The sequence below is a fragment of the Scomber scombrus genome, chromosome 17 (assembly GCF_963691925.1).
Source record: "Scomber scombrus chromosome 17, fScoSco1.1, whole genome shotgun sequence".
Taxonomy (NCBI): domain Eukaryota; kingdom Metazoa; phylum Chordata; class Actinopteri; order Scombriformes; family Scombridae; genus Scomber; species Scomber scombrus.
In genome coordinates this window covers 26,729,943-27,306,658 of record NC_084986.1, presented here as the reverse complement: position 1 = coordinate 27,306,658, position 576,716 = coordinate 26,729,943, and the positions used below count along the sequence as shown (strand labels likewise).

The 576,716-nt window shown below is 40.5% G+C and overlaps 20 protein-coding genes and 4 non-coding genes across 35 annotated transcripts in view; 13 read left to right on the top strand and 11 right to left on the bottom strand.

Annotated features, from left to right (window-relative positions):
- The window catches only part of enah (ENAH actin regulator), a 62,488-nt gene extending 6,553 nt beyond the window's left edge, over positions 1 to 55,935 (bottom strand). Inside the window, exons 1-10 of one of the 3 annotated variants that reach the window (XM_062437223.1) lie at positions 55,774 to 55,935; positions 51,254 to 51,431; positions 24,786 to 24,858; positions 11,735 to 12,042; positions 5,583 to 6,374; positions 2,845 to 3,161; positions 1,933 to 2,066; positions 1,657 to 1,705; positions 345 to 396; positions 29 to 95 (exon numbers count right to left, since the gene is read on the bottom strand). In XM_062437223.1, coding sequence (XP_062293207.1) covers positions 29 to 95; positions 345 to 396; positions 1,657 to 1,705; positions 1,933 to 2,066; positions 2,845 to 3,161; positions 5,583 to 6,374; positions 11,735 to 12,042; positions 24,786 to 24,858; positions 51,254 to 51,431; positions 55,774 to 55,905 — 2,102 coding nt within the window. In that variant the 5' untranslated portion in view covers positions 55,906 to 55,935. Of the gene's footprint in view, positions 1 to 28; positions 96 to 344; positions 397 to 1,656; positions 1,706 to 1,932; positions 2,067 to 2,844; positions 3,177 to 5,582; positions 6,375 to 11,734; positions 12,043 to 24,785; positions 24,859 to 51,253; positions 51,432 to 55,773 lie in introns of all 3 variants that reach the window. The other 2 variants (XM_062437224.1, XM_062437225.1) reach the window with 2 other exon arrangements.
- An 80,283-nt stretch (positions 55,936 to 136,218) lies between these two features.
- srp9 (signal recognition particle 9) lies at positions 136,219 to 139,810 on the top strand. The gene is made up of 3 exons (XM_062436989.1): positions 136,219 to 136,374; positions 136,507 to 136,575; positions 138,933 to 139,810. The coding sequence occupies exons 1-3, from the start codon at positions 136,303 to 136,305 to the stop codon at positions 139,050 to 139,052; spliced, it is 261 nt and encodes an 86-aa protein (XP_062292973.1). The 5' UTR covers positions 136,219 to 136,302; the 3' UTR covers positions 139,053 to 139,810.
- A 250-nt stretch (positions 139,811 to 140,060) lies between these two features.
- Positions 140,061 to 146,177, top strand: ephx1 (epoxide hydrolase 1, microsomal (xenobiotic)). The gene is made up of 9 exons (XM_062436988.1): positions 140,061 to 140,339; positions 141,974 to 142,215; positions 142,428 to 142,608; positions 142,706 to 142,924; positions 143,411 to 143,540; positions 143,691 to 143,905; positions 144,310 to 144,418; positions 144,721 to 144,843; positions 144,938 to 146,177. The coding sequence occupies exons 2-9, from the start codon at positions 142,033 to 142,035 to the stop codon at positions 145,140 to 145,142; spliced, it is 1,365 nt and encodes a 454-aa protein (XP_062292972.1). The 5' UTR covers positions 140,061 to 140,339; positions 141,974 to 142,032; the 3' UTR covers positions 145,143 to 146,177.
- A 2,455-nt stretch (positions 146,178 to 148,632) lies between these two features.
- LOC133997896 (transcription factor 24-like) lies at positions 148,633 to 152,750 on the top strand. Its single transcript, XM_062437628.1, has 4 exons — positions 148,633 to 148,803; positions 149,680 to 149,832; positions 150,067 to 150,231; positions 152,265 to 152,750. The coding sequence occupies exons 1-4, from the start codon at positions 148,636 to 148,638 to the stop codon at positions 152,400 to 152,402; spliced, it is 624 nt and encodes a 207-aa protein (XP_062293612.1). The 5' UTR covers positions 148,633 to 148,635; the 3' UTR covers positions 152,403 to 152,750.
- Positions 152,751 to 160,619: 7,869 nt separating this feature from the next.
- Positions 160,620 to 171,830, bottom strand: slc5a6a (solute carrier family 5 member 6a). The gene is made up of 16 exons (XM_062437076.1): positions 171,565 to 171,830; positions 171,261 to 171,482; positions 170,622 to 170,687; positions 169,699 to 169,750; positions 169,265 to 169,332; positions 168,972 to 169,126; positions 168,743 to 168,883; positions 168,483 to 168,612; positions 168,284 to 168,372; positions 166,756 to 166,868; positions 166,473 to 166,540; positions 166,151 to 166,237; positions 165,805 to 165,989; positions 165,191 to 165,294; positions 164,175 to 164,296; positions 160,620 to 163,980 (listed from the first exon to the last, which is right to left on the bottom strand). Exons 1-16 carry the CDS (start codon positions 171,688 to 171,690, stop codon positions 163,777 to 163,779), a joined length of 1,932 nt encoding a protein of 643 aa, XP_062293060.1. The 5' UTR covers positions 171,691 to 171,830; the 3' UTR covers positions 160,620 to 163,776.
- Positions 171,831 to 183,190: 11,360 nt separating this feature from the next.
- Positions 183,191 to 187,135, bottom strand: rpl7l1 (ribosomal protein L7-like 1). The gene is made up of 6 exons (XM_062437019.1): positions 187,097 to 187,135; positions 186,480 to 186,588; positions 185,796 to 185,959; positions 184,481 to 184,618; positions 184,274 to 184,383; positions 183,191 to 183,998 (listed from the first exon to the last, which is right to left on the bottom strand). The coding sequence occupies exons 1-6, from the start codon at positions 187,108 to 187,110 to the stop codon at positions 183,790 to 183,792; spliced, it is 744 nt and encodes a 247-aa protein (XP_062293003.1). The 5' UTR covers positions 187,111 to 187,135; the 3' UTR covers positions 183,191 to 183,789.
- Positions 187,136 to 189,823: 2,688 nt separating this feature from the next.
- trnad-guc (transfer RNA aspartic acid (anticodon GUC)) lies at positions 189,824 to 189,895 on the top strand. Its single transcript has one exon. It is a non-coding gene; the product is annotated as a tRNA-Asp (tRNA).
- A 1,642-nt stretch (positions 189,896 to 191,537) lies between these two features.
- On the top strand, positions 191,538 to 191,610 carry trnav-aac (transfer RNA valine (anticodon AAC)). The gene has a single exon. It is a non-coding gene; the product is annotated as a tRNA-Val (tRNA).
- A 190-nt stretch (positions 191,611 to 191,800) lies between these two features.
- On the top strand, positions 191,801 to 191,873 carry trnav-cac (transfer RNA valine (anticodon CAC)). Its single transcript has one exon. It is a non-coding gene; the product is annotated as a tRNA-Val (tRNA).
- Positions 191,874 to 194,281: 2,408 nt separating this feature from the next.
- trnav-aac (transfer RNA valine (anticodon AAC)) lies at positions 194,282 to 194,354 on the bottom strand. Its single transcript has one exon. It is a non-coding gene; the product is annotated as a tRNA-Val (tRNA).
- Positions 194,355 to 200,654: 6,300 nt separating this feature from the next.
- katna1 (katanin p60 (ATPase containing) subunit A 1) lies at positions 200,655 to 209,394 on the top strand. Of its 2 annotated transcripts, XM_062437296.1 has the most exons (11): positions 200,655 to 200,717; positions 202,415 to 202,580; positions 202,677 to 202,816; positions 203,743 to 203,929; positions 204,152 to 204,267; positions 204,991 to 205,096; positions 205,188 to 205,346; positions 206,324 to 206,450; positions 206,586 to 206,720; positions 207,429 to 207,555; positions 208,585 to 209,394. In XM_062437296.1, exons 2-11 carry the CDS (start codon positions 202,419 to 202,421, stop codon positions 208,781 to 208,783), a joined length of 1,458 nt encoding a protein of 485 aa, XP_062293280.1. In that variant the 5' UTR covers positions 200,655 to 200,717; positions 202,415 to 202,418; the 3' UTR covers positions 208,784 to 209,394. The 2 variants fall into 2 exon arrangements, with proteins under 2 accessions (XP_062293280.1, XP_062293279.1); XM_062437295.1 differs by lacking the exon at positions 200,655 to 200,717 and having other exon boundaries at positions 202,367 to 202,580.
- An 850-nt stretch (positions 209,395 to 210,244) lies between these two features.
- On the bottom strand, positions 210,245 to 216,017 carry ginm1 (glycoprotein integral membrane 1). The gene is made up of 8 exons (XM_062437671.1): positions 215,882 to 216,017; positions 215,636 to 215,701; positions 215,434 to 215,533; positions 214,947 to 215,101; positions 214,684 to 214,846; positions 214,351 to 214,580; positions 212,510 to 212,673; positions 210,245 to 212,424 (listed from the first exon to the last, which is right to left on the bottom strand). Exons 1-8 carry the CDS (start codon positions 215,963 to 215,965, stop codon positions 212,319 to 212,321), a joined length of 1,068 nt encoding a protein of 355 aa, XP_062293655.1. The 5' UTR covers positions 215,966 to 216,017; the 3' UTR covers positions 210,245 to 212,318.
- Positions 216,018 to 216,098: 81 nt separating this feature from the next.
- Positions 216,099 to 228,887, top strand: ppil4 (peptidylprolyl isomerase (cyclophilin)-like 4). Its single transcript, XM_062437049.1, has 13 exons — positions 216,099 to 216,183; positions 216,530 to 216,597; positions 218,118 to 218,182; positions 218,277 to 218,394; positions 220,325 to 220,467; positions 220,627 to 220,723; positions 220,893 to 221,009; positions 221,088 to 221,212; positions 221,297 to 221,363; positions 223,187 to 223,298; positions 223,423 to 223,519; positions 223,704 to 223,842; positions 228,431 to 228,887. Exons 1-13 carry the CDS (start codon positions 216,114 to 216,116, stop codon positions 228,641 to 228,643), a joined length of 1,431 nt encoding a protein of 476 aa, XP_062293033.1. The 5' UTR covers positions 216,099 to 216,113; the 3' UTR covers positions 228,644 to 228,887.
- Positions 228,888 to 236,360: 7,473 nt separating this feature from the next.
- Positions 236,361 to 246,715, top strand: LOC133997701 (endoribonuclease ZC3H12A-like). The gene is made up of 6 exons (XM_062437391.1): positions 236,361 to 236,479; positions 237,732 to 238,135; positions 241,594 to 241,733; positions 243,582 to 243,816; positions 244,006 to 244,112; positions 245,430 to 246,715. Exons 2-6 carry the CDS (start codon positions 237,753 to 237,755, stop codon positions 246,332 to 246,334), a joined length of 1,770 nt encoding a protein of 589 aa, XP_062293375.1. The 5' UTR covers positions 236,361 to 236,479; positions 237,732 to 237,752; the 3' UTR covers positions 246,335 to 246,715.
- A 1,381-nt stretch (positions 246,716 to 248,096) lies between these two features.
- Positions 248,097 to 291,292, bottom strand: tab2 (TGF-beta activated kinase 1 (MAP3K7) binding protein 2). Of its 3 annotated transcripts, none has more exons than XM_062437073.1 (7): positions 291,003 to 291,292; positions 261,154 to 261,344; positions 258,585 to 260,280; positions 254,912 to 255,072; positions 253,863 to 253,956; positions 253,034 to 253,129; positions 248,097 to 250,554 (listed from the first exon to the last, which is right to left on the bottom strand). In XM_062437073.1, exons 2-7 carry the CDS (start codon positions 261,253 to 261,255, stop codon positions 250,415 to 250,417), a joined length of 2,289 nt encoding a protein of 762 aa, XP_062293057.1. In that variant the 5' UTR covers positions 261,256 to 261,344; positions 291,003 to 291,292; the 3' UTR covers positions 248,097 to 250,414. The 3 variants fall into 3 exon arrangements, with proteins under 3 accessions (XP_062293057.1, XP_062293059.1, XP_062293058.1); XM_062437075.1 differs by having other exon boundaries at positions 253,049 to 253,129; XM_062437074.1 differs by having other exon boundaries at positions 261,154 to 261,341.
- Positions 291,293 to 297,395: 6,103 nt separating this feature from the next.
- On the bottom strand, positions 297,396 to 367,240 carry cdk19 (cyclin dependent kinase 19). 4 transcript variants are annotated; one of them, XM_062437080.1, is made up of 13 exons: positions 367,005 to 367,240; positions 361,406 to 361,481; positions 342,042 to 342,152; positions 340,938 to 341,078; positions 328,777 to 328,834; positions 325,004 to 325,135; positions 324,102 to 324,245; positions 319,037 to 319,106; positions 318,866 to 318,938; positions 316,448 to 316,545; positions 316,135 to 316,213; positions 312,887 to 313,132; positions 297,396 to 297,511 (listed from the first exon to the last, which is right to left on the bottom strand). In XM_062437080.1, exons 1-13 carry the CDS (start codon positions 367,130 to 367,132, stop codon positions 297,503 to 297,505), a joined length of 1,365 nt encoding a protein of 454 aa, XP_062293064.1. In that variant the 5' UTR covers positions 367,133 to 367,240; the 3' UTR covers positions 297,396 to 297,502. The 4 variants fall into 4 exon arrangements, with proteins under 4 accessions (XP_062293064.1, XP_062293063.1, XP_062293066.1 ...); XM_062437079.1 differs by lacking the exon at positions 297,396 to 297,511 and adding an exon at positions 307,292 to 309,234; XM_062437082.1 differs by lacking the exons at positions 297,396 to 297,511; positions 367,005 to 367,240 and adding exons at positions 307,292 to 309,234; positions 363,097 to 363,230.
- Positions 367,241 to 368,583: 1,343 nt separating this feature from the next.
- Positions 368,584 to 375,374, top strand: amd1 (adenosylmethionine decarboxylase 1). Its single transcript, XM_062437070.1, has 9 exons — positions 368,584 to 368,892; positions 373,248 to 373,334; positions 373,713 to 373,839; positions 373,989 to 374,091; positions 374,302 to 374,344; positions 374,459 to 374,603; positions 374,763 to 374,855; positions 374,947 to 375,102; positions 375,217 to 375,374. Exons 1-9 carry the CDS (start codon positions 368,852 to 368,854, stop codon positions 375,358 to 375,360), a joined length of 939 nt encoding a protein of 312 aa, XP_062293054.1. The 5' UTR covers positions 368,584 to 368,851; the 3' UTR covers positions 375,361 to 375,374.
- Positions 375,375 to 381,771: 6,397 nt separating this feature from the next.
- rpf2 (ribosome production factor 2 homolog) lies at positions 381,772 to 389,386 on the top strand. Its single transcript, XM_062437071.1, has 10 exons — positions 381,772 to 381,880; positions 382,622 to 382,754; positions 383,368 to 383,405; positions 383,759 to 383,798; positions 383,899 to 383,980; positions 384,326 to 384,402; positions 386,992 to 387,091; positions 387,189 to 387,291; positions 387,752 to 387,896; positions 388,785 to 389,386. The coding sequence occupies exons 1-10, from the start codon at positions 381,858 to 381,860 to the stop codon at positions 388,968 to 388,970; spliced, it is 927 nt and encodes a 308-aa protein (XP_062293055.1). The 5' UTR covers positions 381,772 to 381,857; the 3' UTR covers positions 388,971 to 389,386.
- A 1,572-nt stretch (positions 389,387 to 390,958) lies between these two features.
- slc16a10 (solute carrier family 16 member 10) lies at positions 390,959 to 429,762 on the top strand. Its single transcript, XM_062437681.1, has 6 exons — positions 390,959 to 391,520; positions 410,151 to 410,295; positions 415,415 to 415,841; positions 421,643 to 421,786; positions 422,101 to 422,329; positions 425,805 to 429,762. The coding sequence occupies exons 1-6, from the start codon at positions 391,184 to 391,186 to the stop codon at positions 426,032 to 426,034; spliced, it is 1,512 nt and encodes a 503-aa protein (XP_062293665.1). The 5' UTR covers positions 390,959 to 391,183; the 3' UTR covers positions 426,035 to 429,762.
- Positions 429,763 to 431,875: 2,113 nt separating this feature from the next.
- Positions 431,876 to 438,077, top strand: mfsd4b (major facilitator superfamily domain containing 4B). Its single transcript, XM_062437835.1, has 4 exons — positions 431,876 to 432,396; positions 433,745 to 433,913; positions 433,995 to 434,111; positions 435,773 to 438,077. Exons 1-4 carry the CDS (start codon positions 432,127 to 432,129, stop codon positions 437,083 to 437,085), a joined length of 1,869 nt encoding a protein of 622 aa, XP_062293819.1. The 5' UTR covers positions 431,876 to 432,126; the 3' UTR covers positions 437,086 to 438,077.
- A 143-nt stretch (positions 438,078 to 438,220) lies between these two features.
- rev3l (REV3 like, DNA directed polymerase zeta catalytic subunit) lies at positions 438,221 to 521,977 on the bottom strand. 2 transcript variants are annotated; one of them, XM_062437831.1, is made up of 32 exons: positions 521,356 to 521,977; positions 486,190 to 486,379; positions 485,992 to 486,066; positions 483,911 to 484,071; positions 479,066 to 479,207; positions 477,372 to 477,466; positions 476,181 to 476,285; positions 473,645 to 473,729; positions 469,855 to 469,997; positions 467,537 to 467,665; positions 464,365 to 464,602; positions 464,074 to 464,216; positions 457,795 to 461,632; positions 456,197 to 457,116; positions 455,970 to 456,055; positions 454,937 to 455,062; positions 453,956 to 454,148; positions 453,671 to 453,785; positions 453,433 to 453,548; positions 451,997 to 452,115; positions 450,739 to 450,857; positions 450,191 to 450,332; positions 449,241 to 449,485; positions 447,301 to 447,409; positions 445,163 to 445,369; positions 444,752 to 444,861; positions 442,874 to 442,988; positions 442,546 to 442,683; positions 441,952 to 442,142; positions 441,046 to 441,292; positions 439,622 to 439,837; positions 438,221 to 439,138 (listed from the first exon to the last, which is right to left on the bottom strand). In XM_062437831.1, exons 1-32 carry the CDS (start codon positions 521,492 to 521,494, stop codon positions 438,998 to 439,000), a joined length of 9,138 nt encoding a protein of 3,045 aa, XP_062293815.1. In that variant the 5' UTR covers positions 521,495 to 521,977; the 3' UTR covers positions 438,221 to 438,997. The 2 variants fall into 2 exon arrangements, with proteins under 2 accessions (XP_062293815.1, XP_062293816.1); XM_062437832.1 differs by having other exon boundaries at positions 453,671 to 453,782.
- Positions 521,978 to 529,250: 7,273 nt separating this feature from the next.
- On the bottom strand, positions 529,251 to 534,007 carry traf3ip2a (TRAF3 interacting protein 2a). The gene is made up of 9 exons (XM_062436976.1): positions 533,992 to 534,007; positions 533,394 to 533,876; positions 531,029 to 531,161; positions 530,748 to 530,914; positions 530,571 to 530,659; positions 530,422 to 530,490; positions 530,239 to 530,343; positions 529,743 to 529,817; positions 529,251 to 529,397 (listed from the first exon to the last, which is right to left on the bottom strand). The coding sequence occupies exons 1-9, from the start codon at positions 534,005 to 534,007 to the stop codon at positions 529,251 to 529,253; spliced, it is 1,284 nt and encodes a 427-aa protein (XP_062292960.1).
- Positions 534,008 to 535,359: 1,352 nt separating this feature from the next.
- LOC133997121 (probable G-protein coupled receptor 139) lies at positions 535,360 to 537,498 on the bottom strand. The gene is made up of 2 exons (XM_062436652.1): positions 537,420 to 537,498; positions 535,360 to 536,369 (listed from the first exon to the last, which is right to left on the bottom strand). The coding sequence occupies exons 1-2, from the start codon at positions 537,496 to 537,498 to the stop codon at positions 535,360 to 535,362; spliced, it is 1,089 nt and encodes a 362-aa protein (XP_062292636.1).
- A 5,959-nt stretch (positions 537,499 to 543,457) lies between these two features.
- The window catches only part of fynb (FYN proto-oncogene, Src family tyrosine kinase b), a 78,044-nt gene continuing 44,785 nt past the window's right edge, over positions 543,458 to 576,716 (bottom strand). The window contains exons 3-14 of one of the 3 annotated variants that reach the window (XM_062436681.1): positions 574,021 to 574,280; positions 569,018 to 569,114; positions 563,158 to 563,256; positions 561,178 to 561,281; positions 560,496 to 560,645; positions 555,615 to 555,779; positions 555,114 to 555,269; positions 553,058 to 553,237; positions 551,452 to 551,528; positions 548,786 to 548,939; positions 545,891 to 546,022; positions 543,458 to 545,189 (exon numbers count right to left, since the gene is read on the bottom strand). In XM_062436681.1, the coding sequence (XP_062292665.1) occupies positions 544,981 to 545,189; positions 545,891 to 546,022; positions 548,786 to 548,939; positions 551,452 to 551,528; positions 553,058 to 553,237; positions 555,114 to 555,269; positions 555,615 to 555,779; positions 560,496 to 560,645; positions 561,178 to 561,281; positions 563,158 to 563,256; positions 569,018 to 569,114; positions 574,021 to 574,270 (1,773 nt within the window). In that variant the 5' untranslated portion in view covers positions 574,271 to 574,280 and the 3' untranslated portion in view covers positions 543,458 to 544,980. The remainder of the gene's footprint in view (positions 545,190 to 545,890; positions 546,023 to 548,785; positions 548,940 to 551,451; positions 551,529 to 553,057; positions 553,238 to 555,113; positions 555,270 to 555,614; positions 555,780 to 560,495; positions 560,646 to 561,177; positions 561,282 to 563,157; positions 563,257 to 569,017; positions 569,115 to 574,020; positions 574,281 to 576,716) is intronic. The other 2 variants (XM_062436679.1, XM_062436680.1) reach the window with 2 other exon arrangements.

The window sequence follows — 576,716 nt, the reverse complement described above, 5'->3', positions numbered from 1 at the left end:
TACTTTCTCATCAGAGAAGATACTGTACCTTCCGATAACTGGAGATTTGCTACCGTTCATTGTGTTTGTTCTTTCCCATGGCTTCCTGGGCATGTCTGGGGAAAAAATATAGAAGAAATATAAAAACCAAGGTACTCCTCCCATGTGGTATGTAGTTCAGCAGTTGAATAAAGTAAATTATCCAGTAATCCTTTAACCATCATAGGAAAAAATTCTGCCATCCAATAACTGTAAGAAAAAGCAGATTTGTAACTGGATGAATGCTAACTTGGATCCTCGTCTTCTGTGTTGGGAAGATTGATGTTTCAGCTCAGTCTACAGAATGTGACTGCACTCACACTCACCTGGTGTGCTACAGGCTGACACTTTAGGGGTCGTGTTTATATCACCCTCCTCCTGTTGACAGACAAACAGGGTTCAAAGGTCAAACGTGAGTCACACTCAAAGGGTCACAAATATGACTCATGGTGATAATTGGAGAGAGTTGCTACACAGAATTAGTGGATATCTTCTAGACAAAAAGAAACAGACAGAGGAGATTTTATCATTGTGTGTGTTTCTCCAGTAAAACACAGACACAGCTCTAAATTCTGTTTTAATATCAATCAAAAAAAGTGGATGTGCATCCAAGCTGAAGAGAAAAGGTGCTAGACTGAAAGTGAGCAAATGCAGAAAACTACTTTAGTGACTCAAGTGACTTGAGTCTGATGAAGAGCAGTAGTGCTTGAGATGTCACCTTGGTACAGTAAAGTCTAAGTGGACATTGAAGCCTTGCAGTGTGCCAGTGTTTCTCTGTTTTTCAATAGAAATAAAAAACTCCTTAGATCAACACATAAAGGGGAAAATAATGCACTGATATCATGGCTAAACTATTCATGCTTACATTTCTTTTCAATGACATTTAAATTAGAAATGTGCACATGCTACTAATATTACATGTAGGTCATCGTGATTGATTTGTGATGTCCTATAACTCAGCAATTGTTTCCTTTTGACTGAGATCAGAAAACATGCACAATATGCAACCTGAAAACTGAAAAACCCCAAAAATGTTTATGTTTCATAACTGTTAGGTAAACATCAATGAAACCCAATACTTTCTGCATATGTCTCACATTAAAAGCATACCAGGAATGGAAGGTGTGCAGGAAGTGTTGAGTTTCATTGACATTGGATTAACAGCTATGGAAAACAAAACAAAACATAGGTGACTGGAATTCATTAGTGAAGGAAAACAGAATTTCTGTTACAAAAAAGACACTTAGCACAGTGAGAATGGTGTTGTAGAAACTTACATTATACTGAATTTGACTAAAATATGATAAATATGCTTATAAAACACTGGAAAGTACAATTCAGCAGTTCACTATCTAAGAAGTTCTGGTGAATGAAAAAAGTGACTACAGACAGGAATGTAGTTCACAACATCCAAACCAGGCATGCAGAGTATCAGACAGATAAAGCACTGAGTGATGGACGAGTCATTTCAGAGAGGAATGTACTGAATGTGGTGTACCACGTATGTGTGTTATCACACAGAGGAGCTATTGTGTGATTGAGCAGTGAAGGAAAGTACTGATATTTTGGGCCTGAATCAAACAAGATAGAGATATGGGAGATGTGAAGGAAGTCAGAGCGGCTTCTAATGACACTTACTGATCTCTGGTCAGGTTCAGGTGATGAGCCCTTCTCTGCAATTCTTCTCCTGTGAAGCACAGTGTGCAGGTACAGTGAGGACATTGCGTATGTTTCTCAGTGTAAGCATCACCATAGTTCCTTGTGAAAAGCTTTAATCCAGAGTTTCCTCATTTTCACAGTTAAGATGATTTGACAGCAAAAAAAATACATTTCTTGAATCCATCAAAAACTGTATGGGAATCTGTCTAGCTTTAGCTATGCTGAAGCTACCAATAACATGTGATGTGTCTCTACCTCCTGGCCAATAGAGCACTCATCTCCTCCATAAGCCCTCCTCCTCCAGGCAGAGGGCCGTTGCCTCTGGCCTCCGTTTTGGCCCCTGCAGCCCCCGACAAGGCTGCTGCCAGAGCTGCCCCTGCATCATCACTCTGGAGGAACAAAAGCAACATCTGTAGTTAAACACAAATGAATGTGACAAGTTCTTTGCTGTGTGAGTGAGGCGATGACACTCTTTTAGGAAAACAGCTGAATGGTTGAAAGTGTATTAGTGGTGCTTTGTTATATCAGGCATATACCAAAATCACTGAAACTCAAGCACAACGTGGATCTGTTTGGAATAATAAACAGCAACATAAAAAACAACCAGTTAATTCCACTTTTCTTCACAACTGTTTATGAAAGATGATGTCTGTTGATTCCCTCTTGTTTCTTACATCTTGCTGTAATTATGATATTATCTATTTAAGTAATGCAATATGTTTTCTGGCAAATTTGTAGTTGATTTATGTGTTTTGTCATGTCATAAACGACAGAAGACATGCAGTGTTTTACAGGGAGGCTCTCGGCATTACACGTAAACCTCCTCTGTGTCTGAGATGAGATGTGACAGATGGCGACTGTGTCTGTGTGTGTGTGTGTGTTTGTGTGAGATCATGCGTGAACATGGCGTGTGTGTGCGTGAATGTTTCAGTGACAGTGATTCTGAGTGATTCTGTATTAAGATACTGTGTAAGTGGTGTATGTACATGAACAGTGTTTGGACACAAAGGTTGACAGAATAACTATGTGTGTGTGTCACTGGAAATAACTTACTAATGCTGTTATATACTACAATCTTGTATAATTCAGATTTGGATATGAAGAGATGTTTCAGTGTTTCAGAAATGTGAACCTTTCCATTGCTCGAGTAGCCAATCAAGCGCTCACCCTTGGCACTTTGCGCAGCTTGGCTCCGGCGAGGGCGGCGGCCAGGCCTGAGATCGGGCCCTCTGTAGGAGAGAAGAGGCCGACGGGAAGGGGAGGCGCTGGGGGAGGGAGTGGGGCTCCGGGAGGAGGAGGAGGGCCGGGTGGAGGAGGGGGGGTCCCGCCTGGGGTCAGTGTGGGAGGCAGGGGTGGTGGTGGGGGTGGGGGAGGGTGGACGGCTGGGCCGGTGGGGGTGACAGCCGGGGTGGCGGCCGCCGAGGTCACAGTGGAGCCGGGTGGCAGGGGTGGAGGTGGGGGAGGGGTCGGGGTGGTCAACCCCGCTGTCTGCGCCATGTCTGTTGGAGGAGTTGAGGGGGTGAGAGTGAGAGTGGGGGATGGGCAAAGACACAGGGAAGGAGAATGAAGATCAAACTGTCATTTTTCAAAAGTCCATCACTGATGAAAACCTGCTGACTTCAGGCTCCGTTTGGATGATTTCATTATCTGTCTTAGAGCTGACACACCTCTACATGTTGGGGGACATTTCTTTATACTGTATGAGGTTTATTCCATGACTTCCCATGTATATACACAATTCACATCAGCAGAGACTTATAACTTTTGGAAAATATTGTTTTGGGTTTTTTTCCCCTCCCTATTCCAGTTTTAACAAACCTTAAAACTTAAACGACATTCAACACTGTTTTAGCATGCGTATATTTTTCTGGGGTATATCAGCAGGGTCAACATAATCACTAAATTTGTAGAGCAGTAACAGAGGATATAACTTTTATAATGGAGCAAAACATGGAATACATACATTGAATATGACAGCATGCCACAGAAAGTCATAGAAAATTGTATTTCATCCTCATGCAGTGTTAGTAAGTGGTAGTGACTGGTTAATGGTTAGAAATAGGGCTGGGCAAAATGTGCTGAGTCAGACATCTACATTTCTGTTCATTGTGTATTATATTCAAGAAACAGAATTAAAACAATAAATATCAGTTTATGAATTGCCCAACCCTATCTGGAAGGTGTAGATTAAAATAAACAGAGACGTACAGTATTTTATCAACAAGACACATATTTTGGTGCAATGACACACACAGACATTCATAGAAACACATAATGAGCATCTGGTTAACACAGGAACTTGGGCAGCAGTTGTATTTAAGTCAATACCATCTGCCTAAATATGATCTAATTCATAGATTGCCAAAAAGATGATCACATTTCTAATCTAGTCACATTACTCCACATTAAGCTATGATGATCAGATGAGTAATAATAGTGCTGCTCCATGTTCTCATCAGAGACCTAAAGCCATGATCAATAATCTATGATGGCATGTGAGCATGCTGAGCGGTGATCAATATGACAACAAGCAGTCCAGCAGTCCCTTCCAGCCAATCAATTTGATGATGTCTGAGGGTCAAAGGTCATTGGGACAGCTCCTGTGGCTACTAAGAATATCACAAAGGGATAAAGGGGATTTATTGTTTCATTTAAACATTTTTTTTTTTATTTGTTCACTTTCACCCTTATGCTGTTGCTCTTTTCCAACTATACTGCTTGGTCAATCTGAATTTCTCCCGAAAGTCAGCAATACAGATAAACCTTATCTTAAACCCAAAGCTACTCTAGTGTTTTAATTTAAGGCAAAATGACAATTTTGAAAGACAGAGATAACTGAACTTACTTTTTTGTCACAGAAACAGAAATCCTCATAAATTTTGAGATTTATATACAGATTTGATACAGTGGATATTTCAAGTGAAATGTTTGTTGAGAAAGCATGGATACATATCATATTATAATTTTATGGGTTGACTATGACTTATTTGTTTTCAAATAATTATCAGGGGAGGGAATGAAATTGTGTTTGGATGGGGAGCTGTCCTTAGCCTTAAAAATATACAACTGCAAAACTCAGGTCTATTTACATATTTACAAATAAAACCTTATTTTATTTTAATTAAATCATTCGATCAAGATGGGAATGACACTTTGATTTAATATTGGATAGACAAGTATGATGTCTCAAAAAGAGAGTTTCTTGCTGTAACCAGATATGCAAGGGAATGACAATAAGAATGGAGGACACACAGTGTTGAAATCAAATGGTGAATTTGTGGGGGGAAAAATTGCTGAAGTTTGGGTGAGAAATGTGTTGAAAAAATAGAAACAACCAAGAAATGAAAGAGGCAGTGGTTCAACACAGTCAGGGATCTGTGTCCATGTACAGTAAGAACATATTTCTATTTAGGCCAAGAGACAGACATGCCATGCTCAAAGACCAGACATATTTCATATCCAATGAACAGCCAGCCAGACCTTTAAGCAACAAGCGCATGGACGTACGGTACATGGAGTATATGAGAAGACTGACAAAGAAGTTAGACAGGCTTGAGTGACAGTGACTGCTACACCAGGAGATCCCACAATAGTCACTGTAGTAGCTGTTTTAATGCCATAAACTGCAGCCAGGATTAATGATTGAAAAGTCAGTTGAGAGACTAAATCTGGAGTGTGGTGACAGCAGCCAGGACAGACGCTTTCCTCTACAGAAAGGTAAAACTTCTCTGAGATCAGCCTGTATTATGGGACTCATTTGGTGGTGCGGCCAGTTCAGTAGCAAGGTAACATATCCAACACTGTTGAACAGCCCCCAACCCCTATTAGTGTGTGAGTCGAAAAAGCAGTGAAAGACAGAGGGGAGAGAGGCAAAAAGAGAGAAGAGTCCGGACTGGAGGCCTTACCCTGGGGCTGGGGCTGAGAGGAGAAGCCCCCTTGAAGCGGGTAGGGCTCTGGGCCTGCGGCTGTGTCCATCTCCCCCGGCCCTGACAGGCCCAGGCCCACAGGGAGGGAGAGGTGCTCAGCAGAGGCGGCGGCGGCTGCAGCAGCAGGGAGCGCTGTGGAGGGAGAGGGCACACCAGGAGCATGGGATGAGGAGGGGGGAGACGAGACGGAGGAAGACGGAGGGGGAGCCATGGGGGAAGGGAGAGGGGGCGGGGTGGGCGGGGGAGGCGGGGTGGGGCAAGAGATGCCGATCGGGGTGTGGCTGTGCGGGATGGTGACCGGGGAAGGTGCGGGGAACATGGGCGGGCCGTTTGGGGATGGCGATGGGGGCTTCTGGGTGAGAGGGGAAGGTGCTGGGATGGGGATGAGCGGCCGCGGGCCTGTAGCCTTCCCTGGGGGGCTGCTTATCATGACGGGGGGCGAGGGCGGCAAGGGAGTGAAGTTGGACGCGGACCACACCGCAGACTTGGGTGGAGGGCAGGGGGCAGGAGCGGGAGCAGGAGGCGGGGCTTGGGGAAGGGCCTGCTGTCGCCTCGGTACCGTGGCGTAGTGAGGAAGGACTGGGTGGAAGGCAGAACCGAGTGAGGTGGCGAATCGGGACGCCGAGTGCCTCAGAGGTGGGGTTGGGGGTGTGGTGGAGGAGGGCGACGGTGTCCCGGGAGCTGGGTAGGTGGGTGTGGATGGAGATGCGGGGGTAGATGACGTCCTGCCGTACTCCTGCGGCGTGGGAGAGTACAGGGTGCTTTCGAAGGCTAATCGCACATCAACAGACAAACCAAGGTGAAGGACAAGACAGGACAGAAGGGAAGGAAGGAAAGAAGGCAGGAAGGAAGCAGCCATCGTGCACACGGGAGAGAAAGACAGCAGGTCAGGAGAGAGAGAAGGAAGGAGGGAGGGAGGAAAAAAGAGAAGGGGGCAGATGAAGCAGGAAAAACCAGCACAGAGCTAAACCACAGTTTTATTCCAGGGTGTGTGTGTTTTTTCGTGGGCTGAGGTGATGCTACTATGTTAGTGAAAAGGTGTTAGCACTGTGGACGAAGCCAGAGAACACAAAGCTTTCACAGTCTTGCTCGCTGAAAGAAGAGGAGGATGGACTGAGGAGGAAAGAGTTTACCACACAGCACACACACATATTAACATCCAATGAGACGCATCTTTTCACCCGTGTCATCAAGCCTGTTCGATAAGTAGAGGGCCAGAACACCACAGATATTTCACTTATCAAACTAAAGTGAGCCAGTCAAACTTTCAAACAGTTGAAACTGTCTATGTAACTCAAAGTTTTTGTCTCCCCACCTGATTTCTGCTGAGGTGTCTTTGAGCAAGGCTTCAAGTCCCTCAATACCCCTGGAGGTATAATGTCTGCTTGTGTGCAAAATGCAACAAACTGTACATTTAAAAAGATAGACTAAACAAAAATTCAAGGACCCACAAGTTAGATTGAGCTATTTAATTTTAGTCAACAATAAATCCATTTTGATTTGATTATCAGCTTTTTTTTTAAATCTCCTGTTTAATTCATAGTCCTGGGACAAGCTGTGAGATACTACAGAATTTGAAGGCCACACAGGTTCTGATTAGACCTCTGCTCAGGTTGAATTCAATGAGGGTAAACTGGGAATTAATCTGACATGATGTCAATAAAGTCTGTGCACTAATAAGCATACTGTTAATAGATGATATTGTATGAAAACATTATTTGTGTCAGACTCAGTTGTTGTACTGATGGAATTCATGCTGTCCATGATACCAACATCTGGATTTCAATCTGTTTATGTTTGTTTCAGACTCTTCTACTATGTGAATGCTGTATTTGTGGTGTTAGTGGTTTGAGTTATTTCGCCCTGGTTTAGGTGCCAGAAAACTAACAGGAGAAAGAGAAATATGTCAATTAACTGCAGGTTGTACACACCCATACAGTTCTAAGAAGATGTATGGGTGTAAAGGAGCTTTAAATATAAAGATCTAATCTCCTTGCTGTCCAGACCTATGACTCCTTGTAAAATAACGTATGGATTCCATCTGTTGTCCTGCTTGTTTTTAATATGAACCCAGTGTCCTGTTTTTGATTCACCTTAGACTGTAAACTGCCAGTACAATGGCTCCAGTGTTGGAAGTGGTTACCAGGGTCAGGGTCTCATGTTGCCTGAACCAGCTCGCTAAGGGATGAAGAATTAGAGCTCTGTTTGGTTCTGTTGATAGAAGAAATGTTAGTTTGAATCTATGATCAAATATTTTTGTTATGAGGCGTTTTGTGACATTAAGCTACACCCTCCGCTCTATATTCACTCTTTTTTATTCTTTATGATGGGGGTCACCAACCTCGCGGGAATTTTTGTCTTAAATACTTGATCTGCTTTTTAATGTGTCTCTTATGGCTTAGTCTAGACCTACAACTAATTACCTTGATTGTGTTTGCTAATGTGCTACTGATGTGCTTAGCGTAGCCTGACTGGTGTTGTATTGGCCTGCCATATGTTTTCTGTGTGTTAAGTTGTTAATCCTCTCTTCACCTTCTGCTCCACTTCCCCTCACTAGTGATGTAATTGTACACTTTTTTTTTTTTTTAAATTCAGCCTTTATTCTAATGACTGGATTTAATTTGTTTTTGGCTCAGGGTTCAGTCTGATGCTGTATATTTTTTGGAGACAAAGCCAGAACACGAACATAACATTCCTCACAGCTGTTGTGAGTAAATCAGGTTCAATTATCCTTTTGAGACTTTTAAGAAATGAATGGATATATTTTCAAAAGCTAGAAACGACTAGAAAATTGCTGTTTCACTGATTTTCTGCTCATGCAAAGGAAACCTGACATACATAAATCACACATTTACTCACAGACATGGGTCAAATCTACACACACTGACACACACACACACACACACACACACAGCAGAAACACTACTGGAATGGACAACTAACCACTAGCGAAGAGACGAAAGAGAAACTGATGGATTCGTAACTGTCTGGCTCTTTTCCAACTTCTCCTTCTCTGTGCGACTCCCTTCTTTCTGCCTCTCCCCGCTGAACACTCTCACAGCTCATGCTGCATTTACAGACTTCCACTCCACTACACACACAATTTCTCTCTGACTGTCTCTTGTTCATTAAGCTTCAGTCTTCCTTCACGCTTTGTTCCTTCCTCTGTTGTTCCTATGCTTCTGCCAACTATTTCACTTTCATTTTGCATCAGCCTCACTCCTCTCTTTCCTCTCATCCTCCACTGAACTTTGACCTTTTCCATCATTCATCATTCCGCCCCCCCCCCCTTCATTCATCCTCTCTTTCTCTTCATCTCTCTGTAGCTCTGGGCGAGTACATGTGACCGAGAGGCCCCAGCTTTTCCTCTGCCATTCCACAACAATCAACACACGACCAGAACACACCGATTACACGGAGGGCTGGACACGTGCACACACACGAATATTAAGCGCACGTGCACACACATGAGGAGACAATAAAGCAATACTGCAGCCAAGCTCCAATGTGCTAAACCAATTGGACTTTTTTGGAATACTTTAACACTTAAAAAGAAAAAAAGTAAAAAAGCCAAAAATAAAGAGTCAGGTGATCGAGTAGATCCACCCAACAAACGTTCCTATATAAAAAAAAACACACACCTGTCTGAAAACACAGAATGTGCTCGGTGATGCTTTACCGTGCAGCCAAGATGAAAAGCAAAAAAAGTAACACGCACACGCACACACACACACACACACACACACAGACACACACACACACACACACACAGGTGTTCATCAGGTTTCTTCTTTCCTCTCAGTAACAGTGACACATTTGAAGAATGTTTAACTACAGCTATAGTTTCTAAAGGAAGATGTTAATAATGCTAATTGCAGACAACAAAATGAAAAAGAAAAGAAAAAGTGCCTCGTTAAGACAAGACAGAAAGAAGTTCATATAGAATGTTTAATATACAATGGAAGGCAGTGATCACATGTTGATAACACATTTGTTGACTTGTTGCTTTGATGAAGAAACAGTGAATGAGCAGCGTTCACAGTTACTTAGACACTTAAGATCACCACACGTTAGTCGCAAGCACTTATTCAGAGTAATGAGTTGATTTATTGATTTCCTCGTGCAGGACTTGTGCGTCTGCTGATGTTTGAAAGACACACACACTGTAAACACACACAGTTATCCTGTAAGAGAGAAACAGAGGGCTAAAAAGCGTTACATGTTAAACATGACCTCATGTCAAACCCGACAGCCTCGTATGTTCAAACAGAACATGCACGTGAGTGTGTGAGTGGGCCCTCCTGCATTCCTGTGTCATGTCTTTCTCTGTGTGTTATTGTGTATGACAGCCCCTCCCTTTTGTTCTAAGGCTTTTTGCATGCGCACGCACACGCACGCACACGCACACACACACACACACACACACACACACACACCCCTGGGGGTCTCACCGGCATTTTCCCTGATGATGTATTTTTAGCCTGTGAGTAACACCACCGAACTGTATCTGCCTGCCTGCCTGTGTGTGTGTGTGTGTGTGTGTGTGTTTATGCATGCATATGATAATAAGCTGAACATGGCACTGAAGCGTGCCACACAACATGCCTTCCCCACTGACCCAGTCCTGAAACCAACTTCCTATCTCACAATCAAACCCTGATCCATGACAGCTCCAGTTTAAAATCACAGTATGTTCCCACCTGCGGCTCCACCTCGTCCGTGCTGCTGAGTGCTGCTTGTGTTAATTACATCGCTCTTTCTAAAATCTAGCACTCACCCTTAAACTCAGGTACACAGACTAATAACACATTCATTTCCCAGCAATCTGTTCAGAGCTCTTGTCCAGCCTATGGGCAGAGGAGCAGAGTGCAGGCCATACTGTGGCTTAAAAAGAGTAGATAACCATGCTAGTGCACCACAGCCCTCTGTGTTAGAAGTAGAAGTTGCTGCTAATTGATAGTGTAACTTAACAGAGAGTGAGTTGCTTATTTTACCCAAGAAGCACCTTCTTGAAATCATTACAGCTTGAAAATAAGAAGCTATGCTCAGTAAGTTTACTAGACTTCAACTGAATCGTGTTGTAGTAAAAACTATTAAATCACTGAAAACACTACATTTAAGTCCAACTTGCTGCCCTACACAGATGCTATATCCCAATTCCATAATACACACTAGAGCAGAAATGATTAGTGGATTAAACAATAAATCAGTTGACAACTATTTTGATAATCCAATAAGTGTTTCATTTACTTTTCAAGCAGAAATGAACTGGTTGCTACCAGCTCCTTCAATGTGAAGATGATCTGCTTTACTTTGCTTTATATCATTGTAAACTGAATATCTTTAAGTTTTGGACTTTTAATTGAACAAAACAAGACATATGAAGGTGTCACACTGAACTCTGAGAGACTGAGATAGAAATGTGTCACAATTTTATTTGATAGATAATTAATAATTGTGCAGAGAATGAAAATAATTGTTGCAACTCTACTGTACACTAAATCTAACTACAAATGCTCAGTGCACTCAAACAGTATTTGTGCTTGTGATGCACACTGTTGTCCCACAATACAAAAGCATTAGAGGAACTGATCACACTGTGAATATCACATAAAAACAGAGTATTAAACTGTCTGTTAGTACAGAAATGTAAAGTGTGTTCACTTCTTTGTGTACTATCTGCAATAGGTCTACTAATACAATGAGTGTATAGTATGTACTGTAATGTATCACCAGTATATAGTATGGAGTTGGGATATACTGAAATTCAACAATACCAGAAACTATGACAAAAAATCATCTAAGAGGGAAATATGCTTCAAATTAAAACATTCAATAGTGACCAGTGAGAATATGAACTGATGCATCCATACAGCTGCAGACTGCCTGTTTTCATGTAACACACTTGTGAAGCTACTGTTCTTAAAGGATACTGTGTCAAACAAGCATTAAAGCCATTTTATGATTCTTTTGGTTTATATTATGGATTAGGAAAAGATGCAAATCCTGAATTTTGTCCAACAGTATCAGCACTGACCTTTAAAACCCAAAAACCTGATGCATATGGAGGTGCAAGTGTATGTGTGTGTGTGTGTGTGTGTATCATCAGGAAGCCAAAGTGCATCACTCACCAGCGTTGGAGATGCGTCTCCCTCTCTCCCAGTCCTGCTGCTCTCTGTCCAACTGCTCCTGCTGCTCCCTCTCCATCCGCTCTCTCTCTGCCTTCTCCCTCTCCATCAGCTCACGCTCAGTGCGCTCCTGCTGCTCCTGGCGCTCTCGCTCCAGTCGCTCCCTCTCTGCCTGCGCCTCCCTCTCCTGGCGCTCCTGTTCCTGACGTTCGCGCTCCTGTCGCTCGCGTTCCTGCAGCTCTCGCTCCAGGCGCTCTCGTTCCAGACGCTCCCGTTCCATCTCCTTTTGCCTCTGCAGTTCCTGGAGCTGCCTGGAGGAGGAGAGAAGAGGAGAAAAATGTCATATAATTTACAGCAAATCAACTATATTGTCTATTTTGAAGATTCACATCAGTAAAAACATGCATTTGTGAAGCTTACACAAGGCCAGAGTCTAGAATCAAAGCATTAACATGTTCTTAAGAAGAAAACTCATGGTTGGAGATGTGAATGATTTGTTTTCAAATGAAGTGGAGATACAATTAAAACAAAACAGGCAGAATAAACAAAAATGAGTTAATTAATTTGGAGCTTTTCTGGACCTCCCTGACCTACAGGCAATTACTGTTGTCATTACATAAGACACATAATTATATAATAATTGCTTCTGGGCACAATAGCCATGTTGTTATGCAACCACAGCCAGCTTCTGTTAATTGTGTGCCCATTAAAAACACAGACATTGAGTTTGGGGACTCATTTCTGTGGCTGCAGTGAAATAACAAATCAACAAAGAGTGAATGCAAGCACATAGAAACAAACATTAAAAGCTTTCATTTATTCTTTTTTAATTGTATGCTAAATTTGTACATGTGATGCTAATGATAATGTTTTAATGGAGGTTTTCCTGCAGGTGTTCAGCACATATTGTGTTTGCAGCTCCACGTTTGTTCACTAGGTGTCAGTAGAGGGCAGCAGATGATAGAAGTGGACTGAGAAGCGTGTGACTGTAGTAACAGTAGAGAGAGAGAAAAAGAGGCTAATGACAGTGTGTGTGTGTGTGTTTGTGTGTGTGTGTGTGTGTGTGCACGAGCGAGTGAACATGTGTGACAATGACTTAAAGCATAATAGAGAGAGACAGCCGTTTCCAAGCACTGTAACGATCCCTGTGGGGAAACTGGGCTGTTGTTGCAGCAGTTTGTACAGAAATGCAAGGAAAAAAAAGCAGGACATCAACAAGAATGACTGCAGAAAGAGTTTATATACGCAGCAGACTATTCCATGGTGAGATGAAGGGATGAGTGAATAAAAAAGTGAGGACAGCTTTCTGCCTTGGTAGGAACAATGGCAGCAAAGCAGAGCTTACAAATCTGAAATAAATAGCAGGATAGTACATAAAAGTTCAGCACACATATGTATAAAGGGTGTGTTCTGTTCCATACTCATATTAATAGATAGAGAAGTGTCTTGTAGATGTATAAAAGAAAGCTATATGAACTGACTTTTATGAGTTTTATGAACAAATATGCAGTACTGTGTGTGTGTGTGTGTGTGTGTGTGTTGGTGAGAGAGAAAAATCTAATGTGAGGGGGTGGAGAGCAGATAGCAGGTTGTAATCTGTCAGGTTCACACTCACAAGGTTTCCCAGGAAATCTTTCATTTTATTGGAAAGCGTCAACCGTCTTGTCACATTCTGTGATTTACTTGCTCATAAATTGCGCTGGCTGTAAATGAGGGAGCATTACATTCATATATTACACAAACCAGGAGAGAGGTGGTGGGAACTGGAGCCGAAATGCCAACGCACACACACACGCACACACACAGACACACACATGCAGAGTGATATTGTGGTTGTCACTGTGCGCTTCCATGTGACTTAAAAACGAAGAAAACGTCACAAGCATGATGATCATTTTTAACATTATATATTTGGTACAAATTGGGTCATCAGTGAAAGGTGGCACTTACTGGGCTAGCTCCCCATGCAGGGTGTACAATAAACCAACAGTAGGACTTAATATGGAGTTAATTCTGATGTTAAGAGTGGCGTCTTTATTGTATTATACATGTTACAAATATCAAGTGTTAAAGCATCAAAGATTTGCATCAAATGAGGCTAGTTTACTTCTCATTTGATCAGATAGCTCCAGATCTAAATTAGGACTGTATTCATTTAGCTTGTTTCTGACATCGTCCAAATATCCCCCGTGTCTCCACTGATAGCATTAGTCTGTAGTTAAATATGCTTCAAATTCTTTAAAAGCTTATTTTTTTTAACAATTCGGTATTCTATCATAAATCATTCAAATCTAATGAACGTACTTCCTTTAAAGTAAAACATTAAACAACACAGATCATTCCGATCTTCCTTCAGGAAATCTATTTAGTTGATAAAAGTCTGTGTTTAATCTCTGAATATTCCAGTTTCACTTTTTCTTTAAAAACATTACATGAGGAATACATAAAATGTGCACACTTTATATCATATACAAAAAGTCTTGTTGGACATCACCTCAACTTTGCCTGAATTTGGTTTTTCTGGCTGCAGAAACTTCCAAAATGACAGTGAAGGAGTCACTTTCAAAGTCCTTGTTTGTCTCTGGCACGAGTGTCAGATAAATCTCAGCTGTCACAAATATGTGAAAAATATTTCATTTCTAGTACCAGAATGCCATCACATCTTAAAAAAAAAGATTTATCAGGTGTTTAAAGATGGAAATCTGAACAAAAATGATGACCAAACTGCAAAAGTCAGTCATCAAATAAGTCTTTTCACAATCAGGTGGCATTTTAAAAGTGCCCTCCCTCCCGCATAAGGTGACCTTATGCAGTGTTTGGCTGCATTATGACTGATTAAAGTGGATGCAAGCAGCACTCAAGCTAATTCCCACAAAACCGAGGAGCTTAGCTCAGATGCTCATATCCACCGGATTACCCCGACCAATAAAACACAAAGGAGAGGTGTGAAGAACAACACTATGTTTATGTCTGATGTGCCTAGAATCTGTTGTCCTGTCTTCACTGGAGTGTATTCTCCACATCTAGAGAGAGAGAGAGAGAGAGAGAGAGAGAGAGAGAGAGAGAGAGAGAGAGAGAGAGAGAGAGAGAGAGAGAGAGAGAGAGAGAGAGAGAGAGAGAGAGAGCGAGAGAGAGAGAGGAGAAACATACTAAAGGATGGGAAGAAAGAAATAAGAATGAAACTTCAACACTATCCTGGTATTCCCATTGATGTAATTACATAAACTCAGGAATAACCTGGATCCAGGGCGGATGGAGGCGCAGCAGGGCCATGCCTCTGATGATTACAGTAGCTCCTGTGGGGGTTTTCCCTCATCTACAATTATACATTCTCTCTGATAGCAAATGAATCCCTGTAGGATCCTCTGCACTGTAACAGCAGCAGAACATCCTCGTGATTAAATACAGCACAAGATGTGATGGGGTGATGGAGGTAAAAATCAGTGCAATCAGGCTGATCAAAAGACATTCTTTATTCACTCTGTGTGAAGACAGATTCGCCACCAGGCTGAAGCTGGTGGAGCTGGTATGATTTGTCCACCAGCGACGTTGGCAGGTAACTCTTCTCTGTTCACAATCCATACGTGGTTTGTAAAACAGTGAGCGAGGCTGGTGGAGTTGATAATGACTTCATATTGGTGGCTGGTGGATGAAAGACGAGTCAATTTTACCGGTTAGCAAGTCAGCTGTTGTCTAAATGGAGTTAAATGGCTGCGGCGGCTCACACACACACACACACACACACACACACAACCGACATGCCAACTGGTTTAAATATGGCCAAGTAACTAAGAGAGAAGAAGGTAAAGTTACACACATACACATACAGTTCACAGGGGACAATGGTGATGCAACCTACAGCAACATACCCTCATCTTTTACATGCAGCCCAGTAAATCTGTTGAGAGCAAACTATAGAGGAACTTCAGCTGTCAGAGCTAAATATCCCAATTTGCACTACACTGTTAAATCACTGCAGTTAATTCATAGTAAGATGTGGAAGGGTCAGTAGTCAGTAGTTGTCTCAAGGCTTCAATGTGTTAATTATTGAGAAATAATCAATGATTAAAAGTCAGCATAATCTTTCAAGATGTAAATGTAAACAGTTCATATAACCTTCATTTATATATATATACATATATATATCTTTTACAATTGATTCCATTTTGTTCTATATCTGCAGCAGTGATTTAACTTTATTTCTGTAGCTGTAAATATATATGTAATATATATCTTAATAGTATTTTGTTGGTGTAATAAATCCAACTTCAGGAGTAATTCATGTGTATTGTGTCTTTTGGTGGAACAGAATATTGGAGAATTGTGCAGCATTGGTGGAGGTTTACCATCTTGAAATCAATCACAGGTTTAACCTTCACAACTATTTATCATCATGCACTGAAAACAACTGCAACTCAAATTCTTCCCATATAGAAAATCTTACAGTGTGGTGTACTACAGCTGATGCTTTGCTTTAGAGCATCTTGTAGACATTTCCACTGTTACCTTTTAATGTCCCAAACATTTAAACTACCCTGCTGTTGATTTCCAGTGAGACTTTTGCTGTGTGAGCAAATTGTGATATAGAAATGTGAAATAAATTCTAAACTAATTTTCCCTCATTACACCTGCTGATGAAGTGGGGCTACTTGCTGAATCCGTCCTAATTAGAGTAGAGAGACAACCTCAGCTGTTAATGTATACTCACGCTGTTGTTGTCTTTTGTTGTAACTAAGTGTCTCTGCTGGGGATGATGAAAGTCTTTTAGTTTGGAGGCTTGTTGAACCCCTTGACTATTATCCACATTTTCATTGAAAGGACAATAGAGTTGTGAGTTAATAGTTTTGGGATTGCTGCTTAAATGAATGATGTTCAGTTCTGGTTGGAACATGTAATTCATGCATGTGACACACATTCTGCATTCCCCTGAGCAGGAGATCATGACACAAACCTAAAATAAGCCGTCTGGAGACATGTTGGTGTGTGTGTACATGCAGATGAATGACAGTGGGACAGTCAGCCTGGCGTTGGTCAGGGGGACACCTCGGAGTTTCCACCACAGCGCAGCTCTTTGGGAGATGTCATGCAATAGCAATGCTCACCTTCACAGTGCTTGTATTACACTCACATTCCTGCACAGTGAGCACAGCTTCTCTCACTGCCAACACTTTACAACACACTTTCATTAAGAAATGTAAATACATGAGAAACCTGCATCCTACTCATTATTTAAGATAGTAATAGTATCTATTATCTATCCTATCAGCCATGCTGTCATATGTAATGCCAATAGCACACAATCATACAAGAATGTCTACTTAAGGCTTTTTGTTGTGTTATGAATTGAATTTACTGTATGTTATATAGTTGTGATCTTTTTTGTTTTCCTCATGTTCAAATGTAAGTTTTTAAAGGATAAGTACACTCAATTTAATAACTCGGACGTGTCAAATATTGTGGCACACTTGACCGGGCAGAAAAAATGGAATGGATTAGAACTTCCTCATAGCGGGAACATTTTGGCTTGACAAATGTTTTTGGTGACACTTTGAAAAAATGTCACCACTAGAATTCACTTTAACTGACATAGTTGAGCAAATTACAAACTTATAGTTAGGATACATACTTAAGTGGATTATAACCTCCTATACTAAACAAAATCTCTTGTCTAATGTCAATTCCAGAACTGTGATTATGAACTAATGACAAGAAGCATTTGAATATTGTTTTTTGAGGGTCCAAATGCAGTGACTCTCACATTGACTGCACACACTTCCTGCCTCTCATGGGTAAATCCTAAAACAGCTTTCTCTTCCCTCCATGTCCCTCTTTGTCTTGCAGGGACACGTCACTGGATTCAAAGCTGTGAAAAGCCTCCTGCACCGTTTAACTGGCGTCTCACTTGCCTCCTGACAAGAGTTGCCGGGGAAACCGTTGCTATGGGAGCGTGGGTGGCGGCACAGCCTGAATCCCTGCACGCACATACACATGCATGTATTCGCATACATATTCCTTCCTCTTTTTCAACAACTTACTATGACTGAGTTCAAGACACTCTGAGGGAGAGTCAGAGAGGATTTGGGGTAATATTGACAGAACCAAATAGATGGATGTCAAAATGAAGAGCCCCAAAACAGCATAGGCAGGATGCAAATAACATTAAAATAAGATTTGCTCTCAGGATATGACGATCAAATGGTTTGCAAAGGCACTTAATGCTTAATTCAATCCGTGTCATAATTAAGAGTTTATTTTTAAGCTACAAAAATGAAACATGAGATTATAAACAGGAAGTGAAGAAAAACGCTAATTCTGCAGTGAATATAAACTTGGGGGATTTATCCAGCCAATCATTTAACCTATAACGCTTATCATTAACTAAAAGAAGACTAAATTAGATCTTAGAAACCAAATGATGACGAAACTAAAACCACGTAGAAAACAGTATCCCCCAAAAATAGACCAATGGCATATGGAAAGCAAAATGGGAAATGAAACACCTGATACAAGAAACTGAAACTACACAGAAAGTGAGAATGCAGTGTGGTCAGTGTGAAATACACCAGCAGGTTCAGCTGCAGCCTTGTTGGAGAGTCGTCTATACTGCAGTCACAGCCTAGAGACACTTTCCACACTGTGTTGTGAGCTGCCATCATCCCATTTCCACCATCAAGCCACCACCTATCAACACCATGAGAGTGTTGAATGTTTAACCAGCCAAGATTCTGACTGGCCTTTACTATTTCTATCATCCATTACAGTTCTGTCATCTATGAATGTCTGTTTCCAGTTTCATTCCTTTTATTTTCAAAGTAACGGATATGACCCAGAGAGTCCTGCACACTGTTTGTCATTTGCACTAAATGGTGCAGGGTTAGTCCTAAAGTTCATAAAAAGAGTTTCGACAGATGAAAGTTAGAGGGCCAAAAAAAAAAAAAAGGTGACAAAAAGGAACACAGGAAATATCATATCAATACCAACATCCCCTTTGGCTATTTCAGAGGAACACATTTAACACAAGTTTTAATAATATTTTGACATGTCACAGTATGTGTTTGTTGTGATTTGGTGCTATAAAAATAAAGATTGACTGATTGATATGAAGCACACAGGTGTATATAAACAAAATAAACGTTTCAGGGTCCTGGTCTTACACATCTGTCCCACTATCATGGTTTATGGGGACACTTGAATAAAACAGAACCATGGTTAAATGTTATTAGTAACAGCTGTGTTTCTCCTACTCAATAAAAATGACTTAATACAATACACTTTGTCATTCAGTTGCACAGCTCATTTAATTCAGTGCAATAATATTTTTTTAGAAATGAAATATCACAGTGATTGTAATATAGTCTTCAGTTGTAGATGCATTTGTTTTTCCTTGGGGCAAAAATGATGTCACACTCTGGCTTTGCTACTTTGCCACAAGTGACAACTGTGCTAAATCTCCAGGGACATTGAAGCCTGGCAAACTCTGTTGGCCAGCTGGACTCAGCGGCTCGCCTGATTGGCTCAGAGAACCAGGAAATGTCGTCTGAATGGATAGGAGCCTAGATGGACCATATGGACCTACTCTAGTGAGGATCCAGTCCAAGTGTGCGATATACACACACACACACACACACACACACACACACACTCCATGTGTCGTGTGTCCCACTAACATAAGACCTCAACCTTGTTATCAAAGCCAAGTAAGCATATTGGTTTTAGAGGCGTGTGTGTGTTCAACTGTGACTCTCATTTAAGAATATCTGCAGATGTCAGCACGTTTCTAACAACAGAGCGCATGTTGCCATTAGCAGCTGCTGGCTTTGTCATCTTTGTACCAGCAGCTAAATGCTAACAGCTGACAGAGATGTAACATACACACACATATACTCACATCCTTTCCTTTTCTTTACCATTTCTACATCCTTGCTTTCATTCAAGGCGATGTAACACATTCCCTCTCTCCCTCTTAAACGCGCTCGCACACCCCGACACACACTTCCTCGCTCCCACGCGCCGCGCAGCTATTTATACCGCAGCCTATTATTTCCAGCTCATGTCTTTTTAATCTGAGGGTAGCGCCCTGCATTTCTGAACAGGTGGTTTACCCCCCCCCCCCCCCCCCCCCCAGCCGCCCCCCCCCCAGCCGTCGATGAATCCGCTCATAAATGCAATGAATATTTCCATCAATCACTCAATCGTCCTCGAATCGCCATGGCTCAGCCTCTTCTTCATCCACCCATGTCCCCCATGAAAAGGAGGATTATAGAAGGAGATGGAGGAGGAAGAGGATGAATAAAGAGGTGGAGGACACACTGAGAGAAAGAAAAGGAGGATCATATTTTCCTACTGTCATGTGATCCTGTGGAAAAACCGATTCCAGAGGCATTTAAGATTTTCCAGCCTTTCCACAGATGAATAATCTCAATGTTTACTCCTCGTGGGGAGAGGAGGCCCACAAGTGAGCAAGAAGAGGCTTCACACACACACACACACACACACACACACACACACACACACACACACACACACACACACACACACACACACACACACACACACACACACACACACACACACACACACACACGCTGAGTGTGTGTTAAAGGAAAGAATGTGTGTGTTTGATTGAACATGTGTGGTGACTGAGGAATGAGGTGGTCCACTCACTGGTTAGTTGATCTTCTTTAATGAGCCATGGAGGACGGAGGAGAAGAGGAAAGTTACTCTCTCTCCCATTAGTAAACACTCATGCATATCACAGATTCTTTACTCTCTCCCTTTGTCTCCATTTCAGGCTGCACGGCTCAGTATGACACACATTCCTGGAAGCATTGCAACAAAATGAAGTAAGACAGCTAAAACATTAGCTGCCATGTTGACAGAGTCTGAAATCGGAGTCAAAGGCCAGTTTAGAGGTTACTTAGTAAAACAGAAAGACGTATTTTAGGCTGTTTGGATTGTGGCATCTTACACTGTAGACCAAATCAAAAATACGCTTTTTACACATGAATGTATTGAAAATGTGTAAGTGACAGATGGATAGATGTGTATCCAAACATCATATCCTGGTTGCAGAAAATTGGGTAAGTCCTTATTCTGGTTTTGGGAAACCTGACCATGCTTTCTGAAGTGAATGGCTTGACTGGAGTGTTCAAACGTTTGATTCCGGTCCTTTGTTGCCTGTCATAGCCCTCCCTCTCTCCCCATGCTTCCTGTCTGTATCCCTGCTGTCACTGCCAAATCACACTGGAGGGGTACGTGAAGGCAGAGTCCAGAGAGCCAGAAACTCAAGCTGCTTTATCCTCACACTGTTGATGTAAATTAATCCATACAGAAATGTCAGAGACCAGCTGAGATACGGATGTAAAAGACATGCAATGTACTACAAACTCTGGACATGAAAAACCACAAGCTTCATTCATGATTTACAAATGATGGAAAGGTGAGGTGCTTTGGGCTATTCTCAACAACCATACTGAGTAGGGGGTTTACAGTCTATCATGCAGCCTGAGGCATGCAGAGGAGACCTTTGCAGACTCTTTGCCAGAGACATCTTACCAGTGTCAGTTAATAGCTGGCATGTTAAAGAAAAGAGAGACATTGGCTGTGTTTGAAACCGCATACTACATACTACATACTACATACTACATACTTATCAGCAGGCTGAAGCTGATTTCATATTTTTCATTCTGTAAATATACCACTTTATCCAAAATTCTAACCTTTTTAGGTGAGAAAGTAGCCCTTTATATCCACAATGTGACGCTAATTTGTCCAAATAACACCTGTTTAAAGCTTTGTTCCTGCAAATTCGGAGCCACTCAAGTTAGCCGTAGCAAGTTCCGGTCGTTTCCATAAAATAAAACACCCGTTGCCTTTTATTATTAAGAAAACCTCAAAACTTCAAATGATGTCAGAGTTAGTACGAGTAGTAGGAAAGTATGCGGTTTCAAACTGCTTAGTCAATCAAGCTAGCTAAGCATTTGCAGCAAGATTTTCAGGTACTGTTCACTTGCTAGTTATAACAAAGTCACAGCTAAGCTAGCTTACCTACAGTAATGGCTGTCAGACAGTCAGAAATCCCTGCTAACTAAAAACTGATGCCTAAAGGTACATTTGTTTGTGTGGTGAGTAGAGATGTTTAAATGATGAATGACACAACATTGGTCGATGTCTTTATATAGGTCTGAAAATCACAAGTGCTAGCCACTCAGGACTGGCGTAATGGAATATGTGCTTCTGTGGATACGTGAGGAGGCATATTATGAAAAAATGAATGCTGCAAAAGAGAACATGGACTGATATGAAATGGCATCATGATGATTAGATGTGATTAGATGTGAAACAGCTGCTCAAAAATAAGCTGAAAATGTTTGTTGGCCCAACAGATCATCCAACATCTTCCAAAGCTTAAAGCATGTTAGCTTTCCTTTTAAAGAAGCAGAAAGCTTGATATGAGAGTGTGCTGCCAAATCATTTCTACACCACTCATCTCCCTCTTCGCTTCTTTCATCCTGCTCCCGCTATGCTCTACCCCTCCCTTCACACACTCCGGCTGGGCTGATATTGGCCTGTGTATCAGCAGATGACCTCAGTCACTGATCCACTCGCTGCCTGTCTGTCATCCGCTGCTAAGTATGGATCCTGACCGGAACCGAGGGGGGGGGGGAAGACAAATGAAGCCAGACAAAGGCAAAGAGGGCGAAAGTGAGAAAGCACACAAAATTGGAAAAAAAGAAAGAAATGGAGAAGAAAGGAGGGGTGGGAGGAGGAAAGGCTGGCAGCTAGATCCATCAGGAACTCTCAGACCTCACAGAGTCTGTAAAATTCCTGGCAGATCCAAGTTCACCTCAAACAGAATTAGAACTATTGACTCAAACATGAAGAATGCTTTACTACTCACGTGAGAATGTCAGAGAGAGACAAAGAAACAGAGCACCGAGGTTGTATATTACAATCATTTATATTTGAGTTTTCTGATCCAGAAGGAAATCCAGCGTTTAACCCTGGTAGTGTTTGTGCTTTGATCCAAGTATTGAACAGACACAAGATGCACACACAGAAACACACACAAGATGAACACAGGCCTGCTGACAGAGTCACATAAAGAAGAAATAAAGAAGAAACTAAAACAGATTCCTCATGTTCATACTAGCCATTAAAACATCTCAATCACGTATTCTTGCACAGAACGAGAACTGTAGATTTTATCCCACAAATCTCTTAGTGTGGATTCATACAGAAAAAATATCTCTGTATTAAAACAATGTAAGGGGTGTGTTGCTTCATGGTGACACATGAAATACAAACCCAGAAGTCCAGATGAAGTTACACATCAGTGACTTTTAAGGCTGATTAGTCGCAGAAATGCTGCACTGCCGTATGTAACAGTCAGATATTACAACTCTGGAAAATGAGCATATCTTATCTTTCAGTGCAGTGATGGTGCTGTAAACAGTAGAAATACAAGGCCATCCATCATGAAAGTGCACTTGCATGCATGAGACTGGCCAACGCAGCATCTTGCTTGATGATGTCACATTGCCTTGCAGAAGAAGTCGAGCCAGATTCAACTTTTTTTTTTTTTTTTGCCAAGCCCTGTGTTTGCTGCAGTCACGCTGAGTCAATACACAACTCCCATTGAAATGAATGAGAGGGAACACAGACCTGATGTCTGTCTGTACATGGACTTATCCTGGAAACACATTATGAAGGCATCTCTTAATGGTCAGTATGAACAGCAGGAATGATTACAGCTAGAAAAAACTGTTTCAATGCGTGATGGTCACCTGACTGTTGTTTTAAGATAGACTAGAAAAACTGTTTTCTGCGGAGAACACTCGAATTTGTTGGGCGTTTTTAATGTTCTCCATTATTTCAATAAAAGTAATTAAGTCAAATATGAAGATGACTCTTTATACAGTAACTATTTGGGATTTTCATCTTCATCATTATAAATCTTTTTGATTCCCTTTATAGACTTATTTCTATCCATTTATGTATGCATCCAACTGTATTTTAACCTAATAGTGCAATTTCAGGCTACTGTTTACCACATTGTTTATACTATACTGGGTGAAAATCTGATAAAATGTGATATTTGGGATCTTTTCGCTCCCCCACATGTGTCCACAGCAGTTTCAGTGCTTCTTGTCATAGATTTTCCAAGTTTGTGGAAGTTTTCTTGGAGGAAGAACATCAGTCCTCCAAAAGATATTCTCTTATTTGGTGTTTGGACGATGGTGTTTTTTGTCTAATATGTCACTGCCATATCTAGGTGTTAAGAGTAGTTTGAAATCTTGATATGATGATATTATGTTCATCAAATCATTCAGTGAGCTCTCATGTCCTGTGTGGAAGATTGATGATTTTAGCTTGTTCCTTTAAGTGGTCTCCTGACACTGATGTGTTGGGGTGACGGTGTGCAGCAGCTGCCCTTCATCTGAACTGGTGAGCCAAGCACTTGTCATTGTTTAGCTCATGTAACTGATACTAAAGTTAGCTATTTACGTCTGTGTGTGGTCACGTATCGGGATCGAGTGTGGGTGAATATAAAGCGAATGCTCATTGACCCCCTCTGCCCCACCAATGACGTAGCCTCTGCTGTAAATGTGTCACTGTGTGTAAGCATGTCCTAACAGTCCAGTGTGTGTCTGTATTTCTGTATTTGCATGTAGCCAATCCATTCTAATTAGATCCTCCAACAATCATTCTGGTGAACAGGTTATAAACCATCAGCTGGCCTCTATTAATCCAGCTCTGTGTGTGTGTGTATGTGTTTATGATTGCAAGTATGTGTGCCGAAATGTTTTCTAGCTGTTCCAGAGCTTCATTATTACCTGAGGGAGAGAGTGGCCTTGTAAGGGGAAGAAAAACAACTGTGAGTGTTCAGGGTTGTGTCTGCATGAGTCTGTGTGAGATGCTGGTAGATACAGTGGGTGGTGGAAAAAAAAGAGTATTTATAATGTATTCATTAAGAAAAACTATGGAAGTATAAGAAGAGGGAGAGATGGAAGAAACAATGGTTGCCTGACAAGATGAGCAGACATTTAAATACCTTCTCTGCAGGTCCATCTCCTCTTGTGTGGGGCCATTCTGAACCTGGGGGCCCTGTCTGGGCAATGTGGGGCCTGTAGAGGGCGACACACACACAGAGAGCTCCAGTTAGATACTGAGTTTACATCCTCATCCTGACTGACATACACATCCTCCAGCTTCGTTTTAACAGTCAACGTTCATCACAGAATAAATGTACAAATGTTCATGTAGCTTTTTTAAAAATCTTTACAGTCATTCTTGGTTAAAACTACTGCACCATGCATGCTAGGCAGGATTTATTTCACTGTTGTCAGGAAATACCACCTTCATATCAGATATTCAAACATTACATAAAAATAAATATTGCTGTTTTAAATAGTTACATTTAGCTCTTAGTCTCTTCTCATCTGTTCTTGTGTGATATTTGTGATTGTTGTGAATTCATTGTGTGTTTTTATGCCACCACATGACAACCATGTTATGCTGCCATTTTAGCATTATATAAAAAATAAACTCCTTTATGATAAAGGCTTTTATCACACTTATTCAAAGTGGTATGCATTCATCAGTAGCAGAGAGTTGATTCAGCTAAGAGAAGAAACATGATCGTCATGGCAATGCAGTATTTGGATATCAATGTATTGTTTTTGCAGTCACTTTCCTTTAGTAACAGTGGAGGCACCCCATTCAAAACATTTGTAAGCATTAGCAGTAGCTCAGGCAGGCACTGAAGTTGTTATGCAGTCACATGTTTAATGTAAGGTCCAAATATATTTGACTGTAACACTAAGTGGGCAATATAATCTGATTTGGCACTCAGTGCAGCTGCACACACCACTGCCTGGCCTGCTACACTGCAGCTCCACAGCCCGCTCCTGCATTTGCATTTAGATTTATGTGAATGTTTTTTGCTTTATGCGTTCATGTTCATTCAGATAGTGTGTATCTCAGACTGTGCCTTGGGGCAGTGAGAGCTCTGGGACGCTCTGTGTCAAGCTCGCTAAAGATTTGTTCCTGGAGCAATACAGGAGCAGAGCTACAACATCAAGCTCCAAATCAAGAAGTGTCCATGTTGCAATGAAGGATTGAAAGAGTGATTTTAATGTCCTGATAGAACTTATTCATAAAAGTACTCCGACCAAATCATTGATGCATTAACATATAGGCAGCATTTCTGTTTGTTTTGCTTTCTTTTATGCTTATTTTGTAACCAAAGTGTCACATCTGACAACTACTGAAAGTTGGTGTTGTTTATTTATTCTATAATTCAATATTTCCTGATTTAAATAATTTTGTTCATTTCCCACAGTAATGTATTAAGTAAAGTTGTTTATGTTAAACACAGATGTATTTGAGAAGTTGCTTTTATTTTGTTAAATGGATAGAACAATGTTGGTGGTGCAGGTTTTGGTGTTTAGTAAGAGTAGACTGAAGACACCTATAGAGACATAATGGACTCATAATGAGGGTCAACACAAATACTCAGACTGATTCTCATACCAAGCAGTTAGAACACCCAACATCACAGCTTATATTAACCTGTGAGTGTGTCATACCTGAGCAGTTGCTTTTGAAGTGAATCAATTACAAATATTAATATAGTTTATCCCCCAAAAAAGAATTCAACTAGGAGCTTTTTGTTTGTTTTTGTTGAAAAAGTACAAATTAAAAAGCGCAGTCCCACACACTTACACTACCTCAGTAGAACAAGAGGCATCCTGACATCACTGTCTTTTCTGTAAACTTTAACAGGGCCAGATGGACCAACATGTGTCCCAAACAAGCACACACATATATACAACACATCAACCAGAGGCTTCTGGATGTGGATGCAGCTGAAAGGGAAGCAGCTTTCACTGCAATAAGCATTCAGCCTGGTGTAGAGCGTCTGTAGAGACGGACAGACGCACTGACACAGTCACAGAGAGATAAAACGGGAGGAATCTGGGCTGCAGCCAGGCCGACCACTGGTTCTGAATACCAACGTGCTCAGACACATTACCCCCACTTAACACTGTTATTGGTAATGGCATTAGCTACTGTTTCACATGCACTCTGTTGTTTCTTTATTGAGTTAAAAAAAATTCAACCTCAGTGGGAACAAATTTATGCCACCAGTAATCCAGTAATGAGCACCAAAAAAGCCAGACTGTGCAGCCTTTTCCGAAACTATAAAAGACTGGTGCCTACATGACACAATGCAACTCAACTCAATCCACTGTACAATTTTGCTTATGTTATGATAGAAGTTGTCTAATGAAGCATGGACCTAGACAACTAACTCCACACATCCACATTTGTTTTTATTTAGATTTCACCCAGCACCCAGTATAAAATAAATGAGTTACACATGAAAACAGTGATGTGTCCAAAGAAATATTGTGCTGCAGTAAGTATGTAAGCAGGAAAAATGAATTCCTGAAAGCAGTGTGACTGTCCAGACTGATGTAAGAAGATGAAAAGATGAACAAAAATTCATCTTGAATGGAAACAGAGTGACGAACAATGAAGGTGGCTGATGCATGATTCAGCTTAGTGGTATCAAGACAATAAATGTGTTGTTTCTTACATGATGAGACAAGAGTGTGAACTACATTTTGAAGGTAGGTTGTTGTTTTTTTTTTGGCTACAATGACTTGAAACTTTCCCTTGTGTTACTGTAGTCTTTATTCCTAACAGATATTTTCTCCCAGTGTTATTGTGTGATGTGGACCATTGGCAGGGAGAAACCAGCAAGAGCCAAAAATGTGTGCCAGTGACAGAAAAAAGGCTGAGTCAGCAAAGAATGGTCTGTCAGTGTTGATGGTAAACTAAATCAGTCTGTGGTTCCAATATTTATGCAAGCTTTTTTTTTTTTTTTTTCACCATTGAGTAGTCATCACCATCAAGGAATGTGTGGATCAATGGAGCATTCAGAAGGTACAACATGTGTGTGTGTGTGTGTGTGTGTGTGTGTGTGTGTGTGTGTGTGTGTGTGTGTGTGTGTGTGTGTGTGTGTGTGTGTGTGTGTGTGTGTGTGTTTGTGCGCTCGCTGACTGTAAACCATACAGTGGGGAGGTGACTCATTGACACCACTTAACACAGGTGTCTGTTATAATACATAGACATACACATGCGCACGCACACACACATTTGTTCTTATTCACTTGAGAGGATCCTAACCCCTGACCCTAGTCTGACCCTAGTCTACCTTAGTCTGACCCTAGTCTGACCCTAGTCTACCTTAGTCTGAGCCTAGCCTGACCCTAGTCTACCCTAGTCTGACCCTAGTCTACCCTAGTCTGACCCTAGTCTACCTTAGTCTGACCCTAGTCTGACCCTAGTCTACCCTAGTCTGACCGTAGTCTACCTTAGTCTGACCCTAGTCTGACCCTAGTCTGACACTAGTCTACCTTAGTCTGACCCTAGTCTGACCCTAGTCTACCTTAGTCTGAGCCTAGCCTGACCCTAGTCTGACCCTAGTCTACCCTAGTCTGACCCTAGTCTACCTTAGTCTGACCCTAGTCTGACCCTAGTCTACCCTAGTCTGACCCTAGTCTACCTTAGTCTGACCCTAGTCTGACCCTAGTCTAAGCTATACCTAATTTTCAACTTAAACATTAAAAACAAGTTTTGAACCTCAAACAGCCCTTTAAAGTCCTCAGTCATAAGGTCTTAAAGTCACACCCCACAAAGATAGACATACAAGTACACACACACACACACACACACACACACACACACACACACACACACACACACACACACACACACACACACACACACACACACACACACACACACACACACACGGCACAGGGAAACGACAAGTGTTTCTGGTTCTCAAATGGTTATCAAATCAAAATGCAGATGTATAGGTTATATCCCCTTACTGTGACGATTTGCATTTTTTCGTATTATTAGAATTTGAATCTCTTTTTAACTGTTCATATAAAATAACCAAATAGAAGACAACACCTTAGACCAGGCATGTCCAAACTATTCCACATAGGGCCATGTGGCTGCAATCAACTGTCAAATGAGTCAAGTCTGGTGTGCTCCTGCTTGGTGGGATTGAAAACCTGCAGCCACATGAACCTTTGTGGTATAGTTTGGACATCCCTGCCTTAGACTATGTGACCTTCTATGGACCATTTGTCCTCTTTGTCTTCTTCCTATTTGTCCTTTTTATAGCCTAAAAAAATCAATCTAGAAAAGTAATACATAGATTAACTGAAGACAACATTGAGTGTTTCTCAGCCTGTTTGGCTTGTGACCCCTTAGAACAAATCAATGTGTACTGTTTGCTGTCTAATGAATGCAAGTGAGTTATTTTCAAAGGCCTGAAGAGGTAAAGTGTCCAGTTTTACAAGAAAATAGCAACAAAAACAATCAGCTATAAAAGAAATATGTTTTTAATTACTTTGTGACCCAGAAGATGTATCTCAGGACTAAATGGTGAAACGGCTGCCATAGTTAGAGTGATATGAGTGAAAGACAGAAAATAAAGACACTGATGTGCAGAACAAGGCACATGCCCGTGAAGCACAGAATTACCATTTCTACATCCAGCTCTCTATCTGCCGTGATTATTCAAATCATCTCATCTTATTACCATCTTGATGGTTTCTTTCTTGTATCAGCCTAACTGAAACACTGTTGAATCAAACTGAAGTCCACAGGCAGTCTATATCTCCAGAATAAGAGTGTAATTGCTGACACGCTCTCTCGTCTCCATCTTCCGCTGCCTGTGGGTGTAATTGTGTTACTGTCTGCTCTAATAGAGCTCATGTGCTAATGACAGAACACAGACAGCGGCGTAGCAGGGCCGCAGCCTTGAGAGCTGCTCAGGAGAAAAGTCTTAAGATGGGATCAGATCATGAGGCCCGGCATCAATTTAAGCTTCATTTTCCTTTCAAACCAAACTTTTTATTACTCCATTTTTATGATTAAACAACATAAGGGACTGTGGGTTCACGGTGCCTCTAAATTTAAAGGTCTAAACTCCTTACAGTAGGTGCCTTCTCCAAACAGACGTTCGGTCATTTTCCCCTCTTCATCTTGAGAGATTTGAATTGATTCCAAGACTCAAGACAACTGCACTTAGACTTGGCCTGCTGCCAAAAACACTATCAGTCACAATACCGGGAAAGAAAGAAAAAGCCGAGACAGAGACGGGGGCAAGAGAGACAGCACAAAGTGAAGCTAAAGAGAGGTAGCCAGCTGTTCACAGACAGACACACACAGAAAGGGGGAAAAAAGATCACTACCTGGTACTAAAATACACCTGAGGGAAGGAGGGCGTTTGCAGCATCTCTTAAAAACAGTATCTATGACCAACTCCTTCTTCTACGACTGCTAATAAAGACACACATACAGTTAAACAACTCGGGACCTCCATTATGTACCTACATGAAGTCAGCGTAGGCCTCCTCTGGCAACAAACGTAGCGCCACAGTCCGTGGGGGGCCACGTCTGACCCGTTGCCAGGTCTCAGTGCAACCACCACCCTGCTGCCAGCTGCCCCCACCGGCCCAGCGCTCATGGTACAATCCTCAGAGCTCACATACAAAACCATAGCTGAGCTTTCAATTTCCTGTGACTCAGCTCTGCATCATCCACACCGCTGCCGGTTTTTAAAGCTCACGAAGTTGCACACAAGGAAAGATAAAGACAATATTTCTGAGTTAAATATGAAGTTTTCTTCTTGCAGTTGCTGGTCTTTATCCTGTGTGATGTGATGCCTCCATCTCCTGATGGTACACCTTTAAAGATGACGCTGAAATGCCGGGCGTGGTTGTTCTTTGTGCTGCTTTCTTCTTCGATAGATTATAATTCATGGAAACAAAGGGAAGAGGAGGGAGAGGGATGGAGAGGGAGAGGGTGGGATGAAAATAAGAGTGGGAGGGAGAGAGACAGAGACAGAGAGAGGGAGAGAGAGAGAGAGAGAGAGAGAGAGAGAGAGAGAGAGAGAGAGAGAGAGAGAGAGAGAGAGAGAGAGAGAGAGAGAGAGGGAAAAAGCTGGAGATTAAGTCATAGCTCAAGAAAAGAGGATGACAGCCTGACAGAGGTGAAGAATTAGGAGGAGACCTGATGAGACGAAACAGAAAAAGAGATAGAGAGAGCTTTGTAGAGGATGTGGTAGGACTCTCTACCTGATAGGCTGGTCGGCCACTTTGTCCTTCCTGGATCCAATCTATTATTCATACGCTGGATACAGAGAAGGACACACACCGCTACTGGCCTCAATATCATTACTAGCATGTGTGTAGGTAGACGGATGGAGCAGAGGGTAAAGCAGCTAAAACTCCAAAGATTCATATAGATGTCTTTTGCCTAAATGATTCATTTAGATGACGGGAAGAAGCATCAAAGTGTCACTTCACCTGAATTACAAGACAGATTTTCCAACCATGCAGACAGCTTTCACCTCCAAACCAACGCAACAAGAAGAATAACTACAAAAACTTTTCCTGTATGACTACCTCCTCTCAGATACAATGCATTTTAAACTGTTCCCTCTTTATTAGAAAGCAGTTCCTGTGAAGACTGTTCACAGAAAGGTGTGTGGTTAATCTACAGAGTCTCAGAGGTAACCGGGACATTGTTTCTTCATGTTTCAATGCTGTGAGAACCACACATTGTATAAAAAGAAAGAGGTAGTTGTGTGTACACATCCAATCCCTTGTTTAGGCCAGAGGCAGGACAATAAGTTCAATGAAGTTCAATAGAGGAGCATTTGCATACTGGCTTTTGGGGGAAATGGCAATGTTTGACCCTGTCCTCAACATGGTGGAGGTGAGAAACCAAACAATTCATGATAGGACGCAATACAGAAACAAGATACAATCTACGGTCAACCCCTGTAAACCTGAAAAGTCATTTTAAAATGATTTGTTGTAATAAATATATTGTTAAAAAAGCAGCTGTCATGTTGGTCATTTGCCTATTAAAGATCCAGTAGGGTGGACATGTTGCTTTTTTCAGTCAAGACACTCAACACCACAAATGAAATTCCATAATTTTCCACTATATTTAGGTGGAGGCACAAATTAGTGACAGATATCTCAAAACCTGGACAAATCAAACTAAAACTATCTTGAACAGACAGCAAGTGTAGTCTGTGCTTGTGTGAGCATAGTCCTACAGGTAGCAAGAAGGTTCAATATGGGTTGAGAGGTTCAGTCTACTGATTAGTATATTGACAGAAAAGTAAGACAATGATAATCAAATAATAATAAAAAATTCCAAAAGTTCACCGGCTGCAGCTGCTTCAATATGAGCATTTGCTGCTTTTCTATGTTTTATATAATCAGAAACTGGATTTTGGACTTATGTAAATGATAAAAGTAACTTTCCCCCAGCTTTCCTCACAATCAAGAAAATAAATTGGCAGATGAATTAATAATTAAAGAAGTAGTCTTTCATATATTCACCAGTATACCAACACCAGTCTGTATGATCAATATGTGACAGCAGGTGGATGAAGACTGGACTTGGTAGATGGTGAAAAAGATGAAGTATGCACCAGTGGGATGAATGAGTGAGGGTTAAAGGACGGGGGTCGTTCTCCACCCATCCATTGTACTAGCAGAGAAACAACCTGTCATCACACCTGCCATCCATCTATGTTTGTAGAAGTGAGGAGCTGATGCTGTCACCCACAGAGAGGTCAAGGTGTTTCTCTGAGTGTGTGTCTGCACTGGATGAACATGTGTTGAGAGCGTTCCTATACACACCATGTTCATCCATCATCCAGCTGGAGATAACAGACTAAAAAGCACACAGGGGTTAGAAATAATTTATGAACTTCATCTTCTTGTTTTGCTGGACATTTTGAGCTGAAGCGGCTGACAGTATCATGAGTGCAGACATTTTTAGCATGTGTGGCTCTGGTGGAAATTGCACCCAGGAACATACGCTCTGCAGTCACACACAGAGAATGACTCCTGTGTGAAAAATGCAAAGGAGATTCCAACTGTCTTCACTCTGTCAAAGCTGACCTGGCTGGAAAATAAATAGTCCAGGTTTATTTAGACTGGTGAGCATAAGCTCTGATAGCTGGATTACAGCATTAGCTTCCACAAATCATATGTAACTTATGATGTCATGGCCTCAGAAGCTTGTTGTCGGGTAAAAATGACACAGTCTACAGCTCTTACGTGTGATTGGCTACAAACAGGAGAGGAAAAAAACATTTGATTTGAAATTCTATATTTTCCAAAGCATGTTAAAGTACATCTTATGTAGCCATAAGGTTAGGGTTAGGGTTATACAAGTGCTTTTGTAGCAGAGTTTGGGAATGTTCTGTCCTGATGGGTCTTTTGCTGCTTGGTCTTCCTCTCCTGATTCCCGCTGACCAAAGTGCTTCCAGTAGAAGGAGGAGTTGAAAAAACGCCTACGAGATCCATCAATAACCATTATTTTTAAAAGGTCATGGGAAATGAGCTTCCTGGCACACACGGACCTACCTAAAAATCTATCTGGCTTCCAGCTCTCTCTGTCAATTGTTATCTCCCTAACTCTGTTCTCTCTTTCTGCACCCTCACCTCTGTTCAGCTTCTTGTCCATGACCACGTTACTTTAAAACAACCTTACTGGGCGTCCATGTCCAGCGTCTCCTCCATGTTTCCTGTATCGTCAGAGAGTCCGGTTAACTCTCTAAAAAAGGCTAAATGCCAACCCCCCCCCCCCCAAAAAAAAATTACCTTGCCATTAATCTTAATTGTTGGCTGGTATTATGTCAGGGCTTAAAAACTCTACCAACACATTTAAAGACTTCTTAATACTTTCAAGGTTGTGTTTAATGGGATTCATGGAAGTCATGTCCTTGATTACACCTAGACTTCATCCTTTAAAAGTAGAGAAACAGAAGTGAAGTCATTTCATTAAAGCTACTGCTCTCTGTCATCCCGAGGCACAAGGATGAATTCAGATGCTGATTAGCAAGAATTAAGTCAAGTACTTTTAAGCAAATCCACTCATTTTTAGAAAACATATCTTATCATATTTTCTCAAATCCACAAATACTAAAGAGCCAAGGCCTCTGGGAACACTGTTAAATCATTTAGTTATGAAATGATGAGGGAATGTCTACATTTCTTGTATCGCAGGGTGATGAAATTAGTTGAGTTTATTTCTTTCCCTGAATGCAGTTTTTTGAGGTCGAGTTTAAAAAAAGTTGAAAAGTACCACTTAGAGAGAGAAATGAAAGCCTCAAATACAAAGAGTCAGATTCACACAGGATTTATATTGTCACAGGAGCTCTGTCTTGATCAAAGTACATTCATTAATATGTTAATTAGCACTGGTATTTGATGGTATTACAGAGAGATTTCTGTCTGTTCTGGTGTCCATCTCTGACTTTTCCAGTGTGCACATGTTGGGGGATTATTTTTGGGCTCGGGGGAGTCAGGATGTCTACAATAGCAGTAGGAGACTGACACCTCTGCCATCCTTGCCCAGCTACACATCTCCATCACGCCCCCTATGGATGATGACATTTGATTCCAACCTACTGCCCTGTGAATATCTGAGTGACATGGGAGGATGATCTGCAACCACTGTTAGAAGAGTTGGAGATTATATGTCAGTGACATAACCTGCAAACATGTACTTATTATAGTTAAAGATCTGCCCGGCAACAAGTGGGCTGACCTATCAGACGGCCTTGAAGGGTTAACGTAAACACTGGGGTATTTGCAGGGGTACGAGGGGAGGGAGAGGTTTGAGGTGACATGGGACAAACAACAACTGGGTCAAAAGCATCCTGACCTAACCAAATAAATATTAATAGAAGCCTCTCAAAGATTCCTAGAAGTGCAAGGCTGTTTGGGTTTTGATAGGACAGCTAAATCTTCCAATATGACAAGACTCAGTGCCAGTTATGAAACATGGTAACAAGAGGTCCTGCACTCATTTCAGTGCCGATCGTTTAAACGAGGAAAACAGCTTTATATTAGGAACTCCAGCTGAAATAATGATTTGATAAATTGATTCGTCGATAAACAGAAAATTCAACTACAACTACTTAAGAGTTACTTTTCATTTTAAAGTCAAGTACATTCAAGGAAATGTAACACAATCCTCAATGTGTAGACTGTAGGCTTTTAATCTCAATTATGTGAATCATTTTGGGGGGTTTGAACAGATATCACTTTGGACTCTGTGAACTTGGGATGGGAAAAAACTCACATAGATCAAATCATTGATTGTGTTCGGTAGATTAATCCAAAATAAGAGTAACTGTTGGTAATTCCTGTGTAAACTGCAAACTGTGATGGATTACTTGTGGATTAAAAATGTCCTGGTAATTGACTCTGTGACATCCAGTTTTCCCTTTGAAGTGGAAACATGTAGTTATTCTACTCTATCTGTCACTGTCACAGATATTTTGAATCTAGCTGTTCCAGCTGTTTTGACGTGTTCACTGTGTAAAATATACAAAGTCAAGATCTCATGTTTGATGGAAATGTTGGAGCTGGGTAATTCAGAAATACCAGGAGCTAAAGGATTGAATGACAATTGATAAAGGACACATTTGGGATGCACCAAGTTTACACTGTGAAATGTTACTTAAAGTCTGAAGATGTGACCAATGCCTGGATTCCAGATCAGGATTTGTTTACCAGACAGCATAACATAATCAGAGACCTTGCTACAAGATTGATTACCTCAGCACCGGTTCTCATGAGAACAACCATGAGGGGAAGTTGAACTGACCAAAGAATGGACAGCTGGCTCTCTCTTTAGCTGCTTTATTTCTAATATGACATATGAATAGGAGAATATGATATGTACGGAAATTCCTTTAGACAATGTTTTTTTATGGCTGCACTATTAAATAAAACAGAAACATTGTAGATGTACTGTGGATCATTTAATGCACATTTCCTGTGTTTTAGCCTGACCATATTTGGAATCTCGTCAGGATCTACAATTTAAAGTTCACTTCTGTAAGCTACAACAGAGTTTGGCTGTACAGCATGAGTTTGTGCTGACTGGTGTAGTTTATGTTAAGTAGATGGGTTAGGTTTAGATTGATTAGGTCAGAGTCATAGTTCAAATGTACCACGGTCAGATGCACAGGCTTCATTAATAAGAGGCTGCAGTAAATCAAAAACCTAAATAACAAGGATTGTTTTTAAGGAACTTATTACTCTTACAATCCTTCAAGGTGGCTTTGCTTGTGTTATGTGTGTGTGTGTGTGTGTGTGTGTGTGTGTGTGTGTGATAGAAGCATTGTATTTCCTTCAGTACACTGAAGATACATAATGTATTAGAGTTGGCACACTGAGAGAAGGCAGCAAAAAGACTGTCCGGAATGTTCCTGTTTAGCCTCTACCTCCACTTCCCCCATACGCATCATTTAGACACACACAACCAATACTGCCATGAATTATATATTACTGCATGACTCATCATCAGCTGGCCAAGCTAATGGTAAGAAACAAGACGAAGAGAGCATGAGACACACAGCCAGACAACAACAACAACAACAAAGAAGAGGAGCGTTGCAGACGGATGCAGCTTTCTCCACATTATCCTGAATACAAACAACGAAAGAAGAGAAAAGATGAAGATGAACTGTGGAGGAAATGAGGAGAGGAGCGCGGGAGAAAGGCAGCTGTGCACACATCTGCCTCATCAGCTTCTCTGGTGAAATTAATCTCAGATCATTTACAACTGCTAGTGAATGCTCAATAAATTGTGCCAGGCTCATTTTGCCAGCATGAAATGACAAGAGACAGCAGAGGATCATTTTAGATGGAGTGTGCTGGTAGTATATACTTCATCATCAGGGCTTAAAGAACAATTCATTGAGGTACTTCATCCGCCGGAGCATTCTTTAACTTGCCTCCAGCTTCTACAGATTTCCACAAATCACATGTAATCATGGCCAATGGCATGACATGCATGTAGATGGGTCAATGACGTATAAGGATTTAGAACAACTCAATTGTAGAATAATAAAAACAAGCATATCTAATGCAGTAGTTCAAACATTCAGAATGTTGTGTACCTGAAGATCTATATTATACATTTGAAATTAAGTGATTTTAGTGGGTTTTTCAAGATTAATTGGCACTGGCCTTTAAAAAGAGTCATGTGGTGCGACCATGATTCATCTTGAAATAAATTAATTTACTTAACATGCTTCACATCTTTTTTTTACAAGTTTTCAGTAATATAAAGTGTTTGGAAACAAAGTATTTGAATTTTTTTTTTTTTAAATCTTTGTAAATGATGATCTTTTATTTATATAAGATATTTCAAGATGAATCATGGTCGCACCACATGACTTTTTTTTCAGGCTAGTGCCAATTAATCTTGAAAAACCCATTAAAATCACTTTCAAATTGTAATATGAATTGTCAGGTACACAACATTCTGAATGTTTGAACTACTGCATTAGATATGCTTGTTTTTATTATTTAAAATTGAGTTGTTGAAAATCCTTATACGTCATTGACCCAGATATGTTTCATGGGTAGAGAATTACAAAACTTGCAATAGTGCCTTTTTTTTGATGGCATTACTTGCTTTGAAGTTTAGTAAACTACTGTGTTAACATGTTACTTTTGGATGTTTTTGTTCACATCTTTACAAAAGATGACATAGCAGATGAGATGGCTCAGTTATTGTTCTTCGCAAATTGTGGAAATGTTGGGAGAAATTATTTCCCAACTACTCAATAAAGTCTATTTTTCAAAGAGATCCATTAAAGGAGAAATATTTTTGTTTTGTATATAATACAACATCATAATCAAAAGGTATTTTACGGGAACGTGATCAGGCTGGATCATTTTGTGGTGGGATATTTAGGAGGATCAGTTTTATTACACCATTTTGGTTAGAACAAAAAGTCAGAACATTCCACACTGAGTGATAAAATCACAACTAATTTGTGGGAAAGCAATGGTAAGTTTGAGATTTTAGCATATGTGATGAATGATTTGCTGGAGACTGAACGATGGGAACCAAGAGAATCGTGTCTTTGGATGTATTTTCTGTCTCCAGCCAGAAAATGATGATAGCTTAAATCATGGCTCTGTCTTGGCTTTTAAACTGAAGTGTTTTATTTCCTCTTGAGTTTTGAAAAAGGTACGGAGGTCTGGGGTTTGGTAAGTGTGTCTGCAGTGATAACGAGCTTGTCACCACTTATACTGTAAGACAGAAAACACAGCACTGAGGCATGTTTCTCATTAGTATCCTTCCATAGTCTAGACTGAATAAGGAACCATCCATCTCAAGCATGCCAACATTTCAGTGGTATTTGTGGTATTTTTCTGCCACACATTCTTTCATTTTTTTGAAATGTATTTTTGGCATTACTGGTCTGTCTCGCAAAAATACAAGTACTGCCATTTAATCAAATACAACAATCCACCCTGACTCTGAGACATCGCCAGCCCCACACATAATCTCCATAGGCAGATTCTATGTTGTGAAATGATTAACAGTATCTGTAGTGATTGATCAAGGCCCTCAATGTTGCTATGAGCTCTCAGTTTGGACAGCTGGAGCATAACGACTGGTGTGGATTAAATAGACCGGATGCTTGAGCAGCCCTTACGGGTCGGACTCATCTCACTTTCGATGTCAATTTCTAGTTAATCCTGAATATTAAGTTCTCACTGATATGATTGATTTCCAACAGGGAACCAGTCCTCAAAAAGCACATAAGATGTACTGGAATTATTGAAAAAGTATTATGTGGGCAACAATTTAGAAGCCTAGAACCAAGCTGGTATTTACTTACTACTAGCCATGACATGCCTCCTAACATGCAGCTTAGAATGAACCGATTTCTTCTCAAGTTTGTTTTCTGTTAGCAGCTTCCCTTTTGTTGTTGTTTGCTTTTGATTCATTCTATTAAATTCCAGAGTTGAATTACCCGTCGCTCCATTGGTGACATATTTTTTGTTTTCTTTTGTACACTTGACTTGTTAACACACACACACACACAGCTGGAAAACACAAAGATCAGGAGACCATGGCAACTGTGGTCAGTCCTACCTCCAGCCGTCCTACAATGTTACTACATGTCAACTAGAGCTCAGTTTAACCAATGAAATTACAGGCTGGCTTGGTAGCCAATTAGAGGTCCCCATAGAGGCCTCGCTTCCGGCAGAGATGTGGCTTATGGGACAGAATGGTTAAACGTTTAAACACACAATGGTGCACACACTCATGGATTTTTAACTTGAATAATTACTTGTACAAGGAAGCAGTGGTGGAATATACACTATTCATGTGTGATATTCAGTTTAATTACATGACACTAGCTAGGGAGGAACTGATTCCACTGGCTCTCTCCTGAGACCAGCTCTGAAACCTAGACTCAACAGTACAGGCTGATACTCAGTGCTAATACATACTTTTTTCCTTTCACAATGTCTAATCCATATACCCCACAGTGTGGACTGAGATCATTCTTCCATGTTGAAGGTACAGGTAGCATGTGCTTGTTGCTACACAAATCATCTAAACTTTAAGAGATGCTCATACACTAACAACCTTTTTAAGCTCCTGCATTCAGATGGTCAAGAGGGTTTATTGTTCTGTATTCCCATTTTCATTTTTCAGTTTATTATGGTGAATTCAAAATGCTTCATCGAAACAAGGTGCCATAGTTGTTGAAGATTTTGAAAGTCAACCCAGAATTTCAACGTGAATTGATTTTATCTGCAGATCCTGCCCAGCAACGCACAGTGATTGGATGGTCATTAACATCTCACTTTAGGTTTTTAACTTATTTGTAGCCGTGTGGTTATTTTCGAGAACAGTTAAAGGTAGGGTATGTTATGTTGTTCAGAAGCACTTTATGTTATACTGTGTGAAATGGTCCTTCTATTATCATAGGTATCAATACATTATGACTTTAGAAAAAGGAACGGAAAAAATCAGACCTCTGTGACAGCAACAGGACTGATAAAACTCTGACCAATCCATGCTCTTCACACCGAAAAGCAAAAGCCAATCAGGTGCCTTCATGTCTAGTTCTGCATCCGCCCCCCTCTCTCCCTGCCTACTTCGCGCGTGCAGTCTTCACCTGTCGCTGTTGCCGGAAAAAAACAGCACACTTCTCTGCAGAACTACAGAGTTGGTGGGCGTGGCTTAGACGGACTCACTGATGGGAGGGGGAGCAGCGGGGTGGAACTTAGAGGAGGCAGGAGGAGGTGATATTTTCAAATCTTGCTAGCTCTCTTGCTAGCTTTACAACACTACATACCCTAGCTTTAATGTGACAATATTTTGAAAAAAAATATGTATTACTTGTATTGTATTCCTTGTCTCTAAAGAATTGTTTAAAAAAAAAAAAAAAAGAAAAGCCACATACCTTATCGTGCCCCAAATCTAAATTCATCATATAAAACACGGAAAAGAACAAATGTTTACATTGGATTTAGTGATGTTTGGTATGCCTGCATTGAAAATGATTTATCAAAATAAATTGTGAATTTAGCTTCTGTCAATGGAATGATCTATTTAACCGTTTCAGTACTGCATTACCTAAATGAAAAAAACTACATCTTCATGAATACTGTGCATTTCTGCGTAAAGTCGAACATGCTTGCTGTTAAGGAAATAGATACAGTACGATGTTGGAATACTGAGAAGCAAAAATGAACTAGCACGCAACCTTTCCCTTTTAAAAAGTCCTGTCAAGTCATTCCTACTCACTCCTCAGGATGATTTGAGCACGGCTGATCTTCTGTTGATCTCGGGGGAATGGGTGAACTCTTGCAGCAGAAGGCATGTCTGTGGATACTTCAGTGATTGCGGTTCAGCGGTTCCTCTGTCTACTGAAGCTACTACTAGACTTCTCTCTCTCTGAGTTATTCCTTCCTTTCTTCTTTTCTGATCCTCACTTTCCTCTCTCACTTTATTCTCTTACTCAGTCCTGTTGCACACACTTTCCTTTTCTCTCTTACCTGCTTGTTCTTTTAACACTCGTTTTCACTCACTTCTTGCCTCTCCTATTTCTTTCCGAGCCTTTCTTTCTAAATCGCACTTTGTCTTCTTCTCATTCCAGTGTCTGGAGTCTCTGCAGTTGTCCAGCTGTGCTGCAGTGTGTTATAGTCTGCTACTCTGCCAACCGGGGATGTGATGCCAGAGACCGTGAGCTCATCAAGAAAAAGAAAAGTGGGGCAGACGGACAAATGTGTGTGGGGAGGGGGCTCTGATGCAATGCTGGTCACGAGCTGTCATGATCCTGATAAACACAAACACATGCCAGACTGATGTCGTGCACTGTCAGCAGGGGTGTTGTACCCCTAAATGTTTACACTCTGATTTCACCCGTGTGACCTGCAAAAACAAACCCATTCTGTCCAGCCCACGTAGACTGTTTCTATGGGATGAGGAGAGTCTCTCTGCTCCTCTGGACCTCCAGCACTCTCTCAGGTTTCCACCCCTCCTCCTCCTCCTCCTTTTCTTCCTCACCACAAAGGTTTCATGAGATCGAGCACCACATGGCATACCGTTGGCAACGACCGCACAGACACTCAAAATAAATGATGATCCCCAGTTAGCGACTTTTCACAGATCTCCGTGGAGACAAACTTCTGCCAAGTCTGGCTCCGGCAGACAAATAGAGCAGAGAATTAGACTCTGCTTGTCTGATAAAGACCATTTGATGACTTTCATTCCATGATTTTCAGATCTATTCGACTCTATTAGGTGGAACGTAACTGTTATATTGACTCAAGTATAGTCCTTTAGCATTTCTATGTGCTTGGGCTTTACTTAAGTATTACAATGTTATACTAGTTTATAATTCTGTTTCATTTAAAGGGAAATGTAGTCCCTTTTTTTTCTTCTTTTAAAAAAAACCCAACATTTTTCATACTCTGTATAGTTGGTTACTGGCCAACGGTACATAAGGAATTCATCAATAATTATAATCTCATCCCATGATGCACCTCTCTCCTACTCCTCTTTATTGTTTCACATTTATGTTCCATTAATGCCAATTACTGACTTAACTTCTTCCCTGGAGTAAGTAAGTAAGTAAGTAAGTAAGTAAGTATGTATGTATGTATGTATGTATGTATGTATGTATGTATATAAAAAATGCTTGCAACTGCTGCCTTTTTTGAAGATGAACTACAAAATAACGAGTGTGAGTGCGCTAATAAAATCATAAAAATCACCCTAATTTAAAGCTTCCTTTATTTCTTCAGACAAAAACAAAGTTTTACTTTACAAATATTACAATACTTACAACTCTCTCTCTCTCTCTCTCTCTCTCTCTCTCTCTCTCTCTCTCTCTCTCTCTCTCTCTCTCTCTCTCTCTCTCTCTCTCTCTCTCTCTCTCTCTCTCTCTCTCTCTCTCTCTCTCTCTCTCTCTCTCTCTCTCTCTCTCTCTCTCTCTCTCTCTCTCTCTCTCTCTCTCTCAAAACCTCTTCAAAAATCATTTGATTCAGCAAAGAACTTGATCTAATTGATCACTTACAGCCTTGAGAAGAGATCAGTAATCAGAAAGGTGAGTGCAAACTGCATCAAACAGTTGCTCATCACACAACCACTGGACTGATCCAGGACAAGTTCATCAGCAACAAGTGAAGTAACAGATCAATGATTTCAGTCACCCATCTAGTAAAACTGCCAGAACATTCCCTGGTTTCAGCTTCACCAATGTGACGATTTAGACTGTTTGACTGTTGGATTAGACGGTCTGACAAAATAAGCAATTTGAAGACATCACATTAGGGATGTGAAACTGTGAGAGATTATTTTCAGTATAGTTTAGTGCGTAAAATGTACGAATTAATCAGAAAACACATGATTAATCAATCATTTCTAGTTGCAGCCCTTATTATGTGTGAAGTTCACCCACTCTGCTATACAGTATGTGTTTGTGGCCAAAGCATTATAAAGGCACACAGACAGAAAAGCACATACTGTATATAAGCTGCAGGGGTGCTGCACTTCATCCATTCCCACCGATAGATGAGGCAATCATGCTGCTGGTCACATTCCTCCTGCAGCCTTTTCAACACAAACTGCTTTTATAAGCAGCGAGTTGCTGGCAGTCCAACACCAGCACACAGGTCAGGCCAGGACACCGTTGTTTTTCTGAGCCTTTTTTTGACACGGCTTTGGTTTTTTTAAAAAAGCTGCTGAGGACGGGGATGGACATAGTGTACACTTCCTTAAACACTTCCTGTCCATCTCCTCCTCATTCTACCTTTATACATGTGATGCTGTTTCTGTTCTTCACCTCTTTTTCTTTTCTCCTCTGTTCCTCCTCCTCCCCCTCTCTCCGCTGTGACCCCGATGGGAGCGGATTACTGGCCAGACCACAACACAGACAGACGCCCGGCGGCCTGTGACCCATCCCTCCCCTCTCCTGATCCCCGTCCGTCCATCCTGCTCTACTTTAGCCTTTTTAGGGAGAAAATAGCAACACAGATAAAAAACAGTGACTGTGTCTTCATTTGTCCACGTGTGAGATCACAGTTTAGAGACGATGTCACGTTAAGAGAGTCAGAAGAGGAGAGCGCTCTCCCTCTGACTCGCACATGGTGATGAAGTGAGGACGTGGCTGCTCTCAAGTCATGTCAGAGCTGGTGATGAAAGAAATAAACACACACATAATGTATACACACACAAACTCCTGAAAGTCATCAAAACCATGAATGTGTGTCATGCAAAAAGGAGGCATACAGTACACACTCACACACACACACACACACACACACACACACACACACACTCACTCACACACACACACATACTTTTCAAGTGTCAGCCAAATCCACTTGGCTTCCCTCAGATGGAAACTATTCTGTGCTTTGTTCAATAGCTTCAGACATTCCTTCATATCTCTGATGAGTGCAAAGTCAAATAAAACTCCTCTAAAAGGTGCTGCGACACTAAGCTGCTTCTCTGCGTCAACCAAACAGACAACATACAATAGAAGCTGCCAACTTGTGCATTTTCCCCTCTTTTTTCTCTCTTTCAATAGCTGAAATTATGTAGAAGCGCTTCTTTGAATGCCCCAGTCACAACTGAACTTCAAAGAGGAATATCAAAGCGGCTGCGATTCCAGATTAAATGAGGCATTTACCAGAGAAAGAAATGAGTTTTATCTGCAAGATGACCTATCACAAGTGTACCCTTTTTATTCCTGCTTTTGTAGCATTTCTTTGCTGGATTGAACCATTGTGGAGGCAGATCAGAGAGAAGGAGATGACAGCAAAGGTTGTGGGTTGGTTTCCAAAAGCTACTGTATGAGCAGGTCTCTGGCAAAATGTAGCCAAACTAGCTCAGACGTAGCTGTAACTAGGGCTAGGCGATATGGGCAGAATCAAATATCAAAATATGTTTGACCAAATACCTCAATATTGATCTTTTGACAATATTGTAGGGATGACTATGGGTGTTTTTTGATAAATAATCATCAATAATGTGGATATAAAGACAAAGTGGATAAAGGCAGATAATAGAACAGCCTGTTAAGCTCAGAAAATGAAATTTCATTTTCAACACAATCATATTAAGATATTCAAAATCTAAGACGATATCTATAAAATATCACGATATTGATATAATATTGATTTAATGCCCAGCCCTAGCTGTAACGTGTCTGTCAGTAGACTGTGCTGCTTCTGTTCACCATCTTCAAACCCAGAACAAAAAGACAACTGAGCCCTCTAACCTCACACACACATTTACTGTAGGCTTGTTTGTCACAGTTGGAGACAGATTCACTGCAGCACAGAGCTGTACGGCTACATGAATCACGAAGCGTACACTGAGGGCTAAAACTAAATCTGCTGCTGTAGAGATATTTGCTCTTCACAGGAGCGGAGGAGGAGAGTAAGTAGCTCTTAATTAAACACCATTCTGTGATTTAAAAAAAAGTGTTGTTCCTCCTAATAACAGGCGCGCATACTTACAGTTTGTTCTGGTGGGGAATGTTCTTTTTTTTTCTTTTGCAAAGGTAATTTTCTATGTCTTTTTCTCTCATCTTTATCTGATTAATTCTTCTTGTGTTTACATTCTTACTCGCACCCCATACACATCTGACCAATGAGAGAAGAGAAAATCCTCACATGGCTTTCAGTCGGACAGTCGTTTTTTTAAAATCTTTTTGTTGAATGTTTGAAAAGAAATCGAAACAAGAAGACAATGCAACTCATCCACTGATGCGGATCACAGCAAATATACCCCAAGAGATCCATAGTGGATCCTCACCAAGAGTAAAGTGCAGGCCTCCAACACAATCTAAATCACATGTAAACGGCTTATTGAAGATGAGACATGATGCTCAGTGAGTGGCTACCATTACTGTACTCATCCAGCAGTTTATCCTGAGGACTGACTGCGGTATGGTATCTTATGATTTATATCTCCACTGATAATTGAGCTAGTGCAGCAGAGTGTGAACACTGTCTGGATTACTGTAAACAGTGGAAGATAAAAGCTTAGATAGCCAGTTTAGAGAAGTACACTGTGTAAATCAGCTGTTTATGTCCATGTGATCGCTCGAACCACAAAACGCATCAGCTTTTATGTTTTGCTTCCACGTGATCCTTCTGTCAAACACGTACATTCGATACGGTGAAGATGTTGGCGTTGAGCCCGAAAGGCCACAACACAGCTAAGACATGAAAAAAATCATTATATATACACACCGCATACGTCTAGAATGAGTTATCTGATTCCGACGCTATGTCATGCGGTGGGATTTTAACACCCACTGAGTGAGTGATGGAGGGTGAAGCCCGTGTGTCGGGAGGATTGTCAGGTCCAGATGCCTGCGACTGGAGCAGGCGCCACTGAGAGCAGCTGTCAGGACAGAAATACAGAAGCAAAACAGTGGGGTGAAAGGGGAAACGCTGTCACCTTCCCGTAGTTTCTGTATGCAGCTCACTGCACCGCTGAGAACGAGGGCCATGAGGAAGGAGGGAGGGGAAGAAAGGCAGTGTGTGAGATGAATTAGAAAGTGACAGAGAGAGGAAGCTGGGGGAGATCAAGTGAAGTAAAAAAAAAAAAAAAAGGGGGAAATGTTGGAGAAAAGACAAGGGAAGAAGAAGAGATGAGGTAGCATGGAAGGAGAAAATGAAGGGAGAAAATAATGGGAGAGAAGAATGGGAGTGTTTGGCAGTAACACTCTTCTTCCAACGTTAGTCCCTGACTAACTCATACTACAGAGTAGGGCTGTACATCTATACCTAGCATGTTTATTCTATTATCTAATACTATTCATTACACTGCCATTCAAAGTCCATTTAATGCAATTTAATTCAGCAGTGATTTTACATCGATTCATATCATACCTATTCATCAAGTAATGTGAGTAATTAGTTTTAAAAAGTATTAATGAATTTGATATTTTCAGTAAGTCTAGTATATGGGAGGAGGTCCTTGCAAAAAAGTAAAAAAAAAACTGTTCTTGGTTTAATTTACTACCTTCAACTGTGAAAAGTTAGAAGCCAGGCTGCTTGAAGTGGCTTCTAACGTAGCTTACTTTTCCATCTACAACCTAACCATCAGCCAACACGTAGGTGTGTGGTGCCACTGGAATATTAAACCATATCAAGATTTTAAGATTTCAACTTGAAACAATTCATTTTTTGGCCACTTGGGGGCAGCAAAAAGAAGCTGTGAACACAACTCTGTTATAAACACCTTTTAAGTTAATATGTTGAACAAAACACATCCAGCTGTTATGTTCTCTGTCCACCTGAAGAGTGTAAGTCCAATATTCACTCTGCTTTAAGCCCTGTTTGTGTTCTCCACCAACTCCTGACAGATATAAGTGGTTATTTAGCTGCTAAATGTTTCCACTATGTTTACCAGCTGGTCATTAAATGTGTTTGTTTGCTGTTTGGTGCTGGGCAGGTGGCTGAAAGTGAATTTTTATTGGATCTTTTTTGATGTAACCAACACTATGAGAACTGTGAGAGTGAACCAAAACAGTTCAGTTTCAGGGCTGAAAACAAAAACAATAAGTTGAAAGACACTAAAGAGCTACGTAGATGTTGGAAGAATGGTAAATGGACTGTACTCTTTTCTAGTCTTTTGACCACTAAAAGCACTTTTACACTACATGTCACATTCATCCATTAACACACATTCATACACTGATGACAAGAACTACCACACAGAGTCAACCTGCTCATCAGGAGGAGTTAACATTCACACACACATTCATACATCGTTGGCGCAGCCATCAGGAGTCATTTGGGACACAACATGTAGACCGGAGGAGCCGGAAATCAAACCTCCAATCTTCTGATTGGTGAACGATTCCTCTACCTCATGAGCCACAGTCGCCCGCACGAAGAAGCAGTCATGTGATCCATTGTTTATATAAAAATATTGATAATGGTTTAAGATGAGTATGTGATTGAGGAACATGATGCAGCTAGCAAGCAGGAGAGAGGAGCATCAGCACACACAGAAAGAGTTACCTGAAATGTTCAATTTATGACACATGGTTTAAACCCCGGTTACTGATTCATTTAAGATATATTTATAATGTATAAGGAATATATGATATAATAGACTGCACTTTTAGATTAAAATGTAGTTGCATGCAGTTGCAGTTTTGCCCGTTCTTATCATCAGAAATGAGATTTGTTTTTAGGCGTAAATAGAACGGGGGCAGAAAAAGAGGAGAACCCATTATCTTCTGATTCTAACTGGTTTTGATGACAGTGCACATTGTAAGCAAAACAAAGCATGCCTCTCACAGCTCTAAACAATTCTCCAATGAGTTACATTTTACTTTTATGTGGTCGAATGTGGGAGCACAAGTTCCCTTGAACTCTCTTTGAATGTCTTCTCTCCTCCTGTCTCTCTGATCCCCCCCCCCACCACACACACACACACACACACACACACACACACACACACACACACACACACACACACACACACACACACACACACACACACACACCAGAGCTGTTCACAAGTCATTTTTTACAAGTCCAAGTCAAGTCTCAAGTCTTTGAGCTAGAGTCCAAGTCAAGTCTCAAGTCTTTGAGGGTCAAGTCCAAGTCAAGTCTCAAGTCTCTGGTCAAGAGTCCGAGTCAAGTCTCAAGTCTCTCGCCAACACTAATTCAAATTCAAATTCTGACCTTAGAGCTGTACAATCCTTCATCCTGATCAGTTAGCCTTGCGAGCACCTGCCCATGTCTGTTTTTGTGGTGTGCTGTCACTGAAGTTTGTATGTATGTATCTGTTTGTATGTTGAGATGCCCTCTCCTGAAACTGTTACCAAATTTACCTTCAGCTATTACCTTGACCTAGACCTTGATATAGGACAGTATGAAAATGTATCAATTGTAGGTTCACTATAGAGAATCTACTGCAATGTGATGTGAAGAAACATACACTAAGAATTATTTCAATTCCATAACTGTATTTTCTTCAACAAAAAAATAATTATTTTAACAATGTTGTAAAATATAACAAAATGAACAAAACATGAACATCACAGAAACATTGCACTGCAGTTTAACACTGTGGTACAAACACATGTTCATTATTTTTTTCTCCAAGCTGCCTTTTATCTGCTGCTTAATACAACACACAGCAGGGAATGTGTGGGGATATTATAAAATATATATATATAAAATGACCATACTGTAGTTAACGCAACGTTGTGTTAATAATTAGTAGTGGCACTAAGCATGATAAGAGTTGCGGTGGTTTCCTGTCTGAGCTTTCAAAATAAAACCTTTGCTATTGTGCGCTTCTTATTATTATTAACAAACAAATTTGGGGCTTGTCAATTACAGGAGAAATGACGGGAGGGCGGCGGGAGATGGTTTCGAAATATGGGAGAACCAGGGAAAAACGGGAGTGTGAAGGCATTGTATCCAAACGTAATGGTCTGAGGCACTCCTGCTGAACTTATCGCACTCGCCATTGTCAATGTCTGATACTGAAGATGCGCGCTTCACACATGGCGCATGCGCGTGGCATGACGTTGGTGTTTACATCTAGCTCAGAGCCAGAGATCATACAAAAAGATGAATGACAGATAAATAATGAGAATAATAATAATAACATGAAATAAAGGTTGTTCGCGAGTCTCGAGCCTCGAGTCGAAGTCAAGTCTGAAGTCTTTTGAGGTCGAGTCCAAGTCGAGTCTGAAGTCACAGTTTAGTGAGACTTAAGTGCAACTCGAGTCCGAGTCGCGAGTCCGAGTCCCCAGCTCTGACACACACACACACACACACACACACACACACACACACACACACACACACAGACACTCATCTTTACACCATAAGCATGATGAGGCGCATTGGTATCAGGTTAATTAGTGGATGGGATTAGAGTGTGATGAGAGGCATGGCTTAGGGTGAGTGGAAGGGATGGGCACAACAGAGAGGAGAAGAGAGGAGAGGAGAGGAGAGGAGAGGAGAGGAGAGGAGAGGAGAGAGGATGGTGTGGGGCATGGCAGGTCATGTTGAGCAGCATCTGGATGCTGGGCTCACACAAACAAAAGGCGGTTGCAATTAAAACCTCTGCTTTGGCTTTGTTGGATTAAAAACTGAAAAGACAGAAAGTACCCTTGAGGACCCTTAAACTTGGTCACTGAAGATTAGTCTTCACTCCAAGTCGGAGCACAAATGCACTAAAAGATCTGCGCCGATCTGGGTAACAATGCCCCCCACCCCACCCTCCTCCCACTACATCCTAATGTAGATACACAGCTGGAGGACAGAGCTACGTAATGAGTGCATGTTTCAGAAAAAACCAAGGTCGTGGTGTACCGCTGAAGTTACAGCCAGGGAATATTTGTGGCATATTAAATAAGGACCTATGAATGTGCCTGTGTGTGTGATTAGAATACTGCAGCCTTCCTGATGCTCTGCATGTTAACCAGCAGCCTCTTGCCATGAGGTCCCTTTTATATTTGGATCTAGGGTTTTTTTTTTATAAATGATCTATAGCTGGCGGACGTGAGCATCAATTATTCCCAATGATGCTATAAATACAATAGTAGCATTAACTGCTTCTGAGCTCTCACTGTCAAATCTAAATGGCAATGGTGGAAGATTAAGAAAAGTAGAAACTGCAGCATTCCTTTCTCTCTGGTGAGCTGGCTGTGATAGATTACAACATTTCCCTCTAATCATTGTTTCTGGTAAACCTATTAGTAATGTACTGTAGCTCACTTAAAAACATTTTTTATTGTTGACATGTGTCTTTAATTATCTTCCATTTTTCAAGTAGTCTTCCGATCTCTGCGGGAAATATTGTATTCCCATGAATGAATCTCAGCTCCCCCTGTGTTTCCTCCCCCTGCTGTTCAGTTTACCGACAATGATGCTACTGCAAACTGCAGGAACGCTTTCAGTTCAATGCTCAATTATTAGATACATTTAAATACCTCAAACCTTTGGTGCAAAAGTCCCGACCTTGTGTTCTGTTGCTACAATCTCTGTTATAATCTCACAAGATAACTGCAGAGAAACACAGCTCATCTGCTGCTCTGTAGGGACAGTTGGATATTCTAGATAATATCCCAACAGGATCATCAAAATGTTGTTCATGGTGTTCACAATGTGCCTGGATCAATGTGTCATACCCACATGCTTCAAGAAGTCCACCAAAACCAGATCAGAATGCCTGAAGGACCACTGCCCAGTGGCCTCTGTAGTCATGACATGTTCTAGGATTACATCTGCTCCTCATTACCCGGCACACAAAAGACACCATAGCACACATCCTCTACACTACACCCTATCTCACCTGGAAATGAAGTGGCATTATATGAGATTGCTGTGTAGTTCATTGTTTTAACCCCATAGTTCCCTCCAGGCTTGTCACAACACTCGAGGACCTGGGATTAGACAACTCACTGTCCCTGTGGATCCTTGACTTCCTAGCAGGTGCTGATGGTAGGTGGATACACTTCTTTTACCCTCATGTTTAACACCAGAGCACCCCAAGGCTGTGTTCTGAGCCCTCTGCTGTACTTCCTCTACACTTGCTTGTGTGCCTGATCACAGATAACAATGAGAAGGTCCACCCGAAGGACGGAGAGTTGGTGACCCACTGGTGTCAGGACAACAACTTACTCTTCAAAGTCAGCAAGACTTACTTGATAATGGACTTTGGACATTTGTTGCATGTCATCCCCTCTCTCCCTATGTTTGTATGTCATGTCTTAAGGTATTAAGAGAAGAAAAGAAAAACATATTGAGAACAACTGGCAGGATTTTCTCCAGACTCCAAGTTTGAACTTCTTCAAACAGATACTGGTACAAGAGTCTTAATGAGTATTCCTGCCTTATCAATGGTATCCAATTCTAATGCTGCATGCAGAAATTAATGATATAATAAGTAATGATTTCCACTGGAGGACTGGTTTGACTAGCTGTCCCAACCTGTGACTAGAGCCCATAAGTCAACATAGCTTTGTGTTTGTTTTCACAGGTTGAGAACTGGTTTCTACCACAGAGAGACCGACAGGAAACAATGTATTACACGGTTGTGGAACAGCACATGCAGCACGCAGCAGTGTACCTGTGTCCTGGGAGTTGAGAACCTCCAGGGCGTGCATCATGGCACTGGCAAACACGTTAGCGTCCTCCTTACTGCCAAAGTTTAGACCGTAGACCTGCCGGGCATCACGCCACTGGTGGAAGGTCTGCGTGGCCTGGTTGTACTTCAGCCCCTTGGGAATGGCACAGTTGATCACCACCTGGAGACGTCCAAGATAAAAGACAAAAAGGACAGAAAAAAAGGAAATGTGATTGTGATTGATGAGATAAAGTGTTCATGATTTGCCTTCATCTCAGGAAGTATAGCTATGCTTCTGTACTGCTGGCAGTTTAGGTTGACAGAATATAGCGTTCTGAATCAGGTTTGGAAAAGTGTATGTGACAGCATGTTGCTGGCCAACCTGAGATTTATGGTCTTATAACACAAATACAGAAGTGTCGTGGTCTCATGTGGTCTCATGTGGTCTATCGGTCACACACACTCTCAATCATGGCACTGAAAACTGAGATGATTCAAAAAAACGCCTATAAAATCCCCTCAGTCCAATTAAACACAATTTGACAACAATGAGACACTGGAGTCTGTTAGGTGGTAAAAAGGTGATTTTGACCTGCTTGTAAAATGACTTTACAGTCCTCTTACTCTGTGTTTAAGGTGCTTTCAATACTAACATCAGGGTTTTTACTGTTCTGGGCAAACAGCCAAGTAGAAAAACGCCTCAAGCTACTCCTCAGTGAGTTACTGAGACAGAAGTGGGTCTCTAAGCACGAACCCCAGAACCTGATGGACTGTGACAAGAGCAGACTTTCCATCCTCCGTACACAGAATTTTAAAAAGCAGTTTTAATTGAAGGATCTTAATTTACGTCATAATCAGTGATTTTTTTTTTGTTGGCACCGTGAAATGTGGGAATGATGTACAACACGCACACACGCACATCATTTTGTCAGTGTTCATCTGATATAGCTGAAATACCCTGAAAAGATGTGTAATGCTGTTTAATCTCATAATCACTGTGTCATCTCACGTCCAAACTAATAACAGGCTGAATTTAAAACATTCCCCAACAGGGACAAAGCTTATCTTTATCAGGGTTGGTCAACATTTCAGAATCCTGATGGTAAGACTGAGGGATTAAACTGCACTTCACAGAGGTCATATTTCTCCTGAAGGCACAATATTGCTTTTGCTAATAAACAGCTCAACTAGCACTCAAACCTGTAACTAATCTGCTACTTTATGGAAAAACAAAGTCAAGATTTATTTTAACCAGTCAGTGAATAAACTAGTGTCAATTTCTGTAATTATCCATTATTATTCTGCCTCTCTGGCAGGCGGGGATGATTATCGTTGATGGACCAGGTAATAAAACAAACATCCGTTAAACGTGAGAAGAAATGGAGCTGGTGTCATTTAGAGTAGATTATTGGAGATGTCAGCAAATTAAACAAATACAGGAAATGTGCATCTTATGAAAAAGCGGAGACCTAACAATCAGTCTGGAGCTTGTTATTAGTTATAAAGATCACACTTCTTCTATTGTTTGTGATTTGGGGAACAAAGAAGGATACAAATTCTCAAAAAGTGTTCAGGTTGTTTTATTACTGCAGCAGCAGAGAGAACCAGGACTTAACATACAGTAAGACAGACTTTTATTAGAGTGAGGGATTTATTCTTATTTTATCTTTTTTTAAAGGATGTTTTCTTCATGTTATCATTTCCTTTGTATTTATCAGGCCCAAGGACCTTTGTCCAATAAGCTCAGTAAGCAGTTTTGCTTTAGTTATAATCTATAAATGAATTTCAAAATAGAAATAGTGAAGGAGTCATGCCCATGACCCATGAGGGGCAGTAGGTGCTAATTAGGGTTCCAAGGCGCAGAACGACTTTTATCATCTTTTTCAGTAAAATGTTTGTAATCATTGAACCTTTTTACCATCACAAGTAAAAGCACAATCACAACTTCAAGATTTCACTACACAAGTGAAACAATGACTTACACAACCACAAAGATGTGAACACTAAGTCACTTTAGATTGGATTCATTTGTTAGATCTATGCTGTAAACCAGGTTCAACCATGGGGCACTTTTTGCAGGATTATAATAATATAAACTAAAATTAAAAAAAAAAAAAAAAAGTATGGTTATTTGAAAGTACTGTTACTGTTATCTTGTAAGAAAATGGCATGGTCACACCTTTTCTGTGAGCTATTTGTGTTTGTGGAGAACAATCTGTTCTGGTCTGACGGGTTCAAGTTCAAATGTAATATCTGGTAGTTTTACTAACTTCATTTCAGAGCCATGTGTTGTTCAAACAGCACATCGTTTGAATGCTTCTCCTGGTGTGGAGGCAGTGTTAGATGTAACAAGATTATATTTGTTGGGACTTACACAAGCTTTTATTTTATCAGTAAAGGTGTGAAAAATGATGTAAAACTTTTGAATTCAACGTTCATAAGGGGGTGCTGTATTTTTGTTGGAGGGCCAAATTGGGTCAATGAGACACCCTGTATACATCACATCTGTTACATTGCTTTCATATGTATCTAACAATGTACTATTAGGCCCCTATTAAAAAAAAGAAGCCTTTATTTGAGAATTTATGGTAAGACAGAAGACAGAGGACAGAGGAGTTAAGAATGAGGAGAAAGAAGCATCATGACTTATCCTGCTCCCTCCCTGCAGCCTCACAGGAAAACTAAGACAATAAAACAGAGAGGATTGTGGGATTGCTGAGGCAGTGCGTACTGCCCTATGGGAGGGAATCGCTCACATGCTGTCATCACACACACACACACACACACACACACACACACACACACACACACACACACACATACACATACACATACACATACACACACACACACACACACACACACACACACACACACACACACACAGTATCTTCAGGACGTCCCCATCCACTCATTATCCTTTTCCTTCCAACATCTACTTGCTTGAGTCCTGCTTGAGATGCTCCCACTGTGTAGAAACGGAGGATTTGTGCTTGCCATCACACACACTCTGAGCTTCTTCCTGCATCTCCCAGCATTTTGCTGTGCATGTGTGAGCATGTTCATACAGTATATGAGCCTCTGCTTCGGTGTATGTAGAATAAGAGCTCAGCAGTCGGTGGGATGTACTGAGAAGTTGGGGAGTTGAGAAGAAAACAGTTGAAGACTCAGGAAGAAGGTTGAGTGGAAGGTCAGGTTACACGTGTACGTTTGTTTCTACATGATTTCGAAGAATGTTGGTGTGTAACTCGACTTCTACCATTTTTCTTCTTCGTGTCAGTTCCCTTTCCAAAATGTTCCAGCACTGAATGAAGAAGACACATTGTCTGTGTACTTTAACAAGCAGATGGCAACAAAACACACAGTCATTTCTCTCATGACTCTTACAAGTGACTGAATAAGAGTCATGAGCAGGAGATAAAAAGGCAATTACACAAAGATTCTTCTTCTCTTTGGCTCTGGCTCTTTAACTTTGTCCTTAGCTGCTGCTGACAAATGAATAGTCTTTAAACTGTGTGAGTTGTGAATTAGATTGAACAAGTTTTCACGTCAATATGAATTATTTGCAGGGTTTTGACAACCTGTAATATGTGATGAATACTCGTAGATAGAACATCGCTGGATAAATGTTATCATGTGTTATAGTCACTACTTGTACTCACCACAGGATTCTCTGACCATGTAGTCATATGTTGACATCACTGGAGACATACAACTGAATATTTTGATATACCATATTTGGTAACAGTATGCTCCAACACTTTTTATAAAGTTAGAAGTCCTCTCTTTGTTTGGAGTGGAGCGCTGTTTCTTCCTAACTCATCACATTGCACACAGTCCATGTTCAACATGTTCAGTCTGCTGTATGGGTGGCCACTTTATAATGACTATATATCACACATATACAGAGGGTTGGATGGATGTTAGGACTGCAAAGTGATTACAAGCTAATTCCAATATTGAGAAAGCTTTTCTAGTCTGTCAGCTGTTGTATGTGTCAGTTTTAGAATAAGTTACAAATATAAAAACATCGTTTTTCTATTATAAGTGGTTGAGAATTATTATTGAAGAACAGGATAAGTCAACAGCAATGCTAGTAGCTTTGTGAAGCTGTATCAAGGCTCAGCAGTGCTTTGGATACAATACTAATGTTTGCATGCTAACAATGATGATGGAAGATCACTGAATTGAAACAATTTTAAAAAAAACTTTGTGGTAATCCATTCAACAGTTATGTTGAGTTACAGATGTTTCCATTATGTGTTGTGTTTCTATTTTTGGTGGTGGGTAAACCTTTGTGTTTATGAGTGATTACTGATTGTTTCTAACCAAAACTTAACCAGCAGTACTTTCTAATCAGTTAAAACAAAAGTCAGCTGATTGACAAAATGTCTATTTAAAGGCATAATCTCCATTTATGACTGTTATTCCAAAACTCGCCCTGTTTTGTAGAAAAGGAAAGTATTGAAGTCAAACCCTATTCTTTAGAGACCAGCCAGCCCCTCCTCATCTCATCCACTGACCTGATGATCTTGGATCTTGCGCCCCACCACACGGAAAGCGTTGTTGCCTGTGTGGTGGTAGATGTGGACTCTGCTGAAGCCCGTGGAGCCGCCGGCTGGGACCCACTTCTTATTGGCATCGTCATACACCATGACAGCGGCTCGCGCCTGGCAGATACTCTGTTCACTGTGGAGACACGAGACACAAATACAGAAAATGTCATTTTACATCTAGTTCCTTCAGCCAAACAATCTGATTGGACAGACACATGCATTGTTTGCTTTACTGATCCCAAATCGTGTTGTTCAACTTGCTTTTTTTTAATCATTTTGTGGGCTTTTCTTTTGGAAGACTTTTCAAAGTTAAGACATTAAATTCCTAATATCCTTATGGATGTTCTGAACAATTAGAAGTTAATGATAAGTGCAATGATGATGCAACAGGTAAGCAGTCAAGCCTCCAGAGCTACTGCTGGAATTAAAAAGACATCCAGTACAACCCACTACACTAAATGAATCACTGATGTCAAATAACCATTCATCTGGTGGCTTTCTTCCTTCACCGGAGAACACAGAGGAAATACAATTGTGATATTTAATATCTATTTAGCTCAGCCTCATGTAATAATATGGTTAAATAACATAAAGTTGGTAATGTAACACAACTAACAAACATACTGACTTTACTAGATTGGAAGCACATGTGATCAGAGCTGTGATTGGTCTGTTTGAACAGCTTTCTGTCTACAAAGCAGTGCAGCTCACTCTGATCAATCTACAGCCCTTCACATGCTTCCATGTTCTAAACCAACATCACATCACAGTCTTCACACTCATGTTGATATATAGTAGCACAAAGAGTGATTTCATGTGAGGTATTGAAAAAGAATGACATTTGCTTCATGACTGACTGCAGTTGGTTTTTGTCACTACATAGAGAGTTTGGTATTATAGCTAAAATGTACACAGTGTCTGAGCTACAATCATTAGTCCATTAATCAGTCTGTTGTCAACTGTTGAACTGTTCTGATAATCGATTGGTTGTTTTCAGTTAATATTTTCTGATTCCAACTTATTTTGTGGACAAAAAAACCACGTGTGTACGTCATCTTTTAAACAGGCTTATAGAAGTCAGGTTAGGATTTATTTATGGAACAGATGATGATGTTACTGTAGCTGTCCTAATCCTAACCCTACTTTAATGTAGGAGTTATTATTTATTTCTTGAACTGTGATGATGTGTTCTTGGATTTCTTGATTGTGTTGCTACTGTGCAATATCACTATTTCATGTATAACACTAATTTCAGTTGAATTGTGCAATACATATATATATACACACAAGTATATATATATAAACTTGTGTGTGTATATATATATATATGTGTATGTGTGTGTGTGTAAATATATATATATATATAGATGTGTATGTGTGTATATATATACACACACACACACACATATATATATATATATAGATGTGTATGTGTGTATATATATATACACACACACACACATATATATATATAGATGTGTATGTGTGTATATATATACACACACACACACATATATATATATATATAGATGTGTATGTGTGTATATATATATATACACACACACACACATATATATATATAGATGTGTATGTGTGTATATATATATATACACACACACACACACACACACACACACATATATATGTATATACACACACACACACACACACACACACATATATATGTATATACACACACACACACACACACATATATATGTATATACACACACACACACACACACACACACACACACACACACACACACACACACACACACACATATATATATATATATATATATATATATATATATATATATATATATAATTTCCCCCCACTTTTTTTCTCTTTATATCTGTACAATAATAATATCAACTTAGGTTTATTATCACTCAACACTAATTATTACTCTTGTACATAATGTCACAATTCATTTATTATATGTTTTACTACTATTGTTTTTTACTTATTATTTATTTTTCTTTATTCTTTTGTATTGATGCTCTTCTATTTTTACTGTTCACTTTGCTGCTGTAATAACAGACATGTCCCCAGCGTGGGACTAATGAAGGAATATCTTACATCTTATTATATATTCATGTATCTACATGGCTGGAAAGACAATAAAAACCCTTGATCCTTGATAATCCATAAAATCAATCAATCAATCAATCTTGGCCTTTGGGAAGAGGTGATTACAACGTTTCACCATTTTATAGAACACACAACTAATGGATTGATTGTGAGTTGAGCGTACCTGTGTGAGCACTATGTGACAGAGAAGTGACAGACTGCAGGGAGGGAAGCACTCAATTATTCATCACATGACTACAGCTACTAATACCAGAGAACCAGAGAGGGGGGAAACAGATGAGAAGAGAGCACGTCAGCGGTAGACGTCTCTGTGTTTGAATGCTACACCAACAACCTGAATACAAGAAGAGAACGAGACGAGAGGGGTGACTGAGGGGAGATACGCAACAGAGGTGTAAAAGTGGAGAAAACCAAAGGCTAAGACTGCTTGCGGATGAGAAAAAGTAGCGAAAAATATACCGAAAAGAGCCAGAGGAAGTGATGAGGGGAGGACTGATCCAATTCTACTGAGACATACACCATGTTTTTAAACACACACACACACACACACACACACACACACACACACACACACACACACACAGACAGCAGCAGTGCAAACAGTGTGCTGCATGTGGCAAAGCTACTTAACAGTGTTTTTGAAATAACAGAATCTTCTTGAAACAGCTCTGAAGATTTATCTCCTGTGTGTACTTACAAGTGTGTGCCCTCCAGTACAGACTCAAGAACACACACACACACACACACACACACACACACACACACACACACACACTGAACACACACACACATCTCTGTTAATGTGCTTCATTATGACAACAGAGGCCTAACTGTGTTAACACTGTGCAGCAGCTGGTGATATGACATCATGATCCAATCTCCAGGTTTGTATTCAGATGGTAAATGTGCTAAAAGCTGCATCAGGAGTTCACACCTCAGTTTACAGCGTCTAACCTACCGGTTGCATCTGTGAGTCCTAACAAACTGGAGAGCATGGTGCTGAATTGTGGATGGACTGTTTTAATATGGCGCTTATCGACTACTCAAAGCGCCTTCCACACACACATTCATACACTGACGGTAGCCACTAGGAGCAGTTTGGGGGTTCCAAAGACACTTGAAGTGATGGGGATCGAACCACCGACCTTCTGATTAGTGGACGAGCTGCTCTACCTTTGAGGAGAACTGAAGGCAGCCTAATGAATTCATGGAACTATGGAGCACTAAATAAGTACATAGTGTACACAGTGTACTACACCCAGTTATGTATGAATGGGCTCTGAGGAGCAGGTACCTGCAGTCATGTTCACTTTTCAGCCCTGTTTGTCCACTGTATGTACACTTTACATCAAAATAAGGAAAGTTGAATAGATGTATGTCATGTGGGTGATGATATTTATTTATTATATATATATAAAGAACACAGCACTTTTGAAAACACTGAAATGATTTGTGTGTTGGTGGTTGTTGAGGCGAGAGCTTCATCTCCCAGATTTTTCCGGCTGGTCTGCAGAATCAGGACCCGGTGTAATTTTGGTAAACAAGTAAATCCATGAAGCACACAGCAAGACCACTGTGAAGAAACCACACGGTCTGAAAAAAAAGCTGCAGTACTGCGCTGAGGCTTTGATGTGTCAGCTGTAGTCAGTGTCAGGAGAGTAGTGCAGTAGTTTGGTTCTTGTGCTTGTTCTGTCTAACTCCTCTGGTGGACTCCTGTGAACATCTGATGGGTTATTTGATGCTGTTGCTATGGTTTCTGCTGTGTGACAGTTGCACATATTTCACTGTGTCCCCTGTCAAAATCTACAGTCTAGAAGTACAAAGCCTCCACCGTGCTGAGAGCTACAACTCATTCATTTCACTGTCATCTGTCACTTATGTTTTTGATCGATTTAACTCATTAAAAGGCTATAAAATGTCAGTAAGTAGTCAATAATGCCCCTCAAAGACTCCAACTAACACTTACATTACCCCCAAATATTCTGTAAGCAGCAAATCCTCACATCTGAAATTCTGGAACCAGCAACAAATGTGGATTTGGCTTAAAGGAATAGTTTGACATTTAAGGAAATGTATTTACTCACCTTCTTGGTGAGAGTTAGATGAGAAGACTGACAGCAGTTTTATGCCTATGTGGTAAATATGATGCTTAAGCCAGCAGCCAGTTAGTTTAGCTTAGCTTAGCATAAACACTGGAGAGACAGAGAGAGCTGGACGTGTCCTTGGCACGTTTTTAGTTTTTGTTATAATGACGTTATTTTTAATGTTTTGCATCACATTCAAAAGTGAGCGATGCCGCTGCGCTGACAAGCAAGAACAGAACAGAACAGAACAGAACAGAACAGAACAGAACAGAACAGAAGAGAGAAAGTAGATTGTAGATCTTCTCTAACAGTCATGTATTTCCTCCAGAGACATCTCTTAACACACAGTAGAGCGCCTTTAAACAAAAAAAAAAATCGCCTTGATAAACAGCAAATCGCCTGGCAACCCTCCAATCGCCAATATACGATTTGATCGCAGATCGTCCCAGCCCTAGTAGTGACCTGCAGGAGTTTCAGAAGATTCTTTTTTTAATCTTTGGCTAAGCCAATAGACTGCTGCCTGCATATTCATACTGAACAGAAAGGGGCTGATCTTCTCATCTCTTGGCAAGAAAGCAGAAAACTTAAAAAAAATGTCGAATTACTCCTTTAATAAATAATTCATCTATTTTAGCAAAACTGTATCCTGAATTCCTCCAAAGATACTGTTATATATGTGACACTGCAGTTTGGAGAGGAAAGTTCTTCATTACAGATTCAATCTGTTCCATTTTAACATCCCAGAACCTCCTCTGTAGTCTGATGGGGGACTGGGCGTCTCTGATTGTGTGCAGACAATCAAAGAGGACACTTTAACCAATCAGATCATGAGTGGTAAAAAATAATGAATGCATTGCTACATGCTTTGCTGATTGTGGTCGCTGTGGTTTTATTCTCATACTGTGGAAGAAATGAATGTTGAGGACCACAGGAGAGACAAACTCTCACCACAGTGTCAGGAAGTGTATGGACCTTCTATGTGTGCATGTTTCTATACTCTGTGACATTCTTTGAGTGGGACATACACTGTGGTTTGCATGTGTGTGCATGATTCAACTTAAGGCCCCTCCACACTTCTTTGGAGCTGCTGTGAGTTATGAAACCAAAAGAATCCTAAACTCTGAAGAGGGGAAAGAAAACGCAGCGAGGAAAAAGAACAAAAACCAACCTGAGACACATCTGTGGAGCACAGAGAGGAGCACAAACCACACACTTGCTTTTTCATTATTGGTCCAATTCTCTGCTGGAGAATTGCTTTGACATTCATTTCCCTTAGACACACAATGAATACATTATAGAGGAAATACAGTGTACACTAATCTGCCATTTACATTAATGGCAGTATCATTAACATTCCTCCACAGCCGCGTGCATTATGTGTTGGTGCGTTGTCTCAGTGAATGATGTCAGAGACAAACAGTGAAATGTGGATTTCCTCTTGTTAAGTACTTGACTGGTGTAAACCCGTCCTGTTGACCCTCCTCATCTCCTTGTTAACCCTTCTACTGAACACATCAGCTGTTCTCTCCCTCCCTCCCTTTCTCACCACTTCCTGCCAATATCTACTGAATGTCTACACAAAGCAGCGGTTCTTTACGTAAAGAGCCTCTACAGCTGGGTATCACAACTAAATTCATCAAATATGGTCAATTTCCAAAAGGGGGAAGTGACACATCATCATCATCATTGCTGCATTACATCAGAGGTTTTCAAAGTGGGAAAAACTTAACCTCCTTCTGTGAGTCATTCCTCTGTCAAATATGAGCACACAGACATGATAACACTTATTTTTAGATTCAGTCTGTCATGGACGTTTCTTCAGTATCCACTGATAGTTGTGTGAGTAGTCTTGGTGTGATCTTTTGACACTGACTTGATCATATTTCCTTCCTCATAGAAGAAATATAGCCAAACTAGGACAGTTGTATCTACAGTAGAAATGAATGAGGTAAATGAGGTTAATACACTCCTGAACAAACCACAAACTATGGTGGTGCTGCTGCTGCAGGTCTCTTACCTCAATTCAACAGATGGCCACACATCACGTCCATTTTATCTTCACTGCACTGGCTTCCTGTTCAATTTACTCACTCATAGAGCCCTACGTAGCTCCGCAGTGTACTTCAGACCTTTTTCACCCTTACACCACAAGCCGAGCCCTCAGGTCCTCTACTCAGGGGTTCAAAGTGTACCTGGGACACATTTTAAGACTCTGGGAGACTGTGCCAGTCACCAGCCCTAAAGCTTTGGAATAGTCTTCCAAAAAGCTTGAGGGTCTTGGATACTGAGGAACAATTAAAAAGCATCTGAAACCATGTGTTCAGACAGGCATGTTTTAACTTGACACCTATATCTGTTCTCTATGTGTCTTTCTTTTTATTTCTCTCCATTTTATATGATTGTAGTTGATTTTACTTATTTTGAATGTGAAGCACTTTATTTATATGCGTTTTAAATAAATGTTATTTAGTAGTTCCAAAGCTGAGAGTATGATTATTCCCTAAATAAACCAATAGATCCATTAATATATGTCATCAGTAATGCTCAGAATCTCATATTCCTGAAACACTGACACTCTTCTCTATCCATATATCTGAGTTTGAGTGGATGGTAGTTGGATGGTGTTGAAGGACCCCAGTTGTCTTGGTTTTGTATAAGGAGGGGTCTACATTACATTATGTCTGATTAACATGAGATGCTGTCTTTTTCCAGGACAGGTAGACACACACTGTGGACATTACTTGCCTGTTAAAAGGTCTCTATTGCACCAGAAGCACACACACACACACACACACGCGCACACACACACACACACACACACACACAGACACGTGCACACACACACACAGACACAAAACAAACGTGCAGATCTGACGAGAATAGGAATGGAGAATGGGATATGAGATGAGAATATTTTCATCTCCATTAATGTTAATGAGGCTCCGAGTTAAGAACGGTTCCGACTTCAAAGAGGAACAGTGCAGCTCCAGGGGCTTCACCGCCATGATGTCACATCCTGTCAGGGGTGGGGGCAGGTTGTGGGTGTTCTACAGAGAGCAACAGCAATGAAATGTAGGTCCAAAACCAGACTAATAGAGAAAGGGGAGATTGGACGTCTCTGATTTATCCTCTGATTGTACTAACTGGCTACATCACTACTAAGGGTGGAAATTATGACTAATTTCACTGCTGATAGACCAAAGTTATGTAACCAGCCAACCGGCTTGTCTAAAAATAGAAACAAACCAAAAAGGGGTGTCTGAAAACTCATTCCTTCTTTCTGCCAAAACCAACCTGACAAACCCAGTCAATGAATGACGATTTCATATTTGTCATGCCAGCTGCACGGCTCAGTCTTTACCCTACAGAGACGACTGTGGCTGTGTCTGTTTATTCATGAAAAAGTGATCACTCAACACTAAGATCATGTGTCATGGTCATGTCATGTAATGCTAATCAATGAATTAGGTTAATTAATGACCTCTCACATAGCTGATCATCTATAATAATGATGATGATGATGATGATGATGATGATGGCAGAACAATCAAGCAAGATCGCTAAAGCTATGTAACAAAGAGCTGAATGTACAGTACAGTACAGTACAGTACAGTACAGTACAGTACAGTGACAAACCTTGACCTGGTAGAGCTAGGGGTTCATGTTTCCACCTGTGTTAGATGATACAGTGACAGTGCACAGCCATGGTAACAACTCTGTATGGTGCTATGAGCTAGTTAGCAGAAAGCTAACCGGAAGTTAGCCAGAAACAAATGAACAGTGCAAAATGGAAGTAGATCAGAGAACAGGAGGGCTACTGAAATATGAGCAAATATGCTTATCAAACAGGTCATTAGAAATAATAGCCTCTGTAGTTAGCCACTGTTATTTAATGTGTAAACTGGTCTGAAGCAAGATGTATTTATTATATTTTGTTTGCTCAGCTTTTCACTGTCATCTTTAATGCCTCTATCCCCAAAAAAGAGTAAAGAATAGAGATATTACACTAAAACTCTTTTCTTTGTGAAAGCTTTTGGAAATAGTTGCATTGCTCTATGCATTGTTTTTACAACTTTTAAACGATCTTATTCTTTTACTGTTTAACTTTTTTATTTTATTATTTTACTATTTTATTCATCATGAACTACAGTATGCATCTGTGTCTCCGTCTTTACCTCTGTGCTCCTTGTTGCCTTATGTTTATCTGCCCTGTTTGGTTTTCTTTTGTAATGCACTTTGTAACACTGTTAAAAAAGTGCTATATAAATAAAGTTTGTTATTATTATTATTAATATTATTAGCACATAAGGAACAGTACAGCTGAGGCTGATGGGAATGTTATCATGTTTAAATTGTGACCTGATGACAGATGACAGGGCCACAGATCTACATTTACACTTTGTATACTCTGACCAAGTACTTAGGAATGTCTGTGTAATCTAATGTAATACAAATCTGACATGAATTCTATTTGAATAAACTTTATACATTGTCAGCTTGTGTTGACATTGTTAAAAAGGTGATAATTCTACTTTATGAAGTGGGTGAAAAGTGTTCCTAATATTTTGCCTGTTTTATGCATGTTAATAGAGTGCACAAAATGTTAATATAATGCATTCCAGTACTATGACCTCAATAATAAACATTAAGGAGAGTGAGCACCTTTCTGTCAGTGTCAACAAAAACTGTAAATGAATAGGCTTCTAGAGACTGGAATTTATGTCAAATCTGTTGTATTGGATTGCATTCAATTGCACAGCTGTTCCCAATAAAGTGCTCAGTGGGTGTAGATGTGTCTCTCTTGGCCATATCACAGATATGCTCGTAACCCCTCCTGGTTTTCCTGGGCTACATGCAATCACAGGTTGGCTTTACTCCACTACATGAGGGGGGGGGGGTGACCATAATGTAACTTCAGCAGTTCACGTTCAACAACTGCAGTTTATCTGCGAGCTAACAGCGATGTGGAAACTAACACAAACACCAAGATACATTTCTGTTGCGAACTACAAGCAAGACAAACATTTATTATCTTCACAGGCTTTCACTCATGCTGCTTCACAAGCCATACACATCAATGCTGTCACACACACACACACACACACACACACACACACACACACACACACACACACACACACACACACACACACACACACACACACACACACACACACACACACACACACAGACCTGTCAGTGATTGCATAGATCGGGGATCACAGAAACGTGGTGTCTGTATGATTGGGTGTGTTACCATGTCAGTGTAGCCTCAGCTGCTGTCATCACAGTAGACTCTCTAGAAGCTATTTTCATAGGTTGCTTCCTTCTGCTTGGAGATGGATGCATTTACATCCCCTCAACAACCTAAACAACCTACTATACATCCTATACATTTCTGTTTGTTGTTGTTATATAAAACATTCTTTACATTGCAGACTGAAGACCACATGCAGAGATTTTCTGTACTGTACAGTGTTTGAGTTCTGAAGACACGACCAGCAAACTAAACCCAACCACATCAAACAAACTCCACTGTTGACTTCCTGCAGTTGCTCATGTTGCATCTACAGTGCGTTCACTTTTCAAACTACAGTTTGTGAAAGGTCCTTCTGTCTTGACATGCATCTGTTTACAACATTCATTAATCGCCCAGTTATGAGGGGTAATTTGACTCTCGGGGAGGGGGGGGTTGTTTGGCTTCCTCTCATAGTTTCCTTTGTAATCACAGAGACAGTCAACTGTTCAGCTGCTCAGACTCACTCAATCAGCTGTGTTCTATTATGGCAGGAATCTCTCTTTTCCTTAATGTGAGACTTAATCCCAGGAAGGCAGCGGGTCCGGACAAAGTAAGTCCCAGAATGCTCAGGTCCTGCGCTGCCGAACTAGGAGAGCCATTAAAGTACATATTTGACCTGAGTCTACGTCTTGGTAGGGCCCCAACACTGTGGAAGACATCATGTCTTATCCCTGTCCCAAAGAAGCCACACCCAAGCAAACTCAATGACTTCCGGCCGGTAGCCCTCACATCACACATAATGAAAACTATGGAGAGACTGCTTCTGCACATACTCAGACCCCAGGTGAGACACTCACTAGACCCACTACAGTTTGCATACCAGGAGAAGGTTGGAGTGGACGATGCCATCACATATCTACTGCACAGGACGCATTCACACCTGGACAAAGGGAAAAGCACCACAGGGAACTGTGCTCTCTCCTGTCCTGTTCACTCTGTACACGTCTGACTTCGGCTACAACAAAGAGTCATGCCACATGCAGAAGTTTTTGGACGATACTGCAATAGTGGGGTGTATCAGAGATGGGCAGGAGGGGGAGTACAGGAGCCTGGTGGAGGACTTTGTGCAATGGTGCAAACTCAACCACCTACAACTTAACACTGCTAAGACCAAGGAGATGGTGGTGGATTTCCGTAGATCTAAGCCCGCGCTGCTACCAGTCTCCATTGAGGGAGTCAATGTGGAGGTGTTAAGCACATATAAGTACCTGGGGGTACATCTGGACAATAAACCTGACTGGTCAGCCAATACTGACGCCATCTACAAAAAAGGACAGAGCCGGCTTTACTTCCTGAGGAGGCTACAGTCCTTCAACGTATGCAGCAAACTCCTCGGGATGTTTTACCATTCTGTGGTCGCCAGCGTCCTCTTCTACGCGGTGGTGTGCTGGGGAGGAAGCACTAAGAAGAGGGATGCCGGGCGACTGGATAGACTGGTAAAGAAAGCTGGCTCTGTTGTGGGAGCTGAACTGGAGAGCTTCACTTCAGTAACAGACAAAAGGACCCTGAACAAACTGCTCACCATCATGGACAATGAAGGTCATCCACTTCACAACACCATCATCCAGCAGAAGAGCATGATCAGCTGGAGACTACGGTCACTGTCATGCTGACAGACTGAGTAACTCATTTGTCCCCAGGGCCGTACAACTGTACAATCTGGCAATAAAAGGACCCTCACAGCCACAGCCTGGACTAAATTCACTAAATTCACTTTAAATTGTATATTGCACTATATTTTTATTTTTATTTTATTTTTATTTTATTTTATTTCTGCACTTTATCACACAGCCTCATCCTCAGACCTTGTTGTTCTTATTTAGTATTTAGTTTTTCTTCTTATTTAGTATTTAGTATTTGTATTTAGTAGACAGTATTTGAGGATGATAAATCCTATGAACCTGAAACAAAACATGCAAGAAGCAAACCATATAAATGTTAGATAAGTCTATTGGGTGTGGAATCCAAGAGAAGAGTCTAAGGAAGTGGACGAGAGGGGGAAGAAAGAAAGACGGGGAGGTGTAGTGGGACCTGAAGGGTTGTTAGGGAGGAGCACAGCTGGGTTTGGATGGAAAGAAGGAGCTTAAGGATGGAGGAGCTCTGGGGAGCATCCCAACCACATCTGCATCCTTCCTTCTCCTTTTTTTACTCTTTCTCGCTCAATGTCCCACTTTCTGTAACCTCTCACTTCTTTCCTCAAATCGTTTTTTTCCCTCTCTGTCCCTTCCCCTCTCTCCCATTAATCAGCCATCACTTATGGTGCGGTGCGGAGTATGCAGCGTGCTTCCAGCCCATATGGAAGTGATCAGGAGCAGGCAGGGAGGAACTGCAGAGGCCCCACAGACAAGAGAAAGTCCCTGTTAAACCACCGCCTGCAGGTATGCTAACCAGTGTTTGTGTGCTCCAGGGACCATCACATGTTTTAATGGTTTCTGAATGTCCTTCGAAAAAAATCTAAATCACTTCATTTCAGTTCCTAGACACGATGTACAAGACCTAGTGTCTCCCTATGGACAGACATACAAGTTCAACATAAAGCTGTACCAAATGCTGCGACTACTCATTATTTTCATTTTAAATTGCCTGTTTGGTACTATGAACAATCCAATACCAAAAGAAATGAAATTGACCATTTGCTCAACCCAAATCATTGCTTAGCAACTGTATGCAGGCATAACAGGACCGTCAGTGTCTGGATTTCTCCACAAACAGTGACAATGATTATTTATCATGGCTATTGTAAGTGATTTTAAGATATATTTATTATTTGAAGACAATCAGGATGCTGCTATATGGAATGCTTCTGAACTAGGTTTCATTGTATTGTTTTATCAGGGCAATGACAATAAAGTATCTATTCTATTCTATTGTGGAGCTGAACTAGTGATGCTCTGTATATTACCAGTTTGGAGCATGGTGTCTTTTCTTTAACCTGTCCAAAACCAAAAAATACAAAGCAAAGATGTAAGGAATGAGTTCAATAGTGCACTTATATGCTGTAAGCAGGAATCACTGCCTACAGTAGTAAACCTGTTAGTTCACAACTGTGAAAGCTATCAGTGTAGCACTGTGTCACAAATCCTATTCTTCTGTTATTTCAACAGGTTAGTGATGTCTCAAATCAAACACTTACTGGAAATGAGGATTAGCTAGTTAGAGTTAGTAAGCTAGCATTAGCATTTGTGTCATTGTTTGTGGTATTAAATCATTATAGACTGATAAATGAACCCAATAAACAATGTCCTCAGCTGCCAACATGGCCACCTTTTGAGGGTGAGAAGTGTTCATAGTTCCATTCATTATCACAGCAACAAACACGTTATTACTCATCCTTCACCTCTCTCATGTTAGAAAGTGAAACACACAGTTTGAAAATATGAGCAGAAATCTAACCTTTGACCTATTTCTCTATGTGCAGTATGTTAGCCAAGCAACCAAACAGTGTAATTAGAATAAAATGAGTCTTATGTTACATATTTCCTCATCATACTTAAAACATTAGGAGTAAAGCCTGACCGATATATCTGTCAACCGATATTATCGGCCGATATGTAACCTATCACATATCTATCAGTATCGGTGAATATGTTGTCCAATATGTCCCAATATTTTTTTTTTTTTAAATCATCTGGATGGATAATCAGCTGGTGAGGATGCTGACTTTGGAACAAGCACCTTAAGCTTCAGTCTGTTAATACAATACTTTATATTTAGCCATGGAGTGCACATAGACACTACCTGATTAAATAAAAGATTAGATTAAAAGATGAATATTTAACACACCTTCACAGGGGTTCACATTTTAAAATGAATGAACATGAACGCCTAGAGATGATAACCTGCTTTTGTCTGAAAATCAAGGAGCTACTGTTCCTGTGGTATATCTGCTACTGTTATCATTACAAACCATATGTGTACATGAGAAAGTGCATCTGCTACAAGTGTCTGGCATGAACACTAACCGTCACACACACGTTTGTGCAGATTCCACTGTCAGACACAAGTGACATGTTGCATCAAACATACAAACACAGGCTTTCAGGAGAAAAGAGCATTCATTCTCACCGCCTGACATACTCTTCTTTGTTTAGCAAACACACACAAATCCCCTTTCTCAACCCAACACACACATCACACACACACACAGTACACTTAAAACTCCTAAACTTTCACCGTTTCCCCTTAAATCCACCACACAGAACATTCTGGATTCTAAATCACTGCCACTGAACAAACACAGAGGAGGGAAGAGGTGGGGGGAAGCAAGCAAACACACACACACACACACACACACACACACACACACACACACACACACACACACACACACACACACACACACACACACAATTAATTCACACATAAAAATAATCTAAAAGTATGCAGACTGCAGTGTGAACTTTTCTGTGGGACAGTTCAAGATCACACAATGTGAACGTGTTTACATGTTAATGCTCTGACATGTAATGACTGTGAAGGCCATAATATAATATAAGATTCACATCATTTTCATATCAAACTTTCTTTTAGTTTGTCAAATGATCATTTTGTAAAACTTGAAATATTACCAGTGTGGAGCTGCTATTACAGATATTCATATTTACATTTGAACCCTTTAAATGATAGTTTCAAATGTTCAAAATCTCAGTTTGAAACTTTCAAATCATGATTTCTGACATCCATCACATACAGCCTTCAACACTGCATTGTTCTAACTAGGTCCTGTTTTAGCTGAACTGAAATAAAGGACTCATTATAATAGCATTTATCTAGAATGATTAACAATGTGTAGGTTTTCAATCTACAGTGTGAGACAACAAGCGGAAACTGATCAACAGTCCCACACTCCTACTATCCTACTATCTCATTCCCTTTCCAACCATGCTGGCTTTATATAGGAACTGTACACATAGTTGTCACCCTGGCAACACAGCTGCACATGGACAGAGTACATTGGCTAAAAACAGAGAAAGAGAGAGAGAAAGAGTGTATTTATGTGGAAAAGAGATGTACAGATGTGTACAGGTGTGCACCCACGTACCCGTTCATCATTCATTCATCAACAGCTGTGTCTGCGTGGAGGTTACCTACTTTCAACTTTGCTGACACACATACACACATACAGGAGATGGTGGATCCATGAGAAAATACCCCTGTGCTCACAAATATGAGTCATCCACTCTACCAGATGGTAGGAGAGAAAGAGACGGAGCAGAAGAGGACCGAAGTGTGGCATGAAAGCGATAAAAACACCTGAGGTGTGAAAAAAGAAGCCATCACTGCTAGTTGTTATATATATATGTTATATATATATATATATATATATATATATATATATATATATAAATAACAACTAGCAGTGATGGCTTATATATATATATATATATATATCCACAGCCATGGCGTGTGCCTGTATGTTTGTGTGTGTGTGTGTGTGTGTGTGTGTGTGTGTGTGTGTGTGTGTGTGTGTGTGTGTGTGTGTGTGTGTGTGTGTGTGTGTGTGTGTGTGTGTGTGTGTGCATGACAGGAAGACACACGGCCTTACACCCAGATGAACAGTCACAGTGATTTAAAGTGATGGAGTGATGATTCTCGGCTCGTTTTTTTGTGTGGCCAATAAGGTTAGCAGGATTCAATAAGGAGTTACACTTGTCATTTATATTTGGTTCAGTCACAGTCTCAAAGGGCTTCACAGCACTCACACTGCAAAGTGCTGAGTAAAAATATCAAGCTACTATTTAAATTATCAATGAGAAGCAGGAAAAAACAGCTCTTTAGGAACAATGAAAGACAGAGCATCACAGAGGCTCTCAGTCTGACCTGCCATTAAAATGCTATGTGGCTTCATGCCAACAAATATGGAATACATCAGCACTTCACTTATGTAAGAGTGCATTACAGCAGGTACATAACATCTGTACACTCATCAACACTCATTCCTGTTCTGTGGTTAGAAACACTGTGGACAATATGGATCAAATCTTCTATCATGTATTTAACATTTATATCAGTATTAATCAAGGTTATTTTATCACATTTATATAATGATGCTGAAATTCACAACATTGCCATAAAGCAGTCCTACTTACAGAAAAAGGTCTAAATACAACTAAAACATTAAAGAACATTAAAAGAATATATACAGTGGTAGAGATCTCTACTGTTTGATAAATATTCATTCACCTTTATTTAATATCTGTCTCTATTAGTAACTCTGGTTTAAGAGTATCACATATCAAAGCTTAGAGCTGATAGCGACTGCAGCACGACACATCTGAGGATGGTCATATTGTCCTTTCCCACTGTACTGTGTGTGACTTCATTCTGTTTGAGGGGAACTGAGGGTCAGTGCTCAGTGAAGACACATGCATTTATAATGTTAAGTGTTTCATACTATTATACATTATTATTATACATGAACGCAATGATAAATAAACATCGTCCGCTGAGTGACCAACAGTAAATGATGCTTCATCTGAAGTGTTGAGGAGCAGCCCACTACAAAATGCTGACAGCAAGATTACTGTACTGAATATATCTAAACTGTACATCACAGCTTCAAATGGCTTTTATACCATTTAAAGCTTATCAGCTGTACGTAGATTACTGCATCAGCAAAGACACATTCACATGTGTGTTCAGTAAACTCTGAGATAAGAGAAAGTGGAAGGAGAAGACAGGAAGGGACTACTGGGAGAGAAACTGCTCAACCATCAGCAGTTTAAAGGACATATTAGAATATAAATACAGCACCTGACATTTTTTCAGTGGTCTTTGCTTCTTGCCACCATGAGTAAGTAATAAAACAAATAATGTTGTTGTTACCTTTAACAACTGTAATTAAGAAATGTTATTATGCCTCTAAAGGTTTTAAATGTAGATAAATGATCAATTAAATGTTACAAAAGTTCACAAGAGTTCTACATTAAACTAGTGTCGCTCTGTCGTTGTCTAATTATTTCCTAGCCACCTGATACATGTCATTATGGTGTAAAACATTACTACTGGGTAATTACCTGGACTATGGACCGGGCCTGTTTAAGAGTCGGCCCCATACACACAATCCTCTTGGATTCAATTATGCTTTGAGTAAGTCACTCACAGAAACCATTAGCTGACTGAAGAGGCAGTTCCCCAGAGGAAGGATCCACAGGTGGCTCCCCCTCTTTCATTGCCTTTAATGAGTCTGCCCTTTTTAGCGCCATGGTAACCAGCATCATTGTGATCACCCCCTGGAGTGTAGGGTGTGAATCCCTTCAACAAGCCCGTCTGACCTTTCACTAAGTAACTTGGCGCACTTTGTCAAATGGATTACTAATGGATCACAAACAATTGAAAGAGTAGGTATGAGACGCTTTTGGCTGACTTTTACTGCTGAGTTATTGGTTAAGAAAGCAAGAGGTGAAAGTGGAGGTGATTTCAAGTGGATCAGAAGGAAAGAAAATGAGAAAAGTGAAGAATGAGACGGGAATACAGACTAAATGTTTCACCTGATTTAATTTTACACATTTTACTGAATCTAAAAAAAAAAATAAAATACAGTAAAAGTCTCCTAAAAATCTACCAGAGTCTCATGAAATACTGTAAAATCCTAGGTGACACTGAACACACTCATGCTTCTGTTTTCTCTATGGACAGAGTGTGTGTGGCAGTGTGCATGCAAACATATCAAGTCACTGTGTATGTTAATGATGCATTAGCACACACACGCACACACACACACATACATACACACACACACACACACACACACACACACACACACACACACACACACAGTCATGTTTGCAGGGTGTTCATAGTGTAGCTTGTGTGTTAACTGGGAGCCTGGCACATTTTACAAGAGTTCAATAGTATTGCCATTCAACATAGGGACAGGGGACACATTGACAGGAGAGCAGGTCTGGACTGGACCGAGCAGCAGTCGGCTTTCACTCCTCGTATATAACCATGGTAACCAACAATCGGAGCCTTCAAATGAGTAACTGTACAGGCTTGTTTAAACACAACAGTGGATTGAGGTAAAATTCCCCTTCAAGGTTAATAAAATACTTGTGAAATTCTGTTCCCCTTGTTGTTGTTTATCATTAAAGATGCTTTTGCATGCTAACCTCACACAAGATATTTTAACATGTCACTGTAGGAAAAGCACAGGTGTAAATAATAACTCCTATAGTACCTGCTGGTACACTGTCTTCATTATCATGGTATACTGGGACGTCCAATAGGAAAGCACACATAGTCATACACAATACATTTAGTGTGATTGCCTTTGATGAATGAAATATTGATTGATTCATTGAAGTAATGACACATTTAACATTGTGCAAAAGAGAAACAATATACTAATTAAATATGTGACTGATTTACATGTGAAATGAAGTGTGTCCAGTTAGTCAAAGTGAAGTTGGTTGGATTAGTTTGATAGTATGAATAAAATCAGTCAACTATTAGTCAATTCATTGGTTAGTTGCCAAATATTAAATGATTAACTAACCAACTATTTTGACAATCAATCATTTAGAGTCATTTTTTAAGATAAATTCTGATTCCAGCTTATTAAATGTGAATATTTTCTTTTATAACAGTGAACTAAACATCTTCAGGTTGTGGAGGACAAAACTAAATATTTGAAGACATCACCTTGGGGGTTCCAGTGATTGATTCATTGATAATGACCATAACTGTTAGTTGTTGCCATAATCTAGTTTAAAGAAATGACAACAAGTCTTAAATATTTTATATCGACACAAAATCACTTTGTGAAAATGATTTTCAAGGATTACTGTGAGTGTTTACATTGCTACACAAAGAGAACTTCTGCTTTTCATTTCAACTCTGTTTCATCATCATGTATCTGAATGTTTAAAAAGAATGGAATGAAATGAACATCTTTAGCACTAATGAGTTGTTCTTATATGTAATCCTCACACACACACACACACACACACACACACACACACACACACACACACACACACACACACACACACACACACACACACACACACACACACACACAGAGACAGAATATGCTGTTCATGCAGAAAGACAGACAAACCAGGAAGAAGTGACTAAGCTAACCGTATCCATCACAGAATCACTAAGACTTAATGAAAGGGCATACAGAGTGACTGGTGAAACATGACATTTTGTTCTGATTATCTCAGCAGTCTGAGCTGTTTTGTTTTTCCAATATTAAATCTGTATGATAATGTATCATCTCTATAATTTATCCTTAAAATAACCAAATGTACAAACATCCTACTTCCCTAATGTTTAAATCCCATTTTTCATTTTCTAGTTGTAGTTTTAGTTAATGTTGTTGAGTCTCCTACTTTAGCTTCCTTCCTCTCTTCTCAGTAAAATGAGATCAAATTTGCTGAATTGATCTCATTAGCATTAGCCCGACTCGGCCAGCCTGGTTTTGGCTTGAAACAAAGAGGAGGAAATTCAGGTGAAATGTCCACTCCTTAAATCAACAGAGAAATAAAAGCAGCCAGATTGCCAAATGCTGAAGAAGCTTTTACAGTAAATCTGATCATTCTACATCCTACATTAACATTGCCGATGCCTGTATTTACCCAGAATTCTAAATACAGGTGGCTGCTGGGAAATATATCTACTTGATGAAATACCATGCTTGACTAATCCTGTGGGGTTAGGGTTGTCCACAGGGAGGTCAGCAGTCAGCAGACAATCATCCCTGGAGCTGGTACATTCACTAACATGCTGAAGGACAGTGACACAGTGGATCCTCACTCAGTCCAAACACAGGTCATGTGGCTGAAGGACAGCCTCATGCTCCAACAGGCCACTCACACACAAACACAGAGTAGTTTACAAGCCCTTTTCTTTACTAAAGGCCATCCTTCACATCCTTCAAGTGAAGGTTACATTTTCCCCACTGGGCACAATACAGATGTTTCCTGACATTTAAACAAACCGCATCAATGATTAAGCAGCATCTCCTTGCTTAACATTAGGTTAGAGCAGCTAAATGTAGCTAGCTGTATCTTAACCAAGCCCTCAGGGAGACAGGCGCACACGCATGAGAAGGGAAATCCTTGAGAGTGGAGTCAAAGAGAAACAACCTCTTTGCATAGCTAGAACCATTTAAAACAAGAAACTAAACTAGAGATTCTTAATAAATCCATTATAGCACCTGAATCTTCCATTTGCAAGTAGGTTAGAGGTAAAGAGCTCTGAGCATGAATCATATGGAATGAACAGCTTTTATCCATATTGTACCTTTTTAGAAACGTTGTAACTTTAAGTGCTGAACATTAAATGTATTAAATGTAGCATATCCAGAATGACTCACACTTAATGCTCCTCACTACAGCCATGGTTGTTAGTTTACTAAAAGATTATCATTGCGTGTTATATATCTTGTAATACAAGTTTGTTTCCATACAGCATATGACATTCATCTTATCACTGCATTCATTACTCTCATTAATTAATCGCCAACTATTTTAATAATCAATTCATTGTTTTGAGTCATATATAGAAAAAAAATGTCCATGTCCAATGAGTGATGTTAGCTTTCTTTACTTCTCTATGACTGTAAACTGGACTGTGGAAAACAAGACATTTGAAGACATCACCTTGGTCTGATCAGTATTTTCATTTTTTTGGACATTTTATGGACAAAAAAACTATGTGATTCAATAAGAACATAATGAATGAAAACAATCATTAGTTGCAGCCCTAGTCTGGTTCATTTCCCCCCTTCATACAATTGGTTTGGGCAGATCTAAACTCAGCAATCGTACTCAAGTACTGATTAAAACAACCACCCTTTAGAGGAAGTGGTTTGTTTGTGGTAAAACATGATCCAGTCTCAATCTGACATGACTACAAGGCACACACTGCAAGTAGGAGCTAAACAGCCTTCAGGTCTGGAGTCCAGGAGGCTTACAGCTGAGCCAGGGCCAATCAGAGGAAGGGGATCTCACAGGCTAAACACAGTCACAAACAGCAGATTGAAGAGCACCTTCACTCCTCTGACCCTCAGGGTATGTGGCAAGGCATACAGTCAATCACAGACATCAAACTACAGTGCTGCCTCCCTCCCTGATAAGATCAAGCTTGTTTTGACCGGTGAAATAAGGAGGCCATCCTAAAAGCAGACCTACCACCTGATAAACAGCCTCTCACACTCTCCACCTCAGATGCTTGCTCTACCCTGAGGAAGGAGAATGCACAGAAGGCAGCTGACCCTGATCAAATACCTGGCCTCGTGCTTAGAGCCTGTGCATAGAAGCTGACCAGAGTCTTTAAGGACATTTTGGATCTGTCCCTTGTCCAGTCAGCTGTCCCCACTAGTTTCAAGAATGCATCCATCGTGGTCCACTGCTACAGCCCTGAATGACTTCTGTCCTGTCACACTCACCTCCATTATTGCCAAGTGTTCTTTCACAATTGAAATGCTTTCTGCCTGCTACACTGGATCTACACAATATTGTCTCCTGTCACCAGGGGAGAGTGGAGTGCTGCTCCACGGCTCTCCACTCTATCACAGTCAAATGTAATGTGTAATGGAGTGTGTGTGGAGCTTCAAGTTCCTTGGCAACCACATCTCTGATGATCTCATCTGGTCACTTAACTCCTAAAGCTTGACCTGTGTCCCAGGATACTGGTACTTCTAGCACTGTACCAGTGAGAGCATACTTATGAACTACATGTCAGTGTGGCATTACTGACCTGCTTTATGTAAAGTACCTCAGCAGGTAGGGAAAACTGGCCGGTGCCCACCACATCACTGGTGCCCAGTTATGTTCTATGGAGAACATTTATCTAAAGTGCAGTCTGGGCACGGCATGAAGCATCATCACAGATGTCTCTCATCCTTACCATGAACTTTTCACCCTCCTCCCATCTGGCATCCATTGCAATAGCCTCTGCTCCCCCACCAGTAGACTTAGAAAGAGCTTCTTCCCTGAAGCTGTGACCCAGCCGAACTCCACAGCATCACTCATTACTGCACCTTTTCCATTACTTTAATGAACATGTGATTTGAACCCCTACTGTTCAAATGATGTTTTGCACATACCAACTATACATATTGAGTTTATACTCTGCATACTTAACCAAATGTACATATGCTGCTCATACTGTACATATAACCCATTCTTTAACTCTGACTACTTATTTGAATATATACATTTAAAATATTGACATCATATTTGTATATTGTATATTGTCCATCACTGTACATATTGGAAGATATAGCATCACTTGCTGTAGTACTTACTTTGCTGCACTCATCTGTAAATAATACTGAATTTTAGCACTTCTGATTGGATGTTCACTGCTTTTCACTGTCTTTGTACTGGTACTCTGCACAATGACAATAAAGTTGAGTCTAATCAAATTTAATCCAATCTAGTGTATCTAAACATCTCCCATGTCCAGGTGTGCTTTGCATGCTGGGATGCAGATGATCATAATAAAAAGTTGGAACTAGCTAGAGAATAACTGAGGTCCAACCTGGACTGACAGCACAGTATGTTGATAATGTAACCTCTTCCTGTTTGTGTTGGCGCTCCAGTCCCAGACACATGTGACCAGAGGGAACGTTCTACGTTGGGTTTTAGTGATACATTTTGGTTTAGTTTTGTTTCGTTGATGTGAAAAGAAACTGAACCAAGTTCACCAACTCATCCACTGATTCAGACCAAAGCAAATAGACTACAGGTTTGATATTTGCAATATCTTCCTGTTAATACAGCAGAGGCAGAGCTGCTCCACATCAGGTGTGGTCAGCTCAGAATAAAGAAAAGGCTCTACAGTACTGTTTACAATACATCTGAAAGGCTTGAGATTTCCCCCATTTGTGGTCTGATAATAAAACACTACTATCAGCAGCAAGAGAAACACTTCTTCATGAGACTTGAGGCCTTGAAAGCTCACTGAGAAACAAGCGGTGATATAAACAAAAGGTGGCATTAAAGAAACAAGGATCCCAAACAGTGAGCACAACAGAAGAACAACCCACTTGAACGTCTCTTGACAGCCGTTACGTACCGGTGGATTTCCATTTTGGAGGCCAGCACACATCTCTGACTGAGGTTTGAAGCTGGAGGCTTTGGACTGTGGACCAGAGGATTGGATCTGCATGGCTCCACACAGCCTGCTAGCTGCTACCTTCCCCCCTTCTTGCTTGACTCCCCCAGCCAGCCAGCCCCCTCTCCTCTCCCCTCTCAGCCTGCGTTACTTCTCCCCCACAAACCTTCCCTTCCTGGCTTTGCTTGTTGGGTCTCCCCCTCGCTTCCTCTCTCTCTGGCTCTGTAGCCAATTGTAATCTCTCTTCTTTCTCTCCCTCTCTACCCAAACTGTTTTCTTCATCATCAAAGCAGCCGCCCCCTCCGCCCCCCCCCCCTGCCTTCCACCTCCTCTCGTCAAAGCCCCCGTATCAGGGTGATTCCTTCCTCATTTATACGTGCGATGTCAGCGAAGTCTGTCAGTGAGCGGAGAGAGCCAGGGAAGCATCCTGACAGTCATCCAGCTGTGTTTCTCCCATGACAGCAGCCAGCAGAACACACTCGCACACGGTTCAATGTTGGCTTTTCGCCGTGGTGGCGACAGCAGAGGTATCCAGGCAACAGGCTCCGGCTCCTGCACAGCCCGCTCTCGTGCTCTCCCGGGCTCCGTGGTGGAGGCAGCTGGGGGGAAATCACCACGGTGGTATCACGCAGCACGGCTCAGCTCAGGAAGGTAAAAGGAGGGGTAGTGGGAGGGGAGGGGAGGGGAGGGGGGGTATTCTCTTCTATTGCTCTACGTGTCACCTTTCTTCTCGCCTAGCTCCCTCCACTACATCTATTTTACACCTTTTGTCTCCCACTTGATCTCTCCCCTCTTTCATCTGTCCGTAGCTCCCTCCCTCTCAGCTCCTCGCTCTGCTTTTATCTGTGTGACTCTCCACGCGCTCACACTCTCTCTATTTCTAACTCACCACACACCCACACAACTCATCTCTCTCTCTCTCTCTCTCTCTCTCTCTCTCTCTCTCTCTCTCTCTCTCTCCTCTCTCTCTCTCTCTCTCTCTCTCTCTCTCTCTCCCTCACTCTCACTCACTCACTCTGTGATAAATATGCTAGAGAGAGTTGGGAAGAATGAGCAGAATTAGTGACGTTTGGTGGCAGGGGAAGGGGAACAGGGATTAGTTGAGTGTTTCCCCCAGCATCTGTCAAACACAGTCCTGACATGTGTGTGTGTGTGTGTGTGTGTGTGTGTGTGTGTGTGTGTGTGTGGGGGGGGGGGGGGGGGGGGGGGGGGGGGGGGGGGGGGGGGTAAACTAGCTAACTGTATATAAAGTAGTGTAAACTAGCTAACGGTATATAAAGTAGTGTAAACTAGCTAATTGTATATAAAGTAGTGTAAACTAGCTAACTCTATATAAAGTAGTGTAAACTAGCTAACGGTATATAAAGTAGCGTAAACTAGCTAACGGTATATAAAGTAGTGTAAACTAGCTAACGGTATATAAAGTAGTGTAAACTAGCTAACTCTATATAAAGTAGTGTAAACTAGCTAACTGTATATAAAGTAGTGTAAACTAGCTAACTGTATATAAAGTAGTGTAAACTAGCTAACTGTATATAAAGTAGTGTAAACTAGCTAACTGTATATAAAGTAGTGTAAACTAGCTAACGGTATATAAAGTAGCGTAAACTAGCTAACGGTATATAAAGTAGTGTAAACTAGCTAACGGTATATAAAGTAGTGTAAACTAGCTAACTCTATATAAAGTAGTGTAAACTAGCTAACTGTATATAAAGTAGTGTAAACTAGCTAACTGTATATAAAGTAGTGTAAACTAGCCCCACCTCCAGCAGCTACAACAGTAACATGCTGCTCTAACACTGATGCTTCACTATTAATAATATAATGATGTCATAATAATAATATATCAGTCAGAGGACCAAACCACTCTGCATACTACATCACTCATAATACTGTAATACTGCATACTACATCACTCATAATACTGCAGTACTTTTACTGTAATACTGCATACTACATCACTCATAATACTGCAGTACTTTTACTCTAATACTGCATACTACATCGCTCATAATACTGCAGTACTTTTACTCTAATACTGCATACTACATCGCTCATAATACTGCAGTACTTTTACTCTAATACTGCATACTACATCGCTCATAATACTGCAGTACTTTTACTGTAATACTGCATACTACATCACTCATAATACTGCAGTACTTTTACTGTAATACTGCATACTACATCACTCATAATACTGCAGTACTTTTACTGTAATACTGCATACTACATCACTCATAATACTGCAGTACTTTTACTGTAATACTGCATACTACATCACTCATAATACTGCAGTACTTTTACTGTAATACTGCATACTACATCACTCATAATACTGCAGTACTTTTACTGTAATACTGCATACTACATCACTATAATACTGCAGTACTTTTACTGTAATACTGCATACTACATCACTATAATACTGCAGTACTTTTACTGTAATACTGCATACTACATCACTCATAATACTGTAATACTGCATACTACATCACTCATAATACTGTAATACTGCATACTACATCACTATAATACTTATCTCAGAACTGGTTCTTACAACATGCTGTTTGACCTCTAGAAGTATTGTTCCACATGTTGGACTGAGTGGATGATCAAACTATTTAGACAGTACTTGTTTGGGTTATTAAGTGTAGTATTCTTTGTACGACAGCATGCACCAAACTGTAATGTCTGTACCATGATGGTTCAGGACAAACACATCTACTGTTACACTCCTATATTAGAGTGGTGCAGCAGAGCATTACAAATATACAGCTGAATAGTCTTGATTTGGTTCTCAATAAAGAACCAAAAGGCCTGTTATAATATCTGAGATCTTTAGAGACATTTGGGCTTTCCCACTGAGCTGATATTTACTGTGCTGCAAGCCTTTCTGGATTTTAGTGGTTGCTATGCCAACTCTTACGGTAACTTGGGAGCCTGTTGGCCATTTTTTTTGTCTCTGTAGTGTTTTGTTTTGTGTGTGTCAGGGACTTGGAGTGAGCATTTTAAAAACTTCACACATTAGCTTTCAAGCATAATGTAACTACAGCGACGATGACAGAGCAGGTGATGAATCGGTCTCACCTCCTCGCTGTTTGTGTGCAGCGAAAATGTCAGTGAGCGAGCGGCTGATGTGAAGGTGAAACGTATTCATTACTGAGAGATGAGGACAGACTGCTGGCAGGTCAGATCAAACAGACCTGATGGATATTTCAACTTATTGGACCCCTCCTGGAGAGTAAATGTGCTGTTCAACACATTCTATAAAAGAGGTGTATCCTGTGTTAATATATCAAAAATCAATAAAACATTATTACATTTTGGATGATTCAGCATTTACATACATTTGTCCAATCAAATGTGATACGCAGCAGCTCGCTAACCTCACGATCATATAAAACAACAGTTGATTGCTTGTGGGTCTCAGTAAGTGGCAGACTGATATCAAAGGTTGAGGTGAATTAACCTTGCGGTTTGAGGTGTTGTGTCAGCAGTTTTACAGATATCTCTTTAATGATGATGGTCTATCACTACCGCAAGTAACCACTGGGATGAAACAGGTTGAAGTCCCTCCAGTCACTGAAGGCCACCAGCTCAAATGCGTCCCAACACTGACACTTCTGTTACACTTCAGTATTAAGAATTTGACCTTTTTTTATGAGTAATGTACTATCTGTTTTTGATATTAATATTTTTTTAAATATGTACTTTTATTTTGAAGTTTAAATACATGAGTACAGATTTACCAAAAAGTTTCAAAACTATTTTTAATTATAATTCTCAGGTATGCCAATATTCAGCTAGACAAATCAATAACCTATATCTGGAGGACAGTATTCAATAAGATACCATGGAGCCCAATTATAGAACAGAAACTTGCTCTTACTAACTGATTGTCTCTTTGTCCAGATACAAAATGAAACTCAAAAATGCTCTGATGACAAAAGATTCTAACACATAATCCAGATTTCTGTAATGTTTTGTGAATTTATTTATTTTGTTTTGTATTTAACTTATCATTTTTTATTATATTTCAGTGTTTGTACAGTAGGTGATATTATTTAGGTTAATGATATTTATTTTATGTATTTATTTTTGAAATTCTACTTTGCATTATCCTTGTGTTTTATCTGTTATAGGTGAGGTTTAAGAAGTTTAAGACCTCTGTTACATGTCAAAGAAACATGAATGGTAATTTTACATGAGGAGCACTCAAATCAAGCACCTTGAGAATAAGATGGTTGATAAAGTGCACATGTTGTGGTTCATGCTGGTTTGTGGTGTTACACATGACTGGGTTTGCATGTGACTTCTCCTGCAGCTGCCACTGACAACTAATCAACTCTTCCAGGTTTTCAATGAAACTTGTGATTCACTACGAAGGCTGCAATCTAATTCATGGGTAACTACTAATGTTGAATATAAAGGCTCCCCCCCCTTTCTTTTGCCGGTGAACAGCTGACTCCACAGGCATGAAATCAGCCAAGGTAAGTCAGTGTGTATCTATCAACATGTGCCAGCACTGGCGTTTGCTGTGTTTCCAGGGTAAGCGCAGGACAGAGCCAACACACACACACACACACACACACACACACACACACACACACACACACACACACACACACACAAAGACAGGGCTGCGAGGGGAGGCTGTACCAAACTCTCTGAGGTCGGAACAACAAGGGCTCGGGGAGATAAATATATTCGTGCCTTTGCTGTGCACATTAACGTGCACGCTGAGCCTTCAGCACAGCATATTACTGACTGACACATGCACACCTACACCCACATAACACATTTGAATCACTCTCAGTGCTTAAATCATCATCAAAAGGTGGTAGAGATAATACACTGCAGCAATGGAAGATCCGCTTGTTTGGATGTTTTATGACATAAATGACTAAAAAATGTGAATTAATGTGAAATTCACCTCATTACTTTGCTTAATGATGTGATCATAACTATTGAAAACGACTCTGAGACATTTTTTTAAAAGAGAACTTATTTATAGGACGATCTGCTACTGTTCACATCTCCTACCCTCAGTTAGAACTAAATGACGGTATATGATTACATTAAGTACCTGAGCTGCTGAACTAATGCACAGAACTATTCAAATGACTTCTTAAAAGCAGGGAGAGGCAGCAGGTGACTGATTTAAGGTCTAGGACGAGAGCGGTTCGTCACACTTGGGTTAAGCACACAGTCAAACGCTGTCCAAACACGGAGCGCGCATCAAGAGCTATTACAATCAATTAGAGGCGAGATGAGAGGGAGCAGTGCGAGGCACCTGTAATAAGCTCCTGCCTCTTTTAGCAGCACAGATGATGCGAGGGAGGAGAGGAGGAAGAGGTGGTGGAAGGGAGGGAAGAAGAGGATGGAGAGACAGAAGGACAGAGAGAGAGAGAGAACTCTTTCATCATAATGTCTATTCTAAATGCATAAGGGCTTGATTTGAGGACTGGATCACTGGAGCCGCTCCACTTCTTCACAGTCACAGTCTGAGTTTGAAACGTTGGCTTTGTAATTTGGAACACACAGAAACCTGACTGCTCAACACCTCTGATAATTGGTGTCATTTAACTGAGGACTGTATGAAAACCTGTTGTCTCATGTTTACAACTACCACGGCTCAAGGTTGAAGCCAAAGCAGAACATTACAGTTCCACCTATGCCTGTTGGATGGTCCAATGGACTCCCATTCATCAGAACTCAACTTAAACAAAATACTAAGTCAGTCATTTCTCTCAACAAGTCATTACTCATTGTTCATGTTATATATAAATAATATTTGCTGTGCTGATGGGATTTAAAGTCTTACAGTAGCTTTGATGTGTGCTGTGTGGGCGTTGATTGACAGCTGGCTCACCTGCTATTAAGTACAGGTAATTAGATATGTTTGTTAGTTTTACATTTAAATTTTCTCGTTTCACTTTCAGAACTTGAGCTCAGTCTGGAAACAGAAATAATGAGTTGACTAAATGTCCAGTGGGTCATTAACTCATTAGATCAAGTTATTTATAAACTTGCTGAACTTATTATAAGGTATTCCTAGCATGCATTGCACCTTCAGGGTAATTCATTGTGAAATATTGTAAACAGCAGTCTAAAGGACAAGCAATGGAAAGATGACACTGCTCCCACTCCCACTTATATATTGCATATGTATTGTCTATTGTATATAGTATTTGGAGATTGTTTTTATTGTATATTTTATTATAATCTATATATAATCTATATTGGTCAAAACATACCCATTATATGCAGCCAACATAACTTCTATTATACATCCAATATATTAGTCATGTTCTATACTACAGGTAGCATCTCTCCTAACAAGACTAGGTCTAAACCTGGTGTAAGGCTAGACAGTGTATTTCTAGAGGAGGTGCATCAGATTCTGACTGAAGCCTATCTGACATCGAGCCTTTCTCAATAGCAAGCACGCTAAGTTCAGACTTGGTAAGTTGGACAGAAAGGCACAGTACAGTCATTCTGCAGTTGGAACAGCAGAGCAGCTCAGCTTCAACACACCTACCTGACTGTACTTTGATATCATCTCAACTCAATGATGCACTCAATCATTCAGTCTGTAATGAAGCTGTAATCAAATAAAACAATAGCTTTATATTTATTAGAATGTGGTGGTATCTGTATTCTTTAATTTCATTTAAATTAAACTGATGTGGCAGCTATGATTGTTAGATTTCATCTGTGAGGTCGACGTTTATCTTCCAAAAGGAATTATATCGTATATCAAAATGCTGTCATTACAGCCAGCAGTGAATAATCAGATCATGTTCTCTCAGGATGACCACATATTGACCAGCTGATCATCTCAGGAGTTGGGCTGCTAACAGCTGAGATGACGCTGGTCAAATTAAAACTTAATAAAGTGACATATTAACAACCCTACAGTGAAAATGACAACAGCTGTTAACCTGGCTGCATGTTGGTGTGAAATGTATTCTAGGATCCTTGGCTGTACCAAGCTTCGGCCAACCAATGATGTAACAGAGAGATATCTATCATCCTTTTAATAGAAACAAAGGCAGCAGGAGGAGAAAGAGGTGGAGGTGAGAAGCTAGATGTCTCCTCTCCTCTGAGGCCTGATGCAATTTCAGGTTGTGTCTCTGCAGAAGTCTGCAGGAGTCTGCAGGGCAGAGGTGGCTCAAATGCCACAGACACACGCACACTATTCATACAGCGCAGACTAATATTCCCACACGTCACACTGAAAAGAGTCTAGATACAGTGCATAAAAATACTGAGCGCCCACTGAGAGTGATGGAGCAGTGAAGTGCACTTTTGTTGGTGCATACACATCTCATATAAAAGCTGCTCAGTACTCATGCTGAAAATCACATATTCACAGTGATTTATAGAGCAAATGTCACACAGGTAAATGTAGCTGGATAACCTGGAATAATGTTATTAATACATTTGTGACAATACTTATTATAGACTAACAAAATGCTTTTATTCTAATAGCGGATTTAATTTAATCATTTCAATTTTGAGTTTTTTTGGGTTTTTTTTTAAATTGAGCATTATTGGTAAGTAATTACAGAACTACTATTAATACCAGAACATTATGTGATTAGAGTCACAACACTGTTAATATTAACTGCACTCTGTGAAGCACAGCTGGCAGGTATCTGGGGCTTATTAATGTTCAGTGTGTAAGCACTAACATATGAAACAGCTGTTTGTTGTTCCTTGAGGTGAAAAAGTTAGTGTTGAGGAATCTTCACAAACCTTCAAAACACTTAAAACCAGAACTTCCTCTTAATAGGTGAAGAAGAACCAAAAGCTGAAAACTGAAGGAGAAAAAGGTTCAACCAACATCATCATAAAATCAACTCTGGACTCAACCTGGCAGTCAGAAAGTCACATAAATAAATCTCTCTCTGCGTTCTGATGCCCACCAACGCAAACGTGACATCGTCTGTTATGGAGTCTGTCTTTAAGCCGCCCCTGACCAACAACCCTCTGAGGGGGGACAATAATTCACCGTCAGCCCTCCTCTTTAATTAAACTCCACAAACAGCCTCCTTAATGTGTGGATGTGGGTGGTGCTGAGGGATGCAGATGATATCATCGGACAAGTCAGTAGACCTTTTTTTGCCACAGCAGGCAAAAGAAACAAAACAAAACAACTCCAGCTGAGTAATCAGAGAGAGAGAGAGAGAGAGAGAGAGAGAGAGAGAGAGAGAGAGAGAGGTTGAGAGAGAGAGAGAGAGGTTGAGAGAGAGAGAGGTTGAGAGAGAGAGAGAGAGAGAGGTTGAGAGAGAGAGAGAGAGAGAGGTTGAGAGAGAGGTTGAGAGAGAGAGGTTGAAAGAGAGAGAGAGAGAGAGAGAGAGGTTGAGAGAGAGAGGTTGAGAGAGAGAGAGAGAGGTTGAGAGAGAGGTTGAGAGAGAGAGGTTGAGAGAGAGGTTGAGAGAGAGAGGTTGAGAGAGAGAGAGAGAGAGAGAGGTAGAGAGAGATAGGTTGAGAGAGAGAGAGAGAGAGAGAGAGAGAGAGAGAGAGAGATAGAGAGAGATTATCACTGATCTGCAGTTTAACAGTCAGAGTTGATTGTGCTGTTAAAATGTAAGCATGATGTTTGAGTCATGGCTGTGCTGGAGCCAACTAGAGCTGACACTGATTCTAAGATAAAGCTCCAGAGAGAAGTACATGTGTGGACTACAGAGACATGTTCTCTAACTATTACTCTATTAGAGCTTTTACATCTTCTAACACAGACCTCTCAAGTCTCACGCATTGACCGTGAGACTTATAGCTCTGTGTTGCTGCTTATTAGACTGCAACACTGACAGTCAAATGAATCTTTTCATTGCATCTTAGACACACATTTAACTGCTGGACTCTTTATATAACCCAAACAGCTAGTGCTACGTGCTAACTGTATGTTTAGCGTAAGCTAGCTAGCAACAGACGAAGCCCCACGCTATTGTGGGAGCATCTCCGTCAGTTTGTGTGTAACAGAGTCAATAATACAGCAGCTAAATATATGTGTAACACAGTTAAATATTCATTAGTAGTATGTATTATTATAATGACAGAAACTCTCTCTGTAGATAGGCCATCACCTGACATGTTAAATCACATTTACAAGTTTGTTAGCTTCAACTTGTTGCGCAGCAAGCTAACATGATTCTGCTGTTGTTAATACAGAAGTTTGATGCTGAGCTGTGGTAAACCCAAAATAAAACACCTTCAATTTAACTTGCCCTCTTTTATGTAGTTGATTTTTATCATTTTATTGTATGGCAACTAATTAAATTGAATTATTTTATTCCCAAAGAGAGAAAGAGAGAAAGAGGACAGAGGAAGAGGAAGAAGAAAGCTGGAGCCTGATTTTCAGATAAAATGCAGCTTATTTACTGCCAGTAGAATATTGTTTCATATAGGTGTCTCTAGATGAGTGTATGAACTCTAAACACGGACACAAACACAAAGGAGATCATCAGGTGACGGTGAGGTCAGAGGTCCATCAGCTGCTGTCAAAGTGTCCTTGAGCAGGATAGCAGGGTGACTACATAAGAACGTTTAAAGCTGAAACCCGGACGCGGACTAGTCTCAGGGGACATGCATGACAAATAAGTTCCATATGAAGTATCAGACAGGTGCACTAAAACTGCCAGAGAGGTGTGTCCATAAGACGGTGGTGATACCAAATAAAAGGATCCAGACAATGATATGCACACACTGTTCTCACACAACAGGTAGTGTGAGAACATCACAGACAGAGAGCTTCTTATTACTGCCGACGTAGCAAAACTGAGCAGTCACTGTGTAAAATAAGCATCCTTTGTCCTTTCATAACTCACACAGGATGTTTTCAGGTACAGCCAAATGCAGGCGGATCATTTTACATGAGAGCGCACAGAGGAGAAAGACCTGAAACGGATACTGCTTTCTTCTTCTCCTTATCATTTGAAACAAAGGTGTGGCTCCCACCTTGACTTTTGCACAAGTGCTGGAAGTAAATACTACAGAGATGCAGCGTCTGAGATAAAGAAGCGCTGTAGCCTTGAATGTGGATCCTGTCAGGAGCAAAGTGATTCATCTTCTCCTCGGCTGTGAAACCACAAGGCGCAACGAAAAGTCTTCACCTGCCAACGGCTGGTCAGCTGGCAGGTGTGTCGGCGTCAGCTGAGCAGGTGAATCACTCGGCACAGAGAGACGCATGAGAAAGGATGTGTGTTATCGCAATAACATTTTACGAGCTGTGATGATAGGCTTTGTAAAGGACTTGTGCTCTCTGTAATAAAAGCAACAATTACAACTTTCATTATATACATCTGGACAGTAACATTGTTACGGCACATGTGGCCATCAGTTATACTGTCATATTGACATATTTAACTTTTCCACATGAATTAGCATGCAATACATATAGTTGATATAAATCAGCTGCAGCTAGTTATCCTTTACCCTATGATTTTTTGATGAACTGATCAATGAAAATGCTCATTGCAACTAATACAGCATATTGTTACAATTGGTAACTTGAAGCCATTAATTGTTCAAAATATCTTGAAAAATGACTTAAATCATTATCAAAGTTTTTAATTTTCTTTCCACTAACTAACCACTTCATTGTTAGCATGAGTCAATCCCATAAGTTACATAAGAAAAAGTCTAAATTCAAAGTGTCTGGCTGGTGTGTGGTAACAAACATCATATGTCATGTAACATTACTCTATGATTATGAGTTGATCACGTGTTCTTGAAAATCAACACAGCCAACAGTGGTGAGTTTTCTCTAATGAAACAATGTATCTACATCTGGTCATCGTGAGTCAAGGATCAGTTGATCAAAGTTCTGAATAAGGATCAGTGTTTAGAGCAAGTAGTTGTTTTTTTTAATATGCAGCTCGTCTCATTTTCAGGTTCCAGTGGTTACAAACATTTACCACACTGCCACTCAAAACTGTGCTAGAACAGCGTAGATCCAAAAATGTTGAAACATGAACCCAAATGGATTCAATTCAGCTTCCAGTGACCATCAGGATGTTTTTTTGGCTATGGCTGCTGTGGGTGTCCACTAGTAAGCAGGAATATGGCCAGAAACAATATGACAAATAAATAAAACCCACAGGTGAACACTGGAATAACTATGAGTGATGCTGGTTTGTAGTCACTTTGAGGTCCAGGATGCTGTTTCATGGTAGACAGCTAGTGACAGGATGAGTGAAGGTGGACTGATTTCAAACTTGCCGCTTCAGCACAGGTATCATTTGCAGCAGAGCTTTTTCACAGCGGACACTTTGACTTGTCATCGTAGGAAAAGCAGAGATGTTACAAATCACATAAAGCAACGCTCTGTTTATTCAAATATATTCAAGTATTCCTCCAGAAAGCCATGACAGTGTCACAGTGTTGGTTCTATCCACTCATTATGTTCCACATATTGATACTATGAATAGAAAACAACATTGTTTCTGAACAATGTGGTAAACAGCAGACTTAAATCATCCTTCAAGGCCGCGGAGCAAACAGACAGCAGGACGCTTCAGCAGCATAACTCTGTGATTCTGTCATTCGACCTGCGCTGCTCCTGTTCTCTAGTCTGGACAATGATGTCATTGTTGCCGGGTGAACTCGCCCCACATGGCAGCGAGACCGACACAACAGGTGACATGCAGACAGACGATAAAGTCAACACTACAGTTTTATGAAGGAGGAGAAAGGGGGGGGGGGGAGACTTCTCGCTGGACAAAGAAAACATAATCCAGCTAGAGCAGAGATGTGCTGAGGGATGCAGATATTTACAGGTCAGCTCTGTTTATTTCCATATGAAACACATTGGAGAAAAACTATCTAGCAAAGTCCTTCAATGCTACAATTAAACATCGACGACTCCACGGAGCTCGGACTGTTTCTAAGAGATGCTGGATGTGCTTACAGTAGGGAAATAACTTTCATAGACATAAACCGCCCACATCATGAACCTAAACTCTTACAATAACCCGAGCAAGTATGCAAAGATCCTCTAGGAGATCCCAATCCTATGCTGTCACCGAGCTAGAAACTCCCTCTGATTGGACTCTGAGAAGTTTAACAGCCGCTGCTGTTCTATAAATATAAAAGTTAGCGAGAGAGGCTGTTTTAGGCAGGGGGATCCGAATAATGAATGAATAGGTGGGAAGTGATAAAAGCTAAAGCTAGTTTCTCAATCTGAGTGGTATAGAGAGGAGAAAGAGATGAACAGCAGAGCAGATAGAATGACAGAAAGACAGGGCTAATCCTCAATCATAAGCCAGCTGCTAAGATCCCTCAGAGCCTGTATTATTAATGCAAAACATGCTTTACAGGTGATCATACTGACAGGAAGTGAAGTCCTGTGAAATCTTTTGACCCCTAAATCCCCACAGCAGCTCCCCCAGATCACACCCAAAAACTTACGAGTCACGAGTCATCTTGGCGTCAGTCACGGGGGAATCCGGCACCTCCACCTAAGAGAAAATCTGTAGTTGGAAGCTTTTGGTCTTATTCTAGAGAGTCTCCACTTTCTCTGCACAGTGACTGACTGAGCAGCTGTTTGGCTGGCTGGACCACTGACTGACTGACTGACTGACTAACTGACTGACTTCAGAGACAGGGGGAAAGTGAAGCGGTCTTTAGACAGACAGTGGCAGTGGGAAGGCACACACCCACCCACATGGCCTGCTGGAAGCAACCCTCCCTATTTCCCCCTTATGCACCCACCCCCACTCGCTCACCTCACTGGAGCCAGGGCTAAAAGTGGAGCAGCTGGGTGGGGGTGCAACGGGTCTACAGTTGGGGGTCGTTGGGGCATACCCCCTCCTGAAGAATGTCTCTCAGCACTATCCTAAAATAGATATTGTGACCTGTACGAGTCATCAGCCTGTATTTGGGGGATGGTTCGGGCTCTACCTTTTCCTCATTTCAACACAGATGTTACCACCTGATACCAAAGAAGGAAACATGTCATACTAAACAATTGATGTCATAGATGGTGATGGACAGGTCTAAATACTACAATACCAATTGTGAGTCACCTCACTCTGTCTATGGGAAAAATTAATAAGACTTTTATTTTCAGATACAGGGACTCACAAAATAACTCCTCCCACTTCACAACTCTATTAGGGGGAAAAAATCATCATCATCATCATCATCATCATCATCATCATCTTCATAATCCCTCCAAGTGTCTCTAGAGGGAGCTGTGTGAAATCTGATAAAACTGCCTCAAGGGATGTCACGAGTCAGCACACAATTTGAAGAAAAAAAAAAGTGCGAGTGCAGAGTTAGAAAGAAGTGGTGTCAGTGGTCAGTTTGCTTTGTGGGTAATATAGCACCAGGTTTTGACAAGTGAGAGCAATTACAAAAACACTGTCCACACATGCTGTTATGACACATGCCAACCTGCTGGTCTCAACCTGACATATTTTAAAACCAGAGTGGTTTGTCTGGTCAGACTGTGGTCTGGTCTAAATACTGGACCAGACTAGTTAACTGCATTTTATTACTAGATGTCGCATGTGACTCAGCCGCTCCTGAGTAGAACATAATGATAGTCCATGAATGAGAGTATGGTGGCACCACAGTCACAACAACTAAGTGACACATCGTGTTTCTATTTCTGACAACAACCATTCAAATTAACTTTTCATTCTGTGGTTGGAGGTTCGATTCCCGGCTCCTCCAGTCCACGTGCCGATGTGTCCTCGGGCAAGACACTTAACCCCAAATTGCTCCCAATGGCTGTGCCAATGGTGTGTGATTGTGAGTGAATGTTAGTCTCCCTCTGATGAGCAGGTTGGCACTTTGTGTGGTAGCTCCTGTCATCAGTGTATGAATGTGTGTGAATGGGTGAATGAGACATGTAGTGTAAAAGTGCTTTGAGTGGTCAAAAAGACTAGAAAGTGCTATATAAGTACAGTCCACTTACTATTTACTTGTACTAGGGTGCTGTGCGTAGCCGTGGTAATTCAGGTACACACAGCACGGCATGGCTATACTATGCAGACAATGCTAGTCATACTAACTAGCTGCTAGCCACCATGCAGGCTGGTCCATCACCTCCCTTTGTATCCGCAGCTTGTTTTCGAAACACAAGCTCAGACTTCTGGAAGCTTTAAACATCCCGACCAGGTTTATCCAGATTTTCAGTGAGATCTGCATCTTTAGCCTGGTTCAGCCAACTCCCTCCAGCTTGTATTTGGCATCTAGTGACCAAGTGACTTTTGTCATTATTTCAGTTTGTAGGTTTGCATAAAATCAAACTTGATTTAAGGTTTTGTACTGGACCAGACCGGCAAAACCAGAAACCAACCCAACCTTATTGTTTGGAGGTGTTAAAGTGTGCAGGTGTTAACTTCTCTCCCTGAATGATGACATCAAGAATGACAGAGAGTGTGTGCTGTTATCCCCACAGACTGACTGACATGAAACTCTTAGTATAATCTAATTTATTGGAAGCAAACTAAGACCTTTTCTCCATTGAATTATAACTGATAGAGATGGAACCTGCAGTGAGGTTGTTACATTTCTGAGTTATGTTCAACAAACGCTTGTCACGTTTGACACTTTATAACGCTAAACCAAAAAAGCAAAGACCTTCAGAATGCAATTTGCTGTGAAGGTATACCAGTGTCCCCAGCCTTGAATTACTGTACAGCCTGTATATAGCCAGAGCAGCAAGCACTCAAGTACAGGATTGATTCAAACTGGATCAATGGAACAGCAGGAATAGAAATATTGGGCTTTCAGGCTTCCCACAGGGACATAGAAACACAGTTTGAGGACCAGGAAGTGAAGCACTCAGTGGACCAATGCAACACTTTAAGGTGTTTCAGGTCAATGTGAAATCTAGTCATGGCCATTGAGTGAGTGCCAGTGGTGCTTGGGTGCAGCGGTCCAGGGAATCTTACATTACTGCTTTATCACTTCAGTGTATGCATTTACACTGTGATGGCATGTGCTGCATTCACAGAGTGATTTACCTCACACTATCATAAGTAGTCAAAGTCTACCAGTTAGTCACGTATGGCTTTGACCCTAATTGGATATGTAGGTCAGAGGCTTTCATGTAAAGGTCACCAAGGAGGTCAAAGGTCAAAGTGATCTGGTGTCTATCTTTTCCGGAAGTCTTTTCCCGGAGTTACTTATGCCCACTGCTACAGTATGTCAGCTCTTAAATAGCCTGTGCCGTCTGCAGATTCCTCATAGAGGTTTCAAACTTCTAGCTCAAATAGATACAGTATGCCTTTCATCATTTTCATCTGTGACAATTACCTACAGAAGTTTAATGAGCTCAAAAGGAGAATAATCCTCTTCGTAGTTTCTGAAATCCCTAAAATGAAATGTATTAACCATGTAGTACTATAGTTCAAGCCCACAAGGTGATACAGAGAAATGGTTCGACTGACACTCAGTAGTTTCTTCAGTTGATGGTTGCTTGTTTTCTTCTAAGTCTCTCATAAAGTCTAGGTCTAGTTCAGCTGGCATGTAATGAAGTTGTGACCTTGTCCTTCTACTGTCAGGAATAATATTTCATCTGTTGTAAAGCACAAAAACAGCCACAAGGTTTCTCAGGGTTTCTGAAAAATGCAGCAAAATGACACTAAAGGTATGCTGTATATATGCATGTACGTTGTCTTTCAAGTCATTTCCTGTACAAACAAGAACAATTATTGATCATACTGAGAGTGTTAAAGTCAGAAATTGAAAGACCTTCGTTTGGTGTATCTATGGAAAGCACTAAAGGCCTTCTGGTCCTCATGGGTTTATAGATTCAAGTCTTTGAAATAGAAGCTATTCTAGAAAATCCTCCATTGATCCATCAGTACACTGTACAGGGAGAGAAAAGCTGATACTTAAAGGTCAACATGTACACTAACTGCACTGTACTACAACATTCACCTTTATCTTCCTGTGACTGTGGTGTATAAATATTGGTCTGAGAATACAAAACTACAAAAAGTCTAATAGAAAAAGAATTAACCAAAGAAACCTCATCAATTGTATGATTAAGACTCCATGAGGAGACTCTTATCTCATAGGATAAAAGGAATGGGTGTGTTTGAATTTTCAGGAAGACAAGTTAGTGGATTTTACTTCTTATTTAACCATTGAGGTTTGACAGTGTAGTGACTAAATGGATTCTCATTAACTTCCTGTTTGCTCACCTAACATATTCATTCATTGTATTTAAAGGAATAATATTGTCAGGTGACATCACTTGAGAGGACTTTTTATGACTTTTCCCCCCCCACTTATGCAGTAGTTCTCCACAACACCTGAAAGCACACATTAAAGTGTAACATCTGTGCGGTTCCACTTTAAAATAAGAAAGACAGATTGTCTAATAATGACATGGGTTAAACTAAGTTGTTTTTTCTACTCTTGACACACACCATTAGGAGGGAATGCTTTCTATAGACTCATCTAACATGAATCTATGTTAAATGGTTTCACTCACAGCGTTTAAAGGTTTGGTCATTTCATTTCATTTCACTGAGCAGATGAGATGACACGTGAGAAATTGATTAGTGATGTTTCACCCCCCCCCGGTGAAATTGTCATTACATTTATGTAAGAAGGGAATCATGTTGCAACAGGGGGTTAAAAAGCTTCCTCTCTGTCACTGTAGTTCAGGAGCTCTACAAACAACCATGAGAGAAAGACAGACAGCAAGGAAGAGAAAAGGGGGAAGAGCTAGAGAGAGAGTGAGAGAGTGAGAGAATGAGAGAGAGAGAGAGAGAGAGAGAGAGAGCGCAATGGCAAAGAAACCTGAATTATCCATGGCAATAAACCTCCTCCTTGCCTAAACAGAGAGAGAGCCAATGTATCACTTCTTTTAAAGTTTCCCACTCCCCCTCTGCCCACTCTCAAACACACTCTCCATTCATTCACTCCTTTCCCTTCAGCCAATTCTCTCGCTCCGTTCCTCCTTTCCCCACTCTCTCCATCCTCTTCCTGATTCTCTCTCTCTCTCTCTCTCTCTCTCTCTCTCTCTCTCTCTCTCTCTCTTCGCTCATTCTCCCCCTCTCCGCTCATTCACTGTCTCTCCCCTGGTCTCCTCAGCTCACCTCTCATGCTAATGGGCCATTCAAGTGGTCTCTATGGTGACGTACTTTTCATTCCGTTGGATAGGAACGGCCCAATGGACTGACAGGATTAGGGAGACACGGAGCAACCGGTGAATGTGTGTGTGTGTGTGTGTGTGTGTGTGTGTGTCTGTGTCTGTGTGTGTGTGTGTGTGTGTGTGTGCACATGGATGAGTTAGAGTTAGAAAAACAAAAAGAAAGCAGATTATTCCATTTAAAGGTACAGTTTGTAGGATTAAGTGGCATTAAGCAACAAGGTTGTATATTGAACAAACTGAACAACTAGTGTAATGGACAGTATTAAGTAAACATCAATATTATTTAATATACATTCAGAAATATGTTTTTCTTCTTGTTCCTACAGTTAAATTGAAGCTTCAGTGTGCAAAATGAGTTTGTTCACCTGCCTGACAAGTAACTTTTTATTCACAATGATTTATCATCAAAAATGATTTATGAGAAGTGTAACAACAGCCTCTAGTCATCACACACACACACACACACACACACACACACACACACACACACACACACACACACACACACACACACACACACACACACACACACACACACACAGAGCTTTATTAGACCAAACCTGAGCCTTACACATCACTGTCACAGCCTGACTGGTTAAACCTGCTGAAAGATGACACTTACTGCCATGTGTGTGTATGTGTGTGTACATGAATAACATAAAAACATAGATCAGCCAGCATCACAGTGCTGACTTGGCAATCTTCAGAACAGCAGACATTAGCTGTGTTTAGTAGCAACGCTCTGTTGCTACAATAAGCTCAGAGTCCCATCTATCAAACTCCAGTGTGGTTAACATGTGGACACACAAAAGCACGGGTGAGTGAGCGAGAGATGGAAAGAGACGAAATTCCACGAAATAATTTCCGGTCCACAATAAGAGCGCTTATCAATTTTTCCATGATGTGAAAGCAACAGGAAGAAAACGAGATGAGATGCTAAACTGTTTTCATCACAAACGTTGTGGTGAAAACCTGAGCCTGGCCCTGGTGAAGAGTCTCTTGACTCTAGGGTGAAAGTGGGGTGGTGGAGGGTGCTAGAGAAATGAGCCACACAGATGAAAAGGTTGAATGGGATAGTTTATGAATGGAAACTGCACAATAAACAGAGACTGAAGAGCTGAAGTGGGAGACAGGAGAAAAAGAGGATGCAGCATGGACTCTGTCTCATTACAGACATTTCTGAATGTATCATTCCTTTGAAAAAACTAAAACAAAAAATAAAAACTTGAAGTTTAGATAAAACTGTACATTTCCCAATAAAAACATGCCAGTCATAAAATGACAGGCTTAGAAAGATCAGTTGGAAATGTCTCTCCCTCAACTATTAAACATAATAAACTGTAGAAACCCCTCAAACCATTGCTGCACTATAATCCACTCCTCTGCTGTCCACATGCTCAGACAGTATGTTCCATGCACTATTTTGTCCAAATATGGCTAAATCCACAGTGTGTAGTGTGAGTGCAACATGAGAGCTGTGTTTCAGCAGAACTGTGATAGTGTGGAACATACTGAGCATTCACTGAGTCAAAAGTAAGTAACTCAAAGTAAGAGGAAGACACCCAGCCTCTGTTTCTGCAGCATTTTTGCTGAATACATTGATCGCAGTCTTCGAATGATTTTAACTGTCTTGCTGTCATTTTTTCCTTTGCTGTCAACATCTTGATCTTCCTTTTATGTTAACAATGAGTCTAATGACTGAATGTATCATGTAAAGTGTGGTTTCTCATAGTGATGAAGACCCCACTCTCAAGCTCCCCTCACTTCCATGGAGTGTTTCAGCTCTTTGTTTTGTTTTTTTACGAACCACAGCTTTACTGTTTTGTTTGCGTGTTTGGTTCATTCCACGGCTCTCATCAACCTTGTTTCCCGCCAGCTGAAACCCACTGTACACCATCTACTCAGCACCAAACGGCAAAAACACACACAGTTAATAACTAGCTACTAGCAAACACAGTGGAGCATTAGCAGGTACAGAGCCGGATATTTCCTTCAAGAGTTGGTGGAGAACAAAACAGTGCTTAAAGGAGAGTCAGTGTATTCCATAACAACTTAAAAAGGCTTCTTACACTGCCCTCATGTGGCCAAAAAGAATATCAACAAATACGGATTTAATCATGGTGGACTTAAGGGCTGGGTATTGATACTCAATACCTTTGCAGGGCTTGGCCGAAATAAATAGATACCAAGTAGTATCGAAACGTCTCCCGTCAAACGATACCTACAATGTCCTCTCTCACAGCCAATCAACGCAAGCATTCTACGATTTAATGCGACATGATTGGCCCACTGCCTCAGCAGCTACAACCCGTCTGTGGTGGTGAAGTCGTGGTGAATTTGAGTTAGCGTGCTTAGCAGTTCATATGAACTATACACATAGTTTACAGGTATTAAGCACTGGACTAACAGGTTGTAGGCACTCCCATCTGCTGCAGACTAAACTGCAGTGTGATTGGTCAGATGCCAAAGCCACACAAAACTTATTTAAACACACTTATCAGATTGTGCTGATAGATGAGATTTGGAGGCGTTATCTCACTCAGCAAACCTCATTATTTCTTGTGTAAATTAAAATTAGTGGCATTTTATCTATAAAAGGAGTTGAATATAGAACAACTTAAATGTCCCAGCCACACACACACACACACACACACACACTATCTTGCTTTCTCTCTTCTTCTATCAGACACGAAATGTGTCTCTGGCAGCGCCTGGAAATGAATTTGAAGATAACATCAGCTTCATTATTTTCTACCTGACGTCATCTACAGCCTTGAAGCTTCATTGTGACAGATGCTGACAAAGAAGTTGTGTTGAGAGACTCGGCGCTGAACATCAGCCTGTTTTCTAATCAGTCAGAGGGAAATGCTGAGTTGTGGTGGCGTGAGGACAATTTCAATGGCGTACTCATGTCAGATAGCATGGTGACCTGGTGATAAAGCTGACAGGTTATCGTGGGCTGCGTTAATATTCTGTCATCGTTCATTTCATTCTCATCCCGCCTGCGTACAGGAACGACCTCTTTACCCTTGCTGCTGGAAACAGTGAAAACCTGTGCAGCCATGTCTCATTCCTCACAGCAGAACACAGGCCTGCCTGTCTCTGAGCTTCATCACACCAGCACTCTGATGCTAATGTTTACTTACAAGTACGGCTTTAAAAATCTCCCCCCGAAGCATCTTTTAACAAACTAACTGTCTAGTTTTCCACTGACTTTAAAGAAAAGAGGAGAGCTGTTGTTGGTTTTTTAAAAAGAAAAAAAAAAAGGTTTTGTTGAGGCCATTCCTGATCGGCCTCTGCCTCCTCTGCATCCAGTTTGTGCTGAGCCTGCGGTATTCCACTCACAGAGGGGTCTGTTTATGAGTGAGTTGGTGTTTTATTTAGGACTTTGACGGAGTGTTTGGGAATGTTATACAGACTGCTGCCACTCTTCAGGAGATGTAAGACGTTGAGCTAAAGAAAGTCTAAACTAGGTCTGGCAGTCATTAGTCCAAACCACTAATAGACTAGTCATTGCACATTTATTCAATTCATTCAATGATCTAAATGTATATATTTTTGGGGCATCAGAGAATGGTTCTCTGAGCAGACTGCTTGCATTGCACTATAGAAGTAAATGTATTGCACATGTATAAAATATATCATTTCACAGTATTGTACAGGATTGAATGCAGTGTCCTTTAGTACAGTGTTCAGTGTGGTGATGTTTGCAAGGCTGAGAAACAATGTTAGAAGAAAGTTAGAAGAATGATAAATGTTGTTTACTTGATTTTATACATTGTAGTTATTCTATGTGTTAGCTACTTTTACTATTTACTACTTTTATTTCCATCTTATATTACATTGTTTCTTTTTAAACATTGCTCTATGCTCTATGCTTTTTAGGCCCTTTTAATGTGAAGCACTCGTATGTCCTTTATTATTATTTATAATGTAAAGCACATTCAGCTGCATTTCTTGTATAAAAGCTGTTATACAAATAAAGTTATTCATTCATTCATTTTCCAAACCACTTATCCTCTCTAGAGGGGTTGCGGGAGGGCTGGAGCCAATTCCAGCTGTCATTGGTTGAGAGGCAGGGTACACCCTGGATAGGTCACCAGTCCATCACAGGGATAACATAAGAGCAGACAAACAACCTTTCACACCTTGACCAGTGAACCTGGCCCGCATGTTTTTGGTCCGTGGGAGGAACCTGGAGAGAACCCACACAGGTACGAGGAAACATGCAAACCCAGAACCCTACAGTGAGGCAACAGTGCTAATTCAGTTGTTGTTATCATTATGATTATTATGATTATTATTAAATAACACTGTTAACGCTGTGCTACAAGTGGTAATGAATGTCAGAACAACCAGCAGGGAAACTGAGACCTTTTTTAGTCCTGTGGCTTAGTTAGTTCTGTTAAATCCTCCTATCTCTAATTCTAGGCAGCTTCTCGGCAGGAAAGTCAAATAAAAACTTTGACTAAGACCATTCAGGGACAAACATACAAGTGTAAGCTCCATGACAGAAGCAGATGTACTCATTCAAAAGTGGACACATCCAATAGTCTGATGATCACATGACATCATCACCACATCTCAAGATTGCATTTAGCAATCACACATGAAGAGGCTCCTGCAGTGATCTGGTCAGACTACTTTGACATACATTCCAACTAATCATCTCCAGAAATATTGGCAGAAGCTCAACAGGTTGCCATGCCGACACATCATTGTAACCAGGGGCTCTAGTTTGCCACATGTCTTATTTGGCAGCTAACTAATCCAACTGCAATCCTCTTGTTCTTTACCTGTTATCATTACCAGGGGCAACTCACAGGTACACAATAAACCACACTGTCATTACTTTGAAATAGCAGTTAGATGGATGGAAGAACAACACAGAAGTCCTTGATCACAGTTCTCTGTAGACACTGTTTCACATTAAGACTGAGACTCCCAATCAGAGGCCATGCCGCTTGGGAGTCTAAATTCAATAGCTGAAGCACCGCCCCTTTTCCCCTTTAAGTGGTCTCCAGTGGGCTTTATCTATTTGGGTATATTCATTACCCCTACATTTAAGCAAATGTATGAAGCTAACTTTGTTCCCTTGTTTGGGAAAGTGAGGCAGGATTTAGAGTGTTGGAGTCTCCTGGCTAGGACGTATAGCCCAGATTACCATATCACAATGATCCCTGTTTGATTTTCCAATGGGGTCGTGAAAAAACTAAACTTAGTTCTTTTATATGGAGCAAAGGCAAACCAAAGCTAAAGATGGCTACATTACAACTGCCAAGTTCTGAAGGAGGACTAGACTTACCACATTTTCGAAAGTACCGGCTGTGTGCTCATATGCGATTCATTTATGATTGGATCTTAAATGAGACAACTTGTGTCTGGCTGGATGTTGACACGTCCCTTTCAAAATATCCATTAAAAGACCTGAAGTTTATTAAGAATGTTAAAACTATCAGGCTGTGCTGTGACAATCCTGTTACGCTCAACACATTAAAGTATGGCGATTAATGCGTAGACTTGAGGGAAGGTCAAAAGTAACATCAGTTTTCACTCCTATTCTTAACAATCCAGATTTCCAACCAAGGGCTACTTGACGCTGACTTTAGATTGAGGGGTAATTCTGGCATTAACATATGTGCTGTTCCACCTGTGACTTTACAAAAGCTTCGAGAAAAACGGGAGAAGGAACTTTCTGTTACAAATGATATTGAGATATCAACTTCAGTATGTAACCGTAACAGAGATGGACCCAATGTCTCTTATTCTAGGCCTTCCTGCTAGATATATGTAATGTTAACAAATCAGAAACTGTATTGTATTCTCACATATGCAGCTAGGAAGAATATTTTATTGCAGTGGATCAGTGATAAAGAGCCAACTGTTAAGGGTTAGCATAAGATGCTGTTTGTTATAGTGGAATACCTGACATGTACAGTACAGTACACTCAAAGTCTAAACTATTTTATAAAGTTTGGGAATCTTATCTGATTTAATTGGAACCCAATGTCTCTGCCATTATGTTACTAGGATTTCCTGAAAGGTCATGAGGGAGGGCATACTGCTATGCACTTATTTATATATTTTATTTTTCTTCTTGACTCCTCCGGGCTTCCGTTCCTGCTGTGGCTCACGGTGGTGTGTTGGGTCCAGATGTGACAGAAGCTGACACATAAATCACCTGGAGACCCACTCAACTTCAGAAACTTCTTCAGGTATGAATGTGTGTGTGTTCTACGTTCCTGTGTGTAGATGCAGGACCTCAAAGACACAAGAATTAACTTCACGTCCGCCACAGTGGAAAAATCCTACAATCTATGCGTGAGACGACAGATGAATTCTTTTTTTCTTTTTTTTTCAAAAAACGTTTCTCCACTCCTTTTTCAGCAGATTCCAGTGAGTCAGTGAGGCCCAGGATGGAAAAGCCGCAGCAGCGACCCACTGCAACATAATCTAGCAGCTAGCCACAACATCAAAGTGGATTCAGCTTTTATTTATTTATTTGTTTTAAAGCCGGTCCCATTAATCACAGCCAACATCCTCATTTTTTAAAGAGACTCTTACAAGTAGAAACTGTAATAAGGAGCAGCAGATTTAAAAATGACTCGCTGCTGAAAATACAATGAAGACAAATGAAGAAGTGTCTTTGGGCAGACATCGCACTGAAATCTAATCAGCTGGCTGACAAGTTGTTCTTTTTTTAAAATCCTGCCGACAGATTCTACATCAACTGAGAGTAAAGTGTTTTTAGATATGCTGAAACTTAACAGAACATGGATATGACTGAAGAAACATGAGCTCCCAATGGTGACATCATAGCATAGACTTTCAATAAAGAAGAGGAAAACATGTGCCAGTATTCAATGCATGAACAGCGTTTTTATAGTATGAGATTCCAGTAAAACTAAACTAAATAATAACTCTACTGGCTAAAGAGTACTTACGTCTCTTCTTCAATATACATCAATTAGGTCTGGCACAATAATTACATTATCAACTTATACAATAACATAATTATCAGCATCATCATGTCTATGTATGGACCTATCATATGATACATGGACATGACATTGATCATGTTTTGACCTCAGTATTGTCACACTTCACATTAGCAGCTAAAAGGCTATTCATGTCCTGAGTGGAGACTGTAGAAGAATTAAAGGGAAATAACTCTGTCCCCAACCATAATGGTAGTCTGTGTTTTTACAGTCCAACCCCCCCACACACATTATTATACTATTATATTATCATTCTATCAGTGGTATAGAATGATCTTCAATAATATCATTTATCATGATTATTTCTGAGACAATATATCGTCCAACAGATGTAGTTATCATAACAGGCTACTCATTCACACACATTCATACACTGATGACAGGAGCTACCACACAGGGTACCAACCTGTTCATCAGGAGGAAACTAACCATTCATACACCGTTGGCACAGCAACGGGAGCAATTTAGGGTTAAGTGTCTTGCCCAAGGACACATGGACATGTGGACTGGAGGAGCCGGGAATCGAACCGCCAATCTTCCAATTGGTGGACGACCCGCTCTACCTCCTGAGCCACAGCCGCCCAGGAGCCGCCCCACTTATACTGACAGTCAGTACAGATGTATTAACTGTGAACATTGGGGAGAAAAGCAAACAGGAGATCTTTGACATTAGCGCAGCAACAATTACTATTTTGACACTTTTTAACCAAAAACACCCTAAAAAAATGGTGTAATGTGAATATTTGCTCTGTTTTCTTTGGTTTCAGACAGCTGAATCAGACAAAACAAGACATTTGATGACATCACCTAAGACGTGGAACAAATATGAAGCATATTCTTCTATATTTTCTGACATTTTATAAATAAAAACAACGACGCGACAAATCAATAATGAAAACAATCATTTGTTGCAGTGTTATTGACATTTATGGCGATGGCAGCAGTAGCCAAGCCTGTCTCTGCACCTTAGACTGTGAGACACAAGCACACCAAGAGTGAAAGCTTTTTCATCATATTTACACTGAAAACACACTCCAGGCGTTGCTAAGTACTATGAGGCATAATTAAAATGATTAAAGCTGTATTCTTATCTTCAGTTTGTATGTGTGTATACGTCTCTCTGCTTATATTTCTAAGTCTTTGCAAACATCTGACAAGCAGATAAGAGTGACAGTCTCTCTATGTACTGTTGGTGTTTGTACAGAGGTCTTTACTCAGCAAGGAATTTCACAAAGACAACAGGAGCTGAGCCAAAGCATCAGCAAAAGAAACAAAAAGCCCTGATGAAGCTGCCAGCTCCCCCTCCTCTCACCTGGCTTTCCCTTTGCTTTGCATTTTCTCAATTACTGAAAATATTTACGGAACTCTAGATGATAGCCTCCTTCCTCTCGCTGTTTATTACCACTGCTAACACCACACTGTGTGCCCATGACTTGCAGCTACAGTGAAAGTGTGTTTACTTTGTCTCTTGTTCCCCTACAATGTAACAATGTCAGTTTCTATCCATCAAACACAGACACAGACACAACAGTCAGCTGACGTTAGATCCTTTAATGACAAACACATCACTCTGTTGGGTTTTTTTTTGCCACAGAACTGCCTTAAGACACAGTTCTTGCTCACTTTTAAATACTAAGATGGTACAGGAAGGTCTGCCTGGTATCAGCCAACAGTTTTCAACAACTTGTGAAATAGATGTTAGTACTATTGTAAGGCTTAACCAATAAAAGAGTCTGAAATTCAGCTACATCAATAAACAACCAAATGTCATTATCACCATATTCACTGCTGCTGTTGATTTATTAATAAACCACAACACACACACACACATATATTCACATTTAGAAGTATTGATGTTAGCATGTAGAACTTATTTTCCTGTGATGTTTAAGTATTTGACTGTTTCTACTTTGTTACTGTTTCATCTATATTTGTCTCTAATTGAGTTGTGTTGAAGAGGAATTTCTATATGAAGTTTCTGGAATCAGCGGTCTTCCAAACGCGCAGCAGTATCATAAAGTACTCCAGACCATGTGTGAGCTTCAATGCAAGCACTGAGTCTCAATTCAAATAGTTCCATTAGTACACATCTGTCACTATGTACTTACTTGTGTAGTGCTTGAAATAAGAAAAGAAGAAATAATTCACTGATTATTTTAGTCACATCTATTATGTCACCTATTCCTAATCACATCTCTATCAAATTCCTTCGAGTCGCAATTGATCATTTTGTTATCACTTCTATATTGTTTGTGTATCAGATGGTGGACTGTGTCATATTAGTCTAGTAGTAGTAATTGTGGATTTAATGGGGGACAACTGGTCTCACTGAGGTTGTAATTCTGGCTCAATATAAGAGAAGCTAGTGGGACATCAGTGTTAATATTCACACAGCGCTACTAAGCATCCAGACATTCTCAAGCCTGTGTGTGTGTGTGTGTGTGTGTGTGTGTGTGTGTGTGTGTGTGTGTGTGTGTGTGTGTGTGTGTGTGTGTGTGTGTGCGTGCTCAGCTCTGCAGTACGTTCTGTCAATGCCAGTGCTGCTGGATCCTCCAGCAGCGGTTATGTATTTGATGAGAGCTGTAGCTTTAAACCCGGGTCAGCGTTGGACTTGCATACTGATGACTCCCAACACTGAGTCGATGAAGTCAGAAACTCTCTCTCTCTCTCTCTCTCTCTCTCTCTTTCACACACACACACACACACACACTCACAGATATGAACACACTTGTCATAACTGCTGTCGGGCCCTAATAAATTGACTGTGTTCTCGGCGTGAAACAATAGCTCCAACCCATCTGTTGGCGTGGGTGTGAGAAAGACAGAGAGAAGCGAGAGAGAGAGAGAAAGAGAGAGAGAGAGAGAGAGAGAGAGAGAAAGAGAGAGAGAGAGAGAAAGAGGAGGTAGAGAGGCAGAGCGTGAGAAAGATGGAATGACGTGGAAATGAATGAAGAGAAGGAGAGAATGACAGCAAAATAGGAGAGAAAGCGCGCAGAGTGAGACAGAAACAGAACAGCTGATGTATTTTTACAAGTATGACATATTTGCTAAAGAGCCGATAATGCCTCCCGCTGCTCCATACACACATACAGTTTGATGAGGAGGAAGAATAAGCTGAATTTCAGCTTCTATCAATTTGATAAGATGGATTTTTCTACTGTATAAAAGCTGCTTCAGCACAGAAACAGGTGCACTTTTTAACTGAGAACTGAACACACGGCCACCTCGACGGGGTGAGAGAGGCAGGTTAATACCCAGCATCTGTATACACACACACACACACACACACACAGAGAGAGAGTGTGTGACTTATAACATTAGAAATGAATAGTTATGTCCTTCACAGTTTGACGGGAATGCAAACGGAAAATAGAGGGAAGCTAGAAAATGAGAAGATAGAGAATGACAGAGAGGATGAAACAAAAAGAAGGAAAGAGAGCGAGAAAAAGCAAGAAGCCAGGGGGAAGAAAGTAAGAGAGAGAGTGAGAGAGGTTTAAACTGAATGGCTGAAGTGAAGCGTTTCTCTTTATCTTGAGCTGATAAGACCAGACTTGGCTCACACGCTAGAAGATGTAGGACAGACACTGCTCCAGGTCTCTATCTCACACACACACACGCACACACACACACACACACACACACACACACACACACACACACACACACACACACACACACACACACACACACACACACACACACACACACACACACACACACACACACACACACACACACACACACGCTAACTTTGAGGAAGTCTGAAGACATTCACAATCATTTGTTTTTATTAAAAGGACATTACTTCTAAATTATGTGGATACACTCTTAATTATTTTTTCCCCTTTTTTTCATAATTTTTAAAAATCAATAAACAAAGCATTGAAAAAAAGGATAAATCTGCACATATTTGATTCTTTCTTACGATCAACGAATGCATTGAAAAGACCAATAGTGTGTTAATATGTCTCTCAATACTTTCCTACTTCCCTATATATCTGTAGCTCTCAAACTCATTTAGAAATATATAATTACAGTATTTTAAACGCTAAATAATTCCCTTAAAGCAGCTGAACAATGTCGGTTTTAGCAAATGTTACTCAAACTGGAGAATAGAGTGTATTTGTTGGGGACTAGTTTCTGCAGCGCATTAATACACACTTGTAGAGCTGAAACGATTAGTTAACTGAGAGAAAATCAATTAAACATTTAAGACTGTTATTTTCCTCAACAAAGTACAACAATAACAGACTCCATCTTATCAAATGTGAAAATATACTAGTTCTCCTCCAGCTGACACGTGCACGCAACCGGACGACAACTAAGTGTGTTTTACGGGAAAGTGTAGACTGACTGATTGACTCGTGACCCTTGACCTGAGAAAGAACAACACACACAGTGGAGGAGAGAGAAAGGCAGACAGCTGCTGTGGGAGTGAGAGGACAGATGGACAAACAGAGCAGCCACCCACCTAACACACATTTACGTCCACACAATTAACCGTCTTCAAATGAAAATCAGAGCAGCTCATCACACTGGCCTCACAATGGCTCAGGCCAGGTTCACACACAAACACACACACACACACACACACACACTGAAATCCACACAAAAAGGCAGAATGTTTCAACAGTTGGCAGTGTTTCCGCACACAGAGAGCGAGAGGAAGCAGAGCATCGAGTCTGGACTGGATCATGAGAGGGCCCCAAACACACACGCCAAACACTAACAAACAAACACACACACACACACACACACACACACACACACACACACACACACACACACACACACACACACACACACACACACACACACACACACACACACACACACACACACACACACACACACACACACACACACACAGCCTGGCTGGCAGGGTAGGGTATTGGGCATTAGGTTGGCAGAGGCATTACAGCCTGCCACATAAGCCTCTTCCAATTTTTACTACCAGTGACATCTGCTGCCTGAGGTTACATGTGTAGATGCAGCACTTCCAGCATCACTGTGAATATGATCTGCATCACATAACAGCCGCTGAAAAGAACAAAACTGTGTGTGAATCATAGAGGTCATTTTGATGCTTTCTGTGCACATTACAAAAGAAAAGCATTGGACTGCAAGGGTATTCATCTTCAACCTTTAATATGAAACAAGCTGAAAGGATGTCTACAAATAACTCATCTAAAATTCAACAACATACAATAAAGCTGGTGTAATATTATCTAAAGGCAGGGACCGCACAGTCCTGCACATTCTGTAGCCTCATTTTGCAAATGGTTAAAACACCGTCCAGAACAATGAGTTCAAACTACTATAAAGCACAGTGAGTATATTATCCAACTGTAATGTTAATCCCATCCAAATGGAGCTTTAAATCAACATGAAACTCCACCAGTTAAATCATCACTTCAAAAGATGAACATCTGCATTCAAAAATAATCCCATTCTTTGATAAAAATGTTTTTAAAAAAGTCAAAAGTAAAGCCAATATAGAAAGTTACACAAGTTACTACAACTCCCATGGTGCATTTTTGCATGAAACAAGTTTAAAACTCATCTGATTTTACAATATGTTCTAAGTCTGGATTATAATTCTGGATTCATTGAGAAACTATATGACCATGTTTTGTTTCCCACCTGATTTATGTAACTACAGCTTTGATTCAGGCCTCTGACCGACTTCACAGCTCATTTGTAGTCTCCAAACCAAACACTGTGTCACCAAGCTGGACTTGAGTCATTTCCTCCAGAGCCACAGAAGTCATTACAACTGTTTAATGGGCAACTAGAACTCCACATTACTGCTTACACTGACTTTGACGTGTTAGATTAGTGTAGTACCCCTTTAAAGGGAGAGCTGCAACTTCTCCAATCTAAATTAGACTGGCTGCACTAGTTTCAGTGGATGCTATCGCACATCCCTGCTAAAGCGTCCACGACACTGAATCCCCACCAGCTGCAGAGCTGCGGCTCGCTCACCGACCCCGAGCTCATATATCCAGTATCAGTGACGGACAGTGGGAGCGAAAAAACACATGGCGCTACGTGTATGTGTGTGTGTGTGTGTGTGTGTGTGTGTGTGTGTGTGTGTGTGTGTGTGTGTGTGTGTGTGTGTGTGTGTGTGTGTGTGGATTGAACGCTTAAAATACAGCAGGCTGTGGGAGCATCTGTCCCGGTTGTGGTAAAACAGATTAAGGTCTAGGTGCAGGTATCACCCTTCTAATCCCACCTGACTGTCATTTTAACCCTTGCCTCCTGCTGATTTGTTACATAATAGGCCAACCAGCTCAGACACAAACACACAAACAGCAAGCAGACTCACACATACACACACACACACTTCAAATGCACACGTACAGAAGACAATTCAGTACAAAATAAGAGCATTCCTGTTAGCCAAAAACAAAGTAATCCTGTGTGATCTGGCAGTCCACTTGCCTTCAAATTTAAGTTCCGTCACGTGGGCTCAAATAATTCATGTCGGGCCCAAAAAGACAAAAGGTTATGAAAACTAATCAAGCCCTGTGGCCTCCTGTAGATCTGGCCTCTGAAGACCAGCGGAGAAAGCAGTAATCTAGTGTAATCTGACCAATGGTCGGTGGAGATTACCGTCTGACCGCCTCCTTCTCCTCCTCCGGCCCACGCCCAAGAGACACTGACACACACACACACACACACACTCAGGTAGAAGAAGAAGAAGTACACACAGACTTACAGTAATTGTATATAACTGTAACTGTAATTACAACAGCACAAGTCTTTCACCCGCAACTGTGTGTGTGTGTGTGTGTACGTGTGTGTGTGTGTGTGTGTGTGTGTGTGTGTGTGTGTGTGTGTGTGTGTGTGTGTGTGTGTGTTCTCGGGTGTCGACAGGTGATAAGCAGGCCTCTTTGGAGCAGCAGCTGTGTGACTGTGGGCTGTCAGGGGGCCGTACAGAAAGCCACTAAATGTTTAATAAGTGTCCCGTTTTATAGAAGAGGGCGAGCCACGAGGAGAGGCGGGCTTTGAGGAGCTGAGTGCGTTTCCTTGGAGATCAAAGGCAGCAGCACTTTTCTCATTACCAACTTCTATAGACACACGTGGAGAGAATGTGAAACAGGGATATGATGATATGTCTGATAAAAGCAGCATTGTGTCATTTTTTCTCCATGTGAAACATGTATTTTGGGAAGATGAAGATCATAAGTGTCAAACAATACCAGTCTGTCCTGAAACTATGCTTACATGAGGGATTATCAGCAAGTACATCACTAATCCCGACTCATCAGAAATCAAATCTTAGATAAAACTGGTGAACTGATAACTGGACCATTCTGTTCAACTCTATTATAGTTATTCCAGCAGGTAAACATATACTGTGGGTGGAAGAGTTATGGCACAAACTATCAGCTGTGAGCCACCTAGAACTACTATTTTTCTTACCTTTCCTAACTTTTTTTAAAGCCTCGTTTTGAGGGATAAACTTTTTTTCCCCCACACAACATTTTGTATTTAAATGTTGTCAAAACACAAGCAGCCATACAAGAATAAAACACCAGTCTAAATTTGGTAGAATTATGATTTCAATCAGGATGTAACTGTCTGATTAGGGCTGGGTGATATGGACTAAAAGTAATATCTCCATATTTTTTAGCAGAATGACAATATACAATATATATCAATATTTTTTCTGTAAAGTAATTAGGGATTCCCCCAAAGCGTTATAGCGTAGTGGCCACACATTTTAACTGAATAAATATCTGTCCATCCTTTAGATGCTGAGTCATCCGTGTGCAGCAGACACAGACAGACAGTAATTTAACAATGTAATCCACACAAAAGACATCTCCAAATAACACAAATATTGCTGTAAAGAGTGTGAATAAACTATATTGATATAAACAATAATGTCTCATCCTATATTGCAATTGAAAATATATCAATATATATCTTAAAAACTTATACGATATATTGCCCAGCCCTATCTCTGATCACAGAACAATGTATAGCTGCTTTCTGTGTTTGACAGTTCAACAGATGAACACACACGTACCAAACTAATATCCACAGCGCTGCTTTCAGAGTGTTCCTCATGGTCGCCTGGACCCAAAGTGAATCAGACAGATCATGAGATCACACACACACACACACACACACACACACACACACACACACACACACACACACACACACACACACACACACACACACACACACACACACACACACGTGAAGAGAACCACTTAAGAGCTTAAGAGCCACTGCAAACATAACCTGCTGATAACTTCACTGTGTCTCTCAATCACAAACAGCTTCAGTGGATGACATGCACAGCTTCCTTTGTCTGCTGGAACATTTCAAAATAAAGTATGACGACAAAAGTGTGTGTGTGTGTGTGTGTGTGTGTGTGTGTGTGTGTGTGTGTGTGTGTGTGAGAGAACTCATCCTGCTTTTGGGAAACAGTTAATTAGGTATGGCTTGTCCAATTGTCCCCAGTTGGTAAAAAGCTGATTCTGGGTCAGTGGTTAAGATTTAGGGGTTAGGCAAGTAATGGTTATAGTTAAGGACTAAGTCTCCAGGAAATGAATACAAGTCTATGTAATGTCCCCAAAAGTGACCTGTGTGTGTGTGTGTGTGTGTGTGTGTGTGTGTGTGTGTGTGTGTGTGTGTGTGTGTGTGTGTGTGTGTGAATGTACATTACTCATTTCACCAAAAACCAGCATTTAAAAAAAATGAGCAATAATTTTAAAATGCTGCATCACAAAGTTAAATCTACACTGGAGATGGAAGTAAACACAGAGCTGTTTTGCAACCTGCTGCTTCGCTCAGCCACCATGAATTATTCAGCACATACACACCAACACACAGACACACACACACACAGACACACACACACACACACTCAACAGAGACCTGCAGCGTGCCTTATTTTGACAATGAGTAATTAGAAAAACGTTTCCGAGAATCACCCCCAACCCTGAATTAAAGAGGGTGTGTGTGTGTGTGTGTGTGTGTGTGTGTGTGTGTGTGTGTGTGTGTGTGTGTGTGTGTGTGTGTGTGTGTGTGTGTGTGAGTGTGAGTGTGAGTGTGTCTGTGTGCATGCTTGATGTATTCTTCTTCTGAAACACCTCGTTTGTCCTTCACCTTTCTCTCCTGCTCTCTACTCTACCCATCTTTTGTCCTCTTTCTAAGTGAAGCACTCCTGCCTTTTCCAGGAATTTGTCCTTTAAAAAAGAGAAAATACTCATACTTTTAGTAGACAGCATCTTCAACTTGCCAATTAAGTGAAAGTTAAATTAAATGTGATAGGATACGGCAACAATTATCTAAAAAGTGAGAAAAGTGGTCGGTCTCTTTGACTAGTAAGTATTTAATGAGCAGAGTCTAACTGTTTTGTAATTACATTTATACCAGGTTTGATACAAAAATGATCCGTTTCAATAAAAGGTGATGATTTGAAAAGTGTTGTCTGTGCCAGGTCCGGGTGCATCCCACCTCCCCTCTCAGTCCGGCCTGTAGAGCTCAGCTGACCGCAGGGAGTTCATGTGATGATTCTCTCTCCCGCTGCACAGCCATTGTCCGGGGGAACAAAGATGGAGAGGTTTGTCTGGGTCGCTTCATTATGGAGGCCAAGTGAGGCCTGACTGTGATGTGTATGACCTGTTTCACAACTCACTCCTTCCTCCCTCCCTCCATCCCTCCCTCCATCCATCCCTCCATCCATCCCTCCATCCATCCCTCCATCCATCCCTCCCTCATCTTTTTCCTGGAACTGCTACTCTTATTTCTCCTCTCCGCTCATTCAACTTCTAACGAGGCTACAATTGGCCAAACAAAGAGCGTCATTTTGGCAACGATGTTGTGTCGCCAGGACGACCCCTTCTGATGACAGAACTATTTTTTTTGGGGGGGGGGGCTGTTGATGAGTTGTTGGAGCTTCACTACAGGCCTGTATGTTGCATGTGTGTGAGAATATTTCTACATACTGTGTCAGTAAAGAGAATGAAGACTAAACATTCACTTATTCCAAAGTTACAACTAATGATTATGATCAATGTGTCTGCTATGTATTGATTATTTATTGGTCTATAAACATCAGATAACTGTGAACAATTAAAAAGTCTAAAAAGTCTTTTTATGTCCTTTACTTGGTTTATATTCATCCTGTGGTCAGTCAGTTTCTTCACTCTGAACTAAGGCTACAATGAATGGTAATTCTAATCATCTCTATTAATTGATTTGTTATTTGGTCTGTAAAATGTCAGAAATAGGTGAAACATATTAATCACCAGGGATTTTATTTTGTCCCGAATCAGAAAATATTTACATTAGAAAAGCAGAAATAAGAGAATTTGGAGATTCTTTTAATTAAAAAATGCTTCCAGACAATTAATCCATTATCAAAACAGTTGCCGATTAATTTAATAATTGAAAACTAATTGGTTAATCATTGCAACTCTACTCTGAACCAAAAAAAAAAGAATATCCCTGCAGGAATTAATCAGGCGTTGATTTATTATTAGTTAATAGACCAAGACAAAGAATATGGAAAGGTGCTTAAAAAGGTGCTGGCAGCTGTCTGACAATGAGATGTTAATGTGTTGGTCATGTTATTTATGTCTTCTTGTAGGTGACATGGGATTAAAACACACACTTGTCAGCGGCAGCGACTAGCAAAGCTCTGTCCACACTCACCAACACACTCACACAAAGTTCAGCCATCATGACCTCATTAGACAAAGTCATAAATACGCCAACATGACAATGGAAGTCTATATTTATCCTAAAAAGTGATACGAGACACTGCTGAGCTTGTGTGTGTGTTTGTGTATGTGTGTGTGTGTGTGTGTGTGTGTGTGTGTGTGTGTGTGTGTGTGTGTGTGTGTGTGTGTGTGTTGCATCTTTAGTCAGCAGTGACTTGATAGACGGTTCAAGAAGTTGACAGCGGCCGGGGAGCAACAATAGTCCCTTTGACCAGCCAAACGCTATTCAGTGTGTGTGCGTGTGTGTGTGTGCGTGTGTGTGTGACTCTGGAAGAATGAATCAAATGTTGAAGTGTAATAATTCATTTGAGTCTGTTTCCTGCCTGACACTGTCTGCTGTGTTTTCCAGTGTCTCTGGAAACAGAAGTGTTACAGACGGAGGGAAAACCACAAAAGAGGAAAACATTCACTGCTTATTGATTTGTAGCCTCCCAGCTGCTCGGTGCCTCGCTCACGTCCAGCTTCTTCACAGCAATCGTTTCTGCTGGAAGTATTTGTAGTAATGATGGGAGAGAGGAGTCACGTCAGTCCTCTAAAGATCCATCCAATCAATAATCAGGACCTGCGTAAGTTCAAAGTTCATTTTCATCTACAGGTCCTGCACACACTATTCACCCACATGGAGCACATCTCAACACTGTGGCTGTGTATCTTTCTCATAGCTGACCCATGCTGGCTCACTGTAACACTGTCATGACGTACTGGGACACTTGAATAGAACAGATCCATCATTAATGTTAGAAGTGTCAAAACTAAACATGGAGACGCAGCTTTTCTTTCTTCCTGATAGTTTATATTTTCTTCTATTTTAAATGTATGTATGTTTTGCTGACACATATGGTCCACATTTTTATTATATAACATTGATGAAATAATGTCTTCTGTAGATATGATATTGCATCAGGCGTTTTTAAGATTGTGTCTTCTAAATGAACTATGGAAACATTTCAAGGTCCACTTACTAGCTTTTTGGCAAAGATGAGCCATCTCTATGACGACTGAGAAAGCTCCTTTCATTGATGACAGCTGTGTGATGTGGTTGAAAGCTCCAGAAAAGGCTGATTTTGAGGTAAGACAGGTCAAAAATGAGCTTTCTCTTTCAGATAATGCAAAAAAAACCCAAACCAAAACAAAACCATTTGGAGCATCGTGTTGTGTACCAACGTGTCACTTCTGACTCCTCACTGAATGAAACTAAGAGGAAAAGGGGAGAGAGGGAAAAAAAGTGCCTCTGCATCACATTTGCTTTCCCCCTTACTGCACAGACCAACAGAGCTGAAACAGAATAAACATAATCTCAGAAGAAGACAAGTGAGGGAGGGAGGGAGGGAGGGAGGGAGGGAGGGAGGGAGGGAGGGAGGGAGGGAGGGAGGGAGGGAAGGAGAGGTTGGCAGGGCAGGGCAGAGAAATGCACATTCATGAGCTGTCGTGGCTCATCATGCTAGCCCCGGCCTCCCGCTGGCAAATCACACAGATGAGCGCACTGTGGGCATGCAGCTGGTCAGAGCTGAGCTTCATGACAACCCACACGTACCGTTGACTGGCACTGTCCAAAACACTCAGGCACAGGGGCACACACACACGCACACACACACACACACACACACACACACACACACACACACTGGCAGGGTCAGGCACACACTAGAGAAAACAGGGTGTGTACAGGTATTATAACAACTGTCCATACGAGTGTCAAACAAGATCAGAGACGACAGAGTTGAATGTGAGGATGTCCAGATGTTTCTTTCTAGACATGATTGCAGATTCAGAATTATAATAAGATACACAAGTCAAGTTAGAGGTATAATCAAAGACAGTTACCACCAAAGGCCTTTTATTTTCTCTTTAAAGCAACTACAATGTATTTTCCATCTGTCTCTATATATTCTATGTACTTGCTGAAGTTGAATAAACGACGTCTGCTTTCCTCTCTAACAATGTGCAAAGTATTTGCAGTAACGTCTCTAATGGCCCATAAGAGTCATAAACAAGATGAAATGTCTGCAGCCCTACCATCAAGATCCTGGACGCTGCCGTTAAGCGTACGTCACAGCGCAAAAATGTTGGACGGAGCAGAGGGACATATTGAAGATGTTACTTGCCTGTAAATTTTGTTGCAATCTGTCCATTTGATTTCAGTATTTCTCGTGTTCTAGTGACGACTTTTTCCTGATGAAGGCACCAAAATGATTGGGATTATTCCTCTGGAGGCTGTGAGTATTCTCATTAAGATTCATGCTCATCTGGAAAGTAGTTGTCTCTAAAGATGGACTCTTTAAACACGAGCAGGACGAGACCAAATGAAGACTTTAAAGTATTTAACTTGAGCTAAAAATGTTTTTTGGTGAGACACAATATTACTAAAATGGTTTTCTTTTTACCTCACTGGCTCAGATTTAACAACAGATGCTATACATTTTAATAAAACACCCACAATTCAATGACAGTAATGTTGATTCATTTAACTGTAGTGTGAAACCATCTATGTGATTTTTTTTTAAACAGGTTAAACTGACCCGAGGACAACAGGAGGGTTGACGTATAAGATGGGACACAAACTCCTGTCTCTTGTGTCAAAGTGTTCAACAAATCTTTCGCAGCACTCAGGACAGTTGCACCACTTCCTGCTGTGGATCTTAAGCTCTCCTGAGAGTGCAAATCGATACGGTTCCATGTGTGTGACCTGAATTCTTAGCAGGCGGGGTTGGTGTTTAGTTCAGTGTGTGAACAAGTTGAAAGATGCATGGGCTGTCCACACACACACACACACACACACACACACACACACACACACACACACACACACACACACACACACACACACACACACCATGGAGCGTCCTCGTCAGTGACAAATGTTTCTGAGTTCAGGTGCAGACACCAAACTGTGCATTCACGGCATTCCAGCTCTCCGTACACAGCGAGTGATGTCAGTGGCGGGAGCTCAGTAAACCCACAGGATGGCAAAGATGACGCCTTCCCAGGTTAAACACACAACCCTGCTGTCAATCACACACACAGATGAAAATATCTAGAGTTTAGCAGACACCTATTTCTATCAGTGACCTCTCCAAGTGGACACAGAGATTATTGTCTTTCATCCCTGACCTCCACCTGTTTGTTCTACAGTCCACACCTCTGACATGCTACATTTATATTACTTCATATCACTGAAGCACAGTCGTGATATGAAAATACAAACAAGTCCTAACAGGTGTGTGTGCGTGTGTGTGTGTGTGTGTGTGTGTGTGTGTGTGTGTGTGTGTGTGTGTGTGTGTGTGTGTGTGTGTGTAAAGTGGTACAGAAGTGTCAGTGCTGCTAATCCAACATTACATGTGAGATGAGAAGTGACAGCAGGCCATCCTGAGGTAAATACGACTCTCCCAGCATCCTTCTGTCTGGAAGGGTTCACTTAAAGGTGATGTATCAGACATATTTACACCTTTAGATTTTTAAGATGGGGCTCTACTCTAATATCTTTGCATGATTTAAAGTTCAAAAAATGAGTATCTTAGATTTGACTGGTCATTTATGCAGCCCCTCAGTTCAGCCTCTGCCTTACAGGCTGTTTTAGCTCCTGTCTCTTTAAGGCCCACCTCCCCATGAGCCCACTCTGTTCTGATTGGTTATCTTCTGGAAGTTGTGGTTTGGCTCGGATCTCACAACTTACTTTGTTCTTTACTCCAAATGTCAATTTCTTAAACACACCCATAAGCGTTCCAGCCGGAATCTGATCCGGAATACAAATGGACAAAATGAGCAACGCACGGAAAAACCTTAGCAACAGCTTAGCAACCAAGCTGACAAAACAGACGTCTGTTTATCTGCGTGCGTGACGAGCTGACCTTGGTAGAAAAAGCCTGACTTTTGACTTGCAGGTAGAATCTCGGCATATGTTCGCCTCAAGTTTTGGAAGTTTGACTGTGTTTATTATCCAACATTATAACAGGATATACGTTTGTAATGAATATTTGGAATGTGATATAAGCTTCAAGGCTCATGTTACTTTCGGCTGAACTGATGTCACCACCTTTACCCAAAAGATTCCACATGAGCCCTCGTACAAGAGTAGTGAGCAGAGATGTGATCAATGAGCTGGGCTAGAGTTTCAACTAATCCACCTGATCTCATGTGACATACTGACCCTTCCTCCTATTATTCATATTCTGTTAACAAAGCAAGCTCAAACAGACCCATGCGTGATTACAGTATGAGGGAGTGTGTGTGTGTGTGTGTGGGGGGGGGGGGGGGGTCAGAGCAAAAAAGAACACTTGAAATGACATAAATCAAGTGTAAAAAATAAGTGCGGGGGCAAAATGTTCCAATAATAAAACCCATCTGCATTTCACCATGTTCGCGCCTTTAAGTGTTCAGCTCTCATATTCATCAATGAGGTTTGTTACAGTCGGCTAAGGAGTTCTGGGGGAGAGAAAAGAAATGCAAATTGGTACAAATGTTTATATCTTTTACTATGGACCCTAACAACCGGGGCAGAACGCTCTGAATGTTACACATCGAGAAGGGCGGCAAAACAGCATGTGAGGGAACAAGCGCGCAGTTTCTCAACCTGGCCTGTAATATGCTGAGTGTCCATAGAGTGACTCATCAGAAAAAGAGGGACACAGACGCACGCACACACACACACACAGACACACACACACACAGAAAATGAGTTGGATGGTGGTAGCCTGAAGATTAGAGAAGTGCATTTGTGACAGGAAGGGTTGCTGGTTTGAATCAGCGGGTCAGCAGGGACACTGTGTGATTAAAGTGGATGACTAATGCTTACTTTGGAGCTATTGCTGGGATGCTCTTGAGCAAGGCACTTAACCTTCAGTCACATCATTGGCCGGCAGTGAAAGGACTAATGCATGACGACCCACGCGTACCGTGCCAAGTGATGTAAGGTGATGTGCTGAAGCAAGAGAGTGTGCCAAAGATAGAAGAATATGACTTTATTTAATCTCTTCTTTCTTTATTTACCACTGAATAAAAGTGTAAGACACAAGCTACACGTAAAGGTTAAAATCATGTCTTTGACTGTAGTGAGTGTGGAACAATCCTGAGTGAGATGTGAGGGATGACACTATAGAAATCCAGTCTAACATCACTTTATTTTGGCGGGATGGGAAAGGAGAGAATATGATTAAGGCTGGATTGGCAGGGAGAGGCTGCGGAGGGGAAGTGAGAGGAGAGGAGGAGTGCGAGGAGCAGATGGTGGCAAGGAGCCAGCATGATGAAAATCTCCCCTGAAAAAAAAAGAAAAAAAAAACTTCAAAAAGGAAAATCAGCGGAGCAGGACAACCCTCATTCTTCCGTCCTATTTAATGTGCGCTTAACGTTTCACGGCCTGATATCCACCTTCATGTATAGAGGACAGATGTAGTGCTGAGGAGAGATTGTGATTGGTTTAGTAAACTGACTCTTCTAGCTGATTAGTCAGTTTTAATGATTTCTTTCTGATATTTTACATGAATTATTCAAGATTACAGTCTGTGCCATCAGAATAATGCAGAGTCATATCAGTGTCTGCATGGATTCACCACTCATCTGCACGGAAACTTGGATCAGTCACTGCTTTTTAACTGGGATGATAATACAGAAAACGACATTTAGCAGTTTTAGATATTTAATGGTCTTTGGCATTATAATGGTGAATAGACTGTACTTACATAGCACTTTCTAGTCTTTTTGACCACACTTTTACACTACATGTCACATTCATTAACACACATTCATACACTGATGACAGGTGCTACCACACAGGGTGCCTACCTGCTCAGAGGATACTAACCATTCACACACATCGGGAGCAATTTGGGGTTCAGTATCTTACCTAAGTACACCCTCTCTACCTCCTGAGCCACAGCCACCCCCACATATATAGTTTTTACCAGTGTGGACTCAGCCAGGAGCGCTTTTTTTAATTCTTCTGGACAAAGCTGATGAAGAGGAGACGAAGACAAATTCTTGACTGAAGAGTTTTCACTGCTTTCAAGACGGAGACAAAGCAAGTAATGTTACTGAGGAAATATAATCAACTCATACTGCTTCTAATGATATTACAGCTATATTATCTGGCCTGTGATTTGTGATGTATATCATCATATCTCACAGCTATATATGTCATCCATTCATCTGTCCTATAATGAAGAGCAGTTCTACTCTGGCTGAGTGTCTGTCCATGCTCAGTATCAGCCAAGAAGAGTCTGTGACTGCATTTTAAAGCCTTTTAAATCAATGCAGGGAGTGGTGGTGGTGTTGGTGGTGGGGGGGGACAAATTTATTCTCATTTCCAATTAGCCTCCATCTGACCTCATTAGCAGCTCATTTGGATCGGGGAGCATGATTGGCCACGATCCGGCTACAACTCCTGAGTGACTGAGGTTGTTTGTTTTTTTCTCTCTCCATGTAAACACAAAGTGCAGCATTACATAAGATTTAATAATAAATAATTAAATATAGTTCCAGGCTTCATGTGTCCTGTGCTGTCATTTATTTGTGGTGTGAACCTGCAGCCTCCTGTGATGGGAGGCCTTTTCTACAGTTGTCAGGGATCGTTACCGTGACACATCGCAGTAGCCCTGACGATGCCGTTTATCTAACGACCACAGATAAGCTGACATCGGCATTACTTGTGGCCCGACAGGATGCAGGAGAAACAAAGTGGCAGGCCTTATTTATACACAGCTCCTCATGGTTTAGGAATGTGCTCAGGCCAGGTACCTTTGACATTAAGAGTCGGGATAAAACCAGACGTGCGCTGCTAAATATCTGCCGCTCCTCGGGAAGTCAGCTGACAATACGAGCCTCTGTTGTTGGGAACATATTGGTTCTCTTAAGCTGTTGCATTAGCATCAGTTTATAGCTTTAGTAAGATAACATCATATCAATTCACACACATTAGTTGATGCTCACAGCCCCCCCCCCCCCCCCCCCCCCCCCCCGCACACAGAAGCAGTATTCAGCAGACAATAAATAAAATGTGTCAAACTAATGTGCTAAAATGAATACTTTCCACTTTCCAGAAAGCTGATGCTTAGTGCTATATCCTCACATATTCAAGATGACCCCTGTGTGTGGTCATATAGAGGAGACAACGCATTAAGTTAACACATACACACACTTACTAATTAAAGGAAGAGCCACAATAAATGAGTGGAGAAACAGATTCTTCCACACGGGTGCACTGCATGGTGCAATGAAGCAGTTAACATCCAAGTATAAAAATGCTGAGCGGGCACAGTTGATTCTATTTTATGATAGATTGATAGATGATGATAGATTTTATGAACTTGTCCCCACAACAGTTTATAAGAGCCTTGAAATCACTTCTTTTAACTAACCAGTACAGTCCTACTGAATCTGAGTCCAATACATATTTGTTCATGTTCATATAATAGATAAATGACTGACATTCTTTGGTTATTTTACTGTTTGTGTTTAACATTATTTTATTAAAAAAGAAAGATGGAACTGTGTGTTTGTAATTGTGCCACTCTGTAAGCCATATCCCTCTGTACTTATTATTACTGTGTTGTTTTAATTGTTCTATATGTGTAAATAAACAAACAAACAAACAAATAGTGATTTTGTATGAAGATGGTAGGAGGAAAAAAGATCTAAGCAGCTTTGAATGAGGGGTGATTGTTGGGGCACGGATGATCAACTCTTTGCTGTTTCAATAGGAACAGAGACTGAAGTGACATCTGGATTTACATATATGGGAAACACCTCAGTTAATAGGGTTGACAGTGTGATGATGGTGAAGCTCGTGCATGAGTGAGATCTTCCTCAGGTGACAGGACATGATCAAGCTGTGTCAGCAACAACAGTCTATCAACATGTTATCATATATATTAGAACAGGGTTGCGTAAACCTCTCATTACAGAGATGAATGCACATTTGAGAGCTCAGTGGTGCAAAAAGCAGAGATGTAGAAAAAAACTGCTGTGATCAGATGAGTCATTCTTCACCTGTTTCACACCAAGGAGGTACAGGTGTGAATGTTTGACCCCTACAGTGAGTGGGTCAGGTGGTTTGGGTCCACTTGTCCTGTTACAGAGCTGTTCTGAGTGATATTAGTCTTATTATGAGCTTGTCAATCACCTGTGAAGCACATTAACCTGTATGAAAGCGGATAGAAAGTTTGATTGATTGATCAGCTTTATCCTATGATGAAACACTTCCATCCTGATGGGTGTCCAAAAGTCACTGAATAGTTAGATGTAGTGCTGGGTGGTATGACCAAACTATGTGTTTTGTAGTATGATTTTAACAGCATATCATTTTCTTTTTGTTTTGCATGACTGAACCTTTATATATGTTTCTATATGTTTACAGTGCTTATTCTGCTGTCAGGAGTACATAGAGTTTACATGAATCACCTGTAGCAGCATTATGGCTAACTGCATAGAGAACTACACATGTCTGTTTCCATGTGAGACAGTGAGGGAAGGTTCTATTAACCCTTACTGTTCATATTCTGACTCATAATTAGTCTCTACACCAATTCACATTCATAAACTCCCCAGTCTTGATTCAATTTACAGGGAAAGACATTCACAATCACTATTGTATGGTCCAGGAGAACATTTTATAGAATATGATGAATACAACAACATGCTGGAATGCTGACATGTCAAACTTTAATTTGCATATATAAAAATGTGTATCAGCTGCATACAAATTTATGCATTTATATCCATTTGTGTATACTGTGGGTCACATTAGGAAAAGTCTGTTTTACAGTGTTTTTACAGCTTTCAAATCTAAAAAAATATGCATTAGATTTGACCCTGAACAGTATGTAAGGGTTAAAGGAGGTTTCAGTCACTTTTTATCATGAAGATTTCTTGTTTACCGAGTACAAAAGGGGGAATAAATAACAACAACTAAATAAACAAATACAAATACATGGGTATCAGCATCAGTATCAGTCCAGAAGTTCACAATGGTACATTACTAAATATATATACACTGACATAGACTAGTCCTTTCAGAAAGTGTCCCACACCATGTATTTATGTTTGAACATTTCACATAAAACTTGAGTGATTTGTGTCTCAGTGATGATGGAGCATGGCACTCGCAGCACAGCACATGATGCCTTATCCATCCCCATCCTTATGTGGTTATTATTATTGTAACCATGACGACAAAGCGCCGCTAAACTTAACAAAGCCATCATTTTAACCCAAATCATGATCTTTCCCTAAACATAACCAGACCTAAACCACAAAATGAACATAGACACACACAGATGAAGTCAGAAAGAGACACCAGATCAGAAAACGATGACATGTCAGTCTGGAGCACACAGACCCTCGACGTCTTAACGTTTCATTTAACTTGGACGACTAAAATAATGTCTACAGTCAACATGAAGAATGATTGCAGTGGTTCAACACGTCCGAGCTGTTTGCTATATTTGATCTCTGAGGAGCGTAGAAGCTCTGAGCGGCTGGAATCAACTTGGCAGCTATCTCACACTTCTACCACACGACTACTGTGCTGAAATCTGATTGGACGCAGACCGCCGACGACCACAAGCGAACACATGACGCTGTGTAGGCTGTTAGCTGTGTAAACTCCAGCAGTATACATTGTAGCCACAACCTTATGGCTCACACGCACACACACACACACACACACACACACACACACACACACACACACACACACACACACACACACACAGAGCCACAAGTGTCACTCATGAGTCAGCTTTGGAGCAGCTGAGGCCGTCAAACACTCTCTCACACACACACCTGTTACACCCCACGGACGCACCATTAACTCCCTATCTGGACACTGACCCCCCCCCCCCCCCCTTCGAATGACAGCAGGGAGAGACGACTAGTGTTTAAAAGCTGAGTCCTCTCTGCTGCCGTCAGTGGTTGCGTGATGTTCAATGTCAGCTGCCCCGGGCTGACAAGAGATTTGCTCCGAACAAACACACAAAAGGTTAAAAACTACTAATGAGAGAGTTGTTAGGAAGAAAGTATGAGGAAGAAAGGGGGGTGGGGGGGGGAGGACATGAAAGTGGACAGAGAAGTTAGCGGTTTCCATTCTGGGACGTGGACACAACACGCTGCTCTTTTTGAAACAACCAAAGCTATTGTTAACCACAGTTTGGCCCACAGAGGGATTCCAACAGCTGGATTCAATTAGGGGGCTTTCTTTAAGGGGGCTGGCCCCCATCCACACTGCATGTCTCACTTAAAAAAAAAAAAAAACATATACACACGCACAGTTATATCATAGATTTTTTTTAAAATAAAATAAAAATTAAAGATCAGAAGCTGTTTTAACACCTGAACATGAACATCACTCACATCACCATGCACAAAAAAAAGGGGAAAAACTGCTGTGCTGTGTTCACCGTGTCGAATGAAATCAAGTAAAAAGCCATGCCTTTCTGCCTCATCAGCAACCTCTGGCATTTTTAAGGACACGTTCCTGCAGCTTGGGGTTATTCTTGCCCTTCTACAAAAAAACAAACACTGAGAAACAAAGATCCATCCATGTTACACAACAGCCACAAACACATCGCCACACTGAACATCTGATCCAGTGTTTGAAGAGGAGCAGAGTCATCATCACTGGTGTCAGCTGCAGGTACACTCAATCAACATTAGGGTTTTTTCTTTAAAAAGGTGTGTCCTCAATACACCTCTGACATGTGTCATGGAGTGTGTGTGTGTGTGTGTGTGGGTGTGTGTTTGTGTGTGTGTGTGTGTGTGTGTGTGTGTGTGTGTGTGTGCATCCTCTCTTTTGCATCATAAGCATAGTACAGGGTGTCTGCTGTATGTTTAGAGGCAGATACATTCATGGGTATATGCCAGCCCTTCTCCATGACATTTCCCAGCTGAGTGAAGTGCAAGATTTGCTTTGAGGAGCGAGAAGCACACACACACACACACACACACACACACACAGAGCGCTTTGACCACCACAGGCTGTGTGTGTGTGTGTGTGTGTGTGTGTGTGTGTGTGTGTGTGTGTGTGTGTGGGCGTGTGTATGTGTAACAATCACAATGTGGCATCAAATAAATGCCACCCCATCACCAGTGCTGGAAGATAATCCCTCTTATGCAGTGTGGGAGTAGAAGCAGGAATGAGCAAACGCCATTCCAAACCCATGCACGTCCTCGAATGCAGCACAGAAGTGAGGTTAACGTTAAAGGAGAGTGTCGCTGCTCCACAGACAGCTGACTGGGTTTCATATACTGAAGCTAACATGGCAGCGCGAGGCAGACACTGCGTACAGCTTCGGGAATATATATATAAGGTGTTGTTGAAGCATATTTTGGGCTAGTGTTGCTGCCCCCCCCCCCCTCCTCCCCCTCCTCCTCCTCCTCTTCCACCCCCCAACTCCCCACTTTCATCATGTTATCGCCCACCGCGCCGCCTTCTGTTGTTTGATATTAAAGAGCATGAGGAGCTTCTTACCTCATGGTGAAAGTGTTGTCAGGACAGATATATCACACACTCGTTGGGTATCGTCGGTTGACTTGTGCAGTTTTCAGCAAAGTTCCCCTCTCTGTGTGGAGGCTAACAAGAAGAACAGATGAATGGGACTCCCGGCGGCGTGACGAGAGCTTTCACAGTTTGCAGGCTATCCGGTGAAAGTACAAAAAAAAAAAAGAAAGAAAAAGAAAAAAAAAAAGAAAATGAAGATTTAAAAAAAAAAAAAAAGAAACAGTCGAATCCTACATGTTCTAGAGCAACGCGGCTCCGCTGGTGGCGATGAGGCGTTTCTCGGCTCTTTTCTGACGCACTTGGGTCGGAGTGATGCCGGTCTGCTGCCGCTCTGATGCCGGGCTGCTGCTGATGCGTTCACTGACAAGCCATAAAGTCGTCATTTGAAGATGCGCGGTAACAAAAACGATTCCAAAAACACTTCTGAATTACTGAATTACATCTATTTTATTAAAGGGGGCATATTGGAGAAGAAAACATACGTATTAGAAGCAATTTAGACTACAAAAAGACAGTCTCAAGAGATCCTGACAAAAAGTTAATAAAATGATCATGATTAATATCAGGCTTTTTGTTATGTTTAAATGGTTGTAGTTTCAAAACTACACTACGGAGTTTGACCAGAATTGCCTATGAAGTACAACATTTCAATGAGTTATTAATGGTAGGCTATAGCTAATACAACTACTCATGCTTTGGAGCAGGTTGTGAGGGTAGCTTATTATAAGACGGGGATTGTAACCTACTTACATCCGTCTAATTTACATTTGTCAATTGGGGAACAAGCTGAGTCAAATTTACAGTTACATCTATGCTACTACTGTCCAATTTATTGCATCTTTCCTCTGCGCTGTAGATGTCAGTTTTTCATTTCCAACAGCTCCTGAAGGCACCAATTGACGCAACTTGTGGGACGTAGCACGTACAGGTTGCCCCTGACAACTGAGCATGGTTCTGTGTGAATTAACTGGGACCAAAGCAGACTGAACATATTAGAAAAGAGCCTGTTCAATTTGACTGAGTGTGCTGTGTATGTGTTTACTATCCTACAGTAATCCTAGAGTCCATCTAAAATCATGCTACAGAAATAAAACAGCAGGATTATAAAGCTACCTCTGCAATATACAATAACACTGTGTTATCCATGAAGTCAAGAAGATGACCTACTGCCCAATGTTCAATTTGTTCTCTAGCTTTTCCTCCTGCTCTATCTGCAGACAGCTTTAACAATATAATATATATATACAGAGAATATATAGGCCATGTTAACATCAACTCTCCATTATTGTGCCTGACCTAAAGTGTGAGAAATGTCTTTTTCACATTTGCATTCCTTGCTAAAAAGGATCAAGTCCATTTTCATTAACTTTATCCACAATATTACTTCTTTTTTTAACTTTTGACATCATTAATAAAAGATGAAATATAAATGCCAGGAGGTGAGAAAATCTGCTGAATGAAATCAACAGAGCTATTCATCACTGTCCTGATTACAATTACACACAGTTCAGACTGAGGCTGACCTGGTGGAGACTGACCTTTAATGTAACTTAATTTAATGTGGTGACAGTGTCAGTGACAGCAGTATATATGATTAACAGTGCTCAGAGTGAAGGAACTCATCTTTATATCTTTTTAGTGATAAGGAAAAAGTGTCTTACCAGGAGGTGGAATTGACACATAGGAGTTTTGAAATTCCACACAAGCGTAAGATGTCATGAAAACTTAATTACAACTTAAAAACTGACATTTTAAAATGAGAATCTTTTTAAAGAAGCAACAAAAATGTTTGCTTCTTTAAAAAGATTCTCATTTTAAAATAACCCCTTCTCCACAGACAAGAGCCGCTGCCACAGACAGGCAGACAGGAGCTGATGTTTTGCCACAGGTGGCCCCTGACACCTGCTGTGTCATTTACTGTGTGTGTGTGTGTGTGTGTGTGTGTGTGTGTGTGTGTGTGTGTGTGTGTGTGTGTGTGTGTGTGTGTGTGTGTGTTTTGTGTGTGTTTGTGTGTGTGTGTTTTTGTGTGTGTGGAACCCTGCCTGTTGACATCATCCTTCAGGATTTACGTTGCATGTCAGCAAGAAACAAACTAGGTGATGTGATGTCACCGAGTGTAGGTCTGTTTCAAGTGCGTACAAGGATACATTAGTTCCCCCGGGGGCCCCTGAGCAGTGAAGCTCATGTCCCCCAAACAACTTGTATTTTATTCTGATGGTTCACGCTGCTGTCAGGTGGAAACCTTGTAACTCCATATTTTGTTATACTAGGTTTCTGACAGTGACCATAATTATCAACATCATTTTTTGTCTCCCATCATTGAGGTCCCTTTTCTACTGAAGGGCCCCTGAGCACTTGTTCAGATTGCCCATATGGTAGATCTGGCCATGATTGTGTGTCTGTGTGTGCGCATATGATCGAGTGTGTGTGTGTGTGTGTGTGTGTGTGTGTGTGTGTGTGTGTGTGTGTGTGTGTGTGTGTGTGTGTGTGTGTGTGTGTGTGTGTGTGTGTGTGTGTGTGTGTGTGTGTGTGTGTGTGTGTGTGTGTGTGTGTGTGTGTGTGTGTGTGCATGTCATGTGTCCATCATTACACAATGATGTTACACATCAGTATAATGGCACCACAGCGAGTGAAGCCAGTGCTATAAGCCACTTACTCACAGAGGGGCTAAAAGAAGCTTACCAGAGCCGAGTCCAACTCCAACTGTTTACAGCCAAAACATTAAATAAATAAAAAAAATCATTTCTTTATTTAGCTCAGAGGAATAAGCTACTATTCTCCATGCATTGATTGTATTATGTAAATCTGAGCGAGATGCGAAAAGCACCATGAGAATGGTGATTAGGGGAGTAATGTGAATAGCACAGATGTGTCCTTTCCAGCTTTGCAATGGGAGTAGCTGAAGGAAAGGCTTCAGCTATCTGATGGATGCTGATGAGATGAGAGTGCTGATCTTGTTGTATCTGTGAGAAAGACATTAAAGAACACAGTGGATGTGCACTTACAGTGATGTTTAAAGGGAGCTCGGCTACCCCTGCTGGTAGAATGATGTTCTGAAACAGGTTTTCTAAAAAAGAAAATAAAGAAGTGTTATGAGCTTGTTGTGGGCTCGTCTCCTTTTATGTAAGCATCATGCACTGTGATGGAAAGGACAAACTGATTTTACCCAAATAAAACTATTACACTGTTTTAGTTGTCGGTTGATAGCTCTGAGAAGCTTACAGCCCATATTCATTAAACTGCTAAAAGTACAATTTTGAGAGGTATTTTGTAAAGGTGTGGGCACCTTCACAGAAGACTGTGTAGAGGGTGCTGCAATGTTGACTAGCACCCCTCTTGCACCTCTGTATTTCCCTAATGCCTAATTGATTTTGTTTTATTACATTAGCTGCATATTCCCTGATCCATGTGTAATTTGTAAACTGTGAACATTTTAAGAATTATCCATTTAAGGTCCAATATAGTGTTGTTACTTTTGTTTTTGTCTTTTATCATTTCTTTCTATTTCTTCTCTTATGTCATTCTGTATGGTACATGTATGTTCATTGTTCTGTGTCTGCTACTGTATAAAACTTCATAGAATATTGGTTAAAAAAATTAATTAAAATAATAAAAATACTTCTAAATGTAAGAGCACTTCAGAGATCTCTAACATTCAGAGTAGACTGCTGTACAGACACAGATGTCTGTATGATTGTATTTAATACATGGCTGGACCTGGACATGTGCCCAGGAGCCTTCGAGCAGAAAGGGGACCTCAATGATGGGAGACAAAAAAATGATGTGTGCGCTTTTCTTTTTTTTTCTTCTTCTTTTTTTGTCGGGCTCTACAGAAATAAAACACAAGGCTTGACCTGTTCTCTTGATGTTGATAATTATGGTCACTGTCAGAAACCTAGTATGTCCAAAACTAAATATGGAGTTACAAGGTTTCCACCTGATAGCAGCGTTAACCAATCACAATTAAATACAAGTTGTTTTGGGGGACATGAACTTCACTTCCCAGGGGGCCAGGACTAAATATCAGTTCAATTCATGTCAGATCAACTTTATTTACTAGAACAATGAGCCCAGCATGCAGCATGTTTACTTGCCAAAAGACACATGCTCATAGATTAAAGCAGTGAGAAGAATGTATATTTGTATATGAAGGTCCCACACACACTGGCCATGGAAATGCAGACTAAATCCATGTGAGGTGTATCAAATGGAACTGCATGTGTGACTTGGTGTGGAGCTGTCCATGCTCTTCTGAAGTTTTGATTCCTCTTTCTGGTTTTGTCTGTTGTTTTCCACCGCTGAGCTGCCATTCATCGTTGACCTTAAAAGTCAGAATGTTGTCTGAAATGAGATATACATAACCAGGGGCCACATGTTGGTTATGGGCAAATGTCTGAAAGGGTTAATTGGAAAGTATGAGTACCTGTAGCTGCAGGTGTCTCCAATGATCTCTTCAGTCTCATTTGCTGCTGACTGTCCTCACAGCACTCAGCTGAAAAGTTAATATTTCAAACGTGGCTTTTACGCAGTTGACTAAATGATGATTTATGAGTGTAGTAGAGTCAGTTAGTAGTTTGAAATGAGATCCACACAACCAAGGTTAGTTAGGCCATGCATGAATAAGATTGTGTATGTAAAGCAGAAAGTATGAGTACCTGTAACCTGAGGTGGCTCCAATGACTTCTTCAGTCTCTTTCACTGGTGATGGTTCTCACTGCGCTCAGCTGTAAAGTTAATATTAAAGTGCGTTTTTATGCTGTTGAGTAAATTATAATCCATGAGTGTAGTTGAGTCAGATAGTTGTTTGAAATGAGATCCACATAACCAAGGTTAGTTAGGCCATGTGTGAATGAGATGGTGTATGTAAATGAGAATTGTTATTGAGTTGCTGTGGGATGAATTAGTCAGATAAGTAGGTATTTTATTAGCATGGTAATGCTAGCAGGTAGGTAAGAAAGTGAAGCAGCAATATGTTTATGTTTATTTGTACATTAATGAGAAGGTATGAGTACCTGCTGTCTCATTCTGTGGCAATGGTCCTCACAGCTCACTGCTGAAAAGTCTAGACAGTTTGTTTAAATGAGATAATGCATGATGACACACCACTGGTTAATAAAGTATTATATATATATTGATAATGGGATTTCTGAAAAATGTTTATATAGGCTATGACACACAGACTAAATTGTAATATAGTGGACCCAATGCATGAAAAGGTTAGGCTTTACATGCATAATCACATTGTGAAGTATGATGTAGTTGCTAATGAAAACAGTCACATGTTAAAAACTAAAATCTAACTAATAATTTCTATATCTTGGTAAGGATGGGCGATGATAGAGGAACATTACCTCAGAAAAATGTAATATCTTATGCAAGTATTGTCTGAAAAAATATATTTTCCCTTGTTTTAACCGGTGTTACACCAAAATCTGTGACCGTCAGAAATAGTGACCTGTTGCTGGCTCTCTGCTGAAGAAGTTTATAAACTTAAACTTCACCTTAACCTCAGTGGAGACCTCACGTCCCACCCTTATCTAATAGACAGTTGAAAAGGAAATGTGTTGATTGTGGATAAATATACTTTATAGATATAGTGATTGTTTACTTTGCAGCTTGGCTGTTTAGTGGTAACCAACATGAATGTCGTCAAAAATGAAGATCAATAATAATTGTACTTCCAGCATTATCCAACTACCAAAAAAATACTACCGCCAGAAATGTGTGTGTGTGTGTGTGTGTGTGTGTGTGTGTGTGTGTGTGTGTGTGTGTGTGTGTGTGTGTGTGTGTGTGTGTGTGTGTGTGTGTGTGTGTGTGTGTGTGTGTGTGTGTGTGTGTGTGTGTGTGTCTGCAGCGTGTGTATTCATGGTGACAACGTGATCTCGGATCCTCATTCATAAATCAAAGTTTTTCAATAAATCTGGAACAAAAATGATCTCAACCCTGAGACAAAGAGGAACATAATGTGTGAATTCATGTCGCGGAAGGATAATTACATGTAAGGCTGTATAGGTGAGTAACTAACAAACGGTAGCATTAGCATTAGCATTAGCTACTGTGTGGATTGTGTTTTGTGGTTTCTTACATGACTTCTCTGGAGTTTCACCACCTTGCCTTAATGTCATGCGGTGTTTGGCGAGTATTGCAAGTATTTTCCAACAGTGATTTGCTCTTGTTAGGCATGTTGAAAAGACGTGGATAAATATCGTGGATAAATGTCCGTGACCGTAACAAAAAGTCTCCTCTCTCCTTTTTGTTCTCTTTTCATCCCGGGCGTTCGCGCCCCTACGTATGGCCTCTCTACGGATATACCACAGGATGAAACAATAGTCCCAGGTGGCTGTAACTCCGGAGTCCCAAATTAAAAGTATAACTGCGGAGTATTATTAAATTGAAGTTGACATGAAATGAAATGCACAAAAACTGCCATATGCAATGGCTGGCTCCCTAAACCTTGGAGGAGATGGAGAGGTTGGAGAAAGGTGGACGGACAGACGGAAAAACATCCTGCTCTCCAATTATAGTAGTAGGATAGGATATAGTGCCATATCACAACAAAAGTCATCTGAAGGTACTTTAACATAGAGCAGGTCTAGACTGTACTGTTTAGTTTAATCTAAAGAGACCCAGCCATGAGCAGGTCATTGATTACTAGTCATGATCAATAATACATTAGCTGAAGAAATGTTTGAATTGTTGTCATTTGTGAGTTTTAAACATGCTATCAACTGAGCACAGCTATACAACACACTTGGAAAGACAGTTATCAATGTGTCCAAAACAAATATGCTGCCCTTACATAAAGGATATAACATGGATGAGCAAAAAAATATAAAATAAAAACATCAATATGTATCTCAATAAAATATCAGTTGTATTAGTAGCTATTCAGTCAACCAATATTATGACTTTGGCCTCTGCCTGACCCAGTTAGACAATCATCCCATGTACTACCTTTTAAGTCTACATTAGATTTTACATTTCAATGAATTGACAGATATTTACCGATCCTAAAATGTGAAATTCATTCATCTCATGAGGAGAAAGAAGAGTGTGATTTACACTTGTTCTGGTTGTATAAAGGGAGGCGTGGCCACATTTTAGATCAAGATTAAGAAATGGATATCTGTTTGTAATTCAGATCTATAGCTGTCCTTTAATGTTTGGGGATGTGAGGGTTACAAATGAAGAAGGAAAAAACCTGAATAACACCATTATTATAATAAAGCATGTATAAAAAAAAAAAAGATAACCACTTAACACAGAATGTTTCAAACCTGGTGAAGAGGATATTAGTAAGAATAAAGAGCAGAAGTGCATTTTTGAGCGTGGATGGGATATTTTGAGTCAGGGTCAAGGCTGGAGCTGAAATATCACAGAACATGGTGAACTATAAACAGGATAAGAAGATTATATAGTGTATATATATTGTTTTTGCGTTCTTTTTTTTTTAAAGATGAGATTGTAGATTTAAGCTGTTGATTGAGGTTCTAAATGGGAAATGGAGGGATTTACTTTAATGTGTTTTGTGTGTATTGTTTTAGGTATGATGTATGCAGCTGCTGCTTTTTTTACACAGATGTACTCTCAGTTATCTTACTATTATATTTTTTATTTATTGGACATGTATTATTATTTATGTATAACTTTATGTTGTGTACTTATGGCCATATGTTTAACTTACAAAGCTTATTATCAGGATTTGAACATTTGATTTGCATTTATTTATCAGAAGTGCAAATAAACAATAAAAATAAATCCTGCATTGATTTTGTTTGCAATCACTTTCCGAGCATCTTCACTGTCTGCATTTATCAATTTATTAAATGTGACTTATTATTATATCCTTTTTACCTTATTTTGTTTCCATTTCAGCCAATTTCCTATATTATATTATAAATATATTAGAATGTTGTTCATTTTACATGTTTATTATTCCTGGAAGTTTAAAGATGTCCCACAAATATGTCAGATGTAGATGAATCCAAATCTGTTGAAAGCTGCTCTTAAAAGTGTTTTAAGGGATTCACTCCCATTTAAAGCAGTTAGTCTCACACTCAGTGAAGTGTTAGATATGATACTATTAAGTTCTTTAGAGATTTCTTCTTAAGTGTCATTCTTAGAAGTTTGATAAATATAGATCATGAATTACAGCTCTATAGAGGGTGAACTGTTATTTCCAATCTGCCTATTCATCCTGAATCTAGTAGTTGAAACAGTCTAATTCCTGGGACGACGTAGGAAACACACTATCAGTTTTTGTCAGGTTTGAAGAAACAGTCTTTAACACTTGCTTTCTTGGAGTTCTAATTGTAGCACAGATTGTGTGTGTGTGTGTGTGTGTGTTTGTGTGCGTGTGTGTGTGTGTGTGTGTGTGTGTGTGTGTGCGTGTGTGTGTGCGTGCATGCGTGCAGGCTGTAATACTGACTCCTTCATTTTGCTGTATTTGATTCTAAATGATGAAATAGACTTGAGTCATCAGCTGGAGTGACTGAGCTGTGACTGACTCAGCTGATGATGATGATGATGATGATGAACATGCAGTCACCACACCACCCACTCCTCACCGGCTCTGTTGTTGTGACATCTAACACACTGAAGCAGTAAATGTCATTAGATCAGAGAGAAATGAAGCTTTCCCTACAACTGCACAGAAACTGACAAATGTTGATGTACATCTTTTAACTGGAGCTCAGTCTGAAGTCAGTTCCATTCATGGCTCATTCTGGCTTCTGGGGTCATCCAATAGCCACAAACATCCTCCTATGAACATTGCTGAGCTTTGTCTGCCATCTAGTGTACAAATCATGAAATAGCACGTATATCCTCACACCAGCTGGAGAGCTTCTCCTTTAAACACCACCAATGGTGAGAGATAACTTCATACATACTTCAGTAGTTAACTTATGTTACATTTTGAGGTAATTGTATTTCTTTGAGTATTTGCATTTTATTATGTTTTACACATAAACTTTTGACTCCACTTAATGTTATTTGACAGCTGCAGTCACCAGCTACATTGCAGATTAAGAATCTGACATGCAAACCATGTGATCAGTTTACAAAAACTACTTTTTAAAACGTGTTTTTCATTGTAGAATTGCTACTTTTTTTGTGACCAATTTTCGGTTTAATTTTCCAAGTGGAGGCTGCAACACAAGGCAACCAGGCAGTACGCTTACAACAAGCATAAATAATGTAGTCAATACAATGTACGAATGATTGAATACATGTGTTGATATTGTCTGCAACCACAAAATACCACAAACAATAAACAATCCCCACAACCGTCCCATAGGTCCTCACCAATATACATTAAACTGTGAACCCTGCACATCCTAATCCATGTAAACACATACAAAACCCTGCACATCCTAATCCATGTAAACACATACAAACATGCAGACAAATAAACACTAACTTTGGAGAAAAGGAAAAAAGTTTAAAAGAATGTGAATACATCATATCAATTACTATAATATATAATCACTAATCATTTTTAATTTATACTCAAGTGATATTCATGATATTTATACTACTAATAATACTACTACTACTACTACTACTAATAATAATACTACTAATACTACTAATACTACTAATAATACTACTACTAATACTACTAATACTACTACTACTACTACTGCTACTACTACTAATAATAATAATACTACTAATACTACTACTACTACTACTACTAATAATAATAATACTAATACTACTCATACTACTACTACTACTACTACTAATAATAATAATAATAATACTACTACTACTAATAATAATAATGATAATGGTAATAATAATAATAATAATAATAATAATAATAATAATGATAATAATAATAATAATAATAATAATAATAATAATAATAATAATAATAATAATAATAATGATAACGACTGCAATAAATCCGTCACAGTTTATGTTTTATGGACTTTTTTGTTGAATGCCAGTCAGCCACTAGAGGGAGACATTAGAAGTCCCTCATTATATGTCACAGTATTATGTCCGGTTCAGCCACTGGGTGTAGTTTCAAAACAAAAGTCCGTCGAGGGTTTGGGGCACCGTCCCAACAATGAAGTGATGATGAAGTGGTATTTACAGTTTTTTCCAATTACTAACACACTAAAATGACATGCATAGCACAATTATTTAAACTGACACACAGAGAGCAAAACCTCTTCTTAAGTCTCCAAAAGTCTAAACACATGTTCTGCTTTACACACATTTTGCATTTCAAAATGACACTTTTTAAATGCACTGAACACTGTTCTCTGCATAAGACACAACAATCTGACATAAAGTCACATGTTTACCAATTCAAAACACTGCCATTCAAAATAACACTACATGAGCTAATTGGCCAATATATGTGCCACCTAGCCAAACACCTCAATGGTTAATTGTTACCACTTCAATCAGGAAGTAAGTTCTATGAACAGATCACAGGTGAGCACCTTTTTTTTTTTTTTACAACAATGGAAAACGTTGCAGAGAGAGGAAGAGGAAGAGGGAGGGTGAGAATGAGAGGGGGAGGAAGAGTGATGGACAAGGCGTTGTGACCAGACCCAGCTGTGCGGCCAGATGTTGCCTAATTATTTTTCTTGCCTCTTTTTTTTCTCTATATTTTTTTCTGCAATTTTCTTTTTCAGTTTACTGTTTTTTTGTGAGCATATTTTTGTTCACTCCAATGTAAATCTATCTGCTGTGCATATGTTGCACTCACTTGTTTGGTGAAAAATAAAAAAAATAAATGTTTCAACAGCATGTGTGTGTATCTGCAAATATTTCTGTGCATGTGAACAATCTGAAGAATTTTCTACAATTTGAACTATTTTAGTATTATGACAAAGCATACTAAAGATGAGAGTGCTTTTCATTATGCCCAACAGTGTGTAGTTGGTTAGACAAACATCTGGTAATATGAATGAAGTGTGAGCCAGTTGGTGCAAAAGTTGGATTTTGATAATGCTATATGTAGTTTTGGTTGCAGTGATTCATTTTGTAGGATATATGAGGTATTTTGCAGTTTGGGTGTGTGGTTCTGTGAATTGTGTTAAGTGTTTTGATAAAACCAGACTAGTTTGCAAAATTGTGTTTTAGCAATTGGAAAAAACTGTAACAGGAATCACTCTCTGTGTTTTATATGGTAACGTGTCATTAAAGTCATGGATATTTGAGAATGGGAAAGCAATAAGCAATTGTAGTTGATCCTTGAAGATTTTAGTGCTTTTTCGTTGTTTATTATGTTACATTTTACGCTTTATATGCTGATAATAAGAACATTAGTCATCATTTAGTTCTACAGAGATACTGCTCAAGCATGTAAAGGAAAGCACTTTTATATCAAATGGATGGGGTTTTCAAATACAGTCAAATATTAATGAAGTTGTTGTTTGTTTTGAAGATTAGTTCGCTGCACTTTATATTTGATCATTGGTGTGCTTTTGTATTGAAAGGGTGACCAGGAAGTGCAAATGCCATTGCTGCTGATGTGGTATTCCGAAGTTAGCAAAGCTGGTCGACAGATTGAGACAGACTGTTTGGTGTAAAAAGTGTTGAGCTTTGTTAGAATAATGCCTTACTATCAGACTTGGGAGGAGTTTGCCCGCGCAGCAGAGAAACTGTATCTGACAGATCCAATGAAGGTAACAAAAAACAAAAAACACCACCTTTTAACATTTACGTTAGCATGCTAGCCGCATAGCTGGTTAGCGATGTGAGCATGCAAACTGTAGCTCTCCTCTTTTAACTTGAATTGTGTTGTTGTTCTGTTTCAGGTCAGAGTGGTTCTCAAATACAGACACTGCGACGGCAACCTGTGCATTAAAGTGACCGACAATGCCGTGGTAAGTGACATGAGGAGGAAGTTTTAGAAGCTATTAAATCTATCAGAGTTATGAAGGGTTTTACATGGAAGACTTCAAACACTCTGCTTTCTCTGTCTGTGTGTCGAGTTTCAGTTGCTTTTCATTTTCTCTGGAAGAATAGTGCTTGTTAGATATGATGCTGGACAACACGTTTCAGTGTTGTGTCATATGGAAATATATAGCTGTAATTGTGAAGCTGTAATCAATCAATCAATCAATCAATCAATCAATCTTTATTTATATAGCACCAAATCACAACAAAAGTAATCTCAAGGCACTTTACACATAGAGCAGGTCCTAAACCGGTTTTCATTTTAAAGAGACCCAACATTCCTGTAACCAAACTGCTTTGCACTTGAAAGACACTGAGCTGTGATCAGACCTGTGCTGAGTAGGGTTTTGCATCTCTGGTCTGTGTATGATACGATACGTAATGTATGTGGATACACTACCAACGATCCAATATAGCAGCAACTACTGATACGATACGATGTGATTCATCCATCAATCACCATGCAGTGCGATTCAACATGATTTGATTCAATGCAAAGGAATGATGCTATGCAATTCTATGAGTTTGATTGTTTATTAACCAAAAAAAAAAGATGTCATTTCACAAACGGGTCTTGTAGTAGTGCTTCCTGTTCACTGTACAGCAGCCCAGCACATTTTGCAAATTGCATATGATTAGTTAAATTGTCCGTCTCTCTTTTATAACCAGCAGTGTTTCCAAACTGTAGATTTATAGTTGGCTGGTGTGTGTATTTGTTCTGCCTCCGCCATCCTCAACGCATGCAGCAGTATGTTGTGACACAGCCCTCACCTATACTGCTCAGAAGCAGCCTGCATCTGCTCTGTAACGTAAGGTAACATAGGAGGAATAGTCCAAAATATGAAATGATTGTACTGTGGGTCATATTTCTAAATAAAGGCCTAGAACATCTAATAATTAAATGGATGTGATTTTATCGATGCATGGATGTAAAAACTGATGCATCTCGATTTCATCCCAAAATGAAATCTATTCACGGCTGCTCTACCTCTTCACTCACATCGTGCCTGCGCGTATCCATGTATCGATACGAATCGGTTAATATTCCCATCACTAGTGCTGAGTGATGTTTTATTAGCACTGCTGCTCACTACGCTCCAGTCATTCATGTGAGGCTACAGCTGTGCAAGCTGTGAAGAAAACTGCTTTCATAGAAAATCAAAGTATTGGTCAAATAAAAAATTGGAACTGCTAAAGGCATCAAATCCAGAGTTAAGTTCATAAAGGTTATTTTTATTAGTAATTAGTGTGATTATTGTTTTCCTCTATGAATCGTGTCAGAAAGTAGTGGGAAAAAATGTCCATCACAATTTTCAAAACCTAAATATTCTCAGTTTATTATCTCATAAGAAGAAAAGAAGGAATCCCACACAATTGACAAGCTGCAACTATGAACTGATAGGCACTTCTTGCTTGAAAAAAAAAGGCAAAATGTATTGATTGATTATCAAAATAGTTGCCAATTATTTATTATTACTAATAGATGAATTGTTCCAGCAGTTGTTGAAACAAGAGCTAGACCACTAAATGAGCCAGGCTGTTATACTGGCAGTATCACTTTTTTGCAGATACATTTGTATCAGTGTAGATTTATCAGTATGTCAATTGGAAGCACTGTCACTATTACATTACATTATGTATCCACCAGAGAGCACTGACAGCTTGACTTTTCTTTTTCTTGTTTAACAGTTCAACTGTCCCGCTCAATATGTAGCTTGGTCACAATTTTAAAAGAAATCTAAGTGATCTCTATCAAGATTGTTTATCTTTGTTTTGAAAAACATTTAGAAAAATAACTTTATGCCCAAACATCTATCAGTGATTGTACTTCAGAAATCATGCATTAGTCTGGCTATAGAGTATTACAGAGTAAATGATTCAAATAAAATGAATTAAAAACAATACAGTAAAAAAGTAGTTTTAACTGTAGTTAACATGTTGACGCTGATGTAGACAGTGTAATGTCAACAGGAAGTGCATACTAGAGTTTTGGGGCTCTGATGGCAAATGCCCCGACCCCAGGTAACAAAGTTTGATCTGGGAACAATAAGTAGCACTTTATTAGAACATCACTTATCTCATAGAATGTTAAGAGGTCTGTTATATATTTTGAGACCAGTCCAAGTTTGGCTTAAAAAGTAAGCAGTATAATGTTAAAAATGGTGAAAGGGGTGTAAATGTGGGTTCACAATCTGAAACAGGTCATTTAAAAGGGAAGAAAAGTCCATTGTAATGTAACTGTAGCTGTCACTGCCTCACGCAGCCTTTTTCTCCACCTCCACAGTGTTTACAGTACAAGACAGACCAGGCCCAGGACGTGAAGAAGATCGAGAAGCTCCACGGAAAACTGATGAGACTCATGGTGTCCAAGGAGACGCACAGCGGTTCCATGGAGACAGACTAAAAAATGTTCTAGAAGCGCTGACCTTCTAGAACACCTGGACTGAGTTCAGTGCAGACGCAGTGGTTGTTTTGAGAGCACAGAACCACTGCAGTGTGAATCTGAGAGATGGGTTGATGGGGAGGACCTGGAGGGATGGATCAGGCTGCCTACACTGAGTTAATACTGTCAGAGATGTGATATAGATACTGTATATATTTTATTCTCTCAGGATTTTCTTTTTAAGATACTTTCCACATCATTAAAAAATCTCAGTACCCTGTTTTTCAGCGTCAGGCATTTCATTCCCATCCCTGACTGTATTAATAGGAAGTAAGGTCAGTGTAGGCAGCTGAAAGATTTAAAGGAAGTGTAAAGAAGGGGGAAAATGAGAGTTTTGGGGGGTGGGGGGGTGGAACACATCCTCTGCTGCTGTGGAACCAGCTTCGGCACCTTCATTTTCTTAGAGGAGTTTGCATTTATTTTCAGTTTTAAAGGGACGAAAAAGGACAGGCGATGATGACGTTGCATGTCTTGTCCGTTTACGTCTATGTAGCCGTGCTGGATTCGATTTCAGCACAGCGATCGGTTTTGTTTGTCATCATGGACTTGTGCCACATGAATGAAGCAGGACCTTCTGATTTCTAAACGACGGTGTGGAGAAACCCGCAATTTCTACGTAGACAACCCCCTCCCACACACACACACACACCTCCAAATGCCATTTCGTCTACTGAAAATAAATGCGTTACATGTTCAATAAATGTTTATTTACCCCAGTATCTCCTGTATTTATCAGTGTGTTAATAACCAGAAATGTGCATGATTAAGGATGTTGTATGACAGATAAAGTTTCAAATGGAACAATGTTCCTGAGAAAGAGACTCGAGAGGATTATTCTTCTGGTTACATGTTAGTTCCATTTAAAAATTAACGATTTCAGAATCAAAAATTGTCTTATTTTTTACACGTTTTACCAATGTTTCTATTTTTGGATGAAACGTCCCTTTAATCTGTAGTTTGACCTTTTCCGCAATATACTACATTTCCCATGATGCATTTCTGATATACCAACACTCCTCCACTTTCCAGGACAAATGCTTTCATGCTCTCGTTTTTCTTCCTATTGCACGTCGAATAATGTAAATTGACATGTTTTATCATCTGAATACTACTTTTCCATGCATCTAAATGATAAAGTTGTAATTAATTTTAAAGGAGCTAGGATAAATAGAAGACTTAAGTTTAGGAACTGAACGGGACCAGTGAAGCGGAGACCAGGACGTGCATGCATCAGTAGCGTTACACCAGGTAAAACAACCTAAAGTATGTGTCCTATGTAAGATAAGGTGACTTTTCCTATAATGTTAAATGATTTGTGCTAAGCTAACTATCCCACTGTGGACATATAACTGAGATAGTGTCGCAGGTTTGCTTGTTTAGACCAAGTAAAAGTTACCAGACGCGGTGTTGTGTTGATATAAACATAGTTAATTAGCATTAATTAGCTTGACGCACACTAACATTGTGTTTAGGGGGAAAATGAAGACGCGTGAATGTAATAGTTATTTTAGCTTCTTTTTATCTAGCTGGGATTTACGTTACGTTAGCTAGCGATATATGAAAGTGACTGATTTTAAAAACGTTTCGCTCACTGGGTTCATATATTGATATCAGTGTATTGTATTTGCTAATTATTACATTCTAAAGTTGATCAAATAGTTGTGCGCATGCTCGTTTAGCTGGCTACAAATACCTGTTGCTGTATATGAAAGTAGAGGAGAAACAGCCTGCTCTGTTACACACGTAGACTGTTCGAGAAATCACGCCTGTTTATCTGTGTTTAGAGTTCAGTTGACAGGTCGTTGAACTCTCACACACTGCTCTATTTCTCTGTTTCAGGCCTTTCACCACGAAGTCATTAGCATGCAAAGTCAGTCAGAACTTGTCTAGTAATGGGTGCTTATGGGAGCTACTAGTTATAGAATTACATATAAACACAGTGCTAACGTAGTGTGTGTTCCTCTGTGTTCTGTCATAGGCTACTTCTGCGGACAAAGTTTAGACTTAGGATCAGAAATGATCAAACGTTTTGGGGCAGAGGTTAAGGTTAGGGTAAGCCTCCTAGAAATGAATGTAAGTCTATGTTATGTCCCCATATCTGGCCATGGTCTGATGTGTGTGTGTGTGTGTGTGTGTGTGTGTGTGTGTGTGTGTGTGTGTGTGTGTGTTTCCATGCTGGCAGCCCTCCTGAATGAGAAAAGCTTTGTCATGCAGCTCTGAGCCCCTCTCTCTGCCTATAATCCTATCAGCTGGTCACAACCACAACAACTGACACTTTTGTTTGACGGTCCCACTTTTTTTTCCTCCTAAACTCTAAATTGGTGAAATAGTTGAGGCTCAGACTCAAATTGCATCACTGGCAGTCACAGAGGAAAGTATTGTGTTATGTCAGACTGCTGCTGTTCCCATTGCACACATTTTAGTTTATTTATAGTTTAGTAAATCTGGTAAAGTTTCACTCTTTTTATGGCTCATACAGAACATCGCATGGTCAGTTTAATCATTTAATTGCTTAAAATAAAAATAAAAAAATCTCAGTTGCATCCTTCTGTTGGCCATGTTCAGTGCTTACTCATTTATATTTTATAACTTATGTATTCTTTAGTTTTTTCGTGACTTCATATTTGCCATTTAATCCATTTATTTAGTGTTAGTGAGTAAATCTTGATTTCACATCTTGCTACATTTCTGAGTTCTGAATTTCATTATTCTTTATATGAATCAGCTGAAATTGTGTTTTGTGCAATAACACATTTATCAATGTATTCCTTTGAATGACTTCCTTTTTTGACAAGCAAACATTTTTTATTTTATGACAGTCTTTTCTCTTTCTCCATCTATCCCATTCCTCCTCATGTTCTGTTACTCATTCCCTTGTCCAGTGTTACTCCATCCATCCATCCCTCCCTCCATCCCAGTTTCGTAGCAGACGCTTGGCACCATGTTCACAGAGTTGCTGCTTTGTCTGGTGGTTGGAGGACTGATCTTCTTCCTGGTTCAAAGGAACAGGAGCCAGGTTCTGACAACAGAGGATGGCTGGTGGGGGGCCGGAGCACCCCCTGATGGTGGAGAGGACGACAGCATCCGCCCCTTTAAAGTCACCACAAGCGAAGAGGAGCTGGAGGTTAGATTTTCTCAGTTTGTCACTCAGGATAGTCACTCTGTAGTATTTAATGATGAGTTTGCGTGGCAGGTGACATGATTCTCTTTTAATGTCAGAAGTATTTATTGATTTGTTCATATCTAGTCAGTCACAGTGGAACATAACATAAATTACAATATTATAGAAGACAAATGGTCAGAGCCTCCTCCATGTTTTCTCTCCTCTTCTGTCAGGACCTCTGCAGGAGGATAGACCTCACTCGTCCTGTGGCCTCACTGGAAGACAGTCAGTTTCAGTATGGCTTCAACTCCCAGTACCTGCAGAAGGTGGTCTCTTATTGGAGGAATGACTTCGACTGGAGGAGACAAGTAGATAAACTCAACCAGTACCCCCACTTCAAAACCAACATCGAAGGTTAGTTTCCACTGCTGACACATCCTCATTTATCATCAACCAATACTGAGCCAGTACTTCATCACTAACTTTTTCTTACTTATTAACTCCCGCCCAGGCATTGACGTTCACTATGTGCACGTGAAGCCCAAGAGGGTGCCAGAGGGGACCAGCGCTCTTCCTCTGATAATGGTTCACGGCTGGCCCGGCTCCTTCTACGAGTTCTATGGGATGATCCCTCTTCTGACGGAACAGTCAAACCCAGATGACCTCGTGTTTGAGTTGGTGTGCCCCTCCATACCTGGGTACGGCTTCTCGGAAGCGCCGCATAAGAAAGGTGTGTCCGGGTTCTTGCACTCGACATTATGTATGAAAATTCCCAGCATCACCGGAGCGTTTTAGGGTTGTGATGTTTTGGTATTCAGAGATTTCCAACAAAGAGGAAGGTGCTATTTCAGTGCAAATGTTTTTCTTTTTTTTTTTAGAATAAAGAGAGCAAGTTTTTATAGGGCTTCACTATAAGTTAAGTGCAATGAGTCCATTCATATAAAATGTATATAACAGAGTAAAAAGATCAACTAAAATGTACTGTATGTAGGACAAGCACAAATATTTCAGGGCTGTTTTAGTCTTAGTTAGGTGTCCATAATAAACTGATGACTGAGTGTACATATATATACACAATACAAAATAACAATAAAAATGTCAAGTCAATATCCTGCAAAATCCAATCTATATTGATGTTATGGAGTCTGTTTTTCCTGTGTGTGTGTGTGTGTGTGTGTGTGTGTGTGTGTGTGTGTGTGTGTGTGTGTGAGAGCAGGTTTTGATTCAGTGTGTGCAGCACGAATCTTCCACAAGCTGATGAAACGTCTGGGCTTCCAGCAATTCTACGCTCATGGAGGAGACTGGGGCTGGCTGGTCACCACCAACATGGCTCAGCTGGAACCCAAGTGAGAACCAAAACAACTTCCCCAACACCTGAAAATATCCTTGTGCTTACAGTCAAACTATAAGATTATTCAGTATTTCACATAATGTAAACATGAGACATCTGAGGATATGTGTGTTGAATCTATTGCTACATTTTTTTTTTTACTCAGGACAGTCAAAGGATTGCATGTGAATTTTGCCCCGCCTTCCAAGCCCGGGCTGCCCATGGCTTTATCCATCATGCTCGGCAATCGCTTCCCCAAGTTGTTCAACTTCACTGACGTAGACATTCAGCGTCTCTTCCCCTGCATGGACAAACTGGTGGTGGAATCCATCAAAGAGTCTGGCTACATGCACATCCAGGCCACCAAGCCTGACACTGTCGGTAAGAACTGAGAGCAAGCAGATTTGACTGTTCAAGTTGTATATCTTAGGTTGAGCCGTTTAGCTGCCACCTAGCAACACATTTCACTCCTTCACTTTTATCAGGTTTTAACCCTCACCCTAACAACATATTTAACAAAGGACCCCAAGAATAAACTACTGTCAGAAACAATCGGCATAGCAAAATTCATTTAAAAACTGATTTCTTTTCAAATTATTATTCATTATGTAATCATTTGGAGATAAAAAAAAATCAAACTGATCATTTGGTTTTTGGTGATTTGAGTGAACAGACCCTTTAAAGTAAGGAATGTTTCAATCACAGCAAATGCAGTTTTTATTCACTGACAAATCAAATATTGTTTCTAAGAATTTTTATCAATGATTTCATGCTCTGTCGCTCAGGTCGAGGACTAAATGATTCTCCTGTGGGTCTGGCTGCCTACATTCTGGAGAAGTTCTCCACTTGGACAAGCAAGGACTTCAGGAACCTGGAGGATGGAGGACTCACCAGGTACAGAAAATACAACAGTGCAGAAGAAAGAGGAGTCAGTGCCTCAGTGTGCCACCACCACATCCACCCATTTCATGATCTTTATCAACCTATCATGAACAACTCCGCCATTTCATGATCTTTATCAACCTATCATGAACAACTCCGCAAGAAGTTGTTAGTGTCATTAGTAGTTGTAGTATTAGCAGTAACCCTCAGATGGAGGGTTTATTGATGTATGGCGGTTCCTAAAGTTGTCATTCCCATTTTATTTAATCACTGAGGTCATGATGTGCTCAGCTTGTGTGTGCGATGTGTTACAGGAAGTTCTCTCTGGACGACCTGCTGACTAACGTGATGATCTACTGGACGTCCGGCTGCATCACTTCCTCAATGAGGTTCTATAAGGAAAACTTTGCCAAAGGCCTCGACCAACCCCACTCTAAGTGAGTTACAAACACTCTCAGTGCAAAGAAATACCTGTAGACAACTCTTCATCTCTGCCCTGGCTAACACATCATCATCATCATCTCTTCCCAGGATACCGGTGCATGTCCCCACCGGGTTTGCCTGCTTCCCAAACGAGCTGATGCACACACCTAGGCTGTGGGTCAAGCAGAAATACCATCAACTCTTGACCTACACACCCATGGGAAGCGGTGGGCATTTCGCTGCCATGGAAGAGCCCCAGCTGATGGCTGAAGATATCCAGCTCTTCACTAAGATAGTGGAGAAGAAGAAGTAGAGAGAGGATTGATAAACACCTGAATGGCAAGGAGAATGAATAAAACTGCAACATTGTGGTGAGCAGTGATTGTAGATAGTGAAGTAAACACTTTTTCAATGAGGTGAGGTTGATTATATACTGTAGCGTAGCTCTAATAAGACTTCTTCATGATTGACTCAGTCTTATGCAGTGTTAGTACTGGAAGATGTAGCTTTTAGGAAACATTTGTAACATTGACCGATGAAAAGAAGCAAAACAGAAGAGAGTCAGAAAGAAGCATCCTTTTGTTCCTACTTCTGCTGTTGTTCATAGTCTCTTTCTTCTTCAAAACCTCCCCTCAGCCTTGCAGTTGTGGGCAAGGTCGAGCAAGCAGCTGCAGATGGGAGGTCAGTGTGTAACTGGTGTGTATTGACAGCACTGAGAAGGTACCAAGCATTCCTCTGACTGATAACACGAAACCGCTTGACTAAACCCTCAAATTATATTTACATTTCTTTTTCCTGTCACACCCATTCACACTCATGTAGTTTCAAAGCTTCGATGAAGTCAGATTTTACATTTTGTCTATTTTATTATTTACTGCTTTGAAGCACTAACTTCTTAATTATTCCTATAGAGTTGAATACCTTAAAAACATTTGATATTTAGTATTTTGATGTGTAATACTTCGAAAATCAGCATTAGAGGTGTATTTCTCTGAAATGAGTCTTCCTCTATAACCTAATTTGAATTTCATTCCTTATTATTTTTAACATTCAAATTATATTTGAGTTTTTAATGCTCATATTTTAGCCTATTATTAATATGTAATATGCATATATACACTGTATACACAGGCTTATGCATCAGCAGTGCCACTATCAGCATGTGGTCGTTATACATTCTGTCCACTAGAGGGCTTTTCAACGTTATCAATATACAGTTGTTAGCTTTCTTTGCTAATTAAGCTTAGCCACAAAATGAATAACACTTACTAAAATATAAATATTAAATAAGCTTTGGATCATAATTAACTACACACTTAACTGAAATATAAATAAATCCAGGTCAGTATGTGTTACGTGATGTGTTATTTGTGTGGGGATGCACTGCAAGCTCAAATGTTAGCCTTTGTTTCATCTTTCCATTTGTGAACCAAAATCCAAAAACTCCAAACTCTCTGTGGGTCCATCACTTTCTGCCATTTCCCACTGTGATGCTACGCTAGCACACTGAACGTGAGATTGTGATCCAGACAGACTTGAAAATCCATTACTGTTCATCACGTGAACAGTAATCAGGCATCTTTTAGGCAAAGGAGAGAAGGGCAAGATCCCCAACATTTATTAAAAATAACAATAAAAACATATGTGAATAGTAATTTTAACATTTGGTTAGTATCATTTTTTTAAATCTTCAAATGTGTCTCCTGAAATGTGTTTGATGAGCCCAAGTGACTATCCTGGAAACAGTTTAATGACAATATGTTCTCATCATGTAGATGTTTAATACTATCAGTAATGTTGTCAGACATATCTGAATATGATTTACTTAGACCAAGCACACACTGTAGGACATTCAACATGGTCAGGTGGCTGTACTGTTTACATTACATAACTTTCTGTCTGCAGTGGTAATGGTTTTACACACTACATGACTGACAGGGTCACACATTACAAGATCTTTCCTCAGGAGGAATCCCTGATGAGTGTGTTGGACTCCTAACTATTACAAGATGAGCAGAATGACATGTTGTAGTTCAGATCATGGACACAATGTTTTATTTTTTTGACCAAATAAAATTCATATGGAGTGCACACAATCACTGTTGGTCTCTTATTCAAAACAAAGGAACCCAGATCTTATTTGGGTTGATGACTACATCAGTATGTTGCTACCTCTGACTGGTCATCTTGCTATCTTGGGTGCAAGACCAGTGTGGTGCTGTGACATCATTGGGGGGGGTCACTTTTTCAAGCTTGATAAATTTCCTTCAGAGCAACAATAAACATTAAATAACTGTCTTTACAGGCTGAGCAGCACTCCTTAGATCCATTTATGTATATTTACCTTGATAAAAGTAGACTGTCAAATAGTGGAAGCATTATCACAATAAAATGACAATGAAATAATTGATTCAATCTGACAAGGGGACTTTATATAATGAAACTTAAAGACAATGCAGCATCTCACCTGAGACCCATTGTTAAGGAACTGGGGGTTAGGATGACACTGACATGTTATACAGCATGTTAGTTTCAGGCATCAGTTGCCATAGTAACAGACAGGTTTTCACCAAACTTGATGTGGAAAAGGAACAAAATTGAGTCCAACACTAATTCCCTAAATGTAGTTTTTACAGATCTGGCTAATTTGCTTCTTTTTTTAATCCTCTGTCCTGGAGCAGCTCTTCTTGTGCCCACTATGCTTGCAGCGTGTTGTGTTCTCAAGATAAATCAAGATTAAGATAAATATTTGTCTCCATGAGGAAATTTGTTTTGCAGCAAAGAGTAATGCATAAAACCAGTAGCACACATGTGAAGTCACCAATAAAAAAAGGGAGGATGGGGTGGGGGGCATAAACCAGCAGCATAAAAAACAGGATCGCTCACAAAATGATGGTGACCTCAGATCAACAGGATATTTTCTCCTTTCATCCAATCCCAGTGAAGCTTTACATGAAGGTCACAGACAGTGCTGATATGCTCCCAGTTTTGCGAACCAAAATCTAGTTCTGCCTCTCTTTGGTAATGTTCAATGTCGCACTGCCCCCGACCCTCCATTCCCACCCCTGTCCAGCTGTTACTACAGCTTTGAGTTTCCCAAGCCCCCCACCCCCACCCCCCTCCCAAAGTGTTGCACTCCCCCAGGCCTGACTGCCTGCCTGCCTGATCTTCTTGGCAGCAGAACAGCCATGGGAGGATCAGGACAACCGGGCGGCTGAGATAAGGACCACATGAAGTTCTCCACATTACCTCACCCGATAAGGAAGCAAGCAGAGAGAGAGAGAGAGAGAGAGAGAAAGAGAGAGAGAGAGAGAGAGAGAGAAAGCAAGAGAGAGAGGGGCGTCAGACTTTGAGAATTTCTCTGAATGGATGGTGATGCGCAGAGAAGCAGCTGGTGACTGTGGAGTTTTCACCAGTTGTTTCGGGGTCTGGATGAAACTGGGGGTCCCACAGTGGCTTGGTGAACTCTGAAAAGCTGTTTTAGCAGAGCAGGATGAAGTAACTGTTGGAAAACTTCTCTGTTTATGCTTTCTTGAGATCAGATGAGTGATTTCAGCTCTTCTTGAAACCTTTTTTAAAAAAAAATGGACTTCAAAGATACTTTACCAGATGTAAAGATGACCTCGGGCTGTTTTCTGTAGCATCTTTATCTTCACAACAATCTCCAACCCTGGAAAGGAAACTTCCACCCGGCCAATGAAAGTAGCCTGAGAGCGATCCAAGTTCTCGAGGCTTCGGGACAGTCTGCAGCCGTCGTGGGGTGGGGTGGGGGGTGGGGGGGGCTGTTATCTCTTTTGCGGAAATCCATGGAAGTGAATCCTCTGGAAGGTCTCATGTCAGTTGCTGTGAACCACCAGCTTGCGTCCAGCTCCACTGCAGAGCAGCAGAGCCAGCGTGGCTGTGTGGCCGGCAGCCCAGCATCCCTGCACGGACACAGACAGAGCGTACGCAGCAGCCGGGAGGAGAGGAAATGGGTGAGTCCAATGTGTGCAAACTGAAACTGAAGCATGGCTCTGGTTTTAAAGACAGATGTGGCGATGCAGCAGTTAATAATTTGAAGCATCCAGGGAGGTACTGAACAAAATTAATTACAAGCTGAACATACCAGAATATAACAGGGAGCAAAAATAACAAGGGAACCACTGTCCTAAATTTAGTTTATTCACTTTCAGTTGAAGGTGCATTTTATGATTTAATAAGTTCATTTGACAGGAGTGGTACTCAGAAAATTGAGGCAATTATCAGTGTGATGGGAAGTTGAAGTTCTGTAAACTTCCAACCAGATTTTAAATAGAAACTTGCAGTGAAGTGGAAACTGTTATTTATCAGTTTATTTTCAGTTAATCTCACAGAGCCTAAATTATACCTGAGCTTTAATATATTCAGTTAAAGTTGTTAAACAGCTTCTATTCATGCTATAAAAGTTAACAGATGTCCTTTGTTTATTGAGTACTTTGGTAAAGTACAACAGGTAGAACAGACTCAATTGAGAGTAATAGTAATAATAACATTTCCTTATTTTATTATTACTATTACTCTCAATTGAGTCTGTTAAATAGAAAATATTGATTATTATATTACACAATTCATATATGCTGTACTGCACTGAGAAGCTGTGTTTTAAAATGATGAATGAAGTCATTAACAGAAAGTAAAAGTATTTTTTATATATTTATTGCTCATTAAACTATGATCCCACATTTTCTGTATTAATAGATTCTCTGTGGACTGACTGTAAACATGTAAGAAGCTGTCTAAACTTCTTGAATAACAGCTTTTTTTTTTCAGGCTTCTTGAACTCACCTCATTAAAAGGTCAACAGTCCTTTACGCTCATGTCATTTGCTGCAGGTGCAGTCTGTGTGTGGGTCCAGGTTAAACTCTGGCTCCGGTTGTGGTTCTGCAGCTCAGACCAGGACGCTGCGGAATCAGTACTCCCCGGAGAACGCGGCGCGAGAGCGGAGCCGAGTACGCAACCTGCGACAGGCTTTCCACAGCCTGCAGGTTGACCACACACACCACACACACACACAGATATGTACAGAAAATAAATATACTGTACAATGGACTGTACTGTGGATTCTGTGCAGTAATATTCAGAACCTTCTATATCTTGCAATATAAATAAAAACTATTTCCACTAGACTAACCTTAGAAGGAATTTGTATTAAATACGGTTAAATGTGTTCAAAAATCATTTGGAATTAGATGTCAGTGTCTGCCCTCCTCTGTCCTCAGGCTGCTCTGCCATCCGTCCCACCTGACACCAAGCTGTCCAAGCTGGATGTTCTGGTTCTGGCTACCAACTACATAGCCCACCTGACAGAGACTCTGGACCAGGGAGGGCTGCTGGCTGAGCATACCTTGCCCTCCAGGCCGGGTGGATACCTACATCCTGTTAAGGTAAGGAGGAGAACCATACTAAGTGACTGTGACTCAAACACAGGAGGGGGGATAATACTCCATCCTTATGAACGAGTCAGGTGCTGCTTCTGCTGTAGGGCCCTGTCTCACTTTAGGGCCCTGTCTCACTTTAGGGCCCTGTCTCACTTTAGGGCCCTGTCTCACTTCATGGCCCTGTCTCACTTTAGGGCACTGTCTCACTTTAGGGCCCTGTGTCACTTTAGGGCCCTGTCTCACTTCATGGCCCTGTCTCACTTTAGGGCCCCGTCTCACTTTAGGGCCCTGTCTCACTTTAGGGCCCTGTCTCACTTCATGGCCCTGTCTCACTTTAGGGCCCCGTCTCACTTTAGGGCCCTGTCTCACTTTAGGGCCCTGTCTCACTTTAGGGCCCTGTCTCACTTCATGGCACTGTCTCACTTTAGGGCCCTGTCTCACTTTAGGGCCCTGTCTCACTTCATGGCCCTGTCTCACTTTAGGGCCCTGTCTCACTTCATGGCCCTGTCTCACTTTAGGGCCCTGTCTCACTTTAGGGCCCTGTCTCACTTTAGGGCCCTGTGTCACTGTAGGGCCCTGTCTCACTTTAGGGGCCAACACTGGAGAGATTGATTAAACGTTGTCAATCACAGGTCATGAGTCTGTAACCATGAAACAAGTACATCATGATGACCTCTAGATAGCTAGTTATTTGATCTATGTAGCTACATATCTGTAAATGAAAAGTCAATAAGAACTCTTGAACTAATTGTTGATCAATTACAACATTATTATTATACTAGCTACAGTTTATTATGTCACTATGGTGGTTTTTTATGTACTTACAATATTGACGAATAATTGAATGTACCAAATGAGAATATTGACACTCATGAAATTGTTAAATAATTGGTTTATAAGGTTGTTAATTATAATAGTCAATAGTTATAACATTATTATATATTATTATTTTATTATTACTACTATTATTACTAGATTTCAATGTAGGTAAACTTTTGAAATCAGAGAGCATCAAAGGTTATTATGATGATCAGAAAAGATCATTGAATCATTTTTCATTTATAACTATTAAGAGGATTGGATTAAAGGCCACGGCTGCTTTAATGAGCTGGAACAAATAGTTGTTCATTCCTAAAAAAATTTCCAAAAAAAAAAAAAAAAGGGGAAGTGAAATGGCTTCATTTCAGTTTTTATTATCAGCATGTACCAAACCTAAGTGTGACCTCAAATAATTAAAAGTCCTCTCCACACATTTTTTTAAAAAACATGTCAAAATAATGTCACAAATCCTGCACGTATGTACACACTTTAAAATGTTCACACACATTATAATAATAATACATTTTATTTATAAAGCATTTTACATTTACAAAGCAAAACCTCTAAATGCTACAAGACAAACAAAACAAAAACATCAGAAAATAATTAAAATACAAAAGATCTATTAAAGAGAAATGTTTTAAGTCCCTTTTTTATGGTGAAGCTCAAACAGCCAGGTCAACTAACAATACAGCACAACACATTTTTGAGTGGTGGGGGGCTTTAATATTGGATTCAAAATAAATGTTTTAATCAAATATACATTTGTGTCCTTTATGAATACAGACCTGTATTCCTATAATATGTTAAAGGTATACTATGCAGGATTTTCCTAATAAACAACGTTTTGACTCCCATAAAAGTAATCCCCCCTTCATCATTACTTATGACCTACTGGTTTGTGGTGGTGTATTTCTATACATATATGAGCTAGACACAAAGCAGAGAGGCCACAGCAGACAGGATGAAGCTCTGCATTCATCTTATTTATGTGATTCATGGCATCGTTCTCACCAGTACTGCTCACTCTCATAATTCACTCTCTAGCTTACTATATCTCTCTCTCTCTCTCTCACACCGGTGTTGTTGAGCTGTGGAGGAGGAGCCAACTGAAAAATCATGCATAGTGTGCCTTTAATGAAATCACTGATAACATTGAAACTCAAAGTAGCATTCCTGATCACAGAGTTAATCTTAATGTGTACTGTCTCTCTCCTCAGAAGTGGCCTATGCGTTCCCTGCTCTACTGTGGCAGCGTGGGGGAGCTGCTATCAGGAGTCCCGACCAATCAGGTGTCTCCATCTGGACGGGACGGGATCCACTCGCTGACTCCTGCCTTAGAAGCAAACAGAGAGTGATAGTGGCACATAGGACCTAACTTTCACACTGTTTCTTATCTCTAATTTGAGCTTTTATTGACAGTAAAGGACAAGTCAAAGCAAAGAGACACTGAGCTGCAGCTTTTAAAGCATGTTACACAGTTACTTAAGATGTTTTTTTAAATCACTTTTGCCATCCAAAAGCAATAGGACAGCAGACATTTGAATGGAGTTTTTGGTTTGCCAGGGCTTAAGTGAACCTGTATCTACTATACAAGGATGGTCAGCCATTTTTAGCTCCAGCTTTTGCAAAAGTCTGTAAATGTCACCAGTCAGTTTATTTCAACATTTCAAGATATTTCATTTCAATCTTTAATGCAGAAACTTTTTGTCGTAACCTAGAAATTAAAAAGACAGATGGTTTCCTGATAGTAAATACCCAGTAGCTGTTTCGTTGTCTTGGATAATAAGACACACACATATCCAGGTTGACACACACACACACACACACACACACACACACACACACACACACACACACACACACACACACACACACACACACACACACACACACACACACACACACAGCAAAAGGAGAGGAGTTTAGATCCATCCTGATGTGAGCATTGGACAGTCAGGAAGTAAGGAACACACTGAACATGAGGAAATGGAAAGGCTGCTGCTTCACTTCACTAATTACACCACAAATCACTACATGCAGGAACAGTGTGTAACCATTTCTCCTGATTTACAGGTTGTACAGTGTTTTGGTTTTTATTGTTGTCAGATGTTACTTTCACTGTATGGAAGATTTCTGTCACCTGTGTCCCCTTTTTTTTCTCTTTTTTAAAGCATATTTGTATGGGTCTCATTTTGGAAAATTTAGATGTGTGTGAGTGCGTGCGTGTGTGTGTGTGTGTGTGTGTGTGTGTGTGTGTGTGTGTGTGTGTGTGTGCGTGCGTGCGAGTGTGCGTGCGTGTGTGTGTGCGTGTGTGTGTGCGTGTGTGTGTGCGTGTGTGTGTGTGTGTGTGTGTGTGTGTGTGTGTGTGCTAGTGTGTGTGCTAGTGTGTGTGTGTGTGGGAGTAAACAGACAGACAGATGAGCAGTGAGGGAGGGATTGTTGTGGGAACACAGCAGCTGTCTCACTTTGTATTTGTGCAGTAATGACCACTTACTTCTCATTACAGCTCTGCCACAGAATGTAACCTTATACTTATACTTTGAGTAAAAGTTTCTACAATAACAGCTCATGTGTGTGTGTGTGTTGGTTCTTACTTAGATTTACTTCAAACAAACACATTCTAGAGGCAAAAAAACAATCTCACGGTTGTGATTCAATCTCAGGGGATGAAACTGAACTCCTCAACTTTGCTCATCAAAGAGTAATTATGTTGTAAAATTGAAAATCTTTAAATATTTGTGAGCTTAATATAGCCCAATGATCTTCTCACGATCCATTAATATAAAACATTACATATTTATTCAGTAGGCATTTAACAGTCTTGTATATATTGTAATCTTTCAGATATATTTGAGACAGGAGTTTTGAATGAATTCATGATCATTATTAATCCCACATTAAATTCAGGTGTCCAAACTGTTAAACTGTAGTTTTTCTGCCACTTTACCTTCTTCATAACTTGGGTAAAGTCAGCTTTAAAGGTATCACCTGACTTTAAGTCCTCCTAGCATTAATAAACAGTATATTAACAGTTAATAAATGCTTTATAATTCACTATGATGTATTCATAAGCATATAGAAGTGTTTAAGATTTAAGGATTTTTTTTAGTAATGTATTTGTCAACAACTATAACTCTTCATGTGGGCATCCCATAAGTTCTTTTGTATTAACTCTTGTATAAACAGGTAATACATAATAATATACTAAAAGCTGTAATAATATAGAATATATCTTCATAGGAAAAGTTATGATTATGAACATTTAAAATGCTCTCACAACTACATTATACTGGTCAGAGGACCAGTTGTTAATGACAAAGCTTTTCACACTGTTAAACAATGAAGAACTGAATATGAATGTAGGACTGAAGCATTCACATTTTTCAAAACTATACCTTTTCTTCCAGTTGTATGAAAGCATGCAGCACTCATGGAACAATGTGAATACCACCTGAAGCCCACCAAACCTCCAGACACATCACTTCATTTTCATTTCATTTCATTTCTATAAGTAAGTAAAGACAGAAAATCTAAACTGCACCTTTCAAATAAAATAATAATAAATTCAAATAGTTCAAAGAGCTGAATTGAAGCATCTTAAAGGACATTTGACCCTTTATGAAATGTAATGCATCAAGCTGCAATTTGAGAAGAAATCCCCTTGACCGTCCGCCAGAATATTAGCACAGTTTGACTGAAAAACATCTCGAGATACAAGAAAGATGAATAAGCCTCTCCCTCTCAGTATGTGTACTTTCTGTATCTTCGCTTGTAAATCACTTTGATTTGGATTTTGTTGCTATGTGATTACGCTGTAATTGCGAAAATGAGAGCTCAGTGCCTAATAAGTCATGTTGATATGTTAGTAGGCTGGATAAGAGAAGACTGCAGACCTTCTCTCTCATCACGGATGAGATCCCAGACTTACCGAAATCATCTCCCCCTTGAACAAGATGGGCTCAGCTCCACGAGCAACAGCCCAGCGTTCAAGGCTAGTTCTATAAATCTGTCCAGAGTAATGGGGGGGGGGGTACAGCCCCCATTTCCCATGTGTGGTGATGACTAATTTGGGGCTGCTGGATTCTTGACTATGAAGGCAGAGGTTACAGCAGGACATGAGAAGCCAGACACTTTGGTAGAGCAACGGCGAGCCAGACTGAAGCTGTGACTGTGAAGCATACTGTGAGGATAGAATGAAAAACGCTCAAAATGTAAATATAAGTTCTTCTAGAAAGAAAGAAAGAAAGAAAGAAAGAAAGAAAGAAAGAAAGAAAGAAAGAAAGAAAGAAAGAAAGAAAGAAAGAAAACACAAGACAGAAGACACACAGGAAAGTTGCTGCATATCTTCCATTAAGGATGAATCAAGATTTGGGAAGATGTATTTGGATAATCTACCTGAATCCTTCTGTGTTCAGTTCAACCCCATCAGTCACTAAACACGTTTATTTTAAACTTCTATTCTATATTAACATTTCTATGTAATTCATTTTACTGAGTGGTCTGTATTTTACTCTGTTGCATTTAATAAACTTCACAGCTGCATTCATACTTTTGTTGCCACTTGATGGAAGCAAAACAAGCCAACACAACAATATTATTCATGAACTGTTGTATAATGTATTAACATATCCAGCAGACATGAAGCAATTATATCTTTTATTATGAGTCCAAGTCCAAAATTCACTCTCATTTTAGATCTTTTCCCTCCTGAGGGGGAAATATCTGGCTCTTTAGCTGCTAGTCGCTAACTAGTCTGTCTGTTGTTTAGTGCCGGACAGCTGATGTACAGTGAGTTTATCTGTGAGACTGAATCATAACAGTAAAATGATGGGTTGAGCTAACAGAAGCTAAACGCCACCATAGATCTGAAGGAAACTGTAGAGCTGGAGGATCATTCTCTGTGTGTTCCTCACCATCATCATCATCAAAATCTCTTCACTTTACTAATTTGATCCAATGTTAATTATAAAAAGGATTAGCGCACCTTTAAATCAATGTCAGATGAACCAGAACACTCTATTCATTTTAATCCATTTTTAATAAAGTAATCTAATAAATTAAAGGTAATATTAATAGAATATAGTTCCAGATGTGGTCCATCAGAGACCATCCACTTCTATTTGAGCTTCATTGTTCAATATAGTACAAAATCACCTCATTCTAATCTACAGTGCACACTGTATGAGTACAGATACCTGAGCCACAGGTGCACACATGGGATCATCTCCATTCTCAGGCCTGTGTGTGTGTGTGTGTGTGTGTGTGTGTGTGTGTGTGTGTGTGTGTGTGTGTGTGTGTGTGTGTGTGTGTGTGTGTCTCGTCTCCCATGTGTCCATGTAAAGACAGCTATTTATGTCACTGGAACGGCTTCAAGAGAGTGTGTATCCAAACTGTCTGCCCCCTCATCCCCTCATGTTTGGAGATAATCAACATTTTTCCACTATCTCCAGCTCATTATGGCCGGTACACCCCGATTACAGGCTGGATTTATGGAGCTCTGTGGCCACACTCCCCTCGCTCTGGCAGGGCCTCTCACTGGAATTGGGCAGAAGACGAGGGAAAGGATGACAGCGGGGAAGGAGGAGGATGATTGGAGAGAAGGATGAAGAGGAAGAGGGGAGGGTGGAGAAGAGAGAGAGAGAGAGCAAGGCTGTGGGGAAAATGAATGTAGAAAGAGAATAAAGGAAAGGAAGAGACGGGAGGATGAAGGACAACAAATCATAGGACGGTGAGGAAGAGGAAGACAAATGATTCTTTTATTTATTTCAGCCATGATTCTACTGCTGAACAGTACAAACACTATAAATAAACCACCTTTGATCAGCCTGAGACAAATTACACTTTACTGTCACATTTCTCAGAAATTACACTACGCTTGAAAGATGAATCTTTGCTTATCATTTCAAATATGAACGAGAGCATCCTTTATCCTCTCTGTTTCATCTATTTACCCTGACGGCAAAAGGTCACTGCCTCAGGACATTTCATGAATTTGCTTTTGTTTCTAATGTTAAGTTCAGTTACAGTTGTTATTTATGTGCTTTCTACACCACTGTTTCCCTCCACTATCTGTGAACAACCAGCATGATGGTGGAAACAGGCCTACACAATGTTTGTAACCTGGTGTTATTATCATTGTAAAGTACACAAAGTTGCTACATTAACCCAACTAGGTTTTATATATGGGTCAATGACGTATAAGGATTTTCAACAACTCAATTTTAGAATAAAAAAACAAGCATATCTAATGCAGTAGTTCAAACATTCAGAATGTTGTGTACCTGACAATTCATATTACAATTTGAAAGTGATTTTAGTGGGTTTTTCAAGATTAATTGGCACTGGCCTGAAAAAAAAGTCATGTGGTGCGACCATGATTCATCTTGAAATATATTTTCTAAATAAAAGACCATCATTTACAAAAATTAAAAAAAAAAATTCAAATACTTTGTTTCCAAACACTTTATATTACTGAAAACTTGTAAAAAAAAAAAAGATGTGAAGCGTGTTAAGTAAATTGATTTATTTCAAGATGAATCATGGTCGCACCACATGACTCTTTTTAAGGCCAGTGCCAATTAATCTTGAAAAACCCACTAAAATCACTTAATTTCAAATTTATAATATAGATCTTCAGTTACACAACATTCTGAATGTTTGAACTACTGCATTAGATATGCTTGTTTTTTATTATTCTACAATTGAGTTGTTCTAAATCCTTATACGTCATTGACCCATCTATCTATTTAACTGAATATGTCACATTTCCATCTTCATTGTGAAGTCAGGTCACAAAGATGTTCCGGTGTAGCTGATCCTGTTGGAACCAGACAAAAACAACTAGTGAGGTTGTTCTCCATTCATTTATTCAACTTTCAGCGTACAGTGGTAAGGACTGAATACAATACTAACCATCAATGATTACACCAAGACTTATCTTTACATGTGTTAAAGATACACAGCAAGTTTCCATCATGTATGTTTTTCTTCAAATGATAAAACAGAGGGGTTTCTAGAGAGTTTGAACTCCTATATGAAACTTCATTTAATTCATTCAACTCATTATTTATGGGTCAAAAGACTAAGTCAGAAGAACTCATGTTTCATAGTTCTCCAGTCGTCTGAAAATGTAATTTACTGTACTTGAAATTGTTGAGTGTACGTATATTTATGTTATGTTAATGTAAAAAAAATTGTTTCCAAGATTCCACTAAATTCCTAAATGATGATTTTCAGTGTACTGAAGCAGACCAGCAGCAATACACTGTCAGAAACCAGCTTAATGTTCATGAGGCTTTCTAATGTTTAAATGATACACTGTTATTCCTGTTGTATGGATGCATCAGACCTGACCTGTGCTTTATGGTGGTTCAGACACTTACTGAATACACAGCATCTCTGATTCCATTCTGGCTGTGCTCTTTGTTTCACATCTTTTTCTGTCACTTTTCTACACTGAATAAAGGAATAAAACAGCTGTTTTTAATGTCACATTATATTATGGAGGCTTATGGAGTGTTTCAACACAACTAGCTTTCATCTTTTTACTTCTGACTGTAAATATATGACAGACAGTCAGTGTGACCCAGCTGGGCTACATGGGGGAACAGGGAGACCAACAAAGACTACGATAAGAGTCTCTCCAGAGAGCCACCGCTCTCATAACATCCATCTGAATATGAACCTCCCCACATATCCCCGCTGTGCAGCATTTAATGTTCTACTCCAGCATTTCAACACAATGTAATATCATAATGATGATGATGATGATGATGATGATGATGATGATTAGCAACCCTGATCTCTCAAAAATGTGTCACTACCTGTCTTTCAGTAAGACTACAATTCCCATAAACTCCACACAGGTTGTTCCATACACATTTACACAGAGAATAAACATGTTGGAGGGAAGTTTGTTCATATTTTTTCCTCCTTTATATTTTATCATGAAACTGCAGATTTTTGCTGTATAGCATGTTAGCTCCTAGCTTGTTATATGATAATAAAATACAATGATAAAAGTTAAAATGACACTAATTAAAAGCTAGATTAAATTAAAAAAATGTCAGCTGTTTAAAAATGTTCAGAACTCACATTTCACTGTATAGGTTTATAGGTTATTGGTAGAATATTCCATTGTTTTGGAGCATAATTTTAAAAAAAGCTGCACTTGCTGTTAGTGTGTTATAATTGTGTGTATTTAAAAACTCAGCAGTAGATGATCTGAGATGTCATGAAGGATTGTAAAATAACAGTAACAGAAGCTTTAAATGTATTGTAAAAGATACAGGGAGCCAATGAAGTGCAGCTAAAACCAGAGTCATATACTCACTGTTTGTTTTGGTTAAAAGTCTATTTGACCTTTGACCTGAGTATTTGGTATGATCTGTTCTCTGCAGCAGGGAGATAGATATTTTAAGCATAACATTGTATGCAAATAAAATGAAAAACATATGACATTAATAATTCACATTATACCCAAATGATTCAATGCTCCTTAAAAGAAGTGGCTAGTACATGTTCTTTATGCATCACTTCCTTCACTATAAACAGTATTCTACACTCATCACACAGGCCAGCTGAGAGAAATGATTTAAGTGACTGATCAGAAGTCAAATCAAAATGACTTTAAAACTTTAAAAAATCTACAATGACCTTCATCACAAATAGCATGTGCCAGTACTCTTTGTGTCTTATGTGCCTATACAGCCATGCAGGAGACCAACATGCTTACTCACTGAGAAATGCTTTCCCTACGGGGGAAATACAGTTTCTTACTAATACAATCTTCCCCACTGGGTGGTGCTAACTCTTCACCACACACAAGAAAAAGCACCTGTTGTGAAATTTATCAGCATCACTTTTAATATCATCTCAATTCAAAGTACATCAAACTTAAAAATCTAATAGTCATACATCCAAACAACAGTGAAACATGTCAATAGTGCAGCCAGTTTTACCTTTTCACTGAATTAAAAGGTGCATGCACCAGTTTTCTGTTTCCCTCCATCCACATTCCATTGGGATTCTTCTTCTTTGCCACTGAACGCTACATCTGTATGATTCATTTATTTATTTACCTATCTGGGGTTTTTGGTCCACTTCTGGACAGATGTTTTGGATAATCCTGGATCATTACATGAAAACTGAACATCAGGATACAGAAGGTGTTCAAAACAACATTACCACAAAAATGAAGGCACAGCCAAAGCAGAGGAGTCATCTCGACTTCAGTGCTTATGGGGTCGTAGATTTTTGTTTGTTTTTGGAATGCATAACAGGAAGAATTCTTGTGAATGGGAAACATTAAGTATAATAAATATTGTGCAAAAACAATATTTATTATTGGTGGAAATTACTAAGTGCCGTGCTGTTATTTCTGTGCACTTCTGACCGTAAAAAGGCAATTAAACCATAGAATAAGAATATATCACAAACGGGTTCTATTGTAGTCGACATCATTCTGAACTCATGGACACAGAATATAAGCTGCTTTTACACACACTGACGGCTTCAGTCAGAATCTTTCAATAGCGGGGGACTACTGAGTACTGACCTCGTTGTGCTTTTATTAGGTGTGTTAGTGTTCATTAACGTCACAGTGTGTGTTCATAAAGGACATCTTTAGACAGCAATAATATGAATAACATATCAGCACTTGAGTTATGTTCCCTCACACTATACTCATCTGTGTATCATTAAGGGAACATTACAGGCACACACTTCAAGTAATTTCAGGTATGAAGGAGAAGGATCCATCACTATGTAATCATAAATAAAAACACATCCGTCGAATACACATTGTTACAGGATGTAATATTAAATTATTTCAAAATTTAAAAAATCTAGGAACCATTCAAATGTTTTGAAAAGTGTGAATGTATCAGCTGGAATGTGGGATGTAGCACTGAGGGGGAAAAACACTGCTCTTAGTAAAGATATCTGTATGAAATGATATCAAAGGCTTCTTATTTAAGGTGCTCTGGTTATTTCTATAAGTAAGTACACATTATTAGGTGGACTGCTACATTCCCAATTCAGCCTGTCATTCACAAAAAAAAAAAACATTTCATGGTTCTTGCATATAGAATTCCACATTTCAGTTCATGAAATGTGTGCAGGCTTCATGTGAAAATTACAAAAATATACATATATGATCTGAAATAGACCCTCTGTTGATAGAAAACAAAGCTAAAATATGATTTGCGTTCTATATGCTTTGGATAGATATTTCTGAGTGTCAGGATGACGGTACCAAAACAAACAGCTGCTTACCAGGTTTCAGAAGGGCTTCCACTTTCCTTTAAATGTGAAGGTATGGTGGCCTGTAAGCCTTCTCACATTAATGACACATGCTAAAGCTGCTTGTTTCTCTGCTGTTCAGCTCTGTCGCCTCGATTGTCTGAGCTGTACTCAAAATACAACTTGGGGAAAAGTTGAGACGTGGACGTCTTAGCTATCAACATGTAATAGAACAAGATTCAGTGTCTATAATCATCAGATGTAGGTAAACATCTGGATGCAGGTACTTCACGTGGAGCCTCCATAAAGACTATAAAACTCTTTGGGAACTAAACCTGTCACAATAACTACTTCTGTTGGACGATATATTGTCTCAGAAATAATCATGATAAACAATATTATTGTCATTTGAAGATCATTTTATACCACTGATATAATGATAATATAAAAGTTTAATAATGTAGGGGTGGGATTGGAGAGCAGCAGTATGCCATTATGGGCATACTTTAAATCAATATAAGCCATAATTACGTTATTGTACAATAAGTTATAATTATTGTGACAGGCCTAATGGGAACAAGTGTAAAATAAGACTGGTTTGGGGTTTAACGGGCTCTGTAGTGTTGAACAAACCATTGTAAATCACATGAGTAAACTAAATGCAGTCCAGTCACAGACATTGAAGACTGACAACACAGCACACATGACATCTCTCTTCTATCACAGTGATGACGGATGACTTCAAAACACTACTAGGAGAGGCCATGAGGGTCAAGAATTCTGTGATTCCAAAAAACAGTGATGGCGATGATGATTAAAAAAAAAACAATAACAAAAAAAAAAAAATCACACACTCAAAGTACACACTATTATTACGTAAATCAATCACGTACTGACACTGACAACCACGGGAAAAAAAGAAAGAAAAGATGATCACTTGATGTTTAAAAGTACATAAACAAAAATGACCAGAGATGATATGGATAATAGTAAATGCCTAATAGAAGTAAAGCAGGTCCGTCTCAAAGCTCCAACATGGCTTTTCTACTGTAGGTGATTCAGGCCAAGCAGGTCAGATGGGAGCAGAGGTCAAATGTGGGTTAGTTCCATATTCATTTCATTTAAAGGTAAACACGCACAAACAAACATACTGTATGTGTGTCTAATGATAGAACTTAATGCATATAAAGCTAATCATAGCTGACTACACTTTACAGAACTAACACTAGATCACATTCTATTTTAATAGCAGCGCACTGAATGAACATTCAGGCAGCTGGCAACCAAATGAGGCACTTCATAACTTAATGGATGTTTGTGTGGTAGAAGAAGGAGACGTGTGACTCCACTGTGTGAACCACAAGTGGAGACAGCTCAACATACTCCACATTTATGGTTAAAAAAAAACTGTATACACCTTGTTGTTCTTCATTGTTTGAAGAACTTGGCCTGCACAGAGCCCTGACCTTCTAACCAAACATGAATGGGAGCAGATCCCTGCAGCCAGGTCCCAAAATCAGGTGGAAAGCCTGAAAGCAGAAGCGTGGAGGCTTTTACTGCAGCAGATAAACTCCCACTGTTTAATAATGACATTTATCGGGTGTATGTGTAATGTTCAGGGAGACTGGATAGCTTCCTCCTAACGTAGTTAGAAAATATGGCAGTTGAGGAGTGACTGTACCTGACACCATCTCTGCCCTCACCTGAACACACATCTGTGCCTTTGTGGACTTTGAAGGATATCTGCATCTATACTAGCAGCTAGAAGGCGACCATCACTATTAAACCGAGGCCATGTAAAAACACTTACACTACTACAAGAACCGAGGCCTTCCATTAAAAAAACATTCTAATTAAATTTCAATCTCTTGGGACATAATATTTCTTTTTTTTTATATTAGATTCTCTTATAAGATATTCTGGGATATTAAATCATAACATCATCTCTACAAAAATAACACATTTTTTACATCTGGTGTGTGTTGACTACCTTTGGGTCCAGTCACAGTGCAGCAGCTCCTTGTGCTCCTTAACTTTCACTACACACACACACACACACACACACATAGACAGCACATCTGCACACCTCTGGACCTGTGTGTGCAGCTCAGTGCTGATTTCTCCTCTGTTTGCTGCCATTTTGGGCTTTTCAGTGCACAGTTCCAGCCTGGCAAGACTTCGATATCCAGTTTTCTTCATCTGTTAGTTATTTTTTGTTTGTGGAGAGAATGGGTGAGTGGGTACCAGTAAAGCAGTATTTCCCCCATACAGACCCTGAAGCTCATTAGCCTCTCTCTCTCTCTCTACAATCAGGCTCAACTGACCACCATCCACATTTGGGATGGCTCCACCCTCCACTTAGAGACCGACTTCACATCTATCGTCCTCTCCTCTGAGGAAAATAACAGGTTGAGCTCTGATTGGATGGTTTGGGATGGAAAGTGTGTGTGTCTTGTGTGTGCAATAAGAAGGAGGGGAAAAAAAGGATCACAAGGCTGTTTCCTGAACAGTGTGAGCTGTCAGCTGGCACGATGGCTGATTGACCCTCGTTTCTGCTTCGTCCTCCTGATCGGTTTGTGCTTTGTCGCTTGCCGCCTCTTTGTCCTCGGTGACGGTGTCCTCTTTGCAGTAAGCTGCTCCGTTTCCGTCCTTCTTGGCCATCTTATAAGGCTGCGTGTTGATTTCTTTGGGCTGTTGAACAAGGAAGAAGAAAGCTTGAAGAGCTCAGGTTACAGTAAAGAAAACAAAAAACCCAAAAAACTAAAAGTGAGACTTGAATGTAAATGTGAGGTTACCTTGGAAGGCAGACGTAAATGTGAGGTTACCTTGGAAGGCAGATGTAAATGTGAGGTTACCTTGGAAGGCAGATGTAAATGTGAGGTTACCTTGGAAGGCAGAGGAGTGACACAGCACAGCTTCTCTCTGTAGCGCTCGGGCAGAAAGAAAAGCAGTGTGCCCAGGACTGGGAACACAGTGCCGGGGGCCAGATCCTTCTCCTTCATAGGTCCTAACATGTGGACAAACACACAAAAGGTAAGCTGCTGTCCTGTCTATCATTTTTAAAATATATTAATAATAATGTAAGAAATGACAGTGAGTTAGTGACTCTGCAGCTCAACGTTACAGAGTTATAGTGAGTTGCAGCTGTGTACTTTTGTAGCTTGTGAATCTTTTGAGTTTTGTTTAACTCCAGCTTTCCTATTCTTACTTTTATATCATATAGATGGAAGACTAACTGCTCTATTTTCTGTCTGCTTTACAATAAAACATTTTGAGGGTTTTTCATTTTTTTTGTTATGTTAATGTGTTAAATTGTATCATCTTATTTGTTTCTTCTGTCTTTTAATCTCTTTTTTTTAAACTTAGTTTAAGTCTCTTATTTCATTTACTTTTGTTTTGTCTTTTTAATCTATTTTAAACTAGTTTTAACTCTCCATTAAATAAACTTTTTCTCTCCTATATTTCTCCTATTTATCTTACTTGATTTAAATGTGTCTATAAATAAATGTAAATAATTGTAACTAAATGTTGAACTACATTTAACCTGTATGAAAGCTGCTATATAAATAAAGTTTGATTGATTGAATAAAGGTTTTCCATAGATGGACCATATCTCCATGTTGTAAAGCAGCTATTGGAAATGCAGTGCATGTCAAAACTGGTACAGCAATGCTTTTTTGGAAAACTGCTGAGTAATGAGTATTTGATAGCACTTAATATGTTCAAACTACCACAAACATTCCTTCTCTCTCTGGTGTGTAATGGCAGAAGCTCTTTATGTCACATGACCTGCAGTTTTGACTCTGATTTCTTAAATAACTGCATTGATAATAATATCAGTGGACTTGAAGCTCTAAGTGTGTATGTGTGTATGTGTGTATGTGTGTATGTGTGTGTCTACCTGTTATCAGGCTGACCAGCAGTCCCACCACCACCACAGTGGTGGAGTTGTGAGCACTGTACCACATGTAGGACAATGAATAGAGCGCCTCCACTCCTGTTGGCCTGAGGGATGAAACAAAAATGGAAGTTAAAAGAAACAAAGGAAACGCTGTCCCAATTAAATGGGTCCTAAGTCTGAAATTTGTCCACAAAAGTAGCCTATGACAGAGCGCACACACACGCACAAACACACACACGCAGTTTTAAAATGTTCATCCTGCTGATTGTAGATCATTTCCATGTGACTGTTGTGTACTGTACATCTCTTAGGTAATGATGTAATGATGTACAGACACCAAAACTGACACTTGATTTGAAGTAAACACTAAAATAAGAATTTGATCGTACGTATGGTGATAAACTAAATCTAACTTCTTCTACAGTTATCAGTGATTTGAAACTTTTACTCAGAATTAAGACGTGACTAGCAAAGGTCAAACTGATCAAATCTACCCACAACCTTAAGCAGCCAATCAGAAATCAAAATGACAATTTGTACAATGAGCTCTCACTAATGGAGACGGTCTATGTGAGTGTTCGTCTGTAGTGTTCATTGAAGGTAAGGAAGGTTACCTCGGCTTGGCTGTGGCAGCAGTGACCAGTGTAGTCATGGCGGCCGTGGTCATGTTGTCAAACAGAGGTGACATGGTGCTGTTGATGGGGGGCACTGGGGTTGGACCAGGCAGGCGCATCATGAAACTGCCAATGCCGATCCAGAAGGCCATGGCGAGGCCTGCTACTAGTCCCACCACTGCACCCTGAGGAGGGAACAGAGGACAGGCAGGGGTGGTTGTGTGGGGGGGGAAAAGAGAAAAATGAGTGATAATGATTCACAGGAGATAGTGCTGTCACTGTCATTCACACCTCACATTAGAATTATTGACTGAATCAAAATGCACTAAGTTAATGGAGGACTCACAATGGAGTTTGCCCAGGGGAAGAACATTCCCAGACAGAAGAGGCCCAGCAGAGGACCACCCACCATCCCAAAGATACTGAAGGCTGCCTGAGGGAGCAGAGGACAGAGAGCATGGCTGTGTGTACAAGTTCAGTTACACAGATAATAAATGACATTATTTGTACACAGTTTAAATGCATGTTTCTTTATAAACTGTTCCAATAAAACAACTTGATTTTGTTTGTAGGTCAGGGATTCTGCATACAACACCACCACATGACACAAGAGCCTGTCTGAAACATCATGTCTCATTTAGTTATGTGTCAGACATGTGAAGAGTTACCTGCAGCACAGATCCCATTAAGGAGGCGAGGTAGGCCATAGCCAGACATATTAGCCCATAAGCCAAAGCTGTAGGAGACAAGAGGGACACATGTGGTAAAATCTGCTACACCTGTACAGTCAAGAAGATTAAAAAAGCTTTATCACAGTATAACAGTATGACTTGTTAAAAACTATCACTGATTAATTACAATGAAGCATGAGGACAAATCAAATCTTTGGAACAGTTTGTGAGAATACTAACTGACACAGTATATGACAAAAAAGAAGTGTGTGTATGTTACCCAGTGCCTTGGACAGCAGTGTGGCTTTAGACTCAGTCATGTTTGGAAAATGGGGTTTAATCAGGTCCTCCATAGTTACTGTTGCTAAGGAGTTGAAGGCAGATGAGATAGTGCTGTGGGGAAAAAGAAATGAAGGGATGAATTAATTACTGGGATTTCTAAACACATGACAGCAGCAGCACTGTCCTTAAAAGAAGTTGAATTGCAGTCTTTTTAAAGGGCATGGTGACCCAAACCATAGCAAGGCAGTGCCAATATTAAAGATTTACCAATGTACCCACCATTGACAAATCATCAACCGTAACATGTATTTTGTGAATGCACGTACCATGAAGCTATAAACATTTGCCTGCAATCAGAGATGTTGCCATACTGTTTATTCTGTGGTAGCTCTTCCTTTAAAAAGCTGCAAAATACAACATTCAGTCCCACTAGAGGTCAGCAAACAACTATTTGCTATGTACAGATATAAACTAGCCTCTTGACTAACTCTGACACATTGACATGTGAACTAAAATGTTGACTGATGTGTGATGTCCTTGCCAAATAAATCTTAAATAAATAAAGATAAAGTGAAGAGCAGATAATGAAGTCATAATCTGAGCCTGTCTGGTCTTTGTTTTGATAGCTGGTCCGGCTGTGCGTGCATGTGTGTACTTCCTGTGTCCATTCTTAGCATGGCGTCCCTGTCATAAACTTTATCATATAACAGCTAAACAGTAAACTAACACGTTTCTGAAAACATGGGTAAGAAACAGACAGTGCAGTAACGGAATCTTGATTGGTATTTTATCAGCACTGCCTAGTTTGACACTTTAAATATGAGTTTTGTAAAGCTGTGTTCAGGCGCCACTTTCTTTTTTTCCCCAACTTTATTGAGTATCCAATGCACAAATGTGTTTAGGTCTGACATGATGGTGCTATAGTGTGACATCTAGTGGCTGAATGTTGTAATCTTTACCATTAAAAATCCATGAACATGACAGAATTTCTGTTTGTTTCAATTCCTTAATTTATCAAAAATAAATGAAATAACCTACGACTGTTTGTTCATTTGCTATATGCACATGTGCATGTAGAATTAAGTGCAAGACAGACAGCATGAAATTAATGTAGTAAAATTAGTATTTATATGGGAAGCAGTCCAAGTTGATGCTGTGCCATGCTGTAAGTGGACTGAAGGATCCAGTAAAAGTGTACATACCCCCACCCCCTCCCCCTCACACACACCAGTAAAACTAATGGACAATATCCCTTTAATGTTCTGATAGTCACATAAATAAAAAAAATTGATTGCACATAAAATAAGCTTGACCAGTCATGTATGTTATTACCAGGCTGTATCATTGACTGGGTTGAAGCCAAAACTCATAAATGTTTCAAACAACCGATGTGACAACAAGCTTTGTTATTATACCAGGCTGGGTTAAAACCAACAACATAGTGTTTCCCTTTGGACAGACAGCAAACAAGCTTTAAAACAGTGGTTGATCCGTTACTGTCAGGCCTGGTTTCCTGGGTCATTTACCTGAGAGCTCCACTGAAGAGACAGGCCACAAACAGGCCTGGCAGCCCGGGCAGATCTTGGAATACATCCATCACGAAGTACAGCACCATCTGCACAAAGACACCAAACATGAAGACGCACCTCCAGAGCCGAGAACAACACAAATACATTCATAATCTATTGATACTGGACAAACATGAAGGAAAATTAGCGTGTTCACCTGATCATTGGTTTGGACGTAGCCTTTGTCCAGAGGGCTGTCCTCTCCGTAGCGAGCAAACATGACCAGACCCATCAGACAACCCATACACAGGACGATCTGCTGGCATGGGAAAACAACGTAGCAGGACCTAGGAACGACGACAAACTGTTACACATGTATTTCACCTTTGAAGATTTACAATTAACTCTCCAGGGGTATAAAAACACAAATCGGGGACGACTACGTTACGAATGTTCTGAGAAAATGATGATACCCACATGACGGCCGCTTTCTCCGTGCGTGAGCTGAGGTATCTCTGGACCTGGGCCTGGTTGACCCCATACAGAGCCAGCATCAGGAAGACTCCACCCACCCCGAGAGTCCAGAAGGTGTGGCGCTCCAGAGGGTCGGGGTTCAGGCTACACAACGAGAGAGTGGATGAACACACAAGCTCTGCCCCAACCTTTAAAAAAACTGACGACGTGCAACAGTACACAGACTACTCACTCTAATCTAGCAATGCGGCTGCCGTTGTTCGCTTTCCTCCAGACCTCCGCCATGCCCCCTGCCTGACTTGCCCCCACCACAATGACCGCCAACTGGCCTGCGAACATTACCACCGTCTGGAACACGTCGGTCCACATCACCGCCTTCAGGCCCCCCTGTGAGCCAGAAACACAGGTTTACACTGTAGTCTTTCTGACACAGCAGTGGACTTACTTTAGAGTCCATAATGATAAAAGTTACAAAGTGTCTTTTGTCATTGTTGCAACTGATGATATGTTTCATTAGTGACTCACCATAGCAGTATACAGAGTGCACACCAATCCCATGGCTAGCACTCCCCCCCACAGGTCAAAACCAGTCACTGCAAGTGAAAAAGAAGATAATCATTACCAAACCCTAACACAGCAGGTTACTCAATGTGGTAGCTGTGTTTTGGTCAGGTGACCATCAGGCATTTCACATAGAAAAAGACAGCAAGTCTGCATACATACACAGAACAGTCAGTCATCCAACAGTCTTATATTCTATTCATCTGGTGGTAGTACTGTGTAATGTTATCAGTAGCCTTTTTGTATAATTACCCCTTTAAAATAGAATCCAGGGTGTCCCCTCTGTTTACAGATACAACTATGTGCATTGTATTAAATACTATCAGTAACTGTGTGCCCTCATTGGAGGAAAATGCTAAATGGTAAATTAGAGTCAGATGTGTTTTGGATCTTGTTACCTGCATTGAGTGCCAAGGCTGGAGCATACAGGACCACCCCCATATAAATGACCTGCGGAGAGACAAAACATTATATTGCATGAAGCTGAGCTCAGAGGTCATGTTTTGGAAAAAGCTGAAGGGAGGGACTGACCCACTCCAGCCAGATTAAACACTGCTCAAATGTAAAACTAATATTTAGTTTTGGAGTGATCCTATTGGATGCATGAATGAACAGAGAGTGGACTAGTGTCCTGATGGGGTTTTATAAGGATGAGGAGAGCACTGTTCAAATATAGATGATAATAACATCATAAAACAGATACAAAAACCACAATGTACATTTTACAAGGACCGATGTGACATTCCCAGGGCTAAAGTCTCACTCGGTCTAACACATGGTTGGCAAATTAATGCAATATTATGTTATTTCACATCTCATCATGGTAGTCAACAGACAGAAATGAACTTTTTATTGATCTGTAATCACATAACTGATGATGCCTTGAACCTAAAAAGTTACTCAGGATGAAGTTGACTTTTTTTAAAGCATAAAACTTTTACTACCATTTAGAGGATGATTATCTTTCTTATTTAATGACTAACTTTAATTGCCCACTTCCTTATCTAAATGAAACATACATATATCCCCATTCACCTAGATAAGAAAGTGTGGCCATGCTTTTGATTGGTACTATATGGAGGCGGATCCCTGTTTCCTTTAAGTGTCTACATAGTTGACAACATTTTTTATTTTTTATTATTATCATTTTTATTATTTTTTAATTGTTTGTTTTGTTTATTTTTTTTTATTTTTTTTATCCATTGTAAAGTGTCCATGGGTTTGTGAAAGGCGCTATATAAATCACACCTATTATTATTATTATTATTATAGTAAAGCTTACTAATGTACACACTAAATATGAAGCAGAAGACTAAAATACCATCTGAAAGATGAAGGTCACAGTCCCACATATGCGAACAGTCTTGTTAAAGCGCAGCTCCAGATACTGTCAAGAGAGAGTGAAGAAAAAAAAGAGGATCATTACAAAAAAAAAAAAAAAAAAGGCTTATTATCCATCATCTCAGAGTCATACTGTAATGTATGACTGTATGTATGACATAATGTATGTAATGTATAGTCACACAAGACAGGTACATTTTTGTCATGGGACATCCCTGATGGTAAACCACCCTTTAAAAAGATGTTCAATCCAGATACAAGAACATCTGTTTCAGTTGGACATTGACACGTCAAGGACGAGACAGATAAGACAGATAAGAGAGCTGAGCTGTGAACATCATACAGGAGAAGGACAAAGATAGGAGACGCAGGAGGCGCAGGAGAAAAGGCTGTTTTGTTGAGACAAACAAAGAGCGAACGATGAGAGAGAAGAAGAGATCAATAACTTTACATTTATAGTCAGATAGTGGCGGGTACATTCTACAGCTTACCAAATGCTCACAACTCTATTTGACACAATTCTAACATCCATAACGCTCCAGCGTACTTTAACAGCATCCAACATACTTCACACTTTTATTTTCAAGTTAAATTGTGTGTTACTTCTCTACTTGTATACCTCGTAGGCGCTGGACAGCCGCAGCCTGTAGAAGACTGGTATGAAGACATGAGCTGGGATGAGCAGGCCCAAGAAGTAGGAGCAACCCAGGAACCAGTATTGCGTCCCAAAGGTGTACACCTCCGACGGAGCGCCTAGGATGGCCACAGCCGACTGGAAAGTGGCCAGCAGGGACAGAGACACAGGCAGGCAGCTCATAGAACGGTCAGCCATCAGGAACTCCTGTGGCGAAGAAAATAAGAAGGTCAGATGTGGACTCTAAGTCTCAACCTCCTCCGTTGTGCCCTGGACAGTAGAAGCCTACCTGTGTTGTGCGCTGGCGGCCTCCAGAGAAGGCATAGAACAGGCCGATGCCGGCAGAGGCCACCAGCAGCAAGACGAAGATGACGTAGTCCACCGTGGTGAAGTGCATCTGGACTACCTCCCCCATGGTGACGGTGGATGATGGAGGGGAGGGGGGGGGTGAGGAGGGTACGGGGGAGAGAGAAGGCTGTTGGAAGCACGGCCGTTAGGAGGGTGGGCGATCAGGAAGTCAGAGAAGGCGCATCACCCATAGGGAGCCTAACAGCGCTACAGGAAGAAAGACAAAGACAGGAAGTGAGGAAGAGGTTTAGGTTGACTTCACCCACTGAGACCTGCACCGTATCAGACCAGAACCTGTCAGTCACACAGGTTTCATTATTACTGCACTGCTAATAAAACCTAATTGAAGAACATTAAACTGTGACACCAGCAGCATGATACACCAGCTAAATACTGCTTCATCTAAATGACTAAATGACTGAGCTAAATGTGATCTGAGAGCAGATGAGTAACTGAGCACGGCTACGGGAGGAAGTGGCTGCTTATGGAGGATGGAGTCAGAGCCGGTGTTATGTATAAACTACTCCTTCCATTTTCAACATAGTGTGGTTAAAAAATAACTGCTTTCTGTTGGATTTGTGTGACATATGATGGTGTCTTTAAAAGTTCTTTGCTGCCATCTGAGAGCATTAGAGAGAAATAACAAACTTAGTAATAGTTTATTAAAAATTCTACCAGTCTAAATCATCATCATAACTGCTCTTATTATCATATTCCATGCATTGGTAAATTGTCACCTTTCTTGTTACACTTGTGAAACTTCAGGCTTTCTAGTCTTTGTATGTTTTTGTCTGTATTTCTTTATTCTTAAGTTTTTATGTGGTATGTCTCACCCTAGGGTGCACATTTCTCTTTTCCTATTCTCAGTATTCTGCATGTATTATGTATATTTCTTGTTATGTTTTTTTTTACTTTTATGTGCAATAAATTCAAATAGAAAATAAATAAAATAACAGCTGGCTAGTAGGACAGATGGGCTCACATGCATCTTCCCCCATTATAAATTAAATCAAGGCGTGTGTGTCACCTTTGCTTTGTTTTGAGTTATTAAAAACAATGAAGACATCAGACATAAAAGAATGTGTACGCATGAGAGATGAGAGAAGGGAAAGGGGCATATGTTCAACAGAGAGACAAACGGTGAGAAACTACTGGACTGTGTGAAAAGCTGAAAGAATGTGAGGAGACATATGAGAGTGACCTTGCACGTCTATCTGGAAGAAAAAGAACATCTGATCTAACAAATAAATAAAAAAAAGTGTGTTTGTGAAGCCGGCGTCATAAAGAAGCCTGGGAACTTCTCTGTTTCTGATTAAACATGATTAAACTGAGGTTACACAGCTGATTCTAGTGGGAGGATAAAATGTCTATCAGGACAGAATGACGCTTTTGTCCCTGAATATAATCTAAAAAATGCAACAACGTTTCTCTTCTGTTCAACAACACTACGTTTAATAAATGACAGCATTTGGTTTAAAATGACAAAATGTGTCACTGCATGTACTGATTATGAAATTAAATAACACTTAAGCAGTAAGAACATAAAGTATTAGAATATTTTAACAGTACATGTAATAGCATATTCAATAAAAACAGACAGTTACATTATTTTTATGTCCAAAGTTGCACAAAAAACCCACAAACCTCAATGACTATATTACTAAATGCAATGTCTAAGTTGCAAAACACACAAGGTCACAGTCCTCGCTTGAATATGACAGAAAAAAAAGAAAAAGCTACACAGTAAAAAAAGAGGAGAGGACTTACCGACCTGCTGAGCTGACTGACACACAGTGAAGGCAGGCTGGAGGGTAGTACCTCGATCAACACCTCCAATCACGACTGGCCTGAAGAGAGAGGAGACAGTCAGCGTCGCCGAGGAGGAGCACATGAGCAGAGACGAGCTGTCGCAATATTGTTACAAATGAACTCTAAACCTGTGTAATCTAATCTATCCAATCACAGCCCTTTCTTTTCTTGTGGGTGAGGATCATTTAAACCAAACAAAACTCAACCTCTTGTTATGTTTTTATAACAGATATATAATCGTATCTTTTTACACTTTCCACTCGAGGACGTATTTTTGTTTTTAACCCCCTCTCTGTGCTCGGCTGAAAACGTTCCTCCAGGTGTAACCCCGTCTTCTCTTTCGCGGTGTATTCACTGAGCTGCACTGCTTCTGATGAGGAGCCGAGGGGCGGCTGACTGCAGAGAGGTGAGGTGAGAGCGCTGAGGTCAGAGAAAGGAATGAGGAGAGAGGCTTTGTGCGGGAAAAAGAGAAGTGGAACGGAGAGATGAATTCAAGAAAAACACAAGCTGACAGTTGATGTTAGAGTAGTGAGAAAAGAGCTGAGATTCTTTATTTAAATGAGTTTAACACGTTTTTTCTAAAAAAATGAACCAGGGCTCCATTATTAATGCAACTGTTGATTAAAACACTTCTTAAGACTCACTTTTATACAAATGCTTTCTTATGGGTTTTTTTCTTCTTTTTTTTGTTATTTTTCATTCTATATTTATCTCTCATTTCATGTAGTTCTTTGTCATGTTTTTTGAAAAGTGCTATATAAATAAAAGGTATTATTGTTATTATTATTATTAGAGCTGGGTATTGGTACCAGATACCTTTGAGGAATGGACTGAAATGAATGGATACCAAGTAGCATGGAAACGTCTCCCCTCAAAAGTTTCCTGTAATCAATCCTTTTTGCACCCAGAGCTAGAAAATATGACTATTAGTATGGACATGCTCACAGCCAATCAATGCAAGTGTTACATATGAATCATTTAGAGACTTACAAATGCATTTGTGTAAAAATCTAATCATGTGAATGTGGAGGAGTTGTGGCATTTTATTTAATGAATGCTTCTATTCACATGATGAGTATCAATGAAGTACTCAGTTGGTTTCAGTATCACTTTAACGGTTATTGGATTGGTACCAGTATCATAACTTTTTAAACAATACCCAGCCCTAATTATTATTATTACTTAGCTGTTTGGTCCATCAAATTTCAGAAAATGGTGACAAAAACCAGAAAATATTCACCTTTGAGAATTTGGAATGTGTAAATTCTCCTTTGAATTGATCTGGCTCACAGCTAGTCTGTGGAGAGATCAATCCAGTTCTCTAACTGATGCTGCAGGGTCAGATTTTGATTATTGTTCTTTATTTCATCACTGAGAGATTAATACATCTGTTAGAAAAAGCAAACTTGGCTAAAACTAACATATAAACAGACTTTCACCACCTAAATATCATATTTGACCAACAGCTACCTGCCCAACACACACACATCTTAAAAGATTCATTCCACTCTGAAGTTTTTAATCCTAAATAAACCCCCAAAACACATCACAACTTAATGTGTAATTATTTATTTATTATTATGTGCAATACTATCTATGAGCAAATCCCATTTTAACTGCATACACTGGCAATGAATGAGTTTTGCTGTGCAGATGAGAGTATGAGTGAATGAATGGATGCATTTATCTTTTTATTTTATATATATATATATATATATTTGAGCCCAGTCCTTAAATCCAACTGAATTTCATTGTAGGTTTTTCTACAATGACAATAAAAAAATCATATATCTTAAATAACTTTTTTCATTATGGGATTTAGAGCTTGAATTAGAGCCCAGCTAATAGATGGTACACATCAGCTGGGAGGAAATACCAGCTGCTACTGGCTGGAATATTTGGGAAAACTTGGGAAAATCTGATAGGAACATTAGTGATTAAAGCTCTCCTCAGCCAGGCCCTCCTCTGCTCACAGTCACATGCTGGCAGCTGTTAAATGGCACTGAAGGGCAAATGTTTCAAATGACAAGAGGCCAAAGATCTCAGCGACGTCACACAGTCCAGCTTCTTCTTCCAGCTGGAGCGCTCGCTTATTGCTTATTGCTTATTGCCTCTTTGTCAACTTCTACGACAGTTAGACAACCGTCTCTATAGCAACCAAAGAACAACTCGGCAAAGATTTACACGTGTGAGACTGTGAGTGTGTGAGATTACATGTGTGTGTGTTTAATGTTCATCAAACAGGAGAGGACCTGTCTGTGTGATACTCTGTGCTTGGTGTGATCAAGCTCTGGCTGAAGACATGTGACCTGTAACTCTGCTCTTATCATTATGGCTCATTAACTGTGATCTACCTGAGCTGTGACTGATCTGGAACAGCTGGCTCAGGTGTAAAGGACTCATCGTGGAGCTCTCTATAAACTGATTTCAAAGCGAGTGCTGATGAGAGACTTAAGTTTCCATCAGTTGTAGTTTGGTGCTATAACTTACAGCTCAGTATGTAAACTTCTGAGAGCGTTCGAACAACTTAAAGCAACACACATCATGAGTGAGTACAGTGTTAGCTCTGTCCTCAGTGGCTGCACTTCACATCTAACTGTATGAGCTGCCAGCCCTTTGTTGCACATTCATGGCAGACATAGTACAACTCTGACTTTTGAGACACTGGTTACCAAGGACCCTCAGATTAAAACCATTCCAGAAGCAGTGCAGCCTCACAGTGTGATCACTACAGTAAAGCTACTTAACATTCCTGTGCAGTCAAGGTGTGGGACACTAAGAGCAAGCAGAGACTGATGCATCTACCTGCCTATAAAACCCACACATACATTTATTAATAATGAACTCATGATTACGAGACAGTAACAGAATCAAACTAATGACACACTGATGCACTTCTCCACATGTAGGATGAGGTTTAATGATTGTATTTTTAATAACTCAACGGCTGTTTGAATATGTGAACTTGTTTGGTTTGATGAAACATGAGCAGGATCTGCCCTGAGAAGAGGGAGCGACCATGGCTGACCTTTTCCCAGCAGACACATGCTACTGGTAAAGCCATTAGCCAAACCGAGCCTTCGTTCCCATAAAACATGAGAAGAGGGGCGTAGAATGGTCCAGCCGATGGAAGACAGGTGCTCACGTGTAGGTTTTTTTTCCTCTGGTTTTGCTAGAAATGCTGCGTGGGCCTCTGAGCACTCGCTCCACAGTGTGTTCCCTCTAATGTAACAGTGGACGGTCAGCCTGCAGGATACTGTGGAGTGTGCACTGTGCTGATGATAGCTTTCTGCTACACACTCTCAATAAAAGAACATGGCTCACAGCAAACAATTAGCTTCTGCACCAGTTAGCCCAGTCTTAATCCACTGCAGTAACACCAGTGCACAAAACTACTAAGAAGTGATCCTCCTAAAGCGTCTTGCTTCGAACTACGTTTTAAACGATAAAAGAAGAAGACAGACTTTTGTCGTAGCAAAATAACATTCTTTTTTTTTTAATCAGCGTGGCTGTAACCATGGCGATCGACAGACCATTCATCACTTGCATCCAGATTGGGAAAAAAAGCTCAACAACTGTTGCAGTTAAATGTTATTGAGTCATTCAAGGTCCCCAGAGGATGATTCAAACTGATTGGTTGAAACAGCAGCAAAAAATTAACAAATCATTCATTCATTCTAGAGCCAGCCAGCTGATATCATTAATATATCTTTATTGGCATATATGTTGTGTTGTGTCTGGTATGCACCGATATTTGTTAAGCTATATAGCTTTTTATGTATATTTCTCCTTTTTCTTAATTCAAGTTTAATGTGTACACATATTTTTTGTTGTTTTATTATTTATAGTCATTCATAATTATTAAATACCCCAAGTTTAGTGTTTCATTGTATACAATAAATATACTTAAACTGCAACATATCATGCCTCCATTACATATCTTTGTCACAAGTGTTTGATAAACACACATAAAAAAATGTCCTTTTTATGAACACATTCTGTATATATAAGATTATTGGCTGATACATTGATATTGGGATGTTTCCCTAACTTCCTAATATCAGTATCAGCCCCAAAAATCCAGTAACGGTCGGGGCCTAGTCCATTCATTCATTATTTTTCTAATTCATAGCGTGGGTTAAGTTCAAACAAGTCTGTGTCTGTTAAATAGCTCAAAGGTATTTAAATGATAATGAGTTTAAACAGCAGCCAGTCGTCATATTTAAGAAGCTAAACTCACTGATAGATGATTTATTATCAGTGATCAAAACAAATGATTGACTAAAGGTCTCAGCACAGAGGACACAACACCTCAGATTAATAAATCAAACAACATCACGATGTCTCACTCTCACACATTTATCAGTGCTTAGACTTCTTCAGCTGAAGTAGGTAAAGGTTCATTTACTTGCTAGCGCTGATCACTTCTAATCCGTCTTACTCCTACCTTTCATTTCAGTTGAGAGAGAGAGAGAGTGTGTGTGTGTGTGTGTGTGTGTGTGTGTGTGTGTGTGTGTGTGTGTGTGTGTGTGTGTGTGTGTGTGTGTGTGTGTGTGTGTGTGCATAATGAGATTACATTGAAAATATTTGATCCCCTGATCTTTTAATTATTTCCACACTGTCAATATTGTGATGAAAAAGAGGAAGAAGGATAAAGTGAGTCATAGCGCTAGTTTAATATTTCGCCTGTGTGTGTGTGTGTATGTGTGTGTGTGTATGTGTGTGTGTATGTGTGTAAAGAGGAGGAGGCAGTGTCATCATCACAAAACATCACAAGGGGGTCAGGGAGGCCGGGGTTGCCTGGCAACACAGGGACAATGATTGTACATTACACAGGGTTAGTAGGAGCTGAGCAGCTAGTGGCGTTGGAGCCTCCGCTGCTACTCCCCCGCCTTCTTTTGTGTAAATGGTGGAAAATAGAAAAAGCTGCTGTTTGATGGTGAGACGGCAGGTTAGAGCGCGGGAAGGACTGCAGCTGCTCAATGAGACCAGTGCTAGTTCAAAGCACATCCTGATTTTTCCATTCTCCCCCAATCCAAACCATGAGAGGACAAACCCAGCATCACTCACACTGAATATGAATGCAGATTAAAGAGGAACACCAGACTAACACTGACCTTGACAGCAGGAAACACAAATAGGTACATTTACAAATGGATCAGTGTGAGCCTTTTTATACAGACAGCAGTGATATGTCACGTCATGAATTTACAAAGTCAATTCAATAAGAGTCTGTGAATCTTTCCTTTCTGTCAGATTCAGCAAATCCAACCAACTGAATCTTCCTCCATCTCTCAGATTGGCTGAATCCAGTTCCTCATTATAGATCTCCATGCCTGTCATTTGTTTTTTACTTTGGGCTGTTTTAGCACATTAGCATGTAACATTTCCCAATTTGTACTAAACACAAAGTACAGCTGGGGCTGATGGGATATCATTACTTTTGCCAGTATGTCATCAGAAATAAAGTGGACTAGCATATATCACCACTTCCTCCTATGGGAAACATAACAGTCTGTACCACATTTCAATTTAAAAAATATACAACTGCCAAGACTTCACTTCACACTAAAGAAAAAAGAAGGTAACCAAAGAGTCATCAATGTCACTTGGCTTCACCCTCTGGGGACCATGAATGTTAAAATTGGGGGGAAAATGAGATAATATGAAAATCCATTCAACAGTTAGAGATATTTCAGTGTGGACCTGAGTGTGCACTGACCCACTGACCCTTCATAGAGCAACGCTGCTAATGTGGCTAAAAGATATTGTAGATATAAACTCAGCAGTCTGTTTTAGATTAAGTGTTTATAACAGTTTGAATACAATATGTAATAAATGTAGTCAGCTATAAGTCAATAACACAAAATATCAAAGTATAAATAATAAAAAGAGGGAAAACCATATTATTTTTGGCTGAGACAACCACAACACACGAACAGCTGTGTGGTATGCCTACTATCAACTATATACACACGTGTATGCACACCTACACACAAGCACTGCTGTCCTCTATAAAGCCGGTTCCTCTGCGGGCCCCAGCTCAGCTTGTATCTCAGTGACCCAAAAGGCCAATAATGTGAGTAATGATTAAACCCTGAGCTGAACCCTGGCCTGTTTTTGTTGAATAATCACCATCACACAGTGTGAGACAGAGGCAACATCACAGTGTGTTCTTATAAGCAGCAAAGATAAAGAGCTGCTGAGAGGTGAAATAGAAAATTGTCACAGCTGATTAATGTGCTGTTATCAGCTTTAAAAAGACATTGTTGTGAATCAAGAAGTCATCTGAAAACTGATAATACTAACCAAGATGTGACATGAACACTGTGTTAGTCTCTTGTAGGTGACATTAGTTAGTTAAGTGACATTAACAGAACTCCAGATAATACAAAAGGAGAATGGTGTTTGGTTGAAGCTTGTGTGTAATCATTATCTCACAGATGGCAGGGAGGTCAGCTAGTTCATCCTCAGGTGATCTAATAAAATTCACAGGACACCTCAGAATCACCTGTGTGGACGTTCACCAGTGTCAGTGAGGTCAGTTGATAGAGACATACCTTCTGATGATCAGTGCACTTTAGAGATCATTACAAACTCTGTCCAACTTTCTCTGAAGTCTTTCGTGAAGAACTATATGGCCCATAAAAATGTGATTGAACTGAAGTCACAGAAGCACATTTAAGACATAAAATGCCTCTACTCATTCTCTGTTAACTACACATCTGTCATACTTCTGTACACTGAATCTTGTAAAAATCCAATACTGCATATCAATGACCAATGCTGCATAATATCAATACAACCAGGAACATTAAAAAGATAAAGCCACAATGGTATAAAACAATACTTTTTCATCTGAACTAATTTCCATTGTTTCATGGTATGTCTCTCAGGACAGTGATTATATTTGAGATATGATGATATGTATAATGTACTGGTTTGGTTTTGGGGCTGATACTAGTGATACTTTATTTATTTATACCTGCTGGTCAATAATTAATATTTTAACTTTTTTTTTTTAATGCTGGTGTGAACCTCTATACATATATAACAGTGTCATACATACTTTAAATGGAGTTTTAATTCTTATTCCATAAGGTTGGACACATTTTAAATAGGTGTGAAGAGGTCAATATAAGCTTTAAACAGCACAGGTGTAGTGTGTAGTAGTGACACCTAACGGAATGTATGTTTGCCGTACTGTCGCAAAGGTCAGGCGTTTACATCCCACATAAAACACTATTTAAACAATCCAACGTGTACTTATAAAGAATGAGTGCATGCTTTACAGACAGATACAGCACGGTCCAACAGTCTGACGTTCCAACAATCTGAGGGTCCAACAGTCTGACACCATAGACCTTCTGTAGAGTTGGCTAATTGGTCTGCACGCGCTCCGGCAAGTCATTCATTTGAGCTGCTGGTGTTTCGGTTTAAATAGTGACCATGTTAACTGGTGACTTTCACATAGGTGTCCTCCTAAAAGCCTTCCAATGTAGTTGAATCCTTTTAAGATATATACTCAGTTGTGTTTAATATCTTCGCTAGCCATTTACGTAGCTTAAATTGTACTCAGCAAGATTCATTTACATCTCGTAATGTATCTTGTAATGTGAGAAACTAACCGGAGCCTAATAATTGGCAGTGCAGCTGTGGCCCATTTTGGGATTATTCTATACAGTTTTTCTCAATTGGAAAGAGATTCATATTCAACCAAAATCTAATCTTTATAATAATGTCAAATTCCTTGTGGGACGCTGGCTGCTGTGCAAATCTATGTTTCCTCCAAATTAGAAGAAATGTGAATGCTTCCTGTTGGAGACAGCGTTTCATTTACTCTGTAAGACGAAAAGGACTACATATTGAACTGAACATTCAATTTCAACATCATTTAAGGCTTTTCGACAGTTGCCGTCACCACAACTACAGACTCATTCGGCTGCTAAAGTCACCAGTTAACACGGTCACTAGTTGAAGCGAAACACCAGGTAGGAGCCAGCTAAACTGGTTAGCGTTTGCTTAACGTGGTGCAGATAACGTAACGGAAGAGGCCAGTATCCAGCTGTTCATTGACTACAGCTGTATTAAACACTATAGCGGTCTATAAAAACAACCAGCAGAGACAACACAAGTACACCAAACAGCTTGATATCAAACAGCGTGTCCACATGGTGCTGTTACCCAATCATTCAAACTTTCCGCAGGCACCGCGCGCACCAACGTGAAACGGTAATGTGACACCCGGCAACCTCAGAGCGCGCGGTGACTGTGAAACGCATTAAATGTGTTTTAGTTCCGTTTGTGAGAAAACAGTTAAGTCACTATCACTCTTACCTTTCTTGCGTTGTTCGTGTCCACATTACCCGCTTCACTGTAAAGCACCGGCTCATCATCGTGAATAAACGGACCGCCCATTCTCCTTGACACGAGGAAAACCACCTTCACGAGCACCTCGGAAAACTGCATTTCACCCAATTCGCACTCACCACTGGAATCAATAATTTTCCTGCGCTTTAACGTATAACAAATGCTGCACATACATCATTTTAATCGATTTTATTTTTAAAAAAATAATTACGTAGTTCATATATTTTGTAGGAGCTATATTTTGCGTTATGTTTTTGTATAAAACATGTCATGAAAGCCAAGAAACGGGTCACGTCAGATTTGAAAGTCAGTGTATAGCATGTTATATCGTTATTGCCGTTACATCAAGAATACGCCTTTACTTTAACACAGCAACCACTCATTCGACACATTTTGTAATAATATTTCATAATTACGACCTTTACGCTGTCATTGAAGGCAGCGTAACACGTGCTTGATAGACTGACATATAACACTGGATGATTAGTGCATCATGAGGACAAGTTTTATTCTTATCATTTACCTCATTCACAAATTAAACTTAATTAAATGTTAGATACATTAGGAAACGCTGCAGCTGTAGAGAGCGTTTGTTTTGTAGTGAAACAGAGATGAAACAGCAGAGGGTTCAATGTTTATCATGACGCCAGTGAGCATCCACGGCTGCGCTGCAGGCAGGGAAAATCGTCATCATGGTAATCAATCACCATGGCAATAACCACTGATTGGTTTTATAGATAAAGAGAGAGCATGCCTCCATCACCCCGCACATCACAGCCACACTGATGTCAGATTTCTTACCTGTGCATTGCTACGTCGGAAGTAGGCTTGAGTCCGTTTAGAAAGGAGCATCCTGCAGTCACACATCATGACTCAGTTCAGGAGGAACATGGTGACATTCATCAAGCTTTACCCACCAAATCCTCCATTTCTCCCAGTGCGCATTGATACAGGCGCAGCTGCATAGGTTGTTCCATCTCTCTCTCCCCTCCTCCCGCTAGTGACTCATGGATCTTTAAATCTGTAGTGACACCAGTATAACACGACACAAGAGGAGAATGGCGCTATGACAACAATACCTACTGACTGATGTAATATTAAATCACTCAGCGTCACCTGAATATAGTGTCAATAAAAAGAAAACCTGTTTTTCCAGGATAACCTGTGAGAAATGCATTAAAGAAAAAACACTAATTAAATAAAACCTGTACAAACGGCCAGATTCTGGGTGATTGGACACATTTTGGCCAATATTTAAACCAGAAAGCATTTAATTTCCATCTCTTGACTGACTGTAATTATGCCAAACATTTCCATTCTCATTGCAAAAGTGCTGAATCATTTGTCATTATAGAATCAAACATTTCTCATTTATTGCAAAACACAAACTTTATTAACAATGAATGAATCAGAGTCAAACAGTTTTTCACACATCTGTTCACACTGAAAACTAAATGCAGTGAAAGACTTTATTTATTTGGACTGGTTGCTCCTGCGTGCAGGGCAGCCAGTCCTAATTATACAATGACTTTCCTTGCATATGTTGCAAGTATAAAGTAGATACATATTCCTCTAACGGTCTGGGGGGAATATCGTGTGTAGAAATCAAACATCCTTTAACATAAAATATTTTACATGTCAACAGATGATTGGAAATATTTGTTATATTATCATCGACGAGCCCAAAAGCTTCCATCAGTCTGTGGTCAGGAGCACTACATGATGTTACACCATGAGTGCAAAAACAGAAACAACACACGAAGGCAAGAGTCCAAATTTTAAGTCCTCCTTCAGGCTCTCAGTGTGCTGGAAATACAACCAGAGAACAGATGCACAGATACATGTTAATTAAATAAGACTCTGGGTGAGACCCTGTGAGCTTATTAGCCAAAGAAACAACATGATGTTTAGTCATCGTTGGCATTTTATCCTCCAGATGTAAAAATCCTCCAAGTTGCTGCTGTGAGTCCTTTTTGTGTGTTCCTCCTCAGTTGAGCTGTCTGATGATGGAGTTAATGTCCGTGCCGCGGAAGCCGGGGTTGCCCAGGTCCTTCAGGATCCCCGCCTTGTCTTTGGCGGCGTGACGAGCCACCGACAGCTTGAAAGGCAACAGGAAGTTGTTTGCCGCCCGGAAGCTTCTGCCGACGGAGTAGATCTCATGAATCAGGTCCTCCAGACAGATGATGCTGTGTTTACCTGAGAACGAGAGAGGGGGAGAGACAGGTGAGAGGATGGAAGGAAAAAGCTGGGGCTAAATTGAGGTGCCTTAGTGCTCACTCTATGTACGGGGTATTATTAAATGGCTGAGATAATTAACTATTTAAAACACATGCTTTGACCTTTCCCTTACAGTATGTTTAGAGTATGTTACTATGGCCTTTAATCTGAAATCCTGGATTTGGGGAATGACCAACAGCTACAGATTGAGTGACTTGATTATAGTTGGTTTGCTCTGCTGGGTTCTAACTCACCCATGTGCTGCTCGATGAAGGTGTTATCAGTGAGAGGAACTCTCCTCCTGCCTATCCTGGTCTGTCCTCTCTTCAGAATGAGCTCACGAACAGACTTCAAGTTTGGAAATCTGTTGGGAAGATTATGGTGTTTGTTAAAAGAAGAAAGAAAAAAGAAAAGAATCTAAGATGAATATAAGTCAAGCACAAGAGTCACGGGCTACTGACCCCCACGCCACATAGGGCTCCACCATCTTCATCATGGCTACAGACGTCTTGTTGATTTTGACGAAGGCCCCGCTGAAGATCTTCCTCAGCCTCAACATCTGGATCACCTTCATCACTTTGGGACTGACGCCTTTAATCCTAACAGGAGAGGATCAGCAATGTCTGATTAAATACATGCATGATTATTATTATAATAAAAATAAGACTTTTTATTAATATACAAGATCTAATATTAACCATCAGAAGCTTCACAGCTTGTCAGTGACAGTGAACATGTTCACATTTAATGTGTCAAGTTAAAACAAGCTGAACAAGTTTTTTCTAATGTTAAAAGGCCTGTTTAACCTAACCTAACCTAACTCATACGTGCAATAAGAACTTGTGCAACGCTGCTTTCAAATGCTTTAAAAAAAAAATATATATATATATATATATATATACATATATATTTATCGATTTGGGATGGTTTTGTGTGTGTGTGTTTGTTTCTTTATATTCAGGCACAGCACAGCAAATTTCCTTGTACTTCTTGTGCAATGTCAATAAAGTTCTAATGACAGCATAAGTATTAACTGTACGTCTTCACAGGAAATGATGACTTGATTGATGATTTCTTACACAGAGGAATGTGACCAGTTTCAGTCATCCAGAGAAGAAGAAAAGACAAAGAACCCATCCTTTCCATGTAGCTTTTATAGCTGTTATAATAAACACCTCTATGTCTAATGTCTAATAAGGAGAGGACAGGCTGGGTATGTTCACACTGAGCCAGGTCAACATGTAACATCTGTCCACAAACAGCCAACACAGCCCAAAAACGGAGCCTTTCCACAACACTTTCCAGAGTGTGACTCTTAAAGAAAACAGAGCTGTAGAGATGCTATAATACAAGCTGCCCAGTGAGGCCTGAGCAGCTGTGTATCAGTGAAGTTTAAGAAAATACTTCATTTCACCTCACAGCACTTTTTAAAACGGGGACATTTATTTATTGTTTATATTTATTATATTTATGATAGTGTGGGATATGTCTGAGCGAATGTGTGGAGGATGTGTTCCTTTTTTAACTGGCAGCACCTTACTGGAGTAGCTCTCCAATGTCATTTAAAAAAATGACAATAAAGGCATTGTATTCTACCTCAGACCTCTTACTGTTGTAGGAAGCTGTAGTGTGCCTCACTTTGCTCACATGTGTGTTAATGTTGTTTTGTGGTAGCTGTGGATCAGCTCAGGTAACACTGTGCTATGATTATACATGCAGATAAACCCTCGAACTAATCTTCTTGAAACAGTGATCCACACTCAGATTCAGACTCACTCTCTGATGCGGACGGCGAAGGCCAGCTTGTTCTTGGTGGGAGGCAGAGGAGCAGGCGGCCTGTGTTCAGTCCTGCGGATGCGGGTGTCATCGCGATGTCTCCTGTGGCTGTCCTTTAAGAAGTCTTCCAAACGCTTGAACTTCAGCGGTTTGCCCTTTGACACCTGAAACACACACACACACACGCACACGTTACTTTAAGAACTTTACTATACGTGCAATAGCAATCTGTGCTACTGAGCCTGCACATTGTGAGTTTTTGTATGATTATTCTGCTGTTTACCTTTGTGCTTTATTTATACTATATTTATTTGTATTGGATTTTAAATGCACCTCTGGGGTTGTCAAAAAACACTGATTTATTCATAGTGTGCTCAGATGATGGCTCTGGATATTTGTTAAAGAGACGTGTATAACATAACAGTCACACAGTGTTGTGGTGTTTAGTCTTCAATAATATGGTTCATGTTGGTAAGGACAATCAAGCAATCTTTATTTATATAGCAACAAATCACAACAAAAGTCATCTCAGTGACTGTTCACATAGAGCAAAGAGACCCAACATTCCTACATAAGCAGCAAGGAAAAACTCGAGAGGGAGGGAGAAGTAAAGAGGAGAGGGACAATGACAATCAATAATCAATGATCATCATCATCATCATCATCATCATCATCATCACTCACCTTTCTCTTTTCAAGCAAGGCAAGTTTGGCCTGTGTAGCTTTGATAGCCTGGTATGCTTTCCTCTTCTTCAGGAGATACTCAGGAACTAACTTGATGACTTTTTTGGATCTGGTAACAGAATGACACGTAACGTTAGAGTCACAGAAACACACACAGCACATTCACAACTGGCTGCGGTGCTACTGTTACTGTGTGTTCATTACACAGCTGTAAAAAAAATAAAAACTGTTCGTTCTATAATCTATTTAGCCTTTTTAAAAACAGCCAGACACAGTGACACATAAACATGTCTCCATACACAACCAATAAGCTACATGATCATTTGGTGAGATGTAAGTCTTTTAGTAAGTCTCAGTTACTACTTTCTGCTTCACGTGTCAGTTACACCACTAAAGTTTCACATGTTGACAAAACAGCAGAGCTAGCTGAGCTAATGCTAACTGTGTACATGTGAAATTAGGCTCCCAACAATCAGCCTTTTATCACCATCAATCCTGTAAATACAGCTGTTTAACGACACAGTGAAACGTACACTACTCTGAAAGACTGCAAACAGTTAAGCTACATGTAAAGACAGAGCGGATGGACTTAGATAGAAAGAAAAACAAAAGCTTACTCTGATTCTGCCATGGTGGAAATCTCAAGGCTCGACTGACGATGAGAGATGACGTCATTGCTCTTCTTTTTCTTAGTCGCGTAAGTCAACATTAAAGGTGCATACCGCCCCCTGCTGACCGCCGTGTGAACATTCATCACATTAGATCGGGAGTATCAGGAGTCATATACAGCCCAATTTGATCTCAAGTGGGCAGGACCAGTAAAACCATTGCATGATAACCTATAAATATATAATATATATAACTTTACTATAATAAATCATCTATTTACAAAACAGATGAACAGAGTGAAATGTCTTAAGAATAATGAGTAAAATGTCAACGTTATGATGTCTCAGCCTTCTTGCAAAGAAGCTGCTGACTGACAACATTTTGCACAATGTTCAATATATAAATGTTTTAAATATGATCACAATATGTATTCATTGTCTTAGAGAATGTTATTCATGGTCAGCCTCTGAAGCAGCAGAAAAATTTAAATTACTTTTCTTCAATTTTCAGACTTATCCAGTGGACCGGATTTAACCCCTTGATGGGCTGGTTCTGGCCTGCTGGCCATATGTTTGACACCTCTGCATTAGATCATCTAAATACTGATTTGTCTGTAGAAAACAAACCAAAGAAAACTGCCTGAACTGATCCTGCCTATATCAACCCCCTTCTGAAGTCCCTGAAGTCCTCACAATCAATCAATCAAACTTTGTTTATATAGCAGTTTTTATACAGGTTAATGTAGTTTAAAGTGCTTCACAGTTGATTGACAAGCTGATAATAAGACAAGTATAAGAACAAGTGACAACATAAAGAACAGGAAGAAAAGAAGAAAGAACAATTTCAGACCGTTTCATGAGAGAAAATAAGAATGATACAAATGTTTAGTTTTTTACAGATTTAGGATTTTATAATAAAACAACATTTATTAAAAGTTAGGGTCCTGAGCTCAGTAGTGATTTTAAACTCTATTCCTGTCCTGCATGTCTCATGTACTGTATTTATTATATCTTAGAAACTATAGGCTATATTTCAAAACTCTACACACTCACCACAAATCTTACACCAAACCAGCAAAACATTATACATCTCTTGCAAAAACAAACTATTCTTGCAAAACTCTTCAAACTTAAAAAAAAAAATGTGTTCAGTACAGTCACACAAACCATCATTTGAATAAGCACACAAAGCACCAACTACACAAACACAGTATAAATGAAGAATGCTTGTGTTAACTGCCTCTTCCCTACAATAACCTACTTTTATCACCTTGTTGTCATATATTTAACTCTTTCAGACTCAATCTTATCGACAGTCCATCCTAAGTCTCTGTCAATATACTTAGTATACTCCCAGCATTCACTTAAAGCCTCAGAGGTCAGGTGTTCCTTTACCACAACCTTCCACACATCTATAATCAACAGTGGTTGTGGAATCAGAGGTGTGTCTGATAGCAGCCGGGTAGAAGCTGTTACTGAACCTAACAGTGCTGCTATGCAGGCTGCTGTACCTCCTGCCTGAAGCCAAGAGGGAGAACAGTCTGTGACAGGGCTGAGTGGAGTCTCTCAGGATGCTGGTTGATCTGGCCAGCATGTGCTTTTGGGCCATGTCCTCTATGGGGGGCAGTGTGACCCCAATAGTCCTCTCTGCTGTCCTCACCACTCTCCTCAGGGCCTCTCCTGAGGTGTTGAGTTGTCATACCAGAGAGAGATGCTGCTGATCACAACACTCTCTATAGTGCCCCTGTAGAAGGAATTAAGGAATTTGATTCATTATAAGAAAAGATTGGAAAGAATAGGGCTAATTATCCTTCCTTGCTATTTTAAACTCACTATTCATATCCAGTCCTACATCTTTCCTCCAATACCAAGCTAAACTCATTTAATTAGTAGCCCTTCTTTCCACATAGAGTCATATGCCTTTTTAATATAGTACACCTGCCATTACGTCTTTCATGTGGGGAGTTTTTTCAACATCATAACTCATCTTCAGTAAAGCATCTATAGTGGATCCACCTCTACGGAATCCAGTTTGACATTTGATCTTCTCACTTAAAAGCTCTATAGCCACTATGAGATTGACATCTGTGGCTCAGAGTGAAATACACCAACAACTGTTAAATGGATTTTCTTGTAACTTATGACAAGATCTTTAAAGTCCCTAGAGGATCCATACTAAGGACTTTGGTGACCCTCTGACTTTTTGTGTAGCGCCACCAGAAGGTGAAGATTTCACTTGGGATATATGTGAACATCTACCTGAGGGATTGACACAAAATTTGCTACTGACGTTCATAGACAGGGGTGCCATGAGGGGGTCAAACGTTAGGACGATTCTAAGGGCCCGTGAATGACAGGGGCCCTAAAAAAATATTAGAACATTAGTTAATTTTTAAATTAGAATATCATCATAAATAGACATTAATAGAATATTTAATTTACAATTAAACTGATGCATTGATTTGTATGCAGAATGTTGCATGTATGTTTACACAGTGTTATATTTTCACAGCTCATTGTCAGTAAATACTGTACAGTTAATATTGGACTATGTAAGAGAGTTGAAAGCCTTCACAAGTAGAGGTGTGGTTACAGAAATTGCGCATGGTTGATGTGACCTGTGTATGGTGGTGGGGCTCTATGCATATCCATCTTTGCATGGGGCCCAAAATCCCTAGTGGGGCCCCTGTTCATAAGTCCCAACGGATGACGTACCATTACGCTATGTTGCGTCAGTCCTCGTTAGTATAGTGGACAGTATCTCCGCCTGTCACGCGGAAGACCGGGGTTCGATTCCCCGACGGGGAGACGCTTCTTTTCTACCAGCTGCTAATTATTTACTACGACAAACAAAAGCGACACACCAACATTATCATGCGTGCTCCTCCTGTCACACAAAACATGGCAGTGCTGTCTGATTTTCAGTGAAGGTCCTAAAAGATACATACATCCTACGTGCTTTTGCTGAAGTGTGTTCTTTATGAAGATTGAATATTTTCCTCATGTTTAATCTGCTGTAAATTTTATTTTACCGATCGTTTATCAGACGAGTCCAAGTGATTGTTTACTCTGATGTTTTCCTTAATATTATTAAACCTGATTATCCAACTGTACCTGTTTGTTGAAATTTCACAATAAAACCCTTTCTTAGCTGTGTAGGGAGTCTGTTTTGGCGGATTTAGAGGAACTATATTTGCGTTGTTTTGTAGATAATTCCATTGCACTACATTACATCATCTCATATTAACCTGTGATCAGAACATTAATTAAAGCGCAGTTTTTTTTGTTGGTTGTTAATAGTTGTTGTGGTCAGTAACTCCAAATATCATCTCATATCATGCATGAAATCCTGAAATATATCGTACTTGAATTTCTTGAATTTTGAGTCAAAAGATCTACATGTTATTCTGACCTTTCACCAAACTAATTCCTACATAGGTTAGTACTTCATTATCATTCCATCTTCTTCTTTACGTCTTATTCAATCTCTGGTACAAATTTGGTTACATTTCACAGCAACAAAGTGGATAAATCTCACCTCAAAATCACCTCCAAAATGAATATTTAGGTACAGTATCCTGACCTTTGACCTTTCAACAAATCAATTCCTTCATAGGTTAGTTCATCATTGTCTTTGCATCTTTTTCCTGATGTCTTACTCTATCACAGTTTCATATTTGGTTACATTTCACTGCACCAATGTTGAGAAATAACATATAGATCTTTTGACTTGGTTTAGACCATAAAGTCAAAATTCAAGAAATTCAAGTACAATATTTCAGGATTCAATGCATGATAAGAGATGATATACTGGAGATACTGACCACAACAACTATTAACTACCAACAAAAAATAACATAACCATAACAGACTCCCTACACAGCGAAGAAAGGGTTTTATTGTGAAATTTCAACAAACAGGTACAGTTGGAATAATTAGGCTTAAAACTATTAAGGAAAACATCAGAGTAAACAATCACTTGGTCTGATAAACGATCGGTAAAATAAAACTTACACCAGATTAAACATGAGGAAAATATTCAATCTCCATAAAGAACACATATCAGCAAAGGCATGTAGGATATATGTATCTTTTAGGACCTTCACTTTGCTATGGGACAATGTTTACCGTATTTACTCTAGTTCAGGCGCAACGAATATCAGTCTAACTTTATCATGCTCTCTCAAACTGCGGCTCACTTTACCGCAGTGGCAAATAGATGTAGTACATGAAGTAGATGAAGGGGTAAAAATGACAAAAGACTCATTACTAACTAAAACTGAGGTGACAAACTATAACGACAGCAGGATGTTAGCCTAGTTATAATGTCGTACATTTCCTGCGTTTGGTTTGGTCTCACAATTTCCGACACCTCTAGAATTCAGATTTATATCAATGTGGTTTTATTTGTGTTTTGTTCTTGTATGTTCGTTCCCGTATTATAGCAACAGTTTCCGTAGTGTAGTGGTTATCACGTTCGCCTAACACGCGAAAGGTCCCCGGTTCGAGACCGGGCGGAAACACTTCTTTGCTTATGCTCACTTTGAAGCTTAACCTGAACACAACACATTTCTGCTGTTGGCTGAAAAACATCTAAACTAAACTCAAGTATTTTGTTCTTGCTGGATATCCCTGGATCCATGTCAGAGACAGTTAACGGATTTTCCGTTTACATTCAATAAAGAACATATGTATATCCAGCTCCAGCATGTAGTTTCCGTAGTGTAGTGGTTATCACGTTCGCCTCACACGCGAAAGGTCCCCGGTTCGAAACCGGGCGGAAACATGTTAAGTTTTCTCACACAGTGCCAGACCTTAGCGTTGAAGGAACTCCTGTTGGTATTGTTTCTATAATAATGTTTAAAATAAGTTAACAGCTAAAGCACATTTCCTGTGTGTATCAAGCACACTTTCTAAGAAAACCTATAATTCTCCCAACATGAAGCTTTGGTGGGTGTGGAGACACATTACTAGTTATGTTCGAAATAAACAATCAATAAATCGTAGCTTCTCTTTCCCGTTTGATCTTCATACAGCGTCTTTCAGTCATAGTTACTATCTTTAATATATAGAGCAAATGCACACCATACCATGTTCCTCACTCTCAACATTGAGAAGCATTTTTCACCACTGGGCTGGTCACCCAGCTGAAAAAGTACAAAATCCACAGAACGCAGAAAAAGGAAATACTGTAAATCTTTATTTTATGCTGCGACATTTGTACAGATAAGCTCCTTCCAGCCACTGTCACACATCTGATGCATCCTCACTGACAGACTGCTGGACCTGTTAACTTCTCATTCATTGTTGTCATATATCAAAGTACAACGTATTGCTTTCCACTAACAGACTGCCAACCTAAGGAGAGAAGTTTACCACCATATTAAAGAAGTGGGGTGGAGGTCAGGGGGAATCATAATGTGTCCTGGTGGCATCTCAAGTATGAAACTTTTCAGGAAATCAGGAAAAGAGTAACAGAACATTTTACAATTGTTTTGATACACTTTGAAGCACTGTCCAGAAACATGGCAGATCTATGTGTAAACATAACTACAGTGGTCAAAATGAGGTAGTCAACTTTTTAAAAATAGTCAAAAGAAAACATGAGAAACATCACTAGAATTACTACTGCCACTTCTTTTACCCAAAATAAAGTGACTCATAGCAGTAGTGTGTAGAATAATGTGGATATATTGCAAGAAAGTTTAGTCCAGAAAGCATAAGGGTGGATGATGCTGTCATCTTCCAAGGGCCCCGCAGGGAACAGTCCTGACTCCGTTTCTCTTCACCCTCTACACTGCAGATTTCACACACAACACACCCACCTGTCACCTGCAAAAGTTCTCTGATGACGCAGGACTTTGTAGACTGGTGCCTGAGGAACCACCTCCAGATCAAGGCGGGGAAGACTAAAGAGCTGGTGGTGGATTTCCGCAGGCAGAGACACCCCCCTCCGACACCGATGAACATCCAGGGAGCGAACCTTGAGATGGTGACATCTTATAAGTACCTGGGTGTTCACCTGAACATAGACTGGACTGGTCAGATATAAAGGTTCTAATAAAGGTCGGAGCAAACACTACCTGCTAAGGAGACTGAGGTCTCCTGAAGACCTTCTTTGACACTGTGGTGGCATCAGCCATCTTTTATGGGGTGGTCAGCTGGAGCAGCAGAATCTCAGCTGCGGACAGGAAGAGACTGGACAAACTCATAAAGAAGGCCAGCTGTATTCTCTAATGAATAACGACCACCACCCCATGAAAGACACCCTGACTGCACTGCAGAGCTCCTTCAGCTACAGACTCCTTCACCAAAAATGTGTGAAGGAGTGATATCGCAGGTCCTTCCTCCCTGCAGCTGTCAGACTGTACAATCAGCACTGCTCCCAGTAAACCTCAACCCCCTAACCTGGACAATTTGACACACTGCACTTTTGAAGTCCAATACTCTGCAATATTAGTATTTCATGTATAATACCAATTTCAATTCAACTATGCAATATATATATATATATAATATACTTTTTTTCTTTTCTTCACTTTAATATGTGCAATAACAATATCATCTCAACATTACCACTCAATAACAATATTACTGTTGTGCTGTAAATAATGTAAATAATGTCACTTGATTTCATACAAGGATGCTTCTCCTTCAGTCATTGAGCAATGACCGGAGCCTTTGGCCAAGTCATCAGATGGTTACCAACGATCATTGAGTGTTTCAACCCTTAACCTTAACACTCTACTGTTGGCGGGTCAGTAGCGGTGGCCAGCCACTACTCACTCCCTCCTGGCCGCCAGCTCAACTCCTCTCCCCTCCTCCATTTCCAACAGGAGGCTCTCTCTGCTGCCTCCCCCAGTCTTCGCACTGCTTTCTTTCTCTCTCTTCCCGTCAGCCCCACAGCTGTCAAGAACTTCCATACTGACTGTGCAGGGAAGCCTCTGCATTCAACCATGCCTGCCACCCTTTGTCCCTGCAGTCCTGCACCAGATCTTTGTAGTGCTCAGATTTCCTTTCATGCCTCCCCGCACCCCTCTTCCCATGGCACAGTGAGCTCCACCAGGCTGATCTTCTTTCCTTCAGTGGAGAACATTACTGCGTCAGATCTTAAGGTGGTGTGGACGACATCTATTATTAACAATTATTATTATTATTTTATTATAGGGCTCAGGGTGAGCACAAACAAATAAATGTTTCCGCCCGGTCTCGAACCGGGGACCTTTCGCGTGTTAGGCGAACGTGATAACCACTACACTACGGAAACTGTGAAAGACTTGACTCTTTCCAAGAGTCTGTCTTAAAACATCTGTGCTCACTGACCTCTAGACAAGTCTTCAATTCTTTGACCACATCCAAACACTCCAAATACAGGACATTGCTTCTGCAAAACATTAACATTAGCAAGGACATTTAAATCCAGACATTCACTCCCCAGAGGATGAATCCTACTGAGTTTGGTGATCTTCTAACTTTAGCTCTAGTGCCACCATGAGGTTGACATTTGTGTCTCAGAGTGAAATACCCAAACAACTGTTAAATGGATTGTTTTGGAACTTACGGCAGATCTTCAAGGTCCCTAAAGGATCCATTCTGAGGACTTTGGTGATCCTCTGCCTTTTTCCTACAGCCCCCACCAGGAGGTTGACATTTGACTTCTTCATCCCAATGTCTCTATAACAACGGGAACGTTCCCCGTCGACGTCAGAACCGCTCTGTCTGTTGACTCACTCATAACTCATCCATGCAGCAGTCCTCGTTAGTATAGTGGACAGTATCTCCACCTGTCATGTAAATAAGATAATAAAACAAATCAGATGTCACCAATGTGTTTATGATTAAAAATGATTGCTTTATTCCAGCCGTGTACAGATCACAGATTAGCATCACTGGAGGAACTGCACAAAGAAATTAAGATGGAAACAGACCTGGATTAGAGTTTATAGTTAGCCAGCTCCTAGTTTATGCTGCTATAGGCTTAGACTGCCGGGGGACTCCTACCTCCATGATGCACTGAGCTCCTCTCTCCTCCTCTCTCTCTCTCTATCCATCCATCTATATCCATTAACATTCATGTACTATAAATGCATTCAATAACCTAAACTTCTTCCCCAGAGTTGTCTGTGCTTTCTCGTCTCACAGGTAATCTGGGCCTGTAGACGTCTGGATGACAGATTCCAGTCCCGGACCTTCTAGCTTCAATGTTTATTTTCTATGTGCTTCTCTCTCTCTCCTATTCTTCCTCTCTCTCCTCTCTACCCCAACCGGTCGAGGCAGATGTTCTCCCACTTTGAGCCTGGTTCTGCCTGAGGTTTCTTCCTGTTAAAAGGGAGTTTTTTCTTGCCATTGTCGCTAAGTGCTGCTCATGTGGGAATGTTGGGTCTCTTTAAAATTAAACCTGAAGAGTTCGGTTTAGAACCTGCTCTATGTGTAAAGTGCCTTGAGATAACTTTGTTGTGATTTGGCGCTATACAAATAAAGATTGATTGATTGATTGATTATCTCTAGGAAGTGCAAGGGTTAGGGTTAGGATTAGGGTTACCTCAAATGAGGTAAAGATGTGCCTGCTAAATTTAAAATGATTTAGTTTAGCAAAGAATTTGCCCTTTATCCTGAAAGGGTTATACTGCCAAACAACATGCCAACTGCTGCCATCTCACATCCTGCAAACACATTTAAAACATTATCTTAAAATGGTAAAGACATGTTGTGCAATCACCTGCACTTTAACACATTGAGGCATACATTTTTGCATATGGATATAGTCAAGCTTTAAGTATTATATGAAATGTGCTAATGTGCTTCATATACTGTTTTTACCAGCATTTACTTCATAGCAGAAGTTTAGTTTAGTATAAAGACAGCAAACAGGGCACGTGCAAGAGATGTTGCCTTTTTATGGAGAATGAACCACTGTTGATCACAACATTATGCATGCTAGTTACAATTCTGTCTGACTTTCTTATGTGTGGTGGTATAAACTGAGCTATAAATGAATACTCAAAAACATTTTTCAGAGCTAGTTGCCATGGTTATCTGACTCTTAAAAGAAACTAAGGCTAGCTTTTCTAGAAAACCAGCTTAGCATACCTTTATGATTTTGTGACTGAACCAGGATAGACAGATAGACAGATAGACAGATAGATACTTTATTCACAGTTTAGATGTCATTATTACTTTAGTAGATGACACATCTTTACACTGCCTTCATTATGTCATCTTGTGAGTCATTTAGGTTGGTACTATTTCAGGAACTTTGTCCAAGTCCGTGCCCAGCTACAAAGATATGACACTGGTTGATAAGAACTTTTATCACACAAATCAAACAAAACAGAAGCAGGTTGCCATATCTCACAACATAACATCCCCGGTTCACAATTGTTGAACAATAACAGCAATGAAAATGTGGCCACGTCCGACATGACTGTCCACACTTGACAATGATGAAGTCTATAAATACATTTTTACACAGAATGAAGGCTGTGAATTTCACCGTCAGTATGACTGAAATTGCTTGATGAACGAAAGTCCTCAAAATTTGGTCTCACTGGCCATTATCTGCTCCGCAAGATATCGCGTCAGCTGCTCTCCCTCCAGGATTTTGACTGCAAATATGCCATTTCTTCGGTCCAAGCATTGGCACTGCACATATTTAACTGGGGTGACAGCATCATCCTTAACAGTATGTTTCCTCCTCAGGTGCACACGGAGATTTTTTCGCAAAAAAAACTTTTTACACAGAGAACACTCAACTTTTGCTGATGAGCGAGGTGGGCCTGTCGGGGTCACACGGGTGGGAGGAGCAGCACGGTCTGAGCTCACACAGGTGGGAGGAGCAGCACGGTCTGAGCTCACACTGGTGGGAGGAGGAGCACGGTCTGAGCTCACACTGGTGGGAGGAGCAGCACGGTCTGAGCTCACACTGGTGAGAGGAGCAGCACGGTATGAGCTCACACTGGTGGGAGGAGGAGCACGGTCTGAGCTCACACAGGTGGGAGGAGCAGCACGGTCTGAGCTCACACAGGTGGGAGGAGCAGCACGGTCTGAGCTCACACAGGTGGGAGGAGCAGCACGGTCTGAGCTCACACAGGTGGGAGGAGCATTATGCAAAGTGGACAGGTGTCCTTTAAGGTGTTGTAAAATGTCACGCTGGTTCACAATTGTTGTTGAACAATAACAACAATGAAAATGTGCCCACGTCCGACATGACTGTCCACACTTGACAATGATGAAGTCTATAAGAAAAAGAATAACTATTTATCCCCAAAAGGAAATTCAAAAAGAATGAATACAAGGGTCAGTTTTTCAAAATAACCGCATTTGGACAATATCAAAGCATATTTAATTCCAAACTGATACCAGCTGTTACTAAACATAGCTTTACAAAACTAAATGAGGGGTAATTATGTTAGTAATTAAATACATTTGCTCTAAGTTCACAAGACTAATCTTCTCACCTTTGTGCAACACAGCACTATCCAAATGATTATTGATGTGGTAGTAAAGCAAGGGAGGTGATTTCCCACACTTGCAGAAAGGACAGCTGGTGGACCCTGTTAATATATGTTCTTTGTCCCTGGCTTTAATCACAGAATGATGCATTTTAACAAATCTGAAAGAAAAAGATGATATTGTTTCAAAATAACAAGCTGGATGTAGTTGCTGGCTGGCTCAAAAACAGACAAAAACCTATATAACAGAATCCTTTAAATCCCTAAGTGAACCCTCTTGGCCAGAGAGGATCCAGAGCTGAATGAACCGTCTATCTCTGAGGATTTTTGTCCCATAAGAGCAGACAAGACACAAGCTGCAGCTCTCCGTGTCCGCACTGGAAGCACCGTCTGCGACTTGACAGTAACTAGAAGCAGATTTATGGCCCTTTGTACGAGTTTCTGTGCGGTACCTGGGCTAGCTTAACGTTAGTGGCACAAGACTGAGGCTGTATGATACTTGGGCTATCCAATGTGTGTGTGTGTATGTGTTTGTGTGTAGCCGTAGTCTTTTCACATTTCGCCTTCGGTACACTTCGCCTAAACTCTTCCACTTTCATACTAAACAGCGGAAACTTCTGTTACTGTTTAATGGCGGTTGGCAAACAACGAATTGGTGCATTACCGCCACCTACTGGATCAGAAAACCTCTACTGTCTTCTTTCAATTTGAAACAACCAGCGACCAATCACAATCGACCTCTAACCCCGCCTACATTTCTAGCGACCAACCAAATTTTACTTTGAACCACATGTAGGCCTTAGCCCCCCCCCCCACACACACACACCCACACTGTCCCAAATGGCTAGAACCACCCCCAAGCATTCTCCTGCACATCACCTCTCCATCTGCCCCCCCTCCTTCTCCCCCACCTCCTCTTCCTCCTCCCCTTCCCCCACTGAGGACACCAGTATCAACCATCCAATGGTGACTACAGGCCAGGTAAAGAGGCAGCTGGAAAGACTAAAATGGAAAGGCAGCAGGCCCTGATGGCATCAGACCTAGGATCCTGAAGACCTGTGCCAGCCAGCTGTCTCCTGTACTGACACATCTGTACATGCTGAGTCTGAGTCAGGAGAAAGTCCTGATGATGTGGAAGACGTCCTGCCTGGTTCCAGTCCCCAAGAAGTCAAGGCCATCCGACCCAGCTGACTATAGACCAATCGCCCTCACATCCCATGCGATGAAAGTCCTGGAGAGACTGGTCTTAGACCAGCTGAGACCACAGGTGAGGACGTTTCTGGACCCTTTGCAGTTTGCCTACCAGCCCCACTTAGGAGTCGATGACGCTGTCATTTACCTGCTGCAACGAGCCCATATGCATCTGGATGGTGGAAGAGGTACTGTGAGGATCACATTCTTTGATTTCTCTAGTGCTTTCAACACCATTCAGCCTCTGCTACTGGGTGAGAAGCTGCGGGTGATGGGTGTTAACAACGTAGTGATCTCCTGGATTACTGACTATTTAACAGGCAGGCCACAGTTTGTCCGTCTGGGCAGTGTCCTGTCTGATGTGGTGGCCAGTGATACAGGAGCTCCACAGGGGACTGTGCTTTCTCCCTTCCTCTTCACCTTATACACCACTGACTTTAAGTACAACTCTGAGTCATGTCACCTGCAGAAGTTCTCTGATGACTCAGCTGTTGTCGGGTGTATAAGAGATGGAGAGGAGGGGGAGTACAGGACACTGATAGACAACTTTGTAGAGTGGTCTGAACAGAATCACCTGAGGTTGAACGTCAACAAGACCAGAGAGATGGTGATCGACTTCAGGAGGAAGAAGACGCCTTCACAGCCACTATGGATCAGAGGGGAGGTGGTGGAGGAGGTGGAGGACTACAAATACATTGGAGTGGTGATTGACAACAGACTGGACTGGAAATCTAACAGCGAGGCTGTGTACAAGAAGGGGATGAGCAGACTCTACTTCCTGAGGAAGCTGAGATCCTTCAACGTGTGCAGCAAGATGTTGGAGATCTTCTACCAGTCTGTTGTTGCCAGCGCCATTTTCTTTGCTATTGTTTGTTGGGGCAGCAGCATCAGAGCCAGCGACACCAACAGACTTGATAAGATCATCAAGAAGGCTGGCTCTGTACTGGGTCTCAGGCAGGAGTCTTTTGAGACCGTGGTGGAGAGGAGGACACTGAATAAACACTGAATAAATTGTTCTCCATCATGGACAATGACCAGCACCCTTTCCATCATGGACAATGACCAGCACCCTCTCCATCATGGACAATGACCAGCACCCTCTCCATCAGAGACAATGACCAGCACCCTCTCCATCACACAGTGGACAGACAGCGGAGCACTTTCTCACACAGGCTGCTCCAGCTCCGCTGTCGAAGGGACAGATACAGGAAATCTTTCCTGCTTCATGCCATCACACTGTATAATAACAGCTAAAAAACTCTGGTCATAACTTACAGTCACTGCGCACTTTATTTTCTACACACATCGCACATTTACTTTGCACTAAAATCAACACTGCCAATCTGTTGTATATACTTTTGTACATTACATTTTATTTAATTTACTATTGCTATTTTATTATGTATAGTTTATTCTTTATATTTTGCTATTTTATTATGTATAGTTTGTTTTTCTTATATTCTTATTCTTTATATCCTTATACTATATGTTGTTATTGTCACTGTATTGTCACTATGTGTCTGTGTAATGCTGCTGCTACACTGTAATTTCCCAGCTTGGGATCAATAAAGTCTATCTATCTATCTATCTATCTATCTATCTATCTATCTATCTATCTATCTATCTATCTATCTATCTATCTATCTATCTATCTATCTATCTATCTATCTATCTATCTATCTATCTATCTATCTATCTATCTATATATCTATCTATCTATCTATCTATCTATCTATCTATCTATCTAAATACTTGTCAACCGTTGAACAGTTATTTGGTTTTATTTTGGAGGGTATGAACGGAAGCCGAAGCCTTTATTGCGGTGGGTTTGAGGCAGGGCACAGCGCACGCTCTCACCGACTTCCGTATGAGCTGGAACTACAAACAGCCATGATGGCTCTGGCTGCCTCAGTAGCCCTCTTTGAACCGTCACAGCGGAACTCGTCATAACAGCCACTTCTAGGACTCTGCGTGTGTTCATCTGAAAAGTTGAGTATAAAGTCACCGTACAGCAGCTCTGTGTTAGAAATGAACTCATATTAATACACGTAGATTCATATGGACCGCTGTGTTCCCCAGATGTAAGAAGACAGACGCGTTCGTACGTTTAGTCTGTTGTAGAGAGAGGAAACAACCAGCCGGCTTCAAATTCAAAGTGAAGGATGTTGGTTGTAACGTCAACACTGAGCCGTGAAACGTAACGTTAATAGTAGTGAGATATTTCTGCTGACAGCTGTTGTATTGTTAATGAGACACAGACACACTGACACACTGTGTGAAACGCTGCTTCTTCTGTGTGTAACGTTAGTCAAAGCTTCGTGTCGCATTCAGTGTGAGTTGGGCGAGGCACGTTAAAGTGAGGAATCCACACTGTTAGAGTTTGTGTTTCATTTAGTGTGGATACATGTGTCAGAGTTATGTTCACATCTTTTACATGTTGTATGTTACTTCTGTGAAAGTCAACTAAAGACTTCCATTAACAACTAATCTGTTTCCCATCTGAAAAATGACACGTGTATTGTCAAAAATATTGAAAACTATAATTGATGTAAGCCTCTTTTGTTGTTTGATGATAAAAAGTGTCATTTATACATTTTAGTATGTATTTAGAATTCAATGATATGGTTATATTTGAACTAACCATCCTCCATATATCCACACAAAGATTATAAACGTACAATGATTGTTTTCACTATTTCGATCAACTCTATCATGATTTAGTTTGCAGGTAGAGGCTTTAAATAAGCCCATTCAGGTTTTCTGCCTCTCCCTGCACTCTATATTATCTCTCATTTTCTGTCATTTTTGGTCAAAATTTGAACTAAACTAATAGAATAAGGGATGCACCAATTTGACCTATTTCAAAATAAAATACCTAAGCCCATTTTAACATGGATAAGTGACATCTTATTAGTGACAGGGTGATATCTGAAGAGATAGACCTGCTCTAAGTGTAAAGTGCCTTGAGATGACTTTGTTGTGATTTGGCAAATAAAGATTGATTGATTGAGATTGATCTGATCAGAATGCAAAAAATCAACACACAAAGAATTACAACTAACAATCAGAACTCAAGAAACAAACAGACTTGAGCTTGATAGTGTTAAAACTATTTTAATTCAACTTGATTTGTATTTGCTGGGAGAAACGTCTCATTCAGAGGACTGCAGTGCAGCGTGAAGTAACGCTGACACAGAATTACACTGAAATCGTCAAAATCTCAATAGTCAGTCATCATTAATTCCCCTTTTCCAAAACAATGATATTAATAAGTGATATTATCGGTGGCTGTAGGAGCCAACATGTATATTTGTTTGCGTTGACACATGGGTGTAGTCTCCTCTTATTTGAACTATTCCCTTGGGTGGCGGTGGGAGTGTATGGACAAAGGGAGTTAGTGGAGCTCCAATATTTTCTGTTCACCTTCGTCGTCATTGTTGTCATCGTCACATTATTCACAGTCCGATCACATCGGGTGTTATTTGATATTTTTGTGCAACTGCTGCTCATCAGTCTTTGTATTGTATTATTTTCACCTGTGACACATGGATTTGATGGTGGCACCGCTAAAACAGGGGAGCTGGGCTTTTGTAGTTATTAAATACATCTTCTACACCTGAACACATCCTCGGTGATGTAACCTGGGGTCATCGGGTGTTTAACGTCCTGCTGTCTGTTTCCACAGCACCATGAGTGTCCGAGAGATCAGCGAGAACGTGAAGCTGGCCCGTGAATACGCCCTGCTGGGAAACTACAGCTCGGCCAGCGTTCTCTATCATGGATTGCTAGAACAAATCAAGAAGTATGTGTACACTGTGCGAGACAGCAGTGTTCAGCAGAGATGGCAGCAGGTAAGTCCAGCTTTAAAAAAAAATGTATCAATACTGATCAGATAGTGTCAGAGAGAATTGTGACTTTACTGATGTTTATCTGGGTTTGTTTCACAGCTGTGGCAAGAAATTAGTGAAGAGAACCGACAAGTTCAGGACATAATGTCCACTCTGGAGAACTTCCAGCTGGACACGGCGCCCGCTAAACCTAGTAACCATGACGATTGTGATGTAAGGCCTGTGCATGTGGAACAGAGGTATGAGAGGTACTCTTAAACATTTCCCTCTTCACTCTTTGACCCACTTTGATGCTTTCTGAACACTGTAGACCTTGTTCACCTTCAAAAGATTTATAATCTGGTTTTTGAAGCTATTTATCTAGGAACAATAGTCCTGATGTAGTCATATGATTGAGATTAGTAAACTGCAGTCGCTGATGTGAGCCTGTTTTGTTCCTGGTCTGACCTGGAGATCTCACACTGCTTCTTTGTGTTTGTTTGGTTTGTTTTCCTTCACTTTGTTGCTCTGCTCTCATTTATGCAGATAAACTGTACGGCAGTTTGTTAACTACAGGGACAGGTCTGTTTACATGATGGATAGAGATATAATATACAACGTATACATGCACAAGGAGATGTCATTTATTCAGTTCAGTATGGAGTTTATTAAGCATTTACTATTCAGGTGAGCTTCTAGACTGACAGTGCCATGTTTTTTTCAGTGCTTTATTTATTGATTTTTTTAAATTGAAAACAAACATAACATAAAACATCCTCCATAACAGTCTCAGCAATAAGGGAAAATTAAAAATGATACATATATACATATACCTATACACATACATTCAAATATATAGACATTCAGAAAAAAAGTCAATAGAATAAACCTTAAATAATAAACAATAATGATTATACCAAGAAAATAAAAATGATCAATTAAATTAAAAAGATTAAAAAGTTGGTCATCCTATTCTCTAATCCCAAGATAGTGCCATGTTACTTTGCTACCAGCAGATTTTTGTGTGTTTGTCTTGATCCAATCCACATCCGATGACATCAGTATTTTGTACCCTAGTATAAACAAAACTGCAGCTAAACAGATATCATGAGGAATATGAGATAAAACTCCTATCTTTTAAAGCCTCATGGTTGTTAACAGCAGTTCTCTTCTTCTGTTTAAACAGACACTCTCCTTGTCCGGTCAGGCGGCCTACTAACCCCTATAAAGAAAGCAAACCTCCCAATAACCGCCTCAGCGTGGCTGTGAGGGCACAGCAGAGACACTCGCCTCGAGGGTCCAACGGGGACAGAGGCAAACCCACCAAGGGGAAAGAAAAGAAGGAGGCCACCGCTAAAGCAAAGGATGATAAGGTACTCAACACATGACAGAACACACCACCGTATCTTTTGTAATATTACATATGATACATTCAGACATCACTATTTGCATTGTTGATTAAACAGTATCCACACGCTGCTTGTTTACCTACAGCCATGCCTGAGCCTGTAATTCCTGTTTTCTTGTCTGGCAGAAAACAGACCACATGCTTTACATTCAGGGAACAATAATAATGGTTTGTGTCTGCTCTCCAGAACAAAGCTGATGTCCAGGAGAAAGAAGTGAAAAAGTTTGACGGGACAGGATATGACAAAGACCTCGTGGAAGCTCTGGAGAGAGATATTATATCTCAGAACCCAAACGTTAAATGGTGGGTGTTTATCAGTCTGTTTGTTGGCATGGTTACTGTACAGTAGAAAGTAACCAATAGCAGTCATTCTTTTATAATAAAGTTGAAGTTAGATGATGATGATGAAGTTACACAGATGCAAACATCTCACCTTTAACAGAAATGTACTGTTTTTGTTTTTATTTGTACGCTTTTCAATAACCGTGATCTTGCAAGCTTATCACATGTCACAGTGTGTGTCTGAGTGTACAGTAGATTTGTATTAGACATATAACTGGTGCTTACAGTGTCACATCTGCTGAGTCATCTCCTGTTGTCTTCTGATTGGTTAGTTTACAGACATAGGTAGTAGCAGCAGTAGGTAATAATTATTGAAGCAGGCTGTCTTTGGTCACCAAAGCTCTAAATCTATTACCATCATCTTAGAATGGTAACACATGATTTCAACTGGTTTCTCTTGCAATTGTTAACGTCTTTGAAGTTGCTGATTGATGGAGCTGTATACCCCTGCTACCTGTCTCTCAGTACAGAGTCTGTTTTTCTCCTGTACTCGATGCACAGAGATGAAACCTTTTTAATTCTCTTACTCAGAAAAATACATGTGCAAGAGATTGAGCAACAAACCGTTCCAATACATTAAGGGTTGTTGTTTACCTCCAAGTAGTGGAGTGTTCCTCTCTAGCCATGATCACCAGCCTTCTTTAGAACTGCCAGATATGATCTCTGTCTAACCTGTCTGTTTAGGGATGACATTGCAGACTTGGAAGATGCAAAGAAACTCCTGAAAGAAGCAGTCGTGTTGCCAATGTGGATGCCGGCATTTTTCAAAGGCATACGAAGACCATGGAAGGTACTGATGTAAAGATATTTGTGTTCTGTTTTTTTTGTGTTGTTTTTATGTATCGCTGACTTCAATACACACATCTCCTTTCTTGTTTTAGGGAGTGTTGATGGTGGGACCTCCAGGCACGGGTAAAACCCTTTTGGCCAAAGCAGTCGCTACCGAATGCAGGACCACTTTCTTCAACGTCTCCTCATCTACTCTGACCTCCAAGTACAGAGGAGAGTCTGAGAAATTAGTCCGCCTTCTCTTTGAAATGGTGAGACAAGGAATATGGGAATGGTACAAGATAATTACAAATAAAACCAAAGGGCTGTTTTATAGCAAACAAGCTGCAGAGAGCTGAAGCAAACAGGTGTCTGATGAAGAAAGTGGAGGAGCTAGAGAGGTAGTGGATCCAACCAGAGGAAACAACAAACAGGAAAAAAAAAAAGAATTTAAAAATAGGAACTCAGGAAACGCTATCATAACGCTCAAGAATCTGCAATTAGAAAACACCAGAGGTAGGATAAAAATGTCAAAATAAATCAAAAAGGTAATAAAACATATATAAAAAGAAAGATAGAATAAAATGGGTAAAACTGGAAATTTTATGAGTACAAGTAATAAAGTAAAACAGACATAAAAGGTGGGTTATGAAGAAGAAACAATAAAATAAAATAAACAGAATGGTCCAAGTAGTAAAACAGGCTAAAATAGAAAGTAAAAGACAGATTAATAAATAAATAAAATTCAATTGAAAGGTAGGTCTTAAGTTGAAAATATTAACACTCTCTGCTGGCCTCACATGGCCAAATACAACTCTACCTGCTCTCCTCACCTTAGCTGTAAAAATGTCAGCTGATAGTATGTCAGGTGTGTATTTCTGCCCCCAGGTGGTCAAAAATCACACAATACACCTTTAAAGTTTCACGGAATTAACTGCAGACCTCATCTGAACTGACATTCAGTTTAACATGTTTGTTTAATGATAAAGGCACAAAACTTGCTGGTGTATCAAGAAAACAATACTGCATAAAAAAAATAAATAACTGGAAGTAAAACACACTACCTTTTTTAGGGCTAAAATAACAGTGTTATAACATATTTCCTAGCTCTGGGTGCAAAAAGAACTGATTACAGGTAACTTCTGACAGGAAGTATCAAGTACCGATACCCAGCCCTAAGTGTTGACAATGAAATATGAGTTGAAATTTGGTGACTCTGGTCTCAGTCATCCAATCTGTTGTTGTGCAGGCACGTTTTTACGCCCCCACTACCATCTTCATTGATGAAATTGACTCCATGTGCAGCCGCAGAGGAACCTCAGAGGAGCATGAGGCCAGCCGGAGAGTCAAAGCAGAGCTACTGGTGCAGATGGATGGTATGTTCACTGACCATGACGCAGTTCTAGTTTAATTCACTGATACTTACATCTGGCTTTAAAAATCTATTTCTTTTTCTAAACTATTTAGCTTGGTTAGCATTGATGTCTCACTCGTTTCATTCTTTTATGTAGGTGTCGGTGGAGCGTCAGAAAACGATGACCCGTCGAAGATGGTGATGGTCCTTGCCGCCACCAACTTCCCGTGGGACATTGACGAGGCTCTGAGAAGACGTCTGGAAAAGAGGATCTACATCCCTCTGCCCTCAAGTATGCTCTTTTCTATATTGCATGAGAGCAGAGGCTCTGAATCTCTTATGAAACATGATCGTGTTCAACTTAACAAAGTCACTGTAGACTCTCATGTTACCTGAGATCCTTTATCATTCAGCAACAGAGGAAGACTTTATAATGCCTGTACTAACTGAACCTGTATAAAGTGCATTATGTGGGGCCAGAGTTGGATTAACTCACCAGGGAGAGGCCCTGGGGCACAAATGAGCTTTGGGTCCGTCAATGACCCCTGCATTCCTAGCATTCTCTGTGTTGTATCCTGTCCCCTTCAAGTACAGTGCACACAGCGGACTGTACATGCTGCTTCATTATATTTAGTACTGAGCTCTAGTAAACAAGCAATAATCCTGTGTTGGAACGCTGCCTGGTCCCTGCACTGTCACTTCATGCTCATTTGACTTAGACAGGATTTATGTCAGGAATGTGCACAATATCAACAACAATATTTATACTCCACAAACTACACAGTTAAAGTTGTGCACATTCTCAAACACATTTGCAATAAATGAAATGACCGCAAACCAAATGATGCACAGGGACCCTTGGTCTTTTTAAGGCCTTGTGGGTCAGCGGCCCCGGGGACAGTTGTCCGTTTTGCCTGGTCATTTACAAAATGCTTTACTGGTGTAAATACAGTAACTACTGTAGTGCAACAAAGGGAATTTCCTGCCTTTATGTTTGCAGCTAATGGTCGGGTGGAGCTGCTCAGGATCAACCTGAAGGAGCTGGAGCTGGCCAGCGATGTGGACTTGGATAAGATCGCAGAGCAGATGGAGGGTTACTCAGGAGCCGACATCACTAATGTGTGCAGGTGAGGCCATATTCTTCAACATAAAGAGGAATATCTTTGAATGTGTGCACAGGATTAGATCTATTTCATAGACACAAGGTACTTTTTAGATGAGGTATCTTCCTGCTGTCCACCAGCACAGACATATCATTTCCTTACAGGGAAATTGGGTATTTTTCAATCTGGACCCTATTTTCCCATCTTTTTGTGACTAAGTGACAAACGGGGACAACAGTTTTTGACATTGGTCCAGTATTGAGCGAGAGCGCTGCAGCCAGCAGCCATGAAACAGGCTGCCATGTAATCTGATAGAGCAGTAGCAGCCTGTCAAAACTGCTTGTTTTTGCCACTGATTGTTAATATAATAATATATATTGTCTGACAACATTATGGGAAGAACCATACAGAGAAATAAATGTTTTACCTTTCTCTTGATCTACTTTTTTTGTCACTGTGTCAAACAAAGTCTTGCTTAAGAAGAAGTCTCATTCTGAAATCTCAGCTAAGTCTAAGCTAAATATTTAGTCTTGACTTTAAAAATCGTTTAAAATAACAACAAACTCCTCCCGGTACTCCTCACTCCAACACTGAACATTCAGCCTCATCAGATTACATTGCAGCACAGTTCAAAGCTGCTGGCTGCAGTGCTGTCACTCAATACTGGACCAATGTCAAAAACTGTTGTCCCCATTTGGCACTTAGGCACAAATGATGGGAAAATAAGGTCCAGGTTGAAAAGTAGCAAAGTTGTTATGTACCTTTTTGGAAAATTGGTTATTTACAATACAGTTTCAAATGTCATACATACTGTAATTTAACAGGCTTCTAGTGGATCATTGATGTAATTTAAAGCATTTGTGCTTGAATTAAAATATTACAATTAAAGAACTATGGCAGCAAATGTTAAATGGGACCACCTGTTGAAGTAAATACATAAGATCTGAGTGAAGTAAGTGAGAAGAACATGATAAAAACTTTCAGAAAGAATGCTATGATATGTAAATTCTTTGCTTCAAAGTGTTTAAAATAAAGCGCTGTGTGCCGCTGCAGGGATGCCTCTCTGATGGCCATGAGGCGAAGAATCGAAGGCCTCACACCAGAGGAGATCCGCAACATATCTCGGGACGAGATGCACATGCCTACCACCATGGAGGACTTTGAGTCAGCTCTGAAGAAAGTGTCCAAATCGGTTTCTGCAGTTGACCTGGAGAAGTACGAAAAGTGGATCGAAGAATTTGGCTCCTGCTGAAAAGAAAAAAATGTGTGTCTGGTTTAACTCAGCGTGAGACTGAGCCATCAGTGAGTTTTATTATGACTGTGTGTCAGGCTGAAGGTGTGTATGTGATGTGAAAGAGAAAGGAGATTTATTAAGTAAATAAGTGCACCTCTTCTTATTGTACATTATGTTAATGTTATGCAAAAGTCTTAATTTGAAAAGGTGACTTGAGCTTCCATTTGAGGCATTGCTTTGAAATGTAGATTCTTCTCATGTAGTTTTTGGACCTTTTTGATATGTTTAATCAATCCTGAAATCATCAAACATGTAAATACAAAATCAAGTGGAGCTGTGAGGACACAATGTTCACACACTCGCCTACTGTGCCTTCCTGTGTCATAATATCTGTTTGTATCACTGTATCTGACAGTGACACTTAGCTCCTCGTCATGTACAGTGATTGAAAACAATCAGATACTAAGCTGTCAATCAAATTTCCTTTCCCCCCCCCCTTGTGTTTCCTTTTTTTTATGCACTTGATTTTATGTGGAACTATGTTTCACATGTTTTGGAGATGTTTATTCAACATAACACTAACAAGATATTTCTATAAATAAAGTTAATAATGTTTATGAAGGTTGACATTGTACCTTTCATGTTATTTAAATGAGTAAGCAATGAGTCTGCTGTATATGTTGTAGATGATAGAGGATGTGTTAAAGCATTCACTTTTAAACATGAATTACTGTTGAACCAAAGATGACAAAGAGTCCAATTTGTTGGTTATAGTAGGGTTGCATTGGTCATTTAGCCCAGAACTACCAATGCATGGTGGAGGTTTTCATCTTTAACCCTTAAATACTGTTCAGGGTCTAATTTGAAACATTTTGACATTTGGGAGGGAAAAAACACACCTTTTAATTTTTTTTCTTTTAGCCAGAAGTTTGATGACTTCTCATGTGACCCAGAATATACAAAAATGATTACATCATAAAAGTAAATCTTCATAACTACTATCTTATTAAAACTATTAACTATTCATTTAACTAAAACACATGGCAATATGTACGGCTCAGATTTGAGCCAGAACAGCCTCAATGGACAAAACTTTGTAGCACCTATACAAAAGTATTTTTTTTAAATAATATTTTAATTTTGTGCATTTCACCTTAGGAAAAGTCATCAAATTTATAGTGAAAGACATTTGGGGTGTTTTTACAGCTGTTAAATGTCTAAACAGGTCAAATTTGACCCGAACACTATTTAAGGGTTAATACAATTCATCATCATCATTCTGCTGTGTTAAGTAACGGTGGACCATTACATAGTGGAACTGTAAATGTTTTTTATCCATTAACAAAAACCTGATGCTCTCTGAAAGCGTCATTAAGGATGAATCATTTATTTGTAGTTCAGAAATGATGTATAGAATAATTATGAACAGTATATAAGGGTTAAAACAATGATTGAGACAGTACACATATGTGATGGTCATAAGGAAAGCATTTAATCAGCAGAATTTCAGACCCAAATACACAGTCCAGCTGTCATTTATACAATGTATGCACACAAACGTCTCAAAATAATAACACATGGGTCCAACACCGTTTAAACAATATGCAAATGAGAACATATTTTGTTGTTTATTTTCAGTGACACGTCTGAATTCATGCCTGACATACTTGTTTTGCCTTACAGGCTTCAACAGCACTTTGTACCGTTGAGTTCATCAGTTTCCTATTGGATTCCGATACAGGTTGAGCTGTTTCGATTGAGTCTTCATGCACTTTTCTCAGTTTTAATGTATGACTCGCTGATCGGACAGCAAACTGCATTCACTAGCTAGACTACACATGCACTTTTTTGATAATGCAGTACATCATGCACTCTGCAGCCTAACTGAACCCCTGTGAGACAAAATCGCACCCTCAGCTGCTCTGAGCTCCACAGGCCGACGGGGAAACATTAGGAGTGACATTGAGGAAGCCTAAAAATAAAAAAATAAAATCATTATGAAATGTACTACCAAAATAAAACATCCATGCAGGCTCACATCCAGTTTTCACTCACAGATTCCAAGTTGCTTTAACAATAACTTAGAATCTGCTGTCATGTATTGTGCACATGCTGTATTTGACATCTTTTCCTGTTCATAGCAGAAGTTTATACGTTTTTTTTTTAAAGAGTGCATAGACAACCTGAACAACTTCAGTTACATTCTCCAAAACTATTAACAGGAAACCACACGCAAAACACCCCATCCCACCCCCTTTTTTTAAGTGACAGTTCCGAAAAAACAAGTAATCAGTGAGGCACCTGTGAGGAAAGACAATCAACATATGAACCTCAATATTTGGGCAGAATTCTTTCAGGTCCAGGAGGAAAATGATTTACACTGTGCAGACAGAAGATTTATATTCATCACAATCACTTTCCAGAGCTTTTCTATGACAGTCTGTTCACATTTAATGGCTTTAAGTACTCATCAGAACAACAGACAAGCCTCATATTAAATACACATATTGAATCAGGATATTATAGTGCATGTGCTGCCTTAGAGGTTTTTTTTTCAGCTGTGGGGTACAATTTAAAAGAAAGAAACGTGACCTGTACAGAGCTGCTACATATAGAAAGTCTTTTCAGTAAAGTAGTGGAAGTCACTTGGTTGCAGCCCCTATAATGCTCAGTTTGTTCATACTCGCGTGTTAAACCCGCTGTGCTTGTCTCCGCTTTGTTAAGCCTGCGCCTGTGTTGCTTGGTAACATGCAGCTGATTCAAGGTTGAAAAAAGAAAAACAGAAACTTTAATCGAACTTGCTTTTTTCATGCTTTAAATTGGCATTCAGAGTTTTTGCTCAGTTGTCGCGGGAACCACAGATGTTGTAATTCCTGAGGCTTTAAAAGTTGAGTTTCAAAGTTCGAAGCTTTCTATGATGTCACATGATTTTCATGAGGAACGGCTACTAGATGTCATTAAAAGGTGAGACTATATTTTTAAAAAAATGCTGTTTTCAAGGTCAAGAATGAACTTTAAAAACCTCAAAATAAATCCCCAAGATCTATATGAGACTAGCTTCTTGCTTTCAGTTTGGAACTTTACTTTGAAAGAATCAGTTGGAAAAGTGCTCTTTTATATTATTCCTATTAAAAAGTAACTGGTTACACAGAGCTAGTTGCTTTGAGCAGGCAATGGTGATTCTATTACCTCTGTGTGACTAATCACAGGAGCAAAGAATCTGACATCTCTCGGGCGGTGCCTGCACAGCAAACATCGGGTCATGTGACCTTAAGATTCAGCGCTGTGAATCCATCTTTTTTTTCTATTTCGATCATGTGACTACGTTAAATCCACAAACTGAGCTTAGATACTTTGATGAACTCACACTGGCCTTTTTTTTTTTTAGTGAAAAGCACCTCCTGTGTTTCAAGAGTTAAGTGGTGTGAAGATAAAAGATCTAAGCATAAGCTTGCAATGAAACCAGGCCAGACTGATGTTGAAAATGTTAAAACAAGATTGGAGAATAAGAACAAACTGACAGTAAAAGGGAATCGGCCAAGACAATCCTCCTTCAAGGCTTCTTCTCTTCTTCCTCTGCCTCTATTTCTATGTTCTCCAGGAGAGTGTGCTTCTCATCCTCTGGCATGAGAGTGACAGGGTTTAGGTGAAAAATGTGCCTGTAAAAAAAAAAAAAAGCACAAAGTTAATCCAGATAATCATGAAGAAAGGAGCAACACTGCAAACTAACTGAAACATGCTCACTTGTGTTCACAGGTGGGGAAGAACATGTCCAGGATCTTGACGATGACCGCCGATCCGACCACGCCGATCACCACCACCCACATGACCAGGAAGAAGAGGGGCAGGGACTCTGAGCAGAAGCGCCTCAGACGCTCGCGCACTTCCTCCACCCACTGACACATGGCCTGAGGAGAGGACAGGACACAGAGCCTTGAGCATTTCCTGATGACACAATGGGCTCCACACATGTTGTTTTATAATGTACTAACTGCCTATACCTGTTAATGTAATAAACTGACCCTCTGTGTTGGTTTAGAGTGGAGTTAAACACACAGATATAACTGTTTTATAACTCATTATCTTTACACCTGGAACATCATCCATCCTAACATTACATGAAATGTTATGTCTATGTGTGAATCAACCTGATTTAAAGTAATATTCATAATAATCACCCTGTGATGCAATGGTAATGTTCACCTTTTACAATATTCACCAAATTATTAAATTGCAGATTTTATTGCATAATAGATCTATTTAAATGGGTATTTTGTATGTTTTTACCTGTTGTAGTGAGTTATAGCCCAATTCTTACATGTTTATATACTGCTTATAAATGCTAAAGAGGAAGACTTGAGGTAAAATATTTCTGACTTTTCAAATTAAAATATATTGTATATTCATCGCTTCTGGGTTTATCAATGTGGGAGAAAGAGAAGATGTATTTTCATGAATTTTTAACTGGAAAATGTGAGTTTTATGTCTGAAATGAATATGACACTAATCATTTTTATGTCTAAGTAAACATGTGTAAGGGAGATCTAAAGATACATGCATAATTGTTTGACCTATTTTGCAATTATCTGGGTATCTGGACATTGTTAAAGTACAAATTGAATGACTTTTAAGACCTTTTAAAAACCTCTTTAAGGAAAAAATAATGCCAATATTGCTGCAAAAGAATACAACAAAGTAGACTACTGTATACACAGTTATGAGTTTCATTGAAATTGAAAGAGGCGAGAAATAAGCAACGCAATAACAAACACATTTATTTCTGATAATAATGATAAGCAGAACACTATGTTATCATTTAAATATGAATAACTTGATGTATTTCTTCGGTGTAAAGCTTTTCTCTTCTGTCATAACGAGAAAAAAGTATCGTATTAAAATTGCTCTGCAAACGGTGAAAGTATTTAGAGATGTAAAAATACTAATGTCACTTCAGCAGTAGTATACATTACCTTAATGTAAGTTCTCCATGCAGAAAAAGTGTCACATGACTGTTGTAATCATACATAGTGTATTCCCCCTGAGGGACAATAAAGCTCTGAACTGAACTGATAATATATTATGAGGCATATAATAATGTAAAAGCAGGATTCTACTGTTGTTGTGGGTTAAATGGAGCTCATTTATATAGGACTGTAACTAATGATTAGTTTCATTATAGTTCCAATTTGTTTACTTTAATTACTAAGTTGGTTGGTTAGTTATGTAAAATAATCAGAAAAGAATGAAAAATAACATAAACTGAACAATACAATTACGCTCAAATCAAATGTAATGTCTTAACTCCTACAATTTTAGAACATTTTTAGACTTTGAATATCAAAAACTAAATTTAAGACATTTTAAGGATCTGCGGGGACCCTCCTACACTTGCAGACATTTACAAATATTCACATCAGTACCAACACTAGCCAGTGCTGGACAGCTTTAAGAAAGCTGTATCAGAACACCCCTAAAAATAAATAGAAGTTCATATTTATGTTTATTCCAAGGGACCCTCAACAGTGGAGAAAAATAAAAACACACACGTACACACACTCCTAGATATAGCAGCAGGCTTTGCTCACCGAGTAAGACGAGAGAAATTCTTTGGGTGGACTCTCCATCTGGATCTGATCCTCCTGGCCCGGGTCTCTCTCTTCGAATTCATCATCGTATCTGACATCATACAGCAGATCAGGGTCCATACGCAGGGGGGTCTCTGGGAGCTTCCCTGGAGCCGCAATTTCCTCCTGTGTGGTCTCTGTGTGTTTCAGAGGGTACTGACTGGTGGTCTGCGTGATCATCTGTTCCTCCACTGATTTTTAAAGCAAAGACGAAATGAGAGAAGAATACACACAGATTGTACTGCTAACAATATGCAGATGTTTAATAACAATAATTAGGATGAGTAAAAGCACCTTTTCTAGGATTTGGTGGCTGATCTGTGACGACCACATCGTTTTCTCTGGGGACCCTGAAGATCTCACTGTGTCCAATGGGGTAGATGTTCGTGAACTGAGCCAGCTTCTGGAAATCTGGACTCATCAGTATTTTCACTTCACACATATCAGGCTGCTGGACCTAAATTTAAAAAAAGAAAAGAAAAAAAATCCTAACCAAATCCAAACTGCTGTTAAATCATATTTGAATATTCCTATTCCAAATGTTTGGCCGCATTTACCTTTTTACCCTCCATCTCTATGACTTCACTGAACACCTGCAGGGCCACCACCTCCTCTGAGTCACTGTACAGTCGGTTCTGGCTCACCATCACCCGGGTTACAGTGGATACCAGGTCCCCAGATTCAAACTCGCTGCTTCCATTGGTGCTGTCCACTGGGAAAATACAAAAAACCCCGCACTAATTAGTTCATTAATAAATGACTTTAACAGTAGCACCTTATTCAATGGATGTTTTGATAATATATGAACCATTCGAGTCATTTATCAGAGACAACACCAAACATTTGCTGCTTTTCTTCATTCCATATTATTGTGAACTGAACACATTTGGTGTTTTTGACTGTTGGTCAGATCCAGATCCATTTACAGCAGGCTTCTGTAACCTATAATGAGCACTTATTCATTATATCTGAATGGACTTGCAGTGCTTCTAAGAACTGACAGTTGATGGTTCAGCACTGGTTTGTGATCACAGGAAAACTCACAGAGAAGTGCTTGACAGTTGAACCTGGTCACCCCTGACAGCTCAACTGGGATGTCGTTGACCATCACCTGCTCTTCACCCACTGATATGTTTAAATTGATCTGAGAAGAGAAACAACACAGTTGATTCTTGATGTGTCGTATTTCCTTAAAAAAAAAAACACCCAGCTCTGCTTCCTCTGCTCAGAAAGTTGGCTTGTATACCTGCAAGTTGTTGGAGTCCTGTGTATCCGCCAGTGTCCCTGCTGTCACGTTGATTAAGATGTTTTCCTGTGGGAGTTAATAATGAGCAATGAGCAAAGGAAATAGAAAACACAAAGAGACGCGAGGTTTAAAATTACAGTGTGCGAGTTAAGCTGCTCAGTAAGCTAACGCTAAGCTAACATCAGCATCATTAAGTGTTGGAGCGCATTATGTGTTGTCGTTGACATTGCCTGCTTTGAGTCTTACCGTATTCAGCTGCCTAACCGACAACTCGCTGCGGGTTACTGAGGCGAGAAGCAGAAATATAACACAAACAGTAAGCCGTGTCATTTTTATAGTTGGTGTTGACGTCGCTTTGCAGCAGCAGGGCGGTGAAAACAAAAACACTGAGTAAGACACGTCAACTGCGCATGCGTGAGGACAACTGAATTTCCGAATTACCTCAAAACGCTCATCTCGCGAGATCACACACGTCAGTATGGCGGTGCTCCTTGAAACGACGCTGGGCGATGTTGTGATTGATTTATTTACAGACGAAAGGCCTAAAAGTAAGATTATGCAGTAATTTCTTACATAACAGCTACTTTTGCTTTTAAAACAACAGGCGGCTGAGAAAGCTACTGGAAAGCTCAGCGGTATGCAGAACAAGTAGCTTCTAGCTGTAGCTGTTAGCTTCTCTCTCATGGTAGCGTTGTATGTACGTGAGGCTATTTAATGTAAATTCACAGTTAATTACGTTAACCAACACACACACACACACATACACACATACAGACACACATACAGTATTTAGATTGAACTTGTTAGCGCTAAAATAAACGCTAATGGTGAAGAAGCTGGTGATAATAGGTCACTATATGTTTATCATTAACCCTTTGTGTGCTTTCTCTACAGCCTGCCTTAACTTTCTGAAACTATGCAAGATAAAATACTACAACTACTGCCTCGTCCACAATGTTCAGGTAAGATCAGAATGTCTCATGCTAATTTATGCAGCAGTTATTTTTTTCCCCATTTAGATTTTATTATAGCTTTTCCGTGACAGATAAAAATACAAGACAGTATGATAAGTAGAAGAGGGAGCGTGACGGTGTTCAGTTATTTTATGCATTTGTTAGATTACATACTTTTTTTAGACGAACATTACACTATACTCACAGACATGGTGTTTGAAACCAGGAGTAAATATCATGAGTCAAATAACAACTTTGTTAAATTACAAAGAGAAGAATCCAGATGCTGTGAGCCCAGGAATGACCTTATTATGTCCCATATGCCATTCCCTCCCCTGTCCAGATATAACAGGGATTATGAGGCTTCCTCCATGCTTTTAAGGTTCAAGAAAAACAATTGGCCTTTCTAACTTTCTAGTTCATAAGAATAATGCCTTTAGTGGAACAGATAAATTCTGTAGACTATCATCAGCGTATTAATTAATTTTGAACTGATCTGAGCCCATTAAGATACCCATTATTAACTGGATTGTCACAAATAGGACAAGCTAAGGACTCAAGCTTTCAAATAAAAATGAAGGGGATATTGTGCATCCCTGCTGTGTCCTGATATAAAGGTGAAAAATTGCTTATGAACTGGTGGTCCTTCCCTGATTGTGTTAGAAGACATATAGTGACAGAATGCGTTTTCAAAAGCATTGACTGATTCACTATCATATCACTGTAACCTGAATATGAATATTATGAATGGAAAAAAACTCATCTTTACCGGCCTGACGAGGGCGACAAAGATCACAACTTAGACTCTTTCTCTGAGGACAAGTGTTCACATGTCCTGGGACTCCAAAGTCATAGCTTCACACAAAGATCAATTTGCAAAATCTATTGTTTTATATTATTTTATTATTTTCAAAAGCAAAACAAGGTCAGATATCGCAACCTGTCTTATCACAGCTCTTGTTCATCTCACTTGCACCCAGTACACAACCAAATTACAGTGTGAGATGATGTTCACTGGAAGTGACAGCTAATAAAATCATGGAAATGAGCATCTCATTCTAAAGCTTACCTACAACTGTGTTCATTATCACAGTTTATCTTTTGCTTAGACAAACATTCAAGTCTGCAAAGTCCATTACATTTGACCTGTGCAGCTCTTACATAGACCTTCTGATACGAGTGTCTAAATTTGCTTAATGTAATTTTCCTTAGAAACGTCTTTGAATTTTATGTGCAACATCTGGGACATAATTCCACTTAGTTTCATTTATGATCTCTGCACGTAATCACATTGTGACAAAATTCCTGAGTATGACTAAACTGTCCCAGCTTGATATTTTAAGTGACCTTTTTATTTTCTGAACTGTCATTAATGAGTTTAGTTAAAATTGTGTTAAATAAATGGATTCAGGGAGTGTATATTGAACATCTCTTTGCTTTCAGGCTCCGGTGAAGAAACTGTATTTGTCCAGCTTCAGAGTTGAACATTGTGTTGACATCTTGTAAGAATGTGTTTGTCTCCTCTTCAGAGAGACTTCATCATGCAGACAGGAGACCCCACAGGGACCGGCCGTGGTGGAGAGTCCATCTTCAGGTCAGTCATATTCATCGCCACTGCTGACTGTTTTTGACATTGATCAGACATGTGACTAAGTTGCATTTACATGTTCTGTCTTGTGTGTCATCAGCAAACTATACGGTGACCAGGCCCGCTTTTTTGAAGCAGAGAAAACACCACGCATCAAACACAGAAAGAAGGGGACAGTGTCTATGGTTAACAATGGGAATGACCAGCATGGCTCTCAGGTGAGTAACATGAGCATTACACAGTTGTTTTTAACTACACTAGGTTTTGCTGTCTCGCTCTCCCTCTCAGTTGTATGCTTGTTGCTCTCTCTCATTCTCTCTCTCTCTCACTCACTCACTCACTCATTCACTCTCACACACTCTCTCTCTCTCTCTCTCTCTCTCTGACTATCTCTCTCTCTGTCTCTCTCTCTCTCTCTCTCTCTCTCTCTCTCTCTCTCTGTCACTCTCTCTAATGCTCTCTCTCTCTCGCCCCTGCTCACTCTCACACGCTCGCACTTTCACTGTCTTTTGCGGGCTCTCCCTCCCACATGCTCTCTCTCTCTCTCTCTCTCACATACTCATATGCCCCCTCTCTCCCACATGCTCTCTTGCACTCTTGCTCTCTTTCTTGCATGTGCACTCTGTCGCTCACACACGCTCTCTCTCTCTGGGCTGTCTTGAGCAAATCAGAAATGACTTCAATTTTGATAACAGAATCAATTGAATAAACCAAAACTAAGTATTAGGAATGTGCATGAGCCCATTTTTTTATGGTCAGTTAACCGGTGGGTTTACGGTGAATAAGCGAATATTAGCTGCATGCTGACATTCCTGCATCAAAAATAACTTTGAATATTCATATCAAACAACAAGCTTTAACTGCACAGATGTGTATTACGTTAAATGATAATCAGCCTTCATTTCTTTACAGAAACACATTCATTAAAATAATCTTACAGGCTTACAGAACCCTAAAAATATAACAGCGTGGATATTTTCTCCCCGTCATAAACAACGCTGAGCATATCCTTTACAATCATGTTAGTGAGACGTAACATTAGTTTTCTCTCTGAGACTTTTGTTACAGCTGTTCCAGATGTTATTGTAATGTTTATTAGGTGATTAGCGTCAGGTCCGTCTCCCTCAGTAACCGTCACACCAGACAGCAGCTTTTTGTCCATGTGAAGCCACCATAGCTCAACTCTGCTCCACATATTTCACACCTGACAACATTATCCTTTACTTTCTGGAAGCTTTTAAACCACGCTGGACTTTGGTGTGTCTTCGTCTGCATCATGTTCCCTCCAGTCAGCTAGCTAGCAGGCTAACTTACTACCATCATGTTCCCTCCAGTCAGCTAGCTAGCAGGATAACTTACTAACATCATGTTCCCTACAGTCAGCTAGCTAATAGGATAACTTACTACCATCATGTTCCCTCCAGTCAGCTAGCTAGCAGGCTAACTTACTACCATCATGTTCCCTCCAGTCAGTTAGCTAGCAGGATAACTTACTACCATCATGTTCCCTACAGTCAGCTAGCTAATAGGATAACTTACTACCATCATGTTCCCTACAGTCAGCTAGCTAATAGGATAACTTACTACCATCATGTCCCCTCCAGTCAGCTAGCTAGCAGGATAACTTCAGGTTCTACTTCAACACAAGAAGTTTAGAGCTCCTCCTAGTGGCTGAAAGTAGCTGTTAATGAAGCTTTTGATTAATTGATTTAGGTTTTTCAATGAAAAAAACCAAACACAACAACGACCACAGCACAGGTCGAAGAATTATTAGTTATACAGTTTTAATGACACATCCCTTTTAAGTATAATCATCTTTTCATACTAAAGTCATGCATATGTTCACTGTGATGTAAATGTGTATATTTTAAATCAATTGAGTTTTTTTATCAGAATGTATTGATTCATGGGTTCACTGTACTGTCTTACTGTTATTTTTAGTGTGACAAACATGTTTTTTTCTATTTAAAGCAAAACAAACATGTTTTTTTCTATTTAAAGCAAAACAAACATGTTTTTTTCTATTTAAAGAAAAGGAGGAACACTGTACAGTGTTCCTCCTTTTCTTTAAATAGAAAAAAACATGTTTGTTTTGCTTGTGCAATGTATGGAATGATGGAAAAAGTCTGCTGTTATTTTTGTCTTTAGTTCCTTATTACAGCTGGTGAGAACCTTGATTACCTGGATGGAGTCCATACTGTGTTTGGAGAAGTGTCAGAAGGTATGGACGTCTTGATCAAAATCAACGAGACCTTTGTTGACAAGGACTTTGTTCCATTTCAGGACATCAGGTGAGTGTTTACCAACGACACCAAAAATAGACACTAAATGCACTCTGAATGAAATGTGACGTGCTTTCATTTAATGGTACATAATAGAATTTCTCAGAAAAACCACACAGTATTCAGTTTTGCAACAGAGAGAGATTTTAGAATGTGATTTTGCTGCAGGATAAACCACACAGTGATCCTGGAAGACCCATTTGATGATCCTCCTGATCTGCCGGTGCCAGATCGATCCCCCGAGCCCACCAGAGAGCAGCTTGATGTGAGTGTAACAGTGCCGTTTGAGAGTTCTTGCACAAATATATAAAAACCAGAAACCACCTCACATGACCCAAAAACAGACTTCAAAGCAAGATAAAGCTGAAAACTGTAACATTATAAAAGTAAATACAGCTTCAATAACCATGACTGTTTCTGTGACGGGTGTGCAGAGCGGGCGAATCGGAGCAGATGAAGTCATAGACGATGCGGACGGGAAGGGAGCTGAGGAGCTGGAGGAGAGGCTGAAAGAGAAAGAGGCCAAGACTCAGGCCATCCTGCTGGAGATGGTGAGGGAAGAACTTTTCTCAAATAGCAAAGATACAGCCGGCAGCATCTAAACACTCTGTGTCTAACATTTCCTCCAGGTGGGCGACCTCCCTGACGCAGACGTAAGGCCTCCAGAGAACGTTCTGTTTGTGTGCAAACTGAACCCGGTGACCACAGACGAGGATCTGGAAATCATCTTCTCCCGCTTTGGGACCATAAAATGGTGACACCGAGCTCCAGCTTTTAGTTCCATATTATCTTTTGACCTTTACTTGTTAATTATTTATGTTTACTTTGTTCTGTGTAGCTGTGAGATCATCAGAGACTGGAAAAGTGGAGATTCCCTCTGTTATGCTTTCATTGAATTCGACAAGGTGAGCATCTTATCTACTGTATGTGTTGGGTTTTTTATTTTCTGATTGTTTTATTGCTTTATTTAAAATGCAAATCTATCGTTTCTGAATGTAAGGTTTTGAACAGCTGTATTTAAATGTATAAAATGAGAGTGAATGAATGTGAGGGTGTTGGGAAATATTATTCAATTACACTATACATGAAATCATAAGTGCTTTACAGTGGTTACTCAAGTGTAGACCTGTCACGATAACTTCTTTTATTGGACGATATATGAATAGCCTCTTAGCTGCTAATGTGAAGTGTGGCAATACTGAGGTTTGGGTTCTTCAGAAATACCACTAAATGTCAGTTAGATGTAATTAGTCCATTATTAGTGATGTTAGTATAACAGGGTTTATATGTTAAGGACAGTCAACAAACCACAACAGTAAAGCACAGAGACAGTTAAACAGAGATTGTATCTGCTGCCACGTTTTCTGCAGTATTAATATTAATACCAAAGTAACCTCCGTTAGTATCAACATGTTTATACAAGCTTAAATACAGAAAGATATTCAAGTGAAAGCCAGCAGTGACTCTTCCTTGATCTGCCCTACTAGATAAACAATTTAATCCTTAAGCAATGCAGACACTTACATGAACAGAGATGCTTTGTGTTGCTTACAGGTTGCTAAAAAAGTAAGTATATCCCAGTTCAGTCGAACGCGTCCTTCTGCGTCTTCAGTTAAATATCATATATATGTTATGTGGGGTCAACAAGGCTGACAGCGTCCAGACATGACCGTGATTTGTCAGAATTCTGGTAACCGGTGTACCTTGTCTATCTTTCCTTCAAAAGTCAGGAAAGATAGAGCACAATCTGTCTATTGAGCTGGACTGATGGAAAACCCACTGCAGAGTGTGAATAATAGAAAACTCCTATGTTTGTTGTCATGGTGACATGTTAATACAGTTAGAAATATTTACACATATTATGATAGAGAAGTACATATACTGCGTTTCCCGTTCATTTGATACATTGTTAGCTAACTATAAATTGTGGAAGCAACACCTCTGAACTTTGTAAACATGATCATCATAGAAATTGTCTGAGTTTATGACTTTGCTTTTTCAGCTGTGTAGAGGCAACTTCCTGATGGTAAACTTTACCAGCTGACACACAAATGCACCATTATTTTTTATGTAGGAGTGTGAATGGACTTGAATCAACACCTTCATATTGTGGTGGTGCAGTGAGCGTTGAAACCATTAGAGGGCGTTAGGCGGTTTATTGTAGTTCAAATGTGTTTTTCCTGGTGACACACAGTAATGTAATAAATTGAATAAAGCAAATTGTTGAAATTTGATAAATCGTACATGTCAATCAGCCAAATTGCTGTAATTAAGAATATTAAAGATGCATAGAAACCAAGAGCTTTCCGATTTATGAGGAGCAGGAGTGTGCTTCAGTCAAATATCAGTGGCAGACAGTGTGTGCAAATACTGAACGTTTTTTTTTTTAACGGTGGTTTGACACTTCACTTCAAACATCAGACAACTCTACAAACACAGTTACTGAAGGCCTTGCTTGTTCTTAGAGAAGTGACAGCCGATATAAAGGAAGCGATGTTCTTGGAAGCGTTTCTGTTTCCGTATGTCAATGAGTTGCAAAAACTTTTGCAGCCTTTTAAATGTTTTTCTTGGTTTTGAAAGTGAGCATCACAAGCTGTCTCTGTCATTTCCTCATCTCGTCGCAGAACACAAACAGACCTGGAGTTTTGTTTTTGTAGATGAAACTTGATGTTTACATTATTACCTGATATTCCTGTTTCAGTCCTGGTTTTACACTTTGTCTTGACAGCAAGAAGATTGTGAGAAGGCCTACTTTAAAATGGACAACGTGCTCATCGACGACCGACGCATTCATGTAGACTTCAGCCAGTCGGTGTCAAAGATCAAATGGAAAGGGAAAGGTGCTTCATATGATCACTTTGTGGCCTGCATGTGTTAAATATGTGAACAGTTCCTGATGTAAACATAGTTCCTATATTCAGTGTCCTCCATGTTTCATAAGCAGTGATGATCTTCTGTGTGTAGGTGGGAAATACAGTAAAGATGACTTCAAAGCCTATGAAAAGGATTTGGACAACCGATCCAAGCTGACTCTCAAGGATCAAGTAAAGCCTAAACAAGAGTATCCTTATGTGTTAATGAGCTGTGATTAAAATTTCAAGTTTTTCCACTTCATGTCCAAACATATCAGTCTGCAATATACGCCCATTCTTCCTCAGCTGTGTGCTTTTCACATACATTTTTCGATTTGGGTTTGACTCTCTCTCTCAACTTCCTGGAGATTTCCATAACTTTCCCCCCAAAAGCTCCAAGTACGACCTGCTGCTGGAAGAGGAAGAGGAGGAGGAGGAGACGGGCCGCTGGCACTCCGAGAAAAAACACAAAGAGAAGAGACACCATCACTATTCAGACGACGAGGACAGCAGGAAGTCCAAAAAGAACAAGGTATTTTAACTGAAGCACACAGTCTCCTGTTTTGTGTTAATGCTGTCAGCCAACACAGCAATGCTCTCACTCTTATACCACTCCAAACTATTCCACTTTATTCTGACTTTTTTTTTTTTTTTTTTTTAAACCAGTCTAGACAGCAGCATGGTGGGGGCCTTTTGATAGTCTGCAAGTAACAACAAAAGCCACATGAATGTATAATGAACTATATTCTGGTTGTCGGTGTTCCACATGCTTATAAAATAGTTCAATTGGGTTATGATCATATTTGATTAATGAATTAATTTCATGTTTCATCCAGAAAACGGTATGTATCACCTCATTAAGCCGTTTTTTTTCTTTAGAAATAAGAAAAAAGAATATAAATCTCTTTTCTCAGTGTTTATTTTTGTAGCTTTCTCTTGTATCAGAGTTCTGCAAATCACTCTTCTCTTTACTCCGGCCAACTCATTACCTAACTGTCAATTACACATAGAAGACAACACCCAGGGAGGGGCAGTGTTCCATATTTAGCACCTTCCCCTGTCTATTATCATAGAACTTACAAAAGAACAGTGTTTCAAGCAGGAAATAAAAATGATATTACAGTAATCTAAATAAAAACAGGGAAATGATGATGATTAATAGAAGTCATATCTGATCGTTAGAAATGTTTTATAGTTTCTTCTCTGTTCAAAATTGACAAGGATTGTAAGCTTGTTTGATGCTCTGACAGCGACCAGGTTACACAAACACACACACATACCACACACACATACCACACATAAGAAGCAGGTTTACTGATGATCTGGATTATTACGTGGATTTTGGAGTACCTTCATTTAACCTAGAGCACAGACTGGTTATAAAAGGAGCTGTTGGTTTGCATCAGCTTCTGAGAGCAGGTCCCTGCATGCACACAAACACAACAGATCATTTACCCAGACAATTAACTGAATGTTTAAACAGAGGCATGTGTGCACACTTAGATGTTGCAGCTGTAGACAGGAAACAGGTGAAGGAAGAAGAAGAGGGGCTATGACATACGACAAAAGTCCCTGACTGCAATCAGACTGGAGACATTGTGATGACAGTATATGGAAAACATGTTCACCTCCAGCCCACCACGAGTCATTTTCAGCCTTTTCAGTATCAGAGAGAGAATTTTGAATATACTGTAAACAAGTGTGATTACTTTAAAGAGAAGCAGGAGTACTTAAAACGGACTTAAAACTGACTTTAGTTGTATTCCATGAGCTGACACTTACATTAATTAAATGTAATTAACATGAAATTATCACTTTTTTTAAGCAAAAGGAATTCAGACATTCTGAAAAAAGCCCTTTTCCTTTTTTTTTAAAGATGCTTTTCATTGAGTTTAAACAAATAGAATCACATACAATACCCCCACCCCAGAGAACCATACAGCACACCCAACAGAAGAGAGAGAAACACGAAAAAATAAATATTGACAATATTTGAATAAGATTAAAAAAGGTAATAAAGCAACAAAAAAAAGAAGAAAATGCTGACTAATCAAACAAGGTTAAAAAAACATTGTCTCTGGTCTGCTCTACATATGAGAATTTAATCCAGTCATCAGTAACCATATCATCGTCTCATCATTGGGGTTATGAGAGGTGTCTTCAAGTTTTAGAAGAGATGTGAACATATTTTTAAACACATGTTTTTCTGAGAACTTTTTTTTTTTTATTATTCTTTGACAGAGTGAAAAAAATCAATCTTGGAAAATTGTATCTAAATCAGTGGTGTCAAACTCATTTGAGTTCAAGGGCCATATACCGCCCAATTTGATCTCAAGTGCAGCAGCAACCAGTAAAACCATTGCATAATAACCTATAAATAATATATATATATAATATATAACATTACTGTAATAAACCATCGATTTACAAAACAGATGAACAGCCTGAGATGTCTCTAGAAAAATGTGTAAAATTTCAACATTATGATGTCTCAGTCTTTTTGCAGCATTTCACATGAAGCAGGCTTATCACAGTTTCACTCGCTCCTGAAACTTGGCTCCTCTTAGTCTTCACAAGTGCATCAATATTAGGTGTCAAATCCTGAGCAGTTACCAGTTTCAGTTTGTCATTCATGTGCTTGTGTGTGCCAGGAAGGCAGTTTAAAAAAAAAAAATGTGATGCCCATCACAGGAATGAGCTTGTTCTTCCCTGGTAAGAGATACTGATAAAATGTGTCCTAGTCCACTGAGGTGAATTTGTCCTTCAAATCTGAATCACATAAGTCAGTCTCAAGTCATCTCAAGTTGGATGTCCACTGGCTGATCAGAAGCCTTGACTGTGAATGGCAAGTGAAAATAAGCAATATTAGCAGTGTGTGTGTTTTATTGAAAAATTGGAATTAAAATGTTTGACACCTCTGATCTAAAGGGTTATCAACAGGTATCAACATCAGCTACCTGACCATCCAGCAGCAACCAGTGACAAAATGTAGAGCATACGAGACAAGAACAGAGGTCCACAATATCATGTCTTTTTTTCTTTTTAACTAAAGCAGCTTGTGTCAGACTGTGAAAATGCAGCAGAATGTGAAGTCTAGTTGACAAGGTTGATGATCTACAGGGTGGTTTAGCAGCTCATGGAGATGAGAGAGAGAGAGAGAGAGAGAGAGGTGAACATGAGATTAAAATTCTCCTTTTCATAATTTGAAAGGTAGTTTTTGGGAGAACTGTGTTTTCTCTTCCTTCTTTCTGCTAAAAAAGACTATTCATAATACTCTGGTTACAGGTAGAAAGCCTCAGCATGGATATGTTTTGTGTGTGTGTGTGTGTGTGTGTGTGTGTGTGTGTGTGTGTGTGTGTGTGTGTGTGTGTGTGTGTGTGTGTGTGTGTGTGTGTGTGTGTGTGTGTGTGTGTGTGTGTGTGTGTGTGTGTGTGTGTGTGTGTGTGTGTGTGTGTGTGTGTGTGAGACACACCGGACACCACTGCTGTACACAGATATTTGACACCAGAAATGCTGCAGCTTGCACGTATGAGGAGGTAGGGCGAAAAATAATCGAAATCGACATTTAGAAACTCTAATCGACTTAATTTCTCATGTCAATTAATGGTGGTGTTCACTGTTGCCATGACAGTAAATGTTGCATATAGTATCTTTATGGAATTTGAAAACTTGTCTCCAGTGATCATTTGAACCCAAACCATGATCTTTACATAGTTCTAATCAATTAAACTAGACATTAACCACAGCGTCACACCTTAAAACATCATTATTTTACCTCCCTAAAGATCCTCATGTGTGAAAATATCACAAAATATGGTGTGAGGGCAGCAGTGTAAAATACAAAACAAAAGTAACTGTGAAAATACATAATCGTTCATTAATCGTAATCCAGGTTAAAAGTTCAATAGTGATTTAGATTTTTGCCATAATCTCCCAGCCCTATGAGAAGGGCTCATATCTTCTGGTGTTCCTTGCAGTGGTGGGCTTGCTGCCAGAGTTCTCAATGTACCCGAGTCTGTTTTACAGTGGCAGTGTTTACATGCCAGGATTTACATGGCTGGCAGCCCGACAGTGGGAAAGTTGACTCCAGGTTGTTCACGTCGACCTTTGATATTAAGAGTTTCCTTGTTGTAATTAACATAGTTAACATATTATGCAATGCCTTATCGTAACATAACCAGAAAAAATTCCCTGTCAAATTATTTGGTCACGTTTTTTTAACAGGTGAATACAGTGAATTACTGTTAGATGTAATACTCAGTCGTTAATTCACAGGTTGGTCAGAACCAGGAAGAGTTTATGTAACTCCAAGCTGTTCCCAATCGTATTTGGTGCATTTCCTTGTTCCTCTTGTTAATTTAATATTTGCCTTACCTTTATTTATTTTGTGTGTTCTTTCATTCTGTTTATCTGATGCCTGCTGTTGTGTAACCCCAGTGTCGAAAGAGGGTGTATAAATGGAGATTTAAACTCTGTTCACACTGAACCTGTTTGCAGTTCAAACAATCTTGATTGTGTTTGTTAATTTACCGACTGTTTAAAGTAGGGACAATTCTGGTAAGGAATATATCATATTCTTCTAAAATGGGAGTTTTCAGATTTTTAGCATGCCATGTAATCATCACACCAATGCCAGTGAAAGAAAACACTGAATTCAAAGGCTTCACTAGTCATATTTGATTGGTCAATACCTCCCCTTTCCGTAAATGTTATCATATGTTTGTTTCTGGTCAGGGATCTTTGTTGCATGTCTGCCTTTCTACCTAGCTTCTAGGCATATAGTGTTGCATGATAAGATATCTAATGGGAGAAAAAAAAAAGCGGATACATCAGATAGGACAAATAGAAGGGTGAGATTGTTAAACAAAGCCATGAGTCTATGGCCGTGTTAGCAGCTCTGAGCTACATGCTAACGTAATCATGCTAATGTGATCACATGGAAAATGCTAACACGGTGAATTTAGCAGGAACCATGTCTACCATGTTCATTATCTGAGTCACATATGAGCAAAAAAATCTGATTTTGGCCACTTTTGCCTGAAGGTTACATTAGGTAGAGGCTTGAACACTTCCTCCCCTCTTCAGACTGTCTTTCTAAATGTCTTTTCCCGCATTTCCAGGCCAGTGAGGAGAGCCGGCGAGATAGAAAGACAGGCCGTCAGCGTTCTCGATCCCGCTCACGTTCCCGCTCCAGAGACCGGGATCACAAGCATACCAAGTACCGGGCCAAACACGGGAAAGAGGGACGCGACAAAGGCCACAGCCACAAGGACAGGAGCCGCAGCCGCTCACCCAAGAAGTCCAAAGACAAAGAGAGGAATAGATACAGATGAGGGGAAGCAGGAAGGAGTTTATATAATATCTTTCTGTGACAGAGCAGCTCCTGAACTGTGTTCAGTATGAATTAATATGGCTCTAAATATATTTAAATATTCACCTGCCTAACTACTGGCTTGCTTTTTTAAAAATTCTTTACCTTGACTTTTAGGACTAATTCAGTTGTTTATCAGGTTCTTGTTTCATTGTCTTAAAGAACAAAAATGGATTGAAAATTCTGTTAAATGTGTATTAAAAAATTCCAACATAAGGTGACTTACGTTTTATCAACTTTTTATTTCACTTGAATTCCACAACATTGATAGTAGTCTTCCCTCATACCCCCACTGCCCACTTCAGAACAAAGGAGGTTGATGATTCATATCTCATTTGACTTTAGTCTTTGCTCTTTCTGTTTCACAGTGGGGGTTTTTGTTGTTGTTTTTTGTACATACTTTAAATGTGAATGGAAAAATGCTGGGTGGAGTGTGTCTCCACAGTGATGAGGGAATTCACTGGTGTCTCCCTCCACCCACCTAAATCAGCTGTGGTGATATTTCAACGTCTTTCTGCAGAAACTCAAAGCTATCATGTCTTGGGCTGTAAGATCAAGCCAAATGGATCAGGACTGTTTATAGGTGTGGGGTGATAAGATAAATAAACTGTCATGATCATAAAAAATGATGATCTTTGAACTTTATATACTTGCTATAGTGCTGTACAGGGAATACTTACTGTAAAGACATTTGTTTGAACCCCAAAGATGTCCAGCTTACTGAGATGGACATCTGAAACTTAACATCTGTTCTGATGCCTCTGAAACCAATTGAATTCTATGACATCAATTTGTTAAAATGTGATCACCTTTGAATTTATAAATGGGAAATATGTAAAGCAATAGACATTTTGACAACTTTTATTCAATATCTTGCCAAAAGGTGACTGACTCTTGTGTCAGTACAGTAAATATAAAGCTACAGCCAGAAGTAATGTAGCTTAGCATAAAGACTGAAAGCAGGGGGAAACCGCTAGCTTGGCCAAAGGTAACAAAATTCACCCAATAATAACTTCTGAAGCTCAGTGTCGGTAAGAAGTCTGTCATTTTATTATTAATGCAGACTCTTCGTTCGGGGGGGCCACAGAGACTCAGAGTTACGGGGGCACTGGCCCCTGTTGGCCCCTCCCTAGAAGAACCACCCCTGCTCAGTGTCTCCTTTGTTTGGAGTCCTAGCTTCACCGTAAGGCTGTTAACACCACAAACTTGTTTTTTATGCTTCAGTTTTTGTATATATTACACAAATTGGATAAAGTGAGCTTTATTTTATTATTTTGTCACATTCAGACAGTGCCAAGCTAACTGTTTCCCCCTGTTCACAGCTGTTATACTATGCTAAGCTAACAATTTGCATGCCCTAGCTTCACATTGTACAAACAGGTGAGGTGTATTGATCTTATCCTTCTCTTGGCAAGGAAGCCACTAAGTGTATTTCCAAAAAAATCAAACAGTTCCTGGAAGTGGTTAAAACTGAAATGTTTAATTCACTTGTAGCCACAGAATAAAATATTAGATGTAGCCTAATATTTGAGCACAAGAATATATATGATAATATAACATTTCTTCATCCAGTGTCAGTATAGATTGAGGTCTCCACAAGTCAGTCAAACTTTTTTCAAGGAACAGGCTTTAAAAAAATATTCATCTATCTTCATAAAACTGTAGATATAAGATTTAACAGTGAACCTTAATGCCAACACATATCCATAGTTCCTTTTATTGAATGAATCACCACGCAATGTTTATAATTTCCCGAAAATTCAACATATTGTTGTGGGTGGAGGGGGATTGAATGTGGTTGAGAGCGAATGGAAATAAGTCTCCCGGGGTGAAGCTGAATAAACACTAAGAACTGAAAGTTGACAGTAGTGTGGAAAAAAAGGGTTGCACTGTCTTACACCCCCAGGTGGAACCACTAGTAGAGACTTCCCCAGTCGCCCACGCAGGGTGCACACCTCCTTGTAATGTTTACCGTGTATATGATTACAGACGATAAGTCATCATACCAAAATGAGAATGGGCTGTGGTGATAATGACGGATGTGGATGTTTGCCAGTTGTTTTTTCCTGTGATTTCAGGCCTGCAAAGTCAATATGGAGAGGTCACCAAAGAAAAGGTCACAGTATTGTTTTTGAGTCATTTGAATGCGTCATGGTGAGCTCATCCAGATTACAGTCACATATTAAACAAGAGTCTGAGGTATCTCACAGAAATCATCTTCAAGTCACTTTCAGCATTGTTCTCTACTGTTTCGCTCTCTTACTCATGTCATCAGTATGTATTGTGTAAATACAGAAAGCAAGAATGTCAGCCTGTCCTGTTCAAGCTGTCACGACCAGATTCCTCACAAAGGCAGGGTTATATACCTATAGTTATACATACAGTCACGCCTACACACACATACTTCAAGTGTACTGAATAAGGATCAAGGTTCAGTTGTGTTTTCTATAGCTTGCTCTATTGAAGGTAAGAAGCACCTGCATTTAGCTGCTTTTGAATGAACAATTGTGATTTTATGTCAGCATTGTTTGAGCTATCTTGCCTATCTGCTGAGAGGGAGTGACACAGTATGAGTCACTCAAATTTAGCTGCATCCAATATTTACAGGAATTTCAAAAGTTAGAATCAGACATCAGCCAGAACACAGATACTCTGAAACATATACGGGTCAATGACGTATAAGGATTTAGAACAACTCAATTGTAGAATAATAAAAAATAAGCATATCTAATGCAGTAGTTCAAACATTCAGAATGTTGTGTAACTGAAGATCCATATTATACATTTGAAATTAAGTGATTTTAGTGGGTTTTTCAAGATTAATTGGCACTGGCCTTAAAAAGAGTCATGTGGTGCGACCATGATTCATCTTGAAATAAATCAATTTACTTAACATGCTTCACATCTTTTTTTTTTTACAAGTTTTCAGTAATATAAAGTGTTTGGAAACAAAGTATTTTAATTTTTTTTTTTAATTTTTGTAAATGATGGTCTTTTATTTAGAAAATATATTTCAAGATGAATCATGGTCGCACCAAATGACTTTTTTTTCAGGCCAGTGCCAATTAATCTTGAAAAACCCACTAAAATCACTTTCAAATTGTAATATGAATTGTCAGGTACACAACATTCTGAATGTTTGAACTACTGCATTAGATATGCTTGTTTTTTTTATTCTAAAATTGAGTTGTTGAAAATCCTTATACGTCATTGACCCATATACACATAACTCTGAAAGCAGTTCAAGTTTGAGTGTGAGCACTGCAGGCAGCTTGTATGTGTATAATGTGTATTTGGTAATAGTGTGCAAACGCTGATAGCAGTAAGTTCTGAAAGCAAACAAACTGTCAGGTTTACTGCATAACATGAAATTATTATTATTATTATTATATTTATTTATATCAGGGACCATGCACAAATACATACATCTCAATAAAGAGAAAAGATGCTCTGCACCAGATTTAAAAACCGTACCCCATTCAAATAAACTAGCATACTATTCACACACACACACACACACACACACACACACACACACACACACACACACACACACACACACACACACACACACACACACACACACACACACACACACACACACACACACACACGCTTCATAGGAATAAACACATAACAGAATATTGATATGAAAATACATACATACATACACATGATGTGACCACATTTGTCAACATATATGTAAAGAACATACAGTATGATTGTTCCATTCATTTATGTATATATTAGATATCTTATTTTATGCATGATACCCAGGTTTATGTTGTATGTTGATGTTCTTGTCGATTGTCTAAATTCATATGATTTCTTCCAGTTAAAACTATTTATTTGAACCCTGACTTGTCTTTTCAGAGTTGCAGAGAAAAGATCACATCCACTGATGTTCCGGGGAAACAGCTGCTCTTGTGATATCTACATGCACGAGGTATTTTGACATGTTCCTCTCTGTGCACGCTGATTCCTGAGTCCTGCTTTCCTAATCACCCATCAAGAGTGCCCTTGTGAATGCTGGTCATGACACAGTCGTACATTGCTGACTTATCTCTTTGACATTTTCACCAACATAAAAGCAATGGTATTCTCAACAGGACTTTCTTGTGCTCTTTTTTTTTTTTTTTTTTTTTTTTTTAATTCCTAATCAAATCTCACCAGAATGCACCCATCACTCTGTCTTCCACTGCTGTACAAGCACTTCCACCTCTGTTGACTCTGTCTCTGTCTCGTCAGCCATGTGTTCCTTCTTTGGAAAGGTAGGTGCTTCTTGGAAGTATACACCCAGCTGAAGGCGTTTACAAGCTCTCACCTGAACAAGTTCAGACTGCTCATGTAGGAAAGTCATGCTGATTATAAACATGTGCAAGCTGAAACAAATAACCACTTCCTCATTTACACATAAAAACTGTTATGATTTTAAGGAACCAAAAGCAACATGCGTCATTTCAGTAAAATTATATATCTGATGATAATGTCCTCTTTACTTTATCAACTGGCTCAAAGTGCTCTTATATGGGAAAATACTTCATTTATGTTAAAATTTTGTGATCTTGCAGCAATTTTTTGACAAAATGATATCACAAGAAGACACAAGAACCCTTTTGAGCTCCTCACTGTGGGATGCTTGCAACAAAAACACAATAAAAGGCCCATTTTTTATTCATTCTTTTTACCTAAGTAGAGTTTAATATATCTGCTGGTTAGTTTTATCCATAACATATTTTATTTACTAAGTTATTATAGCCATCAAATAACTGTAGTGTAATAACACATATAATATTTCCCTTCAATTATGAAGTAGGCCAAATACACTACCCTGAAATTGTACTTCAATACAATACTAGAATCAATGTAGTTAGTTACCTTCAACCAGATGTTCTACAGTCTCAGCTGCTGTGCTGGTTGTAGCCTACATGGTGTCTGGTGACCAGCTTGTCATATGGGTGTATGTGATAAGTGATAGCAGTGACTCCATGCAGCACATTACAGGCAAATCCTCTTTAAAACCATAATAGCCCAGTGGGTGGATTTACTGACAATTAAAGATTTATGAAGCAATAATCCTAATGCAGGCAATAAAGTGTTGTAACATGTCTTTAAAAATGAATCAGCCGCTGATTGGAAATGAACTTATTGCGCTTCGAGTCCTTTTCAAAGTTTGAGAATCATTTCCAATTTAACCTCCAAGTTTGATGACTTGTTGCTGCTTGGCACAAGAACAACATCTCGACTGTATGTTAACACGTCAATGTCTAGCAGGTGTTCTATAGTGTTATTAATGGTTACTACTCTTAACTACCATTAGTGTAGTGTGTTAGTATGCTAACATTTGCTTATTAGGACTAAACACAAAGTGCAGCTGAGGCTGAATGGAATCTTATTAGTTTTGCAGTATTAGGTCACAAACCAAAGTGATAAATGAAAGAGTTTCAAAAGTTTTTTTGCTTAAAATGTATGATGTGATGATGGCACTTAACATAAAGCCAAGGGGTTTTATTGCGTGGGTACCGTGGATATATATTCCATGTCAAGATATTTTACTCTTAGCCTCATGGTGAGGCAGGAAAAGTCAGCAGCTTTATCCTCCAGGGATCAGGAATGACTGTAGTTTTCCATTGGAATAAATCCAGGTTGTTTCTGGACCAAAGTGATGGACAGACTGGTGCTGCTATGTGCTAGCATGCTAGCAAGATGTTTTCATGTTGTAAATGATGTAGAACAAATGATTCAGTTTGAACTACCATTGGAACCAGTGCAGAGGTGGAGGAAGTACTCACATCCTTTACTTAAGTATAAGTACCCATACAGCAATGTAAAAATACTATATTATAATGAGAAGTCCTTCATGAAAAAATACTACTTTAAATACTACATATATACAGGTGGTGAGATGATTAGTAGGAGAGGAAAGAAGAAAAAACTAAGTTCTGATACAAATGTGTTTTGAGCGGACCAATCACAGCCCTTGCGGTCCGCGTTGCCATGACGCGTAGTTAGGATTTTTTTGGAGGTGCACGTCAGGCTACGGCGAGAGCTCTGCGTAGCTACGCCGTCGTTCCGACGCAGAAGCATAAATCAAGCTTAACTGTTGAATCTATGCCGGGAGAGTCAGCTGTTTGTTTTTTTTCTTCTTCAAAACTTTATAAGGGAAAGCCAGCTGGGCTATACGTCATGACGTAAGTGACTTGGGGGAATCTCAATGCTGATAGGCTATCGCGGCACGGCGTCACGCGATGTCACCCCAAAAGTTCAACATTTTCAACTCGCGTGTTGAGCGATTTTCGCGGCATCGCGTCCATCGCGTCGCTTGTATCGCGTTATCGCATCGCCCGGCGCGAATTCGCATCTAATCGTGTGTTGGCATTGACTTGTAAAAAACTTGTAACTTGTAACATGTAATCTTGTCGCGCGACATCGCGGCATCGCGCTTGGTCTGAACGCACCTTTAGCGTCCATGTTTCTGGTTGAGGTGGTGACTTTGATTGACAGGTGATTTTAGAGGATTTTTACACAACTTTGAAGCCTAATTTCATATATTTGGCGATTTTTTTAATCATTCAAATTTGGCAAGGTGGTTAACAACACACTTTTCTGTGGTATGTCAAACTCAGAACACATATTTATTCTTACTTTACACAGACTTTAACAATCCAATTAAACAGTCTCTCTCTCTCTCTCTGTTCATGTTTTGTAATTTTCAACATCCTGGTTAGATAAATACAGGAATGATCAGAATGCTGTGTCATTGTGAGTAAGCACTAAATGTCCCATTCCTAGTGATATACATCTTCAATTCCTTTTCCTTACCTCATGCTGTCATCATGCTGTCATTGCCCAGTTTCTGTTTTTGTAAACACATCAGTTTGTTTTAGCCAAAGGAAAAAGGCTTGCTGGAAGCATAAGTAAATGAGTGTGTGGACACTCAGTGACTCTCTATGAACATAAATATATCGTCTCAGCTCTCTGTACCCCATGATCAGAGCAGTTCTCAGAATGAGGTACACTTCAGGTGAACTGTCCCATTTATCACTGTTTTTTCTGTCATTGTGGAAACGCCTGTAAAACAACAAACCTAAAATTTCCACTTAATGTTTTCACACGTTATTTTTTCTGTTTTCTGTCTGAAGCTGGAGATTGTCAACAAATTGATCCTGGATATCTGAAAATGTTTGATCGGTTTTATGGTTGTTGGAGTTTTTTTTTTCCAAAGTAGAAAAACATGTAAAACACATTATGACATGCTGACCTCTGAATCTCACACTAATTTTAAAAAAAATGCTCACACTCATGCTCATTCATTTAAAAGAAAAAATAAAGAAAAAACCCTAAAAAAAAAAAACTACTTTATGTTACATTTAGCCTTTAAAGAACATAATAAACTGAATATGTAAAATGCAGATAAAATCATGTTGATCCCTCACTTGCAGGCTTCCTGGTGCTTTTTTCACAGACAACCAGTCATTATTTATTTCACAACACCAGGAAGAGTTCAAAAACAGGGGCAAAGGGGGGGACAAATCCCACAGGCTCCGAGATCTACCCCCTGACTCCTGATGAGGAAGTGATTACAAATTTACAGACTTCTCTTCCTTGCCGGTCCTTGCTCTTTTTTTTTTTCTCAGCAGTGAGCAGCTGCTTCCTCATATGAGTAATAAGAGCTGCCTCGCAAAGACCGGTCTGCTTGTCAGAGCGGCTGACTGGCTGACTGAAGCAGCTCACAAACACTGAGAGACGGCGAGTCAGAAGGAACTTCACTCCAATGCTCTGATCCAACACTCTCTGAGTAAGTACAGAATGAGACTTCAGTCATGTGATAAAGTGCTACTGCTGTTTTGTGTTAAATGTGAATTCTCAGCCAGAAGAAAAAGTTGCCTGCAGTCTGGTCATGTTGAGGCTTGTCATGTTCAGAGTGAGAGAGACCAGTAGAGTAGGTGTCAGAGTGACAGGGCTGCAAAAAGCTGAGGGATGTTGGGAGTTTGTAGGTGTGAGGGGGAAACAAGCAGAGATAGTCATACTCTACGTTTTTTTGGGAGGAAAAAAAGAGTCCTTGCAGATAAACTGATTGTCACCTCAGCAGCAGAGGATGTGGTCTGGTGCAGGTTGTAGCAGGTCTGTGCAAAGCCAAGCTCCTTGCAAGAGTCCCAGATCAAAAACATCATGTGTAAAGAGTGTCTTTTCTTTTATTTCTTTAACTCTTTTTGACAAGATGTTTAATTTAAAACTTTTTTTAAGGGGCGTGACATGATTTGAATCACGTCTGTCATGATTCTCTTCATACTTCACTGCTACCAAGACATGAAGCACAGGACGAGCTTATCAAGCTATCTCGCGTGACAGACATCAAAAAAGGCTTTCAAAAGACAAAGAAGTCTTCAAAGTATAATGGATATGTTTTGTCTATAAATGATGAGGCGAGTTCAGTTTTTAAAGGCTGGACACGCCCTCTGAGTGTTCGTTAGTGGTTTTGTTTTCATTGTTTCAGATGTGACAACTGTGTGAGAGCTTGTTCGAATATAGCTCAGCTTGTGGGTTTGTTGGGGAGGAAGAGTGGAAGAAGTGGGTTGAGTCTTTCAGCAGTTTTCTACTCTTAAATACATCAGTGTGAACTTTCTTTGGCCATAAAGCTCAAGGGGCTTTCCATAAAAGTGTTATAAAATATGTGTGGAATGGGGTGAGGCACTAATACCCACACTCACTCACATCAGTTCCATTCATATTTTGTCTTGGGTACTGACCTTCAATGAGCCTGGAGGTAAAATTAGACCAGGGATCAGCGTCGACCCTTAACTTCCTGTATGTATGTGTGTGACAGGGGCTTTTTTAACCAGCATGACGTCAGCCAGTGTTTGTGCTTGCGTTTGCAGTCATGAGGTTGTGGTAACTAGAGCAAATTCTATCAGTTCACGCCAAACCACATCGATTTGTTCAAAAAACCCTGTGAAACCACAGCTGGCTTCCTTTGTTTACAGTGAGTTACAGAGGTTGCCTCTTTCCTCCATCATCTTTTGACACCTGTCAACTGTTCCAAAACACAGGCCGTTGCCGTGGAGACGCTGATGAACCAGAATCAGGAGGCGAGGAGGGTTCCCCAGCCAGACAGTCCCGATAAGACAAAGGAGAGGAAACACGCACAGCCCCCAGATTCTAAATCTGAGTCTGCCATGGACCGCCAGCAGCAGCACGCCAAAGTGGAGCGTTTTCTCAAGCTAGGATACTCTCAGAGTGATATTATACGGGTGCTGGAGAGCCTCCGCCATGATGCCCAGACCAATGACATCCTGGAGGAGCTGATAAAGACCTGCCACACTGCATCAAACAGTCCCAAACTGGTGCCCAGAGGATGCAGCCCCAGTCCCAACCAGCCCAGACCGGGATCAGACAGAGAGACAGTTGTTGGCTTCAGACCGGTGGTTATAGATGGAAGCAATGTGGCCATGAGGTGAGTCAACTCTATGTCTCTCTTTAATAATAATTGTTTTTGCTATTTACAACTAATTGGCTTTTCATAATTCTCCAGCCAAGCCACAATGTTTGGAATGATAACATACACAATGCTCTCCTTCCTTATATATATAAATGTTATATAAATAAAGGATATAACTAGGCTATTATAGTTTTATTTCCATCTCTTAATGAGTCAAATCTGTGTTTCAGTTTGCAGATTTGATATCGGCACACTTCCTCTTTAAGATGTGGGAAGTGAAAACATGTGTACCCACATTCTTCTCTTTTTGCCCCGCTCAGTTAAGGACAGCACAATGCCTGAAGGGCAACATGACATGTTCAGGGTTGTTACCATTAACTTTTCACAAGAAACATGTTTGAGCCGTTTCTCTGATACAGTTTTTATCTTGCGTGACTTACAACATGTTTACAACTCAAATTCCTGCATCATGTGATCTCATTGCTGCCACTTTACCTGCCCTAATTGGGTAACAAGGAAGCTCTGAGCTGAAATTTGCTCAAACAAATAATCTCGAGAGTAGGTGGAGAGCATGACATGAATTCAAAGTGGAAAAACAAAAGAGATGTTTTCACAATGTGTATTCCTGTAAGGGCCTAAAGCAAGCTGAAAGAGGAAGAGGGCTGAACTATTTACTGTCACACCTTTATTCCCACGTAAAGCAGTGGAACTAAAGCCAACTTTCCTTGTGTCCAACCTCTTTTACAGCCACTGCTGGCAATGAATGAAGAACTCTGTGATCAGTTCACATTAGTTTATTAAAGGGACATTTGAGTGGCTCAGTGTTGTGCTTCCACAAAGTTGAAGAGCTTGCTATAGACAGATTTGAAAAAGAACAATTGAAATCAAAGCAGCAGAGGCTGGTATATGCAGACTTTTAGTGCATAGTAAGGGTCAAACTCCAAAAACACTGGATCCTACATTTCCCATAATGCAATAACCAAGATTGCAATCTCACTGAAGTTATTATCTTAGATTTGATAAAGCTCCTTCAGGGCCATAGAGAGAATTACACAATTGTTTTCACAGGCTGTTAAATGACTAATACATAGACTGTGACATGTACAAATTATGGTGTACCCCTTTGATTTATTATATATAGATAGATAGATAGATAGATAGATAGATAGATAGATAGATAGATAGATAGATAGATAGATAGATAGATAGATAGATAGATAGATAGATCAATCGATCGATTACAGAAATATTTCCCTCTACATTTAACTCCACTACATCTATCTTACAGCTGATGTTACAAATGACTCTGAGGAATGAAGCTTTACGTGCAAAACATTAAATACAATAATAAAGGATGAAGCATTTTAATATCTTTCTATCAGCAACAGTTCAGATACATGTGTGTTACATGTAAGGGTTTCCCTCAGTTAGTTTTAGTTCTACAGAGTCTTCAAGCTTACTGATTTGATTTTATGATCAGCAGCTTAACCATTTTGTCTTTCTCACTGATGCAGCAGGCGGCTGTTTCCTATGACACATTAAAATAAGATTAAAAAGCTCTGGTAAAGCCAACAAGACAAAGTTAAGACAAAGTTATAACATCAGATATTTCCCTCAGGAGTTGGTAGAGAGAAAAACAGAGCTATTAGAGAGTGAATATTGGATTTACATTCAGCAGGTGGACAGAAACACAAGTCCAAATGAATGATAATGCTAGCCTGTGTCTGCTGGATATGTATATGGGTCAATGACGTATAAGAATTTAGAACAACTCAATTGTAGAATAATAAAAACAAGCATATCTAATGCAGTAGTTCAAACATTCAGAATGTTGTGTAACTGAAGATCCATATTATACATTTGAAATTAAGTGATTTTAGTGGGTTTTTCAAGATGAATTGGCACTGGCCTTAAAAAGAGTCATGTGGTGCGACCATGATTCATCTTGAAATAAATTAATATACTTAACACGCTTCACATCTTTTTTTTTTTACAAGTTTTCAGTAATATAAAGTGTTTGGAAACAAAGTATTTGCATTTTTTAAACATTTTTTGTAAATGATGATCTTTTATTTATAAAAGACATTTCAAGATGAATCATGGTCGCACCACATGACTTTTTTTTCAGGCCAGTGCCAATTAATCTTGAAAAACCCACTAAAATCACTTTTCAAATTGTAATATGAATTGTCAGGTACACAACATTCTGAATGTTTGAACTACTGCATTAGATATGCTTGTTTTTATTATTTAAAATTGAGTTGTTGAAAATCCTTATACGTCATTGACCCAAATAGCAACTGTGTTCACAGCCTGTTGCACTGCCCCTTAGTGGCCAAAGAAATCTATTACTGTCTAGACTGTAGACCACATACAACAGCAAGGTACTTTTTAGATGGAACAATCTGCTGAATGAGTACTTTTATTTTAAATGCAGATGTTTCACTTTTAAAGTTGAAATGTTTCTATGAATGCAGGACAGCTAGTTCTCAACTGCTCAGACTGTGTTGGTTTCAAAAGCTAGTTCTGACATTACTCAACTCAAGAAGCGCAACTGAGACAGCACACAGCAACTCGTCTTTTTCATTTTCAGGCGGTTGTCGATAGATTCAGGAAAAAGTTACACAGCGTAGGTGTGAACAGCTATGGAAAGGTCATTCAGAGTAAACCTTTATGTCATTCCAGTAATATTACGCAATAGAAATTAATTTATAATTCAAGAACACTCCCAAGCCAAGCCTTGTTTTTGTTACCTGTTATATGCAAACCGTTTCATCATTTCCTGCTGACAAAGAGAAGGGAAATCCCCCACGTGCACACACACGTACGTACATACACGCACACACACACACTGTATACTTTGACCTGTAGGCAAAACCGTCCAGTTTACTTCTTCAGTCGCTCTGGGGTACATCTTGGTAATACAAGTGTTAAGTCTGGATTTCAGATAACAGATGTTTGTCAGGTGAACTTGTTCCAGCAGAACTCACAGCAGATTACACTTTTCTAGCACTGCTGAGACAGGCTGGTGATAATAATCATAATGCAAACGTGTCAGGTTTCACACGCTCACTTGTTTGACAATTTTAGCACTTTTCACTGACTTTTTCATGTTTTAGTTTAGAGATATTGTTGGCGTCAGGGTTAAAATGAACATAATATTATGATTATGACTATGATAAGTCATTTCATCATTTTGTCAGTTTAGAAAAATTGCCACTTTTGTTAGATAAAAAATAAAGGGAACAGGCTATGTGTTTTGGATTTTAGGTCAAATAAGGAAGCACAATGTCACACTTTGAGAAAAAGTACACGTGAACAGTGAGTCATGTTTTAGAGAACTCCGGGCACGTGCATTGCGACACTGTCTACTTCCTGAAAACGGGAGAAGAGATGTGTGCATAATGTGCTCAGAAACCAAAAACAAGAAGCTGTTTTTTTGTTGACTCTGTCTTGTTGATTCTTGTCTGTAGTCATGGCGACAAGAAGGTGTTTTCGTGCCAGGGCCTCCAGCTGGCAGTGAACTGGTTCTTGGACAAAGGTCTGCGGGACATCACGGTATTCGTTCCCCTGTGGAGGAAGGAGCAGCCGCGGCCTGAGGCCCCCATCACAGGTGAGGTCACCTGACTGCAACAAGACATCACAGGCCAGTCAAGGCATCCCATGTTGTTTCTGTTTAGAACAGTTTATGCAACATGAACAACGTATTAGATTTCATGGTATTTCTGCACATATTTGTCTCACATCTGATCACACTCAGTGAACCCTGTGACCTTTAGCACCAAATCCAGATGGGTCAGAATTTAAGCCTCATTCACGGATGCAGCAACTGACGTGAAAATTACGTGAAGATTGTACAGTTTAAACCAAAACAGTGAGCTAAATAAGGCTTCAAATCAGAGTAGGCTGATCCTTCTTGAAGGGTTCCTCACTATGACACAGTCATTTGAACCATTGTTCATAATGAGGAATATTGAAAAGTGCAGCTTGAAGTTGAGTTTGATGAATCTGCAAACACACCTTTTGGATGAGGGATGATATCATCAGTTCAATTTTGTTTTTAATTACAATCATGGCTTAGTGCCAAAATCAGAACAATGAAGCAGGAAATTAAGCATTGTACACCTACACAGTAAAAACAAGCAGGTTCATTTGAATGAACTGGAGAACTATTGAAGCCACAACAGTGAGTATCTTTGATGAAACATGTTGGCACAGAGCCAACATTAGTAAAGATCTTATCTTATCAGCAAAACAGTCACCAAAAATCAAGGAAAGGAAAAACTATAATTTGCATAACTGTTTTATCATGTCATTCACCACTCTGTCCTGCTGTTATCTTCACCTTTCTCTCAGCTGTAGCCACACTCAGTTTACAGTGGCTTCACTGGATTCATTCCAATGGATTTGACCCAATTTAATTGAAAAGAAAAATCACAATGTTAATGGATGGTTTTAAACAAGGAGGAAGTATAACTGAAATAACTGAAACCAAGTTAGATAAAAAATAGTTTCCTTCCTGAAAGCAGTCATCAGCAGTTTTACAAGGAAGCATTAAGAGTGCCAGGTGCAGTTTTATACTTTTTATGAACATGCTCATAAAGCTCACGATGAATTGCAACGTGCAGGTCAGTCGCCTCAGCAAGTGTTATCTACAAGGACATGCTCCCTGCTCATCTGAAGTATATCTCTAAATTTAAAAGCAACAGATCAGACCCATTATTCTTAAGCTTTCCACGGCTTTAATGTTGAGTGCTATCTTGAAGTGGGCAATTTTTAGTTCAGTTGGGCCCAAACAACACATCATTTTTTAACTCACTGTACAGTTTTTAAAAATGGGCCTTAAATGCTGACATTTACAGTACATGTGCACTTTCAATATATTCACAAATTCTGACATTTTATTACAGATCTCTTTAAACAATGTCTAAAACCCCAAAAATAAAACATTTTACAATGAAACTTTTAAAAAAGATTCATGAATAAAATACAAAACTAGATCTGCAGGGCGGTGTACAGGCTCCAAATAGCCTGACCAGTCATATAATAATCAGTGTAATCTTCATGGTAATGGATTCAGACCTGCTCATCTGTGTTTACACGTCAAAGTGGACACACCCTTTTGGGCAGGAACTGTACTCAGAGTAAAGTGGAAAAATCCACAAGTGCTTGAATTTGACTATGAGTCATTACTTCCAGTTATAGCGGTTTCACCCTGAATTTACATGATTGATCACATGTTCATAGTTTCTATGTAAACATCTAAAATAGGTTTGAGAAATGATACTAATTTTTACGAATACCCAAATAAACTAGATTTAGCTGACTGATAACAACTTAGCAATAATCAGTTTTGTTGAAACCAAAGAAACACTAGATGATCTCTCTAGCATCACCTAATGTTAAAAGGTATATTGAACAATAAACAAATGATAAACAACTCTTTTTTCATCTCTGTCAGATCAACATATTCTCCATGAACTGGAGAGGAGGAAGATCCTGGTGTACACACCATCCCGCTGTGTGAACGGTAAGAGGGTGGTGTGCTACGATGACCGATACATCGTCAAGCTGGCCTTCGACTCGGACGGGATTATTGTGTCCAACGACAACTATCGTGACCTGCAGACGGAGAGTCCCCAATGGAAGAAGTTCATAGAGGAGAGGCTGCTGATGTACAGCTTCGTCAGTGACAAGTAAGACAGATGGTGGTTTGGGTCACTGTACAGGGCAGCATACAGGGGTATGCACAGATTCTGTGAGGGGCAGAAGATAATTTAAAAAAAGGGCACCTCTGCTGTACGCATGGTTAGGGTTCAGTTTTATTCCATGGAACATTTCATCTCAAGTTATCACATATTAACTGTGTCTCTGTGCTGGCGCAGGTTCATGCCTCCAGATGATCCTCTGGGTAGGAATGGTCCCACCATCGATGATTTTCTTCGGAAGAAGCCGTGGACTGCGGAAAACAAGCAGCAGCACTGCCCTTATGGTTGGTTGACATTCCTGTTGCATTGCTCAGGTTCATTTCCTTGTTCTTACATGAAGGATTTAACTGATACCTATTAAACAGCTTAAGAAATATGAAGTGTACTCACAATAAATATGCTGAGGAAGTATAATGTTCACCGTTATCACATGTTAGTTTAGCTTGGTAGCAGCTGAGGCTGTTTTGCAGGTATGTTGGTCATACAAGTGAGCCAAAAATATTAAGCATATAAAAATTCTGACGTGATGATGGTGCTCGATGAAAAGCCAGTTCCCAGCAAGTCAGGATATCAGAAAAGTCTGTCCCAAATTTCAATCTACCTAACAGTTAGAGAACAGTCAAGACCTGTCACTCAAAACCACAAGTGTGAACCTAATGGTGGCGCTACAGGAAGACTCAGGGTAGGATGATTCCTCTGGGCAACATTGATATTTTTATTTCATGACAATCCATTTTATAGCAGCTGATTTATTTCAGTCTGGAACAAAGTGGCGGACCAACCAATATTGCCCTTATAAAGCCATGTGTGTCTAATAAATACTGTAGAACTCCATAACAGCATGAGTTTTGGTAGTCACATCTTCTGGTTGTCGGGTGTTGAATTGGGAAGTGCTGACCTCAGTGTATTTTTGACATTGTCCAAGTGGTTTAGAGATTTCGTAAAACCAAAATGTTTTCTCAGCCCATTGAGGAAGTATGATGAATGTCCTGATATATCACTCAAATTGGAGTTTCAAAATGTTCAAAAGGCAACTGAACACAGCTGTGGTACAAACTGTGAGAAACTGTGTTCTCTCATTTGGTCATAAGGTTAAAAGTACCGTAAAAACATCTGAAAACATCTGGGCAGTGCTGCTAAACCTTTATTCAAAAGATGCTCCCTCTGTAGGAAACACATGAGTCCAGCAGGGGGCACTGGTTGTCCTCATCCTTTCTTATTGCACAGTGATTCCTGACTGGAGCATGTGAAACTTGTGGAAGGCCACCAATCTGTCACACAGAGATTAGCTGAGGAGTGATTCATTTGCCTGCCTGTCAGTCAGTGATTGGCCCTGAGAGAGGCTGCAGTGCATTAACACCCAGCTCACACTGCTGGAACTGGAACCAAACAGCAAGCCAGGGAACTGGATCCCTACAAAGATCCCTAATAGAAAGCTAGAGGTTACTGCTAATTTGTTTGCAAAGCTAAGTGTGTTTACAGTACTGCAGACTGAAAGCACACACAGACACACACATCCTCTGTTGACAGTCTCTTGAGGAGATACAGGTTTACAGCTGGTGTTTTGAAAGCCCATATAAGCCCGTATTTATTTCTTTCAGGAAAGAAGTGTACTTACGGAGTGAAGTGCAAGTTCTACCACCCAGAGCGGGCCAACCAATCACAGCTATCTGTGGCTGATGAACTGAGGGCACTGAGAGACAGAGCCAAGAACGTATCGCCCAAATCCAGCCTGCAGGATACACACTGCGGGCCTGCCGTGTATCAGCCGGACCACAGTCACACCTCATCCACCACCCCTCCCCTCAACACCGAGGAACAGTCCCACAGATCGTCACCCAGCGAGCAGTTCATCTATCACAGAGACAGCAGCAGCCCGAGAATGCAGCTGAACACCAGCCTCGGTCACTGCCTGAGCGATGTGGACGAGGCCATCGGCTCCATGGGCAGCTACATGTCCAGTCTGTACATCCAGGACGCTCCCTACAGCATGGAGAGGCCTCCCTGCACTTACAGCAGCGGGGTGGCCAGCTACATCCTGAGCCACAGTGACTACTCCCTCTCAGGGTCGTACGGCGGGAACAACCACATGCCCGGTCGGAGCAGAGGAACTTACTACCCTACTCAAAACGGCTCAGCGTCCTGCGAGCACCACATGTGCACCCAGTGCAGGTGTAGCCCCCAGCAGACCAGGGTGTCCCCCCACAGTCCAGCATGGGATTCCTGCCCGGCTCTGGCACCACATAACAGGGACCATCCTTCTCATTTTTCAGAGAAGCAACACCTCAGACTGCAAACCCCTAGACACAGCCACAACTTGCCCAGGGACCCGTGGGTGCAGAGCAGCCTGTCTAGTGAGCAGAGGAAGGGCCTGAGTTGCCAGCTGAGCACGCTATTCCCTCAGAAGATGGTGGAGCAAGTCATGAATGCTAACCCGCATGTTTCAAACATGTCCGAACTAATTTCTCTCATCCAGAGCTACAGGAGCAGCCACATCTCCTTCTAGAAAGACTCTTTTTTAGTGATCAGGAGTCAAACTGGATCCATACTGGAGTTCTCATCCCGGAAGCAAAGTGAAAACCGTCCCTCGTGCTTATTCCAAACAGACTGTGTACTTTAAGCATTAAAATGTTAAGCAATGTGATGAAGTCTTGAACATGTAGCAGACTGAATGCTCTTTCTTTATCCTAGTGTAAAAGTGCAATGCACTACGCTCCATACATGCTACTTATTGTAGCAGCGACAAATGTTTTTTTCTTTATCAAAGCAGCATGTGTTGTTTTCTCATGTTGCCTCAAAATGAGGAATGCTATTCTGTACTTCTATAAAGAATGTCAACAGCGTATTTTTCATATGAATCTTAAAGGCTGATATTTTTGCTATGCATGTGAAATAAAATCATGAAACAGAGTGTTAAATCATTCCTGTTGTCTGTCTATCTTGAACATATGGAATAGAATTAACCCTTAACTGCTCACAGTGGTAAATGAACTGGATACACTGTGTGGCTGACAGTATGTGACACTATGAGGCTGCTTTTCATGCTTTGAGGTCTTTAGATACAATTATAGGAAATATTAATGCTACAGCTTGCAATAGTATTTTAGAGTAAAGTGTGCAAGTCCATTACACTCATTTAAAATGTTTGCTGTATAAAAGTATCAAAAGTTAAAGCAGATGACATTATTATATAAAGTATATTACCAAATCATTCTTATTTATGCATTAACAAGTGATGTTGTAATCATCCATCATATTTCAAAAGACGGTGAGTGTGGTGTGTAAAGTACGAGTGCAATATCTCCCTGTGATAATATCAAGTAGAATAAAATGGCAAAACTCAAGTATTAATGCCTTAAGATTGCATTTAAATACAATACTTGAGTAATTGAACTTAGTTACTTTCTTGCACTGTGCTTAGTCTGAAAGAGGAAGTGTGGATGATTTTAGCCTGCTGTTTTGAAATGAAATGCTCAACAATCACATACAGGCTCCATTGCTCAGCTGCCCACATATTTATGGCCATGTACTAGATTGTGAATCAACAGTGAATCAGACAGGTATGAATCATGGTGATGTATTGCGGTTACACTGTGAAAAGACACAAAAAACCCTAATTTTGAGTAGACTTTAGTGTATATTACTGTCCAATACTAAAATGTATGATGTAAGTGGTATTGTGGATTTGTGAAATTGTGGATGGTAGTAGAAACTGCACCACATAAATCATACACTCTGAGGGGTGAAACATCTGTTAATGCCTCAAGATGTCATTTTAAACTGCCAATTGATTTATATCTGATATATCTCACCTCCTGTTGGTATAAACAGAATACAAACTAAGTACACTCATTGTTTATGGATTATCAACTGCTGGAAAAAGACAGCGCCAATTGTACATACTTTATATTAATACTGTGTCCTAGATCCATACTATATTTGAATCGATGATGACACAGATGTTTTCTATTGGTTATTAAGGTAAAACACTTCCTGCAACATGCTGATGTTCAAGAGTCAAAAACAGTGGAACCGTTTTCAACCAAGTGTGAGCGATTAGTGGTTTAACAGTTAATGACTTTAGATCCACTACAAGCAGAGCTGTTTGGATTTAGAAACATTCAGCTGGTGGTGAGTGCTGATATCTCCCTCTAAGAAGCCTTTAGTGAAATCTATCTTGGTCTCTACCGCCACCTCATGGACAAACATCAACAGTCTCGCGTCCAAGTGTCAAAGACAAATCCACACCTCAGAAAAATTCTGAACAGATTTTTTTTTATTTTTATTATTTTTACAAATAACTTATCTGTTACAAAGACAGTTTTCCCAGCTAAAATCAAAAAAACACTTTAGATATCCAAATTATTTTTTTTTCCATTTAGTAAAACATGAATAAACTGCCTCTTCACACCAAGGTGCAGATAAAGCTGAAAACTGGTTTCTTTTGGGCTGGAAAAAAGTAAAAAAAAAAAAAAAAAAAAAAGGTATGGTGTTAAGTGCTTAAGAGACAATAATTCACCTTCTACTTGTAAATGGGTTTAAAATGATACGCAAGATTTTGCTTTTTAAAAATGGCCCTTTGGATGTGGCAGAATAGATTCAATCAATACAAATTCAATAGTTCTAAAAGGCACTTATGCAAGGCAACGTTTCACAAAAGTGGAAAAAAACAAAAACAAAAAGTAACTACTCCACAGTTAAGGTAAGTTAATGACGATAAGTAAACTTTAGAAACACCCTCATCAATAAAAGCTTAAGAGGATGAATTGAGCCAAATAAAAATAAGAGTATACAAAGTGGACAGTCATGTTGTGCTTACACAATTGGAGAAAAAAAACCCAACAAAAACACGAGTTGTTTTTTTGTTTTTTGCCTTGTCTGCTTCCAAGATGTAAAAAAAAAAAAAAAAAAAAAATCTGAGCTGTTGTATATAAGGCATGTGACCCAGAGGAATATTTCTACATAGGAACAACTTTAGACAGAAACAGATTCACTTTGATCTTTGGTACCTGCGGAAAAAAAGAAAAAAGAAAAAAGGATTCAGGTGAACAGAAACACGGAAACAATCGACTTTTAACCCGATCAGCTGTTCCAGGATCACTTTGACGTCAAACATCCTGATTGTACTGGAAAATGAGTGTCTCTTTGCACTGAGGTGTAGTTGTCCCCAAACGTTAAAACCTACATTCCAGTTGTCAGATAAGATGGCAGTTTGTCATTTTTTTTGCTTTTTTTTTACCCTCTTCCCTTCCCCCCCGACAGTCCCGACATATTTGGCGTCCTGGAAGAAAAAAACCAAAAAAAAAAAACCAAACAACTACAACAAAAAACAACTCCTCCATCGCCTTCTGCTTTTGCTGCATCTGCAGATCGTACACAGGAAACTCAGCAATTACAACAAGCGATGATGATGATGATGATGATGAACGGACTGGGCAGACGTAGCTTCATGATGACTGCGACAGTTTATTTATTTATTGACTTATTTTTTTCCCCCATTTCTGCTGTTCTGCTGCTCCTCTCCTTCTGCAAGGCTTCAACTCTCGCAGAAATCAAGTAAAAAGCTTTAAAAAAAAAAAAAAAAGGGAGCATGGTTGCTTATTTGTTTCGAAAGAGGGAAACAAAAACAAGACACAAAAAAAAGTTAATAAAGTCTATAAAGCTATACTTACAAGGAAATAAGTGATTCATAGTGTGAGGAAGAAGGCTTTTAAAGGCACATTCTAAAATTATGTACAGTAAAAAGCTCGAGGGGGGACTTTCTGCCTCCGTGTACTGTACACAAAGCATGCAATCTTTTTTTTTCATTAACTCATGATTGAAGAGACAGAGAAAAAAAAAAGGGAGGGGAGGGGGGGTACTGAAGGAGGAGGACACGAGGCACGTTTTGAGTGGCAGCGCCGCATTCGCCACCGCTTTCCCCCTTTTTGACATCCTCTACAAAAAAAAAAAAAAAAAAAAAAAACAGCAAACAAACTTGAAAAAGTCCACGAGTAGTCTGTTAGTTTTCCCTTCAAGGTGGAGGAGCGGTGGCCCGACACAGTTCCCAAATCCACCCCCCCCCCCCCTCCTCCAAGTCGAAGCCACCGCAGAGGAAGAAAAACTAAATATTAATTCAGCAAAAGGCACATTGGCACCTGTGTTGTGTGTTTGTGTGTGTGTGTGTGTGTGTGTGTGTGTGTGTGTCACACTGTGGGGGCCACACTCGTAATACTGTAAGTGGGAGCAGCGAGACGTGACCCCCGATCAGAGAGTCTCTAAGGTGAGGTATCATCCGACTCTGCCAGCCTTTTAGGAAGAAACACAAAAGCTGTAAACACCATCCAGTCGAGCCTTCAGTGGACAGCATTCTCCAAACCTTAGAGAGATGGAAGGAGGGGGGAGGAAGAAAAAAAACAAAAAAAAACCGATGATTACAGCCCGTCAAGAGTTTTCATACAACCAGGGCCTAGAAGAAAACAGAGAGGGCCCTTCTTCTTCTTCTTTTTTTTTTTTTTTGATTCTAGTGTGGTAGAAGACGGGCGGGCAGATGAGGAGGAGGGGGAGTGTGGGGGTGGTGGGGTTGGCGCGTTGCAGCCTGGCTGGCTCAGAAGTGCCGCGGGAACTCGCACTGTTCACAGCGGTTGAGGGCGGGGTGGTTGAGGAAGGTGCAGGCCGTGCAGCTCCACTGCGTCCCCTCGTCCTCTTCCTGGTCTGCTATGGGCTTCACGCTCTTACTGCCCGAGTCTGTGGAGGAGAAGCAGGAGGTCAGTGCACAATACCACACAGGAGAAGTCATCAAGTGTATCCCTCAACTGATGAAAACACCCACATGTAAATGATTTAGATGTGTGGTGGAGGTGAAGTGAACGTCGCTGTGTTTATGTGCAGCGGTGATTGATTATTGATGACTTGGCGGTTTTTTTAACCCTTACATACTCTTCAGGTCACATTTGATTTTGACATTTGACAGCTGTAAAAACACCCCAAATGTCCCTTACTCTGAAATTTGATGACTTTTCCTAAAGTGACCCAAAATACACAAAATACTTTAAATGTTATACTTTTGTATAGATGCTACAAATGTTTGTCCATTGAGTCTGTTCTGGGTCAAATTATCTCTGTATCTATTAACATGTGTTTTTGTTAAATGAATAGTTAATAGTTTTAATCATTCTTTTTATGATGTAGCAGTGAAGACTGATGGCTCTAATGGTTCTACAATAAACCTCACACTTCCATAAAGTTTTTTGTCATTTTCACTTTACATTAAATACATTTCCATCATTATTGTTATGTTATATTTTCATGTCTTAGGTAAAATAGGACATGATATTGTGTGATAGGAGATGTTTAGTGATGTAAAAGCTAAGAAATACACTCTCTCTGCTCTCTGAAACATGAATCAAGGTTTAATCACATTTATTGATCAGTCAGATCAACTATTGAAGCTTTCTAAACACATCTGTGCTTCAACATTTGGTATAGACACTTTTTATGAGGAGATTCTTAGACAACATACTGCAAGGGTGTAGAATACCAACAGTATGTAAGGGTTAATGTAAACATGAAACCTGGAGTCAGTTTACAGTTTAAGGGTGAAGAAGAAGTTGGATGCAAACAGCTAGATGTCTGCACAAAATAATGTTTCTAAGAACTTCGTCTGCACATCAATGTGTTTATTTCAATGACTTCTCTTTTTTTTTTTAAACTCCTTTTTTCCCCCCAAAATACTGTGTTTGTTCATCGTCAGGCCTCTAAAAGGTCATCATGAAACTATGTGAGGAGACAAACACTGAAAGTGTTGAAGCCTTTCAGTTTGTCAACGTCTGCTTCTGTTTGGTTTATCACTTTCTCACATTAACTATGAAAATCAGGAGATTAAAAAAAGATTTCCAGAGAAAAAAATTAAAGTCGTTACATTCACATTTGACATTCAAATCAATCAAGAGGGTTAAAATAAGCTTACGCCCTTGTTAAAAGATGATAAAGGTAGGAAGAATGAAAAGGAGGAAAAGAAGTGCAGAGTTACCAACCGAGTGGGAGAGGAGGGGTGGGACCAGAGGAGGGCTCCATCATGAGCTCAGAGGTCACATTATATCTACATCCTCTCCCGCCTGAGCCGAGGTGAGGAGGGAGGGAGGAGAGAGGGAGGAGGGAGGGATGAGACATGAATGGATGAACAGAGATTACAGAGCAGGTGGAGGGGGAAAAAAGAGCAGCAATGGAGGAGCCGGTGGTCAGAAACAGGGTTAGACCAATACCTGCAGCTCATTATTATTATTATATGATAGATTTTCTTCATGTTTCACAGTGTATTCAACAGCTCACACATCTCTCACTGATTTGACTTCCAGTGGAAAGTTTTAGTTTCTCATGAAGCTCCAAATTCCAATATTTCCAACATGTGAGTGGAATATATGGTGGAAAACATTTTTGGCATTTTGGTCATACTGGTGTAACCCTGATGTGACACATGAATGAAACAGTGAACGTGAAGTCGACGATGAAGGACAGTACTGCTGCTTTATATGTTTTATCCTCTGGAGTTCATATCCAGTGCCTTCTATTATACATATATATATCCAACAGTATGAGAGTATGATGTTAGATATCACCAGAATGATATCAGTACATATTAACTCCTAACTATACAAGTCATTAAATGAATGAAGCCTGGATCTATATGAGCAGAAAAAAAGGCTGGATTTACCAATTAAAAATGATTCCACTTCTTTTATATTGGTGCTTGGTGATTGACACACACTAATTATAAGAAATGAGCCTCCTAGTTACTGTAGCTACATGTGATGGTGCTGCTCCCTGTATAATAAACACTACATAGTTCAGTCAGTAGTGAGCAGCAAGTCAAGATTTCAGACACTAACTAACCATCATCATGTAGTGTCATCACCATCAACTCGAGTCATGTGACGGTAGTTTTCACATCTTTAAAATGTGGAGCATTGCATTGTGGGATATTCTAGCAGAAAGTACATGTCAGGGACTCTACTTTGTTCATTCCATGGTGGAATATTTGAGGGGCAATATATAGAAAATGTGCATTTGGACACACAAATACAGCCAGCAATCATCAGTCTACTCTATCACTAGAACAGTAACAAGCTCATTCTAATGTAGTAAATCCAACACAAACAGTCTCATTAAATAAATAAAAGGAATGTGTCCACACATACACGCCACCATGCGACCTTTCTAAACTTACCAATAGATAAAGTACCTTTGGGTTTGGGTGGGACAGGACCAAGGAATCCAATGTTGTCATAGAAATTATGGATTGCACTGGGATTAAAGTGTGGTCCTGTAAACACACACACAACAAACCACAGCTTTACTTTACTGCATAGTGAACACTCATCCTGCTTTGAAGTCATCACACACACACACACACACACACACACACACACACACACACACACACACACACACACACACACACACACACACACACACACACACACACACACACACACACACACACACACACACACACACACACACACACACACACACAGTGATCATGTTAAGAAAGCTCATTACTCATGTGAAGCTTTCTACAGTAGTGCTATGAAGTGATTTGAATAGAAGAAACAATGATTGATAGATATAAACCTCACTGCAGCTTTCCCTCTATATTTACCACCAACTATAAAAACTCATAAAAACATGGACATTTTACAAGCTGTGTGTTTTTTTAACTCGTTTATCAGCAGGTGTGTGACTCAGAGGCGCCTCTCTCCTCTCTTCCTCCACCTGTGTAAACTGTTTGGTGGTTGCCTCCATCACTCTCTGGCAGAGATGGAGTGCTGCCAGGGGCCAATAAATGCCTCATTACTGACCAGCCACAGGATGCAATTCAGGAAGAGCTGATAGTTCACATTACAATGGTGGCACCTTGACTGCATGTGCTGGAGGGGAAGTGACTGCCACACTACAGATCTGACCTCACTCATTCACTCATTCACTCTCTTATTATTAAATAAAAAACACTGATACTGTTACATATGATTCATAGCAGAGAAGGAGAGTGGTACCTCTTGTTTGAAGGAGATCGATTTCTTTGGTGAGACAGTCGATGTCGATCTGCAGTAACCTGTTTTTGCATCGCAGCTGCTTCATCTCCTCGATCTGACCGAGAGGGAGAAAAAAAAAAGAAAAAAAAAAAAGAGTGAGACAGGAAAGGATCAGCTGATTGGACGTCGTGCCTCTAAGTCACCGGTGCGGATCTGTGACCGCGCTCCACTCTCCAGATCTGGCTCGCCTAACTAAACAACTCTGAATCGAGCAGCCACCAATTAACCCTCTGACTCAACCTGGGATCGCCAACAAAAACAGCTGACTCAACGAAAAGCTACGAGCAGCACTTCATCTGAACTCGGGAGGTTTTCGGCACGTTTGCAGCTGTGGACAGAAACGTGAAAAAAAAAAGTTTGTTTCCTGTTTTCTTTTTGAACGCTCCGTGTTAAGCGTTGTCGAGCTTCCTCTGGATGAAGCTGCAGAAAGCGCAGAGCAGCTCCCACGGACCGACTGTGAAATGAATTTGACAGAAACTGTGTGGAGCGATATCGGCCAAATCATAAACAGACCCTGTAATCAAACATAGTTTGAGGGTGTAGCAGCGACGACGTGCTTTTAGCAGGAACCCAGAATGTGACCCAGATCATTAGATTGTGTCTGATCAGCCTTTTATCTGTCAGTAACCAGAGAGAGAGAAAAACATTAGCAGTTGTGAAAAACATCTGATTTCTAACTTAACTGCTAATAAAAGCATATTAAACTTGGGTGTTAAATTGATCGACCTGCCAGTGAACGATGTTGGAAAGACTTCCTTCACATTTTCCCCCCCAATTGCTTTCGACATTCTGGCTAAAAACTTGAACATATCACACTGCAGCTGCTGATTACTGTTCACAACAATAAATAGCACATTACGTCCAATTAGAATTAGGTTACAGGGTAATCAGTCTCCCTGCTTACGTTTCCTGCCTGTATTTAACTGTCACTATCAAAAAAACACCAAAAATACATATTTCTATATATAAAAAAAGGAGTGTGATAAATTCACCATGTGTGTATTACTTACAGAAGGAATTTGGGAGGCAGAGTTGGATCTCTCCAGCCGTCTCCTGGTCAGGTCGTTCTCCATCTCGTTGACCTCCTCTTTTAGCTTCTCCAGCTTTTTCTTCTTCAGCTCCAGCTCGTGCCACAGCCTCTCCATGCGGGCCTTCTGATGCACCAACAACGCTACAAGACCAGCGTACACACACACACACACAAACACACACACACACTGAGTCAGCAACGCTTGTGAAAACTGGAAACTTAATTTAGCATCATGTATAATCAGCTGAGGGAAAGAAAGAATGCTGTTGATAACGTTTAAGGACAATATATTGTATTTAATCTTCCTTCGTATACACTCGTCAAACCAGTTTGCAGAACAACAATTTGGTGTAAGTAGAGACAGGGGAACTACATGAGGCCTTTCATCACCTATTGTGCTCACAGGAGGAGATGTGACTGCTGCGGGCGTGTTCTGCTGCAGTACACTGTGTTTAATACACAATTTTTTTAACAGTACAGTATGTTTCCCATACTGTCATTCATGATAGTTCCAGTATCTGTTGACAGGTTGTAACACCTCCTACAGCAGCTGCTCCATGATGAACAACTCCCTCCCTCTCTCTCTCCAGCTGCACACAAACATGTCACATAACAGTATGGAAAATGTATGGAAAAATAACAGTGTGTGTGTGTGTGTGTGTATCCTGTTACACAAGGATCATAAACTTGATCTTCTGTTAAAATGTCCTGGAGCTAAACTGCTACCTGCTCACTCAGTGTGAGAGTGTGACTGTTCTCGTATGAGTCTCATTTACAGTCTACATTGCCTGTTCATTAACTGCTATCTAAATGATACATTACCAAAGCATGTACAGCTATATCACAATACAGTAGTCTGCGTGTGATCATTCTACGTTTAGCGAATGCATTCCATATTTTTGGGTGTTCCGGGCAGAGGTGGAAGTAATGAATTGAGGAGCTATTTTGTTTACTTGTGTTTTTAGTATTTTTCAAAGTTAGCAATTTTACTTTCACTTAAGTATGGTTTAAATAAAGTAGTTACATGTGTACATTTATCTGATACTGAGTAAATTATGTATGTGTGCTTTTAAATGTTCGACAGATATTGCAAGCGAGAAAAACACAAATACATCGCATCAAAAAACAGGCCAATCAGATCAAAACGTCATTTCAAAACAAAAGCGCTGGCACCGCAAATACCGGAAGTAACTAAGTCTCTTTTACTTTGAGTACTTTTTAGTAAGTCATTTTTTGTTGTTGTTGCAGAATAGCTGTGGTTCAGGAGCTTGTCTCCTGGCTCCTCCGGTCCACATGTCCATGTGTCCTTGGGCAAGATACTTAACCCCAAATTGCTCCAGCTGGCTTTGCTATCAGTGTATGAATGAGTGTGTGAATGGGTGATATGACATGTAGTGTAAACGTGGTTGGAAGACTAGAAAAGCACTATATAAGTACAGTCCATTTACCATTTCCTTTTACTGAAGTATGGTTTAAATGAAGTAAACTAGTTTGGTACATGTGTACATTCATCTGTTACTGAGTATTTGTGTGTGCTTTAAAATGATCAAAGACAGCCAATCAAAGGCATCGCATCAAAAACAGACCAATTAGATCAAACTGTCATTACAAAACAAAGGCGCTGCCACAAATACCATAAGGTCACCTTGGTGATTAACTAAGTAACTTTTACTTTGAAATTAATGCAGCCACTTTTTACTGGAGTCATTTTTTTAAAGTGCTTTTAATATTACTAAAGTAGAATTTCAATCAAGTAACAATATTTCAGTCCTTTTCACACCTCTGGTTCTAGGTAAGTGCTTCTTTACTCCTCTTACATCTCACTAGACAAAAAATACACCGTCACTGGCTGACTTGTCACTCTGAGGAAACCTGGCAGCCCTTCTGAAAACATTGTCCAATTTCTTCTAAACGATCCACTGAATTATGCCGAGGTGACAGGTAACAGGTCACGCAGCTACAGAACAGAGCAGCGCTTCATTTTAAATCTGTTCCGCCCCGTTTTTTAATTGTTGTTTTTAAGATTCAGGAATGTTGGAGAGGCGACGGGTCTCTTTATAACCCTGATGTTTACTGACTGAGCTGGCACTGATTAGAATAAATTCATTCGGTTTTACAAACTGAGATCTGTCAGTGTGAGTCTTACTGGCTACATGTTGTCTAGCTGTGTGTGTGTGTGTGTGTGTGTGTGTGTGTGTGTGTGTGTGTGTGTGTGTGTGTGTGTGTGTGTGTGTGTGTGTGTGTGTGTGTGTGTGTGTGAGAGAGAGAGAGGTTGCTAACTCACTAAACCCACAATAACAACACTTCAAAATAAATGTATGCGGAAAACGAAGTCTGAAAGAAGTCTGTTAGCAGGAATTAAAGGGTAATGTCTTCTGGCAGCGGCTGTTGTTTGGATTCTAAATCAGCAAATTAGACTGAACTGACTTGTTGATGTGTCACTGACAAGTCACGACTGGATCATCAACATAATTATGCAACTACCCTAATGTTATTCTCCTGCCAAACTCTAACAGTTTTGACCAGTGACACATTAATGTATTAATCAAACAGTAATGTGCTGACAGGTGTGTCTTCATCAGCTCTGAAATTGACTCAGCCCCGCTCGACGACAGCCATCGGCACACATTATAAAACCCGAGCAGATAAAAGATGGAGAAACTGGGTCTGATGAAGGGGTCAGCATGCCCAGCTCCGGTAGTCACTGCAGCACCAGAGCCACAGCCGCTGACTCACATGTAATACAGTCAAAAGCCCAAATAAGGAAACAGCCAGTGTGCTCTCTGACGCGTTTGACTCACACCATTCGGGGGGGGGGGGTACGGGCAATCGGAAGCAAACGCAGCATTTAAAGTAAGGGCGACTCAGGCTAGCATCATCCTCATCTTCCTCATCACTCGACGAGTCACCTTTTGCTTTTTATCTATCTCGTTGTCGGAGATGGACGCCGTTTTCCACACTGAGTGAATGTTAAGTGACAGCAAGTGTACACACAGTTTGGCTCCAGAAATACATTACAGTCAATGTTATGGAAAGAGACTTTTAAAATTACACAGCATACTTTATAGTAAAATTACCTTCTTGGCAGGAAGGAATGGAAAAAGCATTTAGACTTAGTGCTGCTAGTAAAAAAAACAACAAAAAAAAACTGTATACTATTATTTATTGTTAACATGGAGCTAAAAACAGGTCTTCCAGCCTCATCACTGTGCACATAATGGCTGTAGAGGAAGTGCACTCTTCAGCCACTTGACATTCTGCTGAACAACCAACAAGATAGACAAAATATGCAGAGGCCGATTTGAAGGAGTAATTAAACCTGTGTTTGTATTGATGTATGTTTGTTTCCAGGCTCGAAGCACTAACTTGTTACCTGAAGTGTAGTTTTACAGGTGTTTGGGTGTAAGAGTTGAGCTGCAAAAAAACAGCTTTGAGAAATGACAGAAGACGCAAAAGACACCACTAAATAATTAATATTATTATTATTAGCCATAATAAAAAAAAAAAAAAGTCAAAACAGGAAATGTGCTTTATATGAAAAGTTTGAAAATGTTTCTAATGACTTTAATATAAAAACACTACTGAGGTTGAACTTGAGTACTTATTCATGTTGTATTTGTGTCATATAAAGACAGGATGATGATGACTCTCACCTTGTGTGTAAGCTGCATCATCAGAGCCCATGCTGAGTCGGCGAGGTTCACTCGGCCTCTCCCTGTGTGGCGACAGTGGGTCTGAGAGATGGAGGGGGTCCGGCTCCGCGAAGTGGTGGTCTTGCGGTAGGCTGAGGAGATTGTTGGGCTCAAAAGTAGGGGACACGACTCCGGGGGACACCGCCGGGGGCTTATTGGGGGACACTGTGATTTTAAAAGTGTATTTGGTGTTGGGCTGAGTCACCACCACACGCGGAGAAGAAGCCGTGCCTCCCCCTCCCACAGAGGCACGGGACTTAGGTGGGTGGTGGTGGATATAGGCGGGGCCCATGCTCACTTGACCCCCCATGTTCCTGCCCCCCGTGGGCCCCTGCAAGGGAGGGTTGGCTGAGATGTAGACTGTGGGAGGGTTCCGACCCCCACTGTCGTCGCCGGAGGCATTGGCAGAAATGTAAAACTTGGGCTGGGAGCGGGAGCCGGCTGAGGCCACGACAGCCTCCTCAGAGGGGGTGATAGCAGCAGTAGGCGGGCTGGCAGAGATGTAAACAGTGGGCTGGCTGCGGCTCAGACCCGGGCCTCCGATGGAGAGAGGGGTGGTGGGGACAGTGGCCACCCCGGTCGAAGACGAGGAGGAGGAAGGGCAGGAGGACGGAGTGGAGGAGGAACGGGGCCCGCTGCTCGTCCGCAGCACGGCTGTCGCGGAGTTGCTCCTCTGAGGAGATTCAAGTTTGATCTCTATCTGATTCTTCCGGGGGCCGGTGGAGATGTTCTGGATGTTGTACTGGCTGATGGTGGACAGGGAGGTGGGCATGACGGAGGAGGCAGAGGAGGAAGAGGAGCATGAGGAGACGCCGGAGGAAGAGGCCTGGCTTCCGGTCGGGAGGATGGAGGGGGCCTGGGGGTTTGTGGGGGAGCTGATTGGCATGTAGACGTGAGAGGTCTGGTGGCCCTGGGTCTGGTGCTGTGAGGTATGTGAGGAGGAGGAGGAAGAGGAGGAGGAGGCGTGCGGAGGGCCTGACCAGGAGCCAGGAGAGGGGTGAGAGATCTGGTAGATCTGCTGCTGGGGCTGGGAGGTGGGACTGTACTGGGCCCTGCCTCCCTGCTGCTGGTTCTGCCGGGTCGTACCGGACTGGCTTACGTAGGGCCTAATGTAGATAGAGTTACCCTGTGGACTGTTTAGGCCCGGCTGAGGCCCGCCGTGTATGTGCAAAGAAGTAGGGGTGTTGCGGCCTGTGTTGGGGGCTAGCGTCACGGTGATGGGGTTGAAGCGCGGCGTCTGCTGGCCGCCCATGCTCGTTCCTTTGACACCCAGAGGGTAGAGTCCAAGGTGCTGCGGAGGCTGCGGTTTGCGTGTGGGCTCCATCACACCAAACACATTGAGGCTGGAGGGCACCTGCACTGGGGCTGGATGGGGCTCCTGCTGAAAGAAGTCACTGTTGGGGGCCTGGCTCGTCTGGAGGGGCCCGTCGCTCAGGCTGTGGGCCAGAGTCCGGCTGCCGTTCATTCTCAGGCCGTCCCGCGCCGGGGCCACGTGCACATTCTGAGACTGCAGGCCCAGGTTCAGCTGGGTCATGTGATTACGGAGCCGAATGAAGCTGGGGTCGTCAGAGAAGCTGAGGTTTCCTTCTTCGCTGTACAGGTAACCCGGACTGACCTGGGACAAGTATTCACAGCAGGCGTCTAAATTGTTGTTGTTCTGAAGAGAAAGACGGAGAGAGGAAGCTTACTGTGCAACAGTCATGACACGCAGCAGAGAAACACACACTGAACACCCACCTTTTTAATTTAGCTTTAAACTGAACTTTATTTGATGTTTTAGCCTGTATCACTACTTGGACTATCATTTTTATTCTTATTTTTATTTCTTGATTGTTTTCCTCTTCATAACCCACCTTTTATGTCTGCTTTTACTTCATCACATTTCCTTTTTTTGTTATTTTCTTTCTATCTTTGTTTTCCTTTTAATACCCCACCTCACATTTCTGCTTTTACCCACTTTATTTTATAATGACTTTATTTTATTATTCATTTACAAAGTAAAACACAGTGGTACTGACATCAGTTTAGCTCATGTCTTGTTTGTTCTACATTATTTTTTAAATTATTATTATTCCATAAGTTAGATCTTCTTATCGATTTTATTATTCTGTTTCTTTTTCTTAAAATCTCTTTTTTGTAACACAGTTTTTTATTAAGCTTTGTGTCTTTCATTTTATTTTTGTTTTTTAACTTAGTTTTTTACTCTAACTTTTAATGAACCTTTTCTCTTATTCTCCCTTACATTCATTTATTTTCTATTGATTGTATTATTTTCTCTTATTTTACTTTATTTAAAATGTAAAACATTTTATCATTCTTATTTTCTCTTGCGTGCATTGGTCTCAATTTGTTCTTTGTGTTTGTTCCTCCATCGTTTTCTTCATGCTGTCTTTATGATGTCTGTCTTATCAGCTTTTCAATCAGCTGTGAAGAACTTTGAAGCACATTAACCTGTATGAAATGTGCTACAGTATATCAATAAAGTTTGATTGATTGATTGTGTCTAAGGTTCTTTTTAGAACGTGCTTACCTGCAGAACACACTGGGAGACAACACCCTCTGGTACTTCAGGGAACTTCTGGCGCAGGTCATGCAAAACCTGAATGTCAATCTGGTGGCTTCCCTGGGCCATTCGTATGTTGCCGGGTCAGGACTGCTCGTTCTGTTCAGCGCACTGGGGCGTCAGTCGTGGCAGCGGGCCGACTTCATCTTGAACATCTTCTGAATTTAAAGAAAAGAGGAAAAGAAATCTGATGAGAAAAACTAAATTCTGTCAAAACACAAAAGACGCGTGCAGAAGCTGATCTCTCACTAGTCCACATGTTCATATGAGCTGGAGCGGTCTGTGTTTTATTAAAAAATCTATGAAAAAAGTAAGCATGTCCAAGTGGTGGGGAAGGAGAAAATGTGCTCCTCTCTACAAGACATCCGTCAGACATTTGAGGTTGCCTGTTTCATTACGCCCGGGAGCTTTCAAAACAACATTTTGGAGATCCTCAATGAGAATAGACGGCGTTCATTTCAGAAGCCCTCCTCCCCACAAAGCTCCTTAATAAAAGAGTAGCGGAGGGAGGAAACCATCTCTGACTGACTACTAAGAAAAGCGGCCTTACACCCGACTGATCTTAACGTCAACATTCGCTTATTGAGGACAGAAGGGAGGCCGACAGCAGTCTGGTCTGGAGAGGCAAAGCTCCGTAGAATGGTCTGTTAAGCTGTGATGTAATGCAGCTCTGCAGAACAGTTGATTCCACAGAAATGCTGTTTTATTTCTAAGACTGTAGCAATGGATTTAGAGCTAATGTATGAGAGACAGACACTGGTGGAGCTCTGTGGATGTGTGCAGCATGTAATCACTGCTTCATGTTGCCTGATAGGACAATGGGTCTGGCTTAAGTTGCTGCATTAGTATCTCAATCAACATATCAGGTATACTATTTCTTTCAGTTCAACTGTGAAAAGACAACCTCATCACGTGAAACTGTTACTGCTACAGAATCAGCAAGCATCATCTAAAACCTCTTTCTAAAAAGTGACCTGTTTTCCTTTAAGAAATGTCCTGGTTCTGTCCTGATGGGCCAGTAACCAGCATCATGTTTATCTTAATGTCATACCAGAGGGGCAGTCTGGCAGCTCAAGTCCCTCCGCTTTGCCCAAGAGCCCCTTTGTTCAACCCTCTTTCTTCTACTTTCAGACTGGAGCCAGGACTGTGTGTGTGTGTGTGTGTGTGTGTGTGTGTGTGTGTGTGTGTGTGTGTGTGTGTGTGTGTGTGAGGATTAGATGATTAATTAGTTATAATAAAGCCAGTGAAATGCTGCTGAAACCAGGTTATGAGTAAACTAATGAAACTGTCGTATTTCATCCTTACTGGGATGTACTGTAGTCCTAATGTCTCTGGTTCATTCTACTGAGAGGTGTTTCTAATATGGGGTGGACAAAATATTAAAAACACCTCTCAGTATATTACAATACAATTCAACAGCTGCACATGCTGCAGCTCTGAAATAACCATAACATTGAAATCCCTAAAAGTGTTTCTATAAAATTGGTAAAATACATTCCAGGTCTGATGTATTCAACTGCATTATTCTAACTACCTGGGACAGGATCTTGATTCATTCAAAAGTTACTCAAACACACATAAAGACTCTTTCATACCATCAGCCATCAGACTGTACAACACCACAGCTCCCAGTAGCTCCCACTCCCAATAATAAGACTGAGGATGTCCTTACTGTTTAATCCCAGGAACACTGCACATTATTCTAGAGATTGTTAATTGTATATAGTATTTTATTTTTATTTTTTTTCATCACTTATTACACAAATACTGTTGTGTAAATTTTGAATTTTCCCTCTAGGGGGATCAATAAGGGGTGTTCCCCAGGGCTCTGTCCTTGGCCCCCTCCTATTCATTATTTATCTTCTGCCTCTTGGTCACATTCTCAGGAAATTTGACATTCAATTCCACTGTTACGCTGATGATACCAAACTCTATCTTTCCACTAAGCCTTCTTCCACTCTGCCACCCATCGCCCTATCGGACTGCTTACTGGAAATTAAATCATGGCTCTCACTCAACTTTCTTAAACTCAACGGTGACAAAACCGAGGTCCTCCTCATTGGTACCAGATCAACCTTAGCAACACTCAACACTTTCTCCATGTCCATCAACAATTCCACTGTTCCTCCATCCCCTCAGGTAAAGAGCCTGGGTGTTATCCTGGACAGCACATTATCTTTTGAAGCCCACATCAATAACGTTACTCGGTCTGCATACTTCCATCTACGGAACATCAACCGTCTCCGTCCCTCACTTTCACCAACCTGCACCGCTATCCTGGTAAACACCCTGATCACATCCCGTCTGGACTACTGTAACTCTCTCCTCTTTGGTCTTCCGCGGAAATCTCTTCACAAACTCCAGCTGGTACAGAACGCAGCCGCCCGTATCATAACCAGAACCAGAACCCCCTCTATTGAACACATCACTCCTGCCCTGCAGCAACTTCATTGGCTCCCTATCAAATCCTGCATTGACTTTAAGATTCTACTCCTCACTTACAAGATTCTTCACAACCTGGCACCATCATATCTCTCTGAACTGATTCACATCTACACACCTTCTCGAACTCTCCGATCCTCCTCTGCCAACCAGCTCTTTGCCCCATCTGCCAACTTAACTACCATCATGGGGTCAAGAGCTTTCAGCCGATCTGCCCCCCGCCTTTTGAACTGTCCCCCCCCAGACATTTGCACTTCGGACTCTGTCTCCACCTTTAAATCCCGCCTGAAAACGCACCTATTCAGAGTGGCATACTCTGTCTCACACTGACTATGCAATCACGTTCTTGTTTATTTATTGTACTGATGCACTTTATAGTCACATTCATATTTATTTTCTTTATCTTTGCACTAAAATGTACCTGATTTTTATTGTTTGATGTACTGTTGTCGTGTTTTATGTGTCTTGTAAGGTGTCCTTGAGTGCCTATATTCTACTACTACCACACTTTATAATAAATAGGAGAAAAAGATGTGAAATAGTGTCTGTAATACTTTCTTTTTCCTGTTACTTTTTTAACTCCTATTGTTTTTACTGCTTGTGTACTTATTATTTTTGTATTATTGTTTTTTATTCTTTTTACTTTATTGATACTCCTATTTTTGCTATCTACTTTACTGTTGTAATACTGTAAATGTCCCCACTGTGGGACTAATAAAGGATTATCTGAAAGTGTTTTTAACTACTGAATGTGTCAAATAAATGTTACTCTGTCACAATCCCTGGTTTCTGTTTTTCCCCCGAAATTAACAAACGATTAAGGAGGTCCACCGTGAAGACAGGTATAGTCAATAGGATATACTTTATTAATAGCTACAAAAGGTAAACATGTTAATTAATCATGATAATAATTTGGGCTGAAACAGTCCAGGCCTAGTTGTGCTTAATAAAACTTGTGAGTGAATGTTTCAGATGCAGGCTGAGGAGAAAAGTGAGTGGCTGCTTGGGTGTTCACAGACAGTTGTGTTTGGCTGTTTCCCATCCTTGTTCTATGCATAAGTTACACTCATACCTGGGAGTCGGCCAACACGACCACAGCACTCTACTGCAAGCCACTGTGCAACTCCACTGTAGCAGCTGAACTAACCAACACTGCAGTCGTGTCTCATTCACTTCTTGGAGGCAGATTTTAAAACAGCTAATAAAGAGATAGAAAAAGGAGCAAACCGTCACCTGTCCAACCATTACTATGATACTTTTAGGGACTAGAAACAGTCATGAGAAGCTGAAAAATGTGAGTGCGTGACAGCCATGCCTTGTCTGTGATCCCACACATTTCTTCTGACCGCACTCTTTGGAAAACATGGTCCTGTGGGAGGTTCAGATGTGCCATTCAAAACATTGACACATGAAGCACACCCTGCTCTGCTCTATGCCAATCAATGCACTGGGATGCAGGCAAAGTCGATCCTGAGCTCTGAAATTATGCACAAAGTCATTTACAGGCACTTGATTTAATAATGAGGTAAAAGTCAGCCTAAGAAGACAAAGTATTTCACTCAGCGGCTGTCTTATCTAAGCTATGAGGATGTGTAATATAGCTGAAAAGTTGTAAATTGGCTTTGCAAAACAAGCGTTGTGCTGATAACGGAAGGAGGAGGCTGCTTGGCTTCGGTCAATAGCAGGTCACCAGCTGCAGGGAGGAGCCTGGACTCAGAGAGAGAGTGTGAAGAGGTAACTGATTTATAGAGCTCTTCTTTTAACCTCAGTGAAGCACAAGGTAGGAAAAGCCACAAAAAAAGGGTGCATTTCAAAGTAAAATGACAATTCCTCGCCTGTCACAAAAGCGGAAAATCTTCTCTATTTACTCCTCAAAGTCCTTTCAATCAAGTTTTGTGAGAACTAGCTGAATAATGAAGCTTGTAAATTGTCTATTAGATCAGGCTTTTAAAAACCAACCAGTCAGTCAAAGCTTTTCTTTGTCTTTTGCAATACAAAAGGAAATGGAAAGTTTTGCAATTATGCCACCAGACTGTGGAATTCATTTTGTGTGTGTGTCAAAAAAGCAGCACGGCTAGCCTTCTAAATGCAAACCAGAGGAAAACTGTTTGCCATATCTCAGATTACGTGTTTAAAGCAACAAAAAAAAAAAAAACTCAACTGCCTCCAGTAAAGCATTTTCCATCTCCTCCGGCAAATTAAGCTAATAAAGAGAACAGGAAAAAAAACGAAGCCTTTAAAAGTAGCCAACAAGTTATCAGTATTATTTACTACCTGTTTAATTTACAGGCCGAGAGGAAGATGTCAATACGCGGGGCCAAGAGAACAACAGTCCAGCAGCAGCGGCGGCGACAGCAGCAGCAGCAACGCCGGGCAGCTCCACTGGTGTGGGAAAGGAAATTCACTACTTGGCAGCTGACCTAGATACAGGTCAACAGTGTGGTTAGATTGTTTCCCGGCTTCAAAAAACAAAAAGAAGTCCACACACCTCCTCACTGTATGTAATTATAGGGCTGAAGCCGGCCCGTGTGAGAAAAACAGGGGGTGAGGGAGGGGGGGCAGATTAGTCCTTACAGTCCCTGGAGGCGCTGGTGGAACAGGCCCTCGGGCAGCGGCGCTCTGCCAGCACAGATAGAGACAAAGCTTCTATTGCTGAGGCCGTTGCTCGCCGTGCCAAAGCATCGACCAGCACCCCGCCCCCCACCTCCCACTCCACCACCCCCCTGGCGCTCGTTTTGTGGAGGTAGCTGCCCTGCCATGCTCTCTATCAATAGGCTCATTCACAACTGCTGGGAGCGAACGCACCCTAAAAACGTCCAGATCAATTAAAAGACAAATAAAATGTGGATAATAATCAACAAAGAAATATCCAGCATGGCACCTGACGCTGGGGCTGATAGCTGAACACCAAGCTAAGTTAATGCCAACAAAGAGGGTACACATTACTGAGGACACTCACACACACTCACACACTCACACACTCACACACTCTCACACTCTCACACTCTCTCACACACACACACACACACACACACACACACACACACACACACACACACACACACACACACACACACACACACACACACACACACACACACACACACACACACACACACACACACACACACACACACACACACACACACACACACACACCAAAATGTCATCTGTTCCATCTTCAGCATACAAAGACTGGATGCTCTTATCATGATTGTCTAAGACCTGAGTGCTGATCTAGTCAAATCTCATCTTCCTGGCTCCTCTGTGGATCTGTATAGTTTGGAACATTCAATACATGAGAGGGTCCCATCTGAACTTCGATCAGAAACATCCTCTGCAGCTTTAAGGAGCGGCGCGGCGGCGGCACATGCATGGAATGTCTAACTGCTGCGTCTCGCTCCAGCAGAATTTTAAACAAATAAAAAGGGGACTAATTGGCAAGTGGACGCTGTCGAGGGCTACTGGCAGGCACCCCAGTCTTCCAAATAAGCAACGGACATGATTTGTGTGTGTGTGTATGTGTTTGAGTGTGTGTGTGTGTGTGTGTGTGTGCGCTGCTAACACTGACCCGTGCACACATACACATTCACCACAGTGTTGGACACAACCAGCTACTGAATGTTCAACATGCAGTTGGGTGCACCAGCTCTGATATCCATGAATTATTTTCAAAATAAGAGCTTCTATTCTCCATCTAGGAGAGTCATGTTGCATTTGCATTTACAGCAAAGAATCTTGCACTTGCAAAGAAAAGAGTAAATTACAGCTGATTGATTATATATTGATTGATCAGATTGGTTGGAGTGAACAGTGTTGTTCTTTTCTTTCATTTTTCTGTTAACGACTAACATCGATCGTCGCTCTAGAATGTGACTTGATTCATACTTTTTTTTTTTTTTTTTAAACATTTCATTCTGTTCGGATGACTGAAGAACCGCAGGCCTTACCTTAGCCTCCCACAGAGCAGTGCAGGAAGGCTACAGGCCTGCATGGAAACTTTACTGGAGGAGACTAGTCTTAACAAAAAAGGGAGTTTCACCAAAAAGCTGTGAGCTGCTGAATCAAAGGGATTTCTCACCGTATTAATGTCAGTGGACCGACTAAAATAAACCTGAAGATAAACTGTGATTGTGTCACTGGTAGAAACATGAAACAGTGGTGCATCTTCAACCAGATTGTCTTAAAACATCCTGAATCTTGAGAGGTCGGGCCGAACCGTGAGCAAGTCTACCATCCTGAATGAAAGTTCTTCAGCACAGAGTTTGCAGGTTGGTAGACACACACACACACACAGGGCTCTGCACACTGTGAGGCAGCTCTTTTGTTCCATGCAGCGTCTCCAGAACAGAAACAAACCACACTTTATGTGCACAACCCAAATTGCACTCGACTGTGCCATGAAGCCTGGGCCTCACAGTGCACGCAGAGCTGGGATCAACTCTGAGAGACGGCCTGTTCGCCTTTTAGTTGCCCGCTTTGGAAAACAGGAGTAGGCGAGTGTTCGTGTGTGTGTGTGTAGTAGTCGTGTTGGGGGAGTGTGAGTATATTTGTGTGTGTGTGTGTGTGTTTGTGTGTGTGTGCAGGAAATCAAAAATTCTTCAGTGCCGCAGCCTGCAGCTGGTGGTTGATTGGAAGCAGGCGAGGGCACCAACTCCCCAGGTCGACCAACCCCTCCCAAAGCACTGTGGGAAACTGGGAGGTCTTAGAAACATGGAGAAGACTCTCTGTGCAGTCCATGCAACTATTGCCAACTTTGTTTTTTTGCTTTGTAAACACTGTAAACAATGATTTTTTAAAAAAAAAGGAAAAAAAAAAGGCCTGGCTGCTTGTGTCTGTCTTGGCTGTATAAAAGAGGAGGAGAAGGAAAAGGGGGGGGGGGGGATGTTTAGAGGTGGTAAGTAGGTGAAGCTGTCGGGTGCTTGCTGCAGCTTGCTTTTCTGTGTGTGTGTGTGTGTGTGTGTGTGTGTGTGTGTGTGTGTGTGTGTGTGTGTGTGTGTGTGTGTGTGTGTGTGTGTGTGTGTGTGTGTGTGTGTGTGTGTGTGTGTACGTACTCGGGCTCAGACACTAGCTGACTCCCACCTCCCTCCCTCCCTCCCTTTTTTTTTTTTTGCCCTTTCCTCTCCAACACTAAATATCTGTGGGCAACAAAATGCTGAGCTCATCCAGCAGCTTCTTACAGTACTAATGTGTGTCTTCCATCACAGAGGCTGACAGCTGCTCTCACCTGCTGTCTCTGAGGCCTTCCATCAATACAGGTAAGAAAGGTAGAAGTAGAGCTCTGCTGTTGGCTGAGAACACAGGTTCCCAACATCATTAACAACACAGGAAATAAAGAGGCAAAAACTGATTTCTTCTTCTCTCATCTTTTCTCTTTTTTGTTGTGACACACAAAAAAAACTTCACAAATTCGCTCTTATTTATTGGTCTTAATAATATATAATATATAATGTGCATTGACTTATGAAACTTTACACTGCATTACTTATGGTTTGGTCCCTCTTTTATTGTCTCATTTCACCAGTTAAAGTCAACTAAATGTGTCCAGCACTGTGTCTGTAGCACATCTGCCACATCTGTCTGCTGAATATCAGCCAGTGGTTGATAAAGCTATTTGGTGCCAAAAATGATGGCTGAGACAAACTTTTTAACATTTTAAAAACATGTGTGATTCCACCTGTTTATTTTTTTTTGTCAATAAAATCAGTGTTTTATTTAACACTTCATCACATGACTGTCTACACAAATACTAATGCTTTTTTCCATCGTGGTCTGTTTTTCTTCTTTTTGGTAGGTTAACAGCTGCAACAACTCTACATGGGAATGAAAGTCATTTTTAAGAGAATGACTGGCAAGTTAAATATACCTGCTGATGCCCTAATTATAAATAAAAACACTTTACATTCAATGTGTCTCACCAAAATGTACTGTGTGTGTATCTTATGTCTTATAAAGATGTTGAATAATTTCCTACTTCGTATCAGCAAAATCTGTTTTCAAATGTTTTGAAACCTACATTATTTATCTCGCAGTCTTTTTTATAGAAGAATTACGACTAATAACATTTGTAAATACAGTGTGTCTTCTCAAAGCTCAGAAGTTTAGCTTTTTTAAACTTCTGAATAGAATAATGTTTAGTATTTTACTTTGAGTATCTTTGTAGATGTATACTGAAAATGCTTCTAAAACAAAAAAATGATAGGAATGAAGGATTTTTCTCTTCCTTCTTATTATGGAATCATGACATACTACCATCAACCATCTCTTGACTCTATGTCCACATATGGAAACAGATGACCAGAAGGTCAACTATCCACAAGCACATAAACAAGCTCATCTTAACAGAGCTGTGCCTTCTTCATGATAAGAATAAGATCTACAGTTAAAGCACACACATTTAGGGTAAAAAAATGCAGAGTCAACAAAATGATGCGTCTGTTCTACATTAGTGGAGTCACAGACTGAAAATTACAATCAACTTTGTACACCATGGAAGTGATTCACAAGCATCTCTGCAAGGCTGATCATACATAAAGCACTGCTCAGTGTCAGCAGCTGCATGTCACTACAAGCTCTGCCACTTTACTAAATATGTTAGTCATGAAGAATCATCTCATCAGTTTTAATAATAAAAATGTACACTGCACTTCTCAGAAATATTAACACACCCCTCCACATATTTGACTGTTTCTTAACAATAAATCCCAGTGGAATCGAGGAGTATTGATTTCCTTTACTAGAATAAAGAGCACCTGCATGTTATCCAAGTTATATAGATACAGAATATATACATAAAACGTACATATTTTGCAATGTTTTTAACAAACAATCTTCATCAACTTGTGATAAAGATATGTAATGGTGTCATGACATTTTACAATTTAACTATAAACTTTACTGTATAAAATGACATCAGTGCAGTGAAACACAGGGAATAGAATAATTATGAATTCCTATAAATAATAAAAAATGTAAGGATATTTTAAACTAGATTTAAGAAAAAGGATCAAATATACATGAAATGCTGCCTATATAACTTTAAAAACAAATCGGACAACATATATGCCAATACCGATATATCTGTGACAGGCCTATATCGGCACATAATATCAGCTGACCGATATATCGGTCTGGCTCTAATAAATAGTAATAAACATTTTACATATACAAAAACTAATAGAGAGATGTATTAAATAACAGTAACATCTAATTCTACTTCTACCATTACAGCCGGAAAACTGTTCTTATTCTTGTGAAACATCGTGAGGATTGTATCCATCTATCTTTCCTTTTTCCAACAAGTGACATCATTTCAATTCACTGACTATTTCAATCAAACTTTCAATATGACTTAATTATCTACAGAAACTAAAGCACTAAGTGATATTTGGTTAACAGAGCACTCCTCATTATCTCAGAAGTGATTAGATTAAGGTCATAACATGCACCACCTATAGCTCATCACAGGAGACTCATTTACTACCAATCTGGTGCCAGTGAGGCCGGCCGGCCGTGTGACACACACACACACACACACACACACAGACACAGACAGACACACAGTCAACACATGATCAGGAATAAAACAATAACAGCCAAAAACTCAATGCCAGGCTGGATCTGTATAATGACACCTAACATTTTGATTATGGATTTCTTCCCCCAACAAGGATTTATTAATCAGGAATATTTGTATTTCTAGCCATTCATTTCAGAGAAGATAACTTATAATTTCACAAAGAGGATTTTTCTAAATCTGTGGTAGATTAGACTCAGAGAACATATTCTCTCTCCAAACCAGTTTTGTTTGCGAGTAAAAAACCACGGCTACAATAACTTGTGAGGATGGACTGGCTCCGTCTTTGGAAAAGAAAAATGGTTTATGAAGATGAGGCAGAGGTTTGATATAAAGAATAAAGAGGAGAGGCTGCATGGGAAAAAAGCTGTCAAGGACACCAAAGCATCCTTTATAAACTGCTGTTAAACAAAACCGTCACACAAACATAGCCACCGCAAAGTCCTTTAAAAACCTGAGCCGGCTCCAAACATGCCCAGAGCACCTAGATCCTGTGTCAAAATTAAAGCCAGCAGACTGCATGGCCTGCCGTGAGAACTTCTGAAGACTATCCTAAATCAGGATATCTTAAAAAGTAAGAATCAGAGTAGAAAGGTGCTGTGGTTGAATGAGAAGCTGTGCAACCATCCACCTCTGCAGGACAGCAGTTGCTCCTGAAGACCCTCCTCCCTCCCTCCTCCTTTACTTTCCTTTAGGCATTATATGTCAGGACCACAGCCTGAGCTAAAAATAGAACCCTCAGCAACATGAAAAGTTATCCTAAACCACTAGTCTTTTCTGTTCGGGCTTCTTTCAAGAGGTTTTAGAGTGAGGGTGTGAGCGATCTACAAAGCAAAAAAATGAAAATGTGAGAAGAGCTCGGTGGTCTCAGCAGGGGCATTCTGCTGTGTTTTTTCCTGAAATTGTGGAAACATTAATTGACTGAGCTGATGTGCCTGGACACAGACTCTCATTGAGCAGGTAGGGTACCATCTATAAGCTCAACTTTTCACGCTGGCTCTCAGGGAAAGATAGCTTACATGATAGAAGTTCTTTTTCCAGCCATAAACCATGTGACTGTGTATGTTATACTTTCACACCTTATTGGGATCCTTGGAGGGAGCCTAAAGCTTTACACACTGTTGGCGTTGGTTGCGAGTAGTGCTGTAAGTCTTCCAAATGCTACCATAAGCCAAGAGGAGGGTGGAGATTTTACCCAACCAATCCAAGTCAAGACAATAGAGAGGGGGAAAAGCAGCAATGTAAAGCTTTAAAGTAGGTATATAAAGCAGTTGGATGCATGTCTGAGCACTTAATATTAGAGGACAGATCAGAGTCAGCAGAGTACAGCAGCAGGGCTCTGGCATGACCAAACACTGAAGAGCTGTTTGCTTTCTGCTCCGTATATTGTTATTTATTATTCCCATCACTGCACGTCTACTGGATCCTGTTGTTATTGGACGGCTTTTAGTTTAGTCCGCAGAGAGAGAACTCTTTAAACTCTTTTCCAAACAGCGTTCCGCAACGACAAGGTGTGGAGTGTCGGATGCTGGAAAACACAGAACGCAGGATTAGAGAGGGAAGGGGTGGCGAGACAGATAATACCCGTTTTCCTGTGTCTTCTGCTACGTTTGGTGATGCATCGCCTAGTCACAAAAAAAGCCCCGGCTCTTCCTGTTCCCCTTCAACCCAAACACATTCAACTTAACCTACCCAGTCTGACAAATAGACCACAGACACAAATTACAGATAAAAATGTCACCGCTCGCAAATTCTTCTTTAAATGTTAAATGAGTCATGGTTTGTACTTTTGTGTATTCACGAAAAGGCTGTTTTCCTGAACAACAGACACAGTGATGGTTAAAAAAAAGGCCTGGAAAACAAAACATCATGGGACTGAAAGAGACAATTATTATTTAATAATTATTTTCTCAATTAACCCTATCTCTATCTATAAAACATCAGAAAATAATCAAGTCTTCCAGAGTTCTGTCTTTAAATATCTTGTTTTGTCCAACAAACAGCAAATATTTAATATTCAATGCTATAAAAACCTCATAATGAAGAAGCTGCAACAGAGAAAGTTTCAGATGATTTATTAATTTATTAACTGACTATCGCTGTTTTTACTGTGTGTGGCTGTTGACAGATACATATTCTCTTGTGCTAATGCTAATGTGCTCATCTGCAGTTCTTTCCCCAGGCCTGATTCCAGACTCAAACTGAGAAAAAAACAGACATAAACCGACTATTAGTGAATTTAGATTATGGTAGGTATGTTTGTTGACTCTGCCAGAGGTTTTGTAGCTAGCCATTCCTCGCTGAAAGCACTGACCCTGCCTTCATGTGTTTGCCCACAGCTCCCATTTAGCAGCTGTTAAGTAGGCCTAGTATTTATACAGACGTGGACGAAATTATTGGTTTCATTTTATTAAAATGCACCAGTCATCCACAACAGATATTTTATTATCATTGTTGTGAAAATAACTGAACTTGTGCTTATTGTACAAAGACTTTCAAAAAATAGCCTGGAGTAAAAATGATTGGTACCCTTTAGAAGTTGTGAGAAATAACTGATTTGTAGTGGTACTTTAAGCAGACTATGGTTTTTTAATTAGTATCACAGGTGTTTTCGATATAAAAATCACTCATGCAGCCAGTTTAAAAGGAGAAAATTACTCACTCTGCTGTTTTGTGCCACTGTGTGGATCACATTGAACATGGAAAACAGAAGGAAAACTATAGAGTGGTTTGAAGGCATTAGAAAAAAGGTAACAGCAAAGAATGGTCAATGTAAAGGTTACAAGGCCATCTCCAAAGAGCTTGATGTACCTCTGAACACTGTTGCTAATATTATTAAGTGTAAGGCATATGGAACTGTAGCCAACATATCTGGAAGAGGAAAATTAGAGATTGAAGAGAAGGATTGCTCGAATGGTCGAGAAAGAACCAAAGAAAACTTCAATACAGATCCAAGCTGGTCTTCAAGCTCAAGGTACAACAGTTGTTTGAATGAAAATAAACTCCAGGACCCAGGAAGACCCCACTTCTGAGAGTGAGACACAAAAAAGCCAGACTGGACTTTGCCAAAATGCACATTGACAAGCCACAGTCCTTCTGGGAAAATGTGTGGAGATGATGAAAGACACAGATGAAACAGAATGAGACCTTTTTGGTAAATCATACCAACCATATGTTTACAGAAGAAAAAATGAAGCCTTCAAAGAAAAGAACACCATGCCTACCATGAAACATGGAGGAGGCTCAGTGATGTTTTTGGAGTTGTTTTGCTGCCTGGGGCACTGGGTGCCTTGAATCTGTGCAGGGCACAATGAAATCACAAGACTATGAAAGCATTTTGGAGTGAAACATACAGCCCAGTGTCATTAAGCTGCGCCTTAGACACAGGTCACTGGTCTTCAAGCAGGATAATGACCCCATATATACATCAAGTACAAATACTCAAGCAAGGAGGAGAAGAAAACGTTGGACTGTTCTGAAGTGGTCTGCTATGAGTCCTGATCACTTAACATCTGTGGGAAGAGCTGAACCTTGCAGTTGGGAGATGAGAACCTTCAAACGTGAGAGAACTGGAGCAGTTCATGAAGAGTGGACCAAACTACCAATGGAGAAGTGTAGAAACCTTATTCACAGTTACAGAGCTTGACTATAGTTACTGCCTCAAAAGAATATTCTACAAAATATGAAGCTAAGGGTAACGATATTTTTGGCCATACCATTTTTATTTGTTTTACTGTGGTAAACAATATGTGAAGTTGTAAATCAAAAGCAAAGTTTATTCAGTGTGATATAAAGAATGATGGTTACCATATAACTTCTGTCAGTTTCAACTTAAAGCTGCAGGGCGGGACTTTGGTCTCCCCCTTCTGGCAGTGACAGTAATTACAAAAACACTGTCCAAGTGCTTACAACAGAGGCCACTGTAGCCTAGTCTGTTGCTACTGTTGTGGCTGTAAAATGGTGGCTAACTTGTTTCGAATGTCACAAAACCCCCATGATATGACCAAGATCAGAATTTGATCGAAGAGCCACACCATTAAATTATCTTATCCCCATTCAAGTTAGCAAAAGGCTAACCGGAAGTTAGCTGGCTCAGCCAGCAGAAGTCTCTGTTACGCGGGAATGTCACCACAGACATGAGAAGCTGTGACATACAGTGATTTTTTTTTTTAACCAAGGTGGAAAGGTAACAATATTTCCGGGCTTGTCTGTAAAGTTACTGTGTTGTGTTGTGTGTCTGAGTCACAAACACAGAGGTGGTCAGGAGAAAACAGAAACTCTTCAACAGAAACTGTGTTTTTACTTACTGCAGTCTTTCAGTCAGGTGCAAATGATGCAGATGAAAAACTTCTGCCAAGTTGAACTGATCAGTACATAATGATTCAGAAACCTGTACTTCAAGGAGCTCACTTGTATTTACCACATGAAACAGTCATTAGAAACTTCCTGGATGTAAACTTATACTTCCAGTATTTTTAACAGCAGGCAGGATTATTCTCTGTAAAAACTGTGGTTAACCAGCTGACATGTTTACCTAAATATTGGGATGCAGCAGGCAGCCAGCCCACTGGACAAATAGAGGTAGTCCACTGTGGGCCATTTTCACTGATCACTGTAAGGGCAGTTGAGGAGCTCCTGAGTCTATCCACAGCGAGTCATACAGTGACTCATAGACATGTGGCAGAGTGAACCTGCTGGCTACTACTGTACCAAAAACTACTAAATAGCAGCTCAGGAGTTAAGTGGAAGAAAGCAGTTGTACAAGCAGCTCGTGCACTACATGTACCACATACACAACATTCACACTGAAGTGCCTGCTCAGAACAACACCACTGCTCGTTTTTGTCACATCAGAGACAGGCTGCAATAAATTGAAGGAAACCCAAGTTATGTGAAAAGTGATCTGATACCAGCGAGGGGTTGGGAGGACATGGCCTGTGGCGGGTGGTGGGCTAAAAAAAGGTTCAGAAACAGTTGTTTCTGATAGATTTTCCACCAGGAGTTTCAAAAGCTGCTCGGCTTTACTGGCCATCTGCGTGGCAGCAGATTCCTCCACTACATGATTCACAATTACAGACTTTTTTTGTCAGTTTAAGAGCCACGGTTACAACCTTTCATACCGCTCCTGCTGCTGGCTGCCTCATTAAGCTGTCTCAGCTCGGGAATTCATTGGGTTGTCTTTAGCTTAGCATCAAAGCTGTGCACATCAGTTTCTGACAGGATTTATCAGTACTGTAGTAAGTATTTAAATATGTACATCAGGTTGTAACAATAAAACTGGAGAAATTGCGCAGCTTTCTTGATAAGCATGGTTTTTGTGGTTACAACTAATTTCTTAAATTGATTCATCAGATGCATTGCAATGTATCTATCAGATTCAGAGGATAATGGTGCAGTGTATCGACTCTTCAGAGAGTTCTAGAAGACTGTATGTGAACACTAAATGATGAGTAACATTTTCATAATAGTCTGGAGGTTGACTAATACCTGGTTTGTAGTCTGGTACCTTAACAGGCTCCCATGCCCTGTCCTTAAGATAACTAAGTTGCATACAAAAAGCCATAAATACCAGACATAACTTCCCTGTCAATCCCATTCCACAGCCCCTCCTTCAACAGGAAGTCTCACTCATTTTCACACACACACACACACACACACACACGCCTCTTTCTCCGTTGGTGCAACAATGCAGACACGCAAACGGAGCATGTCATCTCCTTCACAAGATCACACCCAATATTTCCTCCAAAACAAAACAGGTCTTAAGACGTTCAAATTGCACACCACGCATATTTGATTTTTTTTTGTTAACCGCTATTCATCTGCAGACACTGACTAACCTTTAATTCTCTTTACACTTATGTTTAATCCCCGCTGCCACTTAGGACAATGGAGACTTGGCTGATGCCTGTCCTTCCCATCATTCTGTAACTGGTTAACCTTTCCATTGCTTAATGTATAAAATGTCACATATCCTTTATAACCAGAGCCTCAAGTGATGTGCACGTTGTCTTGTAAAGTATATAACTGAGAATGATATATGGCTGATGGTAAACTGTATCCATAGATTTTGATTAGTTTAGCTCTTCTTATTGATTGCCTAATTCATTCATCTATCAATCACTTCATTTACATTACAGATATATATTTTTAATGTAGATGACTTGCATTTGTAAAAACATTCATTAATTTTCAGTGTAATTACAGCTTTCTACTGTTGACTGTTCAAGCAGCTCTGGGTTCCTTGCTCAAAGGCACTTAAACTTAATCTTTAAAGAAAAAGCAAAGCATTTTGGACTCAGCTGGCCTGGGATTTAAACAGGTGACCTTCCGGGCTTCCCGCTGCAGCGAGAGCTTGTGGGTGGCAGCGCCCCGTCTCTCATCACTGGCTGCAAGGCAATTGAACACAATGAGGCGGCTTGCACTCAGGCGCTTAGCGATGACATGCGGAGTATGCACCGGCCAAATCTTCAGCCTTTATTGCCTTACAAAATGCACTTACTGTATGTCATCGTGCTCTTTGAAGCACACACACACACACACACACACACACACACACACACACACACACACACACACACACACACACACACACACACACACACACACACACACACACACACACACACACACACACACACACACACACACACACACACACACACACACACACACACACACACACTTTCCTGAATGTTAAAATCTGATAAAAACATGGCAGTTTCAAATATCTCCAGAGGGGGAACAAAATGTATATTAACGACTGTGTTACTCAGCACAGTTCCATACTTTCAAACCTCTGCTGTGTGTGTGCTGAGAATGCATTATGTGTGATGAGGAAGCAGCTATCGATGCATCCTGCCGGCTTCACTGTATTTGCAGGACCTCCGTGTGCTTGGCTGAGGAGAAAAAAACCCTCCGCCGGAAATGCTTCCCGCAGCTGTTAGGAGGATCATTCTCCACCTTGAGGCCAACCAAAAGACAAATAGCAGCCAAGTCACGTGACTCCTCCTGCTGCTGAGATGCCATTCGGTCTTATTCCGGCCCTCTCAAAACATTCGAGTCATATTCGTCTCCCTCGGCAAGCCGGGGCCCTTTTTCACCTAGATTTAGGCTAACTGACTCTTAATGCAAACCTGATTTTACCATCACTTTCACCTCTGTGTGAACAGTACAGTGATGTGTGTGGAGCTGCTGGGCCTGCTGCATCAAAAATACAGAAAATGAATGAAAAATGAAACGCTGTGGGTTTTTAGAGCAGTTAGTGTTGACCAAAGGCTGCTGAGTGTGGTATACGGTGCATCTGAAAAATCCTGTTCATAGTGTCTCCTACTGCTCTGAGTAGTGCTGAGAAGTTAATCCAATTTTATTTTCAATTAAATTCTGGTATACAACGATTATGCCACATTCTGTTTTGCAATGATGCTCTTGTTTTATCTTGTGTTATAAATCAAGCACACCTCTGTCCTTTACAGCGGTGCGCTCAGCTCGAGCAGAGAGGATGGAAAGAATAAGAAAGGTATGGTCCAGCTGTTTGGAAACAAGTTGGTTTCAAGGAGTCCGACGAAAAATAACAACAAATACTTTGTTACTCTGTGGTGTCTGCACCACACGGCAATACCTCCAATAGAGGAAACTCACTCTGGAGCTGTTGACACCACCAAACATGGCTCACACTATGTGCCTTATATTAACCCAACTTTTCAAATTATAGTCTGATTAGCTAACTGCTCTCCTGTCATCATTTGAAGGGACAGCCATGTTTAATAAGAACTCCCAACTAGAAACAGCATTCAAATGCAAACCTTTTCTGTCAAAAGTTTGAACATTGTAAACATTACAGAGCTGTTATGTGTAAAATGCTAAAAAACATTATTTGAACTATTTTATAAAAACTTGGATGTTGGTTTTGTGCTTTAACGTTGATTTATTTCTCTTCATAAATCTGTATATGTGCATGGACTCCTCACATATCCAACATCACTACGCACATCACTACAGCTCATGTCTTTAAATTATAGCTTTTACTCACATTCTTCTTCTTCTTCTGTACAGGAGATGAATAACAATTAGAGTAGTGTTGATAGTAGAGGTGAAATATATAATAATATATATAATACATATTATATAACTACTGTAGTAACTGAAAAATGATAGCACATACTATGATTTCAGTGTTTCCTCTACAATTGTACAGAGCCCGCGAACCGCCAGGCCAAAGAGAACCCCCGCCAGGCCAAAAATATCTTTTTTTAATGCCAAACATAACGCCACATATCCATTCATTCTGAAATCAATAGCATTTGTGGGCCTCTCTGTGCAGCGCTGTTCCGAAACGTGAGTCAACCTCTGTGTCGTTGCCTGGGAAACTCTTGGTAGCATTGCTCCTTTTAAGGAATAGCAGAGTGCGTAATGTGTGTGGATAACGAGTGAGTGGCTGAAAAGTGAAAAAGTGACGAGAAAGCGGAGCAGAGGAAAAACTTAGCAGTAAGTTGTCAGTGTGGCAGTAAATGTACAGGACAGACTACAGTCAATTAATCAACACAAAGAAAAGTCACGTTTCCCCAACTGCCTAGCCTGACCTGACCACGCTAAACACAGCAAAAGAGGAGGAGAAATGTGGGAGTCAGGAGAACACTGGATATACACCATTCATTTATGTCATTTATATTGAAATGCTTTTTAAAATGTTCAATTAATGCATGATGTTTCAAAAGTCAATCGGTATTCGTGTTAAATAATCGTGATCTCAATATTGGGCAAAATAATCGTGATTAGCCCTAGCTTCAAGTCTGTGCTAACCCAAGCTAAGCTAAATATTTTCAACCTTTTTCTGTAGTTAACACAAAGATAGAACCAAAAGCTGGATAGTCAAGAGATCGATGTCAGCCAACAATGAGGAATTGAAAATCAAAGCTACATTGTCACTATCTAATCTACCATGAAAGGTTAAGAAGCACAGAGGATAGCAGGTTACTACACATACAATAATCAGCAATGAAAGCTTGTTTTAAAAAGGGAGCGGTAGGGGATGAAATGTGTTGTTGTCTGTTATTAAGTTGAAAATGCAAATGATAGGGGAAATAATAAGAGCTGTTGAGTATAGCCTGCAAAGTGAGGAGTGGAAGCCAGATATCTTAACACCTGCTCAAGCAACAGTTGAGTCACAGGTAGTGATCAAACAACTGAATCAATTCTTTATGCACAGTGTTATTTTGCACTATGGCCAGGCTCTTTTCCCTCCCACTCACACACACACACACACCCACAGCTGGCTGGCGCGTGTGTGCTGGTTCAGTGTGCGCGGGCAGTCGTCGGCTGTGCTGATGCCTGCAGAGGACAGGAGGGACACGACGCTGGGCTGCTTCTGCCTCGACTGGCACCGACAGGTGGGTCTAGGAGGGTGCCAGCGCCGGCCTGACCTGATCCGCTGCACAGACGGCAGCCAAACCACACACACACACACACGGCAGCACATTCCTCTAAGGAATACCACAGCAGAGTGGCTCTGTTATGACATCTCTAACCAGGAGCGGAGGAAGGCCAGTGGGTTTGGAAGGCCAAAGGGCACCCATGGAAGAAGAGGGAGGAAAAGTGGATGAGGGGGGTAGGGAAGAGGATGGAGGGGTGGGGAGGGGTGAATGGACTCAGCTAACCTAAGGATATCCCTGCACAGCACACTACACTTCCCTTATTTAAATTCATCAAGAGTTTCCACGGATCAGTAAGCGAGAGCAGGGAAACTATCAGAATGATCCAGACACAGCCAGACTTTTGGGCAGCTGGCAGAAAGTGCAAAGCTTCAGCTGATTCAACTTTTACAAGATCTCTGCTTAGTTATAGAAAGTTGTCTCTGTAGAAGAATAAAAAAATCTGATCTGTTTGCAGATTTCAGATGCAAGGCTTCCACAAGCTTTCCTTGTGTGTATGTTTGCTCTGCTGTTGTGCAATCTGCAGCAGAGGGGAGAAAAGATTCCACTCACAGTGTCATAGGAAGTAATGCTTGTTTTCTTCACCCCGGACCTCAGGTGGTAATATGGGAGATGCAAAAAGGTTGCAAAATACTGGCGAACGAAAGGGGTCTAATTTAAACAGACCACTACTGCTTGCAAGAATTTCATGGAGACCCACACAGGCAGTTGCCCTTGGCAAAGCTGAACCACAACAAACAAAGCCTTTTTCAGCTGGGTGGACTCCCGTTGTCCACCACACCCTGACAATATGTTTTCAGAGTGAGACAGCGCGGGGAACGAGGGAGTACGAGAGCCCGAGGCCCACGCTGTTACTGATAGGACGTCGGATCAAAGCCCTTTGCCGTCAGTAGAGAGTGCAAAAGAAAAAAAAACCTGAGAGAGATGAAAGACCGTGAGCAGAGATGTGGGAGAAATGATGAAGGACAGATCGGTCCCTGTGCGGCATTTACAAGCAAGCGCAGAAGAAGACGAGCTTTCTGCGGTGCATCCACGAGGAAAGGTTGGGAGGGAGTGAGAGGGTTACGTGGGGCCAGAACCTGCCCACAGGATAAGCAGAGGAGTGATGATAAGACAGCAGGCTGTAGGATCCATCCTGCACAAAACAACACTATCTGCTTACTCACACTGATGCACTCACTCACTTCACTATCACATAAGACAAAAAAACCCCCAAACATTTAATTTTTTTTCTTTTTTTTTTAAATAACTCGCATCAATTATCAAAATAGCTAGCGATTAATTTTCTGTCAATCAATGAATCCACCAATGGTTAGAGCTTTCCATGTTTGATTTAACTTCAGCTCCAAGCACAGCGACGTGAACCTCGCTTGACTATTGGAGGAACTTGGTCAGCATTACTGAAAAAGCAGTGATAACAGTAATGAGCCCAGCCCCCACAGCAAGCATCATATTACTATAGTACTGCTGTAGTATTCTCAGCTCAACGTGTTCTTTCTTTCTGATGAATACAGCCAGCAGAGCAATTCCTCACTTAGACCCTAACCCTTAACAAAACTCCAGAAATCCCTTCATGTCATAGTATCCACCACTATGGGAAGCTGTACTATTAGCAGGCTGCAGGAAAACAGGGATGCTAACCTCCATCCAACCTCCCACGAACCAATATCAAGGTTGGGGATGTCATGTAAGGTCTGGAAACACTCTGGTAGAGATCACTGCAGTCAGTGTGTAGCCTCCTATGTATTTCAGAGCAGAGAAAAGATATATATATATATATATATATATATATATATATAATGAGAGAGAGAGAGAGAGAGAAAAAGAGAGAGAGAGAGAAAGAGAGAGAGAGACTGCCGATATCTATCAGACTGTCAATGCTACCAAACACACATGTGGTCACGTGTCTCAGAGAGGAGACTGTATATGATCATGTATCATACCAGCTACATGACTGTGTCTACTTTTCTTTTAGTCTCACCACCAAACAGCCCTGTTTACTATAAACTGCTGTGAACAGTGCAGACTTGTAGAAGCAAACACTCATCTAATTCTTAAGCAAAAATTACCACTGCTCAGGCTTGGGTGGTATCAGAATACTATGGTATACTTTTTTTATGCTTGACATTTGTTTTTGTATATGATATTCTACTCATTTAATTTTGCTTAAATTGTGTATATTGTTTTATGTGAAGCACCTTGTAACTTCAGTTTGGAAAGGTGCTATACAAATAAAGTTTATTATTATTGTTACAACAGTATTTAGAAATCCCAAAGGTATGATTTTCGAGGAGTACGAGGAGCACTTGAAAGCAGGATGTAATCCCCTTTCTGACCACAATGGCAGAGTGGCGCTGTCCACTTTCCTGTTCGTCGACTCCGCAGAAGCAAAGGACGAGATATTTAATGTCTTTTTTTAATTTTTATGTTTGTGGTGAATGAAACTCGCAAGACTCTTCCATGTCTGAGCTGATATTCATCTGCTTGCCTTCAGTCATTTATTTCCTGACATTTATTCAGCTGTTTCTCTGCTGTGGAACCAGATAAACTTCTACTAAGGACTCGTATTTTTAGTGTAATTTCTGAGCAGTTTGGGGGTCGAACAGGTTTGGTTGGTTGATTGAAGCATATTTTTATCAGTCAGATGCGGATTGGCTCTCATAACGACTCAGGTGGGTGCAAGTATTGTAATGATTTCTATCACCAGCCAATCAGCTTTTTTACGTTTGTTTGGGTTTTTTTAAAACACAAATATCGTCATATAATGTATGCCTCGTATGAAAAAATAGATACTACTGCTCATACGTGTAATAACATCTTTTAAAACAACCTTTCCACATATTAAGTAACCTGCAGTGTCATTAATAAAAACCTGAATATAATTAACTTTCTGCCCTTTAAAAAAAAAAGCTCATGCTACGATTCCCCAAAACGTACAACTACAGCAGAGGAGGCCTAAATGTGAAAAATGCAAAGTGTTTATAACAGAGATGCACAGTGAGAGGAAGTGTTTGTGTCACACACACACACACACACATACACATATCCTGCTGCAGAGGCGACGGTCTGCAGGGCTCTGTGGAGCAAACGCAGGCCAAAGATAAACCGCTGAAGCGTCTTCCTGTGCGCTGTCACTCAGGGGTTACATTCAAAAAGTAGCTTGTGCTGGAGGAGCGGTGACACGTAACACTAGAAAGGCCAGCGGGATTTGTGGATGGGGGAGAAAGCCAACGGGCGACTGAATGGACACGTGTAATTATCTTTAATATTTGATGGCTTGTTTGTGAGAGTTGAACGGCGCTGGTTGGCGCTCAGAGTGGGTCTAGGAAAAGTCACACAGAGCCAGTTTGAAACCTGAGATGTTTTTGCTTGAAAAATTTCAAAACAGCCATTAAATGATGTGGAAGAAGAATTGTTGTCAAGAGCTGTTGGCAGCTTGACCTTACTGATAAACCATGATGGATTCACTTTTAATAATCATTTGCCACTGAGATGTGCCTTATATGGCAAAGGACCCCATAGAGGTGGTGGGAGAGAGGAGGGTTTTGGCCAAACTGTCCTCCATCATGGACAACACCTCTCACCCTCTACATCTGACTGTGAAGGACTTAGGTAGCTCCTTCAGCGAGAGATTAATACACCCCAAGTGTAAGAAGGAGCGCTTCCACAGGTCCTTCATTCCAACTGCAGTCAGACTGTACAATGCTGCACTATAGTTGCACTTTTGGGTCCTTTTTTCAGTTTTTAATTTGTATTGTTGTATATTTATGCTATAATTGCACTTTAAGGTCCTTTTACTTAGTTTATAATTTTATTGTTGTATACGTATATATATATTATAATTGCATTTTAGGGTCATTTAAAAAAAAAAACATTATTAAGTTTATAATTTTTATTGTTATATATATATATATTATAATTGCATTTTAGGGTCTTTTTATTTAGTTTTTAATTTTATTGTTGTATATATTTGGGTTTTTTTCTATATCACTATTTTTTGAGCTGCTGTAGCAATTAATTTTCCCCATTGTGGGATTAATAAATGTATCTTTATCTTTATCTTTACTAAACAACATATCTATATTTGAAAGATATTGCATAATGAACAGAAATCAAAGAATTATATTTGATGCTCACATTAAGTAACAAGTATCACAGTAAACAGACACGTCTTTCAAGCTTGCCAAATTGATTCTGGAACCTGTTGCTTCTTGCACCTGGTTGTATGTGAAAGTAAATCAAAACTAAAAGCTAAAAGTCCGACTATGAGAAGTAAACACTGGCCCGCTCAGAATAAAAAGCCCTGCAGCTTCTGTCAACCAATAAATCATAAAAAGAGCAACATGGGTGGAAATGAACTGCTTTGAGCACAACACTGATCCCACTAACAATGCTGAAGTGTCTTAAGAGCTACGCTGCTGTCTTTCCAAACATGCCTGTTTAACACACCAGTGGCTCTGCTTCCAATTAGTTTAAATGCTACATCCAAAGCCGGCGGAGAAGCCCCGCTATATTCTTTTAATTGACGGTTGTGCTACTATCCTATTTCATAGCCCCCGGTTTCTTGAACTTGAAAAACACTTCATTAGCATGAGAAGCTCCTCTTTAATTATTCCACAGCGTTCCAGGCTGATTTACAAGTGCCGTTACACAGGACAGCTATTTTGAGATGATTTATTAAGCTGAACAATTCACCAGTCTGTAAATGTTAGTGGTATGTGGGTTAATGTGCCCTTGTCTCCAAACATAAGCTAATGAATAATGACATTAGCAATTTTAGCCTCTAATTCTTCTTCCCTTCACAGCATTGACGTGGGAAATCTGTTTTTCTTGCATTCATCATTCAAACTACTTACTTATTCTAACAAACAATACGCTTCCTTCATCTTTTAATGATTTATAATCATTTTACAGGCAACCAACAAAAAATAACTAATATACAGAGTAGTATTACCAACTGAACAGCTATCACACTTCATGAGTGAATGGTCAGTGTGTTACTCTGTTACTGATGCAGTGCATTGTAATGTTTTGGATGCATCAACTGATATATAGATGCATAGATGAATGTGTACATTTAAATTGATTGTCACCGTTCTCCATGACCCTTTTATAACGAGAACATTTTGTAGTGAATAATTCTAATGAAACTTAGCAGAGGAAGTGTTGATGTTCACTCACACTACATACACTATACACTACATACATACAGTGCACGACTGTGTGCTGTGCTGCTTTCTGCTTACTGTGCAATTGAGAAACAAGACAGTGCTTATAATGTAACTGACAAGCTGACTGTGCCTGGATTTTCAGGAATTAGACAGCCCAAGCAATTCAAGCTCTCCTCACAGCTTGTGACAGAGGATGTGCCAGTTTACGGAAGTAAGGGCAGCAGTTTTAGAGGAATAGAAAAAGCTGTAGGTGATGAAACCCAAGGCTCAGGGTCAATGGCACAGGGAAGGGGGGAGGGGCAGATGCACAAAAATCTCTGTGTAGGATGTGATTCACTTTTCTCCTATTTACTAATGCATGTAAAACGAGAGAGAGAGAATGAGAAGGTAAGTTCTAATCATGTGACTGAAGAGAGCACAGTGCATTTAAAGACGTGACCTCAGAGGGACAACAAAGTGGAACTGAATCTTGTGTTTGCAGTGTTGCAATAATCGACTCACAACAGCAAACTGAGGCAACGTTTACCTGAATTGCACAGTGTGGCAAAGTTCACTCACTGATTTTTACAAGAAGAAGAAGAAGTCTAAACAAAAATATAGTTCCCTTTTTGCACACTAAAGCTCCGGTTACTACTAGGGATCAGCAAATTGCAGGCTACACTGGTCCTGGCACATCAGGCAACAGCAGCAGGATGTTTTCACCCATGTATCCTGCGTTCAGTCCCGGCCTGCACCACAGATCATCACCATTTGCTAACATGTTATTTGGCATGCAAACTGTGTTTCAGATTGCCACCTTTATGTCAGGAAATACGAGCTTTCAATTATTGTGTTAGCTAAGTGAGCAATATCTCAAACAGTCATTGAATGAGAAGAGCAGCTACATTTAAAGAGCTCAGGAGAAGCATCAGTGTGCCCAGCGACTACTCTGAGGATATTGTACACATATACTCATATTCTGAGTCAGGTGACTTATCTATATTTGTCTGGTGCTGTCTTTCACAGTGATCCACATCTTGATAATCTAACACTTTACCTCTTTTATCAGGCATGACCTAGTCTTCATACATCTTCATTATCTTATCTGCATGACCTAATCTGTGCATTGCTGCAACACCTTTGCAAGTCAGTCAGTTTGGCGAATAAAACTTGGCTTGTCAGCACGTTTTCTAAACAAATGTGTAACTTATGGATGGGTACTGAACCTCGACACTTTGGAGCGTGGCCCAAATTGCGCCCGTAGCAGAGTGTGAGAACTGTTGGGAAATTAAAACAGGCACTTCCTTTGGTTATGTGCTTAGTTGCTCATCCTTTGATCAGATTGATTAATTGATACTGTATCTTACAAAAGTCTAAGTAACTGTATAAAACTACACTAAACACTATTACTTCACTTATATTGTTAAAGGAACTGCTCTTTAAACGTGTTTACTGGTGTGCTGTACTGGTGAGGTACTGGAAAAGTGGATCCCTGCGGACTAACTAACTTCTATCTAAATTCTGCTATAAGGTGGCCGGAAACACGACCCCAAATGAATGCTAATGCAGTGTCTGCTGAGTGTGTAAACAGGCAATTATAAAGTCATAATTTGTCAGCTCGTTGAGGACTGTTGTTGGCCTCTGAGTGCCAAAAAAAAAACCCAAATCAATGAATGCAGCTAGAACGTATCAAAATAAAGCCTAATCATGCACAACTCCAAAGTGCTGACACTCGCAAAACTCCAAATGTTCTTGTGCACGTGTCAAAGTTATTGTGGTTAATCTGCGAAGCCGCTGCAGAAGTGGCTAAATTAACAAGTGAGAACAGGACAGCGGGAGGTATAGAGGACTGTGCAGTGTCAGCCTTGCTGCGTGCAATTTAACCCTTGAACTGGAGAGGAGCAGCAGCAGTATATAGTGTGTAATGGAGGACTCCATTTAAAGCGGAGAAGTTGGGAGAGCTCCACAGGGGGAGGGGGGGGGCTCCAATAAGAGCCTCTCTTCCTGACAGCCACACACTGGAGTGTGGGGGAGGGTTAAAAAGCACCGAGCCCTCTTCCTGAGACTGCAGCAGTGGGGCATAATGTGATGGATCCTTCCCTTCCAATAACTTGAATCCCAATTTGGCATTGTAGGTCTGTAGAAAACACACACACTGTACAATAACCTATGTGGACAGGTCAGTGAGCAGAGAGCTGCCTGAAAGAACATGTATCAAGTTGTATGTGCATGGCTTCAGAGCCTGCAGCCTCTTTAAAGACAATCTGTTGTGACGCACAGAGAAAAGAGAGAAAGGTAAGCCAATATCATTTCCTGGGTTCAACTGACTCTGCACTGTTGATTCAAAACAACAAGCGTTTGTGCTTCATCCAAACACACTCATATGCAGTAATTATCCTTTCCCTCGTGAAAGGAGGAAAAAAAAAAAAAATACACACCCCCACCTTTTGCTCTGGTTGGTGATGAGTTGTGCAAACTGCAAAATGATAAATCAGGGAAACAGGTTTTTCAGGAAAGAAGATTTAAACATTGGACATTCCACAAAGGTTCTAAGACATTAGCATTGCTTGTTTATTATACAAAAAAACCAACAAGGGAGCAGAATTCTTCACCTCAGTCAAACAGCATCCACTCCTGTACTGCCATCACTAATATGTGCACTCACTTAGTCATGTTGATTTAGCCTGTTAGCATATGCTTAATAACATCCAAACAAAGCAATTAGCAGCCTGCCATTCTATACGGGTGCTTGATCCTCACCAAAATCCAGATTTAGCGCTTATCACACGAGCGCTGAGTCTCCAAAGAGTGGCAGATCAGCAAAGGCCTCCTAGCAACATATTTGCCCGGCTACAGGCACACATGGTTTCAGTTAGGGGTCTGCACCTATAAACAGTTGGCCGTGGCAGCTTATTGGTCAGGAAGTGCAATGTTGACTGCGAGTCAAGACAGGCACAAGCTGCTAATGAGTGATATACACTCTTACAGTCTCTGTGACAACAAAGTTTAGATTGGAGGTGTTTAGAGGCCGACAGAGAAGCCGTTCCGAAGCTCTTTGGAGTCGTGGATATACTCGAAGCCGGTTGACGCCTGCTGAGGGTAGAGAGTAAAATAAAAAAGCCTAGATTGTAAAAGCCACTTACAGGTAGAGTTGGACTTTGACCTGATTTCTGGCTACAGCAAAAGTCAAACTTTAATGTCACAAAGGGGATTCGGGATTTAAGAAGGAGATTCAGTTTCTAAGCTGCCAGTTTTTGAATAATAATAAAAAAAGACTAATTGGACAGAAGTTGATTAGCTGCCAAACCGGCTGGTTGAGCTGACACACTTTCCAGTCACAAGTCAAGTCAAGTCATTTTTATTTGTTTAGCCCAATATCACAAATCACAAATGATCCTCAGGGGGGCTTTATAGTCTGTAAACAACACAACACCCTCTGTCTTTGAACCCTACATTCAACTAAGAAAAAAACTTCCCCTATAACCAACATTTTGTATCATTCGACTGGTGGCTGGTGTTCATATGAAGGCCAGCCTAAGTGATACAACATGGGAGAAACAACAGGCTCAAACACACCCGGAAGGGGTTTCCACTGTGCCAAGTAGACCACCACAAATGGCCTAACACTACCATGAATCGAAAGCAGCTTTTCTAACCTCACATGGCATTTTTTTAAAAACATGTTATAAAAAAAGCAATATTTGTGATACGTTCAATTGCAGTCACAGTGATAGAATGTGTTTGGACTGCCAGCAAGCAGAAGGAAAGCAGGATTAATATATCAATGATCTTCTGTGTGTTTAAGGATTTTCTACATCACTCAACTGTGCTCCTTCCATACTTTAAAAACATTCCTACAGCATTCCTTTTTTGTGTGCAATCACATGACTTTTGCAATAAGAATACATGTAACTTAGAAAAGAAATGTTGCAATCTGTATCTCCCAGCAGATCAGGCCACCTGTAGCTGCTTCACAACAATAGATGAAACATAAGAGAGAAGTCTGTCATCGTGACTGGTTAGGTTATCTCAGGGTAAACATCCCCCATCCTAACTGTACAAACAATACAAACAACAACAACTGAGCTGTCATTCTGGCTGGCACACCCCACACACCCCCACCCCTACCCCTACCCCTACCCTACCCCTCACCTCCCCTCTTATCCGTTTTGATCACAACTGCCACAAATCAGCATCATCTGATCCCTGAAGGACAAACACATACTTATCATGAGAGACAGGTGAAGTGACTCACTTATCGCAGCACTTATAAAAGCAAACAGTCTACTGTGTCTCTTCTGGGTTAATCTGACCACAGTTGTGCAACATTAAAAAATGGTCCCAGTCAATTATTAGACCTCAGAAGCTCTATTTGTATTAACTCTTATAAAGAAAAGGGGGAAGGGATATATTAAGTGGAGTCTTTAACTTGCATGTATGACACATTCACAGTTAACATCGGGTTACTTCTTTTGATGTATAGATGTATAGATTCTCAGTCATCCAGGTCATGGTTATCCTAGGAGGGTGAACCGAGGGCAACTGGACTTGGATGAAGATACTTGAAGACGTTGAAGTATATTCCAGGAAGGCTTCCTCACTTTATGATATACATGTTACACATAAATGTACGTTTCAGTGTCGTAGCGAATGAATACACCATTAATAGCAGTGTGACAGCTTCATTTTGAGGCTCGTTAAAGATCAAATAGTCGGTGTGTGAGATGAGGTGCAGCTACTACTTTATGATTTAACGTTTCCATCCACGACTCGTCCTGCGACGTTTCAACCAGAGCTCAATGGAAAAAGTAGCCTAACATGAGCTACTAAACATGTAGCGACAGCTACAGTTATGCTGAAACAAAAACACCCCTAATGTGTAGAAACAGGTATTCATATTAGGTGTGGGCTTGAAGGAGACTTTTATACTTTAGACAGTGATTTGTTAACTCGGCCGAGACGGAACAGCCCCCCAAACACTTCAAGTTAGCTAACTATGCTAGCTGCCTGCTGTGGACAAAAACTTTTTCCACATCTGAAAACTTTTTTCTCTCCATTTTCTTTCAAACAGAATGAGGTAGAATGTTTTTATAAAAAAAATGCGTATCGCACAAGACGCTGGAAGGCTTTATTAATTCACAGTAAAAGTTATTTAAAACGTTATTCTTCCGGCTGTTGCTAACTGGCTTCATTTAAGATCTATTTCATGGAGCTTACCTTCCCGTCTCCGCTGACGCCGCCGCTCCCCGGGCCGCCTTCAACACCCGACACCGCCGCCGGACCTCCAGAGGGCCGCGGAGCTGGGACAGGAGAAGCCGATCAGGGTCCAGCTACTACCAGGGAGACGAAGAGCCAACTGCACCGAGGCCCCGGGCCTTGTGTGTCCTCGAAATAACGTTAGGGGGAGGGATACCGAGCCTCAGCCCTCCGCTGTTTGACTGGGACTCGGGAATACCTTTTTGACAGCTCCTCTTCTTCAGCCCCCCCCTCCCCTCGACAGCCCTTCACTTTTCTCTTTTTCCTCACTTCCAGCAGATACGAATCAAAATACTGTCACAGAATATGGCGGCTGCATAAGCAAGCTACTATCGCGAGAGGAAGACTTGTTTTTCTTTTTTTTTCAGTTTCCCAAACTTGTGCAGAGGGAGGGAGGAGACCTGTGTGGTTGCTGCCCGCTGCTGCTGCTGCTGCTGCACAGGATGCAAGCAAAGGAAAAAAACAAATGAAAACTATACAGGAGAAATGTTAGAGCTGAGCATGTCTGTTTTATTGCTCCTCTTATAAATATATGTATATATACATCAAATGTGACTGACGACTACATAGCTACTGTATTTATCTTATCTTATCACACCTTTACTCCACAGGGAGTAAAGTGCTCACTTGAGCAACACAGGATCTACTGTATTGCTCAATTGAAATCAGTGAATTATAACTTCTGAACATTCCTAAAGCTGAACTAGACCAGTGCCAGATTTATACACCACTTTGTGCGTCTGTCTTACAAAACTTACAAATGAAGACATTTTGACTCGATCTATTTAACATCTTCTTCCCCTTGCTGTCTGCTTGGTTGACAGCATCACACACCAACATCAGCCTAAATCAGTTGGGGTTCTCTATATTTAACCCTGTACATAAACACTTTACTACCCAAAGGAAACAACACATTTCACATCACATTTTAAGTGTTAAGTACAAACCTGCATGTCATTATCTGCACTTACAGCAACATTTTGGTCAAACTCCTATAACTTATGAAGAGAGGCCTCTGGGTCGTATCTGTTGTGACCGATCGGACATTACAAACAGCTGTTGAGATGGGATTTGGACCTGCATTATTTCCTGCAGCACGGGAGGTAAGCCTGAAAAACTGAGTGGGTAAATCTGGCAAGTGAAGACCAAACACAATGTGTTCCCTCATTGGAGGATTGTAAACACACTTTGCTGCACCACTTAAGCAGGGGGAGGGCTGCCAGGTAGAAACTCAAAGTGCACCACTGTGAAAGGTGTTTGTAAAATACACTTTTTTCTCTCTCTTTTTTTTTTAGTTGTATTCATTTGTATTTTGAATTGTATGCATTTATTTCTTGAATGAATGTAGCATTTAATACTCAAACTGAACTGAGATGTGGTTGAAAGCTTCAGTAAAAAGGTGATACATAATGATCTTTCACATTTAGCAGTCTGTCCCAGTCAGGCCTTTGTCCCTCTTTAAGACTGGACTGACGGGAGGACAGATAAGAACGGTTGCAAATTATATTTAAAGACCACTTGAGATACTGTCGCTTACTTCACTGAATCTCGTAGAAACTAAGTGCAAAAGTGAACTGAAACTGAGAGCAACGGTTGTCTTTCAGTCCAATTTATAAACCAGTCTGCCTGACAGATTTATTGTTTCATGTTTATGTCAACAGCAATTTATGTTTCTAGTCTTTCTGGTAAAGATTTCTGGGTTGGCAATTTAATACTTAAGTTTATTTGCTGTGTTTGCTGTGTGTGTCTTGTGCACTTATATAAGGTATATTTATGTAATTCTGAGACAGTTTGATGAATGATGGTTTATGTATTAAGAGGATTGCTCAAGATTATATTGTAGACTTTTGGTTTACTCACGGATGAACTTCTGTTTTTGATTTGTCGTCAGTACAGAGCAGCTATTGCCTTTTGTGTTGTGTTTTTTTCTCCCCAGCCCCCCACTTTTCCCTCCACACCTGCCCCGCTCGCTGTGTTCCCCCCCCCTCAGCCAATCAGCTTCTTTCTCGTTCTCCCGTTCTCTCTCCGTTCCCGTCCCGTGTGCCTAAGTACCTATTACTACCAAAAATACTTTTAAAAAAGTATTTTATATAGTGTAGGAATGAAGGTGGGGTGGAGATGCACAGGGAAGGGTTGGTTGGGTGGGCGGAGGGTTTAGACCTGTGAGTGATTGGGGATCCTGGTCGTCATGTTATTGTTCTTATTGTCACTTTATGTTACCTGTTTTTCTCTCTTTTTTAAAAATTGAATTTGAATTTGTTATGAAAATGTGTTCTGAATACATATGTGGGATGTATGTCAAATTGAATTGCTCCATAAACAGAAATTTGTAAAAATAAATAAATAAATAAATAAATAATTTTATATCAAGTCCCCCATAAAAAAAGAAAACAGTGCCACACATCTCTCTCCACAGACACATTTTATATTATATTTTAATGTCCTGTGTTCTGTATTGTAATCTGTGGAACAAGTGGGGTTTTTTGTCTCAGTGGTATTCTGTTCCCACATTTGATCTATATGTTACTTGTTCTATATGTTACTTATGTACTTATATATGTACTTACATGTACTTATTCTTATGCTGCTATTATGTTTTGGTGAACACTGGTGAACAATAAAGTTCTATTCTATGATATTTAAGATGGATATTGTAACAATTCAGAAAGAAATTCATGATGAGAATAGAATGTAAATGAGATCACTCTGAGCAAAAGCCTCATCTTGACCATTTCATACTAAGAATGAAACAGTTAAAGGTATCACATTGTAGCAGAATTTGCATGTGGGAAAGAGAAACCATCAAAATATTGTGATTTCATAAGGAATTTCTCTGGTGTGGGTTGGCACTGATGCCAGAAAATGGCAACTCATTGAGACTTCATTGCTATTGGTTTCAAGTAAGTTTTTGATGTAAGGGCCCTCCAGTTTCCACTTTTTTTTTTTTTTCATTCTGCGTGGACATCATAAACAGGTGTCCCATTTAATTCTTCTTTTACGACATAATTGATGTGGACCACGTCTCTTGCTCGCTGCCTCTCGCTGCGTTAACCCACACACACATGGGGCGAGTGAGTGAGTGAGAAAACAGACGCTTGTGGGAGCTCTCATGAAAAAGGACGGCGCATTTGTTCTTCAGTGAACTGGGTGGAAACATATGGCGTCTCGTGTGTCGGCGTAACGCGGTGACTCACACATACACACACACACACACACACACACACAGTCGCTCACACACCAATTGTGGCCCCTGCTATCTCGCACAGACCGTGACCTCTCGACTCTTGAGTTTGAAGCCCGGGGAGCTGAAATCCCCTTCAGTACGAATGGCAAACTGACAGCACAGTGCAGCCTCTTATTCTCTCTGACCGGCCCTCTCACAGTATTCATTACTTTACACAATGCCTTTATACACTTTGTACTTGCTGGCAGGGTAGAGGCTTATGTGTCAGGCCTGTGAATCAGCAAAAACAAAAACAGAGAAAAAAAAAGAGCAGCTGAATCAAAATTCTGAAGAATCCGGGTTTGGTCTCATTTCACAACCCATCTCATTGGAATTACAGCCCCCCACCCACCCCACACACACACACACTCACACACACACACACAACCAACCCACCAACAACCACAACCACACACACACACACTCGCACACACACACTCACACAGCTCCATTTCCCTGTGTACGTGCTGTACTGTAAGAATGACAGTGTGGTCCGTCCTAGAGGAAAATAAAGGGGGCAACATGTGCACAACAGCAGCAGCCTGAGAGAAATCAGACAACATTAACCTGCTGTTACACTCTGGTGCTGTGACCGGCCACACTCCTCAGACAGGCTTTGTGGAGAAACAAGGCCGGCCACCCACATTCTTGGCATGGAAAGAGGCCCGTTTCTCACGGTCTGAGGACAACTTGTCATGGGGTCAGCAGTTTAGATTTAGCCCTGCAGTGGGTCTCCAGTCATTAGTCCCCTCTTAAGCAAACTTCTGTGCTTGTCCACTGGTCATTTGGAGCAGATTTATGCAGCCCACTCCGGTGCCAGCGAGCTCGACAAAGCATTGTTAAGGACAGAGAGGACAAAGAGGGAAGGAAGTTGTTCTATTTTCAAATGTACAATAGTGACATATGAAAGTACAAGTGTGTTTATTCACCCAGGTGCAAAAACAGATCGGTCATTATTGGGACTAAAATTTGTGAAATACAAAAAATAAAATATATTACAAATAGAACAAATATGTCAAAAATATACAAAATAATTGAAAGTTAGATGAAAGGAAACTATGTATTTCACCAAAAAATCTCCACATATATACATCTGTATATACTTCTGTTTACATACATATACTACATACAGACAGCCGTACCATAAATATACTGTATGTACATTTACTAAATGTAAAACTTTTTTTATATATATATTTAAGAAATGTTGATATTATACATGTGTGATCTGTCTTTGTGCTTCCAATATTTGGGACTGAGAGAATTATGAGTTTTAATTGTGTATTTGTCAAATCATCAAAGCCAATAGCAAGTTGTTACCAAGTTTTCCAGTAGCACTGATGTGGAAAATTGCACTTATTCGGAATTACACATTTCAATTTCAGTTGTAGGGATTTTTTTAATAGAAGGTTGTATGGTCATTTGTGGTTTCAGATAGCAAGGACATACCACATTTCATTCCAAGGGGGATGCAATGCTTCACAGGAAGAAGATACTGTACATATACATACGTAGACGTAATGTACAGACAGAAACACACCAAAACTAATCATATGCATGTTTTCAGTTCAGACAGTGTTGTTAGATTTTAAGGACAAGTTTATATTTTGTTGAGTTTGTTTTAGAATAATACTCAAATAATCTCAATTAAAGACTCAATTAACATCTACTGTAAACGTCCCTGTTGTCTTTACTGTTTGTGAAGAGATCCATAACTCAATTCCAGTGGAAGATATGGGGATCAAAATCTACAGTTTGCATCATAGTGTGAAATATAGTCAAAATTTGAAGTGAATGAGGTGCCTCTGTAGCCTAAGGGTTAACCCACATACCACATAATGACCTCCATCCCAGCCAGGGACCTTTGTTGCTACTCTCTCTCTCTGTTTCCTGTCTCTCTCTCTCTCTTCATGGTTCATCTGTCAAATAAAGGCTCAAGAAATCATCTCAAAATAGTTGAACTGAAGCTAATATGATTTAGTAGTAGTATGAATAAGGAGATAAATCAAATGGGAATCTTTCAAAGTGACAATCATTTTAACAAAAAGCTCCTTCTTTGTGTTACTATCCCCTCAACGCTACCCAGCTGACTTGTCTACTGAATCTTGCAGAAGCCTCACATAAAATCCATCATTGTACGCCCCCATTACCAACAATTACATTACTTTAGAAAGAGCTTCACCAATATGGGAGGGTTACAGAAACTGATAATTCGTTTAGTGTACATATGGACATATGAGCAGTGTTTTAAGATGGAACAGAAACATTTGAACTCATCTTTTCACATGACAAAAGGAAGCTTCTGTTTTATTGGTGATGTGGTTTTCATCTGTGTAGTATTTTCCAAGGAGAAAGAAGCTAAACTCCGATAAGGAAGTTGCGGGGAGTCTAGTTGTTTATGCCTTTATTGCTTCCATCCAGTGACTTAACAGGGTTTAGATCTCCAGGGAACAAGGATAAGTATAACTGTGCGTCATCAGGGTCACTATGACAACATACATTTAGTTTTAGAGGCAACATGTACAAGCTGATCAGCAGTGGACCAAGTATTGTCCCCTGAGGGACTCCATGTAGCCTACTGTATGTTACTGTAGCTTACTGCAACTTCCCAAGACAGTAAGTTCCAAGGAAATACAGAAAAAATGTCTCTTTGGATAAGAAGCAAACCAGGCATTACTGAGCCAGAGAGACCCACCTACTCCCTAAATGAATAGAAGAAAAATGTCACGATCAATTGCATCAAATGGTAAAATCTGTTGGTTGGCCAAAGTAATAAAAATGCAATTTTTCATAGATTCTGAAAAAATGATGTTTTGGAAATAAAATGTTTCTTTCTGACAGTGACAGTGAATCAGCTACTGGGGAGGCAAGTTGCCTAGTTTCATTAAATTATACAAAAATCCTATTATATGAAAATATATAATATTTTTTAAATGAACAAGCTTTGCTCATGTGAAAATCTGCAACAATACTGTACTGTACACCATGAAATGCACTGGACTCTGTAGGAGGCAACAGATAATGACACAAACAAAGTCTGGGTCTGTTTTGAGCAGAGTAGAGAGTTTATTACTTAGAGGCAATTGAAATGTCAAGGTCTGTGGAGTAAGCATCAAGTTGTGGTTGGAAGCTGCTCTGAGAGTAGACTGGGAGTGAGTGGTGTGATGGCAGAGCTCCAGACACCGATCTCCAACCCTTAAGGTCAAACTGACACTTGGTGGATGCGCCCAGCACTTTCCTAGTAGAGCTGCAGACGATAGAAAGGACACACATATATCTGCAGATCAGCAGTGTTATTGTGGAAAAGCTGAAATGGCTGTTATTAGACTGATCATGTTAGAAAACAGCACTGGAGGGAGTGTAGATCAGGCTTTAGAACATTTCAAATAAAGGGAATTTTCACTCCAGTGTTTGATTGAAACATCAACCCCACCAATAGGGAAACTTTATCAACAGTATGTTTGCCAAGCATGGCTTCAGGGAGGGCCAGACTGAAATATTTCAACAACTAGTAGATGGAATATCGTGAAATTATGGATGGTCCCAAGAGGATGAATCCTGTTGACCTCGGTGATTTTCTGACTCAGTTCTGTAGAGCCACCAGCAGGTCAAAGTTTTCAAGTATCAAGTTAAATATATCTAAACATCTTCTTGATGATTTTTTGTACAGACATTCACTGTTCCAACATAACTAACCCTCATGCCTTTAGTGATCCTCTGACTCTTCCCTCCAGACATATTGATTTAGAGAAATGTCTCTAAAGCTATTTGACAGAATGCCATGTTTTAGTTATTCATGTCTAAATTATGATTACTTCTTGTAATCACTCTGGCAACCTCTTACCACTTCATCTAACACCACTTCACCTAGCTAATTCAATTTGTTCAATCGTTTGACCAAATATCTAATGACATCAGCCCTCTATGTCTAGTGCTAATTAGCAATTGTTAGCATGTTAGGCTAAACTCAGATGGTGAATATTTTATAAGTAGAAAATATGGGGAATGAAATGTAACCTTTCAGGTCATAGTCTGGGCCTAATACCACAGTCTTGTCAGATCAGAATTTCTAGATTTCGACTCGTAACATCACATGTTGTCACATCAACATCCAAGTCGCAATCACGACTGGGAAACTCTGAGTTTACGAAAGCTCCAATACATCCGCCTTGGCAGTTAATATTAAAAAAATGCCAGAAAATGAAACAGATACAGATGTCTCAGATCACCAAAGAGCACATTAGCCAAAGACCATTATTCAGTGCAATTAAACCCAAATTAATGTTTGAATCATAACACGGCCAACTCTGTAATCATGCAACCACCTTGAATCTTTCCTATCTCCACCAGCCATCCCATGTGATGTGAACATGGCATCAACCCCTCAGATGGTTAACATTACCTGCTAAACATCAACATATTGGCATTGCCTTTTTGAGCATGTTAGCATTCTGACATTGAGCTCAAAGGTAGCTCGCTGTGTCTAAGTACAGCATCACAGAGCAGTCAGTGTGGCTGTTCTAGTTTTGTTTGTTGTCAGAAGTATAACAGTAAAGCTAATGAACCCTTTAAAAGAACACAACAGTTAAATTTAACATGAAAACTCTGTAATTGTCCAGTCCCAACAAATCACAGACCTCAACAGTTTCTGAGAAGAATGAGACTAATCTTTAAGGCTAACCTGTTGTGTGTTTGTGGGTTATTGAACTACATGTTTGACGTGGCAGTAGACAATGGCTGAGTTTTAGTTTCGGAGTAAATACTTGTTAAAAAACACTGCTTTGGCTTGAAATGTACCATCTGCTCATTGTGATTCTGCCGCTCCCCACCCTAACCGTGCCGGTGAAAGCACAAACACTCTCCTAACCACACAACTGTGGAGGAGGAGCAGACCAAGACATCAGTCTACCATCCCACACCAGGCACAGAGCTGGTCAACAGTGAGACAGTCAGGAATGGGAGTTGGCACTGCATTAAACCTACAATATACTCAAAGTACTGAGCAAGGAAATCATCCAATTTTCAATCTTTATAAAATGCAAAATCATTATGTGGGTGTAGATGCATTGTTTATGTTTAAAGACACCTTGTTATCCAACTGTTAAAATCACAAAATAATATAAAGAGTTCATTTTCAAATGCAATTATATCTATTTTGGAGAACTGCTTTATGTAATGTATCAGGAACATAAACAGTATCTCCTAAATCTTAACTGTCTTTCATGTCAGCAGTTAATAGAGTGGTAGAGTGAGTGTCAAATATGAATCATATTATTAATAATATGATAATAACAGTATAACTGATAGATGGTACTAGGGTAGAGTGATATGGACAAAATCAAATATCATGATATTTTTGACCAAGTACCTCGATATCGATATTGGGAAAATATTGCAGGGATAACTGTTGGTGCTTTCACAAAATATTTACACAATGAGATTTTTGATAAATAATCATCGATAATGTCGATATTATAACTAAGAAAAGGCAAATAATAGAACCGTTAGAACAGTTTAAGTTCAGAGAATGACATCAGTTCACTGTAACTGTACTGCTGCCTTTAAAACCAGGACAAGACAACACTTGTGCCATGTCATGATATTATCTAGTCAAATATCGCAATATCAATATAATATCAATATATTGGCCAGCTCTATTCTTCTTCTGTTGTGTTACTTCATACACCTAATGTATCATTCACAAGTGCAACTATTTTGTAAAACAGATTATACTAAAAACTCAATAAAATGAAGAGAGAAAAAAATATATATATATATTTAAAAAATATACACACATAAAAACATTGTTCTGGCTGACATGTTCCCTTCATTACCACACACTCACACACACACACACACACACACATACATACACACACACACACACACACACACACACACACACACACACACACACACACACACACACACACACACACACACACACACACACACACACACACACTAACAGCAAGAAGTAATTAAAAACAAATCAGTGCATGTTTTTTTTTTTTTAAGAAATGATTTATTAATGGTAGATTTTAAAGATGTACATGTTCAGGGGAAAAGCAGTGTGCTTGGGGCAGAAAGCTACATGCAGGTTGAGGAAGTGAGAAACTTGTCCACATTGATTTGTTTATGGCAGGAAAAATACAGAATATTACCACCTGTGGTGCAGGAGGTGATGTTTTTTTAACTATTTATTTTCAGAATTAATGTTATTTTATGTGTTTAATAGCATACTATTATATTGTGTGTCATGTTTTCATCATGCCTCTGTCATTCTTTGTGACTATGCGTCATGCCATGTTTTGTCATCATGTCATGTCATGTCATGTCATGTTCTTGTCTCATGTGCCTACATGTAGACACTGATCACACTGAATAGTGTTGTAGCTAAAAGCAAGCAAACTAAATGCTGTTGATTGTAATTAGACTGCAGCATTTCTCTCCAGCACTAAAAGAGACTTCAGGACTCATTTACAGCAACCTACGCTCCTACAGCAGGTGGCAATTTGCAAATTCTGACATGCAGAGAAACTCCAGAAGTGCAGAAGTGATTTATTTCAGTAACATGTTGAGGGTCAGGTTCTACTGGTGGGGTGCTTAGCTTGTTCCTCACTTGCTGACCCGAGCAGTAGCACCTGGACACTAAGTAGGAAACGGGATCATCTGCATTAGTACGTTCTGCTGAGCTCTCTCCAAGTCATAAATTTCCGTCAAGTGGTAGCAGTAAGACTGCAGGCTGAGTGGCTCATCTAGAGCATCTGCCAGAACTCACGAGGTCGATGCCAAGTCTCAGCTTGCCTGCACTGGTTTCACTTGTCAAAGCACCAGCCTGTAAAGAGAACGTGAATGTGGTGCTTACTTGACGCATCTTGTGGAATGTCTTGATGGCTAATATAAGCACTCAAATCATCCAAAGACATTCACTTCTATGTAATAAGGACATAAATGAGAAGTACTCATGATGTGTAGCAGTGTAACTGTATACCATCAATTTGATTGGTCAGTAGTTCAATTTCTGTAATACATGCAGCTTTAAATCACTGGAAATCTGACTGAAAATGTAAAGATGTGGAGGTTTTACTGCAACTATGTTGTTTTGAGATCTTTGTCTCTTTGTTTTCTGCATCTGAGGAACAGAAGCAATCCTCAGTTTTCCGAGTTTCAGCACTTTATTCATGAATCTCACAGTCAGCACAAAGTCAGCATTATTGCTGACTTTGACTGAAAAAATAAATAAAATAAACACAACTTAATGTTCACTATGATGGATTACCTTTCTCCAACTATTTGAAGTGTGTGGAATTTGTATTTCATGCCATGATTGAAACCAACCACTGTCTGGAAGGTACATTCAAGGAAAGGTTTAAAAAAAAAAAAAAGCACTTTACCTTCAATACTTTGCAAAAGCTTGTCACTGTGACCTCAAACACCTTATCTTGTCCTGGAAAGGTAACAGTGTGAGGAGACAGAGCACACTCACACTTACCGTCTCTGTAGGCTGCTACACATTTGTATCTTAAGCTACCAGAATCTACTGGTAAAACTAAAGAAGTACATCTAGTCCTGGTCTCAACATCATGGAGTCAGTCTGGGATTACATGAAGAGACAGAAACAGCTGAGATGCCCAAATCCACAGAAGAAGAAGAAGAAGTGTGGCAACTTCTTCAACATGGAGGAACAACCATCCTGCTGAGTACCTCAAACACTGAGCAGGTGTACTGAGGAGAACTGCTGCTGTTTGAAAGACAAAGCTGCTCACAACAAATATTGATGTGAGCATGCTTACTGTGAAAAACACATTATATTTTGTCATCATCCTCACTTTAATTGTAGTGCTATTGCACAGTACTGTATATTTAACATAATGTGGACTCCATGTTTTTATAGCTGTAATAAATCATCAAATATTCTGGAAATCTTCTGGCTGTCTTGTGGATCATTTTATACACATTTCCCTAAAATTCAGCCAGACATATTTGTCTGGTGGTACTATGGTGTGTACTATACAGTGCATGGTGTGTGTATACTATACTCTACACACCATGTACTTCTATAATGTTGTGTTTGTGAGAAATCAATCCTAAAAAGTACAGCATTCTTTTTGAAAGGACAGAGTGACGAGGGCTCAGCAGGATCCAGCAGCGGCTGAATGGGACCAGCACAGTAAACAGTCACGCTTGGGTGACATCAAGTGGTGACCAGGAACAGCAACACTCTGTTCACACTCAAAACAGTGACCGCAACGCTCCCAGCAACCACTGCAGAAACCAAAGCCAATGAGACAAAAGAGATTTTTATTATAATAGAGGATATAAAATAAATATACATGACTTTTTTCTCATTTAACAGTCATTTGTACAGTGAAATTTGGACAAGTTTGCTAAAAGCAGCTAAATAAACGTTTGTTGTTTTTTTTACATTTTCCTGCACTGAGCTATTGCTGCCTTATATATAAATGCTATGAAAAGACAATACATTTAGGCCATTTGTATATTTCAAACCTGTGTGCAGACACACACACACACATAATACAGAGAGAATGTAGAAGAGCTGACAGACGCCCGACCTGCAAAGCATTCTGCTGATGCAGCTCACTGACAGTGTCGGGGAGTTATGTGTGTGGAGAACAATTTAACACAAAAGTCTCATTAATGTTTGTCACATACTGTCTCTTCCACAACAGGGAACTGTGTAGTAAAAAGGAGGGATTGAGGGTCATCGTGAGCAAGTTTTGTGACACAAGCCAAACTATGCTCGTTATTTGAATGGCATGACTGGCATTGAAGGCATGGCAGAAATGCACATTTGCAGATGGAGCGTCTGTCTGTCTGTACAAACTGTTGAGAGAGGGCGACGATAAGTGCTTATGTTCTCCATTGGAAAAAAGACAGGCCCATGCAAATACTATCAAAAAGAAGGAAATGTGAGAGGAGAGAGAGGGAGAAAGGGAGAGAGAGAGAGAGAGAGAGAGAGAGAGAGATAGAGAGAGAGAGAGAGAGAGAGAGAGAGAGAGAGAGAGAGAGAGAGAGAGAGAGAGAGAAAGAGAGCAGCCTAAAGGTGCACTAGATTTCTTATAGGCGTATACTAATGTGTGTCTGTCCATATCTACACACACAGAGGAGCATCATCTGTCGTATAACTCTCATAGCACTGCCGTAACTTTTAGTGTCTGAAGCAAGACATTAAAAAACATTAAATACTTCTTTTAATTTACCACTAAATATTTGAGCAATAACAGTGCATTATTAGACAATTCATGTATCAATATCTCAACGCGAAAATTCTTAAAATGTGTTTTTTTTTTATGTACATCATTTCAAAACATACTTAACTGCGCTTCAGTAATGTGTGAGGAGGAGATCTGTTAGAAAGAGAAAAATGAGTGCTAATCCTCCATCATTGTTTTGCAGTCTTTAGAGGTGTGACACAACCATCTGAAATAATATATAGATATATTTAGCTGCTAGTTTCCACATTGTGTATATAACAATATGCTACATAATAATGGGAAAAAAGAAGAAGGACACGGAAATAAAGAATCAGAGAGCGAAGAGAGGAGGCATGAAAATACAAAAAACACGCAAAATAAACATAAAAAAATAAAATCCTCAACATAATTCATATGACATCTTTAGCAGATGGACTACTTTTTTTTAAAAAAAAAGAAAGAAAAAAAGGCACCATCCACACAAATTAAAACGTGGATCATTATCATTCCTGTAAAAACAGAGACACTGTGGAATATCTGTTTGACTAAAAAAAAACAAAAAAAAAAACACATGAAACAAAGGTGTCACCTTCATTCTACTGTATATTGAGGCGACACTAACACATTCAGTAACTAGACATGATTTCATGTGAGCATATAGAGAAGAAATGACTCTAAAAGAACAAGAAATATGGTCTAGTGATGCCTGGTTTGTCTGACAGAGGTCCCTTTCTATAGCTACTGTAGTTAAGGCAGAGGAAAGTTTTTAAAAAATGGGTATTATTCATAGATGTATGGAAATAATAAATATGATTGTATACTATCCATATATATGCATTTCTTTACAATATTTAATTTATAGTACATTTTAAAATGGTGTGAAAAAGAGGACATGAGTGAGTGCTGTGTTGGACTATTGTACTGAATATTACAAACTGAATGAAGACACGTCACCCATTAAAAGAGAAGAAACCTGTCAACTGTAGAACTGAAGCACAACGCAGGACAAAGCTTTAGTCTGGGATTTCTTTTTTGCATAGGAGTTGTTTGACAATAATTTGTCTCCCGCTTGGAGCCTCATGCTCGATAATACTCGTGACACCTCGCTTGTGTGCGGAGAGTAAATGTACCACAAAGTGGAGCGTGCGCGCGTGTGTGTGTGTGTGTGTATATCCTCACTGCTACTGAGGTTGACTTCAAATACACACACTAAGAAGAGGAGAAAACCTTTTTTTGAATAGCTGCTGGTTTTGATCCCCGTCAAATAAAACTGAACAGGCTGTGCCCCCCCCCCACCCCGCCACCCCCCCACCCCGATCTGTCTGCCAGACTGTCAGAACACAATAGTAAGAAAAGATGAACAACAAGACACATACAGTATGAAGAGCTCATTTCCACTTTACATTTGTTTCAGGAGGAAATTCATTACCCCAAGTTTATCTTTAAAGCTGCACTAATCAATATTTTCATGTTAATCGAATGAGTCTGTTTAATGTAAAAAGAGCTGCTTATAGTAACAAACCAGCTGTTAGACTGTTTTGGTTTTTTGACCTTCAGTTTACAGTGTGTCAGATTGACACACTGTATGCTAGCTGTCAAGCACAATATGGCAGAAAGGCAAAGTAGCAACTAGCTAGTGTATGTAGCCGTATATCTAGCAGCTAAAGAGTGCAATATTATTCTCAGGAGTTGTTGAAGACCTAAAACAAAGCTAAAAGAGGAGTGAATACTGGACAGACTTTGACTTGACTTCATCAAGTAGACAAAAACATGACTTCAAATTCTGCTGGTTGTGTAAATAAGGAATTGTTTGCTAACACGTTCGCCAGAGAAACTTCATAGAGAGCTGAAGTGAAACCACAACTTTCAGGTCCTGTTCCGTACACAGAAAACCCCCCCAAACTTATTCACAACTAATACTGTCATTTGTAATAACGCCCAGCCTGGGAACAACTATCTCAACAGTATGTCTTGTGGTTGACTAAATTGACTAAAGATATTGACTAAATAGTTGGAGACAGAAGAGAGTGTTGAACTGCTTAACGTTGTTTAAATCATGGAGGTTAGATGCTCATTTATCTTAGAACATGGATAGTATAAACTACAGGAACAATTACCAATTAAAGAAGTAGCCAATCAGAGACTGTATAAAGTAATGGAATCTAAAGGAATAGTGGCCTGGTGGTGACATCAGCGCTCTGAATGTGAAAATATGGCCATTAAAATGCCAGTTATGTTAATGCCAGGTGTGAACAGGGCCCATATCACTTTTGCTTTTAGCTCGTTCTGCTGCCCCCAAGTGGCCGAAAAAAGAAGTAAACAAATATCAATTACTGCAGCTTTAAATATGTGTAAAACAAAAATCACAAGATCCAGTCCATAAAAGTTTTTCATCAACCAAGTACTGATGTTATGTGCTTTCTTCTGGAAAAAAAACCAACTTGTGCAATCAAACATTTCCTTAAATAGAAGCTGTGACTTTTTCAAACTGGTTTTAGAATGAAACTCTTCTGACCATAAAAGATCAGTCAAGATTTGACATGAAAAGTTGATCCACTTTTGCTCCAAATCCCTTTAACTGCAAGTCAAGTATTGCTTTAAAAAAGTGGAACTGAGAGTAAAACTGTCTGCTGTTGTGCAGAACTAATACAATCTGGATGGAAGTGACCCAGTACCAGACACATCACCTAAACATCCACCTGACTGCAGATAAAGATCCAGTATGGTAGTCACTTAGGAGACTTTGCAGAGATTCACCTTCTTAACTGAATATAAGGTTGCATCTTGGTATCAATGCATTGAACATAAAGCCTTAAACAGCAACTTTTTAACAGTGTGATGCAAATAATCAATACTCTCTTACTGAGAGCAAAGCAGGTGGTTGATCAGCATCAGTGAAATATAACTGGAACTCTGCACAAAACATCTTGCATGTTTTGATAAAAAGGTCCAGTTCTCTTTTCAGTCACAAGGTGTCAGTGTTTCCTTTTCCAACTGCAGACCACAGATCTGGCAAACACAGCTCTTCGCCCCCCCCCCTCCACCAATCCCTCCGTTCGCCCGTCTGTATCGCAGTCATTGGGTGCGTTCTTTAACACAACCTGCACTATAGTCTATCATGTGACTGGGCAGGACCAGTGAGGGTGGAGAAAGCTGTGAGGGAATGAAAAGGGGAGGTGAGAGGGATGTAGAAAACAAATCTCACTCGGGTTTGCCCTTGAAGATTTGCTCTAACTGTGTCTTATCTGCATTATTATCTTCAGTGGTGGAGGAACTATACTGATAATAATACAACTATGTAAAAATACTCAAGTCTGGCATTAAACATCTTACTCAAGTAAAAGTGCAGAAGTATTTTCAGCCAAATTGACTTAAAGTATCAAATGTAGAAGTACTGTAGAATGTTACATACAGATGATAATTACTGCTGTATTAACATTTTTACTGTTGTAGCTGCTCCAGGTGAACTACTTTGTATACTGGTGGGCAGCTCAGTCTCTAAACAGTGTGAAAAGCACCAATCTTATTAAGACAATTGTGGCTCCTAAAAAGCTTAGACACAATTACAAAAAGTGTAACCCTTTTTAAAAAAAACCACATTGATTTGCATTGAAAACATGCTGGAAACTTCTTACTGCACTGGTGTTTGGGATTTAATTATAGGCTGAAATGACTGTACCATAGTTTAAATGTGTTCATATGTTTGATATGGAAAATCTGAAGTAGAGAAGTAACTCATGACTTAAGTTTTTAAACAAATAAAGTGGTGTAAAAAGTGTAATATTACCCTGTGAAATGTAGTGGAGCAGATGAAGTTGAGTAAATGTACTGTGTTATACCTCATCACTGATTATCTTTTAAGTGCTTTTTATAGTTTGACTGATTAATTAAAACATAATCCACACAGTAAGATGGGTGATTATGTTTGAAAATGATTTTTAAAAAGTACTAAATAGAAAAAAAACATGTTGTAAGGGCACTGAGGATTCACGCTGCACACTTACATCAATACTTTGGTTAAACTACCGTTGCCCCTTCCTCCCTCGTGTTAAAAAACACACCCGTTTTCTTTGAACGTGCCGCAGTTTCTACCAAATGTCTGTCTGAGCGCTCGGCCTAGGGGGGCGGATAGGGGGAAGAGGAGGATGGGCGGTTTCGGGGGGGGAGGGGGGGGCGCGACAAAACTTGCCCCGCGTTTGTTCCAGCTCTTTGCAGATCTGTTCAGTGCAGTTTAGTGAGTAAAAGGATAAAATAACATACACACACACACACACACACACACACACACACACACACACACACACACACACACACACACACACACACACACACACACACACACACACACACACACAGGGCAACAATAATCACAATAAAACCTTTAAAAAAAACTAAAAAAAACAATCTGACATCAGGCAGTAACAGTTTCATAACTCATATGGGAGGGTGTGAGGAGGAGGAGACGGGGAAGAGCGGGGCATACTGTTAGCTGCCCCGTACGTTTGAATGCGCACGTTTGTGTTCAGGAAACCACGAAAGTCTTGAGGGTCCACAATGGGTGTCACAGCCAAGTGTCTACCAGCAGCTCCCGAAAAAATGATAAAACAAAACAAAACAAAAAAAACCCCATTCTGGAGCTGCTGGCCACTAATGAGAGGCGTCCAACCTCCAGGAAACAATGTTGTCGTCGTTGGAGGAGGAGGAGGAGGAAACATCTTCACCGAGTCACATGTCGTTTTATCTCTACAGGTAGCGGAGTTAATCAGAAAATACACAACTTTAGAGTTGTAAAAAGACAACTACTTTTCTTACGTTCCAAATTCAAATCTAGATAAAGAGAGATCCAAATATAGAAACCCTATAAGAAGAAGATTAAGTTAAATTGCGCATTTAATATTTCCCTGCAATCGCATCAGCTGGAGAGCTGATTTTCTTTTTCTGTGTAGAAACATTGAATGTCTTTTTTTTTATCTAATAGGACAGGGTCAAACTCCTTTTCTTTTGATTATCCGAGGTCGTAGTACGCTAGAGATGATGACAGTAAAGGGCTTTTCCTCTTGTGTTTCACTTCCATATGTAACAATATTTACAATGACATCAACTATCAAGTTAAACTTGAAAACTTTAACAAACAAGCGAGAGAAAAAAAAAAGTCAAATAGAAAAAGGTGCTATATAATATATATATAAACACAGCTGCGATTCTTCCTCATGAGGAACGTTGTGTTTGTAAGTGCCATGGTTCTGAGTCTGTGTGTGTGTGTGTGTGTGTGTGTGTGTGTGTGTGTGAGCCTTCACATCTATCTTACATTATTTTCAGTTGCTTTCAAAATGTTTCACCAGCCAGAGGAGGCAGAACTCTTTTTTTTGGTTCCTGTGTTTGTTTGCCTTCATGTTACAGCGCCCTTTAGAATGCTGTCAGGTAAGAGGTCAAAGGTGATAATCTGGGAGGGGGGGGGTGGACTGAAAAGGTTGAGTGAGTTGAGTTGGAATGACGTAATGCGCCGAGGGATGTCCAATCGGGATGAGGAAGCGATGCCCTGGCTGGAGCTGAGGGCCTGTGGTGACATCTGAGGAGGAGGAGCTGACTCCTCTGCTGGTTCAGGAGTGACGGGGGGGGGGGAGCCTCAGTAACGGTGGGTCTGGTGGGAGTACTGGGAGCTCTGCTGGGATGACGACGAGTATCCCATGGTGCTCTGGGGCTGAGTGGAACCTTGGACGTTGCTTTGGTAACCAAGGCGGGAGCCGGAGTGCTGACGGAAAGACGGAGGGAAGGGTGGAGAGAAAACAGAGTGGTGAGCAGCTCACTGAAGCAACTGAATATTTATTACTAAACATCCAAACTCTGACTGCTGTTTTCAAATATGTCATATTGATTCTGAGAAGGCAGGTTAGAGTTGAGCCAGATAATACTCTGTGTGTTACGGTAACTAGGACAAACTCAACACTTTGAAAACTACAACCAATTCCAGTGTATGGTAGATATGGTAGGTGAACCGACCCCTTCACAGGTGGCAACATGCTAAAAACTTCAATCCTAACAAGGAAAACAACTGCTACTCATTTAAGTACTTTTAGTGACTTTTAACTGATTTTCCATTGCTGAATATGTCAATATACAGGATCACCATCACATGAGTCAGGTTGGACAACATCCTTGCTTCATGCATCCCAGAGTACAGTCTCCATGATCATTCTAAGAACATAAACACACACACACACACACACACACACACACACACACACACACACACACACACACACACACACACACACACACGCACACACACACACACACACACACACACACACACACACACACACGCACACACACACACACACTGAGGTACAGACCAGTGTGAGCTCAACATAAGTACTAGACGAGTCCCCGGAAAAGTAGCTGAAAATATTTGGTGAATAAACTGGAGAAGAGCTGTGTGACGTGTTTGAACTTTGATGGACAGTTTTCTGGTCAGGTGGAGTGGCCTGTGAAAAACAGCTGTGTAATCATTTCTGTGAGAGCTGGAGGAGATTTGTTGTGCCTGAGTCCTTGGTGACATCATCAGGGTCATCTATACTTACATTGAGTGTTACTCACCATAATGAACTGTATGTTTCATTCTGGTCTAATGTCAGTGGTGCTGCTTATAAAACATCTGCATGATCATTTTAAATCATTCATTATTTACAGCCATGATCAGCTAGCAGTCCTCATCACTGTCTTTGTTGCCTCATTGCTTCTTTACTAACTGTTGATCAGTAGAATAGCACGAAACCCGCAGCAGGAGATATGTATTGGGTGGGTGCAATGAGCATTTCTGTCCATTTGCATTACAGGAAGTGTAGGATTCTGTGTTTTTCAAATATAAATCAATCAATCTTTATTTATATAGTACTAAATCACAACAAAAGTTATCTCAAGGCACTTTACACATAGAGCAGGTCTAGACTGTACTCTTTCATTGGGTCTCGTTGGGTCTCTTTTCATTTAATTTAAAGACACCCAACATTCCCACACGAGTAAGCACTTGGCGACCGACTATGGACTAAAAGTGAGGCAATTTTGATCTCTGCTGCTTCAATTTTAACCTGTATTGCAAAATCTGAAATAATCCCTGCAGTCATGTTCACAAGCAAGGAATGCAGCGAGAGCAGTGCTGGATATGTAAACTCACAGACGTGATCACAGGGTGACAAGAAGCTGTCTTTCAGGACCAGAGGCCTCAGTTGAACTGATTCCATATCTACACTACAAAGTCCAGGTCACATGTGCAGTCTTGTGTCTGTCTGTGAGAATGATTGGGGGTGGTGCATGGTGGGACAGCCTGTGGAACAGGGATCAATGAGGGGAAAAGTAGGATGCTGACAGCACTGTCAAACAGCTAAACCCCCGTCGTGGTGTGTTAGTCCAGTCCACTGGTTTATTTATACATCTGCTGAGGCCTGACAACTATCAAATGTCCCAATGCAGCCTCAGCGCCTGCTACATATATTTATATATGTGTGATATACATTAAAGCCTGACTGATATATTGGTTAGTGGATATTATCAACTGATATTGGCCTATAAGAGATATATCAGTATCGGGGGTATACGTTGTCTTCTGTTAAAATGTTATATAGGCAGCATTTTATGTATATTTGATACTTTTTCTTAATTCAAGTTTAATATACATACAACTTTTTGGTTCTATTTTTTTTATTTAGTTATTTATAATTATTAAATACTACTGTTTTAGTGCAGTGATGTGATTTTACACAATAACATTTATTGTTTACCTCTAAAATATCACAGCCTCCATTACATATCTTTATCATGTGTTTAAAAACCACATTTGAGAGATCATTGCAAAAAATGAGAGTCTATGTATCTATTTTCTGTATATACATATTGGCCGATATATCCATATCGGAATTTTTTTACTCCCTAATATTGGTATTGGCATCAGTCCCAAAAATCCAGTCTCAGTCAGGCCTTTAATACATATGACTGACAGTCACGCTGTGTGGACTGAATGACAGAGCACAATCACACAGACACAGGAGAGGTCAAAACAGTCACCTCTATAACACTTCACTCACTCATTGACACATGCTCTCTCTATCCCTGCCCTATATTTCATCACACTCTCTCAACCACTCAGAAATGTCCCTCTCTCTGGTCCTGTGATAAAACCAGAGCCAAAGATACAACAGACGCCAGAATAGGAAACAAAAGCTAGCACGCACCACAATGATTTGCTACCAGCTCTGTCAGCAGGACAGTGTGGAATGTACAGCGCTTATCAGCCAGCCGGCAGGTTGTTATTGTTTTTGTTGTCCATATTACACATGGAAGTGTTTGTTGTCCATAACGGATGTCACACAGACACCGACACATTACACTGCTGACATTCCTTCACATCTGTCTGCATCTAACAGACAGACTGGGATGATTGTTTGACTAATCCATGATTTCCTCTTTAATGTCAGATAGATAAATACAGATATTTCCATTCTGTTGATCGACTTGACTAATCAGTGAATCGACTCTCTCAGCATTAAACCACACTGAATGGGTTAATTACTGATATAATGGTGTGGGATTACTGACATAACCGATATATCGGACGGGCTCTAAATTCCACTAAAAGTGTAACAGACTAATAACAGTGATAATATTATATTGAGTTTAGCTATGTTTCATCAAAACAACAATACTGTCTACAAAAACTGAGAACTATCCCTTTAAACTCTTGTCTCTTAAATCTCTTCCTGCTTACAAAGTGACACTGATTGAGTGTGTGTTAAAGGATGTTGTGCATGTAAACATGGGAGCCAATCACGTGGGAATAATACGGTACAGAATAGCAGCTTCATAAACTACAGCTTCAGATTGTTGTTTTTTTCCTAGCCAGATTAGGAAATAAAAACTGCCACTGTTGACACTTGAGGTGATTGTAGGTTACTGCTGCTTATCTGTACCTCCTCACTGTAAGTCTATTCTATGTGTTTCTTATTGTTAACAAATCCCATGAAAACACTAAAAACCAACAATGTTTAGTCTGTTTCTCAAACCTTTCTGACTTCTCTACCTTGTCTGTAGCTCTGAGCCACACTGACACATACATGCCCTTTCATTTTTAAAACAGCTGGACACTGTTTTTAACAAATGTTACTTAATCAGGAGGAAACAGTGCATTCACTGAGAACTATTTTCAGTTGTGGATTAATACACATTTGGTGTTCAGTGAGTATTTCCAGCAGCAGGACGATGTGTGTGGGAGTCAGAATCATTTACAGTGTGTGTATGTTCATGGTAATGAAGGAACATGTCAGCCAGTGCAGCAGTGTGGCTTAACTGATGTCTTTTTAATAGTTAATGGACAACAATTGAGCTCAACAGGACAGAGGACATGTACTTACCTGGTACTCTGACTGGAGCACCCCAGTGCCTGAGGAGGCCCCAGAGGGCCCAATACGAGGTTTCTTGTTTGGAGGCCCCTGGTCCTGGCCGTGTTGTAAACCCCCGCCAGCGGTGGCTCCCGTGGCACCGGAGGTGCCGTTAGTTTGAGCTGAACTCTGCTGGGAGGGGGCCTGCTGGGTTGCCGCCTGCTGCTGGTTCTGGGCCTGAGTCTGGCCTGTCGTCTGCTGGTGCTGCTGGGTCTGGTTCTGCAGATGGACACGTAGGACAAAACAACAAAAGCTTAACAGAAGCGATTAAGAGCCTGTAGGGAGTGATGAAGGGGTAATCTGATTAGAAAACCCAAAAATAAGTGTGTATGAAATCACGCTGGTTACTTAACTTGTAATAGATGTTTTGTTCTACTCTCTGTTAGCTCTATTCTTACATACAAGCTATCTGTGATCCACTTACACACTGAGATGGCTGACATGCTGTCTGACTAGTTAAAACATCAGTGTATTATTTAAAGGAAACATCAGAATAAAGAGAAACCTGAGCTGAACATGAGACAAAGAAAGACATATTAAGTAAGTCAGTTTGAAGTCATTAGTTTTGTGTTTTGAACTGGACATTACAGTGTGTCATATTGTCTGTTTATGTTTGTCCCACGTGACTGAGCTGAGAGAGCCCCTCACACTCCTCGAGCTCACCTCACACTCCTCAAACACACTCAGAAAAGGTGTCGCTTTTTCTAGACAGCAGCTGCTAATGTGATGGAGGACCTGTGAATTATCAGAAGCCGCATGAAGAAAAAAAGCATCCCTCTCTCAGAGCTGAATCTCCCTACAGTGATCTGCTTTTCTTTTTTTTTCTTTTCTTTTTTTTAAACCACGCAGCTAAAATGTACCAGCTTTGTTGAGAGGTCTCTCAGTGTGTCCCTGCCTGTGGCAAAGTCACAGCAGAATTCTAGTAGTGATTTATTACACTGTAAAAATAGCTGAAAGAACAGAGAAGACACTGTTAGATCTAATGGGTTGCAGATTTCTAAGAACTACTCCCAACTGTAACATTTATCATTATGTAACAAAATCTGCTCTTTTATAGGTGTCATGTTAAACTGTCCGGATACATCTGGCACACAGAGATGATCAAATGATTATTGAAATAGCTGAACGTTTATCCTACACTACTGAGGAGATGCAATTTACTTGAAGAGCGCAGAGTTTACAAAATTACACGTCAATTTGGTGGAATATTTGACTTCGGAGTGCAAATGAGAAAAAACAACCCCGCCCAATTCAATTGACTTGATCACTGTGATTTTTCAACAGCCTCACACAGCGATTCATGTCGTCGTTCAGTTCTACTACTTTGCATTCAAGTTCAAATTAAACTGTTTATCACCGAAAATAGATAACAGTGACCACTCCTGAACTATGGTGCTAAACTTACTGTAAGGTTTGACTTGCCTCCAGACTTTGCGAGTCAAACATTATAATAAATAAATAATTAAACATATAATAATTGAGTCTGATTATCAGGTAGGGTTTGACTTGTATATTATGTAGGACTACCATGTGTTTTTTATAAATAGATTTACAGCCAGTCATGTGTTCTACACTTCACATAGTAGAGATTCTTGCTTCAATTGTGTTTAACTCAAGAGTATAAAGCATCAAGTCTACAGCATAATGTACATTTTACATCAGTCAGCCACTTCTGTCTGTGGTCTTTACATTAAACAATGAACTCCTTATGTTAAAGCATGGATGAGTTATGATAGTGTCATGATTTTTTTGGGTTTTCATTAGAATACATGAACAAAAAGGAGTTTCCATTCCCTGCTTTGATAACATTAAACATCACTGTAGTGAGAAATGACCCAGGAGCAACCACATTGTGCTAAATCTTAGAGAGTCTTAAAAGATTTTAAAATATATTGGAGAATACTCATATATTTCAGCCAAAGCAGCTATTAGATCAAACCACTCTGCCATCAGTCATGTGCTTAAAGTAGATCATTTTTAACCATAGAGAGATGGTGAAGTGACACAGTCTGGAAACATCTAAACTCTGCAGACTTTACATGGAAAGCTGATGTGACTGCTGCACTGCTGTAAGACTTGAATCATCTCACAACTACAGGCTTCCAACCTCATACTGGTGTGGGCTTTGTACACTTCAGATCATTGTCACAGTCTGTAGATCTGTAGAGGTCAAGCATATATATAGTATATGTAGCATCAGCATGACTTCACCTGTTAACAGTATGTGAATACTGAATGGAGGAATGTATGTAAAGATATAAATAAGCAAACAGCATTGTTGCTGTGTTTTAAACACCTTTGTGGATTATAACAGCTGTATGCACTCTGTAGAGGTTGTGTACTTTGAGGTGATGTCAAACAGATATGCACATAAACACATACACTCTAAATGATGGAAAAGTAGATCCAGGAAACAGTCGGTAACACTGAAAACTGCACATGGACTACTAATGTGCCAAAAAAAAAAAGGAAACAGGCTCAGACTTGTTTGAGCCTGTGTGATTGCTGATATCTCAGGAGATAATAGTGATTATTGGTATCATATACAACCATGTGTTTTACTGCCAAAATATGGATTGACAATACAAGAGATTTAAAATAAATGAAAATGTAGTTAAAAAAAAAAACCATCCAATGCAGAGTGTGTTATTTTGAATAACTGCAGTGGTTGGAAGGGATTATTCTAGTTATAATATGTCCACTTACCAGCAATTAAAACATGTCATCAAAGTAAGTATGTTTTATAAAATATATTTACATATTTAGTGCAATACCAAAGTGTAAAGTGTGTGTTGGCAATATGAAATGAAGTCTCCAGCTATGAGGGTTCATTTACAGTAGAATGGTAATGTTATTTGAGTGGTGTGGTTATCTAAAAGTGATGAACAACTTCCAGCCAATTAGAATGAAATGTTGTCTGTGGCCGTGGAATAACACAAAAGGATGGAAACAATTACAACCCAGTTTGCACACGTCGATATTAATATGTCTCACTGTTTTGAAAGCTGTTATGAAAGTGATGAAATGAAATGGTGGAATTTAATTTAAAGTTGAGTCGCACTCACAATTTTCTTGTATAGGTAATAATAATAATAATAATACATTTTATTTATAAAGCACTTTACATTTGCAAAGCAAAACTCAAAGACAATGACAATGTACAATTAAGGCTATCTTAATCAGTTGACTTGTTTTTTCAGACAGTAGAACTGGATAATTACCTTTTCTGTTTTCTCCTCTGGCTCGTCTTCGTTAAGAAACTCTCGTTTCGGGTAGGGGATTTGACACCCAGCAAACACACTAGAGGCAATGAGAAAGCTGATGATTAAATTGTTTCTGCGTTTACATACTGTACCCCCCCCCCCCCCCCCCCCCCCCCCCCCCCCCCCACCACCACCACCACTACGCCAACCAGGATGAAAAACAGGAAGGCAGGTGCAAATGTGAAGAGTAAATTCCTCATACTTAAAAGAGTTAATCACTGGGGGGGGGGCCTGTTTTTCTTTTGCTGAATCAAAAGTGACTAAGGCTCACTCAGTGGTTGGTAACGGGTCCTCCAGGAAGTAGGGGTCCTGCAGAGCCTGCTCTGATGTGATTCTTTTGGTGGGATCCATAGTGAGGAGTTTCTGGAGCTGAAGGCAGAGAGGAACAGTTGTATTGTAACTAAAGATTAGTTTTATTGTTGATTTATCAGCAGTTTATTTTTTCTCCATTAATTGATGTCTGTGAAATGTAGTTAAAAATGCTGTGTTCCATTGCCTAGAGCCCATGCTGATGCCTTCAATTTGCTGGTTTTGTCTGACCAAAACTGCAGAATTTTAAAGGACCACTATGTAAGATTTAGTGGCATCTAGTGGTGAGGTTGCATATTGCAACCGACAGAATACCCCACCACCCCCTGTAGAAACATGGCGCTGCAACATGGCGGGCTCTATGGAAGAGGACCTTCTCCCTATGTAGATATAAAGGGCTCATTCTAAGGTAATTATACACTAGTCCGTTCTGCTAGATGCCACTAAATTCTACACACTGCACCTTTAAGATATTTAATTGATGAAAGAAATATATAAGAAAAAAAGCAAATGTTCACATTTAAGAAGCTGGAACCAGAGAAGTTTAGTATGATTAGTATGTAAAAATGAAGTGAAATGAATATTCCATTATCAAAGAAGTTTCCAATTATTTTTCTATTGATCCACTAAACCATTTAGGCTGCGTTCAGACTGCAAGCCAAAATCCAATTTTTTGCCAATCTAGTTGGAACCAGATGGCTCTTATGAAGCCTGAACAGTCATAAATCACATGAAATCCGATTTTTGCAAACCAGATGGGAACCACCTTTGGGAGGTAGTTTCAAGCGAAGCTCGAGGGTTTGTTGTTGCTGTCTTGTTATATGACATCACACAATACATGCTAGATGACGCCTCCGCTCCGACGACGTTACCACAGCAACCTGTCAGATTGGTCATTAATGTGGCCCAGTCTGAACAGAGCCAAATCCCATTTGGACACTTGCTAAAAACTGTGTGGACAGTCAGGCCTAAAAATTGGATTTGAGAAGGAATCAGATTTGAATCAGATTCGTCTGCAGTCTGAACGCAGCCTAACTGACTAACTGTTGCAGTTCTAGTCTTGGCTCTACTCCAGGACACTGTAACTCAAATGAAACAATGACTATCAGCTTTAAGCATGTTTAAGGGTGTTAATAAGTGTCAAAAATGAGTAAACAGAGTAGGACTCATGACCTTTGTCAGAAGCAAACTAGAAGTAATACCAACATTCCTGCTGGCCAGTGACAACATTTATTTATGTTTTTTAATTTTGTCCAATCACATTCTTTCCCCTATGTTTATGGGACATCTAAAAGGACAGAGTTCCTTCACTGTTCAAATGATGCGGGCGTAAACACAACAGTCATCAGTCATTGTGTCATGACAGAGCCAATGCACTGAGGCACACAATCAAAGAATGTGTCACAGTCCTCACACTTTCTGACTGAATTCATGAATCAATATCAAAACACATTCCACATGTGAATGTGTGTAATTGTGTGAGCAGAGTGTTCCTGCCAAAGAGAGCCCGGAGCCCGTTTCACCAAATTTGCTGCTTGAGAGAACGCCAATAGCAAATGATGGCTGCTTTGAATAATCTCAAATTTAAACCATATTTTGCTTTGTTTACACTTCTTTTTGCTTTCTACATGATTCTATATGTTAGTTTGCAGTTGTGACGTCTTCAGCATTAATCTACTATGTGGAAAACAGCGGAAATAAAGAAAAAAACATTAAATGAGAAGGTGTCACTGAATGTTTGACTCACAGAGTTTTTGAAATTTTTTTGAAATGATAGGATCTTAACTAGGAGTCATATCTGATCCAGACATGTTGAGTCATTTTTAAATCATTAGCAGTTTCATAATACTTCTCGACCAATTGGAAAGGTGCAAATTCTAAAATGTTCATACTGTAGGATTTATTTCATGGTATTTCTGGACAGACCAGGTTTTATTTGTCTTACATCTTTTACAAAAATGAAGTGTTGTCTTTTCCAATTGTGGAAAATTAAAGCTACATCATGCTCCTCTGCATAACTAAATCTAAATGATTCATTTTCACTAACAAAACATTATTTCCTTATGCCAGTCTGGCCAGTCTGCCATTTGGACCAATAAGATGAGTGTATCTAGATCTGGATGAGATGAAAAAATCTGTTTGATTCATTCCATTAGGTGTGTACGTGTCATATACATATATATATATATATATATATACACACACACACACACACACACACACACACACACACACACACACACACACAGCTGTCACACACTGCTGTTGTCTGCTTTCCCCATAAAGCCAAAAAATAAGCTTTTCATTCCATATAGTGTGTGTGTGTGTGTGTGTGTGTGTGTGTGTGTGTGTGTGTGTGTGTGTGTGTGTGTGAACTTACCAACAGGAAAACTTTGCTGTCTGGTTTGACTTTATGCTTCTCCATATATTTGATTAAGCTGCTGTTTGCATACCTGTCAGATGAAAAAAACAACAACCCAACAATAAAGCACGCTTGCTATTTCTCATCAATCAGTCTGATCAGTGTCTGATCATCACAGCATCCACTCACGTTGTCCTCCTGAAGTCTTTCTGCAGTGTGGGGTACTCTGGCATCTTCCTAATGTCCTCCCAGTCCTTATCTGTAGAATATTTAAAAAAAAAAACACTAACTCAGCTCAGGGTTTCATGAAAAAAACAGAAAGTGGACCCAGTGTGTTTATAAGGCACATCCAAAGGTTTTTGGATGACTTAAAAAGAACACATTGATTTAAACCCCTGTGATTGATTTAGTGCTGCTGAGGGACAGCTAATGATTCAATGATGTTTTATTTTTATTTATTTTTTTAAATCTGAGGCTCTGACTACATCTGTGTAGTGCTCACATGCAACTACAACGTCTTGAACAAGGCTTCTATTTTACTTCCCTGGTACTGTTTTCATTATGTAGTATCAGTATAATCAAAATATGATGTTAGAACACTGACAAAGACACACATTTGCTTTCATGTGTTTATTACTTTAGACTTTCAATGGACCCCGTGGACTTTGTGACCAGTAGTAGCTCTATGGAGCAACATTTTTATATGCGGGTCCTCGTTTTGTTTGCACAAGGTCATGCTGCATGTGCACGCAGGTGACGCAATACACATTCTTGCTGTTTCACTCATCTATAATGTGCAAAGAAAAGCTGAGGGAGAAGAGGATGACTGTAAAGAAAGCAAACACAGACGTGCAAAAAAAATGTGTCTTTCCAAATATTGTATAAGTGACTAAATGTACTCGAAATATTTGTTAAGCCTCGAGGATGCAAACAAACATAAACACACTGTATGTAAATGTAAGAGTGACTTAACTTTGGCTGTAATTCACTTAACATGTATTTATTGAGCTCTTGTGAGGCACCTACTATTCAGGGTCAAATTTCAACCATTTTTAACATTTGAGAGCTGCAAAAACAACATAAAACATTAGTTTTAGCTGGACTTTCCTAATGTGACCCACAGTCCACAAAAATGGAAATAAAATGCATGTTTCATATTGGGTTTTTTGTGTGAAGCTGATACACATTTTCATACATAAGTTTGACCTGTCGGCATTCAATCAATCAATCAATCAAATTGTATTTATAAAGCACATTTCATACACAAGGTAAACTCAATGTGCTTCACAACAAATAATCATAATAAAATAACTAACAACACAGTGCAAGTGTAAGTCCAATCAAACACACATGTGCACACACCTATACACACACACACACACACACACACACACACACACACACACACACACACACACACACACACCTAACCAAACACTGTCATAAAAAGAAAAGTTTTTAACCTGCTTTTAAAGTGTTTCCTCTGAATGTTTCAGCAGGGTATTCCACCTGCGTGGGGCATAAACACAACAAGCTGCCTCTCCTTCCTTAGTTTTTGTGCGAGGAATAACTAAATTCCTGGTGCCTTTGGATCTGAGGGTTCTTGCTGGTGTGTAACTGATGAGCATGTCTGTTATGTACTGAGGTGCGAGGCCATTTAAAGCTTTGTAAACCAGGAGGAGGACTTTGAAATCAATTCTGGCCCTGATGGGCAACCAGTGTTAAGATTTAAGAACGGGAGTGATGTGTTGATATTTTTTACTTCCAGTGAGAATACGTGCGGCTGCATTTTGAATTAGTTGTAACCTGTGAATACTGGATTTTGGAAGGCCGGTGAAAAGGCCATTACAGTAATCTAATCTGCTTGTTATGAATGCATGGATTATTGTTCAGAATCTGATTTTGTAACGTGGTTGATATGAGTCTTGAAAATCTAAATTACTGTCCATTATTATTCCCAGATTTCTGTTGCTGTTGATTTGCTCTCCAGAGACAGACAATTGAGATGTGTTGCAATTGTCTGTCTCTGAGCTTGTGCACCAAAAATAAGTATTTCTGTTTTGTCTTTGTTTAGTTGTAAAAAGTTTTCTGTCATCCAAAGATTGATATGGTTTATACACTGAGTGAGGGACTGTATGGGAGATAAATCATCAGGATATAGTGAAATGTAGAGTTGCGAATCATCAGCATAATTATGGTATTTAATGTTATGTTTCTGTATGACATGTGAAAGTGGTAGCATGTAAAGATTCAAAAGCAGTGGACCAAGAATTGACCCTTGCAGGACCCCGCACGTACTGCGTGTTTTGTTGGAAGAGAAATTACCAAGGGATACAAAATGTCTTGTAGGTAGGTTCTGAACCAATTTAAAACTGAGCCAGATAGGCCGACCCATCTTTCAAGCCTGTCTATTAAAGTGTTATGATCAACCGTGTCGAACGCAGAACTGAGATCGAGTAGTACAATGATTGATATTTGTTTGGAGTCTGTGTTTATATGTAGATCATTTACAACTTTGATAAGTGCTGTTTCAGTGCCATTGTGAGGACGGAAACCTGATTGATAAATATCAAGAACGCTATTTGAGGTAAAATCATTTTTGAGCTGAATGTAAACAGTTTTTTCAAGTATTTTGCTGAGGAATGGTAAATTGGAGATGGGCCTGTAATTAGCAATGACACATGGATCCAGATTATGTTTCTTCAGAAGTGGTTTGATGACAACTGTTTTAAATGATGTGGGAAATATGCCTGATTGAAGCGACCAGTTAATGATGTCTAAGACCTCAGGTGCTAAGCAGTTAAAAACACATTTAAAAAATGTAGTTGGAAGAGGATCCAGGCAGCAGGTAGAGGACCTGAGCTGACCAACAATATTACCAAGTTCTGCAAGATTTAGACAGTCAAAGTGCAACAACACACACATGGAGTTCCTCGAGAAAGGAGGGAAAGGATGGACGGGTCCATTTTTTATTCTTTTGGCACTAATATTTTGACTAATAGCAGTGATTTTATTTTTAAAGAATAAAGCAAATTGCTCACACTCAATAGTGGAGAAAAGTCATTTACTATTATTAATAATTTCATTTATGATTTTAGAAAAGAAGGAATGTCTAGCCTGTTTAATTGCTTTGTTATATTCATTCAGTTTATCCTTGTAAATGTCATGATGGACCTGAAGTCTGGTTTTTCTCCACTGTCGCTCTGCCTGGCGACACTTTCTCTTTAACTGTCTGACCGCCGCTCCATTTCTCCAGAGAGCCTTTTGTTTTTCCACACATTTAGTTTTAACAGGTGCAATGTTTTCAAAGATACTCCGTATTTTTGTGTTGAAGTTTTCCACAGGATGGAAAACTTCTGGAGGTATGGCTGGAGGTATCATGGACAATGACAACTCACCCAAAGCTCTCTGAAGACTTTCAATAGTATTGTTATTGATTACGTGTTTTTGATTGTCAGAGAACCATTTTGTTGTACAGAAAAAACAGACACATCAAAATAAATGCAACAGTGGTCAGAGAAAGCCACGTCCATAACACAGGCTGCAGTAATATCAAGTCCTTTTGAGATTACAAGGTCTATGAGTATGACCTTTATTGTGGGTGGGTCCATGGACATGTTGGGAGAGGTCAAATGCTTCCAATAAACTCATAAAGTTAATGGCATCAGAATCTGTCTCAATGTCAATATGAATATTAAAGTCACCGGATATAATAAAACAGTCATAGTCAATAGTGAATTCTTCCAGAAAGCCACATCTGGATTTTGATGGACCATAGACTGTAATTATTAGGATTGTGGTTTTGCAATGTACAGATATAGCTAAAGGTATTCCAAGGACATGTATTCACCAAGGGAGATTTTCTTACAACCATATATGTCAGAGAATACCGCAGCAGTTCCCCCACCTCTCCTACCAGTTCTAGTAGTATAGATGAATTTAAAATTGGGAGGTGCAGTTTCAATAAGTGTAGCTGCACCATTTTCATCCAGCCAAGTTTCAGTTAGTAGGGTGAAATCTAGACTATGGGTGCAAATAAGATCATTTATTAAAAATGATTTATTTGTAAGTGACCTGATGTTTAAAAGAGCCATTTTTAAATTTGAGGTGCATAGTAGTGTGGCTGGGTGATAACTGGAGTGATATGAAGGTTACTGAGGCGAGCTGAATTTATGTCAGAAGTGCATTTCTTTTAGGCCTAAAGTTTGTTATGACAGGGATTGATGAATCTGGGCTACTATAATGTATAGAGTGTGGATTTACTGATAGTCAACCAGAAAAAGCCTTGCAGGAGCGCATGATGAGTTCAATGTTCAAGGATAAAAGGCGAGATCCGAGGAAGTTTGGGTGGAGGCCGTCATGTTTGAAAAGGTCCGTTCTGTTGAGGAAAGTGGTGAAATTGTCCACATAGGGGATGTCTCTGCTGCAACAGAGACATCACCTTTAAGCCAGATATGAAGTTGTCTCAGCCGGCTAAACTTAACATCACCATAACAGGGGGGAGCAAAGGGGCCAGAAACTATACATTGTTTGTTGGAATCCAAGATGGTGCTTATGAGGGAGATGTAATCATCTTTAAGCTTCTCCCATTGCTTCAAACATATTGTTGTATTCATCATATTCTATAAAATGTTCTCCTGGACCATACAATAGTGATTGTGAATGTCTTTTTTCCATAAGATTAATCAAACATTTATTAATGACTGATGGGGAGTTTATGAATATGAATTGGTGTAGAGACTAATTATGAGTCAGAATATGAACAGTATGTAAAGGTTAATAAAGTTATTTCTTATTCTCTTATTTATTTTATTTAATTTACATTTTTTAAACATTTCTATCATTCTTATTTTCTCTTGTGTGCATTGGTCTCAATTTTTTTCCTTTTTTTCTTTGTAATTTTCTTTTTGTTGTTTTTGTTCCTTTTCTTTATGTTGTCTTATTATCAACTGTGAAGCACTTTCAACTACATTAACCTGTATGAAAACTGCTGTATCAATAAGGTTTGATTGGTTGAATTTGTTATCATTACTGTACAAAAAGAACAAATGGGGCAAAAATGTCCATATAAGGACATCTTCAGTCCCTTCAGTGAGCTCCCTTTCCTTGAGACTGCCCTGCTCACTCATCCTCACAGGAAATATTTGACCCCGGTGACCGTAATGTTTAAAAAGAGCACAAAATTTAAAGATAACTGAGAATCTGGGCAGCAGAGTGGTGGAGGTTGTGGTTGTGTGTGTGATTTTGCACGGACCTGCGGGGAAACCCATGACGCTGAATATCCTGTCCAGCTGGTCATGATGGAAGGGGTTACTGGTCTTGATGTCTTCCTGGCGACAGTGAAAGATGGGTTCTGATGTTAGCAGCTCTGCGAAGATGCAGCCGATCGCCCAGATATCTGGTTCACACAGACACACGCACACACACACACACACACACATGCACTTAGTCGGATAGTACTTGAGGTACATTAGCTACAGTGCATTAGTATTCATGGAATAGGTGAAAGATGGTTTTTCAAGTCTGTAGGGAAGATGAATTTTTACTGTTTTATTAATCCTGCTCCTGGCTCATCCGCAATGTTAAATAACTTTTGTTCCTACTTCAATTCAATGTGTTAATTCCTCTTTTTCCTCCACTGGCTACTCCTATAAAGCAAAGCACTTTGGTTCATTTGGAATAAAATGACAAACTGGAATGGGATTAGGTCTCAAAAAAAGCTGAGACAGGAATGTTCAGGAATGTTTTTTTATCTGACTCTTCCTCCTTTCTCTTTCATTTACACACATTTGGAGATATTCACAAACACAGCGGAGGCACTGAGACGCTTATTGAGTGCTAAAAGTACGAACCACTGTGACAGACTGACATGTTGTCTCATGTTCCAGGATAGGTAATTATAGACATGTCGACACACTCCCTTCAGACCTACACATGGGAACTTATCAGCCACTAAATACAAAGCTCAGATCTGCTAACCAGATCTAAATGCTCTGGTCCGGATCCAAAAATTCCCACAATTAACCTAAACCAAGCTGCTTCATCAAGCACCTACCTGCCATTAGTAGCAGACAGTGTATGTTCAGGACCGTTTTTCATTTTTTAATCTCTTTTGTGCATGTGTGTGTTTTTCTGTACATGTGCCCGCTGACTCACCAATAGCTTTGGTGTAGTGCCGGGCCCCCAGCAGCAGCTCAGGGGCCCTGTACCAGAATGTCACCACCACAGGATCAAGGTCCGCCAGCGGCTTGAGGGGAGAGTTGAAGAGTCTGGCGAAACCCATGTCAGCTACAGGAAGGTGGGGAGGAGGAAGATAGAGGGGTTAGCAAACAGAGGCACTATCAGAGAGTGATACACACAGAGCGCAGGCTGACCCCTGATCCAAGGCTACAGCCAGGGGGCAGTACTGCCAGGGGGCTCCTAACGTCTCAGATAACTCCTCAGGCACATGAGACCCGGAGCGTAGATCCTGATGGTTGTAGTTTGGTCTCAGGGGCTGAATAATTTTACTCACAACAAATATCAGCGTTTTGTTTGAACACTGTGTGTAAATAAATGTTGTGAAACCTCCACCTGTACTTACTGAAGACCACAAGTATAATAATCCTCAGGATCACAGCAATGAGACTAATTACAAAAAGATGGAAAATGAGCACCTTCCTCACTTCATGAGCTTGACAAAAACATTTTAGGAAGTACAATTTATGGAGATATTAACTTATAGAACATAATAAATAAAAGTGGAATGTGATTGATGGAAAATTAGAATGATAAAGATATAACCATTTTACAGTGGTTTTAAAGGTCAGTGTAAATATGGAAGCAATCTCTCTCTTATGTACATTATATAATAAATGTCAATTTTATTATTTTTTTCATTTTTACTTTGTCCCTTCTTAGCTCATTTATTATCATTGTTCAGACAGTAAATTCTTTATACTATAAATAAATGAACTGCTGAAAATTATCTAAGGGAATAAAGGGGGATTTAAAAAATAGTCAAAGGTTTTGGACACACCTTCCCATTCACATCAATGAGAAAGTGTGTCCAAACTTTTGATTGGTACTGTATATATGTGTGTATTAAAAGACAATTACACTTAACATGTTCTAAAGAGCCAACAGGAGTAAAATAGTTCTTCACTGAGTGTCAGGAATACAATATTTATCAAGTCAAGTCAAGTCAAACTTTATTTATAAAGCACATTTAAAAACAACCTCAGTTGAACCAAAGTGCTGTACAGTTATTAAAATACAATATAATCATACACAAATATAATAATAAATAAAACAGTAAAGGAATAATAAGAGCTCAATTTAAAAACGAGTAAAAGTAAAGATTAAAATAAAATAAAATAAAATAAAATAAAATAAAATAAAATAAAATAAAATAAAATAAAATAAAAATAAAAGCCAAGGATTCTCGCCTAGCTGTGGCTGAACACCAAGGAGAAAAGATGGGTTTTCAGCAGTGTCTTAAAGTGCTCAACAGACTGTGCAGCTCTAACCTGGATAGGTAGGCTGTTCCACATCTTTGGGGCCGCCACTGAGAAGGCTCTGTCCCCACGGGTACAAAGTCTGGACCGAGGTACTGCCAGGAGCAGCTGGTTTGCCGACCTAAGTGCTCTGGAAGTACTGTGAGGCTGCACAAGCTCTGATAAATAAGATAATGCCAGACCATTTAAACACTTAAAAACAATTAATAAAACCTTGAACTGGATCCTAAAATGAACAGGCAGCCAGCGCAAAGATGCAAGGACAGGACTGATATGATCACGCCGTTTCTTTCCAGTCAGTAGGCGGGCGGCTGCATTCTGGACAACCTGTAACCGGCGCAGTGCTGACTGGTCGAGACCAACAAGTAAAGAGTTACAGTAGTCTAAGCGTGATGTAACAAAGGTGTGAATAACTTTCTCAAGATCATTTCTGGGGAGATAAGCCTTTACTTTAGCTAATAATCTTAGCTGGAAGAAGCTCGTTTTAACGATAGAGCTTATCTGTTTATCGAACCTAAAGTCACTGTCCAAGATAACACCAAGGTTCCTTGCAAAAGGGTGACAGTGAGACTTCAGGGTGCCAATGGCGCTGTCATAACCATCTAGGAGATTTTGTTGGCCGAATAAAATAATCTCAGTTTTATTTTTGTTCATGGAGAGAAAGTTCACTTCCATCCAAGATCTAATGTCATTGAGGAAGTCTAATAAGACCTGGACAGAGGCTTGCTCATTTGTTTTTAAGGGTATATAGATTTGAACATCGTCTGCAAAGAAATGAAATGAGACATTGTGCTTTCTGAATATGGATATTATCATGTGACTAAACTTGAGCAACGTGTCAAAGGAGCAACCCTGAAGTGACAGATAACATGATTAATCCAATCGCAGCCTGGATTTTATCTTCCTCCTGTCACTTTTTTCATTTGCTTGTTTAAAATCCTTACATTTCATTCAGTGATGTGTTATTCTGCAGCTGATTTAAAGTTGAAAATAAAATGATGTAAAACCTTTAATATATCCAGTAGCAATGAACATGTGAAATGGTCTTGTGTATTAATAATATATATATAAATAGGGATGAAATAGTACGTAAGAGGCTGAAATAGTAACAAAAAGAATACTAAAGGTGGAGCAGGAAAGAAAAAACATAGAGTTAGAGACTTGATAGAGTGGATTATGAAGGTGTAGGAATGGGGTTGCAAACAAAATCAATGCTGAATCAACTTTTTTTTTTTTTTATGTCTGTGATCCTTCAATAGATGACAGGTTTCACTCCTTTTTTACTCTTTTGATACTACTTTTATTCCGATCGTGATTGTTTCTTATCAAGTTTGGTTGTGCTGTATGCTGCGATGATGTCCTATGTCACTTTTTATTTATTCAATTATAATGTTGTGTTAGTGGTTTTTTGTACTGTCACTGCAAATCAAATTTCCCCTTGAGGGACAATAAAGCTCTGAACTGAACTTAACTGAACTGAATACATTCTTGTTATTCGTACCCCTGAGGAATGCAAAAAAACCCCCCCATCCTATCCATTGTTCAAAGCAAATAATAGACTAACACTACCCTTGTCTGAATAATACATATTTCTCAAGCTGTTGCGTCATAATCAATGTTATTTTGTACAATCAGCCTCAGAAGTTGTGTTCTCACCTCTGTTTCTGTGCTGCACACATGTAGGATTTACTCTTAACCAACTTAACTAACCCTGATTTTTTAGCTACTGAAACATTTAATAAACAGATGTTATTTTTCAGCTTAGTTCTTCTTTAACTAAAGTCCAAATTTTCACTTTTAGCCGTTAGATAAACACAAGCCTCAGTTTTTGGGAATGTGCATTCTCTGCCAGGAAAGATCAAATAAGCTTCTCTTTTCCTTCTCACTTCCTTTGGGAAAAAGAGATCAAACCAGTTGGGCCGCTGCACATGAACACACATATCTACATGTTGAAATAATACAACCAGTAATCCAACTCCATATAACAATAAAACAACTGTTTTTGTTGCTTTATGGAGAGCAGTTTATTGATTGTAATCTCTATTCGGCTGTGAACTTCCCCTCTGTGTCGTCTCCACTGACACCTTGCTGGAGTTGTTAGTGTCACTCGGTGCAGCACCAGTTGTAACGGGGGAAGGGGGGGGACAATGACTTTGTACTATTATTGGGTGGACGGGGTTTAAAAATAGACTCTAGCATTGCAGTGTTACCCTTCATCAGTCACCCAGGCCAGCTGGCTTATGTAACACTGATCTGAACTGTCGATCTCTCTGGGAGGTTAAACGCTGCGGCTACTGTGCAATCAAACAAGTCAACGTCCTGATTGATCTGCTGTCATACTTGTTGCACAGGCTGATATTAGGATTGTGTGTCATTGGAATCATTTACTGATCAGATTCACTCAAGCAGTTATATTCTCCTAATCCACCTTACCAATTTTAACTCTTCCTCGTTCAGGACCTTCCCCCATCACCAGGATGTTGGCTGGTTTCTGCAGAAGAGGGAGAGATAAAATGTTAGCTATTATATCAAATATAAACCGGTAAGTGCTCACTTGAATTCAGAAGTGCCAAGAGTGCTCATAACTCCAAAGGGAGTCATAAACACAGCCGTTCTCTATTCTAAAATGACAGCGAGTGCTATGTGTTCTGTATCGGCTGTCCTGTCGGTTATTGAGCCGCACAACCACATGAACGTGTCAGTCAGCCATTTTGTGAGAGTGCACTTAAAACTCTCATAGAATCCAGTGACAGCCCACACAGGAAGAGAGTCGATCGTACTTAAGACACCTGGTTGTGTATGTCAGATTTCGGGTAAGGAGCTTTGTAACAAACAAAAATAAGCATGCGGGAGTTAAAAAGCTCTGTTAGCTTGCTGACCCAAGTGAAAGGTAGACTGCAACGTTTGAAAAGGGCTCTAATAAAAATAACATACAATCCTTTATGCTCTGTTTAAGTTTTTTAGTTTATCAAAGTTTAAACCTGAACTGATTTATTCTTTTTGGCTGCTGGAGGCAGCAGAACAAGCTGACAATATAACATATTTCTATACATCATATATATATATATGCATGTGTATATACATGTGTGTATGAATGTGTGTGTACAGTATCTGTCAGAGGTTTGACACATTTTCTTTTTACAACTCACAAGTCATAAACAGTATATATAACCCAAGTATTGTAATATTTATAATGTATATAGATGGAATTCCATTTACTTTTTTACTTAGTTTGTTATATTACTCCTAGTTCTTATGTGTTTCTTTGTTTCCTGCACTGCTAATGCTAATGCTAATTTCCTCTCTGGGGATCAATAAAGTCTTATCTTATCTTCTCTTATCACCATATGACTGATGAGTTTTTATGAGAGTGAATATTGGATTTAAATTTACTTTCTTTCTCCTTTTTTCCCTTTTGAAGGAAATGCTTCATTATGTTCACAAGCTAATTGCTAACTTACTTCAACCAAAAATATGAGCTGAGTAGAAGTCACATACATGTTGTCATTGGACCCATGCTACTAAAACAATAACCAATAATTAGCGCTGTCACACCGTATGAAGTAGTTTTTGCAGACATGCTAGCAAATATTTGTGTTTTACACATCTAGCAAACATAAATCAAACATTAGTTTGTGTTTCTGTCCAATATTTACTTTTGTTTCAGCTCCGGTTTGCTCTGTACCAACTCCTGAGGGAAATATCTGCCTCTTAAGCTGCTAAATGCTTCCCTTTGTTCACCGGCTAGATGCAGATTTGTATCTGTCTGCTGTGAGGTGCTGTGCAGGTAGTGTACTGTGACTTTATCAGAGGTTTTTCACTGAAAATAGCTTCTGCTGTTGCTGAAAATGAGGTTGATGAGAGCAGAGATAGCATGAAATGAGCTAAAAGAGGCTAAAATGCTAAGAGGGACTGCAGAGTTGGGGATTTGTGTGGGTCCACCACTACACCACACCTTTCTAATAAACATTATTTTACATCGAAGAATGTTATTTGTTGTTTTTATTGGGAAAGAAATGATTAGAATGAGGACATCTGGTTGAGACTTTACACCAAAAAGTTCACAGAGAGGGCAACAGAGACCCAAACACAAGGATTATTGTGCTTTTATCTTCCAGCTTTTACCATTAGCAATTACACTTCCTACATATGATTACAGACAGTGAGTGCTGTATTGTTGTTCACCCTGAGGAATCAAACAAACTGACCAACATATTCCATCACAGGAAAAATGTCACATGGCCTGTGTTTTTTCTTTTCTGTAGGATGCAGTATCTTCTTCTCGTCAAACAGTGAGTCGCTTTTTCCTGGGTGTATGTGTGAATGTGAACCCTCTGGCTTGGCAAACTCAGATCTGCCTGCCAAACATGTCTTGTTGCTATAGAAACGGCACTAATAATGAGATCTATTATTCACGCCCACAACACGACATGCCATGATCAGCAAACACAAAGACAAGCGTCTCTTAAAAGGCCAGAGGAGTTCCTCTTTCATATTCTAAACAGGCCCGACTGAATTAATATGCCCAGCCCGAACATAATCATTTTGGCTGTCTGAAAGACAGTCATTACCTCTTGAATGTTCTGTAAAAGACCTGAGTGAGTGTCAGTGTCCTCAAAATACAAAATGAGCATGCAGCTCAGAGACCGCTGTCTCAAAAAACTAGGCCAGCTCAGGAGACAGAGGCGTACTTATACAAAAGAATGATCAAGTTGAGAAACAGGTTGTCCTAAAAGCAAAAGGTTACAGCTAACAGAGCCATCAGCAACCATGAGTCCAACCCTAGTGTCAAGATAATGAATGCCTACCTACACACTATTGAGGCAGTGGTGAACCCGGTCTTGAAATATCCTTTTGATGTTTGTACAGCCAAATTACTATCGGAAAAAAACTCCCCACACTATCTGCCAAATATGCAGGTCTGCAGGCTCTGTGGATGCTTGAAGCGTAGCAAGGCTTTATTGGAACAGTGCCCCTCCAGCCCAACTACTCCTAATACAACAATATTTTGTAACTTTTTAAAACAGACAATCCAACACTATTTCAATGTGTGTTATGTGTTGACAAGTGTACAGAGATGTGAACTACTCAGGCGGGGAGTTCCGGTCCTCTGAAATGATGCCAACGCGGAAGTAACTTAAAACTGCATTCTATCAAAAGGCCACCAGGGGGCGACCGTTTTGGTGTCAAAAGGACTTCCGTCTCTATACAAGTCAATGAGAATTCACCAACTTCTCACTTGATTTCTAACCTCAGTAAACGTTTTCACAATGTGTTTATGGTCTCAATCGCTAGTTTAAAGCCTTCTTCAATGCAGTATGATGTTCATTTGGGACATTTTGGCCTCCCTGATTTTATATTTGACGATAAAGCAGGGTATGCATTAGGGCGTGGCTACGTCGTGATTGACAGGTTGATTGGTTCACAGGTTCAGGAGGACGCCTCATGCTCCTCCTGATGCCCATATACGTAGTAGTTATTTTTTCTGTTATTTTTCCCAGCATGCACCTGAAATTTTCAAGATGGCGCTGCTCAGATCCGATACTATTGGCCTGCGAGCAGCAGTCCACAAACCAATGGGTGACGTCATGGATGTTACGTCCATTTCTTATATACAGTCTATGGAACTACTACACCACTACTTCAGTAATGTTTTGTTTGAGTAACATTAGGAAGGCCTTTGAGAGGACACAGATCAGGGAGGCAGTGGGATTGCAGCTAGGTATGAATCATTTTACTTTAAACATGCCTGGATGGCACATCAATGTAGTTGTTTCCAAGCAAAATGAAGTTTTAAAACTGTGCCAACTGTCCATTTTCAGTTTTTTTCTTTTTGTTACAACTGCCCCTTTAAACACACATTTCCCCACTAATATTAAGAAACCTGTGTAAGTGGTGGTGGTGGTTGTTTATATATGACTTCATACTCAGCAAGTATGACTTTGTTTAATTATACAGGATGCTTCAGTCTCAGCAGCATGAGCCAAATATCTCATAACCATTGACACTTTAATTCAATTGTTATAGTCCAGAAGCCTTTAACAGCATTAATAGTTATTACTGTCAAGATTATTGCTGAGGCTGTAGTGGGCAAGAAACTAAAGTAGCACATAACAAGTAGCAACTACTTGAGATATTAATAGTAATCTCCATCAAACTGTGTATCCTTAAAAAACAGTACACATCTCGGTTTACTGAAACACCTTCAGTAATCCCCCCTGGCATTGACTGTTGGTACAGTCCACCGAGGTGCATGGCTTTTGCCTTGGCCTGCAGAGCTGCTTAGTCAGCATCTTGACTCAGCTAGCCATGCAGGACGGTGGGCTCAGCACATGCTAGTGGCTGTTACATAACCCCTTGCATAGGGCTAGGGGGTGGGGAGGCCACGCCAAGCACCTCTGGTGTGGGGGTGGTTGGCGGTGGGTGGGACAGAGAGAGGAACGGAGGAATGGCAGGACGAGTGGGGGATGGGCGCTATGCAGTGAAGCAATGCAAAGCACATGCCTGATGCAGAGACGCAGAGCATGCTACATACCAGCAAACACACAACGTTACATAACAGCAGAAGTACTGGAGCCATTAAGAAGAGCTGGTGGGAGCACCTTTCCCACAGCTAAACATCACACAGCAGAGCAGGATTACATGCTCATCTTGTTTCCCCCCCACTCAGAGTTGCAGCTTTCATATACACTTTGAAAGAAATAAGAAGCATTGGGTGCATTTTCCATAAAGCATTAGTGTGAACAACATCTCCCCTTTGTTTTGTTTGTTATTCACACCCACAGAAGGAACTGACAAAAAGCCAGGCATCTGCACAAAGATGATAATCTGGCCAACAACAAAAAACAAAAAAGGGCCGGTTTAAGAAGTGAGGATTGGGATTGCCCTGCAGCCACAATGGCAGGAAGCCTCTGGCAATGAGACAGCAAAATAACAACACTGACTGCAATACATCAGTGCAAAGTCAAATAGAGTTTGACAATGGAGAATTTCATCCGGCTTCAATAAAAATAGTTATAAAGGGCCGGAAGAGTTGGTGCGTAGATAAGAGTGGTGTGACCTTCAGGGAGCAAAACAACCACACGGCTCTTGTGAGAGAATTTCTGTTTTTGTGAAAGGGGAGGGGGCATCCCCTTCTTATTAGTGAATCAATTCTTCATTATTACTGTAGATATTTTTCCATTCAAACATTCAGCATAGGTTTGAAACAAATGTAGATCTAGAGAACTGTTTTTCTCTCTGGTTACCAGCACAGACACATACATGCTGAGCTGTCAGTTTATGGCAAGACACAGCTTGTTCCGGGGGGGGGGGGCACATCACTGGTTGGCTCTGCTGCAGAGCAGGGAAACAACAGCACAGCTCAAAGTGACTGATTGTGTTGTGAGGATGTAGGAAACAAATGCATATTCCTTAACTAACAGGTGATTCAACTTTTAGGTACTACATTTTTGGTCTGGATTCATCTAACAGTGAATGGAAGCATGACATCAGTGGTTTGTCTACAGTAAAAACATTATTTATAAACCATTAGTGTTTCTTTTATTTTGTGTTACACCAACGTTTCTACCTCAACTAAGCTGTTTTTTTAGTTTCTCTTTCTAAATCCTTTATGTTTCCACCCAGTTTTGGCACATGTTTTTTTCTCAGTTCCAAAGTAAATGCTGCAACATTTTTACACTTGATGACTTGATCCTTAAAGTCATATGTTAAACAAACAAGACAATCATTTACTGGTCCCACCTTCTGCAATGTGATTTTTTTTCTTTCCTTCCAGTAAACTGAACATATTTGAATTCAGAATTGTTGGTCAGACAAAACAAGCTATTTAAAGCTATTTAAACTTAGGCTCTATGGAAATTATGATATGTATTTTTCATCACATGATTAAAGATCATGGGGAAACCCCTGCATGTAACATGGGTCACTCATGTTGGACATTGTTCAACTGAGTATCACAGTGGATAGATAAAGCTGAGTCTACAGTGGCATTTTTTGGGGTGTTTTGGCAGATTTTCTTGGACAAGGCCAAATTCTGAGTTAAAGCCAGTAACTGAATACTTGAACCCATGCAACCTATGTGAAACACTAGGGTGGAGGCCTGCATAAGCAGTGCAGTTTGAGATTAACTTGTGCAGCAGGACTATAAAGTGTCTGACCCTAAGCATTTGCTGGACTTACTTTCTGACGTCACATTCTGGGAATGAGTTGTTTAACTTCCCATCTGAAATGGACTGAATCCCTCAAAGCAGAGTCAGCACATTTTTACTGACACATTGTCATTTCAGTAATAGTAGTTCTCCTTGGCACCCGTTCACAGAGACTACAATGAATTCAAAAAGAAAAAAAAAAGAAAAAAGAAAGAGTTAACTAATTGATAAATTGACATTGGCTAAGAGTGAGCCTGCAGAGATGCCCTGTGGATTATTCCAAATCACCAGAGAGAGAGAGAGAGAGACAGAGTGTCAAAGACTGAGCACGCTCCCTGATCCCTGCAGGTTTACATAATGTGATGTCCAGCCACCACATGACTATCTAGGATTGCCGGGGATTACATAAGAGTGGGCGACCTGAAGAAGATAGAACTGTGTACATAATTAGACGCTTGGAGCTCAAACTTATCCAGTGAGATGTGCATTCAGAGAGAATAACCAACAACTTTTTAGTTATACTGTATAATTTCAATCATCCGTTCTTTCCTTTGTATCATCTGGGAATAGCCTCCCTTCCAGATCATCTGACGTCAAAGTGATCCCCCCCACAAGCAAAGTCACAAACGTTCCTCGCTACGGAGTCACAGATGCAAAGAGACATAAAAGCAAGGGAGTCACATATACAGATGGGCTGTTGGAGTTTACAGCTCACAGTCAGATATGAAACACACACAGAAAGAAAATTGTTCCAATGCAGATCTAATGTTTTCTAAGCATGCACACTGATCTGGACCACAGTGATATGAAGGACAAAGGCACCGACTAACACAGTCATTGTATTTGCACCCCTAAATCACATCTTAAGAGACTTATCTTTATTTTGATGCAAACAGTAGCTTGTCCTGAGCCTGACACTACAATGTTAAAAAAGGTAATTATGCAATAAAGAAAGTCTACAGACATTTACAATAAGTGTGACTCAGACAGTTCCTCTTAACAGTCTAAAGGTGTGTACTTTAATAATCATTTAATAATCCCCTTACTACAACATGTGGTACAATAATTCCAGAACGTTTAGGCAGTGCACCAACCTCATGGATGTATAGGTGCATCCCTATTCTAACAAACTAGTATGCCATAAAAAAAAAGTATGTCCCAAAACATAGTATATCAAATGCAGTATGCCAAAAGTACCAGGATGTGATGTACTACATCTGGTCGCATTTTTTTAATAGAAGACACATAGCAGAAGACGCCAATCAATGACAAATGATGGCAAATAAAAGTGTATTTACTACATATTTTATTGTGTCTCACATACACACATTAATATGCTATTACTGCACAAAGCTAAGAGGATAAATGAATGCAGATGTCAACCTATATCTGAGGGAAAACTACGTCAGCCTAGCCTAGAAAGCGTTCTAAGTATCAGTATCTAATTAGCTATGTAGTTTACTGAAGTCTCTCATACTCTTCTGGAGAACTCTGACAGCTATATCACCTAACCAAACTAGCTAAGTTATGACACATTTGTCAAAAAAGCATCATGCAAGCTAGTTATGTAGCTAGCTAGCCAAATTGCCTCATAAGAAGTTAGGGTTGTTGATGATGTTCGTGCCTATAAAGGATGTTAGTAGCTAATTAAGATAAGTACTAGTCATTCATCAACTGCCCTGTCTCATTGAAAAATATAGTTAATTTGTAATGTTAGGGTCTGATGAACACACTCAAACCTTGATAAGGTGGAAGACTGAGACTGACTGACCTCTTCATGGGAAAGAGGAACACTACCGTTAAAGGTTTTGAATGTTTAACACTTGAGTCTATCTGCCAATATGTGTTAAAAGGAACATTACCCTACATGCAACAAAAGAACAAAGTGGGAGAACCTACAACAGAAATACAAGGTCAGTTACAGGAGTGTTGTCTAGGTCTTTGATAAGCTATTTACTATGTTTCAGTATCATTTTGCGGTCGCATTGTATGGGGCATGGTGGATGTATCACTGTGCAGAAAGCCATCCATCACATCACCCCACCAAAGCTTATCTCTTTGGAAAGCCAAGAGTCTGATGTGGTTGCAACTCCCTCTGTTGCTGATGTAGTCATTTAGGAAGACTGTACACCATTAAGAAAGAGAAGGACAGAGGACAGGCAGTAAATGATCTAAGACAGACGGAGAATAGAGAGGAAAGGAGAGGAACTGAACAACTGGCCGAAGAGGAGCAGAGATATGAGGAGGACAGGAGGAGAAAGGTGAAGGCCAGGGCAAGGGAGGAGTGAAGAGAGGAGAGGTGGGAAGTGTATCCAGTTAAAAGTTGTGTTTTTGTTTCAATTTATTTGTGATTTAATAAGTGTCTAATAAACTAACCAGTCCATTCTTATGTGCTTTATTATAGTTAAATAATTGATGATAGGACTAGCTTGAAATGGTGTTTCCAGTATCTACATTCTTTTAGTATGGGCTTTACAGGTGGCCCTGGAACACTGTACCTGTTGACATGACTTCAATGTTACAGGTGAAGCTAAAACAAAGTGATGCATGGATAACATGGTACCCAATGCACAAGTTATGACTGATCACTAGATATTTTATATATAATATATAACATGTAGGTAGTAGCTTAGGAAAATGGTGATGACAGAATACAAAATTAAAATGTGTATCCTAATGTTGTATGTGATCATGTTCTTGAAGAGCTGGAGTACAGTAAAGAGGGGCAGACACTGCTAGAGCCAGGAGATCCCTGACACCCTCATCTAGTTCCACATCCCTGTTTCAAGGTTCTGGCCATTGTTGCCATTATCTCCTGCTTCAACATCTTTATCATCACAATGTCTCCATTGTCTAGGCAGAGGTTGAGAGGGATGGTGCAGCAGGTGACTATAACAGGTATAAATATGGGGCTTACTTCTAGGGACCTGAAGAAGATGGAAACAGGTATTCGTCATCCCAAAAGAGCGTTCAATGATGCACCTGGCTCTGGACAGCTTATTGTTATACCAGGCCTGTACAGCATTCAGGAACAGGTGCACGATAGGGTGTCAGACAGACAGATGGGTGCAGTTAGACAGAGGTAACCACCATCACCCATAATGCATCTTGCCTCTAGTGGGTAGAGTTGCTGGGCAAAGACAGGAGTGTTTTTCAGCACATTGACATCGTGGATAGACCCAGGGGAAACACTGCACATGAGCTTACCACAATGGTTGCAGATGGCATGAAGCTGAATGGATTTGAATAGCTTCCTATTACAGTAACACCTTGCATCCTCTGCAGGGTGCTTAATCCGGATGTGGCAGCTGTTGTATCTCCAAGGTAAGAAATGTAGCACCAACCATTTCTCCAACACTCAAATATTGCTCTACAGACTGTGACGGATGTATAAGCAAGAGGGTCAAAGTTCAAGGCGCAATGTTATAACAAAGTAGCATGTTCCAATTGTATGTATACTTCATGTGACAGTATATACTTTGTAAGCCCAGCTGTAATATGTACTAAAAGTAAAAATAAGGAGGCAATTTGGAAGGCAGAATATGTTATCAGGCATAGCCAAGTTAGCCTCGTTACCCTGGTTACCATGCTCATGTAGTGTCATGACATTGATTAAGTGCAACACTATGATTATCTCCATATGCTGTTATTTTAATATATTTAAACAATATTTCATTCCCCTTTCCACTCCCTTCTTTGTGACAGTCAGATTTTCACTCCGTCTTTGAGTAAAATCCTTCAGAACAACTATAAACAAACACATTTGATTTGTGGTTGGACAGCATGTTGAAAGAAGCAGTTCTGAGAGAACATAAATCAGCATAAATCAGCATCAAACAGCTGTCAGCAGGTGTTCTGACCCCTTGTGTGAAACAGAGAGCTTGTTTTCCTTTCTCACAGTAGTTTCTGCCACAGCAAATCTAAACTGCTTCAATATCATTTAAAGCTAATGAGCCATTGTTGGATGTTTACATTTTTCATAATGAAGGACCAAAATGTTTTTTAAAGGGGACGTATGACGCTTTTTTCCTTATTTTCAGTCATTTTCAGTCAGTATATAATGTTACAATGTCAGATGTTGTTATTGAACAAGGCCAATGTTTTAAATAATGAGATAAACATATGTAGAAGTAATTCCTGGCTTCAGACTGCTCTGAAAATTTGGTTTTGGTTACTTTTGAGATGTTCTTCTTTGTTATTTCCTAACCACAGGCGTTTTCCACTTCAGTTGGCTTTTTAGTGCATTTCTCACAAGTAACGTACACCGTTGTCAAGCAATAAGCAGGTAATGAGTTTAATATTTACTAAGCAGAAATGCCCTGCTGTAGTATTTGTTGCTGTGGATGTTGGTGCAGTCCACTCTCATTTTCCTGATCGGATTCGGGTACAAACGCGTTCGGGTGTATTTGAGAAGTTGAAGAGGAGAAAGAAGAAAAGAGAAGTGAAAGTGAAGTGAAATTCTGCTACTATAGTTTGTTTCAGTTACCTCCAGAGCAACCAAAATACAAAAAACTTGCTTTTATGCTGCTTCATTTTAATCAACCTCCCACCTGTGTGTGCCTATCCTCCCACCTGATCTCTGTGTGCTCTGCATTGGTCAGCAAAATACAACACAGAAAGTATCAAGCTCAAGAAAAATACCAAACAGTCAAAAATAGCTGCTTGTACCGGTTGTTGCGCCTCAACGAAAATAGGCCCTCCATCTTTTGAATCAAACACGTAGCAACATGTAGTAAATAACAACAGACACGTTGATGACCGCACTTTTTTTTTCATTACTTCACAGTAGATATTTCCTGATGTGAAAGAGCATGATAGTGTGTTTTTTTCTGAGTAGCGTAGCCTGCTATTTTCAACAAAAGTGGAGTGTTGCTATCGTTTCCAATGTAATGTAACTTGTATTTTTTCAAATTCTGTATGAATGCACCTGATGCCTTTGTGCTTTACAAACCACTAACTACAGCTAATGTGATATTATTGGGCCAGAGATCTAAGCCATGGTAGAATATCAACTAGCTCAACCCATCGCTGTGCTGACTTAAATTAATACAACACATAATTTAGTTGCAAAATGGACACACATTTCCAGAACAAACACAACAATTTTGGTTGAATTCTTCCCATTCAGCCATCTTAACAGAAAACATAAAATACAAAATTAGGGGCCATGTGGTCTGGCTCCAGCCTGACTCTGAGCTACAGGGAACAAAATCTCCCTCTGAATAAAGCAGTGTGGGAAAAGTGAAGTCGGCAGAATCTCACAGGAACCACCAGTGTGTTGTCACCAGGTTAAAGGGCAGACAAGAGTCAAACAACATTCAGAGTGCAGGACCTTCTGCTCCTCAGCCATTACAATTACACCCATCCACACAATCGAAGTCATAATAACACTCCACATCGAGACATAACAACACCTGCATTGAAATAATAGAGATCTGCCAGTTGGAATGACTCAGTGTGGCAAGTGAGGCAGGATAGAGAGGCAGAAAAAGACAAGATGTACCTTAACAATATAATATCTCCACTATAGTATAGATAGATTTACGTCTAGCCTCAAGGTCTGTCAGCCTTAGTAGAGTTTCTCAGCTTTAAGATCACAACAGAATTCTAGAAACATAATGAAATGATGGGGAATATTTCTCGGATCAATCCTGTGTTTAGATAATGAAGGGTAAGTATTCATTTCTTTATCTAACCTTTAACTTTTTCATCATGTAAATGCTGCATTCTGGATGAATTATGGATCCCACCGCTTTTCTTGGCAAGACCAGCCTTACTCTGCCCCTTCTTGTTACCTTGTTTGGTTAGGTTGGTTTAGGCATGAGGAGAGAGATTGGTTGATGTAAAAGGACTGATTTGCACTAAGTTATTATTAATGACATCTTTTTTAAGGGGATATAACTATTGCTGCGTACATCCTTGGTACCATAATATAAACATTCAAAAGGAAAAGGGGTCAATATCTTTGTGCTTAATTAGCTGAATAGATAGCTAGTTAGCTAACTCTTGAGAGCAATGCTAAACCTATCAGTGGATATTAGGATATGTCATATTGCTGTAGAGTCTCTAATGTCACAAACAAAAAAGGTTTTGAAACACAGTACAAATTTCCCACTGAGACCTTAAGTACATGCAAAAAATCTACTGACTTTGTATTCTGAGAGAAACATGACAAATGTACATTTCATGTAAATCTGTCAAAAGAGAGGATTCCCTTTTTTTAAATTCTGGTTGTGCACATTTAGTCATCTCTATGTCAGCCAAGTCTCGAGGTTCTGCACGAGTGTGATGACACCACACATGGCTTCTTATACACTTTGGTCTCTGCTGGGTAATAGTGTTTGTGTTATAGTGGCGTAAATGGTGTCGCTTTTGGAAACGGCTCCAGGATGAAGTGTATCTATACAGGGAAACTGGAGCACTGAAGCTAATATAGCTGCTCACCAGATCCCTGTGGAGAACCCAGTTGGCATGGAGGTAATGGATCCCATCCAGAATCTGATACAGGAGAGACTTCACCATCCCTCGGGGCAGCTGCATGGGCTTCTTGTTGGCCTTGGAGGCGCGGTGGAACTTTATGATGTGCTGTGAAAGAAAACAAAGGTTTCGACTCAATAGTGCTGGTGCAGTGAAGCATAATATTATGTCTTGTCATTTCTGGCAGTGTAGCTACAGTTTTTTCTGTTATTTTCTCTTTTACAAAGGAATAGCCTCTGAAAACCTGTACTGTAATTTAATTATGTAACTTTATTTGCAGATGACATGATGGAATATGTAGTATGTGTAATTGTATGGGTGTGGGAAATCAACACCAGGCAGCAGACACATTTGGTTTAATTTACCGACCATGGCAGTTGGCCCCATTTAGAATACAACTAAAGTCCTGGATAGTCAACTGAATAAGTGTATCTTAGTGTCTTATTCTCTTGAGTGAGAAAGTGTGTCCAAACCCTTGACTGGCTCAATATTATAAAGTGGCTACTGGTTGGTGTAGACTGCCAAGCATGGTCAAAAGAAAATATTTGTAGGCAAAACTCTGGAGATACGTGAAGGTTCAATGAGAAAGTGAAACTCTGAAGTTACAGCAATGATACATTTATGTCCATGGATGTTCAGTAATGAGGAAATATTGATAGATCTAATCTTCCTTTCTGGTCAAAAATGACTTCAGTGTAATATTTAATTTAACTTTGGTCATGTTACAGAAGATTCAGATTTCATTATTTTTCTCAGTGTAGTCTTACTTGTAATTTACTTGTGAACACATTCATATATGTCTCTCAGAGAGGTTCTCTGATCTACAGTTAGGTGGATGCTGTAGAGGTGGATGCTGTGTTTTCTTTCCAGCTTTAAATGTAAATGTTTGCTAGTCAAATGAATTAGAAATTCCCTTCCGATATCAAATCTGCTTCTAATTCAAATTATATCATGTACTATAAAATACCGGAGAATAAGAGAGATATTTTTCTATGACACAGTAAATTTGTTTTTTGAAGATATCGTGTCACTTGATGGGTACCCAGGTACCGATGGCCCGGAGAGACTCACCCAAAGGTCATGTTCAGCATAGTCGAAGAGGAGCCAAACCTTTCTGTCACTGTGGGACAGGAACACTTTCTGCAGGGCGATCACATTCGGGTGTTTCAATTCTCGTAACAGCTGGAAAACACAACAGGAATGTGTGAATAATTTGGAAGCAGGTTATTTTAAAATAAGACAGGGCATGTGATGATATTTGAATTTAATGCCAGTTTTGTGCGTAAGCACGTCAAATATGTTTTCTTGAAATATGTGCTCATGTGATATTGATGTTATAACACCCCAGAATGGCTACATTGAGCAGTCAAAGGAGGAAGGAGTACAAAATAAACAGATGAGTGTTCTTTTAACTGTTCCATCATTTAGAAAATAGAAAAACAGTGTGGTTGTCCAAAAATAGCAGCTAAATTATGGTTAATGTCAAATTTAGAGGATTATATAAGGATACATTTTACCCAAAGGCTTTCAAAGGCAAAAATATTTCTTTATATGATTATATGACAAACAAAGACCCTGTATTCTATTCTCAAACACAGAAATGTGTACAAGTACAATTGTGAACATTGTATAATATTTATACAAACTTACTTTTAGAAATATGTTGCTATAAGGATGAAGGTATTCCATTAGGTCTGTCACAATAATTATTGACTTATTGTACAATAACGTAATTATTAATTGCATTATTATGCTATTATATTATCATTATATCAGTGGTATAAAATGATCTTCGAATGACAATAATATCGTTTATCATGATTATTTCTGAGGCAATATATGGTCCAACAAATGTAGTTATCATAACAGGTCTATATTCCATATTTTTCATAATGTAAGACCAAAACAAACCAGGCATTAGTCCATTTCTGACTTCCCCGGTCTGTCTGTGGGACTTAACCTCAAGTCCATTTGCTGTTCTTCTTTGGGTCACAAATATACAGTTTCCTTTTCATGTAATCTCCTCACACAGATGGGCACTCTTGTTTTTGGCAAACTTTACTCAAACAGGAGGCAGTAGTACATTTGGTGGGGATTATTTTCACTGGTGGATTATTACACATTTGGTACAGTAATAAGGATTGAAAGCAGGAAGGTGTGTGTGGGATTGAGGGAGCGTGAACTAGGGTGTGTCCTCATGGAGGAACACACATACTGTAATGAAATAATGAAGGAAAATGTCACCAGTCCAACTGTACCACAGACGCTTTGATACACATAGTATACTTGTTAGTGGGATCAAATCATCAGACAATAATAAAAAATACAGAACATTGCCAGGCTTAGCGTATCTGCATTTCTTACATACTGAGGAATGTAAATTAAGTAAGATTGTTTATCAAGTCCATCTGGATATGAGTCAGCAGTCCATGTGCACACAGTATGAGATACTGTATGCATGGAATGTTACTGTAGGTGATGGTGGATGCCTATACTCCTCTTCACAACATTCATTCATTGTCTGATTTTACTGCTCAGATATCAATGAAAAAAAATACAAGAAGTTTAATTCTGAATGGATTATAGTACTCAATAAGACGTCAATAAGACATCAGTGTGGGTCCAACATTTAGAAGCAGACTTTAAGTATTGATTTCATGAAATTTTGTACATGCAGTCATGGTCCCCAGAGGATGATTTTTCATCTTGCATCACTGACAGAATTTAAGACTTTGCATTATGTCTTTAATAAAATCCTTCCTATGACCTGTGCTTAATGCTAAAAAATATTTAAATATGCCAAACTAACAGGCTATGCTAAGATATTGAGGAATTAGTCAGATACTTAACTGTCACATTTCATCTTCACCCCCAACACCATCTGACAATCGACAACTGACAGCAACACATAGCTTTAAACATGGATTTGAAAGTACTGGTATTATATTCATTGATCTTTACATAAGATCCGTCACTTCTTTCTGCTGCCATGTAATATAATGTTATTCTAATCCGTAATGCAATTGTGTTCCCCAACCGAAAATGGATTTAATCCATTGTACCAGCTTCAAAGGAATAGTGGGAACAGTTTGGAAACTTCTCATGTTGTCTTTTCATTTATCAGTGAGCCCCCCTGGCTCTAACAGCGGCTAATGGAAGTTAGCAGTGGGACAGCTGCATAATGGAAGAATTCAACATAAGCTAACGCTGCACAAACTGTCATATCATTCAACCAGCGCCTCTATCTCTCTTTCTGTCTTTGTAGCTGCATCATTGGTTTCACCCAGTCCCATTCGCACTGTGCCATTTGCTGACCCATCACAGACAATCCATAATCAATCATGCCCTTTAAACAGGCCTTCATATCCGCGGGGTGTTTCAGTCAGAGGGGAGACAGCACTGAAACAGTCTACGCTGAATCTTACCCACTGAATGAGTTATTCATTTGTACAGGCTGTTATGACTCTTACTGTACTGCACCTGCAGCAAGATGCAAGAGTAAAACAACACAGATAGATCTAGTCACCACATTGTTTCTTTAACGTTGTTGTACATATGGTTGTTCTCATTAAAAAAAAGATGATTATAGCTTAGTATTTGTATAAACTGATGAGGAGAAGTGACAGTATGTGGTTAATTGTCACGAGGACGCAAGCCTCGCATAGTTGGATTTGACCATCAAACACCTGCAGCTTCATGATTCTTGCACAAGTGTGACCAAAGCTGTGGAAATACCTTATGGTCTTGAAACCAGGTCAACTACTCACTTGGAAAGGCTCTAATTTCAGAGAATCCACTGACACTAATCTTGAGTTACATGGCAGAGCAGCTCTCTTACACACTCAGGACCGTACTGCTACTTTGATTTGCTTTTGATGTTTTCAACTTTTTCCTGTCTTGACCATTATTAAGGAAGTGCCTTCAGTATTCTCAGTCGATGTAAGAAGTTATACTTATACAAAATATAATTCTTTCAATACTTCATTTCAAAAGGTAACAAAAACTGCTCAACATCTGCCACTCCAGGTTTCTGTTTAGCACATGGAAATAGTGTTTTATAAGTTTCCCATCATCTACTACCAAGATTCTCTTCAGCATCAGTTGGTTTTGACATCTTTTGACAGCTGGTGAGTGGAGAAATTAGGAATTATGTAATGAAAACTGAGTTTCAAAGTGGGTTTCTATAATGAGGTCAGGCAGGCATTCAGAGACTACAGGTAGATACACAGAAACCTAAAGGGCTGATTGTGATATTGTTTGCATGGTCATGTTGAAAAGGAAGGTGAAAAAAATGAGGGAGATGAGACGTTATGAATTGTACAAATAGATAATGAGAATCATTCAAATGAATATAGATATCACCCTTCAGATTTCCTTGAATGATTCACGTTTAACTGGATCAACCGTGCAGCTCAAGTACTTTTAAATGTGTTCTACCCACAAGGCAGTCAAGGACAGCGCTAGCATGGAAAGTGACAGGGACAAGTGCAAACCCAAAGGAATAATGCAGGAATTGTATGCAGGCCGTTCGATTTGACCTCTGGATGGGGAAATGAGGGTTTTGTTTAATCACAACCTTAATCCACAGGCTAAAATGGTGCATTGTAGTAATGAGCCCTGGGCTTAGTGCTTGTACACCCCCCCCCCAGCTCTGTGGCACCACTTTCTACCCTGAGGCCGCGCACTGGTCGAGACAGACCTCATGTGATCATTGAATCATTGTGGCAATAACACTGCTCTCACACACAAAGAGCAAACCTGACGCAGGGTCACAAACACATGCTCAACCTATTTAATATGAACCTGAGGGCTGTTGCAGGTTAATTCCTGGTGGTTGATGTTCACACAGGACTTCAGTCTGCCATGGCAGCGTCAATGATCACTGCTAAGACACAAAATGATATGAGACCACAGCTTGGGTTTGACCTTGTGAGGCAACATCACAAAATCACACCAGAGTCCATCCTGTAAGGCTTCAAAGGCGCTTGTGGTTTGGATTAATCAGCATTGCAAATCTAGCTGCTGCATGGGGTAAAATAGTGATAGACCATGATAGATAGATGGTTCATCCAATCACCTGCCAAGTATGTTTTGCATGAGCCTGCCCTTTATCTAAATAGTTTTCTGGCATGGCTTCTCAGATGGTTCTGTGTAACAAACCATCTGAGAAAACATCAGGTTAGAGCTTCACTACACAGATTAGTTGACTCACGGTTTAATAGAAGTGATGTCCATTTGAAAAGTAAACGTGATGACTTACAATAATTTAAATTGTCTATCGACAGAAAACTCATTTGATAATCAAAATGTTAGTTCATTTTAAAGCAAAAAGCCAAATATTTGTTGGTTTTAACTTTTATAAGTGATCATAAAATATTTTTGTCATACATAATAGCAAACTTTGGGCCTGTTGGTCAAACAGAAAACAATAAAAATGTGACCTTTGACCTGCATTTTATACACATAACAATTAGTCACTTAATCTTGAAAATAATCAAAAGATCCCCAGCAACATGGCAGATACAAGCTCTCTTTTCTTGTTCAAATCCTACAAGTGGCACAATGTATAAATGAATGGAAAGACAAATAACTGTATATGTTGTGCAAATATATACAAGCTGTGTTCTTGTACTCATCCTGCGTCTTACACAGAATGTTCAAATATACATCTATAAGTGCTCCTCAATTTTTCATGTAATGAGTGCCAACCAGAAGTCAAGAGTTACATAAAACAATGAGCCGTTTTAAATGATTCCACATCTTTCAGATCTCGATATATCAGAATGTGGCACTTTCTAGTGAGCAGGTGGTCTGTTTTTATTAAAAAAGAATAGACTCAATTCATTTTCATTTAAATGTCTGGTTAAGATCAGTAATAAAAATGTCAAATGATATTTTAGTTACTTTTTGTGATTTGATATGAATGGAAGTGACTGTGTTAAATCAGCATATGATAATGTCTCGTATCAATGGCTGCCTCCTGAATCCAATCCAATGGACATTGTATCATGGCAGACTTTGTGAGATCTGTAAACATCGAATCGTTGTCCATTGAATCGATATAATACTGTATCATGAAGAAACTTAAAGAAACGGTTTCACACTATTCCTCTGATCTACCAGTGCTGGTAATTCCCAAGAAACATAGGTATTTAAATTTTGCTTTGCAAATGTTTTCCGAGGAATGATTTGCATGCGTCATGTTTGTCCTAAAGGAAACACACAGTGAGTAACAATGAATGTACACAAAAACTTACTTTACAAGGAAACACCACAGGGCATCTTTAAGACCGCCAAAAGGAAAAGAGGAATTGAATGGCAGCGGATCACTCAAGGTTGAAATATTAAAAATCAAGACAAATTACAAAGGAATAAAATGTATGATACGTGTGATAAGAGAATAACTGCAAAAACCTGCATTAAGCAAAGTATCCATTAATGCTTCAAAGGTATGTACTTTGTTTACATACCACCCGCAGTCATGGTTACACATGGCTGATTCTGACTCAGTTCCTCTATAAACAATACCATGGCAGTGATTCAGGCACTATGTAAAAAAAGGGTTGACATACAGTAACTTCACTACTTGGTCTCACGTGTTGGAAGCAAAGCAGCACGGAGCTTCTGATTCTCTTAATCCATCTGACGCATGACTGTAAAACATATACTTACCTCGCCAGTAAATAAATACATTCATATAAGAACATGGATGGTTAATTCTGAATGTTAAGCTGCTGGTATGATAACATAAATCCAAGTCCTGGGAAAACACTACCACAGGCAATAATCACACAACTGTAATCCAGCCTTAGCCGCAGAAAACCGGGCATCCTGTGGGAAAATGTTCCATGTGCAGACAATCTTGTGACTCACTTTTATATGCTATTAGGCAGTGGCCATTCAGGCCATTCCTCGACATGTGCAAGGACAGAGTGCACGCTGAGAGAAGTGAATGTCTCCATCATAACGAACGGTTTTAAATGAAACAGATGCTGATCATCGATGAGGCGAAAGGAATCAGCTTTCTGAGTAAGAAAGAAGCAAATGAATCCAATAACAACTGCGACATCAACACATTTAAATTGATGCTTAAATGAGAGGGAAGTATACAAACACAACAGGAAAGAAAAGAACAGGCTGTTTGTCCCCCTTCTGAGTAAAATAGGTCATGTTTTTGTTAAGGCCTCGGAGAGAAAGCGCTCGCTGGACGGGTTCCAAATATTCGCAGCTAAGCCAGATTCCAGCCAGGGTTGCCAGTCCACCTTTAAAGAGGCTACTCGAGACCCAAATGTGCTTTCAGGTCATTGACCATCACATAACACTTGTAGGCAGTTCCTGGAACTCTTGGATCTGAAAGAACACATCTAGCAAAGGCGGTTTCCAGTCTGTCAAGGGTTAGAGTGAAACCAACTGATCTCTTCATGGTTTTAGAGAGATGAAAACTATGCAGAAACTAATGTGGCTGTTTACTTAGCAGCCGAGGCCACAATTCAAGCCTTTTTATTCTACTAATCACCCACTGTTCCCTTTAATGTGGTTATTATCACAAAACAAAATGTCATGATACACTGGCTCTAATATTAGTGTGACCTAAATATAAGTTGATTTAGCTTCTTTAGCTGTTGTGCTAATATGCAACACCTTGTATTTCAGTCATGTTTTCTTTCTGCCAGTAATCTTAAAGGACGTTACTAGTTCATGGAAGGAAAAAAAGGAACAGAATTATTGACTTAATTTCAACTGAAAATTAGGCAACCGTACAATCCACCAAAACAAGCAGGCCAGCAAACCACTAGTTACAAAAAGGTGACGTTAAATGATAGCGGGCTACAGACGTGACATTATTGTAACTTTCGGTTGGCTATCTTTTGTGTTTACAGGCTATTGGTAGTAATGGGCACATCATTGTGGGCGGCTGTGGTTCAGGAGGTATAGCGGTCGTCCACTAATCGGAAATATGGGCGGTTTGATTCCCGGCTCCTCCAGTCCACGTGCCAATGTGTCCTTGGGCAAGATACTGAACCCCACAATGGCTGTGCCAACGGTGTATGAATGTAAGTGAATGTTAGTTTCCTCCTGATGAGCAGGTTGGTACCCTGTGTGGTAGCTCCTGTCATCAGTGTATGAATGTGTGTGAATGGGTGAATGAGACTTAATGTAAAAGTGCTTTGAGTGGTCAAAAGCGCTACAGTCCTTTTACCATAATGAAAATTCTCACTCCATCTAAATATCAGATGTTTGCTAAAGGAGTAAATGTTTTTTGTGATATTTAACCTGCTGATCTCAAACTAAACACGGCGAGTGAACAGTAGCTTCGTGAGTAAATACAGCTTCTATATGGAGAGTCAGGTAGCTGCAATATGGCAAAGTGAGAAAGAACCACAGTGAGAAAGCCTGCTGGACTACTGGACCCATTACCGCCTAGTATAAGCTGATAAACATGACCTGGTCTGATAACCTTGTGATAGACAAAGATAGCGACAGCAGCTTCAGAATGTTTATAGGACATAACATTAACGTGACAACATTTCACGGACGAGAGTAAAAGTTATAAAATACTAACAATCATCATATGACTAAAATGTGACTGAAACTAAAATTAAACTTTTTTGCAGCAGCTTTGATGGTGATTTCAGTTCCGAGAAATGAGATTAAATTAAATAACCAATCTTTGGATTCTGGATCACGATGGTTTTGTGTCTCATAGTGTCTCAGACGGACTGAAGGATGGGCAAGAAAAGGCCACAAGAAAAAACCCAGCGCTGCCCTGGATCATCCTGCTCCAGAGGACTGATTAATGACTTCTCTCATGCAGCTGGTGAGCAGCGGGTCGATAAATCCACTGCAGGCTGCTCTGTGCAGGGCTCTGCTGGCCATTGGTTAGACACAAACACTGCAGCTCTGTCTGCGGGGTGGACATGCACGCCAAGCCTTTTTTTCTCCAGAATGAACAAAGTGACGGGCACCCTCTCTGCAGCGGCCATTCGGTGTTATTTACAGACATATACTGCTGACAAGGCAGATGTTAGACTGCAGACTGCAGCTTCAAGGATGATCATGTGTGGTCCAGCAGAATGACTAACATCAATGCATCAGATCAGACACAGATTAGATAAATTGTCTGTATTTCATTGTATTAATGCAACAATGGCTGTAGCAGATTTACTGGTACATACTGTATGTCTTCTATACAGTATGGTTTACCACATTTCATTTTGTGAGTAGAGTCTTAATCAAACACTGGCTGAAATAATTGAAATAATGAACCCTCCAATTTAACTGACAGCAAGACATTAGCTCTCATTTGATCCCTAGCAACCCTGTGCTTGAGCTTTTCACTCTTCACCCTCGGCAAATACAACTCAAATATGTTCCTGTTTGCACAGTGATCAGTGTGCTGGGAAAGAATGGATGATGAAGGCCAGAAAACACAGGCTGTTTCATGGAGACGCAGGCAGAGAGGATCAGTATTGGCCTGATGCAGGGGTGTAATTTCATGTTTCTACCTTTGAGGTGAAAGGCCTGTTGGGCCAATATATTAGTGTGTTATTTTTCTTGCTGTGGATCATTAATACTGAAGCAGCCATTGCACACTTATCCTCACATGAAAAAAGGCAACAACAAAAAACTAACGAAACAAATAAACATCCTTTAGTTATCTGAGTCAGTAAAAATCTACTCATGTATGCAGAAAAGGAAACAGGGAAACATTTATGAGGTCAGGACATTAACTAACACAAAAGCCATTGTGACCAACTGGGAAAAACAAGACTCATTTCATGGGAATAATGAAATTCATGAACAATGTTTCAATTCACGAAGGTCAAAGTTAATGGAGTGAACAGATGTGAAACAGCAACAGGTGGCTGAGTGAAGTTCCAAAATAACAATTTTACTACTAAAGCAATTCTGGGCCTCTTGAGGAAAAAGCAGTACCTGATTCAAGGCAACAGTTTTATTTTTTTTTGTCTTTCAACAGAACCGTGTTGTGGTGGAAAAATGACATCCAGTTATTCACGGACGACTCCAGTTTCAAATTGGGTTTTACGTTTTAAGTTTTTTTCATAAAGCAACTTTCTGAAATCTTGAGTCACAGAGTAAGAAACAAGAGTAGTAAAACTGAACAAAATTATTACCGAAACTTTCCGGTTTAAACATCCATCACAGCTTACAGAAGACTTTTTAGGGACCAATCTGTGAACATGCTTACTGCCAGCTAATATTAATGTATTTTACATAGTTTAAAAAAAAAAAAAACCTGTTTTATTGGATCAATTTCAGTAGGAATTGATTATTGAAAATACAGTTTCTTTCTTACTTAGTACAAGATGTGTTTACATGAATATTCGTAAAGGGTACACTATGAAATTTTGGAGGGATGTTGTCTTGCTTCTAGTCTTGAAATCTGCTAGTTAGTTGCATTTCTGCAAAGATTACAATGGAATCAATCATCTACTGCTTTGTCAAAACTAAATATAAGTGAACACATTGCATGACCCTTCATTGCTTTGCAGGTTGTAGTGGTCCAATGGTACTGACTGTATTTGTTTTGCATACAATATCCTTATTCAAGGATAGTTACTAATATTTAAAGTGCATTCATATTCAATTTAGCAATATTTATCAGGTCAGCAGATGTTTTTGATCAGTTGCAAACCATCATCTTCTTACACAGTCTTGAGAAACACTGAGAAACTAACTAAATGTTATATCGGACAGTGAGGAACCCATTATCCAAACCAAAAACAAACAAGTTGTTCTTCACCATACCTGGAATCCTTCTTTCCTTAAGCCCCACTCTGATGAACTCAACCTAGACAGGCCAGCTCACCTCCCACTACCGGCTAGCAGAGGATTTACCCAAGTGGCCCTAGCATTATGTAAACACAGTCTGCTTCTGTCACAGGGGTTTAAAGGCTGTGCAACTTCAGTGAGCTGTGTTACGCAATCTGCTGCCCATGTTGTGCTGAAGAATCCAGCGGGGGCTGTGAGTGCCTGGACGGCCCAGAAAAGCCGGCAGCAAGATGGTGTGATAAGGAGGAAACCAGAAAAAAGGAAAACATTCAAGGCCTTGATACCTTGCTGGAGCGCCCCTGTGCAACTGATATTAAATAAATGTTGATACATTTTGTTACCTTGCTTCCTCTACCTCAGTAATTGATGATTAACATTTGTGAGACTTGCAAAAGTTGCCCCTTTTTTGATCATAAAACCATACTTGGGGAATTTAGCTCTCTGATTATCTTTAAGCTCATCAACCAAAATACAAAGAGTTTACTTTCCATATGTCTGAGACACAACAGAGATACTTGAATTTCCTCAGTCAGAATCACTTGATGAATCCAGATAGAACCCTGTTCATGAGACAAATGCATCGGCAACTGTTTAAAATAGCTATCATTTCATCAAACACTAGTTTTTCCATTTTATCTGATGATGCTCTCACACTACCTCCATCACACTGCGCTTCCTGTAACTATTTGGAAAAGCATGCTTGGCTGGATTAGATGTTGGGATGAATCAATCAGACCAGAAAATCTTGTCTATAAAAGGTGACTTTCATTGATTTCGGAGGCCTGACAGCTCCTGGCACTGCCTTATATTCCTCCGATCCTTAAGAGTCAAATCCACATGGAAAAATCGTAAAAGACCTAGGCCATTTTATGCTGCAAAACCAAAAACACAGTGCAGCCAAACCAACCTCTTTCCGCCCTGAATGTGCCATGCCAGTCACTGAGCTGCACAGTTTGCTAAATGAAGCGAGGCTGTGGGCTGGGAGGTACAAAGACTCCTTTGTTCTGTCAGGCAAGTCAGAAGATTTTTTAAGTCAAACAATTTCTAGTAGCTGTAATGTTCAGGAGACAAGCGAGGCGAGGTGTGCTCTGCCAGGAAATAATGGAGGGAGGGACTTGCTCCTACCTGCATTCCTCAGAAACATACAGGCGAGGAATCTAAGCACATGGAGCTGTGTAACTGTGGAGCAGTTTCAGAAGTATATTCTCATTAACTTTTAGGCAACAACAATCCTTTAGATACATGGCGTGAATCATTACATAGATTTATTGGATGTGTCAAACTTTCTTTAATTAAATAGGGAAAAACTAGGTACTACACACACATTCCTAACATCTCCTGAATTAGCCTTCATCAAGGCATTAAAAAATGAAGACGAGTAGGGATGTCGCAATAACCACAATACTGCAACACAGCATTACAGACAAGCCAACCATGGTGGATGGCAAGCAACGGCTACAAACACGCCTTCTTGTTTTATATTTAAATGCATATTGAATGTTCGGCAGCTCCCATGGTCCAGAGGTTCAGAGGATCCCACGTACCACATGCTGAGAGCCAACTAACCTGGCACCGAGCCCTCAAAATAGAACCAGTGAGTTGACCAGGGATAGGTGCTGCTGTGGAAGTTAAAAACACGTCTGTACAAAAATGTTGTCTCTGCTATATGTTTAAACGTTTTCCGTTCAGGCTGCCATTTAATCAGCAAGTTTTCCACCAATCATAAAATCTTTTTTAGTTTTGAGGGGACTTGGCTGTAGGTCACATAATCAGACTGACCTAATACCGCAGACACTACATGCCAAACTTTTGAGCCACCCTCAATCACTGCAGGGGAAATCCATATACCACAACAGCCCTAGCCCTTCCTCCTTTTATTATACATGTGTGCATTGTTTCACAGGTAGCATTTCAGGTGTGTCTGAAACACCCTCAAACTAATTCTATCTCAATCTTTCTTCTTGTTTTTTTGTTTTTAACACAGTACTATTTTCGATCTGAAAGCCCCACAATAAAGACTGGAGCCAACAAGGGCTGACTGATTAAACATTCTCTTGAAAATAGAGCAAAGTCTATGTCATGCACAAAAAATAGAGAGACAAAAACAACAAAGTAACCAACCGTTTACAGAACACTTAAATGGTCTTGACTATGAATGCACTGATCTAATCCCTTTTCTTGCAATACCGGTACCTCAACTCAGGAGATCTACCAATACTGAACAACAATCTAATAACAAGTTCTCTCTTTTTCCCAACTTTAAAACCTGTAACCTGTAGAATATATGTAACTGAATTTCTTTAATGATATGGACAAAGAAACTGTGTTTACTGTGGGTCAGTCACATCATGACCAATACCTAATCTACCATGAGGTCGGTACTTGCACCGATAACGATCCGGTGTATCAGATCGGTGCCTCCCAAGCAGCGACAAATGTATACTGATCAAATGCTTTTCATCAGCTCAGATCTGGTTTTCCTTTGAACTGGTCTTGAACGTGCAGCAAAACATTAGACCCAACACAAAGAACACCACAGAAAGGTTAATCAAGGCTTCTTTCCAACCTGTCTGATCAACTGACTGCTCGTATTTCTTGCCCTGTTGGACCTATCTTTAGCAATGTTCCTGCATTCTGACATCTCAGCACTAACTTTGAAGAGTACAATGTTATTAAGAGCTATAAAACCAATGGCAAGAGCAATGAAAAAAAAATCCAAGTTGTCATGAATGGTAGAATTCCCTTAAACGGTTTGAGTACAGAAAACTGAGGTCCCGTTCCCCTTTTCAAGCCTATGTTCCATGAGCTTCAACCTGAAAAAAAGGTATTATCTCCAAGAAGGTCTTTTGAATACTACGGTTTTCTATCTATATTCTATAATAAATAGCTACTACTGCACTGAATAGTAGTAGATATCAGTAGATAATGATTGTTTGTTATCATTCATGATTCAAAAAAAAAAAAAAAAAAAGCAAAGGAAACACACCCCAGCAATACTTCTGTCTGCTTGCCCCAGGAGAGACTGTCATGGTCTGATTGGATTATTCTAGAAAAGAATGCAGCTAACACCACGACAAAACACATCTTATCTTATTTTCGGTTTCGCTGCAGAGCAGAAATCGAAAAGCTTTGGAAAGGGACAGTCATCTTCAAAGACAAAGCAAATCATTCGTCTTGCCTTTACCTGGGAGTTTCTCTGCTTATGGAAGTAATACAACACTGAGTTAGAGCTCTGTAAGGCTACCAGCCTATTTCTTAGCTTACTCAATGAATGTCAGTTGATAATGGCAAACTAAGTACAAATATGAGTCACTACACCTATACTTACTCAATAATGTTCACTTCAAATGTACTGTTGGGCCAGATTTCTGACTCATCATCTGTCAGGTAAATGACTAAGTGTCAAATAACACGATGCCGCAACTTTGGTCTCCAAGGCTGTGGCTCACTCACCTCTGCCCTGTTTGGCACAGAGGCTGCTATCGGGACCTGAGGGAGACATGGGTGAGCAGCAGTGTTGGGGAACGTTACTTTGAAAAGAAACTAATTACATTACAAAGTTACTTCCATTAAAAAGTAACCAGTTACATTACAGCATTACCTTCTGAGAAAAGTAACTCTTTAGAGTACTTTTGCGTTACCGAAAAAATAAACCATGTCGTAATTCCTTGAGCATGTTGTTTTAGTCCAGACCTCCTTTAAATATAATGACTGTACCATCATCACACAGCCAAGTCTGGCCCATAATCTGTAAATCTTTACACTGATAGCAGGAATGACAGACACAATGTCCCTTTTACAGCTCTGTGTTGTATTAAAGTGGCTTCTAAAACATATGCCCACATACAAGTTGTAAAACTACATAGGCTATATAGGCTTTTCAAACACATCCCTACATCACTGCAACAGGGCAACAGGCTCTTGTTACCCGGGCACAACCTACATGTCACTGTAATGTTCTTGCTCTTATTTCCTCCCATAAAATCAAAATAATGTGAATATTTCACCGAAATGAATGCTGTCCCATGTTGCTCGCCAAGCTGCCGTACACGCGCAGTGATATAACCGTAGCACGTAGCCAGGTGTCTGCCTGACTGCCATACTGAACATAGTAACGGTGCAAATGTGTGGCAGATTTTCTTTTGGCATAAGTCACAGGAGTAGTTGGTTAAAAAAATAACGGATTACCTTTTTGAAAATGTAACTAAACAACTGAGTATTTAAACTGCGGACCTAACGCGTTAGATTACTCGTTACATCAAAAAAGTAATCTAAGTATCTAACGCGTTACTTTGTTACTTTGTAACGCGTTACCCCCAACTCTGGTGTGCAGGCAGGCAATTTGACACCCACTAAAATGTAGATATTGACAGACAGAGAAGAGAATAGAAAAAAGAGGAACAGGCCTTGTACAATCAAACAGGAAATAACATGATAACAGGAAATAAGGAGCCGCAGCTTCCGAACTGCAAACACTTTGCAAATTAAACCAACGTAATGAGATTACACTTATAAATTCATCAATAAATTCATCAAGACTGGCAACTGTACAATTCCAAAGTATCTTCCAATGTCTCTACTGCAGAAGTAGAATATGTCACGTTGTCAAATACCACTGGGGTATTGGTGGGAGTCATCTTACAATCAAAGTCACCTTCACAACACTACTAGCCAGGGGAAGACAGTGTGATGCACGCCGGTGATCATGATTAATGATTAATCATATATCACATGGATTGGTAGCATATCAACAGTGATATGCTGCCAACCCATGTTATAGAGGGCAAGGGATTGAAAGAGCTTGTTCGGCACCTCAAACCCAGATATGTTATGCCATCGAGAGCTACTATGACTAAATGCCTTGAAAACACTTTGAGAAGAAGATGGATGAGCTAAAACCTGTACATGAATCAGTGGCAATATTAGAGAACCTGCAAGACTTATCACAGCAACACAACACAGCTCTTAATGCTGCATCATCTCAGCGAAATAAAGAACTGGTTTAACATGAAGTTGAATGTCTTACTAAAGAAAAGCAGTTAATGGCAGTCAAGAGGATATGACAGTGATGGAAATAGATGATAGAATAAATTACATTAGAGGTGACTGTCCAGTGCAACAAGATGGACAAACCCTGCAAGATGCTGGGGTAGTGTGACAAAACAGCTACTGAATTCTAAAGACCGAAGACATCGGTTGAAGGCAGAAATAAACAAGCTGCCATTACTGCTGGAGCATTTTACTTCAAAACACACACTGTAATGTAATATTCAGACGCACACCCAGCCCACTCTTTTATCTAAATGAGGCTACAATGCGGACACAGGAGGGGTCCTGATGCAAAGAGTTCTGGCCAAACACCACAGGGTCATCAGCAAAAAAAATGCTGTAGTGGCCAAATTACATAGGTACAAGCACACACTACTGGTTGGTTACATTATAATATAAATGCTGTATTTCTGCTGTCTACCTTGTGATCGCCACATGACTCAGGGATAGGTGTGTACAATATATATTATCTTCGATGATATCTTAATTGTTTTTAACAATGTGCAAGCTGACTTAACTGAGTATGTCATCAAAAACATGGACCACCTATTTATTCATTGTATTAAGATGTGCTATATCAGGATCGGTGTTGTTGTTGTTGCAGGAAATGAAACAATCTATATTGGGATATCAGATTTTGGTCATATTGCCCGGCCCTACTCAGGGATATTACACTGCAGAGGGGCCAAAGCCAAACATCTTCAAATCCTACACTCAGCAGCTTTGAACTAATTATCTTTCACTTCTATGAAAGTGACAACAAAAGTGAATATAAGTAAATGCACCTGAAATGTGTGTGATAATTGCTCAGAGCAATGTAAAACTGTTTGTGAGTTTAAAAACTTATCTGATTATTTACAAGTTTATCTTTTAGATTATGTTGTAAAGCCAATAATGTGGCGGTGAAAACAAACACAAAGAAAGGATCTAGGAGAAACCAAATGTAGGTTAGAGTAGAGTAAAGTAGGTTAGAGTTGAGGCTGGAATCTTGAGTGACCCACCCTTTGCTGTATCTATTGTATTATTTTTTACAATAAAAGGATTCACCATGACAACACAAATCTGACTTTGGATCTGATACTGTTGCAGTCAAACACTAACAACTACACAGCAATTAACAGAACTCTCTCGACATACTAGATCTCTTGGTAAAATATGTATTGAATACTGAGAGGTGACAGCTGTGCCCGCCACATGTTGGCTGATGTATGATTAGCTAGTTGTGAGTGCTCCTCAGTAGCTGCACTGTGTGTCTGACCTTTGCCCTATTTTTTTTACTGATCGGCTGTATGCTGGTGAGTCAGGCAATCAAATGGCTAAACTAGTGTTTTTGCCTCCCTTACCTCATAAACTACAAATCACATATTCTTTATATTCTCGCCACTTATTCTTTAAACCAAACTACAGTTTGTTGTGAGTTTTGGAACTTTAAAAAAACAACTAATTTCTGCTCAGCTTGCAGGCTTGCTGGTCTTTTCTTACAAGCTCATTCCACTCCTGCTACACTGTCAAGCAGGAGGTGACAGATTGTTACTCCCATTTAAGTGTTGGAAAAGACTTCTTTCTCTATAAGAATAACACTTTTCTCTGCAGAATATTTCAAGCAAACAAGGGACCTTCCCCCTACACACACGCACACATGCTCACACACACTGGAGGACCATTTCTTTCAGATTCATTTGCAAAAATGTAGTTTATTGTTTCAAAAAGAGGAACTACGACTGCTGAGTGCACAAATGAAAATGTGAATGTGAATGTTAATGTTAGTGTTGCTATAACTTCCACTCAAACCGGTTAGTCTTACTGTAATTGTTTGAACAGTGTCACTGACATGGAGCATATAGCCTCCCTCCAGGTAAGCATCTAATACTGGAAACCAGAGCCTCTTATGCAACAGCCCACCAGCCTGTCAGAAGGGCCACATTCTCTGACTATCTGCAGCCTGTGAGAGGACTGGCTGAGTGGCATGCTGACACGCCTTCAGACAGCACCACCCCCCGCCACCACAAATACTCCCGTCCCAACCCCGAGTGATTCTTGGAAGCCTCGTGAAAAAAAAGCGCCTGCACCACCGAGCTTGTTAATAATAAAAACAACACTTGACCTCTGATTATTGTGTTGGTCAGAGCTGAAATTATTACTCAACAGACTGAAACTAAAAAAAACATATGTTGATTTTTCAGTTATTTTTCAAGCCAAACATTTGACAGCTTCTCCAATGTGAGCATTTCCTGTGTATCTCTGCTTTATATCATTGTGAATTCAATATATGTAGATTTTGGACTACTGGTTGTGAAAGCAAATACATTATAATGGGAATTTCCCCACAATTTTACACATCAATTTCTTAGCTCTTAAACTCTTAAAAATAGTTTTTAAGAACATAATTAAATCAGAGTTTCAAATTTTGTTTGTGGACCATTTACATATTGACCTCATTTTCTTCCATATTAATGTACAATTAAGAGGGTGTTGACTCAGAGGCTGTTGGCAAAGAAACTTCTTGGCAAGAGTTGTCCTGTAAAAAAAGATGTACCAGTTGAACTATTGGCACAATGCAGTGTGATGTCATCTGGTAAGGCGCCACTGCGTTGACCAACAGGCTCACACCGGCTCCTTTCAGCTTTTGTTGGACCGTGACAGTGGGGCCAAGCCCTACAAACACCAACGTCCAAGACTGAGTAAATCACTGACCGAGTAAAGAAGTTACCCCATTGGTTGGCTGAAGGTGGCTGAAATTGGCAGAGATTACACTTATTGTAATGTTCACTCTACTACTGCTAATATGTCACCTTATTAAGTTGTATTATTTGTTCAAGTGAGAAAGTAAACCATTTAACGCTGTTTGGAAATTTGCTCTGCTGCTGGCCGGGTGAGATCAGCGTCATCTCAGCTGTTAACAGCCCGACGCCTGAGCTGATCGTCAACAGTTTTCGTCTGTCATCATCCTGAGAGAACATGATCTTATGAAGTGATCTGTGCAGCTCTTTGGTGATTCACTGCTGGCTGTAATGTCTCCGTAGTATTTTGATATATGATGTAATTCCTTCCTGAAGATAAATGTTCTCTTATTGCTGCCACGATAGTTTGTCTGAATGTAAAGTGAAGCTTCATCCTTTTCTGTTGCTCTATATATACAGATATCACCACATTTACACACATATAAATATATTAACCCTTACATACTGTTTCCAGGTCAAATATTTATACATTTGAGAGCTGTAAAAACACCATACACACATTGCTTTTAGCTGGATTTTCCCCAATTTGATCCACAGTATACAACAATGGAAATAAAATGCATCATCTTTTTTATTTTTGTGCAGCTGATACACATTTTTATATATATGCAAATTAAAGTTTGACATGTCAGCATTTCCAACATGTTGTTGTATTCATCATATTCTATAAAATGTTCTCCTGGACCATACAATAGTGATTGTGAATGTCTTTTTTTCCACAAGATGAATCAAATAGAAGGATTAATCAAACATTTATTAATAACTGATGGAGAATTTATGAATGTGAATTGGTGTAGAGACTAATTATGAGTCAGAATATGAACAATATGTAAGGGTTCAAATGAACAGATCAGTATATATTACATTTTGGTTTATTTTATTAAGCTACATAACTGTTTGGATTGTTATTACAGCTACATTACACACTGAATGATATCATTTTCTGCATCTCTGTGTCAGTGAGGTTTAGTGAGAGAAACAAAACATCAATGGGGCTTTAAGTCAACATGATTTAGTCACAGTACAGTCAGGTAGGTGTGTTGAAGCTAAGCACTGCATCCTTCTATTCTCAGAAGTTTTTACTACAGAGTCCTGCTAAGAGCACACTAACTAGCATCCCCTTCAGTTCACTGCAGGCTTTACTTTCTGTGTATGGGACAAATAAAGCTCCTTCAATCCTAACAAGTACACAAGTCCCAACTGGGTGTGCTTGGTGTATTGAGAAAGGGCATATTTTAAACTGGCTGCAATAAAAGCATGCCACACTTCCTGGGGGCTTGGTCGCCACGTGCCACTGTGTCTCCACTTCCTGTATACATTGTTTCAGATTAAAATCCCTGTAGTGTTTCATACATACTGACTGCCCAGTAAGTGTTTCGAAGGCGATAAAACCTTCCGTTTGAGAAGAGAATTTCCGATGTTAAGCAGGATATTTAGAGGATAATGAAGTGTTAAGCCTATAGTTGCCTCTCCTGTTTATTCACCAGCTTAATGCTGAGTTCCATTATAACAAACTGCATCTTAATCTACATGTCCGCCGTGGATAGACAGTCAATAGAGAGAAGGGCTTTTAAGACTCCTTTTAAACATTACCGAGCAATTAAACACAAAGAAATACAAGGTCCACCAGTCACATTAAAAGATAATAATACAAAGAAGCCCACTTACTACACAAGTGAGAGGTGAATTTAATGTTCTTCTGGTTAGTTAACTTTTCTAGTTAATTTACCTAAATTAACATCACTGAAAATGGTTTAAAGGGTAAATGTGCTCACAGTACAAATCATACATTATCATATATTGTCTAAGGCGGCTGAAACAAACACAAACAAACACAAACAAAAAACTTACAGCGATTTCCCTGCAGGCAGACATCGATATTCCAGTGCCTTCTATTTGTTTCAGTGCATACTCCTTTTCATCTTTCCTGTAGAGATTAAAAAAAGAGAAAATGGGAATTACATTACAAATGACAGCTGTAATCACTTTAATCCAGCCTTTTCAAAAAATCTACCTCAAGTTCTCTGACCCTGCTTTGGCCTTTTGAGGGTATTGCTTTGTAAAGCAGGAGGTAATGGACAGCAGAGGTCATGAAAGGGTTCTACTGTCACGGAGGAATAGAGGAATCCTGGCCATTAGAGGTAATCTTTGGCAAGCAAGGAGCCATCCATTCCCTGCAGGAGTGCTCTGTTGTGGCCTCTCCCTCCAGCCTGGATCACTGCCCAGCAGGAATTTCACCCTTGATGCAAAGACAGATGCCCAGGATTCAAACTACACACCGGCTTGGCTGTAGCTCTTGGCTATGGCCATTTTTCTTTTTGGCATTGTCCTAATAGCCATTTCCCTTCTTGAAAATCACACTTGTGCTTGAAAACGTGGTTAATAAGTGAAACGTGAGACCGCAGGGTTAAGCATGTTCAGCAGACAAATATTGATTATTTGAGATGAGCATTGTTCCGGCAAAACGAAATCCAGCCAGAGCAGAGAGGAAAGAGAGAAAAGCTCTTGAGGATTCTAGTTTAAAAACAGTGCGAGGATTAAAATGCAAATGCAGTCTGTAGACAGCATCCAATGACAACTTCATTCAACGAGCAGCCCGCACAGATCAAACAGGTCCTCGTGGTGCTAAGATCAAACCCACTTGAGCCTAATTTGCATTGGAGATGGTCATGGATTAATTGGAGCTCTCAGGCACACATCTCTAATATTAATTGAGCCACACACTCAAAACAGGCTCGTAACATTTCATCTTTTGGTCTGTAAATTACATTTCCTAAGATACATTTTAGTCAAATTCCAAAGAAAGGTTGATCAGACACTTTAGTATTAAAAAAGAGGCAAAAATGATGACAAAAACACAGAGAATGATATTTAATGACAGATCTGCACTTGTAATTTTGAACCTTTCCTCAAATATCAGCAGTGTTTTTCAGCTCTATCATACAAGCCTCCACCAGATATTTCAATTCACATTTTTTGAGTTTGCATAGATTGAAAGGAGCTTTGCAACAGGCCTGAGTCTGCACCCTGAGAAGCCTCACACATGAAAACACCAGCAGTTAAAAATGTGCAGTTGAACACATTAGAGCTGCACCAACTATCAATTTCATCATCAATCACTCTCCCAACTCATTTAATCAATGAATTGGCTAAATAAAAATATCAGAAAAAATACAGAAACATGCCCATCACCGTTCCCTACAGTGTCACACACACAGAATAACCTGTCTGTTAGCTGAGGCTGGAGCCGGAGAACGTTTGGTATGTTTCTTGAAAATGTACTTAAATGACTAATAGGATAGCTCCAAATTCATTTTCTGTCGCTCTACTAATAAACAAATCAACTATAAAATCTTCCGCATCGCAAAGACAACATACAACGGACAGGATTTAACTTGTCACCCCAAACCGCTTCCATGCCACTGTGGAGCTTACAGTATATGACTCTCTTAAACTAATGCTTGGAATAATGTTTCATCTGGCAGCGTGAACTTTAACTTTACTTTTGTATTTGTCTTCCTTCAGGAAGAGGGTGAACTCACTGAATAACAAGACCAACTTTCTCTCACGCTGCCTCTGCTGCTTCTTCGACAGTCTCGAACAGATCCAATCGTCGCAGCTCTACAGCTGATGGTCATCCACACACCCGACAGATGAGAGTCCTCTTGGGTGGTCGGGACCCTCTTTTTCTGGTTAGTTTGGGGCCGGCGGTGCCACTGTGACCCTCTGCAATGACGTCACTGCGGTCTGCGTGCAGTCTCAAAATTTGGAACATTATGGTCTGCGGATGCACTGACCGCACATGGCTCAGTGTTGGTGACAGGCTCTTGGTGTGCCGGCTCCTTAAACCCATGCTTAAAAAAAAACCCTCCGGAGACAAGCAGCACTGCTAATGTCAGCACAAAGTTTAGTTTGGACAACAAGTCATGGACGACAGAAATATCATAGTAGACTGACATTTAAAGACTTACATTTAAATAGATTTATTTAAGGTGATTATAGTTTGAACATTCTGTAGCTTAAATATTACAAATCATTCATATTCAAAACTATGATTTTATGTATTAACTATTCATCAAGACACAAGATTGCAATTGCATCATATTTACTTCATTTCCAACAATTACATTACATTGAACAAAAATGATCTTAGTACCAACTTGTTCAGTGTGTCTTTCAAACAACTAAACAACAAAACAAATGCAAAAATGAGAACGTATCTTTTCTGCCAGTTGGGATAAACTTGCTAAAGTTACACTATCCTTAAGCTGTTTGCATCAAAATCATCAAATATCTAAAAGAGTGCGGTAGCTTAGATTGTTCAGGTAGAAAATTAGGATCATTAATTTTTAGATGGAGTTTTTTTGTTATTTGCACTGTAGAGTGAAAGTGAATTACTTCCTGTGGCTTTCCACTTAAATAAGCTGCACAGGTGATGTTCACAGGGAATATGTGATTCCTTTCCTCCCCAGGGCTTCACCTACTACCTCTGAGAATACAGTCCAGGCTGGAGCTCAGGCTGACACCGACAGCTCTCTTCAATCAAACACATTACTACACATTGCAGTGCAAGTGTTGTATCAGTATTTAACTGATATCATTTCAAACTTAAAAATGATCATCTCTACATTCAAAATGAAGCTGGGTTAGTGTTTTACATGACTTCACCTGCCCGCTGCTTACATGCTTATATATGACAGGTACCATCTATCATCATTATACAGCCATTCAGAATCTAACCAGTTGATCTCTACGTGGATTTTGGAGCTGAAATAACAACTCTATCAGTAATTCTACCCTGCACTCGCTTACTAGAACAAACCTTTTTCACCAGAGACATTTTAACTTGGTAGGAAAAACACAGGTGTAATCACACATTAATGAATTCTGCCCTCCATTGAAGTGAGTCAGAACCGAGCCGCTGTTAATGTTTCTAGTTGCACCTGTGCAAGACAAAAATGCCAACTTTGAACAGGTCTGCATATTGTTTACCTGTGTTTAAATGGGTCTTGTATTTTGTTACATTCACTTTGAATTAAACTTGGATGTTTTGCTTTTTAATGCTGCCTTCCTGACCAAGTCTCCAAATAACTTCACTTAATAAAGAAACGTGTGTGTGTGTGTGTGTGTAGGTGCCAGGAGAGCAGCATTTTTAGAGGGTGTCAGTGCTGGCCATCAGCCCAGACAGCCTGTTATTACAAGGCAACACATCATTGCATGGGACTAATACTGTTATAAACTGAAAAAACATGATGAGCTACAGTGTCCTTGGTGGGAACATAGCATAAAGGATTGTAACATCTATTAGCTGCTTTACTTTCTACTCAGGAAAGTATGAGTTAGTGTTCATGTAGGATAATGGTTGAATTATGCAAAAAAAAAATCTATCTGTGCTTTACTGGCACTAAATTTGGTGCTAATCAGGAATCATCCCAGTCATTTCACTCTTTTTCTCTTTATATTTGTTCATTTGTATTTTTGAGGAAAGCCCTTAGGTAAGCATATATGCACTGCTAAAGCATATATGCATTGACTCCTCACTACAAATACCTTGAGGAAGTTACTGCTTCATGGTTGCTCTGACACAATAAACCAGCTCTCAGGTATTAGCTGTAGAGACGACCTGACTGTGTTCACCTGTTGACCTTACATCACATCTCTGTTATCCAGCGCTGCGGAGGTGAATATGATAAGACACCGCAGGCAGTCTTGACACAGCTTTATCACACTTCAGTGAGTCAATGATGAATGGGGAGGAGACTCATCTGAAATATCTTACCTTCTATAAAGTGCCAAAAAGATAACAAATGTAATTCACTCATTTATGGCTGCACTGATGTAACTTTTCTCTCCTGACACCACTTCCTCATCTTAAAACATCGACGCACTTCTTCTTTTTCATGTTGTTTTGCAGAATATTCTATGTGAATATTACTTCATATACCTTGTTAACTGTAAGTGCAAATCTTCATACACCATCATTGTTTTCAGCCTCCTGCAAGTTTTGACTGTTCTGCTCTAGAAAGTTTATCAATCCCAATGTTACGATTTTATAACAATAGTAACAAAGAAAGTGTATTTTATCAGTCACATCTGGCCATCAGCAGTCACATCTGACCAATTAATGATCCATGTTACATTCTTTTTAGGCTTGGGCAAACTTCATCATATTTTTCTAGAACAGTGATTCCAAACTTTCTAGTGTTATGCATAAAATAAAGTCTACCTAAGATCCCTCTTCACTCGTTATAATGAAAGAGCAGTTAAAAATTAGAGGAAACATTTTTTTTAAACAATTTTGTGTGTTATAAATATTTTTTTTTTTGTGTCCAACCATTTTTTGAACCCTTAGATTAATCCATCGACCCCCACATTGAGAACCACCGTTCTAGCAGGTATATAAAATGATACAACTCTGATAACATAACAGCAATTACAAAGAAACAGTAAATCATGGCGGATTGCTCACGTGCAGCCAATAGCCAATTAGTGTAATATTGCAACACTATAGGCTAAAATGTGAAATTGGTGGATCAAGATTGTTTACTTTGTTTGACCAGCAGCCAAACAAACAAACAAACAAACAACACAATGATATAGGATTTATCATACGAAAGGGAGAAAAAGAAAGAAGTCCCTGTGGTAAAAGCACCTCTAGCATTTCATTTACTTTCTAAGCTGTCAGGTCAGAGTTATTCACTCAACTTTTGGCAATGTTACAAATGGCAGTATTCAATAGGCCTATAATTCACCCTCGAAATTAAATAGCACTGCCAAGTATTTTGTCAGCTGGGAATTTAGTTGAATTTAGCAACAAATAGTGACAGTGTTGGCACAGTAGCTCAGGACAGAGTGAACGTGCAGTATGCTGCTGTTGTTCTGAACGCTGTATTCACACCTGCAGCTATGCAAAGAGCACATTTAAACATATTACATTTAACTGTGGCTCTGACCAAAAAAAAAAAAAAAAGTTTGGCTGTACACAGTGTTAAAATGAGGGGAGCAGAATGGCCACGAGAAAACCGCTGAAATGTCACAGCCGCGTGAAATGACGCTGCCAGCGCGTTTAGATACATGAAGAGAGAGCTGTCTTCATCACCCAGCTGATGAAGACACACATGTCAAAAATCTAAATCAAAACAAACACAACCGCTGCTTTACTGTGTTGTTTTGGGGGGGGGGGGGGGGGTGAGAGTGGGTGGGGGTGAGGAGGAGGAGGAGGAGGAGGGGGGGAGGAGGAAGGGGAGGAGGGGTGAAGGGGGGGGGGGGGGGGGACCGTTGGTGAGTGAGTGAGTGCGTTTACATGAAAACAAAAACACAGAGACACAGAGGGTTATCGCTTCAGGGATGTTCAAATCTAACAAATAGTCAAACGAGCTGTGTGTTCACAAAATGCATCCTGCAGTCAGTTTCATGTCATTAGAAACAATAACGTTCACGGTTATCTTACCCGTCTTTGCGCTTAGCTTTATAAACGTGCCCGTAGGTGCCTCGACCCACTTTGCAACCTTCATATTCGAACAGATCTTCTACTCTCTCTCTCTCGGCCGCCAGCTTTGTTTTGAAGTCGTAATCCATTTCAACCCATAAATACGTCTTAATTTACAATAAAATAAAATATTAATTATTACATGCATTAATTAAATAATCTGGTCGTTTTATTCCCCCACCATTTCCTTGTTTGGGATTTTGGTCTGCTCCGCTTAATGTTCACTGGCTCGTTGACGTTTCTAATTGGCGCGCAAGGCTCGCTGGGTAAGGTAGTTTCTCTGAGCAGGCGCCACCGTTCGCCAGCTGGTCAGCAGAGATGTGAAGAAACTACAACCCGCGTTTCTCCCTGCGGTTTGTTGCACTTTGCGCATTTAGGAACGCTCTTCAAAAATGCAGACATTGGTGGTTTGGATTGCATGGTGTACAAACACGGTATATACCTTCTAGTCAACATAGATATTGAAGAAATATTTTTTTTTATCATTCCTAAAATGTTCATGGCACATAACCAAATGATTATCGAGGTGATACAACTATTACATTAGGTCTTTACAGAAAAAACATTAGTTTAAATTTCTCTGAAGATACAGTGCAAATGAAGATGTATACACACATACATATATTATATATGTGTGTGTGTGTGTGTGTGTGTGTGTGTGTGTGTGTGTGTGTGTGTGTGTGTGTGTGTGTGTGTGTGTGTGTGTGTGTGTGTGTGTGGTAGAGGACAAATAAAATAAACAATCACTGGGCTTTGGGCTATTATACTATGTAAATATGTATTCTATGTGATGCAGTGAGTCATTCTGACTCTGACTCAGAAACAAATATTGACATTTGTTTATGTCAGCATGGAGTACAAATAATAAATAATTTATTACCGTGCAGGAACAAACTATACAGGCATATATAATTTATAAGAACAGAAACAAACCATATGTTAGAGAAGCACTTAATTGACATATACAGTCATTTACAGTCATTTACAGTTACAGGTTTGATTTTATCTACAGTGTAATACCATAGTAAGTGAGAATATAAATACATATAGTTGTCTTGCTGGATTTTGCTGTTGTTATTATTTTTATTACAGTAAATAACTTGCAACATTACACATCAGTTTACATTTAAAATAAAACAAATACGCGTATTTTTGAGCTCTAAAATATCAAATCTATACGATATATTGATGAAAAACTGCTATAATTATGAACAAAGACACGTAAATTAGTGTCACTTGTTGTGTTATATTAAAATGTCATTTATAAACGTATTTTCGGGGCGACTGCATTTGAATATTATTGTATAGAGCCATGGCATGGTGCATGTAGTCTGTAAAAAATATAAATAAATGAATAAAACGAACGTCACGTGAGGAAACCCCTGTTTTGGCTATGTTTGACAGGTCCATGGACCAATCGTATAACACAAACTCGTAGGCCGGAAACGGGATTGGCCAAAGGTAATAGTGACGTTACTGCTGTTTGGTATAAAAGCACCGCGCCATCTCTCTACTCTGAGCTCTACACAGTATGGCCGGCGATATTAGCTAGCACTCGCTAACGGTATTCTCTGCTAAAGGGAAGACGGTAACTCAGAGAATAATAACTACCTGGATTGCTTAAAGGACTGTACCTCAATAAATTAATATAATTGACCGAGGAAGGGTAATTAAGCTGAAAAAACGTTACACACCGACGTTTGATATTTTTTTTGGTTGGGTGTCTGCTGTCTCATGATGGAGCGATAACGGTGCACATTTCTTCGAGGGAACGGAGAAGCTGCTGGAGGTGTGGTTCTCCCGGCAGGATGAGACCAAAGGAACCGGGGGACCTCCGCACCATCCCAAGGTTTGGGCCGTTTTTTTGGAGGGGGTGGTGGGGGGGCTGGGACGGCGAGTGTGTCGTCAGGTGTCGTGGCAGTCCTTTAGCAGCAATATGTAAACCATACGCTTATTGTTAATCTGTGATATGTAACAATATATCTGTAAAAAAAAAACAAACAACAAAACTCGATAAACACGAGTTGTTTAATTATCAGTCTGTAAAGAAGGAAAACTAAAGTCGGATACAGTAAGCTAGCTCCCTCGAAAATGGCCACCTCCCCCTTCAACAGTTACACTTGCGAGCTGAGTCATTCATTTAGCGTGAAACATTTTATGATAACTAACACGTTATGGATGTTAAATTTTCTCCTTATTTGTTGTGGTTAATTATTTTTAAAATGACGTAATGGCGTTAAAAAAAGGCCATCTTGGTATGTAGTGGCAACCAGTTCTAGCTAATTCTGGGGAGAAGAAAATGTTCAGACATCCACCGGTGTCCTGTCTTCTCTGCTCATTGTATGAGGTCGACAGTTGAATGAGTTTGGGCTGTCTTTATGTTTCAGCCCGCTTTTGGTGCCAGTATCAGGCGGGCTTGATCCCCACTTTTACCCCGCACGCGTTTTATTGGCCCCCACATCGCTGTTTGACTAAATTACATCATAGTGCAAATGTACTAGGACGCTGTTTGCTTAACGCAGTAGAACAATACTCGAATTAACTGACGTTTATTGTGTTTGTTTGGACGGTAAAATGGAGGTTTTCTTTTCTATTTTTTCGCTGCGTCATTCAACAACGAGGAGGGGCCTCACTGAAGATGTCAAGCATGTGGTCGACGGCCGTCACCGGCGTGCTGCTCCGGTCTGCAGCGACACGGAGGCTTTTAAAATCCAGCGCACACATGAATACTATCATTGTCGGGGTGTTTTTCTGTGTGTTGCAATCATCTCATAGTAGAGTGGTTGAAGCTTTAGAGGGGGGGGCCAGGAAAGACCTGATGCCACCACTCAAAATTTAACTGACTAATAAAAGACTGAGAGTGACTCATCAGTGAGTATTGCGGGATGATATCCCCAATGACTGATGGGGGCGGGGAGGGGGGGTACGTACGCTCCTTTCTTTTATATTTCAAATGCGCTCACACCGCGGGCAGTCAACTACTGCATGGCATCCTCAACATTTATGTAGATATAAAACATACCCCGTAGACCACTTGCCCTTGTTCCGGTCACGTTCTCAGCCATGCAGGCACTCTCCTCCCAGTCCTCCTGATTGGCTGGAGGCTCTCCCTACTATGGTTGGCTTGCTGGCAGTTGGAGAGAAATGAGTGTTTGGGTGATGGGACATCCATAGAAATGTGTGTGACTGGTTTAAAGGCTCTTGACCTTTGCCCCTCATAATACTGCCATCTTTTGTTGACATTCCTTAACACAACAGCCTCAGTATTTGTTACTTTGCCTCCAGCAGAGAGGAGAAATGATCAAATCAGTCATGTAGTTATTTAGGTTAGCTGTTTCACTGTGTAGTGCTGGATAAAATGCCGACAGAGATGTGATTCAGCGTGGAGTAACTACAGGCTTGTCTACAGAATAATTTATGTTAACAGCTGTTTGAAACCCCACCACCACCACCTCCCCTCCATACACACACACAGCGTTCTCTCTTTCCTGGTTTAAAAAACTGTCATGTACCTTTCCCCACTGAGTCGAAGCCATCCAGGGTTTATCTGTCTGAGGCTGTCCAATACTTGGTTCTCCTGCTCATCGTTGTGTTTGTGCGTTACCGGGTGTGTGGCCCGTAGCCGGGGTTCAGTTCAGGGCCCTTCTCTTGAGTTTTCTGTTCATTAACCGGATCACAGAGGTTGGTTTAAGAAAAGTGTGCGGCCGGTCGGGTGAATGAGGACTGGCATTAATTTACAGCCAGAGGGCAGATTAACGGCTCAGAGGGACACTGTCAGTGGATCAGGCTGGCTGGATGTCAGCCAGTTTCCCAAATAAGCCCACAAGGGCATCTGATTCACAAATGTGGAGATCGCTCACATTACTAGCTCCCCCCCCCCCCTCCACACACTTTCTCACACATGCACTGTTCTTTCTCAGGGCAACAGCTTACAGTCTGCTTCTAGTAATTCAATCAATCAGCTTCTCCTGACCTCTTGAGTTCCATCACACCTATGTTTTCAAAGCATGCTCTGCAGCTGAATGTTATGACATCTTGTGACTCTATCTGTAATGATTCAGTCATGTTATTGCCCCTCCTTTTTTCTTTTTTTTTTATTCCTTTTGAAATGTATCATCAAAAGTAGGTGAAATGGCAGGTTTCCAGCCATGTCTCCATCTCATATAGAAGGATGAAGTCCTTGTAGTATCCGGTAGTCTTAAGCTGCTCCTTTTCCTGGAGACCATTCTTTCTCAGAGGAAAATCTGATCCTGTTGAGGCACCTCAAATAGTCCGCGGTGTAGATTTCACACTGAAACGGGAGCTGACCCAGGTCTCGGGTAACGTCGTCCCTCTGGTATGAAGCTGGGAAGCCGGCATGTTGCAACAGCGCTGATGTCATGATGTGTGAAGTAGCTAACCATTAAATTCTAACTGGATGCATCATACATTTGGAGGGTTTGGTGTAGAAGGCGGCGGTGAAATCCAACTTTTGTGCATTACATAATGAACGTATTCAGTAGAGGTCGTAAACATGAGTAGTTTTTAGCTGTGATCCGGCTGGAACTGATAATTGTGCTTAAGCCAATTTAAAAGATGGAAAGGTAAAGGAAGGCTTCAAGGTTTTCTGTTGTCTCAAAGAAGCAGAAAGTAAACATGAAATAATAATACTGATGGGATGCTTGTTAATGGCTCCATTGTGTGTGGGCTACAGTATGTGTGGGGTCAAAGGTCAAGCCTCCAGACACCCTTCATCTATTGATCACTCCAGTAAGATTTTATAGCATGGCCACATTTGTCTGCTAATCATCTGTGTGGGAGTTAGTTATTTTTTCTTGTCATGAGCCAGACCTCATGTACTGAATTGGTTTTGGCAGTGAACATCATCCGTTCAATCATGGATCTTATCAGCCGCTGATAAAGCCACTGATGTTACAGCATATTCAGTTTTGCTTTCAAGCTGTTGGATCTCTCTAAGTTGTTCCATCCACGTTTGATAAGTTAAGCAAAAAAAAAAAAAAAAAAAAAAATGCTCGTTTCTCAATGATTTTAACGCTCAGATTTCATATTCTGATAATTTCTCCAGTAAACCCTAACCAACTGATGATAGCAGCTGTGTGGTTGTAAGTTTTTCTGGTCTAAGTGTGTGTGTGTGTGTGTGTCCCGCAGTGTTTTTGTCAGGTTGCTATGGTGATGGAGCAGGTGTGGCATGCAACAGTGATCCTCTCTCCCCCTTCAGGCAGGCACAGTTTAGAGTTGGATTCCTGGACTACTCTTTTACCTGAAGTCCTTACACAGTTGTGATTAGTTTGTGGTTGGGTAAAAAAGTGGCAGCGAGATACGCTACATCACTTTGTATTCAGCAGGTTTTTTTCTGCCATCTCTCTTCAGTTTTGATGTGCGATTAAATGATAGTTCACACTCGCTTTCTGGCTGAAACTGTCAGTACTAGTGTAAAGACGACTCCCCAGAAAAAAGCAACCATCCGGGTCATCTCTCACAGGGGTGGGGGTAGGGGGGGGTAAACTATACAACATGGGCTCTGCTGGTAAATTCCCCATTGAGCGACACACTCCTCTCTCAGCCCAGGCTGCTCTGTGCTTCCTACTGGACGCTCTGAATGAGCTCAGGCTGCCTCTTCCAAGGTTGTAACAAGAACGTGACGCAGCTGCAATTTCACTGCAGCTGTCTTTTGAGGGGTGGAGGTGGCAGAAGAGAGCGAAGGCGGGGTGTGTGAGAGGGGTGGCAGCACTAGCACTAGCAGCAGCAGCAGCAGCAGCAGCAGCAGCCTCACTGTTGTTGAGCAGAGTTTGTGTGTTTCTGCCCAGGAACAATAATAGAAGCAGTGTACAGCTCAAATCCACATTATACTACAGCTTTCCTCATTTTATTGTGATTTCAAAATGCAGTATTGTGTTGTAACTTCCAACTGTCCTCAGATAGTGAATATCAGGTCAAATGACTGCACACATTTGCTGTGTTTATCATCTTTGTAATGATAGCCGTTGCTGATATTCCCATTCAGCACCATCACTTCCACAGTCCTAGTCCCTCCTTCTCTGTTATGGCTTCCCCTGCAGACATTACTGTGTGAACACTGTGTGCTTTCCTTATCTTAACACCAGTTTTTGTCTGTTCTGCATTTAACAAACTCTGCCTTTCTCTCTCCTGTGAGACTCACTTCCAAACACTGAATCTAATCCTGTTTTTGTTGTTTCTTTTCAGGTTTGAGTGGGACAAACTTCTGGAGAATGTGCATTGTTTGATCATAAGTGTGACAAAGACTGACAAGCAGGAAGCTTATATACTCAGGTGAGTTCTCTGCTGATTTAGAAGGCAGGCAGGATTAGACAGCGGTCACCTGTAAGCTGCTTGTCTTTGACGCTGACAGCACGGTCACTGTCTCAAGTGAGACCACAGCGGCCCACTTTTTAATTCTTCACTCTATAAATGCCGTCCTAATATATCCAGAACCCTGAGTCAGCACTTGAGGACAGGACAGATGTACTCCTGTTATAATTCTATCAATTGAGTGGGCCTGATATGGATCTCCAAGAATAGATGCTGTTTGTCTCCTCTGTATTAACAGAGTAGACTACCAGTGACCTTGTATAATACTACATGACACATGATTATGATTCCAATGCAGATGTTTTATGCTTCCTTTCTGCTTTTTTTCCCCATTCACAGTGAGAGTAGCATGTTTGTCTCCAAGAGACGTTTCATTTTGAAGACATGCGGAACCACCCTCTTACTGCAAGCACTGGTGCCTCTGCTGGAACTCGCCAGGGAGTACTGTGGATTTGATGCCATCGAGGTTAGGCGCTGTTCAGTATTTGCATGTGTAAATATATAAGAGCATCATGTACACGTGATCACAGCTAAATATTATCCGTGTAGGTTAACTGCTCTCTCTGCAGCATGTCATTATAGAGCACTGATCTGTTTTGTTTTGTGTGTTTTCAGAATTTCTTCTACTCCCGCAAGAACTTCATGAAGCCAACCCATCAAGAGTTCCCTCATCGAAACTTCCAGGAGGAAGTGGACTTTCTCAGCCAGATATTCCCAAGTATGTAACACATTAAACTCTTCTCTGTGAAATATAGTGTTTCATTTTTAAGAATCACACCTCTTTCAGTGTGTGTGTGTGAGACTGGGAAGGCTGAGGCTGTAATGATCCCACACAAGCTGCATACAGTCATGTTTGAGATAATGTTTCATACAAAATGTTCACCATGAGAAAACCTGACCAAACAGTTTTTCTTCTTCTCTTCTCCAGATGGTGCAGCCTACTGTATGGGACGTTTGAACTCTGACTGCTGGTAAGATGTCACATCATTTCCTACTGATTGAACGTGTGATTTGTATCACTACAGAGATGTTTCCAGCTGATTGCAGTATCATGACCACTAACACTACCCCCCCCCCAACCCCAGGTACCTGTTTACCCTGGACATACCAGAGTTTTGGGAGAACAAGCACGCAGATCAGACGCTGGAAGTTCTGATGAGTGACCTCGAGCCAGCCATTATGGACCAGTTCTATATGAAAGATGGTGTTTCTGCAAGTGATGTCACTCGTGTAAGCAGATCCTTGCTGTCAACACTTGTTAATTAGTCCTAGCAGTGTCCAGTTTCACATTAGACGCTCTCTTTGTTCAGAATGCAGTGGGACCTGTGGTTAAACATTAATAGATTTCACATTGGAAAAGTTAATGAGATTTTTTCTGTTTCCTCTCAGATGAGTGGAATTCGTGACCTGATACCAGGTTCTGTGATCGACGCCACAATGTTCAACCCTTGTGGATACTCAATGAATGGAATGAAGACTGACGTGAGTTCATTGTTCTCATTCCTGTTACCCTCTCGTCTCTCCAGCTTCTGTAACATTTGTGTAATGTGGCTCTGCCTGTTTGTCTCTGCAGGGAACTTACTGGACTATCCACATCACCCCAGAGCCAGAGTTCTCCTACGTCAGCTTTGAAACCAACCTCTCCCAGACGTCGTATGACGATCTGGTCAGAAAGGTGGTGGATGTGTTCAAGCCAGGAAAATTTGTGACTACGCTGTTTGTCAATCAGGTATGCATGAAAACACAATGCTACTTTCATTCACTGTGATTTTTAATTTAAAGTGTTGCTGAGTACTTTTACTTTACTTTCTTTTTTTTCTTTTTTTCTTTTTTGACCCTGCAGAGCTCCAAATGTCGCAGTGTCTTTTCTTCTGCCCAGAAACTCGAGGGCTACAAGCGCCTCGACCGCCAGTTGGCTCAATTCAACGATTACAATTTTGTCTTCACAAGCTACGCCAAGAACCGCCAGCAGAACCAGCAGAGCTGAGGGTTGAGGATGAAGAAGAGGCGTAAAAAGAAAGGCGGCTGCTCGGGGCTCCCTGTCTGCGGCCGTCTTCTTCACCCCCCAGTAGAGAGCTCGACGTCCTCCTCCCCACCCCCTCTCTCCTGGCTCTGCGAGGTCGCGAGCCCTAGTTTAACCTCCAGTTTGAGTTGTTTGCATTGTTGTTCCTGTGACTTAGATCTCTTGCATGAAAGCTCTTTTCTCTGTCTCGATATCCTAGCTCACTCTTGCTGTGATCTTGAAGTGCATGTAGAGGAATTAAACACGCTCCCTTTGCGGCGGCTGCCCGCCCGTGCCCAGTACAGTGGCCCCTTCCTGCAGGTCTCCCCCCTCATCCCGCACAGACAAGGCTTCCGCCCACACTAGGCCAGGGCCCTGACATGCTCAGATCAGTCTGCCTCTTTTGTGAGCGTCCCATCCCTCACATCTGTTACAAACTCAACCCACAAATTTGCTCTAGTGTGACAGTTACAATCCAATCAAACAGTTTTTTTTTCAATAAGAGGAGTGCACTTTAAAAAACACACAAACCTGTTTACTCATGGTACGAAAATTAAGTTGATTTCATCAGATAATTGAATGTATATGTCGTGGTAAGCTGTTTTTGGCCCCATTCTAATCGTCGGGACTCGTTCCTGGAAAAAAACAAAACCAAACAAACGCCATACTTGCTGTTTTTAATGTTGCACTGTCAGGTAAAAGGTTTGAAGCTGATTGGTCAACGTGGAGTTGAAAGACTTCCTGCTTTGCTGGGCTTTAAAGCTGCCTCCCAACATTTGCGCTTTCCACCTCGACAATCATACACAGCCCTGTTTATTCAAATAGATGGCCTTTTTAAAATTGTATGTATGTGTGTGAATAATTTAAGACCTCAAACATGCGCACTTTGTCTGCACCCAGATTCCTTTTTTCTTTTTTACAGCATGCTGTATCTATAGGAAGCTTCTGGGATACACTCATATTCAGCACTCAAATTTTTTCCCCAAACTGGACATGAATTGCTTAAATGGAAAAATGTTCAAACTGAATGTAGCACAGGCAGCCTAAAGTGCTGTGTCGCCCCCCTCCCCCTCCCCTCTCGTCTTTCGAATGTACACGTCTCTAGAGAAAAGCCTGGACCAGGTTTTGAGCTGAATGTACGACTCCAGGAGAGCGCACACACACCCTCCTCTCTTCACTCTCTCTCTCTCTCTGTGTCACACACACACGTGTACAGTTGACAATGCCCTCTGCCGACCGGCTCATTGTCCAGCTCCCCAGAAGGTCAAACCCCCCCCCCCCCCCCCCTTCCACTTTCTGCCAGAGTCAGACCGTCAGCTGGCCCCAGAACCGTGACATGACAAGAGGTGGCCCTCCTGGCTGGGCCTGCGCCCCTGCTCTCTCTGAATGGAGGGGGCGGGGGGGAAATAATGAATCAGACACTATTTTCTGCTTAGTGCAGCGCTTGCCCAGCAAAGCATTTTTCTTTTACCCACATAATATCCATCCTCTGTCTCTTTCCGCCCCCCATACAGAAATCATGTAAGCACACAATAGAGGCCCACCAGTCTGAGCATGCCAGGGTGATCCCGGATCATTCCACATCTAACCGCTGCATAAAACTGCCATTTTATTAAATTTATTGTGCCCAGATGGTTTTTGCAGTGAATTGGTCGAAAATGTGACTCCCTTAGCAGTTTCTTTTCTTTTTTTTCTTTGTGTTCAGATCAATGCCCTTTTGTTTGTCGAGGGGGGGGGAGAGAATCCTGTGACACTATGGTGCATGTGACTAATAGTGCCGTGTTGCTTGACAGTGTAATGTAGCGCCGTCTCTCTTCCTCCCTCTTTTTTTTTTTTTTTTTTTTTTCCTCCCCCCCCCACCCCCCCTGTCAGGTCTGTGTGCTTCACCTTCCTCTTGTTATACCAGTTGAAGTGTAGTTTAAACTGCCACATCCTGATGTTTTGGATAGGTGGGATTTTTTTAAATGGTTGGTTAACTTGTTATTCTTTTAAGTGCTAAAAGCAGGTAAAGTTTCTCATTTATGACTCAGTGAGAGCTTTGTCAGACGTCCACGTTTCGCGTTCACCGGTGTTCACTATGCTTCTTCTGCCAGAGAATGCAGTTTGAATTTTCGAAGCGGAGAAGACCCTGCTTTCAGCTACATGTTTTTTTTTTTTTTTTAAAGATATAAATGATGATTGCAGCATCACCTGTAACAGCATGCTCATCGCCTTTTTTTTTTTTCTTTTTTTTTTTTTCAACTAGCTCCGGCTGCTAGTTGAACCAGTGGATAAATTTGAACGGTTCCTGTAAGAACTAGCTGTGCAGTTGACATTTTGGAATAGTTTCCCTCTAAGTTTGTCTATTAATGGCTTTTTGGAGTGGTTTCATTATTTTCCTGAGGACCAATCTCTGCTCTTATGTGAACTGCTGTCAGATGATTCAGGTGGTGTGCAGCGACTGTTACAGATCCTTTTTTTTTTTTTTTTTTTTTTTTTTGTTGTTGTGGTGAAGTCACACATTTAGGGAATTTAAACCAGCACTGTTTTCAAAAATACTGTAGGCAGTTAAATGCTAACTGTTCTTTAGCCTCGTTGGTGTGGATCATTGCTATTTTGTTTTATTTTTATACAGTGAACTCAAAATGCATTTTTGCAGTTGAATGGTTATAGAATTTTTTACAAAAAGATATTTTGTATTTTTCTGCGGACCAATCTTCCTTTTTCTCTCTCTCTTCCCCTTTTGTCCAAATGTTTTTTTTGCTGTAAAACTCGTGTTCAAAGCAGTTTGTTGTAAAGGTAAGGGATGACGTTATCAAAGTTGACTGAACTATATATATAAAAAAAATTATATATATAATTTTTTTTTTTTTCCGACTTTCCTTTTCTTTGAGTCTTTCACTCAAAAAGGCTTCAGAGGAAAAGGAAAGTAAGAAAAAACCTCCCCTGGATGAGAGAGGATACAGTTGCAGGATGTACTGAAGGAGAAACTTTGCTGTTCTAATTCTTTCTTTTGCTGTTCCTTGGTGATGGTCAAGATGTGCTAAATATATCTGTGCTACGAGCTTGATGCTTCAATAAAGATAAAAACTTATCTGTGCAACTGCTGTGTTTTTGGTTTGGTTTTTAATAGGAAGTAATGGAAATATGACAATAGTGTACTTACTGCCTCTTACAGGGGTACTGCACTGTCTTTCACTGCAATAATGTTAGAGGCTGTGACAGACATAAAAAAAAAGACCAATCAAATAACACTTTAAAGCATCACTAGTATTTCTAAACAGTATATAAACCTGGTCATCACTATAATGTAGTTTTAAACAGAAGGATTTTTTCAAGTGTTTCCTAATGTTAAGACTAGTATCATGTTATAGGAGACTGAAGGTGTTTATTTCATACTATTGTAACTGGTATACTGTTTATATACCAGCCCTCCACTAATAGGCACACACGTTATAATTGTTGGCAAGTACATTAATAAAGACTTATATCTGCAAACAACTACATAATAGTGAGTCATAAACCATCAGCTGTTTATTTACTGCTCAGACATGCTAAATATGGCTTTCAAACTAATGCAATGAAAGGGTTTTTTATTAGTGTGTAGTTGAGTTGAAACTGATATTACCCTGATGACATCATCATTTGACTTCTTTCAAAACAAACTACTAGTGCTGTATGTGTCTCATTTAGATCACTTTGTAGAGATCTGCTTTCCCTTTGACTTTCGCTGCTGATCAGTGTCATTAAATCTACTTTAATTCAATAGTTTAAGGGAACTTATTATTTTTAATATATATTTTTAAGGTCCCAACCAACAGTTCAGAGATAACCATCAACTGAGGTCACCCAACCTTTCAGCTTCTTTAGAAACTGTCTCACAGTTTCCTGTAGAGCAGTACTGGTAAGGTTCCTGTCATGATGCTGCGATATTTCATTGTCATCTGATGGGACATTGTGCCACCTGGTGGATGTTTAGTGTATTTTTTTTCATGCATACAGTATGGCAACAAGCTGCTTTGAATGAAATTTACATGCAGTTTGAGAGGTTCCTTCTTAAAACAACTCATTCGACACTCAATCAGTCAATCCACCTACACGGTCAGTAAGTGTTGATCATAAATTTAGGGCATCTTTACAGGTGCTCTGTTCTCTAGCGTCTAATTCTAGATTGTGGTCTCTAACCACATGACAGGTGGTTGGAAAAAATGGCTGCTTTTTTTGAGCTGCTGAACATGTAAGGGCTGATAAAGGTTGAACCACAGTCTCTGCTGGAGTTATCTAGAACTCAAAAGTCATAGCTTTTAGTAGTAACAAAAAAAAAATCTGCAACAAAATAATATACTCACTGCGCAGAAGTAAATGCTTTGTCCTGTTGGTTTTCATATACTTTTTTCATATGATCATGGTCGCACCACATGACTCTTTTTAAGGCCAGTGCCAATTAATCTTGAAAAAACCCACTAAAATCACTTAATTTCAAATGTATAATATGGATCTTCAGTTACACAACATTCTGAATGTTTGAACTACTGCATTAGATATGCTTGTTTTTATTATTCTACAATTGAGTTGTTCCAAATCCTTATACGTCATTGACCCTTATATGAAACTAAATATAACAGCCTACAAAAAATTCACATGCCAGCAGAAATATGCCTCTCAACTCAGTTTTATTTACATTTTTGATCAACATACTGTAGGTTCAACATAGACATGTTGGGTAATATATAGACATGTTGGGTAATCTATAGACATGTTGGGTAATATATAGACATGTTGGGTAATATAAAGAGAAAATGAAAATCCTACCCCCAATACCCAGTTGTAAATCAGAAATGTAAATCAGTCAACAAAAAATGTAATAAAAAATACAAAGAGGTAGACATATTCTAGATCGGTGTGTCAATGTTGGCGTGTCCTGACATGATTCATGCCTTTTTTCAAAGAGAGTTCTGGAACACAATAATGGTAAAATCTAATTTGTCTTTTTTTAATAAAAATATTCATGTTACTGGCGGATTCAGGAGGAGCAATGTGATTTTCGTCCGGGTCGTGGAACTGTGGACCAGCTCTACACCTTCTACAGGATCCTTGAGGGTGCATGGGAGTTTGCCTACTATTTGGAGACAAGACTATAAAAGACATGATTAATGGGAGGGTTACATACGCCTATAAAATAACGAACAGTTTTCACCTGCCAAAAATTGATTGTAGGCCAAATGCAGTTACTGAAAGCTGACTTCTGCCTAAATATGACTTGATCTCATTCATAAGCTTCATAATATAAACACTAGAGCTCACAGGACAGTTTTGAACTCTTTTAAAGGACCATTACAACACAAAATGGGCTTTTTCACCTGCCAAAAATTGATTACGGCCATTAATTTGATACTGAAGTGTTTTCTTGCTCAAAATTACTTCCTATTACTCAACAGAGCAATATTTAGCTCATTATAGATTAACCTGTACTCTGTACCCTCTGGAAATGGTGTAAAGGGCCAATGCAACACATAAAATGCAGTTTTTTACTTGCCAAAAATTGATTCCTGCTCCCAATCTGATACTGAAAGGGTTTTTCTGCCACGATATGTCTTCATGTAACTCTTCAGAGTTATATTTACCTGATTATACCTTAACCAGTACTCTGTACCCTCTGGAAATGTTGTAAAGGGCCAATGCATGGCATAAATAGCATTTTTTTACTTGCCAAAAATTGATCCCTGCCCTTAATTTGATACTGAAAAGGTTTTTCTGCCTCAAAATGACGTCATATCACTCAACAGAGTTATATTTAGAAGATAATACCATAAACAGTACCCTTTACCTCTTGAAAACTGAGTAAAGTGCCAGTGCAACACATAAAATGCAGATTTTCACTTGCCAAAAATTGATCCCAGCTCTTAATTTGATACTGAAAGGGTTTTTCTGCCTCAAAATGACTTGATATCACTTACCACAGTAATATGAAGTCATTTTGAGGCCACCGAGTGTCAAGCGGCCGGGATGAGAATCAGCACCTCCAAATCCGAGTCCATGGTCCTCAGCCAGAAAAGGGTGGAGTGCACTCTCCAGGTCGGGGATGAGATCCTTCCCCAAGTGGAGGAGTTTAAGTACCTCGGGATCTTCCTGGGAAGATCCCGCTGCTCCATCCTGCCAAGGATGGAGCATCCTTCCAAGGATGGAGCAGCACAAAATATGAATGTAGTTTAACTACCAGCAAGTTATAGCAAATTGTAGTTAAGCTATGTAGTTCAACTACAAGTAATTTAAGTCTCCCCAACACTGGTAGAATGGAGTGTTCAGCCGTTGTTTTGACCATAGGCTGTGATGTATGGCGTAGTTTCTAACACTAGGTGGCGGTAAAGCGCTTGAAGCCGGATATCAACCACATTGACACCAACGAAAAAGAGAAACAAACAGTGTTGTCTTCCGTCGTTTTTCTCACGTGGAAGTTGAGCCGCGTGAGTGTCTGTTAGCAGAAACACGAAGAAAGAGAGAAAATGACGCAGTTAGACGGTGTAACGTAAGTCTCACTGTTACTAGTTTTATTTTATAAGATATTGTTGGTTGTTTGTTATTATTAACGTCCAGTAGAAAGCACAAGCTGTCGAGCATGGGTTGAACTGGTGTCGGTTAAACACGCATGTTACGTTAACTGATAGCTAGTTATATTTTTACATAATGAAGACTAAATGACTGTAGCATCAAATACTAACTTCACAGTCCACATTAAACACAGTTCTATATGATTCTGACTGATACAGTATGATAGAACCGCACTATAGAGTTATAATATGACTTGTTTTTGGCCTGTACTAATGTTAGAGTGCCACATATCATTATTTACAATTAAGGGAGAAAATATCTGAACTCTCAATGTTATTACCTTTTATTATACTTCCATGACATCTGGATTTATCTGCAATTCACAATATGTAGTTTTTTTTTTAATGGACTTATTGTTTATTTAGTTTGAAAAATGACAAACATTTCAATGACGTGTAAAAGGGTCATGTGTTAAAATAGTTTATTTAGCTTATTAATTAGGATTCACAATTTTTCAAGTGGGTCTTAAAACAACAGTCAGGATCTCAAATGAACATTGAAACATGTTTGTCTTGCTTGCCGTGTTTAAAACAGGATATTATTTGTTATTAAATGAAACTCTGACAGCCTCTTTTTTTTGGACACTTTTTATATTTGATGTAACAGTGATCAGCACTGGCAGTGTATCATCTGTTCCTGTGTTTGTTTGTGTCCTCAGAAAACCTAAGACAAAGCGCGCCAAGCGCTTCTTGGAGAGCAGAGCACCCAAGCTGAGTGAAGATGGAAAGACTGCTATGATAATGAAAGGAGGGAACGCCAATCAGACCGTCACCCAGGCCCTGAAGGACATAGTAAGTAACCTGACAGTGCACTCAGTGAGGAAGACCTTGGGGGATAATAATAATAATAATAATAGAGAGACAGCTTTTGGAAAGATGTGAGTCTGTTCAGGTATTTGACTTAAAAATTGTTCATCCATAGTTAACAGGACACTTTTACACCTCAGTTCAATAGTTCCTCTTTTAAATTAGCATCACACAGCTTAGTAGGTTCTGTGAGGCAGATAAAAATAGCTGAACCGTTCCCACTGCTTTGACCTCAAGTCATGTCTCGTTCATCAAGATGTATCCATGGGGATTATTATAATTGCATTTTTGCAAATAGTGAGATTAATGATGAGGTCTGTCATTTGGAAATAATAATAGAGAGATTTGCTGTTGTGACTGTGTGGAACTGGTTTTGTGATGTCAACTATGAAACCCAGGTTGTTGCATACATAAATCAACAAATATAGCATACATCCATGTATCATCCAGGGAGAAATGAAAAGGCCTAGAAAGAACTTCTGGCCAGTATTGTATATCTTGTAACTAAGCCTATTTATCAAACTTGGACTTGGCTGGGACTTGTGATTTTAAAATAAAGTGTATTTGTGAAATGAAATATAAAATCTCTTTGTTGCAGTATTCCCTGAAAAAACCCAATGCAGTGCTGTACAAGAAGTAAGTGATTTTATATCTTAGGACATCACAAACATGTTCAGTGTAAGCTGGTTTTTGTTTCCCTTGTTTATGATGTCACTTTGTAGTTTCTCCTTCCAAATCAGCTCATGAAAGCACAAATACAATTATATTAAATGCTACTTCATGTCATTAGATTATACTAAGGATTTCTTAGTAGTAGAACAATGGAAATAATAACAGTATCTATATTAAAGGATTGAAATGTATTATGAATATGGATAAATTAGAATACACCAAACTTGTCTTTAGAACACAAGTCAACACAGTGAATTGTCTGTGAGGAAACATCTGGAGTTATCTGCACTGGATAAAATGTGAATTTGCTTTTTCAGGAAGAACATCACTCGTCCATTTGAGGATTCGACATCATTGGTTAGTTTACCCACAACAGCCAAAATATGTTTCATTACAGTTACATATCTGTACACGTTTTCCAGGTTTATCACTCTGCATTTTTAACATTCTTTACCAGGAATTTTTCTCTAAGAAGACAGACTGCTCACTGTTTCTGTTCGGCTCCCACAACAAGAAACGACCCAACAACCTCATATTTGGTAACATTTCTACACTCACTCACTCAGTTGTCAAAGACCAATATATATCCATTTCTGTACTTAATGTAGATGTAGGTTATTTAAAAAACACAAAATCAAACATTTCTTGATTGTCTCAGTATGTTTTTGATGAGGGTACTACCTGAGATTTACTCAAACTCAACATTTTAAGCACATTTGCTGTTTTCTAGGTATTTAAAAAAAATGGTATTAAAATATTGCCCAGTGTTGAAAGCTCCTTGAAACTCCTGCTGAATGTTAACTTATCATATTATCATTTCTCTCATTTTTGAACGACTGGAGGACAAATCATGTGTGTGATTTTTTCCTTTGGTTTATTTGCAGGCCGTTTGTTTGACTTTCACGTGCTCGATATGATTGAACTCGGAATCGAGAAGTACGTCTCCCTGAGTGACATAAAGGTAATGCTTGTAGTTGGTCAATAATTGTATGTGTTCTGTCTGTCCCTCAAGGGTTTGCAGTAGGGCTGCAACTAACCATTATTTTGATAATCGATTAATCGGTTGATTATTTTTTCAATGAATCATATTATTTTTTAAAAACATTTTTAATTTCCACCCCTTCTTTCAAAAACAAAACATTATTTCAAATTGACAATGCAAAAAAGTGCTCAAACAACATGTTGCTGCTTGGGCGTCCCTGAGCTGTTAAAATAATATTAAATTATATATAATAATTTAAACAAAACAACTAAATGTTCATGTCTGATAGCTTTAACAATAAAACATACACATGTATGCTACACAAAAAGAGGTATTTTCTGTTGTTTAAAGGGATCTGAGCTGTTGGAACAATAAATAAAAGATAATCAAGAAAAATGCTTAACAGGATTTGTTTCAACATCCAGTGATGGTTCTACTAATACATTAAAAAGAGTTATATTATATATCCTGAACTATAACATACTGGTAATAAAAAAACAATTTTTACACAAATAGAGCACACTTATACATCAAAATTACTCCAGCAGTGTTAACCAAGAATAAAGTCTCAACCAGTTCATCTTGGTGGTGTACAGACTGGTTTTATATTATTCTTAATGATTTCACACACAACCCAGAAAAAATAAAACAATTTGTCTGTGAAATTATATATAAACAATATGAAATGTGATTTATTTTATAGTTACCAGTTTTACTTTTTCTATCATTAGGCTACCATACAAAATAATGTGCGCTAGATTCCCCTGCTGCTCTCCTCATCTCCTGCTGCTGACTGTGAGATCTGAGCAGGTAGAAGCTGTTAGTTCACTAACTATAACCAGGGAGCACACTGCAACAAGGTTAATGATCCACACAATAACATTATATCATTGACACAACATGCAAAAGTGATAGAAAACCAATCGGTTTTTTTGTGTGTGTGCATGCGCGGGCGCTCCGTGCCGACCTCGGCAGGATGCCGCATTTTTCTACACCTCTGCCATGATACCAGCTCCACTCGGCTCCGTCTGCAGGTGAAGTAAACTGCTCTGCGACATAGCAGTGACGCATTAAGCACGCGACACGAATCGATAATGAAATTTGTTACCAACACTTTTAATAATCTATTTTTATCGATTCGTTGTTGCAGCCCTAGTTTGCAGCCTTATATACCAACAGTGTAAAGGGTTAGTTGAGAACTTGTAGCTTTAACGTCACGATTCTGCTGCCCTTCTCCTGATCCACTTCCTCCATGTGGTCACTGGGGTCAGGATGGTCTAGGCATGTCCAAACTATTCTGTAAAGGGCCATGTGGCTCTTCCAACAAATCAGGAGCACATGATTTGACCAATCAGCTGTCTGAAGACTGAGATCAGTTGATTAAATGAGTCAAGCCTGGTGTGCTCCTGCTGGGAGGAGTGAAAACCTTCAGCCACATGAACCTTTGTGGTGTAGTTTGGACATCTCTGGTCTAGGAGGAGCATTATTGTACTCTCTACCCACCATGTCTGAAAGAAAATTGATACTGTTTTTAAATGGTCAAATAAATAGTCCTGATGACCTCCCTGTAACTGTAACCTGCCAGACTCTAGGAAGCTGTGCAGAGACACTACACCCAGCTGTCATAGTTCCAGGACTTAACTTGCCATAAAACAACAACTTGTTGCTTTGACTTTTATTTAATGTGTGAGAATAAAATATGTTAGTAAGCTTTAGAAGTGTTGGTAGGTTTTTTTGAAAAGTTTGAAAACAGTCAAGCTAGCTGTTTCCCCCACCTTATTGTTGAACACCTCACTTGAATGAGCCTGACAAATGAGATCAGGCTAAAGTGGTTCCATAAAGGCTGATCCACATTCGCAATATCAGACAGACTGTGAACAGATTCACAGTGACAAAATCCACCACAATAGAGCTACCATTCCACTTTATTACACATAGGTTTATTTATGGGTGTTAATGTTTTGATTTCTTTATATGTGTGGATTTCTTGACTACAGTCTGGTGAAAATTTCATGTGAGCATCCTCATTGGAAATACATGAAAAAAATTATTTCTCCCACTGTGTGTGTGTGTAAATATATATATATATATATATACCCTATACAGGTCAGTGTCATGGCTAAGCAGCAACTCAGGCTAAGCCTGACAGTTAGCCTGGTCCGTACCAGGTTAGTTTGCCAGCATAAGTTGCCGTGGTAACTGAGCTTGAACTATGCTGAGCTTACTTCATGGAAACGGATCTGCTGGTAAATGATCCAGACTAACAAAATAAGCTTGGTTTATTGGGTAATCCTGCTTTATGGAACAGGGCTCTGGTATGGCTAGGCTGATCCTTTGTTTCAGTTTGTTTTTAAAAATATTGTTCACTGAGGTGTGTGTGTGCTGAAGATACACCTCAGTTTGTCAGAACAATGAGATGTAAAAGTGACTTTGTTTCATACTCAAGAAAGGAAGAGACATCAACTGCTTGCAACACAGCTGAGCAAATATTTCTGTGCCCTGTTAAACAGTCCGTAACTGCTGTATGATTCAGCTCCTCTGTACAGTCTCTGTGTTTTTCTATTGCAGGCCAGTAAATGTCCCGAAGGAACCAAACCGATGCTGGTCTTTGCAGGCGAGGCTTTCGATATGGAGAACGAGCACAAACGCCTGAAGAGTCTGCTCATAGGTACACACTCCTCGTACTGTGTGAAGCTGTCATTATTATGCTTGGTTGTTGGTGTGCTAATAACGGCCGTCCTCCATTTCTTTGTCCTACCTCTCAGACTTCTTCAGGGGTCCCACCGTGTCTGCAGTACGTCTGGCAGGGTTGGAACATGTTCTGCACTTCACTGCCCTGGATGGGAAAATATTCATGCGCAGCTACAGGTACTGAAATGAAAACGGGTTTCTAAACAGGTTAACTGATGATGGTGACAAAGCAAGAATATACCAGACCATGGATGTATAAAGAGAAGTGGATACAGGAAGAAGCCAATTTGACACATTGGCCATGTTATTACAATGTCATATGATGCTGTTGGACTTTTTCCCACATACTTACAGTTGATACATTTTTTTGAGTGTCACAACCCCGTAAAATGACTAGTTTCACTATCAGAATTTGATCCATTTGGTTTGATTACTTTTCTAAAGTCTAGCAGAGCTGCATGATTGGAAGACTGCAAGATTTTTTTCTTAAAAACTTGAAGTTGTTGAATTAAGTATAAACCAACCACTCACACTGATAAATCCCGGAACCCCTCTAAATATCCTGTGCACATTTTATGACATATTTTGGTGCCATCTCTGTCCCCAATGAGATAGCTGATATAATGTGTCATCACAGGTGTCTGTTGAAGAAGTCTGGCTGCAGGACACCGCGGATCGAGATGGAGGAGATTGGACCATCATTTGATTTTGTCTTGAGAAGAACACATCTGGCTTCAGATGACTTGTATAAATTATCTCACAGACAGCCTAAAGCTCTGAAGGTAAATATCACCTGGATAGAATCGATGGATATCTTTTCTAAAAGGCTTTTGATGGGAAGTAAAATTAAATGCATATATATTAAGAATAATAATGGATAAATAATATTATTGCGGCCGTGATCACACATGTTACGACATGACGGACACAATTTTAAAAAAGAATAGTAATTCTTAGATTCTTACCAGCCCTGGATTGAAAAATCTGAAGTGTGGCCTGCAGGTGGCGCCAGAGGAAAGGCCGTCATGTTACTTAAATAAACAGTTTCTCTTCTGGTCCAGGAACCATTTTAGAACATATCAGATTCAGCTCGTCAGGCTCAGCTTTGCACTGTAAAAAGTTGGACCAGTTTCAGTCAGCCGTAGCTGTATTTATCCATCCTGTGAGTTTAATATTAACACAAGCATTAATCCCTTAAGCTCTACTGAACTGTCACTACTAACTCATGCTGCACAGCCAAACATTTTTAACATCCAGAGGAGATCCCAGACCGTCCAATAGACCAAATACCAATCATTTTTGTGGAAATGTGTATGAAATTATGCAAAAAATCCAAATATTTTAATTTGACGGTATTGTACAGCCGTAAAGTCATGTGTGAACATGATAGAGCTTTAAAGAACAGACAGCTGGAACAAAATGATGCAGAAAGATGAAATATTTAAGGACAATATCCTAAAAATTGCAATCCTGGAAAGGTTGAGGATGTATGATTTGGGGTGAAGTGTCAGTAGTAGGAAAGTATGGTGTGTATTACAATTGGTGTTATGAATAAACTGATCTTAGATGTATTGTTATGTAAAGTATAAAATGTCTCTGAAATGGCCAAAGGATTAAAATGGCAAAAAGTGAATTTCTCAGCCTGACAAGTCCTTCAATTCTGTTAACAGCCCAAGAAGAAGAAGAACATCTCCCACGATGTCTTTGGCACCAAGTTTGGCCGCGTGCACATGCAGAAGCAGGACCTGGCCAAACTTCAAACACGCAAGATGAAGGGCCTGAGGAAGAGAAAGGGAGTGGTTGTTGCTGAAGAGAAGGATGGACAGGAACCCAAAGTGGCCAAAGTAGAGAGCTGAGGACTGGAATCACACAGATCAGTGTCCAAGTGTCCCATCATGGTGGTGCAGGACAGTCACCTCTGGCATAAGACTGACCGTGTGCTCATCAGCAACAGCTTTTACTGCCAGTGTGTGGTCATGTGATCTGCCAACAGGCAAACAGGGCACACATCTATTACTCTTTTCTTACATTTCCCACATGGTCTTTTTTATCATGTGACCTTCAGGTCATTGTTTGTCTTGAGTATCATGAAGGTGTTGGCTCAGTTCTCTGTTCGACATCAAGTCCAACAAATGTCATCTATTAGCAGTTGTAGGAATTTGAATTGTTTCTCCCTTCTATGTAAGTACTAAATACATTTTTTTTTTTTTGTAAAAGGTAAAATGTCATCTGCAGTTCTGGCTTTAAAAGAAATAAAATTATCACCTGCTTGTGGCTGTTTAAAAATTGAGTTCTTTGAAAATATTACCTTGTGTTTACTGTTATGACTTCTGTTTTATCACTTCATAGAGTTTAAATGCCAACAGCATGTTTTTCGTTAACAATCTTGTAGTTTTATTTATTTCCAATCACACACATTTGTAGTTTACAGTCTTGCTTTCCAGTAAAGTTTACAATGAGACAATAATTACAAAACTACAAGGATTCCCTCTTGCCCTAATTCATTAATGCACCATGTTTGTAGGATTAAAAACTAATCGTGGCTGTAGCTGCACTGGGAGCAGACAGATGGGTGTTATTTTTATCATTTCTAGATCTTATTTATGTGAGCTCCGTGCTGTAAAAGCAATTCTGGGAATTTGGGATCAGCAGAGGAGTTTTTTTTTTTTTTTTAAACAAGCCACGTATACCTGGAAATCTTCCATGAATTTCAGTTTATTTAAATGACATATTAAATCTGTGCTATATTTTTAACAGGCAGATAAATTACATGTATATATCATTACGAATTAGTATAATTGGTTGTAATGTGCAATAATAATAATTTTTAAAAAAAATTCTCATGCAGAAATACTGCAACACCACAAGAGTTTGCTGTTGGACAGCTGAACAGACAAGCTAACAGTTAACAACAGTTCTACTTAATAGGTGACCCATTCATGGCAATGCTCACATGCAGAAAACAGTGAGCACCATTTACACTAATTGTACAAACTCAGCAGTGTAATATTGTTTTTTAATGACTTTTATACAGATTATAATGTCATACCTTTCCACTGTCTGGGTGTCCAGGTGTTCATCTACAACAGAATTCTTTTGCACTTTTGATTTATTCAGTCTGCTAACATTAAAGAATAAAGACAGAAATACTTACAACGACTTACAAAAATGAACGCATACAATACAAATATATAAATAAACTGATAGAGAAAATGAATAGTAATATGAAGGTGCAACAGAATGAATGTTAAACAGTTGTGGGATCAATAGCATGGTTGGTTGTCTTATATCTAAACTCATAATTACATCATTACATTATTGATAGATGTATGAGACATTTTAGTTTTTTTATATGAAAGTCATTTATGTAAAATACAGTGTTGGATCTTGATACTTTTTGATTTCTCTGGAAGTATTTTTGTTGTTATTTTTGTGTGTTTTGTCTTATAAACTCTAGCCACAGTTCATACACATCATTCCTACGTTTTCTTTAATTTTCCTGCTCACCGCACACATCCATCTGCATGTCTGTCCATCTGCTTGCCTGGCAGTTTCAGTCTATTTTTAGCAGATGGAAAGAGGGAAGAGAGAGCTTTCATAACAGCAGTAAGGGAGCTGCCAAAGGGAGGGAGGAAAGAAGGGAGAGAGGGAGGCATTAGAATTTAAGTATAGAGTTATATTTGTATTACTAGTGGTGCAGAACGTATAGAGTATTAAAGAAATATTTTGTCTGTATTTCAACACTTGGTCTGGTAAAGGACATTGTCCAATCAGCTGCAGGATGTCCCGTAGCCACGCCCCTCCGCGCTGTCTATTTATAATACTGCAACAGTGTATTTGTGACAGTTACTGTAGGATTAGATGCTGCATCACCAGCACCACCAGCAGACCTGCAGCTTCACTTCAATGGATGCATCCTGACCTCTGTTTGATTTTACAGCTTCCTTTGCCAGTGTCAGTGTAGGCTTACATAACTTCAGATTTATTCTTTTTTTTTTTTTTTTTTTAAATATCACGAAAGTTGCTGCTGTTTTTTCCCCCCTTTTAGTTTAAACTTGACAGTATAACAATGACAGAAGGGAACAATATCCAGGAAGATGCAACGGGCAAGGATGCGGTGCCTGCCGGCGTGCCAGCAGACGAGAAGCGCTCGGAGGAGGCGGAGGAGGTGAAGAGGGAGAACGGGGACAGCAAATTGAGCGTCCCAGAGCAAATCGCGGTGGCTCCTGGAGCGGAGGAGCCCGAGTTTGTGCATCCGGAGGGCGGCTGGGGATGGGTTGTCATGCTGGCTGCCATGTGGTGTAACGGCTCGGTGTTCGGGATCCAGAACGCCTTCGGTATACTATTCCTCTCCCTCCTCCGGGAGTTCGGTAACGAGGAAGATGATGACCTCCGCTTCAAGACAGGTGAGAGTCGGGGCGGGGGCAGAGAGACGAGAGGGGAGGGGAGAGGGGTTCAGGTTAGAGGTGCTTACATTTCACCTAACTGGCTTTAAAATACACAATGTAATGACTTTAAATGGACTTATGTTGCTAGCTTGAGTTTGTACACATACTGTTTTGTGTGTAAATGTGATTTAACGTCTCACACCTGTCAGCTACGTCACACCTCCAATCACACACACATTACAGTTTAAAGTTGTAACGTTTATGATGTCTTCTCATGGACGCATTAAGTTGGACGGTGTGTGGCGAATTTATAACCCTCGGCAACCACACACACACACACACACACACACACTCACACTCTCTCACACAGAGACACACTTTATCTAGTTTTATGTAAAAACTCAATTGTATTAGCTTGTTTTACTAGTCGAATGAATTAAAGGTTTTAGCCTATAGCTAACTGTACATACTGTAAGTAAGCTAACCTCAGCTAGCAAGTTATACGACTTGTCGTTTCCTGGTGAGAGAAGGGGGGGAAAAAAAGCACGACAGATAGCCACTCAAACAAAAGAAAGTGTGGTTAAATGACACTGTGGTGAGGTTGGAAGTGCAGCAGTTCTTCTCGGTGGCCAGGTAGTGCCACGGTGCTGAATGTGGGAGTGATATTTGTCGGTGGTTGTATTGTACTGGTTTGGGTCAGTAAGTGAAAGCTGACAGCGGTTAGGGTTAGAGTCGCAGCGTGCTTCTCCTGACATGAGGAGAGAAAGTTTTAGTGTGGCGCTTAAATGATGAATGGAGTAACTGCAGATGCTGCTCTGTAAAAAAAAAAAAAAAACACTAAAAAAAACAAAAACGTAGTTATTCACATAGTGCTTCATCGTTAGGAGTGAGTTAAGTCACTGAATGAAGCAGCTCTACTAAAAGTCACTGTCCAAGAGTGGAACAAAAGCCAGAGCAGCTAGCCTACAGCTGCAACACTCATTATCATGACTTACCCTGTACTGCTTTACTGTTCCCTCTTCCTCATATTATAATTTCTCATGTGTTTTTTTTTCACATTGTTTTCATCACTTTATTAATTTGTTCTGGTACAAAATAGGCAATAAATCCTCCACAACAGACTCAACAACTCAAAGCAAAACAAACCATACAACAAAACATAAGCACTGCAAGATTTATTGGCAAAGCCAGCACTGAAGTTAAATGATGAAGGAGTTTCTATGTTTTTTTTTTTTTTTTTTTTTTAAATGAAAAGCTTGTTTAAATCTGTTTGGTTACTGCAGATAAAGGCTTAGGGATCAGAGTGAAGGAAAAGATCAGGAAACAGAAAAGCTCTCTTTACTCATTTAATGTGTGTGTGTGTGTGTGTGTGTGTGTGTGTGTGTGTGTGTGTGTGTGTGTGTGTGTGTGTGTGTGAGAGAGAGAGAGAGATGGTCTAACCCCATGAATAATGACCCTGTGTTGTTCCGCTGTGATTACAACCACCTGTTGTCAGTGCAGACAAACATGTAAGACTAAAACTACACTTTTTGGTCATGTGCCTAAAACAGTGATAGTGTGTGTGTGTGTGTGTGTGTGTGTGTGTGTGTGTGTGTGTGTGTGTGCTAAATAACAGCTGCGAGGGGTAAATACTGGTTTTGGTTAGGTAGGAGATATCTTGGGTTTCTGCTTCTAAAGACAAAAATGAGTTTCATTGAAACCAACACCCCCAGCCTTTGTTAGATGCAACTTTAAAGGGTTATTCCAGCAATTTAGCATTACACTTCCATAAAGTTTGGGTATTTGCAACAGGCAAATTATTAAAATTGAATTGGAGAATCAAAGACACACAATAAAATACCTTCCTATAATGTCACTCATTCACATCTTTCCTTTCTTGGTTAACACACATTTCTTTCTAACTTAAATGCCAATATTTTATAATGCAGACACTTATGCCCAATCTGAGATAACCCTGATACTTTCATTACGGTTTGCTCTGACATTATCCAACAGTTTTTTAAGGCTGGGTAGGGTTCTGCAGCGGTTGTAATGTTGTGGTGTATGTCTTCATAGAGCGGTACGTGTTGCGATTTGGAGTATCTTAAATCTCCAGTGGGTGAGGGTTACAAAATAATCCCTGATACACTTGCTTTGATTAAAACCCGCTGAGCTGCACACAGACGCACCGTGGCTACTTTGTGCAATATAAGAATTTAACTCATTGCCCAATTCATGAATATTTTGTGTCTTGTTTGTTCTTTGTGTACAACATCTGACTGTCATCAAATTTTCACTTAATTTTCATCTTTCTGTATATAGTCTTTTATCAGATTCAAATCATGCTATTGTTGTCTTTAGAGCTCTGACTGACATGGATATACAGCAAAATACACACACACACACACAAACACATACCACCCTTCCTCGGTGATCAGAGTTCATTGGTGCTCTGTCTTGATGAGTGATGTCTTTTCCTAAGTGAAGCTAGCAGACAACTGGACGGTGAGAATGTGTGGAGGAGGGGGCGACAGCTGGACTCGACTCGCTTATGCAACTCTCTCCAAAGGTTTCACTTTTTTTCCATTTTGACAAAGTGATATGAAGGCTCAGAGAACAGCTTTGCATGCAAAAGATAATGGCAGTCTAATAACAGAACTCCAGAACCAGAATTCATTCAATATTGAGGGCATTTATTTCTATTTCTACTCCAGCTGTGGGAGTGTTTATAATGAATTGTAGATTGTATGTTGTGATAAACCATCATTTCTTATAAATAAAACTAAATCAAAATAAATGCACAGTATATAATCAGGTAACTTTTTGCATTGTCAGCAATGCAGAGTAGTTGTGATTTAGCCAGGAAACAGAACACAATGTGCCTTTTGGATTTAGTTCAAATTCAGCATGTTATGTAATCATTTAGGTATCTCCAAACCTTTGAACTTGGAATTGATTTGGTCTCAACAAGCTCTGTTTCTTCAAAACTGCTGTAAAGTCATCTTAGTCGATTACCAGTGTGTTCCTGGTCCAGTTGGGTTTGAGTCAAGAACAGGTCCAAAAGGCATATTCTGAGTAGAACCACATGTCCATCCATTCTCTTGTACTGCTTATCCTCTGGAGGGTCCTCTAGAGAGAGCCGGAGCCGATCTCTGCTGGAGATTGGGCAGGAGGCGGGGTAAACCATGGACAGGTCGCTAGTTAATCACAAGGCTAACTTGAAGTATAGAAACAGACAACCATTCACACTCCTGGGAAATTTAGAGTCACCAATTAACCTAAGCTGCTTGCTTTTGGCCTGTGAGAGGAAATTGGAGTACCTGGAGAGAACCCACGCAGGCACATGTAGAACTCCACACAGAAAGGCCACAGCCGGCCGGTGGGTTTGAACCCAGAACCCTCTCGCTGTGAGGTGATAGCGCTAACCACATGTGTACTCATTTAACCCCGAATCATTCCTTTTTTACAGTTCACCTTGCTGTCTTGGAGTTGGACTGAAGCCTGCTAGTTTTCCTCCTCAAATTTTTTTGTGAGGGGCATTAGAAGTTGAGGCGGCTCATATTTTTGCTGCATTGACACAATTTTTTTCATCATTGGTTTGAAGATTAGGACTAAAAATTGGGCAGGAAAAGTTGAGGGAGATAAATCTTTTTGCCTTGGTACTTTACCATAATCGTCAACTTTTTGTTTGTCTTTTTCTTTCCTCGTTCTTTTTTCATGGTGGGTTTACCGTGCTCAACATGCCATCCTGTCACATTTTGGTGAGAAATGAGTTTTACTTCTAGATTACTTCTGCAATCTAGTGTAAGCGCTGCATCATTTCCTGCCTTTATCCAGCTGTTATCCCCCATTGAAACCGCTCACAGTCTGTCAATGTCTCATTTTGGCAGAAATGGTATTCATAAGGCAGAATGCCAAGGAGTTCTTTATCAATGGGGTCATAATGTTGCAGTTTCCTCAGTCACTGTACTTGGTGTGTCACCAGGCGTGTTTCACTTTCTTCTTTGGAAGGTCTGTCAGACCGTGTTTTCCTTACACGTGCTAGCAGGATATAAGACGCTTTCGCTTCTGTAGTATGACCTGGCCACTTTGGTATGAGCCTTGGCTCATGCTCATGAGCGTAATGGTACTGTAGCAGTAATGGTGGAGTACAGCATTTCTCAATCGTGTGTGTGTTTGCGTGTGTGTGTCTGTGTGTGTGTGTGTCTGTGTGTGTGTGTGTGTGTGGGTAAAGTCTAGGTCAGTGATCCCAATCCATGCTTTCTGTGACTGTATAATTTCACAGATGTCCTTCAATTCAAAAAGTTTGTTTGTAGAGGAAATAGGGAATTTTCTGCAAATTTGCACATAGCGACATGCGTGTCTGTGAGTCCAGACAAGAAGCAAATTCATGCAAGATGATCAGTGAGTAACACCAGTGTTCCTATGTAATGTAAAGTTTTGATTTACAGTTTCCTGATTTCCTGTTCTCTTCCGCTCTGCTAATGACGGTAACGTTGCATTTCCTGCTAAGCCTGTTGTTCCTGCACCTATTCACCTCCTTGAAGCCAGCACACATTCATTTGCGTTTTGTCTGCCCAACATATTCCCATTGAGGACATGAAGTGCCGCTTCAACTGAGAAGGCCGCTATTTACAGCAGGTTTTCCTGTTGTTAGAGGAGGGCTGACAGCCATCAGTGGGCTGGTTGAGTGGTTTTGAAGTTGGACACCGCTGTAGAGGAAGCGCAGGGGATAGCAAGAGACAGAGGGAGGGGTCGGTCGACTTGAAGGTCAGGATGAGAGACCAGAAAGACTTGGTAAACATCATGAATCATATTAATGGGATCCCTTTCCTTTCGTCAGTGGTATTTTTGTCTCACTGTGATAAATAGGTCTAAACTGACAGAACTAAATGAGAACATAATATATCTATCCAATACATATTTTCTTTACCTAGTACTGTACAGTACAAATTCTGTTGAAGGGAAGATAAGATAGAAAAAATAGGAAATAAAAGTGAGTGATTGTTTTAAATTTAAAGGGGCACTCCACCTTTCTAGCAGTGAGAGTAAAGGGGGTCGCTCGGCTGTCATTGGCTAACACAGGCATGAATGACTGGCACACAGAGTGGGATTTGTCCCATTGGCTGTAACCTACTGTTGCGGCTGTAAAACGGTGGATACATTGTTTTGAGTGTCAAAATTTGATGCATTCAGTCTGATAACATTTAGGAAGTTAAGAGGACCCGCACTATTAACAGCCAACATGGGACTGTTACACCCGACATGAGATTTGATCAACAGAGAATTGATTGATCACTGGCTGTGATGGGCTTAATCATCATTGTGTGAAATCATTTGGAAAGAGCTTGAATAGCAGATGTTCATTTATATGTAAAAGTTCCACAGTGCAGGTTTAACTCAGATTGGAGCTTTAGAACTTGTGGGAAAGAGGAGGAACACACACCAGTGTTGGAGAGGTGCTGACCAGGATGAAAATACAAGCGTGAAGGAAGGTAGTTGCACACTCAGCATTGTTTGACATGACAGTGTTCTTCAGGGTACTGAAGGTCACAACAGCTTAATAGACATTATATAGAGGATGGGTTATGGGTTGTTAGAAAGGGGTTGGTTACACTATTAAGTATTTAGATTTTTCCAGATATCCCACACTTTTCAGTGGTGTCTAGAAGTAGGAAATAAGTTCCTTTATTCATCACCGAGTATATCCGTCGTGATTAAGCCTGTTTTGTCTGGACATTGGCACATTTTAAAAATCTGATCTTGGTTTAAGTCATTTCTTCAGTGACACCCCTGCAGTTGTTTTTTCATGAGGCAGAAACCTTAGTGACACTCTCGTCCATTCAGAGTCCAGACTCCTCCTGAAGACCTGCCACGGTGGGAATCACAGATGTGATGGTTGTGCGTAATGCATCAATTCTTTTAAATGTACCGATTTTAAACACCCTCATTCAGGGAAGAAATTCCTTATTCCCTATTACAGGGGTTATATACATTGTGTCTTTTTTAAAAATAGCATATGAATCAGTGACTTGCTCCTGATATGGTATGTACATATGATTGAAGACACTTCTCCCTATGATAGATAGATTGATTGTGTCCTATCCCCTATATAATGTTAGTTAAGTCCTTCAATACCAATGAAGAAGATATTTCTTACTTAAACTATTCTTGCATCACGGCCACAAATGTGTGACTACCTTTCTTCAAGCTTTAGAATTTGTACCAGAAATCCTGTGTTACAAGCTGGTGGTGTAGAGACTAAAAGACATTTAACAAGCAGGGGAAAGCCTAATTTGTAATGAGTTGCATTATGGGAAATGTAGTATCCACCTTTTTTGGAGTTTGAACCAGACCATGGACTAAAAGTCAGCATTTATTTTCCTCTGCTGCTTGATTTTGACCATTATCTTTATATTTTTAATTTGTCAAAATATCCCCAACTATTATTGAACTGCAACATTAAACTGCTTAAGTGCCCCTTTAATGTTTTATGCCTGTTAATACATGCAGTATGAATGTGATTTTTATTATTTGAATTATAAGTCATTTGTCATGTTCATCTGCAGCCCTAAATATTTTCATATGTCTATTGGAAAATATTGTCACATGTCACAAGCTCATTTTATTGTAATATATCATTCAGCCTTGCTCAGCATTCAGCCTGTCCTGTTTTTCCCTTAGCTTCAGTCTATCTTCCAGACACAGACAATGCTCACACACACACACACTGTTTTGAGAGCGGAACTACATCCTGGCTAAGGACATGACCTCACCTATCTGCACACTCCGTTTATCTTGAGACAGCAGTTTCCCTTCCCTCTGCACCAGCACTGCAGCCTTTTACAGGTTCCCTCCATTTGTTGTCTGCACATACGTATCTATAGGAGGAATGTTATAGGCACTGCTATGGGGATAATATATTGTATAATTGAAGACTAATTTCTCAACATATTTATACATTTCTCACTAGATGGTACATCTTTAGTGCATGACTTCAGTATAAGTAAGTAATATTTGGCACATGGAGGACTTTATCTAGGACATGTGTCCCCTGTGCATGTTAGATATGACACTACTTTGGCCATAATTAGTGACATTTTAAGAGGCCAAGTGGCTCAGATGTTCATGCATATGTTGAGGCCTTAGAAATTAGGCTGGTGTACTCATGTTATGATGAGTCAGTTTGTTTTGTGAATAATTCTGTTAAATTTGACCTCATTTATCCCACATGGGGCAATTTAAAGGGCAAAATTAAAAGGCACAGAGCGAACGTGATGCATGACATGAAGCTGTTTCCATTAGTTGTTCATTTACTATTTGTTTACTCATTGAAGTGCAGTGATAGGTAGTTTTATACTTTTGTGTGCCGACTGTTGAAATCACGGCAAGCTTAACTGTTACTGTTACTTTTCCTCAGGCTTCCTGTCTCTCTGTGGCACTCACAGGCAGGCAGTTACACATTGAAAACCCATCTGAGCTTGCTGTGTTGTGAGACCCAACAGTGGACATACCAACGTACATGTTGCAACATGCTCCTTCCTTTCAAACTCAAACTCATGTGCTGTTGAAGCTGCACATGCTTAGAAACCACCTCCACAAAGAAAACACTTAGTTTAAACTGGTATTTAAGTCATAAAAGATGATTAGATTATTGAAGACATAATTTGGGATTGTGATATGTATTTTATATCTACTTGTATAAGCTTATGTTTGAATGCCTATTTTATATCTTTTATATGTTCAATTTTAAAGTATTGAGCAGTTATTGTAGCTCTGTCCCAGAGAGTCTACAACAACTTAACATCTCTTAAAACAGTTGTACGAAATTTACAGTATGTCTTATCAGTTCAAACAGTTCACTTAATCTTCTATAGTCAGTCAGTGTATGTGAGGGAATGTGTTGTGGTATTTCCATTTCCCTTTGAAATGAAAATCTCCCCATGGTCCTGTTTTAATCAAATTAGTATGGCCCATGTGTGTCCCTTTCACTTTGGGGACCACGAGTTGGCCGTTGTTGAAGGACTCCTGCTGGAAACACAATGAAAACCACTCCATGCCTGATGCCTTTGAATGAAAAGATAAAAAATATATAGGAGACCCCTGGGTTACTTTCTGATCTGATGGTGATATAGCTGTGACAAAAGCTGTACTTAACAGCACGGCACCAACAGCACTGTGTATTATTCAGGTTATTAGTTACATTGCTTAATAGATCTGTTGGATGTATTGTTTCAATCATTTCTCTTAATTAGTGTCTGCAGTTTGTATGGTTTAATCTTCATTTACTCCACAGATAAGTTAATAGGTTTCTTTGCTTAAAGCCCTGTAGAGCTCATTGTTATTTAATTAAGTAACACCAGGGTTCGAGGCTAACTGAAAGCAGCATCTCTAATCTTTAAAATAAATCATTAAAGAAAACACTCATACATCAACAGGGGTGGATTTAGTGATTTGGGGCCCCAAGGCAAACTCTGTATTGCTTTACAAAGTAAAGAAACAACAGTTTGATTTGGGAAAGTTTACATTCACTTCAGCACAGTTACAATTGTTTTTGGGGATGGTTGTGGGACCGTGGTAGGAGCCCTGTAACACTAAGCTGGTTGAAGCTGTAGAATGAGTCTTTATGATTAACCATAAGGAGATTTAAGCATAAAAAGTCAAGTTACAAACTTGCGTTGCGAGGCACATTTTTGTCTCAGCAGGGTCATTCTGTAATCCCACAGTCAAAGAAATATTTTATATTTTTACAGCATCTAGGTCGCTCTTAGGGCTGAAACTAACCTAACTAACATCGTTGAATAATCAGTTAATTATTTTCTGGATTAACCAATATTATTTGGTCTATAACATTTCAGAAAATGGTGAAAAATGTCGATCACTTTCTCTCCTAAAGCCTAAGATGAATTCCATTGTCTTCTTTTATCCTGACCAAGAGTCCACAACTCAAAGATATCCAGTTTACTGTCATAGAAACCAGAACATATTCACGTTTGAGAAACTGAAATCTGAGAATTTGTACATTTCCTTCTTAAAGAATGACTCCAAATGATTAATGGATTATCAAAATACTGGGTGATTCATTTAATAGTTGGCAACTAATAAATGAATCAACAAATCGTTGCAGCTCTAGTCTCTTCTATTCCTTTATCAACACTAAAGAAAAGTGTCCAACGATAAGAGCTTACAATAAAATATTATATAGGGTTTGCTGAGAGGAAATGCCAAATGCACTTTTACCTCTTGTGGCAAGAAGTAGACATTTGTAAAGACCAAATAGAACATTGACGTATTTTACCAAACAGGACATTGTCTCCTTTGCCAAATATAATGGACACAAAATTGGAAAATTGAAAATCTTAATCAACCAATCACAGCACGCAATGCAGGGGCGGGGAGGTCCAGCCCATACACCGGTATGACCTGTCAGGTCAATGGCCGTCACATCTGTGTAACTGCCTTCGGTTCCCTCCCTGTGGGAATGCCAGATGGGGCTATTCCTGGGCCTCTCGCCATAAAAGCCACTTGTCTGTCATCTAATGTTAGAGCAGTAGAAGACCTTTGGACCAAATGGCGGCTTTAGAGTCACTGACTGTGCTGTTTTGATGAATCTGAAGTAACCTGAACTGATGTGGTTGATTGACATTCATGGCAATAACAAGGAGTCATCTGACTGTATTTTGGCTGAGTATTATTTTCTCTCAGCACGAAAGGAAAACATATAGGGAAGCAAAATAGATGAAGCTGATGTTTTGTCCCTGGAAGTGAAACCTACACACTGACTTTACGATTAAGTTGAAAATATTATTCCAGTATCACTGCCTCTGAGGACCTGTCATGCTGAGTGTGAGCTAGCCAGGAAAAGTGTTTAATGATCACCTACTCACTCACAGACATTGAACTTCAACTAGATATCCGAGGTGCAAGTAATTGTCTGGAGTTTGACTTGCTTATGCCAACATTAGTTGTAATATAGTTTCATTGTTGCAGCCATAAAGGGTTAAAATTTAACATGCTTGTTTCATCATTTTTGACTGAACGTACAAGATGAGAGAGCTCTAACAGCTGGCCTGCGTGGGCAGCTTAGTTAAAAAAAACAACATTACATAAATTGAATCCCTCCAAAAAACCTTGACAAGTTTTAAGCATACACAGGCTAATGATTGACAGGCCATTTGATCTGAAGCGCACGTGAGCTTGAGTCTGAGTTTAGGTGAAGGTTGACGAACGATAAAGCATAGAGCAGGTAAACATGTTGGAAGAAGAGCACCACTTCAGTGGCAGCAGGAGGACCAATCATCAGGCCACAGCCTGAGGGGCTGGAGTGCACATGAGCAAATGGCTGTGAAGACCTCGCTCTCAGGCAACGTCTGATTGACTGACAGGGAGGTATTAAAGCTGGGGGATGTATCAAGCTGCCAATAATCATTCAGTATTCATTTTGACACAGAATCATTAAGTCAATGCACCGAGATATTAGTTAGATATTAAGATGTCAATATAGTCAATAAGATTTGATTCATCCCTGTCTAGATGCAACACAGAACTGTGGGGGTGTTACAATGCACTGTGATTCAGTTGTATTTACATTACAGTTATGGCATTTTCGCAATAAAGTGTGTGTTAGAAAGATAGACATTAAAGATGCATTTTCAGATTTTGTTCCAGAACCTCATAATGAAAGCTTAAGCATATATTTATAGACTTTTCTTCAAAAGTCCAGCAGGGTTGGGGTTAAACTCTGATTTGAAGATAGATGCAGTTTGCAATATAATGTCTTGTAGGTAATTCAGTTTGTAATGAACAGCTCAGAGCTCATATTGCACATCATACATCCTATGCAGCACCATATGAAATCACACTGACAAAATAATAAGATTCAGAGTAATATGATCAGTCTGGTCTGTGTATGTGCATCAAATGTCCGGCACAGACCTAGAAGATATTATCTGTTAACAACAGTAGTAAACAGAGAAAAACATGCCCCCAGTGTTATTGCTGGTACTGTATGTATGTATATATATAAACACATGTATATAATCTTCTATAGTATTAAGTCTGATTGTAATATCATGACTAAGTTTGTCTAAATCAGAGAATGATAAAAATGATCAAATGTTTAAAAGAATACATTGATACAATGTTGATACAATGAAGACTGTACAACTTTATTAGCATGGCAATCAATAGTAAAAATAGCTCTTAAGTTTCTGACTTAATGAAGGGTCTATAAATTCAGGTGAGTACAATGAGTTTAACTGGAGGTCTTTATCAGACATCCAGTAAGCAGAAGCATGTAGAAACAAAAAGAAGGAGACCTAGGACAGAGCCTTGAGGTACTGTACAGTTCAGAACAGCAAAATGTGATTAATGTGAATTACCAAGATTAACGGTAAACTCTCTGTAAAACTATATATATATATATATATATATATATATTGTCTAATGTGTGCCTTCACACATAAGAGTGTTGTTTTTGTGCCTGTGCATTTCTATAAGCAAACCAAATCTGTACATATATTGCAATTAGCGCCTAAACTCATTTTCCCTAAACAGCTGAATTTTATATGTCGTTTTTTAAAACCTCTGTTCTGGAAATCATATTTATTTGATGTTACATTTTGTCTTGATTAAGGAATTGCTCTAAACCTTTAATGTGGTGTTTTTATTCTCTTACACTCAGATACCAGTCAGAAAAGCAATTCTAGAGGTATCTAGCTACAACTCAATGAGAGGCGTATCCAAAATGTGGCCTGGTGCCATCTCTATACTGTGCACTTAAAAAAGGGGGTGGATGAAAAGCTCCCCCAATCACCAATCAGCCCTCACACACCACCCCCTTCCTTTCCCTCTAAAACAGCATACAACTTCCATTTAACATTTTTCATATGGACCTCTTGTCCATATTTCTCTCTGTTTTACACATAGCCGTAAATATCACTTTGGCAGCTCCATCACTTTTTTTGCTGTGTCATCATGTCCTGGGTGTGGGGCCAGAAAATATTTGAAGATTGGAGTTTGAACTTGGGATGTGAGCATACAAAAACTGCCGTTTCTCACTGTTTCTCCCCCTCTAGAGCCTTCAGTGGAGCAGGCCAGCGTAAATGGCTTCCAGCTGCTGTAAGCAGGAGTTGGAGTAATGATTGTGGATGCTATATGGTCCACTCAGATGTAGCATTGTGAGGCCCTGATAAGGGGTATGGCTGGGGTTCTTATGATTTAGCAGCAACTGCTGTAAAACCATACTAGGAGAGGATTGGTTGGTATACAGTAAGACCACTTTGAGTCTCAGTTTGTCATGGGATAGAAGTATGAGTTGAGACGAGAAGCAAGAATTTCTTCAGGTGCTTCCCTGCTGAGAAACAGTCAGGCTTCACCTGCCAGATTCTCTTCTTTTATAACATCCACTCAGGCTGCAACTGTTTTTTTGTGATCTACTTATTTCAGGGGAAATTACTGTAGTACAAAATGCAGAAACCCTATCAGACTTGACAGATGCAAGATGGGACTGAAACCATGGACCTGTGCCAGTAAAGATTATACCACTCTACACTGCAAAAATGTCAGTTTTAGCTCAAAGCGCCACCTAAAGCACAGCCTCACAGAGCTACTACCATGGTCAATATTGCATGTTGACATTTTCAAACTAGGCTGACCATCTTACTGATATCAACAAAATAGCATTTGATTCAAGAAAAGTCTCAAATGCTTTTATTTACATGGAAAGCATACAATACTGGTCCAATTAATTGGAACACTATTACACTTCTTTCCAGTAAAATCTGATTTTAAGACTCAGGTGTAGATTAAAGACGGATATTTTTTACAGTGTACCTCCTGTTGAGCTAATCCTGTCCAAATAAAGATTAATTATGAATCGTAACTGGTCAGCATCTGTAGTAAATGGATAACTGGGGCTTTCCTAATTAAGGCTCGACTGGATCAGTGTAACAGAATAGTGCACAAGCAGAGCTCTGCAACACATTGCTTTGTTTCAAACAAGGAACGCTAAAAACACATTCACTAATGCATTTAATATCATCCTCCCACTTACTGTCTGACTTTCCAACCACTGGTACTAAGAGAGTTGTTGCCCTGGCAACTAGCAGTGTAGTTCACCATGAACTCCCATGGTTTTTAAACAGGTTACTCCTCAGTCCTCTTCAAGCACAGACTATATGTGTTCAAAGAAGTCATCAGTAATCTATATGATGCAAATTTCAGGGTTAGTGTTAAGGTCAGTTGTGGAGATGTTTCAGAGTTTGTGGTTCCTGCAGCTCCCCACAGGAGGGATGTTAGTAATGAGTCTCAGCTATGTGCCAAACATGTTCAGCTTAACATAGACCACAGCTTGTAAACCCATTAACCCCGCCGCTTGGTCTGCTTTGTGTTTTTTTATAAAGGAGACTGGGTTGCCCTTTTTTTTCTAATGAGACAGGCAATAGGAAACAAAGCTCTGGCAGGATTTAATCCAAGACCAGCTGGGACACACAAGCGTCTCCACACTAAATTCTACACCATCACTGGACACTTCTCGTCCTCCTCTCCATATTTGCTTTTCTTTTCTCTTTTTTTGCCATCCGTCCCCCTCACAGCAACTATAACTCACAAGTTTTGCTTGGCCTCATTGGAGCCAACAATAGTTTCCGTACAGCATGGTCCACTTCCTGACCCCAGGTCAATGCGTCTACAGTTCTGATGTGAGCTGGAGGGGGGATGCTAGGTGGAGGTGCAGCAGCAGCAGTTCAGTGTGTGTTCAGTTTCACTTCTACCTGTGGAAACCTAGTGCTCCTGAATCCTGTCCTGTTCCTTTTCAGTGTGGGGGAGAGAGAGGCCCCACAGGAGGCTCTGGATTTTTGCCAGTAAGTCAACATCAAGCAGTTTGGCCTCGTCAGATCAAATCCAGCAGCTCTGACAGGGGAAGGTTCTGTGAAAGCTGAAATACATTGAGCCATCACTGACAGACTCCAAGTGTCTCTGCCTTTTGATGTGGAAACAGCGTTGCTATTAGTGGCTAGTTAAATACAAGTTTATGTCTTCGGTTGCATTTATCACAATCAACAAAGTCTTTGTAACTAGTAGCTTTATAAGCTGAACTTCAGCAAATCTTCCCCGTGCTTACTTTGGATTAAAGTTATGATGTGCATCCCCAACTGAATCATTTGACACTTCTCTCCTTCACTGAATACTATGACAATAATCATTCCAGGAGTTTATTGAGGATTTGCTTTATGATTCCTTCAAATATCAGAACAAATGATTAAGGCCTGCTGTGGTCTAGCCAAAAATGTAATAAAATATAAAAGTAGTGAAAGATATTCTTGGGTTAATGCAAAGAAACTTGAATACTACTGAAAAAACCCTTTAAATCCACATATTCACCTTCATGACATGAGAAAAAAAACCTGTCAGAAATCAATACAGGCATAGAATGTCTACACTTGTAGATCCCTGTCGTCTCGTTGAGTAGCCTCCTTGTCAAATGGGGCGGCTGTGGCTCAGGAGGTAGAGCGGTCATCCACCAATTGGAAGATTGGCGGTTCGATTCCCGGCTCCTCCAGTCCACATGTCGATGTGTCCTTGGGCAAGACACTTAACCCCAAATTGCTCCCGTTGCTGTGCCAACGGTGTGTGAATGTGTATGAATGATTAGCTTCCCCTGATGTGCAGGTTGGCACCCTGCGTGGTAGCTCCTGTCATCAGTGTATGAATGTGTGTGAATGGGGTGAATGAAATGTAGTGTAAAGCGCTTTGAGTGGTCGAAAAGACTAGAAAGGCGCTATATAAGTACAGGCCATTTATAAGTACAGGCCATTCAAATGAAGCAGTGGTCTCTTATGTAAGTATAATTTACTGATTGTTCAGGAGTTAAATCAACAAGCTCGCCTATCAAATGGTCAGTCTTTTTCCTGAAGTTGAATTTGAAACTAGCCAAATGACTCCAGACAACTCAAATCTGACATTCTACTTACAATAAATCTATCTTGTATTCCTACATATCTGCACATGACAACCACAATATGGTTAATTTATGGATAAGGTCAGTTAATGGGGACCCTTGGCTGAGTGGTTAGTGCGGTCTGTGGTGCATTCTGAAAGTTAGCCACCCGGCCAGCAGAAGTCTCTATGCATTCATCCTGCCGTGGGAATGTCAAACACAATACCACATTTAAAATCTCTTTATACTGTGAAATACAGAGATTTATCTGGATGTGAAAGGATTCATCAGCATTGTGTGAATTTTCATGGGCTTGAGTATATTTGATGTTCATTTATATGTAAAAGTTCCACACTGCAAGTCTTTGAAAATTAAATGTCAAATGCCGTTTTCATTTTAATTGTCAAATTAAATGTTCAAAGATTGCATTTTAATTTGAAATTGAGACTTAGATATTATCTGCATAAATGGAAAATGAGGTTACGTTGTTTATATTGCATTTTCATTTTAATTGAATATTGTCCACTGCACAGGAGAGTACGACTTGGAAAACTAAACGTCAAACAGCTTTTCCATTTTAATTTGAATATGGTCAGAGAACGCAGTTCCAGTATTTCTCAGACATTTGTAGGTGTGCTGTAAAAACCTCAAAGGATTGTATAATCCTAAGTCCAATATAAATGGACTGAATGGACATTATTCATTCTTTTCCAGGTTCCATAGTTTTCCACGTTGTATGTTTCATATTTACAATTTTTGACCATCTACTAAACACACACTTTGGCATTCATAGTAACACAGTAATACTTTTACCTGTATTTCATAGCATGATGTTCAAAGTTTCATGTTTCATTAACACTACAGCTACATTAATGCAGAGCTCTAAACCCAGAGTGAAATGATAAACCCTACTGCATGGTTCCATGTTGATGTGAGAATACAAAGGGACATCAGGTCCTGTTTCTAGTCTGTTGGCAGGTAGTGCAGTTGATTTATTAACACCTTTTCCTCCTCACGTTGTGTTTATTCCAGCGTGACAGTGTGAGACATCAGGCAGTCTTTAAGTGGCCTCTGGTGTTAAATGAAGCTTACCTTCATTCTCCATGTTTGAACTAGATTTCAGCCTTTTGAGCATCTTTAGTCAACAGATTCCTAGAATGTACTACAGGGACACGCTGTTTATTTGACCAAGCCGGGAAAATGGTCTGTCTCACCGCAGCAATATAAGCCAAGTATGCCTGTCCATTAGTTGTTTCCATTGACTTTGGTTAATAGATAACTCACCAACCAGCTGCTTCAATACAGGTTTTGTAAATTTATTCACAAATTGGTCTTCAGGGAATCATGAGGACCTTTTTTGTACTTGGTACACTTATTTAATGTTCTAGCTCAGTGATTTCCAACTAGGTACATGTACTGGATACCAGGTGCCAAGTGTTGCGATTAAGAGAAAATGAGCAGTGAATGAAGTAATCAGCTAAAAGTAATGAAGAAAAGTTCTAGGTAGCACAAGAAGGTCAAACAGCATGATGACCACTGAATGGACGGAAGTAGACACCAATAAAACTAATGTTGAACACAACACATTTGAGTTTGAAGTCTGAAGCTCAAGTTCTGAAAGATGTCATCTCAGAACCTTTTTGAACCCACTCTCTCTGATTTACAGAAGGCTGTGTGTTAATGCGGTTTCACTGCTGTAGGTTCAGTCATTGTGGGGTGACAGGGTTCAAAACAGAGGGGTTTCCAGCAAGGAGTCTTTAACAAAGCAGACAGACGACTTAGGGCAACTGCCTTGTCTGACAGTGCCCATGCGGGCCCGCGGCGGGCGGTGACAGAATCCTGATATTACATTTTTTCAATTTGGAATTCCTTCTTGTCTGAAGCGTAAATGCTTTTAAATCGAGAGAACCAGAAGATGAAACCGCAACAGCAATTTCCTGTTGTCTTTGAGGGATTCTTTGCTCTTCTTGTTCTCTGCCATTTATTACATTATATAGCTTAAAGCAGGATGATATCCCCACAAATATGAGACCAAGCAGAGAGTACCCCCAATGAATTTGGGTCATTTCTTTCACTGCAGTGTCTGGAGTAAGTCCGAAGAGGCTTTGGGTGTTTTGACTCACACAAGGACACCAGACTGGGGCATTGAGCAAGAGGACGGTAACTAAATATAGGTTACACGTCAGTATTTTAACAAGGGGAAATATGAATGTGATGCTTTTGACTAACGGATGTCGAATTATGTATGAAATATGTTATCAAAGACAAACTAATATACACAGGAAAACTATTTTTAGCCATGCTGAGGTCATGACTTGAGGAATGTCGGTCCAGGCTGAAATATCACACCAAATATTGAATAGATTCTCATGCAATTTTGTATAGACATTCACAGTCCTCAGAGGATGGATTCTTATGACTTTGGTGACCCCCTGACTCTTCATCTACCACACTACCACTGTGAGGTTGACATTTATGGTTTTTATTGGATTGCCTCAAAAAATATAAGATGAATGGATGAAATTTGGTACAGACATCCATAGTCCCTAGAGGATGAATTGTAATACCTTTGAATTTTGATGTAAAGCCACCAGGAGGTCAAAGTTTTCAATTATCCAGTGATGATTTTGTACATACATTCATGGTATAACGTCTGTGTTATGGGGCAACCTGAGTGTATAATACCCTGACAGCATGGAGTCAGAGTAGGATTCAGAGAAAACACACAGCAGTAAAACCAGTAGTAAACCTGTAACATGACACACCAGTCTCCCGTTACTCAAGTAAAAACCAGTCAACAAAAACATTCAAACTCCAGCTGCTTTGACTTTTTTCTCACAGCTTTCCAACTGATCTGACTTCAGAATTGAGAAAAACAACTTTACTCAGCCTGTATCTCCTGTATCACATAGACCTGTCCTTCATCTGTCATTTTAATCTGCCTATGCCTTTATTTAGCGTGGTATGTGTGATTAGCAACTTAAAAGTGCTCCAGGCAGTCGTTCCTCACTCTTGACTTCCCATCCTTTTTAGGGTCAAAGGTGCTGCACGAGGATTTCACAATTTGCGTTCAACGATTGCCGGTCCCCGTCCAATTGTGTGATTCTTTTCCTTGATGGGAATAGAAGTTGGAAACAATACATCGAAAAGCTTACAGCGTTTCTATTTATGACGCGTTTTTAAAGATCTTGATCTGGCCATCAAGCAAGCTAAAGAAAGGCATGGCATCTGTGTGCTTAGCATTGATGTTAGGCCTTTGTGTTTTCCTGATCACTCCTTCCTGTCCACTCACTGTGTTTTCCTGTTGGCTCTATTGAAGATGTTAGTCATGGAATACTTGGAAAGGCGAATGCTATGTCATAGCTGTTACCAAACATGGTCTCGGGGTTACTAAGGAAGCTGGATGCACGTATAAACAATATACAGTTTGACTGATAAACAACATCTACAAAAGGGAACCCATTACTTGGAAGCCATCTGGGAACTGGAAGGGAACTGAGAGTATACTGGTCTGTGTGTGTGTTAGTGTAAGTGAATGTGTACTTGGATACAAGAGCAACAGTGTTCTAATATTGCGTCCCCGGGATTCGCCTGCAGCATCTGTCTTCCTACAGAGAGTCTTGTTTAATGTCTTAACAGTTTAATGTTCTGGATGTGAAATGATCATCGCTGTGACTTACAGGTCATTTCTTCAGATTTTCTCATTAGCTTATTCTCCTTGTCTCCTGCAGCATGGGTTGGCTCCCTCTCCATGGGGATGATCTTTTTCTGCTCTCCCATCGTCAGCATCTTCACCGACATCCTCGGCTGCAGGGTAACCGCTGTTGGAGGCGCCGCTGTTGGCCTGGTTGGCCTCCTGGCCAGCTCTTTTGTCACGTAAGGAAGAAAATAAGAATGAGAATATTTTGCACACATTATATATGACAACATATGTACTTCTTAACCCTTACCCATGTTCATATTCTGACTCATAATTAGTCTGTACACCAATTCACATTCTTAAACTCCCCATCAGTTTGATTAATATCGTAGAAAACAATGGATGTGGATTTTTACAAATCTCAAGTGTAAAAATGGCTCAAATTTGACCCTGAACAGTATGTAGGGATAAATATAGAATGAACCATTACATTTAGCCTCTTAAGCATTTAGAAGCTTTTTAAAACATTTTTATGAACCCTTAATACATTGTTCATAAACACACTATAACAAACTAGAATGTAGAGCTTCAAAGTTCATTCTTGATCTTGGAAACACCATTTGAAAAAAAAACAGTCTCACCACAAGGTCAGTTTAGTAGCTGTTGTGATGCTTTGCCAAGATATAATGTTAACATATTCCTGAATACGTCAAGGACTTCCTGTCCATGTTCACTTCAACTATGAGATTTAAATTTCAAGTCTGACATTGAAAACAGTCATACCCAAAGGTCCATTTAGTAGCTGTCCTGGGGCTTTTAATCTTAACACATGATCTTCCTCAGTAGATGGAGTTACTTTGGAGCCAACATGGCCGAGAAAGTCCATTCTGCAGAGGAAGATAGTGTGGTGTAATTGAAAGCTCTAGAACAGCTACTAAATGGACCTTTTGGTGAGATTGTCAAACTATAATATAACTGTAAGGAAACAGTAACTGTAACATCCATAAGTGGTCTATAAACACTTAATGAAGTCCTAACAGTGTTTTTTATATAGCATTTATTAACTGTTTATATAGCAGTTACAGAGTATAAGTTTTAAAGGACGAGTTAATATACCTGCTTACAGTATAGTGTGTTGTTGAGTTGAGCTGAGCTCCTAAAACAAAGCACACTTCTTTGAGGTTTATCGTTCCTCTGTGGATGAGAGGCTCTCTCTTTTAACACTCCGTTGTTAATAATTTCTTGGAATCTCATATTTGTCCGCACGTGAGGAAACACTCACACCAACATGCAGAAATACCTGATCCAAGCAGCAAGTAGAAAGCGCTCCAGCCTCACCTTGTCATCACTTTTAAATGTAATAAATAGGTAATAAAACAATCTTAACTGCTGCTTATCAAGTGTTTCACAAACGACAGGATTGCTGACAGCTCAGTTCTGCAGTGCACAGGACTTTGGAACCACCATCCTGTATTTATTCGGACCTTCAACAACATTTGCAGAGACAGAAGTTGTTATATTAAAAGAACAAAATAAAGAACAAATATGTGTTTATTTCTCTAGAGAAATAAAGGCAAGGCAAGTCAAGGCAGTTTTATTTATATGGCAACTCAATGTGCTTTACATAAAACAAACATTTAACAGAAAAAAATTGGAAAACCCCCCCCCCCCAAAAAACAAAACAAAACATAAAAACATGGAATTTGAGAAATAAAAATAAAACCCAATTATAGTAAACACATACATACCACCCCCCCCCCCCCCCCCCCCCCCCACACACACACACACACACACACTAATAATAGAAACAAAATACAGAAACAGAAAGAGAGAAAATAAAATGCTAGAATAGAGCATTAAATATAAGATTGCAGCATAAAATAATGATTTGCTTTAAAATCATTAAAAGGAGCTGCAGTTGTTTAATGCTTTTTTGTGGGAGTCCAGTCAGAAGACCGTTATAGCAGTCTAGTCTACTGGAGATGGAAGCATGAATCAACTTCTCCTGGTCTGTTTGAGACATTAAACCCTTCACTCTGGATATGTTCTTAAGCTGATAGAAGGCTGTTTTGGTGATTGATTTGATGTGACTGCTGAAGGTCAGATCTGAGTCTATCAGCACGCCAAGGTTTCGGACTTGGTCGCTAGTTTTTAGAGAGAGTGACTCCAGATGTTTACTGACAGCAATCCTCTTCTCTTTATTGCCAAAAACAATAAAGAGAAGACTTTTGTCCTGATTTAATTGAAGGAAATTTTGGTTCATCCAATGTGTTACTTGCTCTAAACAGTGACACAATGACTGTATTGGACTGTAGTCATCCGGGGACAGTGCTAGGTATATCTGCGTGTCATCTGCATAACTGTGATAGTCTACATTAGAGTTCTGCAGAATTTGACCCAAAGGCAGCATATATAGACTGAGTGAACAAAAACACATGTTTTTTAAATTGCCCCTCGGGGACAAATAAAGTGTATTTGAATTGAATTGAAAAAAAGAGAGCTTCAGAAAAGTGTTTTCAAGCTTGATTCACTGAGGAAGTCTCATAGCGATCAATATCTCTTTTATGAGAGAGATTAAAGAAGAAATGATGTGTGTATATATACATACATATACTTTATATATTTCAGTTTGTGTTGCAGTTAATCCCAGTAGAAAGGTTCATAGTACTGGAAACCAGTCTGCCCCAGTTCAGAATTGCTGTGTTGTTGTTCACTTTGAACTCAACTGAGGATGTTAAATATCTTTATATCGGATGACTTAAGTAATGAATAAAACAATAGTGTCAAACACAATCCAGGGGTGAGATGCATAAACTGCACAGATTCATGACTAAAACTGAGACAGAAATATGCATACACATTCTTTTTGTCATATTTATAAAGCTGTGTGTTAGCATGGCTCCGTTTCATAAATCTCAGTCATTGAAGAACTGGTACACGAGCCATATTTCCACTCCCGGAATAAGCCATAAATGAATGAAGACGCTCTGAACTAGCCATTTTCACATCAATTCAATGCCTGCTCCACCTGTCAAGGAAGAAGTCCTGTTTCACTGATTGTGTTGCACCGGCAAAGTTCTTCAACAGCCGGAACAGCTGTTTTTTACGAGCGGCCACACAGCTCTTTATACAACCCACATGATATCTTAGTGATATCTTAGAAAGGGAATCAGTGATTAGTTTAAAGCGCTCATATCTAAACCGACTTAAAAGGTGTGGCACAATCAAGAATAGAAAAAAAAGTAAATGTGCCTTTGATTGGTATTTTACAGATATCTGTAGAAATGCAGAAAAAGATCAATGAGAAAAATGTAGAAATGTTTGACTAAAAGATTCTGTCTCTCACCTAATATTTATTGTTTTTTGTATTTGAGTGAGATATTCAGCGTGAGTTATCTGGGACAAACCGAATGCTATCAAACCTTGATGAGATTTCCATTGAGCGCATGGATCAGAGAAAGAACGCTTTTTGAAGTTAAGAACAAGTTGTAAATGAATAAAAGAGGTCATCAAAAAAAGGCTGTAATCTAGAGATAGCCTGGTTGTGTTGGAACAATAGCATAAAAGATGGTGTCATCAGCATAAAAATGCATGTATATGGTAAATAGCAGGGGATTAATATTCATCCTTGATGGACAACTTCAAATGTCTGAACTTCACCAGAAAGATATGCTTTGAGCCAGCTGTAAGAAGAATCATCAAGACCCAAGGGCAAGCTGCTTACTAATGAAAAGGTCAGGATCAACAGTAGTTAGACACATTCATCAAAAAGATCATAACAAGACAACCATGACCTTCTGTTGCTGCGATGCAATGTTATTCTCTACCTCTCCCTCTACAGTCTATTCTTCCTGTATTACTTGTATTACTTATTCATCAATCATCTGAAAGAACAGATGATTTAAAAAGCCAGGAGCAACCACTATAAACTTGTTTTTACTTGCTTAATCCTGTAAAATGAATCATATATACAGTACAAGTCAAAAGTTTGGACACACCTTTCCATTCATTTGAATAAGAAAGTTTGTCTAAACTTTTGACTGGTACTATCAGAACCGTTAATAGAGAGAGTTCGGACAACTTGGTCTCAACAGTCCTGTGCTATGATTGGTTCAGGGGCTGTCACGTGATTCAGAGGCGCCATGTTGTCACCATAGCTGCATCCCAGTTCTCACTGACATCAATAGAAGGTGACAGGTGAAGATCTAGTGTAATAAGTTAATAAGACACATTTTAAAATAAAAACGGAGTGCTGTCCAGGTTATTACTGCAGCAATTATTTTTTTCATCAGATGACATCATTTAACTGTATTTAGCTCTATGGGAGAATACAATGCAGTGTTCCACAGTCCTGCTCATCCTGTATTATGAAGGACCGCAGACCAGTACAAAATGTGAGTGCATCCAAAATGACCTGGATGTGTTGGTATGGGTGTCAGAGTGTGTGTATTGAAAAATGAATGTGTGTGTGTGAGTGTGTGGAGTTTATGTGCAGATACGAGTGGAGAATTGATATGGTCTTGCAGGTCTGCATTTATAGGATTATGTCTAAATCTCTCTCTCTCTCTCACACACACACACACACATCCACTTTCACTCATGCATCAACTCACACACACATGCACACACAGGTTGTAAAACTCAATAGAATATAATATATAACACTTCAAATGTGCTGTACTGTATTCGTTAATGTGCAGCACATTTCGGCTAGTGAACTTTGAAGGTGTGTGTGTGTGTGTGAGAGATAGAGAGATTTAAATATTATGCTATGAATGCAGATCTGCAAGAATCTATTTGTATCTGCACATACACACATTAACGTACACACACTCATGCACACACACATTTATTTTCAATGAACAACTACAAACACCGGTTTTACACCAGGGAGTGGAAGAAGAGAAAGGTAAACACTGATTGTGATGACTGACTACTGAAGGTGATTTTACAGTTTTTTAAGCAGTTATTGTGGTAAACACACATGGACGTACTTCTGTAGGGATCTTTTCCATGTTGTGAGCCATTGATAATGACATTAATGAGCCTGTCACTGGCGAAAACAAGTGCTTTATTTAGACAAAGCATGTCCGCTTCGTTTAATTTCACTCAGAACCATCGATCCTTATGGTGACAACATGGTGCCTATTATTGAGTTGTCTGAACTCTCTCTGTTAGTGGCTCTGGGTACTGTATTTTAACAGCTGCCTGATGGAGAGCTTTGATAACTTCTCTTTCAGCCAAAACTTTTGGATGAATTTTTATCCTGGAAATTCATTTATGTCAGTAGTATAAGAGTTAAACACGCTGAAAAGGCTGTGTAGTGATGTACCTTGATGTTTTGGTTCCCTGCAGGTCCCTGGGCCCCATGTACTTCACCTATGGCATCGTGTTCGCCTGTGGCTGCTCTTTCGCCTACCAGCCCAGCCTGGTCATCTTGGGTCACTACTTCAAGAAGCGCCTGGGCCTGGTGAATGGCATTGTGACAGCCGGTAGCAGCATCTTCACCATCACCCTTCCCTTCGTGCTGTCAGGCCTGCTGGAGAAAGCAGGCCTCCAGAACACCATGCGCGTCCTCTGCATCCTCATGTTTGTGCTGATGCTGGCCGGCTTCACCTACAAGCCCCTGCTGCCAGTCAAACCCAGTAGTAACGGCCCAGGCAAGTGTCCACCCATGAAGGAGATCTTCAACCTCAACATCTGGAAGTCTTTGGGATATCGCATATGGGCCTTCGGTATCCCAGCAGCCCTTTATGGCTACTTTGTGCCTTATGTTCACCTGGTAAGTTTGTGTTTTCTATTAGACTCGTCCTTTGTGGTTTCCCAATCCAATTCACTTTCACTGACTTTCACGTGTATTGCATGTTTATATGTTGTTTGTGTCGCCGAGTATCACCACTCCACTCTCTGGGTCAAGGGTTACTCCAATGACGAATAGCAGCGCCCAAATGCTAACAGACAGATACATGGCGTGATTTCCCAGTATCCGAATCCCATGTTTTTGAGTGTTCATTGGCACAGGGGAGGAATAAGAGCAAAAGGTCAACTAGGGAGCTTCAACAACACAGATATCAAAAGACATACTAGCAACGGGAGTTACATTAATGTGAAACTTGAGAGGGAGGGAAGTCTAAATCCCGGTTAGGGTTTTCCAGGCGATGGTGCGGAATGTAAGCAGCAGCTGGGTATGTAAACACCTAAATACAAAATACTCCTACTACTTCTCAAAAGCTACGCAAGTTCCGTTCAGTTTTAACGTTGATCTACCAAATCTCAGAAAGCAGCACTTTATGATGCCTTTGCCAGAGCTCATGTCCTCTCGAGATAATTCAGCCGTGTGGTCCCCACGAACCAAACATGACAGAAAGAGACTCAAGACACAGTTCTGTAAACAGGTGTCACTTTCCCTGAATCAATTTATTTCGGCTATAAGATGGGAAAATGTGACTTTGGAGAAAACATCTTCCTGGGAGGGCTGTGGAGCAGAGCCTGGATGTGTTGGACAGGCTCAGGAGACGACGTGTTTATTTAGACACGATGACTCTGTTATTGGAGGGAGATCAACCTATCCCGGAGATCCCAGCCTTTTGTTTTCCCAACACTTCTCCCGTGTCTGCTCCTCAGACTAGGACACGGCAGGGGCTCGCCGACAGCCTCGGCGCCACATTTGGCCCCCATAGCCCCCCTGCACCCGCCTCTCCCCCTAAACACGGAGCCCACCCTCCAGCACTCCTCTCTGCACTTCAGGCCAGGCTCCAGCCTTGTGACTCTGCATGGGAAGAAAAAGAAGGAAAAAACATTGGGTCAAATAGCACATTGTTCATTTTTTCAGGAAGAGACTCCTATTAGGCCCTCGAAACCTCTCCATAGGTTCCTTTCTTTGGTGTGTGTGTGTGTGTGTGTGTGTGCTTGAGTGTGTTTCCTTTAACAAAATGCTGAGTGCAGCCATTTAGAGCCACACAGTTATTGCTCCATGTGTTTTTCCCCCTCTTTTCAAATCAAGCTGCACATATCTGAAGACAGTAAAAGTGTAAAGTCCAATTTAGGATACGCGCACACACACACACACACACACACACACACACACACACACACACACACACACACACACACACACACACACACACACACACACACACACACTTTATTTATTTTATTAAGTGTTGCTGATAAGAGATAAGACGTTGTCCTTCAGGTATAGTGAGTTTGCTTTGAAATTGAGTTTGTAAAAGGTGTGGTCAGCTATTGTCAAGGGCAGAGTAGTACAACAAATTGAAGATAATTTGCTGCACTACTCTGAAGAAAGTTCCATCATATCAGCCCAACAGATAACGCATGCCCTGCCTGTGTTGAATCAGAATGGCTGAATCATCACAAATTCACATTAACATCACACAGAGTGGCACTTCTCTTTTGGAAAGCTGCTTTTAGTTTTTTTTTTTAAATAAGCCTGTGTCAGTATGTTTAATGAGGAGCACCTGCAGGGCTGTGGTGTGCGGGCTGAAAAGGGGGCTGGAGGGTTTAATGACCATAAAACAGCCAAGAAGAGAGAGCAGAGAGAATGTGTGTTGGTGCTCAGTGGGGCTTTGGAAGGGAAAAGTCACTGTTAAACACACTATTAAAATAGGTTGTAAGAGTGCATTGGTTTTGTGCAATGTTATTACCTGAATGTAGCATGTCATGTTGATTCTGGAGACCTGGCACCTTCCCTGCTGACATTTTCACTTGTCATAGCAGGAGAGGCACAGGTGTTACTAATAACATTAACGGCTACATTTATGTCACAGTAAGCCATGCCAGTGAGCACAGTGCCATTGAGCTGGAACAGTCACACCTAATAGAAAAATGGCCTTTGTTAGTGTTATTAATAACTATTTTTCTGACAGCCCTGAATGCTAGCTGTGAGAATAATGGAGAAAAATTAAACTACATTAACTAACTTTAGCCAAACTTTTGTTTCCTTGCGCTAGCATGAGGATTAAATGTCAATTTGTCTAATCTTTGGTTATTGACCAAATACTATAATATTCTCATCATTAGCAAATGCTAGCATGCTCACACACTTAAGCAAAGTGATACATCAGCAGATTAGCATTGTCACTGTGAGCATGTTAACATGCAGATGTTAGCATTTAGCTCAAAGCTCCACTGTGTATATGTAGGAAAATTTAAATTTAAAATTAAAAAATAAGAAAAATGTCCTAAGTAGGAAATGATTTTGTGTATATAAAAGCACGAGTTAGACATGAAGAAAGGATATTGGCTTAAAAGCTGAACTGTGTATTTGCTTAATATTTTTTTTTTTTTGACACCTTTATTCAGAAGTTGACAGACAGGAAACATGGGAGAGAGAGGGGGGGGTGTGACATGCAGCAAAGGACCTCTGACCAGGATTTGAACCGGGGTCGCCAGCGTACGTGGCATGCGCTCTAACCACCCGACCTGCGCACCTGCTTATTATTTCTTAGTAAAATGTCAGGTCACTGTGAGCATGTTAGCATGTTAATGTTAGAATTTAGCTTGGAGCACCACTGTGTCTAAGTAGGAAAACTAAAGGTATTAAAAAAAAGGCAAAGGAAAAAGTGGGACAAATTTCCTGAGTGGGAAATGATTTTGTGTATATTAAAGTGCATGAGTTAGAATAGATGAATTTGGCTTAAAAGTAGTTAGTAGTTGAACTATGTATTTTCTTATTGTGATTATTATTTATTGGTCAAATGTGACACATATCGAGGACAAGACAAAACAACTGTTCTAACTTGCTACTAATTTTTGTTGATCGACTTATAGATATAACGTGTGCCTGAAAACATGATCAGAAGCATGCATACTTTCAAAAAACTAACAACTGAACACCTTCCTTCTGAAATCTCTGAAGGACTCCATGGCTTAAATATGTTCGATATAAACCGGATTACTGTTTTTAAAAGAGTTGCCGGAACATTGCTGTGCTTTTTCTGCGTATAGTAATGTGGGGGTGCAGTAGTGTTTCAGATTCAGACACAGTCTGATTGGTGGCAATGATTGATCGGCTTATGTTTATACGCCATGATAAACAGTAGCATGATTACAGGCTGGAACAAGATAAGTGGAACAAGATAAGTGGAACAAGATAACCACCGCTGAATCTATATGCCCATCTAATCTGCTTGGAGACAGAGGAGCTTCTCTTTGTTTTTCTAGCATTTTTATTTATAATGTGTAAACATGTGACACAGCACCATACTGCAAGCTAGCAGGAAGCCTCGAATACATAACAGACATAATTGATGCAGTGTGTGAATGAGTCAGAGAGTTCAATAAGGAATGTCTTCTTGTGTGTGCCTGAAAAATCCCAGTGGCATTTACCCAGCTTGTCACTATGACAGAGGGACTGTGTTTTATAGATTTATAGATGTCTGTCCAACAAGGACATCAGAGCGTAGGGACTGTCTGTCTCAGTTCTAACTAACCTTATCAAAGGATGATATGTGTGTGCTGTTTTTGTTTGCGTGTTTGTTTCTCTCGCTTGGTTATTTCTCAGAGATCAATGTTATCTTGTGTCTTGGCTACATGATCAACTTGACCTGATCATGGTTTACTGAGGCAAAGTTACACCATCACCACATTGCACCATAGTGGATTCTTACAGATAAGGAACCACTCATCTCTGAAGATAAACAGCAGTACATTTAACATCAGCACACAGATGAACAAGTGTAGCTGTGAAGAGAAACACTGAGTAATATCTCAGAGTGACAGTTTCTGGAGAAGTCTTAAAAAATGTAGAAAATGCAAACTTTGTTTTTTTCAGTATTTCGTGATTTTCTGGTGAATAAAACTGTTCCAAAAACAACATTCTTTACACTACTGATCATCAACCACTCACTGACTGATAAGGGTAATGATAAGGGAGTTCTAAGTCAGTAACATGAACCTTTTAAACAAGACTTCATTAGGGAGAAGGCCAGTCATATCTGGTTCTTTGAAAAATCACTTCCTTGGTAAGGTTCAGCCTTGATTGGGCGTGTTTACCATCAGTCATTCTGCTGACCTGACATGTGTATGCACACGCACGCACACACACACACACACACACTGAGTCTCAAGTTGCTATGCCTGCAGCCATGCTTTTTGGATGTGGCAATCCTCTCTGAGCATTACACCCCTGAATACAGAGCCTGTTGCTGTTCCATATTGACAAAGACAATAAGTCATCCAGAGGTCATTGCAGATGGATGTGCGACCGACACAGTAGTGAAGGGTGGGGGCCAGGCAGTGGGGGGGTGAGGGGGTTGGTAAAGGCAGCAGACAGACAGGGCTTTTGAGCAGGACTGTTGCTGCCTGCCTGGAGGTATAGTAGAAGTAGCTGGCAGGGCTCCACACAGCAGGCCCCTCGCTTTCTCTCTGGCTCTCTGAGTCAGGGCCTCACAGATTGGTGCTTCGGGGTAGGAGGGACATGGATACAGCGAGCAGTCTGGAAAACAAACATCTGGGCTGCTCAGTCCCGATCTGAAGTGGAAACTAGTATTTACTGCCCACAAAAAAATGGAAGATAAATGAGGAATGTTGAAATATAGACAGGGTTTTGCTGGATAAAGGTGCTGATGAATAGCAGTAGACATAGCAGTAATAACAAACTCCTGCCTGAAGAATGGCTAATACATCACAGAGAAGCGGGAGGCGCCACTCTGTTTGCAAAACTAAGACATTTTCTTGTCCAATTGCTAAATTGCCTAATTGCAACACTGCCAACCAATGTTCATATATGATTACAACAAGATTACTGAACAAAGTATGCAGAACACTGAGCATCCCAATCAAGTGAAGTGTCAAGTCCTCAGCACATTTACATCTTCACCCATCATAATCATCATCATCAAATTCTTGCATATAAGCTTTCCTGTCTGTCTTAAATCCTAGATAACATGCCTGAATAATAATGTTCTTCAGTCCCAGCAGTCAGGCCTGCTTTAGACCTCCAAAAAACAATAAGTGCTGCAACTGCTGCAATGAATGACACTGTTAACTTTACATTACGCTGCAATCTGGCTATATATGGGTTTTGATCATATCTTTTTGGTAAAGTTCAGACAGACAGTTGCAAATCAAGTACCCAGATGGTTTAGAAAGGAAAAGTGTCCCTCAAGGATCAGTATTGTTCCCCCTTTCATTTACTCTTCACATATTTATTCTCTAAATGAGCACTCCAATGTCCATTTTACACTGATGATACCATCTTTTATGCCATTGGCTCCAATACAAATCAGGCCTTCTCGAGATTGGTCTAATTTTGACAACCGTTAAACTTCTTTTATTCATTTAAAACATGTTCCAAACTCAAATGTATACATTTAAAATAGCATCCATGCTCTCACTGGAAATCTAAAAGATACAATACTGTGTTATAATTTAAGAATTTGGTGAGACAGTAGATTATCATTAAAAGCACCTCACTCGAAAACTTAAGAGATCTCCACCACTGCAGTTATGTTTGCTTGATGTTTCCTCTGCTGTTTGTATTTCTTGTTTTACTGGACGTGACTGGATACTGGAATACAACCATGAGACAGTCGGTTCATCTGTTTCTTTAATTGTCCACAGATGAAGCATGTGGAGGAGCGTTTCGGAAAAGATGCCAATAAAGAGGTTCTGCTCATGTGTATTGGCGTCACGTCTGGGGTGGGCCGTCTTATCTTTGGCAGGGTGGCAGACTACGTTCAAGGAGTCAACAAAGTCTACTTGCAGGTGAGTGACTGGCCTCCACAGACAATGAAAAGAGACTCCAAGTTGGTGTTGCTTTCATTTCTGTATACTTTCCAGCTGATGTGGTGTACCAGGGTTCTAATATGCTGATATTCAACATTTGTATTCCTCTTTTTGCATGGAAAAAGCTGTGACCACTGAAAAGCCTGAAACAGCATTTTTATGATCTTGTGATAGTAAAAACGTCAACACTTGAAAGGAAACTGCACTCATACAGGGAACATTTTAAAATGACTACATAAATTACTACAAAGTAAAATAATTTGAAGAGCCAACCGAATCCTGCTTCCTCCCAGGTGACTTCATTCGTTGTCATCGGCGTGATGTCCATGATGATCCCTCTGTGCAACGTCTTTGGGGGGCTGATCGCTGTGTGCCTGCTGATGGGGCTGTTTGACGGCTGCTTCATCTGCATCATGGCCCCCATCGCCTTCGAGCTGGTCGGGTCCAAAGATGTGTCCCAGGCCATCGGCTTCCTGCTAGGCCTGATGTCGGTGCCCATGACCGTTGGACCTCCAATTGCAGGTAAGACAGGAAGCCTGTGTTCATGTTCCCAATAAGCAGCTGAATATAAGATCATATGACAGCTCAGATCATGCTGAACAGTGACAACAGCTAGTACTACACAAAGTGTAAAAAGTGTAAAGTGCCTTTGAGCAAAATGCTAGTTCTCTGCTCCAGAGGTGCTGGTCTGTAGTTGACCCTGACCTCTGACCTCACTGTGAAGGACACTTATCATTTATTATTTTCTATTTGAATGAACAGACCTATTGCCAGGCACCATCAAATATACATCACAGTCATTGAAAAGCAGGGACAGTAAATATTTAGTTAGCTCTACATAATTGAGGTATAATGATTCATAAATGGTAAATCATACAAAAAAGGGAGGAGATGGAAAAGGAAAACCAGCTGCCATATTCATTATTCAGTCAGGCTTGACCGATACTGGATTATTTGGGCTGAAGCCGATACGCACAATTTTTGCAATGATCCCTCAATTTTTAAAATCCAAATATGTATAATATAATGGAGGTGTGATATTTTACAGTTTAACAATACACTTTGTTGTATAAAATGACATCAGTGCACATATGAAATCAATATCAAAATCAAAAAACACATGTAAGTATATATAAATCTTGAATTTAGAAAAAGGATCAAATATATACCTAAAATGCTGCCTATATTACTTAAAAAGAATAAAAAATATCAGCATATATCGGACAACATATACACCAATACTGATATGGATATGATAGGCCAATATCAGCCAATCATATTAGCTGACTGATATATTGGATGGGATCTATATTATCAATTGAGTCCATCGTTTAATGAATGATGTCTCAGTGTCTCAGTGTTAGTAATGAATGCGGTGGTAGTATTTATATCCTGTACTTACAGAAATGTAAAAATACTCCACTACAAGTAAAAGTCCTGCATTCATAATCTTATTAACAGCAACATGTACCTCAGATATGAAAATCAAAAGTAGTTGTTTGGCTGAAAATGGCTCTGTTGCAGAAATATTTACTACATATGTCATAATGAGAATGTTATTGACGCATCAATATATAAGCAGCATGTTACTGTTGTAGCTGCTTAGTGTGGAGCTACTGTTAACTTGTGTATATACAGTTTGCTAGTTTAATCCGACCCCCTACACAAGATCAGCAGATTGATCTGAGGGGTTGAGACTAATGTGGCAGGAGAGAAGAAAAAACTCAATTCTGCCACACAAAACTTTAAATATGAGATCATTTCAAATTAAACCATGTGATCAGTTTAAAGGTAAGACCATGTGGTGTTCTTCTGCTATCAACTCATAGACATGTAAAACATGCCAAAAAGGGTTTAATATTTAACAGTGTGTAGTAGTTTGTGTAGCTGAGTAGTAGTTATAAAGCAGATTACAACAAAACACTTCATTCACTGTGTTACATGTCTACCTCTGTGAGTTTGTACCATTTCTGACTTCACATTTACACAAGATATCTTCATTTCACTGTCTGTCTCCTAAATGACATGACAAATATTATACTACTGATGAAAATATGTAACAACTGCAGGGACCTCTGACCTCTGCTCTTCAAACACATCCACTGGTTTTGTCAGATGAAGCCTTCAGATACCGTCCTGAAATAAAGACAAAAAGTCAACTCTGTATTTAACACACACAAGTCACATATTCAAAGCTCAACAGCTCCACCTGCTGATAAGTTTGACATTTTCCAGCTTCTAAATGTGCAGGGAGTGAAATTAAAGGATACACTATGGGCCTGATTTATTAAAGGTCTGCGTGTGTAGAAACGTGTGCAAACTTGACATCACCCGCAAAAAATGTGCAAGCTGATCTACTAACGCAGCGCACTGAGGTTTGTGTCTTTAACTGTGTAAGATAATACAGACTGTCCATTTAGTATGTTTGTCATAATGAATATGTAATATTAGTAGTTTACCATAATGAATGTAATATTAGTAGTTTACCATAATGAATGTAATATTAGTAGTTTGTCATAATGAATGTAATATGAGGTGTTTTAACCCCAGTGTGTAAAATACAGGGAGGAGAAAATGTAAATATGTTATTTAACACACACATTGTGATTTAACAAACCTGAAGGTATTATTTCTGACGCTAACTGTGTCTATAAATAAAACCTTTGAAGGACAGGTATTAACCTGCTGTTACTATGGAGACGAGGAGACGGAGGCACAATGACAGAATACACACAGGACAGAGTTTTTCCACCTGTGTTAATATTTTTGGAATATTTGTGGTTTTACTAACAGCATTGACTTCGTCACTAATGCTCTCTCATATGTGGGTTTTACTGGTAATATTAGTTTTTGTTATAACTCAATATATTAGTTAACCTCTTCCACTAGAACCTGATCACATTTCATTTTGTGCTTGCAGCTTTCTGATCGTCCAAACTCTCCATAAAGACACAAAACCCTCATTTAAATACTGCTGTCTCCACCCTGTTGCACCTGTTTTCATTTACACAGTTATTCTTAGTAGATCACCTGCAAAACACACGCTAACTAAACACGCACTATTGCATTGTGCACGCAATTTAGTACACACTATTTGGGATCTTAGTAAATCAGCCCCTTAGACTCATAGTTGTGTTGTCCAGCTGCTATTTTAATCGTTATTATTATTATTATTATTATTATTATTATTATTATTATCGTTATTATTATTATTATTATTATTATTGTAGCTTATGATGCCTAACATAACAATAAAAAACAAAACGTTAAACTTATTTGACCTGTTTTCAGTTCCTCACCACAGTTGTTCCATAAATGAACCCATTTGACTGTAAACCAGTGAAGTTATTTCACTAATTAGTAGTAATAATTCTATAATAATGTTTGCACATATAAATTGCTGGTGTACACTGTGGGAGATTCTCAACACTGTGATACACTAAACTAAAGGAGCATTCACAGAGTTTCCCTCTACTCACATGAGCATCATGAGCAGCTGCTTTGCATCTGAAACACAACAAATTCATCTTTCTTGAATTGTACATGATTGAACCCTTTTTGCACTCTCTCCACACAGGTCAGGCTCTATACATGAATACAATCAGTGATCAGCTGTGTTTGATTCAGTTGTAGTCAGTCAGTCACATGACATGCAATCATCTCTCTTTTCACCACCTGCTTGCTGTCACAGTAATACTTTCCCCCATTTCCATGTTTGTCATGCACACACATACAGTGATGTTTATTGACCCTCTCAGGCTCTGGTAAGGTCAGATTTGTAATTGGAAGTCAAAGCCTGAGGCCAAAACACAGCTGATAAGTTATAACCTGTGACCTGTCATACCACAGCTGTTTATATGTTTTTGCATTAAACTTTGACATGTATCTACCTTTGTCCCCATATGGCAGCATCACTATAAGACACACAAAAACATACGTATTGCTCCTTTAATGTGTCTCTCTCTCTCTCTCTCTCTCTCCCTCTCTCTGGTTGTAGGCTACCTGAGGGATAGACTGGGCGACTACAACGTGTCCTTCTACCTGGCAGGTATCCCCCCGATTGTGGGAGGGGCCGTGCTGTGTCTGATACCCTGGGTGGAGGCCAGGCGCAAGAGGAGGGAGAAAGAGGAGGCCCTCGGCAAGGAGCAGGACGTCACCCAGAAGATGATAGACCAAGAGAAGGCTCAGGGAGATGCGCCGAGCAAAACCGGAGAGTCCGTCCTCTAAGAACCCCCCCCCCCCTCCCCCACCCCACCCCCACTGAACAAACTGACACACGGGGGTTCAGACTGAGACTGCTGAGCAGCAGTGTGGAGATACAGTATGTGTGTGTGTGTGTGTGTGTGTGTGTGAATAACCAAGATTGTAATGACTGCCTTCAGTCAGAATGGCGGAGAAAAAAAGAAAAAGCCAAAGCGATGAAACATATCAGATGCAGTGACAGGCTGAAGTACAGTTTGACATGAATGTGATCCTGAAGAACTATGCATTAGATTGTTGAAAATGTATGCTGAACTAATCTCACAGCAAAGCAGGCAAACTTGAAGTTTTAAAAATGAAAAAGGGGGCGAAACTGCACATTTCATATTTGTCACGAGGGAAAGAAGACAACGCTGTACTTAATCTGGATGCAATGTGAAAGCTGCACATCCACTGTCTTTAGCCAATGTCACTTCCAAAGATGGACAAACATTACTATTTTACAATCAGCTTTCAACACTACCGTATATATTTTTATTTTTTTAGATGTAGACAAAGAGCACATATTAGATCATATAGGAAATGAAAGCAGTCACGTGCAGGAACATAACCTCATTTAGCCTCCATCAACATCTTTGTTTTGCGTCACTGCAAAGCAAACTGGTCCGCTAATGGTCTCTATGGAAACCTGCCATCTTTTATTGTCATCCCCAGTCTGCTCTCAGACAGGATTCTTCTGTTAAAATAGTCTTTAAAAAAAAAAAAGTAAATACAGGGGAAATCTGTTGCTAGTGTTTTAAAGGGACGTATAGTGAGGATCACTTCAGAGAGGTCATTAGAAGTGTTGCTTATGAACCTCTGGGATGGTCTGAGCTGTAAAAAGGTGCTCCGACTCTTTAAGGGACACAGCTTTAAGCACAATGCTGTCATCAACTCAAGACCAGCAGCTCTGTCTCCCAGGACACGTCCAGGAAATCATCTTCTTTTTTTTTTTTTTTACAACGCACTGTGCTCGAGTCTGGATCACCAAGCAGGCATCTGCTCTGAGGACCCAGTTCCAACATGTCACAATTAGCTTGTGGTAATTAATTGCATATTTGTTTGGTAAAATAAATAATACGCACAATATAAAGTGAAAGTATAGGGACCTTTAAAAGAGACCTGCATTATTACATAATCATCCCCATCCTGTCATGGAGAGGGGACCTCAGGTACATTTCTAAATTTAAGGTCTTTATTATTTCAGTTTATATCAATCCGAACTAAGACTGTGTTTAAACTAATCATCACAAACTGATGATTTATTATTACTAATTGACAGAGTGGGAGAGATGATCAGTAGAGGTTTAATCCAGCCCTGACTGTTCTGACTGATTCATGCTTTCAAGCGGCACAAACATTGTGCCTGAGAAGCCTCGTCAGTGTTTCCTGTTAATACCACTGAAGGAATAGTTTAACATTTTGGGGGGAAAAAAGCTCAGTCACTTTCTTCAGAGAGTTAATGAGGTTAAATATGAGGCTAAAGCTAACAGCTGGTTAGAAACATCTGAATGTAACTAAATTGGACTCTAAGAACCTCTAAAACCTTGTGTATTTCCCAAAATGTTCAACTTTTCCTTTAACAGCATCACTTAGCCAGTACCCATTTTCAATTCTGAACGTAAAAATGGATTGATAAGGAATATATAAACACTGTGTTTGTGTACATTAGTAACTGACTGTAGTATTGTCATTAAGCAGTATTTCTTTTAGCAGCAAACAGTAGTGAGTTTTTAAAAATGTGTTCTTTTTTCTCTGTGTGTTGGTCCAACATTTCTGGAATCTGCTTTCATTGTTCGACATGACTTTACTGTGTGGTGCTGACTCTGGTTAAAGTGGAATAATCGGAGTCACCTCCTCACATATAAACACAAAGTTTGCCCAGTAACTGACGAGGTCCATGTCATAAAACAACAGTCACTATGTCAACTACAGATCATCTGCTTGAGTGGATGATCTCTTGAAAAGGACCAAATATATAGAAAACACTGGTGCACATGTACTAATACAGGCTATGGAATATTTACCTACAGTATCTAATCATTTGAGACTAAGTCTCCTCTTTATGAAATGAAGCTGAGGACATGAGTTTGGCTAATCATTGACTGTGTGGCCGTAGGTCAGCTTAAGTCAAGTTAATCATTAACTCTGTGCCCAGTTTATTAACCCTCAGTAGAAAGATGTTTGTTTAACGTTTTCATATTGTATTTATTGTTTTGTTTTGTGCAGAATGTCATGCTGTTATTCATTCAATGGACATTTGCCTAAAGTCTTGATTTCATTCACTGAAGACCCAAACTGAAAAGAAGTGTGTTCATCCTGTCTGCTTGCTGTCATGTGCCTCCCTGAAGCCTACGGGTAGTGTAGGTGAACCATCTGAGTACGTTAGGAAGTCACTCACTGGTCCGTCACTGTTGACAGAGACAGACTGACAGCTGCTGCTTCGGCAGTGAAAAGATTTGAGCTGCACAGCCTCTGTGACAACACGCAGACGTCTTTCTCTCAAACATTGAACTGCTGTGGGTCAATGATTTTTCTCCTCTGCAGACCTGTGACACACTCTACCTCAGATGTTGTGAAAAAGTAGAGCTCTGCCCTGTCATGTCTGTTCCTACATCAGAGGCAGTGTTCATGTTTGAGCGGTGTGTCTGCACCACAAATGCAAATAAACTGCAAAGTCTTAGAAAATGATCTAGCTTGTCCAAACCTTTGCTCTTTTTGCTCAGAACCAGAAATGCCTTTTTTTTTTACGCAACAAGTGTGAGAAAGCCTTTGCAGCGTTTACAGCCTTTAACGTCTTTTAAATATATATATTTTTTATTATAAAATCAGTTGCCTTTCAATTTAAGCCTAGCATTTCAAAGAGTGACTGCTTATAACCAAATTGAGTTATTTTAGACAGTTTTTTGCTACCATCACACTGCTAATTCACCAATGAGAGCCTCGAGTAACTTCATGTTCAAGAAGTTACTTAATTTGTACCTCTGAATTTTATGTGTAAATCTGCCATACACACATTTAAATGTTTTATTATGCTTAATCATTATTTTCACTCGCTAGTAGAGTCTAGTTTTTGCTTCATATCTGCTTCTTTAAATAATCTGTGCCATCCAAAGAGACATTTTTGAAAAGTACAAAAAATTGCGTTTTTACAATGTATTCTTATCTATTAATGACTTTTAGACCAATTTTTTAGACAAACTGCCTTATATAAAATTAACTTGACCTTAAATACAAAGTGTTCTCTGTCTTAATTGTGTCTCCAGACGCTTCTTGTGGTACATGGGTGTCCTGCTCCATGTCTGGAGGCTTTTTGGATGTTAATGAGCATGTTATAACTTTTAATTTTCAATCTCTCATCACATTTACCACTGATTATATGAAGAATATCCGTATATATGTTTGCACTTAGTGTTAGCTGCAAATACAGATAGATCTTATATGTAAAACTACACCTTTGCTACTTTTTTGTCTTAGTTTTCCATCTCCCTGATGCTCAGTTTGAATTTGTTTCATTTGCTCTGTGTTGCATTTGATTGATGATTCATATTTCATGAGTCACCTTAAGTGTTTTCTACTTTAAATATTAGTTTGCTATCTTTCCTATCTGCTGCAGAATGTGCAGTAAACTACAGTATATGCAATGTAACGCTATGTAAACAATCAGATTTCAACTTTTTCGAGACAGTAAAAAAAAAAAGATGTTTCAATTTTAACTGACTTTCTCCTAATTTATATTTTCATATATGTGACACACAAGCACTAACTCCTGACACTATGTAACATATATACATACAGGACCAGTCTAAAGCTTGGATGCACTTTCTCATTCACAAGAATAGCAAGGTGTGTCCAGATGTTTGACTGCTACTGTAAATACACACAGATTTTTAAATGCCATGTGTCTGTTCAGTTTACTTTACTGATGACGAACAGCAATTCAGAATATTACTGCCATTATAGTGTCAGCTAAGGGCGGGTGCAGCAAAACCATTCATAAATGTAAACAGAGATTTTACGTTATTCAAACACGTAAAATCCTTTAAATGCCACGTCCTCACCCAGTCTATCACTGATGCATGAACTAAGAAACTTGTGGTTAGTTTGCTGGAGATTCTTTCATCACGTCTGGGGCCCTTATTTAGCTTAAGGTACATTAGTACCCTGAGTTTGGGCTCCTGGGGATCGTTCCCATGCTGCAGTATGTACATAGCACAGCTCTATCATGTACATGCTTTATTAGGTTATACTAGAGTCATGGTTGCCCATTTCACTGAAAGAGGCAGGATTTGTGAGCAGTCTAAGAGCCAGTGCTGCCTGGGGGAACAAATAACTTCAGTGTATGTGGCAACCTGGGAGGTAACGGATGTCCTACATGTGGACGAATAAGAGGATTCTGATTGGTTGCAACAGAAATAAATTATTTAACATTACTGTTAGAAACACTCGGCTCATTTTAATAGATTTGAATCTTAATAGTTAAACCAAACAAATCAAAAATACTGGGACACAAAAAATATGAATGCCCACAAAGTTAAAGCCTTTTTTCACATGTGAGTGTTTCAGATGCATTAATATTTAATACAGAGATGTATAACTAATCAAATGTCAGTCATATGAACTGTAAGCAAGCAGGTGCTAGTAGAAATAGGATATTAAATGCTACCAATCCCAATATAATAAAGTAGCTGGTAATGGTGAGACATGACATGCTGGGATTAACATTACAGTATATTAATAGTCTTATTTATGGCAGCTTGGACACAGTTTACATTACATTACTCCTAACACTAGAGGTCACCATTACAGTCAATGACAACCTGATGTAGCATTATCATTCTCTATGTAGGTCTGTAAGCAGACTCACTGTATCCACACACTCACCCACTTCAAGACATGACACACCCACCTGGTCAGGTGAGCTGGATGATTTGTGTGGGCGGGGGTCGTGTAATAAAGTGGGTGTGTCATGAGAATAAACCCTTACCTATTAAACACGTCAGCTGAATCAAAGAAGAAGAAGTGAAGAGGTGTCACTCTGATGTGAGTTTAGGAAACTAAGAATGACCATGAGCTGTCAGTGTCACTGCACCAACGACATGAATGCAGAAGCTTGTGAGACTCCTGTTGCAGATGTTGATCAGCTAAAATGTTCCCATGGAAAGTGCGCTACAAAATGATTTTTTGTTACTGCGTGGCCAACGAGTTGAACAGAATACTATCCTGTGTTCATTCAGAGGGTGGGTCACTTTCAAGGTGCAGTGCGTAGAATTAAGTGGCATCTAACAGAATGAAATTCAAAGAAATGGAATAAAATATTCAAAAAAATGAATTAGTGTGTAATCACATGAAAATAAGAATCGTTGTGTTTTCGTTACCTTAGAATGAGTTCTGTAATCAACATTGTTGTCATGGTAGTGACTTGTCAATTACAACATAGCCACGTCCCAAAGTATGCTGCTTTATCATATATTTTACTCTAAATGAGACCATGATTTACAAAACCATCATCAAGAAGACCATTCATTCATTAGGTCTCTACTGACTTCTTTTTTTGAGCCAGTGGAGTCGCCCCCTGCTGGCCATCAGAGATAATGCAGGTTTAAGTCATTTCCACACGGGCTTCACTTTTCCTACTCGGAACTGCAAGTGTGCAACCTCTCCGCTAGATGTCACTCTCACCCACTGCTCCATCAATACACCGAGTGAGCCTTCTTCTCAATAGACGATCTTTGCAAACGTCCAACCATACAGTCGCTGTTGACATACGGAGTGACTCCGGCTGTCACACACCGACCTGCCCAACTGTTCATTACGATGAGCGCCTTCATGTTAACACGTTAGCGGTGTGAAAGCTCCACACAGGGAGAGGAGAAACGGAGAGTGCGCAGTTACATCGCTGTTAGCTTCTGTCGCTGTATGTCGGCCCGTTAACGGCACTCTGACAGCGCGCCATCACCACCACCAGCAGCAGCAGCAGCAGCACCATCACCAGCCAGCAGCAGCAGCAGCACCTCCAGCAGCAGCACCTCCAGCAGCAGCAGCAGCAGCAGCGGTCTCTCATTCATAAAGTGACAGATATGTCTTCACCCAGCACACGTCACACCGTGGTGAAAAAGAAACACGTCCGCTTCGCCAGTATGGAGGACGACGACGACGACAACGACGACCAGGAGGAGGACACCCTGTTTGACAAGAGGAAGGACACCGGGAGAGGGCTGAAGAGTGCGCTGAAGGCGGTTAAGAGGGCGACCAAACCGGGATGCGACGACCGGGTGGAAGTGGTCGGCGGAGGAAGTTGCGGCCGCTGGATGGTCACACTGGCGCTCTGTGCGTCCTTCCTAGGCTTGGTAATGAAGCAGAGAACTGAGCTGTGAAGGAAATGTGCTGTATGAATGTAGACAGGCCTGCACTAACCCGTGTGTGTGTGTGTGTGTGTGTGTGTGGCGGCTCATGATAATTATTAACAAGCTGGGTGGAGAGATTTCTGAACATACACCTGCTATACACGCAGCCATGCAGGGATTCAAATGTGGGTTAAAGGAGGAAAGCGAGTAGAATAAACATTCATTTGACTGCAGTCACTCATATAATATTCTATTATATAGGATAATAATTGAATAAAGTTAAAAGCTTATTTGCAGCGTGGTCCTTTAAGAGGGCAGGATGCAGATGATCAAGTCAGACAAGACCTGCAATAACAAAACACACAATAACCAACAGACAAGAGACAGCAAGTGAAGAATAAACATGTAAAACAAACTTATGATTGGCTTCTCATCAATGTTCCTCTCTCAGTCTGCTGCTGCTTCACAGAACCTGGAGACCTGTTCCACAGAGCAGCAGCAGTGCACAAAGCCACGATTTACACTTAGATCATCAGTAGAGGAACAACCAGTGATCTTGAGTTATGTGTATGGTTCAGTTTGTACTTTTCTCTGCGCCACCTCTGTATAGATAATAACTTTTTTACTTGTTGTCCAAACAGCCTCTGACCCACTGCTTGCTGTCTGGTTTCAAATATTCATAAATGCATTCAACAAGTTGTTCTACGACACCTTTACAGTCAAGTTATCAATCAACAATAGGCTAGTTGTAATGTACGCTGCAGTATCCTGCATGGACAGGATTTACATACTTGTAAAACGTGCTTTTCAACCACATTATCAGCATCAGATTACTGAAATCCATCTGCACACACCTGACAGGCTGCTCACTTTCACATTTAGTTGCACTGGGGAGAAAAAAAGGTGAAACACACACAAGCTTCATTCAGCCTGCAGCTAAAAACCTCTTCTCTTTTTTCTGGGACTAGAAGGGCAAAAAATACTAAATGATGAAATAGTAAATTGCAACACAGTTTGATCCAGGTTTCACCATTATATATATCACTGATAGTAAAAGTCAGACTGAAGTAAGTCTGTCAAGGCCTCTTTGTAGATTTGTCGTTGTCACACTAATGTTCACTGTTTACACAGAGAGAGAGACTCATCACACACAGGCAGAGAAGCCAGTTTTTCAGCCTCAGCGGACCAGAATGCAATGCAGCCATAAGACATATTGCATTTAGCATGATGTCATCACACATCACCTATTGATCATGTAAACAGTTGTATGGGTAGATCATTTTTTAAGGTGGAGGAGAGAGATCACGCTGCTAAAATGACCCTCCCATTGTGACTCTTACTGCTTTTCTAGGGGATGAGTATCTCAGTTCTTGGCCCTACGTTCGAGGACCTGGCTGTGAACGTGAAGAAGAACATCAGCAACATCTCCTACATCTTTGTGGGACGTTCTGCAGGATACATCGGCGGCTCCCTCTTAGGAGGAGTTCTCTTCGACTGCATGAACCCCCACGTTCTGCTAGGTAAACCCTTCACCTCTTAACTCACCTGCACTGTGATGCATCTACCAAGCTGTGACGTGTCTTTCTTCTCTCTCATGTCAGGATTTTCCATGCTGGTCACAGCGTTTGGAATGTGTGCTATTCCTTTCTGTAAGCAGGCTCTGCTCCTCACCGCGCTCATGTCCAGCATCGGGATCTCTATGGGTGTTCTGGATACAGGTAAGACATAAAACTAGTGTTGTAGTATTCACCATGTTCCTTTACCTGAGGTCAAGGAAAGTTCGCTGATTATTGGTCAAACCAGTGGAACCAGTTCCATACTGAAGGTGGTTTTATAACTGAGTGGGCGGAGCATTCAGATAAAGTTTCCTATGGAGCCAGTGGGGCCAGCTATTGTAGTTTAACCTGAGCAGATAACATGAAGATTAAATGCTGGATCATGACACTGATCAAGCAAAGAGCTCTCTGATAAAACTGCATGTAAGATGAGAGGAGCTGGATGAGGAAAGATGACGTGCTGGTAACTGTTCAACTGAGCCTCACAAGTATGAAAGTGAAAGTTTTGATCATCTGTGCTCACAAAATGAATAATTCACTTTCTCTGATTGATCATTTATAACCTAAAATGACTCAAAGGCTCAATGCATGAGGAGAGAGAAAATAAGGAAACATGACTTAAGAGAAAAGAGAAGTTATTTCCTTTCTTACTGATGATGATTCAGCTTTAACAGCTCTGAGTTTGTTTTCTTCTCTCTGTATAATTCACTTTGAACTGTTTGACAGACATTAATACAAATCAATAAATACATTACACAAATGATGCATTAGCCAACATGGAATTATACATCTCACATGGAACCAGTTGGATTATTTGCTGTCTCTGTGGTGATGGTGTGATGCAGTGTCAGAGCAGTGTGTTCTGCTGCACTGTTCACACATTAAAGGGTGTGTGTGTGTGTGTGTGTGTGTGTGTGTGTGTGTGTGTGTGTGTGTGTGTGTGTGTGTGTGTGTGTGAGATGATGAAACACTGTGAAGAGCAGGAATAAGATGATTGCTTACTTTGCATGTCAACATCAAAAGCTGAATTAGGTAGAAGTTGACCCAACACTGAATCAAACCTCACCTTTTTGCATATTCTGAGGTATAATAATGCTAACCTCAATGCTAACCTAAAATCAGTGGAGGATTCTGTAAGGGGGGATATGAGCAGCTTCCCAGGGCGACATCTTGCTGAGGGACGCACACACCAAGAGAAACAAAACAAAACAAAAGACGATGGGTTTTCTATCGCTCATTTGCACGTCAAGTTTTCTTTTTATAATGTCACCGTGTGGATCATTAACCTTGTTGCAGCTTCTACCTGCTGAGAAGATCTCTCAGTCAGCAGTAGGAGATGAGGATAATAGAATAGATTAGAATATCTTTATTGTCATTGTAACAGGTGCAACGAAATTTATTGCAGTCCTTGGCACAGTGGTAGGTTGACCTCAGGTCTCTACACTGAAAGCCTGAAGTAGGAGGAGCAGCTATGGAAGCCTAATAATGCAAAAAGTAAAATGAGTCACACTGCCAAATTAAAACACAATTTATATGTTGTTCTACTTGTATATGTATGTGATACAGGATTTGTGCAATGTACTTTTATTTCTGTTTTTTTATTAGTAATATGTTGTATTTCTTGATCATTTGGTTCTATATATATATATATATATATATGTTGTATTGTGTGTTATGTACTGTTCACCAGTGACCTCTGGTGACCAGCTCTGGCTGTATAACATTATTTGTACTAATGTGTGTATGAATGATTAAAGCTTCTCTGTGCTGAGCTGTGAATACTACAGTGCTCATGATGAGTGTGTGTCTCTGCTGTCTGTCAGGTGGGAACGTCCTCATACTGAACACATGGGGCGAGCAGGCTGGACCTCACATGCAGGCTCTGCACTTCAGCTTTGCAGCCGGGGCCTTCGTGTCTCCCATCATCGCCAAACTGCTCTTCGGTCCCGACGTGAACACCAGCAGCGCCGCAGTCGTACCGACCAACGCGACTACCCCTCTCCCCGTGGTCCCCAAAACCCCCGACACACACACCAACCTCATCCGCTACGTCCACAGCAGGAGCAGCACGCTAAAATCCATGTGGGCCTATATCGTGATCGGCTCCTTCGTCCTCCTCATCGCCATCCTCTTCTTCACGCTCTCCTCTCGCAGCAGCACGTCACGTGACAAAGCCCGCACGTCTGCAGGAAAGCCCCTCGTGGCCAAACATCACATGGCTCTAGTTGCCCTGCTCTTCTTCTTCTTCTTTGCCTACGTAGGTGCCGAGGTGGCGTACGGCTCCTTCATCTTCACCTTCGCCAAGGACTACGCCCACATGGATCAGTCCCAGGCGGCCGGGCTGAACTCTTTGTTCTGGGCGGCGTTCGCTGCCTGCAGGGGATTGGCCATCTTCTTTGCAGCCTGCTTGTACCCGGGGACCCTGATCCTGCTCAGTCTGGTGGGCTCCACTCTGTCCTCCCTGCTTCTCTGCCTCTTCAGCCAGGAGAAGGTGGCGCTGTGGGTTTGCACGGGCCTCTACGGGGCGTCCATGGCAACCATCTTCCCCAGCGGCATCTCCTGGTTGGAGCAGTACACCACAGTGACGGGCCACACGGCCGCTGTGTTTGTGGTGGGAGCGGCGCTGGGTGAGATGGTGCTGCCCGCCTTCCTGGGCTTCCTGATGGGGAAGGTCCAGCATCACCCTCTGCTGATGTACCTGGCGCTCATCACCTCCACCTTCACCTCCATCCTCTTCCCCGTCATGTACAAACTGGCCTCAGCCCCCAGCGGCCAAAGTAGGAAGCCCCGCGCCAGGGGCCGACCTACCGCTGACGACAGCGAATACCGTCAGGCGCTGCTGGATTCAGGTGCCAACGATGAAGAGGAGGATGAGGAGGAGGAGAACGAGGCCGATCAGTGGAACGATGCAGACTTTGAGGTCATTGAGATGGACGACACGGCCAGTCTCATCAGCTCGCCCAGCAAGGCGTCCTCTCCTCCTGATGTCACCGGTCTAACGGGGGGCTCGCCTCCCTCTCACAGCCAGCTCACAGAGCCTGTAGGGGGGGCCTCGTTCTCAGACACCATCTCTCTGGTGGGAGACTCCCCCAGACGCAAACTGCTGCTCTCACTGGAGAGAGAGAAGAGAGACTGAAACCTCCTCCTGTGCCCCCCTCAAGTGCTGTAGATCTCTCAGTGAACTGTAGAAGAGCCATCTGTCTACATGTCTGTGCTGATGTGTTGTCCTAACAGTAATGTACACTTCTTATTTAACATGATTTTTTGGCACTTTAGCCTTTGTGCAGACAGGAAACAGGGGTAAGGATCCCTGGCTGGAATTGAACCAGGGACAGTGCAGTGAAGTGGCATGTGCAGTAACCGTTCAGCTATCAGGCTGCTTCATTATGTACAGATGATTTACTGTGCAGTGAACGCATCACTGACTACTGACTGAAACATGCAGCTTACAAACATCCACCCGTCTATTCAAAGCTTTAGTTTGCACAGTCAGCATCTTTTAAAGCTTTCGGACTCTTGATGATGAAGAATGAGTTTTGAACTACTGCAACACTACAGACTGTTTGATATAATGTAAAGCTTCAGTTTCCCTCCACAGTGAGGTCAAAGGTCAGGGTAGGCTGCGTAACAGGGCTGGTATGAATTCAGTGCCTTGCTCGAGGACACTTGAGCAGATGAAAGGTGGATGTTTGTGGACGGGGAGACGGTCACCCTCTTCATCATCGCTCCACCCTCTTCATCATCGCTCCACCCTGCTGCCAAACTGATCTTTAAGAACTCTTATCTCATTTTGCACTATAGCAGAGACTTCACAGCAGATGTGTGACGATGTGATGAAGTGGTTTTTTTGCACTAGTCCTGACCTGTTTGTTTCTGTCCTGTACTGTGACGTCATGTGACTTGTGGTTCTCTAAAGATCACGTGTTGACACTGTGAGTCATCTTTTCAATTGTTGAAAGCAATCATTGAAAGAAGGCATTTTAATACATTGACTTTTTATTATATCAATCTCAAATTTCCACCCACAGTAATGTCCATTAAAAACAAACAAAAACACCTCCTTCATTATCATCATTTTTTTTTACATTTATACAAATACACAGATCCTGTGTACGGCTGTACGGGGGATTGAAGACGGGGTCTTGGTGTGGTTTGATGACAGGTTTTTGCACTGAGGATTGATAACGTACACAAAACCAGAAATGCACAAGGAAATTATAGACTCTTCATGACATAAATTATCAAAATACAGTATTGCAACAGTCCCAGAATTTTTCTTTTCAAAAACTGAAATTGATTCCAGTTCCCACACTCTATAGGTACGAGTATGAAGTGTCAGATCTGTCAAAAATGGACATCAATACAATCAAGGTTAAAAGAAACATGAAAAAATGGCACCCTTCAACAGAATGCATTAAAAATGGATTTGATTGCATTCATGGCCGGAGCTTTAGTTTATTTGATGCTAATGCACAGTGAGATTATAGATGGATCTGTACAGGAACTATTTACAACACACTGCAGTTGATATAAAAATGAAGAAAAGTCAATTAGTGGTTTGAATGTAGTTTGTCTTGAGATTTAAAAGGAGCTCCTTAAAAATCAAGGACTTCAAACTGCTACAGCGCATATGAGATACAAATCATCCTTGATTGGACTGCACGTAGTTCCATGACAGGCGGTCTGCAGCTGTGTCACACTGACACAGCCTCACTCAGCCCATAGCAGCTAATGGAGATGGCAGCAAACGAGACAAACACAAGCTGAGGGTGTAGGGGTTGGGGAGTTGGGGGTGGGGGTGGGGGGGGACGCTCCCCACGCCGCCTCCTCACAGGAGGCCCAAACCAGACGAGTCTGCACACGCAGAGAAATACTTGTATAACAAATAACAATTACGAGACAGAATGAAAACCCCACAGGGTTCAATCGAAGCACCATTTAAACAATTACAACTGAATGGACAATCAAACACTGAGATGGGAAAGGGAGGGGGGGGCAGCAATTAGCACCAAATCAGAAGGGGGAGGGGCTCCAGAGTCAGGAGCCAATCAGAACTGCTCCAGCAGCTGTCGGAGGTAGGGGGCCTTGGAGAGCTGTCTGTTGACCCGGGACAGCTTGTAGAGAACGGGACAGTCGAGGGACACGCAGGACACCTGCCGCTCTGCACAGCCGCTGCAGTTCCTACAGATCTGAAGACACGGCACAGTGAGAGCACTGATCAGCTGACTGGTTCAAAGGTCACAATAAGTGATCAACCAGGAGAGATCTATATTGTTAGAAGACTGACGACCAGGGACAGACAGTGTGACAGACAGGACGGATATTTCCACCAGCATGATGACTGTGTCTGCTTTGTCACTATATTCTCATAGAAATGCTGTGTGTGTGTGTGGGGGTGTGTGTGTGTGTGTGTGTGTGTGTGTGTGTGTTCAGAGATTTTCCACCTTTACTCTCTCAATTATAATTCAGACTTTTCCTATACATTTTGCATATTGATGATTCAGTTTGATCATTTATTGACTTTCAGTGGAATCTTATTCTTCTACTGTTTTCATCACACATGTTGTTAGAAGTATTTATGTGAATACTATTACCTTGTCCAGTCTTACACACAGGTATGTATTATGAAGATAAAGACAGCTGTTTAAAGTAATCTACTGTAAATCTCTCACCTTTAGCAGCTGGTCTTGCTGACTCTCCCACTGCCTCATGTCCTGGTACAACGTGACAGCGACACGCTGCGGCTCGGCGCGGCACCGCGAGCACACGCCCAGCTGGGTCAGCTCGTCACAAACGGGGCAGTGAAGCGTGGTGAAGTACTGGGAAATGGTTCCCTTCCTCCCTGCTTCCTCTCCACCCAGCGCTGCGGAGCAGGAAGCCTTCTGGATCTACAGAGACCAGAGAAAGACTTGAACCAGCGATACTTAATACAACTGATGGGTTTTTTTTTTCATTTCTTTTTCAGGCAGGTCTGACTCTGCCACACAGCAGCTCTCAGTTACACATCACTGCTCAGTTTAACCTTCAACACTTTGAGGTGCAGAACACCAGTCAGACTGCAGCTGTACAGGTGACCAGTGGACATGTTTACAGTCCGCGGTCATCTTTTCCCTTCTCTGCTGGTAACTTGGCACAGAGCTACATTTTTTGGTTATCAGTGGAATAGTTTAAACTGATACCAGGAATGAAGATTATACTGAGTCCTTGTGTCTGTGCACGAGAAACAAGCAGATCTGAGATGGTAACGTTAAACATAATACGAGACTTGTTTTTGTTTGATCCATTTGAGAGTTTTTAAGGTATTCAAACAGCATCCTGTGAGTAAAGTTAAAGTCTCAGCTCATTTATCTTGTTTGTTATGAGGAGAAAAGAACACGATGCTCAGTTTATATGAGAGACACACAGAATATAATCCCTCACTGTGAAGAGGAGTGTTTAGCAGCTGGTTGGTGGTTCAGAGACAGACCTAATCTAAAAGCTCTTTTGTTCCATCTTCCATTAAGATTTTAAACAGCAGCAGTTAAAACTTTACATGATCACACAGCAAGGTCCATGCTGTACAACTCTTGTGCAATGCAATATTTTTTTGTGCTGAATGTATTTTAGGATGGGGGGGGGGGGTGTTCTGGTGATTACATCTGCAGATGTTTGCGGCTCTACCAGCAGATGGCGTGTGTGCCCTGTCAGAGAGCAGCCTCTCTTCAGTAGTGACACAAAGAGCAGCTCAGCAGCTGCAGTTTGATGAGTCTCGATCCTCAGTAAGAGGCAGAGGAGGTTCCACTTCCTCCTTTGTTCTCTGTGCACTACAGAGCCTGAGTGAAAACACCCTCAAGATATTTTGAGGCAAAGGGGGCGACAGCAGTGAGAGGTGTGTCACTAATGGAACATAGAAGCTCATTTATCAGTTTATACATCTCTGAAATTGAGCTCATTTGGATTTTTCTGCTTTCATTTTTTATTCTGAAGATTGTAAAGTTTTCATGTTATCATCGACACTAATCTGCATTTTTTTCTCCTCCATTGCAGAGATGAGATAAAAACTCATTTCCTGAGTTGAATTGTAAACTGTTGTCACAGAGCGTGTGTGAGATCTCACCCTGGGGAGCTCCTGGTACCAGCTGAACACGTCCACTCCGATCAGCTGGAAGATGCGGGCCAGCGGTGGCAGGATCTGCTTGGTGATGTAGTAGGTGGAGTTGAGGCGCAGGCTGGGGTCCTGCAGTGCCTCCATGGGCCGACGCACCAGCTGGATGAGGGGCATGCCGGGCATCCCGTACACGATCACGTAGGGCACACGCTCGCCAACACGCGGCTCCAGGCGGCGGTCGTATGCCATCATACGCCTGGTGAGCAATCACACACAGAGCTGATGAACGTGATCACAGATTGTGCTGTAAATGACTCAAATTATTACATCAATCTAATTTCACTGTTTAATCATTTACTGGATAAACATTTTAGAATAAATACATCAACAATCAACCAGCCTGCTTCTTTGTGTGCTGATAAACTGTACCAGTGCTCATGAATGAGGCGGAATATTTCCCCTCTTACCCATGTCTCTGAAATCCGATTTTTTTCACCCATTAAGAGCTGGGTTGCCTAGCAACAGAATCAGGTACTGTACACGCAGGCTAGTGCAGCCAGACAATGAGCACTGTGGGGAAGGAGTAATTGGATTCCCACTGAGTACTGTAACTGTAGTTGACAGCAAGGTCTTTCTCCCTGTCACACACACACACACACACACACACACACACACACACACACACACACACACACACACACACACACACACACACACACACACACACACACACACACACACACACACACACACACACACACACACACACACACACACACACACACACACACAGTCAACAAGCAAACATATTCATCCAAGTGAAACTAAGGACTGTTTTTCTGGCCGTGGTGTTTCTCTGTAAATGCTTGCTGACAATGTGCTGTCACACCTCCTCAGACACACACACACACACACCTGGTGAGCTCCAGTGCAGGGACGCAGGCTCCGGGCCGGTACGAGCTGCTGCCTCGGTACTCCTTGGCGAAGGTCAGATCCTGCATGCTGGCCCGGCCGTCCAGGACCTTCACACACTGACGCTGAACAAACTGCTTCACCTGGCTGATGTCCCGCGTCTCAAACAGCAGCTTAATGGAACGCTGCAGAATCTGAGGAGGACATAAATGAATGAATGAACAGACACGAGATTAGTGAATTCAGGGACTCATAGAAACATAAAAAAAGCACTAATGTCAGTGTGACTTGTAGTTGAATCCCAATATTTAAACAGAATTAGAAGAGAAATAGTGTGTGTGTGTAACTCAGAGAGCAGCAGTCTAAAAAGGCAGAACTAACAGAGGGAAGAGTCAAAGTCTAGACCACAGACACACACACACACACACAGCCTCCCTGAGCGGGCAGAGACCTTTTCCTCTGATTGACATGTGTGAAGTAGTCTGAGTAAACGAGAGCAGGAAGAGAGCTGGCACGGCTCTGATTGGATTAGAACCACAGAGAATCAAGGGGAGTGAGGAGGAGGAGGATGGGGGGGGTGGATGGTTTGCCTGTTACCTTGGAAACAGCAGGGCAGCCGTCGCGGCGCACTGTCTCGATCCCTTTGGCGTCAAACACGGGCTCCTTTTGGTCGAGGTTCTCGTACATGTAGCCCACGTAGCGCTTCTTTGTCTGCAGCACACAGGGCAGGTACACCTGAGACACACACACACACACACACACACGCAGAGAGATCAATAATTACCTCTAAATGTGTGTACATGTACAGATGGAGAGAGAACACTGACACAGGCGGACACAAACCCAGATCTATAAAGAGTAAAAAGTTGCTCTGTGTGTGTGTGTGTGTGTGTGTGTGTGTGGTCCTGTGCTGACGGAGCACTACCTTCTCAAACTTGAGCTTGACAGGCTTCGGGTTGGTTGCGGTCACAGCCTCTGCAATCTCGTTCCCGATCTTGAAGGCCTGCTCTTTAGTGGCTCCTTTCAGCAACACAAACATACTGCAAAACACACACACACACACACATCAGGTCAGTCAGTAAGTCTCCATCAAAAGTCTCTCTGGTGGAGGTTTAAGGAGTCGACTATGAACTGCAACGTCCTCAGGAGCGTCTGTCACATGTCATTCCTCACCTCTCACTCCCCTCTTTTACTTCCTTTATTGTTGTTGTTGACAGTCAAATAAAAGCATAAACATAACCCCAAATACCCCAAAAATCAACTTATCAGCTGAGAGAAGTCTAGTTCGGGGTCCATATTTATCAAGAACCCTTTCTTGGAGTGTCACTGTGAGTTTAAATAAAACACTCTCTGTAGTTATTTGACGTCATCTTAGATTTCTACACCTGATCATATTAAGTTGATCAGTTATGTTAAGGTGCCTGAGGTGAAAAGAAATCAGTATATTCAGTATCAGTATTGCTGTTGTGAATGTGATGGTGAGATGATGCATTACGCTCAGTATTTCATAAATCACAGATGTATTAGTTAATTAGTTCAGATTTGAGCTGGTTTTCTATCTTTGATAATTGAAAGGTGGAATGGTTTTGGCTCACTACAAGCACATATAACACTGCTGGCCTGAATGTTTATGATAACCTGGATCTATAATTAACCTGTGATATTAAGTGAAATTAAATGTGTGAACTCAACACCTCACCATCTGCATCCTGTTTCTCCTTTGTCCAAAACATTCCTACACACGTCTGAGTTGACTTGTAACTGATGAAATATTGAGGATTGTTTTGTCTGAGCGTTTCTATTTTAACAGGCGCAGCTTCTCCAGTTATTACGGTAAAGTGGAGCGGCCCTCAGATGCTCACAGACCACTGTGCATAGCCAATCTTCTCGTGTGACCCTAATCAGCCAATTAAATCCGTGCATTCGGACAAGCGGAGAGACTGGACTGTCAGTGAGATACACACAGAGAAAAGAGGAGAGACAGAGAGGAGGCAGATAAGAGCTAAAACTAGACACTCTATTTAAGAAGCACAATCAAAAGCTTTCTGTAATGCCATTTATTTTAAAATACCATCTTTATTTGATATAAGAAAAGAAAATGTATTTATCTTATTCTTTAGTTTTTATTCTTATTTTATTATTGATTTGAATATTGCCAAATTCTAGAATTGTACTGTATTGATGTGACAGTCTACAATCTAGCCACTAGACACAGATGCTGATGGAACTACAACGCTACTTCAAGCTACTGAAAAATAACACAGACATGATGATGTTCTTGACCTTCACTTGAGGACATTTACACTAATTGGACCTTAATGAATGTTAACTGAATACCCTTGCTTTAGAGCCATGTTGTGTGCAAATGCAGTGGGGTTCTAAATACGGTCCCACTGCTTCCCTGCTCATTTGATTTAGTTTAATTACCAAAGTGCAAAAGTGAAAAAAAAAGTTGTTTCCTGCATTTAAAACTTCTTTTAATTGCAGCACTACAGTAATAATAAAACACTGCCTGGCAAACAGCTGCAGCCTTTTATTTTGAATGTGAGAATAAATGAGTGCCTTCCAGCTGGTTGTCAAAACAATAAAAACATGTAATGACGGGACACTCTGATGTGTGCGATTGTTGAAAATGTTGAGAAACGCAGCTCAGGTGCAATCAGAGGCTCTCACATCATCACAGTGTAGTGACACATCCACTGAGCTGCTGGCAGAGTTAACACACTCAGCTGATTCTAGTGTGTCTGCTGTGGCTGATGTGAGATTACAGAGTACGTAGTCCTGTGTGGAGCTGCTGCTGTACCTGTCCGTGTCTCCATACACAACACGCGCTCCCCATTTCTTAGTGTCGTTCACCAGCTTGATGGCTCCCTCCAGCGTCTCTCTGGCTTTGTGGACGATGCTATCTCCAACCTGAAGATGACAAATGAAAATGTTGAAGTTTAAGCAAAGGATTAAGTTTGCGTTTTTTCCCTGAAATCAAAGTTCAGGTCACTTAATTAATTAATGTTTAGATTACAGACTAGAAATGCTGTTTCCCATGAAAATACAAGCTGTAATATCTGTTCTCCTTCTCCAAAAGAAGCACGGTTGGAATTTGAAAACGCAGCCAAAACAAAGCCGTCTCAGTCTTTGCTGTCTCAACTTTTTTTTCCACTGAGGTTTAGATCCAAGTGAGCCTTCCTCAGTATACAGCTGATGACGATGAGCTCACCTCCACGCTGGGCATGCGTCCAGAGTAGTTGGCCGCCGTGTAGCCGAAGGTGACGTTGGCGATGAGCTTGAGTCCCAGCTGCCGGGCGTCCAGCAGCTTCATCAGGGCTTTGTCCTGCTTGTAGGTCTTCATCGACTGCTTCACCATGATCCGCGTGTTCAGGATCTCTTCCAGCATGCAGGGCACCACACCTTTACGCACTGACGACTGGACAACAAACAGACAAAGAATGTAAGGGGATTATAACTTACAAGTCCCTATGAATGAATGAATGTATGAAGTAGTTTGTCCCTTCAGGTGATGCAGATCAAACCTGTACTTATCAAGAGTTATACAGGAAATCAGCTGTTGGTGAGAAATGATCAGAGTGACTCATATTTGGAGCTCACAGGATATCACTCCTAACATATCTCAACTAATATGTGGAAGAACTCCAGATGTGTCCAAACCGGTTATTTTGGAAAAGCGGAATTAAAACAAGCTTATAAAGAAATATTATTTTGACAGTTGTGAATGGTGGTCTTCTCAACCTTCTGTTTTTTTGGCAACAGAGAAAAGGCAGCTTTACAACAGTGATATTAGAAGTCTTTGTCAACCTGTTCTGTTGGCATAAAGTGACACATTGATCGCTCTCACAGCACCTCACATAGAGATCTGTGCAGCTGCTCAGAGTGGCGTAATAGAAAAACAATGCTGCAGAACTTTTATAGGCTCTTACTTACCTGCTCACAGAGTGCTGCTATTTTCACTGCAGCTGTCAGAGAAGTGTGAATAAGTGTCTTAAAACAACATCAACTCTTAGTAGGAGTCAGTGTAGAAAAAGCTTCAGATATTAATCTTAGGTCCTATTCTGAGTGAGGAACGCTCCTAATCCTAGTGTAACTACCAGTGCAATTACTGCCAGTGATTCTGAGTTACTTGATAAAGGTTTTTAATCAGTGGAAAGAAAAAAATCATGTATCACTAGGATGACAACACGATAAAAATAAATAAATAATGACCCCAGATATAAGTCAAGTTAAAGTCCACACATACTATATATGGGTCAATCATGCAATGCAATTTGTGTATTGTATTGTTTCTTAAAAATCTGATTATATACAGGAAAATAAATGTGAAGTAAAATATGGAATAAATATAATCCACTTTAACAAGGTGACATTATGTTTTGTAACTAATTTTACATCAATTTTTAAAACTTATTTTTAAAAAATGGTTGTTTTTAGGATATGTCCTGCTCAATGTTGATCAAATGCTTTTAACATTTCAATGTAGAAATTTATTTTCTTTCTTTTGATGTTGATGAAGTCATTATTAGTCCACTTAAATACACTGTAGGTGATAAAATATTGAATATATATCATTCTTGTGTGGTTACACCATTTGACATTTTCAGGAGCATTCAGTCTTACTTTTGGTAAAAAATGGTGCAAATATCATTTCAAATGATATAAAACCAACAAAAATACTAAATGTACATTTTAACAAACCTGATGCTGCTTTTAAAACTAGTTTTTAACATATTTTGAAACCATTTCCAAACCATTTATCACTGACCCATATAAAGGATACACAGTATACAGAGAATGATGAGTTTGGGTGACATCCCAGCAGAGAAATAATTAAAAGCAGTCAGTATTTTGATTTGCAGTCTTTAGAAAATGACACTCTTGTTTCCCATTAACATTCGACAGTTAACACTATAAAACTCTAAATGTAATACTTGGGCTCTAGAAGATGCATCCAGTGACACAGTAGTTGTGCAGGAAGATAAAGCCAGCTTTGCAACATCTGGCTAGTTTCTAAGACTAAATCCAGCTGTAGAGAAACAAAAACAGAGGCAGACTCAACCTGCTTTTCTTCTGTGCCTGTGTGTGTGCATGTGTGTGTGCATGTGTGTGTGCATGTGTGTGTGCATGTGTGTGTTATGTAATGAGGCTACAGAACTGGAGCCAGGCAGCGGTGGAGGAATGACTGAATGAATTAAATTAATGAATGGAGGGACGTGGAGCATGAAGAGGAGTTTTCTGCAGACGTGCTCGGCCTTCACATTAATAAAGCTGCACCGCTGCAGGACTCAGAGGGGAGTCTTAATGGGGCCACTGTGGAACGAGTGTGTGGTGGAGTCTCATCAGTACCTTGACGAAGGCGATGCCGCTGGGTGACACGGTGATGTCGTTGCGGAGCTGGTAGAGGAGATCAGGAGGAACCCGCAGAGAGGTGCAGCCAAACTTAAACTCATCAGGCCTGAAACAAAGAAACATGTAAGAAAAATGTTCAAGAACTTACTTTTCTTTTTCCTTTCCTTTAATGCTACCTGTGAGATAAGTCAAGATGATGTCATCAGCATACAAACAACGACAGAGTGAGTTTAGTCTATGGTTTCTTATGGTTGGGGCTCTCAGAGGGATGACAAGATAAATCTGAGGGAGGACAGAAGAGAAAGAAAAACATTGTTCTGCTGTACAAATTCATATTCATTTCTTTCCTGATTCTTCTCTAATCTTTACTTTTATTTTGCATTATTGGATTTTTTTACCTCTTAAGGCCTCTAACAGTTATTCAAAGTAAATAATGTAGAAAACTGAGTATATGCAGCATGTGAGGGATCATAAGTGAACAGTTATATTTTACAATCACAAAAGGTTGGAAATCATCTATTTAGGTTATAAAATACTAAAAATCTGTCTGTCACACTTTCTCAGTGTCCAAGCTGATGTCTTCATAGTGCTAGTTTTAAGATATTTATAACCAATATCTATTAAACAAAGAAAGCATCATTTCTCAAACTGGAGAAGATGGAGCCAGAGGATGTTTGACCTCTCTGCTTTAATAAAACCAGATTTAAAAACTGTAGTTCAGTGTCTGCTGATCAACTGATAAATGAATCCACCAATCATTGCAGTACAACTTTGGAGTCAAAAGAATGAAAAAAAGCTCCCCTGATGAAGGTCAGATAGACTGAAACGTTGCAGCAACTTAATAAAACAAACTTTCCTCCTACACACCTGCCACTACTCAGGTGTGCAGAGATTTCTTTCTTTCATTTTTGGAGAAGCAAACCTGGAGCAAAAACATTCTGCATGCTCTATTATTTGGAATTGAGAGTTGATTAATCAATAAAAAGCAGACGTTGATGCAGCGACTCAACCAAGTCCACATATATTATATATCACATGATGAATGCACTTCTACAAATCCAGTTCAAGTTTATTCATTTGTCATTCCAACCAAATCTATTCAATACATTCAGTGGAATGAAATTGCATTCTCAGGACCAAAGTGCAGAGAAAATAGAATAAATAACTAAACATACCTAAGAAACACATAAAACCAAGTAAAAGACACTAAGGCAACAGCAGTTAAAAAAGACCTGTGTTAAATAAAATAAAGTGCAATCAAGTGCCTGAAATCATAATAAATAATTAAGAAGTAGCTGATGATAAATAGAAGTAAACACTCCCTCTATATAATCATTATTACATGTTTTCCTGCTGATAACACAGAATGACTGCAGATATCCAGTGATCAGTTAAAAATAACATGGTGTGAGGCATGATTGTTCAATTTTAAAGTAACTATTGTATAAAAGTGATTTATAATGAACCAAACACATGTACTGTAACAGAAAATAGTGCGACTGTACTGAAACTAGTCCACATGTGCTGATGAGTGTTGCAGCATATTCTGGAGCAGTAAACTAGTCTCTGGTCTAATTTGCCACTTTCTACTCTGCTGAGGACGAGGAGCATAAAGCCAGCATACGTCTGACAGACACTACACTCTTTTTCTTCCGCCTTGGGGTTGCAAACATATACAAGTTGGAAAGAAGTGTTCATGGCTCCTGCTGTTGCTATGCAACTACAGTAATCCCCCAGAAAAAAAAAAAGAAAAAAAAGAATTCCTAACTTCAATCTCTCGCTGCTCTGAGCTGTGAACAACATGCAGAGCTCTCGCTGTGTCTGTTCCATTAAAAATAATGAGCGAGCACTGGAAGGAGACTTTCCTGGCAGAGGTGCAACATAAGCTGGTTGGAGTACACGCTGTAGGTGTGTGTGTGGGCCTGTCGTGTACTTACGTTCCCAGGCTGTCCACGTGGCCGAGGCAAGTGGAGTAGCAGTAATTGTAGGCGATGACGATGGAGGGGTAGAGCGACTGGAAGTCCAGAACCACCACCGAGTTGCTGTAGAAGCGCGACTCGGGCTCCATCACCAGAGGGATGCACTGCGGCGCCCTCTGCTGGGCTCGTTGCTGGATGCTGGGCGTCACAGGGATGTAGTTAAGCGGTTTGGCCACGCGAAGCATCATGGACTCGACACGGTACTGCAGGGACGAGAAGGAGACATTACAAACTTATCTTTATTATTTGACTTCTATTTGCTGCTTCATTCACTTTTTTCTTATTTGTTTCCACTATTTATTTATGTATGCATTTGTAAAATAGGTCAACAGAATTTTCAATATGAAATATAGGAAACCTCACAACTGTGAAGTGTTGGGACAGAGTTAGTGTTTGACATAAGATGACGTCCAATCCAACTAAGTGCTAACCTCCAAATCTTTACTCTAACATTAAGAACAAATAATCCAGAGCTTCACTTACTGATTTTATGGACACTTAGGGGACACTTAGGGGCAAACAGGAAACACTACATGACTAAATGTTAGTAAACAGTTGCAGTTCATTGTATAGGTGACTGTACAATGACAATAAAGACAGTCGTTTTTTCTCTCACTCTCAAACATAACTAACTTAAGTCTAACATTTATTCTTTTTAGTGTTTTTGGTCTCCAGCAGCTCCTGAGAAAAACATCTGGCTCTTAAGATTTTAAACGCTTCATTATGTTCTCCAGCTAATTGCTCTGTAGAGCTGAGAGGAGAACAGGGTTCTCTGGGGGTACGTCTCTATGAGCAACACCTTTCAATAAGACCTGGACGTGTGCATGTGTGTGTGTGTGTGCATGTGTGTGTGTGTGCGTGTGTGTGTGTGTGTGTGTGTGTGTGTGTGTGTGTGTGTGCGTGTGTACCTGGGATCCTCGGGTCAGAACGTGCAGGAACTGGATCCCAAACAGTCTGGCCAGCTCGCTGGTTCTGCCGATGATGTCATTCTGCTGAAGGAGCTGCATGGTGCCACGCACACGGCTCACATAGTGGTCCACCACCTTCCACCTAATACATACATACACACACACACACACGCACATCAATGGATCCTCTTATTTTTTAGATTATTTTAGAGATCCTAAATCCTACATTTTTGATAAAAATACACTTTTATCATTCTTATTTTCTCTCTTATGAATTGGTCTCAAATTGTTCTTTACTTTTGTTCCTTTTCTTTAGGTTGTCACTTGTTCTGTCTTATTATCAGCTTGTCAATCAGCTGTGAAGCACTTTCAACTACATGAACCTGTATGAAAGCTGCTGTATAATTAAACATTGACTGATTGTTTGTATACATTGGTTTTCAGAGCTTTACAAAAGAAACAGCTGTGTTAAAAAACAGCTAAAAGTCAGCTGGAGAAATCAGGACTGATTAGAGCGCATCGTGTGTTGCACGGTGTTGCAAACAGACCTGTACAGGTGGGTGTTGTGGTCAAACCAGTCGGACAGTGTGCGGGGGCTGTACAGGGGGAAGCGTTGGTGGAGCACGTGGAAGGCAACGTTCTCAAAACTGTAGTTGTTCAACGTCACCTGAAAGGAAAAATACAAATCTTTAGTACCTTTAATCAAAGTAGATGGAAAACAGTAGTACAATCCTACACATTGTATCATTTGTAACCCCCCCCCCCCCCCCCCCCCATTTTATTTTAGTAAAGGGGTGGCCGTGGCTCAGGAGGTAGAGCGGTCGTCCACCGATCAGAAGATTGGAGGTTTGATGTGTGGGCAACTTAACCCCAAATTGCTCCTGATGCCTGTGCTATCAGTGTATGAATGTGTGTGAATGGGTGAATGTGACATGTAGTGTAAAAGAATCTGAGTGGCCAAAAGACTAGAAAAGTGCTATATAAGTACAGTCCATTTACCATTTAGACTGACTTCTGAATCTGTAACGACAGCGGTTTCCTATGTTTTTGGCTCGTGACCCCTTAAAATGAAACAATGTCTACTTGTGACCACTAATCATGGGTCTTGGTCTGGTTCTGGCCTTTGTGCGGACACGAGCTGTGAACCATTCAACCAAAGACTTTTCCTTCTAGGACTGTTTCATTTGAAGAATTTTTAAACAGCAGAAGAGGCGAAAGTATCCAGTATTTGACAAGAAAAAGGCAAGAAACTGAGAAGTAAAATATAAATAAATATTTTCTTTCCTTTCTTATCATTAACCTATCTTGTGACCTATCAGACTGCAGGGTCAGAAATGTACGAGAAACTTCATAAAATGTCTCTGAAATTAGGTGAAACTTCCCCCAACCAAATCATTCAGGCCACTCATGGGAGTATTTGACCTGTGATTTCCTGTGTGATCTGAGAAATATCAGCATTCTTTGTTTAAAAAGACAACACTCACAGCCTGGCAGACAGCAGTTAAAACACCAGCCTGAGAAAAAACCTGCTAAGTGAACAAAAATGAAAAAACCTGATGGGAGACGTTTCTGTCAATATGTCTTGCAAAGATTTTATTCTAAAACGATCAAAGTGAATATATATGAATGACTGATATAGAAAAATAAATCAGCACTGTAGCAGAGAGAACACTGGAGAACATCCTGCCTGACAGAGTGGAGGAATCAGAGAAAGGAGGGCACCAGCTAAAACTTAGGAGTGGTCATGACAGGGTTTTTTTTTTTTTTTTTGGGGGGGGGGGGGTCCAGTCATACTGGGACACTTGCCTCAGTCTTCATCACTCTCCACAGGTTGAGGGAGATGCGGCCGATGATGTTGATCTCAGTCATGGTGTCGGCCCCGTACTCGTCCCTGTCTGTGGAGAAGCGGTTCTCTTTGGAGTCACCTGAGGACACACACAGAGCCAGACAGACAGCCGATTACAGAAGCTGCCAGAGGCTCTCCATTCAGCTAGTGGAACACAAACACACACACACACACACACACACACACACACACACACACACACACACACACACACACACACACACACACACACACACACACACACACACACACACACACACACACACACACACACACACACACACACAAAGAAACACACTCAGATTCACACACAAACTCTGCTGTACTCACACAGCTCTGCTCATGTGCACACACAGATGGGCACAGGTTTACACACTCCAACAGGGCCACACATGTTTGTATTTAGTGTGTTCACGCATAAACACACACACACACACACACACACACACTTTCTCCTGACCTGGATTTAATGATTTCAGACTGGAACAGGAGATCACTCAAAAACAAACCACCACACACACATGCGGGCGCGAACACACACACACACACAGATTCACATACAAACTCCAATCATATAACCATAATGACTTCTGCACATGCACATACAGGATTTTGCAGTTATGCACTTAACATGTGCCATGGTCTATTTATGGCTTTGTCCTGAAGTGTCACAGCCTTGATTATAAAGAGAAGACCCTGATAGTTGGTCAGTAGCAGGTTGTACTGTGTGGAACACCCTGCATGCTGCACATAATGCAAAGCTCAGCAAATAAGTTTTGCACAGGAAACTCTCAGTTATGTGCAGGTGAGCACTGCAGTTACTGATCTTCAAGAGGAATCTGTGGCATTAGATTAAACCTACAAGAATTCTACTTTTGAAGCAGCATTTGAAGCTCCTCTATCACACATCTCTGCTTTCTTTGAAGTCCCGTGAGTACAGAGTCAGACCACTGGACTGCTCAGTTTAAATCATCAGACTGGTTGTAAGGACCCCAGAGATGGAAAGACCACAAGATTATTAACATGATTATCATTTTAACAATGTTTATGGTTACTTTTTACATTCTTTCTACCCTGTTTGACACAGATTGGTCAGCTGCTGCCTGACTAAATTTGAATCCACATTTCTGTTTTTCTCAAATGAGAGATACCCCACACTCTGTATTAATGCCTAACAGCTCGTCATTGAGTGAGCTGTGATGAGTTTGATGCTGCTGTGAAAACCTTTAAAAAGAGGAAAAAACTCCTTTTTAAGGAACATTACAACTACTGTATGTAGCCCAAACATTACTTACCATATTCATGTTTAACTCTGAATACAAAAGATCTGCTTTGAACCTGATCACTGGCTGTGCATTTTGCTAATAGAAGCAGTGTTGGTGACGGTCAGCCCTACCTGGTACTCGAGACAGCTGCTGACAGAGGTCTACTCTGAGCGCTGCTGCCCTCTGGAGGAGGTAACCCCAGGACCGCATCTGCACCTCGTACCCCACCAGGATATCTGGATCAAACCTGTCAGAACACGGACATGTTAGCACAGAGACTTCAGTTTTAAGAGCTGCTTTTGGAGATGTGAAGTTGTGACCTCTGCTGTATCATTCAACATCTATAATGTATCGTTTTTAGTCACACACCTCCTCATGATAGTGATTAGCTCCTGAAACAGCATCTTCTCATCAGTGGCGTATGTCACCTGCAGCCCAGAGACGCCTGACCTGACCAGCAAGGGAACTGTTCCTCTCTGACCTGCTGAGAGGGTTTCAACAGATTCATCAGCTCGGCTGTAAACAGGTGGGGATTATGTGACCTTTAAAATTGTTCTCTATTTAAACTCTGCTGAATAATGTTACACATAACAGCAAACAACCTAGAACAATTATCTTTCATTTTAGTCGTGTTGGGAGAAAATAAGCTTTTACCTTGGTCACAACTTTGGTGGTCTTTGTCCACCACAATGGCACCTGTCAGCTGGGTGCTGTCTACATCTGGCAAGGGAGCATCAGAACTGAGGCAGTAGAATAAGGCACATATGGGGTCGAACTCGGGGTCGGGTTCGAGGTCGCGTCGGGTTCGTGCATGGAGCTCCATGCCCATTAGTGTTAGGTACTGGACCTGAAGAGGAAAGAAAGAAAAAACATTGTTGGGTTTAAAGGAAAAATCCATCTGAAGCCATCATCGTTACTGATTGTTGTTGGATCATATTCTTTTATTCTCTTCACTCACTGCACATATCTCCACTTACTTTGCTCTTATTATCCTCAACTCTAAATATGTCAACCCATGCTAATGACTTAGAAATAATAATAATAATACGTATTCTTTTGGGAATCTGGTAACTGAAGCTTATTTTAAATGGTGCATTTACTCAAAGTCTGTCTGGATAAGAGCACCAGTAAAATGACGGGAATATTAAGTGTAAATCCTAATGGTCTGCATGAGCTTCCATGGAGGATGGGATTCAGCGGTAAAACTCAGCCGCAAGTTTACATTCCAAGAATGGCTCAGTCCACCACATCTGAAACCCTGAAACCATGTGTGCCCCCGCTGGTCGAGGACTCTGTCCTGCCAAAATTTCTCTCGTGTTTTTTCCCCCCACATTCTTTGTTCTACTCGGCTTCCCAAACGCTACAACAAAGGTCCAGCTAAGTCCCATATATCATCGCTAGACCACATAAATTTATTCATCCCAAATGAAAAAGGAATTTAGAAGATATTGAAGGTCTTAGAAGGGCCTGGTATAACCTGCCATTCATTCCCATTACTTTGAGAAAATGGATTAAATCTGAAGACAAATTGGGCGAGTCCATAAATGTAAAATAAATGAATGATGAAAAAGTATATTGATATATGTGAGTGAGGATCATCTGTGTTTACCAGAGAAGTCAAAAGGTGCAACTCACCTCATGCAGAGCTTTGGCATCCTGCAAGTTCTGCATGCTGACTTTGAAACCATAAGAGTTGGCTATGCTGGGACCTTCAATCTGAGAGTTATCTTTCTTTGGCATATTCAAAGCAGCAAACTGGTTCTGTGGAAGATAAAGAGAACATGAGAAAAATCCAAATGAGTAAGACAACACAGGCACCATTAAAAACTGAACTGGAAGAGACACTGACATATTAGCTTGTTGTTCAAGGCAACAAACTCCCATTAGGTATAAGGGTCAATGAAGTTTTCTGTGTTCATGTGGTTTAGTCAAATTTAAGGGGTTCAAATGTGAAAATAAATGTATGAATAACTTACACACATTCTTTTAGTGTGGACCCAGCATAAAATTTCTGCTTTTAATCCATTTTGAGAGAATATATTAGAGGATTATGGCAAAAATGTCTAAGTGGTGTAACCATAAAAACTTTGTACCAAATAATTCAACTTGCTTAAAAACACTACATTTTCAATAAAACAATATCAACTAGTTTGGCATGATCTTACATTATAACTTTTTATATTAAATAAAGCTAATGGAATATAATTGTTCTAAATATTACATTTAATCTGGGGAATCATGGAGATCAGGAACCATTTCAGTTTCTTTTAAAATGAAGTAATTATTAGTATTAGTCCACTTAAATACACTGTAGGTGATAAAATATGTAATATTTATCATTCTTTTGTGGTTACACCATTTGACATTTTCAGGAGCATTCAGTCTTACTTTTGGTAAAAAATGGTGCAAATGTCATTTCAAATGATATAAAACCAACAAAAATACTAAATGTACATTTTAACAAACCTGTTGCTGCTTTTAAAACTATTTAACATATTTTTGAATTGCTCACCTTGCCAACACTTATTTGTCACTGACCCGTATATATATGTCTCCATGCACAGCTCTGCACTGGTATTCTTGAGCTAACTCCTCATTTCCTTCCCACATTAAAGACTGTGATTACTGATGTAACGAGAGATCTAAAAAAGCAAACTTGTGGTCTGACCTTCATTTGTGTGGTCAGTAACACTCTTCTCAGAGGCTCTGCTTGGCTCCTCTGTCTCTGCTGGAGTCTCTGAGAAACAGGATCGTCTACAGAAGAATTGAAACAAGAAGAGCATAGATGACTTAAACAACAGTGTAAAAAAGTAGAAAGGCTCACAACAGTGGTCACAGACATAATCACACATTGTCCTGTGATGCTGAGACTAGATAAAACTGCTGTTTTCTTACCCTCAGATATAGGCGTGCTGCACACTGGCTCCAAATCTTCCCTACTTCCCCGCCGTTTCCTTGAGAAGGGGGTGCTGTGAAGGAAGTGGGGGATACTCCTCCCTTCTTCCCTGTTACTGACATGGAGTGTGGGACTAACATTCTCCCCTAATCTCTCCAGGGAGTAAGGGAGCCCAGATGATTGTGGTTCAGGAGAGTTCTCACTTTGCCTATCCTGGTTTAGCCTGCCTGGCTCTGATGGGCTGGGCTGACATGACTGTTGCCATGGTGGCAGCTCTGGGGACTCTGGAGAGCTGGTTTTATCATCATCAGCATTATCCTCTTTTTCTCCGTCCACCTGCTCAAGATCCACAGCACCTTCATCTGAAACTGGACTCACCTCTGTGGATTTACACTGAGAGCCTGTATTCTTCACAGGAGATATGATTAAAGACAAGTTACGTTTCTTTCTCCTTTGAGTCCTGATGCTGGACAGTCTCTCACACAGCTCCACCTTTACAGCTGGGACACTGAAAGTAGCTAACTGCTCAGTTCTGTCTGGGTGTTCATCTACATCCACCCCAACCCTCCCCTTCTTCAGCAGCCCTGTGTCTCTCCTCACTTTTTGTAAAATCTCATACTGTTTCCTGGCTTCCAGCCACAGCTGCACACGCTCTCGGCTTGGTGGGTTTTTGCAGGGCAGGAGGATGACCTTCTTGTCACTGGCTGAGGACGGGTCAGACTCAGGCTGCTGTTTACCAGCCTCTGAGGCCTCAGCTCCCTGGGCTTGGGAGGATGAGGTAAAAGTGGTGACGGGGTGTGTCATGGCTGAGAAGGCAATCTTCCAGAAATGGAGGCCCTCCAAAGACAGGTCTCCACTGAACTCCAATAGCTCCTTAGCCAGTCTGGTTCCTACCGTTAGCTTACGGCCGCCAACCTCCCTGTAGACAAGACAGAGCAATGTAATTAAAAACACATATTTACATTTTTTAAATGACTGTAATTTATCACTATTTAGTAGTGAATCTAGTAATGAAAGATTTTTATTAAATAAAGCTATGTAGAAAGTAGAAAATAAAAACTGTCCAAAACTGGGTTTTTGTGGCTGATATATTTGAACATTTAAAAAACAATTATTTAATGCATTTTAACACATACAACAAAGATCTTTGATAAGAATCACAGAAATGTTGTTATCAAGAATTCTGGCCAAGTGAGCCAGACATTGCACACAAACTATACAACGCAGTACTGTGCCATTTCATGTTACTTATTGGCCTTGAGTCACAACACTGTTACAGAATGCTTTGTGACAAAAAACTTAGCCAATAACAGGGATAAGTGCACAAATGTTTCTTTTTTATTGCTGTTTTTTGCATCCAACACTATCTTGTTTTGTGATGTGACTATAGTTTTGAAATGTATTTCCAAATGCTGAATCCTATATATTTGATGAGCTGAAATCAGCCAATTATATCAGCCATGCTGATGTATAGGTCAGGTTCTATTCCTCAAAAATGTATGCATGCACATTATTCACAATATATGGATTAATCATATACATGATAGTGTACAGTAATTATTGTTGCTGCTTGTGCAGCTGTTGCATATATTCTCACATGGGTTTCCCTGGGGCATCAGAGGGGTCGCTACAGAAGGGCTCCTGGAATGTGGCCTCGGACATCTCCAGGTCCAGTAGGGTACTGAGGATCTCATCCCGGCTTGGAGGGGACATGAGGGGCTTGAGAATGTGGGCTCCACCTCCTGTCCCCCGCAGTAGCTGGCTCGCTCTCAACTGGGATAATGAGCTGATGGAGCGGGGAGAACTACTGGGTGTGGTGGATGTTAGTCCATCAATGCCCTCTGGTAGCTCACCTGTTGGTGAGCCTTCGTGGTCGACAAAGGATGCAGAGCTTAAAGGCAATGGTAGGACAGGGTCGAAGACCGAAAAAAGAAGCTCTTTTCTCTCACAGTGAAAGTCTTGAAAGGGGCTGAGGGTATGGGTTTTACCTAAAGAAAAGTCCCAGTCTCTGGTCTTAATTTTCTCAGAGTCAAGAAATGAAAGGTGGTTTGAATCATACTCCCCATTCTCAGATCTATCTAAGAGATCAGGGCTGACCGGCTTTGCCTTGTGCCAGTCAGAACCCTTTTCAAGCTCCTCCCCCGAACCAGACAGTTTATCAAGTTTCTTCTCAACAACATCCAGTGCAGATATAGCTTCCTGGCTGACATCGCTCAGGAACGTTACTGGTAAATTTTTATCAGTCAGGACAAACTGACTACCACTGTACGGGCTGGAGAACTCCGTCTGGTCAATGGCATTTATATCAAAATTATAGTTGTGTGGGAGTTCTGGGGACAAGCTGTCCTCTATGAAGTTGCAACTGTCCAGGCCTGGGTCGGACAGGAATAGGGGGCATTCATCTGACATGTTGGTGTTTTGCTTCACTGACAGATCTGGCTGAGTGCTGCTGGTCTTACTTTTCCTGATTCTGGGCTTTTTATCCTTGGGAGTAGTAGATTTTGGGGCCCTGGGTTTCCGAGGAGTGGCAGAAGTGGCTTTTCGGGATTTAGCTGGTTTAGCTGTTGGATCCAGTAGCGTTGCGGCCTGAGCTATGGCAGTGGAGTGGTGGTCTGCACCAACCACTTGTAGAGGAAGGGCTTGTCCCTGCTGTCTCTTTTGGAGAAGCTGCTTGAGGACAGCCAAGCTAGAGGGGGTCTCAGAGACAGTGGGGATCTCCCCATTCTTAGGGCCTGAGTGTGGGGAGGCTGCTGCTGGTTTGGCATCTTTATAGTCTCCTACTAAGGTTCTACCAGACAGAGGAGTAGTAGGAGCTTTGGACTCCTCTGGTGAAGCCTCTGCCTTTACCACAGTGGTCTGGCAAGCTTGCTGCTTCACCACAGGTGAAAAGCTTTGGTTGACCTCCATGATGGAAGTCTCACAGTCCTCAACCTTTGGTTCTATTGACTGGGCTACGAAGTTAGAGTCTGGTACAGATGCAGTCTGGCCTTGGCTGTTGCCATCTGTGCTTACTGGCTGCTGAAATGGAGGGACCTCTTGAGAAGAACTTTCAGAAGAAGGCAATGCATCTTCTGGGAAAAGTAGGTAGGAGCTGTCTTTACTTAACTCATGGCTTTTGGGTTCCTCAACCTTCTTTTTGCGAGACCTTCTAGGTCTTGTGGTGGTTGTAGAATTGTTGACAGTTCTTTTAGCTGTATCTGTTACCTTCTTTCTCTGCCTTGCAGCAGCACCATTACTTTGCCGGGATTTCTGTTTTTGGGGCATTTCTTCTGGAGTTTTAGAAGCAGCCTTGATTGCTTTCCTTCTAGTACCTATGGATTTTTTAGGTTTGGTAGTTTGACACTTTACTCCTTTGGTTGAACACACTGTGCGTGATTTGGGAAGAGCAGAATTGAGACATGGGTCGATGAGTGGGTTTAGTAGTTGTTCGGAATACTTGGTGTCCATAAGAGGGTCACTTGGGGACCAACAGCGTGGGGGTGTTGAGTCTATGGGGCTTGGGGATCTATCAGAGAGATAGCCCAGCTCTACCATGACATCAGTATAGTCAGTATCATGGTCTTCTGCTAGCTCACAGTAACATGGTCGAGGGGGCGGCAGAGAAGGTAGATATGGGCCTCTCTCACAGCCCTTAGTCCTTTTTACCCTTTGACCCTGTCTGAATCGTGGTTTGGAGGAGTTGCAGACTGCTTTCTTATTTGTGGAGTTGACCTTTGCCTTTCGTTTGGGCTGTTTTTTGGCCTTTGGCTCTGTGACGGGAAACTTGACTGCAGTGGACTCTGGCACCTTGGGCCAGAACTCCTTAAGAGGGGCCAGTTTATTGTACTGTTCCAGCTTTTCTTGTGTCAGCAAAACCCACTGCTCCTCTACATTCACTTTGGACATTTTCACCAGCATGTTTTTCTGTCCTTTGAACCTGTTGATGATAATGTACTTGATAATGATAGGGGGTTCCTTCTTGCGCCGTTTCTGGTATTTTAGTTCCTGGCCACTGGGGACACTGCTGTCTTTGAGCCGTTCTTTGACAGAGGCTGGGTTTTTAGAACGAGTGGCACCTGAGTGTTCTCCATCCTCGCTGTCGTAGATCATCTTCCGTTTGGCCCTCAGGGTGTATTTGCTACCAGGCAGTGCTGAAGGTTTAGTACATGTGACTTTAGCAGATAAACCTTGCAATGGGCTTAAACTATCCTCTGCAGTCTCTTTAGCTCCCTCAGAAAAGCTGGACACAGTGGTGGAGTTGGTGGTAGTGAGCTCTGGAAGTGATTCTGTCTGTTCATTTTCAGACCTCTCTTCACTTTCTGGCTCATTGTTTGTGACCGACTGTCCTTCTATGATTGGATCATCTTTAATGGTCTCCGGCTCTTTTACTGGATTTTCCTCAGAAATTGACATCCCAGTGTCCATAGTCAGTGGACAAGCACGTATGATTGAGGTGAGGCCAGTGCTAACCTGGCTGTCGGAGGTAGAACTTTCAACTGTGTTTAATTGGCTCCTCTGTCCTGTCATTCCCAACCTTTTTTTATTGACTTTTAGCCTAGACCTGCGCGGTTGGGCCTGCTCAAGCTTGCAGTCAGAATCAGCCAGCTTTTTGCTCCCAGCTTTCTTCCTAGTGAGGCAATTGGAAAGAATGACACTAGGGAAGAACTTGTAGTGTGCTTCCTGCTGGGCTACAATAGTCCTCTCAGTCTTGTTTTCCTGATAGTCCTCGTACCTGATTTTGAGTTCACCAACATCTCCCTCTTCACTGTCCTGGCTCATTTCCTCCTCCTGAGGATCAAGAAATACATCCTCTTCCATGGGTGACGGGGCTGAGGAAATGTTCCTCAGGATGGGGCTTTTACTGTCTGTCTGGCTCAGCTCCAGCTCTGTCTTAGATGAGCAGTTTCTCAGCTCTGAGTAACAGAGAGAGAAGGTCCTGTGGTTCTGAAGAATCGACAGACAGTTTGTTTCTACATTCTTTATGCTGCCATACTTCTTTCTGCTTTTGGTGACCTTACCGTTACTAAATGGGAAACTTTCGAGATCTGTCTTATCCAAAGCTAAAGACGCTTTCTTGTCATAGGTGTACAGGGGTAGTAAGTCCTCTTTGTCTACACAGATGGGAGACACCTCAGGGTGATTGGCTATCTTACAAGGGATGGGGTGTTTGACTGGTGGGATGTAGGGGATTTCTTTATTAAACTTGAACCCTGTTGAACATTCACTACTGCTGTCCTGGCTGCTCTTTGACTGAAAGTGCTTGTCAAGTGGTTGCTCCGAGTCCAACACATGGACTGGACTGTGCTCTGGGTGCTTGCACTCCAGAAGGATCTTAGCTGAGGAGGGGGGCTCCAAGTGGACAGTCTCTCCAGGGAAGGGATTTCTTTTTACAAGCATCTTTTCTGTGACTATGAGAGAAGACTGGGTCCTGGAGCCACTGTCCGTTAAGGATGAATCTACGGATACAAAAGAAAAAGGACAAGAGAGTTCAGTGAGCGTTAACAGCAGATAGAAATAAATTAAATCTCTTCTTTACACAGGAAATACTTGTTTTTCTTCAAATTATAAGAAAAAAAGTGATGCAGCAGAAATAAAGACATTGTTATTTTTATTCCATGCATGCTTCTTCCCTGTCAAAACCTGGTCCCTACATTATCCACAATGCAACCCAACCATCAACAGATAGGTTGGGAGATTTTGGTGTGTTATGCTACTGGTAGCTAATGTAGCATGAAGAGGTATGCCTCAAGTAGAGATGAGAAGCATACTACAGAGGTCTGGTAACTTCACTTCTTTCTAACTCTACACCCCCGGATTTTTTGCATTTTCTAACAGTTTTAAAAATGGTCCCAACTGACGCTGACTCAAGTGACTCAAAGCAATTTATCAGATTTCATACAGCTCTCTCTGGAGCCACAAAAGACTTTACAATATTTTTCACATATGCAATAGTACTCCCCAAGACCTGTAAACACACTTTGATGTGTAAAATTGCTGGATACCCTTTAAAGGAAACTGACTTCAGTGGTATTACAACTAATTAGATTGAAAACCTTTGTTAAGACAATTCCCACCGTCTATTCCCAGTTCTGACATTTAAAACAGAGGATGTTTCATATTCTCGTCTTTTATCTCCTCTTCAGCACCAGCAGTCAGCACTGTTCAAAGGCCGTTCTGGTCGTATTGCCAATGTGGTTGGTATGTGATTATATTCAGTGTGTAGGTGATCTAATGACAACAGTCATCTGACACTGGAAAATAGATTTGAAGTAGAATGACAATTTACAAATGTGCTACTCACAATGGCAGCTGCAAAGACGGCTGACCAAACATAAGATTGTTCTCGGACAGATATTAATACTATGTGCCTCCCTCATTCATTTCAATAAGATTAATGCATTGGCACAGATTTACAGAATGACAATACAATCAATCATGTGATTTTAGACAAACTGCAGGCGGTTACATTGTGGGGACAGGTGTGCAAAAATATGACTAGCTTGGCCAGCAGGCTTGCATACACTGCAGAGTCTGTAAGACTGTAAATCACTGCCTACGAATACTGTATGTCCTCTTTTTGTCCTTGGGAGATGGACAATATGATAAATACACTACACTATGAGACAATATCAATTTGTCAATCGTGAGAAATATCACCATTTATAGAAAGTGAACAATCCCTTCAATCTTTCAGTATAACAGGCCAATGAAGGTAATGTAACAAATCAATTATCATGTCTGCTTTATGGTATTACTGGACTTGTTAATTAGTTTTTAATTACCAGTTTTATCAACTGATTTTTTCAGAAAATGTGCTGATAATGATATCTCTCCATATTTGTTTATAAATACTGTACTGTATATACTATGACATATGATTTTATCTGTGTTGCTCACTTTTCATAAGTGCCAACATGTAGTTTCTGCATTGCTGCAATTTATTGTTTAAAACAAGCCAATGTAACTTTTGAAGAAAAAACACATTGATCCTGTTAAAATGATTAATTCATAAGTGTAAAATGCATCTTTGCTCATAAATATTGCTTCATACTACTAGTACTACTACTTACTGTTAAACTAGGTTTTAGCATTTACAACTTTACAACTATGTCTCAGACAATTCAGCTTTCCTTAACACTATAAGGAACACTATAATTATAACAAAAGTATAATTAGGTTTAATGGCAGTTATGGACAATATTTGGTGCATAAATTGGTGTTGGACTGTATTATGAATTGCATACTGGTTTTATGTGCTATGGATGTGGCTATACTGTTCCTGTATTAATGGATTTTATCACATGATATGAAACTTTATGCAATTCTTTCTCCTTTAAATTCATTCTTGCTTTTGGAAGAAAAAAAAAAGGCCTTCTAAGAAATGTCAGGGGAAGAAATAGAGACAAATGTTGCATAAGAAACCTATGAAATAAAAATGGCAATGGGGGGACTGTAGGACTGAGTAAGAATGTGCTCTGCCTCTAACACAAAGTGTAAAAGCACAATTTCATTAGAGCTGTCATAAGCACATACATATAAATATACAGGTACACATGTGATGCCAGCTGACCAGCGTGGTAAAGTTTTAACTTCCACCGTACATCAAACTCATAGCCACTTTAAAGTTTATTAAGAGTTAAATGATAATAACTTGCACTCCAGGAAATCAATTACTATCCCAGAGTCTTGTACTACATTAAATCACAGCTCCGACAGAATGAAATGAATTCATGCAGCCAAAACCGGGTGTCAACCCAAATTTTATTGTGCAGCTGCTGCCAGATCTTTATTCCGATATCCCTGATGGAACATTAATCAGTAGGGGATGTAAGATAGGCATCAAAGCAAACTGACATTTAAGTGCTGTCTCAGTAGGTCTCAGCATGCGATGACTCACCGCTGCTCTCATCTGCGGCCCCGTCGAGCTGTGGAATGGACAGGTTGGCGAATAGAGAATTATTCCCACTCCACTCCATGTCCTCATCAGAGGACTCCTGCTGCTCATCACTGAAGCCGTCCTCTGCCTCCTTCGTACCGGGCCTGTACACACATGACAGGACCGCTTACTAAACAATGCACAGGCAAGGCTCACTATGGACGACCTTCATCTGTCTCTTCTCTTCTGCACATTCGTACTTACATAGATGAACATTTTCAGGAAAATTTGTCTCACAGTGATATAACTCGCCTTGGTAAGGAGGAGTTTTCTGGAGGCTCGTTGTCCCACCGCTGTGACATTATCACGCTGAGCTCTGCCTCCTCCTTGTCCAGCTCTGGCCCTGCCTCCTCCTCGTCGCTGTTGCAGTGGTAGCTCCTGGCACCAGTGATGGACCTGGACTGGGAATTCTGCCTAACGGGGGTCCTGCAGAAACCATCGTCCTCCAGGCCTGCCAGCAAATCAATGATGGCATGGTCTTGGCTGGTGTCTGCACAGAGCACAGAGAAACAAAGCATTCAACAGACATTACATCAATTAGCTGCGAGTAACAACTTTAAGCTCGAAATTAATCAGCTAAATTAGAGCTATAAATTCTCTCAACTGTTTGAGCCCAATGCTTTTTTTTTTTCCTCCGTTTTTTTCTTACAGGCCTCTGGCACAGTCACTACATGTCTTAGCCAGTATATGGCTTGAATATAAAGGGATAAAGGAGAACTTAAGTGTCCCAGCGATATATAAAAAACATGTTTGTAGGATAGTCTGAGGTTTAGTAATGTCAAAATCAAAGAGCTAATATTAATGCCTTTTGTCACTCCTATTGTTTTTGGTCCTATTGTTTTTATCATTATAATTATAACTTTCATGTTCTGAGTTTTGGAGCTTTGGTTTCCATCATGCTTTGATTGATGCAAACTGGAAGTGGAGTCAGTAATGCATAAGTTGTGAGCCTCATTCTTTTCTTCTTTCCACCAGCACGCATGTCATGTTAGTTATTAGCAGCTCTGTTTGCTGTGATACTCTAGTCCCCTAGATTACTGTTGACAATAAGGAAAACATTTAAACATGATAACATGTAACATTAGAAGTAACATTTTGTCTTATATTAACATTTTGATGGATATCAGAGAAGCAGTTAGCACATTAAAGAGTAAGTTCTATAAATATCTGTAACTCACAGATATCACAGAGTCTTGTTAAGGTTAACATCTCCTCTCTGGTACTACAGAACACTGAACACCAAAACCTCCAGATCTGAACTGTCTAACTGGCTGTATATAATGTGCATGACACCTACTTTATGTATATAAACGTCTTTACCATTCATTTATCTCAGTACTCCATTCACTGCTTCTGTATATTTCTGAAGAATGTTGTGTTACTATTTTGTGTAAGTACATGACAAGCCACTAAACCAGTCAAATCCCTTGTATGTTTAAACATACTTGGCTAAAGATGATTCTGATTAACACTGATATTAATAATGATGTTAATAAAACATAACCATCTTAAAGCAAAATGACTTTACAGTAAAAAAAAAAAAAAAAAAAAAAAAAAAAGTACTTGCAGCCGTTCTGCAGCAGCCATTTTTTCTCCTCTCTGTGAACTTTCGGTTAAAGAGGCCTTAAATGGAGCGTATCAAAGCAGAGTAACTTAGCAGCTGCACAGAACAGTGTACAAGATGATTGTACTACCTGAGGCTACACGATTAAGGCAAATTATAACAGTGCACTATTACTGATCCCCTTCATGGCCCATTGTAACTGTAGAGTAGTATTTGGTTCAGTTCACTTTCAATACATGTACTTCATGATTAAAACCAAGACTAAGTCAAGTTACAACATTCAAGTAGGGAGAAAACTACTTGTATGATGTCATACAAGAGACTAAAGGAACAGTTTGACTTTTGGGGAAAAACGTTGTATTCGCTTTCTTTCACAGAGTGAAAAGAGGCCTTTACACACCAATGCTGGTGTTTTTGTGTGTGATTAATTCACTCGTCAAAACACTTCTTCAAGCTCTTGTTTTTGACATTATTACTTTACACAGAACGCAAATATACAAGTCAAATATGCAATATCTTATTCACACAACAAATAAAAGGCCTCAGCCAATCACAACGCGTAGTCTGCACAGGCAGCTATTTCTCGTGAAGACACATGATTGGTATCCTGCTGTATGTGTTTTGAACTTATTCGGGGTATCTACATTCATCTGTGAGCTCACTTGTTTCACTGCAGACAGGTAGGCTCACTCGTTAAGATGGGCCGAGAAATAAAGCCAATCAATCGATATGTTGATTCATGTATCATGTATTGATCATCATCATGTATTTATAAATACAAACACTACATTTCTTTCTATAGAGTCGACATGCTGTTCAGTAAATGTCTGATGTCAGTCAGCCTGGTGAAGACAGTCTGTCCAGCTGCTGTCCTCTTAGCTCTGCAGGAGCTGCTGCTGCTATCAGACGACTGCTTCTGTGGACAGAGACGCTGAACACAGGTCGGAGATCATCATTATCATCAACATCACTGGATGATGGGTGATCTTGTTGTCATTCTCCTCACTTAACAAGAAGAAACATCTCTGACCTGCATGCACCAACTCTGACCTGCATGCACCATCTCTGGCCTGCATGCACCATCTCTGGCCTGCATGCACCATCTCTGGCCTGCATGCACCATCTCTGGCCTGCATGCACCATCTCTGACCTGCATGCACCATCTCTGGCCTGCATGCACCATCTCTGACCTGCGTGCACCATCTCTGACCTGCGTGCACCATCTCTGACCTGCATGCACCATCTCTGACCTGCATGCACCATCTCTGACCTGCGTGCACCATCTCTGACCTGCATGCACCATCTCTGACCTGCATGCACCATCTCTGACCTGCATGCAGCCCTCTGCAAGTAAACGGCTAGCCTGGCTATGTGAAAAGGCAACAGAATCCACTAACAAACTCCTCTAAAGCTTGCCAGTTAACATGTTATATCCTGTCTTAATCTGTATATAAATACAACTATGAAAACAAGTTGGAGCGTTACAGGGGATTATGAGTCTGACTATTTTTTGTCTGGGTGCAGTGACTTTCTGTTTTCTTGTCTTCACTGTGTGGTTGTAAGACAACCAGCAGAGACTCCCAGAGTGGTACTGATCTTCTCATCTAACTCTCTGCAAGAAAATGAAAAAGTGTATTTCCTAAAATTATTCCTTTAAAAGGCTGTTAATAGAATGTAAGAGGGAAGAAAATGGGCACGGAAAAAGAGACAAAAAGAAATAAAATGGAACAAGAAAACATGAGAGTATGAGTCAAAACATTAAAAAAACATGGATTTATAAAGACAAGGTTTTAAATAGAGTTGTGGAGGAGAGGAGCTGTGCGCAGATGTGAAGCAAATGTCCTCCGGTGGCTACCGTACCTAACAACGCCGAGTGGTTGGACGTCTGGGAGAGCGGTAGGAAGGTCTGACTGCCCTCCAGGAGACTCAAGATGGCCTCTTCATCCACAACGGCCTCCTCTGGAATCTTACCACTGCTCCTCACAGAGTCTGAGGAGAGGAAAAAGAAAGGTTAGCATCTCTGAAACGACACACTGGTCACATCAGGCAGACCTTGATTGAGATAATAAAGATAAAGATGGCGATGTCCGTCCACACACACACACACAGCAGTGCTACGGTTCAGCAGGAGGTCAGTGTATTTGTGTGCCACTGTAGTCCCTGGCAGCTTCTTTGTTCCTGCAGGAGACTTGGCAGAGAGAGCGTCTACAGATTAGACTGATACTAATCACAGTGTCACACTTTTAACCCCAGACACAGTGGGAGTGATAAGAAGAAAGAAAACTAATGCCAGTTTCATCAGTGAGCTCTCCTGCCCACCACACAGTCAGGAGGTAGGCAGCTTCAACAGCCAGTCAACACCAGAATAATTATTACACACCAGTTGAACACGGTAACAACTAGACGATTGCTGCTGCCGTGTTTCTTTTAACTTGTAGCTTATTCTCTGTCCAACATTAATCTGAGGAATCCTGACAAGATTGTTACTGATTTGTTTAAGACAGGTTTAACCGACTCCCTACACCAAACTGTGGACATTACCAGTATTTTGTGGAGACTTGTGACTCTATTCTTGCTGAACTTTGAGTTTAGTAGTAAAAGTAGCTTCTAACATCACCACTGAGGAATTTGTCACCATGGCCCAAGTGCATGATTTGTAGACCTGTAACGATAATTACTTTTATTGGACGATATACTGTCTAAGAAATAATCGCGATAAACAATATTATTGTCATTTGAAGATCATTCTATACCACTGATATAATGATAATATAATAGTATAATAATTATCATTATATTATCATTTGTAAAAACACAGACTACCATTATGTTTGGGGACAGAGTTATTTCCCTTTAATTCTTCTACAGTCTCCACTCAGGACGTACACAGTGAGGAATGGAGGACACTACTTGTTTAGTCAATGTGACATGAATAGCCTCTTAGCTGCTAATGTGAAGTGTGGCAATACTGAGGTCAAAACATGATCAATGTCATGTCCATGTATCATATGATAGGTCCATGTATAGAGATGATGATGCTGATAATTATGTTGTATTATTGTACAATAAGTCAATAATGTAATTATTGTGATGGGCCTAGTGGTTTGTTGGACCAGCAAAAAGACTTCTACAGAACTTTGTTCAAAGTGAGTCTAGAATTGACTCAAAAGGAATTTGAGGATCTTCAAATCTCATGTAAAACTTGGTCCAAGAACTATAATGTTACCAGGAAAGATTTGGACACAGTTTACAAAAGTTTAATCTCAATCTCAGACAAGACACTCTCTGGAGGGTCAGTCACGACGCCACAATATTATTGCAGATGGCATTAATGAATCTGGGAAAGAAAAGGCATCTGAATTAGAACTATTCAGTGAATCCCTTGAAAATTGAGCCTGATTGGACTCATAGGACTGGGGAGTCAATATCATCTTCAGAAAAGCATCAACCCATTGTGGTCAGATTTCTGAGACTGAAGGATAAACTAGCAGTTCTGTTCTGGTTCTGTTCTAGAAGAGATACTTAAATTCTTGTACCTGCAGTGTAGTTATACCAGCTACATACATTGGCTTTATTGCCACACAAAAAGGCTAAACCAGAGCTAACATGTACTTCCTTAAAAACAGAACAGTTCAGGCTGTGTTTTTTCCTACAAGCTCCTGTTACTCAGAGGTTTAATGGTAAAGATTAACAAGTTGGAGAAAGACTCATTTTCAATAAGAGCAGACATATAAAAAGTGAACGAACAAAGTGGATAAATGTAGTTGTTCAGTAGTGGAGAAAAACCAAAGTTTCCCATCATCATTCTATAATAAAGTGAATTACAGGTTATAAACAAAAATGACTTTGAGGAATGTAAGTAAAGCTGAACACAGTCTCAGAATGAACACCACATCCAGCTTGTGTCACATGATGTATCAATGGGTCAAATCTAACTTAACTACACTGGTGGCATCTACACTGGGATGCTGTGATGCAGAATTATAAATCCACCTTTAGTTTGTTAGGTGTAAAAGCCCAAAGAATGAACCAATACCTTTTTGTAAGTGCCCTCAGGAAAATAATTCAATTAACTGCTGCTCATCATTTGGGATTTTGCTCTCTGAACTCTCCAGTGAATTTTTTTTTCTTCAGCATTTCCATTTATACATCCTCGGTGGTTTTCAGCTTTTCCTCACCTGGCTGTGAGTCTCTGTGCGCCTCCACAGTGTTAGCGGGGGTACATGGCACTCCCTCTAGGGTCAAGGGGTCAGAGTGGAGAGTGAGCACACCCAGAATATCCTCTTGTTCCTCCCTGTCACCAACAGATGAAGCTTGTGTCCTGAGTGGAAAATATAAATAATAAAGTTATTTCAGTAAAATGCATACTGGGAACAAACTGCTATTTATTACAACCCAGAAAACACTCACTTTGATTCATTGCCCTAACAGTAACTATGCTGAAACAACCAGTTCAATGTCAGCATAAAATCGAAAAAAAAAAGCAACACTTTTAATCTCATGCATTGCATCTACTGGGGAATGATGGACTCATTCTCCCCATTTTAAATGAATGAGCGTCAGCAGTGCTGTTACCTGAATCCCAAAGCAGAGGACCTTCTGGTATCTGCCCTCATGCAGTCATGTTTTATTAGCATCTCTATACTGTGGGTCTTAATCAGGGTAAGTGCTCTGTTTACTCTGTGTGTGTGTGTGTGTGTGTGTGTGTGTGTGTGTGTGTGTGTGTGTGTGTGTGTGTGTGTGTGTGTGTGTGTGTGTGTGTGTGTGTGTGTGTGTGTGGTTGGCTGCACAAGTGTGGAGAGCATGCAGGGAGTGTCTCCTGTCTAGTCAGTGTGTGTGAGCATATGAGAGTGTGTGCAGCTAAGTGCTGTGTGGCTGTGTGTTGGAGAGGGAATATGAATGGAAAACGGGCAGACAGCCAACTGGGCTTTGTATCACTCCAGATCGCTCCCAGCTATAAGCTGCCTATCACGGCTTCTTTACCCATGCTGCCCTACTGCATCGCCTAGCAACTCTCCACTTAGTGACTCTGAAATATTGAAATTTAGACCAGGCTGGCCACTCGCTGCTCACAAGTGGAACAAATTTCACAGGAATGGTCATAAAAAGAAAAAAAGAATAGTTTTGAGGTTGCAGCTCCAGAACTGATCCAAGCCCTGTCAGGAGAAGAGTTTCATCCAGATCTGATTGAGCAGTAGCAGCTTGAAGATGAAAGCGTCATGCCCAAGAGGTTGCAGGTTTAAATCCCAGTGTGCAGGGGAAAATTGAATATAAAATGTCTGTGAGCTACTGATTCAACCCCCCCTGCTGTTGCTCCGGCTCACGAGCAGCTTTGCTTGCAGGCGTTCAGGTTCAACTTTCACAGGATAAATTCATGCTGAGGAACACATTCTGATGAAACACACTGAAAAAACACTTGGGGGGGGGGGGGGGGGGGGGCAGACTGTCCGAGGTTCACAGGTGAAGCTGCAGAACAAGATGTCTGAGCCCGACAGAAGCCCAGAGGAATAACAGAAATACTGGAGTGGAATCAGTCCAGATAGATGCTAGATGTCCTCTGACAGAATAAAGCAGAAACAGATCAGATGAATTGGAAGTTATAGCCACATGGCCACCCCTTTGATTCACTTTAACAGATGAATGAGCTACATTGCCTTCTGTTAATGATATATACCATCCTGCATGATGAAAACAACGCTGTAAATATACGAAATCAATGTTCTTATTCAACATTTTGCTGCTGCTCCAGTGTCTGAGCTTAGGATAACAGTGAAGTGAGATACTACTTTACTGCGGTCTCATTGTCGTTAGGAGACTAAGTTCTGTCGGGCCGTGTGAGGAAAGGGCTCCAGAGAGTCGGCGTGCACGTGCCACTGTCTGCCTGTCTCTTAATTAGTCTGCCAGCTAACGACTTTAGAGGCGACGAGGGAGGGAGCCTGCCGGGCGTCAGGAGATTACTGCGGCGATTAACACATTTCACTACGAAGCCACGCCCCTTCCACCCCCGCCGCCTTTTACTAACCCGTGCTTCGCTGCGAGAGTTTGAATGTTAGCGCGGAGGGAACAGAAGCAGAGGAAGGAAGAGAGAGAGAGAGAGAGCGAGAGAGAGAGAAAGGGAGGTTGAAAGAAACTTAGGACTTCACTCTTATAGTCTATGTATTTATTTATGTAATTAAAGGGAAACTCCTCAAATTGTACACATCAGCATGTGTTTCCAGATGTTGGGGAGTACTACTACAAATAAAAGAAAAAAAAGAAAAAGAAAAAGTAGTATCAAGCCTATTGTGTCTCCAGAGGGAGCTGTGTGAAACCTGACAAAACGCCCAGAGTGACATCACTTGGGACTGAAGACTACAAGCTTGAAAAAGAAAAAGAAATTGAGGTAACCTGACTTCTAGAGCCTGCTCCTCATCACTGCTGGAGGCTAGCGGCTCCATGCCACATTAGCCACTACTAACATAAAACAACCAAACTGAATCTCCAACCAAACTGTCAGAGGTTGAGATGCACTGTGGGTAATGTAGGCCAGTGGTTCTCAAACTTTTTCAAATCAAGAACCCCTAAACTGACCCAAACTAAAGCTCATTTGATAAGATTTTTGCTTTAAGATGTTTTCTTACAGAAAGTGTATGAAACCCATGATAGATTCTGTCTTTGTGTTATTTTTGGATGGAATTATAGTGAAAATAAATGATTCCCCTTGTTGCTGTGCTCTGGTGCTCCTTCAAGGACCCCACTTTGAGAACCCCTGATGTAGGCGCCAGGTTGTGACGGGGAAGAAGAATGCATGAATTGCTGCATTGACTGACTATCATGGGTCTAACAATGCTTAATCAATTATTCATCATTCACGTGAACATTTCTTTTATCTGCTTTAATCCGTTACCAAAAGTGTTGACTTCAACAAAATAAAATAAATGTTTAAAAAAAGAATATAGGATGAAAAGTAGATGGAAATGAGAGATTTCCAACAAAGCCTGCTGTTGCTGTGGCTAGTGAGACCTTGAGAGCGCCACGGCAACAGTAGCGGCGCATCACAGAGTGAAGGGAAAGCCAACCGAGAGGAAGTGACAGACTGTGTGTGAGTATGAACAGAGGGAGAGGCTGAGACAGCCAAGCAGGCGGTGGGAGAGTTGTGAGCCGTCAGCTCTCTCTCTCTCTCTCTCCCTCTCTCTCTCACTCTCTGTGTGTGTCTGTGTGTGTGTTCCATCACTCAAGACAGGACCCACTCTACACCGAAAGCTTACACTGCTCCCACACTGCACAGAGCCGTTTTCCTCCCTCCTCCTCCTCCTCCTCTGTTCCTGTTTGATATGGTAGGTTAGTGAATAGGAGCCATCTGGATGTGATGCAGAGGCATGCACGGCTGCCGAGCCAACTGTACTTTTATTTATAACAGGAAATACTTTCTGCTGTACATCGTAGGAGTGGGAGTGGGAGGGAGGGGTGTGTAACCTCATTGACATCATTCCACTCTCTCTTTTCACTTCCCCCTTCCCTTTTCCTCCGCATCTACACCCCGCTCATAGGTTTTGTCCCCACCCTCTCCGCCACATCTGTTCTGATTCACTTTCTCCGTCGCTCCTTCCCAAGTCTTCCCGACCTCTGCTCTGGGCCCCTCCCTCTCCCTCTCTGCCCCCAAGAGGGAAGAGGAGGTGGACAAAGACGCTGCCATGGAGCTCGGAGGGAAACAGAGGACATGTAACAGCTTCATTACGGTTCAACACAGAAACCCAAAGATGAGAGAAACTTCAGGATTCATGTGGTCTGAGATTGTGGTAAACTTGTGACTTGGAAGCATCTTGCACACATTTTTCCTCTTCTATAAAATTCCAGCGTCTCTGCCAGCTGGCTCTCCTCCGGGAAACGGGATGATTGTGTGACAATGACTCTCAGTCTGGTGAGCCCCCTGCCCAAGCTGTCCCCGCAGCAAAGCATCAGAGGTAGGGAGCAGAAGATGCCACTTACACGTCAAACTCGTTCTCCTTCAGAATCTCCCTGAATCTCTTCATGAAGACTTTCTCGCTCTCCGTTGAAGTGACAAACCCACGATCTGGAAAACATCAAACAAACTATTTTATGACTGTGTTCATCATTCCTGGAAATGGCCTGTTTCGAAGTTCCCACAGTTCTTCCTGACCTCAAATTCTTAGCTGAAATTAAAACATTTAGGTCAGTATGTATGCTGTTAAATATGCTAGGAGTGGTTGGGTCAGCTTGGTGTCAGTAAAGCTGTATCACTTAACAATGAAGTGGGTGTAATTCTACATGCCAGGATCACTGTTAGAAACCTGGATATTATCATTTCATTTCTCTACACTTTGAGGTTTTTCAGACTTGTGTGCTTGGCTGTGTGCCTCCACATGGGAGACCAAACACATTTCATCATAGCATAGTAGATTACCCCTTAATTATTTATCACCCTGCTTCCATGACAGCTCTGTGTGTGTGTGTGTTTGTGTGTGTGTGTGTGTGTACGTAGGTAGGTGTGCGTATGTGTGCGCATAAGTTTGGCAAGATTGGAGTTCTTGTTTGTGTTTAGGAGACTAATTTGTGTCAACGATCTTAAGAACAGCTTGAAGAATGAAAGGAAACTCAAATGCAAAATAACTCTAAGACAGATGTTCTAGTTGAATAAGGAGCTGAGCATGAAAAAACAATACTGTTAGCCACAAAATAGTTTGTGTTGCCTCAAACTGCTGTCATAACTCTACCATGCTGAGCACAGAGGACGGCGCCGCTCAAATGAGACCGGCCCACTTAAACTTTGCTACAACTGTAGCAACACCAGTCCCATTTCAACACATCCGCTCCTTTTGGTTTTCAATTTAAAGGCTCGTTACAACTTTTGTCTTATTTTTGGAGTTCTGCTCATCATTTCCATCAGTTCTGAAATCCCTGTACTGCTGAGATCTGACATCGCTCCAACAGAGTTCAGCAAGGAAAGAAACAGTAAAGCCGCTTGATGATCAGACAGGCTGTAAACAGGCCAGTTAAGAGGGAACTCCAGTGAAGTGATGTCACTGTAAGACTAAGTTTAAAAATGTAAAATATCTGTGGTTGTGGAGTTAGAAAGAAGTCCGGTTACATTATTATATTTTATTTCAGTGTCTGAATGTTGAGTGTGTAAATATAACCACTGTATAGAACTCTCACATATTATACCATGGAATGAATAAAGTAGAGTCAAGGACATCTACACAATGCAATGCTCCACATTTTAAAGATGTGAAAACTACCATCACATGACTCCACAGCATGATGATGGTTAGTTAGTGTCTGAAATCTTGACTTGCTGCTCACTACTGACTGAACTATGTAGTGTTTATTATACAGGGCCTGTCATGATAACTGCTTCTGTTGGACGATATATTGTTTTTAGAAAAATGATGAAAACAATGATTAAAAACTGTCCATTGTGAATCCAATAACGTTACCGGAGTGTAATGTTACATCCATTAAGGACTTGTTTAAGCCAAATTATTCTAAACATTTTTTAAAAACCCAAAATGAGCATAACTGAAATGTCTGCATCCATTTCTCAAGGTTAGACGATCATTTTATTGTTCGGCTTTGTTTTCCCTTTCATGAAGAAAACTCAGGTCTGTCTCCATTGTTTTATATAGATTTGAACCTGGAGCCAGGATAAACTCACAACATGCAACATGTGATATCTTCTTAAGTAGGAAATAAAAAGCAGTTCTTCGTAGAATAAGCTAAAATGGAAGCAGCAGATTATGGTGAGCCGAGGCCAGAGTTTACTTTTGTTTATGGCGACGTCTCAACACAATCTGGACATTCTGGCCACAACCAATTTCGTACTGCCTTTATTTTGACATGGAGACATTTCAGACTGTTCTAATTGTGTGCATCATAGCCAAGCTAAAAGATTACAGATATACAGCGGATGATTCAGCAGTTTTCTTAAGTAACTATTTATTACAGCACTAATAAATAGTGCTGTAATAAATAAATAACAAATAAATGCTAGTCTAAAAACACTTTTAGACTAGCACATTGTTGCTTTTGCTTTTTTTTTTTTTATATTATGTTTTTGGGCACTATTTGCCTTTATTGTACAGTTAGAGGTGAAGAGGCCGACAGGAAACAAGGTGAGAAAGAAATTGGTATGACATGCAACAAAGTTCCATTGCTGCATTCAAACTATGGATGTTGTGGATATGTGACATGTGCAGCAACCACTTGGGTGCTCTAGTTTTGGTCTTTTTATGGGATTTGTTGAAGGTAACAGAAATAGACTAAAGAAAATACTGCCAGCCCTTTTCTTTAAATAAAAAGCAGCTATGTACTGTAGGTTGCTGGTACCTTTACTGTCTGAAGACAACATGTCTGTCAGCACCAAATCAGTTTTGGCACCAAAAGGACACAAAACACAAAGTAAAAAAAGGATGAATGTGCCACTGTGTTCAGAGCTGTTAATGTGGGAAAAGGGAAAAATGTGTTCAGAGATGACGTGAGCAGTTTCCGCTGAGGATCCCCTCACCTTGTGACTCAGGAGTTTCTATCTGGGAGGCCTGGTTGTTCTCTCTCCTCCTCTGCTTCTCGTCCTCCCAGATGGCCTGCAGGCCGGGGTTCCTGCCAATCTGATCTGGACACAGAGGAGAGTCACAGCACAGCATGTCAGCTAACTATACAATCACACTTTATTACTCTGTATATGAGGAGATATTAACCTACAACAAAAACACACTTTTCAATGATTCCAGAGCTCGAAGCATTAAATACAAAGCAGTACAGTTTTAATACACTGCTATAGAGCAGATGGAAAAATGAGTCAGAACAAATCAACCGCCTGCCCTGGAGTAGCCTCTCCTTTCCTTTCTTCACTCTTAAGACAGATGCTTGGTGCGGTTTATGCTTCTGCGCCCAGTCTGATTTAAATCAGAGGGACACTGCATACTTACAGCCTGGCTGCGAGCGCTGTCTTTAACGCACAAACAAAACATTTAGTAAGAGTCGCTCTGCCGGGGGAACCTGAAGCCCTCATCCTGACAAGGCCATGTTTACTCAACCGCTGCACCAGGGAACTCTACACACTTGTGGCATGAAATACCAGTGATGATCTACCCACTGGAGAATTGTTTGACTTTAATACCCACTGAGAGCACAGCTGGTCTATGATAGACTTTGACTGAAGAGATGAGAAAGACAGAAGATCCTGTACTGGTGGTGTCTTGAAGGATTTTACATTTCCTGCGGTCAAACATTCCGTCTCATCCGAAGCTAGGATTTCAGCTCGTGTAACAAAGGCTGTATTTTGGCATGCCAATTAGAGGATGACTGAAATGATGGGTGCATTCTTTCAAAATCCAAAAATCCAAGTGTTTTTTTTTCACTATGGCAAGAACATGGCTGAAGAACAGAGCTTTCTCCTTCGCTCGCACTCAAACAAATCAAAGATGTATCAGACCTTTCAGGACTATGTAAGAGTTAAATATTAAAAACAGTAACGTAACAATCACAGTCAGCAAATCCTGATATTTAAAGACAATCAGGATGACATTCTGCAGAGAGAAAAGTTACCAAAAAGAAGCAGTATTTGCTAAGCATGACTTCAGGTATTTGGCATCTTGGGCTTTGTTCAGTCCAGTGAAATATCCCTCCTTACTGGATCCCTTCATCTGACCCCTTCTTTGCCAGTACTAACAAACACTTCTCTCCTGAGCTGACTTACTCTCAATCTCCAGGCGGTTGAGGATGTCTACAGCCACAGCATCAACCTCCAGCTCACAGGTGCTCTGCCTCTCCACCTCATCCAGGACAAAGGAGCTACAGACAGACAGGAGAACAGTGAATTCATCAAGAACTGGTCTCAAAAAGGTGTTCATTAAAATAAAACTAATAGCAGTAGTCCTGTTCTCCTACATACTTTTTTGGCTTTTTGTTTATGTGTGGGACACTATTTCATTATATTGGTAATACCTGTAAATAGGTAAGGGAAGTGATTAATGTTGTATAATATAGCCATGTCTAGAAAAAATATGTAATTATTAATTTATATGTTTATATTTCTATTTTTCTCATTATTAATATTAGCTTTTTAAACATGTTTTCAATGTTTTGGGTGCACAAGATATTTGTTAAAGGGGACTTTGTCCTTATTTTCAGTCATATATATATATATATATATATATATATATATATATATATATATATATATATATATATATATATATATAATGTTACAATGTGTATTGAATGTGGCCATCAAATAATGAGGTAAACACATGTAGCAGTAATCCCTGTGAACAAAAAGCACCGGATTCAGACTGTTCTGAACACTCAGTTTCCAAAATTTTTTTCTACTTTCAGCCCAAGCTGACATCATATCGGGATGGATTTCTATATATGGTCATCTGTTCACTGCTCCATCCTGCTAACATTATGGTGTTTTTCCATTGTTTTGGGGGTAGCCACACCAAGCCATGACTCCAGTCTAGCTGGCACGCTGTGAGTGTTTTTCCATTACACATCAAGCAAACTAAAATAAGTAGTTTACCTGTTGGAGGTCTGTGGGTCATCTGCAGCTCTTCATCAAACATCATCATCACTGTGGCTGTTTCTGCTTGTACTGTTACTCCCTGCATTATCTCTAACTGATCCGATCAATAAACAGCTCCAAATAACTCCAGATGTTGTTGTGTTGACTGGTTTCCCGTCAGTCTCCCATTATTTAGTCATTTAAAAGCTTTTAATTTGAAGCAGTAAAGCAGGAAATGATGAATTTGTATTATTGGCAGCTTAACAAGCCTGATACAGCGGCCCTTTGGTAAGCTTCTGGAAAGTTGGCCATGTAAATGACCAACTTCTGTTGGAAGACTTCCTGTTAGAGACACAGGCTGAACTGAGGGGCTGCATAAAAGGCCAAAATAATATAAATAAGGTTGGGTTTTTTTATTTTTTTTTTTACAGTGAATCATGTAAAGCTAATCTAGTGGAGTCCCATAATAAAAATACAAAGCTGGAAATTAGCATAATAGATCCCATTTAAATGTTAAATTATGCCTCTATACTATATATATAGGACTTTTTTTTTAATTTAAAAAACTACAAATTAAGCATATTACTTAAAATAATGAGACAGGAGCACTGATTAAAGCAGGAAATAAAGTGACTCCTCCAAAATAAAAGAGAAAAAAAAGAAAGCAGATAAAACTTAAAAGTAAATATAAAGATTTTAAAACCACAACAAGAGCCATTTGTTGAAAACTGAATACTAAATATAATGAATGGATTTTTCTCCCAGTGATGGACCTCATTGATTTGAAAAAGAGAAGATGGGAAAGAATAAAAAGAGAATTGTCCCTTCCAGTGTGGAGACATTGACTAAGAGCTTCATGCAGCAGAGGCTGTGCAGGTGGGGCTCACCAGGGTATTGCATTCTCCTCCCAGCGGACAAACGTGCCCCCCAGGGTGCTAGTGTTGAGCTTGGAGGTGCAGGGGCTCTTCCAGGGACTGATGCTGGGATGACTGGTGGGAGTTTGTCTGTCAGGGACTGCTGGTGTGTCGTCTGGAAAACACACACACACACACACACACACACACACACAGTGGAGTTAATGTTAGTGTAATGCTTCTCTGTGAGGAGTTTATAAGCAGTCCTGAAACATTTCTCATCAGGACTGAGGTAGAGTAGAAGAAAAACACACTCATAACGTGATTATCACATGAGGAAATATTAAACATATGTTCATGTGGCAAAAATGAGTTTGATTATTTAGAAGTTGTTGACACAACTTTTTCCTTGCAATGAATCAATGGAAGTCATGGAAGAAAAGAGCGTTACTCATTAAGGAAACAGTCTTCAGACTAATAAATCTTAACTCAGTACATTTAAAAGATTCATCCTGAGCTTTCAACTGCAATTCATGGTCTTTATTCGCAGACAGTTTGCTCATGTATCAAGAGACTTCATCACAGGACTTATAGAATGTTGGTTTTAAAAGGAGAGTGAGTGGTTGTAACCCCTGTCTCCTGTTCTTGTTCATCTTCCTCAGGTCATCCACTGACTCCTGGTCGATGACCTTTCACCCCTTCCCAGTGGTACTGGATGTATCTCACGGTATTGAATAGTTTCTCAGTGGTTGAATTCTGAAGTTACATACCTGGGTCACATGATCAAATTTGAGCTCTATTCGTGACAAGATGTGGTTGAAGTCTCCAGAAAAAGTGCAAACAAATGGCTCTCGTCAAATGACTGTCACCAGGGTCAAGGGTGAACTTTATGCTAAACTATTTGGAAGTCGTTGACTCCACCTGCAATGAATGAGCCACCTCAGGACTGCATTTGAGCATGGATGTATTATAAGAGCTGGATACTGGACCAAAAATGGCTCCCATTCAGTCCTATAAGAATTGCTCAGCTGATGCATACGCCAAAAAACGTTCCTAGCTTTTGGCTTTACCTCTACGTAATGCAGCCCATTCAATATGCACAATAATGTTTCCTTTGCTGGCCCCGCCCACAAGTTCCTATCAGCCCACAGACTTTACATTGTGATCATCAGATTTTTTAAATCTCTTTTCTGGGCTCGAGGAAAGTTTTACAAATATAAAAACCTCCATCTCCCCTCAGGCAGAAGGCTGTGCAGCATCAAGGCCGAGACAACAAGGCTTAAGGTCAGCTTCTTTGCAGAGGCTGTGAGACTGTTTAACTCCCTACCTCACTAACTGATCCTCAGTGAACTGCTGCTACTGCTGCTGCCCTGGACATATGCTGCTGTATTAAGTTATTTTAGATAGTTCATCTTACATAGGAGGTTTTTATTCTTGATTTATTTTTAGATGATTATTTAAGCTTTAATTTATTCTGTCACTTTATTACACAGCTGGGTCCTGAGTGAAAATGTCATTCTTTGTGAAAGCATGTTTTTTGAATGACAATAAACCAATTTTGAAACTTGAATCTTGCTGGTCCAAACCACAACTAAATAAAAGTTCTGATTTGATCCAACCTGGTTCGTAGTTAAGCAGTTTTGGGTATTATGTGTATCTATGATAATAACATTGTGGACATCTGGGAACATGGTGACATTGCTTAAGACGAGTTTAGCACACAAACTCAAAGCTATTTTAACAGGTAGGAATGATGATCACAACTCTGAGAACAAAAACTGGAAAGATTTAATAACCGTGACATATCCTTTCAACACTGCAGTAGATCACAGATATAATGAAGCAACATTTTTACTGTTGTGTCATCACATTGTGGGTGTGTTTCAAGGACACATTCCACTAGTATTTTTGACACTTTTCAGCTTCAGTGTTTGGGAGGTGTGTGTTCAAGCTGTGTAATGGGCTTCAAAACACATTAAGGGTTCTATTCATCTTAAAGTGGCCTATTTTACTAGCTCGGCCCCTTTTATCATTCTTTCACTTGATCCCAGATTAAGAACTTGCTTTCATGTTAGAGCTTGAGGGGAGAAGAGATGTAAACAGGTGTACCTATTATTGGGGTATTTTGGTTTCTTTGTTGTGTGGAGCATTGGAGCTCTCTTTCCATTGATTGCATCAGTGTAGAGGTGGATCAAACATGGGAACTCTGCTTTTGTCGGAGGTGAGTCTAGCGTGAGGATTTTGGGAAAAAAAAAAACTTTATTAAAGTCAAGTGTGGAATTTCCTGCCTTGAATTTTTAATGCCCTCACATGTGAACACGGCCCTGTGGGGCTGGATGCTCTCTGGGAGTGTGGGGAGAGAGGTGTGATCGGGCGTGATGAGCGGAGGTACTGGTCTGAGATTAGGACTAAGCTGTGATCAAACAGAGTTGGCTATCTGGGCTTTAGTCTCCATCAGGAGGAAGTGGAGCTGGGCAGGGTTCAACGAAGAAATCCCTTAGTGTGCCACTCCCCTCTGAGAGGCCCAGGTGACTGCTGGGGTCAGTGCCTGTGTCTCACAGTAGAGGTTTCTGGCACAACTTCACTCACTACCTCGGTACATGGAGAGAGGAAAAAGCTCCAGCAACACTTAGTATACTGAACAACTATATTGTTAGACCAACATGTTTCAGATTCTGCCTTCATCAGGGTCATCATCAAACACATTAAAAGTAATATTTAAATAGGGTAGTGAACCCTTACACACTGTTCATAGTCTACACCCTCACAGTATGTTTTTGGTCAGTTTTGACCCGCTCTAAGAATCACCTCATAAAAAGTGTCTATACCAAATGTTGAAGCACAGATGTGTTTAGAAAGCATCAATAGTTGATCTGACTGATCAATAAATGTGATTAAACCTTGATTCATGTTTCAGAGAGCAGAGAGAGTGTATTTTTTAGCTTTTACATCACTAAACATCTCCTATCACACAATATCATGTCTTATTTTACCTAAGACATGAAAATATAACATAGCAATAATGATGGAAATGTATTTAATGTAAAGTGAAAATGAGCAGAACTTTATGGAAGTGTGAGGTTTATTGTAGAACCATTAGAGCCATCAGTCTTCACTGCTACATCATAAAAAGAATGATTAAAACTATTAACTATTCATTTAACTATAACACATGTTAATAGATACAGAGATAATTTGACCCAGAACAGCCTCAATGGACAAACATTTGTAGCATCTATACAAAAGTATAACATTTAAAGTATTTTCGTTTTTTGTGTATTTTGGGTCACTTTAGGAAAAGTCTGTCAGATTAAAAGACATTTGGGGTGTTTTTACAGCTGTCAAATTTGATCGGAAAAAAAGCAGAAAAACATTCAAAAAGCTAAAAAAAATGATACATGAAAAAATAACCAATTATGTGCATCAAGACATGTATCAGCCAATGTATCTACTAAGATGGGTGGGTCAAGTGACTTCAGGCCAATCATTATCCCACCGATCTTGGTCAATAAAGTAAAAAACTTTATTGATTTTTTTTCTTTTAAAAAAAAAAACCTGAATTAAATATTGTTTGTAATGTGTTGTATGATGACCCTGGTGAAGGAAAGACGCCAAAACATGTAGGCCTAACAATAAAGTTGTCCTGTACACTACTTTTCAAACCCTGTGTGTCCTCATATCAGGAGTCCCTCCACACTTGAAGTATAGAAACACACAGATATAAGTGGCTGTGTTGTAACTAGTACTTTTGAGCAGAGAAGAGCAGCACAAAACAGACCATTTTAGAAGTTTAAGAATGTACTTAACAGTTCAATTTTGTGTCATGTCTTATTTGTTCAAACTTAATTTGTGTTGTGATTCCACAGAGAACATGTAAATATATTCTTAAATAAGTTCTAATATTCTTAAAAAAATCAGACAAAGATTATATCAGTCTGGCAAGTTTCCTAACTTTTGTTTGCATTTCACAAATAGAAGTGCAAATGTTTTGCTGCTGAGTGTTTGAAGGTAAAACCTGGATTAGGTTTGTTTCCTCTTTGTGTCTCTGCAGGCTGACTGAGCTGCAAACCACTCGGCTCCAGAGAGCTCAGGCAAACAGGAAAGAGACTTCCTTGCGTGTTCTTGTTCTTTCCTCACACCTTTTGATTCTAATTTTTTCCACAACCTCCGATTTCTGTGGAAGCTTCCAAAAAAAGTTGCCAGGAGGCGACGTGCTTACAACTAGTCCTTAGTGTGCAGCGAGGGAAGGCACTAAAATGGCAATGGGCAGAGGCTGAGGTACCGAAAAAGGAAAATGACAGTAAGTAAAGAAGAGAAAGAAATGCAGGGAGGATAGAGAAAGCACAAGAGGACTGACCACCAGACAAAGCGTGGAAAAGAAGAAGAAAACAAGAGAGAGCTTTCAAAAGACGACGCTGGCGTCCTGAGGCTACGGTGAGATCTAGACTAATTCAAGATGACACGAGGCATGGCAGCGTTCCCCGTCTCTGCTCTCCATGCCTGCTGAGCCAGGAGGGAACAATGTAGCGAGCGGGGGAGAAGCCCGGCTTTGCCCACAATGTCCAGCAGAGACTGAGAACAGCAGTGTCCTGTGTCCTGAAGCTGATGTGAGGACAGAAGTAGGCCACTTGCCTGACAGCACAGGGACACACCTGCCTGAGAAGCCCTCCAAGAGAGAGGAGGTAGGTGGTGAGGGTGAATGTCAGATTTCATTCAGGGTTGTTGTTGTATGATTTTGTAGGCTAGACAGCTATACCTTCCTTAAAGTCAAAGCAACAAAAAAACAAAAAAAAAGGGAAAAGAAGATATGGCAAAAGGGAAGGAAATACATAATTGATGAGTTAAATTATCCGGACTTCTTCACCCGTGGTCCCGTACCTTTGCTCTGGCTCCTGCGGAACTTGACAGCTGCCAGGTTGACCAGGTTCATGCCGTACAGGTTGTAGTCCATGAAGAGCTGCAGCAGGTAGGGGATGTGGCCTTCGTGGGGCTGGTAGCTCTTGTTCATCACTGCTCCGCTCTGCAGCAGCTCACACACCCTGCAACACACACATTAGGATATAAGGTGTCATCCTGGTTGGTTGGTTCTGGATCATTAGTAGGACTGGGTATCAGTACTCAATACCTTTAAGAAATCGACCGAAATAAATGTATACCAAGTAATATGGAAACGTCTCCTATCAAACAATAACTACAATCGATACATTTTGCACCCAGAACTAGAAAAATATGACTATTTGTATGGACTTGCTCACAGTAAATCAACGCAAGCGTTTTTCGATTAAATGCAACATGTGATTGGTCCACTGCCACAGCAGCTACAACCCGTCTGTGGTGGTGAAGTCGTGGTGAATTTGAGTTAGCGTGCTTAGCAGTTCAGCAGCCAAGATGCCATCTAAACGCTCTAAAGTGTGTCTACACTAAACACCTGTTACACCAGATAAAAGACAGAGACATACATGTGGAATGGGTAACTAATGAAGTACTCAGTTGGGATCAGAATCACTTTAAAGGTACTTCTACTTTTGAAATCAAGGCTTCTATGCCTGCTATAAGTTTGGCTGTTGGTCTGTGTCTGATCAATGGTGTCAACAGTCATTATAGTCCAAATCTTTTCTCCACATCATGAAGAAAAACAAGAAGAAGGCTAAAGGGCTACTCCAGTGATTGTGTATTGCACTCATGAAGCTGAGGGACAAACTTTAAAAAGAAAGGTCAAAAATCAATGCAGCAAAGATATGATGACTTTCACACATACAGACTCAAACAATGGAGACACTCCTTAATGCTAAATGGAGAATTTCAAAGTCAAAATCAAAGCTCAACTTTATGCAAATGTCCTCACAGGGAACATGTTAAACAACAACCTGCTGACAATCAAACTCTCTCATTTCCTCCTGCTTCTAAACAATATAACGTTAACAAGTTACTGCAAATAGAAAAATAATGCTTGGAAACACGTCGCTCAGGAAATTCACTACTTTGTCGTGTACTGGTATAGAGCAATATGTGAAAATATCAACATGCTTCATGCTTAACTGTGCTGGAGACCACAGAGAAAAACCTTTTTAAAAGTGTCTGTGTTACTCTCTCAGTACTTCGGCAGCTTCTAACTTAATCTGTGTGGTTTGACATTCAGATATCTGCTTCATTTTACACTTTCCTCATCTCTTGGCCGTATCGGAGCTGTGTTTAGTTTCTGCTGATAACAACACTTCCTGCTGCTGCTGTTTCAGATTAAAAGCTTTCCACTGACAAATGAATGGAGGACTTTACAGGAAACTAAATGTTTTTCAGGCGTGATGATGTCGCCTTGTTGCAACAGAGATGCAAATCTGTGTCCCCCAGTCACACCGAGCCAGCATGTGTATGTCAAAAGCTTATTTAAGGTCTTTCCTGGAGTCATGTTTCCTCTTTGAAAGGTCAGAGCACCGTGCTGCTGACTGATAGACTGACTGATCAGAGATGAGCTCTGCCACTCCTCCCATTCTCTTAGTCTTCACCAGCCTCTTTGTCCATTTCTCTTTCTCTGCCTTGCTTTATTTACCTCGCTCCATTATTCTCCAACTTATTCAGTCAGTATCTTAGTCTCCTTCCCATTCTCCACTCTCTATTCTCTCTCTCTCCAGTCTCACAGTTATATATTGTCTCCTCTTCAAGCTCAGTGTGAGTCAGTCATTCTCTGCCAGCACGGCTCCCCTCACACTGTCACCACTAACACTGATCTCTCTCTCTCTCTCTGGCAAACTAATCAGTCTTGTGTGCTTCCGTGCATGTGCGCATACAAACACACACTCACCAGATCAATTCTGTTCAGCTGAATGCGCAGCCATCGATTTCAGTTTAGTGAGGTGGCAGAGTCGTGTTGCACGCCGTCTGCCGTTAGCTAACATGAAACAACGGCAGCGTGGGATGATCCCTATTCAACATTAAACTGCATCGTTCTGCAGTGAGCTTACCTCTTGACCATCTGAGGATTGTACAGGTAGATCTTCATGAAATGCTTCTCCTTGGCGTGGTAGCCATAGAAAGGCCTGGAAGACAACATGCAGCATATCAACCAGGATCACTCATCATACATCATCTCATAGTTTTATTTTAGTCATGTTTCACACTGCTTTTAAATCTCTCCTGCCGTGTGGTGTTGGTTCACTTACATGCCAGAGACCTGCACCACCTTGAAGACGTGCTGGACGCTGGAGGCGGGGTTTCCCATGGCAACGTTGAGGGCCCTGTCGATGCTGAAGGCCACCTGGCGCATGTAGCGCTCCGGCTGCTGCCCGTAGCCATCGTACGGCACGTAGATGTAGGGGAACACGCCATGGAGGTGGAGACACGTCTTTTGGCCTGTAAACATGACAACAAATATGGAGTGAATGTCAGGTTTACAATTTCATCTCGTTCATCAGTGTTTGAAACTTTGCGAGGTCTTCATTTAACACAAGATCGCTTCCTATGAGAAACAACAGCTACACATTTCTCAATTTCTAAATGATTTGTATATTTGTAAACTTTTTTTTTCAGATAGGATTTGAACATGTTGGTCTGTGGCTGGAACATCCAAAACTGACAATATTTTAATACCACTGCTGATACAGAACCTGAGTTTCAATACTGAATCCTAAATGATACATTACTATAGAATGTCTACATTACTATCTATTAATATTAGAGATGCACTGATTGCAATGTTCCGGTCCGGTTTTTAAAATTCTGACCTGCTGATTCCAATTTTCTTTCTTTATAAGAATTGAATATGGAAAGATTTTCTTTCTCTTTATATATTTTATTTCTTTCTAAGAACAGTGACAGGATACACAAACTTTTCCTTAGTGGAAAATTAAAATCTAATTGTTTGCTCACAAAAAACATTAATTATTTCAATAAGTTACATTTTTCTCCAAAACAAAAAAGTGCACCAGGATAATAATAATAATGATGATGATAACAATAATAATAACAATCATTTATTTTTCCTGTCTGATAAAGTTTGTTGTTCCACATTTTTTCAACATTGTCCCAAACTTTGTGTCTTCTTTATTCGAATGCTGATGAACCTCAACCCCAACCACGTGTACGTGTGTGTGTGTGTGTGTGTGTGTGTGTGTGTGTGTGTGTGTGTGTGTGTGTGTGTGTGTGTGTGAGAACTTTCTGTTCCGTTGTGAGAATGACGCGACAGCATATTTCCACCAATACACACTGATTTGTCAGTATTGGCAGCCAGAGAGGAGGCATTTATTGTAAGACTGAGTAAACACAAAGGAACACACAGGGTGATGACTGCAAACTCCTCCACAATACAAATCCACATGTTCCTGTATCAAAGCTGTTGAATTTAAGGTGAGCTGCAACTCTGCACAAAAATCTGATGAGGATGTTTCTGCTGTGTACTTGCTGTTTTTGGGTGATGTCAACAATCCCCAGTCATAAATATCAAACATGTTTGACCCTTACATACTGTTCAGAGTCATATTTGACCAATGTTTTTATTTGAGAGCTGTAAAAACACCATATACACATTTCTTTTAGCCAGACTTTTTTCTAATTGTCAATTGTCAATCAAGTAGATTGCTTTTATTTTGTGCAGCTGATTCACATCTTTATAAACGCAAATGTGCAAGATAGACCTGTGTTTATTACATTAACTAAAAATCAGCATTAAAAATGTTGTAAGGGTTAACATACTGGTAATGAAGGACTGACAGTGAGTGGAATCAGAAGGCAAAATATTAGAATCCTTCATACCACAAACCACAGACTTTATCCACAGACTGCCAACAACAACTAAACTAAACCAGAACAGAGCAGTCTAACTCAGCATGTGTGTAAAGTCCACTCAGATAAAACAGTAACTGCAAAAACTAACTTAGAAAGTGTCCCAAAAACACACACACACACACAGTTGATAAATACAAAGCATGACAGTATAGCAGGATCTGAATCCACCCACTACACTCACACATTCATTTCCCAGCATGCACTGACACCATCTATAAGCTGCTCTGCTGTAGCCTTCCATGTGACTTATTCTACAGAGACCATTAAATCTACTGACAAGGGTGCAATTGAGATGGATGGAGTGTTCTGAGGGTCCGGTAAACTCCCCCCCCCCGGCCCTCCCTGTGCACTTTCTGACTGATCACTTGGAGCCAACGCAGATGGATGAGTGCGACGACAAAAAAAAAAAAAAGCCTGTAATGCTGTGATTCATGATGGACACGCACAGTGTTATAAAGCAGCCCATCAACTAATAACTAAACAGAGACGGGAGCGGAAGAGCCACACCAGGGGATTGTGGGAGGAGCGGAGTGGGAGGGTGAGATTTCGATTGGAAGTGATGAGAAGTGAGGTTCAGTTTTGAGAGAGAGAGAGAGAGGAGATGAGAGAGAGAGAGAGAGAGAGGGAGAAGAGAGAGAGAGAGGAAGGAGAGAGAGAGAGAGAGAGAGAGGAGAGAGAGAGAGAGAGAGAGAGAGAGAGAGAGAGAGAGAGAGAGAGAGAGAGAGAGAGAGAGAGAGAGAGAGAGAGAGAGAGAGAATGAATTCATAATGGGGACGTTGTGACATCATCGCTCCCCAGACAGACTGCTGCTGTAGAGTCATTTGAGGTGAGCTCTCACACTCACACACACACACACATTACTTCACACCAATAGAAGTACAGGACAGCACTTTAATCTGCATGCAGCTGTTGGGTTTAATGGGTTATATGATGGATAATAACAGCAGTCTAAAAAAATGAAGGTAACAAAAGAAAGGTGGAACTTTGTTCTTCTACTTGAACTGGTGATGGTGTGACAGACAGCTGGAGGTTGGACAGTGGGAGGCAGTGTTAAGCAGGAGCTTGACTCTTGCCCAGACCTGTCCGCACATGCCTGGATACATGCCCGCCTTCCCCCAGCATCATCACTGGTAGCGGGGCTTCAGGAGAGGAAGGAGAGAAAAGGGTGGTAGGAGGGGGAGGGAGGTCTGGCACTGTTCCTCCAGCCCAAACACACACACACACACGTATACACATGCACATCCATCCACACAGCTTGCCAATTCTCCATCCTTATGCTAGGGTATGACAGATGCTGCGTGCGTTGCATTGCCACAGTCTCCTGGGCGCTATTGATGAGATAGGTGGACCCCCGATTCAGAGCTTAGAAAAGAGGGAGAAATATTCCCAGCATCTCTCTCTCTCTCGCTGCACAGTGATACATATGACTGCTTTGAAATAGGAAGGGAGGGTAAGGAGAGGGGGGTGACGCAAGAGGAGACGTGGTACTGAAAGACAATGAGCTCCACAGGCTGAGCCTTGCCTGAATCAGACGTGTACTGTATGCCAGAGAGCACAGATTAACCATCACACTAACTTGATTAATAGCCGGGCTACTCTGTGCCGCCAAGCAGTCTCACAGGAAGTCTCAGCTTAGTTTAGCACAAAGACAGCTAACCTGAGCCTGTGCAGAAGTGACAGCATCCACCTACAGGCTTTCTGGAGTCTCCTCCGGTTGCCTGGCAACCTCACAATGACAACAAGACAGTATTACTGAAGTGAATAAGCGTATTCTGAAAATCTGCTCCTTTAAAGGAAATATACACCATTTTTATAGACATTCCTCTATTTTCTAATTTTTCCAATCAGTTGATTACTGTACTTTTTCAGGTATCTAAAGAGGCTTCAAAATAAAAGCGGGATGAGGAAGTAAAACAATCGTTCTTTGCATGATGTGGTGATAAATTGAAAATAATTACAGGAAGTGACACTTGTGTCCCAACACTGGTTTTAATGGTTTTATAGAATAGAATAGATCGTTATTGTCATTGCAAGTATACAATGAAACTGGGTTTGAGCAGTCCAATGCAGCATACAAAATAAAATATGATATAAAATATATACACATAAAACTAATTACACACACAAGCCAAAAACACATCTCACCCATGACCACATACTCATTCATAACCATAAAACTGTCAAATGTGTTCTAAAATATAAATAAATATATAAATAAGGGGCAATGAGACACGACAGTATACACAGCTCATTATTGCTCACTATTGTTGAGTTCACTATTGTCAGCATTTCTAATAATCGATTACTTGCAATTTCTCAAGCAAAATATGTAACATGACACATTTGTTGCCAGTATCGAACATTAAATAGACTGAAAATACAATTAAAGACAGATTAACCAATAATCAAACATGTTGAGATATGGAGTGAACTCACAGTAGGACTCTACTGTGGAGTGTGTGTGTGTGTGTCTCAGCTGTACAAGGCCAAGGTGTGTGTAGCTCCACTGTGAACCGCACAAAGGCTGGCAGCCACTCTACTGGTGAGGATGGCACGCGTCAGTCTGTCTTCAGCCTGCCGTGTCAACAGAGTCACACACACACACACACACACACACACACACACACACACACACACACACACACACACACACACACACACACACACACACACACACACACACACACACACACACACACACACACACACACACACACACACACACACACACACACACACACACACACACACACACACACACACACACACACACACACACACACACACACACACACACACACACACACACAGAGAGAGAGCGAACGAGCTGCCAACGCCGGCTTCGGCTGCAGTTGCTAGGCAACGGTGCCGGCAAAGCAAAAACCCCTGACGGACAGCGGGAGAGATAAACAAGTGATTCTTTCCACCCAGCTGGTCAAGCCGCAGAAAAGAGAGACGGAGGGAGGAAAAGCGTGTGTGTGTGTGTGAAAAAGAGAAAGCAAGAAAGAGTCAAAGAAAGATAGGAAGTAGACGGAGAGGAAAAAAGATAATGAGAGAGAACAGGGATGGGTGAAGACGGCGAGACGGAGATAAGGAGTAAGGAGTGTGTGTATGTTTGGGTGTGAAGGGAGAGAAAACGTTAGCGGAGAAAGTGGTCGAGATAATTAAGCAAGAGGAAAGGGAGCAGAGAGACGAGGACGGACCAGGTTTACTCGTTTTGAACGGAAAGAACATCTGCTGTTTCTATCATTGAGATTTTTGTTGCTGATAAAACACAGATAGTGCTCTCTGTATCACTTCCTTCCACTTCCATTCAGGTTACATCGTTTCTTCATCACCAGTTTCTTACTGTATTGTTTCCTGTAGATATTCTCCAGCATTTTGTTTTCTTCATTATCAGTTCATCTGTCGAATCTCCAAAAAGGTTGCATTTTGGTCATAATGAGGGGTGTGACATGATTATCAAGACAGGAAAGAAGATTAAAATACACATACATAAAACTTCTTAACGAGCCTCTGATGAAACAAGCTGAGTCAGAACATGTTGGGTTAAACTGGTCACAGCTGCACAAGCTGAATCACAAGCATATAACGGTTTAAACCTATAGATCGCTCTCATCTCAGTCAGTGGATGAGTTAGTAACTTAGTATTTTCCGCCTTTCTGATTCTTTAACAACTAAAAAACAGGAGCTCAGGAGGCAGAGCGGGTCGTCCACGAATCAGAAGATAAAAAGGTTTAATTGTCGAGGCTCTACCTCCTGAGTCACAGCCGCCCCAGAAAAGCTGGGTACAATTAATCACGATCAATGTATCTCCTCTGGATCTATTGATTGATTCATCTCTAATCATTTACTGGGGAGTAATTCTGCAGAGTGTGTCTGAGGCAACCGCTGTGTGTTATGAGCACCTGCAAGTCTCTCTCATTCTATTCCCCAGTATTCCCTCCTGAGCACATGTGCAGCTTCCTGTCTGCTGTCATGCTGGAAGATTTGTGAATGAGGGCAGGAGGGAGGGAGGGGGGGGGGCTGTGATGGTGCTTCAGGGGCCTTATCTCTAGAGGAGGAGGAGGAGGAGCGCCGAGGCAGAGGAGGTTCGCTCTTCCAAGTGTCTCCCTCCACCTCCACACACACCCCCCCCACTCACCCTTGCTTCCTGTGGTAATCTGCACCGCTGCTCCATGACTCAGCACCTGGTGGAGCAGCAGCCTGACACCAGCACTGGGTCAGTCAGGCAGTCTGTCAGCTGCTTATAAGTAGGATGAGCCAAAGACACACTTCTAGATCTACTCAATCAATTAGTTCATCCAAAAAAGTCATTGATAACAGTGGGCTTTATTGTTTGAACTGCAGACTCCAGCTTCTCAAATGTGAAGATTTGCTACATTTCTTTGGGGGTTTTATTTTCAGACATTTGAACACATCTCATTGAGCTGTGGGATATTTATAACCTGCTTTTACCACGATGTTCTTATATTTCATAGACTAAACTAAATTCATAAACTTTGACAGGTCCCAACTTTTTAAATGTGATCATTTGCTGAGTTGGGTTTTTGTGGGAGTGCTGGTCAGATAAAGGAAGTGTTTACAGACTTTATGACTCTGGGAAATTATGATGGGCGGTGTTCACTAACATTTTGAGTTGTTTTCATACATTTTTTAGACAAAACAAATCGATCCATTTGGGGGTGGGTGGGGGGGGGGGGGTTGTTGAGAAATAAATTAAATAATCATAAACTGGAGCCCTCTCTGAATCTAAGGCTGATTGTTTTTTGGCCTACTTAAATCCAAAACAATAAAGGCCGAGCTCACAATCAGTGTGTACCATACTAGTCTTTGTATTTCTGCTTTATCACTATTCAATTCATACACTACAATCTGTGGCTTTATTCACTGAGCTCTGACCAACAGATGGTATTAAAAAAACTAAAAAAAACAACTAGCGTGGCATTTTCAGAGACGCCACATGTTCTGTTTGAGCTGCTGGTTGCTGTGGTCATGTGGACGTGACGCACCGCTGAGGATCAGCCAGGTTTCATCAGTACAGGACGGGAAGAGAGGCAGAGGAGAGAGTCAGCGACGGCACATCAGTCATCTTCGCTGCTAAGTTTTTCCGTGGAGTCTGTTTACTCTGTCAGCCACCTCTGCTTGGTAACTGGCCGTCGTTTGGAGCTTCGGTTCCAGTTACGCAGTCTCAACGTTTTATGGGAAAAACAGGGAAAGTCAAAGCTCCAGCAACACTTGTAGTAAAGGAGAAGAAACGCATTGGTCTGTTAATAAACTTCTCCTTTAATACAAGTGTTGCTGGAGCTTTGACTTCAGACTCTTTTCCTTCTCCGTGCACCTTGGAAGTAGGTGAAGTCGTGCCTCCAGGCAGAATGTTGGGATCTATCCAGTGTTTCTCAGGGACGGTAAGGTGAGTTTTGGGAGCTGATTAAATATGCAAATATGCTCATTTCCATCCATTTCTCATCCCTGTTAAAAGCACTATCACAATAGCTTCTCTTCTCTTTTCCAGGAAACACTCTAATGCTGCTAATCATATTCAGAATGTGGCATTTGCTGTTGGTCACTACACACCAATTATCCTCCTGCTCCGACTGTACTATTAACTGTACTGAAAAGAGCAGTGTGCATTTAGGTACAGAGAGAGACAGCACACGGCTCATACTTTCCGAGTTCTGCCTCTCCCCTCTGTAATCAGACAGACGGCTGCCACAGGGAGGAATGGAGGAAGATGTTAATAAAAACCGGTGTTGGTATTAATTAAAAAGGCCCGGGGAGAGCCGGGTGAAATGTGAGTGATCCCGCCGCCTGGAGAGAGAACAGTCAGAACGGCGGAATGCTCGAATCACGTCCGCCATGATGCAACTTTTAATCAGAAGGTGCACCTGAGTGGAGATGTTACACTGAAGCCCCCTTCAGCTAAAGTGCCAAGAGTATTCATGTGGATGTAAAGAATATGAGGTGTGTGGAGACGGTACTGCAGGCGCGTGGAATGGGAAAGTAGGTGGATGCACAGGCTGGGGTTTAGAAAAGAAAAAAGGTGATAGAAAGCAGGGCCAGTAATCTGACACACACACTGAAAACACACACACACACACACACACACAGTGGCAGAGTCTGGAGCAGCCTGGCAGAGAGCCAAGCAGATGAGACAGACAGCCGGTCTGGAGGAGGAGAGGAAGAGGCAGAGGAAGAGGCAGAGGGCTACTGACAGGGATGGATAAGCAACTCTGTGCTACAAACTATCTCCATATTTTTAAGACTTTTTACATATTTGTGTCTTCATTGTGTAAGAAAACTGTGATTCTGAGACTTGTTTGCAGTCTTACCAAGAATCACAATTGCTTCTACACCTGCTCTACATGTACAATCAGAGCTGTGTTAAACTGCTGAAGGTTAACACATTTAGACTTTAGCAGTTCAGTTACTACAGTAACAGTATAGATGGCTAACATTAACATATGAACACATGAGAAATCATTTGGCACCCATCTTATCTGTGACAGAGTGGAGGAGGTGTTAAAAGCTACCGGTTAAGCCTGGCTTTGACATTAAGAATCTCTTTATTCTTTTTTAATGTTCTATTTTTGTTTTACAATTGTATTCTACTTTATTTTATGTTATTTTATTCTCATCATTCTATATATTTTTTAATCTAGTTTAACTCTTAACTTTTTCTCTTATCCTCACTTATTTTTATTCTCTTATTTATTTTAGATTTTAAATATAAATCTTTTTTATTTTATTTTAATTTTTTACATTTTTATCACTTATTTTCCCTCATGCATTGGTTTCAAATTGTTCTTTGATTTGATTCCTTTTCTTTATGTTTGCCTCAGTCTACACTTGACACTCAATCAACTGTGAAGCACTTTGAACTACATTAACCTGTATGAAAAGCTGCTATATAAATAAAGTTTGATTGATAGATATGGAGCGGTTTTTGCGGTTTTCTCTGAGAAGAAAACAGACAGATGCTCATGTCAGCCGTCATTATATTAACTATCTACTCACTGATGTAGTTACACCTCCTAAAAATGTGCCTCAAACTACCTCCAGAGCTGGTTTGAATGGTCAAATTCCAATTACACATAGTTTAGTTATCCAACCCACACAAGACACATGTAGTGAGTATAAAATGGGGTATTAATTGTAATCTGTTAAAAGAGGTATATGGATGAGGAGGGGCTGAGTTAATGGTTTGGTTGTATTTATTTTTGACACCAGCCCCTTAATAAAATAATTATATAACATTTCAGTAGAATTTCACAAAAAAAAACAATGATGTATCAAAACCAGAGATATAAATGATGGAATCTAAAAGCATGTGATATGACGCAGTTTTGCTTTGTTTGTGCATTGGGACGAAATGAGAAAAAAAACATTGTTCAGTTTGAAGTGAGGACAGGCAGGAAATAGACAGAGGGGAAGAGGAGGATGTGCTGCAGAAGCTTCAGGCCACATTTGAGAGCATGTGATTCAGTCCTGTCTCGAGCCAACATGATGATCTTTTCTTTTGTTTTTTTGTACATTTCTCTCTGCACTGCAGTGACTACTGGTGTACCACATCTATATTCATGGAAACTGAATGTAAACCCACTACCCTCTCTCCTAGGAACAATCCTCCTTTCAGGTTCTGGCGGTGGTCTAGAAAACAGACGCCCACGTCCAAAAAACCACAAACACCCGCCGCCCACGCAAAAAAATCCTTAAGCCCCGTCTATGAAATTGGATGAGCTTGTGTGTTTTGCTGTGTTATCCTGCACATGTGTAAATTTAGTATACTCCAGGAGGAAAATAACTGCTCTGCATGATGAAAGCAGCCAATCAATAGCTCCTCTGCCAGAGTGGCGATGCTGGCACCGTCCGTCATGCTCGCTGCCACCGCTCTAATGAGCTAATTGCTGGTGGAGTGTGTGATTGTGTCGCTCCGTGATGTCGGGGGGGGTCATTCCAAATGCATTCTGGTGAGTGGAGTAAGTTAGTGGAATGCAGCTGACTTATTAAGATGTACAGTGGAAGGGAAAATCATATTAGCCCTCAATCTGTGGTGGTAGAGCTCCATTAAAGGGCCAGTTCCGAAAAAATTTAAACATGTCCTCACCTACCTCTAACTGGCATCTGGCCATGCAGATAGTTTTTGTTTTATATGTCTGGGTTTTGAGCTTTCTGCTTCTACTGCAATGCAATATTTGATTCTGTATATTTATAAAAACTCACACATGCACAGAATGAGTGTGTGCGTGTGTGCGTGTGTGCGTGTGTGTGTGTGTGTGTGTGTGTGTGTGTGTGTGTGTGTGTGTGAGAGTGAGAGACGGGGAGAGCAATAAGAGAAGGAGTGAACAGGAGGGTGACAGCTCTCTAAATCACACTCTTTCTAATGGATTCACTTCCATCATCTGCTCCTTAAATTAACTGCTGCAGAGGAGAGAGGGGACGGGGATATACAGATGAGCAGTCAGCATATGAATGAGAGCGGAAGAGGACTTTATGTTCCCTGCTTTATAAACTAATCACAGAGGCCTGTGCTTTCTTTAAGAGAGGTTGCTGAAGTCCGGCAGTGGTGGGAGCTTGTGTTCAGATTCTATTGCTGCCTACATCACTTCTTCTAGAAGCTCAAATGGCCCCGCTCACAGTTATTATGTCAGCTAGACAAGTGGCAGATAGCGTGGGCTAAAGGGCTGAGAACTAATAAAAATGTTTCAAGAACTAATATAACATGTTCAGACTACTGGACACCTATGCTCATCTCCAGTCTTTTAACACGTCCTGCACTGATGACATATTTTCCTGTCATATCCTGGCTGGGGACACATCAGCACACATTAGCATTTACACTACAGAGGATATTTGGTCAAATGCGTTCCAGACCACATCGGCAAGTGATTTGAGTGATGGGATCACAATGTGTCTCAGAGGTCCACTTGTGATGGGGACCACCCGAGACGCATGTTAATATCAGGTGTATACAGGGTGAATATGTACTCTTTATACATAATGCATGGGGGAGCATCTAAGCACCTATTCATTTTGAGCCAGCCTCTCCAAAGGACCAATTCAGGTTCCCAGTGTGTGGCCATTGAAGTATTTTAATTGAAGTGGTCAGTAAAAAGCACTCAGGTGGGTTGGAGTGGAGGCCGCAGTGATTGGACTGGCTGGCAGGTTTGTAGTGACGGTGATGAGTCTCATGAAGCTCTGAAAACAAAATCCTGCAAAACCTGACAGTGGAGCTGTGAGCAAAGACAGATATAATGTAACTTATTTTCTGCTGCATCCACTGTTGTTGCCAATAGTGACACGTACAAGTCTTTCCATCACACAAACATCCATGAACATAGAACAGAAAAGTTGAATGCCTCTTAAATAGGTGTTTCCTTTAAGTCTCATCTTGTGTAGATGGATGGTCATGTGACAATGCTCAACAAATGGTCCCTACCAGAACTGGACAGGGGTCAGTGCAGTCAGAGTACCTGGTATGCATCCTAACCTCTAGGCCACCTAAACCCAGGGGGTCTATCTCTTAATGGCCCCTTCTGCCAAAGCAAATGAGATACAGGGACCCCCCTTGCTCTTCTCTCCATCTGCAACTCAGAATATAAACACATGACAAAAATCACTGGCTGTTCCTCTCACGCACAGTATTAACTGCACCGCTCCAGTCAGTCCACGTTGCTTTAAACAGCAGTTCCTCATCCTTTTGTACTGTGACGCTCACATAAACAGAGCAGCTGTGGTGCAGTTAAACAAGCCTCATCACTGATTCAGCTGGATGGACTTCACATAAAGACTGATAAAAAACACTTTTTTTAAATCTCTTCTGCAGCGCAAAGCGCAGATCTTAACCATACGCCCGCCACCGATCTCCCATCTGCGACGCAAACCCGACACTTCCTGTCGCTGTTTCGTATTTAATGCCTGTCACTGTCCGACCGCTACGCCGCTTTAATTAAGCATTACAGGAAGAGAAGCCTCGGTTGCCGCGGTGAGAACATTAAGATATTTTACTGCGCTTGGCTTTCGTCGGCGGATGACAAACAAACAATCTCTCATGTGAATGTTCGTTTGGGAGCTATTTCAGAGGTCTCGATTGAATCGCACATCTGCAGCAGATGGGAGTTTACCCGGTTGTCAAGGAGTGTTCGTTTTCCATTTTTTTTGAAGGATTTCTCTTCCATGTTGGCTGGAAAGTTGAATTACAAGTCCATTCTTGACCTAAATAAAACAATTTGACCTAAAAGATCCTTTTCAATCCACTCAGAAGATAAAAGTTTGCCAAGTTGTTAGAGGACCTTTTAAACATGGCAAGGGAGGGATGAATGGTAAAAGAATGTCATTACATCCCCAGCAGATATGTTATGTATTAGCATTTCCTCATACTACAATTTCAGGATGGTTACAATTAGGGGTTGCACAATTATGGCTTACTAACAAAAGCCTCTCCCAAAAAACCTGGCTTGAACCACCAGCTTTCTTGCTGTGGTTCTTATTGAAAGAGCTTGGTGGGAGGGTGTCCAAGCCTGAAAAATGGCCGGGTGACTGTGTCTGGGCTTTGTTAACTGGACAAATAGGTGGGGGCTGTCCATCCTGCAAGAACGCCCAGGCTTGTCCTGGCTGGATGCCTGAGCAACGGGCCAGGGACTGAGAGGAGATGACGTCCCAGCCTGGTTATTCCCAAACAAGCTGGGTGACTTCTTGCGTCGCTCCTGTGCACAGTTAAAGCCTGGATACTGAGGTGAACATCTGAGGCTGGGTAAACATGCATTTTAACGCTTAATGATTTTGAAAGTGATGTTTTTGTGCCCAGTCTTGGTGACAATGGAAGAGTACAAATCTTGCCCACTGCATCTGAGCCAGTCCATCCCAATCACATAACACCTTTAGTGAAGTCAGTGTAATTCTGACAACACAAGAAACAAATAGTGATATAGTTTCACTTAAATCCTGTGTCTAAGAGATGGTTTGTTGTACGGACGAGCAGCTGGACGGCAAGCTATCCATTGTCCCCCTGCCCTAGTTTCATGACAGAGAACAGAATCAGCTCCCCGTTTTCCCTTAATGACCGCTTTGTAGCCAGCATGTCCCCGTCGCTCAAGCTGAGCCTGCTGGAGGACAGGAACGGAGGTTCCTTCCTTGCCAGCTATCCCCCCGACAACTCCATGGCTGAGGAGACAGACGGCACAGTAGAGCCAGTCATCAGAGCGGACGAGATGAGACTGAACAGATGGTGACTTGGAAGGTGGTTCCTGTCAGACCTTTGTTAAACTGACAAACGAGAATGCATCAATCTTAATAAATATGAACACAAAAATCGAGGATGGCTGCAGTGTGATGTTGGCCTTCCTCGCATTTGCTCTTATTAAGATGCCTGTATGTGTGTCTGGCTGCTCAGACCAGAGCACAGATGGAGGCAGCAGACTCTGACAGATCTGGACGGGTCAGGGATAGCTCAAAAGCAAGACGGACTACTTAACGGATGGGAAACAGGGCTTCTCCACTGGAATGAAAGAATGAAAGATCTGATGATGAAAATACATAACCTTTAACATCAAAACCACAACAATCTGTGACCTTACAGGAATTGCAAACGGCAGTCCCAGCGGACCAGGCTGGATCTCTCGCACACATATGACGTGCTCTTCTCCTCTCAAACAGTGAACAGAGGGAGTAACAGGATGATGCTCCCTAATGCGTCCTCTTTTGTAAAGGTGACATCTTTTAAGTCGGTCGCTCTCTTTTTCTCTGCGTTTTCCATCCATCCATTTCTCGCCTGTTCTACCTGTCGAAACGAGAACAAACAAAGGTGCTAACATGTCTTCCTGGCAGCTGGTCAGAGGCATGTCCATGTGTGGCTGTGAGTTCAGATGAGGCCTGGGACCTCTGGTAAATGTCATCCCCCTTTCACCTTGTCTGTATCCCCTCTATCCCCATAAAATACAAAAATAAATGCAAAAAATACCTCCTGAAATAAAACCTATATGGGAAATTAGGACACCCCCAGATAAATGTGGATACTATAATACGTGGAAAGTACTTTTACTAATACCCTCCTGATCCTTGAGCAGGACTGCCAGTTTGACTCTGTGATTGTGTTCCAGCTAGAAAAATAAATGTCTGGACTGAATCTAAGTTTCCGATGTATTTTATTTTTCAAAAGAACGTACTTTTTCCCCCAGAAATGTGAAAACAATGAGACGGCCGTCAGCTGGTATAAACAAAACAGTCACAGTAAAACCATAAGATATCACAATATGTAACAATAGTGTATGGACCCACATACAGGTGGCCCACTCAACAATAGTAATAGCTGCCAATATACATTTTGGTATGCCAGGATCATGAAACCTCTCCAGCAGACCCACAGTTGAGAGCATTTTATGCCTGAGACTTGTGCTGGTGGAGCTGGTTGACTTACTGTTCACTCCCCTCATGCATAAATAGGATCAGATAATTGAATCATACGGCTCTTCTAGATTCTCCAAATGCTAATTGAAATAATGCATCAAATTCTAATAGCACAAAGAGTCATTGGGGGAGATTTGTAACCATCAGGAAAATGTATTCACCGTCAGTGGGGTAAGTGTTTTTGGCTCGGTGTGCCACCAGAAGATGCCACTATAGCAAAAATCTCTTTGCTGCCCAGAACTGTTCCTGGGGGGTCGCTGTGGATGAGATCGACGCAGCTGTGCAGGTTTGTTATGAGCCGACTTACAAAAATAAGAACTCTTAAAGCTGCTTATTTCTTTGAACCCATAAAAAAATTGTTAACTGGTCCCAGCAGCCTGTACTGCTCTGTCCCTATTGACTGGAAATTAAGACAGCGGGACAAATAGGTTGCTTCAGATTGGTTAGGCCAAAATAACAACCACTCCTAAACCAAAAACAGGCTAAGGCAAACTCAATTCTGCACATTCAATTAAAAGAAGTGAAGATTTATTTTTTGTTTTAGATAGAAGAATATATGGAATTTAAAACTTCAGCCCATTTTAATACAATTGAAATTGTACTTGACTGGAGAGATTTAAATATGTCAGCCTTCAACAGATTTTCCCAGTAAAAGGCAGTGACGGAAACCGAGATTCAATCTCATTATCAGTAGGGCTGGGTATTGGTACCCGATACCTTTGAGGAATGGACTGAAATGAATGGATACCAAGTAATATGGAAACGTCTCCCCTCAAAAGTTTCCTGTAATCAATCCTTTTTGCACACAGAGCTAGAAAATATGACTATTAGTATGGACATGCTCACAGCCAATCAATGCAAGTGTTACATATGAATCATTTAGAGACTTTCAAAATGCATTTGTGTAAAAATCTAATCATGTGAATGTGGAGGAGTTGTGGCATTTTATTTAATGAATGCTTCTATTCACATGATGAGTATCAATGAAGTACTCAGTTGGTTTCAGTATCACTTTAACGGTTATTGGATTGGTACCAGTATCATAACTTTTTAAACAATACCCAGCCCTAATTATCGAGCTACGTTATTCAGTCAGCTAACGTTGAATGTATCTTCATTTCAGCCATTAGCTCCTAAATCTACAGTTCTGTGCCCCCTGTTTGATTCAGATAGCTGATGTATTAATTGTAATTTTGGACCTCTGGGAAACACCAATTACACGTATAAGAAAATTACAGCAACATTTTGTGCTATTCTTTTGTTCCTGGAAGTTAATATTCCACTTTCACACACCAAGATGTAGCCTTCCCTCATTTCCCACATGGGAGTAAACCCTAACACTACAAACACTTGGATGTGTGTGTGTGTCTCTACAAGTAATACATTAAAAATCAAATTATTGCGTCATTACAATGTGAAAGCAATCATCTTAAATAAGCATCAGCTTTGATGTTAAAACCATACCGATTTATTTTGTAGGGGAGGGTTGTCTTTTAAATCAGTTCAAGACAGCAGATGAGGCAATCCGTCATCTGTTTGTTCAGACAGACGTGGTGTTGTTCCTCTGAGAGAAATGTAAGATCTAAAAAGGAGGTATGTAAAAAGATAAAACTACAAACAATTGTGCAGCACGTCCAATAATATCCTCTGTCATCCATCAGAGGACCGAGTCAGCACAGAGAGTTGTGAGGTCCAAACTGAGCTGCTCCACACCAGATCTGTTGTTACCAAGGCTACTATTCATCCTGTGTGAATCAGATGTTCTCCACCTCAGTGAGGTCAGCTCGCACACTGGAGGGAGGCGCGGGACGCAGCAACAGACAAGTGGAAATCTGGGAGGCTGTCAACAATCTCCTACTGAGCAAAAACCCAGTCTCCACGTACCGAAGTGCATCAGTCGCATAAATCACAATGGAGACTGTGTGTGTGTGTGTGTGTGTGTGTGTGTGTGTGTGTGTGTGTGTGTGTGTGTGTGTGTGTGTGTGTGTGTGTGTGTGTGTGTGTGTGTGTGTGTCTAGGGAGAGAGAGACATGACTTGCATTAGTAGCAGTGTGCTGTCTAACAAATGAAGCAGACTGATATTAGAGCACTTCTAGCGGTGCAGCCACAGAGCTAGACCAGGATGCTGGTCCAAAAACTCAGGACCAGGAAAGATCAATCAATCTGTCCTTCACAGCATCTGCATTTTTTTAGTGTTTCTGTGACTTCTGACAACTGTTCAAAGCTCCAAGATCCACAGCATAAACCACATCTAACTAGTGCCACGTTTAACACCTGTGTTTATTAAATGATCTCAAGCTCATAGAACATCTTCACAGACAATTCCAGTTAATTACAACGTATGTTCTGATGATCATTGAAGTGAAGCCTGCAAACTATTTCAGCCAGTCAATATGAGTCTGCTGCTATTCTCACGAAACACTCCTTTCACTGTAACATATAACCGACCCACCCTCTGCATCATGGTGGTGTACTGCTGAGCTCCACATCCACCTGTAGGCTCTGAGTCTACATTCCCCTCGGAAGGCATTACTGTCACTCCCCAGTCCCTGCTGAGCTGAGCTTTATGTGTCTCTGTTAGGAATGTCAAGGTCAGAGTGTGAATGCCAAAATATCAACACTGTCCCTATTCTACATTCACATAATAATACATTCCACTTGGCTTGGTAGACTAAACATCAATTGTGTTTAGGGCCTGACCGATATATTGGACGACCGATATTATCTGCCGATATTGTACATGCTGTCTGAAAGTGAACCGACGATATTGTTCTCCACTATTGTTGTTGTTATAGTTGTGGTATGGACTACACCATCCACTTGAATTAGGACAATAATTAAAACTATATATTTATAGTTATCGTTATAGTTATTAGGGGTGTGACGATACACTCAGCTCACGAGACGAGACATGATATTGAGTTCATGAGATCGAGACCAGATGAGATTTTAACTATATTTTTAAGGAAACTTCAATGAGGAAATATATGACTGTCACACACAAAGGGTTTCCCCATATAGATAGATATTTTATAGATAGATCATTTTGGTATTTATGGAAATAAATATCACAACCAGCAGGTAGAAGCTGTAACAAAGTTAATGATCCACACGTGACACTATAAAAAGAAGACATGATGTGCAAATGAGCGATAGAAAACCCATCGTCTTTTTTTTTTTTTTTTTTGGTGCACGCCCTTAATATTGCTTAACGGGACAACATTCACCTCAACGAGAAATATCGTCACGTTTTAATCTCGTCACACCCCATATAGTTATTGTTCTCACTGCGGACGACCCTTAACACTTTGTTATCACTTTGAACCATGTTGGATTTACCCGAGGGTTTGTTAAGAACTTGTGTTATCATCTGACTGATCATATGTTTGAACTTCTTTTTTTAGCGATGTAGCCATGCTCCAGATCTAACCAATGAACTTAGTGCTTACAATGTTGTTATAACCAATAAGAATAGAATAATGGGAAACCCTGGTGATTGGGACTGAAGTGCTGACTGTAGTTTAAACCTAGCTCGGGGGGCTTCGTTGTACGTCATTCCCCTTCACTGTTCTTTCTCCTCGATTCCTGCCATCTCTGTTCTGTCTGCTTGGTTAATAAAAGGCACAGCAATGCCAAAAACATTCTAAAAAAAAAAAAAGTAACAGTGGCCAAGAAGAGATAATGTAATAAACCACAATTATCCATTAGGATGGTTTTACAGGTCTCATGCCTTTCATTTGCTTCAGGAATGTTTTCCATTCAAGGACGCAAGTATCAACTGGCATCCTTCACTTTAACACTGGCCTGTTGACTAACAGCCCCCCCACCCTCCCCCTCCCCCCTGCTCCACTGCCAAGGTGCCCTCGAGCAAGGCACTGGTTCCACTCTGGTTCCAGCAGAGTTGGTCGGTGGCCAGTGGTAGAAGCCTGTGTGTGTCTGCAGCTCTTGAGCTTTGGTGAGTAAATGAGTGAGCCTAAAGCAGGCTGGTGCTGAGGCACACATGCTCAGTCAACTTTCCTGGGATAAAAGAACAAGAGTGTATAAAAATAAAATAAAAAAAGACTGATCGTGTCAAAGAGATCAAAGCCTGCGAGTCTCAAGTCACCTGAGCAGGAGTCAGAGGAAGGGCAATGATAGGAATCACACAGCATCAGTGCAGGTGGAGAGAGAGATGAGGAGACAAAGTGTTTCCTGGTGATTCTGGGATTTCCTGCAGACTGTGGATCACTGTATTCTCACCACATAACAAACCACCTCTGTCTGACCGCTCTGTGGCAGTAATATCAATACCTGAGCACTGTTTAGTAAAACTGTCATCCAGAGAAGGCTGAAGAGTTGGCTCTCAGCTACTCTCAACTGTTATTTACTAGTGGGGGCTGCGCGATATGACCAAAATCTCATGTCCTGATAGAAGACATTTCATATCCAGATAATGATACCTATCACAACTGATCAACAACTGATCTACAAGTCATCAATGTGTGGACACTAAAGGCAGTTTTGAATTGCTATTTCGCAAAGAGAGGTACATACTCCATAACTTCAACTCGCATATCTTTAAAAGATATACACAACTGTATGTATTAATACAGGCCTGTCATGATAACTACTTCTATTGGACGATATATTGTCTCAGAAATAATCATGATAAATGATATTATTGTCATTTGAAGATCATTCTATACCACTGATATAATGATAATATAATAGTATAATAATTTAATAGCCTCTCCCTCCTCCTCATCTTTGAATTCAAACACTTTTACTAGAACTGTGTACAGGAGTGATACATGTAGCAAAATACAGATTATGTTTCAATAAACCCATTTTATACATATTTTAAATATGTGCATTTAAAAAATTCAGTGGAGATTCAAAACATTCAACAGGTGACAGGAACTAACTAACTGACTGCATCTATGTTTACATCCATGAAACTCCATATACATAATTCAACTATTTATAAATCCTTACGACCACATAAAAAATGGTATGAATAAATATTAGAATTTGTTAAAGTGAAGCAGGAATTACTTATTAAAAAAAGAAACCTGGTCTGAATCTACGCCCCACTTCTGATCTGATTGGTGAATGAAGCATTGATAGTGAAAGTAATCCGTGCATCACTGTGCAACAAAGACAACAAGCCAAAAAAAAAAAAAGAAGAGAGATGAGATGAGATACATTCATTTATGTCATACTAGGTGGGAAGCTGCAATGGATAGCATAATGTGAGGCTGAATTACTGTTTATGTAATCTAGTTGTGGCCTGTCCAGCTTTTTTTATTTTATTTTGCCAACATGTTGGATTTCCACTTAAAACTTGTGCAACATTTGGATAGAAACCCTAGAAAGACAAGAAAAGAAAAATGAAAGAGACAAAAAAAAATTGGCTTGTAGCGCAAGCGTGGACAGAAACACAGCAGAGAAAGAGAAACAAAGACAAACAGAGAGGGTATGACTGAGAGGAGGAAGAGAGAAAAAGAGAGTGTGAGCCAGAGGGAGAGGAAGAGGGAGAGAGAGAGAGAGAGAGAGAGAGACGGGGAGAGAGGAGAGAAAAGAGCAGTCCATCCAGTGAGAGTGTAATTAGCAGGCTGAGAGTTTACAGGAAGAACCCTGTGAACTAGGACACTTTATTCCCACATAACCTCAGCTGAACTTCTCCTCAGAGCAGACACGGGGAGGGAGAGAGGAGAAGAAGAAGAAAAAAAGAAAAGAAAAAAAAAAGCAGGTCTGTTTGGCCAGAGCGCTGCACATAAATATGGGGAGCATCAGAGTAGGCCATTTAGGCCAAGCACAGCCTAGGGGCAGGAGCATGGCAGGGCCAGGACAGGATACACACACGCGCGCACACACACACACGCACACACACACACAACGTGGAAGGGGGGAGGGGGGTTGAAGATGCAGTGAGGTATAGTGGAATAGAGGAGCTGGGAGGAGGAGGCGGAGCAGGAGCTTGATTCAATTACACTGCACCTACATGTAAAGTTAACAAAATAAAAGCCTGTTTCTATGCAACAGAGGAAGAGAGAAATACAAGTTTGCTCCAGTGCAAAGTACAAAGACATAAAACATTACAGTAGGTTTGCTGCTTATGTGTTGCCATTGGACTTTTTAATTTAATGTTTCATACAAGCAGTCGAACCAGCCATAAATAACATGCTGCAAGGGAAATGTTTGCTCACTGAGCAGTTGAAGCATCTGACCACACTGGAGGAAGCAACAATCATCAGTAATATGTTTGAAGCTACAACAATATCACAAAGCCATAAACATTATCACATGTTAGTGGAGGTGGTGGAATGATATGTTTTCAAGGTTGCACAAAAGTAACATTTATATATTGAAATTCACCACTTTTTCTTCCAAATCAGTCACATGAGATGGGCAGCTGGACAACTAGGCATCCTCATTGGTGATGCTATTTGATTACTCGAAAAAGTCCAACCAATAAAAATCATCCACAATTTAACGACAATCCCACCTTAATTTCCATCAAATCAAACTCCCAGTCTCTCCGTTACTCATAGTGACTTAGTTTTATTAATTAATACATTTTTTTCGGCCACTGGCATGTGATCACAGTCAGTGTATTTTTTAATGCCAAAAATAACACCCAATATCCATTCATTCAGAAATCAATAGCATTTGTGAGCCTCTCTATGCAGCACCGTGTCATTGCCTAGAAAACATTTAGTAGCGTATCTCCTTTAAGGCATAGGATAGTGAGTAATGTGTGTGGATAGGCAGAAAAGTGACTGTTAATGCACGCGGAGCAGAGGAAGAAGTTAGCACTAAGTTGTCCTGTTACTATAGTTTGTTTCATTGTTTGTTGATGTAGCCTGTAGATATGTCTCTGGAGGGGCAACAGCTGAGAGCTCACCAAAATAACTGATTCATCAATTTGAAAATGATTTAACAGTTCACAAAGAAAGACTACACGTGCAGGTGAAGCTACTGGTGGAGTTCAAACTGTTCTATTATAACTCAGCAGGACGGCTTAAGGGACAAAAATGATCCCTGCTCTATAAAACAGTAGCTGTCCAGCTCACTAATGACTGCAGCCATCTTAATGCTCAGGCATGCGAGTGTGCGGGGCTACGAGATAAAAAAGAAAAGAAAAAGCTGGGTGTGGAGGATTTAAATGGTGCATGGAGCTTTGAGTTGAGGATGACAGGGGGGAGGAGGGGAGAGTGGGTTGACATGGTGAAGGGCAAAGGCCGGACTGGCTCTGGTTGTAAACACTCTTCTGTCTCTGTCTCTCTCTCTGGGCGCTATGCGGCAGCTCGCCTGTGAAAAGTGGTCCAGGACGATCCGAGGGGCAGGAGGGGAAGGGGGGAGTGGGGGATGAAAGGAAATGCTGTTGCGATTCGGGGGACTGAAAGTGAAAACCCTCGAAACTGGAATGGCATGTCGAGGAAAACAAAGGAATGTGGAGGGCAATAGGAGAAGAGGGGAGGAGGAGGAGGAGGAGGAGAGGCTGAGTACAGCAGAGAAAGAGAGAGAGTCATAGAGTGTGACCAGCAGAGGGGAGATCCTGCAGCTACTGAGACACCAGCCACACTAACAGACATGCAGGGATATACTCATTCACACACACACACACACACAACACACACACACACACACAAACACACACACGCTATCTCTCTCTCTCTCTATCTCTATCTCTCTCTCTCTCTCTAAACACAAGGGCTACAACATCACTGTAGTGATGCTGATCCTAAACACAGATAGGCTGCTCTGACTGTATGCTACTACACAATACAGCCTATAACAGCACTTCTCTGCAGCATCTCCACATATGATCAATGAGCCAGTCTTACTTTTGGTCTCTAGCAATGGTAACTCATCTGCACACCTCACAGTGTCAACAAGACTTCCAGACAGGAATAAGACTCAACATCATTTCATCACGCCTCAATCCTTTCACATCCCTTATTATTTTATTAGGGTTATCTTTTTAACTATTCCACCAGCTGAGCTAAAGTGAACTTCATTAAACTGAATTTGCAAGTAAAAAAAGGCCAAAATAAAATATAAAATGTGAATTAAGACACATTCTGAATCTGACTACAAATTATTAAGTTGATCAAATTTCAATGGAAATTCTTAAATTGATGTGAAGTGATCAGTAGTCACTCACCTAAAATCACATTAACAGACATTCTAATTTGAATCATTACCATTCATTTGCTGCAGCTGATCTGATGGTGATGTTTGTTATATTAACCAGGGATGGCAATGGTTGGCCTGGTGCCTGTTTCCCCACCGTACAGAGAGATTTATTTCCCTTACTCAAACACCTCTGTTTAGGCAGGCGTTTGGGTAACCTCTGACATAAGGCTCTCAGCATTTTATCTTTGTTTATTTAAATCTTTAGCTATTTTTGTGTCCGTTTTTATATTAATGAATGTGTGCATCTATAGTGTCATTGTGTGTGTCTGTTTTGTGTGGACTGTTGTAATACCTTTTTATATTTTCTCTTATAAAGCATTGCTATATAAATACATTTTATTCTTATTATAATAAATGTGGCTAATTTACTGACTGGGAAATGGATCCAAATCAGAACTGGCTATTGGAATCCACCGTTCCTCCAAGATGATGCACACAGTTGTTCCATCTAGAGATGTCAGCTTCAGTTAATGTAAGAGTAAAGTGTAAATCACATGTCTTAATCCTTGAGGACAACTGGATAGTGCATAGTTGTTGCCATGGCGCTAGAAGATGTTGTTTGTTTATGTGTGCATTTGACCAGCTCTCAGATCAGGGGTGGTAATCTCTTGCCAGACAGCGGAAGAGATTTCCCGAGCTCTGCTTGCCCTCCTTACCTCCGCTCCGACGACATTTGATATTCACGGCGTGTCTCGCTCTCTGCCGCACATCACGAGAAGTAAGGACGGTCTCTCTCTCTCTCTCTCTCTTTCTCTCTCTCATATTCAGGGAGGGCCGTAAAGACAGAAACACATAATAGATGGCTGCCAAGATAATGCCGTGACTGGAGCAGATTACAGTCAGAGAACAGAGAGCAGGTACAAAAAAGAACCAGTACAGGTCTAGACAGAACCCCTCCAGGAGTGAAATGTTTTGGTTTTGATGTCAGAGGGGATAAACCTGCTAAAAATGTCAAATGGTTTTACAGAAAACCACTGGAGACGCTCATCAGACTGTTTTAAAGAGTCGCTGGCCTGTTAATCAGCAGCAGCAACAACAACAACAACAACACAGCAACCAGCACAGTCATGAGCTAGGTTGCATTAAAAATGAAGGCATGCATACACAAAACCACACACACACAAGCTGTGCTATTTTTAGACCCGGGCCTCCAGAATTTCCCTGCCCCCCTCTCCCTGTTTTAATAAGCCTACCCTCCAACTGACTGTACACTGCTATGGAATTAAAAATTGATCAAAAAAAGAAAAGAAAAAAAGACCCTTCAGTTCCCACTGCAGCGTCAGATGAAAAGAAGAGAAAAAAGGGTCAGGAAGACTGATGCACGCTGCTCTTTTAAAAAAGGAAAAAGTGGACTTTGCAAAGGTAGAAGAATACACTGACTTTAGCAAATATGCTCAGTGAGTAAATACATGCGCATGGATTTATTAGAATCTGGAGAAGAACAAGACATATTTATAAATATTAACATCATGCCAAAGAAATGTGAGTGTGTCCCAGTAATAACAAACCACACACTAAACAAGTGACTCATATCAGTAGTCGGGAGAGATTTTGGCAGCTGATAGAGTCTGTGAGTTAGGGAATCATCACAGTGACAGGATCATGATGGAGCCCGACTGTCTCCTCTGCTGTGGGAGGGTCAGACCACTACAATTAAACTACATCTGACCTCATCTGAGACGTCATGATCAGAATCAAACGTGGCTGATATGTACATCACCAGTCACAAGCTATAGTCAATTTGCCCAATGTCAAGAGACGGTATGAGCAGGTCATCTAAAGCGTTAAAAGCAAAACATATGTAATCATTTTTTTATTAAAAAAAGGAACAATTATTTATGTGAAAGCGGTTGCTCACTCATAGATAAACCCACTGTAGCACCAAACAGCAGACACAGTTAGTAACTAGCTGTTCTCTCAGGAAGTTGAGGTGCGTTCGTTAAGTGTCCAGAAACATGTCCCTGTGTGTGCTGTATGTGTTTACAGGCAACTGTTAACACATTGCATGCAATGCTTTTATCAGGTGATAATATGTCCGTGTTGGGTAATCTGCTTGTTGCGCTACCCCCTAGTGGCCAAAAATATTAATGCAGCTTTAAGAGGCAGCAAAATAATATAAGAAGTGGATGTAGATAGTCATAGTCACTTGCAAAGTGCGCCAACTTCATCTTTTAAAAAAACAACAAAAAACAGCATGCTCTCCACACACACAGCCATCACTTATACTGCCAGCTATCTGCAGCAGACATCTGTACAGTTACTGGCTGTTTGTGTGGTGAATAAACACACCAGTGGTTATATTTGTGTGAATACAGCAGCGAGGCAAAAATTCTCTTTGCATTTAGTCTGAATCAAGTATAGATGGCATTTATAATAAGCATGGAGAACCTCACTTCTGTGTCGCACATTTCCACTGACTGACCTTCAGTTATTACCCTTAGGCACATCCAGCACTTTCCCTCAGCCTGGCTGGAAACCATAAAGGTCCTGTTACCATCATTTTAGAACTCTGGTAGTTAAAACCCTCCATCATGTCTGATCTAGAATTTTCAAATATAAAATGCCAAGAAGGTTTAGGTTTCATGTCAGAAGAGAAATAGCAGCATTCGCATGTGTAAATCCTATTACTGCTCAACAATACATTGATCAGAGAGACTTATGCGCTAGAGCACTGCTGCATTCCTGTAATAACAGGAGGCAGTGCTACTCCACCCTAATCTGCAGATATACCTCCAATGCTACACATGCAAACTTAATTGCTTTGTTTGTCTTTGTGTGTATGCGTGCACGTGTGTGTACACCCACCACACACACACACACACACAGGCCTCATTAACATCCACGTTGAATGGCACAGCATGGCAGGTTCAAAGCGTTCTCCCCCTCCAGCACTGATTCAAGCTTTCCTCCGCCTGCCAAATTCTTTCATTCTTTTTTAAACAAGGTCTTAATCTGCCTTGAAACACTGCAGAGTTTTCCTGCAGCAGTGCCAGTGGGCCTGAGGGAACACAGAGTGGGTAGTCTCCCCTCTCTCATGGGGCTCGGCGGACAAAGCGGGGCCCCCCCTTCTCTCTCTCACTGTGGTGACAATGGTGCAGAAGGAGAGAGGAAGAGCCCGAGGCTGAGTGGAGGACCTGGAATGACCCGACACCACGTGCCATCGTGGGCCTCTCTCTCTTCAGACCACACAGAACCGCATTGAAGGAACCTGCATTGGAAAAGAAAAGGCGCTCCTAGAAAAGGACGACTTTACAAACCCTGGTCAACAGCAGCCCTCAGCGGGCCCCTGCATCGGTGGGCACTTCACATCAAACACTTCTTCATACAAAAAATACTTCCTGTTATCCCCTCTCCCTTACTTCTTTTACCATTGAGCATCCATCTCACTGAGAACATTACCCCATTGGCCATCTGCCATGAAGCTACCAGGGAATAACTCCTCAAAAAGGTCCAAACTCCACCTTTCCACTGTCATGACCTGCATACCCTAGTTGCCTATAAGTAAGGACAAGCTTGTTACTACATACTACTATATATAAAAGAAACTACATGACCTGTCGCTAAGAGACACCTGTACATACATACAGTTGGGAAATGGACAGGCAGGTGTTGTTATTTTAATCAGATGGTTTGACGATTATCCTGAATGCTTGTTGGATGGTCCAACAGCTTCCGAAACCCCTTCACACACCTTTAATGTCTGTCGATAACTTCTATGTGACCAGTATCAGGATTGGGGTGGCGGCTGCATCTGACAATTGCTCTAACTATCCGAAACAGTCATTCACACCTACTACTGATCAACTGTGTAGAGGTGGGACGGTAAGTAGGGTCTGAACTTACTTACAACTATTTCTGTTGTTTTTCATGTGTACAACACAAGTGTCTACTGACCATTGCATTGTTATCTCCATATTTAAACGACTATCATGTTTTGCACCCTCTATACGACAACTCACCCAAGTCGAGTGTGTCTGTTCTGAACATCTATAAAACAGTTTAGTCTTCAGATGTGGTCAGACAACACATCATACAGGCTAGTTATTCTCTAGTATACCAAAGCTCTCATGCAGTGCAGTAGCATCCTTGGGTTTAATAGACAGCGAGTTAAGTGTCATAGCTGGATCTGCAAAACACAAATGTCGACTAAGAACTACCACAAGACTTGTACTTCGTGAAAAATTTAACGCAAGCAATAAACAAGGTTAAGAAAAGCAAATAACATTTAAACTAGCTTTACAGAATGACTGTCAGAGTGTGGATACCTTCTCTGATATTCTGCAGGCAAATAACAAGACAAGTGACATGGTATATACTATCTGTGTGTATGTATTGGTTGATGCTCCCCACCAATGGTTCACTGGTTAATACGGAGAATGTGAGGGGGCAGGGCAATCCACCACCAGGCCCAACTCAACCCCCATCCCACTGTAGAAAACAGAAGAGGGCTCACTCTGGACTGAAAAAAGTAAAACTGGCTGTGTGTAACGGTACTTACTTATCTTACTCTGGCAGCACTGACATGAACACCATGAAGGAGGATTTATAGCTGCTGCCTTAAGAGGTGACTGTAACTTCGACCCCTTCAAACTCATGTAGCCATAGCTGTGCAATGGTTACAGGGGGGTTTCTGATGCCAATAGAGATTGATAACAGTATACAAATAACATTAAGCAAATTGAACAATGGCTCAGTAATCTCAACTATCTCCACTGCAAACCCTCAGGTCGCCAAGACCATTACTGTCTATCACAGTGAATGAAAGACCTTAACACAATCTGCTTTTCAGTAATGAGAAATGACCTCAATGTAACCTAATTGTCACTCAATATCACAAAGTTAATGAAAGAATGTAAACACAATTGTCATGGGAGATACACTATCAAAGGGTGAAATTGAACATTGAACTTTAAATCAAACCTGCACCAGACATCTACATTAACCCCTTACATCAAGTATTATCAAGAACTTGACATCTAACTCACAGGCATGAGGTCCATATTTCCATTTACTTTAACTGCTTGCTGCTGGGAATGTATTTCATGCAGTCTTGTCTGTATTTCCCCACATCAAGTCTCTCTTTTGCAAAGCCAATCATTTTGATTTCCTAAAGAAAAAGTAGGCCTTGCTGCAGCACAGTGGTTAGCACTTTTGCCTCAAGGCCAGATGTTCCTTGGTTCCAGTGTGAATGTGGTAAAGACTGATAGGAAATGTTACCTCAGAAGCCTGGCTGGTGAAGGCACAGCTGGTTCTAAAGACCGCCATAACAGAGTCAGTATGGACAGACACTTTCACAGTGCTTGCTATAGAGCTGCTGTAGTGTCCTTGGGCAAAGCGCTGAATTGCAACGGAAGCTGAGCAGATGAGCACCCTGTGGAGAAGGTAGGTGAGAAGAATTTCTCCTTTCAGGGATCGATACAGCATCACAAAAAGATCGCTCAGGCCTCCACAATGAAGAACATGCTTCCGGTAGACCTCCAACACCTGCAGATGTTAATGTGAATCACCTGTGCCATCTGACTCTGTGTAAATGGAGGTGACATGAAATACTTCGGGGACAAAGACTGCGGCAGTGTCAGGCCTGTGCCCTCGACAGTGATGCCTTCGGATACTCGCCGAAGAGCCGGGGGGAGCTATTATAACCATCAATCAGACTGACTGGGCCGCAGCGGCAGCAAGGACACCGAGACAGCTGCTCACAGCTTCTTCAAGACAAAAGGAAAATCACTGGCAGCTTTACCAGGTAGTCCACGCAGGCTGTGGCTGCTTACTTCAACTCCTCTGCCGCCAGGAGCTTTAATAAGTACTACATCATGTACTCTGGTAATCTGCTGAATGCAAGTAGGGAAATCTAGGATAAATGAGCAGCTCAAAACAGTTCTGTATGCACAGAACACATGAGAGCAAGAGCAACAGAGGACAATAGACTGTGACAATGAATAAGCACAAGAAAGGGAAAAACAATCTGTCATATCTTGTCACCCTACAGGTTAAAGGCAAACCTACACTGTAAAAACCGGATTTAGATTTGTTAATGAGGCTCAAATCAATCACATCAACACATAAAAAAGCTTTTCATTGGAAAACCACATGAAGGCTTATATTGTGAAACAGCTACAGGAATTGTACTGGATTGTATTTCACTATTTATATTGCTCACTGTAACTTTTGCGAACACAACATGAGTTTTGTTTAGTTTTAATATAGCAAAGAGGATAGATACTAACAACGAGCAAACACTGAACAGACATCAACATGTCATCAAGGTAAAACAAAATCCTTTTACCATATATGTGACATGGACGCCATTCAGGAGATAAGACCTTAACTTGAACAAAGTATCTTCAAACACTGATCCCCTGATAACATTGGAACAAGAAATATAATCTTAAATGTAAATGTTTGTAATGTAATTGTTTTATTTCACAATTTATATTTGTATTAATCTGCTATTTGATTCATTTATTCTTTTACACCTTTTAAATCGTAATGTTTTTAATGTAACTGTTTTAATTAGGAATGGATTTCTACTGGGGGGGGTTTTTTCATGTAATCTCTTCATCATTGAAAATGAGGGTCAATGATGATGATATTGGTAAATGCTATTTGACAGTCTTTAACATTTCGCCAAATTTAATTTATACAGTAAAGTATCACTGCAGTTCCTGTCAGTTGTGAGTTTGAATGTTTCTGTATTTAAAAGATAACTGATCACTTGTTTGAATGACTTTAGGTATTATGGGTATTGTGCTCTTTGTCTACATGTTGCTCATTAGCCACAAGTTATTCAGCCAATCTGACTGTAATCTACCACAAAGGCCACCTGTGGTATCGCAGCATTCAGAGAGAGACAAAGCCTCCTCCCACATTTATATGTGATTCACACAGGCCTGTGTGAACAGGAGGGGAAGGAGGGGGGCTCAATCTGTTTACTTATTAAAGCTCTTTACTTCGGCTGCCCTGGCTGTGTCTGGACAAGCCTCTCTGTAACCAGATAGCGCACCGGAAATGCCTCAGATGTTGATAGGGCCCTGCGACAGAGGGTTGACTGAAGTGGTAGTGTTACTAGCAAACACAGCACCTGAGAGGTGTGAGCAACTGCTGGCTGGCACTGTGTGAACACTGCCAACTGACTGGGATAACTCTAGAGTCAGCTGACAAACTACTGAGGAAACTACTCCAGGGCGTGCATTAGCTTATAATGTCAGAAAGTGAGTGGGTGTGACAACAATACAGTCAGAAGACTAATGACTTGTAGGTTAAAGTACGTTTTTCTAAGCTTTATCCAACAGCTGCCAATCATAACTCATTTCTATATGTAGAATAATGTGTACAGTGCAACAACAAGATCAGAAATAACGTCAACGTTTGCACACTGTTTAAGTCACTAATAAGGCCTGGAGAATATACATTTGGGGTTTACCAGCCACTGTAACCTTTCACTATGCAGCTCTGATGACAGTAAAGGCCTCATCTATACAGATTAACATTAGAAATGTGGTACAACTTGTTATGCATTGAACCACTAACTCAAAGACTCAAAGTGCCGCCAAGTGATATGATGAAGGCATGATGAAGGCACGTTGAGAAAGGTTCCACTTTATGCAACAACCAATCACACTTGTTTGATTCCCTCCTGAAATGTAAGCACATAGCTGCTTTTTTGCTCCGCTCAGCTACGTAAAAGTCCTTCAAACAAATTGGAGGAAAATCTGTCAACAATCACAAGCCAACGAGTTACCGATTCTCTATGATCTAACTTTAACGAGCTACCGGGGCTTGAATAAGAAGACGGTGGAAACGCATCGCTCTGCAGATCAAGTGCTTTATTTGAGAAAGCAACTGTCCTAATGAAGGTAAGTGTATAAATTATGCCCTCAGTGCAATCACGCCTACAAGCTGTGAGAAGCAAGAGAGATCCTGCAACCTTTAATCCACAACTGTGAATGAGCTGTTAGTGCCTGATCCTGCCAGAGACAACACAGTCAAATACATCTGTATGTCCTTCCAAAACAGTTGGTGCTGGAAGCTCAGTGACAAAGCGACTACTTGCCATGCATCATGTATTTGTGGAACATTTGAAACTCTGACAAGGAAGAAATTTTGAATAGTGTTTTGAGAGGTAGGTTGCTTTATCCATGTGGGACCTCCTGGGTCCCTGTTCCCTCAAAAGGTCACCACTGTCAATAGCAGCCCTGAACTGTACTTGAAGTTTCCACATAGAATTATTTTGTCTCTGTGAGTAAATTGAATGCAGTAATTACACTGAAATAAAGTGATCTCACTCCATAATTTGTCACTTTTCACTATACTTTAAAAAGATCCAAACATACTAGTGAAGTGCATGTGTCTGCAGCTGTGAACTCTCTCCTCTTGTGTCCTCTACATAGATTAGACTTAACTTCAGTGATTTTCATTTGAACAGAAGCTCGGTGTCCCCAACATTCTTTCCTCTGACAAGAAGCTGGGCCTCAAATCTGTGATCAACAGGAGGATTAGTGCAGAGCAGCGTTCAGTCTCTTTATGTGACACTCCTGTCTCACCAACATGGCTCTCCCTAAACCTGCCGCTACCCTTTGTAACACAGGTCAAAGTAAACCAGACGCTCCATGAAACAAAACTGGATAAATGTGAGGGGAGAAAAAAAACAAAACAGAAAATGAATCCCAGAGAAACCATTTCAAAACATCAGCAAATAGGCAACCCACTCCGTCATAAAGTAATTAGAAGCAACTGGAGCAGCAGTTAGAGGATGATAATTGAACCGGAGTGACCGACAGGGAGAGAGGAAAGTAAACAGTTAAGGGGACAATGACCTTCTGCCTAATGAGCCACCGGGTTCTTTTGAATCCGCCTATTATCCTATTAATGGATCCGGGAAGAATTCCTTCAGATGGCATTAAGGGTTCCCCTGGAGAGAGCTAAACCTGGGGGGCTTGGGGTGGGGGTGGAGTTTGAGGAGGAAGAGGCCCTCAGTTTTATTCCTCCCTGCGCTTCACTGCATGGCCCCCTCATTCAGGTCAATTGGTCATGCACTTCCTCTACTTCTCAGGCGTGCACACCCAATAAACACCCATGTCCACAGCGAGGCATCATAACAGTGCGCCTCCCGCTGTCACGGGGCCGAGGGGCCTGTCAGCACGACCAGGGGGCTGAGCTTGTTGGCACCGAGGGCGGAGATCAATGCTGTCAGACCTCAAAAGGTTGTGGTGGGCCTCGACGGCGACTCTCGGCAGCATGAGGAGAGGACAGGCTGTTTACCGCCCTGGGAGATTTTTCCAACCACAAGCACAGCGTTGAAGAAGCCGGTTATTAATGAGCGTGGTGTGACCCTGATCAGGAGATCCATTTCACAACAAAAGCACTCCTTGAGCAGTTACAGAGATGGGCAGGGTGTACAGTACGAGTGCAGAATATGCAGGCTGGCCACTCACTGACAAAGGGAGAGAGAGAGAAGGGGGGGGGGGCGCAGGAAGCGTGGCGTCGAATTACACAGGGCCGCTTGGTGGGAGTGTGCATGGCTTAGGTCAGGGAAGGATAGGGAATACGAGGCCTGGGGTTGTAGCCAGAGCCACATGGTGCAGAATGTACGGTACACTGCTCACTTCTTTACACCGAGGTAAACACGCTGAGAGAGAGAAAAGCCAGCCCAAATAAGCAATACTACTCACCAGGCTCCTCCCTACAGACCAGACAACAAAAATCACCACAAAAGGCAACAGGATTTTTTTCTTTTTTTAAAAAGTAAATCTTTTTGCAGTAGGCGTGGCCTGTTTCTGAGCTACAGGCCCCTTTGGAAACACACATTTGAAAACAGAGAAAAGAAAAGGGATCCGTCTCTGCTTCGATGGCTTCCAGATGGTGATGTAATTTTATTTCTGGAAACGTAGAGCTGACTCCGACTTTGGGCTGGCCACAAGAGATACATAGCCTGAGCGAGAAGAGAGTGTCAAACTGTGCGACTGGTGCAAAATCTGCGGGGCACGCAAACTGCAGACATGCTACTTTGTCATTACTGCGACTTGAAGCAACAGCAGAGTCTGATTGAAACCACTTCTGCCACAGAGCAACAATGCCAACTACTGTGTTTGCGTCTGTACTCGTGTAAGGGCTCAATCCGTAGAAAAGCTTTTAATGCTCTGGCGGGAGACTGGCATCCGTTTCAATGCCACTCGCTCAAGAATGTTAATCAATCAGGGCAGGATCAGAGGTGCAGGATTCAGGCGTGAGCGTGCGCCACGGTACACAACACACGACCGCAAAAATGAAGAAAAATTGGTTCAGGGTAAACACTGTGGCATATCACGGCTTGAAAAAGCACAGGTGGAAATGATAACATTATCGAAGGCAGCCTTCCATGTAGGTGAAGCAGCTCCTCTGGCTTGGTATTGTGCACGCTGCCTCACCTGAATGGATGAGTAGGACACATGAATGGCATTGAGCCTCCGTTAATGTTATTAATTACACCTGTGCTCTTCCTGTTCTGACCCATCAAAAGTCTGCTGTGAACAGGGTCAATTTGGAAAAAACAGGTTGCGTAATTTATCAAACAGTTTCTCATTTAAACTGTAATTTAAAAAGTCACATGTAATGACAATATTGATTATGTGACAACAATTTGGGAATATCTCTTTGTTGATTTCAGCAAAGGAAATGTGAGGTTCCACACAACAAGTCCGGGTTAAGAAAATGGCTATTAATCATGGTTGAAAGGAAATTAGTCAGCCACGGTCTTATTCTCACAATTCTGACTATGACAGAATCTGCTCTTTTTAGCTATCAATTCATCATATCAGTTGTCTATCTAACAATAGAGACAACAAAAAGTCATGGTTCCAGATAGTCAAAGGGGAAGATTTGCTGCTTTTCTCTGATTCATATCGTTGTAAATTGTGTATCTTTAGCTTTGAGTTGATTGAATTTCATAAAGCCAACATGTGACATCATCAAACAGCTTGTTTAAGCCAATCAACAGTCCCAAAATCCAATGATAATCAATTTATTCCTGAAATAAAACAAAGACGCTTGAATCAGTAAATGTTTAGTAATTTTACTTGAAGAATTACTTAGTCGTTGTCTTATTAATTATGTTATCATCTAAAAACATTAATGGATGTGTTCAACAAGCTCAGGAAATCATACTTAACTATAAAGCAGGCTTAACACCAGAAGGAGGAAAAAGCTTTTTAACCAATGATATGATGTTGTGATATATGAAATATCTCTCCTATGTGATCATCAAAATTCCAGATAATCATGTCACGGAAATGCCATGTACATAATACACTGGATCTCCATTCTCTGAAGCCCTTATAGCAACATTATAGCAACATTATACTTAATCAGTGTTGATGAATTGCTCAACATACATGCACTGACAACCTACCCTGGCTGCATCTGCTGCAGTGTGTGTGTGTGTGTGTGCAGCCCCCTCGCATCAGCGCAACCGCATGCGAACGTGCAGGTTTATGACAGAACCAAATTAGATCTGACACCCTAACCCTGACCCACTGTCCTTCATTTTCACTGCTTCAAATCCTTTAATCCTCACTGGAGGTACACCCTGTTGGACGTTGCTCCGGGGGTTGTCCTGCAGAGGGGAGCGCTTGAAAAACAGCCTGGGGGACAAGTTTGACTCCCATTATCCCCCCACCTGAGACTCATCCTGCTAAAAAATATATACACGGTCACACAGCGATGATGTTTTCACCTGTCAAATAGCTCTGAACGGAGGACACTGCAAATCGCAGGAGGATTTGGCCGGGGTGCTAATGCTGTGCAATTGTGCAGGAAATCATTCCATTGTTTTGCAGCAGGCTGGATTAAGGTACCCAGAGTGCTCTGCTGTAATGGCTTTATTGGAGAGCAGGGCATGTGCCAAAGCTCAAAGAAAAAAAAAAATCGACATCTCTGACCCTCCTCTGTACAATATGTACAGTACATGAGCATCTCGTTTAAATACAGCTGCAATGTGCAAACCATGACATTTTCTTCACATGTACCAGCGTTGTCTTGGCTTCTATTGTCAATATGCAGTGCACATCTCCTCCTCACACAATGTAGGGTTTCTGTTTTCATTCATCACGCCTCCCTCATTGTTGGATCTTGCATAATAATGTAATTCCATGATGGCTCCTGGCTTTACAGGCTGTGCTCTCTTCAAAAAGAGAATATGACTGCCTCCTGAATGCTAGAAATCTGTCTAATTCTCTTTTGCTGATATTTTATTCCTGATTTAATACGTCTATTTTTTATTTTTTTTTACATTCAATGCTTTTTATGTGGATGCTTACATTGCTGCAATCATCCAATTTTACTGTAGGGGAAGTTTTGTTTCCTTTCATCTCTATCTCTCTCTCTATGTGATTTTCTGGTGTTACACCGAAAAAAAATGATGAAAACCTGGAAGAGATGGAAGCATATTGTAGTCCAGTGGACACGCTCCACAGGTTGCAATAAACACAATAAAAGCAATATAAAGGGATGGATTAGAGTGGACGCTGCTTGTCACATGTGCCAGGTAGAGGGATAGGAGCCGCCGCCACCACCGTGCCATGATGATGCAGCGGTGGGAGAAAACAAAGCAGAGCCGGGTGAGGAGGGAGAGGAGGAGGAAGAGGAGGAGGGGGGGAAGCAGAGGACTCCCACCGCTGCAAGCAGACAGCCTGCATGCAAAAAGCAACAGCGGTGCATGTGTCAACACCCTTATCATCTTCCTGTCGTCATTTTTCTTACTATACTGGGTTTCCTCTCAATAACACAGTACGGTCGTGTATGTTTGTATGTATGTGTTGGTGTGTGTGTGTGTGTGTGTGTGTGTGTGTGTGTGTGTGTGTGTGTGTGTGTGTGTGTGTGTGTGTCCAAACAGCAGCCACGGCGTAACATGCCGCGTGGTGGGCTGTGAAGAAAGCCCAGCCACCATTAGCTTTAATATTAAAGAAACAGAAGAGTTAACTCACCTGCGGGTGTTGCTCCAAATATCCTCACCACCGGTACTTTCTTCACGTCGCTCTCCCTGAATGGAGAATAGCAGACGTCCAGGTCTCTAACAGGACTTGCCAGATAGTAGTCTGCGGTGACGATGCGCACGGCAAACATGACTGCCTCGTCGGTCAGAGAGGGACCGACAGAAAAGCCAAAAAAACACCACTGTTAGGAGTCCATAAAATGAGAGGACCTCGTGGCCGGTCGATACCAGCCAAGGTGTGTGTTGTCACGGCTGAAAAACAACGACGAAGCGGAGGGGAAGCCCGGTTGTGTCCCATGAAAAAAGAAAAAGGCTGAACAAAGATTCCCGGGGCTTCTGCTCGCCGAGCTGCCCCCGGTGAGGTCCAGCTGCAGCCGCGGAGAGCTGCACTCAACGGCGGCGGGTAACACTCCGACGGTCCGCTGCTGTCGGCTCCATGTTGTACTTGTTTTAACTGGGGCTGTCCTGTTTTTTTTGTTTTTTTTAGCTTTCTGTGTGTTTTTGATTCCAGCGAGGAAGACGCTCCCCGGGCTTCCGGTAGGTAGCGTTATCTTTCCAAAGCACGCCTCAGACGAGTCCCAGCCAGTCCCGTTTGATCTCACAGCCGCTCTGCTGAGCTCCGTCTTCTTCCATAACAGGCTAGTCCATGTTAGCTTACTGCTGTCAAGTGCCAGAATGCAAGAGAACACAACTTCCGACTACAGCCTTCAGAATAAAAGCCGCGGGCGGGGTGATACAAAGCGCCTGAGAGAAAATAACACCTTTATTTTGAAAAGGCTTGTGTCTGACACAAACTGCTGGCAGTAGTTATAGATTATATAGATTATACAGATCATACAGACCGGGAGGGCAATTGCCAGTGTTTCCAAATTAGCGTGCAGACCTACAGCTGCTTGGTGCTGCATATTTCTAACATGAGTGTATTAAACCAGCAGGAGACTGTTCATGTGTTTCTTGGGGGTTTTCCTTCGAAACATAATCTAAAAGCATCGGGTTGGATACACAGATGTTTTGAGGTATTTTGCTGTCCTCAACCACTGTCTGCTGCAAATTGTGCAAATCAAAATCTGTGTGAAGTCACCAGTGATGTCAAAATATCCTGTTTGGTCTTTTCAAAATAATAGCACACAAACGTGAACCGTAAGACTCGATTGTTGATCAAAAATAAAGATCCAAAAATGATTACGTTATTGCCATTTGAACATACTTCACATGAATTTGCTTTAGTGAGCTCACGTAAAACAAACAAATCAAAAACCTCAAGTCATCAGATAAAATAAAGTGTATAGTGATGAAACATCAAATTACCATCATCAGCAATAAGTTCTGTATGCATACCATTTTCAAATAATATGTAAACCAAGTGTTCTCAAATCAAAATCTAATGAATTCCATTGTACATATTACAGTGTTTTATGGGCCCCAGTAATAACAGCTTATTGGTAATTTAGGCGTTTAGGTCCAGAGGGGCCTCTGAGTACTGTTGAACAACCTGTCTTAGTTCATATGGATGTGAAGATACATTCCATGGATGCACTGGGACACATCATCAGTGATGTACCCTGGGTTCAGGGACTGTTTCAGGCCTCATAATATCAGGCATCCATGTTCATGTGATCCAGCCAGAGGTTATCAGTCTCTGACTTTGACTGATCACTTAATATGATAATGACAATAATAATAATACTAGAAGGAAGGAAGGAAGTTATGTATATGGATTGAAAATGTAATATTAACACAACTGTTGAGACAGGATTTTTTACAGATCCCATGTATCATTTGTGCACCAACATAATGGCAAGATTTCATCAAAGACTGAAGTGTCCTTTCTAAAAAAAAATACACCATGGCTGTATTTTGGGGATTTAACTGTCTTCATGTTCTAAATGCTTGCATCATTTGCAAGGATCAAAAATAGCCTCATTATGTAGATTGGCAGATAGCTGAACACATGACATATTCAAACATTTGTATTCATTAGGATAGAGGGGTTAAAGCAGGACCAGGAACATAGATTAAACCACCCTGAAAGCCTAGTTACTGAAATAGATAGATAGATAGATAGATAGATAGATAGATAGATAGATAGATAGATAGATAGATAGATAGATAGATAGATAGATAGAATTATTCTATAAGTTAAATAGAAAAATATGTTTGGATCCTACAAATAAAAGAAAAAAATGGCTGTGAAATACTTGTTACACTTGTGTTTTTTTCTTGAGTCTGAAAGCTGGATGTACTTGAATACAGTTGTGTGTAAAGCTGCGCCCAGTCTCTGTCACCCTTAGGCGACTTTTATTTTGTAACAAAATGCCCCTTAACTTCGGAACCGGAAACAGGTTGTGGAACATTATGTGCAGCTTGACATCATTTCACCTCATTTGCCACTGCAGCATCAAAACAAGGACCAGACCCAGATCAGAGACCTGAAGAGCATCACTTTCCCATTGGTAGTTTGTTAGGAACACGTTTCTTATTGGCTGAAATAGTTCCCTGTCATTGGGTTAAAGAAAAAAAGTCATGCATTAATACATCTAACAAAAAGACATCATAGGAAGACCAGTAAGTATGTCCATGAAATGAAACAGGAATATTTACACACTGTGAGTCCTATTGGGAATATTGCATAAATACAAAATTACCATGAAGTACAGTGTGATCACTGTGAGCTCACCACTAATTAACACTGATACACTGCACCTTCTTAAATACTGATGTTATTCATATTTTAATGGAGCTTAAGTTATGTTTCATAGAAGCAGCTAAGATTGAGTTTATACACAAGCATCAATATTGTAGACAGGTGGACACAGTCTTATGTAATCCTTTGTATTGTGAATTTGGGGGGTTTGACTGACCTGCAGAGGTGTTCACATTCTACAATCACACATCAATTACATAGAGTGAGTTGAGAAGATTGCCTGTACAGTAATTGTGTAGCTGGATGTAGTAGCTGGTTAGCTTAGCTTAGCATAAACTGGAAACAAGGGGAAACAGCATATCTAGTTTGTTCAATCTGTATAAAACATGTTAAAACAACAACTTGTCATTTTACAGAGAGTCCTGTGCCAAACTGTTTCTTGGCCTGGAACATTAACGTCCTGGAGTCTCCGCTGGTTGCTCGCCAATATGTCTTTAAAACATTATTTTACTGTTACAGCTGTCACTTAACCTTAGAACTCACTTGTTCTGGTCATATATTAATCTTAATGTTGGAGGCTTTAACAATGATAGCATTTGCTTTTCTTTCATCTTATAGAACCTCAAGAGTACCCGACTCACAGCTCTGCAAACCCACCCATAGGTGTTTCACTGATTAGCTTTTTTTTTCTTACACAACTTCCAACTGTTCAATATTACACTCAGAGTCCCATAATGGCCTATACATGGCAGGCAGCAGTCATAGAAGTGCTGAGCTCACTGCTTTCTCCTCTCTGCTGAAAGAGCCATAACCCTCTCCAAACAGCTGGTTGGGTCCGGTTCACGCGGGGGACATCACAGTCAATGACTCTCCAATGATGAAAAATGTTTCATTAGCATTTTCATCTAGATGGAGAGCCAGCCTCTGTCTGTTGGAGTGTGTGCTGACCTTGAGTGAGGACCTGGTCTTCTTAATGAACCAATCAGCAGGCGTCTGCTTATGTTTGCCAGCAGCATGCCTGGAGTCTATGAGCCTATATGAGGGACAAATTTAACATCAAACAAATCCAGAAATATTATATATGCCATATTTAATGCAGGATTTGGTGGTGGGCTTTTATCTTAAGTGCTTTACAGAACACTGAGTGCATACATTTTTAGTATGGATGGCCCCTGTGGGAGCAGAGCCTCAAACTGTGATGCTGAAAGTGCCATTTTCTACTCACTTCCAACATAGAAAGTCATCTTTTTTTTTTAAGGTTTCTTGATGATCCGGTGATGTCAGTGGAGGTGAATTAAGAGGAGGGGAGGTTTTATGGAGTTAAGAGTCCACAGCTAAATGTTAGATATCTGCATGCTAATATGCTGAATCAGCTTTATTGCCATGTAGGTAACTGGATTACATGCAAGGAATATATGACTTGGTGTTGTTTGGTGTACAGCAGTCAATCATATATGTTTGTTTTGCTGGTATATGATCATAAACTAAAGTATTAGACAACATTTAAAAAATGATCAAATGATAACAATCAAAGTTATTACAGTTCCTCTGGGGACCATGAATGTGTGTGTGTGTACCAAATTTCACAACAATCCATCAAAAGTTGGGATATTTCAATAAAGAACTAAAAAGTCGACCTCGTGGTGGCGCTAGATGAAAGCTTCACCTCCAACACTAGCCACCCACAGGTGCATCACTTGTTCAGTTTTGCAGGTTATCTATGACTGTATAGTTCTGCTGTTGAGTGAAAACATCATCTGAACTTACTGTTGCATTTACATGCAGTGTGCTGCTGTATTCTTAAATGATATACATTGTGCTTTGACATTCTAAATACATCTTTTGGCTGTTCTTTCAATCCTGGACTACATTGTCTATCGTGTATGTTAAAGGGACACTCTTACACATCACTGGTAAATGTGGAGTACTGCTCAGCCAGTAAAAACAGCTGTAAATTGTTCTCTAGGGGTCTGGAGGAGTTTTGCCAAGTCTAACAAAATAAACCATGATAAAGCCATCACGGTTATCTCAGCTCAGGCATGAAAACTACACATTTGAAGAAACTCTGTGTTGCAAACTGGAGGCAAATATAGGCATTCAGCACACATGGAGGGTCAACTAAAATACAATATCAAGTTACATTATGGGACATATTCAGGATCCAGTGTGGGATTTGGCCCCATACTGCAATACTAAATCACTGTGTTTAAATTAGGCTTGTTTATGCAGTGCTTTTGTATTCTATATTTGTTTATAGGTTTCTTTTAAAAAAATGATCCTCATGTCTGTTTAAATATCTTAGAATTTTAAGGTTTAAGATTTTATGATTCAATAAATGTATTGTCCCTAACAGTCAGAGCAGTACTACAACACAGGAAATACAGGATGCATACAAAAAAAAAAGTTTTAAAACAAAAAACATACATTATGCAAGTCAAAACTGTTCATAATGCAAAATCACATAAAAGTATTGAGATTACAATTTCTTAATATCAGAGGGTTAAAATAGTGCTCATACAATACATACAATTGAGTGACATTTTTGATATGAGGAACTACCAAACACTTGGTTCAGGCATTATGTGCTGTCTGGGGAACCTCACTGAATGCTTTCTTCATAACTGTGACACTGACTGACATGGTGTGAATAGATAATAGGATAAATTATACCTTGACATTTCCTAATGTGCCCTTTTGAACCTCCAGCTGAACCTCTGAGGAGCTCCATCTTCATATCTAAAATGCAAACATTCAAATGAGAAAAACAAAAAAGAAAGAAATAATAGGACAAGAGCGTCCTCCCATTAGACATGAATAAAGGTTGTTTTGATCCCCAAAGGCTGCTTCATCAGACAAATGCTTGTTGTCATGGAAATACTTTAGAAGTAGAGAATTAAATTATACAATGAGCCAGAGTAGGGAGTGTAATTTACAAGCTGCAGGGTAGATGGAAAGGGGATCCAGCCCTTTTTGGGACAATATCTGTGTCTGGTTGCTTTGGACTCACCAGATAAGGCTGAGTGGAGTGGCACGCAGGTTCAGTAACAATAACAAACAGTGGATTTATTGGTACTGGCAGTCCTCGTGTTTACAGAAAGCACCCTCATGCAAGAGCTGATAAAAGCCTGGACATTACCACAGTTCCCTTTATACACAGCGCTGAGAGCAAATCATTTTATGTTGGCTGACAGAACTGAAGTAGTGTGTGCACACTGACATGGCAATATGATGAAGTTGAGGGTTGAAGGTGTCAGCTGAAGGTGTCCCACAGACCACTGGCTTATCAAGGGGCTGCTGTGCCACATATGAACAGGGTGTTTCCGTTGTAAGACTTCCTGTTCCCCTTAATCAAATTGTTGCTCTCACGACCCTCATAAACTATTTTTATAATGGTGCATTTATTCCAAATGATTAATAATTAAAAGATTAAATATTAATAACAAAAAGTAATGTAAAATGGAAATCACAGCTGCAGCCATAAAGAAGCAACCAGTGCTGAGTGTTTTTATTATTTGGGACATGCTGCCACCTTCTGGTGAACAATGGTATTACTCAGAAATACACAGATTGTTTTCTGTGGAGTATGTTTACATATTATCTATTGAGAAATTATAAACAGAATGGCTCTATGGATGGTAATGTTGCTCTGTCTGTATGTTGGTCCACCACTTTGGTCCACACTGAAATATCTCAACAACTATTGGATGGATTGCTATGAATCTTTGTACAGGCATGCATGAGGATGGCAACTAACACTAATATTGTCTTGACAACTACTGGACAGATCTGCACAAGTTTCATACAAACATTTATATTTCCCAAACAATGTAGCCTCATAACTTTTGTGATCTGTTGACATTTTACACTAGTGCCACTATGAGATTAACATTTGTGGTTTTAAGTCTTCAACAACTATTGAATGGATTGTCATGAAATTTGCAAATTCAGGTTTGGTGATAGGCTTTCCCACAAGTAACATTATTAGGAATACATTTTAGTCTGTCCAAAATTTTATTAACAAACAACTTGCGAAAAATAATATTTCCATCAGCCTCAGTTGTACTTTTTATTCAATGTCGCTAATTAGCAAATGTTAGCAAGCATGCTAAAATGGTAAACTAAGATTGTGAATGTGGTTAAGGTTATACCTTAGCCGCGGCTCGATGTCAACATTATGTTTTTAGGTGGGAGTGTAGTGTAAACGGTATTTTATTTCCCTCCATGTCTAGTACATGCTGTGGCAATGACAATAAAGCTTCCTTGAATCCTTGAATCCTTGAACATGTCAGCAATGTAGACATTAGCATTAAAGCTAGCTTAAAGGAACATTGAACATAATTACTGCCTCGCAGATATGTTAGCTCTTGTTAAAGTGAATGAAATTACTACACATTTGAAAGCCACAAACACATACAATTATCACCACAAACTTTTCTCAACCCAATACCAGCAGCTAACTAGCTCAGACTACAACCACTGTAAACTACCTTCACAATGCTAATGGTAGAAAAAGTTAGCTATCGTTAATAGCTGGTGAACATAGTGGAGTAGCATAATGGAGTTAAGAAAAAACACATTTATTTTATTTTCAGATGTAGTTGGAGACCAAAACAGAGTTCAAATGAAAGTGAATATTGGATTTATGTTGAGCAGGTGGACAGAAACACAACTCTAAATGAAAGCTTATATTGCTCTGTGTCTGCTGGAAGTGTACATAGACTGCTAACATGTTCACCACATCATCTGTATAAAGTGATGATGTCAGATGTTGTGTAAACTCTTGTTAAGTTACCCCCAAGTGGCAGAAATAAAAAACAATAAATGCAGCTTTAATTGAATGCGTCCTATAAATATGATTAACACCAACCCATATACTGTAGCAGCAGCAAGAGCTCTGATTGAACACTGAACACAACTCCAGCCAACATGTAATAGCCAGCCAATCATTCTGTAGCTGTCAGCAATTTTAGTCATACATTTTAGTCTTAAATCTTCTTAAAAAAAAAAAAAAAATTAAGTTATGATCTGATTGTAATAAAACATGTTGAAAATGAATCATGAATGAGCAGAGCAAATGGAAGCAACAATAGGAAAATCCTTATCTGCTGTAGTAACAGTCCTCATCGACGTATTTGAAACGAAGAGATGCCCACATGTTTGGGTTCTGACAAAATTCATTATGACAAAAAGTCTTTTTCTTCATGTCACATTTCCCCTCACATGTTATGACTTTATGTTTTGTTTCAGACTGGACGAACAGTGAGGGTGAGGTCAGCGGCCCTCTCTGGAATGATGTAGCGCTCCTCCCTGAGCAGGCGCAGCAGCAGGTCCTGTGTGTCCTGGGGCCAACGGAAGACCCTGGTGCTCTGGAGCCAGTTTGGGACATGTCTCTGTGACAAAGACACAAAACAATATGAAATGGGCTATTATGCATGAGAGGTATTATTTTAGTCCTTAAAGAATGTTAGGATAACTAGTTTTGCAAATTTTGAATGCAGGGTTACAGTAATTGTTATTCTATGGTATAACTACCTTTAGTACTAATGGGGTGTGAAGTGCACTCTACAAGCCCCCATTGATTGATTGATTGATTTTATTTTTTAAATGTCATGTTTAAATGACAAATGAAATGTCAAAGATGGATATCTCAAAAAATAAATACACATTTTTGTGATTTGGTTGAACCAAGCATTTAATTTAATATCTGTTAATTGGTATTTATCTCTTGTACTCACCTTGGTTGCATTGGGAAACAACACAGGTACGAGTCTGAAGTTCAGGCAGCCTTGTTGGATGAACTCATTTTGGATCTGTGCCGACAGGAGTCGAGAGTTATCAGTTTTTTGTAGTAGTACACAGTCGTTTCACATGGCATGTACTGCATATGCGGAAAATCAACACACTACGTTTTGGTCTTTGTGTGGTTAAAATCCGGAACATTTGTCTATGTGTCAAGGAGTAAAAACTAGTTAATTGTCTCACTGAACAACAAATGATCCATTTTCATGTATTCTTTTACATTAATCTACAGCCCTTACCCACTATTGTAAGGGCTGTAGACCCACTAACTGTTTTTAAGTTGTGATGGGCATTTCCTCATTCTTCTGTCCCAATGTGGTAGAAGGAATGACATAAGCTTGCCACAGGAGGGCGATATTGCAAGCAGAGAATTCTGCTTGCAGAGATTTCTGCCTGAGCTGTTAGCTTGTCTTGATAGTTGTGTGAGTTCACCTGGTTGTGAATGTACTTGGTGTGCAGTCCATGGTCATCATCACCATGTCCCTCCACATCCTCCTTGTACTGGGGGCTGATGACCACAATGATGAGGACTGATTTCTGTAAAATGTTATCCTGCTGTCAGCTTTGGCAGAAGACTACATTTGGAGTAACTCTCTGCTCAGTAGTTAAACTTACATCGTTCAAATATCTGTCCATCCATCTGGTGATCCCCATTGCTCGGACTGTGCTTTGAAACATGTCAATCTGTCAAAAAACAGGCAAAGTGTGAGTGTTTGTATTGAGTCACTGAGAAGTAAAGACTATAAAGGAACAGCAAGACTTACAACTGGTTTGAATCCCTGATCACTCAGAAATTTGGTGAAAGGAATCATTTCTCTGGCTGTGTCCACTGAATATGTGATGAAAACATTCCCTGTCATGAAACAGACACATTTCTTACAGCCAGGAATAACCTTTACATGCTTACAGTATATTTATGCAGGGACACTGATGAGACTTACTACACTCCTCAGGGAGACTGATAGTCTTCCTGATCTCCCTTGTGTCTGGTCCTGGACCTGGCTGGAAGGGGCAGTTCACGCTGACCTCATGCATCGTGTCCCTAGCAGGCGCCACAGGCTGAGGCACAGGGGCATCATTGGGTCGCTGCCAATTTTGGGGGGCATTCCTGTGGAGGCAAATAACCTCTAAATGATGCATTACATCTGTGGAAAGTATTATATGAATCAGTGCTGAAAATATTAGATCATAATGACAAACCAAACAGGAGTCATTCTCATACCAGGACTGATGGTGATGCTGAGGCTCCTCTCGTGGATTGTGATGATGGCAATTATTATAATTGTGACGGGGCGGATTTGCTGGAGGGTGACGTGGATATTGTCTGAGACAACTCCACTTCACTGGATCTCGGTCTGCACAGAGACATGAAGGAGCAGACATAAAATCACAGTTTGGATGTTTTCCAGTTCAGCAGTAATGAGGTCAGACTCAACAGAAACACAATGAGCAGCAGCCAAATGATACCTAACAGGGTTGGGGAAGCAACTTTCATAACATAATCTATCACAGATGTCGTGATTATTGGATCTGTGAAGAACCAAATAAAAAAATCCAATTATGATGTAATTGTATTGTTTGTCTTACTTTTAGAATTTAAAAAGCAAATGTAGGTTTCTGAGTCAATACTGATAATAATAATAATAATAATAATAATAATAATAATAATAATAATAATAATAATAATAATGATAATAATAATGATAATAATAATAATAATGATAATAATAATATTAATAATGATAATAATAATAATAATAATAATAATAATGATAATAATAATAATAATGATAATAATAGTAATGATAATAATAATAATAATAATAATAATAATGATAAAAAAAATAAAAATAATAATAATAATAATGATAATAATAATGATAGCAGACTAATGTTGCCTCCAGCAAATATTATTCAATAATAATCATCAATCATCTTTTAAACATAACATTTTAACACAGCCAAATACTATTAATATACTAATTCTATTACTTATATTAATGTAAAACTATTACATAAGTGTCGAGACACAGTAGTATTGCGTACTATAGTGTGAGTGTCTCATAAAGTTAGTGTGACCCACCAGTTCAACAGTATGGAACTTGTAGCAACAATGTACTAAGAGTGACCCCTTTCACATTCATAGTCATTTGATTCACTGTTAATAAAACTAGGTTACGTGTCTACTACAGCCATGCTAGCTGCTCTGTAACACATCAGCATCCTAACATGCTCACAATGGCAATGTTGACACAGTTACCATATTAACTTGTTGCAGTGGTTCTAAACCTTTTCATATCAAGGACCCCTAAACTGACACAATTACACCATGGACCCCATTTGATAAGATATTGTCCCAAGAACCCCATCTGATAATATATTTGCTTTTAGATGTTTTATTACAGAAAGTGTATGAAACCCATGTCCAAAATAGCCATGGATGGAATTATAGTGAAAACACATGGCCACAGACCTGGCCACCTGAGCCAGCAATATCCATCTAAAAGTTAATATTAGCTTACATTAGCCACAATCAGCTAATTCTCTTAACAGAGCAACTTAAGGTGTATCAGCAAAACCTGACCGTACTGAACTGAGCAAAGGTGAGTTAATTGATATGAATTCAATCTTTTATTTTCAAGATGAAAATAGTGATGTTCTTTCAAATATTACAAAGGATTTAAGGATCAGTCCATCCCATTGACACTGTGTGTCGTAGATCATTTAGGTTTTATTTGTCAAGTTTTTGAGATATTCGTCTCTAAGATCTCTGCTTCTATTCCAAAACAATGGAGGTGATTTAAATTTCATTTGTGTCGCTAAAAGCATTGAATGTTAATTTAAAAAAAAAAAAACTGCAACAGTTTGCCTTTCTAAAATCCATTCCCTGGTTATTTTGGACAATCCCGGGCTCCCTTTGAACAGCTGTATTTGAAACTACTTCCAGAGTAACACCAACATTGTATTTCTGGAGAGAGATGTTGCATTTTAAAAACATTTAAATATAATTTCTAACGTTGTGAACACCACAAACAAAAATCAATTAATCTCTGTTGTATTGTATGGAGGCAGAAATCTCATAAACAGACATTTCAAAACCTAGACCAACTATGTGAATGGCTAGATACCATTTTAGGTATAAAATTAGTTCAGCTAATGTTCAGCCTTTTATTTCATATGAAATATTGCTGCACACCACCAATACATTTCTTTTTTACAGACTTAACAAAACAGTAAAACTATGTGTTTTGTGCCCATTTAATAACTAATTCCTAATGCTTATCAGCTTTTTTCTTTCTGTTTAATAGGTAGGTCACCTCGCATAAATGAGGTCCTTACCCTAAAATAAATTCATCTGTCTTGGTCCCAATTGAGAGATCTAGTGTCCCATGACACTTCAGTAATAATTAGTGTCAGTATACAGGTCAAATATATGTTAAAAATGATTATTTATCCTGCAATGTGTTTTAAAATAACATAAAACCAAAAGATGTGTAATCTGTATTTGTTCAGTGCCAGATTGAGAAATGTTAGACACCACCCTGACAGTAAAACCAGGTATCTGTAATGTGTCATGTTTTACTTACACTGAGCTGGCACACGTGCTGCTGGGTGTAGTTGAGGGATATAGTGGGGGCAGTTAATGTCAGACATGAGTGGGAGAGGGGGCTCCAAGCTTTCTGCCTCCTCCACAGAGTGGCCCTGGTGCCAGTTTGAAGAGCCTGCAAAGCCTCTCCTTTGCTCAACAAGGGGGGCCCGCACGTATCTGTAAGCATGAGGCCCAACATCTGCAGGGTTAGGGGGTGTCATCTGTCCTGAGTGTATTTGGGAGACGAAGTGAGATTCAGGGGCAGTGTGAATGGAAGTTCTTGGGTCAGGCCGGTGATGGTCCTGAGGGAGTCTCCACTGGTCTACTCCCCCAGTTCGCTCACACCCCTGGTTCGGCTGCCTTTTGCTCGACTCTGTATCTCCACTACACTGCTGGCAAGGGTGAGGCCAGGCCAAGTCCAGACTGGAGGATGTCATGCTCTCGTCCATCTCAACAGGAACACTCTGATGAGGGCAAGGTCCTGACAACGACAACCAAGAGCAAAAAGGGGTTATGACTTCATCGGGGAAGACATTTTTGATAGATTAGACAGATTCATGAGTGCTGTGAGTCTGAAAAAAGGTTTTGTTTCCTACCTTTGAACGAATCCATTTTGTTACTGGAAACTAATGTCGGCTGTCTCGGTTGCCTCTGGCGAAGCGAAAAAGAAAACAGGAATTTAATCAGGCGTGATTTAAAGAGATACTTACAGATACTGTGTCTTGTTAAAGCACAAATGGTATAAAAACAACCGTAGTCTCAAGACATGACGTATTCAAAATGGACTTTGCTAAACAAACTGCCTGTACAGCTGAAAATGTACATCTCAAAGCAAATGGTAGATTTGTAGAAGAGAAGTATTAGAATGTTCTCAAAAATCATTTTTACATGGCTCATTCTCGCTAAACAGGTGAAACAGAGTATACCTTTACAGCTGGGCTGAAGTGGAATGTACCAACACGCTCTCTATAAACTAGTACAAAGGTCACTGATCTAAGGGAATGTCAGGTATGTCTTCCTTACCAACAAATAAAACTACCTAAAAAGTTTCCAGTATTTTTTCCCTTTTACATTCACATACAGAGGATAAAGCAGAACTTCTCTGTACTTGCACACCTACCTTTTCTTACAACTGCTGATCCTTCCACCACAGCACAAACCTGTTCTGAGGCAAACAGGAAGTATTCCGACTGCTTGTCCCTCTCTTTTTGCATGCAAAGTAAGGAAGTCTCGTGACCTATTTAAGCAAATAATATGTCACTAAGTCTTCAACAGGCCAATCAGGTTGTTCCTTCAGCAAGGTAAGTATTCTGTAGCCTGTCAGGTTTAACTGCTTCTTTGAAAGGTGGCATGTCCCATTTTCATCCAACACTTGGAAAAGACAACATTGTGAAACTCTAAGCAATACATTGAAAACAATCAGGAACGACACACTTGACTTGACATACATCACATTAATATAATTTGCAGCTTGGCTCACATGTATTCCAATTTTTATGATCAACATGTATATCAATTAATGTCATTTATCAGTTTTGGATGAGTAGTGAAATCCACTGGTGGCACTACAGGAAAAGTCAGGGGATTATCAAAATCATTAGGATCCATCCTCTGCAGACCATGCATGCCTGTAAAAAGTTAATGGCAATTCTTTTGATTGTTGAACCTTTATTTAGTCTGGGAAGTTTCACTGAGAGGAAGCACGAACAACCTGATCCCATTTTTTAGTTGAGATATTGCAGTCCAAAGTGGTGGACCAACCAACAGACAGGCTCACAGAATTTCTTGACATCCTGTTAGGCTAATAAGGATTGGATAGGATAGTAGGATAATTTTACAAAATAATCTCAATTCATTGCAAGTGGACCTTGAGTTAAACAAAACTACTATTTCCAAGGCCATTATGACCTTTCATCTTTACAGGATATTAGAGTCTGATATATGTCCACTCTTGTAGTTCCTCTCTACTCAGTTTGTTTGAGATTTGTTAGCACCACAGTCACCGGCTTGCTGGATAGTAAGACCTTATGATCTGCAACTGTGAAGACTTTCATGGTGGTGTGGGTCAGGATGGAGCCCAGCTCTCGTGCCTTCATCTTACAAGTCACCATCTGTACTAGCTCCTGCCGGAAGCGCCGGCTGACCATGCAGTATAGCAGGAAGTTAGTAGTGGAGTTAAGGTTCTGCAGCATGTTGGCCACATCGCCAGCTACATTGATGGGTATGTTGTAGTCATTTCTGTTGAACTTCTCGTTGTTGTACTCGGTCCTCAGGATGCAATATGTGACAAAGCGGGGGAGGCTGAGCACGACAAAAGCCACAGAAACGGTGCCCAGCAGCAGGATGGTCCTCCTCAACATGCCTCTGGTGCTCCTTCCATGCATGACGCGACGTTCCTCCTTGGTGAAGAGGTTGCTGGCGCGGCAAAGATGATACCCAATGAGGTAGTTAAAGATAATAACAAGCACAATGGGTATTCCCCCTGAGAGGAATGTGGTTATCCACACTATAACAGTGGAGTAGATCTCGTTACGATAACGACACCTGGGCATTGTTATATTCTCCCCGTCTATCGTAAAGTTGACAGTTGTAACAACATTGATCCAGCCCATTGGCACAGATACCAGGTGAGACACCAGGACGATGGCCACACAGGTCAGTTTGGTGACGTGAGCCTGGGAGAAGTGCTGCTTGGCAGCCGTGATGCGAAGGACAAGGTAGCGCTCGATGGTGAACACCACCACGATCCAGGAAGAGCTGTAGAGAGATCCATACTGAAGGAACCCCAGGATTCCACACCAGGGGTGGGAGTGCCAGAAGGGCTGCAGCAACCAGAAGGTGAGAGTCAGGTCAATAAGGATCACCCACACCAGGTAGAAGGTGTCCACAATAGCAAGACAGCTCAGGTAAATGATGGCTGTGTCAGACATCCCACATTTACGGAAGCAGATCATGTAGAATGTGAAGAGGTTGGCTAAAAGGGAAGAGAAACAAGAGTACAGCTCAGATTAGTACATGATATTTACATGTCTGTTCATAATTTAAATTGTTATTATTTGCTCAATTTAAGCTGCATTAAATATTGTTCTATGACAACTTAGCAGAATACACATCTGATATAGTGGCACGTGTTAGCAGTCACATTCAGCTGACATAGAGCAGCATGAGCAGTCATTTTGGGTTTTTGCCCCCCCTGACAATGTTAGTCTAGTATTTACTCTCCTTTTAGCTCTGTTGTAGTTTTATTTTAGCTAGCTAGTACAACTCGAATAGACGTGAGAGAAACTTTCATACACTGTCTCACTTACTGCTACCATCATTAGGTATATGGTACGTAATAGCAGTAAGCAGGGTGCAAGATTTCCCCCCCCGTTTTTATTCAAGTTATGCTTTGTTCCTGTCACATATTCAGGTGTGCAGAGACTATTTTGAGAGCTAAGTAGATACAGATATAAAGATATATATATCAGGACAATCTGCAAACCTGTAGCTATGAGGACAGGATTAGCTCTAAAGCTAACTAGCTCCTAAAACCACAGTGTCTCATTTTTACAGTACATTTCTATTTCTACATACAAAACATAAAACGTGTAACTAATATAATATTGGAATTTTATACAAGTGTAAACTGGCCTAAAAGTTTCCTCTGCCTCCTGTCTTGTGGTTGCAAAGCTGAAGCAGATATCAATCTTCTTTTCTCAACGTGGATTAGATTCATTGTAGGACCATAATGACTATAATGACAATGACTTTCTTGTATGAAGAAAGTCAAAGTTCCAGAAATGTGTTGGTCTGTGAATGAAGTTCTCCTATGCTACAAGTGTTGCTGGAGCTTTGACGTTCTTCAGACTTCTTTTCCTTCTCCATGCACCTTGGAAGTATGTGAAGTTGTGCCATAAACCTCCACCCTGTTTTCTAATCATTGTTCTAGTATGAAATAAAATAATAATATATAATAATAACTACTAACTGTCCTGTTAAAACCCATTCAAGCATGGACAGCCAAAGACCAAACAAAACAAACCTGGAATACCCATGATACAAAGGAATGGGTAGTAGATCTTCTGAACCGTGACGAAGATGGTGACACCAGTTTCCTCCATGGTTCCTTCACCTTCAGGCAATAGTTCACATGCTAATACCTGCAATAAAGCCATTAGAGAGCTAAATGCTGTCACTGATACAGAGAGAGTACAGTAGACAAATACTGACGAGAGGCTTTGTACACATCGACTTGAGAAACCACTTGGACATATTTAGGTGAAAATGACATGATTTGAAATGTTAAATACTAAAACTAAATATTGTTCTGCTGCTGCACTTAATGTAAGTTACAGTGAATAAATAACCACTAAATGACTAAAAATGTGAAATGTGGCATCAGAGAGAAAAACAAGAATTATGCAAAATGACTACACATTAGAAAGACTAAATAATTAAGCTTTGAATATGTATCTACAAACCTTTTTTGTGTGGTCTCTAACCATTAGAAGGTAATTTCACTGCTTTCTCTCTATTTTACAGGACTTCAAAACTAAGGATTTGACAGCTTCTTATTTGTTGCTTGATTCAGCTCCAAAATTGTACTGATAGTGACCCACAATAAACCATGGTTGAAGGCTGATCTGTCGATGTCGCATCTCATCTGAGAGTCACTAAAGAGAAGGAAGTAGATTGTTTCTGTACAAAGTTGTGATCTCTAACTGCTATCTTGACCTTTGAAACTGCAATTGGTAGAGATCAATTATCTTTATCTGTGTGATATATGCGTTGTGACTACAAAAGATGATAAAATCAGACTTACCTGGAATCGATTAGATCTCTGTGGCTGTGTTCCTTAGAATGATAAAGGTGTCATACAGGAGTGACTTCTTCCACAGAGGTGCATGCCAGCTGTTTATGTTTCCACAAGGACAAGTCTATCAGTGATATGAGGAGGGATGGGTGAGACAGCTCCAGTTGCTGCTCCTATAAAGCTTCAGGAGGAGGGAGTCACATCACCTGACATACAGCTGATATGAAGGGACAGTTGTTCCTGAATGAGATAAATACAGTAACAAATATAGGGGGAAAAATGAAGATCCATTTGGGAAGCTTTGACTTTAGGTGTGCATATTGTAGAACCTCCTCAGACTGGATTATACAAGTAGAATATTAAACATTTGAATTTTGAAAAAGATCTTACTTAGGAAAAGTGCCTCTAGCAAAGCAGCCATGACCTTATTGCTCTCAGAATAAATTATTTCCAAAGGACACAGGCTTCTCTTTCCACTGGATAGATCCAATTAAAAGCAGGACAGTACAGAAATAAAAGAGATTTCCCTTGAAATGTCTATGTAACAGAAGGACAAAATGGTCTATAAGCTAAAAAACATAGGCATGACTGAATCCCTGCACATACAAGGAAACAACAATGCTACACAATACTACAGTAGAAGCAGTCGGTGTGCTTTAGAATGACACATGACAGGTTCAAACCCTGTAAAAATCCATGTGTTCATTTGTGGACAAAAGTCTTTTGATATCATTTTAGATTTCTAAGAAGGTCAGATACCAAATGTCTTTTTTTCATTTTGTTTTTGTTTTTTTCAAGTATTAAAAGCTCAGGATGATGACAGGCTATCATGCTGGGTGAAGAAAATTCATTTTTTAAAAGTACCAAAAGTGAGCAGTCTCAATAAGTCTCAGTAAGATGAACTGCAATAAATTGATATATAATGACATAAAATGATAATCATCAATTAGCTTTTGACCTGGGGCCATCTTTATGTTAAAATATGCTGGCATTAGCCTTTTTCCACCCATTTTTAAATCTTATAATAGAGACAACCAGTTAAGGTCTTTTTTATTGGGCGAATTTGAGTCCAGTATTGTGACTGTTTTGGTTGTGAAGACCTCAAATGTATTAAAACAGTGAAAATACATTTCTCGTAGCTTCATGTGCTTTATCCAGATAAACAGCAGATTTGCTCAGAATTCAACAAGCAACCTCCAATATATCTGGGTTCAGCTAGCAGCGCCTTGGGAAATATCCCTGTCCAGAAAAAGTGCTCAGAATTGAAAAATGAGCTGGGGAGAACATCAACAGCAGTGTGTCTGAGCAACTGGAGGAAGATAAAGATGGAGGATGTGTCACAGGGGAGAGAGGGACATGAAGTGTGAACAGATGCATTTTTAGGTGAAAAGAAACAAACTGGGAGTGGTTCTTCTACTGCAGAGGTGCAGGAAAACTTTGACCTGAGGTAAATCATGTTTACCAGCTATTAGCAGGCACTTTACACCAGTATCGATCCTGAAATCAAACAGTAGTGAACAAACAGCAGGGCAGTTTACTGCTAATACAGCTGCAATAGGCCTTCACACTGTGTACATTTTGACTTGTCAAACACAGGTGGAACACAAACCATTATTACTGACTGCAGTCTTCAGTCTGCAGTGTTCCAGCGTCTGTGCCCTGATGATGTGCATGTTGGCTTAAAAGACATGTGACACTCACATGTGACAGTTTGACATGTCACAGGAGGAGAAGCACAGGTGTATGAAAACATGAGAATGGCTGAATTCCATTAAGTTTTTTCAGTTTCAGGGACCTGGACCACTGTCATGGTTTACTAGGACATTTGAATAGATAAAATGACTTATAAGTGCTTTTCCTACTATGCCAAGGGAAAGGCCCCACTTACACCTGATCTGTAGCTGGATTGCAATTCATAATGCAATCTGATCCACGAGCCTTTGCATTAACACCTGGTATGAATAAGCACTCTTGTAACTGATCAAATCTCAATATGCAAATAAGCTAACTTACAAATAAACAAGATGCATCTTCAGTCAAAGGGAGCATCATCCTTTCTTTTGCAAGGGAAGATGTATTGCTACTACAGTACTTATAACTTTTGCCAAGACTTGCTTAAGCTTGCTGTTTCTTAAGAATGTGGTGAGGCTGTACAGACTGGTAACAATAGACCCATCACAATGTGAGCCAATCCACAGATGTGGTCTGACTGAAGTATAATACGTAAACATGTTCTGAATGAGTTTCTCATGTCCATGCAGTATTAATCAGTGTTGTGGAGTAACTAGTCACATATGACAACGTTACGTCATTTAATTACAAAATGAATGTAAGTGTAATCTGTTCCAGTAACTGTGAAGAAATGTGTCATTAAATTACAGTTATTGATGTTGATGATTATAAAGGAGGTTACATCTGAAGTCACACCTTTAACATTTTACTCAGGAGGGTTTTTCCTCATTTTTTTAATATTTAACATGTTACTAAATACATATATTGCTGTTTTTAATTATTTTTATATTTAGTAAATAAATCATGATGTGGGCTTATTTGGAACACACATGGACTTAAATGGTGTCACAGTACCAATTAAACCACTTTATTCATCAAATATCTTTATTTTATATTCCAAAACCTACATGAACTAATGAATACATTTTACAATGAGAGATAAATCTTGCTTTATAAGAAATGATCTCTTAGGCACGCGGGTGGTCGAGTGGTTAGAGCGGATGCCATATACACAGCCGACCCCGGTTCGAGTCCTGTTCGGAGGTCCTTTGCTGCATGTCACACCCCCCTCTCTCTCCCATGTTTCCTGTCGGTCTACTGTTAAATAAAGGTCTCTATGCCAACAAAAACTTTTTTTTTTTAAAGAAAAAAAAAAGAAAAGAAATGATCTCTCTTATAAATCATGTCAGTATCCATGAAAAACAGCTGGACTTAGATTTTGGTGCTTAATGGGAACACTTACCCTAACAGCTGAAAACATTGGTTAGAAGATTACAAAAGTAATCGTAATAAGTTACATTACTTTGATGAAGTCATTGAAATAGTTACATTACTTTTTTTACATTTTAAATAGTGTAACTAGTAATCTGTAACCTATTACATTATAACCTTCACAACCCTGGTATTAGGATATCCAGATACAGATGTTAGCACAAGGTATAAATGGGTGTAAATGTCTGCAGAGAAGATCTTTGAATTTCTAGTTCCAAGCCAATTTGTGATGTCACTGTTTCTCAACAGATGTTCAACACAAAACACTGACTGTGACATCACTGATTGGGCCTGAGACAAGCGTAAAGGTTTGAACCCACAGAGAGCAGTGAGGCAGTAGTTACCACTCTGTGAGATTCAAACTGTCCAATACTGATGCTAATACTGTACAGTAGGTGCTGTTTTCTCTGTTAGTTTGTAGTGGCACTGCTCAACTGCTACATTTACATGGGTTAACCAGCTGGATCACTGCTCTCTGACATTCAGAAAAGTAGAAACATGGCAAAATGAAAAGGCTTAGAAGAATTCAAGAAGATTCTTGTTCACTACATCACCAGGGGATCCATTTTTGTATAAAAAAAAAGTTGTTTATGCATCTCTAACATTCTCTCTGTAACTAAGCTGCAATGTTTTGACTTTGTTTGTCTGTCTGGGGAAAAATAAAACTGGAAACTGAAAAAAATTGGGTGTCAGTAGTTGGCAGGGAGAAGAGAACAGCTCTGCGTTTTATTTCTATACAAACTCTCCTTTGGAAAACTTCCTGGTTACCTGACATGTCTTATTCATTTTTGTTCAATTTCACACTGCGCTAGGTCCCAAGACTGTTTGGTCCTTGAGAATCAACATGTTAGCACTGAGATTGGGAAATTGGCTTTTAAATATTATGCAACACACAGGTGGAACAACTTGCGGAGGATAGTAAAATTAGACGAGCTATTCCCTTTTAATCATTTTAAATCTCTTATAGCTGACAGTGTGAAGGGATTTTAATTAAACTTGAACTTTTATGTGCATATATTGCTTTTATTGCCTTATATAATGTTTTATTGCTTACATTTTATATTCCTTATTGCTTATCTGTTATCCTTTATATATTTGCTGGTTATTGTTTCTTATATTTGATATTTGGATTGTAAACAGGGTCTTTTGAATGAATTCCTTGCATTAGTCTGCATCAGAGGAGTCAAGATCTGCAGTATTTATAGAAATGTTCATTCCTAACTGAGAAGAAATACAGTAGAGGCTGTACTGCACAAACAAGTACAAATATAAAAAAAATGGGCCTGCTCCTCCTTTGTGCACTGATCCAGGATTTATTAATACCACAGTGTGCACAACTATGTCTACTTGGCACCTGTTCTCCGTTTCTCCACAGGCGCACCTGTAGCACACACTTCACACCTCCTGACTGTTTAAGACACTTAGGACTGCAGGACATGCCGGTTACCTGCCTGGCTTGTTGGCAAAGAGGCATGTGTGATGTGATAGCAGGGAGAGCACAGGTGTAATTAATAACAACAGTAATAACTGGTGATCCAGTTCCAGGGTTGTGGTATTGTGCGTGCTGGCTTACTGGAACAGAGTTCATATTATTAGTAATATCTGTGCTTTCAGTGCTATGACAAGTCCACATGTCTAGAAGGTGTCTTATCATAGTTTAAAAAGCATTATGCCACTACAGACAGGTTGTAGCTGCTGTGGCAGTGGACCAATCACATGTTGCATTAAATAGAAGAACACTTGCTGTTGATTGGCTGTGAGCAAGTCTATACAAATAGTCATATTTTCTAGCTCTGGGTGCAAAAAGGATGGATTGCAGGTATCGTTTGACAGGAGACGTTTCCAAACTATTTGGTATTCATTTATTTCCATCGATACCTTAAAATGTATTTATTATTAGCAGAAATTGATGCAGTTATACAGATAGTTCATTTTTTTGGAAGTTTCTTTGTGGATGAAAAACATTTACAACTCCATTTAAACTATGATGTAACTCTAAACTATGCATTGCACGGATGTGAATGTGTTAGAAAAATTGCATTAGGCCATGAATGGAGGAAATAATTGATAAAATATGCTAATACTGAACTAATTATAGCTGAGTGAAGCACTTAAAAGTTAGTCTAATTCTTTTCTTCTTATTAATTATTTTCTTCTTTTATTTGTGTCTTGTAAGGCATCTTAAAGAAATGCACACACCCAAACACCAACACATCTTCAAACACACAAACACAACACAGGATGTAGAAAAGAAGTGTCTTGGAAAGAGTGTAAAATGTTTATTGTTCTTTTCTGAAATTCAAACGACCAAATCACTGAATTAACAAAACAACTTATGTTAAAAAATGGAAATGAAAGATATAAAGGAGGGAAGTTAGCGACACTTAAAAACCATTTAGCTGTACAACTGAAAAAAAAATGCAGGGTTTCCATGAGCCATGAAACCATTTGAGTTAAGACCGGATCTCAGAGGGGTCAGTGTGCTCCTCCGCTGCAGGGCCCGCTTTAATTCACGTTCAGTTCAGCTCATGCAGACAGGTTTCACTTCATCATGGAGTGGACTGGGGCATGAACTGGACTCTGAACATACAGTATGGCTGACTCTTAAAGGAGCACTTTGACAGGGTTAAATAAAAACAAATACTGATAGAATACGAGCTTGTCAGTAAAACATAAAATAAGAGATAACTCAAGAGGTGAGGTTGGTCTGGGTTGAGCTTGCAGGTCGGCGGCCTGCAGGCTTAGGCGCAGGATGTGCAGGAGAGGAAGAAAATGTCACTGTGGACGCTGAACTTCCCCCAAAAACAAGATGATGACGCTGAAGAGCCTTTGGAAGGAACAAGCTCAGATAAAAACATACATACTCTCTTCTTAAATTAACTCCTCCCGTCTTTGTTCCGGCAAAACAAAAACAAAACAAAACTCTCTCGGTAGAAAGACAGAAACATTTCCACCCACATTTTTCTGAAAATCTTTAAAGCGAGGAGGGATATGTTCAAAATCCGTTCGCGCTCGACTGTAATTTACAAAATGTGACGTATATCGTTTGTAAAAGAATGTCGCGGGCTAACAGCTAGCGCTCTGAGAAAAAGAACAGGAGGCTGATGATGGAGGACTGTGTCATGCACGTCTGAAGAAGCCTCTGCAATACTATCAACTGAGGAGTCAAGAATAAAGCAATCAGGTTGGGGGTGATTTTTTTTATACAAGATGGAAAATGGAAAAAAAAAAATATATACTGAGGCTTCCAATCGGATTTCTAGAAAAATCAAACGTACACGTCAGGTGCCCGTCTGTGAAATGGTTCTCTTCCTTTCGCCTCTGTCGTCTTTATCATTATTATTATTATTTTTGTGCAGGAGAAAATAAAATCTGAAACAGAAGCAAACAAACAAACTAAAACAAGCCTTTCTTATTTACATTGAATACAGGCATTTCATTGCATTGACTCCCTCCAGTCCTCCTCCCTCCGTATAAACTTCCCCAATTGTTGCATTTGCAAAGTTCAGACACCAGGGGGCGTGCTGGAGACTGAGGGCCATGTTTTTTTGGGAGGCGGGGGGGGGGGGGAATTGGTTGGTTGGTTGGTGGAATTGAAATGCTCAGGTTGAGCCGAGGAAGCTGTACACATCCCTAAAATAAAAACCTGGCTGGGAAGGCTCCAGAGTTTTTCTTTTTTAATTTCTTTTTCAACAGCACTGTTTCGGCCAGTCCCGTACCAGCCAAGCCGACCCCCGCCCTCACAGAGAGGGGAGGGTCTGGAAGGAGGGAAGGGGGGGGGGGTAGTTTAGAGGTTGTCCCCAGGCTGGTACTGAGGCTCGGTGGCTGTGAAGTAGTCCTCCAAGAAGGCCTGCAGGTACTCGAACGTGGGCCGCTCCTCTGCGTCTTTCTTCCAGCACTGCAGCATGAGCTCGTGCGTGGAGATGGGGCAGTCCTGGGGGCACGGCATCCTGTAGCCTCGCTCCACCTGCTCCAGCACCTCGCGGTTGTTCATGCCTGAAAAATCAAACACAAATAGAATTGGTAAGAGCGTCGGAGGGGGGGGGGGGGGTGTCTCTTAAACGGATCAATACGACAGCTCAGAGTAGACGGAGCGCTTTGATTTCGCCGTGGTGACCTTCAACGCAAACAGACAGCGGGGCTTTAAAATCCCGCCGCTATCCATCTAAATCTGCTAAAGCTTTTTAATTGAGTAGCTGAGATTTTAAAAGAGGGGTTCTCTCTTCTGTCTGCTTTGTCAAAAACACACAAACCCAGTGATGGCTTTAGAAAGCTGCTTACACATCTGTTAGCATGATGCTGCTCCCCTAGCTCATTACGTTCTAACCCTCCTCACCTTCTCCCTCAGGCACAGGCGGCCCACTACACCCATCTGGACAAACATATGTTCCCCCCTCCCTGCACGGAGCTCTGTTTGGCCTCCCCCTCTTCTCTTATTTTTTGTTTTTGTTTCCAAGTTGTCCCACAGGCGAGCTGCAGTAATTAAAGGTTATCTCACACTCTGGCAGGGAATCGAAGGTTACCCAAGCATTAAAGAAGCTTTTACTCCCATAAACAGCAGGAGGGGCCGCCGGTTGTCATAGACAAAGCTACGTGTGCTTTGGTAACAACTCTCTCTGCTTATCGAGCCGCTTCATCGACGCGTCCCGAGCCCGTCCTCGAGGCGAAAGCCTGGTTTAACCCTTCGCCCTCCTCACCTGGGTAAGGCACCCGACCCTTGGTGACCAGCTCCGTGAGCAGGATGCCAAACGACCACACGTCCGACTTGATGGTGAACTTCCCGTACAGCGCAGCCTCCGGGGCGGTCCACTTGATGGGGAACTTTGCGCCTGTAGTGGGACGAGATGATGATTAACTGGTGATCTATTGTACCACGCTGTCTCCTCTTTACTCTGTGAAACTATGGTTTGGTAAAGAGCTGCTGTGTTCTGCTCGAGCTGGTCTATCTATCTATCTATCTATCTATCTATCTATCTATCTATCTATCTATCTATCTATCTATCTATCTATCTATCTATCTATCTATCTATCTATCTATCTATCTATCTATCTATCTATCCATCCATCCATCCATCCATCCATCCATCCATCCATCCATCCATCCATCCATCCACCGACCCACCCACCCATCCATCCATCCATCCATTATTATTGTTAACACAACCGCATGTCATTTTAAGAATTACTAACAATTTCAACACAATGAAAAACCATATGAGATACAAATGATTATTCAAAACAGAGCAGCGATACACATCTTAAAACATCTGGATGGGATCTTTAATGGAAATGCTGAGTCTCCAATGTAGCATTTACTAACAGTATATAAACAGTTAATAAGTACTTTATAACATACTATAATAAGCACACTTAAGTGTTTATTAATGTATCAACTACCCTATAACTCCTCCTGTAGGTCATGAGTGGATGCTGGATTATAAACACATATTAAATGACAATATAGTAAAACATAGTATTATAAAATATATCTTCATATAAGAAGTTTGAATTTTTTACAAATACTGTACATTAAATACACAATGTTTTTATATATCTTACAGTGTGTATAAATGATTTATTAAATGTTACATACTGCTTGTACCAAACCAATCATCAGTATAAATCCATTAAACTCCTGCAGTGTGAAATGTTTATAGACTCATTTCTTGGATCAGTTATGTTCATCATAAAGCAGACAGTTATGTTTTTTATTCTGCAGGGGTGGATCTGACTAATTGCTGATATTTGACACTGTAAGCACTTGGTGTGTTTATCTATCTGTGCATCTGTGTCTACTCTGGGAAAGTGTGCTGTCATTGTTAAAGGAGTGCTTTGTGATTTGTTACAAGCTTTGTCATTTCTCATTGAGGAAATGTTTCTTTCACTGCATGCTTTCCATTTTCTAAGCAGAGTCTCCAACAAGAGTTTTATAATGTCTGAGAAAGTAACCCTGATGATGTCATCAAGGTTGTCTTAGTTTGGGATGCTTGGAAAGTCTGTGTTAGCAGCTGTGAGTGTGGAGTTTGAAGGAGAAAATGCTATTTAATGGCATTATGGGAAATGTAGGATTTAGCATTTTGGTGCTTTACTCATACTAGAAACTAAAAGTCAGGATTTATTAACTGCTGCTTCAATTTTGACTGTTCATTTTGTAATCTGTTCCCTAACTTTGTGTCAACTTTTAATGTGCTTTTATGTGCTGGGATAGAAGTGTGTTTTGCATTAGTAATAGCTCATTCTCATTCTGCTCAACATCTATTCTCTCCCAGAACCCAAAGAAGTGAGGACAAGCTCTTTTCACAGAGTATTTTAGGCCTATTTAGTGGAAAATTGAAGGGGGGAAAATCAGGGTTCAGCAGGTTAATCACACCTACAAACGCTTTTACAAAGCGGGGTTATGTTAGGCTGAATGCTAATTTACAACATCTGGCAGCTTAAAAGACGTCTAATAGTCAGCGCTTTGATATGACTTTTAAAAGCAAAGTGAAACAACGAGCAGAGCTAGAAAAACATGTGCTGCACAACTATTTAATATGTCACAGGGAGAAAAAAGAATGATGACGGCACTGCTGAGAAATCATAAACTGTATTAACAGGAACAGCAGTCATGAGCTCAAACGAACCAACAGGGAGATGACTGACACATTTACAGAGAGCAGGGTGTAGACACACACTGGTTAGTGATATGAACCAGTTTGAAACAGGCTAAACTTTGGTGAAAAACATACAATATATGAATACGTTTTGATATCAAACGAATGAATGAATGAATGATTGAAATGCCAAATCTGTTTGACAAAAAAAAAATCGGAACTCAAGATCCACTTAATAGATTTCCTCCAGAACTCTCAGCTGCATATCATGGCCTTCATCAGCATCAGAATTTCCACTCATAATCCAGTTGTCATAATGTGTCTACATATAGCACTTAAAAGAGACTTAAGTAGCTTGTTACATGAGGACAACTGGACCAACCCAATCTGCTGATGAAGGCTCTGTGATGTAGCTGAAAGCCCCAAAAGTAGTCTAGTAAGTGGACCTTGAGTTGAGAGTTCTTTGTCAAACTACCATTTTCACAGTCAAGAATGAACCTTTCTTCAATCAGCTGACCGACAAATGTTCCAAAATACTGTGATGAGCTTCAGCGATCAGAGTGTGAGTCTCAGTCCCTCCTGTGCTGTAAATGTCATAAACAATCTTTCAGTTTTCTCTCCGTGCTTCTCTGTGGGGCCGGTCGGGGAGTGTGGCTGCACTGAGCAAACACTTGGAGCTGATTCTGATTGTGGCTTCACTGCTAACTACTTGCTCAACATTTTGATATGTAGGCGTGTTGCAAATGACGTGGCTTGCTGGGAAAATTCCCTCTATGACCTAATGCAGCCATACACTATGACTCTGTGTGTGTGTGTGTGTGTGTGTGTGTGTGTGTGTGTGTGTGAGTGTGAGAGTGAGAGTGGGAGCATTAAGTACATGCAATTAATACTGTGTGTCTGTGTTTGTGGGAGAGGAGAGGAGAGGAGAGGAGAGGAGAGGAGAGGAGAGGAGAGGAGAGGAGAGGAGAGGAGAGAGAAGAGAGGGATGGGATGCCCCACCTTGCCGAGCTGTGTATTCGTTGTCTTCGATGAGCCTGGCCAGGCCGAAGTCGGCGATCTTACACACCATGTTGTCTCCGACCAGGATGTTGGCTGAGCGCAGGTCTCTGTGGATGTAGTTCATCCTCTCGATGTAGGCCATGCCTGCCGCTACCTGCAAAACAGCACAGTGACAGAAACAATCATCATCTCTGTGTTCAGGGCTGAGAACAGAAGACGATTCCCTGTCTCTGAGATCATGTTTCACCACTCCTCGCTTCCCTCCATCGGTTGGAGGTGTGAGTTTTACAATTGATTTTAAAACCCTAACCCTACCCTATAAAGGTCCTACAATGCCAGGCCCAGAGCTACATGATGGATATACTGGTGCCCTATGAGCCTGTAACCTTTTCAGTTCAGACACCTTATTGTGGATCTCACTGCCTGACTATCTGAAGCAAGCAGAATCAGTTTCATCTTTTAAATAACTTTTTAAGACTCACTTTTAAACAAAATCCTTCTATAGTTTTTACTGAATGTATTCCTCATCCCCATCCCATCTATACCCTCCTTTTAAAATGTTTTTTAAATTCTATATTTTCTCTCTATTTCCATGTCAGAAGTAGTATACATTTCACTCTTTCTATGTTTTATGTAATTTAATTGAAAACACTAAATGTTTTGAAAAGTGCTATATAAATAGAGTTAGTATTATAATTAGTATTATTATCATCATTATTGGTATCTCACCCTTGTTTCTGCTGAATACTGTGACTGTGATGTGTGATGTTCTTCCATCTGAGCTCATATAGTGTAAACTCTAAAAATAAAGACACTTTTCATTCTCGCACTTTTTTCTCCACAATCTCTTCTTCTACTTTCAGCTTTTTTTTGCAATTTCTGTTAAGCTACCTGTCAGAAAAACGTATCACTTCCTGCATGATGTGATCAGGTATACCGATACGGTACGGCAGAGAGTGATGGAGTCAGCACAGCACATCAATGGAGCGGCCCATCTCCCATCTCTGCAGGATATCTGACAGCACAGAGACCCCTCTCAAGTACCCCACCCACCCCCTGCACCACCCCTTCACACTCCTGCTGTTTGAAATGCAGGACCTCAAGGCTCAAGGACAGTTTTTACCCTGAGGCCATAAGGCTGATAAACACCTCCAAGCCACCGCCCCTCCCACCCTCCCCACCCTCCCCACCCTCCCCACATAACCAAACAAAGGACTTAATGCAGCTTTGCACACACTGAACATTCTGTACATGTTGTTTGTCCTTTTTTATGCTGTTATCAACTGTTATCACCTAGTGTACCTCAGTGCGTATGGATGCGTGTGAGTGGTGGGTGGATGTTAATGTGTGTGTGTCTTATTTGCTACAAATATGTTTTAAATACTTTTTAAAATACATTAAATGTGGTTTCTACTGTATATTTTAAATAGTCATTGATGGCAGCAGGTGGAGACATAACAAAGTAAGAATTCATTGCACTGACAAAAAAGCATGTGTCCTTTCCTTGAATCCTTTAATATTATTCACATTAAAAGCCTTGTCTGGATTGTCCTCTCTGGAGACTCTATTTCTATGTCCTTCAGGTTGATTGTCCTCATTTAAAACATCTGTCCTAGTTAATATAAACATCAGTCAGATGACTGGTGGATTGTATGCTGAAGAAAGAATCTCTTAGAACATCACTCTTTAAATGTTGAAATAAATGATTGTGTCAGAGTTAGGAGTGTTTAGCTTTCACTTTAAAAAAAATTCGATGTCTGCCAGTGAGCTAGCAGCTGCATTACATTTTTCTTCCGTTTTTCAAATGAAAAGCCTGTCAGACGATTACACTCACTGAGCCACTGGAGGGATTTTAATGTGAAACTTTGGAGCAGGATGTGTTGAGTTTCATGAACTGAAGCTTAACAGCAAATAAAAAAATTAATATAAAGGATGACATATAAGGATGAAATATTTTGGGAATGAAAATGAGTATGACGGATCAGAAAGGGTTATTTTATAACTGAAAAACAGTGAAATATAGTTTTAAAACAGGGGAAATTAGAAATAAAGATCTTTTTCTAATATAAACTGGTTTATAAAAAGATGTGTTCTCTGAGAATTGACTGTATCAGCGAAGTTTTAAGTATTAAATAGTTTCAAAAGTATCTGAAAAGTAAATGAAAACTCAGGTGTACAAATAAAACATGAAGTAAACACCCAGCCAGCATGTCCATGTGGGCCCCACATGGGTTAAATGTGGGCTACGTGGGTACTGAGTGGGGACGGGCTTTAACTGGGCACATTTTGCAGCTCCCACATGGTTTCAGTAACATGGACCCCACATGTGAAGCCCATATGGGCTGACTGTATGAGCCCCATAAGGGATGTAAGTGGGCTAAGCGGGCATGGGCATTAACAGGGCAAACTGTATGGGCCCCATATTGTTTCAGGAATATGTGCCCCACAGGTGGAGCCCATGAGGGATGGCTAAATGGGCCCCATTTAAGGTCCATTATGATCCCACTTAGACCCCGTATAGTCAGAACCCACTTGAACACAGGTGGGGCCACCATGGCAACTCCAGACAAACCCACTTGGGACCCATATTTGCAGCTCAAATATAACTCTTCCTGGGCCCACATGGACATGCTGGCTGGATAGCACCTGTTTTGATCTAGGTATACCTGTGCAGCCATGTCCACCAGGTTAGGCAGCTTCAGCCCCCGACCTTCTCCATCCTTCAAGAAGTCCAGCAGGCTTCCTACAGTAGACATAAACAGATATGAGTCCATCTAAACATACAATCAACAAAGACACTAACTGTACATCCTACATCCATTAGTGAATCAGTGGTACCCTCCTGCTGCCAGCCTCTACAGGAACTGTTTGTGTTTCATTCATTACAAACCACACACACAATGAGCTGACAGCTGAATGTTTTGGGAGTCGTGAGGATTGTAATTTGTCTTCTCAGTTCTACTTGGTATCATCAACAATAATGACATTTACAGGATAAACAGGATGGAAAACTTGATGATCACCACAAAACACTTTGACATCGGCGATATTTCACCCTGGTTCGTCTTTTTTGAAAACACATTCTTCTATCTGACACAGTGGGCTGACCTAGATGTGGCATCCTCTGCATGCAACAGACAAAGCGATGCACATCAAAGTTTCCATTCTTGTGTTCTCTGGTGTTTAATGTGCATCTACAGCTCTTTCTTGTGGGGTTTCTAAAATTCCAGAGTTTCTTTTTTTTTTTGGAGGATTGTTTTGGAGGCATTAATCATCTTCAGTCTCTTTGAAACAAACGCTTTACCATAGAAAACACAGTTACTGTTAGTCTGACTTGTGAACGGTGTTATATACATGTAAACACAACAGACATCAACAGGCACACATAGAGAACAGGGCTGTGTGTTTACACCTTTGCAGTTGATTCAAATTTGACTCGTGTGGCATAAAACGGAAGAGCTTGTGGTGTGCACTGGTCAGTCAGTTACTTCTATTGAGCCACAACAATATATTTCAACACCTACATTTGCTTTGGATCTCCAGAGGAAGACTCAAAATGATTTTGGAGTTCCGCTGACCTTTCCCACTTCCTACCGACCTTCCAACTATACTTAATGTATTGAGCACATTAAAGCTCCTGAGAAGATGAACCCTTTCCATTTACTTTCCACAAGTTTTCCTCTAAAACCAACTAGGCCCAACCAGGTGGGATTTTAAAGACATGATTACCTGGGATTGGATCTTATGCTATGTTTCAAATCACCTACTTCTGTTAGTAAATTTCTATTAGTACACTGTGTATTTACGTGTGTAGTGTGCACATTTCGACAGCTTAATGGTGTCTCAAATCAAATGTTGCCGTTGGGCTCTTACCGGAAATGACAATTAGCTAGTTAGCAAGCTGGAGTTAGCGAGCTAGAGCTAGCATGCTAGTGTTAGCAAACTGGCATTAGCATTCACGTTGTCATTCACGGTACTAAATCATTACAGACTGCTAAATTAACCCAATAAACTTACTGATGGCTTATGTGTGACAGCGGTATAGTGGTGCTTAGTGCAACACACACATGTATAATTTACATTTGTATAATGCAGCAACCTCCTAGTATTATAAAATTAAATATTTGCAACTGTATGACAAAAAGTGCCAAAACACAAGGGGTCTGAATGCACCTGCAAAGAGCTGCACGGATGCCTGTTAATGAGCAGGGTGTTCATATATGTGTATGACTGTGTGTGTGTGTGAGAGTGTGTGTGTGTGTGTTCATCTACCTTGGCCCATGTACTCTGTGACGATGTAAATGGGCTCCTCAGACACCACGGCGTAGAGCTGCACCAGCTTGTCATGGCGGAGTTTCTTCATGATCTGAGCCTCCTCCAGGAAGGACTCAGGGGACATGGTGCCAGGCTTCAGAGTCTTTACCGCCACCTTAGTGGTGCCGTTCCACGTTCCTGGCAAACGCACAAACACAGCAGCATCAGTACAGTCGGAACACTAAGTCGTATTCTAATGACATCAGTTCAAAGCCAGACTTGACAACCCCACTGTCTAACCTGAAGAGATGATTGGCAGGTAAGGGGCAACCGCACTCAAAAACAAGGGCACAAGTCTTACTTTGAAATGACAATGAGGTAAACATGCAACACAGAATGAGATCAGGAGACGGTATGAGAATCAGCTCTAATTTTCATACACAGAGGTTGTGCTGAAGGATAATTAAATGGGTATGAGATTTAGACTGGACCTTGATTTGAAATGGCTTTTAAAAGCCAGGAAAGGGATCCAGCAGGGCTTTGAGAACCACAATACTCCGACACGGGAGCAGATAATCCTTTTGTAGGATGATTAACAAAAGCAAGCCTGTAAGCTTTTCACTGGTTGCACGCCAGTTACTGTTACACAGCACGGCTACACCACCAATGTGCACTGCTTCAAGCTACAGTGTCAGAGCACGCATAATAAGATATGGATCACTGTAATCACTCCAATAAAGAAGTGCTCCATTTATCTCATTCTGTCACAGTAATGGATGCAGGAATATTAGTAGTGACCCAAAGGGACGACAGAGCCCATCAGCTAACACTTGGTCTGCATGTGTTTGTTGGGTTTGGAGGGTGGGGGTTAAGAGTTAGCTCATAAATCAGAGTAAGCTTCTTCAGTGATGCAGCTGTGCATGCATTTTTGGAAGTTGGGACAAGCGGGTGATGGTCACCTGCTGGGTGGAGATGGAATAGGATCCCAGATGCTGGGTGTCATCTGGGAGAAGCCCTATCCCCAGTATCTGTCCAGCTGGAATATGATCAGAATGAACACCCTCATGTTGTAACAAAATGGCCAAAATATAAATTTATTAATAATGCACTAAAAGATAAATATAAATTAAAAAATAAATTGCTAAATTATTTAACTGTTACATACTGTTCAGGGTCAAATTTGACTCTTTTAAAAAAAAAATTGAATTGAATGCTGTAATTTTAGCCAGACTTTTCCCAATGTGACCCACAGCATACAAAAATGGGAATAAAACACATTTGTATTTTAATTTTTCTGCAGCAGATACACTTTTTTATATATGTGAATGTACACATTTGACCTGTGTTTATAAAAAAAAAACATGTTGTATTCTTCATATTAATATATATTTATATAATATAAAATGTTCTCCTGAATCATAAAATAGTGATTGTGAATCTCTTTTTTTCATTAATAAATAGAATACACTCTGTTTGCTATCTGACAGCTTCATTAATGATTAATCAAGTATTTATTAATGACTGAGACTAACTATCAGTCAGTATATGAACAGTAAAGGTTAAGAGATTATTAAACATTCATTTTTTTGGCTATTATTTTAAGTTTTTATTCCAGATTCCTAAATTTAAAGTCTAACTGAAATCACCGTCACAAAAATAAGATGTGTAAAATACTTTTTATAACTACTGAAAAGCAGAAAAAGGCCTTCAGCTGGGACGGTGTATGTACATGAATGACAGCAGAGATAGTAAGTACATAGAGACACAATATAAAACCATGTGTAACTATGGTAACTGTAGCTTCATTAAGCAACTACACTGCAAATGTTACAATTTTCCCATAAAGTTTTTAAGCTGTTGAAAGTGCTACAGCAGACAAGCTAACTGGCTACGAAGCCTGTAAAATAACATTTGTCTGTCTGTTAATGTGGGATGTTGTTAAGTCATGTGGTTCATTATGTGTTGTGTCTCTGTCACTGTCACTGTTAGCCAATGAGAGAACGCCATGAAGGCATTACATAAATACTGTTTCAAGTACTTTGACTGGCTGTGGTCAGCATTGAGGGCTCCTTACCGTAAAACACATCAGCAAAACATCCCGTCCCAAGCTTTAATTCCAACTCAAGTGCGTCTCTGCTGATCTCCCACGCATCATGACTCAAGCCCATAGTGTCAGGGATGTAGTTCACACACACGCCCGTTAAATGAAAGCACAAACCATCCGCACTCTCTACAGGGGAGGGAAGGCAAGGCACATAGGGTTAACTACGGGGAGAGGCACATGCAATGAGGGACATGGAAGGAAGCCATCTTTAGACTGTGAGAGCAGAGTCTCCTGACACCCTGGATGTTTTTCCACATGATTTTTTGAAGGAGGGGGTCATGAAACCAGGAGTATTTCCCTGGCAACATCCCCAAACTGAGAATTATCAAAATTTCCTGCCCCATTTCCCTCATTTGATCCCTTCCCAGGTCGGATTATTATCTCATGTTTTGGAGCTGGTGTGGTGTCTCTGCTGTCTCAGTGTGGCCCCTTCCATGTGGCCTCTTCTTCCAGAGTCGACTGGATCCGTACCCATCCAGACCTCCCCAAACTGCCCGTTCCCAAGACGCTTGATGAGCTGCAGCGACTCCCGCGGGATCTCCCACACGTCTTTGGTTTTGACAGACAAGTCTGCGAGGCGGGGCATCCCTTTGTGGCAAGGAACCACTAAGCGACAGCAGAGCCCCGCGGCTCGGTCTGCACATGGCGCACAGCGAGGCACAAATAAGAGCAAAAAAAGAGAGATGTACAGAGAGTTAGCAAAGCATCCGGCAAGAGAGAGAGAGAGAGAGACAGAGGAAAGCAGAAGATTCTCAAAGCAACACAACATGTAGGACAACACAGAACAGAGTAAACATCACAGCTGGAAATCAATTCTTTTCTTTCCACTTCCTGATGGCAGGCAGGCTGCTTCTAGGTCAGAGGATCCAGCAGTAATCAGTCTAATGTGCTCTCCCTGATCCTTACTGATCATCACATCAACCAGAGTGCTGCTTGCAGGTAGACAAGGTTCAGCAGCCAGTGAGGCAGAGGTGCTTTCACAGTCCTAACACCTTAAAGGGGAACCCCCCCCCCCTCTAATTCTACATCTACATCAGCTTTCTCATCATGTGGAGTACTACTCAGCCAATGAAAACAGTTCTTTGAAAGCTCTGATAGAGCTTTGTCAAGTCTGCAAAAAATAAGTCCCATAAGGGCCCACATTTGGGCTGCAAATATGGGTCCCAAGTGGGTTTGTCTGCAGTTTCCATGATGGCCCTACCTGTGTTTGCCCATATGGGATTCAAGTGGGTTCTGACTGGGTTTCAGGTGGGGCCCAACTGGGTGAGTTACACAAGGCCCATGTAGGCCCCAAATGTAGGCCCTAAGTGGGATCAGAATGGACCTTAAATGGGGTCCATTTAGCCAGCCCACATTGGCTTCACATGTGGGGCCCATGTTTCTGAAATAATATGGGGCCCATACAGTTTGCCCTGTTTATGCCCATGCCCGCTTAGCCCACTTACATCCCTTATGGGGCTCATACAGTCAGCCCATGTGGGCTTTAACCGTGTGAGGCCCACATGGACATGCTGGCTGTATAGGCATGGAGCCACTATATAGGTACTTTATAGAAATTGTAGGATGCAGTGTTTTTGGAGAGAAGAGTCTAGCTGCAGCTTTGTAGACTCATCCTAACCCTACAGGACACATCAGATTCAGATTCAGATCATTTATTGCACCCTTAGGTAAATTTGTTTTACAGTGCGTGAGTCATCTCATGTTGTTATGCCCACACACTACTGTACTATATGCAAAAGAAAGTTAAGGAATCCTGACTTAGTCTGATGTCTGAAGGTAATACTGTACATTGTGTTGGCTTTTAATGAGGAGATTAGGTGAGATGTACAAACTGCATTGTGGCTATGACAGAGTAAGTGGATTGTCTTCTCCACTATAGGTTGAAGTATTCTTGCTGTGGTGAAACAGTCCTACAGTAAGTAACTCATGCCTCTGAAAGTACGAGTGCAGGTCACAGAAGAAGTGTAGGCTTTATATGTTATAGCTCACTTTGGCTAATGGCATCTACAACCCGCCTCTGCTTTACGATAATGATGGTAAATTATGTAAAGAGATAGCTCGGGCCGTCCGTCACTCTTCTGGGAAATGTACGTGGACACAGTTGTGGTTAAACATAAAGACAGGGGTTTTATGCGCCATGAGAAGCATTAACAGTCTGTGTCCTCATGCTTGTTTAGGCAGCTGAGTGGTACTCCAGCTGCTTCCATTTCGATCGGCTCTGCTCGCCGTCGCTTTAGTTGACGACACCGTGTTGTCTGTGTCATGAAATCAAACATCTTTAGCTTTTATTCAGGAGGAAGCTCTCGTGTTTGCCATGTCATTGATTAAACCAGTGGATTAGGGCAGAGTTTCCGTTGATACCTCCAAGCTGATATCTAGGGGGAAAAAAACCCCACCACCACCACCACCCCTGTGCACATCCTAATGCTAAAGGGAAAAAGTGACCCCCCCCCCCTCCCTCTCTGCCGCCAGTGATAAGACTCCAGGTTGATTGCATGGGGCAGTAAAGACGAGATAAAGGGCCTGGTGTGTCACCCATGGGAGTGCTCAACCTGCAACTCTGCCATCAAAGCCCATCTGGGCTGCTTGCCTGCTGCCTCAGCTGCTCCACTTAGCCATCGATAGAGCCCCTCTGTTCACTCTGCTGGCTGTCATAAAACATATCAATATGTGGACTGTATCTACACAGCAAGCTTCAAAACAAAGACAACGCTTCTTAGAAAGATGTGGCAGCTTAAAATGAGGAATTTTGATTTATAAAGCTTTGATCAGAGTTAATAAGTTGGAACTATTACTCTCACATGACGGCTAATTTCATATTAAAGAGTGTCAGTGATCGATCTTTGCATTGTGATAAAGTCTATGGCAGATCAATTCATTCAACCTCTTAAACTAGATTTTGTCTGACTCTCTGTTTTGGTTTCTTCATATTGATCATTCTATAATACAGTGATTAGTGACAGTTCTGTAATCAATAACTCAACTTGACCAGTATACATTTCCAACCTTAGCTCCCCCTAGTGTCAGTTTAAAAAGTGGCACTCATCTGACCTAGAGTAAATGAATGAATGAGTTGAAAGCAACACATACACATATACACTGCTTGAATTATCACTGGGATTGTTTATATTTTTACAGAGCAAATCCTATATTGTCTGAATACACTGAGAGATGCTGTAAAGCTGGACTTTTGCTGAGCAGCAGCCACTGTGTCCACAAGAAGCAATGTCAGGATGATGGTGCATCTAATTTCCAAAGATTCTTTTTTACTCAGCTTGCTTTAAAGACATCATCATTGAGCATTCTGAAACTGAGCAGAAGCAAGAAACAACAGAAATGTCTACGAATGAGGAAGTGTGTTTACTTATTGTTTTACTTTAGTAATAGTGTTTGTGTAATGCTTACATATAGTGTACCTAAGGAAGGCCATATCCACCAGGAACAAATGAAATGTTAAGAATCTCAAAAATACTCAAAATTATGATTTAGTGAGTAAGTCAGATGTTGACATTTATTTTTAAGTTGCTATTTATAATTGTGATTGTTATTTTATTACTTAATATCTCTTCATTTTGTGTTGATAAGTCATCATTTTTAATCACCATTTCACTAGAATTCTGATTAGAATGTTTATTACTTACTAGCTAATCATTTTGTCTTGTAAGTCATTTTTAATCACTATTTCATGATATTTTACATTATTGATCTAACATCAGGTAGATTTATTAGATGGTAATTCAAACGTGTGATGGTATGGTATTAAGTCACAGGTTTGACTCAGGTTTCATTTAAGTTAGTTAACTAAGTTTTAACAACTTAATAACTCATTATTTTCTTTGATTGGCAGAAAAAGGCTTCCATACATAATAGTAGAACATATAGAGAAGAGTCATAAACTGACACAGTGATGTCAGTTAAATAATATTTAACTCAAACATGTAAGCTACTGTTCATACCAGAAATGAATGAATTCAACTTCAACTGTTCTTCTAAAAGTTACATAGCCTATCTTTAAATATGACTGGCATTCAGATGTGCAGCCTTGCTGATTCTCAAGGCCAGGTGCTGTTTTCTTCCTCATTTAAAAAAAAAGATGAAAAATAGAAGAAAGCAGAAAGCAATAAAAAAAGCAAGAGCACTGAAAACAGTCAAGGTTATTTGTGAAGGTGTGCTGTCGGCTCCGTACGTCATCTAGAATGGTGATAAAACGTAGAGGGACGGTTAATGTGCCATGACACAAACACATATAGTTAAATCCATGGTGTTGATTTTAGGGCTTAAACGTCAATATGTCAATGTGCCAACTGGAGCACGACAGGAAAAATATCCTTTTAAGAGAGAGAGAGAGAGAGAGAGAGAGAGAGAGAGAGAGAGAGAGAGAAAGAGAGAGAGAAGGAGTCAATGAACCAGAGTTATAAAACAGAACAGACGCAAGAAAACAGATGAGATCACAGACTCAAACACACATCATCATTACTCAAAGATGGAGAATAAAAAAAACTGAAGAGATGCAGAGAGAGAGAAAGAATGACTAAGACTAAACCAATTATCGCTGTCTCGTCCTGTAAATCTGATAATCAAATATGTGTGTCAGCGGCACAGATGCTGGGGTCATCTCCTGACAGCTCACACATCTGGATGAGCTCACAGTGATGCAAAGTGAAACTCTGACACCCTAGCTCCCTGTGCTCAAGAAGGCAGCTTCCACTCTCACTACCACATGATTTTAACTGTTCACTGATCAGTTGTGCTGCATTTAAATAGATACATGTATGTACAATAAGGGAGCAAATGTATCCAATCTGCATCAGAGTGCAGCAACATGTCCACAGATAGAAGTTGGACAGTACTGTGTGTATGACTGATTTAATGAGACACAAATAAGACTTAAGAGGTGCTTATAAACAGGATATTAGTACAACTTTCACACTTTTGACAGGTGTGACAGTCATCTTGGATTTTGAGGTCGGGGCTGGTGAGGCTCTCCCGACCTTAACGCGTCAGAAATCCGATTCCGGTTGAAATTCCTGACTGGCAACTCGGATATTCCGACTTCCGAGTACAGCTGGAATGCAGCATATGTTTACAAGTACTCCTGTCTGTATTCAAGGCCATTTTCTTCAGCTACAATCCTGAAAATTACCCAAAATGTACCAAAATACATCCTAACATGTACTAAAATATGCTTTAAATTGAACCAAAATAGATTCAAAGATGAACCAGAATACATCCTTAAATTAATCTCAATAAGCCTTAATCTCAAACAGATGACCTAAAATAAAAAGATACCTAATAACCTAACCGAGGAACACACACAAAAGCAGTGTAAATGTCACTGTGAAGCTTTTATACCTGAGTAGTGCTGAACCAGCTGCTGCAGTGTGTCAAACTGAGCTCTGGTGGTGATGTAGTAGCCCCCACTATCCAGCTTGCGGATCTTATAATGTTTGACGTGATCGCCTTTCACATCGTCCCAGTCCCTTATGGACAAGGAGAAGGCACCTGCAGGGAGAGATGAGGGTTTGAGTTGGATTAATTAAACATTCAAAACTTATGGACAACCCCCCCCCCCCCAAACAAACAAACAAACAAAAAAACAAACAAACAAACACACAACAGTATAAATCTAAACAAAATGATTATTTAAATTAGGAGACATTTGATATCATAATGGAGAATAAGACTAATAATCATAACAATAATCCAGTGCTCACTTTAGGAAACAATTCAGTCTTCATGTAAACAGTATTGAGGTTCTATATCCAGCCGGAGCTGACACACTGCTGCAGTTCAGATAAAGCCATGAGGGAAATATCAGAGCTCAGAAAACCTCCAAAGGTCCTACTTACAATTACACCATCAGGCTGATGTGAATGGACTCTCCCTGCTTGTAGTACATCTGACACACATACACACACACACACACACACACACACACACACACACACACACACACACACACACACACACACACACACACACACACACACACACACACACACACACACACACACAGTGTGTCTGTGGTTTTTACCCTTTGTGGTTTCACTCTCCCGGATGAGGTAAGTGCCCCGAGGGTTGCCAGTGGACAGCAGCTGCCTCTCTGCATCCTTACGGCCCAGTTTACCAAAGTACCAGCTGCAAGCAGAGGAGACGGTGTGTTAACTCCAACAGCAGACTTAGTAGACCAGGATGAAAGAGGTTTTCCTCTCTGTAATCATTCCTCCTGTTCATACTGACTATTAAAAGATCTCCTTCAAATGTGCTTTCAATATAAAGTGATGGAGGCCAAAATCAAGTGTGTCCACACAGTCATTTAAAAGTAGATGATCAGCTTCTATTGAGCTTCATCAGTGTGAGTTAGTTACTTTGCTACTAAAAACACTGTAACGTTGAAACATAGAAGACTTCATTTGACTCATTTGGACGCTGAAGCTTCATATTAGCTTCAGATCAACTTTTAAATACATGTTTACACAGAAGGAGGACTGTGGATTTAGTCCTCCATCACTTCCATTGTAAGTTTATTATGAAGGGATCTTCTAATGGTCAGTATGAACAGGAGGAATGATTACAGCAAGAAACACACTTCATGCTCATTTGACCTCCTGACTGTTGTTTTAAGACAGACTTGAAAACCTGTGAACTGGTCCTTTAACATCAACTCTGGACACAGAATAAAAGGCTGTGTTGCTCTGAGTGACCCTAAAACACATGAATGATACAAAATGTACTACTACTACAAAAATGTAGTGACTTTAGAGATAGTAACTGTGACAACTGTAACTGTATTTAGTTTTAGATTTACAGCTGTTTGCTTTATAATGAATGTGCTGCAGCATTGAAGCACTGTAGTAATTAAGCCAGGTTTTGGTTTGTATATTTACTCTAACCCAGCAGCTAGCCTGTCATACAGACTGTAACAGTCATGGCCTGCTGCCTTCTTCCCTTCAGACCTGTGCATAAATAATTGTTTAGTCACGGTCTATAACTTGAATTAAAAAAAACTAAAAAACAACTTAATTCATAGCAGAGGAAAGAGAAATCTCCAATAATGATGAAGAAGAAGAAGAGATATTCTTACTGACATTGGAGGAAAAAAAAAAACGAAAAAAAACAATAATCAACAGTAAACTGAAGTAAAACTTTTTAAAATAAACCCTGAAAGTTTAACCTTTGCCTGTCACATTGACCTTAACTGCACACTGAAGAGGAAAAAACACACAGGAAATGTGAGCGATACAACACCGACGTGTGTTTCACAGTCTTTGACCGAGGTATCTGTGCTGATAACTGGAGCTGAACCCACACCTCCTCTCTGTTTTTAATCCCAGCATGCTCCAGTCGACTCATAATGAGATGCAACCTCGCTGGGAACTGACTGAATCTTTATTCAAACACCTTATTCTGATGAATGGGTCTGGGCGGGGGCGGCGGTAGTTCAGATCTAAGCAGCAGATGATGAAAAAACTTCATACACTTGCTGAGTGTGTGTGTGTGTGTGTGTGTGTGTATTGTTTCTTCCCCCCAGTTCCACTCGTCAAATGTGTGAAACTCAACGGTTTAGAGGATCTTTCTAACTGTGGCCACCCATGCTAAAAATCTATGCACTCAATGAACTGTGAAATAAAAAAAAAAAAGCCTGCAACAAGTATAGGCCTATATTTACCTCTTACCCACAGTCTGGCATTTTAAATTCCAAACCCATCTCTTTATAGTGTCACATAAATGTTATCAGGCTAATAGAAACGTCTACTCTGCGGGGAAACTGCTGAAGCTGTGGGATGACGATGACTTTTCCTCCTGAGTTTCCTCCTTCAGAAGGTTAACTTTGCACATGTGCGGCTGTCAGTCTGCGGCTTCTGTGTCCAGTAATCTGCAGCTACTTCAGAGCACATTCCAGATGAAAGACACCAACGTGCCCTGCGCCAGTGTGCCCTGGGTCTCTGAGGAGCATTCACACACACACACACACACTCTCACACACACTCTCACACACACACACACTACTCACTCCTCAGCCTGGATGGAGTCCACCGGAGCCACGTAATTACTGGGAATGTAGCCGCTGCCACCGGTGGTGAGCGAACGAGCATCCCACCAGTCCCCTTCACTGAAAGAGAGAGAGAGAAGACGGAAAAGAGCAAAAAAACAGAAAAAAGCGTATTAATACACTTTATTTCATACGGACTGACATGTTGCCTGCCCCTGAACACATCAAAGTAGAGCTCCAGTTGGACTAATACCGTCCATGTGGAAAACATATAGGATCACGTGAGTCTGTGTTTCAGCAAAGTAGAAAACAACATGTGGCTCTAGCAGGCAGTTTGGGTTTGTTTAGCCCTGCAGCAACCCGTAATAAAACTGTTTAAACACATGTAAACAGTGTGAGAGTCAAGAGGAATCATGAACCAGTTAAAAGGAATGCAAATTACATAAAGGATAGCTTACAGCTGCAACTTTCTTCATTATCATTAGTTTCTTCATTCCTAATGTCAAAACTGTGAAAAATACATGTTGAGAGTTTCCCAGAGTCAAAGGTAATGTCTTCAAACGTCTTGTGTTGTCTGACCTACAGTCCTAAACACAAAGATATTCAGTTTATGATCATGTACGACAAAGAAAAGCATTAAATCATCACATTTAAGAAGCTGAAACCAGCCAATTTTGGGCAATTTTTGTTTGAAAAATTACTAAAACAATTATTTGATTATCAGAATAGTTGCCTAATAATTTCCTGTCAATCAAAATGAGCTCTGGAACAATTTCTCACTTTGCTTTTAAACAATATACACACTGCAATCTAAAAAAACAATGATTGAAAATGTCTGGGAGTTTTTTTTCTATGTATTCACAGCCAACCATCACACACACACACACACACACACACACACACACACACACACACACTCACACACACACACACACACACACACACACACACACACACACACACACACACACACACACACACAATAGCAATCCACTAAACACTAATATTTCAGTTCAGTCATTAAGTTCATATTGCCCACTTTTATTTGATTTCTAAACATTTTTTATATTGAACACATAATTTTAAATCATCCTTCCTTTTCCTTTATATATATATATAAATATATTTTGGGATGTGTAAGATGAGAATATTGGAAGCAATCTCATGTCCATGCAGTAAATGCACATCTATATTCAGGACATGATTAGCCTAGCTTAGCAGTAAAGACTAAAAGGCAGGAAAGTGCTAGCCAGGCTCTAACCTAAATGACAGTATAACCTAATCACCTCTAAAGCTAACTGATTAACAAATTGTATCTTGTTAGTTTAACCCAAAGAAAAAGTTTTAAAGATTTTAAGATGTGTGCTGTCACTGTTTCTTTACTGACAACAGATGAGTGCAGTTAGCTATGGCTACGTAGCTAGGCTAACTGCGTCCTGGCTCCAGCTTTGCACAGTATTGTTGTATGTTCAGACATACAGCTGGATATTAATCATTTCTTCTTACACTCAGAAAGAAAGCCAAGAAATATTTTTCATTATTTTGAGACTAATCATGGAACTCTCTTAGGAACAATTGAAAATATTGTCCAGTTTATTTAACCCAGAAAATGTGATTTATGTTTAGCTAACTGTAATTGTTTGTTATAATTGTTGTTATTGACAGATCATTTATGTCACTTATTTCACATCTCTATTTCTTTCAGTCTTTATGCTACGCTAGGCTAAACAGCGCAGAAAGAAAGCAAATTAGCGTATTAGCTAAACTACATCTTCAGGAAAAACAAAGCTAAAATCTGTTGTTTCAGCCTCTGTTCTCAGCTGAGAGTGTGTGACGCTGGTGACACACGAATTGAAGTTTAGCCTCTTTGAACGAGAAAAGTCCGCTTAATGTGTAGAATGTGAGTAAAGGGTAGTGGAGGCGGGAAGAGAGGCTCCATAAAGACCTTCTCAGCCTGGACGCCCACACAGCCATTAGTGTCTTTCTCTGCTGTCGTCTGTACATCTCTTCCTCTCTAACCACCAGCTCTCATCGGGCGCATCCATCCCTCTCTGCACCTCCGAAACTCTTTCATCTGTCCAGCCACTCAGCTGCTCATCTACCATCTTCTTCTCTTCCTCGCATTTTTCTCACATTTCATCTTTTCTCTGATGCACTTTGAGCTCAGAAAGTCTGTCTGGTCTGTTTCTTATCTTCCCGCTTTAAAAGCTGAGAAACTGTTTATTTGGCCAAAGTAATTTCAAGCATCTGGACTGTTAGTTACATATAAACTTTATTGTTTTCTGTGTTGCCGCTGTGCTTGCCCCCCCCCCCCCCGCCATTCATCTGTTTCCTCTCTCCACCATCACCATCTTCTTCTCTTCTTCATTCCTCCACTCCCCTCTTCACACACATCAATATCCAGCTGCCCTGAGGGAAAAGCTGCCAGTAGTGGTTTACCATCCTAACCAATGCTTACACATGAATACACCCCCCCTCCCCCCCACAAGCTGTCTCTCTGGCACACTGTACCACCCGGAGCTTGTTTCTATCACATCTCTTATATAGCAGGAGGGCATGTCTTTGGATGTATGAGTGAGTGAGAGGGATGCTACAGTCACATGGAGAGAGAAAGAGAGAGAGAAAGGGAGTGGAGGAGGAGGAGGGGAGGCGGGAGGCGTTGTTGGTCCTTCATTTATGCTGAATAAAGCCAGGATGGGGGATCGCCTGGGGACGACATCCCAGGCAGAAGCAGGCATGCCTCCCTTTGTTCATAGAGGATCCCTGAGGAGGGAGGGGAGGGGAGGGGAGGATGGGAGTCTCAACAATCCGCCTTCTGAGGGAGAAAAGTATGCTGGAGTGAGTTGTGGATGTGTTTGTGCAGCGTAATAAGTGTCAGTATGTGTGTTTGTGTGAAGCCAGGGGAAGACATAAACAGACGGGGCGGGGTGGGCCCCAGTCTGTCCCGCTGTACCTCTTTTGTCTCCGCAAACAAACCCCCCTTAAACCAACTCTGCTGTGCTGCAAAAGACAGAAAAAAACAACAACAAGAGTAAACAAAGAACCTCCCTCCTGTCTCCAAATGGATTCAAATCCTCTCTCTCTCCCTGTGGTGACTGCTGATGAGAGAATAATTAAACACAGGGCCGTGTTGACTGAGAGGAATCATACAGGCAAGCTATTCACTACGCCACAGTGTGTTTATTCATAGCCTGCAGTTGAACCAGAACAATACTAATTTAATTTACTAACAGCGTAGACTTGTAGCATTCACTGAAAACGGGAGTTATTTTCCTAAAGCTTCACAATAACACACTAACAGAGGGTTATAAAAAGCTTGAGTCTTCTAAACATCCAGGGGACGGAGGGGGAGGCCTGTTTCCTGAAGGATGCCATCACAAAACAAAACGGGACAAACGGTGCTTTCTGTCAGCTGATGAGGCCGTGCTGGGATCTCTGGTCGCTGCTTCACATGAGCGGCATCTGTCAATCACTTCCTGCCAGCTCTGAAAGGCCTGAAGCCCAGAGAGGTTTTTTTAGGCATTGGTTCCAGCTTTTGTCCAGCAGGGGTCAGTGTGGCTGGCTGGAAGAAAGCTCGTATACACACTGGAGGCTTGGTGGAAGCAGAGAGGTGTGGGCGGATGGAGGGGGGGTGGAAGGAAGGGGGAGAGTGGTTGAAGATGCAGCTCTGTCCTGTCCCTGCTGAGGAGGAGGAGGAGGAGGAGCAGAGAGAGAAAGAAATAAAGAAAGAAAATGAGAGAGAGTGAGAGTGAGAGAGAAAGGAGGAAGAGTAGAAGGTTGATGGGAGGAGGTCGGTGTCTTCCTGCTCTGGCGGAGGCCCAGCGGGGGTGCGAGGTGTGCGGTGGAATGTGTAAGACGCCGGCTGGGACAGGATGCTGACTGGGTGTGGTGAGGAGGAAGACTGACCTTGCTGGGCCAGAGGCTGAGGTGATAACATCCATGTACAGTACAGAGCTCCAACTGTATATTACTGAAACGGCATGAGCATTAACTACTTTATACCACTTATGTATCATTTTAATTTGTTGTTTAGGTATTTATAGTTATTAACTGATGTATTTATGACCCATTCCATTAGCTTATAACCTTTAAATGTCTTTCCTATCTGCTGTATCTGTTGTATACTGCATTGTCAGCTGTTGTATAAAGTGCTACTGAGTTTGATTAATCACAATAGGATAATAAAAACACTATTACTGCTAGTATTATTGTTTTGACTGCTATTAAACTACTATTAATACCATGTGCATCAACACATGACGAGGGTGTGATTTCCACTAGGGACGGCTGGGAATTTGTGCACTATGAGTGTGTCAGAGTTTTTTTCCCCCTGGATTCCACCTTTCAGGATACATTCAGGCTGCTTTACAGCGACTGGAGCGGTAGTTAGGATTTTAGGAAAGTGGAGGTTATGAGTCCGTGTCCCCGATGCCCCACTGACACTAAAAAGGAACTCTGTCTTTCTCCTGAAAAGAACTTGTTGACGTCTTTGTTAAAAAATATGAATTCATTTGTACACCCACCTCTCTAAACCAAACATATGCTGGTCATTTTGACCTAGCGTCATATGCACCATTAAGTAAGCCTCAGCCCTTTTTTTTCATTTGGTCGCAAATTAGTGGAGTTAGAGCCATCAGCCGAATGTCTTAGTACAGGCGCTAATGGACCCAACAGTGTATCTCGTAAATGACTCCACTAATAAAGCCTGGATTGTTATCAAACTTCTACAGTGGTACAAATAGGGTCTTTACTCATAAATCGATGCATTGGAAAGTTTATAAGTAGGCGGTGTTTAGATAGACGTAATGGTGCAAATGACGCTAGGTCAAAATTACGCCAGACCATCGCTTTAAGGTATTCAAAATCCACTGAGCAATAGGATTGCATTTAAACTGTCCATTTCCTAAAGACATTAGAGATGTAGCAGTGTAGCACAGGCTTCATACAGGTAATCAGCTCAATTATGAAACGATGCAGTCGGAGTAAACCTGCTGTTTCTCTGCAGGTAATTACAATGAAATCTAAAGGAGAACGGGGTCATAGCGCAGTGCCAGCAGTCTCTCCGCCTCCTCAAATGTCAGTGCACCACTGCAGGAACCCAAACAAACAGAGAGGCAGCTGAGGATGACTCCAGCAGGCTGACACGCAGCTCTGTGTGGACACAAAGAAAATGAAAACCATCCGCGAGCCGAGGCCAGGTTGGTTAAAGAGTTGGCAGATGATCACACCTCTCCTCCTATCCACACACACACGCACACACACACACACGCTATTTTCCTGCGGGTTCTGCTGACTGAAAAAAAGACTAGCCAACACCACTGTGGGTGTAACAGGGCACTTCCTGTTCAAGTTCAGAGGGAAGTCTTGAAGGAACACGCACTCATCACTGCCGGCTGGACACTCAGCTCCACCCTGACTAAAACCTTAAATAAACTGTGTTTACTACTGATTGTCGTATTGCATATTCAAACCACCACTTTCACCTCATTTTGAAATGCTTTTCACCCTCTAATATAGTATCCTATAAAAAGTTGCTGCCAATTCTTTTTCTCAACAATTTTCATTGTATTGAAGCCTTTTTTTCATGATTGGAATAATTCAGCTTTCAGAGTTGTGGTTGCACAACAGTTGAACATGGTTTTTTTTATGTTTTATAGTTACACAAACTGAAGTAAAGCAGATTTATTTTGGGCTGCTCACTCCAGATTATGAAACCAAAACACTTCTTCTCTGTGTACAAACTGCCACTTTTACCTCAGCTGAAAAAACCCTGTGTGCTCTCCTCCCAGCAGCTAGCTCCATCCCTCTAAGACAGTGATAAATAGAAACTTGCATTCCTCCCGAGTGCAGACAGTGTGATAAGCAGCTGTAGCAAACTTACGTGCTGTTGATAATCTGGAACCTTTCTCCTTTCCTGAAGCTGAGGTCGTCTTCTGTCCGCGCCTCATAGTCATAAAGTGCCACAAAGAGGGTGACTCCTGCAGAGGGATAAAAATAACATTGTCAGGACTCAGCAGACTGGTGAGAGAAAATGAAGCTTAGAATCACACAACGAACTCATGGTACACTGGAAGATACAGTACATTGAGTAAATAAGGACCAATCTCTGGTTTGAATGTAAGTCAGCCAATCTTCAGTTTAATGGGAATTCATCAAATCCGCACAGGAAGGACATTTCAGAGGTATTTTACTGACAATCAAACTTTATTACAGCAAATGTTGATAAGTCGTTTCTAGTGCCTGGGCTCCAGGGATTGCAATTTCCACAGCTTTGGTCTAGACTGAAATATCTCAACTACTACTGAATAGAATATGAAACTTTGTTCACACATTAATGTTCCTTCAGGATTAACTAAACACAATAACTTTTGGTATCCCCTTACTTTTTATCTGGGATCATCAGAAGGTCTTTAAAAAATATTCAGTGAAATATCTCAACATCTACTCAATGGATTGACACATCATTTGTTTCAGATATTTATGGCCCCCAGAGGATGTTTCCTATGACTTTTCCACTAGTGCCACTGGCAGCCAGTTTGGTTTTTGAATGAAATGTTTCAACAACTCTGGGATGTATTAGCAAACACTGTTGAGGACTCTCAAGGCTTAAAAAAAACTTTGAATAAAGTGCTTGTTGAATTGTGTAACACCATTGGAAATCCTTATTCTACCTCCATCTGCCGATATCCAACTTCCTGAAACAGACAATTAAGGCCACTTTACACAGTAATTGACAAGGTGTGTAGTGGTGTGGAAGTAGGCAGGGTTTGAACTTCTATCACTCTTTGTGTGTACAAAAAACATGAATGTCTAAGACTACAAAGACCTCTCATAGGGCAAAGAACTTTGGCTTAGTTATAAGTTTAAAAAAAAAAAAAAAAAAAATAGGTGTCATTTCCCTGCAAGTGTGTGTGCACAGCATTGGAAATAAATGTTCCAATTGCATGTAGGGGATGTAGCCTTGAGAAGGCTATAAAGGGCTTTTTGGAACACTGTTGTTAACCTTTGCTTACTGTTATCAACTGTGGTAGATCCTGTTGTAGAATTGTAGTCATGTGGTAGAATTGGCTTCATAATGGCAGAATAACCTTTGCAGAATCAAAATTCTTTTCACAAAGTACCCGACGTGACTTTCCTCCCACACACACACACACACACGCGCACACGCACACACACACACACACACACACACACACACACACACACACACACACACACACACACACACACACATTGATGTAATGCTACTAATTTTACTCTCATAACAAAGTAACATAGAACAGTATCCTACAGTTGCACTTATCTCAGAGGAACATTTTCTCACACCTACAGTACATCTTCTTCTTATCGCTTGTTTGTAGCAAATGGGAAGAGGGATTGTAGGATGTGTTAAAAGATAACAGCACAAGGTTAACAATACAAATAAAATTGAGAGGTAGAGAAAAACTGAAACTCTTTAACAGCTCTTTTTAGTTGAGGTGTGTAGAACATGAATAATACTGTATAAAACAGCCCATAGTGTGAAGATACAGTTATAGAGGAAGAAAAACATCTTGCAACAAAATGAGCACATAGGTGTAGTATCAGGATCTAAACTTACATTGTGACTTCTTCCTTTGATTGAGGTGACAAGGTTATATGGTAGTTTGAGAACTGCACTGAGATCTTCACCGGTTGACTGGTGTGTTTCTTTTATTGAGAAAAAAAAATCCCAAATCCCTACACCACCATTTCAGTGGTATTAAAAAGATGCCACATTACCACTTTCTACACAATGTTTTAGCCTGTCTGAAGCAAATCCAGCATATGGACTGACAGCAATGTGAACCCAGCTTTGCAGGGTAGTCGGGGGGGTACGTCACAAGTCTAACAATCCAGTGAAATTGGGATTTGGCCTGCCTCAATTCCAGTTTGACCCATCAGTTTCCCATTAGGCTAAAACCTCTGTAGATAAAGACCAGTGGCCTAAAAGCCCTTTTAGCTATTCAAGTATTATCTAACCAACAAATGCATTCACTGACAAGACAAGGAGCATTATAGTGGTGATAATAAAACAGAAGTTATTTGCTAAGGAGACAGTATAACATCAGTGCACAGTTTACTGAAATCCTTCACTTTCCTTAACAGCAATGATCAGACTACAGCAATGCTGGCTGCAGATAAATGTTGTGGAGAGCTGTGTGGCATCAGTTTGAATGAGTACTTAATATTTCTAGATATACTGTTACCTGCATGATATGAGTATGTTTACAACCTGGCTGATTGTTTGGATATTTAAATGTATTGTCCCATTTCACTTCTTTGTAGCAATGTTGCCACATTCCCAGCAATGAACTGTGTTTTAATGAGGAATGATGACCGAAACTAGAAAAACTATGAACAAACATGTAATAAATTCATATGATTCTATAAAAGGTTTTGATTTCTGAGTTATTTGGACATCAGGCAGGGAAACGCCAACAGACCCATCAGTGTTGAGATAAGACAAAAGAGGCACTCAAAGTGTTGCCCTGGTCTGAGGTGACTGCAGCTGTTCAGTTCTCTCGTGGCTCCCAGTGTTTGACAAATGGAAGTTGAATGGGCACTTCTTCAAAGTCCACTTAAACGCTCTTGATCGTATTTATTCAAGTCATTTCACTTCAGATACTCTCAGCAGGCTTTCTGAGAAACAGTGTTGATATGAAGAGGGCCAGTCGGGCTGTTGCTGATAGGACTGCAGATAGAAAGGACGTGCTGCTATTGATGTGATAACAAACACACTGTTAAAAAAAACAGTGTCCGATTGAAACAATTTGAGTTCCAGTCACCCTGAGTGCATTGCCAATGGGGTTTGCAATGTTTGAATGTTCCATTAGGTCAGCAGAGGTGGGTGCTAGGTATAAACTGCTTTATTGACTCATTTTAAAATCGTTTGCTAGGATCCCACTCAATTAGTTACATAAGATCATGGGACTGGCTGTGAATTTCCATTTGGGTAAATGACATCAGCAAAAGATCAACTGATAATCAATAAGATGGTGTAATTCCAACTGCAATTTGTGTTGTTGCAATTTTTCTGCAGTGTGACTGAAGGGGGGGGGGGGGGGGGGGGTGGACTTTGTGGCTGTGTAGCAAACAAGCTGGGCTGCTGTGTTATGACAGAGTTTGAGAAAGAAGGGGCGGCTTATGTCCAAATTTCCCCACCAGGAGAACATTAAAAAGCTAAACCCCTCTCTGCTCCTCTGCCACTGTGTGGATTTGGATTATACAGCGCAGAAAAATAATCCACACTTTGACGGAGAGGACTCCTGCTAAGTTGAGTGGAAACGCTGAGTTCCTCTGCAGAGCAGCATGGGCTCAGTCAAACATAAAGGAAATCCTGAGTAGGAATATTCCCATCCTAAACAATGAGCCCGGCAGACAAAGCCCTGTGCTAATACCAGCCGGACGTTCCTGACAGGGCCGGGCTGGGCTGGGGTCCGGAGAGGGGCTGCGGCAGGGGCTGCGAGGTGAGGATTGTCAGGATTTGGGGATGCCTTAGGAAGTCTTTAACTGCACAGAGAAGCCCTCTTGAGTCTTTTCTTGTGCATATGGAGGTGTATGTGTGTGGGCGGCTGTGAGCCAGTGCACTCATACAACTATCACTGGGTGCACTGACCACCGTAACTGTGTGGAAATGAATCAAAGAGAAATGACCTTCACACTCTTACTTTACCTCTGCTGTACAACAATAAAGACTCATTTCTATAAGAAGTGCCTCCAGATAAATGATTTCCTCTCTCTGTGTTAGGTACAACATACCATCTGTCTCTCTTAGCTGTTATTGTTTCTTTCCTTGATCTACAGTCAGAGGTGACAGGAATAATGAATGGATGACCGCCCAATGAGTGTTCTCGTTTACTTCTACGGTTTTGTAACCTTTACCTTAACTAAGTACTTTCCCTGAGAGCAATACTCATCTGGGGATACCATTATATACATCTGTGCATCATCTGCATAATAATGCTAAGATATTGTGATTTTTTTTCACAATCTAAGCTAACAGAAGAAGCCCAAACCTAATCATCCCAATCTGTAAGGTTCATCACATCATTACAACATTACAAAGACAAGCAGAGGACACAGAATCCAGAAGCTCTGAGTGCAGCAGCGTCTTTACACATGAACCGTGGGAAGAACTGCTTTGCACCGGCGTGAGTCCTCCATTTCTTATTACGAGAATAAAGATCTCAAACCTCGAGGCAGAAATACTTTGGGAGGGCTGCGCTTTGCCTTCTCCACTGCCCTCAAAGTTCACTCAGTTTCAACTTTGGCTTTATTTGCTTTTGACCTTTGAGACAGGCAACGACTGAGATCGAAGTGATCCTCGACATGTGACAGATGTGTCTCCATGACGCATCAGACACTAAACAACAGCGCTCTGATGTTACATGGTGCACATTGGTGGTGTTCACCTATTCTACATGTTCCCTCTGCTTCACCTTGTACCTACAAACAATAGATATGAGTTTCCTTTGCAGTGCGTCTGACTAATATGTGCTGAATTATGCATTGTGATTAATATGTATATCTTCTTTAATCACTCTTCATTATTTTCACATTGATTGGTATGAATGTATCTGATTATAAATGAGTAAGTTTGTGCTGTCTTTAATCCACTGAGAGAAGCATGATTGACATTGATGTTAATGCAAAATTCATAAAAAAGAAAAATCATAAAAACAGTTGATGAACTCGTAACTGAATTGATACATTTGCTCTTAGATTTTATCTTGCTTTGAAAAAAGATTTGAATTATGTGATCAAACAGAAATGATGTGTTGAAGGCGGTTTCGCTAATTAAAACAAACAACTTGACTTTTAAACTTCATTATCATTCTAAACAGAGCACATCACCAGGCTTACCTGTCCCACCACGTGTCCTTAGGGTTCCAGTGTGAGAGGAAGTGTTGACCCCTCCGAAGACGGTCATCCCCTGTCCGACGGGCGGGGCGTGGAAGTTGTTGTAGTTCGGGATGGCGGTGACCCCGAAGTTGGGGTAGTGCTGCGGCGTGGGGTCGGCCCCATAGCGGTAGCCCGCTCCCTGGGAGATGCTGGTGTCTCTGTCGTCTGTGAGTTTGGTTGCTTCCTTATCCTTGCATTGCACACAGCCCATTATCTATAATCTGTGGATGACAGGAGAAAGAAGAACAGACGTTAGGTTACAGTAGTTTGGTGGTGTCTGGTTGGCATCAGCGATAAATCATACAAAGCAAGTGATAAGAATAATCTAAATACTTTTATTAAAACCAAAATGCAATGTGTGGCTGAGATAAAAACCTCCAGAGATTTATAAAAAGCAGCAGGTTGAGGATCTTCAAAGACTCATTTGGATCATAACTCTTAACTGAACATGACAGTAGAAGATTACATCATTGATAAGAAATCAAAATGTGATAATGGGCAGCAGAAAAAACGCAAACAGGCTTAAAGGGCCTTAATGCAGAAAATGCATTCATCTTATACACTATAAGCCTGACTGGTGGATCGATAAGATGAAACATGCCGTCTGGAAGAAGAACGAGCTGACCGAAAAAGCACTCAACCGCACAGCACAGCCCAACATAGCACAGCACAGCACAGCCTAACATAGCACAGCACAGCACAGCACAGCACAGCACAGCACAGCACAGCACAGAACTGAACTCATCACTCTGTTCAAGGTTTTCACTTCACATTGCTTTCTCTGCAGATGACATCCTTCTACTGATTAGCACTCTGGTCTGGGAGGCAGGGACCTTTTTTTTTATTGCCTGACACATAGCTTGGTCTCCGGATGACTCACACAAACAGTGTTTCTCTTTCATGGTCAGGAGGAATAACGGCTCCTATCGCACTGATGTCAGGGAGGCTGGCTGGAGAGAAGGGGAGATGTGGAGGCACTGCGCTGTGCTGTCAACATCGCCCTGTTGATCTTAATGGAGAATGGTGGGAGGACAGTGTCTGTGACTGGACTGGTTTTATCGCAGCGCTCACCAATCAAAGTTAGCTGTGCAGACAGTAAGGCTCTTCACCTGCCTTCCACGTGTCTGGACTGCATTCAGCCCTTTTCTTTACTGAGCAGACTACCTTTAATTCATTTCATAAAGTCAATGGCTTTTTTCTCTCCAATTGAGACATGTAATATATACGATATACAACATGTACTGGTCATACCTATATACATGCACACACAAGTGACTGGAGGTCACAAAAGTCTAGATTCTCAAGTGCCAACCCCTGGCAACCAATCTAAACATGACCAAAAGAACCACTTTAATACCCCAAATACCATAACACACACAGACACTACAGCTGAATGGGCAAGAAACAGGAAAAATAAATAGCTAAATAATGATAAATAATCATGGTAATAACAAAAAATACATATGATTGGATAAATAAAAGGGTAATGGAGTTGTCATCAGTGTATTGAGGTCATAACTGGGTCACAGAACCAGTATCAGGGGTGGGTAACTGCATAGGTTTTCCTGCAGCCCTCCACAGCAGAACATAGCCTACTCATGAATTTAGAAATGTCAGACAGCTGAAAATCCAGACTTCCAAATGAAGGGGCTGACAATCCAAGTTGCACATACAGTTATAGCTATACACACTGTAGGTGTGACACAGATGGTACAAAAACACAGACCTAAAGTTGGTGATGTTGCCAACAGGCTGCTTAAAGTGGCCCTCCAGTGATGTAAATGCACTTCCATAAAGTAGGGGAATTCACAATAGACATATTAAAAAAGCAAATGGCTAAAGTCTAAGCAGCAGAGGTTGAGATGTCCTGCTTTTTAATCCATAGGACTCACCAAGCAATTCCCATAATGCAACCAATAGCAGTTTTTCTTCCCTGATTGGTTAATAACCAAGTATTTCCAACTATTAAATCATTCATAAAACCAAATTTGATAAAAGTTTCATTGAATTGATAATGTACTCTTAAATTCTAATTTGTGTTGGAAAAATCATGAATGATTTGATTAAAAAAAGATTGAATGCATTAAAGCCAGAACCAACATTTAATTAAAAAAAACCCTCTGATTTTTACAAACCGCATTACCATTCATCACATCGTTGCCATTTATCATTCAAGTTTGCACAGGGCTGAGTATCTAATACCAGTCAAAGAGCTTATTGTTTGATTAGTACGTCCCATGACTGGTAAACTGATCATTATGTATCAAATCATTGGAGTTTCCATTATAAGAAAAGTTTTTCGAAAGGTTTGATGCTTGGATTTGGGTGCACTGTGAGGTCACAGTGGTAAAGCAAACACACTCCCAAACATACTTTGTTTAAATCCTTTATATTTCCATCGTTTTACATGTCACAGTCAATTTACTAGCCTTGGGGAGTACTACACAGGCCATGAAAAACAGATGTATAATGTCTTCTGGGGCTCTGGAGGAGTTTAGTCAAATTGGGGGCACAGGGTTTGAAAGACATGTGTATTTACCAGGCTGAAAGGGTCTAACATTGCCATGGCGTTACATTGGGAAGTATGGGAAGTATAGGGAACTGTGTTTTTAGAGATTCACTTATACTAGGGACTAGAAGTCGGGATTTAATGTTCC

Excerpts from the sequence above, each read along its gene's own strand:
- LOC133997701 (XM_062437391.1), top strand. The coding sequence starts at position 237,753 with ATGAACCAGAATCAGGAGGCGAGGAGGGTTCCCCAGCCAGACAGTCCC. Across the intron at positions 238,136-241,593 it reads GGAAGCAATGTGGCCATGAG|TCATGGCGACAAGAAGGTGT; the intron begins GTGAGTCAACTC and ends TCTTGTCTGTAG. Across the intron at positions 244,113-245,429 it reads GCAGCAGCACTGCCCTTATG|GAAAGAAGTGTACTTACGGA; the intron begins GTTGGTTGACAT and ends TATTTCTTTCAG.
- slc16a10 (XM_062437681.1), top strand. The coding sequence starts at position 391,184 with ATGACAGAAGGGAACAATATCCAGGAAGATGCAACGGGCAAGGATGCG. Across the intron at positions 410,296-415,414 it reads CTGGCCAGCTCTTTTGTCAC|GTCCCTGGGCCCCATGTACT; the intron begins GTAAGGAAGAAA and ends GGTTCCCTGCAG. Across the intron at positions 422,330-425,804 it reads CGTTGGACCTCCAATTGCAG|GCTACCTGAGGGATAGACTG; the intron begins GTAAGACAGGAA and ends CTCTGGTTGTAG.
- ppil4 (XM_062437049.1), top strand. The coding sequence starts at position 216,114 with ATGGCGGTGCTCCTTGAAACGACGCTGGGCGATGTTGTGATTGATTTA. Across the intron at positions 221,010-221,087 it reads AGGCCATCCTGCTGGAGATG|GTGGGCGACCTCCCTGACGC; the intron begins GTGAGGGAAGAA and ends CATTTCCTCCAG. Across the intron at positions 223,520-223,703 it reads CAAGTAAAGCCTAAACAAGA|CTCCAAGTACGACCTGCTGC; the intron begins GTATCCTTATGT and ends TCCCCCCAAAAG.
- srp9 (XM_062436989.1), top strand. The coding sequence starts at position 136,303 with ATGCCTTACTATCAGACTTGGGAGGAGTTTGCCCGCGCAGCAGAGAAA. Across the intron at positions 136,375-136,506 it reads ATCTGACAGATCCAATGAAG|GTCAGAGTGGTTCTCAAATA; the intron begins GTAACAAAAAAC and ends GTTCTGTTTCAG. Across the intron at positions 136,576-138,932 it reads AAGTGACCGACAATGCCGTG|TGTTTACAGTACAAGACAGA; the intron begins GTAAGTGACATG and ends CCACCTCCACAG.
- amd1 (XM_062437070.1), top strand. The coding sequence starts at position 368,852 with ATGAGACCAAAGGAACCGGGGGACCTCCGCACCATCCCAAG. Across the intron at positions 374,345-374,458 it reads CGTTTGAACTCTGACTGCTG|GTACCTGTTTACCCTGGACA; the intron begins GTAAGATGTCAC and ends CCCCAACCCCAG. Across the intron at positions 374,856-374,946 it reads TGAATGGAATGAAGACTGAC|GGAACTTACTGGACTATCCA; the intron begins GTGAGTTCATTG and ends TTGTCTCTGCAG.
- tab2 (XM_062437073.1), bottom strand. The coding sequence starts at position 261,255 with ATGGCCCAGGGAAGCCACCAGATTGACATTCAGGTTTTGCATGACCTG. Across the intron at positions 253,957-254,911 it reads CTGCCTCCCAAATTCCTTCT|ATCGAGGAGATGAAGCAGCT; the intron begins GTAAGTAATACA and ends CCTCTCGGTCAG. Across the intron at positions 250,555-253,033 it reads CAAAGGTACTTTATCTATTG|ACTCGGGCAGTAAGAGCGTG; the intron begins GTAAGTTTAGAA and ends TCTCCTCCACAG.
- katna1 (XM_062437296.1), top strand. The coding sequence starts at position 202,419 with ATGAGTGTCCGAGAGATCAGCGAGAACGTGAAGCTGGCCCGTGAATAC. Across the intron at positions 202,581-202,676 it reads TTCAGCAGAGATGGCAGCAG|CTGTGGCAAGAAATTAGTGA; the intron begins GTAAGTCCAGCT and ends TTTGTTTCACAG. Across the intron at positions 206,721-207,428 it reads CTACATCCCTCTGCCCTCAA|CTAATGGTCGGGTGGAGCTG; the intron begins GTATGCTCTTTT and ends TTATGTTTGCAG.
- slc5a6a (XM_062437076.1), bottom strand. The coding sequence starts at position 171,690 with ATGGGGGAGGTAGTCCAGATGCACTTCACCACGGTGGACTACGTCATC. Across the intron at positions 169,127-169,264 it reads GCACTCTGTATACTGCTATG|GGGGGCCTGAAGGCGGTGAT; the intron begins GTGAGTCACTAA and ends TCTGGCTCACAG. Across the intron at positions 166,238-166,472 it reads TAATGGGATCTGTGCTGCAG|GCAGCCTTCAGTATCTTTGG; the intron begins GTAACTCTTCAC and ends CTGCTCCCTCAG.
- LOC133997121 (XM_062436652.1), bottom strand. The coding sequence starts at position 537,498 with ATGGAGGAAACTGGTGTCACCATCTTCGTCACGGTTCAGAAGATCTAC. Across the intron at positions 536,370-537,419 it reads TTGTATCATGGGTATTCCAG|CCAACCTCTTCACATTCTAC; the intron begins GTTTGTTTTGTT and ends CTTCCCTTTTAG.
- cdk19 (XM_062437079.1), bottom strand. The coding sequence starts at position 367,132 with ATGGATTACGACTTCAAAACAAAGCTGGCGGCCGAGAGAGAGAGAGTA. Across the intron at positions 325,136-328,776 it reads ACGAGGAAGAGTTAAAATTG|CTGACATGGGTTTCGCCAGA; the intron begins GTAAGGTGGATT and ends ACCTTCCTGTAG. Across the intron at positions 318,939-319,036 it reads AAAGACTTCAGGAGGACAAC|GTATGCAAACAGCAGCTTAA; the intron begins GTGAGTGGATGC and ends TTCATCTGACAG.
- ephx1 (XM_062436988.1), top strand. The coding sequence starts at position 142,033 with ATGTTCACAGAGTTGCTGCTTTGTCTGGTGGTTGGAGGACTGATCTTC. Across the intron at positions 142,609-142,705 it reads CTTCAAAACCAACATCGAAG|GCATTGACGTTCACTATGTG; the intron begins GTTAGTTTCCAC and ends ACTCCCGCCCAG. Across the intron at positions 143,906-144,309 it reads CACCAAGCCTGACACTGTCG|GTCGAGGACTAAATGATTCT; the intron begins GTAAGAACTGAG and ends TCTGTCGCTCAG.
- ginm1 (XM_062437671.1), bottom strand. The coding sequence starts at position 215,965 with ATGACACGGCTTACTGTTTGTGTTATATTTCTGCTTCTCGCCTCAGTA. Across the intron at positions 215,102-215,433 it reads CAACTGTCAAGCACTTCTCT|TGGACAGCACCAATGGAAGC; the intron begins GTGAGTTTTCCT and ends GTATTTTCCCAG. Across the intron at positions 212,425-212,509 it reads TTCCCCACCTGTGAACACAA|GCACATTTTTCACCTAAACC; the intron begins GTGAGCATGTTT and ends TTTTTTTTACAG.
- rev3l (XM_062437831.1), bottom strand. The coding sequence starts at position 521,494 with ATGTTTGCCGTGCGCATCGTCACCGCAGACTACTATCTGGCAAGTCCT. Across the intron at positions 473,730-476,180 it reads AGAAACTCCTGAGTCACAAG|ATCGTGGGTTTGTCACTTCA; the intron begins GTGAGGGGATCC and ends GATGTTTTCCAG. Across the intron at positions 464,603-467,536 it reads CAACCACTCGGCGTTGTTAG|ACACCAGCCAAGACCATGCC; the intron begins GTACGGTAGCCA and ends TGCTCTGTGCAG.
- rpl7l1 (XM_062437019.1), bottom strand. Across the intron at positions 184,384-184,480 it reads GAGCCCTATGTGGCGTGGGG|ATTTCCAAACTTGAAGTCTG; the intron begins GTCAGTAGCCCG and ends TCTTCCCAACAG. Across the intron at positions 183,999-184,273 it reads CTTCATCGAGCAGCACATGG|GTAAACACAGCATCATCTGT; the intron begins GTGAGTTAGAAC and ends TCTCGTTCTCAG.
- LOC133997896 (XM_062437628.1), top strand. The coding sequence starts at position 148,636 with ATGGAAGTGAATCCTCTGGAAGGTCTCATGTCAGTTGCTGTGAACCAC. Across the intron at positions 148,804-149,679 it reads GCCGGGAGGAGAGGAAATGG|GTGCAGTCTGTGTGTGGGTC; the intron begins GTGAGTCCAATG and ends CATTTGCTGCAG. Across the intron at positions 150,232-152,264 it reads GATACCTACATCCTGTTAAG|AAGTGGCCTATGCGTTCCCT; the intron begins GTAAGGAGGAGA and ends CTCTCTCCTCAG.
- mfsd4b (XM_062437835.1), top strand. The coding sequence starts at position 432,127 with ATGTCTTCACCCAGCACACGTCACACCGTGGTGAAAAAGAAACACGTC. Across the intron at positions 432,397-433,744 it reads GTGCGTCCTTCCTAGGCTTG|GGGATGAGTATCTCAGTTCT; the intron begins GTAATGAAGCAG and ends CTGCTTTTCTAG. Across the intron at positions 434,112-435,772 it reads TATGGGTGTTCTGGATACAG|GTGGGAACGTCCTCATACTG; the intron begins GTAAGACATAAA and ends GCTGTCTGTCAG.
- traf3ip2a (XM_062436976.1), bottom strand. Across the intron at positions 531,162-533,393 it reads AGCACGTGTGCCAGCTCAGT|ACCGAGATCCAGTGAAGTGG; the intron begins GTAAGTAAAACA and ends GTCTCTGTGCAG. Across the intron at positions 530,915-531,028 it reads CAGCATCACCATCAGTCCTG|GAATGCCCCCCAAAATTGGC; the intron begins GTATGAGAATGA and ends TTGCCTCCACAG.
- rpf2 (XM_062437071.1), top strand. The coding sequence starts at position 381,858 with ATGACGCAGTTAGACGGTGTAAC. Across the intron at positions 383,981-384,325 it reads ACCCAACAACCTCATATTTG|GCCGTTTGTTTGACTTTCAC; the intron begins GTAACATTTCTA and ends GTTTATTTGCAG. Across the intron at positions 387,092-387,188 it reads CCTGAAGAGTCTGCTCATAG|ACTTCTTCAGGGGTCCCACC; the intron begins GTACACACTCCT and ends CCTACCTCTCAG.